Source organism: Zosterops lateralis (assembly GCF_965231275.1).
Source record: "Zosterops lateralis genome assembly, chromosome: 25".
In the NCBI taxonomy this organism is placed as follows: Eukaryota; Metazoa; Chordata; class Aves; order Passeriformes; family Zosteropidae; genus Zosterops; species Zosterops lateralis.
Window position 1 is genome coordinate 93821 of NC_139785.1, and position 456713 is coordinate 550533.

At 49.8% G+C, this 456713-nt stretch overlaps 29 protein-coding genes across 72 annotated transcripts; 11 read left to right on the plus strand and 18 right to left on the minus strand.

The window, feature by feature from the left end:
* Positions 1 to 1969: 1969 nt before the first annotated feature.
* On the minus strand, positions 1970 to 21243 carry C2CD2L (C2CD2 like; the record flags this gene model as incomplete). Of its 6 annotated transcripts, none has more annotated exons than XM_083878209.1 (15): positions 1970 to 7657; positions 9066 to 9354; positions 9846 to 9979; positions 10616 to 10717; positions 12087 to 12258; positions 12557 to 12684; positions 13258 to 13322; positions 13855 to 13978; positions 14138 to 14255; positions 14876 to 14992; positions 15853 to 15963; positions 17825 to 17944; positions 18323 to 18418; positions 20297 to 20868; positions 21136 to 21243. In XM_083878209.1, the coding sequence occupies 13 exons, from the start codon at positions 18323 to 18325 to the stop codon at positions 7437 to 7439; spliced, it is 1704 nt and encodes a 567-aa protein (XP_083734335.1). In that variant the 3' UTR covers positions 1970 to 7436. The 6 variants fall into 6 exon arrangements, with proteins under 6 accessions (XP_083734335.1, XP_083734332.1, XP_083734333.1 ...); XM_083878206.1 differs by lacking the exons at positions 20297 to 20868; positions 21136 to 21243 and adding an exon at positions 19782 to 20027 and having other exon boundaries at positions 1970 to 6936; positions 7469 to 7657; positions 14876 to 14989; XM_083878207.1 differs by lacking the exon at positions 20297 to 20868 and having other exon boundaries at positions 21136 to 21237.
* Positions 21244 to 21687: 444 nt separating this feature from the next.
* Positions 21688 to 26638, plus strand: DPAGT1 (dolichyl-phosphate N-acetylglucosaminephosphotransferase 1). Its single transcript, XM_083878210.1, has 9 exons — positions 21688 to 21857; positions 21935 to 22055; positions 22141 to 22354; positions 22894 to 23040; positions 23173 to 23257; positions 23715 to 23903; positions 24520 to 24607; positions 24983 to 25138; positions 26065 to 26638. The coding sequence occupies exons 1-9, from the start codon at positions 21703 to 21705 to the stop codon at positions 26128 to 26130; spliced, it is 1221 nt and encodes a 406-aa protein (XP_083734336.1). The 5' UTR covers positions 21688 to 21702; the 3' UTR covers positions 26131 to 26638.
* Positions 26639 to 28349: 1711 nt separating this feature from the next.
* H2AX (H2A.X variant histone) lies at positions 28350 to 29638 on the plus strand. Its single transcript, XM_083877976.1, has one exon. The coding sequence runs from the start codon at positions 28602 to 28604 to the stop codon at positions 29001 to 29003; it is 402 nt and encodes a 133-aa protein (XP_083734102.1). The 5' UTR covers positions 28350 to 28601; the 3' UTR covers positions 29004 to 29638.
* A 120-nt stretch (positions 29639 to 29758) lies between these two features.
* Positions 29759 to 39378, minus strand: HMBS (hydroxymethylbilane synthase). 3 transcript variants are annotated; one of them, XM_083877975.1, is made up of 14 exons: positions 39360 to 39378; positions 39175 to 39228; positions 37550 to 37622; positions 36831 to 36883; positions 36677 to 36732; positions 35673 to 35750; positions 35275 to 35352; positions 33717 to 33792; positions 32911 to 33024; positions 32357 to 32395; positions 31388 to 31507; positions 31100 to 31153; positions 30450 to 30536; positions 29759 to 30230 (listed from the first exon to the last, which is right to left on the minus strand). In XM_083877975.1, the coding sequence occupies exons 3-14, from the start codon at positions 37590 to 37592 to the stop codon at positions 30057 to 30059; spliced, it is 972 nt and encodes a 323-aa protein (XP_083734101.1). In that variant the 5' UTR covers positions 37593 to 37622; positions 39175 to 39228; positions 39360 to 39378; the 3' UTR covers positions 29759 to 30056. The 3 variants fall into 3 exon arrangements, with proteins under 3 accessions (XP_083734101.1, XP_083734100.1, XP_083734099.1); XM_083877974.1 differs by lacking the exon at positions 39360 to 39378 and having other exon boundaries at positions 36831 to 36880; positions 39175 to 39353; XM_083877973.1 differs by lacking the exon at positions 39360 to 39378 and having other exon boundaries at positions 39175 to 39353.
* Positions 39379 to 39533: 155 nt separating this feature from the next.
* Positions 39534 to 50012, minus strand: VPS11 (VPS11 core subunit of CORVET and HOPS complexes). The gene is made up of 16 exons (XM_083878044.1): positions 49835 to 50012; positions 49354 to 49498; positions 49024 to 49159; positions 47827 to 47990; positions 47478 to 47725; positions 46893 to 47094; positions 46467 to 46618; positions 45249 to 45435; positions 44690 to 44833; positions 44023 to 44211; positions 42709 to 42870; positions 42095 to 42234; positions 41581 to 41783; positions 40843 to 41014; positions 40506 to 40728; positions 39534 to 39801 (listed from the first exon to the last, which is right to left on the minus strand). Exons 1-16 carry the CDS (start codon positions 49990 to 49992, stop codon positions 39637 to 39639), a joined length of 2790 nt encoding a protein of 929 aa, XP_083734170.1. The 5' UTR covers positions 49993 to 50012; the 3' UTR covers positions 39534 to 39636.
* Positions 50013 to 55532: 5520 nt separating this feature from the next.
* Positions 55533 to 69446, minus strand: DDX6 (DEAD-box helicase 6). Of its 2 annotated transcripts, none has more exons than XM_083877854.1 (14): positions 69311 to 69446; positions 66892 to 67357; positions 65396 to 65459; positions 64831 to 64935; positions 63481 to 63610; positions 62844 to 62990; positions 62487 to 62585; positions 61854 to 61972; positions 61232 to 61360; positions 60774 to 60890; positions 59235 to 59298; positions 58272 to 58373; positions 57344 to 57527; positions 55533 to 55780 (listed from the first exon to the last, which is right to left on the minus strand). In XM_083877854.1, the coding sequence occupies exons 2-13, from the start codon at positions 67089 to 67091 to the stop codon at positions 57352 to 57354; spliced, it is 1452 nt and encodes a 483-aa protein (XP_083733980.1). In that variant the 5' UTR covers positions 67092 to 67357; positions 69311 to 69446; the 3' UTR covers positions 55533 to 55780; positions 57344 to 57351. The 2 variants fall into 2 exon arrangements, with proteins under 2 accessions (XP_083733980.1, XP_083733979.1); XM_083877853.1 differs by having other exon boundaries at positions 69308 to 69446.
* Positions 69447 to 69859: 413 nt separating this feature from the next.
* BCL9L (BCL9 like) lies at positions 69860 to 146712 on the minus strand. Of its 6 annotated transcripts, XM_083877895.1 has the most exons (10): positions 146636 to 146712; positions 94116 to 94476; positions 92341 to 92463; positions 90921 to 91131; positions 90049 to 90133; positions 87244 to 89626; positions 86555 to 86815; positions 84551 to 85312; positions 70852 to 70955; positions 69860 to 70411 (listed from the first exon to the last, which is right to left on the minus strand). In XM_083877895.1, the coding sequence occupies exons 1-10, from the start codon at positions 146681 to 146683 to the stop codon at positions 70334 to 70336; spliced, it is 4416 nt and encodes a 1471-aa protein (XP_083734021.1). In that variant the 5' UTR covers positions 146684 to 146712; the 3' UTR covers positions 69860 to 70333. The 6 variants fall into 6 exon arrangements, with proteins under 6 accessions (XP_083734021.1, XP_083734022.1, XP_083734019.1 ...); XM_083877896.1 differs by lacking the exon at positions 70852 to 70955 and having other exon boundaries at positions 146636 to 146711; XM_083877897.1 differs by lacking the exons at positions 69860 to 70411; positions 70852 to 70955 and having other exon boundaries at positions 84677 to 84860; positions 85226 to 85312; positions 146636 to 146711.
* On the plus strand, positions 71196 to 79508 carry CXCR5 (C-X-C motif chemokine receptor 5). Its single transcript, XM_083877898.1, has 2 exons — positions 71196 to 71313; positions 76344 to 79508. Exons 1-2 carry the CDS (start codon positions 71275 to 71277, stop codon positions 77418 to 77420), a joined length of 1116 nt encoding a protein of 371 aa, XP_083734024.1. The 5' UTR covers positions 71196 to 71274; the 3' UTR covers positions 77421 to 79508.
* Positions 146713 to 151177: 4465 nt separating the features above from the next.
* Positions 151178 to 154333, plus strand: CENATAC (centrosomal AT-AC splicing factor; the record flags this gene model as incomplete). The annotated part of the gene is made up of 9 exons (XM_083878051.1): positions 151178 to 151473; positions 151576 to 151741; positions 151817 to 151879; positions 152047 to 152111; positions 152252 to 152357; positions 152750 to 152780; positions 153169 to 153252; positions 153469 to 153601; positions 154081 to 154333. The coding sequence occupies 9 exons, from the start codon at positions 151178 to 151180 to the stop codon at positions 154124 to 154126; spliced, it is 990 nt and encodes a 329-aa protein (XP_083734177.1). The 3' UTR covers positions 154127 to 154333.
* A 302-nt stretch (positions 154334 to 154635) lies between these two features.
* Positions 154636 to 156446, minus strand: RPS25 (ribosomal protein S25). 2 transcript variants are annotated; one of them, XM_083878054.1, is made up of 5 exons: positions 156364 to 156446; positions 156110 to 156205; positions 155538 to 155721; positions 155074 to 155172; positions 154636 to 154706 (listed from the first exon to the last, which is right to left on the minus strand). In XM_083878054.1, the coding sequence occupies exons 1-4, from the start codon at positions 156364 to 156366 to the stop codon at positions 155078 to 155080; spliced, it is 378 nt and encodes a 125-aa protein (XP_083734180.1). In that variant the 5' UTR covers positions 156367 to 156446; the 3' UTR covers positions 154636 to 154706; positions 155074 to 155077. The 2 variants fall into 2 exon arrangements, with proteins under 2 accessions (XP_083734180.1, XP_083734179.1); XM_083878053.1 differs by having other exon boundaries at positions 154636 to 155172.
* Positions 156447 to 156455: 9 nt separating this feature from the next.
* TRAPPC4 (trafficking protein particle complex subunit 4) lies at positions 156456 to 158074 on the plus strand. Its single transcript, XM_083878052.1, has 5 exons — positions 156456 to 156699; positions 156840 to 157014; positions 157095 to 157198; positions 157284 to 157410; positions 157834 to 158074. The coding sequence occupies exons 1-5, from the start codon at positions 156525 to 156527 to the stop codon at positions 157910 to 157912; spliced, it is 660 nt and encodes a 219-aa protein (XP_083734178.1). The 5' UTR covers positions 156456 to 156524; the 3' UTR covers positions 157913 to 158074.
* A 336-nt stretch (positions 158075 to 158410) lies between these two features.
* Positions 158411 to 166398, minus strand: SLC37A4 (solute carrier family 37 member 4). Of its 2 annotated transcripts, XM_083878050.1 has the most exons (9): positions 166214 to 166398; positions 165892 to 166124; positions 164334 to 164577; positions 162917 to 163075; positions 162453 to 162538; positions 161746 to 161859; positions 161396 to 161461; positions 160174 to 160312; positions 158411 to 159889 (listed from the first exon to the last, which is right to left on the minus strand). In XM_083878050.1, the coding sequence occupies exons 1-9, from the start codon at positions 166359 to 166361 to the stop codon at positions 159723 to 159725; spliced, it is 1356 nt and encodes a 451-aa protein (XP_083734176.1). In that variant the 5' UTR covers positions 166362 to 166398; the 3' UTR covers positions 158411 to 159722. The 2 variants fall into 2 exon arrangements, with proteins under 2 accessions (XP_083734176.1, XP_083734175.1); XM_083878049.1 differs by lacking the exon at positions 161396 to 161461.
* Positions 166399 to 166495: 97 nt separating this feature from the next.
* On the minus strand, positions 166496 to 179492 carry HYOU1 (hypoxia up-regulated 1). The gene is made up of 24 exons (XM_083877855.1): positions 179370 to 179492; positions 179087 to 179180; positions 178167 to 178245; positions 177774 to 177928; positions 177603 to 177679; positions 176842 to 177023; positions 176154 to 176269; positions 175205 to 175388; positions 174671 to 174805; positions 173685 to 173767; positions 173454 to 173586; positions 172955 to 173142; positions 172569 to 172707; positions 172406 to 172466; positions 172011 to 172093; positions 171674 to 171862; positions 171321 to 171517; positions 171062 to 171149; positions 170433 to 170555; positions 169970 to 170103; positions 169596 to 169680; positions 168897 to 169149; positions 168004 to 168087; positions 166496 to 167511 (listed from the first exon to the last, which is right to left on the minus strand). Exons 1-24 carry the CDS (start codon positions 179431 to 179433, stop codon positions 167453 to 167455), a joined length of 2985 nt encoding a protein of 994 aa, XP_083733981.1. The 5' UTR covers positions 179434 to 179492; the 3' UTR covers positions 166496 to 167452.
* A 473-nt stretch (positions 179493 to 179965) lies between these two features.
* On the minus strand, positions 179966 to 201335 carry PHLDB1 (pleckstrin homology like domain family B member 1). 11 transcript variants are annotated; one of them, XM_083878147.1, is made up of 24 exons: positions 201260 to 201311; positions 200161 to 200265; positions 196760 to 196858; positions 196201 to 196324; positions 195962 to 196132; positions 194054 to 194179; positions 191580 to 192664; positions 190619 to 190861; positions 190408 to 190545; positions 190156 to 190293; positions 188247 to 188375; positions 186869 to 187024; positions 186649 to 186759; positions 186410 to 186499; positions 185785 to 185907; positions 183289 to 183405; positions 183091 to 183184; positions 182828 to 182872; positions 182137 to 182428; positions 181941 to 182031; positions 181711 to 181857; positions 181348 to 181567; positions 181186 to 181271; positions 179966 to 180936 (listed from the first exon to the last, which is right to left on the minus strand). In XM_083878147.1, exons 1-24 carry the CDS (start codon positions 201263 to 201265, stop codon positions 180796 to 180798), a joined length of 4077 nt encoding a protein of 1358 aa, XP_083734273.1. In that variant the 5' UTR covers positions 201266 to 201311; the 3' UTR covers positions 179966 to 180795. The 11 variants fall into 11 exon arrangements, with proteins under 11 accessions (XP_083734273.1, XP_083734277.1, XP_083734269.1 ...); XM_083878151.1 differs by lacking the exon at positions 200161 to 200265 and having other exon boundaries at positions 201260 to 201335; XM_083878143.1 differs by lacking the exon at positions 201260 to 201311 and having other exon boundaries at positions 200161 to 200355.
* Positions 201336 to 201427: 92 nt separating this feature from the next.
* Positions 201428 to 209368, minus strand: ARCN1 (archain 1). Its single transcript, XM_083877977.1, has 10 exons — positions 209278 to 209368; positions 208030 to 208293; positions 207252 to 207431; positions 206804 to 207006; positions 206520 to 206681; positions 205734 to 205899; positions 204319 to 204466; positions 203899 to 204007; positions 203542 to 203746; positions 201428 to 202991 (listed from the first exon to the last, which is right to left on the minus strand). The coding sequence occupies exons 1-10, from the start codon at positions 209278 to 209280 to the stop codon at positions 202902 to 202904; spliced, it is 1530 nt and encodes a 509-aa protein (XP_083734103.1). The 5' UTR covers positions 209281 to 209368; the 3' UTR covers positions 201428 to 202901.
* A 19-nt stretch (positions 209369 to 209387) lies between these two features.
* IFT46 (intraflagellar transport 46) lies at positions 209388 to 213262 on the plus strand. Of its 2 annotated transcripts, none has more exons than XM_083877991.1 (11): positions 209388 to 209597; positions 209700 to 209873; positions 209945 to 210078; positions 210743 to 210817; positions 210916 to 211009; positions 211352 to 211480; positions 211866 to 211984; positions 212055 to 212121; positions 212369 to 212429; positions 212708 to 212793; positions 213151 to 213262. In XM_083877991.1, the coding sequence occupies exons 1-11, from the start codon at positions 209496 to 209498 to the stop codon at positions 213244 to 213246; spliced, it is 1137 nt and encodes a 378-aa protein (XP_083734117.1). In that variant the 5' UTR covers positions 209388 to 209495; the 3' UTR covers positions 213247 to 213262. The 2 variants fall into 2 exon arrangements, with proteins under 2 accessions (XP_083734117.1, XP_083734116.1); XM_083877990.1 differs by having other exon boundaries at positions 209464 to 209597; positions 211863 to 211984.
* On the minus strand, positions 211599 to 216056 carry TMEM25 (transmembrane protein 25). Of its 9 annotated transcripts, none has more exons than XM_083877980.1 (6): positions 215770 to 215996; positions 214874 to 215686; positions 214516 to 214800; positions 214331 to 214417; positions 214120 to 214235; positions 211599 to 211760 (listed from the first exon to the last, which is right to left on the minus strand). In XM_083877980.1, exons 1-5 carry the CDS (start codon positions 215852 to 215854, stop codon positions 214162 to 214164), a joined length of 1344 nt encoding a protein of 447 aa, XP_083734106.1. In that variant the 5' UTR covers positions 215855 to 215996; the 3' UTR covers positions 211599 to 211760; positions 214120 to 214161. The 9 variants fall into 9 exon arrangements, 7 of the variants coding, with proteins under 7 accessions (XP_083734106.1, XP_083734107.1, XP_083734109.1 ...); XM_083877981.1 differs by lacking the exon at positions 211599 to 211760 and adding an exon at positions 213461 to 213509; XM_083877983.1 differs by lacking the exon at positions 211599 to 211760 and having other exon boundaries at positions 214122 to 214235; positions 214874 to 215164; positions 215402 to 215686.
* A 305-nt stretch (positions 216057 to 216361) lies between these two features.
* On the minus strand, positions 216362 to 217531 carry TTC36 (tetratricopeptide repeat domain 36). The gene is made up of 3 exons (XM_083878009.1): positions 217347 to 217531; positions 216917 to 217105; positions 216362 to 216847 (listed from the first exon to the last, which is right to left on the minus strand). The coding sequence occupies exons 1-3, from the start codon at positions 217447 to 217449 to the stop codon at positions 216579 to 216581; spliced, it is 561 nt and encodes a 186-aa protein (XP_083734135.1). The 5' UTR covers positions 217450 to 217531; the 3' UTR covers positions 216362 to 216578.
* Positions 217532 to 221791: 4260 nt separating this feature from the next.
* Positions 221792 to 260087, minus strand: KMT2A (lysine methyltransferase 2A; the record flags this gene model as incomplete). Of its 4 annotated transcripts, none has more annotated exons than XM_083878005.1 (36): positions 221792 to 222070; positions 222433 to 222562; positions 222872 to 222955; positions 223389 to 223496; positions 223890 to 224064; positions 224333 to 224407; positions 224993 to 225163; positions 225547 to 225611; positions 226117 to 226197; positions 226511 to 230807; positions 231416 to 231601; positions 232233 to 232393; positions 232644 to 232722; positions 232802 to 232919; positions 233210 to 233368; positions 233882 to 234019; positions 234162 to 234268; positions 234580 to 234773; positions 235272 to 235345; positions 235593 to 235703; positions 236501 to 236674; positions 237260 to 237444; positions 237797 to 237910; positions 238670 to 238790; positions 239533 to 239628; positions 239883 to 240029; positions 241172 to 241285; positions 242128 to 242256; positions 242866 to 242939; positions 243555 to 243926; positions 244476 to 244540; positions 245547 to 245781; positions 246146 to 246323; positions 247590 to 250255; positions 251303 to 251372; positions 259363 to 260087. In XM_083878005.1, 36 exons carry the CDS (start codon positions 259969 to 259971, stop codon positions 221795 to 221797), a joined length of 12138 nt encoding a protein of 4045 aa, XP_083734131.1. In that variant the 3' UTR covers positions 221792 to 221794. The 4 variants fall into 4 exon arrangements, with proteins under 4 accessions (XP_083734131.1, XP_083734132.1, XP_083734133.1 ...); XM_083878006.1 differs by having other exon boundaries at positions 239533 to 239625; positions 259363 to 259701; XM_083878007.1 differs by having other exon boundaries at positions 234580 to 234770; positions 259363 to 259701.
* A 2372-nt stretch (positions 260088 to 262459) lies between these two features.
* Positions 262460 to 263718, minus strand: ATP5MG (ATP synthase membrane subunit g). Its single transcript, XM_083878057.1, has 3 exons — positions 263586 to 263718; positions 263211 to 263371; positions 262460 to 262638 (listed from the first exon to the last, which is right to left on the minus strand). Exons 1-3 carry the CDS (start codon positions 263647 to 263649, stop codon positions 262540 to 262542), a joined length of 324 nt encoding a protein of 107 aa, XP_083734183.1. The 5' UTR covers positions 263650 to 263718; the 3' UTR covers positions 262460 to 262539.
* Positions 263719 to 263789: 71 nt separating this feature from the next.
* UBE4A (ubiquitination factor E4A) lies at positions 263790 to 274360 on the minus strand. Of its 2 annotated transcripts, XM_083878056.1 has the most exons (20): positions 274309 to 274360; positions 274021 to 274185; positions 273733 to 273909; positions 273454 to 273566; positions 272741 to 272893; positions 272470 to 272629; positions 272102 to 272304; positions 271694 to 271885; positions 270523 to 270856; positions 270127 to 270253; positions 268862 to 269169; positions 268149 to 268281; positions 267004 to 267191; positions 266819 to 266919; positions 266594 to 266707; positions 265735 to 265909; positions 265414 to 265594; positions 265051 to 265198; positions 264688 to 264845; positions 263790 to 264539 (listed from the first exon to the last, which is right to left on the minus strand). In XM_083878056.1, the coding sequence occupies exons 2-20, from the start codon at positions 274142 to 274144 to the stop codon at positions 264398 to 264400; spliced, it is 3231 nt and encodes a 1076-aa protein (XP_083734182.1). In that variant the 5' UTR covers positions 274145 to 274185; positions 274309 to 274360; the 3' UTR covers positions 263790 to 264397. The 2 variants fall into 2 exon arrangements, with proteins under 2 accessions (XP_083734182.1, XP_083734181.1); XM_083878055.1 differs by having other exon boundaries at positions 274021 to 274329.
* Positions 274361 to 275409: 1049 nt separating this feature from the next.
* On the minus strand, positions 275410 to 277443 carry LOC310918912 (G protein-activated inward rectifier potassium channel 4-like; the record flags this gene model as incomplete). The annotated part of the gene is made up of 3 exons (XM_083877926.1): positions 275410 to 275753; positions 275974 to 277156; positions 277267 to 277443. 3 exons carry the CDS (start codon positions 277441 to 277443, stop codon positions 275410 to 275412), a joined length of 1704 nt encoding a protein of 567 aa, XP_083734052.1.
* Positions 277444 to 279630: 2187 nt separating this feature from the next.
* Positions 279631 to 280341, plus strand: LOC310918950 (putative claudin-24). Its single transcript, XM_083878000.1, has one exon. It carries the CDS (start codon positions 279637 to 279639, stop codon positions 280309 to 280311), a length of 675 nt encoding a protein of 224 aa, XP_083734126.1. The 5' UTR covers positions 279631 to 279636; the 3' UTR covers positions 280312 to 280341.
* A 1850-nt stretch (positions 280342 to 282191) lies between these two features.
* On the minus strand, positions 282192 to 304324 carry USP28 (ubiquitin specific peptidase 28). Of its 5 annotated transcripts, none has more exons than XM_083878155.1 (26): positions 304267 to 304324; positions 300886 to 300963; positions 300488 to 300620; positions 299875 to 299986; positions 299512 to 299674; positions 298472 to 298558; positions 297900 to 298037; positions 297393 to 297466; positions 296829 to 296905; positions 296563 to 296711; positions 294421 to 294548; positions 294153 to 294248; positions 293613 to 293792; positions 292713 to 292927; positions 292403 to 292473; positions 291878 to 292106; positions 290265 to 290468; positions 289613 to 289752; positions 289237 to 289422; positions 288233 to 288328; positions 287207 to 287385; positions 287035 to 287104; positions 286623 to 286702; positions 285522 to 285645; positions 284816 to 285014; positions 282192 to 283493 (listed from the first exon to the last, which is right to left on the minus strand). In XM_083878155.1, exons 1-26 carry the CDS (start codon positions 304303 to 304305, stop codon positions 283318 to 283320), a joined length of 3423 nt encoding a protein of 1140 aa, XP_083734281.1. In that variant the 5' UTR covers positions 304306 to 304324; the 3' UTR covers positions 282192 to 283317. The 5 variants fall into 5 exon arrangements, with proteins under 5 accessions (XP_083734281.1, XP_083734280.1, XP_083734282.1 ...); XM_083878154.1 differs by having other exon boundaries at positions 287035 to 287113; XM_083878156.1 differs by lacking the exon at positions 304267 to 304324 and adding an exon at positions 303640 to 303742 and having other exon boundaries at positions 287035 to 287113.
* A 4828-nt stretch (positions 304325 to 309152) lies between these two features.
* LOC310919019 (5-hydroxytryptamine receptor 3A-like) lies at positions 309153 to 314559 on the plus strand (the record flags this gene model as incomplete). Its single annotated transcript, XM_083878125.1, is given in 10 exon segments — positions 309153 to 309220; positions 309222 to 309361; positions 311329 to 311492; positions 311631 to 311675; positions 311999 to 312108; positions 312689 to 312858; positions 313107 to 313267; positions 313505 to 313715; positions 313863 to 314096; positions 314261 to 314559. Coding segments are annotated over 10 exon segments (1602 nt in total).
* Positions 314560 to 317729: 3170 nt separating this feature from the next.
* ZBTB16 (zinc finger and BTB domain containing 16) lies at positions 317730 to 372385 on the minus strand. 2 transcript variants are annotated; one of them, XM_083877971.1, is made up of 7 exons: positions 372330 to 372385; positions 370526 to 371867; positions 345385 to 345482; positions 337089 to 337175; positions 323082 to 323252; positions 320783 to 320950; positions 317730 to 320507 (listed from the first exon to the last, which is right to left on the minus strand). In XM_083877971.1, exons 2-7 carry the CDS (start codon positions 371791 to 371793, stop codon positions 320278 to 320280), a joined length of 2022 nt encoding a protein of 673 aa, XP_083734097.1. In that variant the 5' UTR covers positions 371794 to 371867; positions 372330 to 372385; the 3' UTR covers positions 317730 to 320277. The 2 variants fall into 2 exon arrangements, with proteins under 2 accessions (XP_083734097.1, XP_083734098.1); XM_083877972.1 differs by having other exon boundaries at positions 370526 to 371863; positions 372330 to 372380.
* A 15937-nt stretch (positions 372386 to 388322) lies between these two features.
* Positions 388323 to 389721, plus strand: NNMT (nicotinamide N-methyltransferase; the record flags this gene model as incomplete). The annotated part of the gene is given in 6 exon segments (XM_083877927.1): positions 388323 to 388506; positions 388945 to 388989; positions 388992 to 389018; positions 389021 to 389043; positions 389047 to 389150; positions 389289 to 389721. Coding segments are annotated over 6 exon segments (816 nt in total).
* Positions 389722 to 391544: 1823 nt separating this feature from the next.
* Positions 391545 to 394140, plus strand: RBM7 (RNA binding motif protein 7). Its single transcript, XM_083877858.1, has 5 exons — positions 391545 to 391681; positions 391859 to 392021; positions 392541 to 392643; positions 392831 to 392897; positions 393165 to 394140. Exons 1-5 carry the CDS (start codon positions 391586 to 391588, stop codon positions 393555 to 393557), a joined length of 822 nt encoding a protein of 273 aa, XP_083733984.1. The 5' UTR covers positions 391545 to 391585; the 3' UTR covers positions 393558 to 394140.
* A 242-nt stretch (positions 394141 to 394382) lies between these two features.
* Positions 394383 to 399312, plus strand: REXO2 (RNA exonuclease 2; the record flags this gene model as incomplete). Its single annotated transcript, XM_083877888.1, has 7 exons — positions 394383 to 394514; positions 394619 to 394702; positions 395018 to 395095; positions 396976 to 397087; positions 397626 to 397734; positions 397958 to 398011; positions 398895 to 399312. 7 exons carry the CDS (start codon positions 394383 to 394385, stop codon positions 399022 to 399024), a joined length of 699 nt encoding a protein of 232 aa, XP_083734014.1. The 3' UTR covers positions 399025 to 399312.
* Between the last annotated feature and the right edge of the window lie 57401 nt (positions 399313 to 456713).

Here is a 456713-nt window from a genome sequence, read left to right on the forward strand (position 1 = left end):
TATTTCAATATTTTATTTATTTTTAATAATTATCATTATATTTTCTTTTATATTCAGAGCTATGTATATTATTGATGATACATTATATTATTTATTTATATTATTGATATCGTTTCATATTTTATATATTTTTAATATTTTTGCATTTATTTTTAAATGTGTTTGTTTATATTTAAACAATATTTTTTACTATATGAATTAATTAACCTAACACATCAGAACCACAATTAATTAGATTTAAATTAGCCTGGTTTTCTAAGGATTTCCAATTTAATATTTATTAAAATAATATTAGTATTTTTTCTCTTTGTGCGTGTTGTGGGGTTTCTTTTTGTTGTTGTTGTTTGGGGTTGTTTATGGTTTTTTTTCAGGGTTTGTTTGTTTGTTTGCTCATTTTAGATTTTGTTTTATAAACAAAGAGTTTCAGAGTTACAAAATAAAAAGTCTACTTTGTTTTATTGCTACCTCTGAAATGTACCTCCAAGTTACTGCTGGGAATATTTTAAATGGGTAGAAAGAGAACCGTTAGGAGGTTAAAAGGAAAATAATGGCACCATGGTGTTCACAGCTTTCTAAGTTCAGGTTTTTTAATTTAGCAGAAAATACAGAGGTTTCACTAACTGCACTCTCAGTTACAACCAGACATTCAGTTATATCCAGACACTCAATTATATTCAGACATTTTTCAACTTTTTTGCCAACAGCCGAACTTCCACATAGTCAGAGTAAGAAAGAGTAAGGGGAAAAAAAAAAAAAACCAACAAAGAAATGGAACATGGAAAGGAAAAGGAACATGAAAAAATAAAAATAATTTTTTAAAGTAATAAAAATAAGGTTAAAAAAAGATAAAAATAAAATAAATTAAAAATATATAGTTAAAATTAAAATTTAAAAAATTAAAAAATAAAAAATAAAAATAAAACATGAAAATGAAAAATAATAATGTAAAAATAGAAAAATAAACAAAAAAAGTATTAAAATAAAAAGTAAAAAATAATAAAAAAGAAAAAATAATTATTTTAAAATAAAAATATAAAAAGAAAAAGAAAAAATAAAAACCATTTTAAAAATAGAAAACAAAAAATAAAACATAAAACAAAATATAAAATAAAATAGCATAAAATTACAAAAACAAAAAGTAAAAAATAATAAAATAACCAATAAGTAAAATAAAATATGAAATTAAATAAATGCAGCTCTCCTGTCATGCCATTGCCTAACACAGCTCCGGGAATATACTCGTGCAGCAATTGGGAAAACAAACCCAGTGCCTCCCAGAAAATAAAGTTTTCTAGACAATTCCCAGTCTTGCTTGGAAACAAATTCTATTTTACCGGGAAACTCATTTCAGATGAACATCCAAATGTGCCAAGGCAGGAAGAATCACCCAAATGTGTCCAAGGAACAGCAATTAGGCCAGGATTTAGGTTTTAATAAGATTCATGTAATTAAAAATGCACTAAATTTGATTTTACAAAGAGATTAATTATGGCAATTAAACACTTAGCAAGTTTTCCTGGGAATTTACAGAATTTTGTGGATATGGTGCTGAACAATGCCCAATTTACGAACATTAATTTGGCAAATTTCCTTGGAAATTTTACCCTAAGATGAACAAAAATTCCAATTAGGACGGAACATTGGCATTTGCCATAAACATTCCCTTACTAAAAATCAGAGAGAGGAAAATCCTTAAATAAAAGAAAGGAATAACATCTAAATCCCAGCTTGCCTCCCTTCTTTGGGAGGACCCCACCTAACCCCTCTCATAATACCCTATTTACCTTCTCCTCCACTGCAGGTATTTCTCCTATGTGCCAACCCAGAGTAAAGGAACCTCGGTTTACCCTCTTACATTTAAACGTTTTGGGGTGTTACAGACCCTTGCATGGGTATACACCGTTTGCCATCATTTGAGAGGGAGAATTTAGGGGAGACAGGTTGGAGAGAAACAGCACTACACCAGGTATGAAGTTAGACTCAGGTTTTAATTTTCATGTGGTTTAATAAATTAACAGATTCAGCCATTATATAGCAATAGAATTCTTCTCTGAGATTTACAAAGGTGCAAGAACTTAATTTAGTCATAGTTTTATTTTCATTATTACTAGCTACACAGTTCCAATTCTTTCCCACCTGAACAATGTGAGGTCAAAATAATCCACCCAGACCGGAAGCATCAAAGTACAAAAGAGCACACACAAGGAGGGCGCTAATTCAAATTCCGTGTGGGTATTTAGTCCAGTACCTTACAAAGCAAGGAAAGGTGATGTGGAGCGGTCATGCCTGTAGAACGAGCTGCGATATCACAAGCAACCTTTGCCAGAAGTTTGACCACCACTGGGACTGTTACTCTACCCTGAGACTCACCGTGAGCTTGCAGTAGGGGAGGTGGGATGGAGAGAACAATGCAAAAAGACTACAAACAACAACCCTCCAAACACTCAAGCATCTCCACATCCACCCAGAAATTACTTCTCTGTGGATTTAGCAAACACTGACCCAAGAGAAGCTATTGCAGCACTAATGCCAAAAAATTTAACAAAACCATTTGCCATACACCCAGTTCTAGTCTAGAAATAGCATGTGCCTGTGGTTGGAAGTTTTCATTACATTCCCCTGCAGTGAACTTGCTCTCCCACCCAAGCAGTCTCCCCTCGCTCTTCCCCCCATTTCAGTCAAGCTGCCTGAAACCCCACCCTCAATTGCATAAGCAGCATGAGGGTGCTTACAGAAGCAGGAATTGGACCTGCTTGCTCACATCTGCCCCTGCAGAAGTCTGTGCAAGAAATGGATATGAATGCCAAAGCAGCTGGTATGGCCACTCTCCTGTCCCATTTATCAGCACTGTTGTCCTCAGTCACATTGCACCGTTACCAATATAGGCATTTGCAGAGTATGCTCTAATTATAAGCATGTGCAAATACACATCCATGCACCCTATTCCTCTGGCCTCAGACATCCATTGTGCTAAATTCTATGGCGCCCTCAGAACACTGAGGTTTTGAGGTTCTCTTCATTTTTTCCTGTGCCTGTTTTCCACTTACTCAAAAGGATGTCTCTCATGGGCCAACACCGAGGGCTTTGTGGATGATGAGACTCCTAAACAGCCTTGCCTAAGCGTAAGGAGAAGATGCACCCAGACAGAAATATACTTACAAGCACACTTACAGCTAATCTAAATCTATTTTCTTCAGAGAAGTAAAAATACACAGCATAGGTAAATTCTAGTAAATCTCTTCAGCCAAAATAGGAAACATACAAAACCCACAAACAAGAAACCCCTAATAAACAAAAAACCCTCCAAGCAAACACAAACAAACAAAAATCTAAAACAATCCCAAAACAATGCCTACTTTGGCTTCATTTACAAGTCACTGTTCTGCTCCTGCAGCCAGTAGCAAAACATATTATCTGGAATGCAGGCCCTCATATGCAGGTTGAAGCCTCCATGCATTCAAGCCCACCGCTCTGCTGCTCCTCTTCCACCCTATATTTGGTCAAGGTGCAAATAAGTGAGCCTACCCTGAGACAACAATCTGCCAACTGCAGATCATTCGAGCTTAAAAAGTTTGATGGTGGCCTGTGCCACTCATGGACTTACTCTGTGGTCCCAGGCATTATGAAATGCCACAGAGCCCACAGCGGCACCAAGGCAAGGGCACAGGTATGTAGAAGAAGTTAAACAGGGAAAGCAGATTTCAAATAGCATTTCTTCTGTCCTAAAGCCAGAAACACAAGTGGGGATTAAATAGAAAAGAGGTTTCTTAAAGCAGCCATTCCATGCAGGAAAATTCCTGGGGACTTTTTCTTTGCAGCTTCTGGATAACAAAACTGTATGCGACCTTTTCTTTCCACCTGAGAAGATTAGGATAGGCAAATTGTTTCTCACACTAATAATCACACCTCCACCACGAGGCAGATTCATTACCATTCAAGCTCTGAGAAACCAGAAGAGCCACCTGTGGTCTCATAGTCAGGACTAACAAAACCAGCACCTACTGCCTGGGGGATGGAAACATCTCTGCAGGCCAGAAAGAAAGCTTTGTTCAGGTAAGAAGAGGAAAGTTCAACATGATTAATAAGGAGCGTATTAGAACCAAGAAATTTCCAATGCACTCAACAAACCAATGCCCTGCTATCCCTCTGTTCCTCAAACAGCACTTTTGCCAAACACCCTGAAAAATAGTCTGCACTTACAGAGAACATTTAAAAGAAGGTAAAAAGTTACAATACCACTCCTATGCTGTATGACTTTGAGAAGCAACAAAGTATCAGAAAATACATCTCCTCTAGGAAACACAAGCAGACAGGACCTAATGTTTGGAGATGTGCTCTGTCAGCACTTGACAACACCCCTTTCCTTTGCAAGCTGTTTAACCAGAAACAGATTTGAGGCACAATTTATTGCCTGTGGTAAAAAACACTGCTAAAAATTCAAGGGAAGATATGCCCCTACTGGCATGCTTCTCATGTGCCATCCATTTTGCCAAATAGAATGCAGGTGTCTCCCACTACATCAAGTTCAAAATCAAAAACCCTACCTCCACTGCAAGTCACAGCCTGGAGCCAACAGACCAGGAACAAAACAGGAAAGCCACAGACATATGACAGGAACTGCCCATTTAACATGGCTAGAAAGGGTCCCCAATGCTGGTGAGTAACTCAAGCTTCTGTTTTACTCTTTTTCCTATCACCTCCTCCCCCAAGCCAGACTAAAATATGCTGGTCAAGAATCTAGGTATGTGTTTGTCAGACAGAAACCTTGCCTTTCCTGCCTCCAGTCTACACTGACAACAACAATACTGGCTAGCCCTCACAGTCCTCCTCATGTACATGAGCCTCAGATCCCAGGCTTCAAAGAACATTGGTGACCCTCAGTGTTCACCTCCAGCCACTCCACAACCAAGACAGCCCAAGCTGTTCTTACAGTTTGAAGAAAACACGGGACCATCAAAGGAGACTCACAGCAGGTCCTCGATTAACCCACAACTGAAGAGCCACAGGGTCTTCCACTCACACCAGCTAGTGCAAGGCTTCACAGCCTCCCACCAGAGAAATTGTGCTGTCTGGGTTCAAATCTTCAAGTTTCAGTATCTTGAAATGGTGTTAAAATGAATAAATAAAATCCAAAAATGGAACACAAACTACTGTCATAGCTACAAGTCGTAGAGGGGACGGTGCAAGAGAGAATACCAAATAGAAACCAAACTTTGGGAGAGACTTTGGGAACAAGGGTGTGCCTCAGAAGGACAGCACTGCATGTGACAGCACTGCACCAACCTTGCAAAAGAAGGCTATGTGAAACCAGCAGCTGGATTGCTACATGCAAGCTAGAGACGGCCAAGTTCCAAATGGCACTGTAGTGCAAATCAATCACTTGCATCAAGGAAAATGATCCTCAGCGAGAAACAGTGAGTTCTCTGACATCTGAAGAGCAAACACAGCCACAGTGCCATGTGGACAAGTAAAGAAACAAAGGATACAAGACATGACAGAGCTTGGGGACAAGCAAGACTCCCAGAAAAAAAAACAGATGTAGAGGTTCCTGGTCCATCTGCTGAACCAATACGATTTTTCAGATTCATACATGCCCAATCATGTGAGGAATCAGCAGGAAAAACAGCCAAGAGTCCCTCCTGCTAGCACACACTGGCACTTTCAATTACAGCCGTTGTTAATGCTGGCCTTCCCCATCTGTTCAAATATGCAAGAAACAGCCACCTGTAAATCCTTTTGCTGCAGCACACCGAACACATTTCCAGTCCTTGGAAATGGCACATGCCAGCAGTATCAGCAGGTCGGGGTTTGTCCTTCCAAGAAACAGTTTACCTGCACCATCAAGAGAACTGCTTTTTCAGTTGGCAGCATCCTGCGTAAGGGAGGGCAACAGACACCATCACAGGAGATACTCTAAAGGAAGAGCAGAGCTCAAGAATCCAGTCAGGCCTGGAAAATAGCTCTTCTGTGAGGTTTTTCCTCCCATCTGCCCCATCTCCTTAACTCAACAACCCACAGGAGTGCAGGAGGTTTCTCTCAAACCAGGCATGTTGACAAAGTAGGCGCGTCTCTCCAAAGAGCATTGTTATGTACTATCTGAAGGGAACTCCTGGGGATATTATAGATAGAATGTGTACAGGTCATGAGACCAGACAGATGTTTCTCTAGAAGGACAGTCTCCTCCTGCACAGGGATTCTATTTTCCCCTGCACACCTCTCCCTCTCTGCAACTACCTCTCTGCTGTAGAAATGTCCTCTGTTCCAACGGGGTGGATTGTGTTTGCAAGAAGAAAGGAAATACCAAAAGCAATCCAGATTCCCTCTACTAAAGGAAACCCAACAGTGACAACATGCAAACTTTTGCCTCTTTCTGCCATGTGCCTTCAGGCTCCCCATTAGACTGCCTTTCACTATATTCTTTGCCTTATTCCTTGCCATACATCTCCTGCATGGTGCCAGTCCTTGGCGCAAGAACTGTGACAGCACGAGACTGGATGCTTGGCAGGTCCAGAAGACAGCCTGGCAGCCCTTTGGAAACATCCCCAACCACCCCCAAGAGTACGGGATCTGCTCATGAAACAGCTGGTGTGTGCATTCAGTACAGGCCCTTCCCTGTTCAAGAACACAGATGTGGAAGGAGTGTTGTGTCACGGGGTGGCTGCACAGGGTGGCAGAACTGACAGCACTGACCAGGCATTCTTGCGAGGGCACAGGCTTCTACGAAAACTTGTGCAGTGGATAAAACTTCCTTCTTCTTAGAGACTTCTTCCTTCAACACAGCACAGAAAACAGGGGTTCCTCAGTGCTCTCCAAACCAGAGACTGTTCCAATGGCAGAGCCAGATGGAGGACCACAACTCTGACAGCTGACAGCTGTTTTCTGACAGCTCACAGCCTAGGAATGCATCACCCTGCAGCGCACCTCAGATTACGGACTCTGCACCAAGCACAAGCAATAACAGTGTTTCAATCAACAGTGACTGCATCATTCTCTGTCACAAGAAGAGCTGAGTGAGGTTACATCCCACACTTCTCGGCACTGTAACTAACCCAATAGTCTCTTGATTTTAACTCTGAAAGTTGCCACTTGAGAGACCTGCCCCCCGTTTCCGTAAGGCACCTGATGATGCCAGACGGCTACATGCATGGAGTCACTTCTGCAGTTCCTGGGACACCCGGGAGGATTAGCACACCACCTGCATTTTCTCGGAGAGCACAGTGGAGTGCAACAAGCAGAGAAGGCTAAGCCAAGGCAGACAAACAGCCTTAGTCTCAGGTTTGCCACCTCCACTCCCCAAATGGTGTAAAGCACTGGGGCGTCTTCCCTCAGCCAAAGTTGGAAAGAACTGGACAGCAAGTCACAGATACCATGGAGTGGGAAGACAAGAGACTAGAAAACAATCTCTGAGAAATCTTTCCAATGGGCTTCTCCCTCCCTCAGTTCTCACTAGCTGATGTGTGGTCACTACCTTTGGGTTTGGATTTAGACTTGAAGGAGAAGCGTTTGATGAGGCGGTGAGAGAAGCTACCAGTTTTCTTTCTAGTGGTGGAGTTGGCAGTGACATTGGACAAGTCATCATGTGACTGGCTCAGGCCCACTTCCTTCTGCTTGCTCCTCCTCCGGAAAATGAGCTTGGTACCGCTCCGAAGAAAGCTAACTGTGGAGACAGGAAGGAGACAGAAACCATGATAGTGTCCCGCAGTGGCAAGTTTCAGGGACAGTAACACACCCAGCCATTCTCAGATACGCAGCAGCCCTCTTCCGCACTGAGACACAGAAGTACACAGCTGGTCAGCTAATCCCAGCTTCCAAACACAAGGAAAGTCTCACAGTTCATGACATACTGCAACACCAACAAGCTGCCTCACTAAACATTTCATCCCACATCCCCTCTGCATAAGCTTCCTTTTACACAACGTCCTCCCCTCAGTGGAAGCATCCAGCATTTTAAATGAAAGACAACACTTATATGGATGGAAAACAAGTGAGATCACCTGAACCTTGAAGACCCTGAGAGGAATATACAAGAGGGAAAAGGCCTCTCAGATTGGCCTGTCTCAAGGGCACAGGGATTAACTTTGTCATCTACTGGCTGGAACAACTCCTGTGCTTTCGTGATGTGCCCAGTCTGGAAGTAAATAATGCCAATAGCTCCTTATGACTCCCACAAGCAGGAGAAGATGGAGACGCCGATTGCTTTCAACCTCAAATGGATCAGAAAGACATCCAAAACCTGCACACCATACAACACTACAACGGTATTTCCTACAGAGGGGGCTTGCTTTCCATTTTTCCTCTCTTCCCCCAGCTCTCTCAAGAGTCTGGGTTGCACATCCTTCTACCCACTGACTTGCAAAAAAGGGGCCTCCACAGCTCAAACCATTCCTGGTTGTAACATCGTTCAACTCCCCAAAACTGTCCCACTCTAATACTCTGAGTAATCAAGATTTCGATTTGCATTTCCTTACATAAGTTGGTAGCAGAAAAATCCAAGGCGCACCATCCACCTAACTGACAAATGTGTGGAAGGGCCAGGACAGCAGCTAGGTTGGAACAGCACACTCCATCATTTAAAAGACATGAGTTTGTGTGGACATCTTACTGCATGACAGATCAGAGGCACTAGTTGCTTCGATCCTAACAGAGAAAGAAGGAGGGCAATCAAGGCCCATACAATCCACATTGCTGAGCAGCCTCCACGCCCACACCAAAGGTGGCCAAATTCAGAGCATGAATCATTTTTTACGGAGACGCACCTGATCTGTGGACCTGGAGACCAGGGAGAGAAAAGGGGTTCTCTGTAACACACAGGCTCCACAGAGAGCATAGAAATTTAAAAAGCTATAGGAATCAGACACCTATAAATGAAAGCATTTCAAATCGCTCCAGTGGTAAAACCACAAGAGAAAGGCAGGCTCTTCCAGGCTCCATCAGAAGCTGCTCTTAGCTATGCTGAAAGGTGGCTGCAGACCCCATGCTTGGGGAAGCTGAATGTCACTTTGTCCTCATGCAGCGCTAACGTTACAGGCTCATGTTAGCTACCCTACCTAACAGTTCATCCTTACCTTTGTGATCTTTCAAGCTCCTTGTCTCAAGGGCTCCCGTGGAGCCAGTTTCAGACTCAACATCTTCCACAGATGGTCTTTCAGAGATGTCTGATCGTGTTGTCTCATCCAGGTCCTGACTGTCCCTTTGTCCCAATGGCAACACTTCCAGTTGCTGTGACAATTCAGTAGAATCACGTATCCCTCTGCCCTCTGCTGTGCCCTCTGCCTCAGAGTCCCCATACGCTGTGGCCTCCAGGGATGCAGTATAACCCAGAGAAAGTGCCATTTCGTCTTGAGCAATAGGTACCTGAAGGGTGGTTAGAGGGGCAGATAGATACAAAGAGAGGATCAAAAGAATTGCATTTATCCCCCTACTTCCATCTACACCTATGTACAGGTGGCCCAGTCCAGATCATCAGTGCTAGATGACACCGATGGACAATTGTCACTCTTTGGCTGAAATATACTGGAATGTGGCTGATTACAAAGCATTCTGCTGCACATCCCTCACAGCCAAGTTCAGGGAGAATTCCTTATATTCTCCACAAGGTCCAAAACCAGTTCTGGCAGCCACATCCCTTTCTGCAGCTGCCCGTTGTGAACTCCCACTGGTAGCCACCCTGCAAACTGGCAAGGTATCTTTTAATGCTCACTGGGAAGCAGCAAAAGGCTTCCAATGAGCCAGTCATCTCTGCTGGAACCTTCCCACACTGGTCCCTACAGGACAGGTTAGTTTCACGCACACATCCCTAAAAAAAAACTCCCAGACTGGAAATGCAGCTCCTAACTATCAGAGACCTTGGACACTCCTGAGATGATCAGCGTACTACGTTTTGTTGGTGTCTTCTTGGTGGTCTTGTTATTCGTCTCAGTTAGCTGCCTGATTGCCGTCTCAGCCACCGGATCCAAGTCATTGGGCATATGGCTATCCCCTGAGCACAAGAAAAATACCAATGCTTGGAGAAGCAACTTTCAGCAGAGGCAAAAGGTCATTTGCTGACCGCAATGCTTGCAATAGGCAACTTACATCCACACAAATATAGTTTCCCCCCCAGAGTTTATGACAGACTCGTCCAAATAAACAAAATGACGGAAGCTCTGTATAGTTAGCTCTTGGCTTTTTCAGGTACCTGGAAAGTTTCATTTCCCACCAGGCATACCATTAAAATACACTCCTCCCCCCCCAAAAAAAAAAAAAGACTTCCAAAGACTCCCAATAGTTTGCTTTGGCAGCAAATTGTCAAAATGACTGCAGTGCTCTGTTCCATACACCATCAGAGCCCCAGGTGCAGGCTGAGCAAAGCACTTCGGGTCCAGATAGCCTGGAAAGTTCTTGTCAAGCAAGGAAACACTCATAGTCACTGACTGAACAGTCGAAGGGGAATGTCTTTTACCTGCCCACACCACCACCACCAGCCTTCTTCCTCCACCTTCACTCAGGCACTCTAACATTCTCTGAAGCAGAAAATGCAAGCGAGTTCAGGGAACTAAACTCAGACTGCCACTTCTAAAACAGGCTAAGGAAGACAAGTTACTTCAGTAAAAGCTTCAAATTTCCAAGCACTTACAGCTACTGCTGGGCAAGTGGCCGTGAGGACAGCTGGTCTCCAAGAGCACTGTTGTCTTCTTTTCAGTCACTTCCACTTTGGAAGGCGACCTTGATGGTGACTCTTCGCAGGAAAAGAGACACCGAGATACCAGTAAGTGGAAACGAAGCTTACACAACTGTGCTATCAATATTGCACCTCCTACACACAAACCCAAAATGTCTTAAGTGAGCATTCGGAGAGTCCGCACAGCAGCTCTGTAAGGCTTTGTGGCAACAAAGCAGTAAGAAGCCTACTGGGAAAAAATCAGAGTGGCAGAATGGTTTGGGTCGGAAGGGACCTTAAAGACCACTTAGTTCCGGACTGCCATTAGACCAGGTTGCTCCAAGCCCTCTTCAGCCTGGTCTTGAACACTTCCAGGAATGGGGGAGCTACAGCTTTCCCTGGGCAACCCATGCCAGTGTCTCAGCACCCTCAAAGGAAAAATTTCTTCCTAATGGCTAATATAAATCTACCCTCCTTCAGCTTAAAGCCATTCCCCCTTGCCTTTATCATTGCATGCCTTTGTAAAAAAAATCCCTCTTCAGCCTTCATGTAAGCCCTGTTTTAGGTACTGGAAGGCTGCTTGCTGTAATGTCTCCCCAGAGCCTTCTCTTCTCTAGCCTAAACAGCTCCAACTCTCTCAGCCTTTTTTCACAGGGAGTGTTCCAGGTATGTGACTAGCTTAGTGGTCCTCCTCTGGACTCACTCCAACAGGTCCATTCTTTAATGTGTTGGGGGGCCATAAGGCTGGCTGGACACAGTACTCAAGATGGAGTCTCACAAGAGCAGAGCAGAGGGAGAGAATCACCTCTCTTGACCTGCTGGCCACACTTCTTTTGATGCAGCCCAGGATATGGTTGCCTTTCTGGGCTGCAGTCCTGTGAAGCAGACGCACAGCAACATCTCATTTGTAGCACTTCCCAGCCCCAACTCTTGGAATATCCAGCACCACATTCACCAGGATGCCAGATCACAAGCAGCAACAACCCCTAGTAAGCCAGGTCAATGTGCTCCTGGCTCCACATTCAGTATGTTCAGCATAACTTCTTTAGCAGTGGAGAAACTAGAGAAAGCATGGCTAAACACTTAGCCTGACATCACGCAAAGGTTACGTGGCAACATATCCATTAGACCTCCCACCACCAAAAGGGTATGCGAGAGGCTCATCCCTCCCTCACCTCCTCCCAGACACAGAGCTGCACCAATTCTCTCCCCTAGCGCTACACAAGAGTTTCCAGCCTGCCACGAAGACACTAGGGGAACAGCAAGGATGCCCGTGTTCTGACCCACACACCAAAAGCAATATGTAAAGCGTGAGTCTGCAATAACCAGATGTGATGGCTAAACGGTTTCGCTACTGTCTTTATGAGCAGCCATAGGAATATTGCAGCTAAGTCTGTGCTGTCATAGGAGCCACCTGTACAATACACTTACTGCTGCACAGCCTCACCCAGTTTGCAGTCTGCCTTGGGCCGGGACTGAATTGTGGTGACAGTAGTCACAATCGTGCCATCAGGCATGATGGTCCGGTCCATCTCCACCTTCTTAGTGGGGGTGATGCTGGTTCGCAGAGACGTGGCTTGCGGAGCATTCAAAGATGCAGGACACTCTTGGAACAGCAGCTATAAAGAATAAGGTGCTGCTCAGAGAGGCGCTCTTCTTCCCAGATGGAAAGGCAGGCATGTTTGGGCAACAAAAGCTAGGGCTCTGGGCACCAAGGAGCCATCCTCAGCACAGTATCAGTTCAACAGCGGGAGGCTTCAGGGACCGAGGGTCAGGTGACATCCACCCCTCCACGGCATAAGAGTCTGCTAGTCCTCTGTGCCAAACTCAGGCCCAAACATGCGTCTCTAGCTAGAGGCTCACGTGAATGCTTCCGAAGCACACATGCATGCACAGCTTGTGGGGTCATAAGCTCACCTCCAATGTAATGGTAGCTTTAGCTGTCAGTGACTGTCCAGCTCCTGGGGCCAGTGAGCAGACCTGTCTCCCAGATGGTTGCTTGCCCAAAGAATCTATCGAAAGTGTGGCATATGCCAGCAGCACGTCTGCAAGAAGAAAGAGTGAAAAATTAAACACTTCACATGACCTTAGCACCTCAGACATCTCCAAGGTAATCTATGCCTTTGGGAAGCAGTCTGTGGGCCAACACAACAGATACCCACAACTCCACTAACTTCCTAAGTTCAAAAGGGAGAAGGTGCAGGCAGCGCTCCTCTTCAACAATTCAGGAAACTCCCTTAAAAAGGTGACTACTGTGCAGCCTCCATCAAAAATAGATGCTGCAGTTAGTCCCTGAGTGAGTACAAAAGAACAGTTAAGAGCCTTATGCAAAACTCTCCTAACACAGGAAGGAAAATCCCACATGCCTCTCCCTACTTCAGAATGCAGACGGGCAGGCCACAGGAACCTCCTGATTCAAGGTCAGATCCAGACCGTTTCGGTGAGAAGAACAGAGCCCAGAGTTACTTCACACAGTCGCAGAAGCTCACATAAAGCTAAATATGAAAAATCCTTTGCAGAAGTCATCACATGTACTGACAGAGCTTAAAGCAGAGTGAGTCTCTTAGGCATTTTTGCCTCCCCATCTTACAACCCATCTTCTAGCTGTTCATACTCACTTGCTCCTCCGGCGCTGTTCCCCAGGACCTGTAGTTTCAGTTCTTTGCTTTTAGGTCCCAACTCCCTGTTGAAACCAAAGACGAGCTGGTGTTAGGCACTCTTTTTTTCAGTGACCGTGGAGCAAACAACCTCATTCAGTATCTTCCCTCCCTAAATCTCACACACCTCATCATCCTCTCCAAAGTTTCAGCAGCATGCACTACTGTGGAGGACACAACTAGAGCACCAAACTACACAAATGAGAACTCTGGTTTGTGTACCCTGCAGAGCTGTGAAAACAGCCAGTGGAAGTTGAGAGGGCAATACCTCTGGAAGGCTGTTTATGCTACAGCTCTATTGTACCTGCTGCACCTACAATCAGCATTTCTGCCCACTCAGTTAAAACACAGACTATCCAGAGATGCAAGAAATATGTATGCAAGCTGGGGCCAAATGCCAGAATAAGAAGTCCAGCACGGGGCAGCACAAACAGACACTGCCCCATGGTGCAGACTTCACCTCTATACCATGCACATCAGTTACATCATGGTAACGATACCCGGAGACTGTGCCAGTCCACCTACACTGTGCCAGCCAGAAGGAGAGCAGACACTTACAGAAAGAACTCATCATTCCACTCCATCTCTCCTGCAGCACTGCCACTGCCACCTGTGATTGGCCTGGTCCACTTCTGCTGTGGGGGGCTGTCTAGCTCTGCCACACAGCGTATCTCCCCAACTCCTGCAACAGAGAGACAGAGGGCATATGTGCATTTATCAACCAGAGGTTCGGCAGGCACATGCTCCTTTTTTCCATTCAAACCCACTCAAAACATCCACTCGCTCCAATCTCGCCACCTGCATGCTTGCCCCTGTGGATCGACAATGTTTTCACACTTACCTGCATTCCCCTGGCAGCCCAAGTTCAGCACTCGAAGATTTCGGAGCAACAGCTTAGAACCCAGAGGGGCTGCTGCTACTCCAGATGGGGACTCTCGAGTCAACTTATTGCTGGGTACCTGAGGAATGATGAGAGTGAGACCAGTACCTTTATCCTTCACTCGCCAGCAGACAGCAGCAAGACGCATTGTCCTTGTATCTGTTAAGTAGCTCCTCATACCAACACAGGGGAATATCAGTAAAAGCCATCAAGAGATGCTGCAGGTTTCCAAAGCTACTGACCTCCAGCGGGCCCTTGTTATTTCAGATGGGAAGTTTAAGGCAGACAGAAAAGGAGAGAGGGAAGCACAAGCACAAGCTGGCTACCAGATGGTCAACTGAAGACGACAAACCATGGCCCATTCCCTGCCTGCAAAGGCTGTCCTGGATAGAACCTTGGTGTTCAGAGCAAGGGTGACTGCCGAAAGAGAGATGTACCTCAGGCAGTCTAGCTTCACAAGTACATGACCAACAATCAGCATTCAAGAAAAAAGGTGGAAGGAGTTGCCCTTGGGAGCAATTTCTATTTATCCCTACGCACCATGTTGCAGTACCCAAACTCCGATGACAGTGCAGGCCAGGATTCACAGTTGCTCAGAAGTGAAACTCAACCCTCGGATTCCCACCTGAGCCTCAGCCCTCAAAAGCATCTTGGGGCCTGTGTTTGAGGCACAAGAACGACACGAGAAGAGTGACTTACTGCACTGGCTCCAGTGATGTAGGCCATCAAATTCACCATCATAGCTGGCTTCGTGCTGACAATGGTATCCTCGATCAGATCCTTTATAGTGGACAGATCCACTCTCCCTTCATCCTTCTCTCCGTAGATCAAGAGGAAATGCAGGAAAGTCATAAAAGAAAGTACACACAGCTCCAGCTGTGTCTCAAGCCTCTAATATGCTACACAGTCATTCTCCCAGTAATAACCTCCCAGATACTCTTCCCATATTCCATGCTCACTGTCCTCAGTGCTTAAAGCTTCTGTGTAGCAGCTGCAAGCAAACACAAGCTTTCTAAATGAGACAAACTAAGCCTCTACTTCTGTAGTTTATCTGGTGTAAATTTTTACAATATAGCTTTTAGAGTTTGTCACATGCTCACCACCTCAGGAGATGGTGCCATCACACTTTTGAGAAAACAACCAAATTCCTATGTCTACTCAGGATAAAGTAACAAAGGTCTCAATAAAACAACAAATCAACCAAGCTATTTGGATCATCGAAATGCAAGCACATCCACATTCTGTTCGTTAAACCTCTAACCTAGGGATTCTCTACATTAATCTCTTAAATCGTAATTAATCCCTTCAAAAAAACCCAACCAAACTTAACCCAAAAAACCGAGCCAACACAATAACAACAAACATACGCCACCTCACACAAAGAAAGAGCGGCAACCCAGCTTGTTTTGCAGCTCTACATTGGACAACAGCAGGAGGAACCAACATAGATAGAAAGCCTTCAATAGATACTGGTACCACTTAAGCCCTCCTGAGGATACTGTTGACACATCTGAGCTAGTATTGATTCCAGGATGAAAGAATCCTTTCCACTGCCCTAAAAGGCCATGGCAGTGAGTTGCCAACCCTCCTCCACAGCAGCCTGCCTTCTAGCTGTTTCTGCCCCTTCCTCCCTTCCTCTACTCACGGTCAGCCTCCTACTGTTAGCCTCCACTTACCTCAGAAAGCTCAAGTCGTGGAAGAACCAAAAGGTCCAAGTCTGGTCTGCCTTTGAATGTCCATGACACCAGGAGACCCTCATTCTGTATCTCCTCCAAGTGGATCTCCACCTGGCCCAGAACAAATATTCAAAGTCGGAAACAGTTTCTGTTTACATTAGGTAATTTTTGCCCCATTCCAAATTTAGCAATTGAAAGGCCCACACACCAGTGTGACAGTAAAAAACAGAACATAAGAACACAAGTGCTCCCAGGCCTACAGGATGAGGCAGCTGCAGAAGCCTCAATGTTCTATAGCGAGATCTGGCTTCCTCACTGCTCTTGGATGCCCAGGCATCATCAGTGGGAAAAATGATCCATTATTTATTTTTCTAAAGAAAAAGCCTACAGTACAATCCAAAAGTGCCCAACTGGGCACCAACACATAGGATATTTACTGTGCTACATCAATTAGCCATTGCCAAATGTAAGCACAACCATTTATAAGTTACCAATGTATCTCTAGGAGATGATCCTAAGGTTGAAACAACATCTGGGTTTGCAACAACAAACCAGACTGTACACCATCCCATATTATAGCTGAAGTTAGTTAAAAAGTTGCACACCCATGTACCCATAAAAGCATCATTAATGTGACAGACAAAGGCAAAACCACAAAGGAACTAAACTGACCTGAGAGCTCTGATAAAAACTGGATAATGAAATTTGTCATAGTTCTTAATTGCCAGGTTGACATTTACCAACAACACAGAAGGACAAAAGCAACAGATATGAGACTCAGTGGCCATGAAAGTAACCAACAAGAGGCGTACAGAATAGACAAGGCACAATTGGGAACACAATACTTCAAGTATTCCAAAACACAGGCTGGCATGTGGTAATCTAACCAGCACTTCATAAAGCAGCAGCAGCAAGACTTCGATTAGAATACCACATGCAACTCATTACACTAACAACGAACCCAAAACTTCACCAAGTGCAGACAAGGAGACCTAGAAAACGCCAGTGAGTAGGGGAGCAATTGGATGAAAGGTGAAAAAGGGAACTTTTCAGAAATCAAAAGCAACTGCAGTTGATGCCCGTAACTAGATTGGCAGCAGGCACACTACATGCTAAAGAGAGAGCTCGCTGGAGGAGATAACCACAGAACAGAGGTCCAAAATTGAACTGAAATGGCCTGATAAAAGTAGGCTGAAAACTGTAATAAAGCTTCTGAGAGCAAAAGGGTTCCAGAAAAAGCTTTAAACTGCCTGCAACAGCATGGGATTGGCTTCTGCTACCACTGAGTTACTTCTAGTTTTGACATTATCTCTATTTTTTTTTTTTTCGGTGCACATATGAGCACACTGCCTCTAAGCAAGATACCATCTCCAGCGTCATGTCCTTCATCATGATGGAAACAAAAGCACATTCCAGAGAATCGAATCCAGACAGAAAGTAACTATGGAGTTGCCACCCATTGTGATTTCAGAGCTTCTTTGCTAGAACAAGCATCTCTGATATTCAACACACAGAAAAAGCTGTATCGTGCTCTTGTGAATGTAATGAGAGGAGCTGACGCACAAATTACTCCTCACCATAGATTTCTTTTTCACATCCACCACCAGGACACCATACTTTTACATATCCACAGGACATACCTTTCCCCTTCCATTATGCCACAAGGGGAATTGAATTCTCGCTTCTTAAATATCCACTTAAAAGCACAGTATAGAATGCTGCCATATCCCAAAATGCTCTGGAATTTCTTACAGCTACATTTCATAGCCAAAATCTGCAGACGAAGACCCAGAAAAAAAATTTGGCATGCAGATGGGAAGTATTTGCCACTTCACCAAATGTTAAGTGACTGCACACTGCTTCTTCCAGCCTGACGAGGCCTTTATTTGCACTGAAACAGGTCCTCCTTCCTCGATCAGCCTGGGACTAGATAGAGGAGTAAAGTCAACATCTAACTTCTCATAACCCTTACCTGAGCCTGCAGCACAGCCAAAGTGACATGGTAGGTGTCCACAGAAACAGCAACTGGGGACTGCTGAGTAACAGAGACAGGGAATTTCACAGCTTCAGCTGACAGATGGCAGCACAGCACCTAAAAAGAAAAGGAAAAGAGGAGTTTATATCCTGGCAAGAGGCAAGCATGTTATTCTCACCAAGTTCCAAGTTCGCTGCAAACCCACCACTTCAGACCCTGTGCTGTGAACGAGAACTCTCTTCTGCTCTCCACAGTAGGACCCTGATGTTTGGGTTCAGTATTCATACACCCTGGCTCCACCAACACATGTTCTCTCACAGAGCTCACCGATGCGCAGCTCCAGAGCCTCCAAACAGGAGACAGGACTCCAAACAGACCTCACCCAAAACCTCCCTGGTTCCACCATCTTCATCACAAAGGCCTCAGCAGTCCCTGTAGAACACACCATCAATGGAGTAACACCACAGTGTACAATTCAGAACAGCAAAGCCTTACCATGCTGTGGTCTGACTGTCCCTTGCATGTCACGCAACTTATATTTGCAGCTTGTGGTAACTGAGGACCCTCTTCAAATGTGATCTGTACCGAACTCTGCAAAGAGAGAACTCTATTAGTTCCCAGTAGTCAGAGGCATGAAGATAGTTTCAAAGAGGATGAATTATGTGGGGACCCAGAGACACTCCAGTCTGTTTTCACAAACCTGGTCAGGACCCAGAACTATCGCACACTGTAATTCTACCCACCTCAGCTTGTCCATACAGAGAGAGGAAGCAAGGTGTTCAGTTAAAGCTTGAATTCACAAACAGATACAAGCACCTCCAGAAAAGTAAAATCTCATCTAGAATCTCACATAAAACAAAGTCCTCCAGGATAACTGCCAGATCCCACTTACAGAGAACAGCTTTTAGGGTTTAGAAAGTATGTCTGCTTTCTGAGTGGACATGCTCCAGACAAGAAGCAGCCGGAGGAGAAAATGAAGTGTGGCCCTCCAGAGGCCTCCATGTCAATTCAGCCACTGGCTAATCTTCCCTTTACAAGAGTCCTAAATTCTGGAACTTAATACATTCAAGTAATTTTTTGAGAATCTCAGTAATCCCACATGTGAGAAAAGAACAGCGTATCGGATACGAGAAACTGATGAAACTTTGACACGATTTCTATTGTATTGTGATAAAGAGGGGCACGGAAGCAGAGGGTGAGTTTCTACAGAAGTGGGGAAGCACTAAGCCCAGTGAGGGAAGGCACTTCACACTGAATTCAGCCTAGAATTTATCGCTTTGTCAAAAAGGGAGATACTTTTCCTATCTTGCTGGAAAACCCAAACACAAGTCAAGACTTTAACTGCTTTTTCTTCAAATAGCATTAGCTTTGTGCTTACCTTTTTTAGCCCTTGATTTTCCTATACAACTTAACAAAACAGCAACTCCTTCCCACTCACACGACAGAAAAAAAAAAAAAAAAAAAAAAAAAAAAAAAAAAAAAAAAAAAAAGAGATTGCAATAAACTTTGGACTGCTTTGGACCACAATTTCTGTGGGCATTAAGTCCTTGCCTTGCAGGCTACACAAGCTATAATACAATTATTTTCATATGGGATCACCAAGGCAAACTCTCCTTCGTGAACTTCAAAACCACAGATAATACAATGGCAATACTAGGAGATTAAAAATACAAGAAAATTTCATAGAGATTGCTGTGGAAACATCAGAATGACTACACTATTGCCCGAACCCGCATTAAACGACGCGCGGTAACCCACTCCGCCCTTTTCGCTCTCGCACACCGCAGCAGGCCGAACTGAGCCGTCCGCCTGGCTCCCGATGCCTAACGGCTCCTCCGGCCGGAGCGCCCTGCGAGGAAGCGCTGTCCCGGCACCCGCGAACGAAGAGCAGGCGGGTGGGCCCGCCTCACCTCGCTGCCGCTCCCCGCGCTCCCCCGCTCGTGCCCGACCGTACCCCGTGCCGGCGCGCCTGGCTGTTGAGAGCTCGCACCCAAGCTCGCTGCCACTGCTCCCGTAGGGACCTGAGGGCGAGAAGCGCCGCAAACAGCGCCCGGGCCCCGGCCTCCTCCGCCGCCGCTCCGCGACGCCGTAGCGCTCGCAAGGCCGTGGACCGCCAGTACTGCAGCAGCCAGGCCGCCACGGTGAGCAGCGAGGCGGCGAAGAGCAGCACCAGCGCGGCCCAGCCCAGGTCCGGCCCCATGGCACGGTGAGCGGGAATCACGGCGGCGCGTCGGGCATGGCGGGTGAGCTGCGGCTCTGCCCGGCTCGCGGTACCGGGTGCACGTGGCCCCGCCGCAGCCCCGCGGCACCGCACGCGCACCCGCCGCCGCCTCTTTCCTTCCGGCGCGGCGAAACGCGCGCGCCCCCCGCGGCCCGGCGGAGCCGCCCGCTGCTCCGCCCCGTGCCTGCGGGCAGGCTTGTGGCACCCGGTCGGAACGGCCGGGAAATCTCACGGCTACTGCTGCGAACCTTCTCTTCTGTGGGACTGAAATAGGAGCACAACCGCGATCTGAAAGCCCAGCTCTCCACCGGCTTTGCGAGCTCCGATTAACGACGCTTTTCTCCTCACACGTTTTTCTGCTGGGAGTCACTACCCCGTTCCCACTAGACGCGTAGGACACACCAGGCAAGGCGGAACCTTTCCGTTCGTCTGCTCCCGATTGTGCCACTCTCGCCGTGGAGGGCAAGTAACACGAGTTTTGGTCACCTCCCGACAGTCACAACCCAAAGTAGCAGCGGCCTCTGGCTAGACGTGCGACCCTGCACCACTGTGCTATGCTTTCCTCCCCGGCACTACCATGTGCCTGCCTCAAAGTTAATTTAAAGTCTACAAAATCAGTTTTGCATATGTTCAACAGACAGCAGAGCAGAGGTGGCCTCTCAACACAGCAGCAGCTCCCTAGGCGGCCATAAAGCCATCAAAAAAATCAGATAAAGCCATCAGAAACCATTTCAGGTTGCCACACCAGGTGCAGGGCATGTAAATGTTCTTCTGCTACCGGACTTTCTGCTGCGTCTCCTCTCTGCACATCGGCTCACACCTGAATGAACAGAACAGTGAATGGACACTGAGTCTATCCTGCCTTCCCCTCCCCACCCCCTAAAAATGCCCCAAGGGCCCAACAGCAGTTACGGATTCCCTGACAACCCAAAATCTCCATTAAGGTATTTTACTGAATCTTCCCGACATCTGAGGAAACACGTGGGGAAACGAACCCGACGGCCTATCACTTCTCCTCTCTCGTGCATTCTTGCACCCCGGTAGCATGACTCGCTGGCCGGCAGTGACTGCGCTGACAGGGGCTCACCCGCAGCCGCTCGCAAGCGCCACTCGCCAGACCCGGGCAAAAGGCGGTTCCAGCTGGGAGGCGGGCGGAGCTGTCGGTCATTCAGCACTGCCGCGGTCCCGGCCGCCCGCCCTCCACTGAGACTCACCGGCTCCCCGCATGGGAGGAAGTGACGTACCTGGAAAAGGGGGGGGGGAAGAAGAGCCAAAGTGGCCATGGCGGTTGCGGGCATTGCGGGGCGGAGTCCGTGGCGTGGCCGTCCCCGGGTGAGTGCTGCTCCCGGCGCAGAGTTTCGGAGGAACCCCGCGGAAGAGGAGGAGCACCGCAGACCTTAGCACCGGGGACAGGCGCCTCCACACGCCCTCAGCGCGGCTGAAACCGCTACCGATCCCGGCCATCGTGCGAGTAGAGCTCCGTGCCCACAGGAAGCTCATGCCAGGGCCAAAGATGGCGCCCCCGCCCCCGATAGGCCGCGAGGGCCCCGCGCATCCGGCGCCGCTCGCGTAGCACCCGGCCGGGAAGGCGGTGGGCAGCGCCCCCCGCCGGCCTCGCTCCGCGCCCTTGGCAGGGGCAGCGCCCGCCGTGGCCATGGCGGCCTGGCCCGCCGTGCCGCTTCTCATCAACCTGGGCGGGTCGCTGCTGGGCTTCGCGGCCACGCTGACGCTGATCCCGGCCTTCACGACCCACTTCCTCGCCGCGCGGCTCTTCGGGGAAGACCTCAACAAGACCTCAAGGCGGCCCGTGTGAGTAGCGCTGCCCGCCGGAGCTGCCCCGCGGGGCCGGCCCGGGCACGGCTGACTCCCCCCGCTCTACCTTCCAGCCCCGAAGCACAGGGCGTGATCAGCGGTGCTGTGTTCCTGATCATCCTCTTCTGCTTCATCCCTGTGCCCTTCTTGAGATGTTTTGTGGAGGAGCAGTGCACGGCCTTTCCTCACGACGAGGTGAGGCTCGTCTAGTGCTGCAAACGTGGCAGGCAGGGGCAGGGAGTGGCCACCGGTGACTGGGGTCCTGTTCTCTCCCCTGCAGTTCGTGGAGCTCATCGGTTCGCTCCTTGCCATCTGCTGCATGATTTTCCTGGGCTTTGCAGATGATGTTCTGAACCTGCGCTGGCGCCACAAGTTGCTTCTTCCTACCATGGCTTCCCTCCCACTGCTTATGGTTTACTTCACCAACTTTGGGAACACGACCATTGTGGTGCCTAAGCCCTTTCGGGTGCTGCTGGGCATGCACTTGGACCTGGGTAAGTTATGAATCACCAGAAGCTGTCATCCACGTGGCAAGCAGTCAGTGGAAGGGATCACATGAAGCACTTCGTGCTGCAGAGAGCAGACTAAGGATTTATTTAAGTAACCAGTAAGAGAGTGGCACTCCACCCACTAAACATTAGACTGGAAAGAACATTGAGAAACCCAGCACACATTCAGCTGTGCATAGACAGGCACCAATCATTTTCCCACGATCCTGGCAATACGGGTGAGTACTGGGGCACACAGCACATGGCTGGTAACACCAGGATGTTAGAAAGACAGAAACAGCACTACAGCTGGTCGTCATGTCGCAGCAGTGTGCCGCAGTCACAGTGCTGTACATACGTGTATGTGTGACGGCCAACTCCTAAGAAAGGAAGCAGTCTTATCTGTAAACTACCACTATCAAAACTCACAGAGATTGTTAGGTAATAGGTTGTTGTATGAAGCAGGAAGTGAGAGCATCAGTGAATTGGTCTAAGGCTTGCTTTGCCTCCAAATACTAAAGCAGTGGGCTTGCTCTGGTCTGCAGGTGTCCTCTACTACGTGTACATGGGTATGCTAGCAGTGTTCTGCACTAATGCCATCAACATTCTCGCCGGAATTAATGGAATTGAAGCAGGACAGTCGCTGGTGATAGCTGCTTCCATTATCATATTCAATCTTGTAGAGTTAAATGGTAAGGAAAATAACAAACATTTGTGGGCACAAAAAGCAAAGGGGGATTGAATTCTAGATTTCAATAGCTGGTATTACTAAAAATGAACCAGTCTTGTCTTATCACAAACACGTGTTTTTCTCTTTTCTATAGGAGATTATCGAGATGATCACATTTTTTCTCTCTACTTTATGATTCCCTTTTTTTTTACCACGCTGGGTCTATTTTACCATAACTGGTAAGAGGATTGACATTCATAATTTGTTTGGAAGCATCCTTTCCCTCTAGTTTCTCCCTTTTTGAACAAACAAAACCACTTAACAATGTGCAGGTGGAATGCTGTAATGTAGAGAGGCTTCTTGCCAGAACCAAGAGCACAAAGCATCGATGGAGCAGTAGCTTTCCTTTGTGTTATAACAACTGCAGTCACACCAACTCACTCAAACACACAAAATACACTCTCTCTTGTGCCTCACTGGCTGTGTTTTCATACCATAGTCTCTGCAAGTCAGGTACTGGGTCCCAGTCCAGTCTTAGAATAAATACCTACAATTGTTTTTACTGTGTAGATCTGCTGCAGATCTCCACTGGCCCCTAACCTGCGATGTGGGCCTACATTCAGTGGTTATAAATAGTTGTTTCCGTGGCAATAGCAGTCACATCAGACCTTTGCTTTTCTGCTCCATGGATTGCAGGTACCCATCTCGAGTGTTTGTTGGGGACACCTTCTGCTACTTCGCTGGCATGACCTTTGCTGTGGTGGGGATCTTGGGACACTTCAGCAAAACAATGCTGCTTTTTTTCATCCCACAAGTACTTAACTTCCTCTATTCATTGCCTCAGCTCTTCCACATCATTCCTTGTCCCCGTCACCGGCTACCAAGGTAATGTACCAAGTGACTTATAGTGATACTACAGGTTGTGTCTTTTACCTCTAACACCAGCTGAGAGAGGTGGTGGAAGGTGCTCTTTTTAAAAGCCATCAAAGTATGTTTTCTCTTCAAAAGACAGCAGCTCACTCTGCCAGCTATAGTCAGAGCATACAGTAAAAGTTTCTCAAAGAAGTGAACTTTTCTGACTAGCTCACCTCTCAGATACAGAATGATTTTTTACAAGGTTAGAACTTGACGATTCTCACCTACAAGTTCAAGAGAAATTGACACAGGCTGCTTTTAATGCTGTGGCAGTGGAATCTGCTAAGATTTCATAGTAGCAAGCATTCTGTAGTGCTATGCCACATCAGCAATTCTCTCTGCAGATATTAGATTCTTCTATTTTATTTTTTAAATTACACAGCATATATTGGGGGTGCAATGGGAAGGAGTCTTCTTTGCCCTGCTTGAGGGGCTAGATGCCAGCAGCTGTTGTTAAGTGCATCAGGTTATTCTTGTTTCTTCCACCACTGGATTTCTTTCTCAGCTATGGATCTAAGTCTGCTTACAAAGTGATCTCTCTGTCTTCCTTGTTGTATCTGGACTAAATTTTAAATGTTTCTTTTAGGCTTAATCCTAGTACAGGGAAGTTGGAGATGAGCTACTCCAAATTCAAAACTAAGAGCCTCTCTGCCCTGGGAACAAACATTCTGAAGGTAATATGTGGAAACCATTCAAAATGCAGATGCGTTTTGAGGTAGTCATCAAGTACAAGAGAAACAGGATGGGAGAAAATGCAGAACTTCTGGGTTACTGCCTGGCTCAAATCTGGAAGAAAGTCTGTTACCATCCACCACAGTCACTCGATTGTGTTAATAATCAGTCTTTCAGAATAACCACACACAGAAGTGCCCCAGGACCATCACACAGGTTCTTTTAGGTTTACGAAATCACAAAAGTCTGTCCCGTCTTTTCAGTAAGAGGACAAGCAGGATTTCAGGGATGGTACAGCAAAAGGGCTCTTAAGCAAGATTAGCCAGGGAACACCAAACATAACCTGGTGAAATAGCGTGCAATATTTCTTTCCTCAGGTAGTCAAGATCTTGCACATAGTAGATGTGAGGAGTGGAACAGATGAAGATGGCGAATACACTGAATGCAATAATATGACACTTATTAATTTTGTCATAAAGATGATCGGACCCACCCACGAGCGAAACCTCACTCTCCTGTTGCTACTCATTCAGGTCAGATGAAGGGTTCCACCAGGAGAAAGATATACTCTGCAACAGAAACAAATCCAAGTCAGTCTTAAGAGTTTTAAGGGGAAAGGAAAATATCATGCTCTTCACACAAGGTGCAGTTGAGCTGTGGAGCTTGGGGAGAATAAGAGGCTTACACACCTCAAGGAGGAAAGAAATTCACACCTCTCTGTTTATTGAGAGCTTATTAAAAAAAGTCAGAAGGTTAGCTTAAGAAGATTTCCAAGGCACAAGTCATTGGTTGCAAGAAAAACATGAGGACAGCAGAGTGCCTTGTCACTCTGACTCAGAACAGCCTTTTGGTACGTTCCTGTTTTTCAGTAGTACCAAATAACAGTTTCAGAGGTATCGCTGCCAGCAAGTGGACTTGTGTAAGCATGGCACATGGCTCAGTGGTCCCTCAGTCTGAGGGGCACGCAGGAGCATTTTGAAGCCACTTGGAGCACAAGAATATGCTCCACAAATACTGCCACTACCTCTATTCAGCATGTGAATTCTCAAGCATAGTGTAGTAAAAACACCACTTTTGGAAAGGCCTGCATTGGCTAACTGCCCACAATATTTAAGATGAGGGATCCTTTATAGGAAGGAGACACTTAGACAAATTCCAGTTTGGGAGGAAGGACTTTCTATGAAAGCCTGTTGAACAGGGTTCAGGCAGATAACATCGGGGATGGGAGAAGACAGGAAGTACATAGCACTTACCTTGATCCCAGTCACAGCAGAGAAGTCCTGACAGCAATTTATTGTAAAGATGCTGAATTTCAGCTTTGACATAAGCCTTTTTGTTGCTGTTTTATGAAACAAGGCATGCTGGAAAGCTTAGCAAATCCATTTGGAAAGGAGAATCTGATAGCCTGTAAACCATTCGACGGTATAATGTTTCTGTTATGTGTCTGATTTTTACCTAGGTTCTTGGCAGCACGATTGCATTTTCGATCCGGTACCAACTAGTGCGCTTGTTTTATGATGTCTGACTGGACTGTCAGGAGCAAGGGAGAGAGTTCTACCTGCAAGTCCATTTTCTCCAGCTGCTTGACCAAATGATTCAACTGATCTTACTCCTGCCCTCTGAGAACCTCAGAATACCTATCAAAACGCAAGCAAACTGCTTTGCGTGGGCTAGTTTTGAACTGGGATGTTTGTTGTGCACCAAAGGCTTTTGTCCAATTCTGTGATAGAAAAGATTCACTGCTACTTGGACATCATTGTTACTAGGAATACCTTTTAGAGGGGAAGCAAATGATAGCACTTAGGGAAAGTGGGAAAGATGGAATCTCTACACATCTAACTAAGACATTACCGTTCACCAAGAGAGAAAACAGTAACTTTCATTTCTGTGAGCAGAGTAAGTAAACTGGACTCTGTTCCTGGCTTCTCCAATTCCGTTTTTGGTCTGTGGACATAGAATGACAGGTTATAACCCATACTCAAAACTCAGAGTGCTCCAAGAATAAAATAATTCATGGTACCCTTTCCCCTGCAGTGCTTTTCCTCGACAATATTGACATGCAGTGAAACTAGGCTATATGATCCATCTCTAGCCTTCTACCCTGTTAGGCAGCTGATCATTTCTCAGTAGACTCCCTCCTTTTTTATGGCTACTGAGAATGTTCGTGCTGATGAGCTTTTAATTCTGAATACCTTTATCCTCTGCCTTCCTCCCTGGAAGAGGACATGTCTGGAACAGGCTAGCAGAATAAGGATCACCATGTCCTTTTCTCAACAGGATATCAATAAGACCCTTAGGTTAATGTGGAACTAAGACCTCGCTGACCACCAATCCCTTCTTTCTCAAATACAAATAATTATTTGTATAGCAGTATTTAGCACCCTAATTCAGCACAGAATTGCTACCTACCTGACAGAAAAAACAGAACAGCCTAGAGTACCAGGTTATAGTATTAGCAAGGGTAATGATGAAAGTGAAATAATGCAACAGCAGAAACAGGGATGCTGAGGTGGATGAGAAGAAATTACCAGGTCCAGTACCCTAGTAGATGCAAGGGCACCGCACCTCCACACACCCAAGTCCAGCTAGTAACAAAGCTTGGAAGGTATTACCAGAAGGCAAAAATGTGTCCAGCAGCACCAATCAACACAGAAAACACACAGCACTCAAGTATGAATAGTACAAGTGGCAGAATCCTCTTCCTCTTCTCCAGCTGAGCAGTTTCTAAGTCTACTAGTACAGTATATCCATTAACACATACACACAAACATTATGAAACCATTCAGTACCTTAAACACTCAGTCTGTCCAGTTGCTGGATTTCCTGGCATCAGGGCATATGAACAGAGAAATCAATCTCTGCTATCTGATCTAGGAATGTGGCCTTCCAATAGGTACCTCTCAGGCATCCACCCCATTTTCTCCATGTAGCTGGCTTAGGCCTACCTCCAGTAAGCATCCTGCTGACTTCAATCTCTCCCATATCTGGTCCTGGGCTCCAAAGTCCATTATCCTACTTGCTCTCTAATCTGGCTCGTTGGCTAGGGATCGATCACACATACTTGAATTCCACCTCCCCCCTCCACCTCCTGTATGTGCTGAGGTCTTTCCATTTGCTAGAACCACTGGCTGTTCTGATCTGTGTCCTAATGCCAGTTGCTGGCACTTAGACCTCCACATGTACAGAGGGTAGAGTCTGCTCACTCTGGGAAAAAAAAATACTAGTAAGACAGCATAGACCGCAGAGGTAATTCTTACTGATCAGCAACATTTTGTAACATCACCACTTTCTTAGCTTTTTTTTCCCCTCAGTGTTCCCATGTTTTTTTTCCTCCTAGTCTACTTTGACTCCTTCCTTTCCTTTAGTGCTTCTCTTCATATACCCATATTATAAATCCATAATATATCTCACACGTTCCCACAATTCACTAGAAAGGATCTCATGGTAGGTTTTCCCACATCCCTAAATACTCTTCTCCCCTATGTGCCACCCTAAGGCAAATACCCCTACAGATAAGGATACCTCTCAGTCTGTAGGCACCCCGGGAGACTCTCTACTTCACTCTGGATGGAAGCCTCACCCAGGGACCGACTAGGCCCAGGGACTGACTCCACCCCTCAAAAAGCTCCGTGCGCCTGCACGGGCGGTACGAAGGCGCACTGCGGGAACGGCATCTCCCTCCGAGTGGGCGGGCCGGCATCGCGCATGCTCGCTGAGGGCCGGCAACGGCGCGACAGCACCCTACCAACAGCCTCGGCGTGGTTTAAATCTGGCGCCTCGCTTGCTGATTAGCCAGACCCCGTCGCCAACACCCTCAGAGCAAGCGCGTCGCTATCACAGAAGCGACCAGTCAGCAAAAAGCTTCTTCCGGCAGACGCACCAATAGCTAGAGGCGGTGGCGCTGTCCAATGAGCAGGACCCTACTTGGCGGGAGGTTATAAAAATCCCGGGCGCGGCATCTCCAGTCGCAGCGGCTCAGCAGCAGAGCGAGACGCCATGTCCGGCCGTGGCAAGAGCGGCGGTAAGGTCCGTGCTAAGGCCAAGTCTCGCTCGTCCCGGGCTGGGCTGCAGTTCCCGGTGGGGCGCGTTCACCGACTGCTGCGGCGCGGGCACTACGCGGAGCGGGTGGGGGCTGGTGCGCCCGTGTATCTGGCGGCCGTGCTCGAGTACCTGACCGCGGAGATCCTGGAGCTCGCGGGCAACGCAGCACGCGACAACAAGAAGACGCGCATCATCCCCCGTCACCTGCAACTAGCGGTGCGCAACGACGAGGAGCTCAACAAGCTGTTGGGCGGCGTTACCATCGCGCAGGGCGGCGTCCTGCCCAACATCCAGGCCGTGCTGCTGCCCAAGAAGGCCAGCAAGCGGGGCAGCGGGCAGCAGTCGCAGGAGTACTAGGCCCGCCGGCCCTCCAGGCACCACTCAAAGGCCCTTTTCAGGGCCGCCCCATTGCTCACCGGGAGAGCTGGGATTGCGGAGGAGACAGGAGGAGGGAAGGGCAAGAGAGGTGTGGCCGGCCATGGCTGCTGGGGGGCGGGCAGAAACCGGCTCGGGGCCAGTCAAAGACTGAGTGCAAGAGCTGCTCCCTAAGGACTTGCTAATTTAACTCTTACCGCTGGTACGTTCAGTGGATGCAGCCTAGAAAATAAAACTGCTTTATTTAAAAAACAGGACCCCAGTATGGTGCCGTTTCAGTGTTTCTGCAAGGCACTGTAACAATCAAACCCTGCTGAGAGTATGCTGACCTAGTAGCAAGTGCAGGAAGCTACAGTAACCAAAATTTGGGCTTCTGCTTCAGCTCCCCCTTCACTGGCTGTTCTAGCTAACTGGTTCTCATGACCTTTATGGACAAACATACAAGGGAAACCAAAATGGCTGTCTGCTCCTTCATTTAATACTAGCCAATCGACAAACTGGCATCTCCCTGATAACGGTGAACTTTATTTACCTTCACTAAGACCAAAGGTGAATGTAGCATCTCTGCTACTTTAGTATAAGGAACAGACTGTCAGGAACCTAATGGGAGCCTTCAGTGATCCAGTGAGTGAAAAGGCCTAAATAATAATTCCTGAAAGCACTCAGCACAGTACAGCATTTTAGTGCCAGCACAGCTGAGTCTCCAGTTATAACCTAATGAGCACTTTGCTCCTGAATGGAATTGAACACTTAAAGGCTTTAATTTTATTTTTAATTTTTTCTTTTAGCTTCCTAGCTACAAAAATTGTTGACAATACTTCAAAGAGACATTTAACAATTTAGAGAAATTGTGGAGAGGGATGAAAACTGAGGAGCAGAAACTATTAGAGTTAATTTCATATTTTAGGTTTTTTGCAGCCAAACGCCAGGTAAGACTGTTGTGAATGTTGAAATAAATCCCTCCAGAGGATCGTGATGTAGCTTGCAAAGACTTGTAGCTAGAGTTGTAGCACTGCTGCTGACCTCACCTCAGGTTCAGCGGGCATCATTGAGCTGCCTTGCCACACTTAGGATATGCTTTGCTCCCTTGCTCAGAAGTAAACTAGCTAGTTCAACACCCAGGTTCTCTGCAGCTTCCTGGGCCTGACCAGGAACATTCTTGGCCGTGATGCCAACGTGCTGCACGTCATCATTTGGTCCATCTTCATTCTGCAAATATAAACATCTCAAAGTAAGGGAGCAGGAAAACAGTGTGCAAGGGATTAAGACACCCATGAAACAGGGTAAAATCTAGTCTGAGGAGCCTCAAGAACAGTGCTATTACATCTTACAAAAAAAAAAACCGACCAAATATAATCTATTTCTAAAGACCTGGTTTTTGTCATTTAGCTTCAGGTCTGAATTTTGAAGCCACCATGGTTCACGTACCTCATGGGGATAACTAACACCAGTCTGCATCGTCTCCTTCAGGCTATCAGATCCATCCAAGCTGTAGACTGCTCCTGTCAAATACAACTTGGAAAAATATACAGAATGGATTGATACCATATTAACAAACAAACAAGCAGCCAAGTAAAAAAAAACCTTTTTAAAAAAATCCACCCAAATATACAAAGCTAAGTCTGGAGGGAAAGGCTTTTGTCATGCAGTGGGATCAGCATGAATAGGTGGTACAATGCAAGTACCACTAAGAAAAGTAATCCCTGTTAGGGAAGATGTGACTTCTCAAGGAAAAGGCTGAAGTTTTTTCTAGTTTCCCACCTTAATCATACTCCACTATCTAAAATCAGGTTTGGTATGGTTGGAAGCAATATTTGCAGATCTCAGAACATGAAATAAGCAGCAGGGGTGGAGGGGGGAATCTGGTATAATGGAATTTTCTGAAAGACAGCTTCAGTAGCCAGACCCATTCTTGTACTTCTGCTTTGGACACAGAAGGGTCAAGTCGGGAGACTATCTGCCCTAACTGGCTATAAAGATACCTGCTGAAATTAGCTTCAGGAAAAGATATGGAAACATGCACACACTTGCAACATGTTTTCAGAAATAATCCATGAAAAACACCAAGGACTCCTCACCTGATCATCCTTCAGAAGGGTGTTGACAGCAACAGGGACGCTACATCCACCCTCCTAAAACACAAAGCATCTGACACTGAGGCTCTTGCCCAACACATTCAAAGCAGAGGCCTCTGAAAAGTTTAAGCTGCACATAAACCTGCCCATCACTCTTCTGGCCCTTTTCAATTCAGAAGTACTCCCACTTGCAGTTTTAGAGAAGTGTAACAGATTTCCCATACTATAGCATCAAATTAACTAGCAGACCAGTATTTACTGCTGCAGGCAGAGCAAGGGTGCCAGACCTACCAAACGCTTCATAAAGGCTCTCTCAGCAATGCAGCACAACACAGTGTCTGCATCATGCAGGGCAGATACCATATTCAGTATCTCTTGGTCTTTGGCACGAACTTCCACTGCTAAGGCACCCTAGAAGAAGAAACACAACAAAATATAGTAATTCTTCAACTTCATTCATCTGCATGTGTACTCAGCATTGATTGTGAAACAGAACTCAGAGGCTCAGACCCTTTTCACTAAGGGAGCAATGTTCACTGATATTAATTACGATCCACTGGCTGCAAGGGCATCCTACAGTAGCCACTATCAACAGAAGATCTGGACTTATTCAGCCAAGTGTTAAAGATCATGCTTCCACCTCAAACCATTCTAGAACTCTGCACAGTACTCGACAAATGCATTATCAAAATCACTTTTTCAGACTGAATGTGCGGATTCGTCACTTGCCATCTCTAATGGATCACCAGCTCTGGTTTAGCAACATTCCTCTCCTGCATAAGCTCAGCCACACAGCCAGCATGGACTGGAACAGTCTGCCCACCTAAAAACAGGAGCGCTAAGAATGCCCAAGACAGGTGTTTCAGCTCCACCCTGCAGGAGTCAGGACACCATGCACAAAGGAGGGAGCATCACAGTGCAAAGACACTGCAGTGGCTGCAGGTGCAGCATAATACCGAACCTGCCCCATATCTGGTGCGTTGCCCCACTGTAGCTGTGCATGGATTACCTTTCCCATTTACTGTTTTTCTGTTACTGATAGGAATCAGCCCCTAACACACTGGGTAGGAGAGCAGACCCCCATTCTTCTAACAAGCTGTGCCTAAAACAGTGTAACAGGCAACAAAAGAGATCAAAGTACTTTTCTGGTAACCAAGACAAGGGAAGTCTTCAGCACAGCTAACTACTCAGATATATCATATTTCTGCTGGCTTTCAGTGCCCTTTAAGCATGGCTTAAAGAAAAAAAGTTGTAAAGTACCTGTCCGACAGCATACAGACAATCTTCAGGGCCTAGGAGCTGGAAGAAAGTAAAATCAAGAGTTAACTCAAGTTGCACTGTTAACAATATAGGAAACAAGAGCCAGATTCCTGTCTCTACTACCAGTTGATTTCATGTCAGCCCAAAGAAATGTCACTTCTCCCCTCCCATGCCTCAGTGTTTCCACCACAAAAGTGAGATAATGGACTTTCCATCAACTGTAGGGTAATACTTTGTGAATTAGCTAATCACTAAAATCTCAGCCTTGCACACTGCTGCGTTGCTAGACACAAGGGCTGTGAAGTGCTAGGAGACAGATTACAAACTGTTACTGAACCATGGAAAGCTGAACATGAAAAATTTCTGTATGAAGAAAAAAAGCAACCAACCAAAAACCCCAACCACTCTTTTCTGAAGTGCCTCAAATCAAAGCTAACATGGCAATGGAGTCAGGAGATTGCATGCTTATCTTGGACAGGACAACCACAAGGTCTGAAAGGCAGACAGCTGATAGTTCAGGAGAGAATGGTATTTTCTGCTTTGCTGTGCCTCACCTGGCCAATGCGATTTTCCCAGCCCATTCTCTTCAGCCCAGCAGCAGCCAGGATGATGGCACTGAAGTCTTCGTTCTCATCTAGCTTCTTTAAACGGGTATTTAAGTTTCCTCTCTGTAGAAGTGATTAAGCGAGCATAGAAACAGCAGGCAAACAGTCCTACAACCACTTGAGTGTTTACAGACTGTACAGAATCCAACAGTCTCCAAATGAGAATGTCATCCTGGAAGAAGTGTTAAATATGGACAATTGTTTCTTAAAATAGAATTTTGCCAAGTTATTATGAAATATTAATTCAAGCACTGCGTCTACAAAGATATGCACACCACTAAAGTACACTATTAGCACCCGATGCCTTTCGCACTGCAAAGAACTCTGCTCCTAGGACTGAAGTAACGATGCCTTTTCTCAGTAGGTTAGCCATCCACATTGGAACTAGTGGACCAAACCGCATCCAGGGTTACTGGAGAATCAGCAACATTTAGTCACACGCCCATGACAAACACATGGGAGGCACCATCATGCAGTTTTTCAAATACTGCAAAACATATAATTCATCTGTACACTGAATCCTCAGCAAGATCAAGGCTGGCTGCTGCTTCACAGCCTCATGAGAAAGCAGAGGACAGGATGGCTACAGTGCTACCTTCCCCTCAGAACAGGGTAGCAGAGAACAGCTTTTGAGGAAACAGTTTGCTCTTGTACGTCAGGTGGCACAAATCAGCCTCAAATCTAGAATTTACACGAAGTTGTACTTTCCTGTTTGCAGCTTTACCCAGCTCCCATGGCTTGCCAGGAAAGGATACAATATCCCTGAATTCTAAATGAGGGAACTTCTTCTTGAGCTGAGCTGCTCTCCGAAGTGAGCTGGTTCCAATTACACTGCAGGGAAAAATATAATCACTGAAATTGAGAACACTCCTAACAATTACCTCCAGCCAGATATATGACAGAAGTTTCAAGGAAACAAATGATAACATTTTTTTTTTTCTTTTTAAAGTTGAAATGAAGATCAAAAAATAGGTCAATGATTTGTATCTTCTTAAAAGAAAGAAAACCAGTCTCTGAAGTTTAGCATAAAGCGTGTCTGAAGCAACTCCCAAGGAGTCAATTTACAGGATATGCTTATGACGAGCAGTCCCTAGCCACTGTCAAGGACTGATGAAACCTCATTGAAAGACAACATTTTTCACAGAAAAAAGACCCTGCTGCCCTGAAATGAAAAGCCAAAGCCAGACAACTACGTGATGAAGTGGAAGAGAGGAACTTCATCAAAGACAGAAATGCAGTAAGCAGACGACCTTTAAGTATGTAACTAGAAATCACAAAAAACTGCAAGCCTAGGCATTTCCTTTCTCAAGATACATGCTGTTCACTTCTTTTCATAGAATCATATTATATGCTGATTTGGAAGGGACCTATCAGGATCGCTGAGTTCTGACTCCTACCCTGTGTAGTACACCCCAAGAATCCCACCATGTGCCTGAGAGCATTGTCCAAATACTCCTTGAGCTCTGTCAGGCTTGGTGCTGTGACCACTTCCCTCAGGAGCCCATTCCAGTGCTGAACCACCCTCTGGGTGATGAACCTTTCCCCAGTACCAAACCTAAACAGCCTCTGATTCAGCTTTATACAGTTTCCTTGAGTCCTATCACTGGTCATGAGACTGAAGAAATGAGAATGTGTCCATCTGCTTCCTCCTTTTGATAACCTGAAACCTAAACCAGATGTGATTTTCTTGTTATCCAAATGCACAGAATCACAAGTCTTAGTATCACAGCTAGTTTATTTCTTTCACTTTAACATATATAAAAAAATAAATCTTTCTAATAGCTACCTTAATCTGAGTAATTTCACTCATCTGTCTCAGACAAAAGGTTCCAACAGCCTCTATAGAAAGACAGGTCATTAAAAATAGAGAAACCACAGGAAAGTGATGCCAAAAACCCAAGAAAGGAATCAGAACTGGCTGAGTGAGAACAGAAGCATAGTTCAGGTCCATGAAAGCCAAAATCCTGCACCAGACACCCTATCTGCATTGTATGCATTCCCCAGCAGTAGGCAGAATACCAAGGAGCAGAAATTCACTTGAGAGATCATGGCAAGAAAGGTTCTAACTTGAGAAAGCATTGCCACTCAAGGGTGGCTTGAGAGATGAACCTCATTCATTATGCAGCATTCCCGTGAGACGGCGTTACTCTTTCCAGCAAGTGGGTTGAAGTTAATGTCTGTGGAATGCTCACAAGAGGCAGTGTAAAACCACTACAAGACAATGCAATGAGCTGACTGACTTGCCAATGGAAAATATCAACCAACTGACCCCTTCTCTTTTTACAACTGTCTTCCCCTTCTTCTCCCACTCACCTCTTTTCAGGAAGGAGGCTCAGCGTTTTTCCACAGTTTTTGGGATGAAAGACAACAGCATCAAGTGGGTTCTCCCTTCTGCAAAATAATGCAAGTGCAAAATGCCTGACAGGTCATTTAAGGCAAGGCAGCTAAGCTCAACAGTTCTGCTATGATTTCCTGGAAGAAGTGCCTCTGGGTCCAAAATACTCCATCACTCTATGAGCAAGAACTTTCAACACATATGCTATCTATGTAACACTAGGGCAGCCCGAGTGTTCTACTAGAGCTTCCACTGTTTTGGAGACTAATCGCAGGCAACTTTGAACACCTAAAAGGACCCACACTGCCTTAGCTCTCCTTTACCAACACTGTAAAATGCAAGACCTCAGAGAATCAAGCCTCGCATCCACACTTACTTGCAGATGGCACCAATTGTAAAGCCAGGAGGAAGAGAAGTTGGCAGGTCCTTCAGGGAGTGAACCACAAGGTCAACTCTAAAAATTAGAGGGCAATAATCAGAAAACAGATGGTAGAGCTCATATGGCAATCAACCAGAGGCCTGCAGATCACCTACACAAAAGTTTGAACCCACTCCAGTGTACCAAAACACATCACTATGTGGCTTGGTATTACATGCTTCAGACTTCAAAACAGCGGGCCGAACTACAGGGTACCTGCTTTGTCACATGGGAACCAAGCATAATTGTAAACACTTAAGTCTCCAATATTTTTTCACCAACTTCACTGAAAATGCAGTATGATGTAACTATGTGGCAGAGATGCAGAAGAATACCTTTGTTTTTAAACATACTTTAACTAAGGCACTACTGAAACTTTCCTCAGAACATTGAAAAGAGAGATTAAATAACAACAAAAATCCCCTAACACCTCAAACCCACTAAAACAGCACTAATCTCTCTCCGCTAAGGCACCTGAAGCAAGAGTTTTTGTAGAGAGAAGTTGTACAGAACACAGCACAATTTGCCCATGCCAAATTCTCCTGCACATTTAGCTTGCATAAGTTAATAAATGTTAACAGGATAACAATAAATCTGTTTTGCAATACAGTATCATCAACAAGAAAAGTATTTTTTAAAAAATACATTCATAAGCAGAAATCATGTGAAATCACATCCTCCCTGTGTATTACAGCATGTAATACACAAATAACAGAAGAAAACCTAATTGGGGCAGAACAAGTGACACAACAACTCCACTTCAAAATACATGGCCTAAACCCAGGGTTTAGGAGAGAAAAAAAGGAGGAGGGGGCGGGAAATAGAGTGAGTTATCAAAGGACTACTTTTTTTTAGCCCAAGAGGTACCAGGACTGAAGGAAAGTAGATCACCTATGCAGCAAGCTAAATATGTCCAAAGAGCACCAAATGCCAAGGAGAAAGACAAAACTATATGCTCTTACTCATTTCTTTCAAGTGCACTTTCCAACTCTTTGGTGAAGAGGCTCTTCTCTCCAATCTACACATAAATGGAAGAACATGTATCACAAAAGAAGCAACAGTCAATATAACATAAATAGAATTAGTTCTTGAATAAGGAAAGAACATTTCCTTTACCTTGGAAAGCGCTGTATCCAAGATCTTGTCCCCGGTTGTTGACATGGCCACTGCTCAGAAACAGTACAGGTAAAACGTGAGGCTTGATAAAAGCACTGGACTTAGGCTGAAAATATCTATGCAAAATGCCATAAGCAGTCACACACTACTGTGTGAACACAGACTCAAGCTCAATACAAAAGCAGTTCACTTCTAGAAATACACTGCACTCAAGACAAGTGAAACAGACTTCTTTCACTGTCCTCAAAAACAAAAGCATGGGGAAACAGGGCAGGTTTGGGGAAGAGCTGACCCAGTGGAAACTGCCACAGTGTGTCTCTGGAGTGCCAGTGAACATGTATAAAGCAATTCTCTTCAGTGCAAGGCTGAGCTCCCATTATTCCTGTTGAAAGCCTTGAGCCCCAGACCAGAAAATGCCCCTAGTGCTCACATGGACGTAGCCAGAACAATACTAGATTTGCAAATGAAGCAGCACCATATCCATCGCATACTCAGCACTTAAATCAAGAGCTTATGAAATCCATCTATCTCCCCTAGAAGAAACCAGCAGTAGCAGTTGCTCAGCCACACAACTGAACTGAATTCAGACAGCACTCTCAGATAAACTTAGACAGACCTCCTCCTCCTCCTTCTGACTCTACACACACCTCTTGCGCACAAAGATAACCCACTGGCTCCTGCTGCCATCTACTCCAGGACAACATCCAAAAAAAACTTACCAATCTCAAAGCAGAGGTCAGGGTATAGCTCACGGAGCATCATAACTACACTATCGGTCTGAATCCGGGCCAGCTACAAGGAAGCAGAAAACAAAGTCCTAAAGAAAGAGCACATTGTCCATACAGTAGCTAAGGAGGCTTTGCCATTCTTCCACAGCCAGGCACACATGACCGGTATTCTCTCTAAATGAAAAGCATTAGAAATAGGTTGCTTCAAGTAAAATCACTCATTAGCACAAACTCTTTGAACTGTGTGAACTCCTATCATGACCAAAGCACTTCACTGAAGAATTTCTTTTATTGATTAAAGTACCACATCTCCCCATGTCCAGCATTGCTGTGATGCAACCACTGATGAAACACTGCAATAAATTTATTTTAGGGAGCCAGGAAGAGTGACTACAACAGAAGCCTGCAGATCATGATTCTCACGCTTTCACTTCTTGATTTTGCATACGTGGAACACAACTGCTGAATGATGATCAGCAAGTGGACAGAAAAGTAAGCAAAACCACTATTCTGTTGCTCAGTGATGAAAGAACAAGTCATATTGCACACTAGGCTAGAGTTAAGGTTAGGGCTAAAGCCTCCCACTTTTTCTAGGAGTATGAATTTTACTAATACTGCAAGCTTTGGGAGAAGCCAGTAGGATTTCACTGAGCTGGTGGAAAAATCCTGAGTTAGTGTCAAATACAAGTTACTTATCCACTGTAAGAACAAAGACGTAGTTAGAAGTTCTACAAACACACACAAACACACAAAAGTAACAGCTTACATCATTGCGTGCAGCAAGAAACAAATCCCAAAGAAGAAAATTGCCAGAACATTTTATTGTATAAGAAAATCAGAAGCAAGTAAAATACAATCACTTAGCGTAACATCTTTCTGCACATGGAAGCGGCAGCAGACTCAGGCAACTACAGATGAGTTTCAGCTATTTTCCCACCGAAAGGCTCAGGACCCTTCGGTAATTAACGTAGTTCTCAGGACTGCAGCTCCCTACAAATACAATTAATGTATGCAGCTGCCGCCCTTTGCAAAGTGCCCCCAAAGCCTCAGGTTATTACATGAAGGTAACATTTATGCACGGCTATCTCCCTTGTTCTGATGTCTACATAAAACGCCTTTGTGCCAGCACGAAATTCTTCCTAGAACGTGCTACCAAAAGGAACGAAATTATCTCAGCGCAAAGGCCCGACGGTCGCTTATCTTCCTTTGCGAGGCTGCTCCTCCCTACTGTACCCCGCTGGCAAGAGATACCTCCTCTATCTCTGGATATGTCCCTTCCCTGGCCTTTGAGCGGGTTGCGACTTTCAGCCATTGAGGGGTTTTCCCTACAAAGAGCTGCACAGACTTTGCAAGTTGCACAGTCCCAACCAGACCCGTGCCGTCGCCCCCAGCCCCTGCACCGCTCCACCGCTAACAGAGCTGACCGTCCCCTGGGTTCCGAAGGAAGGGCTTTCCAAACTTCTTCCCGGAGTTCCATGGCAGGAGTCGAAACGCACAAACTCAGGAAGCTCAAGCCGTTCCTCAGTCCTGAGAAGCAGGCAGACCCTGCGCTGCCCGGGACGAACCGGGGGCCCGGGCGGGAGCACACCCCGCACCCCAGCCTTGCCGCTGCCTACCTGGCTCCGGCGGGTGCCCACGCGGATCGTTCTACTATCCGTGCCGTTCTCTCCCTGCGACAGCAACGGGTCAGCGTCCGCCCCGTCGGCACCCCCGCCAGACTCCGCTCGCCCCAGGCCCACGGCGGCCGCCCCCGGCTCCGCCATGACCACCGGCCCTCAGCGCCGCACAACCCCGTACCCACCACGTGACCAGCGGCCTCGCCCCCGCCACCCTGACCACGTGACCAGCGCCCTCGGCGCGCCCGCAGCAGCCGCAGCGCCGGAAAAGCTCCGCCCCCGCCCGCCCCAGAGGCCCCGCCCCCCGGAGCACCGCCCAGCCGCGCCAGTGAATGAGGGCCGGGGCGACACTACCCGGCCAGTCTGGTTTATTGGAGGCCATGGGATGAAACCAGATACAGGTAGCCAAACACGGCAAAAACCCCGTACAACACGAGAGGGCGTGTGGACAGGGCCTCCGGGTCAGGTACTGCGCTTGGTGTGGATGAGCAGCTCCCGCTGCAGGCCAGCCTCGATCGTCGTAGCTGACTTTCCCGAGGGCAAGTCCGTGATCAAGGTGAGCTTATTGAAGACGCCGCGACCAAAGTAGTCAGCAACGACTGAGAAGCCATCGTTTGAACACTTGAGCTGCCAGACACATAAAGAGGAAGCATCAGCAGAAGTCTCCACAGCCTCTTGCCTCTAGCCTCTTTCTTTTCTCCCCCTGCACTTACAAGCCTCTGGCTTAGGCGACAGGGCAGCCCCATGTCAATCCCTGGCTCTTTGCTCATTCCATGCAACAGTTAGGAGAAGAACCTGCTATATTGTGTGACACTGGCCATTCCAGCTCCTATTTCAACCCCACTTCTGAGCCATGCACCGAGGAGGTAATGAAAAACTGAATTAAACAGGAAGGTGGGGGCCTCAGCTGCTCTATTTCCACATGTGTTAACATTTTCCAGCTAACGTTCCATTTTTCACACTCACCATTTATTTCATCCTTGGGGAAACACAAGGTGCTGTCCCCATTCCGATTCACACTATTCTCGTCCCTTTCTCCCTAATTAGTTCTATACAACCTGTTGACCAGCTGTCATACTGACCAATAGGTCTCGAGATCCATCTGAGGGTCAGGTGAGAACAGGTTCTCTCACCTTCTCAGAGTCAACAATGACTATTCATGCCCTTTACACAATGCAGTCACCCTGGGGGGGTCTCTCATTATCCAGTTAACATAGCCTTGTTTACAAAATACTTTCAAACCTTGCCTGTCTCTACCTCCATTTACAAGTCTGTAAAGGAATCTAAACTCTATTTATTTCGACTTGGTAAGACAGGCAACATTACCCTACCTGATGCTGAAACTGGTCATGCAGATCTCTCTTCTGCTCCTGGGCTCGGATCATGTCCATCACTTTGCGATTTTCTGGCATGCAAGTAGGACATTCCGAATCACTCTCAGAGTAGCTTTCAAAGCAGTGCTGGTGAAAGGAATGACCGCACAGGAAGTGGACTGAAGGGAGCTCCAATGCACTGGTGCAAATGCTGCACTTGGTCTTCTGAAAAATCTTGGGACTGAGTGACAAGATGGAGAAGCATGAGAAAGACAAAATACACTTCACCTTACTAGAAGAAAACAGCAGTTCTGTCCTTGTATAGGACTAGACAAGACAGCACACAGTCCTGCACCTTGCTTTTAGCTCTTCAATTTCCAGGCGGATCCTTGTAGTTTCTTCTCGGTATTTCTGAATTCTCTGCTCATCCTGCTCTATCTGGCGGCTTTGCTTCTGCAGCTTGTTGACAAGATAATCCTTAATCACAGACAGGGTGGCTGTGGAGTTATGAGCCAGCGTCTGCACAACTGAGAGCAACTGAGATGTTAGTTTAAACACAAGCACAAAAACTGCAGCTATGCTTGTACTCCCAGACTGCTTTGCTGGGACAGGCCACTTACAGGCAAAGACAACTGGCATTCTCATGGAATTGGAAGAGCTCACTTAAAGATTCTCTTTCAGTTTGACCTCTTCCAGAAAGGGGCAACTGGGAGCATGTCTGGATAACTCAGACCAGAAGGGACAAAGGAAGGATCTAGTAGTGGATTGGATTCTAGTTCTCCATCAAGGCACAACAGGAGTTGCAGCACACCCTGCTCGGCCCCACACTGACAGAACAGAAATCATGTACAAGACATCTCACTGATACTGCAGATTTTTTTCCCTAACTAGGGAGCTGTGACTGGCATAATTTTTCCCTATAGGGCAGGTTATTACTCAAATGGTAGGCTCCAATTTCACCGATTCTTCTAATGTCAGAAAGCACTACAAACTAGTCTGGGTTGGAATCTTTTGTGGTTCATTTTCCTGGCTTCTGCTTGGGTTGGGGTTTTATTGCAGGAGAGGCTGAGGGCTGGGTGTCACATGTCATTACCAAGCAGCGGAGGCATAAGATTCTTGTTCTCAATGTGTTTCAGCACTGCAGCAATATACTCTTTGCAGTTCTCCTCCTTCCGTGCAAAGTAGCCAAGAGCCTGTTCCCAGAGACAAGCCTCTTGGTCGCCATACAACTCGCACACCTCAATCACTTTCTTGTACTGCTCATTCTGCATGTGGTAGTGCATGATCTGTTGGAAACTATGGGAGAAAGACTCATCAGTTGCAACAATCCATCTTGCCCTTTGAGTTGTTACAGGGACCTCAGGTTTTCACCCAGCCATGCAATTCCCAGACTCACACAGAAGTCAAAGACAAGTCTTTTTTTTCACTCTATACAACTGCCTTGCTTCAACAGTGAGGTATTTCTGCAGAGCAATCATCTACCATTCCCATCTTGAGTTACTGAAGAGGTCACTACCATTAATTGTACAGACATTCATGGCTCAAAAATTGCTGCAGTGGGGGCAAGAGGGGAAGGACAGGACTCTAAAGACCAGAGTAACACTCACAGTTTGCCTTGCTCATAGAGGTAGAGAACACCATCCTTGAAATTGTGCATCTGACATAAGACCAAGGCCTTATCAAAGACTGTTTTGAACCTTCCACTCTTCAGGAGGGTGAGAGCTTCATTGTGCAACTTCTCCTTGATCTACAAAGATGGGGGAGAGGTCAAGAAGAGGAACAGGCACACCCACGTACACAGTATTTTGCACTAAGAGCTGACAATTCAGAGCTGTTTCACAGAGGTCAGTTTTGGTACTTGTTCTTTAACCCTTTTAAGCAAACATGACATGATTCTCTTTGCCTGAACAGCCAACATCCTCACAGATCTCGGCAAGCAAGTAAAGATACTTTTGTGGGCAAGGCACATGCTCACAGAAGGCATATTGTCTGGAATCTGTCCTTAAATGAGATACAAACAAACCAAGCTCAGCTATCCTGAAGGTAATATTCTCCCAGGTAATAGGCTGCTTTCCCATTTCTGTGCTGTTTGTGCAGCACAGCATATGTACTGCCTCATGTTGTCAATGCCCAGCTGGAAAGGCCATTGCAGGAATGCAAATATGACTCACAGACACCAAATCTCTCCCTCAACACAACACAATTCTGGAGGAGCTCAAACCTGTTCATCTTGTTCATGTGCCCAGTTCTGTAATCGAAGTTCCAGTAAAGTGTCATAGACACCCTGTGGAGAGTCAGCCTGCACCTCTGTCATGTGCTCCAGAAAAGCTTTCAGTTCTCGGGAGTTGTTTGCAAAGACTGGGATGAACTCCTCTGAATTAGCCTGTAAAACAGTCAGAAAAATACAAGCACCCACATCAGTCTAAGCCATACTAGTGATTCCTTCCTGCCATGAGGAATGTTCATTTTCAGAGCCTCAGACAGGACAGATATAGCACAATACAGGATGCCAATGACATCAAGGATCAATCCTGAGCAATAGCTTTAAAGGTCTCCTGCCTCTAGGACTACCAGTATACCAGAATGGGGCTTCTCATAGAATCCTTGAATAGCTTGGGTGGGAAGGGAACTTCAAAGGTCATCTAGTCCAACACATCTGCAAAGAGCTGGGACATCTTTCCTTCGATCAGGTTGCTCAGGTCCTCACCCAACCTGACTTGAGTATTTCCAGGGATGAGGCCATCTACCACTTCTCTGGGCAACTTGGTTCAGTGTTTCATCACCGTCATAATAAAAAGTTCCTTCCTTCTATCTAGTCTAAATCTGTCCTCTTTCACTTTAAAACTATTACCCTTTGTAGCATCACAACAGGCCCTGTAAAAAAATTCGTCCTCATCTGACGCTGTTTTACACTACAACGACACAGACTCCGAACTTCAGAAGGTAGAAAATGACTCCTTTATTTCTGGGATGTGTTTCTCCTTTACACTATTTTACACAGACCAATTCGATTGGTGAAACAAAGATAAACCACTTCAATCACATTGATCAGACCAGATGGACATCAAGAAGTCCCTCCTACGAAAAGGAATGAAAACATAGGTACAGTTTACAAAAACACGTCTCTTGTTTACAGAAAATTCCCTGGGAAAAGAATTTCAGAAAACCAAAACATCTCAGGCACAAAACCAGGGCTACACTCATCTTTCCTATAAAGCTTTTTTGAGTACTGAAAGGCTGCAATGAGGTCTCCCTGAAGCCTTCCCTTATCCAAACTGGGCAACCCCTGCTCACTCAGCCTTTCTTCAGAGCAGGTGTGCCTTCCTCTGGATTCACTCCAAAAGGTCCATGTCTTTTCTGTGCTAAGGCTTCCAGAGCTAGACACAGTATTCCAGGGGGAGTCTCACCTGAGCAGAGTTTATTTAGGTATAATTCTCATTATACCTAAAACATCAGGCTGGCAACAGAAGGCATGCAAAATCACTTGCTGTAAAGTTACTATTGGAGAGCAACTCTCAGTCAACACAAACCATACCTTTTTTCCTTCCAGCATCCCAGGGCCTTCATTACCTCCCGAGGGACGGTAATCAGTGCAAAGGATCTTCAGCAATTCAGTGGTCTCATTAGGGACATGGTGCATCAGAATTTTACCGTATCGCTTCATGTTACTCTCTGCCTGTTCAAAGGGCAGTTTTCCAATGTAGTGCAAAGCCTCTTGGTAGTTCTGTTAAGACAGACAACAAAACAATCACAGGATGTTAGCCTTTGCTCTCCACTTTGAGGTTACGAAAGCATTGAAGACATGCCGTGAGTATGGCACAAATACCATTTGCTCTGAATCATCACCTAGTTCACTATTCCTGCTCATTTTCCTCCTCAGGGAGAAAGACTGGATATAGCCTGGGAAATATCCCTGCATATAGGGAAACATTTAGATAAATCCCCAACTAACTACCATCCCTCTTCTTAAAGGGCACTGTAAAAAGCCACATCAGAAAGAAAAAAAGACCATCTGATTTCCGCACCCAGTCTAACACACAAGCCAAAAGCTGAAAGGCAATACGTCAACCGGTACGAAAATTGTTGCTGCTGCTCTCATCAGCACGCTATCCTCAGCAAAGAGGTCAGTGAAATCGTATTGTTACTAAATTCCTCATAGTATTCTCCCCAATAAGAACACACGTGCAGTTATGTCTCCTCACCTTGATGTCCTCCAACTGGATTTTGAGGTACCATTCATGATGTTCATGCTTCTCTGCAAGGTACACTGCGTGGGAGTAGTAACCAGCTTGGCGAAGCACCTTGATAGCTGTTTCTACATCAAAGTGGACCTCACTCTCACTTGTCTCCGAGAATGAAAGCAGAGAGATGGTCTCTCAGAAAAATTCTAACAGTCCAGAAGCAGTAATCATTTATGTAAGAGGAGGAAAACATGAGCAGGGACAATTTAGAACCTCTCATGCAATGGAAAAATCACCCATGCAGAAAGGAAGGAGTCTGAACATTTCTCAGTTGCTTGCCAGTTGCATTGGCAGAAGCAAGCACACTCCAGACCCAGATGGCAAACCAATCAAACTGAGAATGTAAGCAAGAGCTCAGAAATAAAGCAGCAAAGACCAGGGTACTGAGCAGTAAACTCCTTATTCTCTCCCTTAATAGGAGAGAATAATAATACAGGAGGTAATTTACAATGTCACCACTATGCCTTTTTAATTATTATGATGATGTTAAAATGTAGCATGATTCCATGTCCCCCAATACCTTAATGAACTCTTCCAGTTTGGAGCTGTCTTTGAGTTTGGTATAGCAATTCAGCAGAAGTGTAGTGTGATCGGCATTGGCCAGTGACTGCAGATGGAGCATCTGCAGATAAGCAGTGAGGTTGTGGATACGCTGAGCATCCAGGAATTTCCGAATAACATAAGATGGTTCTAGCTTCCCTATAGTTCTGTGAGGAGAAGAGTCACATTACAAGATACTGTGTAGTTGTGAAGTTAAAATAAATGGAGAAATTAACAACAGAACACAGAGAAGCCTTAACTTCAGCAGGCACTAATCCTCTTGGGACTGCTCAGCTATGCATCAAAAGCAACAACTAGTTACAGTGTAAGACCACCCATCTGCACACACACTGATACAAAGGCCTTGATCAGGACAACCATGACAGCATAGAAGGAGTTAATCTTCCTTTAAAGGTGGCAGTGAGAAGACAGACTAGAGTCTGAGCACAACAAACTGGGAAACCAAAATAAGAGAGGAATAAAAGCTACATTTTCCTTCATTTTAATCACATAACTCAAAGTCAGTTTTAAATGCTTACGCTCCAAACATTGAGCAGTTTAGCCACAGTTACTGTGACAGTTAAAGCAAGTCAAGGTAAAAAGACATGCTCACTCTCACTAGATGCCAGGGACTCTGGAGCACCAGCTCCACAACAAAGTAACACTTTGTGACATTTAAAAAATTGAACATGAAGTTTTCAGTAAACCCCAAAATAAAGCTGCCCTGAGTTCTAGTTTTAAAAAAAAACAAGATGTTTTAAAACTGACATTGAACTGTGTGAATACTTTCCAAGAAGACTGCCATACATGGTCAAATTCCATCATCTAGCTTGCAGAGAGTGAGCCCTTCTTCATAATGATGTCACCAGGCCCCACTTCATCCCAATGGGCCTAATAATACATTATAATGTAATAATAATACATAATAACGTGAATAATACATTATTCACATTAAAATACAATCAAAAAGAACTTTATCCTAAGGTGTACAGAGCGATTTTTGCAACTTGTTCAAAGACTTTTACTCTCACTGATATCTTTCTCTATATAGGTAGAATTTTCTCCTCAAGTTGTACTTTTTTTTTTTTTTTTTTTTTTTTTTTTTTTTTTTTGTCTGGACTGTTTTTATTCCTGGACCGAAACAAGCCTCTGTTGGAGCTATCTGTGCTACATCACAGCTCCATAGGACCCCACTTACCGGATATACTGCTGGATGGCTCCATCATGGTTTCCCTTGTTATAGAGATGATCACCGTACTGCCGGAAAATCTCTGACAAACCATCGCTGTCCAAGTGGTGGCTCTTGGCCAGGTTAATGGCCATTTCAAATAAATTCTTTCTGAACAGCATCTGTTAAACACATGGTAAGAGCAGTATGAGAAAAATACCATCCCACAAAGCAAGTTCAAACACACCGGGAAAACAAGTTGTTTCTTCTTCGCAGTACATACATGCACATGGGCCTTTACAAATCAATTGTCTTACAACACCGGTTATACTGAAAAGCTATTTGGTCACTTGTTATGTAATTTGCTTACCTGAATGGTTCAATTTTTCAGTCTGCAGAGCCAGTAAAATCTTACAGACATAAGGCAAAGACTAATAGGAAGACAAGTTTACATGCCTCGAGTTTGGTTTGTGTATCCTTCTCCTGCAGTACATGGATTTTCCCATCTCTGGTCAGTACATAGAGAGACCCCCACTCTGCCAAGACATCCACTATATCATCAAAGATTGAGCTGTATGCAATGAATTTGTTGCACAAGTCATAGATATTCAGGACTTGTTTGTCTGAATTCTGTGCCTCGTTCCCAGCAAATTCTGACCTGGAGAGAAGGAGAAAGTTTTAGAGAAAACAAGAGGAACATAACTTGAAATCTTGATACCCATTAAAAATAGGGATGTCTAGAAAGCAAGACAGAGTTCATTTAGGCAATTAAACTAAGTGGATTCAAAGGGAAACCACCATGTATTTATGCACAAATTCCATCATCCTGTTACACTGAGAAATTCATAGGATTGCAAAAAAATCCCACTCACTCAGCACACTTAACTGTGCTAACTTTTGCAATGAAAGTTAATCAATACATGGGTCTGGATCAACCTCAACAATGTCTGACAGACGCAATCCACTCCAAAGAGCAAAGCTTCACAGCAAAGCATGAAGATGAATGAGGAAAAAGAACTCATCTATTTCAAAGAGCCCTACTTTGGGGAAGTCTTTCGGTCCTTGGAGACAATGATGAGGTACCCCCGATACCAGTGGACAATCAGCTTTTGTCCCTCGAAGGCAAAGCATGGGCCACGTTCGTCTGGTTGATAAAGGTACACACATTCATTTCCTGCCACAATGAACTGGAGATCCTGGGAGGGGTCACTGAGAGATGAACAGCGCAATCCACAACCATGAGTGTCCAGTTCCAGGTGAGGATAGTCTTTCACTGAAAGCATATAAGACTACAGAGGAAACTCGAGGGTTTGGGGATTGCTCTGAACTAGACTCTGAAGCCAACTGAATTTGCAAGTCAGAGTCACATTTTTTTCAATTAGCTTCTCACCTGGATGTTCTCTGTGGTCACCACAAATAGATGTGTTGTTTTGCCAGACTGTCGAAAAGCAAGGCCAGTAACTGGATAACTGCCCTCATGCAGGATCTGGGTCTTACTATGCCGATCTCGAGTGATGTCTCCTTTAGTAAGTACAACGCTCCCATCTGCAAAACCTGGTGAAGCGGACAGTCTAAACTATTACTCATATAACACACCTGAAATTTTATCCAGCATAAGTTAAGGAAGTTCCAATCAGTGACACCACCATGCTCACCAGCATGGTATAAAGCAATGGGATTGCCACAGGTTCTCACATCAAGTCAATCTTCACCAAATCCCCCCCCACTGCTCCTGTTACAGTTCAGAGCTGTGACACAACTGCACACAGGATAGCACTGTTCAGCAAGGGTTAACTTGCTTTCCACAAACAAACTTCACATGCAGATTAATTTTGTTTGACTCTGTCTGTATTTTGTTTCACAAACGGCCTTCCCATAGTGCAATTGTAACTATAATTCCAAATCCTTTGCTTATTCAAAACACATAACACACTGTAAAGGAGATCAGAGGGAGATTTTTTAAGAGAGTAAAACATACAGTTTTCATAGCTTGCCAACAGCCCCAGCCTTGTAAGTTGTTCTGGGCTTGGAGGCCACCATACACACAGGGAAAGCTTTTTGATTTCAGTGTAGGGACCAAGTCAGCTGAGAGCACTTGTAATCTCACAACTCTACTCCTCTTATTCTGTCAGAAGAGTTAAGCAAGAAACATTACCAAGGAACAGTTAAATCTAAAAAAAACCAAAATCTACTTTTTCTTTGAAAAAAGGTATGTATAACATGGTTGAAAAAATATCTCCGTAACATTAGGTATCACAAAACTCACAATTTTTTCCTGTACCAACAGAAGCTAAATTTAGTACTAAGTTCAATAAATACATAGCCTTACCAACTGGCAGGGAAAAGAGGACATCAACTAAAAATATGTGCTTCCAAGTATCAAAGTTATTAGCGTAAAATATATAGTTAGGCTAAATTAAAGCATTTATCTCTTGAGCTCTGGGATAGCACGATATACAGAATATGAGTGAGAATAAAGATCATCAGGATGTTCTATGCTCATTTTTGTGTTATCTATTCACGTTCCTTACCTCTCGGTAAGGACTGTAATATTTTTCTTAAGCTATTACAGTTCAGCTTTACTTACCGATAGCCATGAAATTAAGATTCTCGTGGACAGTTAGGCAGGATACAACCGTGGGCTTGTTACCTGGTATTGCTGGAAAAATTCGTGTGCAAAGAGGATTACCACCATCTCGTTTCTCCAGGTTCCAGACTTTCACCTGCAAACAACAATCTGGCATAAGCAAAACCAAAACATGGCGTATTAGAAGGCCATGACGTAGCATTGAAATGTCATAGTACTCAGAATGAACAAGCTACTTAAGGTAAGAAAGGACAACTGAGATCATCACGACAATCTTTAGGAAAGACCCATATTACAAATGCACTTTCCTCTCTTTGTCATTTAACTTACCAAAGGATTAATACCCTCTTCATCCTCACCAATAGAAACCAGGATACTGTGCTGCTTCAGCTGGTACAGATGGGTCACCCTTAGCTTGTAAGCTTGGAAATTGCTGAGTTGAAGGGAGCGAGGCAAAAACCAAATCTGACCTTCCATATTTAGATCACAGTTAAGGCACATAAGGGGAAAAAAACCCAAACAACAAACAAAAAAGCCCCACACCTCCAATCATACAAGAATCTGCATGCCTTTTGCTGACTCCTGGTAGAGCTACACCAAATACTTCCGCAGAGCAACCCCGGAGAACCAACACATCCAGCGGCGGCTTGGGTTTCTTTTTAAACAAAGTACAGTCAAGAGCGAAAAGCTGCCGCATTCCCAAGGCAGGAGTATCCTCCGGCCCGCGCTAGACAGCGCCCAGGACTCGCCTACCAGGGAGCCTCGGCTCGGTGGAGCCCCGCGCAGGCCACAGCGCCCAGCCCCGCACAGGATATCTCCGAACACGAGGCTTCCTCGGCCCGAGTCGCAGACTGCGATGCCCGGGGGCAACGCGAAGGGCTTCGCACCGGCCCCATCCGGTGCCGACGGCTCCCTCACCGTCTCTCTGTCAAAGAAGACGAACCGCCGCCACTGCAGGTAGGCAGCCATGTTGGGGGCGGCCTCGCACGCCCGCCCCTCTAAGTGTGACCTGAGTCTCCGCCCCTCGGGTCACGCAGCGGAGCGCGCGGGGGCGGAGCAGCTGCAATGCCAACAAATTTGACTTTAAAGATTGAATTCTGAACATACATATTGAAAAAATATTCCAGAGCCTGCTAGGAATGTAAAACTCAGAACGGTGTCAACAACCTTAAATGAGTCATTTTACAGTAACATTCTTACATTACAGTAACGAATATATAATCTTAATTTGCCTCTCTCCAACAAGGCCTTAAGAGTATATACGAAAAGTCTTGGCATTTAAATGTAGATAAGAACTAATGAAATCTGGATATTTGCTGTGAGCTCAGCAGGATGTGACTAATTATTTATGTGTTGTGACAGATTGAGCTTCTTGGCTTAACAAAAGCAATATAGTAAATATATTAAAAATCAAGCTATACCTTTGGATACGTGTGTAATTTAGTTTCAGTGTAATCCCAGCAAACCAGAATGCATTCAGCATATATTTACTTATGCAGTACTCCATTTCATCGCAACTGAATACTTTCACTCCTCCAGTGCCCCAGGCACTGCCCAGTAGGACCTTGTTGTTTACAATCTAAGGTACATAGTTACCACTACAGTAAATTCTGTACGAATCTTTTGTTAAGTCATTTAACTTAAGATATCAATTAAGTGCTGTTAGGTTTGCTGTTAAACTTTTATGCATAAACCACTGGTTTATGACCACCAGGGCTCAGGTGATCAAGGGGGTCTACTCTGAACCTTGTGAGTCAACTTACCCATTTCTAGCCTTACTTTTTTTCCCCTTCTCCCCAAGCCTCCATGTAGATAATTTTGGGTTGATTTTGGGTTTGGACTGAGTGCAGTCTCCTTTTCCTCTGTATGCTTTAACCATCTAGGCCCCAGCAGAGTGAACCCTGCCACTGAACTTCACCTGGCCTTCACTTTTACATTAAACCTGCTTTTGCCAACTCCTTTGCTGATAATTTTTAAAGCATCTTTAAATTATTCATTTCAACCACCGGAACTCCAGCACACACAAAGTCTTCTGCAGCACAAGCAACAACCAAGGCAGAGCTCAGGATGACTCTTCATGAAAGACAGGAGGTCACAACTGAAGCAGGAGCTGCAGTTCTCCACTGGCCCCTTGCAGCAAGTCTCATTTGTCAAGCTGAGGCTAACTTGGCACTACAACCAGATGCCACACAGAGCCTTCTAGTCTACTGGAGTCAAGACTGTGGAGCATTTGACCCTGGGAATGGGTTTGTGAAAAAAAAGGAAGTCTCTCATGGACATAGGAGAGCACTTTTCCATTTATCATATGCCTCCTTATCTTGAGGCTTCTCTCCAAAGGTTGTTGCATCCAATGCAGACTGTGAGTCTCTACAAGGACACCAGCATGCTTTTCACTCAGTGCAGTTAAAATAAAATAAAATTAAAAAACACCACAAACACCACAACCCAGAACAAATGGGAGTTTCCAGGGAGCTTTTATTGAGTTTAATTAACAAAATCAGGATTTTTCCATTCATCTTTTTTGCACTTGCAACTCATGAAGCTCTTCACAAGTCAGTGCTGCAACACATACAAAGCCAGAGGAAACATATTCTCAACAAAATCTGAGCTCCACTGGAGTTTGCCAATTGCCAATTTAACAGAAAGCCAATTCTCCCCTCCCCCCCTCCCCCCCCCCTCCCCCCCCCCGTTTTGAAAGACTAGACCATATTGTTTGCTGGTTAACAGTTAGAATATCAACCCCTTTTCTTGGGTCTACTGGATTATGACACTCCACTTGAATTGCAAATAATTTCTTTTCTTGAAATAAAAGTTCCAGTTTCTTTCAATAAGGGGAACAGTGGCTATTTTCTTCTCCTGACACCCCTTCCCCAAAATTACTGGTTAAAATACAGCAAGGCTGTATCTTAATAAACACATCCCTGCCCCCCTCCCCCCCTCTTACTCCTCCCTAACTTGTCTACAGCAGAATTTAACAATGCTTCCACGCAGAGGCATTTTAGCAATGCAACGATGAACTGAGCAAAGCCTACAGGATAATCTGCCAATGTCTTCTTGTGAAGTTCAGATGCATGCTCTTTGGTCCAGAGACCTGGTTGATTACAAAGATAAACTATGATTCAAAAAAGGTGGACCAGAAATCCATAGCAAGCAGAAAACTCCCTGCAGAGACTACAGTTGCCCAACCTCTACCATGGCAGCTGTACTGCTGGAGTCTCTGGGAACAAAATTCACTTTGTTCTCAGGAAGTAATGACCAGCAGCCCCAGTAAACTACGAAGTTCAGCATGAGGGCAAGAGTCATCACAACAGCAGCTCAAGAGATGTGGCATGATAGCTCTGTAATCTCTCTTACAGAAACTGAGGCAAGATAGCTATCTGCTCAGCTTTGTGTCCTATCAGTCATTTGTAAAGAAAAAGTGTTTGAAGCATTTTTAAATCCTTGGTGCAGACACCCTCCCCCCCACCCCAAATAAAAAAATCAAAATATCAGAATGAGATGATTTGATACCACCATATACACAACATGAATTCATGTTGAGCTCCCCTGTTCTTACCCACAAAAACAGTCAGAGGGCAAGGAAAGATGCTCCCATCTCATTCTGGAAATTGAAACATGTATTTGAGACCAACCCATCCCCCCCTCCCTTTGGGCCTCCAGCCACTGCAGTGCCTGCCTGAGAGTGGACACCCAGAGAACCTCGCCTATAGGCTCAAGTGGCTGAAGATTCCATGACCTTCGTCACAGTGACCTCACCCAGCTGTGAAGCTCCGTTTCAGAGACTCATAGAGTGACACTTTCAGACTTCCAACAAAAAAGAAACGCAGAACACATCAGGTTCTCATTCTCATCAACTTTGTCAGAGGAAGCATTTGATCTAGGGCTCACCAGCGAAGGCTCTGACTAATCCATCTGTAAAGGCTGGTGACCAGCAAAAACTGGAACTCATGAAAAATCTCAGGAAGCCAAGATTTATACACACTCCTTACTCTTGGGTAGGCAACAAAAAAAACAAGAAAACCCCAAACCAAAATAATAAAAATAAACAAAAGCCACAAACAAACAAACAAAAAACCCCGCACACACACACACACAAAAGAAAACAAAACACAAAACTAGGAATTATCCTAGTCTTCTGGAGCATCTTTCCATTTGCAAGATCGCATCTGTTTGAGACAGCCTACTAGCACCAAAAATAGGCTGCTTCTTTCTTGACAAGAAGCCACCTAAAAACGGTGCCCCCGATAGTTTAGGTAAGTGCCAATCCTCAATGAGAGGCCAATTTTAAAGTAATACTTTCAAAAGTTCTGTGCTTCAAGAGGGACCATCAATGCATGGCACCAGGCTAATCTACCACAAATCCAAGCAGAGCACACACACCTGACTTGACATTGCTATCCTGTTCTTGTTACATGTGCATGCCCTGGTGAGATACAAAATTTATTTACATTTTCATGTCTTTGTTGCATTAAAATGATCCCTCTTCTGTCTGGAAAATCATAAGCTGGCTGCAGTACAGGAGCAAGATTTTACTTTTGGTCGAAGTTACCACCCATAAGCTCCCACCCCCACCCCCAAAAAGCACCCCAAAATTGTTTACATTTAGTACCTGCCAGTCAGATGTAAGCTATGTGGCTCACAGAGACCAAGCTCTTGAGTTTGTACTCTAGTGCAGCATTTGCTACAATTATGGAGTCACTGCTGACAAAAAGAAGAAAAACATCCTGAACACAAAAACTTTTCAATCTTGTAAAGTTGTTGTCAGGAGGCACCTGGCTTCTATTTATGATCATCAAGGAAAGGGATGGCTAGTCCACCTTGTGATTCCAAACTATTTTACTCCAATTAAAAAAAAAAGGGGTCAAAATGGGGAGAAATTAAGACAATTAAATCCCGCCTCAAAGGTAAGCAAGCATGGTGTGAGTGCAGCATCTGTATATGCAATAAATGACAGAGCAAAAGGGATTGCATTCACCCAGGTGCCTCCTGACAGTGGTGGTTAACAGGCTAAAAGGGATTTTAAAGAGTAATATTTTGGTTTGTCTCACTCCTTTTGCCTGTAGATCAGGCCAAACATCAAGCATGTTGGGAGGGGCACAATTTAAAGCAACACTATTTGACCAGAAAGCACTTTTCAGCAATATACAATGCAAAATGACAGACAGCAACTCATGGCAAACCAGAGTAGATGGCAAGCAGCTTCCTGCAGCTTCTGACGTTAACAGGGATTTGCCCTTACCTGCTCAGTTCCGCACAGAGGCCACTCTGGGCAGAATATGCAGTGCTGCAGGAAGTGAATCAATTCTACAAAGCTCCAGAACTGTCAGTTTATGCATGTAAATTGTTTTTTTATAGTCTCTCAAACCCAAATCCATGCCTTACACGTACTGCTCAGCAACACCCACTGGATTTCCCTCACACCATGGTGGAAACACAGGTCATGGACTCCTTCAGAGCTTGTTGAGTTCCTGAAGTTTCTAAGCGGAAAACTGAAGAGCATCTCCCAAAAGGCTGAGCTATGGATTTGGAGGCCTCGGAGCCCCACAAGTGATCTTTTCCATACGAGCAGTATAGGACTGTTGCTAGCACCAGAGCAAATCCACCCTGACAAGGGACACTTGTGGTGGCCTGCAGTTCATAGAGGTCAGAGGACTTCTCACTGTTTAGTGTTGCAGAAAACTGAGCCCCTCTCATCTTTAGCTGCTCCCATAATCAGTCTAATCCCTTTAACCTCAGCAACCTTCATCATAAAAGAAAAAGTTATATATGAACCCAAACAGAAAAAAAAAGTCATATTTACAAAGTTTGTACAATATACACATCTGATTTTCTATGGGACACACTGCACCAGAAGAAAGAGGGCCATGGCTCTGAAACAAGTCTACTTATCAAGTGCTGTAACTACTAATGAAGACTCATGGAAACCAGTCTTTAGTGTTCTGCTAGAGCACAGGGCTTTTCTTATGGCTCCTGCAAAGGATCACAGGCTACTCTTTCCTTCTGGAGCTATGATGCTGCACCTAATCAGCCCAGATTTTACGTTGGTTTCATTTTAAATACAGATATTTACAGTGAACTGCAGATGCATATCAACTCCTCCAATTAAAAAAAAAAAATTAGAAGAAAAAAGTAGTATTACCAATAACCAAATAACCAATACATTTCACCTCCTAGCCCTGGGCTTGAGTACATGGGAAGGAGGAGAAGGGGAAGAGAGGGTAACTTTGACCTGAAACCAAAACCAGATGTCAATTCCTTGGGCTGCGTGAGAAAGGTGATATTCTGAATGGTCTCATAGCATAAGGCACTTTGCACGAATAAGTAACAAGCTTTTTAGCTTAAGAAACAGATGAGAAACCAGGGAGAAGTTGAAATGCACTCAGTCAATGGTTAAAGAATTTGAAATAGCAGACAAGCTTGTGTTCATCAAGATTCTTCTCTTTTCAGGGTTTCTCTTCTTCCCTTGCTGTCCCCTCCCACCCAAAGAAAACAAAATTTAAAACCAGCAGTTAGTGCAACTAATGTTCAATCAGCACACAGTGCAAACAAGTGGAAAAACAAAAAGACATTCCTCCTTTTATCTTCTTTCTTCCTTGTTGCCAAATTTAAAGAGAAAAAAAGGCTGAGCTCTTTAGTCTTCATAGTTCCGAAATGAAAAGATGAAGAAAAACCCACAAAGAGAAGGGTATCCCCAAAGAAACGATGTGTCACAGATCTGGATCATAGGGCTTCACCTTCTGGCATGTGTGATCATAACCTAAAAAAAAAAAAAAAAAAAAAAGTAATAAAACAAAACAACAAAAACACTAAAAACAAAACTCACCAAAAACAAGACCAACCAACCCATTCCCTCCCAAAACAAATATATAAACAAACGAAAACCCCAAACCAAATCAAAACAAACAAAAAAATCCAAACCAAACAAGCAAACCCTCCCCAGCCAGAAAAAGAGGGAAAAAAAGGCAGGAAAAAAACCAGTAAAACAAACAACCACAACACCCACAGTTAAATCGATTCTATACAAAACCAGAACACAAAGTGATGAATCACATACACTAACTATGCAACAGCTCTCAAAAGGCAAATGCCATACTGAACAACTCAATCCCAATATCGGCTTTGTAGAAAGACATGTTGCCGATGCCCTTCTGTACCTATGGAACGTGACTACCTCCTGGTTTCTTGTACTTCAGGAAGCAGCAAACTGCGCTCTGGCAAGGTCCCAGCATTCCCCTTAAGAAGCCACCCAAGAGCCTATTCAACATTCATTACCTGTTTTGTATTCTATTTATTTATAAACACGGAGAAGGTTCAACCATCAAAGCAGAAGCTTTCAAGCCAGTTTGGTATGACTCTCTAGGGCTACTCTTGGATGATTTCAAAGAAAGAACCATAAGTTCATTTTAATGCTATTGAGCAGTTTGCTTCTATAGCCACTTCTTTATTTTTGGTCATCTGAAAAGAATTTCAGCAGCTTCACTAGTATTGTCTTTCTAACTCATGACCTCTGAGAACAGCAGACATAAGAAAGTTTTTCAGCCCACACTGTATGTTGATGGGTCTTGCATGACAACATTTTAACTAAGGTCAGATCATCATCCTGCAGCCATTAGATTGACTGCAGTCCAGGACAAATCACTGTCCTATAAAAGGACTTAACTCAGCAGCTTTTCCTGGGACAACGATCAGAACGGGATCACTTAGATGAGTCTCCAACAGTGAAACCTCATTTTCTTTTGAAACTACGAAGACGACCTCAGCTGGCAGCAAAGAGGAATTACAGCTTGACTCCCTACTTTCTCCACTTCCAAGAATTCTATGAACCAAAGGATACAAAAGAGGCAGCACATTTTGCTTGAACCTGGTCCTCCTGGCTGGTGAGGTGCTTACTCTTCTATTGATGCTGTTCTCCCAGCTATCCATTTTATCTCCTCAACTTTTTGAGGACTCCTTTGCTCTCTGCCCCTCACCAATTTCATATTTCAGCTTAGCAATACAGAAAGAATTTATCAGGCTACTAGTACTAGTACAGTACCATCCTGGCCTCTCCCAACACCATTCTCCACTCCCCCTTTTCCTCATTTTTTGTCTCCTTAGCATATGGTCAGCATAGCAATTAAATCAACTAAAAAATACTCATCCCTTCCCTCCCACCTTCAGCACATCCATGGAATTCCTTGCACTGACATTCTATTTCACGCTCTTGTTTTCACATTCAGAGCTTTTTCATGACATTTCCCTCTTCCCATGAGGTAACACTGACACATCAACAGCATTCCTGTGATTGAACACATCACTATTCAGTAAGGCACTTACATACCTATATGTTTACTGTTTCTCATCTTCTACAGGTTCACTGTGGTATTCTGCCACATACAAGCTCTTGTCGATGTTGCTTGGTATGGGTTTAATTTCAGTTCCCAACTGCTCCTCAATACTTTTCAGGTTGAATCGATCGTCATAGGTGATCAAATTGATGGCCAGGCCAAGATGACCAAAGCGACCTTGACAAAAAAACAAAAACATCACCCGAACTGAACTAAGACAGGGGCTGACAGAAAAAAAATCTGCAGATTGCAAAATTAATATAATTCTGTGATGTTAAAAACAAAACCAGCCAGAGGTCTCTACACCATTCCCATCAGTTTTTGGTAAGGAGTTCTGGAGTGCTGTAGGAGTAGAGAAAACTCAGGAGGTTCAAAATGCTCTGATCAAAGCACCAGGATAATTATCAGCAAAAAATCTTCAAGAGTTCTCGAACAAGCCTGAGCTACAAAGTTCAACTACACTGAGTTCCTTTGCTTACTGCCTTTCTTCAGGGCATATTTGCTGATTCCCAGACAGTAGAAACATATCTCAAAACACATGCAGAAGGAAGCATAAACCTCTAGGCTTGAGACACTCTGAAGCTGAGATTTAAGTATAGAATTTTCCCAAACTGCAAACAGGGGCAATAGTAAATCTCCAAGAGATAAAAGCAATATATGCCTTTCCCCCCACCCCCCCCCTTTTTTTTTTTTTTCATTAGATTGTTCAGGCCAGTTTCAAGGGAATAGCCCTTTATTCAGATAATATCCTCAGTGAGGATAGCCATCTGTAATGATACCCAAAAATAAATTTGTCAGAAAAATAAAAGCTACCTAAGGAAATTCTCAAATATAGTAACGAAAAAAGCAAAAGCCAATTCAAGGCTAAAAAGCACCACAGTCATCAGCAAGGCTGCACCTAGAACAGGTCTTTCCTCTCACCTGATCTGCCAATGCGATGGAGATAAGTTTCTGCCAGCTTTGGGAAATCAAAGTTTATCACCACATTCACAGCCTGGATATCAATACCTCGGGTAAACAGATCTGAAAGACAATCCAGATCACAGAGTTAATTTCAATGAGCTCAAATGCTGACAGTGTTTAGGGTGTAAAGATTAACAGTGATTAACATTGCTTTGCCCTAGTTTCCAGATACAAGCTTTCCTTGTATCAAAGACAGTTTACATACAATCCTGTTGCAGATTCCTCTTGCTCTGTATACATTATAAACACAAATTCAATATAAGAACAACAACCAAAACCACCAGATCTGCACATCTACGCAGAAAAAATAACCACAAAGCTAGTTTTTTCCACGTTACATTATTTTGGAGCAATTCTTCTTAACCATGTCTTCACAGAGAATTGTGCATTGCCAGTGTCACAACAGACTTGAGACCTGAACTACATTCCACCACCTCAACTACTTCTATTCTGCTCCTAGCGATTTTTTGTTAATATGGCCCAGACATATGTGGTGATAGCAGACACCACCAGGTACTGCCTAAGCAGGCCATACAACAAACAACTCAGATCATACACAAGCCAGTCAAAACTACAGAAGTATTTAGAAAAAGTGAGCTATACACACTTAAAAGAATCAGCAAAACTACACATGATCATAGTCACAGCTTGACTGAAATATAAAGTTTACGACCCAACAATTCAGTGAATCCTGACATGTGAAAATAAACAGAAAACATTATTGTAGCAAAATCATTTGCTGGCAAGTTGCACCTTCACAAAAGACAAAATTCCACGTGCCTAAAGGAGTGCTGCACCCTGCTATATGCAGGCTTAACAAAGACATCTTACCAAAACATCTTGTAACAGATCTACAATACCTGGGCTAATGCACTTTCTATCACAAACTTTAGAAACAAGAAAATGTTTAGGAACTCTTACCAGTGCAAACAAGATTGCGGCACAAGCCATTTCGGAAATCGTGGAATACACGATTGCGGTGCTCCTGGAAATACATACATATAAACAAGGAGAAACAAAAAACCAAAACCCACAAACCAACCAGCTGTTACTTTCAGGAACACTCAAGTTCAATCGTGTAAATTTCTCCTCCTTATGAGAGAACAACTGAGTTGAAACAAGATGCCAGTACATATTTTTTAGCACTCCTTACCATATATTCTTATGAATTAACTCCAGAGGGTCCAGATTCTACTTCTCAACAAAGACAATTAATTGACTGTGTTTTAAAACCTCCTATGGTGGCATCAAAACCATCTCAGAAAAGGACTATCTAAAGTTGCAATTACATGAAATCATATCAAGGAAGTTAAACTGCTATTTTGACTGTTGTCTTTCTCCAGCTCCCCCTTGCCAAATTTCACATCTTATTCGTTCCTTTAAAAACTGAAGCTGATGGTAATTTCCTTTTCATATGAAGCATTTTTCACTACCTAATGAGAATCAGGGTTGGGATAAGTCAATTGTCTGCGAAGACTCTCTTTTCACAAACACCTTTAGGCCACATGAAAATTAATATCACTGTTAGGTGAAACTTAGAGGGAATGAACAAGCTAAATCGTTCTGCAAAAAAACAGCTGCACTTTGCCAAAAGATCATCTAGTGACTGACCAAAAGCATACAAAAATCAGACATCGAGGAATACACTTCCATATCTCTCTGTTCTCAATAACACCACCACTTCTGTTTCTGCTCAATTAATTACTGCTCTGCATCTGGCCCAGCAAACATTGGCATTACCTATCAGCTGCATGAGCAGTAAGCTAGACTAGCCTACATATAAAATGAAAAAAAAAATGTTCCAAAGTACTCCTGCTCTACACCCATCACTTCAGCCTCCTGAGACCTTTTAATAGTGTGAAGCTAGAGGAAATATGAGCTACTGCACAATTAACAGAAACCTCCAAACCAGTAGTCGCAATGGCATTTTTCACTGTCTACACCGCGGCCACAAGTGTCTGGTCACCATACACCAGCCACAGCTTTCACCAAGAGGTTTGATCCAACCCACCTCCTCAACTTCTCAGATTCCCCTGCAGTCACAGTGCAAGACTGCTGTTTCAAAGCCACACAGGGCACTCAGTGGACTATGGTATTGGGGTTTTTGTGATTTAATTCAGGCCCATTTTCGTCTGAGTTAGTTACACTGTGTGTTCTACCCTGGCTCCCCATGCTGCCAAAGCAAGGCAGCAGCACTAACAGTGCCTTCTGGTTGCAGTTTGTGCTTACACTGGGCATAATTAACCTGACCTGAAGTAGTCAAATACCAAATGGCCACACACACTGAACAGTCTGGAAAGAGGGCTGGGATGGGGGAAGTTTGGCAGTGGGTATCAAAAACCAAACCTACAGCAAAGTAATACATGTTTCAGTTTATGAAGAACTTGCAAACTTAAAGCAAGCATGAGACTTTATTCAGCTATTCAGTAAAGCCTGGGGTGGAATAGACTTCATACTCACCTGCCTCATTTTAGCATGGATATAGAAGCAGGAATAGCCCAGCTGGGAGATCTTTTTGGCCAGCAATTCAACCCGTTGAGAGGAGTTGCAGAAAATGATCGACTGGTTAATCTGGAGCTGAATGTATAAACAGTGTTCTCAATAAATGCAGCACTTTACTAACAGAGGATCCCAGACATGTCTAAATCCCTTCCAGAAAGAAAGCACAGCAGGTATGCTGCTGGTAATTTACATCAGATATATTTTTGTATAGAAAAGGAAACAATTAAGAAAGTTCTGTAACAGAGAGATGCTGGCCAAGAAGCATGCCTTTATATATGCCATTTTTAGCCTTAGATACATAGCACATTTTGACAAAGAAAAATCTTCATTAGGCTGTCTTTGAAACATTCAGTCTTATTCTTGGTTCCAAGAGGGAAAAGCTTCTGGTATGTTCCTGACACAGCCCTACTCCTTACCCTGGAAAAGAGCGTATTGAGGCAGTGCACTTTCTGACGCTCAGTGACATACGCATAGTACTGAGTAACTCCCTTCAAGGTCAGTTCTTCCATCAGATTAATCTCGTAGGGTTTTTGCAAATGGGAATTCTGAAAAATAAAGATATTGTTAAAGCAGGCAGACCTACATGCAAAACAAAGAAAGTAGTTCCTACTCTACACCACACTTAACTTCCTTCAAGGGCGAGGATGCACTACTTAGCCACTCACTCTTCATGCTATGCTGAAAACAGACAGGGCGGGTAAATTTTCACAAGTTTACTTTTAAATCCAAGGCGACTGAGCAGGTCAAACAGGAGCACCCTCCAGAAGGAAATCCACACAGATGATGTAACTAATGCACAAAGCGGAGAACGGCACCTTATAGGCAAAAACTGCACACACCTAGCTTCCCATTAATTCAACTCCGGGTCAAATACTGCTTTCAAACTTCTGTCCTAGACTTAGGCAGATTTAGATTAAATCTGTGAGGTTTAGAGATATTTAAAAAACCAAGCACTAACAGCTATGCACCACTCATTCACACCCTTCCTGGGCAATGTCGCCACCATCACCATACCTACATAGACACATCTCCACTCACCATGAACTTCTGCACACTCAAAGGAAAAGTGGCTGAGTAGAGCAAAATCTGTCTGTTTTTAGGTAGCGTGAGAATAATGTCTTCCATTATTTGAACAAAATCTTGAGATAGCAACTTATCTGCCTGTAACAACAAAAGTAATAAACAACAAGTTGAAATAATGGCGTAAGATTTCAGTCTTTTGGTAGCTACGCATTTGTGGGAAGGAAAAAAAAAGGGGCTCGTACCAGTCATCAAAGAGCTTTCACACAACTATATTCTCTCACTTAGAAGTCTGTACAAGATTGGATGTTCACAGATCAATTTTATATACAATTATGTGATAAGCACAGTTGACTCATTATAAACAGAAACCAAATGAAATGCATTCCTTTCTTGCAGAATAGATTGTTACTCTACTCTTCAGCATCAGCAAAGACAGGAAAGACAAAATTTCCTAGGCTGTTTTCTTAAAATATTTACATGCAAAAAATTCCTACTGTCAAAACACTTTCTCAAAAATACTCAGAAACAGGGGAGACCTTACAATGTCTCTGAGCAAGTTCGAATCACTGCTGTACACTAGAAGGACCACTGAGACACATCATTCCTTTTACTTGGTGTTAAAATCTCAGAACATTTAACATAAGCAACTTGCCTCATCCAATACTATCATCTGGACATGCTCAACTTTTGCTACTCCTTTCTTGATGAGATCGAGAATTCTCCCAGGGGTAGCTATCACCACATGCACTGTAAAGTTAAGAGAGACAAACAAACAAACAAACAAACAAACAAAAAAAAGTTAAGGTGATTAAAACTGTGTTTCCTTTCAGCATTCATGGCCATGTTTTGTACGAACACTTTGGAAGAATGACAACAGTATACAACAGGAAACACAACAGTGTAGTCTGTTCTGTAACAGGCAAACAATAACACGCAGAAATTCCATGACCACATTGTAAAAACCACAAAGAAACAGCAACCTTAGCATAGCTGAAGTGTTCTGACCTGTATCATCAAGTCTCATTATGTCATCTCGCAAATTGGTTCCTCCCGTTGTTGCCATCACTTTGGCACCTCCCATGTGTTTGCTGACTTGGATACAGATTTGACTGACCTGCAGGGCTAGTTCACGGGTGGGAACAATCACCATTGCTAGAAGTTAAAAATATCACTGTGAGTTACTAGTAACACTCTGTATCTTAAATACTCATCCTCAGAGGAGACAGAGACTTTATGAAGTAAAATAATGAAAGGCACTGTTTAGGAATTCCACTCTGGGTATCCTGAACAAGACTCAGGAACTGCTTTTGACAGGGCAAATTCCATGCAAGAGTTATCCAGCCCTTGATGCTCCTATTGCACAAGTATCCCAGCCAGCATGCTTGTTTATTACTCCACATCCACTTTCCAGGGCAAGACAGAAAAGTCTGTAAGTCTTCTTCTATTTAAACCTTTTGAAAGCAACTGTGGACTTTGCAAATTACACCTCCCCTCCATCACTCCCCATTAGCATTCTCTGGAAGTACAAGCAGATAACTTACGCTGCTCAATCTCATTAACCAGTTTTAGATTCAAGTCTCTTATGTAGTGACTGACACCGCTGTTACCTGGCTGCAGCTAAGTGAGATCCACCTCAACTGACCTTGTATATTGTCCTTCTTTAAGTCTAGCCGTTCAAGTAAAGGAATGAGGTAGGCTCCACTCTTGCCTGTTCCATTTTTTGCTCTAGCCAAGATATCCCTACCAGATAAAGCAATGGGGATGCTCTCCTCCTGAAATGCAAGGACAGAAAGTACATGAGCAATTAAACATAATCACGCTTCACGGAAGAGGCTGCCCAAATTTAACTCCCCTCACTAACAGTATTGCATGAAATCTGACTGTTTCATGACCATTATTATTATCACTAACCTGCAACTACAAGCATGACAGACTCACAACAGGAAGATGCTAAACCCATCAGTAAAGAGCTCCCCAACACATCCCACTTAGCAGTCCTTATCTTGCCTGATCATAAGAAAGGGATCAGGTATTACAGGTAAACCCATACTAACACATAGGAAAAAAGTGAAAAATTGGGGGGAAAAAAGTGAAGAGACAATGATAGTCACTAGCAAACTCCTATGGAAGAAGATTTCCTCCTACATCTGAACATAAGAACCACCTCAGCTCATGTAATTCCAACCTCTATATTCCTGTGATATACTTTTCATAAAATCTTCAGCCATCCAAACACAGGCCCAAGGTATTTTTAATTTTACTACCTTTTTCAGCAACATCTAAAGAAATCTCAGCCATGTGGAAAAGTAGCATCATGAGAATCTGTTTATAAACAAAGCAAGCTATAGTATTCTCATGCCTTAAAGAGACAAGGTGGCAGAGCTGTGTCAGTAATAAACCTTAAAAGACCAATTAAAAAGAGAGTTCAACCTTCCACCCCCCCCCCCAAAGTTCACACATGAACAGTTCTTAACAGAACAAGCCTTAGAAGTAAAAGAAAGACAGAGATACAGAAAAGTAAACTTTCTAAGATATTAATCTCTCTCTCTCCCACAATGTCCATAACTCTTCTTCCACAAGATTACAATAAAAAGAACCAACACTGTGATAAAGCTGTAGTTATATTTTTAACAACTAAAAGTACATAGCCAATGGTAACCCAGTTTTGGAAAATTTATAGAACAGACACCCGGGACTACTTATGTGAAAGACGTTACTGAACATAGATTTAACAAATTAACACCTCCAGCATGAAAAGCAAAATCCAAGTCAACTTCTTCAAAAGTGTAAGGCAGTTCCATCACTAAGTCACTCAATGAATGACCTAGTGATTTAGTTGGGGGTTAGAAATTCTTGCTTTTCCCAAGTGACAAAAAGTTCTTTCATTCACAGCTTCAGTTTTCCCCAATGATGGCACAAGTACTGGACATAAGAATGTCAATACATTTATAGAAGTTAAAAGCAGCATCTAAGTAGTCTGTTTGCAAACAACCTGAATAGGAGATGGTTTTTCCCAGCCCATTTCAAAAATTCCCATCAGCAACTCCCGTTTCAAACAGTAATCTTCAAACTCATTTCCTTTTGTGGAGGTCACGTCCTGAATAATCAAAAAAATAAGCACATCCATAAGATCAGGTCATACAACCTGCAGCTGTAGATTGATCTGAAATTGCCTGTACAGGAAGACCACAAACTACTAAACAAGACTCCCATTAACCCATGCAACACCCTACAGCAGCAAAGGAAACATTTGCTCTCTCAGAGCCAAACACAGCTCCCGAGCGTATACAGTGATACCTTCCCATCTGCCTTGCACGAGGCAGATGCTGCCTGTGTCATGCTATACTAAAAAAATATGAAATCCACAGTGAGCCCCATTTTTGAGCTTTCCAAAAGAAGCATCACTCACAAGAAGTTGAGAGAGTAAATTAATTCTTCATTTAAAACAGCAGGAGCTGTACTACTTTTTAGCCTTCGCTCAGGACAAGTATTTTACCACTGCAAGCGCTCCCACAAGTTTAATTTAATATTTAGTCCTACAATTCAATCATCCTTACCGAAGTTTTGATTCTCAAATCCTTTGGAGGGAGTTTTAAAGTCTTCTTCCAGTCATCACCAGGTCTATAGCAAAATTAAATGAAAACAGACTTTTATATAATTAATATTTTGATTTTACATTTTCTTAGATATAGTGATGAACATGTAATACTTTCACTTCCTCAAAGCTAGAAGCACCTACACATATGAGCTCAAGTCTTCTGAGCTAAGCAGGATGTAACAGGCAGAAAATTCTAACAGACAAGATCAGCCGTCTGCCAAACAAATCTGTGAAATCTTTATCCAGTCATGATTCAAGTCCTGTTTTTAGGGCACTGAATCAAGCAGTAGAACAGATTTAAAACGGAGCACTGACTTAGTCACATAACAGAAACTGGCTATAATAAATCCACACAGTAATATTTCATGACTTAAAAGAAAAATTCTCTTGCCCAGGGAACATTCATTCTTAATCCCCAAGTAATATGAAAAGGTAAAAAACACTTCTGGTGAAAACAACTAGGTAAGCAACCACTCCACTCGTCGATCGAACATGGTTTGCTCTCTGTGAGATTTTAGATACCCATCCTCTCTTGAAAGCCATCGTAGAGTGGAGAGCAACTCCTTCTCGACACCAGCCCCAGGAAGTCATGCATGAATTTAGATCAGTTTAATTCACAACATTCATTAGAGTAACCATGTAATACATTAAAAAAAAGGGGGGTGGAGGCGGCAAGTTAGGCAGATATCAAGAACCTGAGTGTTCCATCACACTTTCTCTGAGGAAAGCTGGCACTTCCTTCACAAATAATTAACAAAATAAAAAATAAAAACAAAAATAAAAGCCAATGCTGATCAGGGGAAGGAGGATCCATGGAAGGAAAAAGAAAAGTAACACATTACCATACCATCCAAGTATTTTACACTTTTCAGAAATTCCAACCAGCACACTTCCAAAACTAGCTGGATGGGAGCAGTATATTGCAGTGGGACTGTATTCTCTCAGCTCACACTTTGATGAATTAAAGCGAGAGCAGTACAATGAGATCAGGTGCTACTATTTCAGATCAATGAAAAAAGATAACTAACTTTAAAGCATCTCTCACCATGAGAAAAAATTGCAACAAACTGAAAGGCATACCCAACTAGACTGAGACCAGGTGGCATTTCCTCCTTGGTCTTAAATGTCAGTTCAGTTCCTTCCCACTCCTATACTTTCCTCTTGCACCACTTCCAACAAGCAAAAAACACAGGATTTTAAAGCTGGGCTACCTCGGACAATGGCTCACACTCAGAAAAGCACACCATCAAATTGGATTTTTACAACAATCACTGTTGGAGAGAATCTCACACATGGAAATACAGCTTTTTTTCGTAACGTACATCACAGGATACTTCTAACCTGCCATGTTACAAAACAACAGAAGACAACATTTTCCAAGCGGGAATCCAAGAATGGCTTTCCCATACATGACTTTCAAACATTCCTTTCGTGGCAGCCGATACAAACACTTACTTAATAGCGGTGGTCATACTCTGTGCTTGCTGTTGAGTGCCATTATTGATTGTGTTGGCATTTTTCAGCTGGTTCATCTGTTGCTGAGTTTGTGTGCCTCCACCTCCTGGGCCCCCGCTGGGTTTTACAGGGCCTCTCAACTGCCCATTCTGACTGGATAGACCCATTATAACAGGGTTCTCTGTTCTGGCCGTGCTCATGCTTTTATCTTTAAAGATGTCTTTTTAGACTTCAAAACTTTGAAAGTCAGTACAGAAACTGTAATAACAGTTTATTAGACTCTCCAAAATGAAGAGATAAATAAGTCTTGCTCAATATATGAGTCCTTTATTGCAATGCAGGCAAGCACCTGTAAGTCACTCAAAAGTAAAGTAGTAACTTGCTCTGATGCACTGTGGAACAACTTTTTTTTTTTAAAAAAGCCCTCTATTGAAGTTGAGTTAAATCAGAATTCACTTGCTTCAATCTGAAAGAGAAGCAGACAATAACAATTAGCACGTGGATTTTTGTCTACGTAAATCACATCAATTTACTTTTGTATTTTAAGAAAAATTCTTCCCAGGCAGTGTGCAACAATGGTACTTGCTTTTTTGTTTCCTCGGTGATAAAGACATACATCAAACGTTTTTTGCGTTTCTATAAAGTGTTGCCTAACATCTCTAGCCACCAAAGAAAACCTCCCAAACAGTTGTACTTTCAGCGACCTTCCACTACCTGTCCCCTCTCATAAAGTAACCATTTAGTGTATCAGTTGCTTTGATAGCTCTTCAATTCCCTCACCTCCAGGATGCAGCCAACCAGCCCTAAAATGTGAACAATAATGTCATGCATAACTCTGTGACAGGAAGCAAGAGTACAATATCAAGTGGACATTCCAGTTAAAGTTGACAAAACCCTTACATTACCTCTGATTGCCTTGTTTGGTTTGAATGGAAAACATAAATCATGTAAACCCAAACCAATAGCTTTCGCTCCTCCAACCCAAAATGCTAGTTCAACCAGCTTACCCCCAGTTTTCAACCGGGTATTGATTTAAGGCTATTCAGAACAGTGACAAAACAACACCATTACACTGAACTGAGAGTAGCTGCCTCTTTGAGTTGAAGTGACTGAACCTGAACTGAGGCAGTAACACTGCTGGTTATCCAGCTTGTGACCTTACCTTCCTGCTGTCAGCAACAACTTATGTGGTGCTCAGAAGATAACATTTCATATACACGACTTAATATTGACTCTGTATGTAACAGAAAGGTTGCAAAACTGTGGAAAGGCAATACAAAGTCTGGCCCTTACATAAAGCAAGCATGGACTAGAGCTAGAGACTCCTTATGATTGTACCACGGAGACAAAACGCTCCTAGTCCAAAATCTTTTGGAACAAAAAGTAGGCCTGCCTGTGCTTTCTCGCCGCAAAGCATCTGCATCTTGGAAAAATACAAAGGAAAAACCAGCAGACTACCGTTTCCTAACCTCGGCATTCACAACAAAATGAATGTTTTCCCGGTGAATAAAAAGGCACACTGAAGACCATTTCAAAAGAGTGGAAAAAGAATTCAAACTTCCCAGCCGTTTTCAAGTCTGTCAGTTCTAGCTTCCAGCAAAATTTTTAAGTTTGCGATACTAGGATTTTCTGCTAGTTAACTTTCAAGGCATCTTCGAAGAGCTATTTCTCTTGGCCATTAACTACGTAAACACCAGACGAGTTATGAAGGAAGCTATAGACGCCAATGAGACCCGAGTACCAACGCCGAGTTCTCCAACAGTGTAGGAAATGAAACCTCCCAGACCCTTATTGCCCTCGCGCTCGTAACTATCCTTTAGAAGACCAGAGACTCGTTTGTGTGTTAAAAAAAAACCGCACAGCCTCGCGAAAATCAACAAATCCCCCCGTTTCGACAAAAGAGACGCCACCATTTCGCAAACCAACGGACTGGAAAAAAAGGGCCTCCGTCGCGTATCTCTGCTCTCCGGGCGCGGGCGGACGGCCGGGACAGCAGCTCCGGACCTTTCCCTTCCCGTCGGCCCGGCACAAAGAAAGCCTTTGAGGTGCTCAATGTGCCCAGTAAGCCCGGGCCGCACTGCGGAGCCCCGGGGCCGAGCGGTGGGCCCGGCGCCGCCCGCCGATCGCAGCTGCGCCACACCAACACCTCCCGCTCGCGAACAATAGAGCGACCACCGCTTGCCTCCCGGGCCGGCGGGGAGCGAGCACCGCCCGGCCCCGCCCCCCGCGGTCCCCCGATGCCGCCGCTCCCGGTGCGCCCAGGCCCGGTCTGGCCCGGCCGTCCCCGCCCCGCCCGCGGCGCCAGCAGGCCCCGCTCAGGCCCGCGCTCCAGCCGCAGGCCGCGAGGCGCGGCCCGCCGGCAGCGGCCGTCTCGCCCTGCTCCCAGGGAGCCGTGCCCGCCCTGGCCCGTCCTCACCGCCACCAGCCGCGCTCTCCCTCGCCCAGGTACAAAATCCTCTCGCTCCCCCGGTGCCTTGTTATGGCGACTCGACGCTCCAAGATGGCGGCTTCCTCCTTCCTCCCGTGCGCCCTCCCCCTCCCGGCGGGCGGCACCGCCCCGGTCTACACGCAACACGTACGTACGTACGGTCGGCGTGCGCCACGCGTCGCATCACGTCCCACCCGTCGTGTGGTGCCCACGTGACGGCCCTCGTAGGGCTGGCCACTCGTCCCGCTCCCTCAGACCTGGCCCTTGCCTTTAAACCCCGTTTCTCAAGTAAACGCCTAGAAAGGTGACGGGAGTTTCGCTATGTAGCCATTAAAACAGAGCCAACACAAACGTAACAATAAGGGACTGAGCCGCAACCTGTAGGAGTCGTAACCACCGATCGTGACAGGCTGGGAATTGGCATTTCTTTTTAGACAGCTGTTACTTAGACATGGATTTCGACAAACCGAGACACAATGGGAATGTAATCTTAGTAGTTATTGCCATGCAGACACATTTTTCTTCAAATGTTTTCCCAAAATATATACAGAAGTACAAGGACATTGCTGGTTTTATCTCACATCTACACATCTAGTTCCTCACATCTACGGCTGTCTCTAGGTGGTGGATTTTCCGCCGTCAACAGCAAAAGGCACAGGCTCCACCCTCTAGTTCTAGCTGATTGAGAACATCCTTCCTGACCTCTCAGTCTCCCGCGCCCAGGCTTACCCCACTCCTCGCCTTACCCCTCAGCCCTTTCAGCACAGGGCTTGCTTAGTCTGTGTTCTCCCCGTGAGTGAGGCACAGTGCCAGCTCCCTACGGCCTCCCTCCGGTGTTGCTGCTCTCCATCCTCTCACTTTCAGGAGAAAGAGTGCCCAGAGGCTGCTGAGCACGTGCAGGGGCACACAAAGGTCCTCACATAATAAGGAGAGGACAGCGACAACCTGGGGGCAGCAGGTGCCCAACAAGTCGGGATCCAAGAAGCAGGAGTAGTGGTAGTAATCCAGCAGTGCTTATGAGAATAAAATCACCTCCTTCTTCACCAGTTCAAATCCCACCTTGCTGGTAGAGAGGCCTTGGTGCAGCTGTACCTACACAAGAGAAGGAAAAGAACTGTGCTTGTCAAACCACCTCAGCTCCTCGAACAGGAAAAGCTTTCTGCCAGATGCCAGCTGTAATGCCATCCTACTCTGCTGACCTAGACTGAGGCATTCTCACTGTGAATCTGCTGCTGTGACATCACTGAACAAAATGCCCATTTTCCCGAGCAGAGAAAATCTTGATTTCCCATCTTGATTCTCCACTGTTACCCTTGTAAAGTCAAGCTGCCCAGCCCCTGCTAGCCCTGCTCTAGACTTGCAGAGCAGCTGCCAAGGCTTTGCTTTCCTGTGCAAGCCACCTCACACTCCCCCTAGCCCAGACGAGGGGTGAAGCAGCAGCAGCAGCAGCAGGAGAAGGAGAAGAAGACAACCACAAGTCACTGGGGTTAAAGCAGGCAGGAGGACCCCAAGGCAGAGGGCGATGATCATACCCATGCTTCAAAGTCCTGCACAGCTCCAGAGAAGTGCATGGATCCAGGAGGTTTCTGGTGTGGGTGGTCCTTGGCACGGGACTTTTCAAAGCCTTTCAGACCACCTGGAACAAGGACAGCTGTGGGCAAAAGCCCTGAAGGTTTCCAGGGAAGACCTAAAGATCTTCTGTGGTATAGACCAAAGGAATATGGACTCTTCAAACTGTACTTTAAAAATCAACTTACAGCACTAGTAAATAGATGATAAAGCTAGATGCTAATCTTTACATCAATCAGGACTCTCTATGCCTGGAGCTCATTTGCCTTGCAAATACTCTTGTTATATTCTGTGTCCCTCCCTACTCACTTAAATTATTAACTCCGCCCCAGAGAAGAACTTTTGTAGAAATTTCTGGAGGAGAGACAGATCCTGCCTCTCAAACCATGGGGCCTGTCAGCTACTCATCAGAGACCTATGACTTGGTGAGTTGGGCCTGGCTTTGCTTGATAACAGGAATGGCAGGTAGAGCTGGGGTGGGCTGAAAGGCCAGATTTCTGGCCATCCATCTTCAAACCCTCTTGTTGGCAGAGGCAGAGCTTAAGCCATTTCTTATGCCAACATAATCAGTCCTTGCCTCCCTTAAGTCCAGTCTTGACCACAAGTGCAAGGCTGTTGTGTGCAGAGAGCCAGTGTAGTGTGGCTACAGCCACTGTGATCCAGGGATGCTGGATAGTCCGTTGGGGAAAGCTGCCTAGCTATCGGGACCTGTACTGGCAAGCACTAAGCCTGAGTGCTCTCCTTGCATGAGGACACAGACCAGAGTCTCTGCAAAGGATGAGGTGACTCACTGGGAAAGCAGGGCTCCAGCAGTCCCACCCTGTTCTGCTGGCCTCTTCCAGGCTCTGCTCCCTGCTGCCCTGCTGTCTGCCCAGCCATTAGCAGAATGTGGGCATAAAACACTTATTCTGAGCCAGGCACCTTATGCACCAGCCTTCAGTGGTATAGATGACTGTGTACACAGTGTGCAAAGCCCTGTACACCTTATCCGGTCTCCTTAACACAACCTTAATACCCAAGCAAACCCAGTCTTCTCTCTCTCTGTGTGAAAACCCTTGGTATGACAACCCTGCTTGCTTGCTCCACATACAGGCTTCCATATGTACAGGCTCCACATACACTCTGCTGAAAGGGAACTATGCAGTATATTTAAAAGAGGGGAATTTTAAGAGTGGAAGATAAATTGCAAATAATACTTCTAACAGCGAGTGAGGACTCTAGGTATTCTACCTCATAGTTCTCTTCCCAGCCTTTACAATTGAAAAAGAGCAACTGCACCTTTTAGAGTATGTTGTGCTGTCCAACAGGAAGGACACAGCAGCATTATGATTACCTTGGTTTTCAAATATTGCATCTCAGAATTTATTTTTTTTTACTACAGTGGCTCCCTGCAGCAGACCTCAGGATTAGTTATTCCAAAAAGAGAAATGTTGGATTCAAATCTTACCAAATTTTCTGTTCCTCCTTTTTTCCTACACATCAAGGAAGAGCAAGGAGATGGGAGAGCAAGCCCTACCCTCCTTATTTCTTTTCTGATTCATCCAGTTTAAAAATCATTTGCAAATGGTGGTCATTCCTTTAAAGCTTTTTTTTGGAGAAGACACTTTTTTCCCTGACCTCAGTTGAAGTTCAGTGGCAGTGCTAAAATTTGCTGAGAGGTTAAAACCAAACTCAAACCTTTTTCACCTCCTTTTCTTTGCATACAAAACTTTCCATAATCCTTAGCTTAGTAATTTTATCTCTGCCGTGAATTCTCTTACATCATAAAGGAGACCCCATGTGACTGGGAAGAGGAGCGGGGAGGGGGGGGGTAGGGGGAAGAACCCAGCTAATTTTAGGACTAAATGCCCACAGTCAGGAGCCACAGCAAGAAGTTATAGACCTTTACTCAGACTTCTGCAGTTGGGAGTTTGACATATGTTGTTTCCCACTTCTGTCTCCTGGCAGCTCCCCAGATCTGGCTCCCTCCCTGGAACAGGGAGGCTGCAGATATCACATGAGCATCACTGTGTTTGCTTTGGTGGTGCCATATGTTGCTTTACGTATATTCAGTGCTTGTAGCAGCAACCTAGCCACAGAGATTTGAAAAAAAAAGGCCTCCAAACCCTGCCTTGTACAGAGAGTATTGTTTGATCAATTGAGCAATTATGGAAGGAAAAATGTTGAAAATGTTTGCACCAAAAGGGCATTTATCTCAGTATCACACAGTGAATACAGTGATGGCCTCAGCCTAAATTTTGATACGAGACCATTTCACTCTGTCAGCTTGCAGAAGAGTACCATGCCCAAAATGATAACCCCGTTTCTCGACAGCAAAATGCTTTGCCTGCTAACCTTCCTCAGCTGCAGACTAGATAACCACAAACACAGTTGCAGAAGAACCACTGAGATCTTCACCAGGTTCCCTGACGTTCCCCAGGCCAGTTTTCATCGCCATGGGACCAACATGACTCAAGAGCATAAAGGCACCTACACTGCAGTAACATGGTATTTCCACAGGCCTTGGTCTTATTCCTGGATTTCCCTGGTTCAGCCCTGGGAGAAGTCATGAGCAGAAGCTCCATCAGTATATTGTAGTGATGTGGGCAATTACAGTTCTAAGGTTTTGGTAATGAAATGTGCTGCTCCCAGCCCTGGCATTTACTAGAAGGGAATGATTCACGTGGAAAATCCGTAACAGTGCACAAGCTACTTTGCTTCTGCAGCCAAATATTTTGATCGCTGACAGTTGTGGGGAACTGAGAAAAACAGCTGACACACAGAGACCAGAATAACTCTGTGAGGCAGGTTATAGGGGTAAAGGGATTCGTGAACAAAAAGCACACAGGAACGGCTTTCCCAGGCATGCACTTTTCTGCTGTATTACAGAGACACCACTTCTTCTCCCACCCCCAAATCTGCTGCAATCATCATGCAGGACACCTGTACAAAGGTCCCTCCGCATGCATGCTGTTGACTTATCCTGTTCCAGATCAGGGAGCTACCCACTTCCAGTCCTAGAATTGCAGCAGAGTCGCCAGAAGCCTCAGCTTGTCATATTCAGTACATCTTCTGCAGCTCTGGTCCTTGCCCTTCCTGTCTCAGCCCAGATTTTTCATCCTCTTCTATTTGTCTCCAACTCATCTTTGTCCGCTCCTACCCACATGTGCTGCTCTGCTCAGAGATGCAGGTGAGGACGACTCAAACACAGCTCCACACACGCTTCCCCTACCCACAGCATGTAAGAGCCCTCCCTACCTCCCTCCCCATCAGCAATCAGATGGTGTCTGATAGTGGCACTCAGCCTCTGCAATTCCGGCTCCAAATACAAAGCGATGCTGGAAACTAGTCAGCAGCCAAAGCCACTGAACATTGCCCAAGCTGCCTGTCCACTGCCATCTGTGGTGCTGGCATGGCTCCAAGGGAGGACTGACACTCCAGCCAGCAAACCCAGTCATTTTCCATAATTTCATTTTTCCCTTCAAAGCTGGAATTGTCCAACCTCTTCCCAGTGAAATTTCCCATTCCAACATATATTCTGTGTGAGGTTTTCAGCACAGTCATGTGCACAGCCCAATCAGCCTGGTTTGGTCACTACACCAAGTTGCAAAGATTTTCAGGTTGTTTTGGTTTTTTCTCAGAGAAGTTCAAGGATCTTGTCTTGGCCAACACATCACAGTGTGTGTTGGTAACCCCTCATGAAAGGTCCGGGAACAGAGTAGGCAGGAAATACTTTTAAGCTGGGGAGGAAGAAAACTGGGAGGGATTTCTTAAGGCTTTTGTCTTTATCAGCAAGCTCTGATCTCCAAAATCATACCCTAAACCAGAAAAAAAAAAAGTTCTTTGATAAAAAAATGCTTCTCACCAAAGGCTTGCAGCCCCACAGTTACATCAGCAAGAGCTGGGCAGGGTTATTCCACACTTTTCCCAAGGACTCATTCATCCTCCTACCATCCGCTGCTTGGGGTCTGCCTGTGCCAGCTGTCTGCTCTACAAGTTTGGTAATGTTCCATAGTCTTATGCCCCATCAGCATTCCCAGGTTCCTCTTGGAACCATGCAGATGGTTTCAGCAGCAGAGGAGTTTAGATAAACCCTGCTGCTGTCAAGTGACCTCTTTAACCCCCACAGTCATGTGCAGAGGCACCCAGTGCATTACCCAGGGAAAGCTGCCTGAGAGAGAAGAAACATAAATCACCCTTCCCTAGCTAGGCACAACACAAGACTCCAGGCTGGTCACAGTAATTTTGCTTAGTATCCCATTGGGTGAGCAAAACCCCCCCAAATCAGGTCTAAAACTGTGTAAAGCAGGGCTGGTATTTTTAGATGCGAACTTTGGCTGATGAAGGAAGGCGCAGCAGGTGCAAATGACTGCAGCTGGCAGTGAAAGGTATGAAAGCATTAGTAGCGACTTCCGCTGTGGTCAACACTGAAGTCTCAGCACAGGTCTCCAGAGAGGGTGTGGGTGGGGCACCTCAGGATGACTGCTGCTGAGCTCTTCCCAGTTGTCACTAACATTCAGTTTGCCACAAGCCTCCTCCACTGCTCTCTTTTTGTGCAAGGCCAGCCAAAGTATGACCACCATCCAGGGAGCTCATCCTGATCAGAATTCCAGCTTCCCAGCACACCACAGCTTTAGCCCAAACACAGGCTGGTCAAGAAGATACAGCAAGCCAAGGGTGAATCACATCTGCAGCAGCTCTATTGCACTTCCTCTACTGCGTATAAGCTTGAGGTCTGAGTGCTGTTTTCCCTTTCCTGCTCTGACTGCAATTAATTCAGAACTGAAAGGCTTATCAACAGAACAGATCTCTCTCTCTACCATCTATTCCTGTAGCTATGGCACCATAGCACCTCAGAGGCTTTCCTCCCGTTGTGATCCTCTGAGTGTATAGGTGATCTCAAAGGACAGCTGCTGCTGACCCCACCTCACCTTGCTCTGTCATAGGCAGCTCTCAGGCCTCTGAGGAGGAGAAGGGGACAGGTTCACTTCACAGAATTTGAGGTACAGATGTGCTGTGTGGTGAATCCTACCACCTTTAATCAGGCAGCAGGCAGGACAGAAGTGGGTGGGAAAAATATCAGAAATGGGTGGGAAAAATTGGGGAAGCTGGTAGAGGAGTCTCTCCATTCTATGTGAGAAAGCAAAATGCAACAGCAGGTAACTTGGCAAGAACCAGAAGATGAAACTGATCATCTGACTGGACACCAAAACATCTCCAAATACTCCAGTTAAAGATTACAGATGGAGCAGCCCTCGCTGTCACAGGTAGAGACAACCCTCTCCACCTGCTGCTGCACCTCCTGGCAGTGGAGGTGCCTCCAATGTCATCACACTGCAGACAGCATCTCCTCCCGATGCAGGTGGGCTGCAGGACATGGGGGTGCTCTGCTCTAGATCTGCCAGGTGTAGCTGAAGGACTGGGTTCTTGTGTTCAGAAACTCTCCTCCATTAACAAGACTCTATCTGTTCCTCAGAGCCAGGTGGAGCTGAGTGGTTACTATGAAGCTGAGAATACCACCCCTTCTTTGGAGGGCTACTTCTGCTTCAACCCAGCCTCATCTGTGGTTGGCAACCAGGGAGACCCCTTCAGGAAAGTCTTCATGCCCCTCATCTATCTGCTAATGTTTGTGCTGGGGACTCTGGGCAATGCCCTGGTCCTGGTCATCTTAGAGAGGTTCAAGCGGTCTCGCACCACCACAGAAAACTTCCTTTTCCACCTCACCCTGGCTAACCTGGCACTGTTGCTCACCTTCCCATTCAGTGTGGTGGAGAGCTTGGCTGGGTGGGTATTTGGGAAGTTCCTCTGCAAAATACTCAGTGCTGTCCACAAAATCAATTTCTACTGCAGTAGTATGCTGCTGGGGTGCATTGCGGTGGACCGTTACCTGGCCATTGTCTATGCAATCCACACCTACCGCAAACGCAGAGCTCGCTCCATCCACCTCACCTGCACGGCTGTCTGGCTCTGCTCATTGCTTCTGACTTTACCCGATCTCATCTTCATGGAAGTCTGGACAGACGACAGCAACCGCAGCATTTGCTATTTTCCAGAGGTTGGGATTGATGGAAACAACGCATGGCTGGCAACCCGTTTCCTCTACCACACCGTGGGCTTCTTTGTGCCTCTGCTGGTCATGTGTTACTGCTACATGGCCATCATCCGGGCACTGTGTCAGTCCCAGCGCCTGCAGAGGCAAAAAGCTGTCCGTGTGGCCATCCTAGTCACAGGCATCTTCCTCCTCTGCTGGAGCCCATACCACATTGTCATCTTCCTGAACACACTTACCAAGTTAGAAACCTTCACCAAGAACTGCCTCCTGGAAGACCAGCTGGATACAGCCATCATGGTGACAGAGGCCATCGGCTTCACACACTGCTGCCTCAACCCCATCCTCTATGCCTTTATCGGGGTCAAGTTCCGTAACGACTTCTTCCGGATTCTGCAGGAGCTTGGCTGCATAAGCCAGGAGACCCTGCAGGAGATCCTGGAGGTGACAAGGAAGGGTAGTGGGATAGAGTCTGACAACACCACCTCCATCTCCACTTTCTAGCTGGGAAAGGCTGCCTGCAGGGCAGAACTGACCTGGGATTTCCTTCCCAGTAGCATGCTTGCTGTGGTCTCAGTTACAAGTTTCACAAGCATTCCCACAACTTTCTTCACTCCTCAGGAAACAGGTCCAATAGCCACCAAACACCCAAATAGCATCAGACACCTTGCTTGGCTCTTCCTAGTTTTCATACTTGTAGAGATCCACCTGGCAGCTGTCGGTGAATGCTGGATGTCTGATGGTCACACTTGCGGGGCTGGATGAACTCAAGTGGGTTGAACCTGACATTCCCACCTCTCCCTCAAAAAACTGACTATGGGCATCTTGTGCACAAAGCCAGGCACAGGACTGGGGTGCCAGGGTTAAGGAAAAAAGTGCAGCCAAGTAAATGAGTCATGTTAGTAAGCAGGTCTCCATTTCACTAGCTCAGGTTGGTACAGACATGCTCAAAGGAAGCCGTGGGACTCAGTGGCCATAGCAAGTGGAGAGATGCAGGTAGGACTGATGAGGGCTGCAAAGCTCAATCCAATAGCACAGGCATACGGTGCTGGACACTCTTTGCAACATTGTCCTCCTCCTCCTGCTGTGTGACATTCCCCCAGCCAGCCACAACACATTCATCTTCCCAACATGGTTCATGCCAGGAGGTCCTCCCACAGACTGAAAGATTTGACTGTCACAGGCTCCTTTCCTGACACCAGTTGCATCCTTCCCCACTAATTTGATCTGTTTTACTGCTGTTATGATCTCCTGTGAGTGGCTGCTGAACTGAATGCCTGACTATGCAAAAGTTTTCCTTTAAGGAAGAACACCATCTGATAAGATTACTTCTGTCTTGTGACTGCACACAGGGGAGAGAAACCACACAGCTTTGCAAGGCTGATGGTATTAACTTTTTTTTTTTTTTTTTTGGGCAGCTAGTTGTGTGGCTATTTATGGATTCTGAGAGCAAGGAGACTCACTGCCCCAGAGTAAGGGAAAGAGCTCGTTTGCATAATTTCTCTTTGTTTTTAGCAAGGCTAGAGGAAATGTGGCATTTTGCTTTGCACTGTGCTTTCTGATAGTTTTCTTCCACCTGCAGGGCTTTCAGAAATTAAGTGCATCCAGGTGTACAGAGGATAAATCTGAGTGGTGATCTTGCCCTGAACAGCAAGTATGCAGAAACTGTTCAGATCAGGGCAGCTTGATGATAATTTGGTTCAAAATAAGAGCAGCAGCTTTCCCCATCATTAATTCTTACACCGCAAACTGGTGTGTGGGGAAATCCCAGCAGACTAGGAGGTCTTGTCACAGTTTAACATGGCAGTGGGCCCACAACACCACTCCATGACAGTTCTGTTCCTAAGGAGTGCTGTAGCCTGAACTGTAGGAGAGCCATACATACTAATGCCACATGAGCACAACCCTCCTCACAAGCACACTTTAATATCTGCTCTATCCTTCACCTAACATTTTAAGCAATGTCGAAACAATGTTGGTTCTCCTGTGGCAGCAGGAATTTTGTGCTAACCTCACTTCTGAAGTTCATCCCGGTAGCAGAGAGCTTGGTCCCAGGTGAACTTCATGGTACTCAAGAGCCTTGCTAAAAAGACCAGCCATTATGTAAGGGGCCACATTACCTCAGCCTGACTCAGGCAGAGATCTCAATAGCTTGATCGCACATTGTGACTTGAGGAGAAAATTCACCTAGTATAAGGCAGTCCACCATTTCCTGCAGCACCACATCTTCAAAGATGAAACTTTCAAGTAATGGCAACTGTGGTTGTTCAGGCACAGACATGCAGCAGAGAAGGGCAAGTCTCTTAAGCCTGTACTTGTGCTCTTCATGGTTGTTGCAGTGAGAAAACCCATTGCAGATGCATTGTAAACACCTCCCCACCGGGTTATAGTGACAACAGCGTTTCTACATGAAAATGTTATTGAAAAAAAATAAGTCAAAGTGTAAAATTCTTACAGTGGTCACAAAGTAAAAAGAAAATCTGCACTCAAATGAGAATGAACAGACTACACATCTATTGTTACTATAGCTTTTAGCACTGGTATGTACAAACCTTTAGGAAGTTTTGAGATAAGCTGTAATAAGCAGGTGAATAAAACACCATCTTCTCATGTATAGTGCTTGTAAGCAGTTGTCTGTAACTATGTCACTTCATTCAAGGAAGATGCATCAGAGAGCAAGCACTAAGTGGGCAGATGGCACCTTTCTGACGAGCTCTGCTTAAAGGGCTCAGTGGAGGAGCACCTTGCTCAGATTCCCCTTCACCAGTGCTGCAGAAGGCTCTGCTGTGTTCAGCGTCAATCCAGACCTACATGACCTCTCTGCTTTACAGAGCCTCTTCCACTACCTGCAGCACCTCCTGCCCTAGTTTTACAGCAGCTGCTAATCTGACTGGAAAGCTGCCCTTACACCTAGATTTGGCTCAAACAGCCTGGGAAGGACTTGGCTCAGAGCTGGCCGACCTTCCCCAAAGTTGCTGTTGTTCCTCCTGCAGCTGCCTGCAGCCAGGCTGCTGAATGGCAACAAGAAGAAAGCAAGAGGAACTTTCCTTCACTGCAGAGGAAGCTCAGCTTTCCACTCAGCAAACCCCTTGCTATCTCCTCAAGGTTTGCATGGCTGTCACCCTGCCCCAGAGTGGGCTTGCCTGCTAAGTACTCACCCTGCCAAAGCCACCCCTGCAGCCCTCGGGCAGACCTTCAGCCTCCCCTGTGGAGCTCTGCTCAGCCCCTATCCCACAGCTACTAAGTGAGGCAGATGCACTCTGCCCACTCAGCCACTGGGAAAGGAGACTGAGCCAAGGCAAGCTCTAAGGTGGCTCCTGCAGAAAGCAGGGAGATGGTGTATGGGAAAGCAATGTCACCACTATCCACAGCACACCCTCTGCACCCCCAGTCCTGGACTGTGCTCTGCAAACAAGGCTCCAGCAGACAAACCAGAGGAAGCCCTGGTCTCTGATGAAAGCAATCCCAAAGATGGGAACACAAAGACCCTCACAATAGCACACTGCTCTGCATTTCCTGCAGAGCAACCAAGTCTCCCATGAGACAGAGTTGGGGTTCCAGCAGAGCATCCTGCTACACACACACAGTGATTACAGGGCCGTGGCAGGCAGTGGAGCCTGCACGGGTGAGTGCAAGTAAGGGAACGCATGAATGAACATGTGCCTGGGAGTGCTGCAGAGAAGGGGCTTCCTCCAATGCCCACACAATTCTTCTAGCACCTTTCACACTCTCTGTCTCTGCTGCATTCCTGTGGAAATCACGTGGAAAAAGACAGGCACAGGGTCAGGTCTTGAAATTTGTCTTTTTAATAAAAAGGCACCTATAAAACAGGTCAATACATTACAGGCAGCACAGATACCCAAAAACAAGCCTAAAAATTGTTTCAAATAAAAACCAATAAGATGTCTTCACATATTGTATTTATATATTTATATTTATATATATATTTATATAATGGTACAAAATGACTGGGGAAGTTTCTTCATGGGATGACAGAGAATAGGTCAGTCAACTTTACCTCAATGTGAAAGCTGATTCCAGGTGTGTGATTATCCGACATACTGAAAGATGCAGATTTCCAGCATTCGCATTTTGGAACTGGAAAAACATGGCAAAGTCATGGCTAAAAGATGGACAAACCTTTTACTGTGATTGTGTGGAGTCAGTACACAGAACTCAAGGTGAGGAGCCAAGCAATAAACTACAAGACACAAGACTAGACACGGGTCACGGCAGCAGGCAACCAGCTGATGGCAAACCTTGCCCGGGTCTAACAAGAACTGGCTGTCATTGAGCCTCCGAAGGAACTCCTGCCACATTGCTGTTCACAGATATAGTTGGGAGCAGCGCCTAGGGCACAGGGGTGTTAGGCAGCATTTCTTCTCCCCATTGTTCAGCCATCACAGTAGTAGTGGTAGGGCTTACTCCAGGGCAGTGGGATTTTGCAGAAGAGCGCTAACTGCTGCTCCAGAGTCCTCAGCTCTGACCTAGCATCAGGATTTCCGTTTTGTATCCAGGGCTGCTGAGTCAAAAGGCTTAGCTTCTTATTTGTCACTGAAAGACAGGTCTTCCTCCTGTTGCCAGGCAGAAATAGCTTTGCACTGCCATGCCCCTGCGAGCACTCAGCACCAGTCTCCTGAGCACTGCACAGCATATGCCACAAGCCTGCAGGCTCCTGCTGATACAGGGACAATGTGCTGCTGACAGAGTGAGGACTGCAAGCCCCAGGCAACTTTTGTGTAGGGCTGGGCAAAAGGAACAACAGGGGAAGTACAAACACATGGAGATCTCAACCAGGCTAAAACAATAGCTATCTACAGGCAAACAAAACTTTCATATTGAAAATGTTATGGCTTTAAATTAGCCAAGACTTGCTGGTGGGTGATGAGCAAAGTTTGGGACTATAATTGGTATTTGGATGTTTATGAGAAGCTACCAAACAGCTTGAAGTGCAGCCAAGAGAAGCTACAGCCTTTCAGGCAAGTCAGACTTAGAAATGGCTACGTCTGTTTGAGCCACATCGTCCTCCTTGAAACACACATTGAAAGGATCAAGAATCCAACCAGCTAACATGTCAGGTCCAAAGTCTGGGCTGAAGATTATTCTTCTGATCCAACTGCCATGGCAGGAAGGAGAACTTCTTGTGATTGTTCCTGTTTTACCTCTTTAAAAAATGTTACTTGCTCACATTGTATACAACAAACCCAAATCAGGAGGCTACAGCAAGATCCTTCCTTAGATCCAAACCCATGCTTCTCACCCAGCACTGTTCACTACAAAACGCTCCAAAGCTTCAATGTATTCCTAATGGGACTTTATGATTCCATCTTCTCACAGATTGGATCAAGACAGCTGCTAGGCTGACATTTCAGCACCCACTAGCCTCTCCAAACAGCTTGCAACCTGATAAAAAGCGTTGCTGCTCACTCACTACTTGGCAATCTCCCTTTCCAAAGCCCTCTCCTCCCTGCAACAGCAAGCTGGGGAAGGTGAGGTCTGTTATAAGAGAGGTAGTGTGTTAAGCCTGGCTCTGTGGAAATAATCCTCTAAGCAGTGTTCCTTCAGAAATTGTGTGCCCCAGGTTCACCACTGGATGCTGAAATTGCAAGTCCCCAGAGAGGTCCAGAGATACTGTGATGTATGCAGAAACGTACGTGCATCACATCACATTCCCCTCTGTGAAAACACATGGGAAAGACCATCAGGGCTGCATGCAGGATGACTTTATGGAGTACAGAACGGAGAGGGTGGAGTGCATCCAGAAAAGCCAGAGTTGTCCAAGTGGCATGCTTCTGCCAACCTAGGAATGAGAGATTTTTGCAACTCAACTTTGGCCTCTTCTGTCTGAAGCACAGGATGGCCACGCTACCAACACTGAATGCTGAGGTAGAGTATTGCACTCAGGGACAGGTCCTCTTCAAGAGCTGGACCTCTGCTGTGCCACAGAGCAAGGCTGATGCCAGTAGCTCAGGTTATGATGGAGTGAAGACTGCCTGCAAAACTCTACAGATGAAGGACTGACAAGCACAAGGAAAACCTGGGAAAGCATTCAGTGGCAGGGGAGCATGACAGTGGTGAAGGTTAATGGATGGGTAATAGACTGGTGTAGGAAGGCTGCAGAAGATCAGGGTTCCCAGCTAGCATTGGAATGCATGACTTCACTCACCTCAAAGCCCATCTGTCCCTGCACACCACAACACCTTGCCTACAGAGGACACAGCATGAAGGGAAGAGAAGGGAGTAGAGGTGACAGAGCTGGTGAGCATGTTACCATATGCGAAGCCCAGATTCTTGATGCTTCTCCAGCTGAATGGCCAGCATCCTTCCCATCCCAGACACAGCAGCTTCTCCAGAGAGCAGCAACAGCTGCATCCTGTAAAGCTGTGACCTCTGTCCTACTAGATGAGCACTGCTCCAGCAGCTTTTCACTGGGGCTACAGCTCGCCCCCACCACCCCCTCTAATGGCCCTTGGTCAGTGGTAATGTTTGTGTAGGCACAGTTTCCATGTATCCACGGGACTGAGATTTGCATGACACTGCATCACCTCCTCTCCCACACGTGCAAAACCATTCAGATACATGAACACAGGTCTGACGGAGTCATTCTACAATGGGATCTCTCAACATCCTGTGCACTCTGGGGATCCTCCTGCCTCCCCCAAGGAGAGATTTCAATCCCTGTACACTGTTTGACATGTTTTTTTTCTTTCTTTTTTAAAACATGTTTTGAGGCTTCTATTAAAACACAGAAATACAGAACAATTAAAAACCAGCACAATTTTTGCCTTTCCCAGCGACCTATTTACAGCTAGTTCCAAAAACCCTCTTGCACATTTTGGTTGCTTAAAAAGGAAGGACAATTTGAAAAAAAAAAAAAAAAAAAGAGGAAAACAGGGCAAGAAAAACATTTGACGGAGGAAAACCATAAGTGAAAATTTTACAAACTGCCACAGGGTCTGGATGTCCCTGGTCACCACGCAGGGTTCAAAGTAACAGCCCCACTCCCAGCCTCTGCACCACCCCCTCTTCCCCAAAAAAGAAAGGAAAAAGAAACCCAATTCACATCAAGTTTACTGCACATCTGGTTGGCTGTGTAGAGGCGAATCCAATATGAAAAGCACCCCACGTGGTGTCCTCCACCAGCACTGGCCCTCAACCCACCCCCACACAAAGGTTTAAAAATGTTAGTAGGGGCAGCCCCATTCCCTCCCCAGCCCTGAGCACCAGTCAGGGTTAAAAAGGCAAGTTCGCCATGTTCCCAGGCCCAGGGATGTAACTCATCTGGCTGTCCAGGGAGACACTCCTCTGCCTCATCTGGTGTGTGACCATGAGGTTCTGCTGAGGCGGGGGCCCCATCAGAGAGCCCTGAGGTGACATCATATGCCCTGTCTGGGCATACATCTCCCCCGACACAGACATGCTTCTCTGCTTGGCCTGCATCAGCATGAAATTCTGCTGGGCCATCAGGCTCTGCTGTGGAGACATCATGCCCTGGTGCATGCTGTTGCCCATCATGCCTTGCTGGGGCGGTATGCCTGTCCTGCCCAGCATGGGCACTTGTCCAGGATGGCACATGGGCATGCTGAGTCCCCTCTGCACACCCTGCTGCCCGGGGAGGCTGGGAGCATTCATACCTGGACGCACGGGGGGCTGCTCAGCCATCATGTTCTGCAGGTTCATGAGGTGGAGGTTGGAAGGCTGAGATTTGGGTGCCTGGCTGTCACTCTTGGGGAAATACTGCAAGGTGCTGCTTGGCTTCTCTGATGGGATGATCCTGGACAGGTCAAACTCCGGGATCCCCGTGGGCGTGGGGCGGATGACCTCGCTGAGCTCGGGGTCGTTCAGCACCGACGCCACCCCAGGAAGCACGGGCGGGTAGGGGTCACCAATCCGAGGAGGGATGTTCTTTCCCATCATGTGCTGCTGAGGGGGCATCTGGCCAGGCTGCTGGGAGGGAAGGTCCTCAGGTGGCAAAGGCATCCCTGGTGGGTAATGCTGCTGCATCCCAGGGCCACCTCCTGCAGTGGGGGCCATGGGTATGCCTCCAGCAGGAGATGGCATGGCATTGTGGGGCTGCTGCATGCGGGGGAACACGAGCTGGTTAGAAGGAATCATCTGTGAACTGTTGGGCACAGGGCCACACTGCTGGCTCAACGAGTCCTGGGGACCTGGGGGCAGCATCATGGGGTTCTGGGGGGGCACGCCCACCCCTGGCCCACTCGGATGCATAGGAATGTTGGAGCCCAGAGGGTTTGGGGAGGATATCATGGAGGTGGGGGGTGGTGGTTCATGGGAAAGGGGCTGCTGACCAGGCAGGTTCATTCCCATGGGGCTCTGAGAGGATCCAGGCCCAACAGAGTTCAAGTGCAGTTGATTTGGCTGATTCCCCGTCACGCCTAAGGACAGGAAAAAGAGAGAAGAGTTAACCCTTCCCACAGACCTTTCAGGGTTGCAAAATCCAGATCCTGAAAGCCTGCCAAGCAATCCTGCTCAGAATGCCCTGAGCATGGAGCATGATGCTTAGTAAGCAGCTCCAAAATGCACTTACAAAGCACCAATATCAGGAAAAAGTGTCTCCAGCACCCCAAGCCCACAAGCACCAGAGGGCTCTTCCAGCTTCATCCAGTCCCATGCTAGATTTGTAATTTCTTACATTCCCCTGATTTTAGAGTCCTGGCTGGCTCCTACATCATGGTCTCGTCATTTGGGCTCTCAGCTGCCTGAAAGGCAACAAGGAGTGACCCTTCACCACTGCCTGCCAAAGGGTTTGCCACCCAGCAAGCTCCAGTGACCAAACAACCTCGGGTGCTGAGGAGGAAAAAAGCAGAAGAGTCAGCAGCCTGGCACAGGTGCTGTCTGGGCAGGAAGGCCTGTGCCCATCAGAAAAGCAGAGCAGCCATCAGTGCCTGCAGAGGCAGCCAAAGCATTTGCATGCCTGTGGTCAACCAAAGTGACTGCTCAGTGGTGAAAGAGTCAAAAAGTTGATTTTTAGTTTTCAAAACTGCCAAAAATATTTATCAGACAGCTTTAGACCCCTAAATCAAATGGTAGAATCTGTTGGAATTCCCCTTTGGGCTGGTCACTATGTGACAAAAAATACTCATTTGCCTATGTGTCCTCACCAATGCCACTTGTTAGTAGAGCATATCTGGCCTACTGAAATCACAACTGTGCTGCAACACAGCCTTGTCTGTGCAGGCACTTGGGCTCCCCTCAAAACTCCAGACTCCCAAGCCCCATTCAGAGCATCCCTGTCCCACTGCACAGGAACACAAGGGTTCTAAGCAGCAGACCTCTGCCTGCACGTCCTGGATCTGAGAAAACTCCATGGGCCATGAAAACTTGGGCCCAATATATCTACATTGGTAAAGGTAAAAAATTTCCAGGTCTTGTGAAAGAAGGATTCTTCAAGCCAGAGCAGCTCATGTTCTTCCACCCAAGCCAAAAGCTGATGGACATCCTGGGCAGAGGGCAGGGAAGTGCACAGACTGTTACAAACAAGGGTAAATTTAAGCTATGTGACGTGGCAGTCATGGGGAGATCGGAGTTTCTACTACCTCCTCCATCTGCTGCCTCAGGTCCACTGGCAGCCACAAGACAGTCTGACCCCTCGTAAGCCCACCTCCTGACGTAGATACCTGACATACTTCCAGGTGGGAGCATAGGCCGGTCTGGCAGAAGCTCATCATCAGAGGTGGCGATGGTTTTGATGGCATTGTGGTAAAGTGGTGTGGAGCTGGGCATGGCATACTTGGACATCTGGGACATCATCAGTGACAGGGGGTTCTGGGAAGGGGATGGATCTGGAGAGGAAGTAAAAGGCATGTTTGGATTCATGGTGCTAGAGGTGTTGCTGGCTGGTGCAGAAGAGCTGCTCCGAGGCCCAGAAGGGAGAGAACCTGCAAGCAAGAGAGATTAACTTAGTATTGTTCACACACTGTGGCTTCCTCCCACCAGAGAGCAACACTGTTATCTCCTGACAGCAGTGACCAGGGGAGGCTGCAAAGCACAGAGCTGGCACAGTCCAGCACTCTCTGGATTCTGAGAAGGCTCATGCAGAGACTTGCTCCAGAGCAGTGACAAACTTCCACTTAAACCTGTCCCTGACTGCCCAGCACAGACACAGCATTTGCCGCCTGTCCCACAGATCTACCTGAAAAGACCCTGTTCGGACTCTGGGGAAAAAATACTTGCTCTTGCGGGGCCAGACACAGGAACACATGTTCTCCTGCTCCAGAGAGAGCTTGTGGGCTGGAGAGAAACCCTGTCCACACACTTGCCAAAACTAAGCACAGACATGCACTTCCATACAAAACACCCAGCATACCCTGATCCAGTCCTCCGATGGAAGCAGATGAGTTCATATTGAGAGTCTGCTTGCTCTGGTTGACTCCTGGGCTGGGCATGGTGGCTTTGGGAGACGGCACCCAACCAGGGGAAGAAACAGCCATAGAAGGGGACTTCAGGCGGCTTGGTGAGCCAGTTGGAGACCGGACATTGAGAGAGGAACTCATCACTTGGGGGGACTTGAGGGGTCCAGACTGGTTTGAAGGTGGCATGCTGACCATCTGTGAGGGTGTCTGTGGGGACTTGAGATTGGCAGATGGGGAGGTGACCAGTGGAGAATGCACCTGGCTAAGGGTAGGAGATTTGAGGTGACTCACGCTAGGGGAATTCATCTGGTTGATGTTGATGGTGAGGTCAGAGGGCCGGCGGCCCAGCCCCCGGGAAGGTGCTGGGTGCATGTTGGCCAGGTTTCCCCCTGGTGTGGGAGTGGGATTGGAGGCCGGAGGAAGAGGAATGTGGCTGAGTCTGGTGGTGCCACTGACGGGCATGGTGCCCTGCTCAGGGCTGAACATGTCTGAGCCACTGCCCATCTCCTGGGGCAGGCTGGGGTAAGACCCTTGCCCCGTCGAGAAGCCTTGCTGTCCTTGGTTGGGGAACTGTGAGGGAATCATCATTTTCTGGGGTCCCGTTAGTATTGCACTGCCATTGCCATTCTGAGCCCTAACCCTGGCCAGCTCCTCAGGGTTCATGCCCTGGTGGGTCATCATTTCGGGGCCCCTCATCTTCTGCGACATCATCATCTGCTGCTGTGGGGTCATCTGGACATTGAGGTTCATGTTCATGTTCATATTGACATTCATGTTCATGTTGAGGTTGCCAGGGCCCATGGGTGTGTCCATGTCCCGAAGGCCTGACTGACTCATAGGGGGGCTCAGCATTCCCCGAGTGCCTGCAAAATCCATTCCCATTGGGGCACTGCTCAGGCTCTCACCCGTCATTTGCCCAGCAAAGATGGATGGATCCATCTGCCTGTGAGCCTGCATCATCCTTTCCATTTCCATGCCCTGGCTCATGGAGTTGCTGGATATCCCCATGGGCCTCTGCATTGCCACTGGGCGTTTCTCCATGAGCTGATGCCGCAGGATCTCCTCTCTGGCACGGGGATTCATAAACCTTTCTGGGTCCCCTTGCCCTGGTGGGTAGGACAAGGTGCCTTGTGGAAAGTTCCCAGGGCCTCCCATAGTAGACATATCATCGCTCCATCCCATGCCAGGCCTGACTGGCCTCTGCATGGCATTCATGGGCCCAAGAGGATCCAAGGGCATGTTCTGCATCCCTCCAAAGCCAGAGACTCTCTGCATTTGATTCCCAGGGAACCGTGGCCCAGGGAAGGGTGGCCCTCCCCGGAGCTGCAGAGGGTCCTGCACATCCATGGGTCCTCGCAGCTGGCTGCCCATCCCTGATGGCCACTGCTCTCCAGGCTTGCTGTGGTAGGGTGGTGGAGGCCCACGCATCATCATGCTCCCTATTGACTGTGGGATCATGATCTCCTGCATGGGCCGGCCATGGATGCTGATCTGCTCCTCTTTCCGTCGCTTTTCCTCGTAGTACTCTTCCTGCAACTTCCTCCAGGCCACTTGCTCTGGTGTCAGGCTGTCCTGGTTCAGCCGCTGCATCATCATGTTCATCTGCTGTCCCATGTCAGCACCAGGGTGGTGGGGCACCTCGTGCTCCAGGCCAGGCCCACCAAGGCTCTGGGTCTGGGAGATCATGGACTGCAGAGGTTCTTCATACTTCTTCATACTGGCAGGAGGCACAGGGGGCTGGGCAGGGGCAGCCTGTGGCTGAGGGGCAGTGCTCCCCTCACCTGCATTTTGGCTGGACTTCAGGAAGGGCTCGGCCTCCCCACTGCGCAGCAACAGACGCTCAATATCTCTCAAGGTCTGCAGAGAACGCTCTCGGTGCTCCAGCTGCTCCTTTGAGAGCCCTTCTGAGTTCATGGTGTTCCTGGGGCCCAGGCCTGCCTGCCCATTCCCTGGCAACCCTGGGCCTGGGCCCTCTCCAAGGAGGCTGGAGCTGGGTGTGGCAGAGGAGTCCACTTGCCCAGGCTGCATGGTGGTGGCAGATGCAGTAGGCGTATTTGGATGGTTACTTCCAGGCTGGTTGTTGCTGCTATTGTTCCCCAAAGAGTTGGGAGTCAGATCTCTCCGGCCATCTTCACTTGTCCCTTCCTGGGGCAGGTTGCTGGGCGCTGGCAAAGGTGTTTGACTGATGGCCTGAGGTGGTGGGGCTGGAGGCTGTGGCGGGGGAGGTTGTGGCTGACTTGCTTGAGGGGCCAGTGGCTGGGACTGTGGAGTGTTGGCAGTAGGAGGGTTAATTGGAAGTGGCTCAGCAACGCCCAGCACTTTAGGAGCAGGTGGTGCCTAGCAGAGAAAAGGGGAAGAAACTTGAGCAAGGAAAGATCCTAGGAAGGTACTCTTCCCTGCACCCTGCAGGAGACCCCTCTGTCCCAAAATGAAACTTCATGGCAGTTCACCTTCAATCTTTGCAGGAAAAAAATGTAGGTACTACTACATGATATAGGAACGCACAAGGAGGTACTCTGCACACATGGCAGCAGGGGAACATGCCATGCCCCATCCCAAACTTTTCACAGCTGACAACAGCAAGGACTTGTGCCAGAGATTTTGCAGCAAAGCAGCTTCCCACTCGACTGAAAGGGCATTCTGGCAACCCCTTCTTTCACAGCTGAGCCAGAGGATGGGGGAGAATGGCCACATCAGACAGGAAGGGTAATAGCTGGCACCATGTGCCAACAGGAGCAGTTGGTTCACAGGTAGTATACCTGGTCTAGCTTTGCCCGCGGGACATTCTGTTGATGGTAGGCCAGAATGGAGTCAGCTCGGCCCTGCAGGACAGCTTCTGCAGCTCTAGGGAGAGAGCATAAATCACTTGAGAACAGGCACTGTGCCCCATCCGACCCATCCAAGGCCCCAGTTGCCACCTCCATTCTTCAGTTCTGCAGGAAGAAGGAAATCTCTGGAGGTAACCAAGAAGGGGGAATATTCTCAGAGTCCTCCCATCTGTCCTGCACAGACCCCAATGCATGATCACTTGCTGTTCAGCTTTCCTCTTCCCATGTCCTGCGGCAGGCTTTGCTTTGTGCCTGCTGTCCTAAGGTGGTTGTCACCAAGATGCTCTGGGATCTCCCACACTGAACCTGTGGTACAGCAGAGCTCTAAAGCTAAACAGACTAGGCTAAACAGACTAAACTAACTGCAACTGCTAAGACTCTACGGCTGAGACAATGCAGGACAGAAGAGTGAAACTGTGTGGACCATGCCATGTGTTACATTACACTCCCTGTGACACCCACTCCTTAGATACTTTCAAATCAGACCACCAGCCCCCACTGCTTTGGGTGAATCATTTTGTTGGATGACGACTAGGTGGGCTCTATAGTGGGTGAAACAGAGTGCAGAGCCAAGCCTCACTGGGAGGAAGTGGGCATTTAAGTCTAAGTTTGTCCACCTGCAGAGGCTGCCAGCATACCTCATTAACCCCAGGGCTTTCCCACTCTGTGCAACCAGAGAGACACAGGTTTTTCCAGCTCTCTTGTGCTCAATTGCTGCATGCAGCAGGCAGGTGTGACAAAGCCGGCCAGGTGTGACAAGGCCAGCCAATACTAGTGGGGGAGGTACGGGGTTTACTGCTTACGTGTTAGCAAGGTGCGTTGTAAAGACGTAAACAAACTGTGAAGGCTGCTTCCCTGTTCCACCGCCTCCGCCTCCTGCAGCCTCTGACCGCAAGCCAGGGGCAGCACCATGGGGCACGCCGGAACCACTGCTCTCGCTCAGGTTAGGCAGCGGGTTGGACCCTGGGCCAAGCTGTGGGGCCGTGGACATCGCAGGATCTGCTACATGACAGCCTGCGGAAGCAGAGGAGACGAGCTGCCGGGCAGGCGCTGCTGCCGGGTCGGAGCCCGTGGGCGGCACGGACGAGCCACCAGCGGGTGGCAGCACTGGCCCGCCCGGCCCGGGGCCGCTGCGCACGGCAGAGGTAAGTGACTGTGAATCGTCAGCCGTTATGAAGTAAGATCCACAATTAATATTACTAAGCACTGCAATTGCCAGAGGCATGCCTTGCCTTCCTCTATCCTCGCCCCTTAACTCAGCTGGCTCCCTGCTCCCCTCCAGCTGCCTCTCCCCATTGCAGCAGCTCCTGCAGCCCGACCTTGCTACCACACCATTTGCACAGGAGACATCGCTGGGAACCCGGTGTGGGAACTCAGGCGCTGCCTCGTTGCCAGCCCCTGCCCCTGAGCAGCCCCACCGTGACCCATTCCCGCCAGGCAGATCTGGGAGCAGGCTGTGACAAGAGAAGCAGCACTATCCCTTCCCGCACAGGCTGCACAGGCTATGGACTGTGCTGAGAAGTGCAAGTGGATGTTCTGGAGACGATGGCAACAATGCGCTGGCAGGCACAGAGGCCACCCTCTCCTTGCTTTTCTACATGTTCTCCGGCAGACAACATGGGCCCCTCCGTGGTCCCACAGGACCTTGCCCCATCTCTGATTTTCTCCCTGTTACAGTTTGAAAGGAAAGTGAACTGTAGATATAAATGTCAAAGAATACTGATGCTTTTGGAAAACAGAGGAGACCTACACTTCATTGTCCCAAAAACTGCACATCTCAGGCCAGCTCAGCTCTGCCTGAACCACTGCCAAGACCCCAAGAGCCTCTTTAGACTGAGCTGTCTTTACAACACACATGCAGAGAGAAAGGTGAGCGGCCTGGCACAGACTCAGCTGCTCACAAGGGCAATGCACATCGCACTCTAGCTGCCATTATGACCAGGGCAGTGTGGCCAGAGCAACGTACAGCAGAGACATTCAACCTCAACACCTTTCCCTCCAGCATCTCAGTAGCATCTCCACAAAACAGGTCCCAGACTTCACTGCATGGCAAACCTTCACACAGCACAATGATCACCAACTGCAATGGGCCCCCACACACTCAGCTAAGTGAGCACACACAGGCAAAGCTAAAGGTGCCACTGTCATCATCAGCCCTCCTGAGTGGTAGGAAGGACCTGGCTTTATTCAAGCTTCAGAGCTGGTAAGGAGGCAGTCACTCACTGTGTGCACTGCTGAGGGGTTTGTCGTCTTCCTCGCTGTCCGGCCCAGAGCACCATTCATCACCACTGTATGGCTGCTTCCTTTCCAGCACACACCGGCGCTTACTACGGGGAGCCACCTCACCTGCAAAGGGACAGGGCCATCAGAGGTGCCTAAGGCACTGAAAGGCTGGAGTCCTGTCCAGCTGGGTGCTGCATGCTGGCAGTGCCAACTCAACCAGGATGCGCTGAGCAATAAGCCTTATTCTGACATCTGCCCAGCACTGGTTATGAACCTGAAGCATCTGCTCAGTCTGAGCTCCTTGTCTTAGCAGCCAGATCTAGTGAGACTTCCCTGTGAGAGCCAAAGTTTCAAAATGAGATGTATTTCTTGCTGCCTGCACACAGGATGTGTCTACCTGCAGTTCCAAACTAGAGAACTTTGGGCATTAATTGTAAACCTAAAGGGTCTGTGATTCAGCAATTAAAATCTGACTATAGAATGGGAGGGCGCATTCACATCCTTTGTAGGAACAAGAGACAGATTCTGCCTTTTATTGACATCAATCAGGCAGGGGCTTTCCTGCTCTCTATAAACTCGTATGCTCCCCCCACTGCCTCCATCTCAGATGGGACTGATGCAGCTCAGAGAGGAAGTGGCTTGCGTAAAGGCACTTAGGGACTCAGGGAGAGCAATCAGACACAGGATGAGTAACTTCCAGTTGTGTGCTTTAACTAATGAAACATTGTGTGACTTTACTTTTTTACATTGTCTTTTTTACATCATGACCATATTCACATGATCTGTCAGTGTATTAGGAAAACAGGAGATTCGGGCATTTCTGATCAAGCCATTTTAATAATTTTCCTGTGGAAGTGTGGTTACAAGACAGTTCTGGGACAAAACTGCAAATGCCTATGATCAGTGGTGTATGGTTACCCCTGTAACACTGGGGGCAGGAAGTCCATCCAAGTGCATTCTACCTGTTCTTCCATGGCACAGCTCTGGCCTAAGCCAGTCAGTCGACATGGCTTTGACTGTGGTAACAAATCCTTAGGGGCACAAGCCAGAACAGAAGCTCTCCGTCTGCGAACTGGGTGTGAGTCTTCATTGGAACCAAGGGCACCACTGGAATTTCTCCTCTTACAGCTGTCTGGGAGATGCTCAAGTATCCTACACAGCCACTGAGCACAGAGCTTGATGGAATGCAAGAGGTTACAGGGAAGGCTGCTGAGGACAGGGAAGGCAAAGCATTTAAAAGCACTGACTCAGCCCTTTTCCAGAAGCCACATGCTGTAACACAAGAGTTATCCATTGCTGATGAAACCACAGAACTGTTCAGACAGTGACCCTTGTAGCACCTTCTTGCTAACCGTGACTGAGTTGTTGGGCAGCTGTAACACCACAAAGCAGCTCTCTACCAACACCAAGGAGCTAGAAAACAACTCAGTCTCAAGTTAGAAGTTTGCACATTGCACATGCAGGGGCATTTGGTGTAATTTCAGCAAACTATGCTGTTGCTTAGATGGCCTCAGTAGCCTGTGAAAACCAGTGCCAGATTATGGGTATAAAAAATGGTTTAGGGAATGAAATGCAAAGCAAATGAGAATTCAGCCACTCTGGTCGAAAAACTGCAGATGTGACAAGAAGTGATGCAAAGTCACACAGGCAGCCAGGACAAGCCTGAACAGAACACAGAGCACAGAAACCAAAAATGCTCCCATCCCAAGTCCTGCCAGGATGTTTGTAGCAACTGAGAGGAGGACATGCTGAGGCAAGGTCTAGGAGAGCATTACCTTTTGATTCTGTGTCCTGTGATGGGGTGCTGGCTTCTCGCTGTTCTCCAGAGTCCACCGAGATGCTTCGTTCCCGCTTCACCTTGCCCTTCAAGGAGCTGAAGTTTGGAACAGTGTTCTGGCTATTTTTCAGTCCAGAGTTGCCAGGGGAAATCTGAGTGGCCTTGCTGCCATGGCTGCCTGCCCCCACACCCTTTGAGCCCAAGTTACAGGTGGGTGCTTGGCTCACGTGGTGCTGGGCCAGGGCACTGCTGCTGCCTGCCTTGCCATGGCTGGGCAGTTTGTTGTCAGGGTGCATTGGCTTGGCTAAAGATTCCCACAGTGCCAGTGGAGGGAGCTCCCAGCCCCTTAGATCAGAAACCTGCAAGAGAAAAGAGCAGTAAGTCAACACAGTGTCCCTCACATGGGTGCAGCTGCTGGAGGCACAGGCCAGGACCAGTGCACTGGGGCTGTTACTTGGTCACAGGGCCAGACAAAGTCCATGGCAAGGCAAAACCCAGAGCTGCTCATGCTGGGAATTAGCCTTGGCCCCTTTAAGCAAAAAATCCTGCTCTGCAGTTTCTCACTCACATGCTGACAAGCTGAAAACTCTCACCCAGGCATGGCAGACTTGCCAGTACTTCAAGGAAGAGCCACAGACAATGAGCGCCCTCATTTCCAAGGCCAAGACGAGAAATGGGTGCTCCATGCCAGCCTGGCCCTTTGGTGAGCAGAAGGATGCTCAGAGCTATTTTGCAAGTGTTCCCAGAGCTTAGATGACTTTGTGACCCTAGAGAGAAATCTGGTGCCCTACTGTTTTCAGGGACTCCTTTTGCTGCTAAACAAGTTTCCTCTGCCCTGCAAAATACACAAAAGACAACTGAGCAGACAGTCTTGACACAAGCCTATAAAGAGAAAACTGAGACAGAGCAGGGAACAAAGGTTGGGGCAACTGAGAAGGAGGCAGTGGGTTGCAAGGCAAGGGCAGAGCCAGGAAGTGCAGGCATTCATCAAACAAGCTCTGCCTCTCCCAGGACCCTGAGGGACAGTCCCAGCTCCAGCTTTAAGGCTCAGGGTGAGGGGGTGTGCACCATTAGTGGAAGCTTCCAGCCCAGCAGGATGATGCAATATGCCACAGGCCTGCTGGGATAGCAGGATGATGCTCTCCTGCTCAAAACCCAGCTCAGCTTTCTGAATAGCCCTGCAGGCTAAGGCAGATTCTGGCAGAGAAGAGGAGGTTAGGGCAGAACACAGAGGTTTCTCGGCTGAGGGACACGCATGCAGGTAACCAATGGTGCAGCAGCCTTCCCTTCAGGATCTACTTGCCTTGGCAGAGTCTCATGCTCACCCTGGGAATATTCCCCTTGAAACTCTGCACAGGCATTAGAGATGACTGGGACGCAGCTCCGTATCACATTGTGTATTCTAGAAGGCCACCAAAAACCCTTGGTCCAACACATAACTCTGGTAACTACACCCTAACCCTGTCACGGTCATTTTTACTTCTTGGGGAAGCAAGAGGCAAGGAGAGTAAACCACATGTTCATGGAAGCTGAGGTATTACTCTGCTTCCTCACATCCGCTATATGCTTTGCGTGACACCACCACGATGCACCTGAGAAGCTTCCCTGTGCACAGGCTGAGGAATTTCCCAGCACGCAAGGAGGGCGTTGCTGTGGTCTGCTCCTCCCATTTGGACCACGCAGGCCAGATGCTGCACACAGATTTATTCTGCCACCCAGGGACAGGAAGCACCAGCACCAGACCAAACTCCATGTGTCTAAATAGTACCACAAGAGCTCAGCAGCAATACACATGCTGCTCCTGGCTTGCTGAAGGTGAGACTGGAGACACCACTAGCAAAAGCCAAGTGCTTGCTCTGCCAGGGCAAATCAGTGCACCCTTGCGAAGAAAGCAGAGTGAAGCACATTTGGCAGACCCATAATCGCCAAAAGACCATGATCACCAAAAGGTGCAGGCTACAGCTTGTCATGCACTGTGAGCGAGCTCTGTGCCTGCAGAAAGGGTCTTCTCTGCAAAGGGGTCTTCTCAGCACCTGCCTCTCTGCAAGCTGAGCTGAGGGCTGCTGGCATGCTATGCAAACACTGCTGTGGCACTGCCCGCCCAAGCATTCTTCCTTAGTTACTGGGATCCTTCACGCGCAGCTTGGCCTATCATTGCTTCCTAGCTAGGAGTTGTTAGTTGCTCCCTCCTCCTCCACCTCCACCCCACACACCTCGGTGAGGGCTCTACTCTAGCCTGGAGGAAGATGGTGAGCTACAGTGCTGATTAATTTTCACAGCACATAAGGGAGTTGCTAGCCCTTTAAGTGTCAGCCAGTCTCGCTTGCTTGCTCTTGTTCTCCAGAGACCTATTAATAGCAGCTGGAAAGATCACATCACTCTCTGGATATTTATACCCCTCATTCCACACCAGGAGAGATTTATGTCAGAGCTGCTGTCCCAATGCCTGCCCAATTGCTCTGTCAAACCACTTGCAGGGGGAGGAGAGCTGAGGGGGGAAGGAGACACAGAGAGGGCAAGCAGGGAGGAGGAGAAGGTCCATATGGCACAAGCCTCAGCATTAAGCACACATGCTGTCTGCAGCCACTGGCTGGCCAGCCAAAGGGAGTCTTCAGCCCCACTGGAAGAGGTTGCTGCCAGACAGCATTCCAGAAAGCAAGCCCTGCAGCAGCTCCTTCTGCTGGTGGCCCAGAGGCCCTCCCCCACCTCCGTTTTGCCGCACTCACAATCCCTGCAATACTCTGCACCACAGTCCTGGGGGTCACAAACCCACTGACACCATTGTGCAGCTACACCCGCACCAAGGAGGTGCTTCCATTTCAACAGCAGGTTGGGAGATCCAGCTCTGCCTGTGGCACATCTGCACGGGCATGATACTGTGTTTGTAACAGATTCCAAAATGCTTCACTGAAAACGTGAATGCTCAGCAGCACCATAGCACAAGCCTAGTACAGACCAGCACGGTGAATACTTCAGGGAGGGAGGAAGAAGCCCAGGGCCCTGAAAAACCCATGCCTGCACAGTCCACAGATTCACCTCCTGTCCCTCTGGTTCTCAGAGGTGACTGCATGGAATGCACACCTCCATCCCAAAGGACAGGCAGTTGCCACGACAAAACCTTCAGGCACTGCCTGCAGCATGGATGAGCATCATCAGCTGTGAGGTTCCTCCAGAATGTAACATCTGGGGGGCACTTACCCTCTTTCTTTATTTTGGACTAGGCTGGTGCTCCAGGGAGGTCATTCAAAACCTTGCCTGAGGCAGGATGGAAAGCTACCCTGAGCTGATAGGGGGACCTGGCTAAACCTGGAAAGCCCTCCCTTCGAGTGTCCTCTCAGAGGGATAACACTTGCCTCAGAATTCCTAATGAACAAATGCCAGAAGCAGCTGACCGAAGATTCTGTTCTGCTTTCAGAAGTAGCAACAGCTGGATTATGTTGCACATGGATAGCAGGGACCCGCCTCAGCCTCTCGTGTCTGGCCGCAGCATGACAATAGGCATCTCGGCTGCTGTAAGCTCCCTCCACATACCCTGAGATTCTAACTAGATTTCAGCAGGCATGCCATACATCTGGGCCATAGAAGATAATTAACTAGAAAGTAATATGCTGACACCAGGAGAAAAACAATTCAAAACATCTTAAAAAGAACATGACAAATAGAAGACTGCACAGAAATCTGTCTTCCTCTGCAATTTAGCAACACACCCACTCCAGCCTGGTAGTTTTAAAGACAATAGAAAACTTAATTCCTAGTGGTTCAAGCAAACAGATGAGATTCCTGGCAGGCTCCTGCTTTTGGGTGCCCTGATTCCACCATCATTACACAGGGGGACAACCCAGCCAACCTCATGATAGGAGGGAGGCTTTCAAGGCACAGTATCTGTTGAACAAAGGGCTACATCCAAATGCAGAGAGTGTTTGCACCTGATACATCTGAAAAGCCACAGCTTCAAATCTAAGGCTGGGACCATAGCAGACAAGAAATCTTGAAACAAAATAACAAAAACTGTGTTTAGTAAGCCTCCTCCAGTAAAGTCTGAACAGCAGCAGAGGGAGAGAAGGAGTAACGTCTGGGCAGGAGAGACTGGGCTGACATTTGCAATCTGGGAATTGCTAGCTGATAGTTAAGAAACCTGAAACCTCGCTGCATTCCCGGAAGACTTTCTGGTGAATCATGCTCCCGGGCTCTCTCCAAAGGACGACAACATGGATTCCCAACACTGCCGTAAAGAATCAGGGGCCCATGCCTGCCAGCAGCCTCGCAGCTTCCACGTCTGAGAGCTGGCTGGCATTGCTGCTGTGCTGTCCTTCTTGGAAGAAGGCACAAGAGAGGAAGCCAGGACAACAGAGCCATAATGATGCAAAAAGGAAGACGCTTTGTCACACCTCCCTCCCACAACTACCAAGTTGTGCATACACAGTGGACATCAGAACCCAGGCCTCCTGAGCTGTGCTGTGTGTTCCACAGCTCACTAAAACCCAACGTACAAGACACCCAACATACAAAATGGGTTGTGACACGGTGATACAAACACACAGAAAGTCATTGAACCCTTCTCTGCCAGCCTGTCCAGGAAGTAACAAGACCATGTTACCATTGCAAACACCCTCTAAGCACACAACCTATGCTGATAACCACCCAATCACTCACTACAAGATGCAACCCAATCCAAATCCCATGGACACTACCACAAACTCATGCTGAACACCTTGGCTTTGGAAATAAGAGGTCCTAAGCAAGCTGAAGGGCTTCTTGAAGAAAGACATTAGGCAAAGAACAGCAAGAGAGTCTCCACAAACCCACTGCTCCCTCCTGAGATACCATGCACTCCAAATCTGGATGAGATCCCTAGCACATGACCCAACACGAGTCCTAGATTACCAGTCCTCCCAGGGTTAACAGCAGAAGGGGTTGAACACCTCCAAAAAAATACCATAATATGTCAATAAAGTCAGTGTATTACATGGAGGGAGAGACTAGGACAAACTTTCCAGAAGTGAGATTTCTGAGGTGTGAGACCCTTGGATCATTTCTGATTTAGAAAAGGCCAGAATCAGAAACTTGACCTTTCCCATGCAAAAATAGTTCTTTCAAAACAGTCCTTCTCACAAGACGGTTCAACAGGTTTTGAATCTGTTCCAGTAAGAAACAAACCCCTCAAAACCAGTAGCAAAATAGCATTGCTATCAGCCAGCCAGCTCCAGCCAAGACTCAGGGATGGGTTCCAACGCCAGATGAGCCTGAAACCTACCTGAACCCAACAAGCACAGCTGCAAGGCAATCCGCTATATAGCAACCAATGACTACAGGATCATCTCCCTGACCCCAGTAAGGGAATGCTTGCCTGAGTGTTCATCACCAGTGACAACAGCTTTAACCCAGGCTGCTGCTGCTAAAGGCATTCTCATTTAAGCTTCGCTTTGGCCAGACAGACTCAGAGACATTGGAAGACTGGGAGTTCCACTGGGCAACTCTGCTGACAAGTCATCTGTTTTGAATGTGCCATGGAATTATCTTGCCTTTTATCATCAGACTGATAAACTGGAGAAGCCCCTTTTCACTTCTATTTGTCTCTTGAATCCTTCTTGTGTTCTTTTAAATGGCAGAGAAGGTGGTGCCCTCGACAGTTTTATGGGAGGGTTCTAAAAGACGTGCAGAGAGAAGCTAGTGCTCTTTTGAATCCTAGGAGTTCTCTGAGTCATTTTAGCAGGCCCTGCTGATCTCCTGCCACTTGGAGCTGTCTTGAGAATCATGCGTTTCTGTGGGGCTACTTGGCCACAAGTTGCAAAGGTCTTCAGGAGGACAAAACCTCAGATTCATGTTCCCTACCACCTAGGGACATGCATCCCATGTAAGGTGGGTGGAAACTGAGGGTCAGAGACACCAAGGTGAATCAGGAATGCCATTTGATTTGTGCCTAGCACCCTACAACCTCTCTTCTGTCACAGCTTCAGCCTAATCAGGGTTAGAAAACCTCTTCTAGCCCTTACTTGTCTCCCTAGTTCAACAGTTTCTCCCACTCCTCCTTACTGCAGCACCAGTGAGAGCTTGGTTTCCTGTCCTGTGCTGAGGGAGTTTCCAGGTCTAATACCAAATATGCAGATTCTTCTAGCTTCCCAGTCCAACTGGTGTGTTCCCTACAGAAACCCTGCAAGCACCAGACATTACTCGATAATCACATGTGGCTCCTTTGGGATGATAACACGGAACTGCTTCCTACAATGCCTAGTGTGACTTGCAGGGGATGGGTCAGTGAGAGAGAGCCGCAGGAAGCTGCGGGTGCCCCACATGAAGGGTAGTACAGCCACCTGTATGCTGCAGCTTGGCAGTCTGCAGTCGAGTAACAGCATGTCAGGAAGCAAAGCCAGAAATCTCTTCCAAAGGTATTGCTGCTGCTCAGGGAGCTTCAATTTCCTCTGAGGCAGGATCTCATCCTGCAGTATATGAAATCTGGCCAGGAACATGGGCTGCTGTGACAACTGGACACCCCTACACCGTTTTTGGCTGTGCTGGGATGCACTAAGACAAGTTCACCTGTACATGAATGGGGCAGTTTCCCTGAGAAAACCTTTCTGGAAGATAGCACCACAGACTCCAATGCAAAACCAGAGCACAGACCTCCCTGGACAGTTGCTACACAGGATGAAGAGATCTCCTCAGGCCATTTCCACTGTATTTGTGCACTGGGCTTACTGGGACTGGGCAAGTAATGCTAAAAAGCCTAGCTAGTGAGCTATGCCTCACACTGCCTCTGCTATACCCGGCTGTCTTGAACAGCAGGGCTCACAGCTGAGACCTTAAACCCTCACCTTTTCCACAAGAATTGCAAGGGAGACAAGCCTTGCCTAGGGTCACGCAGGTCAGGTAAACAGCTGATGTAGTTGACCCTATGAGGACAGTCTTTCACCTGCATCTAAGATTCAGTAACTGCTTTGAGATCCTTTGGAAATAACAAAAGAAGTCTGCAACGCCAGCAGTGTTCAGGATTGGAACCCAGCAATGCCAGAACTTCATGAGGAGCTTCCAAGCTTTAACGTAACAGTTTCTGCTCTTCTTTTTATACAAAAGTCTGTTTATAGGGCTCTGTGACAGACTAGCCATCATCAGCAGGGCCATCACACTGCCTGCCTTCCCTGCCCCCTGTCTCGGAGACACAAGGGTTCCTGAGCACTGCAGGGTCTGCTGCCTATGGCTGGTCCAGCTTCATGCTGGCTGTCCAGAAGCATCAGATTTTCCGGGTGCCCCACCTCTGGGCCCGAGGGGGAGCCTATGGTACAAAGCCACTAGGTGTCACCGTCACCCAGGGCATCCACAGCCTGGCCAGGGCTGAGCACAGGCCAACTCGCTGCACCTCCTGCCAGCGCAGCGGTGCCTGGGCTGGGGCACAGTGTGTGCACCCGGACCCCAGGCTTCCTTGGCACCTCAGCCCTCACCCCAGGGCCTCTGCAGCATGCCGAGGGTTGTGCTGGGGAGCAGAGCCATGCACCACATCCCTGCAGCAGATGCTTACTATGTTCATTTAGATTAAAGCAGCATGGAGATGCCTGTTGCACACTGCAAGAGAGGGCTTGACATCCCATACCACCTTGCAGAAAATCTCCCTGAAACGCTAGCTCTCCCTTTGAGCAAGTCCAACCTGAAGAACAGCACAGTCTTTGCAGCCAGGGTCTCAGTAGGAAACTCTTGTGGCAGGGACTCCCCTACCACCTCTCTCAGGGACGTGTACCCCAGTTGCACCCTGCTGTATGACCAGCAGTGCAACAAATTTGTTTGCCTTTGAGGAGGCTCGAGGCAGAGAGCTGGGAAAGAATTGGACTCTTCCTATGCCCAGTCCTGGCACTAAATGTAATATAAAAAGGACACACCTGCAAAAAAGGAAGAGGTTGGAATATCTGCAGGCCTGCAAATTGCTTGGATTGCAGCACCACGTCTGTGCAACTGGGAACACACATATATGGACCTCAGCACTACTGGGGAGAGGGAGCTGACAAGAGAAATACGGGGAAGAGGAGGAAGCAGGGTGGCTGCCTGAACACCTTGCCTCCACACTGCTCTCTGCCAGCCCTGTCTGTAGAAGAGATGCAGTGAGCTGCTGAGCACTCCTCCAAGATTATAAATACCAGGCCCAGGAGCAGCAAACGCTGGGCCCTATATTTAAACCATGGCTGAGGTCACTTCCTTTTCTCAGCAGCTCCCTCCAGCCCCCACCCCGTTGCCTTCTATTTGCATGCCATCATGACTAAGGCACATCGGGGTGTAAGGTCATAGGGGAAACAGCTATGTAACTACCTCGCAGGAAATTCCACCCTGGGAAACCTTTCACCTTCCCCAGTGCAGAGAGGATCAGCACAGGCAGCTGATCTTGCAGCTGAGTGGTGGCAGCTGCCTGCAAGCAGTACTGGGACTACAGTGTTGGGCTGGAAAGGGAAAAAGAGACCTCAAGGAGAGGGGAGCCACTGCTCCCCATCTGGCTTTACTATCACAGTTTGGGCTAGCACCAGTCTGGAGAGAGATTTCCCCATTGTGCACCCCAAGACAGCAGTTGCTCTACCTCCTCACCATGCTTCACCTTTACCCCCAGAAGCCTTCTCTCCATAGGTAAAGCTGAAACTACCCAGCTTCTGCCACTTGACAGGTGCAACAAGCGGCATGGCCTTCCCCACAGACCCGTCCCGAGTCCCAGAGGCTACTCTGCCGTTATGCAAACACTCAAGCAACTCACAGAGCTCCTCCAGAGACAGTGATCTAACCCTGGCCAGACCTCCAACCACCCAAGAGGAAACAGGCAAAAAGAGCTAGGAATTGCCTCATCTTACTAACTACAGTCCTCTGGGGAGGCAATAAGCCCTCTGTAGCAGCAAATGTACAGCCACAGATTAAGAGAAAGGCCCAGAGGCAGCCTGCCCTGGGGGTCCCTCCACAGAGCCCCTCTTCCCCACCAGGAGAGAGAGATCTTAGCTTATGACTAGCCAAGTGGGCAAGGGCTTCTGACATTCCTCCAGCTCTGAGGTTTGCAGGAGGCTTTAGGGTTTGCAGTAGTCCTTGTGGCCAGAGGCCAAGTGCCCAGACTCTGCCAGATAAAGCTCTGAAGCAGCACTGTTTGCACTAGGTACAGTAGCTGGGGTCATCAAGTGCTCCCAACTCGGCCTTTGGTCCTCCACAGTTAATTCTACTTCTCCCCTTATTTAAGAAACAGAACATACTAAGAAAAGTTATTGCAACAACAAAGACCAGGGTACAAAGGAGGGAGAAGAGTGCAAAGACTACCTAGTGGGAGGAAATAAGAGATCTTCTGGAAGCAAGATGGGCGTTTAGGTAATGATAGAAGCAAGTCAGCATTGGGGTTTGCAGAAGAATTAGTTGGCAACTTTCACAAGGTATTTATTAGATTTCAAAGTCCTCAGCTGTTTGGATTACTGAGCCAATTCTCCAGTCTCTGAGCTAGCATGAGATACATCGGGGTGGACATCTCTGAAGACCGACATCCAGAAAGTTTCCTGTACAGAGTCTTAGCATGCTAGTCAAAAGCCTCTTCCTCTCCCTTATCCCATGGATTCTGGAGAGGAAGTTTGTGACATAGCAGCGGTGTTGAGGCAGCCCGATAACCCCTGGAATCAGCTGATCAGAAAACACACAGAGCAGAAAGCTTCGAGGAAGCACAACTGCTATTGAAAGGCGGACAGTACAGAGCTAGTGCGCAGAGAGGGACACGATCGTCCAGCTCCCTTGGCCAGCGACAGGGTACTTGTTGTCCTCTTCAGCACACGGATATTGTGCTTTGGCTCCGAGCCTGCACCCGCAGTGAGGCACGCCTGTGCCCTCCAAGGCTCTGTCTCCACAACAACAGGAACCAGAAGCCACAGCAGACCCTGAGCAGCTCATTGGCCCAAGATCACGTTACAGGACAGGAAGGAAGAAGGCACTTTGATCAGGCTGGAATTGCTTTAAACCGGTCCCACATCAGTATCTCAGCCACTGGAATTAAGCCCCCAACACCCTAAATGTCCCATTCCTAAAGACATGTCCTGCTCTGGCATGCACATCGGGGCCTAAGCAACCCAGCCACTGGCAGCTGCTCCCAAGGAAAGGTCATGGCAGAAAGCAGCCTAGAAGGCGGCAGAGAGCCTCCCTACGCCTTGTCAGAGGAAATCAAGGCTCAACAGGGCCCTACCTTTCTGGTGTATGTCTTTAGCACAGGCACGTGCTAGCTGTCCTCAAAACAGCAGCAAGAGGCGATTATAGAGGCAGCTGGCAGAGACAGGCTGGTGCTCCCGTGCAGCTCCCCTCCTTGCACTCAAGGGCAGTGGGAGTTCCTCCACCTGCCTATGGGACCTCCTGCTCCATGTATGCTCATCCTGCAGCTTGCTCCTGGAAGGCAGAGGGTTAATGATGCCCAGGAAGCTGCAGGAAGCCTCTTCCTTGCCCTCTCAGGAACAATGGGGCCATTGTGGGAGACTGGGCAAGTGTGGGCAGATCCCAGGACTGGCAGTTACTCAACTGGGTGCCCTATGCTCCTGCCAGGTTCTCTCTCTGCCTCCTCAGGTAGGAGGAGAGCGGGTGGCTGACAGCCCTTCTCTGCACCCTGGAAGAACACTGGCCAGCCCAGCCATAGGAACACCACGTCAGCATGCCCAGCAGCCCTGCCAAGCAACCTCACTCCTACCGATATGTCTGGGTACAAAATGCAGTCAGACAGCCACAGACACAAAGCTGTCAGATGACACCACCAGGCAGCAGACCAGACTGTGAGCTGGCTGAGTGCTGCCAGCACTGCCAGCTTCACACCTGGATCAGCTTTTGAGATATATGGGGGAATGCTGCAGGAGCTGAAATCAGTTTTTCTCACCATAAAGTCACATTTCAATTGTGGGTGTAAGTGCTGACCTGGGACTAAGAGCTTCTGGGAAAACTGGGAACTCCTCCATGTGACACACAGGCGAGCAGTGAGAACACAACTGTGTGTGGGGGGACTGCTTTCCAGGCCTCCACAGTCTGAAAGCAGAATAAATAAGCAAGGAAGCAAGCAGCTCCAACATACTCCCACTCTCCACAGATTTTCATCTCCCATGCCCAGCACATCAGTGTACAGAAAACTCAGGGATGCTCTGAATTTGCACCCTCAAAGCACAGAGCTGATCCCCAAGGCAAGACCAGCAGCACTCTATGTCACACTCCCAAACTTTCCAGCAGAGCTTCATGCCCCCTTGAGCATGGCATCAGGGTATAAAATAACAAACACAGCTCATTGAGGCATACCCTGAGCATCTGCATGAAACTTTTGGCCAAGCACCTGACTCTGGACAAACAGCCTGACTTAAGGCTGCTGCAAGCCACCTCTAACATCAGAAATGCCTCTGGCTGGTTCACAGGAGATGCAGTGCAAAGACAAGTGGAAAACAGCCCTACAAGACTCAGCACTGCCTCCCTGGGATCTCCACACTAGGTACAAGCTGGCAGGCAGAGAGTAGCTCCAAGTATCTGGATTTGCTGAAGTCTCAACAGAGGAAAGGTGCAGCCCAGGTGCATGCTGTGTGTGCCACTGTGCACAAACCATTGCAGCTCAAACCCTATGGGATCAAATGCCTATATCAATTGTGAGGGAGGAATATCCTTTTCCACTTGATGCTGCAGCTGCTTCCCCATCTCACAACTAGACTCAATCTTCCAATTTTTAGGAGCACGAATACAGGCCATCATTCTCTCACCTGGCACCACCAACTCTGCCAGTAGCACCCACCTCTGTTTCTTTTTTATCCAGTCTCAGCGTCCTGCACTAGCTTCAGGAATGCCACTGCTCCCTAATTGTGCCAGAGGAGAACTGAAAATCAGCCTGAGCAGACTCACACAGTTCCCCAGGTCTGCACCCCAGTTCATGCTTTCAGAACCAGTGTCTTCTTCCCTGCAACTCTAAGATAACTACTCTGCCAGTCCTTTACATATCCCACCTGAGGGCGTGGCTTTTTTCCTTCCCCCCAGATCACTTTCTCCCATGTCTGATACTCAGCTCTGTGAAGGCCACTTCCAAGACATGCCCGACAAGTTTAATAAAGCACTGCCTCAGACTCCAAAAGGGAGGCTAGATGCTCTCTAAGAAAGGACTGCAAATAGAGCTGTCACTGCAAACCTGCCATGTGCCTCACTTTGCAGCCAACTCTGTTCAACAAAGCAGCACAACCCCCAGATGGGTTTTGCTCTTCCCTAAATGCTCAAGCACAAGAGTCCAAGATGAGGGCAGGTAAAAACATCTGATGGATTTGACAGGGCAGGGTTTAATCTGTATCTCTTTAGAAGATGGCACTCCTGAAAGAAAACACAGTATCTGCTTCCAACAAGGAAAAGGAAGAATCTGGGTAACCTTTTGCTAAGAGAGAAAAAAAAAAAAAAAAAAAAAAAAAAAAAAAAAGGAAAAAAAAATCAGGGCAAGAGGGACAAAACAATCTTTGTCCTCATTTTCCTGGTCACGCAAGCACAGGGCAGCCGCAGTACTCGCTGCCCCAGCTTGGTCAGCAAATAATAACCACAACCAGCCCATTTTCACTGAAGCTTACAGAAACTAGGCTCTATGGTCTAGGGAAAGCTGCGTCCCCTGAGAAAGAGGTAGAGCATAGATGGGATTTCCAGACTACACTGATAATCGCTTACAGAAACCAGATAGGACAGCACACCCTCAGAGGTCATCGCTCGGCTTTACCATGTTTGCTCCAGATGCTGTCCCTTTAAACACGGCTCCAGAGACCACACAAGGGTTAAATCTGCCTATAAATATCTGTTCTCAGCAGGACTGCTGCTCTGAACCCTCCAGCCATCTGTTCTAGCTTCCCCCCATCTAAGACTCTAACATCTGAAACATGCTCACAATTCTTAAGAGTGCTCCCAAAAATAGACCAGTGCCATGGCTTAGCTCCGTTGTCAGTGTCTGTGAGCACAGGAGCATGTATACCAGTGCCTGTGCCAGCACAAGCCTGGAGTCATGCAAATATGAACACGTCTGCCTCTACGACAGCGAAGAGGCCTGCACCAGCATGGGTCTGTTTGCATCTGTGCCAGCATGGGTGTGCCGGCTTAACTGCAAATTCATGTGAGTCCACACAAGCATGTTTATGCTGGTGTGAACCTGTATCTGTACACATGTGCATGTCTGTACCAGCACACAGGTATGAGAGAAGGCAGAAGCCTCTCTGCTGGTGATTGTGATGGAAGTCCTGCTGTGCCTTCTTCCTCAGTGGGACAGCAGTGCTGCAGGACACAGCCAGGCACCTCTCCTCCTGCAGCCCAGCCCTCCTTGGCCATAGCACAGGAAGTATCCAGGCCATGGGCACTCCAATCTAGACAGGGAGCTTACCCTGCAGCACAGCAGGGAACAGAGGACACCAGTTCTCTTGTTCAATGCTTGGCTCAGCAAATTCAGCAGTCCCACCTCTGGTCACCAGAACCTCACTGCGAAAGCAAGTAAAGCCTGATACATGTGAGGCCCAGGACACACCACCCTACTCGCATCCAGCTGCAGCTTGCAGGATTTTCTAACATTCCACAGAGAGAGCCTGGGCAAGGTTGCAGATATAACAGCTTTGGAGCAGAGTGGGCTCCAAGTCTTTCATAGCTCTTTCCAAACATCACAGACATGAGTGGGTTCACTCTTCTGACTGCCAAGCCCATTAGCCTCACTCCACATGGGCAAATCCAGGAGACAACAATCATCTTCATGGCCAAATGCAAAACAGGAAATGAGCTGTCAGCTCCCAAATCTGGACATACCGTTCAGGAGCAGACAGACCATTCTCCTAAGCATCCTCAGGACGCAGTGCTGCCCACCTGCTCTGTGCCAAACAAAGCTTATACTCAAACGCCCATTATTCACTGGAAACCATCACAAAGAAGCTCAGCCCTGGTTGCTGGCCCTGCTGACACCATAGGATGATGTGCATGCATGACCCCAGGGAGGGGACATGCAGTGTCCATCCTCCACATAGTGACAACAGCCCAAGGATGAGATAGCAGCTACATTTTCATCTCTAACTACTTCCACAAGAGTGATTTTCCCTTCCAGACAAGTAAAACAACAGACAAAGCTCCAAACACATAGTTCCTGGCTGTGCAGGATGAGGCTTTTTTGGAGTGCTCCATTTCTACCAGTCTCTAACCGCCATGGTGATGGTGAACATCTGTCACAACACAGCACACGTGCTGCTAAGCCTCCTTGTCCAGCACACACATGCACACACACACACACACACACACACGGCACCCTGGTGGCTAACACTGCGGGGGGGGGGGGGGCGGGGGGGCTCCCTAAAAGCTGTCCCTATAGATGTGGGCCAGTGGGAAAGACCAAGTCCACAGAAGTGCCATTTGCCTTTTTCTGGAGTGCATTGAAAAGGGCACCTGACAAGTAGGAAGGTCAGAAGGCAGAAACTACAAACCTCCACAGTTTTGCTCAGGGTTTGCCAAGCTGCCCATTGCCTTTTGCTCCTCTGATGTACTGGAGATAGCAAGCTAACTCTAAGAACTATAAGCAGGACTTTCAGTGAGGCCTAAAATGCAGGCACTCCTTCAACTCAGGTGACAACATAAATGGAAAAGAGCTTGAAATTCCAGCTCTTCATTTCAGGCTTTGGCAAGGAGATGATCTAGGAAACAGCCTCAGTAGACTGAGCTGAGTCAACACAGCTGTATTCTGAGAGAGGAAAAAAACCCCATTGATCCAGGTATTGATTTGCTGCAGGAGTTTGTGTTTGTTTAGAAGTTGCCCATGGGTCAGACCTTGTTACAAGCATCTTTCCTGGTGATCAGGTTAGAAACAGACTACGCCAAACTCCAGTCACCTACCTGGGGAGAAGAATGCAAGCTAGTCTGGAAGTTAAGTAGGTCCTCAGGGATGCCTTCCTCCTCCACTCCCTCAACTTTAAAAACCATGTTGTTGGGCGGAGGAACGCCACAAACAGCTGTAAGGCAGCACCAGCATTTTGAGGAGTCCCACTAGGGTTTAAACAGAGGGGTTGAAGGCCAGGAAATTCTGAAGTTTCAGATCATGGGATGGAAAGGATTTAAACAGCAGATCCATTTCAGGATTATATTCCCTGCCCCTGTCTGTCAGAAAGAGCAGTGGGATTTCAAGATCCTCACAGGTTTGCAATCCAACCAGGCAAAGGCTGAAAAATTACACCAACTAGGACAAAACTGAACAGACAAGTCTTGTTTCCTTTTCTCCAGCAAAATCAAAAGCACACAGGTTAAGTACCAGGATCAAGCAGACATCCACTAACAGAGGCAATTACCAAAAGCACTGCACACAAAAAGTTCCTGTACTGGGTTAGGTCCCCAGTGTGCTCTATGTTTGGTGGAAAACAATGGTATCCACTTCAGCACTCGGCCACAAGTGCCAGCAAACTGCAGGCCACTAGATTCCTTTCCAAAACTCTTCTTCTATCTTGGATGGCTGCTGAGTGAATGACCACAAATAAGTTACAGGAAAAACGGTGGCTCTGTCAGGCACAGTGATTTCCATCAGAAAGACACTCAGGTATTGCTACAGAGCTCTCCTCTTCCCACATATCAGCAAGCCTATGGGCATAAGCTCTTAAGAGATGGGAAAGAGAAGTGATGACAGGCTGAGGACTAGGCACTAGGCAGGAGATACATTCCCAGCATCCTCCTGACCTCAAGGCTCCCCTTACTGGTCAGCAGGTGTGCAGCATCCATTACCCTCTACTAATTTCCAGTCCCAGAAATTTCTGCCAACATGAGATCCCAGCATAGCTTCTCGCTTTTCCTCACCTCTTCTGAGTTGCTACTATAATTCCTGTATGAATCGCAGATGTCTGCAGACTGCATCACTTTCACAGCCATCTCCAGCTTTACTGTATAGCAGACCATCAGAGATGGCCACCAGCCATCAAAGAGGTGGGGACACAACTACATATGCAGAGACATAAGTCTTGGGGAATAACAGAGCTATCATTCCCCTCATGTCTGCATTCCCCATGTGACATGTGGCAAAGAGGCTCAGCCTTACCAGCAACTTGTGGGTACCTTTCCCCACTGTGTTCTTGAGTCTCTTTGTCCATCTTTCAGTTCCCTTCAAATCAACACAGCAAAATATTGTGAAGGATTTATTTTGCCTTTTAACATTTCTTAGGCCATCACTCCCTTGCTAAAATAAAAACCAGTAAATTAGTTTCTCCCCTTCCCCACCTTTGCTGCCTTGCAAGTATGTCCTGTGATTAAGTTATGATATTCAACAGAGGAAGAAGCAAACTAGCTCAAACCAATGTGGGTATCCTCAGCTAGTGCGTGGCTCACTGCAGGCAGCCAGTTGCTCACTCTCATGCAGCTCCCTTGCTGAAGTACACAGAAGCCAGTCAGACTGGAGAATTTGCTGCATTGTATGCATTTGAAATAGCAACGATCAACACAGAAATTAAGAAAATCTGTCTCTGAAGCCAACTGGACAATTTGCATCTGAAAACTTAAAGGAGTAGTCTCCTTTATTTACAGCTGAGTTTTACCTCTGTGAGGTGCCACATGCTCCAGCACCCAGTGACCTGCTGCGAGCTGGGACACACACTGAGATCCCATGACTTGTTACGATCTGTCACACAGTTCAGGCAGGAACTAAAGATTGCCACAAGGAAGGAGGGAGGGAGCAGAGTGAGTACTTAGATCACACCTGCTCCACCCCCTGCGCCATCTCCTGTCCGCCCTGAGAATGGGTCACAAGCTGCCCACAGATGAGGGACTACAGAATTGGGATGCCTAGGAATTAAAGATGTTGATGGCCAAACCACAGGCCACAGCAAGAAAACACCCTTATATACTCCCGTTCTCAGGACACAGGATATGTCATAACGCAACAGCAGGAGGTGCTTCAAACCTGGCCAGCTGCCCATGCCACCAAACTCACACAGAGGTCATATACCCCTGGTTCCCCCTTGACAAAAGAGCGTCTTGCTCCTCTACAAGATGTTGGCTATTCACACAGGAGTGTTGTTGGCTCCCATCTTCCCAGTGGAAGAGACAACTTCAGGGCACATTTCAACCAGACCATCCTTACACCACAGTAAAACATGCAGGAACCTCACACAGCTTCCTGCCCCCTGAAAGCCAGCTCATGGCCAGCATGGCTTCTGGGTGTCAGTGTCCAAAGGAGACTTGACTCTCAGTTCCCATCTTCCCAGGCCTGGCCTGCATGGCCTTGGGCAAGACACTTCACTTCTCCATCTAATTGCCTGTATGACAGCAGATGCTGCCATCAGCTTGCAAAGGCCTGAACACAACGGGAAGCTCCCTCTCCTCCCAAGCAGCATCACTGTGAGCAGAAGCAAGAAGGCAAAGCCAGGCTGCCCTCCCGCACCTTCTCTCCCTAGGCTGATTCTGAAAATAAAAAACAGCTTCCATTCGTCCCAGCCCCAAGAGAGAAGGAGGCAGAAAGAGGTTTGTTGTAAATACATGAAACTGTCGCTAAGTGAAGGAGAAAAAAAATCCAGGGGGAAGCGGACTGGAACAAGGGAGGGGACAAAACCACATTTTTACTTCTGGTGGCCAGCCAGCTGACTGACTCAGCCAGTTTGGTCGCTTGCCATATAGATTCAAAAACAAAACCAAGCCTCGGAGAGAGAAGGGAGTTCGGATAAATGTGCTTTTTTCTTGTGTGTTGAGTAAATTCCAGACTGGCCCAAGACACGTTTAGGAAAATGGCTTCCCTGCCTCATTGTGCCCAGGGGTGCAGCACAGAGCAAGGCACAGCACAGGTCTGCCAGTTCCAGTACAATTTGAGACTCCTGCTAAGGCACTTTGCTCCTGGCAAACCGCTGGTCTGAAAAAGAAGGGCAGTGAAAGCCTAAGGCTCCAGGGCTACTACCCTCAGAGTTGGTGTCCTCCAGCCACCTCAAGGGCTAGGGAGCGTGGTCTAGGCCCCCAGGCAGGTGTCACCCGCCTGACAGATGGCATGGCCAAGGCTAAGGTGACCTGTTCCATTCAATGTGTCCTAAATCTGCTGGGAAGAGGGCTGTGGAGACTAGGCTGCCTGCTGCTGCAGCTGCTCTCTGGCTATGGGCTACGGCTGCATTCTGTGGGCACCTCCTCACCTTTGCCTACTCCTTGCCAGAGGAATGTGCATAGGAGGTGGGAGGAGCAGGGAAGAGGTTGTTTTGAAATACTAGCTCCCATTTCATTTATCTGGATCCCACAGTGCCCATAGTATGGTAGCCACTTGTAAGAGTGTTCTGTTCCCAAAGTACTGTACAAACAAAAACACGTGCTCCCCACACCCTTTGCAGCAACTCAACATGCTGGCATGTTCAGCAGAGCACCAGACAGGCAGTGCTCACTGGTCCACGCCAACTCGGCACTTCCATACAACTGGATGGTCACGAAATCCTATGTGAATAAGCAGTTCTTGGCACTTTCCAGCTGCAGCAGTCATTACAAACACTAGCTGGTGAAGGAAGCCTCATGAGCCTCCCACGCAGTGATCTCCCACAGAAACCGGCCAGCCTCCCTGGCAATTAATCCGTCGCTCACTGCAGGGAGTGCAGACAGAATAAGTTACCTAAGGAGCTGACAACAGGTAAGTGCAAACCCTGCTCCTATTCCCATTTTAAGATAGTAGAACTGCAGCAAAGAAAAACCAAGGCTCTGTCCACAGCTGCCCCAGCTATCACAGCAAGGCCAAGAAGAAAACCTTTGCTCTTTGGTTCCCAGTCTCCAGCATGGACAATAAGACAATACTGAATTATGGTCCATCAGCAGAGGTCCAGTGGCCCCATGGGGGCTCGGAAGAGGGGTGCAGATGTGCACCCTGCAAGTGGGGAAGCAGGTGCAGGATTCCTCCAGGGACTGCTGTAGCAAGGCACGTGGGGAGGCTGCTGCTGCCTGCAATGGCTCATGCAGGAAGCAGGCAGACAGACGCAAGTACAGCAGCCAAGCTGGATGGGACCTGCCACTGCAGGGTGAGGGGCACTGTTCATGATCCAGTGGCTGGAGCTCTCCCCAGCCTTCAGCCTTCCCCAAAAAGGCCTGCCTCACCTTATGGAGGTGTTTTGGGCTTGAGCAGGAGAAGCAAAATTGGGGGCTAGGGACAGGGTAGGGGAACGACAGGCAGAGGTTTGCAGTGAGCTAAAAGGGGAGATTTAATAACTGTTGGAAAAAAATGGCTGCTTTATTGCAGGCAGCTTGTAAACCCTGGAGCCTGAAGGTCTGGGAGTAATTTCTCCCTCCCACGTGCTGGGCTCAGTTTGTACTGGGGGTCAGAGGCCAGTGCTTTTCCAAAGCATTCTGGGACAGATGCCAACTGGAGCAGGCTGCTCAACACCACTCCTGCAGCAGGGCCTGGGCTTTGAGCAGCAGGCTGAAGCTACTATTAACCCTTTGAGGGGTGATTTCTCCCTTTCCTGGCTGCATCCCTCTAGTGCAGAGAAGACAGCTCCTGCAGGTCCACTGAGGCCACCCCACACGAGTCTGGGCTAGGGAGGCCACTGGCCCTCCAAAAGGGTCAGCTGGTGCTTCAGTGTTGCCCAGGGCCTGTGCTTAGCTCTATTCAGTAAATGCTGGCTCAGCGTGCTCCTGACCCATTAGTGACAGAGTCCTGCTTGCGGGTCCAATCCAGGAGTTGGACTTCTTGCAAAGAAGAGTGACAGCCAAGCACTTGGGCTAAAGTCTTGCATCAGCCTTGACATGGAGGGAATGGTAACTCATAGGAATGCACCCAGCACCACCAGAGAAGGGAGAAGAACCAGGCACTGCTCTCCTTGAGCCCAGCACAAGTCCCTGCAGTCCATACACTTACACCTGCCACGCCACTTCCCTCTGGGAAGCTTTTGGGCATAAAGTCACAACCAGAGGCATTAATCGAGGGACTCACAAGATGGAGTGCTCCCATGGCCAGGATCCTGCTGGTCTCTTGGCACACCTTCCCTGCTCAAAAGGAGCAGAAATCTCCTGAGCCCTGGTGTTCCCTCTGCCTACAATTATCAGTGCTTTATTCTCAGGATAACCTTGTGCCGAGCTGCCTTTCCCTGCACTCCCTCACTGATCTCCTGGGGGAGGCATCAATTTGCCTCCACATGGCACCTTCTGCTTCTCCTCAGCACTGGATAAACACCAGAACCTACCAGTCCTTGCCTCCAGCTGCTCCTGACACCCCTGTTCCCCAGCAGGGGCTTTAAAGGCTGCCTGCCAGAGCCCTCTAACCTCCTTAGCCATCTTGTTCTAGGCTCTGAGACAGGGTCTAGATGGCTGGGGGAAGCATAACTTTGCTGTCACCCCTGAGTTGCAGCAGCTCTGGATCACCTGTGCAGCCAAGAGCATGGCTTCCAGCAGCATTTCAGCTTCCCCTCTCAGGGTTGTTTGTGAGTGTTTCTCACCTGCAACCCAGCCCCTCTGCCCCCACCCCACTGAGTATTTGCCAGCAGAAAAAGAAGAGAGCTCAGTTCTGTTTCTTAGTGGCATCTCTCCTCTCCCTCTCAAACACATGCCTTATCCTTCCTTTGCTTCCTCTCCTTTGTGCTCAGCGCCACACCAATGAGGAGAAGGGGCCTGTGACTACTGCCCGGACAAACAGCACACTCAAACACTCAACTTGGGTCCGGCTACGGGATCTGCTCCAGGCTCTCTTCGTTTGTGCAGCAGCACTGGGCCCAGCTGCCAGAGACTGGCACCCAGAAGTGTGCCAACAGGTGCACCTTGGCCCTGCTCACCATGCAGCCCCTGGCCTCATTCCTCGCTGTCAGTCAGACACTGTCCCACAGCTTCCATCTCTATGCCACATCCATCACAGGCATTCAGATGATTTTGCAGGCTCCTCCAGCAGCATTTACATGGCATCCACACAGCTCTCCCACCACCACTTCTTCTGACACCAGGCGTAGTTGTGGTCCACAATCTTACTAAGCAAACAGGGGAGCCAGAAAGTACTGGCTGTGTGCCAGTCAGTCAACTGTGTGCCAAGCAATACTTCTCCACATAACACCAAGCTTCCTCCAAGCTGCCAGGGGGGGATCTGGCTGTCCCTCTGCACTCCTCCACCACAAAGACAGCTATATGAAGATGATGATCCCTTCTCCTTCCAAACACAGAGTTGTGCCTTCTTGTCTAAATCAGTTCAAATTGTGCTCACATCTTCCTGACCTGGGTACAAAATGGCAAATTTCCCTACTGGCTTTGTTTATCCCATCTTTCCAAGCTCCTATTTTCATGTCCCACCTGCAATCCCTCCAGCTCCTTCTTCCAAAACTGCCTTTACAGTAAGAGCTGCAGAATCCTCTTTCATCCTCTACCATCCCTTCTGACTAATCCACATACCTCAGCCCTCCTTCTGGGCATGCCCTGAGATCACAGACAGGCATTGCCTTCATGCTCCCAGCTACTGCTTCACTGGTTTCAGGAGAAAGGAGTTTGCTACGCTTCTCATGCCCACTTCATTAAATCCTTCTGCTCTATCTCTCCCAGCTCCTCTGCTCTCCAGAAAAGTCCCCAGGCTAGAAGCATACAAGATGCATCCAGAGCATCATGGCAACTGTGGCTTAGGGGACTGCCTGGGCTTGGGGTAAAGATCTCGTAAGTTACTGCCACACCTTCTGGTAACCAAATGCTAATACCCGCAGATGGGAACCTGGTGCAGCATTACTGAGAGACTGAACCCACAAAAATACCACTTTGCCAGGTGCCTCCTACTGCCAAGATGGCAGGACTATCAAGCCAGGAGGTTACTCTCAGGATACAGAAACCCACAGCCCTGTGGCCATCTACATCCAAGGATCACATCATCCCATTCCTTGGCCAGAGCAGAAAGAAACAAAGGCTCCTGTCTCCTGGAAGGGGCTGCATGAATACCTGCAATAGTGAACTTTGCCTCCCTTTGCTGCATGTGACATACTCAAGTCATAACTGGCCCAAAGCATCCAGCTCTGGCACCAGGGCTGCAGTTCACAGTTGACCTAACCACATCTGCTCTAGTCAAATGGCTCCAAGCTTTTTGCTTCAGACTCCATGCCTGCCTCAGGCCCCAGCTGGAGTCCTGCCAGAGAACTGCCCGTTTGAATCTTAAGCAAGAACCCAGTAAGCATCACCTTTAATAAGTCTTTCTCCTCCATCAGGCACCCTGAATTTTTTCAGCTATGGTCTTGTGAAGCAGAAGGCTGCTTGGAGCCAAGCCAGCACCAGGGAAACCACCATTTCAAGGTCCTGTGAAGGTGCCTGTAAGAGCAGAAGGGAGCTTTGGTCGGGTGTGCGGGGGTGATGCAAAGAGCAGGCTGTTTGCTGGGAAGCTGCTGCTGCTTGCCAGGAGGCAGTGGGGGAGGAGGCAGCAGATGTCTGCAGACAGCATTTGCCGAGAGCCTGCAGCACTCCAGCCCAGTGAGGGGAGGAAGGCAGCGGCTGGTGCCACTGCTGCTGCACTGTAATGGAACAGGATAAACATGACAGGGTCCACTGAGAAAGCTTATGTTGCTTTTCCCTCCAATAACCACTACTTCAGCGATGGGAAGTGGGAGTCCTGGTACCTCAGCTGGGGTTAGAGAAAGACTTCAGGGTGACTGCTGAGAGACCTCAAATGCAGGAGGAAAATCCCTGTCATGAAAATGGCAAGATCCTTCTTGTCCTGGAAGCAGTGGCAGCTGCAAACCTCAGCACAGCTGTTGTGCTGGGGCCAAGTCTGTCTACAGGGCCCTGGGTAAAGGCAGTGTGCCACAGCCCATGAGCTGCCTTTACTTGTGGCATACGTAGCAGCTAGACACAGTGAGAGCCCAGACAAGTGCCTAAGGGTAGATGCACAGCAGAAAGAGGAATAGAGACCAGTTCTGGCCGCAACCTCCCTCTTTGAGCACTGGAGCCAAAAGGGTACACCCTTTTTGCCCCCCCCTCTCTTTGCAAATGGAGGACACTGAACAAGTCCACCAGCGCCGTGGCAGTCAGCCAGTAAACCCAATCCCAGCCACGCTGCTTTTGTTGCAAGCATGAGTTGCCTGTGAGGCTCCAAGTCAGCCCACGTGATTCTAATTTCCTGCCTCTGGGCAGGGGAGGTTGGCTTTCTCCTCATCCCCCAGCAGTGAGGCTGACCAGAGGAGCTCTACAACCAGAAGCTGTCTTGCGACTACCCCTCTCCCATGGGTTCTGTCTTGAACCTGAGAGGTGGTGAGCCAAGCAGCATTGGGTCTGACAAGTCATATGATGATGGGAAGCAGCACCTTAAAAAATTGATCCCTTGGCCCTGGGATCCCCAACAGCACTGGTAGGTCCCAGACAAACCATCCTACCATCAGAGAGGATCCTCACCATCACCAGTGACCACAAGATGCTCACTCAATTGCTGCCCAGACTGTTCAATGGCATCTGAAGACCCCCAGAAAATTTTGACATTTGCCCATTTCAGACTGAGAGGAACTGACTTTACCCAAAGGAGTATCTTTGGCTCATTAAAGTGGTACCATCTACAGGTTTGTTCAGATCAAATCAAGCAGATCCTGGGTTCTTCCTACAGCATACTGAGATGCAGTCTGGTACTTGGGTCCACTTGAGTCCCCTTAGAATAAAAATTAACTGACATGCAAATCAGACAAGGCATTAGACTAGTCTACTGGCTAAGGGTGATGCAAAGATTCCTCACTGTTTCAGTGCTACAATCCCAACTTCCCCACACTCCTTCTTTCCAAGCCCAGGGTCAGCTATCAGCTATGGCTCACCAGAGCAAGGGAGGATCTCATAGACACATACCTTGTATGCAAAAGAGAGCCTGGATAGCACATGATCTTGAGCCAGGTCCCAGCTTTGCCTCATCCCCTCCTTCATCATCAGCATGTCATGTCTGGAAGATACACTGCTGGGCTTTCACCTCAAGCTGAACCACTTGCACACAATCCAAGTCAAAGTACAGGCAATATCTGTGCCCAGGGAGGCAAGGAGGTAGCAAGAGAAGTAGGAGCCTGACTTCCTGGAGTGTTTGCTACTGAGATTCTCCTATTGGTTTCCAAGGAAGATCAATTCTTTGCTTACCCTGGTAGCTTTTCCAAAAACACTGCAAACAGCCACCACAGACCCAGACACTGGACCACCCACAGACAGAAACGGTCACAGATCCAACTGTGAAAGAGCAGCCACCCAATGGGCTCAGGACCAGGTCCTGGAGGAAGGACAATGCCAAAACACGGCATTACTCTTGGATATGCTCACCTCTTCTTTCTCCCCTTCCAACTAACTAACCACCAGCCACAGTTACCCTCTTTTGCAGTCTTGCTTCAACTAGAAGCTGGGCAAAGCAATTAACTTCCCCATCTGGTTGCAGTGAGATGAACGCAAACATCATCACCCAGACAAGGAGTCAGCAGCCCTGAGCAATGTCAACATCGTCCCTCTCCAGCGAAAGAGCTCAGAAAATGGCACTGCCAGCATCAGCCTCAGAAACTGAAATCCGAGGGTGGCTAGTTTGCTTCACTGGTGTTAAATCCACTGTAGACCTTCATGGACTCCTCCAAGGGCCTATAGGCTGCTGCTGGGAATTCTGGGGAAAGGAGTTATCAATAGAAGCCTATTATTGCAACAGCATCAGCAAAATGCCTGGGGCCCTTAAAAATATGGTGGAAAAAAAAAAAAGAAAAAAAAAAAAAAAGAAGACTAAACCCTATGAATATGAGGAATAAATTTTAATCAGACTAGGACTCTGTGAAATTACTTTTGATTAAAAAGCATAATAAACAAAATGATAAACATTTTCCACCAGTAGCTGAGTCTCCAAACATCCTTGAAATCACAAGGTGGGGTGAAAAGCAATTGCTTACAGATAAGGTCCTGACCACACAAGCAAGTGGAAGAATCACTCTTCTAATTAAAATAACACATCAGGGTTAAAATTGTATCAAAATATTTGGAAATGGCAGGACACTTCTTTGCTGAAGCTCTGCTTTAGACAAACTAACTCCTCTTTTATCAACAAGATGCGTACAACTTCAACCCATGACTTCTAAAGAGCAAAAACAGGTTTGGGTTTTGGAAAGGTTCTTGTTTGCTTTGATTTATTTTTTCTTTATTTTCTTTTTCCTTTTAAGACAATGAGACACAAAACTCACACTGAATTATCCAATGGAGGTGGGCAGTCTAGGCAGGTTGTTACTGAACCTCTGACCTGTGGAAGTGTTTTGGAAGGAGGGGTGCCACAGACTGAAGCATAGCCACGCCCCTGCACTTATCTGTGCTTCCTTTGGGTTTGTACTGTTCTAACGGCAAAGAGGACAAGCAGGGCTTGGTCTTTTCTTTCCTAGTGTCAAGTTTACATGAAACAGGATTCCCCACTGAAAGTTAGGAAACTAATAAAAGAGTACAAAACCCATCCACTTCAGCCATTCTAAACCATATATATGCAGATGGCATCACAGAAATAAATAACAATAAAGTATTTAACTATTTTTTCAAAAGTCTCCACACATTATGAGCTCTGAGAACAAGCTGGGATAGAGAAGCTCACCACTGTGAGAAGCTAACAGGAGGGCCACTCTCATAATTCCCAGTAGCAGAGTGAAGGTACTTGACCTCTCCTGTCAAATGTAATCTCAGCTTCTGCACGAGCCCCATATACCATATCACTCATTTATCAGGTGGAGGAGGGGACGCAGCCATGAGGAGGTGCTTTTTCTCCTGCCCAAAACAGCAGAAAGCAGGGGATGGGTAGCACAATGAAAAAAGGGAAAGTAGGGCACAATTCTGATGCCCACATCCTACTCTTAGGGCTACCAGGCCTGCACAGGCTGCCAAATCAAATAGCTATCCAGAGCCATGCTCCTGACAAGTGTAACAGGCAATGCCCTCAAAGCAGGACCAGTGTGAGGCTCCTTCCACCCAGACTCATCACTACCCATGTCTGATGCTCATCCACAATGACTGGCAGCAGCTGACGCCTATGGATCGCACAGAAACCTTGATCCCTCCCACTGGAGAAATTCCACAACTTCCTAGGCTGCTGCGTTTTTACAGGCTCCAACCAAAACCCCCATCCCAGCCTCCATAGATGCATTTTCACCATTGGAAAGGGATCTGGGACACTGGGAGGACATGCAAGGAGGATGGCAAGGACCAGCCTGTACCCTTAGTGCCTCTCCAGACAGAAGTACTTGTTGGGAGACCCGTGACATCACCGGTGGGCTCTCCTGAAGGAAATCAGACAAATGCAAGGATTTTCAGATTTCAGCACTCCACCAAGATGGAGTTTATCCAAAAAGGCTCCTTGGTCCCTTCTCAGCACCATCTTACAAAGGGAAGGCAGGTAAGTCACCATTTATTTTGGGTCCCAGTTTCTCTTTCTGTAACATGGTTTCTCATCCAAAGGGGGAAATTACACAGGACTATCCCTCTTGGATCAAACACTGTGCTGGCAGCACCTGCATTCTTTGTCCTATGCCCCCAATACCCTGCCTGGGCACCGTGCTATCCCCTGATAAGGAACCACCAGCACAACTCCTGGTGGCAATCCTTTCCCCTGAGCCTTTGGTACTGACACACAGCATGTGCACTTGGCCTGTGACCACAGCAGAAATAAAACCACTGCCATTCTGAAAAAGCATAATTAGCAAAGATTAAACAGCCAGTGGGTATGCTGTCAGCTGGAGGGAAGACACAGACCACCACCTCCTTGCAGCAAAGGAGTCATTGCTTCCTGTGTCCATGGTGCATCCACCAAGCACCCTACAGGTCTCAGCCCCACTGTGCCCACTACAGGAAAATGCACCAAGTCCGCTCACCCTGATCACTAGGAAGTGTATATATACCATATACAAAATCCTTCCTGTCTTCTTTTCCAAACTCATCACATCCTCTCTCAACTGGGACCCCCTCATAAAAGTAAAAAGAGACAGGCCTTTCCTGGCATTTCCTTTTTCTGAAAAGGCCGTAAAATTTTCCAAGCATAGCTAAAGTCAGAGAAAAGTTTGTCAGGAGCTCAGCTCGTTAGGCGGCTGCGCAAGGAGCCCCACGGGAGGCACAGGCTATGTAATTCAAAACATCTTGGACCCTGGAAAAGAAAATAAAAACCAGGCTGTGAGAATGAGGGGGGCAGCTCCAGTGTAACTCCTGCTCTGGGAGCGCCCCAACTGCAGAGCTCAAGCAGAGCTACAGCCCCAGCAGAGGTACTGCGGCCAGCCCAAGTGGAGCTGGCACCAGGCAGAGGAAATTCCAAGCCTGTTGCTTCTGGCAGCCACACCGGGCCCTGGCTAGATCCTCGGCAACCTGGAAACCAGCTACTCAGCAATTTTCCTGCCATCCAGAGGACTCGGTCTGAACCACAGTTTCACTTCCCCCTCCCTGCCCAAGAGGCAGGGAACACCAGAGGGAAAGAAACATTTGCTTAAAAGCTGTCCTGACCAAAGTCCCCCCAAACTTCTCTGCTCTGGGAGGACAGTCTGGAGCTGCTGCTATCACCCCTAACCCCACCCCCGTTGCATCTGAGGGCGGACAAAGCAGAGGAAACTTGCTTGGACTAGCCCTAGGTCTCCTCGGTTCCTTTTGCTCCTTGCCAGAGGAAAGTTCAAACAAGGCTGCACAGAGGCAGGACACAGGCAGCTTTCAGCCCAGCCTAACTGCCATGCTTAAGGTTTGCCTGTGGCTGGACCTGCTCTGTTCAGGCCCTGTCTGGCCTGATCCTCTGCTACAGATCAGTGCTGGAATAAATCCTGCCAAGTAAGTGGTGAAAGTTCCAGTGCTGCAGGGGTTTCCATAGCCTTCGCCAGCCTAGTGTTGAGAAGAGTTGACCAGAGATGCAGCCCTTCTGCTCAGCTACTACTTCAGAGCTCCCCATCCACTTCCTCCCCACCTTGAGCAGGGAGACTTACAGTGTGGGTTGTTGGGATCCTTGCCTTTCATAAGCCACCTTTTTATAAGCCAGCATCCTTTCCCAGCTGCAGCCTTTCCAGAGGCCTGAAGCCCAGCATGGCAACAGAACAAAGCAACAGTATTGTACCCACTGCTGGAGCCCCTACCCATGTGAAGGAGTACAGCTATTCATTGATACACAGCCATTTAACAGGATCCTTCTTCCAAAGAGTATATTAAGATTTTACTTTCTAACAGGAAGACTGCAATGCTTCAGAGACTCTGCCTGCAGAACCAGGTAATGATGTAGACATGATCAGACAGGTACCATGCTTTGGGTGGCAAGTCAAAGAAGACAGTTCATGAAGCAAACTTTAGCAGGGGATATACTGCAAGCAGAGAGAAACAGGACTCCTAACACAAACCCTTAAGAGAAACTTCGGTATGGCCCTCCAAACAAAGGCACAGCATTCTTGGAGAGTAGCATTCTTTGCAGGGTGAACACTGGACAAGGACCACAGTGCTCCTTGGAGTACCAGAAGCTCCACTCGGTAGCCAAGGACACAGTTTGCAACTCTGCTGTAATCACACAAGTCATAGCTTTCTAACTTCAGCTGGGCAAATCTTGCTGGAAAACTCAAAGATGCACAGGGCATTGAAGATACTTCAAGAGAGGAGCTCCTGACCTCCAGCTTCTCACAGGAATAGAAAACCCTGCTTACGCCTTGAATAGGAGGCTGAGACCCAGAGAGGCAACAGAGTAGGAGTGATGAGTAGGAACTGGTAGTCCTGGCTTCTGTCCCTAGTTCTGCCACATATTCTCTTCCTGCCTTGGTTAAGTCCCTTCCTTTCACTTTTCCTGCCAGCCTGTATTTTGGAGGTAAAAAAAAGCAAGCCCTTGCTTCTGCAGAGTGCTTAAAACCTATTCTGTTCTGTGACAGGGCTGAAGATTGCTGTGGCCAGAGGCTGCAAGACACCCAGCAGGCAAGAGCCATGCTGCTCAAACAAACCCCAGCAGAGCCTGGCGTTTTCCATGCTTACATTTTGAGAAGCACAGAATCTGTCAACAGCCAGTGCCACAGAGCATCTTCTACACAAACCATATCCTGGCCCATTCCTCTTCTTGGCCACAGAAGTAGGAGCTAAATAAGGAAAATGAAAGCTGATTAGCTGACCTGCGACAGAAAGAGCAGTGCAACTGAACACAGCATTGCCCTGGACAGCACATCTTGCAAGGAGGTGGCTGTTACATCAGTAGCAGCAAGGATGGGGAAGATCCAGCAATACCAGGAGCAGGGTTAAAAGGGAAAAAAAAAAAAACCCACAACAAAACAAAACTGAAAAAAAAACCAACCCACCAGCACCCTGAAGAGGTGCAATGGTGCAGATGTGCCTGAGGAGCACTGCCCTCCTGTTCCCTAGCAGATCCATCCTGTGGCCTCCCATATACTTTGGGAAGAAAGAAGACAAGTAAGGCACAGGCAGAAACAAGGAGCACTCTGTGGTTTTGCTCAGTATTTCAGTCCATCTCTCACTCAGGAGGAGCTCTGCTTTGCTTTCCAAGTCTCGCCCTTTCTGGCATGGATCACAAACCTGGCTTCTGGCCCAGGACTTGGCTCCAGCAGCGCTCATCACCAAGCAGGGTGACGCCCCACCTCTGGGCACAGTGCATAGCACAGTCCTAAAGCCATCTTGAGATATTACCCCAGCATCAGAAGAGGCTCCCCCCATTATCCCCCAGCTGGGATCCCAGGCATCCTGAGTCACAGCTGAAAAATCCAAACATAGCTCCAGCTTTTTGCGGGAAGAAAAACCCAGGATCAAAGTGCTGTTTTCTCTAGTGGCTCCAGCTGAAACTGCCAGACAAGCTGCCCGCATTGGGGAAGTCCTGTCTCCCAAAGATACCCGGGCACAGCTTGCATGCTCCTCTGCCTGGAGCGGCCCAGAAAGATGCAGCAGGATGATGCCAGGTGAAGGCATTGCCCTCCCATCACAGGCAGTGGGAAAGGGGCTGAAAACCACAGCCCAATGCACCCATCTGACAATTCAGCAAAGATACCAGGACACAGGGAATCAGACACCAGTAACTGTCAAAGAACCAGACCACCTCTTCATAAAGAGCTGAGCAAGTGGGAAGCAGGCTCCATTGCACTGACTGTGCCCAGCAGAGACACACATTCAGCAAGAGCAGAACAGGTTCCCATTTCTCTCTTCAGGGCACTGCAGCCCATTATCCTCACACTGGTTTCTCCAGTGCAGGGTTGTAGCTGGCATCAAGGCAACCCTGTTTATTTTGGAGTCATATTGTCTTAGATGGCCCATCATTGGAGTCATATTGTCTTAGATGGCCCATCCCATGCCCTGGAAGGGGGGCAGCAGCAGCATCAGGTCCAGGCCCAAGCAACTAGGACTTGGAGCCAGTCAGGATGCCCAACAGCAGCACACCCATTTCCAAGGCTTGGTACAGGCTTCAGATAGCCGTGACAAGACAGCCCATGATCCGTCTTCCTGCCACACCATGGCTCAGGCTGCGCTGGGGATCAACAAGCGCTAATCTGCTGGCCAAGCATGCAGGGAGTGAGCAGGACTCCTGACAAGCTGCCTTGCCAAAGCGCAGCTTTCGCTTAAATCAGAAGCAAGTGCCAGTGACACTAACAGCTTCTCCTACACTATCTCCTGCTGAGTATAACCCTGTAGCAATGCAAATACCATTGCGAACTGGTTCCAATTAGAACAAAATCTGTCACCCCCTCCACCTTTGAGTTTCATAGAAGATCAGGTAGGAAGAAAACAAAACCAGCTCCCTGTTCCCAGGAAAGGTCCGATGCTAAGCAGACGACCTGCAACAGGCACCACAGAAGAAGGAAGGGTGCCTTTCATCCATGCCACGTGGCTTGTATGGTGCTGTCTCCTCAGGAGAGGCTGATGAAGTGCAAAATACAGCAACAAAAACCATGCCCACCAATCTCCAGCAACAGTTCCTGGGTACCTTCCACTCTGGCAGGACTGCCAGAGGTGGTGAAGAAAAGAAGCCAAACCAAATCAGCGAAGACCGGCCCATTGGAAATCAGCACACAACTTCAAAACAGAAGTCGATAAGAACTGGAGAATATCACTCTGGCCATCCTCACAATCTGCACCACACAGAACTGCTGAAGATGCATAACTGAGAAGCAAAGCAGCCACAACACTTTCCAGGTGTATTTTTCCACAGCTTCAGGTCTATGAGGAACCTTATAAGGTAACCAGATCTCATGGAGATTAACTACATAAAGTCAGAATTCACAGCTCCCACCACCCTCTGGAAACACGGGACCACACATGAGATCACGAGAAAATGCATTTGCCAGTCAACATCTTCCTGGGAGGAAAGGAGAGCTGACTGACACCAAGTCCTGACCTGCATTAGATTCAGATTTTCTAGAAGAGTCATGCTGGCAATCCTCCTTGCAATTCACTGATACAGCTTAAATAACACTGACAAAATATTACTGCATCTGTACATCATATTGCTATGATATCTCTACCCTGCATTGTTATTATATATCCATGCATCTACATACCACATTTCCTGTTAAAAATGTTAAAAGTAGTCAAACACAGCACAAAGCTCCTATGCGCCCTCTCTCCCACCCTCATGACCCTCACCCCCCATCCAGGGCACTGGCATGATGCTGGATCCCAGCCAAAAGAGCAACAGCATGAGAAGAATTACATTTTCAGAGCAAGTTCTGGGCTTCTGCCCCGCTAAGGCTGTTGAGGGACAGTTGACATCCCTGGGAGGAGGCAGTGACAGAAGCTCAGGAGCATGCTCACAGGTGGAACAGACTGCTGATGCATTCTCAGACAGGAAGAGCAAACTTGTGCTTTTCCACACAGGACTCATTCTCCCATAAGAGACCAACTTGAGAGATCTGTTGGGCAGGGTATTTAAAACTGGATGCAGCCCTAAGGAATTAAGTGCTGGAAGCCGGCCTGTGCCATCTCCAGGAAATTACTAGACCTGAGCAGATTAAAACCCATTAGAGCAGCACATCTGGACATCTGAAGAACACAGACACATCCTCGAGTGCTTTGACCGCTAAGAACTCCACCCCCTAGCAGCTGCAAAGCCTGATGCAATCACCTGAGACAGGGCAAAGAAGCAAGGGCTGTTCCAATACTAATCCTGAACTGGACACTGTACTGACAAGAAATGGGCCTGAAAGAGACAGAAAGAGTGGGAAGAGTGACAGAAAGATGGGGCTGAAATAGACAGCTGGTTTCAGGGTCCCAGGATGGGACCCTGAAACCAGCTGAAGAGTAACAAAGAGCAACACCTCTACAGCAGTAAGAAACAGCCACTGGTTGGGACACAGCTGATGTTCCCCACAGAAGGACCCAAGAGCCTCCTCTTCAGCTACCCCTCCTTTCCACATCCCTCCACACAGCAAGCGCTGACAGAAGGGAAAGCACTCAGTGTTCAGCAGGAGCAAACAGCAGGGGAGAGGAAAAGAAGCAAAGTTTTCTTCTCCCCTAAACAGCAAGTATGGAGGACACGATGCCATCTGGGTTGACAGCTTGATAGACAAGTCAAAGGCTGGGTTGAGCTTGGACCTCAGAAACTCCAGGCCAGTGTGAGCAAAGTCCACAGCTCATGGGCTGGAGGTAGCCTGGGACTAAAGTGCAACTCCAGCACATCCTTGGGAGCTGTCCTGGAGCAGCATAGCTGAGTGAGCTTGCTATGTCCAGCTTTCTGATGGCCCAGTTGCTTCACACACCTCTCTGTCCCCTCTGTCACACAGTGGCCAGAAACCCACCTTACAGAAACCAACACAAGAGATGCAAAAGGGCTTCAAAGTACAAAACACAATTATCTGAGATGTAAAAGGGCTTAAAGGTAAAAAATACAACTACTTTACTTTCATGAACTGAACAACAACTGTGGTTTCTAGTTTCTGAGTAGGCGTTCCTTTAGCTGCTGCCTGTTTATTTCTTTCCGGTGGCAGGGATCTGGAAATAGGAAATGGACCTTCAAGGGGAGGGAGACACAGTAATACCTACAAAACTGCACCACAGAAAACACTATAAAATGGACTTTCTACGTAATGAAGATGCAGGTCAGGGTGGCGGTGGCAAGGAGCATTCAATCCCACCACCTGCTCAGCTAAAATGGCAGCACACATGTTAAAAAACAAACAAAAAGGTTCTTCAGCACTTAGGTTATGAATGCTCTGGAAAAAGTCCCAATGGAGCAGACAGCTGCTGTAGAGACAGCACACTGATACTCTAATCTTTCCACCAAGGAGAACCAGGCAGCAACATCAACTTGGACATTTCTGCACTTGTACCAGCCTCAGGTGTATTACATACCCATGTGTGGTGGCAGCCAGCATTATCACAGGCATCAGAGTCAAAGGAGGTCTCGATTCAGCACCAACACAGCCTTGCCAAGTGACCTTGGGCAAATCACTTCCTCGGTGATTCACTGTTCCTATCCCTCCTGCCACCAAAGTAGCAAAGCAAGGCACACACACAACCCATGTATGTGACTGATGGATGGAAGGAGCTACATGTCATTACTGCATGCCTGGCATGAAACTGCATTTTGGCAGGGTAACAAGTGTTAGCCGCATTCGCAGAACAGATCCTGTGGTCAAGAGTGCACAGCTAAGCCTCCTGTAGCATTACTCTGCAGCCAAAGGTGCATGGTTGTCCTCTGTGCCACGCAATTGGCAGCCCTTTGCCTCCCTGTGCCTGGCAGAGCCAGGACACAACCGTATGCTGCTGCAGCCTGACGCCCTGTCAAACGGAGCTGCCCCCAAGGCGTGCAGACGCTGCCGCACAAAACAACACAACAGCCTGCCCTGTCATGTAGCATTACTTATGTGTTCAGATATGCATCCTTCTCGCATTTCTATTCCAGCAAGTGGTTGCTAGCAGAGCGGGGCTGGAACAAGTTCACCACCTGCTAAAGACACGTCCCTAATACAATGCAGGGGATGTTTCGTTACATCAGTTCCTTTCTGTGTGCAGGGAAAATACGTATGTAGATGTGGTGTTTCTCTCATTTTTCTTCCAAGCTGACCACATGCCTGATTTATCTCAACAGAGAACTGAAACCTATAGAGTAGAACACTGCAAATAGAGGGGAGAAGTCTCCCTTGACAGTTAGGATGGGCCCTGACAGGAGTGTTTGTTTAAACCTCACGTGAAACGTGGCTTGTTCCCATCCTCCTTGGGGCTTTAACAGCACCGATAACGTCCTGCAAAATCCAGACCAGCTCCGATAAAACCATACGCAACCCAAATAAGTTCTTTGAACCTAGAGAAAAGCCCCAGCCGAGGCACTTTTGTCCTCGAGGTATCGCCTGCGGCCGCAGCAGCAATGGGTGACAAGGACCTGGGAAACGCGGTCCCCGAGACGTGAGAGCGAATCGGGAAGGGTCCCGCGGACCAGGGGCAATGTCAAGGCAAGCAGGGGCACTGACAGTTCATCCCCAGCCGGCTGGACTCGGCGGGTAGGCCGAGCCGAGGCCGGCGCCGTCCCCTCGTCAAGTTATCGCCGCCCCCGGGAGCGGTGGTACAGCAACTAGCCCGGAGTCTCCGGCACGGACGGCGGATCCTGGCCGCCCCTCCAGCCAGATGACAGCCCCGAGGCGGGCCTGGCTGCGCGGGGCAAGGGGTCGGTGCGGGGGCGGCGCGGAGCCCCGGCTCCCTCCCGGGGTGGAACAATGGGACGGTGGCTGCCCGGGCCTGGCGGGGCACTCACCTCGGCGGCGGCGAAGCGGCTCAGGGTAGGCCGGGAGAGCCCGCCGGGGCGGCGCGGCGTGGCTCCGCGGGCTGCTGGGGGCCGGCCAGCGGCGCGGGGCCGGCGGCGCGGGCCGCGCTCATGGCTCGGCCGCCCGCCGCAGGGCGCGGGGTCGGAGCCGCTGCCGGCGGCACCCCCCGCCCCGCCGCGCCGCTCTTTCCGCCGACCGAGCCGGCGGCTCCAGCCCGCGCCCGCCGGCGGGGGTGGGCGTCCGGCCGCGGCGAGCCCCGGCTGCCCGCCCGGCCCCGAGCCGCGGACGGCTTCCCCGCGCTGCGGCGGGCGGCCGGGCGCGGGCGGCGGGGAGCGGAGCCGGCGGGCGCGGCGGCCCGGGCGCGGGCGGGGGCGCCGTGGCGAGGGCGAGGCGCTGCGGGCCGAGTGCTCCTTTCTCCGCCGGAGCCTGAATAATCATTTGGAGAAACAGGATCATTCACTTTCCTCCGAGCCGGAGCCAGGCGCTGCCCTGTCAAAATAAAAGCCCCGCGCGCCGATTAACCGCTTCCTGGTCGCGGGCGCCCCGCCGGCCGCCCAGCGGCACCGCTCGCGACCGGCACCGCCGCCGGGGACCGGGATCGGCACCGCCGCCCATTCCGGACCTCCCGCGGCGAGCGGCCGGCGCCCCGTGAGTGGCCATCCAGGTGTCGCACACCCACGCGTCTCACAGACATATACAGGATGGCACACGGGTCTCAGCACCGCCGCGACCTGCAGAATTGCATCCCACTCGTCCGCGCGACAGCACGGGGGCTGCTCCTGCTGGACATCCTTCTGCTCTTTATCACCTGAAACACCGGCCTGCAAGCCACCCGTTCTGCTCAGGCCGAAACCCCGCGTGTCCTGCTCTCGGGCCTCACTGTGCCGGGGAGGTCTCACACCCGATCCCCTCTTTACCCCATCTCCCAGAGCCTAAGGCAGAGTTGGACTTCAGTGATCCTTGTGGGTCACTTCCAACTCGGGATATTTTGTAATTCTACGCACAAGGCACAAGGACTTGCTTCAGCCCTTCAGAGGAGCAGCATCTTATTATATCTTTACCAAAAAGTTTCCCAGGCATTAACCCCCCTCCTGCCCTGAACAACAAACTCCACGAAGGGGAGCCCGCACAGTGCACACGCATACCGGGCTGTGGAGGCAGCCTCCCCGCTCCTGGGCGATGCCACCAGCATCCTAACCAGGACGTGTCACCTTCCTGCCTGAAGCGCACCAACCGCCCAGGAGTGGGGCTGCGAGGAGAGGGCTGGAAGCTGGGGCCACTTGACAGCAATTCCCAGAGTTGCAGAGCTCAAGGTGATGTGGGGACAAGCAATCCAGCTCCACTGACGGGAGGCAGCGGCCTCGGTTGAAAATTAACACAAGACTCGTCCCTCTGTTCACACCCGCAGCGCCCGAACCGGGGCGAAGGAAGGAATGGCGGCGGGGGACAGGGATGGGGGACAAGGGTGGGGTGTCAGCCCCCAAAACCGGGGGCGGCGCGCGGCAGCGCCCCCTGCCGGGGCGTGGGGAGATCTCCCGGTGGGGCGGGGCAGCGAGCGCCCCGCTCCGACCCGCCCGAGCGAGCCCCGTCAGCGGCGGGGCTCTGTTCCCTATGGGCGGGCGGGGCTGGCGGTGGCGCAGCGAGGCCCAGCGAAGAGCGACGGCCGCCGAGGGAGGGAGGCAGGAAGGCAGGAAGGAAGGCAGGAAGGAAGGCAGGAAGGCAGGAAGGCAGGAAGGCAGGAAGGCAGGAAGGCAGGAAGGCAGGAAGGAAGGAAGGAAGGAAGGAAGGAAGGAAGGAAGGAAGGAAGGAAGGAAGGAGCGCCGGCTGCTTCCAACCCCAACTCTAAGGACGCGACATCAGTCTTTGCAGGCGCCTGTTTGGCAGCTGGCACAGGGTGGCTTCGCCCGTTTGCAGAAATGCCTATATAAAGCACCCGAGGCCGAACAGACGGAAAGGGCGGGCTGCGGATGTTCTGGGTTTTACCTCGGAGGGCGGCAGTCTGCACGAGTGGGTAGGCACTGGGAACCCCTTTGCATCGAACATCGTTTGCTTACACTAGCCACTCAAGGGAGATATACGCCTCCAGGGGAGTGCTGAGGCCATACATTTCCCTGCCTCTCTGGTGAGCTCCCAAGTGTCTCATCAGCAAACAGTGACATATTTTCACACTTTCATCCTTCCCAGTAGCAGCACTGGGCTCATGTCCCTGCAGACAACATGCACAGGCGCAGTGGGTTAAAAACGTTGCTCAGCCACCACTATTTGGCATGACAGCTCAGTGCCAGAGGCAGACAGACAGCTCCTTCCCTCCAACCAGGTGTGGTGCATAGGGGACACATAACCATCTGTCCTCTGGGTCCTCTGGCAGCCTCTCTCTTCCCACTCATTCCCTGCAACCTTCTAGGCTTTCTACATTACAGCCCTTCATATCTCTCCCAGCCTGCATAGGCTTTCTACATTACAGCCCTTCATATCTCTCCCAGCCTGCACACATGAAAGTGGCAAAGCAAGACTGGGAAAGGTTAGCAAGAGGATCAGCTGCTGCTTGTTCAGCAGAGCCTGCTGGTTTCAGAGCCTCTACCTTTAATTAACATCTGACAGGCTAGCTACCCTCCCTGTAGTTGATGATGACTCCCAGTCTCCCCTCCCCTCCTCTATAATTATGCCCATGCAAGGAGAGACAAGATAGGGGAGGAGATGGTGAGGCAGATTCCTTGGAGCTCCTCAAAGCCTCTCTCTGCCGAAGTCACCACCACCACAGCAGCAGCTCATCCCAGGAGCTGCCTGGTACAGCAGCACCTTAGCAAGCCTCAGTCACAACATGCCCAGAATTGGCTGATACCTGTTCCTCCCTTGCATGGGGTTTTCCTGCCTTTTGACCACAAAACTTACATACAACGTACAAAACAGAAGAATCTCCCAAACTAGTTAAGGACCAAGAGAGAGCCATCTGTGACAGTGACTCCAGCCTTCCCTGGGAAAAAGCTCCTGATACATCCTACCTCTGTGGGATGCAGAGAATACAGGGCTACAGGGTTAGAAGGACCGGTCTTATCCTGTCATGTTTTGCCAACAAAGATGTGTGGGGTAGATGGAAGCTGGTCCTAAGGTATGTCCAGTGTTCTGGGACTTGTTCATTCCTACTGACTCTCCAAAGCACCAGTCCTAAGCTCAGACCTTCACAAGACCCCTGTGGGCAAGGCCCTCAATATACTTATGAATATGATTAATGAGGTTCAATTACCTGTACTGGAATTAACTATGTGACTCACATTTAGCTGGGGCAGCCTCTTTGTGAAGCATTTTCCTAGTGGATCACTCCAGCAGATCCCCAGCAGAGGCCCCAGAGATAGAAGAGTCCAGACAAATTGTGCAGAAGGAAACAAGTCTGGGGCTGTGAAATGCCTGTTTTGGGAGTAGTTATCTGTTTTGCTCATCCACATAGCTACAGAGCAGGGGGCTGGTGGCAGTTTAGCATTAAATCCACAGACCTGGCACACAGATTCATCCTGTATCCTCCCACTGGAAGACAATGGTCCAGCAAGAAGATGGAAGAGGCTATGTTGCTACTGCTGAGATAGACTAAGGCCTAAAAACATATATTCATCTCTTCTCATGGTGCTCTCAGTCCTGCCCATCCCTATGCAGACTCCTGGCCAAAGTGTCTTTTTCTTCTGCTCAGACACTAGCACAGATTCTATCCTATAGTCTCACAAGTCCATGACGTGCCTCATCTTCCTTGGACTGCATTGCAATGTCTCAATCCCACTTCTGTTTTGGTGATACTACAAAGCCATTGCTCAGGGAAAAGGGAAAAGGGGAAAAAAGCCAGCCTAGGAGAGGCCCTAGGTTTGCACCCAACCCTGCAGTCAGCTGGAGAAGAATGGGTTCCCACATTTCATGCTCAGTGGAGTTTGAGCAGGGCAGCCATCAGCAGCAGGACACTGTTAGGAGTCTGCACTACCCTTGCCACCTCTGCAGCTGCCTAGGCAGCCTGTGCCATTGTCTAGATGGACCTGGACAGAATCAGAAGTGTCCAGTTTGGTTTCTCCTTTCAGACAGGATCACCTTTCCTTATTAACTATCACATTTCCAACAGACCAAGACTATTCGCCCACTGCAGTCAAAAGAACCTTAGAAGCTCAAAGACAGCTCATGAAGCAGTGGAACCAGCCAGCCAGCCAGAGTCTCCTGCTTAACATCCTCACACTGGAGTTGGGCAGTGGCCCCTTCCATATGCTGGGATTTTCCTTTGCTGCAGTCCTAAAGGCAAAACACAGCCTGCACTGAGGTACTAAGTGAGAATTTAATCAAACTGAGACATCATCTTTCCAAAAGAAAATAAGCTGCTGCAGCTATAGGATGGCTGACAGACCATCATCTAGCAAAGACAAACTCCTGACATGGTTCCAGGATCACAATGACACCAAGACTCAGTGTCCTGGATGCCTTGCTATTGCTGTGATGCCTGATGCATTCCTGATGCCTGTATGGGTGCAGGCAGTGTGCAGCTCTTCAAGTCTTATTCCCTTCTTGTTACACCCATACATCCTGAATCCCAGCCTTATCCTCCCAATACCTCAGATGTTCACTGCAGCCCTAGGAAAATCATCTCAGGTCCACATAGTCCTGATGGTGCTGGAATCCTGGCATGGGGTATGAGCTTCACTCCTACCACAACTGCCTAGTCTCAGATGGCCTTTGCTACCTGCTCTAGATGTATTTGGACTGCTCTGCGTGGGGCCTTGCTTGGCTGTTCCTGATCTTGGGGCACTGCTGCCGTCCAGGGCAGGCCCCGCCAAGCAACAAACCGAGAAAAGGCTGAGGTTTATTGGCGCCGGAGCTGCGAGGGAACTTCTGCCCCTGCCAACCCGTAGGGTCAGGAGAGCCGGAGCCCACCAAACAGCCTGTGGGGCCGGGCACCGCACCCGCTGCCGGCGCCTGCAGAGGCGGGGCAAAGGGTTAAATCGTTTGGAGAGGCCACCAGCGCGATAAATGCAGCCATCGGCGGAGCCAGCGCCTCCCACCGCCCCCGGGGTCGGACTGGCGGGAGCGGGCGGGTGGCGGCGGCGGGGACTCTTATCCTGATACGGCGCTTTCCGCCGAGTGCGGCTCTGGAAATACCGAGCGGCAGGACTGGCTCCGCGGGCGCGGCGACACAAAGCACGCAAAGCCCTCGCCCGAAAACCAGGCGGGAGGGAGCGGGGGCAGCCAGGACGTTGGGTTTCTCGGCAGGGATGCGGGGCTTTCCGTCGCCGGCGGGATCTGCCATCCGGGGGCATCCCAGCCGGCCACGAGGGCAGAAGCAGCCTCAACACGGGCAGCGCGGGATCCCGCGCCTGCTGGAACAGGCCGGCGGCTCCCGGAGCTCTGTGTCCGCTCTGCCAGCCCGCCCGCCGCCGCTGCCCGGGGCTCTCTGCCGCCCCGGTCCCTGCCTGGCACGGCGGAAGCCCTGGGCAGCCTCGGCGTGCACAGCACACACCGCGCTCATGTGCGTTGGCAAACGCACATCGCAGACGGGCAAATCATCACGCAGATGTGCCCAGGATGGATGTTGGCAACTGTGCCGGGGCAGACCCACGTTCTGCAGGCACGCACGAGCATGTGCAACCACAAACAGCAGGGACAGAGCACCGCACGTGGGCGCCAGCCCTAGAGCTACGGTGTAGAGCAAGCAATCCGTGGTGCGTTCCTACCAGGGAATAAGGAGATAGTCAAGGAAGGTGCCAGAACAGCTTTTGCTGTCTCTGCTACTACAGTCTTACAATAAGGCTGAACTAGAAACAGAGTAATCTCTCCCTTTAATTTATTTACTCAGTGCTTTTATCTCCAGAGGACGCCTGGAAGCCTGGACACGGCAAATGTGCAAGCCTGTACCAACGAGTTGCAGAGCAGAGATCAGGAGAGTTTTCAGAAAGGTCACAGGCCTGACACAAATCCGATTTTATACAATATATCTATTAGTATTTGGGGTCACTTGAAATCACCACTCTGTGAACTGGGTCATAACAGGAAAAGTTAGCAAGCTGCTGCCTTATGCCATCTGCCAGCATGACAAGAATTTGTTTTGGTGGTAGCTTGAACTACCACTTGAGAGCCCTATTATTCCCACATACAGTCTCTGTTCCTAAGACAGTCATGTGCATCTTGTTGTGTGCAGTGCCTCAACCACACAAATCTCTAGCTTGGGGAAGAACCTCTCCCACAGCATCTCAGGGGAAGACCTGTTTTTCAGAGAAGCACAGCCCTATTCACCTGCATCAACACTCAGCTGCCTGGTTAGGCCCATGAGCCCTGCATGTTCCGGCAAGGGTGATCATCTGAATGAAGCCACAGGCTCTACCTATGTGTTCAGGCTCTGTTTCCTAGGTTTTCACCCAGCCCTGTTTCAACTATACCTCTCTCTACCAAAACATGTGTGCATTTACACAGGTGTGATGGTACTCCCAGGCTAAAAGTGCTGAGCACCTTGTCCAAATGCTGCAGGGACTCTACAGAATTTGGGACAAGAAAAGGTCCTTCTTGTCAAGACCACCTCACCCCTGAGCAGCTACTTATTACTTGCACTTCTGGTCAGTGTCCTCTCATACTCCAGATATCTCCGTCTTCTCTGACAATCTGCTGCATGCATGCAGTCCTGTAGACTCTCAAACCCGTTTGCCCTTGCCACAGTGCCCAGCACGGTGAGCTCGGTCCTGAAGATTGGGTGCCTCTCCCTCAGCTCCTCCTGTACATTGTCAGGGTTATTGAACATTCGTGCTAGTACTTGCCGCCCTTACATGGAGGGGCGGCTGCTCCAGCCCTGCGAGCATTCGTGAATCCCTCGCTGCGTGTGCACAGGGATGGAGAGGGCACAGGGAGGAGACAAGAAGGCCTCCCCGCCAGTGAAGGAGGCTGCTTTGCGCGCACAGCATGTCTCCCGCCACCACCGATGCGGGGGACGCAAGGGCGTAGCGAGGGGCGGCGGGACCCTCCCCGGGCACACGGCGAGCGGCGCGGAGTCGGCGCCGGGGCACGGTGGCGCCATCTGGCGGGCAGCACGCCGTGGGCTCCCCCGGCGGGCGGAGCAGGGCGGGCGCGTCCCGGCCCTTTCGCGGGCCTGTGCGGGGACGGCGGGGCGGCTCTCAACGCAGCCAGATTGTCCCTCTATACCCCTGATGCCGGGGGGCATCACTACAGCTGGGACAAGAAACACCAGGAAACACGTTGCCTTATTGTATTTCCCCCACTTCTCCCTCTGAAGATAGAAAGGAGATGCAGCCATCTCCGAGGCTGTGCATGACAGAAGAGCAGTGTGTGCACAGCAGAAGAGAATGTTTTAATTAACAGGAAAAAGAGAAACCATGGCTCTGGTGTCAAATGCCAAGTGGGGGCTTTAACACCTAGGTGTAGAAGCAAGGAAATGGATTTCCACAGCATACAATATTATCTTGGTCTCTGCGCTAGAATATGAGGAGCTAAACAAACCCTCCATCCCCACTAGCAGCAGCAGCAGCGCACAGCTGGCACTTCAATCACAGAATCAACTGGGTTGGAAAAGACTTCTGAGATCACTGAGTCCAACCTAGGACCGAACACCATCATGTCAACTTGACCATGGCACTAAGTGCCATGTCCAGTCTTTTCTTAAACACCTTCAGGGATGATTTAAGACACCACCCCCCTGGGCAGTCCATTCACCCTTTGAAGTCTAATCACCCTTTCTCTGCAGAAATTCTTTCTATTGTGAAACCTAAACCTCCCCTCATGCAGCTTAAGACTACATGCTTTAGATGTAGATCATTTTTTCCTGCATGGATGACCCTTTTTGAACACCTGTGTAACAGGTACCTTAACACACTTTACAGCTGCCCTCTCTGAGTCATGGACACTGAGAACCAAGTCATGTCCCTGGTAGGAAGCAATGCCAGAGCTGCAGGAGGGCCACAGGTAGCAAGATCAGCATCCACCTGTTCACATCACTGCTGCCTGGTTGGGTTTTGGGGGATTTGAACCAGGATACCTGATTGTTCCTTCCACATGAGACCACAGATAATAATACACTTCAGTAGTAGACCCTTGATCATACTGCTGCTAAATCATGCTCAAGAAATTGAGACAAGCTGAGCCCTTCTGTAGGCAGTCCTGTGTTGTGCTGTTCAGTCCATTTTCTTTCTGCTTTTGGCATGTACTGCAGATTTTCAGAGACTCTCAGACAGGACCCACTCTACACATTGTGTGATCCAAAGAGAATCTCAAACCTCACTCGCCTTTTGAATGGAGAAAGTTGTATTGAGTGCCTACAGATCATCTATTACACAGTTTGTACCAAATGCAGTCCAGTTCCCCAAGAGATGTCTTTTCTGGTTCCAGTTGGATATTTTGCCTCTTTAGAAACCTGGGCTCCAGTTAAGAATGACCATTTGGTTCCTTCTAGAATTTTGGAGCTGGTGGAGCATTCTGACAGGGTCTTAGGTACTGGGGATGTCCTGAGGACCGATAGGGCTGCCCTGCTATCCTGCACCAGGTCAAGGCAACCTGCAGTTTTCCCTGCTGGGATATTGCATCCAGGTAAAGAATGGCAGGTGTGTGCAGGAGCTGCTGGCACTACCTGTGGCTCATTGTACCATTGGCCTTGCAGAAAAAAAGGTGACTGGGTCCAGAAGGGCCCTTTACCCTTGGGAGCCTTCTCTTCTTAGGGGACCTCTAGGGTCTGTTCTCCTTTGTCCCTTTACAGCACAATGCAAATCCACATTTGCATCATGCTGCTGAAGCATCCTCTCCCTGTCATGAAATATTCATGCCCACCTCCAAAAGGGATCCAGCACAACAAATCTGTGTGTCCCTCTGTAGATGGGCAATCTGTGCTGCAGAGTGTGGCCATGGGCTTTGCTGGGAGGTCGAGCCAGATCCAGACAGCCGATCTCTGTCTCTGAGGAAATAAAAAAGAGATGAAAAGAAGTAGCAAAACCCCAGGAGGTGCTTTTGATATTTAACCCTTTCCAGGCTGAAAAGCACTGGCAGATAGTCTGCAGCAAGCAGCCTAAGCAATGCAGGAGAGACAGGTCTAAAGAGCACCCCAAATGCTGAAGTCCTTTCTCAGGTTGGAAAGTCTGTTCCCAAGCCATCAGAGACTGGGTCTGTCGGACACAGTGGAAGCATATAGCAGCTTCTCACAGTAGCCATGTCTGTGGTTTCCCCCCAAAAAATCAGGCTGTGTTAAACCAACACACAGAGAGATTTTCTGCCTGTTTCTGTGGGAAAGCTGGTGTGGTCACTGCTGTGTGGCTGAGAGGCAGGCAGGAAATGATGCTCCAGGCTCTTGACTGTCACTTTCTTGCAGTCTTTTGTTTTGTTCTGAAAATTTGTGCTTTGGCCTCCCAGATTAAGAGCACAAACAGAATGTTGCAAAAAATTATAATGACATATTTTAATGAATTGTCATTTGTTCACTTATTTGCTCCTCAAGTAATTGTGCCCTGGTGTTTTCCAGTACAGCACATTTACTTAAATTGAGCAAGAGGCTGCATTTGAAGGAGGAAAGGACAGTGGCAGAGGGGAGGAGCAAGATTTCAGCAAGGGAACCTGTGGAGGACAACTGCTCTAGAATATAATCAAGTCAAAATCGCTACCCTTTTCTTGGACATGAATTGGAGTAGGAGGTGTTTGTTACTGCCAGTGCAGTTTTCTTCAAACCCAGTTCTTCCACACAAGGTTGAATTGTTAAGCCTTGACAGTGCATCTGTTGAGATTGGTTCTAGAAACCAAATGTTCTTGAAAATAAAAGAAGCATGTGCTTGCCTTTCATCTTCCATTCAGCCATTCAGCTCCCAGTATGATGGAGAAAAGCCACACGGAGCAGCCCACATGCACACAAATGGCCTAAGATTGGCCGCATAAAGGGCTTCTCTGTGTGAAAGGTGCAGCAGGCTGAGGAACAAGTTCCCTGAGGATGACATCAGTCTTTCTTCTACTGACAATAAAAGGCTTCAAGCAAAAGTCCCAGAAAAGATCTCCAAGAAGAGCTCTTCCCAATATTTAACTTTCCTCTCACGGTTTGTGTTTTCTTTTTACAACTGCATTTCTGTCCTACCATCCATGGCAGCTACCTTGCACTTTGAGCACACAGTCAGCCTGCTTCCTCAGAAAGATCCTGCACCCAGCAGATAATCACTGGGATCTCTGCAGATTACAAGCACTAGGAGAGGAATTCCCAGGAAGGACATGAATACGATCTTCCTCCAAGGTCACACACTCTGTTAATCAAAGGAAAGAAAAAGAAATAGAAATAGAAAGGCCAAGGCAGCCTTCCCACTTGACTCCCTTTAATTAGTAACCATCTGGTTTTGAGAAGAACTGTCAGCCAATGTAGAACATTTGGCAAGCTTCCTCAGCGGCTGCTCTCCTAATGTCAATTCTTCTTGGAAAGGCTTTAAGCCCAAGATGCCAAAAGGAAATGAAAAACAAAAGAGAGGGCACAAGAGTGAAAAGGAAGAACAAGGATGCAGTATAGCCCAGCAGACAGAGCGAGACATTCCCCAGTTTCACTTCTAGATCAGGAAGCAAACTACAAACACTGCTGGCCATCTGATAGCCAGGAAACATTCCACCCAGCCAGCCAGCCACCTGGAAGGAGCTGCAATACTTCAAGCACCGTTCTCTAACAAGCAATTACAAATCCCTCAACTCAGCGTTCTCTCCAAACTACAACTTTAGCAGTGACTTTCTATCTTCCAAATTTCCTTGCCTCACTTTAATTTCTTTGTCCCAGCACCTGTGCTATGGCACTGTGTATTTACATGTGCTGCTCCAGCAAGGCCTTCATCTACCAGGAGAGGCAAAGAAAATTTTAAAAATCAAATTCATCATACTTGGCACCTTCTCAAATTTTGCCCGGATTCTGCCTGATGCCATGCTCTGCTCAAATAGAGGGATGCTGCTGCTCTCTACCAAGAAACCCATGGGTACAAAGGGAGTGCTCCACCTAGCTTTGGATGGTATCAGGAGGCACACTAACTATTCTGCACAAGTCCTCAGGAACAATCTGACAGCACAAGACCTTTTGGTCGTTGCAGGGAAACAGCCACACTGGTAGCACAGCTAGGCAGCAGGAGCTGGGCTGCAGCATTTTTGTGAGCGCTGCCTCCCTCATTAAGATGCAGCACATGGCTCAAACAGCTTTTAGATGACTCCTTCCTAACTCTAGGACATCATGTATGAGGCAGAGGCTTGCATACTTGCTTCTCCTGATCCCTGTGAGTCCCAGCACATGGCAAACTACATTTTGAACAGTTCCCTTAAGTTCTGTGTGCAGACAACCTTCTTCTCACTTTTGCAAAGAAGCAGAATTATCCTCTTCTCTCTTAAACAGCATCATACACACACTACCTTCTTTCCTCACAGATGCATTCAAATTCTGCAGGACCCTCTTGTAAGCAGGTGCATCACACTCCCAGCCCCTCTACTCACTCCCACCCCACTTCCCATACAGTGCTTGGGCTTCCCACAAGGCATGCGTAGTAGTCAGCCCCTTTTCACAGACTGTAGTATATTCTGGCACAGCTGAAGGAGCAGAGGATCCCCCTGTTAAACACATTAATGCCAAGCTACAAAGAGGGAAGATATTTCCAAATGCATTTCTGCAGATCTCTCCCATGTGGCAAAAGAGTCAAAGACCCAAACCTGTGAGGTCCTCCCACTGTACCTCCCCAGTCAGAGAAGCAGAGCTGTAGTTTCATAGGTTTCTGACCAGTAAGAGAAAAGCAAGCATAAAATTCCATATTAAAGTATCTGAAATCACCAGGGATCTGCACCTGATTAGCCACCTCACATGTTTCCAGAGAGGCAGATGAGTAGGTTTCAGCTGCCCTGACCTGTACAGAGCTGTGGGATAGCCTCACTTGCTGTCCTAGAAGCTGCACTAGATTTGTGCTTGGCTAGAATGCCCACTGCTGATGGGGCAGCAGGAGCTCAGGAATGCTCTCATATCCACTTCTTGTCTGAGAGAGGTGCCTAGGCAGGCCAGAGAGAAACACACATAGGTGATCAGACCTGGACCACCTCTTCTTGGCACTGCCAATTTACACCAAAGAACCAAGTGCAAAAGGTTGTGGATACTGTTTCTCTTTTTCCCAGTCTTGGCTGGGGAAAACAAAGCTTTTTTTGACACTATGTGCTCCATTCAAAGCCATGGGAGCCTCTGTGCAAAACCTCTCTCATGCCTCTCCCTCCAAAGCCTTACTTCCTTGTTGATTAGCATTATGCAGAGTGCCCAACTGCCAATGCAACTTGAGGAAGAAATCCATCTATTTCTTCCCTTCAGCTCTTAATTAACATGTGGATTTTAATTACATTTTCCATTTTCATGACAAAATATGTCTCTCCCCTCCACCTGCCCCTTCCTGAGATCATTACAAGAGCTCTTAATAATAATCACCATCATCTGGCTACTCTGAGAGCAAGGTAGGGGGGCACCTGCTCCATCTTCCCAAGTTACCCTATCCCACCTAGCCCCGGGTCACTCAGTCCTTGGAGAGCCACATGCTCTGGTCCTGTGTCAATGGGAAGGGCTGGAAGCAGTGCTAACATGTTGGCATGACATATTGCCAGGGCTGGATAGTGCCTGAAGGCTTTGGCTGCAGTGAAATACGTTACAATTCAAAGGTAGACACAGAAACATGACAGTTTTAAGAAGTATTAGGGATTCTCTTGTTTTCAGAAGAATGGGCCACCCTCCTGCTGAAGCTCTATACAAAGCACAGCAAACTCTGCTAGGGAGCTTTGCAGTAGCTCTCAGCTGGCTTACAGATCTAGGCAGTAAAAAAACCAGGAAAACTTTCTAATAGACCTCCCAACTCTCATTGATTCAGCCAGTAGAGGAGCAATACTTCAGTAAATCACAAAGCATCCATTTTCTGGCAGAAAGTGAAAATTGAGGGGGAATCAGTCCCTATCCGTCTTGATGGGAGCAGGCAAGAAGCAGATACAATGCACCCAAGCATGGACCTGGTGCAGTCAGGTTTTCACTAAACTCAGGCATTTGTCTGAAGGTAACTCAAACCACTACAACTCTCCTCACAAATCTGGGAACCTCATTCAGATGCAATCTGTCACAGTGGGGAGACTGAGTCCTACACTACATCAACCTTGTGTTTGCAAACTCAAAATCAGAATCAACTCTCAGACTGACTATTTTATCCGAATGTGCAAAATTCACCAGGCTGCTGGTGGCTTTGTCCATTTATAGAGATCTGGAAAATGAGATTTTCTGTAGTTGTTACTTCACCCCTGAGGCTTTCAGTGCTCCCTGATGACAATCTCTATCCCTCCCAGAAGCAAACAGTAAAGTAATATGGAAGTGAATAACAAGCTATGCAATGTTTGCAGACAGAAGACAGAGACCTGGCCACCTCTTCATTTGCTGAGTTCTGAAGAATTAGGAATACCTCACAAAGCAGACATGACATCAGGCTCTGGGGACAGAGACAGTAAGAGCAGCATTGAGGTGACTACAAGACAAAGAAATACACAAAGTATGGCCCAGATACAGTCCACAAGGCAAAGACTGCATGATCCAAACGTACAACTAAGTGCATCATGAATAACTTGAACAGAAGGAAGAGCTCCCTGCAAGTGCATGGAAGCTCCAAGCATGCCACGAGCACAGACAGTCTATCTGCTGCTTGCAGAAAACCTTATTCCTCCTCATAAGTGTGGCAGAAGGGAGACAATGTCCCTTTAAATGTGACTAAAGTGTTGTCAATGGATCTGCCATGGTAGAGGAGTTAATTCCCCCCCAGCCCCTTTCAGCCACTGTGATGGGATAATTAGATGCGAGGGCTCACCACAGATGATGCTCCAGTTGCTTAGCAACTAATGGTTTCCATAGAAACAGCAAAGCACAGCCTTCGGAGCAGCAAGTGAGCAGTGCAGTAGGGCAGGCAAAGATGTCTTAAACTCCTGCACTGATCCTCTCCTCTAGAATTATTCAGAGGCCTAGAGGTATTAGGGGAATGAGAAGGGGGTGCCTTAAAGACACAATATCCCTGTTTCAAGCAGCAGTTTTAAGAGAATGGTTTTTATCAGACTAAACCTTCACTGATATGGTCCTCCTAATCTCAGTGAATCTCAGCTAGCAGGATGAGCAGGTTTGAATCACAGAGTGATCTTACACAGAGGTTTAAGCCACAACATGTGGGTCATCCTATTGTAAGCAGCTGAGTATGATTCCAGCATCAATTCTTGCACCTGGGGTCTGAGGGGGAAACACACAAAACCACACACAAATATATTTGCATTTTCAACACTGTCACAAAAGCAGCCTTGTAACAGGCATTCAGCCTGGCCCTGCACCAGCAGGCAAAAGAGGTTTCCTCTTGATTTTGCTGCTTCACAATACATACAAAAGTGACTATAAAGCATGGAGAACTCCACCAGAATAACAAAAGTCAGATTAATTAACCTTTACTCAAGGCTGTCATCTGGCTCTTCCTTCAACATGACCAATTCCTACTGCTTCATTATCCTACTGCTTCCTGCACTAAGTCAGCATACCACTGTTTCTGAGGATCACAGCCACCACCTGCAGCACCTGCACTAAATACCATGCATGTCCTGTGTAGCTGCACTGCTGCAAGGCATGATCCTGTCATTTTGTTAGCTGAGCAGAGACAATCTCTGTTTGTATTTTGCTAAAAGAGCTCTGGGACACTGAGATGAGGCTGTAGATTTCATATTACGTAGTCTGCTCCAGGCCAGGGACAGGCTGCATCACTGCCTGCTTGACTGCCAATGACAGCCCTGTGTGTTAAAGCTTTGCAAACCTTCCAGTCCTGATGGCACAGAAGGAAGTAAAGAAACTCACATCACAAAACCAAGACCTGCTTCTCCATCCAGCCTCACACATGTGACATAATCTCTTTCAGAAAGGGCAAGCAGCCCGTGCCTTGGGTACTGGCTGAGGCACCCAAACTCGAACTGCTTTTCTCCCCCTTGCCTGGCAGGAGACTAGAAGTATGCACTCCACTCTGCCATGTGCCATCTCCTCTTGGCAAAAAAATGGAGAACAGGGCAGACCCCTCCATCCCTGGGGCAGTAGCTGTGCCAGAAGGTGGCATGTACTGGTGGTGATGGGCAGCCAGGCTGGACTCTGGAACCCCTGCATGCGTTAGTCAAAACCACCAAATCCCAGACACTGTGGCTACTTCCCCGTGTTGCTGCAGTGTTACCTCATCCTACCCACAAACCTGGGGATGACGGCTGCAACACCCAAGAGGGTGGAGCATCCTATTGGCTAATTTAGCCACAAGCCAGGTCTCCTTCCTGGAGTCTTGTCCTGGTCCACTCAGCGCTTCAGGAAGGTACCAGAGAAGAGACATTAAAAAACCTGTGGGCCATTTCAGACTCTGTCCCCTATGGCTTTCAAAGTGGGAAATCAAAGGGAAATGATGTGCTTTGTTCCACGGGGGAGCAGCAGGAAAGGTGAGCAGAAACGAGCCTGGCAGAACCAGTCACTTCAGTCATCTGCTAGCTCACCTTTGAAGTGGTTTTAAAAATCACAGAGGAGGGGCAGATATGAGTTCAGCTCTTTTATTGCAACTTCACAGAATTTGAAAACGTGGAGGGTAAGAGGCCACCTTTCCCCCACCAGAAAAATAGTGTAGCCATTCAGAGAGAAGAGAATACAGCTAATAAAACAGGCTGTGATGCTCATCAAGTACATCTGTGATGTTCTCATATCCTGAGGAGGCTATGAACAGCTACAACGACAGCAGCATCTACCTATGGTACCATCAAAGACACACTAGTCATTTGCAGGAATAACTGGGCACCCTGACACAGCCCTGGATCCTGTGCCAATGGAACAAGCATCTCTCACTAGTCACAGCCTTCTCTCTGTCTCGCATTCCATATCATTGAGCCTGCCCATACTTTCCCTGCTGCTGCTCTTTAACAGAAAGGATTGTTTCTAACCCCAGCCCTCACAAATCCTGGGAGCTCTATCTGTATTACACAGCATCAGCTATTTACTGCAGCACAAGGAACTGAAGCAATGCCAGCAGAGCAGGAGTGGCTGGTGCGATGATAAGCCAGGCATCTATTGTACACCCTGTAGTAGGAAGAAGGGAAAAAAGACCATGCACTTAATTGGAAATTAATCTCTGTTGTCCTGGGTTGCAGTGTAGGATGTACACAAAGTATTTATTCTATCATCATCTTCATGAACTGTTGAAACCAGGTGGGCTAGTGTTTTCCCAAGCCCCTGCCTTTGGAGTGTCTTCTGTTAATGGCCCATTAACGCCTGGCCCATGACTCACAGGTAACTCCCTCCAGGAGTTCTCTCTGTTTAATGGGCCATCAAGGACCCACTTCACAACTCCTCATCCCATCGTGAGATGCTCTGCCCAGGGGGAGGAGCCAAGCGTTCTCACGTGGATATAAGCTGGTATGTGGGCCAGTGCAAGCAACACTAACCTACTGGATTCCCAGAGGACCAGAGCTACCAGACCTTTTGTTGTGGTTTGAAAGCAAAACGAATGAGAGGCTCCAAGTCAGAGATATAATTTAATAAGAAGAAAGGTAAAAGTAAAATAAATGCTATAACACAAAGGATCACTGACAGAGTCAGAATACAACCTGAGCAGGATGGTGGAAGCAGTCCAGGTGAGGTGCTCTTCCTGAAGCAGTGATCCTGTAGAAAGGTCTGGCAGCCCTGCTCCTCTGGGAATCCAGTGGATAAGTGCCCTTGCGCTGTCCCACATACCAGCTTATATCCAGGTGAGAATGCTTGGCTCCTCCCCCTGGGCAGAGCATCTCACAATAGCATGAGAAGTGTGAAATGGGTCCTTGATGGCCCATTAACAGAGATAACCCCTGGAGGGAGTTACCTGTGACTCATGGCCCATTAGCAGAAGACACCCCAAAAGTCATTAGCAGAAGACACCCCAAAGGCGTTAATGGGCCATTAGCAGAAGACACTCCAAAGGCCATTAGCAGAAGAGGCAGGGGGCTTGGGAAAACACTAGCCCACCTGGTTTCAACAGTTCATGAAGATGGTGATAGAATAAATACTTTGTGTACATCCTACACTGCAACCCAGGACACCTTTCTACAGGAACACTGCTTCAGGAAGAGCACCTCACCTGGACTGCTTCCACCATCCTGCTCAAGTTGTATTCTGACTCTGTCAGTGATCCTTTGTGTTATTGCATTTATTTTATTTCATTTTACCTTTTTACCTTTCTTCTTATTAAATTATATCTCTGACTTGGAGCCTCTCATTCGTTTTGCTTTCAAACCACAACACTGTTCTACTACAAGGGGAAAAAATTATGTAAACCCTACAGTTGCTTGGCACGACCTCAAGGGTCCCCACCAAATCCACTGAGCTTGCTTCCAAAAAAATACCATTGGCTGGGCAAAGCCCAAACAAGAGATGATACCCTTCATACTCTTGTGTTGCTGTAGACAACCAGATGTCACTCTGTGCAAATTTAAAGCTTTCAGGGGCTGAGGAATGCCACAGCCATCAAGCCAGACTCCTGTAACAACTCTGAATTGGAAGCCAAGTTATAGAGCTACCCTATCTTCAGGGGAGCTTGCACCTAACATTTTTCAAAAACAGGAGCAAATACAGTGTCTCTGGCTTCCTGACAAGACCCCAAAGAGCACATTCACATGAAGCCATGGCTGAAGGCATACACCTACACCTACATGCACACACAAAAGTCAGACAACCTGAGAAGCAATTGAGCACATTCACAGTTAAGACTCCCATCTGAAATGTTCTTTTCCTCATGATTTTCAGAGAGGTCTTAATCTGAAGTTCCAGGAGACAGGAATCAGCAAAGAACAAGAACGGCCCTTAATCCCAACCTTCAGCCTTACAAAGCTTCCCTGTAGTAACTGTGTTACAAGTGTGCAGGAGTAGGCAAGACCTGTTTTCAGTTAAACTATCCTATCAATTGGCTTTTGTGAAAGTAACACTCACCTGAAAAGAGCAAGCTTTGAAGAATCCAGATGTCCTAAGCCAAGGCATCTCCAATTTGTCAGCTCTCCATGTTTTCATCTTCCTTCGTTATTATGCAGACAACAATGCTGGGTATATTGGCCTTCTGCATGTGACAGCAAGTTCTCTTCTATCTTCTGTTCCACCTTCTGAAGCTAGAAGGGGGCCAAAAAATGATGTTACAAGCATGAGCTCCTGGATAAACCATAAGGAATTAGCAGATTTACATTCAATTTCCCCAAATCGGCTCTATCAGTCTGATCAAAATCTCTCTCCCTGGGAATGCAGGAGTAGCAAGGCAGCACTCAGAGGTTACTTGCTTTCATGCAGAATACGCAGCAAACAAACATACAAACCATTGAGACTAGGATTCAGTAACTGAATAGCCAAAGGGAAAATTAAGGCCTTTTAGCCTTTTCTTGTACTTCAGGGAAAGGTTTGTGGTTACAAACATATATATTTAAAACATATTTAGGCTTTAAGCTGGAAACGAACATTTATGTTTCCAATCTTGCTAGCTTGGCTGAACAGACAAGGCAGAGACCACAGGATTCATTTCCTTCTTTACCTGTGTGTGTTATGCCAGCATCTCCAACCTCTACTAGTAGGAAATAAACATTACCAAATGAGGGAATGCTTTCTGTCTCTGCAGCAGAGGCAGGAACAATTAGCAAAGTCTTTTCACACCTTTTTTGTTTGTTTTGAGAATGGTCTAGGTACAACTGTTCAGGACTTCTCTTGGTGGAACGTTGTATCATAATACGTTATATGTGATCCTTCCCCAGTAATACTTACCACTTCTAAACACCAGTACAGCCTCCTCTGAGAACACAGAGAGCCAGGGAAACGTGACAGAAAGAAAGCCAGTTATCTGCAGCCTGTTTCTGCTACCAGCCCTAAAAGTTCTGCAGCTGCTTCTCACCTCCTTTATTGCTCTGTAATTAGCTTTTGCTGGAGAACCTCCACCAAACTCTAAGGGTACTGATTCCAAACAAAGCTACAGGTGAATTCAGTCACTCTCTGCAAAATGCCAGCTCACACGGCCTCTGGTGGCCAAGCCACAGGTTCTGGTTATCCTCCTCCAGCACTGCCAGGCTGCCCTTCTCAGGGCAGCTCCTGGGAAACAGCGCAGAGAACTGTGTCTTCCCATGGACAAGTTGTCCTGGGGTGACTTTATGATGCTTGTATACCTATTTGTCTGTTCTATTTATGCTGGATATTAAGTTCCACACTCTTAAGTCTGGTTCTGAGAGCAAAGTGGTGGAAAGAAGTGTGGGGTTTGTTTTCAAACACTCCTCCATGTTCTGCTCCTGGACTGTGTTGTCTACAGACAGACAGTGAGAGAGAGATCTCCTTTGCTTTTAGATAGTTTTTAGTTAGCTGAGGCAGAGAATTTCCCTGGACCACTGTGGGGTTTTTTTTAGGTTTGTTTGTTTGTTTTTGGTGGTGGTGGTTGTTGTTGGTTGTTTGTTTGTTTGTTGTGGTTTTTTTGGAACTGTTTAAAACTATTTGAGACTGAAGACCCAGAGAGACATCAGGAGCTCACACCTACGGCCCACTGGGGCCCAGGACGGAATTTTCCAGCACTGGAGGACTGATAAGAGAATGGGTGACCTGAGCTACAACCCATAGCAAGGACTTTCTCAATTTTGCCATCTCTCTTCAGAACAGTTAGAGGTTTTGTTGTTAATTTTTTTTTTTTTTTATGCTTGTGAACACTTTGCTTGTTGAATAAACAGTTTTTCCCACTTTTCTCTAAGGAATTTTTTTCCTTAACTAGTTGGTGGAGGGGCCACTTGAATTTGCATTCTAGAGGGACCTCATTCAGAGGTTTCCTTCCAAAATTTGCCCTAAACCAGTACGCAAGTCCATCATCCAAATATTCTTCTCTTTTACTCACACTGGTGCCTCACACATTGCCCCACATGTCTTTCAAAAGCCATGCCTGGCTGAAAAACAAGCAAGTCAAGAGACTTCATCCACAAGCAAGGTCTACCTATTGCAGGACTTCTTCTACCCATCCCCAAAATACTCACATTGTTCTGAGATTATTAACATGACTGCATTCAGTCTAGCACTCTTGAGTGAGTTTATTTTTGAAGTACCAAAATTAAGGGGGTAGGTGAAGTGTCTATGCAAAAGTGCACATAATTATAGGCTTAGTGGGTTACCATTCCTCAGCTGATGCATACAGCACTGGGTGAGGGTTTGACTCCAGGAAGGAAGGGAAAAGCAACTTTGTGGTGCAACAGGTCAACTGATATGTGGTCCATTATTAAACTATAATAGCCAGCTTTTTTTGCAACACATCCCAAGTTAAATACCAAACTCCAATCTCAGGAAGAGAAAAGGGCTTTGATTGGGACATGCACAGAGTTTTTGGGGAAAGCAGCCAACTGAGTGAGTCCTGCTTATGACCTGAGAATCATAACAGGGACACTGTCGTTTCTGCTAATGACTGAAGTTTGTCACACAAGGTGGAAAAGCCATGTGACTGTAGCCTTTTGCATCTAGCAAAAGCAAAATCTGCCTGATTGATACTTGTGGATTGCCTAAAAAAACTAAGCAAACCTTGATACAGTACAAACTACCACTATTGTGGAGGCAAAACTGAGCATCCTAGATCGTCTGAGAAGAAAGTTTTCTTTTCAAGAAAAGCTTAGTTTGGTGTTTGACTTATTTTTCAACATCTCCTCTCAAAAGATGCAAAGGCTGAGAATAGTGACAGCAAAAAGTGCAAGAACATTTGGCCCCAAGCCTTGCAGAGCAAACCTGCTGTGGGAAAAAGAAGCTTTACCTTTTCTTTCATTATTCAGAAAAAAACCCAAATAACTAGAAGCCAAACCTTTAATGCAATGGTCACAGAATTCACCCTTATGCTGAGATTCTCCCAACAGCACAGCACTAACATTATGGCACAATCTTTTCCAGCAATTGCCAAAAGCAGCCTCTTTCTGTTTGTCTCTGTGTTCAGAAGAGCAACAACTCCCTGATGCACTCCTCCACTATGAGTGTAACCTCCATTCTCCTACAAAATACTCAACATATGTGGGAACTGACAGTGTTCAGAAAATGGATTCTTAGGCTCCAGGCAGAATCTTGAAGCCTGTGGGAAAAACCAAGGTCAGAACTCTCTCAGTCTGGCCTGAGAAATCATAAGGAGGAACCCAAAACAACCTTGTAGATATCCTTCTCCTGACACCTCGTGTTTTTCCAACTTGTTTACTGGTAGAGATGTTTACAAAAAGGCAGTGCCCTAAAGGATCAATCCTATTCATTGTACCAAAACACTGTATAAAAAGAATCTGTCTTTCAATAAACTTTGCTGTAAGCCCTCTGAAGAAACCGGAGTTCTACCTGTTGTTACATGAGCTGCCCTGAATCATAACGATAAACATATGCAGAGTCTGAAATCTGATTCCTGCTGGTACTAAGCCAGGGACTGGATTTTGGTTTGTAGCTACTCTGTTTCCATCCCTATTGCCTATCTCCCCTCTGCACGAGCAGAAATGATGGCGAGTAGGGGAATGGGATGAGTATGTATTGCAAACATCTATTCATAACACAAACCAAGCCAGTACACAGTCACCAGGACACCAGCTCTAGGAAATGACACCATGCCATGTAGATACCCCCAACTAGCAGCAATAGGTCACCAGACCAGCCAAGAAACCGTTCTAATGAAATCAACCTAGTGAGGCAAACAAGAAAGGCTACACTAACCACAGAGCCCTCATCACACTGTCTCATTGCTCATCAATACAATACCTGCAGCTTAACTTGGATAAAAGACTGAGGCAGCAGCACCAGTGCCCAAGCAGTTGTTACTACCCAAGTAACAGTTGCAACTTTCTTTCTCTCTCCCTGTTTTGTACCACGCAGAGCAGGTCCGTGTAGTTAATAGGATCTGAGTCACTGTAGCAGTCACATAATCAATTAGGTGGAAAAGACTTCTGAGATCATTGACTCCAAAGACTATCAGGTCAACTAGAGCATGGCACTAAGTGCTATGTCCAGTTTTTCCTTAAACACTTCCAGGGATGGACTCCACCACCTCCCTCGACAGCCCATTCCAGTATATAATCACCCTTTTTCTGCAGAAATTCTTCCTAATGTCCAACCTAAACCTCTCCTGGTGCACCTTAAGACTATGACTTCTTGTCTTATCCCTGATTGTCTGGGAGAAGAGACCAACCCCCCAGCCTCCTTTCGGGCACTTGTAGAGAGTGATAAGATAAGCCTCCTCTTCCCTAGGCTAAACAATCCCAGTTCCCTCGGCCGCTCCTCGCAGGACACACGCTCCAGACCCTGCACCAGCCTCGTTGCCTTTCTCTAGCTATGAGCCACAGGTCAGGGGCGGTGACGGCTATCAGGGCCACGCCTGACGGCTCAGGGAACGGCTCGGCCCGAGCGCGACAGTTCGCGGGCCGTGCCTACACAGGTAGGCCGCGCTGAGGCGCGCAGGGCGCTCCGCTCGGAGGGCTGAGTCTCGCCGCCGCGCATGCGCTCTGTGGTGCCGCCGCCATGGCCGTGCACTACTGCGGGCTATGCCGCCGCAGCGCCTTCTCGGGCCGCCGGCACCTGTACAGCGTGGGGCATCGCCGGCGGCTCAAGGAGGCGCTGGCCAAGCTACAGGAGGCGGCGGCGGCGGCGCGGGCAGCGGCGGCCGTGGCCGATGGGGCCGCGGCCGTGCGGCGCTACGACCCAGCGGAACACGATGGGCGCGTGTGGTGCCCGTGCTGCGGGCGCGGCGTGCTGCGGGACGGGCGGCGCGGCGGGCTGGCGCTGCTGCAAGCCGGGCTGATGCGGCACTTGGCCGGGTGCGTGGGCAGGAATGTGGCGGGCTGATGCTGCCGTAGGCCGGGCTCTTGTGGCACTTGGCCGGGTGCGGGCGGTGCTGACGGTGTCACGGTGTCCCGCAGGCCCGAGCATCGCCGGGAGACGGCGCGGTTCTGGCGGGAGAACCGGGCGGAGGCAGCGCTGCGGGAGCAGTGCCTGGTGCCGGTCGAAGAGTACGAGCGCTTCGCGCAGGCTCTAGAGCGGGCGCTGGCCGAGCACCAGCAGCGGGAGGAGGAGCGCATCCTCCAGGTAACTTCGGGCACCTCCCCGCCTCGGCGTCGGCCCGGCCTCCACTGGCCCCGCCTCACTGCTCTCTCCCCGCAGATGGCGGCTGACATCCGGGAGGCCGAGCGCCGGCAGCGACAGACTGTGCAAGCCGCGCTCCAGGTCGGTGAGCTGTATCCTGCCCTGGCTGCGCCCTGGCGGGGAGCGGGCACTGCACTCCGCACCCCCACCACCAGCACCCGGGTGCGCTCGGGAGGGGCTGGGGGTGGCAGGGTGGGGGCTGTGCTCAGTACCAGAAATATTGTTCCTTTTTCCTGAATCACACTCAGCTTCAACCAGAGCCAGAACTTTGTGCAGGACATTCTGTTTGCAGGCCCTCTGCAGGACCTGAACGGTGAGCACCACTTTCCTTAGCAGTGGCTGATGCACCCCGGTCAAAGCACATGGGGCGTTTGACACTGTCATTACCAGGATCTTACAAATCTTTCGGAAACTTTTGTATGCAGTACAGTAAGCGCTGGCTTCTAATTTCAGGGACAGCCCTTGTGCTGCACAACAGCCTGGCCCAAGCGGAATGCAGATGGAACCTGATTTAGCCTGGATGGAATCAGGCAAGGTTCTGACCTTCATTGGCCACCAGGTACGACTGGCTAGCAAATGTGACTTAAATTTAACTGCAAGTCACCTACAACATGTCATAAAGCAGAACAAGCAGTGGTCTCCATCACAAAAAGAGACAGCTTTGTGGATTTGGGTGAGCAGCTATCCCAGTTTCAGTTATCCAGGTTTAACTTTCATTAAGAAAACATTCTTTAATATGCCATGGGGAAAAAAAAAAAAAAAACCCACCCCAAAAAAACAAACAAAAAAAACCCCAAAAAAACAACCACCACCAAACTCTCTTTTAAAGAGCTTTCCTCTGGCTTTTTCTAATAGAACTTGATTCTGGAAGGGAATGAAGACAATGCTCTTCTGTTCAGAGATACTCTTACACCTATGTTTCTCATAAGCATCTTGTTTTCCTGTTAACAGGAAACAGAAGGGAAAGGAAATGTCCACACAGGTAAGTGAATCTGCATCATGACTCACTGGCTTGCTACCTCATGGCTTGAAAATGTCACAGGGATAACTCAAAGCAGTTTTGAAGCTGTTCCGGCATAACCAGGAAGCGATCACTCTTTTGGCAATATCTGACATACTAGAGGGAGAAAAAAACATATCAGCATAGTAAAAACTGTTGCTGCTGCTGCTGTGGGGAGTGTATGGTTCAGGGTGTGATCTGCCATGGCCTTAGCTGAGAAAGCCAGCTCCTTTTCCTCAGAATACCCAGAGTTCACTTTGTCACTTGGTTGGTAACACAAGCAGCAGACAGGGGGAAGAGGGGACACTTTACTCCTGTCACAGTTTAGGATAACTTCAGTGGCTAAGTAAGTATTCCCTGTGATTTCTAGGAGCAAAACCTCCATGGCTAACAGAGGAAGAAGATGGAAGTAAACAACAAATTGGACCTTCCTATGAGGAATTTCTCAAACACAGTAAGCAGCTTGCACACTTTTAGTTAACCTTACAGTCACTTTACCAAGCTAGAGAACCAAAAGCAATTTTAAAAACTTGCTGAACAAAGTATTTGGGCTGTTGAGCAACCTAGTCTAGGGGAAAGTGTCCCTGTCCATGGTGCAGGGATTGCAGTGTGATTATTAAGTTCCCTTCCAACCCAAACCACTGTACAATTTTTTTTTTTTTTTTTTCAGAGGAGAAACAGAAGCTGAAAAAGCTCCCAGTGGAACGTGTTGGTGCCAACTTTGACCATACCTCTCAGACAAGTGACAGCTGGCTCCCTTCCTTTGGGCGTGTATGGAATCATGGCAGGAGGTGGCACTCCCGGTGAGCTTCAGGGCAGCACAGATGGATGCCAGGGGGGAGAGTCTGTGGCTTCTGTCCATGTAAGCTATTCATGGAGCAGGCTCTGAGGTAGCAGCAAGCATAACAAGCATAACACTATCCTGTTGTATGAGTTATGCTAAACAGTGTTTAATCAAAGCAGAGTACTGTTCTTGTTCTGGAGCAGCACATACATAGCTTGCGAGGACACATGCTTATGGCTGTAGAGGCTGCACACATGAAGGCATCTGCCTTATTTTGCTTGGGTCACCTTTCAGACCCACATACTGTCCCACTGGTGCCTTTTAATGTCCAGAACTCTCTGTCAGCTACCTGGAGCTACCACTCACTGAGGTATCAAAAATGTTAAGGGAGCTTCCATGCTAGAATACTATGCACAGCACATTCTTATTTTTGCAAGGAGAGTGCTCATTAGCTGTGTCTAAAGGCTAGTGCAGTCTGACTTCTATGCTCTCTTTCAGGCATCAGTTTAGAACTGAATCAGGGGAAAAGAAGAAAAAAAGGTGATGAGGAACACCAGACATCTCCTCTGCTGACTGAAAAGGCTGACTGTCGGTAGCTGCAGTTTTGTTGCTGACTGCCCTGTAAAGACACACTTTGTCCATATCTTCCCTATCAGAAAGCCTACTCTGTACAGCACGTGATGCCAGTGGCCTATGCTGACATGGAAAGAAAGAATTTTTGGACAAATAAACTTTTTTTCTTTTTTTTAAATGCATGTTTGTAGACCAACTGAAACTCAATTCAAATGCAGGGCCCACCCTGCAGGCACTAATGGCAGGTGTTTGATCTTTTCACTCAAATTTATATTGCTTTCCTTCATTCTAAGATTCATCCTTTAAATAGTCTAACATCACTGGCTTCTGTAGCTGATGCAGAAGTTTCTTCCCTTTCAGCAACACATTTGTAACACTAAAGACAAAAACTGGCCTGGCACAGGACAACAGCCATGACCTCTACCAGAATCCACTATAAATACACCAGTAATAAAACATACACATTCTTGAAAAAGCAAGAAAAATTATAATCAGTAATTTTATTATGTGCATCTACATATGATGCATTGTTGATGAAGTCACTGGAGAACCTGCAAAGCAAGAAGTCCCCAATCAGAAAACCAGATCAAAGCAGGCTAGCACAAAGGAAACAGTTTGACAGTTTTATTCCAGCAGAAACACTTGGCCATGGTGTCCTGTGAGAGCAGGGAGGACAAATGCCCATTTGCCCTGCAGCCCACAGAGAGGGGATCAAATGTTTCATCCAATGAGCACAGGGACAAAATCTAAAATTGCTCTTTAATTCTGGAGAATCAATGTTTCCAGTAATGTTTCCCCGTGAAGTTGCTTAGGATATGAGCAAAATACTCTCGAACATCTGGAAGAACAGCCCACCATGTGGAAGTTGCCCATTACACATTGCATAGCACAACTCAGCTCTTCAGCACCCAGCCTCACCTCCCTATGCATCCTCTCCTGCAGGAGGCGCATCTCCACCTTTCGTGTTTCGGGTATAGATCACTTGGGCTCGGTGCTTGGACACCAGTTTGATCAACCCTATGAAAAAGCAAAATTATGTCATGTCAGCATGTACTGACAGATGCCAGGGATGTTGAGGTCCATCCTAGAGATGCAGGGCAATGTACAAGAGGAAGTAATAGGGGGTAGCAGCTTATGCAAGTCTTTTGTTGCCATCTTGTTGCAATTATATCACAGCCCATCCTTCTGGCAACATTCTTCTTAATACAGCAATGCCTCTATGCTGCTCCATATTTCAGAACACTTCTGAAATGCAAGCTAAGGCAGTGGCTCTCCAAAATCAATTCATGCATGGAGCACTTCAGACGCTGCAGGGAAACTACTGGACAAGCAAGTAAAATCAAACAGCCAATTCAAGAAGCTGGTTTTTTTTGAGTGCTCACCTTTGCTGAGCAGCTCCTGGAGGGCAGCCCGAGCCAGGGAGCCTCGAATCTTCAGCCTTTCTGAGACAACTGCAGGTGTGATGAGCTTGTAGTTGGGCACTTCTTTGCACAGTTTGTCATAAGTGGCCTTGTCAAACAGGACAAGGTTGTTCAGCTTGTCTCTCACTTTCCCCTTGGACCACTTCTACTTGAAAAGAGAGAAAAAACAACACCCCCATAAGCCATCTTGTAAGCAAGAACAAAAGATGGAACTAAACGATGCCCCAAGAACTGCACTATCAAATGTCTCCGTATCACATCCCAAACTAAAGGACTAGTGAGATGCACAAAAATGCCTCTGTAAGTTAACGTGTTGCGGATAAAACACCTGCAGTATCTAAAAATAAAAGGACTAAAGCCTTCTGATACTGGGATTTAACACTATTATGTACAATTTCCTGGCAAATGAAGAGCTGGCTCCTTTAACAACAAGATGCCCGCCCCCGCCCTCACGCCGCTCTCGGGGCCCAGCCACGCTGCACACGCGCCAGGCCCGGGGATCTCTCCGAGCCCTTTGTCCCGCTGGCTCTCACCTTCTTCTTGGCTTTGCCGCCGGACTTGTTGACCGGGTCCTTGTCCTTTTTGGCGGACTTGCCTGCGTCTTTCTTCTTCTTATCGTCTTTGGGCGGCTGCGAGAGGGTGAAAAAGATGGAGGGGTGAGCGGCGAGGCGCAGGGCCGCTCCCCCGGGCACCTCGCAGGGGTTCCCGCCCCGCTCAGGGAGCCGCCGGCGTCTCTCGGGGGTCCCGGCCCGTCTCACCGCCCGCCCCCCGGCCCAGCCCTGCTCACCATGATGCGGCCACAGCTGCTCCGCAAGATGTCGGCGAGAAAGGAAAAACCCGGCGTGGGGCGGGGGCGGGCCCTGCGGGGGCGTGACGTCACTACCGGGGCGGAGGCGGCGGCGCTGCGGGGGCGGCTGGGGGGAGTGCCTCTGTCGGCGAGGCTGCGTTATGGCCATCTTCAGCGTCTACGTGGTCAACAAGGCTGGCGGCCTCATCTATCAGCTGGACCACTACGCGCCCCGCGCCGACACCGAGAAGACGTTCAGCTTTCCGCTCGATCTCGTCCTGCGCCCGCACGACGAGCGCGTCGTCGTCGCCTTCGGCCAGCGGGACGGCATCCGCGGTGCGGCGGGTGGGAAGGGCCGGGCCGGGCCGGGTGAAACCAGGATTACTGACTGACTGACTGACTGACTGACTGCCGGGTGAAACCAGGATTGCTGACTGACTGACAGACAGACTGATGCCGCCGCGCTGTCTCCGCAGTGGGTCACGCTGTGCTCGCGATCAACGGCGCCGAGGTCAACGGTCGCTTCACGGCGGACGGGAAGGACGTGCTGGAGTTCCTGGGTAACCCCGCTAACTACCCGGTATCCATCCGCTTTGGCCGACACCGGCTCTCCTCCAATGAGAAGCTTATGCTGGCCTCCATGTTCCACTCGTGAGTGAGGGTGGGCCGTGACGGGACGGGGGTGGCATGGGCAGGGGTGGTGAGGGGCGCTGAGGGGCTTGTCCACACAGGCTGTTCGCCATCGGGTCACAACTGTCACCTGAAGTTGGGAGCTCCGGGATAGAGATGCTGGAGACCGACACCTTCAAGTTGCACTGCTTCCAGACACTGACAGGTACTTAGGCACCTAGCACTGCTCTGCTTTGTCAGGGCTGTCTCTGTGCTTGGCCTTCCTTATGCTCCTGGCATTATGGCTCCAGGGATCAAATTCATGGTTCTTGCTGACCCAAGACAGACAGGGATAGACGCTCTTCTCCGCAAAATCTATGAGATTTACTCAGACTTCGCTCTGAAGAATCCTTTCTACTCCCTGGAGATGCCAATAAGGTAAGGAAAAGCCCACTTTTAGTAATCTGGCTGCAACCTGTCATAGCTTTCTGTGTATACAGTAGCAAATGCAAACAGTCCTTAAGTGGCAGAACTGGCTGAGGGAAGGGGAGGGAAGCCACAGCACACTGCTGCAGAGACAGGACACAGACCTAAGTTCTTTCCAGTGCTGGGTGTGCTGGGGAAGTGGGAGGTGCACTTCCTTCACACAAACCCTACTGTCCTGCTGTATATCCAGGCCTATACAAAAAGCTTTAATCTTAACTAAGGACCAAGGCAGACTTCGACAGCAATCACGTTGCTGTGTCATAACTGCCTGAATATCTCCTTGAAGGATGCAGAACCAAAGGATGTGGAGATCCTTTGCTGGCTTTGTTAACTCACTTCTGTAGGTAAGTCATCCCTTTTGCTTTTCTGTTTCAGGTGCGAGTTATTTGATCAGAACTTGAAACTTGCTCTGGAGGTGGCAGAGAAAGCCGGACCCTTCGGACCTGGATCATAGAGAAAGCCTTGCCTGTTGCAGATTCATTCGGCTGAAGACTGGGGCCTGTCTCTTCCCTGGCTGGCCTTTCACAAAGCTCCCCTCTCCACAGCAGAGACTGCACATCCCCAAAACACACTTCAGTGTCTCCCAAAATACTGGTTTATCCCCTTTGTTGTGAAATTTACCTTAAACAGATTCCTTAGCACTGTTTGCATTGGGCCACAGGGCCTTATTTTGCTGTTGCAGCTCTGCTGAACTTGGGTGAAGGAGAAGGTGCAGGTCTGTGGCCTCAGTGCTTTTTTTTCCTGTCATAAATGTACATACCTATTTTCCCTGTATAGCTCTAACTTATGGTTTTGCAGAGGGTTTCTGTATAGAAGTAATAAGTGTTTATTAATGAGGCAAATGGCTGTTTGCTTTCTGTTGATGGGTACATTTGTGCCAGTGGCACCTCAAGAAGGTACGTCAGTTTGGGTGGTTTTGCTTGCACCACTCTCCAGAAGACAACCAGGGCCCTTATGACACTGCTCCATTTTTATTTCACATACAGAAGAAGATCATGTAATTAAGTACAAAATGTAATTCATTTCCATTTTTAAAATTAAGGCTAGCTAACTACTCTTGCAACCAAAGTACTTAGCAAAGTACCTGCATGCAGGTTCTTTACAAGTTGAACTTGCCCTTTCAGGACCCTAAAACAGTAAATCCTTTTGGGGAAAAACAAGAATATTCAACAAATTCCTGGTAAAATACCTGACTGTACTTATTGCAGAGTGCTGGGCCTGACTGCTAAGGCTGTCAGTGATGGCTCCACTAAGGCTAACTCAGAGGCAGCCTGAGCCCCCACCTGCAGCCATGAGAGACGCAACTCTTGACCAAAACCATCCCAGTATTCACACCTTGTGCTGAAAAAATACAAGCCATTGCTAGAAATATGGGTTATCACGAAACCCAGCTGCAGAAATTGTGGGTTGGTGGTGGCTGCTGTTGCAATTCCTGCTGCTGGGTTAGTTTTCCTGGCTGATTTGCAGAGTACTGGCTACAATCTGCCTTGGTAGCAGCTGCCTCCCTTGCAAATCATTAACACTGCACACAGACATCGCACCAGGCAGGATCAGTTCACTTAGCAGGAGCTTCTCTAAACGCCATGAATTCCCTGGAAACATGCCTATTTCTAAATGCTGTGGAGAGCCCTGCCACAGCACATCCTGCTGTGCTGCCTGTCCACAGCAACACGCTCCCTCCCCACCCCTAGCAACAAAACCCATGTACAGCTAAGGCTTTGCTGCTGTCAAAGCAGGCTGGACTGCAGTCATCACCACTCCCTGGTCTGCTGCTGTTGTGTGGCTGGGCACACATAGCTTATGCTGAAGTGACCTGGGACAGCTGTGCTTATGGCAGACAGATGGGACGGATGCAGGCAGCAAAAGCTTGGTTCAGGGCCCCTGAGCAGCGAAGCTGAACTGATTAATGTCGCAGCTAATGGCTGAGACAAACAATAATGACAAAACTAGAGGTAAGTGCACCTGAAGCTAGTAATTTCAGACCACTTGTAGTGAGGAAGCTCGGGCTACAGAGCCTGCTTGCTTCACTAACAGTGCTGTGAGGAAGAGATACAGTAAAATCATTGCAAATGTAAACTAGGTGAATTATCACATCTTGAGGGAAAAAGTGATCAGTAGCAGGAACCTTGTGCCCTCTGGCACCTGACACTGGATGTTTTTATCTAGGTTGCAGCAATAGGTAAACTCACTCCTAGGCCAGTCAAACAAAAACGAGCATCATTCACGTCAATGTGGGAACATCCTTTCCACCAAGCAGCTTATCCTCAGTCAGCCTTCCTGGAAATCCGGCCCATCTTGGTGCGGATGTTTCGTAGGAAGAAGAAAGCCACTGTGCTAGTGATACAGACGACTTCAGCTACCCAAAAGGCTGTGGCCCAGCTGTAGTGCTTGGCAATTGTACTGAAAGGCAGTCCAGCCAGGAAACCCCCAACTGTAACAAAAAAGAAACAGAAAGCTAACAACACTTTTGTACTCCCGTATTATCTATCAATACCTGCTTTTGCATATATAACAATTCCTCAGGCCTGGTTTGAACTTAAAGCACAATGCAAAACCTGTTGGGCACAGCAGGAAAGCATCCCTGAGGCTTCCAGCTCCATTATCTCTCTCCTTAGGTGACTTCCCACAATCAGTAGCTTGGCACCCAGGGGCTAGACCATGGTTTATCAAGAACGTGTATGGGTTTTGTTTTTTGGGGAAATGGGTATTACTTACCATTTGCCATGAGGGCCACTATGGCATGGGAGGTGCCGCACAGGTTGGCAGGGGCACTTTCGTTGGCTATGACCCCAAACAGGGCAATTGGCCCATACGAGGAGAACCCAAACACAGCTCCCAGAGTCAGAATCCACAGCTGTCAAAGTAAGTTAAAATCAGAAACAGGATCTGTGAATCTCACCACTGTCAGTTAGCAACTGTTGACAATTCTCAGACTGTATACACAGTTCCAAGGAGTTTTGACATTTTCAGGCTGACACCAGCTTCCCGGCCTGCAGCCAGAAGAGCTTAAGCCTGTAGAGACCCCATATCCATAAAGGCCAGCTGCATCTCCACCTCTCCATCTTGCTAGCCAGTGCAAGCTCTCCTCTGTCCCACAATTCTGCTCCCCACACCCATGTAACACATCCTGTGCTTATTTGCAAGAAACAGAACATTGAAGAGAAGACGGCAATGAGCCTGTGAAATCACACAAAAGATCTGTGAATCAGGTTGCTTTCATAAAACAATCCTGGAGCTACCAACTGAAAGCTTTTCGCAGTTTAGATGCATGGAACTGATCAGAGCATGTTTATTTGTGAGACACCTCTTTCTGATAACCTCTATGTTACTAAACTGAGAAAAAAAAAGAAAAAAAAAAACAAAAAAAAAACCAAAAAAAACACCCAAACAAACAAACAAACAAAACCCAACGGTCTCAACTTCAGTGTTAGCTTATGCTCTAAGAAACCTATCTGGCCCAAAATTATCAGTCTCTTGTTTGCATAACAAAGGATAAGTAACGCCCCCACAATTCAGCATGCTTTTAGAATGCAAACAGCATTTCAAAAAGCCCAGGAGGAAGTATTTTCCAGATGTGAAGCAGAAAGAAGTTAGGAAAACACTTGCCAGAAACTAAATAAGAATGCATCTGCCAGAGCAGAATCATTCTTTTTGATCTCACCCACAAGATCCCTTAGCTGGCTATATATTACCTGATGAACAGAGGTCCTCAGAATCTTCTGTATAAAACTTAAAAGTTACATAGTTAGACTTTTTAAAGTCAGTTAGGGTACTCAAATTATTATAAGAGAATGTTTCTTTGACTACAAACTTACAGTAATCTTTTCTCAGTGCCCTGGTTCTAAGTTCTGAGGTGCTAACCAACCTCTTAGGATAGGAGTAAGGCAGACCAAGGAAAGAAGAAACAGGCAGAGAGAGAAAAAATGCAAGCAGAAACCTCATGTTCTTTTAGGCCTGTAAGATCAGCTAGAGGTTGCAAGGCTACAGTCCAGAAGTGGTTTTCCTGAAGAAGAAGAAAAAAAAATGAAAGGAGAAAAGAAATTTTATTTATTTAGCAATCATAAGGGCAGATGCAAGTCACATCTCATGCAAAGCCTGGAAGGCAGGCTGCACGCAACAATAGGACAGCAGGAGCACCCCAAGCCAGGCTAAGCCAGCCCTTCTCCATAGTACAAAGAAAGAAATCCTTGGGAATGGTGAAGAAAACAATCATGTTCCCTTGTCATCAAACCTCCCCATTCCAGGGCTATCCCTATAACTGATGGCCAGCTGCTGCATGTGAATTACCTTGGGAGAGTCACCTGTGACTGTGATCCGAAACAGAAACATGGACACACACATCCCAGCCATCATGGAAAGCAGCAGCGTGTGCCGAGGATTCCCATAGCTTGACAGGCCCACCTGTGACACAAGGAAGGAAGGCTGAGAATCAGAAAATGGAGGGACTTCCTTTTATACTTGTAGTGACTAACACCATCCACAGCCCAGTCAGAAACATGGACGGCACATCAACAGCACATCTGTTGGCACGCCTTATTAGTGTGGTTTAAGGCCTGCACACAGTCAAATTCTGCTAAACAAAAGCTCTTAGTGATGAATGACACTTCGGGTATCAACCACTTCTACCCTGAATCTGGCTCCAAATCCCACCACTGGATTTAAATGTGGGGTTTTTTTTTTTCCAGCCAGAAGACAACTATCAGCAAACAGTTCTTCAACATGCAAATCTGGAGACCACAGTAAAGCAAAGAAATTGAACAGATTAAACACCTCAAATCTGAGAGGCATATTGCAGCCCCTAAAATCAGCACATCTATTCCCCAGTGCCTTCTGGAGTGTTTGGCAGTTGTGCCCATGCACATGGCAGAACTGAGTATGGGCTGGTTTCTCTGCTGTGCTCACAGGCACAGCACCCTGCCTGATCACCTTAGTAAAGCAGCTCAGATTGCTGCTGTGTTCCCTGTCCAGCATGCTCGAGGGTGCACATGACTTACTTTTGCTACTGCTCTATCAGAAAGGTATCCAGCAGCAATGCTTCCCACCAGACCCCCAATCTCCAAGGCACTCATGTAGGAACTGCCTAGAATACAGATGAAGCAAAGAATGGCCCATCAGATTTGGTCAAAACAGAAAGGCTGCTGTGGGCTCCAGACCAGTCCCACTGCTGTAAGCTCACAGAGCACTTGAGCAGCTCTCCTTGACACAACCATCAAACCACAAAGCACAACAGGTTCAGGAATGCTTGTCTGCCAGTCCCAGGAAGGTCCTGGCACTGGAGTGTTTGGTGCATGCAGTAACTTCATCACTGACTTATTTCAAAACCTATGTATATCTAAGCAGACAACTAGGAGGTGGGCAAACAAGTCCCTCAGGTGGAAGGGCCTCTACCCAGGTGATCTCTGGGCAACACCTCCCAGACTGCAGCTCCAGATCTTACTAATGAAGTTTTGCATCTTACCCACAAGTATGGACTGCCCCCTCTCCTGGATCAGGAAGAGCTGCCCCCAATCAGTACAGCATGTTTTCACTCCAAAAACGACCAGGTAGCCTGTTGAGAGCACCCACAGGTATGGGGAGAGCAGCAGCTCTGTCAAGGTGCTGTTGTCACTGGAGGAACCTGTAGGAAGGTCGGGAGGAGTGTTACCACAGCTCAAACCACATCAAACAGCAGCCCAGCAGACAGTTCTGCAGGCAGGACCCAAGCATGAGAACATCCCTTCACACAGAGATATTCACAGCTGCTGAAGAGTAGTGAATGGCTCTACCTTCCCTTGTTCTGGTGATTTCAGAATCTCTTCTGTCATTTCATCCCACATTCATTAAAGATTTGAAAAGAATAATCAAAACACTACTCTCAGTAACTTTCTGTACTGCAGTTTCCAGTAAACCCTTCACAAAGGTTGTTCGAAAAATTACCTTCAGATTCTTTGGGAGCGTTTTTAAGCTGTGCCTGTGAAAGCCACTGCACAGACTCAAACAAAGATGCTTTCAGATGCTACCTTGATTTTTGCATCAGTGTTCCAGGAACACCAACAAACTTGCTCTCCCCAGAGAATGCTCTAGGGAAACAATATTCTTTTCTTATGCAAAGAGGTTAAGTTTGGCAGCACAAGCAGTATGGGACAGCATGGAACATAAGTTGAGTTTCTACTGGATTTTAAAATCCTACTGAAAACCTGTGTTGCAATGCTCATCTACATGTTCTGCTTTCAGAGACGCGCCACACTCAGTGGTCTGAATAAACATTTATTAACTAGATGTCCTAGGTTAGGACAGAAACACTGAGCAGAGTCCATCGTGAGCCAGGGGTCAAGAGAGCCTAAGGTGGGGTGAGGGGAGAACTGCCTGTCCGCTGCCAAAGCGGAGGAGCAGAAGGTCGGGCTTAAGGAAGCACTCCCTGCTGTTGTACTTTTTCTCTCTCCACCATCCCACCAAAACTGCATTCAAAATCCGAGCACACAAGGCTCCAAGAAAACAGTGATGCTGGTAACAGGAAAACATTACATATATGGGGAGAGGCCACCCTGAGCATCTCAGCAACACACAGGTGTCTGCTGGCAGGCTAAGGAGCAAGGCTAAGAGAGGGCTAGCAGCAGGCTTTCCCCCTGTTCTGTCACAGTCTCAGGAATCCCTACACCAGCCCCTTCCCACAAGGTCACAATGGGCCTTGATTTATACCATTTCTAACTTCAATTACCAAAATAAAGTTGCCAAAATCAACCCATTACCATACGCCTGGCAAACTGTGACTTCAAAAGTTGGAGAGGACGGGGGGTGTCAGTATGCTGAGAGCGACACATCTGTACCAGAATACAGACAGAAGGTACTGCATCTTCTCCTGTAGCTGCCTGCTTGCATCGAAGTCACATGCTCACCTTTCTTCCCTTTCTTGGCTCCTTGTTCGATGTTGGGCAGCCCAACATCCGATGGCTCATTTTTAATCAGGACAAGGCAAACAAAAGAGACAACCATGCAGGTGAAGCCAGAGAAGGACAAAGTCTTGCGCCAATCGTAGTTCATAGACACAAGAGCAGCGACAATGGGGCCTAAGCCTCCAGCCAAGTTCATGCTTGTAGACAGGACTGCCCACCAAGTCCCAAACTGGGAAGGCTCAAACCACTGTGCAACAAGAAAAACAGCATGAGGTGTAAGAGAATGACAGTACACCTGAAAACCCTCCCATGAAGCCCATGATGTGGAGTTGGGGTAATTCAGACAGAGCTTCAAAAGCAGGTAGAGGAAACACTCACACCTCCCTACTTCAGTCATGCAGGGAACTCCAAATGTTACTCAAGTGTCAGCCATAAGAGCTTGACAGGTGCTCACACTGTGAGCCAGCTTAAAGTTATTTCCATTTACAGACCATGAAACTGAGACGTGGGGCAGGGGAGGCAAGTTTAAGAGCACATGGGTTTGCGTACTTACTTGCTAGGAACAGCGTCCTCCTGGAGAGCTCTGCTGGCTCGGGAACTTGGATGGATACACAGAGAGTCACAGGGTAACTTTAGGACTCGCTGTTGCATTAAGTATCAGACATGATGGGCTCCTTATTGCAATGAGCACTCGGAGCCAGAATTACTTGGGTGGTTCTTGTCAGCAGGAAAATGTCTGAGATCTACATTCATGAATATCTTCAGAAAACACCGTGGCTGATATTTCTGTTTTTTGGGCCCTTCTTTTGTGTGCATTCAACTGTCCTGGACAGCCCTCTCCTCGTCAGTTAGGAGAGGCTAGGTGCCTCACAGAAGGGCAATAAAGTTGTTTATCTCCTCCCTGCCCCACAAGTACATGCAGTAGATTGATTCCTGGATTTTACATCTTCCATGTGGGATCAGCATAAAGGCAAGCAACCTCCTTTCCGTCTGTCTGAGGGAGAAATCAGTCTGGTCCTTTTAGAGCGTTACAAACCCCAAGTATATACAGCTTAGAAACTCATCTCATGCTGTTCCTCCATCTTAGCCAGTTTTCTACCTGAGCCACTTGTTTATTGGAATTCCTAAGTTGCCCAAGCATGCAGACAGAACTGTGCTCACTGCCCCCTAACCCACAGAAAACCTTGACTTGCAGCAGCAGAGACAAGACGTCCTGTGTGCCTACATCTAAAATACTCCAACAAAGTGTGTCTCTACGGGGCAGAACTCTGCTACTGGGAGATGTTACTCACCAAACTGAGGTACACTCAAGGCACATAGGGGCAAGGGCTACAGACTTAATCGTTGCTAAAATAAGCAGATCCCTGTACACTGAAACTTGTTCCACAGACAGCAGAATGTAGATAGTGCTCTAGACCTCCTTGGCTGGGAGAGAGCAAGAAAAGCTGCAAAGTCCCTCTGGATTCTGAGCCAGCACAGCCTGATGTGGGTCTGCACAGCCCTGATGCCAGGACAGGTCAAAAGAGTAGTGGCAAGTTCCCCCACCTTTCTCAGCACCCACCTTCCGCAGGATCTTCCCGCAGGGCGGCCAGCCCAGCCCCTGGGCCAGGCCATTGAGGAACCAGAGCCCGGCGAAGGCCATGACGGTGGAGCTCCAGGAGAAGACCACGTTGACCAAGCCCACCATGAGGAGGCCGGAGGAGAAGAGCCAGCGGGCGCTCATCTGGTCCGAAAGGACGCCGCTGATGAACTTGCTGATGGCGTAGGCTGCAGACTGGCTGCTGGTGATAAGACCTGCGGCGGGCAGAGCCGGGGGGTGTCTCAGCCCGCGGAACGGCCACCTCCGGGCCGGCGGGGCGCAGGGGACCGCGACCGACACTCACCCAGGTCGTCCTTCCCCAGCGGCACCTCGGCCATGACGGCGGGCATGACGAACGAGAAGGTTTTGCGGTTGAAGTAATACAGCGTATAGCCCACGAACATGGCCGCGAAGATGACAGCCCGGTACCGCCTGTAGCCGCCGGCCGCCATCGCGCCGCGCTGCCCGCGGGGCCGCAGCGGTCCGGGGCGCACGGCACGGGCGGACACGGCCCCACCGCCCCGCCCCGCGGAAGTCCCGCCCCGGCCCCAGCCCCGGCACACACGGCACCGCTTCGCACAGCCTGTCAGGAAGTGTAATTTTATTTTTGGTTGAAGAGGCCAGAATGGAGAACAATGTCAGATGCACATTCGCAGCCGTCGGACCCCACTCGTGTGTGTGGCAGCAGCAGGGACGGTCCGAGGAGGCAGGAGGTCATAGCCAGGGACAGGGAAGGTCACACGATTGAGTCGTTCCAAGTGCACAAAATACCGAAGAAGGAAGGCTGTTGCCATTAGACTTTCCAGGTTTGGTTGATCCGTATCACTGTCCTTGTGACTGACTACAGGATGTGTCAACACGGCCCATCTTTCCCTCTCCTCTGCATTCAGTGTTCAGAAAAGGCATTTTCTGAACATTTAAAAATATAAACAGAATCTTTTTGTCAAGTCTCACTTCATGGTTTTTGGACTCTGCTACAGAGCAGACAGTTTTAACAAGCAGTCTATGGAAAACAGACACAGCCATATCTCAAACCACCTTCCCAATTTTGTTCCACCTTCCCAAGTATACTGCAACGTATTAATACACCTCCCACCAGCTGAAATCACACATTTGCTCTAAGTCAGGGCCTCAAATGCAAAGACAACTGCACTTCAGGTCTGTATCCTTCTGCAATCATCTTCACAAGAGGTGGGGCAGAGTTTATGTTCCAAGTTACTTCCTACATCTTAAGATGTTTCTTTACTGCTTTCTCCCCACCAAAAGAAAAGTCACTTTTGGTGACTTCTGTACTGAAACAGAGACAATTCTCGGTGGGCGGTCTGCCACACATAATAGAAGAAAAACAAAAACCAATTCGCTAAGTTAGTAGAGGCCAAATCCGCAGAAAGAACAAAACAAAAAAAAAAATTACATCTCTATCCCATTGTGTTGTCAGACTCTTGTTGTGTTCCATTTACATCATGACGAACCAGGTCCATAAGAAAAACAAGAAAGTAACTATGAAATAAATAGATGCTGACACTTGTGGGATTTCAAGGTGTTACAATTCATCGTTTTTCCTGCTTTCTCCTCCAGCTTCTGCCTTCTCTTTTTTGGACCCTGTGTAATGAAGCAAACTCAGTTTCATACCGCAATAGTTTTTCACAGCATGCAAAGCAGCACTGAGAGTCTCTGACATTTGCAAAATTTGCCACAAAACTTGCAGTCCATGGTGCAGAGGTTTTGGGGGTTGACACTCAGCTCCATGGAGCTCAAGACATGAATTCTGCCCCTGTTAACAGCGCTGCCCTGGCAGCAGGAACAGCACAGCAGCTTTTAAACATAGCCCATCTCACAGCCATGGGGCTGGCTGCAACCTGCAGGGACAGGGGCACAAAGCAGCAGTGGTGCATTAGAATTCCACTCTGAACAACAAAAACATAAGAACAGCAAGGAACCAAAATTTGTCTTCCTGTTTGCAGAATTAAAAATGGATCAGTGGTCAGGGTTCTACCATCACACTACTTCTTACATCTAAGAATCTGCAAACGACCCCCCACACCTTGCACTTGCAGCTCCACGTTCCAGATCGTTAGCAAAACATTTACCTACCAGAGTCCGATCCAGGCTTATCATCTATTGCTGCTTTTTCAGCTGTAGGAGGTTCCTTGGCTGGATCAATATCCTTCAGTTTGTCTATGTTTAAAGCAGAAAAAACAGAAGTCAAGGGAGAACACACAGGAGACAAGGTGCAAAGAGATTAGGTGAGTAAAGGTGAGGTTAAACCAGCCTGTAATACCAGGACTGTAATAGTTCACTCTCACAGTGGAGCACTACAACACCCAAATAGAAGCACTACAAAACTGCTCTGAGTGCCAAGCTTTATGTCCTCAGAAGCTCTGGAGATTGACTGGTTACACAGGCAGATGACCTTTGGAGCTGTGACTATGAGCAGAATCCCTTACTCAGACCAAAGGAACCAGCAGGAATGCAGACAAACAGCGATCCAGATTTTAAAGGAACCAGGGGACTTGGGACCTGAGGATCTTAGAAAGTTCAAAAAACTGTAAGTCCTAGTGGCCCAAGAGTTTGTTTTTTTTTTTTTTCCCTGGGGTCAATCTAGATGACAAACGTTTCTCATCAACAATTCATTCTACTAATTTATGTAGGACGGGACCTTGAATATTTGGCTCAGTACATCAAAGTGCAGTCAATGGCTTACCTTTCCTAGAAGTCAACAAGCCAGCAAGACAGGTACTGACTATCCTGGGAAAATTTTAAATTATTTCTGCTTCTTCACAAAAAACCAAAACAAATAGTGGGGAGGGAAAGGACACTGCAATATATAGATTTTCCCAGCTGTCTTTGAAAATAAAGAGCAAACTCAATCTCACAGTTAACTACTGTCCTCCCTTCTTTAGCTCCCGTTCAATCAAGAGAAACATCATGTGTTATATGTGGTAATTATATAATAGGAAGTTACATGCTCCAAGCCTGCTACTTACCTTCTTGTTTCCCCTCCGTGGGAGGGATAGTATTCTCAGTCTCAGGGGCTGCTGTAGTATTCTTGCCTGAATCAGTTTTTGTGGCATTCTTCTCCCTTTTGGGTTTGGGTTTTGCAAACTTGGCTTTATTCAGGAGATACTGCACTTCCCTGTCCAGGGCTGCTATCTTGAGCTCTATATCTTTAGAGAGCAGCACAGGTTTCTCAGTAGGAGTAAGCTTGCTCTGTTCAGCCAGCGTCTCATTTTTCCAAATCTGTGGGACGCGAGGGAAGAGGTGCTTTTGGAATGCTTCTGGGTTCCAGGAAGTGCTGTATATCACAGTATCTCAAAGTCACTGCCCCTGGCTATTGTGCTTTACTGAGGACAGCTCTCCTCTATGCTACATTTCCACCAACCTCTCAGTTACCCAGACATAATACAAACAAAACCCAGCGCCTGCCTTTAAAAACCAAGTGCAGTCACATCACTGGGCTCCACCCCCACCCTGGAGACAATTCCACATGCAATACAGGAATCACGATTTCCCACAGGCACAATGGGGTCAGGGTGGGCATTAGGAAATACTGAAACACACAAAAGGTTTGCTGGTGGCACGAAAACAAAACATGCACTTTCACTCAAGGTCATGGAGTAGAACGTGCAGGTCATAACCCAAACTGCCAACCCACCCTCCCCAAGCATCACTCCATCCTTCAGTACCGTTGTTTCATTGATGGCTTTTTCCAGTGTACTCAGTTCCACTTCTGTGAATATCTGGTCAGACTCTGGAATCATTCGGGCTCCCCTTGTAGATAAGAAATCTTATTTGTGTTAAGCCAAGTAGACTGCACTTTGGCAACAAGCTCCAGTAACACAAAAACATCACAACAACCATGCTGAACCCTTCCTGCCCCCCGTTCTGGACAGAGGCCACATACACCTGTTCACAGGTCCTGCAGGACACCAGGGAGGAGGGTTCTGCTTGCCTTTTCTCAGGAAGTGCCACTGACTTTCACATCCACCCTGGTCTCCTTCTGCTGGTAGCTCATACATGACCAGTTGCATGATATTCCTTCCCAAAAGCCTGTCCTTACCTGAGAAAGATGGTGGAGTGATTAAGCAGACTTTCCAGAGCAGCCAGGCGTTCTGGCCACTTTCTCCTCTCCTCAACACGGAAGAAAAGGTTCCTACAAAGCCTTTTCAGCTCTGAAAGCTTGTCTTTCAGCTCCTGAAAATGGGGGAGAGGAGAAAGCAGTTAGTTTGACCACTGTCTAACATTGGCAACTTCAGAAGTTATAACTGCATTTGTTTTTCACTCTATCAAATACACCATTTCAGTGTGGTAAAAAGAGCCCCATAACTAAGCTTTCAGTCAACAGGTTCCTGCTGAAGCTATTGTAGAAACATCAGTGGCTGGGACAACTTATCTTGTTCTGTGCATAATACAATAATGAAGCAGAAACTCTCAAGAACCATGTTACAAATGCTCTGTCAGCCTCTGTGGTCACTTCCATGTCAGCGACAGCTGACTGGTATCCTGACTGCACACAGCAATACCTTTGTTGCAGCTGCATAGCCCTCCTCCTCCATCCAACTGGAAGCCTCACTAAGCTTTTTGGAAATTTCTTCTCTCTGTTCCTCTGTTGAGACAAACTGATACTCCTCTTGGTAAAGCTTGTCCTGAAAAAACAGAGCAAGCACTCTGGTCAAACACCACTGAGCCTGCAAGCATAAAAAGACCAGAGCACTCACTTGCAACTGGGCTGCAGTCTCCCAAATCTGAGCTTTGCTCCTAGCATTGCCAGGTGCGCAACAGTTATACCAGGTACAGATACACCCACATCCCACAATGGTAACACTGCAACAAGTCACTATTTCACACTCACTTAACACTAGTTTCTTCTTCTGCACAACAGTTCCTGTGAAGCTGTAGCTTCTTTACAGTCTGGGGGCAATTGTTCACAGTGTTAGACATGCAGAAAGGAAGTTTCATTTTGAATTGAGGAAACACGGGCTTGGAAAGTCTAACAGCATTAGAAAAGGTGACTGAAAGACAAAATCTAGGCTCTTCAAATCAGCTTTTCCCCCAGCTCAAACAACTCCCCTGCACTCATATCAGCCAAAAGCTGTGCAAAACACTTCTACTGCTCTCCTGGAATTCTCATTTCTTTATATCCCTCTCTTACCTGGGTCTCAAAGATGAATGACTCCAAGCTGTTGGCTGATTTTTCTCTTTCCTGTTTCTCTAGATCTCTGATGGTCAAGTCTTGCAGTCTAACATGTAAAGAGACCAGAAATCAAAGGTAGCAAGTGCCTTTGGTTGAGCAGCATATCCCACACACCAGCTTCTGAGGTCAGCAGCATTCTATGTGAGCCATCACCATTCCAAAGCAATTTACTTCCTTTATTTGGAGTTCTAACTCAGCAGAGCCATATCAAACCTACTTTTTCATCGAGCTCTTCAGTTCATCCTCCTCCAGGTCAGGCACATCATTTACATCCAGCTCCATGGTGATCTCATGGACAAGCTTCTGTTTCTTTGGTGCTTTGATCTTCTCTTCCTCTGTTTTGCTAGCTGTGCTGTCACTGGAACTTTTGGATAGTTCTTCCTCTTTTGCAGTTTCTCTGTTTTCTTTGGGACCCTATAACACAAAGTAGGTTCTCAAGCAAGGGAACAGATTTTCAGGTTCTGCAACTCTTTTGAAAGGCAGGGCACTTCAGAGAAGGGAGAATTCCACTAAGGGAATGCCATTTCTTAGGTACTAAAACCAGTCCCATTCCTTCAATATGATGCTCACCTGAGGCTCTAATTTCTCGCCTTCTTCCTTTCTCTGTGACTCTACTTTTGGAGAGGCAGTTTCTGCTTGACCCGAAGAGTGCTGTTTCTCTCGTCCCTGCTCTCCACCAGCATCTACAGTACGGCTTTTCTGGTCTTCTTTCTCCCCCTGCTCCTCTTTACCTGTTTCTGCTAGGCTCTCTTCCTCTTCCTGGTCATCACAAGCAAGTAAAGGGGAAAGCAAAACAACATTTTACAGGAAATTCTCTGCAATGTTTCACCTGTAGAACAGGTAATTCTACATAATTGCCACAAAGACAAAAGGGCTTCCTTCCAGTAGCAGTCACCCTGGGGCTCACCTGAACTGAGTCTGTCAGGTTCTCTCCAGTTTCCGGTGTAGGGCCACCACCCCCAAACAAGCTTGAGATAGTGTTTCCAAGTTCTGTTGATGGGAGACAAAAAGTTCAGAATGGTATGTATCCAGAAGAAGAAAGTCATCTTCAGCTCTTAGTCCTTCCCCTCACAACTGCGATGATCACCAAGTGGCTCTCTTGGTCATGTAGGTGAGCTTCACACACTCCAGACTCATACTTCTCCAACCTCCCTGTGTGTCCTTGTGTGCACAGACAGCCACACATACAGTCAGAATGTGTAACTTCCACACCCCAAACCCAAAGAAACACAACACTTGTAGTGATTTCAGCCACTACAGGTAACAAAACTGCCAGTACAACTATCAAAGCTCCGCATTTACTTGTCAGTGTTGACTCCTCCTCCAGCTTGTCTTCCACCAAGGTCTCAAATACCGATTCCACCTTGGAAATAGAAGCTCAGGATTAGTTTTAAGCAGGGACCAGAGAGAGGGACAGAACTGAAAAACACATCAGCTGACAACCATCCCAATGGGTGGTGCTTACCCGGTCAAGACTCAGTACACCACTCTCATCCATGTTAAAATGTGCTTTGATGCCTTTGGATTCATAGTCCGAGTGCTTCTTGAAACTGTCTCCAACTCCCTTTAGCCTCACAGTGGTGAGATTGAGAGAACCAAAAACTCTGATGACACAGAGACAAAAGCAGAGAGTGAACTCAGGATAACAGTGCTGCAGAACAGCCAATCCCTGCTCTTGCTCATGCTGGTGGTGATGGGCAACTGCAAAAACTGGCAGGGCTCGGTTCCCTAAAGCACATGCAGCTCAGAGAACAGATGTGCAGTGGCAGTCAGACACACCAGTAATACATTTCCGGCCAGGGAAGTTGCACTGCCACCAAGCTGCTGGCTCGGGTGCTGGGCTTAACTCACCGCAGGTCATCCTGGTTCAGGAATGTCAGATCTCCATAGTTGACATAGAACTCAAAGTCATCTGTGTAGCGGTTGAAAGTGATTACTTTGCGCTGGGGATAGGGTGCCATGCGCTGGAACAAAATCCTCTTGTTATGCTTTAAACTCCTGGATTTATCATCCTCCTCAACTTCACGAGTGAACTCCACCTGCATCACAAATAGAAAACAAGACTCAGCAACTGCAAACTGTGGCATCTTACATCAGTAGTGTTCAACTGCTCTGCCTCATGCAAAAGCTGGAGGGCAGACAAATATTCCTCAACTGATGTTTGCATATGCCTGACTCATTGGATACTGCACTTCTATTACAAAGAAGACTTTCTTCTGCCTTCTTTGTTAGATTGGCAGAAAGATCTCCAGAGCTTCCATACTCAAAGGAAGCCAAGAGGTTCCAACCTGGATCACTTCTCCCAGCACAGCCCCATACCTTGCACAAGAGAAGGAAAACCAAAGGTTACCTGGATAGGAAACACAGCAGCATCCCGAACAATGAAGGGCTTCACCTTAAAGGCTTTGCTCAGAGCAGCTGCCTGGTAGACTGCACCCATAGCAGCAGCCTCGTCAGCATTGATATTCTTGCCCAGCTCTTCTCTAGAAAGCAAAAAGCAACAGACATGAAGTTTGCAGCCTCTACATAAACAGCAGCTTGTCAATGGGAGACAGACTAGAAGGGGGCCTCACATACTCACTTGCCCACAGCTTTCAGCAAAACTTCCTGCACTTTGGGGACCCGTGTAGCACCGCCAACTAGAATCACCTGGTCAATTCCATCCTAGGGATTGGAAACAGTCACCTTGTCTTAAGAAAGCAATTTTGGAAGGCTAAGTCCAGGGCTTCCTTATGGTCCTTCCCCAGTCACCATGTGCTGACATGGTGCTCTAAGAACAAATACACTACACCCTACTGTCCCTGTGCAGGCCAGCACCTAACAGATCTCAGATGGACATCAGCCATGCCAATAATGAGGAACCTGGGGTCAGGTCTGTCAGACAGTGACAATATGACTGTGGCTTCAAGCCACCAGAAACATGGGGCTTGATTCAAAATTAGACAAACTATACCCCAATGCCAGAGGAGCCAGTGACTCAAAGATCCAGTTGGATCTGAACAGATAGAAATCCAGACTCTAAGAAGTAACTCAGTGTCTTGCATTGAATATCAGAGGCCAAAGCAGCTCTAAAGTTGTGGTACTCTAGAAAGTGAGCATTTAACCCACAATGACTCCATCCAAAGTACTGCCTCAGGTTTGGTACAGCTGCAGCCCACAGCACGGCTCCCCTTAGGGAGTCTGCAAAGGAGAAGCCCGAACACACATAACTCTGTTTCCAGACTCATTCAGTTAAAACTTCAGAAGTGAGACCAGAACCAGTATCCAAAACAAAAAGAGGAAACATCGTTATTTCAAACCTACAGCACAAGGGTGAAGAGTTTTAAGACAAAGAAGCCCCTGTCCCAAGTCTTTAATTTCTGGTGGATAGTACAGGGGAAGTGTGACACACTCCTGCCTGAAACCGCAGCAGGCAAACTCTTTGTAGCACCAACATCACTGTCACAATAGCAGGCATCTACCTCCTAACAGTTCTGATAACACAACCACTGATGCCTTAATCATGCTGTGGCAGCAGCTCCACCCACAGAAGCTTCAGGCTTGGTAATGCATTTTCTTAAAACACACCATGTTCATCTCTGCGCTACTCAGAGCCTGCTGCACGGGTCCTGGGACGCGCTTGAACAAGTCATGGCACAAATCTTCAAATTCTTGTCTTGAGACCTTGGCTTTGAAGTCTATGTCATCCAGTAGTCCCTCAATCTATTCAGGAAAAAAACACAGGCAACATGAAATTAATTGTGAAGCATTTTCAAAGCAAAATCTTTGTCCAATGTGCAAAAAGTTCTAGCTTTTGTAACACAAAACAGACCTGACCACACTCATTTGAACCCTACCATTGCTAAGGTGATGAGAGGATGGAACATGGGTGTAACGGACAGCTTCTCTCAGTGAAAGTTAATTTAACATACTTGACACGAATAACTCTTCTTCAATCCACTCAATCACCGGTGCTACCAAGCAGGCACAAGCTGAGAGGGACCACCGGGAGCGATGCTCCTCAGCAGACCTGCACTGCAGAGGGACAGCGTTCCCTTACACCAGTCCTCAACCCACCCCACACTTAGCCCCAAAAGAGCAGGAACCCCCAGCAGGTCAGACCTGCGCCATGTGGTCGGCATTTGCACTCAGCACAGTTTTCAGGCGGTTGGCCTCCTTCAGCAGTTTGGCCATGGCCCGAGGATTCTTCCGGACATCTTTTGAAGGGTGCTGCTCATTAAAGAGTTTTGCCAAGTAGTCCCGGAGACGAAGCTCCATCTCTAAACCTCCAAGAGTACGGTCAAACCTGAGCAAAAGAGTGAACAGAAGTGTAATAACTGAAACAAAATTGAAAAGCAAACAAATTTCATGTATTATTTCACAAATATGCAGAGCAGCAAGTGGTCAAAAGTAGCTGCAGTATTATCAGCTGTGATGACTGTGAAAGAATAAAGGTTGTCCTCACATTATAGTGAAAGACAGAAATAAGAAATAAGAGATTCAGCATGACAACAGCCTTTCAACAGGAAATTTCATTATATTTTAGGTAAATGCCTTTTTGCCAACCATGTCAAACACCTGAGAAGCCAAAGGACAACTGTATCAGGTCCCAGGTATTTGCTTAAAAACAACAATCTAAATGCTTTGGAGTTAAAAATACTGGGCTGGGTATGCACAGCACCCCCCTCTTTATTTGGCAATGCATTAAGGACACTGCATTTTCATTCCTCTCTAAAAGTATATTCCTCTTCTTCCAACTGATACACTCAATATTATATGAAATGGAATAGGCTTACATGGCTTGAGGTTATCAAATGCAAGCCTAAAGCAAACTAAGTACACTGGTTCTCTCCGAGGCTGCTGGGAGTTCTGCTACCTTCTGCAAAAGACAGGAACACCAAAATTATTCCCAACCGGAGCTTTCTTGCTCCAAATGTTTCCCCCTCAGCCATCCAAATTACTGTACTGAAGCCTCACTGCAAAATTCTACATGATGAAGATACTGTGAAAGAAATGGGTTTTTTTCTGAGACCTGTGGGTGGGATTTGTGCAACTCATGTGGAATTCTTACCCAATGCCTTGGATCTGCAATTGAGGTTGGGTTCCCAAGTCCTTAGTTTTCACTGTCTGATACGTAACAATAGTACAAACAGTGCTTCCTGCTCCCATGTCGTAAAACATGATATTCTGAAAAGAAAAGCTGGGACAGTGAAGCAGTAACACCTGGATATACCCCACAAATAAGGAAAGAACCCTTTCAGTGTGATATAGGCCACAACTATCCACTCCCTGGACTGACTTTATACCCTAAGGGCAGGACTCATATTTTGACCAAACACGGGCGATGTTCACGGTCATGTCTGACAGAAGGAGACCAGAAAACTTCTAATCTATTTCATAATTCAAAATCTTTAGTTTTGCTCTTTCTCCAGCCTCAAGAAAATCAAATACTTCTGAGTCAGTGTTCCAATACTTAAAGTAATCGCTGCTGTTATTTCCCCCAACTGATGGGCAAGGAACAAATACAGGTTTACAAAATGGGAACTCCCAGGACCTGCCCTCACTCCAGCAGCTTTCAGGCTTTACCATACACGCACACAGGGTTTAACCTCTTTGTCTTGTTGGTGAACACACGAAAACAGAGGAGGTTGCTTAATCAGCAGAGCCCACTTAAAGTTCTCTGGATTTTTTCTGCAGCACTTTTCCCCCTGCATGCAGGAAACTTGGCAGGACTCTCTGCATCTCCCAAATGCACCTACCTGTGCCGTGGCATTGATGTCTTTCCTCCTAAAAACCCCATAGTTCAATGCTACAGCCGTGTTGTCATTGATCAGCTGCAGCACCTTGAGGTCAGCCATGCGGGCAGCATGCAGCACTGCTCTCCTCTCTGCTTGGTTGAAGTAAGCAGGAACGGTGATCACTGCATCTTTGATGGGCTGCTCTGAAACAGTTGCAGGGAACTCTGCATCAGTGTAGCCACATGCAAAGACTTGTTGAGATGGAGTGACAGCAGCAAACCTAGAGCACCCAAGGTGAAGACTCGCACAGAATGCAACCCTGCAGCAGCAGCCAGGATCCCTAGGGGCGAATCTCTGTATCCTGCTGAAACCAAGCAGACCTCGCATATTCACACAAAGCCACAAGTCTACTGACCTCTCTTTCGCGTGTCAGGATACTCTCAAATGCTCTGAGTAGCCTTCCACTTCGACAAATACTATATTCATGGAGCCCTACATGACCACTGGATGATATTCACTCTCCAGTAAAAAGTCTTTGGACTGGCTGTAGTGTCACTAACCACATGACAAAGTCTCCTTGTAATTTATCCAAGATCCCAAACTTGCATTGTATTAGAAACAAACGATAACTGGATACCTACAAAGTCTTGCTTACAGCCAACAGCTGGAGAGAACCAACATCCTGTTTCTAAAACCCCTGAGTTTCTAAACACTTTCCATCTCTACTCAAATTCTACAGCGTATGAACACATACAAACAAGAAAAAGCTAAATTCTTCCAACCTGCAAATTCCTCAGCCAGACCACGTGAATAGTTCAGTACCATCCCCAGCATCTCCTCGGGAGAATACTGTATCGTTCTACAATGGGAAAGAAAATGTGGCATCAACCGTGAGACGCAGAAGCCTGGCAGCTGAAGTCCAACCCACAATGAACCTAAAAGCAGCCACTTACGGGGACAACTTGAAGATAACAGTCTGTCTTATCTCATCCTTCACCAACTCATGCTCCGGGAATCGGAACTGGTACAGTGCCACGTGGGGATTATCGATCCGCTTACCTAGCAGATCCTGGAAGTATCGGAATGCCAGCTTGGGTGTCCTTATGGACTGCAAAAAAACCCAAAACCACATCACCCACTTGCACTCTCTCAGTTACACTGTTCTCAAACCAACCTCTCCCAGACTATGTGGGGAACAACTCTTGCTATGGGAGCAGGAGCACACAGTCACTACACAGAGCCATTAACACTTCAAGGAGATGAGAAGCACAGGACAACAATAAAACACTGGCTCAGACATATATCCCAACGTGCAATACGTGCGTTCTGCAAACAGTAACTCTTACCATCCCCAGTGCACCATCACCAAAGAGACGCTCATTCTCCTTCAAGGAAATGGCCACAGGCGTTTTCCTTCTTGACTCCCTGAGGAGAGAGAAGGAGGAATAAACCAGTTGAGACAGGTGAACATTCCAGTCTCCAGTGAAGAAAGATGCTGTTTCCATTCCAGGACTAAGGGAAGGCACTTAGATACCTGCTGCGGAGAGGGGAGGTCAGCCTCTGCTCAGCTGAGGGGCTACCAGAGAAGCCCCTCCTGCACACCCTTCACCGCTTTGATGAAACTACTTTTTGCTATCCTCCATCCATAAGGAAGGCAAAACAGTTCCCTCATTCTATCTACAACTGCCGATTTCAGGGAGGTGGGTGAGAAATCTCCTTGTTATCTCCAGATTCCCAGAAACCAAGGACATTCCTGATCACATGTCCTCTTTTACCTGCACATTCTTCACTCAGTGACTTGAGGATGGGCTGCAGCAGCAGCTGAACGCAAGAGATTCACCTGCTTTACAAGTACAGGCTTCGAAGAGCTGCAGCAAAACGAACCTGGCTGTGGGCTCCCTTGTGGAGAACTAAGAATGAGGGGACAGGTGGGAACTGGCTTTGCATCACAACGTGTCCTTAACCACGGGGGCTTTTGGCACCTGTTCAAAAGGTACCCAAAGCGCATCCAAACAACCTTAAAGGTGAGTTAACAGACTGCCCTGACGACGCCCCACAGCCACCCACCTGGGGCGCGACTGAGTCACAAGCCTGCGTGGGAGGATGGAAGCCTTACTTTGGCAACAGAGGGCCGGCCGAGTCCCAGCCACCCTCCTTTTCTGCCCGCTCCCGGCTCTGATGGCGGGCTACAGCCGCGGCAGGACAGACCGGATCCCATCCGGTACCGCTCCCACGGCAGCACTTGGCGCGCTGAATAGCCACTCACTTGTTCAGGACGATCTCCATGGGCACCCCAGGCTTCACGATGGCGATCTTCATCGACTCGCTGCCTACGTCCACCGACATCACTGCCACCGGCTCTGAAAACAAACCTTGGTGATAAACTGCTCCCGTTGCGGGCGGCCAAGACAAAGACGTGCCCGGACAGCGCGCTACAGTGACATTTAACCACCAGCCGCTTCTCCCCGACGGCCCCGCACCGCCGGCGTCGTGGCCCAGGCTGGGAGAGGCCGGAGAGCCGTCGAGTCCCCGCATAGTCCCGCACGTACCTGTGGTGGGCAGGAAGCAGAAGACAAGCAGCCAGGGCAGCGCCCAGCCAGGCAACTGCGCCATGCCCGGCACCGCTCGCCTGGACTCGGCTGGGTTCGGCTGAGCTCGGCACTGGCCGGCTCGGCTCGGCTGCACTCGGCTCGGCTCGGCCCGGTCCGGCGCGCGGAGCAGCCCCGCCGCGGCGCCTCCGCCGTCTGGCCCCACCCCCACCCTCACGCGGCATGCGCCCATTGGCGCGGCTGCCAAGGCTAGCCCCGCGCGCCAATCCCGCAGCACGCGCGCGGCGATTGGGCCACGTCGGGGGAAACCGGAAGTAGTCATAAACGGGAACCGCAGCCCCATTGGCCGAGAGCACCGGCGGCGGGGCCGCGAGGGCCGGCCTCAGCTGCGCGCCTGCTGGCATCACGCGTGCGCTTGCGCGTCCGCCTCACGGCAGCCGGGCCACGTGCGAGCCGACTGGACCCTGTGCGCCCCCTAACGGCCGAGAGGCGCCTAGGGGCCAGGCCGCCACCAAAACACGCCCCCTTGCAAACCACACCCCTAGACCCCGCCCTGGTCCCGCTCCCCCTCGGCTTGGTCCCGCTTTTGGGTCGACTCAGATTCGGCACGGCTCGGGTTCGGTTCGGGCTTGGGACGGCTCGCGTGGGCCCGGCGCATCCCCAGACCCCTCCTTCTTTTGGGCTCCACCCTTTCCCTTGGTCTCTCCCCGTCCCGATGTTACGATCGCTTCCAGCTGGTGCCTCCTGCACCTTACTGCGGTCCCCACAATCTCTTACGCACGATGGCGTGCCCTTCAGCTCACTCCCAGTGAGCTCCGAGGGGCCCCAGCTCCTGCCCAGGGGCAGACTCTGGTCTGTCTGTAACGTTCAGAGGCCACTCACTGAACAAGTGAGTGGCTATTCAGCCTGGTTCACGAAATGCTTTATGATTGGGCAGTCCGCACCGCAATCCCCATCTGGCCCCGGCACAGGAGGGACAACGATCCGAAATTACAAAAGGTTTACAAAGAGGGATCTGAGTCTACCACAGTGGGACATCCTGACCACACAAGGTAGGTGGTGGCACAGCATGGCCTCACTCTCTCCTTCTCTGGGACACTATGGCAGCAACTACCAGCATCAGCCTCAAAACTAGCACCTCCCCAAGGCAGAGAGCTCAGGCCTCAGCAGGTCTTTGGCAGCTTTTTACATTTCAGCACTTTGATATTGTTCCAGTAAGGTTTGTTTTTAAAAAGTCAACATAAAAAAAACCTATTCCCTTGCCTGAACAGGCAACGCTCAGTACCGCCCAGCTGGGCTCAATGCAGGTCCACGACCTTGGTGTGCACAGCCCTTGGCATCAGGCATAGCAGGGACCTCGGGAGCTCCTTGCTGCTTGGGATACTCAGAAGTCCAGGTGGTGGATCTGGGGTACACAGCATCCCCCTCAGTTCATGAACTGGGTATAGCCCTCTGCCCCAGTGACAATGACATCCATCCAGATGCGCATGGCCTCGGCTGATGGTGCCACCATGTAGTAGAGTCGGTCATGGGTCTTGACACAGAAAGTGAGCGCAGGGTTGGGGCTCTAGAGGGAAGGATGAAATCAACACTCTGCTCCTCTCTGAGCAGCAGTAATCCCCTCCTTGTCCTCCCACAAAGCGCAGCACTGGGGTCCTGTTCTTGGTGCCCTGGAACTGGGACCACTGGGGCCCATGGACTATGTCAGGAGCATCTTTGGCACACACTGCCCTACTACCTCCTACCAGCAGGAGAATGGGGATACCCACAGGGGCTCCCAGCACACACCAGAGCAGTGGCAGTGCCCAGCTCTCACCTTTGCAGCACTGCGGAGGTGGTCATAGTAAACCTCTTCAATGGCTTGGAAGTAGATAACGCCCTTCAGCTTTGTCTCATGTTTATCTGCCCAAGAGAAGGAACTGTTGGTGACCGTTGGTGATGGCATTGGGAGTGGAAGCGAGGCAGTATAGGGACTCACCCACGTAGTATGAGAGGGTGCGCTTCATGCGGTCAAAGACAAACCAGCGCTTCTTCCAAGATTTGATCTTCCCGCCCATCTTGACCAGGTAGCCCTTGCACATCTTCTCTGTCAGGATGATGTGGTAGCAGGTGTCAACATTGTGGCCTGACGACTCAATGTGCAGCCGCAGGTTGAAATCCTCCTTGCGGATGGGGAGGTACCGTGTCAGCGGACGAGCCTGGAAAAGCAACATAGCCCTGCAAAGCTCACCAATGGTGACAAGAGCCAGGTCCCCCTGCTGCGAGCTGGGACATCAATAGCATCAATTGGGCATGCCTCACTGTCCAGGCTGGGAGAGAGGGATGGCAGCCCGCCTCACACCTGTGAGAAATGCTTCTCCCTCAATTTGACTTCCTTCTCCACCAGCTTCTGCCGCCGCACAGTCTCATCCTGCAGTCGGCGTTCCAGCTGCTCCCGGCGCAAGCGCTCATCCTCCAGTGCCTGTTGACGCAGCTCCATTTCCCGCTCCTGCCAGCATGCACAGGCACTCAGCCCCAAGGACTGGAGACCTGCTTACCATCTAGCCCTGGAGCTGGTGCCCCCCCTTATACCCGGGACTCCATCAACCGTGACTTCTCCTCATGTGCCTTCTTCAGCATCTTCTCCATTTCCTCAATCTTCCCTGTCTCCATCCCGCTGGCACTGCAAAACAGCCACAGCTGCTGCCCCAGCAGGAAGGACCTTGAGCCAGCAGCATACCAGCAGAGCAGGCTGTCTCCTGGCCATATGAGCTGGGCCCAGAGTTACCTGGAGATGTTGTCAGGTGAACATGCAGAGTTGTTGCCTATGGAGATGCTGGTCTCCATGCTGTCTGAGCTCTCCAGGCTGAGTGTGTCATATGCATGGTCCAGCTCCTCAGCCCGGGGCCCGGCACCATGGGGACGGTGGTGGTGGAGGATGGAGTGGTGCACAAGCCGGGGGAAAGCAGTGGGGAAAGGGGGCTGCCCATGCAGGGCTTCCCACTGGGACTGCGCCTCAGCAGCTGCTTTCTGCTTAAGCTCTGCGAGCCGCCGTTTCTGCTCCTCAATTACCTGCCGACCTGTGCCACGGGAAGATGACAATGTCAAGTTAAATGTGCCACGTTCAGAGCTGCATCATGGTGGGTGAGGGGGTGGCACAGGCAGAAGACACTAGAGGCATTGCTGGAGCCATGAAGGCATGGCAGGGGCAAAGGTGGGAGCTGCTGTCACAACTCTCTGGCAAGCACTGCAATCTCTCTGGGCAGGAGCAGGGGGGCACACGCACCAGGCCGGTAGGAACAAGCTGGGCAAAGCATTAGTGGGTTAGGGATGCACAGGGCTGTCTCTAAGCAGATGTTGAGATGCGCCTGGGGTCCTGGACTGGTCATGCCCCTTATGTATGGCAGAAAGTGCCAGCAAACAGCCATGCCACTGCCTCTGGGCTGCTCTAGGCAGTCTAAGTCACCCCATGTCTCTACCTGGTAGATTGCCCGGCTGCAAGGGGTCTGCTGGGAGCAGCTTGGCTGGAGATGGGCCATCAGGTGGAGGGGTCAGGAGGAAAGAGAGGGGGGAAAAAGCAAGAGACCATGAGAGAGGCACCGCATCCTGCCGGAGCACTTCTGCTGTTGCCACCCTTGGCCAGGCTCCCTTCTCCATTGCCCAAGGGGCAGCAGAGATAGCATCTCCCAAAGTCCCAAAGTCCCACCACCCCAGAGAGCCAGGACGCAGAGCCAGAGCTCACCCTTCTGCTGCAGGGCCAGCTGACGCTTGGTCTCGATGTCCTGCAGCGTGGCCACCAGGCTGCGGGAAAAGCTGCCCGCTGGGCTTGGGGGGCCCTGGGCAGGACAGCAGGTGGTCAGTGGCAAGGATGGGGATGGGGCCTGGCACCAGGCATGTGTGAGCTGTGGTCAGGGTGCCTGGGTCCCCCTGGCAACCATACCTTGGGTGAAGGGCTGCGCTCCAGCATGGAGAGGTTGAGCTGCGAGGACGAAGGGGTCCCACTCTTCATCCGAGGGGTGAGGACACCAGCACCACCCTCTGTTTTTGCACGATAGACCTGAGCACAGAGACACATAGATGTGAGAGAGACACGGGGGAACTGCAAAAGTTCCCCAGGACAGATGGTTCCCCAGATCCTCCTCTGTGTTGGTACCATCCTGGCACAGATGCAGGCCAAGAGGAGGCAGAGATTGTCTACCCTAGGCCACGGATCTGCTCTCTCTTTGCTCACTGTGGCAGCCAGGCCCTCAGCAGCACCAGTACCTCAGGGTACAGGGTCCACAGGAACATCCCCACATTACCCCACTTTTGCCACAACCAGCAGCCCCGAAGCCTGAGCCTCGGCAGCAGGGAGCCAAGATTACCTGGAGAGCCTTGTGAGAAGAGTGAGCTTTAGCTGGAAGTGGAGGAGGGGAAGAAGAAGGAGAAACAGAGGAAGAGGAGGTCTCAAAGCCAGCCATAACCTCCTGGTACCACTTCTCTAAATCAAGAGCCGGGAGACACACAGGGCCTCCCAACAGCTGCTGCTCCATCTGGAGAGAGAGGCTGTGTGAGAGGGGATGAACTACAAATGCAGCAAGAGGGACAGATGCACAGAGGAGAAATTGAAGCATTCCTGCCTATGCCTGCACCATTCCTCTAGAACTTAACGTGCAGACCCCTGGGGATCTTGTGCACTCCCTGGCTAAGTCCCAGCAGCTGTAGGAGCCATTTGCTGTTCAAGAGAATGTGAGAACTGATCAAGCACAAAGACCAAGACCCCCTGCCCTGGGGGCAGTAGAGCAGCAGACAGGACAGCCAAGGGTGTGTGGACTGTAAAGAGCCTGAGCTGCTGCTCAGCTCCATCTGCAGCTCACCCCTTCCCATGCATCTCCATCACCTCCCAGGGAGAGTGCAAGGGGCCAAAGGGAGGAAAACAGGGCACCAACCTCTGCAGAGACGAAGGGAGAAGGGAGAGATGGAAGAGGAGCAGCACAGCCCGAGGATGAAAGAGCCGGAGGGGTACAGCCCAGCAGGGAAGCAGCAGGGGTGTGGAGGCTGCCCAGGATACCCGAGAGCTGCTCAACAGTCACATACTGGGCAGAGAGAAGCAGATTAAACCAGGATAAGAGCTAGGGCAAGCAGGCAGGGAGGAACCAGCAAGCAGCTCCACCCCCCATAGGAAGGTTTATTATCCTGGGAGGAAAAGCAGTTGGTGCTGCAGCCACCCTGGTGCTGGGCACTGGGTCAGGCCTGCTCTGCATCCTCCTCGCTTGAGACAAGTGGTCAGGACTTCATTCAACAGACAAAGAGACACCCTCCCACTGCTGGGCACCCACTCTGATCCCGAACCCTGCCACTACATCCAGAGCACCCCAGCAAGGAGACTGGGCAGCTTGAGCCTCTGCTCCCCACTCAGCTGCAACCAGACAAGTGTCCTGACCCCAGAGAGATGTGGGCTCCAAGCACCAGGGCACAAAGGGAGCTGCATATCTGCAGCTTCCTCACTGTCTGGGATGCAGCAGGGAACCCGAGGGAGCAAACCCGAGCATGCTCTGGGGCAGGTACCTCGTCGGCTGTGGGAGCTACAGCAAGCAAGAAAGAGTGCTGAGCGGCAGCAGGGGCAGCAGCAGAAGCTTTAGTATCCAGGCTGGGGCCATGTGCATTACTGCAGAACCTGAAAACGTCAGACAGCCTCATGTACTCCTAGAAATCCATGGCAAGGGAGAAGGAGAAGAGTTAGACCCATGTGCTGGCATCATGGCACTGACTGCATAGTGGGAGCAAACCTCCCTGTGCATTCATGCCCCAACACTACCTTCCCAGCCCTGCCCTGCTGCCCATGGTGTCCCTGGTGTGCAGCACCATGCACCTTGGGATGCTCAAGCTGGGCAGGGTGTGCTTACACCCATCTTGCTCCAGCCTTCAGCACAGCTTTGCTGAGTGCCTTCAAGGGGCAGGGATGCCTCAGGGTCTTCCATGGTCAGGTCACTGGGCACAAGTCTTCCCTAGTGCAGCAGGAGTGGATGAGGCACCTCAAGCTGTGCTGAGTCAGCTTAAAATCCAGTTCCTTATCCTTTCTGAACCAAACATCCTAAAACTGGGGACTTGCTCTTATTTTGGGAAAGCCAGGCTAGCAGGACCCTACAGGATGCTGTCAGGAGGTGCCCAGCCAGATGGCAAGCAGTGAGCAAGGGGGAAGTCTGTGCCCCACACCACTGCACCAGTATTAAAACAGAGGACAACAGCAGGAATTGGGATGCCTGGTGGGTTCAGGAGAGCACCTGGAATCAGGGACTGAGTGTTAATGAGCACAGCTCTCAGAGAGCTATATGATAAATGCTCCAGCCATGCATGTGGGGCTGCCCTGCTGCCTGGGAGTGGCATCAGTCCACAAAAAGGGTCTCAGCCAAGGAGGGGTAAGTGAGCAAGCACATGCAGCCCTCTAGTTAGTTACCTCTTGTGCCTTGGGGTAGGAGTAGGTGGCAGGAGAAGCTAAGGAGGCAGCTGTTGCTGGCAGGGGGCTCAGGGGCTTAGTTCCCTCCAACAGCTCATAAGGTTCTGACATGTGGAGGGTCTCCTGTTGAAGGGTAAAGATCACATAGGCAAGGTGGGCACAGATAGCAAGGTGGCAGCAGCAGGAGTCCCACTGCAGGCAGGCACGAGGGGATTCTGCCATCTTGTGCCTCTTACCAGCAGCACCTCAGGCAGCACCACAGCCCCTGAGGGCATAATGGTTTTGGCTCCCTATTCAGAACCACTAGCAGGATAATGGGACAACTAACTTCCACCTAAAAGTCCCCTGGACCAACACCAAGACATCCCCACACTTGCTCTCCAGCAAGGATGGGACCCTAGGCAGTCCTGTCCCATGTGCTGCTCTGTTGTATTTTTTTCCTCCCTGCCAATCTCTGCAGCCCATGACTCTGAGTAGCTGGAAGCACTTGGCTCTGGTCAAAAAGGTATTTTGCAACACAGGAAATGCTGCAGAGCAAAGCTGGTGGTACACAAGGCTCATCCTCACTGATGACAGCAGCTTAAGAGAGCAGCTCTAAGCACCACAGCCTCCTCTACCCACTTACCTCTCGGAGAGCTGACGACATTTTTGGGAAGCTCCTGCCACCTGTGATGAGCTGATATCTCCTCTCCAGAGACACAAGCTTCTCCTTCTCCTGCACAGGGGATGACAGGTCAGAGGCAGCTGATGGTTACTGGCTGGTCACCCTCCAAGCTCACTCTGCCTGCCAGCAACCTGTCAGGAGCTGGCATGATCTTGTCCCCTACCTCAAGTACCCTCAGGAGCACACAATCATGGCATTACCTTCTGCAAGAGCTGCAGGATGCTGCTCCGCTCCCTGGCCAGGCGCTCGGTCTCCTGGGCACTCTGAAGCTGAATCTGGGCAGCCTGGGCATCCAGGGCAGCCACCCGCTCCTGGGGAGCAGGCAGCAGAGATGAGCTGGCTGCTGGTGAGCCATGGGATGCAACCTGTGCAGTGGGGCACAACTCAGCCACACTGGACCTACTGCTCCTCCATCCCTACCTTCCTGCGGGCAATGCTACGATGGCACTCAGCCCGGCTCTGCAGGAGCTGCTGGCCTCGTGCCTCACGCTCCTCTTCAAGGTGGCTCTCTTGCTCCAGCTGCTGGAACTCCAGGTCCTCAAACAGCTTGGCCTCCGTCTCCAGTGCCTCTGCCTCCTTTGAACACACAAGAGAACTGTGAGTGGATCAGTCCCACTGGATGGGCACCTCCGCATCCTGCAGGCAGGTCTGCCACAGCAAACCTCCTGCCATGCCTCCACATCCTGGTGCTGGCCAGGAACAAGAGCTAGTGGCCAAAGCTTGTCCTCTGTGCCTGGTGTGGGCAGGCAGGCATTTTTGCCTTCTGCTGGGCACCAGAAACATGAGAGATACTGACAGGAGTGTCTGCCATCAGAAGAAGGCAATGGAGGCACCCAGAACTGGTCAGGGCAGAGCAGTCACCCCCATGAGATGAACTTGCCACAGCCAGGGGCTTTGCCAGCCCTTGGAGACCAGCTGCCCCTGCTGAACCACATATGGGATACGGCCATGCCCTGCCAGGTACCAAAACACCATGTGCCGGAGTAACCACCAACACGCAACACTGTGTCAACCAAGCCTACGGGTGGGGAAGCCCCGACAGACAAGCACCATGCTGGACAAAGTCCTGTGTGTCCTTCTAGCCTTCATGCACCAACAGCACGTGGCAGCACTCAACTACGGGCCTGCCAGTGCCACCCTGGCAGCCATTGTGCCATGCACCCCACAGGGATGTGTTTCACCCTGCTCCATGAGACAAGCAGCCAGTGACACAGCACTGATGTGGTGGCTCCTGAGGGCTTCCACACACTGAGACTGCTCCATCACCCCCCCTGCCTACTGTACAGCAGACCCTCATCCAGAATGTGTGTTCCTGGCCAGAGTAGGCTGTGACAATGTGGGTTTATCTGGGCAGGCACTAGCCATGGGCTGGGGAAAGTCAACCACTTCCAGAAAATACCAGATAAGAGGAAGAAATGCTGAGGACTAGCAGTAACATAGATCAACATCACTATGTAAAGAACCATTCTCAGGAAATACGTGGAGACAGCCAGATGAGGATGCAGCAGCCCCCAAGACTCCCCAGCCTGCTCTCCTTTGCAGGGCAGGGTCCATGCTTGTGCCCTGCCCAGTCCCAAGGAGCTCTGCCAAGCCGGTCCCAAGGAGCTCTGCCGAGCCGGTCCCATGCCCCGGGCCCGGGCGAGCGGCAAGCTTACCAGGACGATGGTGCCCGATGCCAGCTGCCTCCAGCCCGGGTGCGACGCTCCCAGTGCAGCCCCGGCTGGCAGGGAAGAGCTGGCCTAAGCTGGAGTGGAGGGAGGTAGGCCATGGTCCAGGAGGGGTGGGGGGAGACACTGACCCTTCGCATCTGCTCCTGCAATTGCTCCCGCATTGACTCAGGGCACTTAGCAAGGTGGCTCTTCGACTCATGGTAAAGCACCCGGAGTTGCTCTAGCTCCTTCCTTTCAGCATCAAGCTTTGCCCTTTCCTGAATCAGGGGAGAACAAGACAAAACCAAAAAAAAAAAAAAAAGGAAAAGAAAAAGGAAAAAAAAAGAAAGAATAGAGAAAACACTTCTCAAATGGGTGCCATGCAGAAGCTGTAAGTTAGAGAGGGGCTCAGGAGAAAAAGCATCATAGCAGCTACAGGGGGATTGAGAGATCAAGAGACACAGGAGCCAGCAATGTTAGAGGGGTTACAGCCTACCCTTGACCTCAGCTTTGCGTTTCCAAAAACGCAGGCAGCATGGTTCAAGTCATCCCAATCCTGAACACAGCTGCATCACAAGAACCACTAACTTGCTTTGTTAACTGCTGCCAGTTAGGAACTGCAGGTCCTGAATGCAGCCTGAGGGCATGGACCCCCTCTTCCATTAGAAGGAGAGGGTTGCAGACAGGGCAGCAGTGAAAACAGAAGGCTGTGGTCCAGCAAGAGATGCTCAGGCTATGATGAGTCAGCAGCAGAGCAGACATTTACTGCTGGGCCTGGGATGAGGGGCAGTAAAATGGGGCCAGCAATATGGGACTGGCACAGGGGAACCACCTCCCACAGGTCTGACACTACCATATGGGAGCTTGGCAATGAGAAATGCTAGCTGCAAGAAACCCTGTGCTCCATACAGAGATGGGACATCATGAAAAGGGCTATGAGGGGACATGCTGGAAGGGAGGCAAGGCTGGTACAGGCAGGTGGATTGCCTGGGGGCTCCTGGACATACAGAGATGTCAGAGATGATGGCAGAGTTCAGAGCAAGCACTGTTATTGTGAGTAGTGCATATGTGTTAGGAAAGTGGGTGGTTAGGTCAGCAGAGAAGCTGGGAGAGGGCTTTCCCTGCACTCCTTTCCTGGCTCTGCATGAGGCTGTCCCTGGCTACAGAAGATGCCTACAAAGGGCTGGAAGACCAAAACCAGAACAAAATCCCCAAATGCTGTAGGAGCACCACTGGCAGGTACAAATGGCCACTCTGCCAGGCCACAGGCACCCCAAGAGCCCTGGCACCCACAGCTATGGGGCTGGGCAAACCCTGAGGGATGCTGATGCCACATCACGGTGGCATAGAGCTGCTGGTGGGACCTTGGCATAGGCTGCATAGGAACGATGGCCTCAGGCAGCAGGAAACTCTCCAAGGCCATCCCACACTGCCTGCAAGGCTGTGGAATAGCCAGCAACCACCAGCTGGGACAAATGTGCCACACACACAGCATCATGGGTGCCTTCAGGCAATAACCGCATCACAGGCAACATCAGGGGCAAGGGGGCTGGGACCCTCTTCTAAAGCCACCAAGTTAAACACCTGCAGTAGTTTCCCAGCCATCTCCAGCAAACTGAACAATACAGCAACAGCTGCCATCACACATGAAGGTGCAGCAGAGTGAGGTGACTTGCTGCAAGATGCAGTTCCCCAGCAAGGGCAGGTAATGGGGAGTGCCAAGGCCTCTTCTTTGGCACTGCCCACTACCGGCAGCAGCCATTCAGAAAGCCTCACATCACAGTCTCCCTGCCAGAGCAACAGGCAGCAGCCAAAATGCTTCCTGCATGTTGGCCGTGCTCTCCTCCAGCAGGGCTGTTTGACCAACCCCAGGCAGACAGACAGATCCCCCCACAATGCAAACCACAGGGGCTGTTCCCCAAAGCCTCTGTGTAGCCCAGGGTCTGGAGAACATGTCCACAGGGGAATGCTGCAGCAAGAGGCATTGCAGTACTGTGTGTGAGTGCCAGGGAGAGTGTGGCACAGCTGGTGACAATGGGAGCCTGTGACTGGGCTCACCTTGTCCTGCTCCTTGCGGATGCTGGCGTCCAGGCTGGAGAGCTTCTCCTGCAGCTGCTGCACTGCTTCCTGCTCCTGCCGCAGCCTCACCACCTCTGATTCCCGCTCACCCTGCAGCAGCGCCTGCTCCATCTCTGCCTGGACAAGCAAAGCAATGTCAGGATTGCTGCTCCAGCTGGATCTAGCTTATACCCTTAGGATTCAGTGGTGACTGGTGAGGGCAGCAAGCAGCAGTGTCCCCTGACCCCTCACCTCTCGTGATGTCTCCTGCAGCTGCTGCTCCAGCTCCTTGACACGGCCCTTCAGCTGGTCCAGGCGTCCAAGGACACTGGCACGTTCCTCCTCCAGCTGCTGTGCCTCCTTGGCTCGGGGTCCTGTCAGCTTCTCGTGCTGTGGAGATGGCTGATTGGCACGGCACAGTGCAGCATGGCATGGTAACAGAACAGCACAACTGTCCCCTTACCTCGTGGTGGGTACTCTCAGTGCTGCTGCACTCCTCCTTCAGGTTTTCCTCATCTGACCTCTCCAGGCTCTCCCCCTTCTGCAGCTCTTCAACACCATGGCCCAGAGCCATGGCATCCCTGGGCACCCACTGGCCAGCATCTGTGTCACCAGCCAGGAGCCTGTGCATGTCACCTGGCTCAGTGCCATCTGTCTTGGTGTACTCAGCACAGAGGTTCAGGATGGTCTCCAGGCGCTGCCGCTCCTGTGAGGAAGAACAGTTCCCATCCAGCATGTGCTGTGGCAGCAGACAGAACCCTGTGCCAATGGTGGCCATCAGAATACGGGCCCACACACTGGGATGCAACATTACAAAGTGCAATGCAGCCAGCTTGACCCCACACCAGAGCCAGGCACACGATGTGCTGGGAGCTTGAGACAGACTAATTACAGGCAGCAGTGGTGGCTGCAGAGCGCCTCCGCTATTTCCAGGCAGTGACTCAGCCTGCCTGAGCCAGGCGTGAGTCAGGGCTGAGCAAACACGGCCCTGGCGGCTCGGCCTGCAGGACTGGCAAACCTCGTCCAGGCAGATACCAATTCCATAAGAACTCCATCAGCCCTAAATATAGATGCAATGTCCACAAAACCATGGCACCACCACCAGCAGATGCGCTCTGGCAAGGATGGGCAACATGTGGGGAAGGCAGGGGCACCACTATTTGGCCAGTAGCCCTGGGGCCATGCCAGCTCCAACCAGGCCAGCTTCCACAGGCTGCTGTAACTTGGGGGCTTTGTATTCCTGGAGAGCTGCTGAGCATCAGTGGCTTCCTCCTGGCCACAATCCCCCTGGATAAGCTGGCAGCCTGGCAGCTGTGGCAGATCTCCAAGAAGCAAAGGCCAGGTTTCAAAGCAGCAAACGACAACAGGTATTTGCAAAGAGGATCCCACACTCAAATGTGTCCCTTCCAAACCCCAAGGCTCACCAGGCGCTCCATCTCCTGCTCTCGAACCCGCTCCTGCCGCTGCCGCCGATGGTACTCCAGCAATTCGTCCTCATTGTCACTGATCTCAGTGATGCTGTTCTTGCGCTCCCGTGACCCCACTGGCAGCCGTGGGTCCCCCAGAGGCTTCCTGGGGGTGTGGGGACTCTGCCGGGGCGAGGGCACAGCTGGGGAGCCCAACCCGTATGTTGGGCTCAGGCAAGTACTGAAACTGGGACGGCGTGTGGGGTTCTCTGCCAGCAGTGGGGGTGAGGGACCTCCAGCACCTTTCGACTCCTCTGGGCCCTTACGCCTGACACGGGGACTGCCAGGCACTTCTCTGCCCAGCCGGGGCTGTGGGGAGGGGATGTCAGGGGTCACCCGGGGGCTGGCAGCCCGGCGTGACAAAGAGGGACTCAGGGGAGGCAGCTCCCTCATGCTCTCAATGTTCCTCCGGGCCACCCGTGGGCTCTCAGGGGGCTGTAACCGGGCCTCTGGGACTGCCCTGCTTGTGGGCTGCCGGCTGGGGACCAGAGAGTCCCGTGGCTCCCGGAAGGGACTGGGGGGTCGCTCCTGCAGGGCCACCCGTGGCCGCGGTGCCACCCTGGGCATCAGCCGGGGGCTGCCCACCTGGTGGTCCCCGAGCCTCTCAGCTGGCCAAGGCTCACTAGAACCCCCACCAGGCAGAGTGGGTGGCTGGACAGTGTGGTTGTAGCTGGAGGAGCGAAGTGGGAGGGGGGGTGGCACAGCTGGGCCCTGCTCTTGGCTGCTGAGTGAGGGGCTGGTGTAGCTACTGCTGCTGGCTGGTGAGGAGAGGGGAGAGAAGTTCTCATAGCTGGAGCCCCCTGAGGCAGCCCCAGGGCTGGGTAGAGGGGACAGGAGGCAGCGCCCACCCCCATTCGCCACAGGGGAGAGGGGGGATCGGCTGTAGGCAGGTGGCTTCTGGATGCTTGGGGATGCCGACTCCTCCAGCACCAGTGAGTCCATGATGTCCTGCAGGTCCTTCTCGATGGAGCTGACAAGAGAGCTGTGGCTGTGACACCCACGCTCTGACAGCTGGTGGCCACCATTCACCAGGGCCTCAGATTCTGCAGGGAAACAAAGGAGCAGGCATCAGTGTGGTGAGACTCTGTTTGCAGCCCCTGCCTGGGCTGGGTCCTACAGAGCAGCCTAGCATCATTCTTCCATGCAGCCTTGCAGAGTCAGAGCTGGGTTACAGCCCCTCTTTGCTGCACCCTGAGCTGCCTGCACCCTGCTGCCACCCTTTCCCACTCCACTGGGGAGCCGGGACAGGGAGGAGGCTGGAATCCCGCTAGCCCCATCACCCAGGAGACAGAAACCTGAGAGGACAGCCCAGCTGCCCTCTCTGCGTTGCAGCTCTCTGCTCCACTCCCTGGAGAGTAGCTACCCACACCACCCACTGGCACCCACCACTTGCCCCCTGCACATTCTGGCTTCCCAGCTAGGGGTCAGAAATACAATAGCTAAAAGCTGCTGACCTGCAGCACCTCCAGACCCACCACCACGTTGCCCACAGCCTCCCTACACTCCAGCCAGTGTGCCCCTGCCTGGGTTGCCCTGTCCTCTCTGCGCAGCACCGATGTGCCTGTCACTCAGGGGACTAGCAAATCACAGCAGGCACGGAGCCCAGCCAAGACAGCGTGCCACCCAGGCTGCGTCACCCCCTAGCACCCAGCAGCTCCCTCACAGCAGCTGGCACTGCCTTCATGCCTGGAAAGATGCGCTGCAGCCCTATCAGTGTGATCCCACCCAGTCCTGTGTGGTGGAGAGTCAGTATGCAGGGCCTACACGGGATGCTGCACGGTTGCATGATGCTCCTTGGCCACAGCACCTCCCCATGTCCCTCCTTCTGTCCCGCAGTTGCAGGCTTGCTGCCTTCTCAACACACACGTGGCATGGGAAGGCAGCCAAGCCCCTCTCCCCGTGCCAGGATGTGCTGGTTGGGACAGGGATAAGGGCTACCAGCCCAGGGATCAGTGCTGGAGATTTGGACATCCCCAGGAACTGGGCATGGTGCTGGCACCTGGCCCACTGCCCCACATACAGGCAGACACAGCAAGATAAGCTCATGAAACGAAGGACAGCAGCCAGAAGAATGGCCTTCACAGTCCCAGCACAGCTACCCCAGCACATAAACACTCACTTTCAGGCAGCTGGGGGGGCTCCGACGGGCGATGGCTCTGCTATGGCTAGGCTGGGCAGAAGTGAAAGCCATGCCTCAGTGCCCCCGCAGTCAACCTCTTTGAGGTGATATTAATCATTAACAAATACCAGTGCAGCTGCCATACCAAGCTGAGCTGATGGATGGCATACCGCAGCCGGATGTGAGCCCCACTCCTGAGTGCAACAGGACAGGGCTGGGAGAGCACTGGGCACTGGTAAGGCTGATGGCATGGGTCAGAGAGCACCTCAGCATCTGCCCTGCCCCACATATGACAAGGCGGGGGGCCACCTACTTGCTGGTAGCCCATAGAGAGCCGATGGGCTTCTGCCCCCCGCTGGGATCATGCTCTTAATCCACTTGGCCTCAGCAGGGTGGTTGAAGCGGAGGAAGGTGGCCTGGCCCAGGCAGATGGTGCACCCTTGGGAGAGAGCAGAGAGGGTTCAGTTGCTAGCCGGCAGTATCAGAGTGGTGCCAGAGCATGCAAGGAGGCAGTCGAGCATTGCCGGCCCTAAGATACGCCCTCAGGAAGGGAGCAGGCTCCTGCTGTCAGCAGAGGCTTAGGGGGAAGCTGAAATCCAGGTCACTCTCTGGCAGCTGCCGGCAGCGCATCTCAGGCGCAGGCACAGCTGGGGTCCCCACCGGGGGCCGTGGGGGAGTTGGCAGCACTCCAAGGGCTTGCGTGGCTGCCAGCTGCAGACAAGACAGCTCCTGTCCCTGCTTGCAAAGCGTCTCCTCTTGGCCCAAAGCAGCAGCCCTCTTGGGGCAAGGAAAGCACCTCAGGAAGAGGAGCGGAACTATGGGCACTCGCTGTCCGTTCACTTGCTGCCTGTGGTGTTGGGGAGGCATGTGCTGGCAGCAGGGAGCATCAGGCAGCTAGAAGGCGGTTGCTGCCGACACACCCCACTTTGAAGCGCCTGCCAGGGCTCTGGGGAAAGGCTCACTCTGTACCAACAGCCGCTGCTGAAAATCCCTCGCCGGAGGGGACGTGTTTTTTGGAGAAGCCGTCAGCCCAGTTCGCAGCAAAGTGAGTGAGAGGCAGTACAGACTAACTGCCATTGCCGTCGCGGGGGCCTGGTTCCCCTGTCTGAATACCAGGGCGGGACGGTGTCCTGTTCACCCCGGCTCAACGAGGGTATCCTGCCTACCTGGTGGCAGCGCCGACGCTGCCACGGCTGACCCGGAGAGATGCTTCACTGCCCTGTACCTTCCCCACGGCAAAGCGAGTTATCACCAAACTGCACCACGAGCGTCGGCCTGACAGCCACGCAGTTCATCCCGCTGTGGCCTTGCACAGATGCTGTCCTTGCTCTGGCGTGTCCCTGTCTGCCCCCGGGAACAGGATTCGCGGCTCGGCTGACCCCTGCCCTCACCCCACAGCCTACCATGGCCCTCGTTGCCTACTGTGGGACCTGCGGGACCTGGCAGGACTCCGCGGGCCGTCGCACCTGAGCCTTCTCCCGCGGCCACGTGGCTCCCATTGTCTCCCGCGGGGACGCCCGCGGAAGCGCCCACGCGGGTGAGTCCCTCCTTCCCGGGAGGGACGGGGGCAGGCGCGGTGGGCCACAGCGCCACCGCCTGCGGGGGGCATCAGGGCTCTGTGAGAGGCGGGAGCGAGCCCCCCGAACCGCGCGGACACGCGTGATCCACACCACCGGACTCACCTCACCACCGCCGCCACTGCCACCGCCGCCGCCGCCCGGGCAGCGCCGCACCGCCCCCGGGGAGTGTCGGGGGGCCGGGCCTCACCCGCCCCGCCCGAGGGTCCTCCCCGGCAAGCCAGACACGGGCTCTGGCGGGGCGGGGATGGCGTAGGAAGGGCCTGAGGCTTTGTCCACGCTCCCTGGGAGCGGTCATGAGGGGCCGGGCGGGTCCGAGCCCCGTAGCCACGCAGGCAGACCAGCAATGTCCCGGCACCCATCCGTCGGGAGGACACCCAGGTGTTTTCCTCTGTCATCTCCCTTCCCAAAGTCGGCTCAGCATCTCCACTATTCTTCAAAGCCTGCCCGGGTCTCTCCCTTCCCACCTCACTTGATACATGCAGCAAAGCCAGCTCTCAAACTGTGCCAGGACCTGGCAGGTTCCCACCGCAGAGCACAGAGGCCAGGAGTATGCCAGATGGGATATGCAGTTACAAACACCCCAATACTCAACGGCACAACTCCACGGGCAAAGGCTCCGGTGAACCACAGCCTGTTCCTACCTTGGGTGAGGTGCGTGGGCCGCTGGAGTGGCACACCATCGATGGTGCAGGCATTGCCACAGGGGTGCAGGGTCAGTGTCCCTTGCACATTCTCGATGTAGCAGTGCTGGGACACCAGCCCAGGGCCCTGCAGGATGATGTCTGTCGCAGCCGTGCCAATGGTGGTCCTCCCTGCCAGCAGAGAGGGCATCTCAGTGTCTCTGTCACCAGGATGCTCGTGGAGACCCCCTGGCACTCACCTTCCTCCAGGGGTAGAAGAGTGATGGCAGTGCTGAGCCGACCGCTGCCCAGGCTCACCAAATGTGGTTTCTCCGTCTGCACTTTAAGCCCCTTGCCTGTGTCAATCAGGTCCAGGGGGCTGTTCTGTAGGAGGAGAGGGAGGGATACTCACAGCTCCTGCACCTGCAGCCCACTCCCCTGCACTGCCCACATGGCTGAGGTGCTCCAAAATGGCCACATAGCTAGGGTCAATGCCCAGGCACAGCCACATGGCAGTAGGACTGTCCAGCAGCAAGATGCAGGAGAGGAGGGTTCTCCTGCCTGTGCTACCTATCCCAGGAAGCAGAGGCGAGCTGCTGCGGGAGCTGGAGATCTGTGGGGCTTGGGCTGCATCTAAGAGGATCCGAGCTGCTAGCCTCTTAGCTCAATGGGCTTTGCTGAGGATGCCGTAATAGATTGGCTGAGACTGAGGAGAGGCTGGAGAGTAGTGTCAGTGCTGGTGGTAGGGCTGGCTGCAGAGGAGCCAGCCAGATTCCTCTGTTCCCACAGAGCAGAGGTCCTGTGATCCTGTGTGCTCACCTGGATGACAGTCTGGATTCTATGGGTTGGGCTGTGGGGGGTCCTCCCAGATGCCTCCATGGTACCTTCTTGGAGATGTTGGATGGTATTGAACATGGGCTACCAGAAGAAACAGAACAGCAGTATGAGTGACCACACTAGGCATTGGCCTTTATGTATTTTTCCTGGATATCCCAGACAGCAGGCTGAGAATAAACCCTACCCATTCCAGACTAGCATTTGCCACCAAGAGGACTGGTGTCCTGAGCTCCTGTCTTCATCATGTCAGCAGCTGCCTGAAGCCAGTGAGCATCCCTGCCTGCCAAGGCATGCATCCTAGCTAGGCACACATCCCCATCCACCCGGAGAGACCCATACATGTGCCAGCCATCAGGACAAGACACAGTCTTGGAAGGAAAACTACACATTGGCTCCGTTTTGGGGGCATGGTGTTGGAAATGCATGCTTTACATGCCAAGAGCTTGAGGGCAGCCAGACCCCAATGGCTGTCAGTGGAAAAGCACATACAAGCACAGGTTCTGGCTGTCCCCAGCAACACCTGCCTGCTATGCATGGGACACCCGGGCACCCCTGTGCATGCCACCAGTGTCCAGCCCTGGCACCCAGTCACATGCCTCTGCTCCCACACAGTCCAGCAGCAGCTCATAGTGCACAAGCCCAGCTGAATGTTTCATACCCCTGCCCATGTGGCCCACAGGCCTGCAGCTGGCAGGCAGGACCACCACGTATGGAGCAGCCATGCTGCCACATTCTCTGTGTGAGTGGGAGGCAACTCGAGGAGGAACAATTTCCGTCACCCAGCACTTACGCCATGTCGGGATGCTCCGGGAATCTAAATTTACCGTCTGCTGCTCCCCACGTCCCTCCCTTCCGCCCTGGACTAGCTGACTGGGGCTTAACTCTTCCCGGGCAGAGTAAATAGGAAGCGTTCCATCCCCGTTACGGGACGCCGGTCCCGGGGCCGCCAGGAGGAGCCCCGGCCTCGGCTCTCGCCAGCATCGCCCACTGTCCGGCCAGCCCCCGGAGGAACGCCCCCCCCCCCCCGCTCGGCTAGCACTGGGCTCAGCTGCGGGGGCGAGTGAACGGCTGTTACACACTGTGGAAAAAATGAAACGCTGGAAAACACCAGGCGTGGGATCCAGCCGTGGGATGAAGCCCGGGCGTCTCCTGCAACACCAGGACTGGCCACCCCACAGCAAGGGCTCCATGGGGACCACAGTCACACCACGTGAAATGGGGGAATGGGGACACCTCATCTGAAGGAAGGGAGGCCGTAGAGATAAGGTACCCCAAGCGCAGTTCACGAATGCTCACCGGCTGCCGAGGCAAGATCCCTGCTCTCCCTTACCTGCCACCTGGTCCTGGTGCCGAGCGGGACCCTCCGCGGCTGGGTGCCCATGTTCCCCAGGTACTGGGGTGCTGCAGTTCCCAGCATCTGGAGACCCCGCAGCCCAGCTGAGACCCTGTCCCCCACTCACACCTACGTCCCAGTCACAATGTTCAGGAAGGAGGAAAAGCCAGGAGGGGCCAGGCTGCTGCATAGGAAGGGAGCGGGGCCAGAGTGGGATATTGTGCCGGAGTTAACTCCTTCCCAGCACGGCTGTGCTGGTGAGACCTGGTGAGAACCATGGAGGACCCCCATCCCGGCCACTTGGGGGATTGTCTCCAATTCTGCCCACCTCCTGCTGCCCAAACTCTCCACTCAACACCCCCCACTCCACAAGTAGCCCTGACTGCCCATGAGATGGAGGGTGACCCTGGCATCCCACCACTTCCCAATGCCCCCAGTCCCACAACATTGCCCTCCAGCAGAGCCCCTCACCTGTCTTGTCAACACACAGGGAACGCCTGCCGTCACCGCAGCCCGTCCTGCCGGGGATGCAGCCCCTCTCCAGCCGGCTCTGCTGTAGGAATGCGGGGCGGGAGCGCGGCGGCCCCAGCCGGCGCCCCACTGCTAGGACGGACAAGGCGGCCTTTCTTCTCCCGCCGCCGCCTGCAGAACGCGCCGCTTGTTCCCGCCGTGGGAAGTGGTGAAGGCAGCAAATGCCAAGGGGTCGGGCCCGATTACCACCAAACAGCCCACAGTCCTCGTGCACCCCGCGCAGGGCTGCCTGCTCAGCCCCGGCCTCTTGGAAGACAAAAGTCCCTTTCTTCACCTGTCACAGCCAAAAGCTTCACCTGGGAGGATGCCCAGCCCCACCGATGCAGGGGCCCTACTAATGCAGTGTAGGCTGCATGCAGACATGCTGCCCCACTGTGCTCCCAGGGAGCCTCTGCATCCCACTGCCCACAGGCTGCAATCTGCCTGCCAGCCCCAAGCCCACGTGGGCAGGGGTGCTCTGGGGGTTCACTCCTGCCTGCCCTGCTGTTGCCCACCCAGACCCAAGCTGGGCACAGCACATCCTGACTCACACCACATCAGGTACTAGCAGACCCCAGAACTGCACTGTGCACCATTGGCCAGGCCATGGCCAGGGCATGGGCATTCAGCCTGTGCTCATGAAGGAGTACAGCCTGGCAGGCCATGCCATGCAGTATCAGTCATGCTGGGATGAAGCAACAGCATGGCAGAGGCAGGCACATGGCACCCCCTTGTATGGCCTCATCCCCACTTGTGGCTGGCTGGATGAGTCATGGAAGGAAGCCTGAGTGGCCGAGCTAACGGGTGCATACGGCGAAGCACTGCAGCCTCCAGCCAACTTGGCTGCCTGTTTGCTCCCCATCTGCTAATGCACTTAGGGTGTGCTCACCCCTTCCCACACCCTCTGCCCTGGTAAACAATCGGCTCTTCCGCCGAGCCGCTGGGAAGGGGGAGCCTTTCTCCTGCACAAAGCCAGAGGGAATTGAGGAGCCTGCTCCTCACCGCTGCCTCCCAGCCTAGGGCTGATAACTGAATGGGGGAGACCCAGCCAGCCCCATCCCACCCAGGCGAGGGATGGTGGGGGCTGCATTGTGGTTGCTGGGACAACGCCATGATCCTGGCAATAACACCACCATAAATCAGCCACCAGACAGCTCCGGCGGGAGCTGAGGAATCCTGGCCACACCCGCTGATTTCATCGCTCAGGCGAAGTGCTCCTGCACCACTGCAGCACAGCTGTGCTCTGGCCGAGGCCCTGCCAGCATCACCCTTCAGAGTCTCCACAGACTGGTGGATGCTCACCATGTGCTCAGGTAGGGGAGGGCGTGCAGCCCCACCTACTACACCCAGCACTCCCCGAGGTGAGCCACTTCCAAGGACCGGTGAGCCAACCACTGCTGCAGCTCAAACGCTGACCCAACAGCATCAGCACATGCCTCTGGACACCACAGACCAGACACAGGCTCCAGACCCTTCACAAGACTACACAATGGAGAGCTGCTCCTCAAAATGCTCTCATATCAAAACGACAATTTCTCACCTGCAGGCCAGAGGTTTGGCTCAGCAAGGAGCATCTGCAACTCCCTCTGATGACATCTTGAGGACCATGACACAGGATGGGTTTGGTGGGTCTTGAATCCAATTCCTGGCATGAATCTATCACTTTGTTTGCTGGGAAAAGGGTGGATGCACTAGGCATTGATCACTCTCTCCTCTTTCTTGTCAGCCAGCAAGGATCCCTCTGCACAGCACCCTGCCCCTGCTGCCCCACACGTACCAACACGTGACATCACACAGCAAACCCTAATGTACAAGGGGCTACCAAAAAGTACTCAGCTGTTCTGTCTTGCTACTGCTTGTGGTGCTCAGCCAGGGGACCTGCCCCCTGCAGCCTCTGCCTAGTGCTCAGAGAGGGCTGGGGGCTTGCACAGCAGCTAGAGGAGCAGGAGAGACAGTGGCCCTTCAGCACAGCAGCTGGACCTTCTGAGACTGCCAGATTCCTCTGGCTTTCTGACAGCAGCTGAAGGGGCTGTGGCAGGAGTGTGGCAGGAAGCTGGAGTAAACAAGGTCCAGCCATGGAGCAGGATCCAGCCAGGCCAGTACGGTTCCCAGGCTCCCCAAGAGGTGTCAGAGATAGCAGTGGTGGCCATGGGCCAAGCACCATCTCCTCCTGTGACTGCCCATGAACTGCAGCAGGATTTGGGGATGGGAGAACCTTGTCTGGCTGCCTTCCAACACTGAGCTGCTCTCAGGGCTCCCACACCAGCAAACCCACCAGTGACCTGGACCACTGGATCCAGAGCCAGCTCCCAGCACACCCACACACCACCAAAACATGGTGCAATGATTGGTTTTATGGCCGACTGTCTTTTTCCTACTTCCTGGTCTGCAGCTCCTTCCTTGCACCCCTCCTAGGACACCCCAGGGAGCCCAAATATGTCCCATACCTGGCCCCAGCAGGGGCCAAGGCAGCTAAGCCCCTTTCTACTGCCCCCAGCACATCCCAAAAATGCCCCTGAAGCACTAGGGAGTCTTAGCGTTACAGGACACACTGACCTCAGCCCCACAGGCTCCTCAATGGCAGTGGTCGCCTAGGGCACAAAGCGGGGAGGTCCCACTCCATGCCAGCGGCTGCTCACCTTCATTCCCCTGGTCCGACAGCCCTTACCGGGGTCCGCTGCCGCTCCACTGTCCACCACTACCCGCCCCAGCGCGTCCCCGCCCAACCGGTATCAGCACGTCCCGCCCCCGCGCAGCTTGGGCTGACTGGTCCCGGCTCCGGAAGGACCTCACGACCCCCAGCCAGCTCCTTTAACAGTACTTTATTTGATTAAAGACTCAGAATTCTCTGTGTACACTGGAATGTGCTCTATTCCCTAGGCCAGGATCATACAGGGTTACAAAAAATAAGAGACCTCGGCTCGGTTTAAATATCACCCTCCAATGAATGTAAGAAAAAACAAACAAACAAAACTCAGATGCTTGAACTGACTCCATTTTAAAAATCATACAGACAAGCAGCTCTGGAACAGGACTGGGTTAATGGGATTCATTGCCTACTTTGCTAGGGGAGAGGGCTTGCCCTCTCAGGACAGGACCAGGGTTGATTCCTCAGATGCTGCCAGCAGAGGAGAGACCACGAACTTCTTTGGCAGAGGACCCTAGGGGCCCATGACAGGCTGGCTATCTCTCACAGAGCACAGTACACGCACTTTTAGGGCCGTTGTCTTCCACCTGCACTCGGGCCCTCTGGCTGCAGAGGTGAGGTGTGCCCAGGGACAGGGGACACTCATGACAGGCCCCAGCCAAGCAGGTGAGACGAGTTGTGAGGGGAGCACAGGTCTCCGAGATGAGGCAAATAACACTAGTGAGGCCACAGAAGGAGAAATGACTAGGATCAGGCCCCACATTACCTGGAAACCAATATTTCCTTCTCCCACACCTGCCAGTGCTGAACCAATACTGGTTTGAGACAGTCCTGACAGGCAGGGGCCAAGTAAGTCAACCAGGCTTCATAGCTCCTTTCACCCAAGCAGACAAAGCCCTCAGCCTCCTCAGACACCAAAACAGCCTTGCAAAGGATATACAGCTGGTTTTAACCTAAGCTTCCTCCAAAACCTGACCTGAGAACAGCTGTGGAAGACAGCGAGGACACAGTCCCCTTTGGATGCTCTCCCCGCTGCAGCAGGAACCAGACAACCTGGAGCTGGGCTATTGCCACACAGCAGAGCTGGAGGAAAAGCAGTAACTGTGTGCGGTAAAAGGACTTAACCCCTGGGTCTCTCTTCCCCACCCTGTGCCATGACCCACCCCACCTGTGAGGCCAAGGTCAACTTGCTCAGCTTCCTCCAGATGGAAGGGTCAGGACCAGAAGGTGGCCCCACACAGGAGAACCAGAGGCCAAGGAGAAATTAAAATGGCAGCACCAACAATGGAACAGCACGTGATGCTTCAGGAGAGAAGAGAATGATGTCTGGTTGGCTCTGGGCTGAGCTCTGAGCATCTTGGGGGTGCGGGGGCAGCATGTCAAAGTCTGGCTCTTTGTGGAGATCTTGCTTTTTTGCCAGTCGGAAAAAATCTGCCAAAGAAATTTGTGGCCTTTCTCCCCATGAGCACGTCACTTCTCTGCAAAAAATGTCTGTGACCCAGGAACACTGTAGATGGCAGACAGAGCCACACATCTTAGCAGAGGGGGCTGTGGCGTTCCCAACATTCAGAATAAACGTCGGCCTCATTTTTTTAATTTAAAAATTTCTTCCATTGTGCATCACAAGTCTGGCATTACAGGATTTCATACTTGTCCACCAGGAAAGTGGTTTCAGTGGAAAACCTTACAGGGCTGTTCCCATCTACCTGGGTCACTTTGGTAACCTGTGGAGACAACAGGCAACATTAGCTCAGCACTGAACATCACTCCCTTACTGCAGTGATGCCATGCTTCCCAACTCCATGATGGCCATGACAGCACAACTGACCTGCCGCCCTTAAACCACAATTCAGCCCTGAAACAAAGACCTTTGTTCCCACCAAACCTGAAAGAGGGGAGTGATTTTCTGTGGTAACACTGCCTCCGCTGAGGAGTGAAGTGGCAACCACTGGCTATACTTCAGTGGAGACAGATAGTTGTATGCCAAGCAGTGTTTTGCCTGCACGGCCAATGGATTTTCCAACAAAGTCTGAGGGGAATTAATGATTACTCAGAGACTTGAAGACACAACTGAAACTTCAGGAAAACTCCGTGAAGTGTCAGCTGCCAGTGCTGTCTGCTGGTACTCTCAAATCCAGCTGTCTCAGAGGCAGGTTAATGTCAATCCTTTAGCCATAGCCAGTGGGACAGCTGCTACAGCATGGCCAAGGTCAGCCAGCCAAGAACTGAGGGAAGGGTGACATCCTACCTGTGGAGCATCAGAAGTGACCATACCTGTATGTTGCAATAGTTCTTTTTGGAGATGAAGGAGACCTGCACTGGGAAGAAGTCATTTGGCTGCCCTGCTATGCTGAACTCCAAGCTACCAGTCTTGTTTTTGGCATCTATCACCGGCAGGCACCACTCAAGGAGGTTTCTCCGGCTGTCGTGGCGATACTCACCATCAATCTCTCCAATCACTGGGGCGCCAACACCAGACCTAGAGCAGGCAATGAGAAGTGACAATAACTTCCTGGCACAGAACTAAGGAAATGCCCCTAATACCTGTTGGCTTGGCCAAATCCACAAAACTTGGAGGGGAAGGAGGTGATGGGACTCACTAGTGCTGTGTGGGTAAGGAGCATTACTTACGGCAAGGGGATGGTGATGATCACATCATTCAGCTCTAAGCTCTCCTCTTGTAACTCATATTCAATGTTAACATCACAACTGTTCCCACTCTCTGATGGCCAGCAGTTAACTGGGGAAACAGAGACAGTACATGAACCATGCAGGCCTTTCATGTGGAATAGGCTTTCAGAAGATGATGCACTTTGTAACACCCAGCGAAGTGACCCTCAAGATGACTTTAAGAAAAGTTCTCTATTTTCCTTGAGATGTTATAGAAAACACACATTGCCAAGGACAGGCACTATCCAATGGATGCACATAGTATCTCCAAAGTCTCACAACATGCCAGGCTCCAGGCAGCCCAGCTGCTACAAGGTGGCTACCAGCAGCTCATGGACAATCACCATCTTCTTCTGCCCAAGCCCCCGGATTTGCACTCACTTGTCAGTGGAATGAAGGATTCTTCTGTGGTCTGCAACCTCCACTTCAGCACGCCCACGTCGCTGTTAATAGGGAATGACTTCTCTGGGTTCTTCAAACCGATCTGTGACTCTGTAGTGAAGAGTTTCTTGTCCACGTTTGGGTGAGTCTGAAAGAGGAACACGTGCCCAGACTGTAGGTCTAAGCCCAAGGACAGAACCGTAGGTAATGGAGGTTCTACCAGGACAGATCTACACATTCCAGTGTTTGCTTTGAGAAAATACATGTCAGGTTTCCTCCTGGCTCAGAAGCCCATCTGGAGCACAACTGCTTGTCAATCTGGGATTCCTTCCAGGAAATGTTAATTGGACAAGAAGAATCCCCACCACTGTCTTTCTTATGTGCACCTGCACCAGAGACTCATGCAATGCAGGCTGGTATCTACAGAACAACTATAAGTCAAAAGACCATCCTGAATGTTTACATTACATTACAGCAGACGTTACAAGAAAAATCAATCTAATGCTGTTGGGAAAAATAGCCTGACACCATAACACTACTGTCTCTCCTCAGCAACCTTAATGCACATATGTGTCAGTGGCTAAACTCCATTTAAACACTCTCTTCACAACCTCAAGTGTGAGCAGCTTTTTAGAAGCAGAGGATTTTTGCAAATCACTGTTCAAGTTACATTAGAAAGACAGGAGTCAGCAAGCAGTTTGGTCTCATCTTCCACCTGATGCACTGCCTGTGGGAGTGCTGTTAGCAACTCACTCATGGGGTGCACTGGAAGAAAGTGGACTTGCAGACAGCAATGATGTACAGACGAGTCCCTAGTGAGGAGTGAGCCAGTGTGTCAAAGCAGTATCCCCTCCAGGGATCAGTAAGGTCCCATGAAGAGAGAGAAAGGGAAGGAAGAATCTTCCAAGAACCTTCTCATCTGCAATTGCTGACTGCTATCAAAGTGCTCCAGCAATCATCCCAAGTACAGCAGTGACAGGACACGCAACCTCAGAAAGAAATAGCTTCCAAGAGAATAAATTATTTCTCCATTGGCACAGGAAGTTTGTTATCCCATTTCCACTCCACAGCTGCAGCTGACATCACACGACAGGCTCTGAGCAACACACCAGGCTGCTGGAAAGTCCAAGTGAGGTCACCTGGCATGCCAAAGTGCACTGCTGGGCAGATAAGGCTCCGAGGGCAGGACGGCAACAGAGACTGCATTTCTCCAGTGAACTTCAATCCCTTGAGCATGACTGGCCCTGCACTTCTGCTAATAATACCTGTACTTGACTACTCCTATCTCCAATGCATTTGCTGAGAAGGCTTGGATGAGAACACAGGACAGCACCATACTCAAGTATTTCCACTATTTTTCCCCTGCAAAGCAGCAAAAATATTTTCAACAGCATGAGTCTCCAAACAGGCTTTACCTGTAGCTGCACTCCCCTCTTGTCTTCATTTTCTACATGCAGGCGAATACGTGCAAACTTTTCATCCGAGATGTGCAGCATGATCATGCCATGAAGCTCCATGTTCTGCAACCCTCCATCACGGCCACAAGTCAAGGAGATTTTCTCCTCTATTTTCATGTGCACACTAGACAGACAGAGGAAAAAGCTCAAGTCCTACAGTTGGTATCTCCCAGACAGCAAAGACATCACTGCTCAGTAAGATCTCTCAGATCGCTGCCCTGTGTGTAACTGAGCAGGGGCTCCCAAACAACAGCATGGCTAGTACAATGGTGGCTAATACTGCTTTGACAGTGAACTCAGGGGCAGGAGGATGCATGCATATGGGTCTGCAAGGGATGGGATCTCAGTTAAATGGCAATGATGCAGCATCTTGACACACTCAAATCTCTGACAGGCTACAGCGCAGCTCAGGGCACAAAAAGGTTCTGAATTGCTGTGTGTAAAATGAACTGTGTGAATGCCTCCATCCTGAGCAGCAACAAAGCTGGGAAACAGGGAAAACGGCACAGGGAAATTCCCAACCTGAGCTCAACAACGAAAGGACAGCCCACTTTAATTAAGAGGATACCTAACCAAACTAGCTATCTGCTTTGCTACTGACATACTTTCCCAGATCATGTCCAACTTTTTTAATTACAAGGTAAGAAAACACAGGAAAAAGCCAAAGAGCAGAGACACTCTCCCCAACGTCACATGCAGGGAGAGCCATGAGGAGACTGCTTCCAAAGCTAGGGCAGCACTCACCTCTCCATGTTAATGGGAGGAGTGAGAACTTTGGCTGCTTCTGCAGAGCGCTTGCCTACAGAAGTCATTATATTTTCTCCTTCCGATTTCAGCTTGTCCACGAAGTTATCCACCTCCTTCCCTTTAGCACCAAGTTTCAAGGCTTTACTGGGACCCGAAGGCCTAAATAAAAAGTGTAATAATCTCCAAGTCAGCTGATAGCAATGGAACTCACGTTAGATCCTCTGGTCACGTGACATGAGCCAACACTGACTCCAACATCTGCCACCTGATGTCCTCCCTACCTGGCTGGAGCTGGTGCCACTTTGGGCTTCTCAGTCTCAATGATGGTCTCTGAGATCATTGCCGTCACGCCCCCAGACACGGCTGAGCTGCCAAAGCCCCCGAACCCTGGTGCCTTCTTGCCATGTCTCTCTGCATCCCTCCTGGCCTGCTGCAACTCCTTCGCTTTACGGCGCATCTCAGCTTTTGCTTCACGTTCCTGTGTCTGAAGGAAAAGATAAGAGGTTGATGGAGCTTTGCAACCTCAGCCCTACTCTGCACAGGAACTAAGTGCAGTTGCCTGAAAACACCTGGCCAAGAAAAAAAACACAAAATGTGGGCATTTAGCCCTCAGAAAAGATAAATAATTGCATGCTCCCCACCAAAGTGGAGGAATACCTCTTGTATAGCAAAAGTGGTGTTTCCCAGACAGGGCACCTTGTGTCAAGATTGCCAAGTGTTCCTGCTCACCTCTCTGACTGCCCGAAACACCTTTTCCTCATGTGAGTCCATCTCGGTGAAGGTCCGAATTTGTGCCAGATTTACATTCTCACGGTAGCCCAGGGCGACAATTTCATCAAAGGCAAAGATTAGGTCGAAGCAGTGTTCTGAGATCTCATTCTCTTCCAGAGCTCGACAGTATTCAGGGATCTAGAAAGAGAGAACATTTTAAAGAAGTACCCACAAACAGTACTGTGTAATCACTTTCTACCATCTCAGAGGTCACAACTATGCCAGACCCTTCCAAGCCCAGCAAACCTTTACACTGCCCTTTGTACCATCACACTGTCAATAAACAAGATGAAGTTTTGCCATTGTTAGCTTTTCTAGATTAAAATCCTTACAGAACCTCTCAGCTTCCTCATAACACTAACTCAAAGGAACTCAACTGCATGCTGGGACCAGTGAATTTCCTGAAAATCCTTTGGTTGTGTGAAGACTCAAACTTGCTGCTTCAGGACCCCTGCATAGCAGCACTGCACTTGTTACAACCACACACTGTACAAAGAATACTTAATACTAAATTACAGTCAACTTCACCAAGTGAAGTACAATTGGTGATTTTTTAATGTGGAGTTCAAAACTACCACCAAAAGTTCAGAGCTTTCTGTCCAGTCAGGAAAGGAAGCTGTGGAACACAGACCTACCAAGTGGAGGCATGCAGTGCTCCTGCGCCAGTTCAGAAACAGACCCCTCACAACAGCACCGTTCCAGGCTATAGGCACATCATTGAGTGACGAGTCCTTACCACTCTAGAGAAGAGTCGGAGTGTTTCCAGGTCTTCCAGGATATTGCTGTTTTTGGTGGTAATCAGCACCATGTAGAGCTTCTCCATGGGCTGGTAGACGTACCGCACGCTCTCTGTCTCCACAAACGTGTGCTGCTTCCCTGTGTTCATCAGCTTTGGGAATGCTGCCAGCAGCCCCTCGATGCGGGTGCGAGTCATCTCCACGAACTGCCGGGACACGATGGCCTTCCCTGCCTTTGTGCACACGGCGGCTGCCAACAGCACCTGGAGGAGAGCAGCACATGAGCAGGGCCTCCCAGTCCATGCTCATGGAAAGCATCCCTTCCCACCACATTTCACCTGAACACCCTTCCTTAAACAAGGTCCTAAATCTCCCTCTGTGACGAGGCAATGAACAACGTCAAGAGCAGAAACATTTCTGCTTTTGCTCTCTCTCTCCGTTTCACATTCTGTCCCAACACAATCCTGAGAGCTCTCCCTCCTTCTGTCAGGCAAATGATCATTCCCGATTTCACATAGACAGAGGTACAACAACCCCTGGGAGCATTAGGGGAGGCTCCAGGTTATCAATTTTTCCATCAAGCTGTTCCAGCTTACAGCCACATCCAGGAATGCTGTGAAATGTAACATCTCTCCAGTGCTTATATGCACAGCACAGCCAGGTTAACGAAGCCCTGGTTATCACTCACAGCCCTTGGATGACTTTCGGGCAACTCGCAGGCGTTATCACACCAACAGGGCAGCAAGGCACTCACCAGCTGCACTTTCTCCATCTCCCAGTCTGCCCAGACTTCCTCGCTATATTTCTCTCCCACAGATGTTAATTACCTTTGTCAAAATAATTCTGTTTTGGGCTTCAAATCTTTTAAATTCTCAACTGCTGTTATTGACAGAAAGTATCCGAAACCCTCAAACGCGGCAGCGCTGATCCCTGCCGCACCTCGGGCACAGTTTAGCTCTGACAGAGCGGTGTGCTGCTCTGTGCTGACCCTAATACGGCCGCGACGTGAGGCCGTGCTGAGGAGGCACCGTGGCTCCGAGTCACCAGAGAAAAAGTGCCGCGTCCCCGCCGCCCTCAAGAGCCCGGGTCCGACCCGGGCCGGTAGCGCCGCGCTCCGTCCCACCAGGCCGCAGGATCCAGCGCCGGCCTGTGCACAGGCCGGGCGCGGGGGGGGGGCGAGCCCCTGAACCGCCCCGGGGGCTGCCCCGAGCCCCGTGCTGCCCGCGGCGAACAGGTCCTTCCCTTACCATAGCAGCGGCGGCAACGGCGGGATCCGCGCTCGGGCCCTCCGCTCTCTCCGGTTCCCGAGGGGCCCCAGAAGATGGCGGCGTCGCGCCACGTCCGCACCCGGAAGTACCGTCACGGAGGGGCGGGGCGGGGCAGGGGGCACCTCCCAGCCGACAGGGGGCGTGCGCGGATAGGCCACTCTGGCCTGCCGAGCCGAGAGCGGCGGGGAGGAGTCGCCATGGCGACGGCGACGGCGACGGCGCGGCGGGACGCGAGGCGGGCGGAGGAGGGACACAGGGGATACGGCGGGACAGAACGGAGCATGGGGACGCGGGCGGAGGTAGGGCACGGGACACAGCGTGGCAGGACACGGCGGGCCGTGTGAATGTGGATTGCGGGCCGCCCCGGGCAGCGTCGTCCCTGACTTTGCCTCTCGGCGCAGCCCCGCCCGGTGGAGAACCAGCCGTACGACGAGAGCCTGGAGCTGCCTGAGGCTGAACTGGGAGCCCGCCCCCCGCGGGCGGGCGGTGCGAGCCGCCTGCGGGACTCCCGTCGGCCCGCGGTGTCTGTCGGAGCGGCTGAGCGCGGGAGCGGCGATCGCGGTAGCGGAGGGAAGGTACGAGCGCGGCGGGAAGGCCCGGTGAGACTCGGTGATATGCCGTGAGACCCGGTTCTTTCGTCCAGTAGGAGGCAGCGGCACACCTTTCCGGCACAGCTACCTCCAGCGAGGATGACGACGAGGACGATGAGGACTCGGAGGATGATTCCTCGGAAAGCGACTCGGAGGAGGACTCGGAGGAGCGCGAGGCCGCGTTGGAGGGGTGAGCGGTGTTCCTGGCCCAAGGGGCAGGGGCGGAGGCTGGTGGGTGCTTTTCGGGACATGTCGGCTCCACTGGTTTCCCTTGATCTCGCGACGGTGAGCAGAGTCGTGGGCATCGGGACATCGGGGGCATCGGCTTCTGCCTCCTCGTCCTCGATGCTCCAGGGTGAGGTGGTGAACCAGTCCCAAGCTTGTTTGCTGTGCCCAGGAGAGGCACAGCTGGAATGATCCAAGGTCTAAGCCAGGCCGGGCTGGCAGGAGAAGTCCAGAAAAGGGTAGAACCTTCTCATTATGAGTGATCTGAGTCACTCAGATCCTCATAATTCTTCTCCTTTTCTGTCCTTTATAGCTTCAAAGCTATTGCTGACCCCTAATTGCTGTCCTCTTGCTGCCTTTGTGCAGAGCACTTAGCCCCATTTTGACAGCCCTGTGTGGGACTGATTGATCTCAGATATCCATCACTCAGGTGCTTTTTTTGGCCAGTAGGTCCAAAGCAAAACAGGGCCCAATAATGCTTTCCCTGTGCAAGAAGTTTTTTCCAGAGAAGACTTAATGCGCAATAGTTCAGCTTCCCACATTCGTCTGCCCCAACTGGGGCCTGGTTTCTATTGTACAGAACTTGCCACGTGTTAAATCTTTTCCCTCTACTCTCTTCCTTTTTTTAGTGATTTCAATCCAGCAGATTTTGACTACCTGCAGGTGTCTTCTGAAATCAAAGATCTCTTTGAATACATTAAGAGGTGAGTGGAAAGGTTTTAGCCTGCTCTTGGCTCTCCTTTGTTTCAATTACTGCAGCACAGTTCCTAATCACCCATGCTGTGGGGGTGGTTTTTTCCAGGTACACTCCCAAAACAATAGAGATTGAGCACAAGCTGCAGCCTTTTATTCCAGACTTTATTCCTGCTGTTGGAGACATTGATGCATTCCTAAAGGTACAGTTTCCTTCAGGTTCCTCTCTCTGTCCTGCCCCGCAAACCGAAACAGAACGCAGGGTCAGAGCACGTAGGCAACCAGGTCATGCAGCCTGGAGTCTGGTCAATCCCTGCTCTGTCAGACGTGATGGGTGGAGACCTGGAAAACTATTCTGGTGGTTTGGTCACTTCTCAAACAGCACTTGGGTAACATGAGGCAAAGCCTGGGTTTTTCCTTCTCCAACACTCTGTGCTTTTTCAGGCAGCACCGTACTTAGAATGCACATCTGAGAGAGCCCACAGGAAGGTCCTGTACAAATCTGCCCTGTACTCCACAAAGAACAGGGCTCTGTTTTCCTGCAGGTTCCTCGTCCCGATGGCAAGCCTGACAACCTTGGCCTGCTGGTCCTGGATGAGCCCTCAACCAAGCAGTCAGATCCCACCGTGCTCTCCCTTTGGCTGACAGAGAACTCCAAGCAGCACAACATCACAGTGAGTCAGAGAGAGGGAGGTCACACTTGCTGCACACTTCCTGGAGTAAAACCATGGCATTTTACTCTTACAACTGAAAACTTGACTTCAAAAGCAGCAAAACCAGACCTTTTGCTTTGATCCATAATTTTAAACTGCAGCGGATCTGAGCCTTCCTTCAGTCAAGTCTTGATACAAACTCTGTGTCTGTTCACTTCAGGTGATGCTTTATTTCCTTTCGGTTGTTCATACCCAGTTTTTGTTGGCATTTTGCATGCAGAAATCTGTTGGTAAAGTGCAGCTGGGAAAGAGAGAAGGCCTGGTTCACCAGGAGTGAATGCAGCTTTCCCAAAAAGCCCCAAAACACCATTAAACATTTCCAGGTTTATATTTGTGTTTTTAGCAGCAGATAAAAGTGAAGAGTTTGGAGAATGCAGAAAAGAACCCCAAAGCCATTGAGAGATGGATTGAAAGTATTAGTGAACTGCATCGCTGCAAACCTCCTGCCACAGTCCATTACTCCAGGTGAGCCCTGATGTTGGCAGTGGAAGGTTGTGTGTGATCCTGAAGTTGATGTTCTTCTCTTCCCTGGCAGACCAATGCCTGACATCGAGACCCTGATGCAGGAATGGTCACCAGAATTTGAGGAGCTCCTGGGAAAGGTATATTTTCTGGGTGACCAGTAGTTGGCTCAGCACATGGTCTTAAAAACCATCTGCCATGAAAGCTGGGTGCCTGCTCCATCCCACAGCCCAGTCCTCTTGGGCTTGTTCCTCCTCACAACTCTGCCCTTGGCAGAAGTTGGGGAGCAGCCCAACACTGGAATTCCCAGCTGCTGTCCCAGTGGCCTTTGTATGCTCCCAGGCTCCTATGGTCTGGGAGCAGATCTGACAGCCCCATCTGTTACAGGTGGGTCTTCCAACTGCAGAGATGAGCTGTGACCTTGCCGAATACATCGACATGATCTGCGGTGAGCTGGGGAGGTTGTGCTGCTGACTCAATGGGATGCTGGCCTGCCATTCTCTCTGACAGCGGGAGAGCTTTAGCTGCAGGCTCAGCCCTGAACAGTCGGGATCATTCCCTGCTGCTTCAGTGGGAGACGGGCTCTTGTACTACAGGGGTCTGCAGTCTTTGGTGTGTGGAGCCCCAGGTGATGGTGGGCAGTGGGGAGCTCAGCCCTTTCTGACAATGCTCCGTGTGGGGCAGTGCAGACCAGATGTCCTCACATGCTTCTGATCTCACCCACAGCCATTTTGGACATCCCTGTGTACAAGAGCCGGATCCACCCTCTGCATGTCCTCTTCTCCCTCTTCTTAGAGTTCAAGAACTCACAGGTATGCAGCTCCACCCACATGCTGCTCGCCCAGCTAGCAGCACTGCACAGCTGGTCCCTTCACATTTGGCTTTGTGGTGGCAATGGGAGTGTGCAAAGGGCTGGCGGGCCCCACAGAATGTGTTCTCAGCTGATCTTCTCCCTGGTGCCTCTGCCTGACACAGGGAGCTAGGCTGCACTCTGGGCTGAGGTGCCATATTGTTCAGCAGGGCAACACAATCCAGAATGCATCTCCTTGGGCTGACTGCTGAACACACAACTCACACAGAGCCGATGTGGCTGGTGCGGTTCAGATGCATGTGTGTGCTCTGAGCAGTAGGAGTCAGATCTTTGCATGAACATGTTCTTTTCCCTGCAGCACTTCAAGCCCCTGGCTGATGGGCAGAAGGGCAGGAGTCCACCATCCAACCTACCCTCACAAGCAGCGGAGGCAGAGGTGTTGAGCTTTAATTGATGCTTCACATTAAAGCCTCATCTGGATCACCGTCTGCTACTGGACACTGAAGTGTACCCAGAGCAGGTTGGGAGATATCACACAGCAGATTGGAAACCTCTCTGGTCCTAGAGACATTGCTGGGCTGTTCTGTGTTAGGGAGTAAGGCTTGACTCAGCATATTTGTTGCAGAACTTGCCTAATGGTTCCATTTTTGACTTGTTCCCAAGGAGTTCAGCATTAAACCAGCCTTTCCCAGTGTCAGGCTCTCTGTGCCACAGATGCTGCAAAGCAGAGGCTCCTTGAGCACACACCACAAAGGCTGGAGCAAACAGGAATAAATTCCACACTCAGACACAACACTCAGATCTGCTCAGGGTGTTGCAAGCTCTGACCTGGAGATTTTGAATCTCCTCTGCTTCTTATTATTGAACCCCCTTTCCTAAGGGACTGAGAACAGTCCCTTAGCTCCTGTCAAGCAGAAATAACCTGTGCAGTACCACAGAGATGCTTGAATTCAGTTTATTGCTGTTGAGACAGCTCTCCCCAGCCCCTGCTCCGCTGACCTCCCACCCATCTGCCACAGCAGCAGGTAAAGGGGCAAAGAGGATCCTGCAGCAAGTCACAAACATGCTAAAGCAAAGCTGGTGCTTGGCTTTACCCCAGGAGGAATTGCAGTGCTAGAGCCTGGCTATCAACAGCTTTGATGCATTTTGATTATAACAGAATATTGGTAAAGTTCATGGACTACATAAAACCATGTCCTGGCTTACAGCGCAGATCCCAAGCCCTGCATTGCATAGCACAGCACAGAGCTGGGGCTGGTTAGCTCTCACTTCCCATCACGGCTTTCCTGGTACCCTCAGCTGCTCAACTCCGGGGGCTGGTACATACCTGGTGCCGGGCAGCTCTGGCTCACTGGCACCACACTGCAGCTCACAGCCAGATCTCATCACTGCTCATGCTGGGCACTTTGTAGATATGCCCGGACTTTGGGAGCTGGACAAAACCTGCAGGACAAGGAACCCATTGCCTGTTGGGGCAGCCATGGAACTCCATGTCCCACAACAAATTTTGGGGCTGCTTGCCCACCTGCTCTCCTTACCAAGTTTGCTGAAGACCAGGGAGTTTTCCAGTCCCAGCAGGGCACTTTCTTCTCCCCTAGCACTGGCTCCTGCATCCTTGGGGGAAGCTGCAGAGCAGCAAAAGGATGAGAGCCAGCACATCTATCGCTCATCCAGGTGGATGTGGGGCCCCACATCTTGCTCCACTGGCACATCAGGGTTTTACCTCCATCTTCCTGTGCAAGGTCACTGAAGCGCAGGTTGGGTGGCAGGGACCAGGTCTGGCGGGGCAGATGTGTGCCCTGGGTCTGTAGGGGCTGAGAGCTGCTGCAGTGGGAGCACTGGCTGGGTGGGCTGTTCCCTTCTTCTTGCCCTGGACCTCGCACAAGCTTGGGCAAGTGGCATGCCAGGCAAGCAGCACAGAAGCCCAGGCTGAGCATGGCAGCTAGGGCCAGGGCTGCTCCAATGGCAACACCCAGGACAGGCAGCTCCACCCGGGCATCCAGCAGACCTGCACAGGCAGTGCAGACCCCTCAGCACCCTTCCACAGGGCCATTGCACCATGCCCACTCCTCAGCAGTTACCTGTGGGCAGGAGGGAAGCAGTGGTGATGCCCACACTGTTGGCTGCACTCACGGAGAGGTTTCCAGCTGTGCAGCTGAGATGGACGTGGAGTGAGTGGTTGGCCAGCCCTGGGTAGCTCGTGGTACTCAGCAGGAGAAACTTGGAGGTGTTGGCCATCACATGCCCATCCTGGTCCACCCAGGTGATGCTGGCAGGTGGGTTGGCTTGCACCAGCACAAAGAGCACTAGGAGGAGGCCAGCATCCTCAACCTGCTGGTAGTGAGTGTCTTTCCGCAGGATCTCTGGCTTATCTGGGTAAAAAACAGGCAGTGAGATGGGCAGGAGGGAAAGGGGCAACAAAGCCAGGAGCAGGATTTGTCTTGCCTGGGTGCAGGAGCGCTTGTCTACCTTGTTTGCACAGGACTGACAAAATGCTGCCCTGCTATGGCTGTGATGGATGTGGGTTATGGTCCTGCCTGAGCTGGATATGAGCCCCACAAGCCCTCCCCACATCCCGGTCTGGAGCAGGCCAGCACCGCAGATCTTACACTGCACATTGAGAAGGATGGAGGTGTTGTAAGTCTCACTGGAGGTCGGGTTGGTCAGGGAGCAGTTGAGCTGGTGGTCAGAGTGCTGGCCGGTGAAGGTGAGGATGCTGGCAGTGTCTGCAGTTGAGAGGTTGACTTCCTTTTTCTGACCGTTGAGGTACCAGGCCAGTGTGGCACCGGGGACTGGCAGGGGAACCCAGCAGGTGAAGATGCGACCCTCCCCCTCCTGCAGGGTGCACACTGCTCGCGGCTTCTCGTTAGTGGTGGGGTCCAGTTTCTCTAGCGCTGCCAGAGAGCCCATGGCACATCAGAGCTGCGGCAGGGGTCTTGCTCCCAGAATCATGCACCAGACCCCACCACAGCCTCACCTGCCAAGGAGAGCGCCAGGAGGTTGAACACCAGTAGCAGCAGGAGGGCAAGAGCAGCCCCCGGCCAGCGCCTGGGACATCCCATGTATCAGCCGTGCTCAGCGCTAGGAGAGAGGCAGCTAGAGCAGGGACATGGCGGCGTCCACCACGCTGGGCCCCTGTGCTCCAGTACACAGCAGAATCGGAGGATGTGGCCCAGCTGCACCTTACCTGCAGCATTGCTGCTACTGGGTCCAGCCCAGTCTGCAGTGCGGCTGTGCGCCTGGCCCCCGGCGCGCAGGGCAGTGCATGCGACGCAGGGGCGGGCCCCAGCACGGCTGCGAGCATTCATCGCTCTGGCCGGGCCCCCGTCACCGCCTTCCCCGACCGGGATTGCTGCGCGCAGCCGCGGGGTCAGTCCTGCCGCTCCCGAGAGCGCCGAGAGACTGCCTAGCCAGGACAGGGTGTGCGCGGCCCCGTGCCTGCCATCTCCGTCCCCTCTTCCAGGAAGAGGGCCCTGATTTGCAGCCACCGGGCCACCCATCTCACCGGGGCTGTGCACGCTTGGGAATCCCACCACAATGCCTGCAATGTCACAAGCAGAGCCCAGGTGCTGAGTACAGAGGGAGGTTTATTCGAGGTGCAGCAGAGCGAGACAAACACGGCAAGGTGCTTTGGTACTTTCCAGCTGGCTGTTAGCCAGGAGGAGGAACAAAAGCTCTGGCACCTGAGGTGGACCTTTTCTGGCCGCCAGGACATGTCTGCCTGGACCAGATCAAGAGCACGGCTCTACCCAGCCCACTCGCTGCCTGGCCCGTCTCCTGCCCGTCTCAGTCGCTTCCAGTGCCAGCCGGGTTGCGCAGCCGACCAAGCATCTCACAGAGCATCTGGTTGCAGAGTGCAGAGTAGGGGTTGAGAAGCACGAGCTGCTGTCGGGCGAAGGCGCTGCCCAAGCGCGCTGCGCGCTCGAAGTCCTGCCGGGCATCCTCGTCCCGCGCCTGCAGCCGGTGGATGAGGCCGCGCTGCACGAAGCTCTGGCAGGCGGCACGCCCGCAGCCGCGGCTGAGGCGTATGGCAGCGTCCAGGTCCTGCAGAGCACCTGGCAACAAGGGGAGGCATTGGTGGGGGCTGAGGGTACCAGGAGACCACCCGCACCTGCGCCGCTCACCTGCCACGTCTCCGCGCAGGCGTAGGGCTTGGGCCCGGTTATTGTAGCCAGAGGCGCGCTCAGGCAGCAGGTGAATGGCCTCACTGAACCGCTCCAGGGCCGTGCTTAGATCTCCTGACTCAGCCGCAGAAACACCTTGCAGCTCCAGCTCCCGGACTTGATCCAGCAGCTCCAACGGAAAAGCTTCCACTATTGCAGGGTAAATGGGAGACCTTGACTGGGAAGTGGAGGCACCAGGACGACCCACGGGGCCCAGTTGCATTGCCACCCTACATTCCGTGTCCCGGAACAGACACAGGGCAGAGTGCTGATGCCCAGCCTCAGGTAGGCAACTGCTCCCAGCCTGCAGAACCCCCTTCCCTGCCCACCTGCTAGCCCCATGGGGACCCTCCTGGCAATTACAGCAAGAACCTGGCGCAGCATCACTCACCTTCTTCCTGGACTTCCTCTTCATCTAACCCTGGGATATCCCCAAAAGGGGTGCTGGGGTTAAAGATGGTCTGCAGGACGGCCCTGTCGTTTGCTGTGGCCATGCTGTGTCACTGAGGCCTGTGATAAGGCTGTGTGGGCACAAGAAGGCTGCCACAGCCCAGTTAATGTTTACACTGCCGGCCCCACTTCACCCTGCCTCATCCTATTGCAGCCTGGGTGTGAGGCCCCACCGCCTGGCCAGTGCCCCTAACAGCGACCCAAGGTGACCCGCACACGCGGGAGCCGAGGGCTCTGCACTAAACATCCTGTGCAGTCGTTGTTGCTGGCCAGGGGCTCCTATGCTTTGTGAGTGTCCTGGAGAACTAGCAGCTCCTCAGTTCTCAAGAAGAAATGGAGAGAGCCCTCTGCAGCAATAAACTTGACATGTTTATTAATTAAACTATCACTTAAATAAAAAAAAGTGCATAGAAAATAAACATGTTTAAAAACTCCTTTTTTTTTTTTTTTTTACAACTATATACACTTTTTATTTTTACATTCAGTCTTTTGCAGAGCTTTCAGCATTTTTTTAAACTAATAAAGTATTTCCTTCTTCCCTGTGGCAGGGAGTTAACACTGATGTACTTTAGACATGTTTCCTCTTTAAAAAAAAAACCCAAAAAACAACAAAAAACCAGAACCAAAAAAACCAAACAACCAGTAGATTGGAAGAATACAAGAAAAAAAAAAGTTTTGTTATACATGATAAGTTGTCAAGAAATGTATTTCTAGAACATAACCTTTTGCATTTGCAGTTGTTTTTTTTTTTTTTTTTTTTCAGTTTTTTTTTTTTTTTTTTTTTTAAACAATTATTCATCTACCTGTAGTTACTAAAGAGACTGTAAGTTCAATAAAAGAAACACCACAAGTATAGTTCTCGGCTGATAGACGAAGCTACTGTACCTTGTTAAAAAGATACCAGGAAAGCACAGAGCACATTTTTCCCTATATGTAGGTGGTACCCCAACATTCATAACCAAAACAAGAGGAAGGAAAGGAAGAAACCAAGTTGTACGAGTACTGACTGTAACAAGAAAGGCCAGGAAAGGCAGAGCCACCCGCTCCCAGCTTCCAGCCCTGGCTGCCAGTGGGGGAATGAGCAGCAAAGCTTTCCCGGAGCCATGAGCAACTGTAACACAATCCTTATCTATAGTGTTAAAGAGAATTGAAAGCCATGAACCGATACTGAACTAGGCTTCATTACACGGTGCATTACTATATTAGTTCCTATATATATTGTATTTATAGTTATAAAAAAATTTGCAAGTGTTGAGAGTGGACCAGTGTATGGGTGAATGGCATGATTCTGCACAGACCATCCTGCTGAAGAACGTGATATTGCTTTGAAATGAAAGAAAACCAGAAAGAAAAGATACGCAGCCCTTTGCAATGACCCGCTTCTCCTTTAAAAAAAAACATGTCGGTTTGTACAAAAAAACCCCAAAAACGCCCTAAGGTTCCTTTTTTAGTATTTTCAGATACCATGATCTGTGTCAGTCCTTATAAAATATACATTCATACACAGGGAGCTGGGTGCTCCTGGCCAGCCCGGGCTGAGGGCAGGTGGGCTCAGCTGCCCTGGTTGCCCCAGCCCTGCTGCCACTTGCCCCACGGACCCGGGCTGGCCACGGCCGATGCAGCTCCCTGGGGGTACAGACAGTTTCACTGGCCACAGCGGCTCCTGCCCCGAGGCAGCCGCAACGGGAATAGCAGCAAAGCAGGCAGCCCACTGGCTCAGCTGGTCCCGGTGGGAGGAGGTTGCCTGGCACTTGGATCTTGAGGGACTCCTGAGGCACAGCGTTCCCCTCAACCCTCCTTCCCACTTCTCCCCAAGTGGGGTGGCTCTGGGCAGCGCTTCCCAGTGGAACCTCCTCCTGCAGCCAGAAAATTGGGAGGCGGCAGCAGCGCAGGGCCGAGAAAGCGCAGCTGAGCTCTGGGATAAATTCAGGGGCTTTGCCATGGTGAGGGCTATGCCCCCGCCCCATGTCAGAAAGAGAAGGAAAAGGGCGAAGAGCAGCTGTGCCCAGGGCCGCAGGGCCTAGATCCCCTGGGTGGGCACTCTCTGGGCTCCTCAAAGTATGTGCGTTCCCAAAAACTGTCAGTGCATCGAATCATCTCAGTAACAAATGCAGCGTCAATGTGACCTTGCTTTCAACAGTTACCAACAAATTATCCTCACACAGTGCAATAACAAAAGGAAATCGGCAGGTTCCAAACCTCTGAGCGCTGCTTTTTCTTCTCAGGGCAGAAGAAGTAGTCTCAAGACCAGAGAGGTGTAGATGGGGGATGTCCCTCTGAGAGACTTGGGGAGTCAACAGGCACTCCTGGTCCCTTCCCCACCAACTGCCAGTGCCAGTTCAGAGCAGCCCTCGGATACATCAGCTCCGGGAAGAGTGGCTCCTGTAATGACTCCAAGCTAACCACTAGGAAAGCTTAGAAACGCGAGGGCACTTTCTGCTTTCCCTTCTGTGCAGAAAAACCCATCTGCCTTTGAAGGACAGACTGTGGCAGGAGGTGTGTCTCAGACTGGCCTCCCAGCAAAGAGGTACTGAGCGTGAGGCCTCATCCTATCTTGCTTTTCCATTTTAAGCCCTTGCAGGATACCAGCACAGGCAAGGCAGAATCAAACTTTCTGCCTGAGTCACACACTGTCCTCCCACAGAGCCAAACTTATACCATGCTGGGCAGCTCTCTCTCCTGCCCCATCCTTATGGGCAAATAGAGTTTAAGGTCCAGTCAACCCTCCCGGAGACAGTTACTGAAGTCAAAAAGGCAGAACGAGAGTAGAAATCAAATCTAAAGCAACCCCCCCACTCGAGAAAGGCTCAGACTGTGTCCAGCCAGGTATTTCCTAGAACCGTCCTATGAAAATAAAAAAATCATTAAAAAGAGATTCTCTTAAATTAGGATAATACCACTGTAAAAAGCCTCGTCGTAAGTGCTTTCCCCTATGAAGTGCTTCTCGTAGAAAAATATACAAAATATATTTACATTTATAAAACCTTAAATACTAAACTGTAAACAGAACAGAGCAGAATCCAATGTTGTCACTGTCAGGCTTGGGTCTCTCATTTGTCTCTCTCTGGTTTTGCTCTGAGGCACAGGGCAGACCCAATGGGGAGGAGGACTCACACTGCTCCAACCAGGACACCAAGTTGGTGTCCCTCAACTTGCTCAGACCTGGCCTGGTTCCTCATCCACTGCCAATGCCACACGTGTTTCCTATGCATTTTGGGACGCTGCCTGGACGAGGCCAGCTGGCACTTGGCCTTGCCTTTGCAGAGAACTTTGGCTCCATTTTGGTGCCCTTGCTGTGTCTTCTGGGGAACACAACATGACTACACCCAGACAACTGACCATGACAGGCACCTGGCTGCAGGATCACTCTGCTGCCTGCCTCCCCCAGGCCTGGGACACTGTGGCATAGCAAAGCAGAGTGGGTGCCCCCATACCAGTCCTTCCTAGTTCCTGCTCTGCAACCGTGTGGCCAAGGCCAGGGCTGGCTTGCACTCCCCTTTTCTCTCTAGAGAGCTCTGTCTGCTTCCTTGAGACACTGCTGGCTGGCTGCACCAGGAGCTTGCTGGACACGGGAGGAAACCAACTGCTGGAGACAGGACTCAGAGGACCACTTCCCTCCCACATGGCTGCAGAGCAGGAGTGTTGGTAAACCGGAGCCTTTGCTGGCAAAGATTTACAGTGCCCCAACTGTTGGCACAAGCCTGTTTTACCAAAGAATGCCAGGAGTTCCCCAGCTGTCAGGCAGGGATTTCAGAGCAAGATGCCAGCTAAACTCTGCTTGTGTCTAGTTGTGGGCTGCTCTGTTCTGCTCTCCTCATGAGCAGTGAAGCCAGCCCGTCTGCGCCACACAGCCCTGCACAGGCAGCGCACCTATTCCCACTCACACATAGTGTTTTGCAGACATGCAGTCCCAGGGGGCTGCTGGGGAGGCACAGCCCTTCTCCCCAGGAGGCAAGCTCAAATATTGCGCTACCCAACCACTGACTCAGCCCTAGGAAGGAGAGCTCTGGCCAGGAGACAGAGGGGGACACGACCCATGACTGCTGCCCTGTGCCTGAGCTTGGGGTGACCTCCCCTCTCCTCTCCCACTCATTAGCCCCACGCTGAGAAACAAATATGGAGGCGGGGGGAAATGAGAATAGCAAAAACATAACCATGCTGACAATCTTCTCCAGCTGCCCATGTCTGTCACAAGGGTGAGTGTGCACATGTGAGACATGAAGATGTGGACTTGGACAAACACAGCCGCCAGTCTCAGGTCCCTGAGCCTAGTCCATCTTCACTCCTGCTTCTGGCCTCTCTCTCCCATCTGAGTGGCTGGGGAGGGGCTCACTCGATGCTTTGGTTCACCCCAGGCTCTGCAGGGCTCACCTGCAGCTGCTGGAAGTTCTAGTTTAAAAACTTCCTGCACTTCTTGGCGCCGCAGTTACAGGGCAGTTTGTTGCTGGCGTCTTCAATGGGGAACTTATAGTCATAGGTGAGCTCTTCCCCTCGGTAGATTTTGCGCATGGCAAAGATGACAATGTGTTTTTGGCCATCAATGTTGATGACGCGAGAGTAGCAGTTGGGCTCACAGGAGTGGTTGATGAAGCGGGCCGCGTTCCCATGCATGGTGGCATCCACCACCTCGGAGTCGTCAATGCGGAACATGTAGCACCCAATGCCCTACACAGGGAGGACACAGGAGGGTTAGTGCAGGCAGGGCAGCACAGCCATCCCAGCAGACAGCCCAGCTCTGAGGCTGCTCTGAGAGAGTGTCTGCAGCCTCTCTCCACTGGGCCTCACACACTCCCGCCTGAGTGAGTGAGTCCCACATTGACTGAGATTAATCTGAAACCCTGCCCAGACTATAGAAGGAATGAGAAGTGCCTCTAGAGCTCCAACAAGAATGAAAATAACCCAAGAAGTCAGTAAACACAATTTGAGATGTTCCAAACAGAATTTTCATATAGGCCTGTCTTACCTTCACAGCCACTTTCTACCTCTCCCAAACTCTTTAAGAACATCTACAAAAGCCCAAAACTCACCTTACTGTCGTAGTACTTCTCTCGTTTGTCAGTGAGGATGGAGCGAATGACATTGCCTGAATATTCGATCACCATCTCACCTGCATCGATGTTCCTTTTGCAGAACAGACCCCGGCCATGGATAGGAGACCTAAAATGCAACAAGAAAAGCAAATTCTTTCAAACAAGACAAGCGAAGCTCAAGAACACCAGATTGCACAGGCTGCAGAAAACGGGCTGTTTGTGACAAGGACCACTATTGCCAAGGTAAAGCCAGAAAGGAGCAAGTGGTCTGTCCTGAAGATTACCTTTCAAATACATGACTTGGACAGGGAGAAGGAAGAGGGGAAAAAGCCCCAAGCCTGCTTCTCCCCTCAATTTTGCAGTCCAGCTTCATAGAAGGTTTCCAGTTTCCACCTTCCCCTATCCTATGGGCAATGGTACCAGAGCAAAATCATACCTGTAGACACCAACTGCCTCCTTGGAGGTCTTCTTCAAGTGCCGGAAGCGCATGGGCATTGGCAGATCCATACTGGTCGCCCTCCTAGAACAAAGAGGCACTGCTAAGTGACGACCTGTATTTGAGACTCTGTGCCATGTACTATCTGGGGCACTTTCCAAGATCGAGTAATTTATACACTGTGACGCTGCAGCCTACAGAGAGCACAATCAAAATTAATGCAGTGTTTTCATATATATATGTAAAAGATCATTTCCTACCTTTCCTCCTCAAATTCTCATCAGATTGTTACAGATTAGTAAAGAAAAGAAGCATTTGAAAGCAGACTGGTCTGGTGGTCACCTTCAGCTGTCACTTCTCTTGTTTTTGCAGAAGTCACCTCTATGTCTGGCAGTGCTTGACAGCTTTCAATGTTTAAATACCTCTCAAAGCACACAACCCTTAACTAAGCCCAAACTGCTCATTTTAACACCCCAACACCATTTTGCCCTTTGAATCTTTAAGCCCTGCTGCATACCGGGCTGATTTCAGCTGCACTTCTTCCTCTTCCTCGTCATTCGGGTTGTATTCTGGTGGCTGTCGGTGTTTAGACGCCAAGAAATTAAACATATCAAATGCAGATTTCCTGCAATTTAAAGAGACCAAAGGGAGTTTGTTTTACTGACTGAAAATAAATGTGGTTGCCACAACAGTCTGACATGTTTACTGCCTCACATCTTCCCAACTCTGCCTTCTCTAAAAGTCCTGTGTAAAAGTCAGGGTAGACACAGCAGGTTCTTAGAACCTCCAGTTACAGCCCCAGCCAGGAAAGCTTTGTTAAACCAAGCAAAGGGCCACAAAGTGGCACAGGAAAACGTGCAGAATCTGAAGATGCTGAATGGTTGATTTTCATGTGCCAGTTGTTAACATTTAACTGAGAGCTTTAGTGCTGCAGAGATTTGTTGCTGCTGCCCTGCCACAGCATTAGTTACGGAGCCAAAGGGCTGTTAACCCCAATACTGACAAGGCTCACACTTGCCTCAGGTGGACTTCGGCCCGAGCAGAGCCATGTGGGTTCAAAGGAGGTTCATTGGCCTCCTCTGGCTTGTGAAATCTGAACTTGTAATTGTGGCAGTGCTTCGCTCCATACAGTTGCTCTATCAGGAACACAACAGTATCATGGATAATCCCCAACATCCTCAAACCGTTCACACCTAGAAGAGAAATAGAGCACAATAAACACTAAGTATCAGTGCAGACTTAGAGCAGGAAGATACAACAGCTTGTCACAAAGAGCTGGGACAACACACAGCTGTCACAGCAGCACTGTATTAACTATTGCATCCTATGTGACAGCTTCTAATCCTTCCATTTGGGAAGAAATTATCCTCCATAAAGCCCGCAGCAGGTTAACTGCTTACTACCCTTAAGACCCTCACAGAAAGATCTGTTTGCTCTCCCATGTTCTGTGCAGGCTGTTACCTGCAAAGGACAGCTGCTTCAAGCGCGCGTTCGAACGGGCCTCTTGCACCTTGTCAGTCAGTGACTTCCAGGCATCTGCAGCACACACACAGATGACATGGTGACAGGGTATCCAAGCGCTGGGATACTCATATTTAAATAAACTAATTGGAGAATATTAAGTTTCCAACTTTCCACAGGCCATAAATTAAGATCCTTGGATCCAACTGCTTTCATCCTCTTGAAAATTCACATTGGCATAAGGCAGGATGTTCAGCAATAGGTCTGGAGGAAAAGTCTGGACACCCAATACTCCACTGTGTGATCCACAGTGCCTGTTTCTTGACAAACTATGGTTTAACATCATTGGTCAACTGATAAAACAAAATGGGTCAGTGACACATACCACTATATATATATATATAAAATGAGTCACTGAATATATTATGTTGCAAAATAAGAAGAAAAAGAATAGAATCCAGACATCATTATATAACTAGGATTGTTCTAGAGCTGCAAACCAGGAGATTTCTCTTTCTCTTTTTCTTTTTTTTTTTCAATCTATAAATAAAGCAAATAAGAAGTCCTCAGAAGTATTCATTTTACTTCTATTAAGGACAACTAAAATCAGTACAACCAACCAGTACAACCAGTAGAACCAGAACACTGCGCAGTTCTCACCTTCAATGCTTTCTGCGCAGATCTGAAAACCATCATCACTTGAGATCTCAAAAACCAAACCTTTTTTTGGTTTCCTCTCACCAAGACACTCTTTCCTCTTTTGTTCTTGCTGAAGCCAAAACATGAGAGGGGAGCTGAAGGTGCTCTCTTCTTCCTCGAGAACTTTTGAGCCTAGAAAAGACAGAAGGCAGCATGAAGATGGGAATTGGAAAAAATGGTGATTTTTACAGCTGGTGTTCCACGATTTGAAACAACTTACTGACTTCCCTTTTCACCAGCAAAGCCAGCCAAGAAAAAAATTCTAGAGAGTGTTGCAGTAAGAGTGTGAAATCTCAAGTGCTGAAATTCTCACAAACTAAAAACAGAGACAAAACTATTGGTCCAAGATCTAAAAATAGTGAACAAATCTTTCCTCCCCTTATAGCAAGGATGACACAAGGATAACTCTGACTCTTTTCCTGACAGAATGACAAACACAAAAATCCAATCTTCAAACATCACTTTCCCAGCCCTGGAGAACTCCAAGACTAGGTGTTTTTTAAGAAGTGACATACCTGCATTTTCTTGTTCATTTATTGAGTTCTGTGTTGATTGAGGTTCTGGGACCACAGCCAGTTGCCTTGGGAGGGAAGAAGGAGAACATGGAGAAAAAACAGCTAACAACCTGCCTCATTTCCTCACCAACCCTGAGCAGCAGTCTTAGCCAGATACAAGAACCTTTTTCCAGATCAAATGTTCTGACATCAATTCAGTTGGAAATGAACAAACAAAAGGATTCTACTCAGTAGCATTTCTGTTTGCAGCCTCTATCACTCTGTGGGCAGCAGGCTTATTTCACAGTCCGTGACCCACTTTCTACGTCAGCCCCACTCAGGAATAAGGTGTACGCCAACACACAGTCCGACTGCTGAATGAGCATCTCCTCAGGAGGCACTGAGGTTCCCACAACTACATGCAGCTTAAGGCAAAATGGTTCCATATTGCATCTAAATGTGACTGTACATTCCCCACTGAAAGCTCCACAGGCATTTTAACTAGGAATGCCAGACTTCCTGCCTTGTCCATACAAATGGCCTTCAGCTCAAGCAAGCAGAATCACACATCAACTTCTGTTCATCCCTTACCCTGCAGACAGCCCACGTGGATTCTGCAAAGGCTGATCTACACTGGCTGCATCTTGCGCATCTGCCTTCACAGCAGGAGTCCTGGAAGAAAAAGATTTGGGAACATTCAAAATATCTGCCAACCCACGTGTGCCATAAATGAGACTGAAAAGAAGGAATGGATCCACTGGGAGTTGCCACAATGGATTCAGAAGTTCTGCAGAATTACACAAGTAGAAACAACAGCTCCTAACATACAGAGTACCAGATCACACTCCCAGCACCAGATCAGAAGTTGCACTTTGCAATTTGCCTTGACTTGCACAATTTGCTGGAGAAACCAATGCAAGATTTTCTCATACTGTTACAAAACCTCAGGGATAAGCAAAACCAAACTCTCAAACTCTCCTCTTACCCTGTAGCCGAGACCTGGGGTACAGCAACAGCCCCTTTTTCAGGAACGTGAGCCTCAGAAGAACCAGCCCATGAGTGAGAAGTTTTGTGCTTCTTTCCATTCCCTTTGTCTAACAATGGCTGGATGCGTTTGACTTTTGGCTTCATTTTTGTGGCACCCAGCACAGAGCTACTTGCAGACTGCTGACCAGGTGATGGGGAGCCCCCTGGGGATGCTGAATTGGCATGCATCACTGACGAGGAAGCCTTGCTTTGTTCGAGTCCGGTATTTTTTGGAACATCGACCAGTGGCGGAAAGCTTGACAACTGCGTCGTTGGCGAAACTGTGCTAAGGTCCAGCTGGGAGGAGGCAACCCCAGTTTTGTTGGCTAAAAGTTGTGGCATGTGCTGAAGCTGGTATGAGCCTTCTGGGTCAGCAGACGATGGAGCGACTGTCATGCCCATTGTCTGTGCAGAGGGTAGAACACATATGCTTGATGCAGCTGTCATGGCTGCCGTAGATGGAGTTTGAGATCCTCCTAGCTGAGAAAACATCCCAGAACTTGGTGGTAAAGTCATGTGCTGCTCCTGAAGACCAAGGCTTTGCTGACTAGCTTTGATCAGGAGGTTGCTTATCGAACCAAGGTCCCCCAATAATCCAGGGCTTGTTAATGTTACTGAACTTTGTCCCAAAACGTGACCAGGAACTGACCCACCAGTACTAGGGGCTGCCGTGGCCTGCATGGATACGACATTCAGCACTGAGGAACTCGATGTTAGGCCTGATACAGGCCCTGCTGGGAGGTGACTGGCATCTGCACCAATAACGCTGGGAGATGTGCTGACTGCAGTAGTGGTCCCACCTTGCGGAAGTAAAGATGTTTGCTCAAAATACATGACCCCAGACTTTGACCTTTTGATAATATTGGGAACGGTCCTATGGGACGTTGAATTTGCAATGGTTCCCAAATCCAACGGGTGGTTAGAAATGTGGGAAGGAGCAAAATTAATTAAGGTCATGTTGGAGACCATATCAGAAGGAGCTATAGCAGAAGGGGTTCCAGAAGGAGCCAGCTTCTTATTCTTCCGCGACTGCAGACGAGATATGGGCCGTTTTTTGCCCAGGGCAGCAGCTGGTGTAGAAGTGGCAGTACCAAGGTCTGTCCTCTGATTAGCTTCAGACACCAAGAGCTGAGGATCAGGGGGTGGCTGCACCCCAATTAGAAGACCTGGTGAAGGACTGCTGATGTTTGGTGGGAAGCCTGTCTGAGCAGGTGTAGAGAAGGGATGTATATGCTGGTGATGGGACATGGGCAGTAGACCCTTGCTCGTGGGAGGGAATAATGACTGAGATGGAGGCAAGCTCGGATTCAATCCTGTGGTCAATGTAAGCCCACTCCCCATGGGCCCCAGCACTGAAGTGTTGGTTTCCATCACACTCTGTCCAGAACTAACAGAAGGGGTTAACTGTATCTTTTGGGTGACGCCATTGGGAAGAGTTTGGAGGACGTACAGGGGCTGCATGTTTTGATTAACTACCAGAAGTTTTTCTGCGGCTGGCTTGAGGTGGGGTGGTGTTGTCTGCACCGCAGCGTTGGAGATTTGAGAGGGACCAGGACTGTCAGTGGAGTTTGGCACGTACTTCTGGCTCTGGAGGGGAACTGTGGGTGATACCGGCACCTGGATACCCGGAGTCGCGCTGTTTCTTGTTAAATCTTGGTTGCTGGCATGCCCTTGCTCGACAGGGCCACAGGCTGGGCTGGCTATATGCTCTGCATCTATGTGACCCTGGATGAAGTGATCGGGAGTCATGTGTCCCTCGGGGCTTGGGTCTACCCCTGGACTCAGGAGAGCTGCATCGCCTTCCCCTGAGGCAGTTTTTTCTGTGACTGTCACTCTCTTCTCCCCAGACTCTGTGGAAGGCAAGGCAAGCATTGACCTCTCTCCCGAGGAGGAAAGTGAAGACTCCGAAATGACGGCAAGCCTGTTGTGATTTTGGCTGGGCACCGTAGGGCTGCGAGTGGTCAGAACAGAGAGATCAGAAGGAAGCTCCAGTGGCAATTCAAATTGCTCCTCTGCCGAAATGGAGGAAGAAACACTGCTGTCCACTGGTTCGGTGGTGGGCAGCTGCTGGGAGAACACCTCAAACAAACCCATATCCTTGCCACGGTTGCTATCAAGACCTAAACCTTCTCCAAGTGTCAGGAGTTCAGATGATGAGGACTCTGGACTTTCTCCCAAGGCCTGCATAGATGGTGTATTCTTCAGCACAAAGTCCATGATGTCGGAAGGGAGTATGTTCCCACAGTCATCACTGTTGTTATTGTCAGAGTCAGATTTCAGAAGTTCTGTGTTGAAAGTGTCCAGTAAGTTCTTGTCAGCAGGTGTGCTTGCATGAGCCCTGCGGCCCGTTTCCAATGAGCTCAGCTGCGCTTCCAGAGAGTCCTGACCCTGAGCTTTAACCCTGCTCACAGGGTGGCAGTTATCAATCTTCGGGTCAGTTTTGTGGACAGTGGAGCTCTTGGTGACTTGCACTTTCTCACCAGCTTCTTCAGTTCTATCCAGCTTTAAGTTCTCTGTCCCATTCTCTTTGCCACTCCTTTTAGTTACCTGGCTGACTTTTCGGGTTGCTGCCGTGACACTTGTATCACTTTCAGTTCCATCATCCACACCGTCTAGCTGTGAGATTTTTGGAAGATCACACTGCTCCTCCTCCCTGAATAAGCTATGGGATGCGAGCCTCTCCTCTGTGTTTGAGGAAACCACCGTCCTTGTGAAATTGTAGTAGTATAAGTCGTCTTCATCTGATGTGCTTAAGTCATCCGCTCCATCCACTTGTCCTTCTGCAGATCGCTTCCCTCGCTTCTTGCCAGCTGAGTTACTGTAGAAGGGAATGTCTTCCTCTCCATAGGACCTCACACCATACAGAGGAGTTAGTCCAAAGAACATATTGGATCTGGCCCGAGCACTTCTCCTTGGATACCTCCGCTTGTATGAGCCTTCTTCTTGAGCTTTAGCACCATCCTGGAGCATCAAGCTGTTATCTTGAATGGCCAAATTTTCATATGTGTTATTCTGAGATTCCTGTGCTGGTGCTTCATTTGAAATTCCCTGAATTCCAGGGTTCTCTTCCAGGCTTTCTGAAGCTGAGGAGGGCTCTGCCAAAGCAGCCAAGTCTGCCCCTGCAGAATGAGTTTCAGCATCACTTTCCTGCTGTGCATTTTTAGACTGGTTTTCACTTTCCATCTTGAGAGGAGTCAGAGTGACTTTAACAGTGCGTTTCCTGGGTGCCTGTGATTCCTTAGGGGCTGCTTCAGCCTGCACTGCAGACCCTTTAGATGGCCCTTGTGAAGATGGAGACTTCTCACCAGTTTTTTCAGCAGGAATATTATTACATAACCTCTGGCTAATTTGTTCGGTTGCCAAACCCTGATGGCCAAAGTCTGGTTTCAGTTCATCACTGCCTACTGCTTGACTTGTCTCTGTAAGAGATTTCAGGGAATGCTTCTCTTTAAAACTCTCTTTCATTAACTTTTTGCCTTTCTGACGTTTATCTCTGGGGGCAGTAACTACCTGCTCACTTGCTGCAGGAGATCTGTTGTTTACTCCAGCAGCCTTCAAGGTTTTTGCATCCATCTCATCAACCACAGTTGCTTTCTCTGGCTGTAAAGGTTCTATGTTCTGATCTCTGTCTTTCCTTGGGCCTCTCTGATGCAAAGGTGGAAAGGGTATTGCTTCTTTGGAAGAAAATGATCCTGAACACTCTTGAAAGGTTCCTATTTTATTAATTTCTGTGCCTGATGAACTCGTTGGCTGAGTGGACACTTTGGAGCTTCCTCCAGAAACAAAAGTACGAGACGAATAATCTGGGTCCTTTGAGGTTTTAATTTTCTCTCCCTTAGAAAGTGCACCTTTGGGTACTAAATCTGAACTGCTGGAATGTTTCCCTTCTGTAGATTGCAATGCATCCAGCTGGTAAGTTTTATTTCCAGTTGTAGCCACTGTTTTCTGGGAGCCTGAACTGGTAGAGCAACTTTGAACTGGAGCACTTGGAGGACCTGTGCTCACTGACCCCACAAAGCGATCAGTACTTTTGACAGTTGGTTCGTATTCTGAAGAGGCCCCCACGCTGGAAATTGAAAACACACTGTGCCTGGAGTAAGTGCTCCCAGCTCTTGTAGGGGAAATCATCCGGAGTTTTGACTGTTGCTGTGACAAAGAAGAGGTGCTGTGTCTCCGAGAACCAATGCTCTTAAGTCCTGAGGATAGCAAAGGATCTCCTACTGTCACTATTTCATGGGTCACTGGGGTAGGACTTCCTAAGAAACAAAGGCCAGAAAGACTGTCAGGTGATCTTAAACCTTCAAAATGAATGCACATCCAATTCCTTCATACAAAACACAAGAAATCAGAACCCAGCAAAACTTTTCAGCTGAACAATATCAACACATGGTAGTGATACTTTAAACAGGTGTTAAAAACCTGACACTGTCAACCAGGATTCAGAAAGTTTGTATCTCAGGGTTTGGTATCTCAACTTTAGATGTGAATTTTCAACATCAGTTTGAAAGAAAGTATTAGTCAGAAATAACTGCTGAATTACAATACCAGATTTCTGATTCTCTCTGGAAAAATATTGACTGAGATATTAAGTCCCTAACTGATAACACAGTGCTTTTGGCTCACTACTACTATATGGCACAAATCCTGCCTCTTTTCATCCCCAGGGAATGTTTGTTTTAGTTGTACATTTCTCTGCAGGCCATCTCTTCTGTGTAATGTTAGAACTTTCCTCTCCTCAGCCTTTTGCCATTCCACTGCTTTCTCTAGAAACAGTAAACTAAAAACCTCATTCTGAAAGAAGCCAAGAAATATACTAACTAAACCAAAAATATTTCCAGATCAAAATCAACAGCACTAGAAATACCTGCAGAGGGTAATGGCCTCGAGCCAGGAGACCTCTGTGCAGATGGGTAACTTGGTGCCCTGATCCTGGGACCCTTTGAGACCACTGGATAGTAACAGGAACTAGAGGTCTGATGATGCAAGGGACGATCTGGTGATGATGTGTTTACAACTTCAGGTGTATTTCGGGTGTCTTTTGGTAGAATTTCTGTTGTTGTATAAAAGAGAAACAACAGTATAAGCCATCGCTGAGCCCTAAAAGCTACAATCTGATAAAACATATACTATCATGTTCCACTTGGAGAATCAGGGTACTTGTTAAATAAACACAAAGTCAAAGATCTGACATCAGATAATGTCTGGTTTCTTCTTGCAAGAACATTTTCAAATACTTGTAGCAACTGCTCATCTTACACATGAAATTCCACTATATATAGAGAGAGATTAAGATCCTATGTTAACAATGACAATGACTATAAACATTTTAAAAATCTTTCACAGCTTTACCCTTGGATATGAGGAAGCAATTTGGAAATACTGAAGTGCAATATGTATTGAACAACTCCCATATTACACACCAACACCAAAACTCCAAACTCAGTTTGAAGTTTTAGATCACTAGAAAATTGTCTGAGTTGTAGACTAGGAACCATCCTTGCAACAGTGTTTGGCTCAAGTTTTCAAAGTTAGCAGTACATCCAGGAGCTTAAAGTCTTAAGATGCTGTAACAGAGAAGCCTGAATTGGATTCTAGTACAAATTTAAGAGATTTGGTTCAAGATATGCACTATGGCAAAACCATACAGAGAATATATTTCTATAAAGTCCTTAGAAGATTACCTGTAAGGGGAACTGGGCTATGGGCAATTGTTCTATTATCATCATGCTCTACAGTGCTGTTGATGTCAGGTTCTATGACTGGAGGTCGGCACTCCATGATCTTGCAGGTATACACACAGCGCTTCCTGGCATCTGTTGTGCTCCAGTACACCCTGGAGCACCTGGAAAATAATTCAAAAAACCCAATTTACTCAACAGTTGAGTAAACATCATTTCTGTTCTAAATTTTCCATTTCTCAAAACTACGTTGGCCAAAGCCCTTCTGCCAGAAAACACTGCACACCTGGCTTAATCAGAGATTTCTCAATAGTACAGGAAAAACTACAGTCAATTTTCCCATACGTTACCTCAGTGCTTGTTTGACATGGAATATACTGAAAGACATCCAAACTTGAAACAGCTTATACTCACTGATAGCCGATGGGAAACAACTTATCTTCACAGTCTGAGAGGTCATTCAGAATTCCTAAGCAGTCTATCGTCATTGAACCTGAGCAGAGAGAGGAACAGTTCTGTGAAGCAGATTCCAGCATCAAAGGTGGATCAAGTATCCAGAGACTAGATCATACCAATCATCATGTGGATGTTCTCTGGTTCCAAGCCACTAAGAAATTTTCTTCTCAAACTGATCCCTTCAAAGTCCACAAAAACTCTCCTAAGAACTTCAAACCCATTCTCAGGAACCACCTGGAACAAGAACCAACAAAACTATTTGTTAATTAAAGGAACCACCACATGTATGCTATGCAGTTTGTCCTACCTGATCCTCAGTTTGCTCTTCTGGTTTTTAAACTACCACAGAACACACCTGCCAAATTTCCCCACGCCAGTTGCATTACTGACTTCTTATTAAGAGCAATGTGGTCCAGCCCTTGTCAGCAAGAAACATATTCAACACAAACTTCTAAAAAGTGCTCATAGTTACAGGCTAACCCCACCTTCAGAGAGGGAGACAGAGAGTGAAAGAAGAATCTTACCTCTCCTTTGATCAAGTCACGATGCCTCTGGCAATAAACCTTCTTATCGTCCAGAAAGACACAGTTCTTGACTCGTGAACACATGAAATGATAGTTACTGGTACAGGAAGTGAGGCAGCAGCCTACTGTGGCGCCCGACTTCTGGCAGAACTCACATCTCTGCAAAAGCAAAAAGAAAAAACCAAAAATTTAATCTCTTCTAAAACCAGACCACCATGGCTGTTGTCAGTTGGGTTTTTTTGGCACAGGCAGAAGTTTAGAGTAATGCTTGATCTCCTGCTTCATTGCTGCTCCATTTCACTACAGTGACTCACACACACAAGCAAGAGACATGGAGGAGGAGGTGAGAGGAAGAAGAATCCCTCACATGGAACAACTTTTTCATTTGTGGACTGGTTCTTTCAGGCCTTTCCCAGACTTTGCTGCTTGTGCTTCATATCCAATCCTCACATTTGCAAGTTTCACTTGGTGTCCACAATATTTCTGAACTGAGCAAGGATAAAATAACTTTCCAAATACCTTCAGTTAGTTCTACTATATTTAGTGTTAAAAAATACTGCAAGGAAAGGACAGAAAAGAACAAATGCACACAAGGCCTCTTTTAGCTGGGCTCCCATCTTATGATTCTAAATCAGCATTAAGTTTAACAAAGTGTTCTTTGTATGTACCCACCAGCTGCTTTCCCCGGATCACAGCCATGTGCACGTTTTTCAGAGAACCATCATCATCTTCAAACACTTCTGCTGACCACAAAGCACAGTTCACATGTGTCCATTCGTTTTGGCCAATATAGAGAAGACGTCCAGCATCCTAAAGAACAGAAGGATATGTTCTTTTCAGATGTTCTAGAGGCCACAACAATGCACAAAATCCATCCAGCCTATCCACAGTACCGAATCTACACACTGCTTAAATGGGCTCCTACAGAAAGGGAAATGGGGCAGATACTCACGTTAGCACTGTCATCACCATATTTCAGGCACAATGCACACTGCCTGTTGTCTTCCACATCTGGAGGTGGGTTCAGTTCAGGACTATCCTCTCTGCTTCTGTCACAGCCTTAGAGTTAAAAGAGAGAACAATATTTATTCTTGAAATTCAGGGCAGCAAAAATTCATCTGGAGAGATTGTCAGTAACTGAATACAGTAGAAGAGTTTTCAACAGCCAGCTTGGAAAGCAAAGCACGTGTCAGCCTCTGTACAACCTTCATTCTGGGGGAAAAGAAATGAGTGCAAAAGCATTCTTGGGTCCAATCTCGGCTCAGAAACATCTCATGTTACTTCCTCCGAATGATTTCAGGTCACAGAGGTCTCCAAGACAGCTGCATTTCTGGGTTTGGGATTGGCAACTCTGATATCGGTTTGCTTACCAGAAATGGGAGGTGTAGGAGGCTGTAGAGGAGTTGGTGAATCCGGCTCTCCAGGCCCTTTGAGTTTTGGAGCTGGAATGATTTTCTTCATCAGAGGAGGCTGTTCAGTGCGGTTGTTCTCTTCACGCTCCTGCCACTGAGCATAATTATGGTCGAGCGATGGGGGCAGCACCGCATTCGGCAACATACCACTGCTGAGATGCAGCAAGGAGTCAGTGTCACACCTGGCTGCACCAGAGGTCCTTATGCTCTGCCTATCAGGGCCTGCCTAACTGACATCTGCCCACCAGCAACAACTCCATTAATTACATAAAGCCCAAACATGCTCCCCACCAGTCACTTTTTAAGGTTTGTGATGTGGCTGTCTGCTTCTTTGAAGGGTAACAGATGCAGGAGGGCTAGCCCAAATAGGGGCGTGAGAAGAAGGAGAGGGAAGGAAGGTCAGGACTGACAAGCCAACACACAGTACACATAGTTCTAATTAAGAATTTTGGTTACTCAGCTTAAAACAAGGAAGTGTGTAGAAAACATGGGAATTGGATTACTGTGTAACTTCTAAAGCAAAACAAAAAAGGAAAAGAAAAAAGGAAAAAACAGAAATTCCAACCCTGCAAACAGGCTCTTTCAATACATTTTGCTTGGCCAGCTGGCAAACGGCAGGGTGTTGCAGTTGGTACAGAACAATTACTTACTTGCTTGTTACTTTATTTGGCTCCCAAAATCTGGACTTTCTTACACTGAACCATGGAAAAACACGCTCCATTTGCTAAAGGAAAACAACATCCCATTAGAAAAGTTAGACAACATACCAAAATCTTCAAAGACGTTCAGGTAAGATGTACTGTAAATGCACAACTAGTAACATTTCATTAACATTAACAACTCTGACAATGTATTATTTTATTCTTGGAAAGACCCAAACAAGGCTAAATGTGGTGGCCCTTCGGACTCCAACATCAAGAAGCAGTTGTAGGATATCAAGCAGATTTCAAAGTAACTGTAGGCTAGCTCACCCGAATAAAGAAGGACTTGACCATGCTGTTGGCTTTCTTAATCTCTGGCTGCCCACCATCGGCATTAATGGCTGCTTGAATTATCTTCACAATGTCATCACTAAAATCCAACTATAAGAAATCCACAAAACTTCACATCAACAAGATTGTCTTTTGCATAGCTATACCACCCACTAATTTTTTAAAGCATCAAGTGAGCATTCAGATGACTCTATGATTGAATCAGAGCATCAACTTAAAAGCAGAAAGGGAGTTTGGCCGTGAAGAAGCAAGCAGCCCTCTACATTTGTAAACTGGCTCGTAGAGCAGCTACATCCACAACTGTTCACTTCAGCTGATTGCTGATTTGTTTTAAATCTGCTAAACCAGCTGTCTCATAAGCTCATTTTTGGTCAAAATCTGACACCAAAACATTTGCCAAGAACTTTGCAATACACTGTGTTCCTCAAGATTACAAATTCTCTAGGAAAAAAAGAGGAAAAGGCTGCCCTATGCAAAGAGAACTGATTTGGTCAGCATCAGCATTTTCTGTAAATGACCCTTGAAGAGATCACCCCTCCACCCATGAATCCTTAGCTTCCAGCTAACCAACTGCAGCAGGGCTATTTGGCCAGACCTTCAGTCAGAATTTGCATGTTCAGGATGACCTGAACATTTATCTACATAAATGTCTGACTAAGAGCAAATGCAGTCTACCACTGCTGGCTACAGAGAGCCCCACAAAAGTGTCAATTACTTGTGTCTGGACCAATACTAGCCAGCATCAGCCAGAACTATTTTTAGCAGCATGATAACCTGCTTCCTAATTTCTAAAGAAAAGGCTTAAGCTCCTCAGTTATGAAGACCATATGTGATAAAGCAATTCACAGTGTCTAATAATACAGCGGAACATGACAACTTTCACATACCACAGAGGTGTAACTTCCTTGATCCATTTTTCTTTTCACTCCTTCCAGATCCAGAGGCTGGTGCTCCTCCTGTTTACTGACTTCTGTTAGGACAGGAGGATCAGGACCCTCAGGAGAGCTTCTGGATGGGATACTCTCTTCCGTCTCTGGATTTAAATCAGGCGGTTTTGCTGCCTGCGAACACCAGCAACAAGACAGAGGGATGTTAACTATTGAAATGCAGCTGCTCCTGATGATACGCTCCCAAGCCCATTTATTGGTCCAATGATTCTCACTAATGTGAAGGAAAAGGAGACCCAAGTTCTGAATTTCTGTCCAAAGCACAGGGGCAGCAAAGAAAAGCTCTTAACCAGCTTTCTGCTGAGGTCTGTAAGGTGCACAGCAGGACAGAGCCATTAGGCATATGCATCAAACTCCTTGCTCAGAAGTCTTATTTCTGGGTGCATATTTCAAGACAAAGATCCTGTTCTTCCGTCAGAAAAGCATCTTCATCATCACAGAGCTAAATCTTCACATTACTTGAAGAACTTTATCCTATTTTTCTTTCAGCTTCACAAGTTATATCACAGATACTCACTGCTCTGCTTCCAAAGGAATCAACAAAAGAAAGAAAAAATACAAATAAATCACAGCACATGTTCCAAGTATGATGCAGACACTTCTGCAGTATGAGGCACAGCAACACCTCAACAGTTGAACTGAAAGCCACGCACACTTCAACCAGAGTAACCCCAACACAAGGCACAGATGGCAGCTTACCTGTCGATACCGCATTAAGTGGCTGGTAGTTCTGGAATTCAACAGGGCTGTTAAAACCTGCTTCAAGGAAATCTGCAGCTCCTTTTCCAGTGCCAAACGCCATTCTGCAGGATGCTGCTCTGTACAGTTAATGCAGGTGTATGCAACACTCTCAGGCAAGTTGGAGAGTATCTCATACATCTCATCTGGAGACAAAAGAAGACAAGATAACCATCTGAACTTGCTTTACTGAAGGATACAGAGAAAAATCACTGCCCTGCACTTTCTGCCTAACTGGTACTTTTCATGTAACAAAAGCCCGTTATACCTTGTATAGCTAACTGAGGGACACTGCCTTTGAGGAAAGTCCTGTGCTTTCAGGATGTCATTCGTATTAGCATTGGTTTACCTGTTGTCACTCTACAGGCATTTTTCAGGTAGGTCACAACAGGTGAACGTGTTAAAGCAACACTCTAGTAGAAAGTTTCAAGACTTGATTGCTTTGGTCTAATCACCACCCCATGTTCTTCAGTACTGAGGGGATGAGGATTTCCTTACCAGAAAGGTTTTCACATTTGGAGTGGACCCAGCGGTCGCATTTCCCACACTGCATCATTTTGCTCTCGTAGTCATCATCATCATAGCATTTGTCACAGAGAGGACAAAAATTTCCTGCAAACAAAATGGGATCTTATCAGAAGTTTGGATGCCAAATACACCTTAAAGGCTGTGTGGTTACTTATTGGTGTACTAAGAAAGCAACTCCAAACACCCCTCCCAGTAAACTGCTAGCACAGTTGCCTCTACTGTTACAAGGCTAGAAAAAATAACTTTAGAAGACCACCAACTACTTTAGAATTCCATGGCTGGACAGCCATTTTTTGGGCATGGTGAGACTAATAAAATGCTATATGTAAGAGCAAAATGAAAGGACAAAGACAACATATAGCCAAGAAATTAGGTGGAATATTCAAGACTTTTTATCCTAAGATTCCTCCTCAAAATGCCCTCCGAGGTTCAAAGGCATCATGTAAAGCAAATAACACAAGGAACAGCCATTTTAAAATAGAAATTTTGCTTTTAAATTGCTTTTAAGTCAGAAGTATTTTAAAATGTCTTATCCTCAACTGCTATTTGAAACCCTGGGCCAACAGGTATGCAATAATTCCTTTATATGGCAGAGTATTTACATGCTGAAAGCCCAAACTCTGACAATAAAGCAGTGGTGACTTTGGTAAGCCACTGCACAACGTAAGATCCTGGCTTTGAACTGTTATGTGCACTTTCAGGCTTGATCATAACCAGCCTGCACTGCTGCCTGGACTGTGCCAAGCTCAGGTGCCATGCTAGCCCTCTGCCCACTCGCACTGGCTGACTCAAACTCAAGCAGCTGAGGAAGCTCCTCCTGTAAAGAATCACAACTTTATGTACCTTTAGCAAAGAGTTTGGCACAATCATGACACAGGGAGAAGTCATGAGACCACTGTGCATCCCACCCTTTGCCTGGTGTTGTTGATCCACAGCTCTTGCAGCGAACACATTTAGTACAGATCTGGGAAAAGAATTCATTTGGCAAGAATTACTTGCTTTTATCCAGCAGTTTCTGTGCTTTCAACGCATTTCATAATTTTTATGATTTCACGAGTACAGAGGTGTTACCCAACAGAACAAGGAGTTTTAAATGCTGAAACTGTCACTGAAAAGAGCTGAGCTCACTTCCTTCGTGGTAAGATGGTGATAACATAACAAGAAAAAACACTAAAGCAAAATCACAGTATAGTTTTTTTGTCCTTCATATTTGCACTGAAGAAAATACCACCTTTCCCTCACATAAAACTCGTGGAATTTCTTCTGCTCTAAAATATAGAGTTCTATTTTAATAATTTTTAAACTCTGTACATTGTAGAAGGAAATATGTACACAAAATCTTAGCAGCAAATACACTACAGGCAGTTGTTTAGAACAAAAGCCCGAAAGACACAAATTAGCAAACTAATCCAAATTGTCTCTCAATGCCGGTATCAACAGGTTTGTTAACAAAGTGAACACTTCCATTTTAAAGACCTTCTTCCATGTTATGGGTCTATGATCTTATGACTTACTACAACTGAAAAAAGAGGTAATCTCTTTAAAAATTCTGCTTTCTCAGAACATCTTATTAACCAGCCACCTCACTATCTATTTCCAAATGAAGAGATGAGGAACTGCATCAGAACAAATCACCAGCAAAGCTCTGCTCCGTAGCATTATCATCAACAAATGAATTACTCAAAAAAGAAATCAAAATCCCTCACCCAAACTTTCTTTTTCTTGGTGGGTTTTGTTGGGTAGTTTGGGCCCAGGCACTCAGGGTGATAGCTGTTTCGGCACTTGTTACACTCCAGCAACTGCTACAGGAATAAGGGAAAAAAGCATTGGTACAGACACCCTGCAAAGGGATGCAAAATTCTGGACTTTTTCATTTTTTACTGGATCTCCCATTCAGGTCATGAGAAAGAAGCTGCAATGGAGCAACTCAAGAGGCCTCCTTCCCCAGCGCACAGAGACTCTGCTCCTGGCACATGCTTGCTGCCTGACCTCTGGAGCCAGAGGAGCCCTGGGAGCAGTGGGGGTGTTGCTGGGTCTCCCAATGGTTTTGAGGTACCTTGGTGGCCTGGTGCTGTCTCCCACAGACGTGGCAGAACTTGCAGCGACGGCAGCACCAGTTCTCCAGCTGGTCTTCCTGGGGCCGCTCGCTCTCCTCAAGGCAGAACTTGTGGAAGGGCTCACAGCAGACCTGGCAATATACAAACTGCAAGGGGGAAGAGGCAGGTTTTAGCAAAGCAAAAACTGCTCCAAGTTCCCAAACCAGCCCCCTTGCGCTCTGAACTATTTTGAATTCTGCTTTACTACTGAAAGAACAAGATTTTAGGAGGGAAAGTCTACATTTCAGGAAACCTAGACACTGACTGGACACCTCACAGCCACCAGGAGTCTGGTACCTGTTACTAAGTGCTTTGAGCATTGGTAAAAACCTATAGGGCTCCTCAGGATCTCCCTCCCTCACTTCCTCCCTGTATAACAAACCAACTGCACCAGAAGACACACTTGTTGCACGAAGTAGGGACATGCGGAGCAAGTAAGAGTCTCTCCCCCTCTGTTCAGCTCACTTCCCCATTGCAAAGCCCTCCTAAGTTTCTCTGTATCCCATACAAGGGTGGTCATATCAGAAAAACAATCATCCTCAGAACACAGACACTGCAGGCTCACAGAGGACATGGGATTTGTTTGTCCCCTGGGGACCCCTGGCTAAGGAGATGGCTCCATGCCCCACAGGGCCTTTGTGGACCCCAAGTGCACTGATGTCCACATCCAGAACTTAACCCTCTCTTCCCTTGTCCACTCATCAGAACCCAGGCTCTCCTAGAGCAATAGCAACCAGGTCAGCTGGTCTGAAGATGTTGAGAAGGCACCTATCTAAACCTGGAAATGCATTTAACACATCTCAATCCAGCTCTTTAGGCAGCGCCAGAACCTTTCCAGTCACGTTTCTGTAATAATTTGCAGCTCTTGGCAGGTACGGACACACCTGGAAAAGTCAAGGCTGCCTAAAGCCCTTTAGCACCATTGCGCAGTCTTTCTTATTTCAGGTTAAAAGAGAGCAAAGCTCCTGCTTTATATCAGATGTGAGTTTCCAAATTTAGCGACATGGGGCACTTTCAAAATATGCTGTTCTTCACAACTCATACACCTCCAAAAAAGCACCGTTAAAGTTTCCAAACTGATTTTAAATACCTTTCACTTTAGTATCTTGGGACAAATTCTAGCAAGGACAGATTTACAGGTATTATTTTAATTTCTTCTGGATTAAGGTAATTATAATTTTTATTTATTTATTTTTGTAACAGTACAGTGCTGTAATTAAGTCGTCAACAGCAGAACACAATGCTTTACCTCCACATGTCCACTGCTGGCACAGAGAAAACACACCACCCTGGGAGTAATAGGTACCGAGGTGACGATGCCTAACCCACCCATCTCCCAAACATTCTCCACTTCACAGTCCTCCTGAAAGTACAAAAGGACACATCACCATGCAGAACAAGGCAATACAACATCAGTACAAAATGCTTATGCCACTGCTCAGTTCTGGGCCTGTGATTAAGACACCTCAAACTAATATAATTTCACCGTCTACTTTACAGTGTATTCTGGGAGAATCACACCTCGGCACTGTTCCTGCCGAGAGCACTCAGTGGCATGCTAGAGCCTTCCGTCTAGGGAAAGCAAACCTAAGGAACAGGACAAGGCTTTTTACAATTGCACAAGTATTACTAGAAGTGAAATTTCAGAAGAATTATACTTTATTAAAGGTCCAAATTTGTATAAAACACTTATGAGATCTCACTATGATCTCCAGTATCAACACTTATAGATGGACTGAAAAATTATTAGGAAAATATTTTATTATTATTTCAACACTGTTGTTCAAAAATGTACATGATTTATCATTTTAAAACCCCAGATATACCCCAAATGTTGTGAATTACAAGTTACTAACATTTTCCCCAAATCTTGTTGGCTCAAGTTGTAGTAAGGTTTTAAAGTTCCATCTTAATGGAATAATTCTTCATAAACCTCAAATTCTTGCTCATCCTCACACATTGACAGTTAAGGTTTTAAAGCTTTAAGTGTCTCTTCATCCAGTACTCTAATTATAAGAAAAAAAAGGCATAACAAGCTTTTAAAAATCAACCAAGTGACTTGTCATGAGGCTCCTATTTTGCAGTACCCTCTGAAAAGTACCAGACACACAAACTCAGCAGTTACTGCCAGCACTTTCAGAGGACTCTAGTTCCAGTGGCTAAAGCCAGGGGACATTCAAACACTTAAAACATTTTGTCCTCTACCTTGAAATCCACTCGGATTCTGTGGACTCCATCTGTAGGTGGCTTTTGCTTGGAACTGCTGCCGTTTGTCAGAGTGCTGAGCAAGTTCAGTGTGCTGCTTTCTGGCTTGCTTAGAGGAGGGGGCTTTTCCTGGTCAAGCAAAGGAGCCTGCATTAATCCCAACTCTGGATGTTAGAACTTAACGAACGGTTACATCCAATACCATAAATAATTCACAGACAAACCCCCAAACCAGCACAAAATTAACAAGTATTACAAAGCTGCAGAGAAGTGATCATTCTACAAATCATTCCCTAAGAGCATTCCATATGCAATTACAGTCCTAATTCCATGTGCTCTACTACCACATTGTTCTTTCATCAGAGCATGGGTTGGTGTGTGGACACAGTGGGGCAACACTAGCTATAAGCAGGCTCTACTCTCTTCTCCCTCAGGTTTACATAAGACAACTCTTTTTTTCCATGATCAAGCTCTTTCTGAGACAAAGGTAGCATTTTTTATGAAAAAGCTAGCTTTCACCCTCCAACACACAAATCTTAGATACCAAAGTAACATCTGAACTGAATCTTAGACTTAGGCCATGGTTTTTGCTATCCACATACTGCCACAAGGGAAAACCTAACATCTTTAAGAACCAAATAAAAAAATCTGCAAAGGCTTAAGCAATATGGTGATACTTTCTAGACAGAATTTCCAGGTGCTTGAAATTTTACTGACTATACAAAAAACAGTATTCACCTTTTCTTTTGGTTTCTGTTTCACAGGGAAAGTTGGACGGGGAGCAATTTTTTTCTGTTTGCTCTGTTCTGTGCCTAGGAAGGGGGGGAAAAATTATGAGTATTTCAAGAAACTAACAGCCACCTGTAGAGAAGAAAAGGGAAAAAAATCAGCTGGGTAATATGCGATGAGTTTTAGACTAGAACTTTTCCACCCTCTTCTGTGGCTGTGTCTCCCCAGCTATGAGCAGTTTCTTTGAGGCAAGACTAGAAGAAGAGTTTGCTCTGCTCACAATCTGGAGCATTGTGGGTGCAAAGCCACAGAAATCCCAGAGCTGCTTGGCTGGTGACTGTTCACACTGCTCTGCACTACATACAATAGTGGACTATACTTCTGTAGTAAAAGATTACATCTTCCTGGTTTCACATTCAGAATGGGAAGCTGACAGACTTAACAATACTGAAAATGAACTTCAAGACTCCCACAACTATACGACTCAAGAGTCGCAACCAGGATAGCCATCTTTTTCCCTGCTCTAACATACACGGTGGCTAATAAAAAGGAAGCCAGTTCTAACCAAAATTTCTAAAATAATCTGGTGAGATTTCAACACACCATAAAGCATTAATCAGATTTAAAATGCACCAGCTTTTAGCAGTATTATTACTTAACATGACTCAAACATATTGAGGATAAATGGTCCCATTTACCTATTTCTGGCTGGGAAGTCTGCTTTTTCTTGGGCTCAGAAGTGCTAAGTTTAGGTACTTCTTTTTTCAAAGGTCCTGAGCTTGGTGGCTGAGAAGGAGGGAGCTGGACTGGCTGGGACATCTGCTTGCCAGTCTTTCTGGTACCCAATGCAGGGACCTGTTTGGGCTCTGACAGAGGAACGCAGGAATTCCCATCCTCGTGCTTTTCCTCAACAGGCTTACGGGCAGGCTCACTGCTCTTCTTCCCAGAATTGTCTTCTCTTGGTACAACAGCCTGAGGAGTTTGTTTCTGTCCAGAGTCCAACTGGTTTTTTCCAGAATGGCTTTCTTTTTTCTCATTTGTCTTGGATTTCTTCTCTTTCTTTTTTGCAGCTAAGAAAAAGAAGCACAGATAAAGCAACACAAACAAAATAGTGTGATTTCAAATGATTTGCTGCTCTTTTAAAACAAGGATACAGACAGTTTGATTCAGAACTTTGTCATTCTGTCATACAAAAGGAAAGACTGTACTCAAAAAATAAACTTGGCTTAGGCTTCAATCCATGTTCTCTCACACCTTGGGCCCTTATTTTGCAACAGCAATAAGCAACACCCTCCTGCAGTAACATAGATTTACAGCTGAGAGCCAACTTTGTGAGGAAGGAAAAAGAAGCAAAAGGAAGGAAAAAGAAGCAAAAGGAAGGAAACAAACCAGTCCGGTCAGGACCAGTGCAGTGCTGAGAGACATTGGTCTGTAGAATGTCTGCCAGTACTCACATCTCTCCTGCCCCTTGCATCTGCCACCAACAGTGCAGACAGGCTGGCTCCCAGCAGAATAACCTTCATAAGCTCAGTGTAGCTAAAACAACACCACAGAGAGCAAAACCTATGAAAAGAAAACTTCTCTCTTGTCCTACACTCAAGGCGAGTTGTTTAGCCTACCTTTAGCTTGCTTCTGGAGATAAGCTTTTGAAGGCATCCACTGTAGATTCTGACATTTCCTCATTCTAAAAAGAGACAACATGTCATGAAATCAGAACAAAGGTGCAGACATTAAGAGGACAGACTGTAAACACTCAGTATAAAAAACTGAAAAGAAAATTATCAATACACATACTATTTTTGTTCAGACAAAACCAAGCACTCTTGGAGTGGGACTAGATGAGGGGACCAAGCCTTTTGCTAACTTTATGCAACTTTATTCCCTATTTGTCTTATGCTTGTCATATAATGTCTTTTGTAGACTGGGCCAGGTTTTGTTTCTGCCTCCATTTCTGTAACAGGGCTCATGGCTCTGGTTCATGCTCATGGCCCAAAGACTGGGCAAAGCTGCTGAGAGCAAGACTCCTTCCAGTCTGCAGAGTGTTGTCACACAGCAATTCTCACAGCAAGGCTTTATAAATAGCTCTTATACCACAACAATCTAATGGTGCCACTTTAGCTGCTGGCTTTTCAGACAGTTTATCTAGTCTGGTCAAATCCTTTTTATCCAGGAATTTATAAAAGAAAAAGGTTCCATCTAAGTGACATGTAAAAAATATGACAGAAGAAATTATGAAGAGTGGTATTTCTTAATGATATCCAGAGAAACTTTTGATATACAAAGTGTATATAAGCTTAATAAATGCCAGCTTGAAAACACAAGGTCTTCATGAATGCAGTTTGGGAGAATAAGAGATAAATGTTTATGTGCATACTGCCATCCTTGCAAAATCCTGTACTGCCTAACAAAAGCCACATCAAAGAATCCTCAATACTCTGTCACTTCCATCAAACTGAGGAGAATAAACTAGAAAAGAACTCCAGAGAAAGAGCTCATAACTACTGCACCTTGAAATGTGGTCTTGACTCTCAAACTGTTAATAGTCCCTTGCTTTGATTAAGCACCAGCCCAGGTCAAGCTCAGTCCAAGCCCATGACACAGGGCAAATCTGCTGTTCCTGGCCCAGAGTGTGGGTACACTTATTCCACTCAGAGCAGGGATTAGCTCAACAGCTTCTCAGACACACTTACTTGCAGCACTGCTTCTTTATATTGCGCCCACCAAACTTGGGTTTGTCTAGACAGTTAGTGCAGACACCACAGTCCTCTGGAACCTGACAACCCGAACACTGCCCGCAGCGCCTGGAGCGCCGGCCCTTCTTCACTGGAGGTTCTTGCTGTGCCTTGTTTCTGGTGACTGGCTTAACGGGCTTGATAGGTGGAGCAAGAGGTTCAGCCTCTTCTGAGCCAGCTATCGATGACTTATCTACCAAAAGAACATTTCTAATGTGAATTTTCTGATGTCAAAGAATATTTCAGGAGTGTCTAATTTAGTCCATAAAGCCTATAAGTTCATCTGCAGAACCACACAGATGCACGTGATTGTGTGTACACATGTGCATATACATGCACACATGCCCCTGGGCAAAACACAGGTTTGGTGCAGAACACATGTATTTAACACAATTCATAATAGCTTAAAGGATTAACCCTGTTAAGAGTGGCACTGTAACAGAGAGCCCAGAGCTCTTTAACATACTTTCCCTTGTTAATCACTTGAAGTCCTGACTTTAAGCACTCAAGAGAAGCTAACTTTGTATAGATCCACAGATGAAAACTAGAAAACTCACCATCATTCCCCATGGAAGACAGTATCTTCTCCCGCTCTTCCCATGGTAAGGCACTCAGAGTGGGCATGTCATCAGGAAACACTGCTCGCTTGCGTCCCAGTGCAACAGCTGCTCTCCTGCAAACGTGTTTTATTCGTGGTCCTCGGACTGATGTTTCTGATGAATCACTCTCTTGCCCCTAGATTTCAGAATATGACAGCAGACAGTATTCCTAAGAAAGTTGCCAAAATGAGACTGAGAAACATGTAATAGAGACTTCTAAGCAAGTTATATCTTAGCTTGCAGTTTGTATAAATCAGGATAAAAACAGACACGGCCTTCTAACCCTGAGTTATCCAAGTAAAGATAAATGCAAGAGAACAAGAATTTTGACTCAACTGGAATTACAAGGTAAGTCTCCATCCACTACTTGAAAGCCAACTTGCTCATGAAGCCATATTATCAAGGCACTGACATTAAAAAAATCAGAGTCCACCGGAACTGGAGTGGCACTTGGTGCTGACTGATCCAGCAGAAGCCAGTAGTAGATAAGGCTGTTTGAGAGCTTTGCAGCTGCTGATGTTTCAGATAAAGGGTTTGGATTTACTGGCGCTAAACAAATGGAGCATTGTAGTGCAATTTTCCATGTTTTGGTAAGAGTCTGGAATACCTCCCACTGAAAGAATTATCTCAAATAAGCAACTGTGAGAATCTGGGCTTCAGCTACACCTGGGCAGTCATACATATGCATGGGCATCTCAATTTCAGAGACTAACAGCTGAAGGCTTCTCTCTTTGAAGTATGTAGTAGTGATTTTCAATACTAGCGCTGTTACAGAAAATAAAAGTTTAAATGAAAAGTATTCCCTGAAAACATATCTCACCTCCCTTTCTGCCAAGTAAAGAGGACTGCAGAAAAGGGTGGTTTTAGGGTGGGGAAGAAGGAAGAGAGGAAATTGCTAGGAAGCAGTTCCCCAAATCAGATGCAAAATTCCAATGGATCTTCCTCCCTCCTATAAGTGAGAGATCACTGCATAATGTTAAAAAACAGAAAGATCAACTTTCCTTCAGAAGCAAATTTTACACTCGAGGAGGGTCCCCAAGAAACCTCCAGGACAAGAAAGACACTGCATTTTGCTGAACCTGCACTTTTCAGAGCAAGTACTACTCTAGATAATCGCTCTGCTTAAATTTATTTAGAGAAACCAAATAAGCAGCTACGCTGTACTGGTCTCCAAAATGTATGCAGCGCCCCTCTGAACTGACTACACAGCAGCTCCCTCTTCCCCTCAGCTTCTGCCCAGGACTCCTTGTTTACAGGCCGTTTGCCATCTGTTGTGCTAACAGCTGCTTAGCTTGGCACATTAATTCTTTACGCTCAGTATACAAAACCTACTTGTAACTTTCAGGACAAGTTCAAAGTAAGATGCACTCTAGCAAAAAACCCAACTTGGAAAAAGGAATACCTGTGCTTTTGGCTGATCTGCTTGTTTGAGGGACTTGCTCTTCTCAATCTTGTACAGCTGAGCTTTTGCCTTTTTCAGAAGACTGGCTACCCTCTTGTCAGCCATTGGCAGTTTGTCTGCTTGAGCCAACATAGAACTGATGGAGGAAGCAGAATGTTTAACAGTGCTTGATGAAGAAGTAGAAAGACGTAGAGCTTTTTCCTTCTCCAAAGATGGCACAGTGGGGCTGAGGTCAAGGTCTGATTTGTCCAGCCCTCCTCTACCTTTCTTGGATGTTTTGGTTTTGACAGCTGCTGTATCTACCAGAGTAGCAGTGGAAACTTCTGTCGTGGGATCTACTGATGTAGACTTCTTCCGCCCGACAGTTTTTTTGGCAGATGATGATGCTGCAGCGTCTTCGCTGACTTTTTCTTTGGGCATTTTACCTACAGGAAACAAAGCAGTGCTACTCTGTATTTCTGACCCTTTTCTCCTTTTCTCTTTCCTTGACTCCCGTTTGTTCTCCTTTTCTCTCTCTCTGTCTTTCTCTCTGCTCTTGTCCTTCTCCAGGCCTTTGTCAGCATCTTTATCTTTGGAGAGCTCTTCTGCTGCCCTGTCCTTGTTTTTGCCTCTCTCTGTCTGGGGACTTGATGTGAACCAGGGAAAGAGAGGAGTAGGGCTACCAGATGAGAAAGGCTCTGCTGGTGCACTCGTCTGCTTCCTTGGTTTCTGGCTTCTTTCTGCTGATTCCCCAGACTGTGACAAGGAATGGGAGGGAAAAGTAAAAGCTGAATTTAAGGCACTAGTGGCAAGAGAACTAACTGAAATACTAGTTAATGAGGAGGAGACAGAAGACTGTGGGGTGAGAGTTGTCAGGTCAGAGGTACTAAGCCTTCCGCTCCTCGTCCTCATGGAGTGTGAAGGAGATCTGGGTTCTGATCGGATGGGGCTGAATGCTTTCCTCTTCCGTCTCCGAGAGGATGTGCCCGTGGCAGAGGTCCCTGTAGTGGTGCGACCAACTGATGAGGGCAAAGTTACAGATTCAAAGATCCGGGAGTGGGCCTCACTTGGTGTGAATCGTGGTGCTCGTAGCAGAGGACTTCTCTTGTGCATATCAAACCTGGCTCCAGAGTGAAGTGAAAAGAGACGTGTGGGAGCTGTTGCACCTGGTGTTGAGAAGCCAGATGCAAAGCCGACGTCCTCTGGTGTCAGCGGCGGGGGTCTGAAGTTATCAAATATCGGTTTGCGAATAAGACCCTCTTTGGCATACTTTGCTGATGAGAAGTACTGTGGCTCTGACCTGGAATGTTTCAGGGAGGTCCACCTAAATGTTGGCTCTCGCAGAATTGACTTTCGTTTCTCTTGCATCGGCGCAGCAGAAGCAGGAAGAAAGGGTGAGGCTAATGGTATGGTTGGAGGCATAAGCCAAGGGGTATGGTCTGAGATGCTCGAAGCAGGCTGCAGCGGTGGGGGGGGAGTGAGCAAAGGGGGAGGAGGAGAGGAGGAGGACTGCTGCTGTGGAACACTTGGTAAGGCTGACAGCTTTTTTGCAGCCCTCTGGCCAAAACTTCTTTCTGTTATTGAAAACCTTCTATTTCTCCTATCACCATTATCGTTTTCAGGGGACTGAGAAACAGGCAGGGGAGTGTGAACTTCTGGAGTATTGCTACGCTCCTCAGAAAGCATCTGCATCTCCTCAGAAGCCTGGGAGTCTGTAGATGTATCCACGCTGGGGCTGCTGGACCGTGAGGAATCTGAAGACATCTGAGACGAATGCTGAGAAGCGGCGCTGGACTTTTCACTGGAGCCACAAGATGTAGTGCTGAACCTGCTGTTTGGTGTGGATTCTAGTCTGGATATTTTAATAGGAGGATCATAGTCTTCATCCTCAATAAACCGTTTGGGTGTTTTGATAATCCGTGAAGAGATTGCACTCACAACAGGCATGATGAACTGTCGAATATTTTTGAGCTGGGTTCTCCCCTTCCTGCCCTGCAGTTTGGCTGCTTCTTTCTCAATCTTTTTTTGTGCTCCCTTTTTAGCTCTCTGCAAGAGTTGCTTAGCAATTGTGGCATCTGTCCGTTTGGTGGAAGGTATAATCCTAACAGGTTTAATCCTGCGTGGACTCTGTCTGACGGCAGCCTTATCTTCTTTTGTGAGAGGCGGTGTGCCATCCTTTTCTTTACGAATCCTCTGCGGCTTCTCCAGCTGTGAGTTTATGACTAAAGTTGAGGAAGTCTTTAAACGTTCAGAGGACGGTGGCCTGCCTCTCCTGCGCACAATCTGAACGCTCTTTCTCCCAATCTGAAGTTTTGCTCCAGGCTTAAATTTAGATTTCAATGGGGAAAGCTTGCTAGTTCTTAATTTCTTGATTTTAGTTGCTTGTTGAAAGGTAGTGGATGGTGATCTTTTGATTTTTTTCAGACTCTCTTTTTCTTCTTTGCTGCCCTTCTGAATGTCCGATGTGTCCTTCTCCTGTGACAATTTGAACTTCACACTTGTAAGTGTTGGAGGTCTTCCCCGTCTTTTTTCCCCACTCTTTGACTCCTTCTTCTTTACTTTCTCCATGGATGTGGTTTCAGACTTGCTTGAAGGGGAACACACTGATGAGGAGTCTGACAGTACAGCTGAACTTCGGTCAGAACTGCTCCGAGGCCTCCCACGAGGTTTCCGTGGACTAGATTTAACTGAGAGGGAAGTAGAGAATGCAGGGAACATATTAAATTTCTCTAAGTATGGGATAAGCATTACCCAGGTCACACAAGTATTTACTCAGTATCAGTCATGCTGCCCATACGGTACCAAAACGTTTCAGATAATCAACATATAAAAATAGTTTTATCACTACATGTAGAGAGTACCTTCCCAACCTCTTTTACCACATAAAATACAATGTAGATAACCTGTTTAAAAATTCAAGCTAGTCTTTACCCAACAATTGCATATGCAATTGCACAAGTCCAGTACCAACCTCATGCTGGGAGGGATCACTAATTCTCTAGGGCACGTGCCACCTTTAAACACATGAATTTTTTTGTCTTTTAAGCAGATCACAGCCAGTTGAAAGAAAAAAAAAAATCCTTCTTTTCAAGTGCCATCCATCTGCACTGCTAAGGGAGAGGTCAAGAGAACAAGAACAATCTACATGAGGCTGATACAAGACAATCTACTAAAAACTGGTTCTAGCTTTGAAGCACAGTAAATACTCAGGACTGACTTGGAGCCATCAAGCATAACACTTGATTACCCACCTTGACCAATATATTTCACGGCACCCTCACCAAGCCCAGCTATTTCAGTTCTGTATCTTCCCTTGCACTAGCCAGGTGCACCACTACAGTTTGCTGTTGAAGCCAAGCTGAGCAGATGATTATGGTGGAAATGCAGAGTGCTCTGGTGAGAACATTTATTGACAACACAGGCAGTAAGGAGTCTACTGAAAGAATCTGAAATAGTCAAATCAGTTTCAGACCCTTATTCTTTAAATAGCTGCCTCTCCAAAACACTGACATGAGGTTTCAAATACTGGTTTCATCAGTATAACTCTTTTACTCAAAGTTTCTCTGTTCATTTATGGATCAGACATAGAGAATCCAAAACTACCTGCATTGAATCTAAAGACTGGTGTGGCTTTCATGATGGATGAGATTTGGTGGAACAAACAGGAGAGGCACAGCAAAACCATCACAAAATAAAGCAGAAAGTCAACACCAAATCCTGCAACTTGAACTTACCTGTGGGGGACCTGGTGGGACTTTGTACTTTGACTTCTTCATCTGAACCAAAACCTAAAAACTGTTCATCCTGCAATGAGAAAGCGGATGGAAGATTGAGGATATGGATATTAATGTTGAAAATAACTCCACTGTAATCAAAGCACAAAAAGATTCTAGAGGATCTTCCTTTGCAAAAACAGATACTGGCATTTGTTCTTCTAAAAAAGAATTGCTATAAAGGAAAAACAACTTTTACACACACATACACAACAACTACAGTTTACAGCTATGGAACAATCAAAAAGAGTTACAGGAAAACAAAGGACAAATATATACAGAAACAAGCCCTTAATGCATAAAATCTGCTGCTCATATCAAACAACAAAGCTTTTCTCCAGTAAGCTATTATTCAAACCACCCTAAAGACACACTCCAGCAAAAGAAGTGTTTCTGTGCGTATTATTCTAGTACAAAGGTAGCCCAACTTCCTGCAAACTTATGTAAATCCTTTCTTTTTAATTCTCTTCATACTTGGTCTCCAGGAGAGATGAAAACCTGACTTCTGTTGTGAAGCTCTTCCCCCTGAAAGAGGCATGGGGTTAAAGGCTTGCTGTCCTCATTGAGACAGGTGTATTAGGAGTCCATAGGTGTCACTCCAGTTCATCTGCCACCCAAATGTGTGGTGACATCTTTTTATTTATATGTCATTCCATCTTTCCTAATCCATTTTCACCTTAAGTATTTAGCTGGCCAGTCTTAACTTTCCTGGGAACTTTGGAAAAAGAGATGCCGCTTGTTTTTCCTTTCAAAGCACTGTGCAATGTGGCTGCTAAGCTTTAAGAAGGGCAGGCACTGCAAGAACAGCATCCTGCAAGTGAAAAGGGACAAGACTGACGAAGAAAAGAGAAGGTGAGCAGCACAAACAAGTAACACCATTTCTTTGTGTTCTGCCTCATCCTTTTTACATGGAATTTCTACTTCATCTACTTACAAGAGAAAATCAGGAAGAGCATCTTGGCTAGTGACCCCACAGTCTGATTAGACCAAAAGGAGCAAGGCTGTAGACCAAAATATTTCTCAAAATTTTCTGCCTGGTTTGTATCTGACAAGCCCCAGCGTAAACTACTCAAACACAGTATGCTCTGACCAGGTGGACTTCCAGGTTCTCAATGCAGGTAATGCTCTGGCCAATTAAATACAACATATATCCCCTTGAGCTGCAGTTAATTGCTGTAAGCCATCACCAGCACATACACCTGCTGGAGCAGGAGGTGGCCCTGCTCCATCTCACATCCCTGCTGCCTATCTGCACTTTGCACTTGCAGCAGAGATGACAGGAAAACCAGAAAAAGCAATGATAAAGCAATATAAAAGAAATAAAATTATGCCAGATGACATTGCTTCTACCTGAGACACCTTGCATCACAAGAACCCCTGAAGGCCATTCCCAAAGAGGGAGAAGCTACTGCTTCCAAATTTCAGTCCTGCAGCACTGCAACTAGAGCAAGAGCAGCTGTGGAAGTGCCCAGCTGCCCATTCCCAGCACCGCGGATCCAGGACCCATACGCCTGCCTGCCGCTCCAGAGCACGTGGGATACAGCAGGATGTAAACATGGCTGTGTGGTGCAGCGCTGCCTTCGTGGGCGTGCACAGGGAAGGGGACCCCAGCCCTGACAGAGGGAGAAGCTGTCAGTGCAGATAGATGTGGGCTGAAACCCAGAGAAGCACAGAGAAGTAACAAGTACCTAAGAACAGTCAGGTTTAGAAATGCTAGGGGATCAGCTGCTCACTCTGTGTGATTTCCTGACTTGCACTGGCCTCCAAGTTCCTGTGGCTGCTACAGATCTTTTCATTTTGTTATTCTTTGTTATTCTGGGTCTGAAAGTCATTATTATTTTATCTCTGGCTACTAAATCAGTACTTGCCATATTTTTGACAATCACCTGTCAATCCATGATTAGAACTTGCATTATTTTTAAATTGAGCTCTGTTACCTTACTTTTCCAATGGGATACATTAATACTGGCTTTGGCCCAATAGCCTGGGAATGATGATTTTTTTCCATTTCTTACCAAGCAGTCACCAGGAGCATCTACAGAGGAAGAGGCTCCTTCCACAAAATGATCGCTTAATTTCATGTACAACCACAAGTAGTATGATCAATATGTCACTTGTGTTTGTGTGTTTGGTGACATTCCTAAGTGTATTGGTGACCTCAGAAAGGCTGCTATCACTACCTGAGAAGGCACCCCTGTGACCTGTCAGAAAAGACCAAGAAAGCCACTCAGTATCACTCAGCATTTGCCAGGCTAATCCATTCAGCTGGCCATCACATGACAAAATGCAGCTTTGAAGCAAACTAGGCAGGAACAGCCTCCCTCCAGTTTTTCAGAAATGTCATGACAGATGGAGAGTGATTAAAAACCATAAAGATTTTGAACATGGCCTCATTTACCTGAAAAAGAATATACAATATAAAAAGGCCACTCAGGATAATAAATTAAAGGATGAGGGAAGGCTAGCTGAGTGCCAGACATGAAGACTAACCAGTTAGGCATGGGATGATCTCTCTGTGGGCAGCAGAGCTTCCACGTACATTTCCTATTCAAACATTACACTATCCCAATTCGGTTCAACCTCAGAGTTGTGTGCAGATGAAGAATAGCTTTTCCTGAAGTTACTAAAGAACAGAGAAGTTGCAAGCAAATGTCTATCACAACCGTCTTGAGCAGTATTATTTTTCAAAGAACTTCTAGTTAAAGAACTCAGAGGAAAATCCACCTTCAAAGGAGAAATTATCCTGCAGGCCCTGATGTTCTGATCTCTGTCTGAGGAATAACAGTATAAACCATACCACTATGGATCTGTGAAGCTGCATGGGGCTCTCACCAGCAATAAAGGAGCAATGCAGCTCCTCCAATCAGCATCTGAAAAAGTTTATTTTACTATAGAGTCACCTGACCAATACTGTACTTCCCATTCCCCATCTTGGGTCTGGCCCCAGTTAGACAGCACCTCACTTTCTTGGAAAGGGATAAGCTATTTTTAGAAGCTCATTCAGATGCCTGTTTAGTGACTGCAGCACAACATCTACCAGACTCCTCTGCTTTCAGCGGAGTAAACATCCTTGGAGGTTGGCAGGTAGTAAACCCGAGACAAATACCGGGTGTTGGGAGCAGAGCAGAGTCCACTGGGAGTTCAGGGACATGCTTCCCAAGCCATTACTTGTGATGCAACTTCAATAATGAACAGCTGAGCACTTGGAGTGACCGTTATGCACCAACTCAGATGAGGGGACATTTGTTCTTCCATTGTTTAATTCAACAAAAACTTTTACCAGGAGCGATGCACAGACTTTGCTGGAGCTTCACCTCGGAGCAGCACTGACCTACAGAGTACGTCTTGGGATCACAGAACAGCTCCTGGCGTGGTCACCTCCACATGACAACTCCCAAACTACACTGCTGCAGCTGTACCCTCAGGCATCACCCATGGCAATACAACGGTGATTAGGGCTGCAGCTTCCAGAGTCCACTTTTTTTAGTATTAGAAAGAATATATTGCTCTTTATGGGGCTGAGGGTCAGGGTGAGTGTGTTACAACTGTGTTACTGAGCATACAGATCTGCTTTGCCAGAGTCCTGGTTCCAACCCAGATGAGAAATTCTGCTTTTTGCTTTCCAATCTGAATACAGAGGAATGCTTATTAGAAGACCTGAAACACTCTCTGGTCATAACAAACTTTCAATAATACCACTTCCAAGGAAGAGGGTCAGTGAAACCACTACCTAGAAAGATCCAGCTTGCAGATGGTGAGAGAAAAGCTTTAGAGCTGCTGTATGGATGCATAAAAAAAATCTTCTGTGGTGGTAAACCTATTTTACACTCCTAAATGTATATTCCTAAAGAAACAGTACTAAAGTCAAACGATGCTCTGTAGCTCAGCTTGGGGGGAACAGCTAACCCCATTCTGGGAATTTCGTGTATCCCTAGGAAGTGATGAACCACTGACTTGAGAAGTTACTCATTTCCTCTAACACAGTGCTGTGAAACCTGCAGTTCAGCATTAGGGTGCCAATAAGAAGTGCATGGTCAAGTACTATCCGAAGTCTGTCCCAGGAGCTTTCCAGCTGATGAAAGTGCAATGTCCAAAAGCCCCTGGAACAAACTCATCAATGCACTGCTGCTGTTGTGAAATTGCCTTACCTGTCCATTGCCAGTGGGACGAACCACATCACCTTTCACTTGAAAATTTTCCCAAATTCCTAACAAAATTCCCCAACTGCTCCTGGTTTGGAGCACTACACAAAGCCAACCAAACCACAGAAACAGAAGCATCACCAAGATGGTTAAAACATACTTTATTTTCACACATCTGACAAAGCAGTACCTGAATGTTCAGGAAAGGAAAGTGCACGAAGGAGGCTCCATCTCTTGGGCCATGATCTGCATCATCCTCACCATGTGCCTCTTGTTAGACATCAATACCTACAGCAGTTCCCTCCCCGTGCACACGCAGTGACCACTTTACCCATGACAGGAAAGGCTCTACACCTCCAACTCACACATTACATACTCAAGCAATATGACAGCAACCATTCAACCTAACACTATAAGAGGAAATTTTGAGGCAAACAGAAGAAATTATCTGTACTTCCAGCTCAGGTATGACCCTGGTGGCAATATGGAAGCTAATCCTTACACCCAGGACATGGACCTAGTACCATTTCCAAATATACCAGGCATCAGTGAATATCCACATAAAACATTACACCCCAGGTATAATCACAGAAGTGCTACCACCATCACCACCACATCCAACTGGCCAAACGCAAGCTTCTGCAACTTTCAGTCAATACAGATTTATGGAGATAACCGTCAGCATGCATCCAGCACATTCTCAACTTTTATGTCCCAAAGCTTCAATCTCCCTTCAGGGACAGGCAGGAAACTCTAAACTGACAGGCAGAGCAGATATTTAACTATGTTTATGCTTCTTTTATAGCAAATGTTGACATAATGAACCAAGAAAACACAACCAAATTTTTCTTGTTCCTACTGTGCCACACACACCAAGCTGGAAGGTCAGTACACAGTAAAACACTACTGTTCAACCAGTTACAGCCTCACTGTGCAAGAAGTTCCCCCAGCAATTCTTGTGATGTTAAAATCGGAACGTGGCTCCTTTAACATGAGCTGGTTTCGAGATAACTCACTGCAACTCTGAGCTGCAGCAGAAGACAAGGATTTGTACCTGAATCTGAGGAGAGTGCCCTGACACCCCAGAATTCAGATACCTTTTAAATGAGAAATGCAGTCTGCTATGTACTACGAAACTGCCAATGAGACAAGGGAAAGACTGAGTCTAATACTTGTTCTGGACAACATTTCTCCTGCATCTAACTTGGTGGTAATACCTAATTTCAACAGGTACCTACACAAGGGCACACAAGAATGAGGTAGAAAAAAAAATAAGCATATGGAGCAGAACTTGTACATAAAAAGGTAATACAGCTTCTTCCTCTGTTTGCCACTGGCTCCTGACCTCAAAGCAACTGCTCAGAGTTTATTCCTGATGAGGAATACCAACTCGGTTGAAGACTGTAACCGGCTCGGCTCAGGAAGGACCCTCAACCTTGCGGAAAAGAACAGCATGAGCGCCAAGTAGTTACTGAGAAGACACAGTGAGCCCTAATATATGGAAGCCCCCTCTAGAAGAACACCTCCCCCAGAGCGGCAATCACATCAATACCAGAAACCCCACTGTTCCTGCACTGCACACAGCTGCCCTCTCCTCTGGAGAGACCACAGGCAGCACCCGTGTGCTGACTTCCTACACGTGCCAGAGCTCTTTTCACACCCTCATCCCCACCTCACAGAGAACTTGTACTGCAGGACAGAAAAGCAGCCTCTGGTGACTGAAATCTTCATTAGGACTCTGACAAGTGCACAAGTCACCAGCCAGGAGAACTACGTCCTTTGATGCAAAAATGTTTTGTTTCTTGAGCATCATCAAAGGAAAGGAACCAACTGAGTGAATTAACTCAATCTGAATGTTTGTGAGGTTCCTCTCTGAGTATGCCCCAGAGTACCAGCATGCTGCAAATGCAGAGTGAGGGAAAACACCCGGGCTTTGCCCCTGTCTGGCTCATGAGGGGTCAGGTAAAACTGAACCTACTAACATCAAGCCATAAATCAATGTTTACCATTACTTTCTACTGTATGTAATGTCATTAGAGAAAAGCTTTTAGCAGCCAAACAGAAAAGTGATGTAATAAGTAGAATTTTAAAAATCCAGGAGACCTTGTGTTAATCAGCTGCTACACCTACAATGTATTCAGTCTATTTTATTTTAAAGCAACAATACCCTAAAACCCAAACTCAAAAAGATATCTCAAAGATATTTTATGGCTTTTTTGAGATGGAAAAATATACTTGAAGACAACTGGAATTAAACAAACTACAGCCCAATGTCATCTTAGGAAAAAAAAAAAAAAAAAAAAAAAAAAAAAAAAAAAAAAGGAAAGAAACAAAGCAACTTGCCTCCCCCCACATGAAAAACCTCCTGGGTTATTAACTCTGTGGTCAGCTTGGTTAGCCAGACCTCAGTCATTTCTATCCCTGAACTAGCATTGGTGAGATATTAACTGCTTCCCAGAGGACTCCATGAATTCCATCAAACCATATCTACTGCAAACAACAAAAAAGAGAAGTACCCCAAAGTGCAGCTCCTGAGGTGATGGTGTTGATGAGAGCAGTGCGACTCACACCCCAAAGTCTGCATAGGTGAGGGTAGGAGTGTCCCCCCCAGCTCTGTACATGCAAACACAACTCTGTTCCTCCAGCACTGCAGCTCACGGGAGCTGCCACTCTACAGGCAAAGAATTCCTCCAGCTCAGTCATGAGCGAAGAACTCCACTTCATGGCACCCAATAGAAAACACCAAAACCATGCCAGAAAGACACAAGAAAACTGTATTTTCATGTGTGTTTTAATGAACTCTGCTACATCTAGTGATGGGAAAGGAAAACAACTGTTCTTTATACAGAAAAAATACAAAGATACATTCACCTACCCTACAGCTGACAACCTGCCTGGAGAAGAGGAGACAGAACTGGCCCTTCAAAAATCAATAAAGCCCTCCTGGTACAAAAAACCCGGGGAATTCTCTTGCCGGCGCAAGGATGCCACTAAAGAGCGATGCAAAACAACTGGGAAAAAGGAACGCTGCAGCTCGTAGTAACACACCCCCATCATGTCTTCCCTGTTCTGTCAATAGGTGGGTTGTTGTCGCACTCCCACACCGGCTGCCTTAGAAAGGCTTAAAAACAAAACAAAACAAAACAAAAACAAAAAAAAGGGAGGAAGAAGAGCAACTCAAAAAAAAAAAAAAAAAAAAAAAAAAAAAAAAAAAAAAAAAGGGGCGCCAGCGCGCTCCGAATACCGGCGAACGGCCTCTCGCAACGGGGCCCGCCGCCCCAAGCTCCGCCTGGGGCATCCACAGCGGCGACAGGGAGGAAGAGGAGGAGGATGAGGAGGAGAAGGGGGAGGGCCCGTGCGCGACACCCACCGCCGGGCCCGCAGGAGGGGCCGGCAGCCCAGCCCCCTCGCGCCCCCGCGCCCGGGGGAGAACGTGTCACCCCGCCGAGCATCCTCGGCACCGGGGCGCACCGGGAGGCCCCCGGCTCCATATCCTACCTCGCTCCCGGCGGAGGGGTGTGCGCACCGCATCCCGCCCCGCCGCGGGCGCGGCGGGAGGCGGATAATGGAGGCGGCGGCAGGGAGGACGCACCGGCGGCAAGTCGCGTGCGCGGAGAAGGACTGCGAGGGCGGCCGGACCGGGACCGGCACCGGGTCCCGCCCGCCGTCTCCCGCCACCATCCCCCCCGCCAGCCCCCCCCGCCGGGCGCGCCCTTTGTGCGGGGCGCGGGAGGTGTGTCCGGCGACGGGCGGGCAATTCGGCCAGGGGTGGGTAGGTGCGCCCGGGTGTGTTCGGGCCGCCGCCGCCGCCGGGGCGTCGGGGATGCTGGGTCCGGAACCCCCCCGCCCGCCGCGCCCCCCCGCCCCCGCCCCTCTCACCTCTCCGCTGCCCGCCTCGGTGCCGCAGGCCGCGCGGAATCGCCGCAGGTTGATGCCAATGGTGGCCGAGACCTGGAGCGCCGCGTCGAAGCCGGGACCAGCCGCGGCCGCGGGGCCGCCGGGGCCCGATGCTGCCCCGCCTCCGCCGCTTCCCGCCGCCCCGCCGGAGCACGGGCCGCCGCGCTCGCCGTCGCCCGCTGTCGCCGGCGCCGCCGCAGGTTCGGCGGGCCGCAGGCTGTGCACGGCTGGCACCCGTAGGCGGGACCCCCCCGGGCCCCGGCGGCCCCAGCCGCCGCTGCCGGGCCGGGCGGGGAAGCGCCACCGACCGCTGTGCGCCATCTTTACTGAGAGGCGACGAGCCAGAGAGCGGGGCCGGGCCGCACCCCGCGCCCTGCATAGAGCTTCGCCGGCCCGCGGAGGCGCTGCATAACAACGGGTGCCATGCAGGTTTTGGGGTTCCACCATCCCGCCGCCCCTGCACATGAATAAACCATGCTCGATCAGTGCTAGCCCCGCATAACGCTGGGTGATATGCAGGGCCCCAGGCCGGAGCCCCAATGCAGCCCCCCGTCCTGGATAGCGCAGCCTGTGGCCACCGCAGCCCCTCATAGCTCGCAGTGCTATGCAGGCGCGGGGCTCCTCGCGAGCCAGCCCCGGAACCTGCCTGGCGTATAATCGGGCTGCAAGCAACCCGCATAACCCCGACGGCGATGCCGAGCAGGAGCACGAGCCGCCTCCGCCCAGGATCGCGCATACGGCATAGGCGGGGCTGCCGACCCCCTGCATAGCACCGGGCCGTGTGCGGGGCGCGGGGAGCAGCGCTGGGCCCGGTACGGCAGAGGCCGCAGTCCCCGCGAGGACCTCGCGCCGCCGAGACCCTCCAGTGCCCGGCCCAGGACAAGCCGCTCTCTGCGGGGGGACTGCCGCCCCGAGCTGTGCTACCGACGGCGGGTGGCTTCACCCTACCCTCCCGACTCCGTCCCGCCGGTGTCCTGCCTGCGGCCTCGCGCCCCGCCAGTGCCCCGTCCCGCCGGCTGCCACTCCCGGGAGGGAGGTGACGGCGATAGCACCGAGCTGGCAACCTCATCGTGCACAACACTGCGAGAACAGGGTTAACATCCTACGAGTGCCCACCGTATTCTCTGAGAACAGCACTGCAAACATACGGATAAGATATAAATCCCTCTGCTTTCGGACATAAAATACCCTTTTTCCTCCGAAGTTCATCAGCTGAGGGCAGGGAAGGAGGGAGGGGCGAGGGGGAGGCTGTTTGTCCCCAAGAGAGGCAGCCGGACACTGCTGTGGATTTAGAGAGGATGAACAAGCTCCTGGAGCCCTCTGAGGTCGTAGATGCTGCTTCTGCATGGGGCTGGGAGGGGGACTTCTCCTGAGGACTTCCAGGGAGGATAACTAAAATTAGATGGTTTCTTTCTCTCTAGGGACAGGAGCACTTTTGAGTTCTCCCATGCTTTACTAGTGAAGCTTAATCCCATCCTCCCACCTCACCTTTTGCCAGGCCAGTGCTGGTGCAAGCTGCAGACCAAATACCCACCAGAACCTGCTTTGAGAGGAGCACGTGCAGACAAGAACAAGTGAGAACAGAGACAGAGTTTGGAGCCAGATCAACAGCCTTGGTCTCAGTGAGGTTCTCTTGGGTTCAGAATCCTCCTTCCAGTCAAGCTCACACATTCGTGTGATCTCCCCCTCCTTGAGGAACATAGGCTGCAGAATCTCACAACAGGGCCTGGGCCCATTCCCCTCACTGGTTTCTCTGCCTGCTGGGTGAAGAGTTTGTGATGACAGGAGCAAAAAGCTCATGGGGAGGGGAAGTTTTGGGGGCCATCATTCACCCCTGCTCAGCCAGACCATTTGGCTGCAGCCCTGGTCAGGTTTGCTGGGGCTGAGCAATCACAAACCCCTCCCCAACAACAGGAGGAAGGCCATGTGAGGCAGTCATATTGTCCTGGCCAGGCTGGTGGGAAAAGCAAGCACAGGACACAGGCTGGGCAGAGGGCTGGAAGCACAGGTCCAGTCGCTGCTCCTGTTGCAGACTCCCCTACAGAAGCTGGGGAATTCATTGAGCCTCAATTTTCCAACCTCTGTCATGGAAATTACCTGTGACCAGTTGTAACCCAGAGCTGCTGGGCAACAGAAGCTTTTTAACAAGAAGAAAGAAAAGGTTTCCATCCATGCTACAAACAACCTACTGGTTACCACATCTGGAGTGTGTGAGCTCACCTGCACTCCCTGTCAGAAGCACACAAGGCCTCCTGCTGGGATGACAGTGCTAACAAGGTCAGTTCTGCTGCAGGGAGAGGGGCAAGCAATGTGCTACTGGCCCAGTCACCCGAGACATCAGGGTCACTGAGGGCTGGGTGCCTGTAGGGTGACTGGTGTGCACAACACAACGCCCAGATGGGGCATAGGAGCAGCCAAGACAACAACAGTATCAACAAGGAGCAATACTGACTAAAACCATCTTCTAAGACAGTAAAAACAGGCTGCTAGCTTCAGAGAACTCCTACAAATTATTTTCTGAACATGTCAGAGCACAGGTTACTCACCAGGTTTTGTAGAAAATCCTGCCAGAACTGGCTGACAATGAGCAAGGTGGTAGAACCCTGGACAGCTCAACCTTTGCCCAGTAGGAGCTGAAGTGACACATGCAGCAAAGCTCTGCTTACTTACACAAGCTTCAACTGTACCAGTCAGACACAAAACCAAAGGCTGGCTGTAACCATGCTACATTTTCTATGGAATAAGCCATGGAAATTGCTTTTGATAATATAAAAAGTACTGGAATTTGGTTTGGTTCCCACTAGCTGATGGGAAGTGCATTCAGAAACAAATGGAATGTTTCCCCTTTGCAACCTGTTTGATTTTGGGGCTCTCAGACCACCCCTGGGGCTGAAATTGGGGCACAGTGAGTGTCCCAGAGTGAACAGAGCTCTGGTGACCAAAAGTGGTGTCACCATAGCAGCTCTGGCACCCTTGGGACTGGCCCTCAGAGCCCTCTTGAGGAGCCATCCCTGCCAACATTGCACCCAGGACAGGCTGGCACCTGTCAGAGTACCCGACAAGGATGACAACAGCTCAGTATGGGTTCCTAGTTTTATTGTCACAGACGCCATTACAGACCCAGCACCATGGCACTGCTGCCATTGCTAAGGTCAGTGTTCACACGTTGTACCCGATGATGCCACCCTTGCCGATGATCTCCCCGATGTAAAACCACATTAGCACCTCTGTGGCCACGAGCCCATTCCTCAGTGCATCCTGAAAGGAAAAAGCCACTGGTTAGATCCCACACTCTCACAACAGCTCCTCCCTCGCTCCCACTGCCACATCCACGCCCTCCAGCAGTTCTCAAGGCAAAAACCCAGAAGTGGAGTAGAGTGTTTGCTGTGTTCGGCCACCTCTCAATATGTCCCATCACAGAGATGTTCTACGACATTAAGTACACTGACATCTGTTGTTCGTGGCTTTTTACAGCCCTTTCAAGGATCACTTTTTAGCCCACAGACAGGAACACACAGTAATTTTAAGGCCAACCGATGACACAGCTGGTTCAGAGGGCTGGGCTCATTCAGCCACCTATGGAGACTCCCTTTCCTGATACAGAAAACGATGGGACCAGAGAGGACCAATCACTGCCTGGTCCAGGCAGGGAAGAATTAGAGCAAAGCCGATAAAACAAAACACTTTAAACTCTGGGCCCCTGAATTCCACGAGCTTCGTATGTCGTTGACAACAGTTCCCACTGCTTCCTAAGGCAAGAGCATAACATTTCCTGGGTGGCTAGGAGCTGTCCCTCGCCGCTGTCCCTCCCATCCCGCCCCGGCCGGTACCTTGACAGTGAGCTGCGTCAGGCGGCCGCTCTGGAAGGCCCTGACCAGGCCCTTCATGCTGTCGATGGCCCGGGGAATCTCGGCGGGGGTCGGCGGGGCCAGCTCCACCTTGGCATAGTACCAGAACGTGGCCAAGCGCGGCTTCGAGTACGTCACGGCGGCTGCGGGGAGGGGGACCGAAGCGGACGGTGTTTTCCCAACGGCGGGAGCCCGCGAGGCCTCCCCGGGCCCAGCCCCGCTGCCCTTAGCCCTGTTCCCCAACCCCTCCCCTCCGCGCGGCCCGTTCTCACTCCCCTCAGCTCAGTCCATTCCATTCCAACGCCATTCCCTCCCACTCTCGTTCCCCGCTCCCCCGTCCCCCTTCCCGTCCCTCACCCCCGATCAACTCCGGCCCACGCTGCACGAGCCGCTGCACGAGCCCCTGTGCGGCCTTGGCCATCGCTGCGCGCGCTCAATGTCACCGCCAGTCGCCGCACCCGGCGTTCACCACGGGCAGCCCGCAACGAGGACCCCGGGCTACGTACGCGGGGCGGAGCAAGGCGGGGCGGGGTCGGGCCGGATCCCCGGGTTCGAGACCCGCGCAGTGCCGAGACCACGCCTGTCCCCGCATCGAGCCCAAAGAGGCTTTTCTACAACTCCCGGCACTGCCACACCTCCACCACCAGCTCTAAGATTATCTCTATGTTTAATTTCCAATGCCCGCCATTCCCAACGCTCATTGGGGAAGTAAACTCTGCTACACCCCTGACACATAAAAGTTGGCAAAACGTCCCCCTCCTGTTGATCTCCCCATGCCACTCTGGGAACGGCTGGCAGCATTACTTTCACCAAGTGAAACATGGTTACAGTTTAAACACAGAACAGAGGGAGACTTTTGGTGTTGCTGGAAAAGAAAGTGGCCAACACAAAGAGCAGGTAATAGAGGGCCAGGGCACCACATCATGAGGAGGCTGTGTTCTTCTCCCGAGGCTGAGGCTCAAAGCTGTAGTGCAGTGGAAAGTCTTAGTATTAAAAAGAGAGTCTTGAAAGGAAAAGGGAGAACAAGGGCTGGCAGGGAAGGTCTTAAGAGAGACTCCAAAGGTGGTGGCAATGCACTAAATGTGGTTGTCATTAGGGTGGCAGCTCCAGCCACCTTAATGGCTGTGATCTCGCCCATCACTAGAGGTTTTGAGATGAGATCCTGTTTTTTAGTTCAATGTATCCTCCAGCTGCTCCTCCTTCTGCTTTTTCCTCTCTGCAAGCCATCGCTGGATCTTCTCTTTTAGCTCTGTGTTTGGTCTGATCTGGTCCATAGTGAGGGGACTCCGGTTGAAAGGATCTGTCTGATCGCTGAAAGATAAAACATCAAGGAGATTATTTGGACACTCCTGGTGCTAGAGATTAAAAAAAAAAAAAAAAAAAAAAAGGCCAGGAAGAGTCATTGGATATGTGAAATAGATCCCCAAAAATATCTAGGTATAAGGGCTGTGCTGCACACCTGAGGAGGTGTCGGGCTATAGTTGATCGGTCCACGGTGACACGGGAGGAGGGCAGGATCACAGGGTCTGACATCAGAGTGCTCATAATTGGATCTAGGAATTCATCACAGGCATCTGCGTATGTCTCCTCTTCCTGCTGCTGCCGGTCTGCAAGAGACTAGGGAGCACACATGGCTTTGAGGGATTTGGCCTCCCTGTTCTTTAAAAACCAGAATCTTCCCAGCTGCCCCACCTGGACCTCGGACAAAGCTCCACTCCCAGAAATCCAACTCCACAGCAGAGATGAAGCAATAGACAGAAGGAAAGGGACACAGGGAACCAGCTCTATCTTTTTTGTATGTTAAATTCTCTCCAGTGCTCACCTTGATCCTCTCAGCCAGGTTACTAAAAGACACTATCATGTTGCCAGGCTTGTTAATCTTCTTCAGAACCCGCACAGTCTGGGCAAAGAGCATTGGTGAGTAGGAGCGGCCATCCTTGGGGACTGTGGCACAGAAGTTTTCTTCATCCCTGCACCACACATTACATGAGAGAAAGGTTTAAGAATCCCCATTTATCAGGGCTGCAAAACAGTCCTCATGTCCCCATGGCAGCCACATTCTCATAGCAAAGAACTCAAAGCTAAAGAAAAGCTCGAGTGTAACTAAGGATTTTTCCCCCAGTATCACCAAGATGCCTCCTGCATGGCTTCTGCCACCGACAGACTCATTCCCCTCGTCACCTACCCAAGGTTTAGGTAGATGGTGCAGATGTCAGACACGAGCTGCTGTGGCTTGAAGTCAAACTCACTGAAATCCTTCACCTTCAAAGCTCCCATTTTAGGCCCAACCAGGTGTTGCAGGAAGTAGTTGAGCATGGAGATGATGCGCTCGGCAAGGAAAGGATGCACAAACAGAGACTTGATTTCTGGAAAGGAAAACAACAGTTTGCAGATTCACAGCAATTCCATCCTGATCTGACCACACTGAAACCAAGTTCCTGCCTGCTCACTCCCTGGCAGGGCTCTTCTGTAGGTCTTGGCAGGCAAGAGGGGCCACTTTGCCTACCTGAAGTCAGAAAAGCCAGCGTGCCAATGGTTTCATTGGACATGATGTTGTGGAAACGTGCCAGCTGACCAAACATCTGCAGGCTGGACTCCTTCTCGCGGCGAGCCTCTGGGGACAGGCTGTCCCACTCACCTCGGTCCTTCTCAATCTGCTGAACTTTGATCTTGCTGAGGTACTGCAAGACAGAACACATGGAGTATTTGGGTGGGTGATGATGCCAAGGAGGTCCAGAAACGCTCAAAACCAGTTGGGCAACATCCATATCACCCATTTTATCTGCTGGCCTTCCAGCAATCACTTCTCTGGCAGGCAATAGCTCCCCAAAAATGTCCTTTCTAGCAGCAACAGAAGCTCTGAAAGGAGTGGAGAGACATTCAACACACACCAGGGACATGAGGGCACCTGGAATTCTCTTGTAATCCCAAAGGAGAACTGCCTGGAGACGAAAGGCCTTTATTAGGACAAAACACTTGCAGAAAGGCCAAAGGGATTTGAGAATGAAAACCCATAGTGATTGTTTAAAGCCTGAGTGTATCCAGATTAGCAACGGTAAGATTTCCCAGTGTCCTTCCTTTTGGATCTGAAAAAGCCCTTTTGCCCCTCTTGGTTCTGAGCTGCCTCCTGAACCCAAAGGAAGGAAGGGTAACCCACAGACAGGGCCCCAGACCCTTCCTCCTGCCTTCATCCCTCCTCCCAGGGCATTGGCCACACCATCTTGGGATTGTTTCCTGCATAGTACCTACTGCAGAGACTTACCAGGCAGGGCCAGGCAAACTGGCCCTGTTCTGGAGGTCTGTATTGTACCAAGGAAGTGAGAACTTGTTTATGTGATGCTGATGGAACGCGAGCTCAGCCCTACCTGTATGGCTTCATCCAACAGGAAAATGGCATCGTTCATGAGCAGGTTAAGGAAGCGCAAGAAGAGAGGGGGATTCATTGCTTCCAAGTTCTCTGAGGCATAATCAGCCAGAGCCTGCAAGGAAAGGGACAGAAGCGAATTCAGCAGCAGAGCCCCAATGGCAAGACATGGACCCATGTGACCCTCATGTGAGCTGTCCACTCACACATGCACCTCTTGCCTCACCTTTATGCTGTCCCGGTAGGAATCAGTGTCCCACATGTACCTCAGGATGGGATACATGGGACGGCGGTAGTTGAACTTCTGTTCAAACTGGTGTGGGTCACCTGGGCACAAGTCAAAGAACCTTTCAAGTGGACAGTCCCTCCAGGTGCTACACAGGGAACACAACTCTTCCATTCTGTGCTTACCCGTAAACTCGATATCCACAAAGACTTTGATGAGTGCCTCAGCCAAGTGGGCAGCATGCTGGTAAGAGCAGAACACTCGCTTGCGATGAAACACACTCGAGACGAGTGGGTTCTGAGCTTGATCCAAGTGAGGCATCACAGCCTCCAACACTTCAGCCAGCTTGGCTCGCAGGTGAGGATTTTTCATCCTGCAAGAGAAAGCAAAGCAAATCCAGGATGGGATGGGCATGGTGCAGAATGGAACTGTTCAGCAATCACTCCATGAGCTGTGCTTATTCATGCTTACGTGCCTGATTGCTGCAGACCATCTGGAAAGCCAGGCCTGGGTGAGCACTCACTTGCATGGACTCGATGCCACAGTGGAATCTCAGGCAGAAGCCAGAGAGTGTGGAAACAGTCAAGATGCTGCTCTCACCCCTCCCACAGCAGCTCTCTCACTTAAAGCCCAATGCCTGCTTGTCAGCTGGAGCTCCTGAGGAAACCCCACCAGTTATCCCAGCTGTTTGCCTACTGCCCATGGACCTGCTTTCTTTTTACCCTGCAAATCCAAGTGCTTCACCTGCTGCATCTCCTGTCCAGCACCAAGCACTGAGGTCAGAGTATACCTCTTCACCTGCAGAAGCCAAACCACCTGCCCCAGGTGACGCTGTAGGGGACTGCCAGAAGCAGGAAAAATGAGAGCGGCCTACCGCAGGAAATCTCCATCTGCTGCTGTCAGGAGCTCACTGCTTTTACACAAGTGTAAATGAATGAACAGCCGAAATACAGAAATCAGGGTGATGTCTTATCAGGAAGACCAATAGGACTACTCAGTTCTGTTCACTGGACATCACAGAGACACCTCCAACAGATCAATCCCAAGAGCTTCCTCTAACAAGTACAAAATGGCTGTAGCTGATGAGGTTTCTGCATCATACAATCAAACACACATATTTAAGTACCAAATCCCATTTGAATCTTGCATGAAGCCTGTGGCCTCCAGGTAGGCCTTTGTTGCCTTTGTGCCTCCTGCAGGCAGATTTCAGCTGTTCCAAAAAGATCAAACTGCTCGCAGCTGCACAAACCAAGCCTCAAGACAGCTCTGCAATTTCTACTTGCTTGATCACCCTGGGCTTTTTGCAACAAGCACCCAGGGCTGCACCTACCTCTCCACATCACCCATGAAAACAGTAACAAAGTGAAGGATGTGCTCCAGGGAATCAGCAGAAGTTTCCAAGATGTCATCAGCAAAACGCCGCAGGAAAATGAAGAAGTCACCCAAATTATCAGCAAAGAACTCTGCAAACAGAGATGGTAGCTGAGCTCCTCCCGAGGTAGCTCACCTTGCCCTCTTCCAGCCTCCCATCCACTCTCCCCTCATCACCCTGATGCTGATTAAGTACTGGTAATTAACAAGCTGCATTAGAACCTGCCATGGAGAAGGATGCCCAGCCTGATGGCATGAGTAACACCTGGGATTCACTTCCCCTCTTCCCTCCCAGAGGTCAGGTCATTTGTGGGGTGAATCCAGCATTTGTCTGCTGATGACACACTCTTACACAACCCCAAGGGAAGAATCCTGAAGCAGGCCCCAGAAGAAAGAGTTTACACATAGAGAAAACACTGAATCAATGTGGAACTTGCCACTTGCCAATGAGTAGGACTTTTAAAAGGTCAGTAGCTTCACTACCCTAAGTATAGCCCCTCAAAGAGCCCCAAATTTTCTAAGAGTCATCCTCTTCAGAAAGAACATTCTGCACAATGTCAGTGGTGGCACCATGTCCTGCCCTGGACAGGGAAGCACTTGCTCAGGCAGCTCTTCCAGTGCTCATGTATGGCAGGTGTTGGCACAGACCCCCAGCAGGACCCGTGGCTTCACCTGGCACGTAGGCCAGTGCACTGTGCTCCACCTCCGGCAACGGGAAGGTCAGCTCCAGTGGCTCCGTCCCATGGTTCCCCACAGCCAGCTGCACCAGCAGCACTGCCATGGACACCTGCAGGTTCAGGCAGTTCTGCAGCATCTGCGGTTCTGTCATCGCCGTCTTGGTGGAGAGATAGATGGTCATCAGGCGCTCAAACTGCTCCCTGAGGCTGTCAGCAGCGGGGCTGGAGCTCTGCTGAGCTTCTCGCCATGCCACTTGCAGGCGGTGAAGGCTTTGGTTTATCTTTACCATCTGGTCGTGCAACCTGCCCAGGAAAGGAGGCAAGGAGGGGCTAAGGAGACAGACAGACAGACATCCTGCTTCACCAATGCAGAAGCTGGTGGGAGACTTTCTGTGCTAGTGGATTCAGATAATTTCCTATGGGTACTCTGGTGCTCTGGCAATGGGAAGCCTTGGGGAAAGGCCTGGCAGGACCTGGGAGGGCACAAGACCCTGTGTGGGACCATGGCACCCACAGAGTGGCCTGGGGACATGGCAGAGCCCTCTGCAGCACTGAGCTCCCTTGGGTCACTGACGTCAGGGATCCAACATGGCCCAGAGACAACTGTGAGGTGACACTTCTGTTTCCCAGCAACGAGCCACTCGCATAATAACTTTTTTGTCAATGTCTATATTTAGAGAATAAACCAGAAGGGGACTCTGCTTGGATCGGCCATGACCTCACAGTATCTAAGCAACGATTTGCAGAGGGAAGCCACACAAAACAGTGTTTTGGTGTCCAGAAAATCCTGTCCTAGAAGCTGACAGCTACCTCACATTTGATGCTTCAAATACAGCCCAGCTTTCAGAGTGTTTAGGTCACTCCCAGTGGGCAGGCGCTCTGCTACCTGGATGCTCTCTTGTAGTGAAGGGAGGTGACAGCAGCTCCTGCCCCAAGGGGAGAGGGGAATGGAGCGACCTACAAATACCCAGCACTTGGCTGTTGGTGTCTATAAGTAACATGGAACCTGTTAGACTCCTTTATTAGAATAAAACACTTGCAGAAAGGCCAAGCGGATTTGAGAACCAAAATCCACAATGATTGTTTAAAGCCTGAGTGTGTCCTGATTAGCAAAAATGTGAGCAAAATTTCTTCCTGCAGTCAGTCAGGCTGAAGTTCAAGCAGCACCTTAGCTGGCCACCCTGTGTTCAGAGTACTTACTGAAATGTCCATAGCTGCACACGGGTAGAAAACAGTCCCAGGGGAACTGAAAGCAAGTACCTGTGAAACCCCAAGTGCAGGGTATACTGCGTGAGCACCAGGTTTTCTGTCACCAGGTTGTAGCTGTTTGCAAACTGTGGCTCTTGCTCACTCGGAGCAGGGATTAAACATGTTTCTTTTTCCAAACCTGTAAGGAAAAGCATCTCTGCATCAGGTCCTACCCAGCAGTGCTGGTGAGGAGAGGGCTTGAGAGGATCCCTCCTGAGGACACAAAAGGGCTCCTGGTGATGCTGACAGTGTTTTATTTGTGTTCGGCTCTCTTCTTGCTCCTCTCTAGTCACACTTTTAATTCTACCCTAACCCTAATGGCACCCACTGAGAGGTCACTACTGGGTAAAGTGGGGACCTGAGGAGATCCCCTTTCCCATTCCCTTAGCCCCCAAAGTTTAGGTGTACCTTTCATGTGTACGTTCTTGCTCTTTCTCTCCTCTTCGTTCAGCTCCTTCAGAGCACAGTAGGTAGGGTTGAAGGTTAGCAGCTTTGGAGATCTGGGTTTGCAGAAGGGCTGGCACAGCTTCAGAAGGGCAGCCCCCAAGTTGAGGAAGAAGGCATCTGAGGCGTACATCTGGAAGAAAATCTCCGGCATCTGGTTAGCCCAAATTTTGGTGCGACCCGCATTCGCATGGAGGCAGTTTCCCAGCCAGGAGAGAATCCTGTGCTTTGTCTCTGGTGACAACTGCAACAGATTCTTCAGCATCTGGTAGATCTTCTCATGGAACTGGGCCATGAACTGTTACAGGAAACAAAACACAGTTGAATGAGTCCTTGGGGGTTGTTCTTTTGCCTCTCTGATGTTACTGCTATCAGACCCTTTCTGACTCCAGACCATGTCCTGCTCCTCAGGACACTCCATGAATCACCCATCGCACACAGGTGTTATGAGTAGATCAGATCCTCAGGCTCGCAGCAAACAATTAGGGATGTCCTCAAAAGCACAGCTAGCAAAATTTGTTCTCATATGGAATAAATCCAAAATTCTTTGCCTGTTTTTGACACCCTGAAAGAACTCTTGAGTGGGAAAACCCCTCTCAGGGATGACTTCTACACCCCAGTTCACTCCTGTATTTATATCCGGCATCCTCATGTTTCACTCCTGACTTACTGACTTACTGGAACATTCCTAATGGTATTCCTCTGAGGAAGAAGTTTACTTGTACAATGAGAGAAAATGTTGCCTGTTACTTTCTCAACTGGGGAATCAAACTGTGTTTTAATTACAGGACAGGCACTGAAAACTACTCCCTGGTGATTCCAACACCTGAAGTAGATAATCTCTGGGTAGCACATCAAGTTACTGATGTCTGTTCCACTAGTACCACCCATCCTTTTTCCAAAAGCTCAAGCAACTTTGATAAGACACAAAGACTTAGGTTACAACCATCCAAGGCAGCTAGCAAAACTGTTTCCATGCTCCCACGGGAGAATTCAAAACACTTTTGGGACGTGCCTAGTTGCAAGCCAGGCTATTCCTGAACCAGTAGTGGAACTCAAGGCCCCATACCATGCCTTGAACCCTCAGGCAATGAAAGGCCACTAACAGGCCTCAGAGCTGCCCCACTTCTCCCACCTGATGGATATTGGATTCCTGCACTTTAATCTCTTGTGGGCTGGATCGAGATGGATTTAGAAAGTAGCCATGGTTCTCCACCACTCCAGGGGTCTTCAACAAGCAGGAGATATTTAAAATGGCACCAAGCAAAGTCTTCTGGTACATCTGTCCATTGCTAGGATCCTTGGGCTGGATGTAGCCTGCAAAAACCTGGGGAACACATCAGGACATGCTGACTGTATTCCAAAATCCCAGTAAAAAAAACCCAACAAACTGATGGGTTTGTGGCAGGCTATGAGAAGGGAGAGGAGGGGTATGACTACACACATTGGGTGTTGTTACACCACACTGCTGGTTTGGCCTCTGCAGATGAGGTCTTGTAAATGTATCTCTGCAAAAAGCTCCTGCCTAAGCCAAGGCACCCACCTTTGCTATATCCTTCTGCTTTGTGAAGTAGAGGAGCACATCGAGGTATGTGTACAGCAGGATCTGGCAGAGGTCCAGGTCCTTCATTCTCCCCAACAGAATGTCAAACACAGGAACCATGACCTCTCCAAATGTCCGCACCTCCTCATCCATCGTTAAGGCTTCTATTACCTCCTCAAGGAACTCGGTCACGTCTTCGAACTCTGGCAGGAGATACAAGGCCGTCACTTACAGTGCTCCAACAGCCAAACTGACCCAAATACGACCCCCTCTTTCAGCAGCAAGGGGAGCCAATGCTTCACCCAGCTCAATGATGCTCCAGGGCAGCCTCGAAGCACTGAGGCAGTGGCACACCTGGCCACACTTACGTGCCCCTCGCAGTGTCTCCAGCATCAGGTCCACCAGCTGCTCATACACGTTCTGGTTGACGTAAATCTCCGGGGTGAGAAGGACAGTACGAGTGTTTGACACTGTCAAGTTGCGGCAGCGCACTGCGAAGGGCAGAAGATTTTCTGGGACCTTGGTTATCTGAGGAAGGAGAAGAAGGCAGTGTTGCGGCCCTGGTCATTACAACTTTAGCTCAGTCACTCCACAGCTGGAGTGACTGAGCTGCTTTCCTCCTCAGCAGCCTGTGCCCACCTCTTCCCGTGCTCTGCGGAAGCAGGCATAGAGGTAGCGCAGGATCTGCCTCTCCCCAGCATCACGGTCAGCCGAGAGGTTCTGGGTGCTGGCAGAGGTCATGTGGATCAAGTGGCTCCCGGGCTCCGGCAGCAGCAGACGGGTGAACAGGGCCTGGGCACCAGCAGAGATGGGGTACAGTGACACAGCCCCAGCACAGAGCTGATCCCTTCAGAAGAGGAAGCTCCACACCATACAGAGGCTAATTGATTCCTGCTGGGAAGAGCTCTCTCTATCCTTCATTAAGTAACAGAGTGCTGGAGTGAGAACCCTCAGCTGCTTCTGGCCTAAGCAAATCCTCTAGTTCTTCATGCAATAATAGTACCCCCAAAAGAAACCATTTCCACTGAAATCCTCAGCAGGAATGACCGATACAGCTGCAAATGAAGATGAGTGTGTGCATGGACATTGTTGACTGAGTTCTCTGGTTTTTGTTCCCTTTCCCACCCACACAGACCTGCAGAGCAGCAAACTGCTGCAGCGTCCAGGAGGAAGGGCTGGATTCCCCAAATTCTACACTTTTCTCAGTATCGTATCCCAAAAATCTTGCGGACGTTTCCAGCAAAACATCGAGTGGCAGCTTCGCGCCAGGTTTTGGAAAAGGACTTGTGATACATTGTATCTACATTCTGAGAAAACAGAGCCTGCAGATGGCCCCAAGCAGGTGTTCCTACCTGCTCCACATTGTCCATGTCCAGCCAGTCCTGGTCATCCAGGTCAGTGGCCATTTCCTCCAGGTAGACACAGCGTGCCGGGATCCCATTCCCACTCTTCATGCTGGGGTCACCTGGAAAGGGCAAAGGGACCTGTTCCACCCACGTGGATGGGGAACCTGGAGGCAGGACCTGCCCCTAGCACAGCCCCAGCTGCTGCACGAGGCACTGGCCCCTCTCAGCAGTGCTGCCCCAGCCTGTACCGCACCCCCTGCCAGACCGGGGGATTCCCGAGCTCACTGTTGTCCAAGGTGATGAGGAAGATCCTCTGGATCATGTGGTTGATGTTGAGCTGCTCGCAGAGCTCTCTCTGAGAGCGGAATGAGCGGCTGATCTCAGCCACCGAATAGTCGCAGTCGTCCAGGCTCTCGGAAACACTGTTGTCGGAGTCATCCTGGCTGATGGACGTCTCCTCGCCTGCATGACAGAGCCTTCAGCATCTCGGGGGACAGCCCCTGCCCAAGCGGACCGCCTCACCCCCTCCCCAAGGGCCAGCCCCTGCCCCAGGGTCAGCCTCGACCTCCCCACCTGTCAGCTGCCGTAGCTGCTGCTGCTTCTGGACTGTGGCGAAGTGCTTGGCGGCAGCGACGGAACCGAAGAGGGCGGCAAAGGGGTTGCTGGAGATGCTATTGTTGTTCTCCTGGTCGGTCATCTCCCTTCAGGGCCACGCCATACGGGTGAGCCGGGACAAGGCTGCGGGGAGGTTCGCCGTCAGGCCCGCTCCCTTGGACGCGGCGGGCTCGTCTCGCTCGGTGCGGAGGATCCAGTCCCAACCCGCTCCCACTCCGACTCCCGCTCCGGCCCCTCCGCTCCCACCTCGGCCGCCGCCGGAGAGCTCAGCGCGTCACAGCGTCGCACAGAACTTGAAGTCACCGCGACGCGCCGGAAGTGAAGCACTGGAAGGTGGAACTTAGGAAGCGCGGGGGGAGCGGCGGCAGCGACTCCTGGCAACCGGGAGGGAGAACGACACCTGCGGCCTGCTGGGACGGGGACGGGGACCGAGACAGGGACAGTGAATGGGACAGGGACAGGGACCGGGAGAGGGAAAGGGACATGAATCCGTCCCGGCTCAGTGGGACCCGAGCGTGTCCCGTGCTGTGAAACGCAACCACCTGTGCGATAAGCGAGCTTGTGTTTGTTATTCGCCCAGTGGCCTGTATTTTAATATTTAACATTAAAAATATGTAAATCAACTGCTTAATAGGCAAATCACGATTTTATATCGAATCATTGTGCATATTGACCCTTATTAACTTTGCACCTTCAAACATTTGTTTGCAGGTGGTTTTTTTTTTTTTTTTTTTTTTTTTTTTTTTTTTTTTTTTTTTTTTTAAACTTGTGCAAGGAGTTTTATTTTTGTAGGGGATTTGGGCTAGGGCTACAGGGGAGTGTGATGAAGGAACACTGATGTACATGTTTATATTACACCCCCCCATCCATCCCTTCTGTGCTGGGCTGACCTCATTTCCATGCTGGGGGAGTCCTGAGGCACCAAGTCAGGCGGGGGTGGGGGTGGGGGGTGGTGCAGTTTGGGGTGTTGGGGGGCATGGGGCTATGTCAGAGTCTGTGGGGTGGTGCAGGACTGAGCCCATGGCACTGGGGGGCTCTGGCCTCTTCCTCTTCTTTGTCCAGCCTCCCAAGGGTTCCTCCAGAAAAAACGTGGCTGAAAGTTGAGTGTCTTTGTCATGAACAGCTTTTACTTGCCCAACTAGTTATGCCTTGTATTCCTTCTTACAAAAGAACAACTTAACAAAAATAATGCCCTGTGGCTGCAGCTGAGGGAACACGGGGGGTGAGGGCACAAGGGCTCAGCCCCCAGAGGAGGGTGGGCTATGGCACTGTTGGTGTGGGGCATGCACGGGCACCAACTGGGCTGGGGCACAGCTGGGTGGCCCGTCTCATGGTCCCTGGAGCAGCTCAGGCAGGGAATTCCCGCTCTGGTGGCTCATGCCGGATGCCCTCAGCCACGCTGCCAGGGACACTCATCCCCACAAACGTGTCCTCGCTGGGTCCTGGCAGCACGCAGGGCTGCAGGAGGTGGTCCCAGTAGAGGCTGAGTGTGGAGTGTTCCTGCTGCTCCAGCTCCTTCAGCTCGTGCAGCTCCTTGGCGCTGGCCGCTGGCGTCTGCACCTCAAAGGTCATCTCAAAGCGGCTGTAGTCCACCTGGAACGCGCCTTTCTCCAGGGACATGCAGGGCTCAAAGCGGTATCCCCAGAGGATCTCGTCCTCCGTGTAGGAGGTGCGGGCTTGGCACGTCATTCCTGCGGCAAGACAATGGCTGAGCTGTGCCAGGGCGCCACAATGAGCCCCCTGCTGCCTAACGAGGAGCTTCCAGCTCTGCATCACCCATGGCCCACTGGAGACAGTTTTGACCCTGAGCATCTTTTGCCCAGATGTCACTCCTGGGCCCAGGTTTGCCCAGCATCTCCAAGACCCCAGGGGAGCCACCCCTCTCTACCCTGACCCTCCCAGACCACTTGCCTGTGGCTTCCACGATGCCCTCGAGGATGATGATGATTTCAAACTGGTCCCGACGCAGTGACTCAGCTGACATGTCCCAGAAAGGGCTGTGACGGTTGATGACGTGGCAGATGATCTGGGGCTCCACCAGGAATAGACGGTCCTCCCCTGTGTCATAGCCCAGGTTCAGTTCTGACTGCTCCAGGGGGATGAACTCCCCCTCGGCTGTCTGACGGGACTTGATCAGCTTTGCCCGGATCTTGGCATCCACCATGTGGCTTTCCCGCAGGTCCCCAACACGAAACATCAGGCAGAGCTTCTCATCTCGGCAGGAGATGACGCAGTTCTTGCTGAAGATGAGGGTCTGGGCACGCTTCTTGGGCCGGGAGATCTTAACAAACATGCAGCCAACCATCATGGCATCAATCATGGAACCCACGATGGACTGTGCTATCAAAAGAATGACGCCCTCCGCACAATTGGCTGTTACCATCCGAGTGCCATAGCCAATGGTCCGCTGGCTTTCCACGGAGAGGAGTAAGGCAGAGACAAAGCCATCCACATTCTCTATGCATGCCTGCCACTCCGGATCACCCTGGTGCCCAATGTCACCCCGCACCCAAGCGTCCAAGAAGTAGATGAAGCCAAAGACCACCCAGGTGATGATGTAGCACATCATGAAGACAAAGAGGAACCAGCGGTACTTGAGGTCTACAATGGTGGTGAAGATGTCTGAGAGGAACCTCTTCTTGTCCTGGATGTTGCCCAGATTCACCTGGCACTTGCCCACTTTTGTCACATAGCGCTGGCGCTGCCGCTTGCCGGCCTGGACCATGGGGCTGTCCTCCTCCAGCAGCTTGCAGCGCCGGCCTTGCAGCCCCTCTGGAGTGGGAACGGTGGAGCTGCGGGCAGAGGTCCTGCCGCGTGAGTTGGGGATGTTTGCCACGCTCAGTGCGTGCAGTGGGTACAAGCGGGCACCCGGCTCTTGTGAGGCAGGTGGTGGGCACCAGGACGGCCGGCCACGGTGGTGCTGGGTGGTCAGGCTCCCACGGCTCGGCGGCAGGGGCAGCTCACCAGGGACAAAGCTGCTGTGACGGGGTGCAGATGGGTAGTTTGGCATCCCGGTGCCTCTCTTGGCAGTCGTGGCGGCGGCTTGCTGCCCGCTGTCCTCCACCAGAGCCCCGGGGACGGCCGGGAGATCGGGCTGCGGGGGGGAAAGGAGTCCGTCGGTGAGAAATCGCCTCTGACAACAACCGCGAGCACCAGGCGGCATCATGTGCAGAGGATGCCCCAGAGCCTCGGCGCGAGCCATACCTTCTGGGGGAAGGTGCCGTACCGGCTGGTGTCGGTGGGTGGCCGGGGCAGGTAGGCCAGCATGTGCTTGGCAGTGGGGGTCTGCGCCGGGGGGATGGAGTTGCTGCGGCCGCGGGGCTCCTCGGGGGCCAACCAGCCGCCGGCGCCGCCGCTGTTGCGGGCGTAGGGGAGCACCATGGCGGCGCCGGGGCGAGGGCTCAGCCCCGGGCTGGGCGCGAGGTCCTGCCAAGGGGGAGACAAAGCGGGGAGTTATTTGGGACACGGAAAGCAGTTTAGGGCTCCGGCCCCTCTCCGCATCCCCAGGGACCACGGTCTGGGGGGACTCCGGAGCTGTGCCGGGGTGCCTGCGGGCTGGCTCCAGATGGCTAAGCCCATTAGGGGCCATAATTGCATTGCAAGGCCGGGGAAGGAGGCATTCGTCTCCGGCGGGAGGCAGCCCCTGCAGCCGGCAAGATCCGGGTGAGCGCCTTAAGGCACTATTCCACAGTTGTCCCAGGCCGTGGCGGTAGCTGCCGCTTCTCTGAGAAGCTCCAAGCAGAAATTGATGGCCCCTAGGTGCGGAGGAAGGACAGCCAGTGAGAGAGATGCAAACCCCATAGCTGGGCTCCTCGGCACAGGCTGAGTCCAGCCGGTGTCCATGGGGAGACGTGATGGGAGGTCATGGTCCTGGAAACGCAACCCGGAGCGCAGCGACCTGCGGGGATAGGGGTGGGGATGGAGTGGGAGTGTTTGCTCTCTGGCTCTGCCGAGCATCCCCTGCCACTGCGGAGCAGCGGGACCAGTGGTACTCAGTGCGACGATGGAGGATGTCACTCTCCGGGCCAACCTCCCGGCCCCCCAGACCCCTGGGTGCGGGAGACACTCACCTCATGTCCAGGCAGAGCGGCTGCCAGCCCGGCAGGCGTCGTTCTCGGCTTGTGGCTCCCGCTGCGCCCCGGCCACTGCCGGGCATCTTCCCACTGGTTGTGGATGGGAATCCTCTGCCGGGCTGTGCCACCGTGGCTGGTGGGAGGGAAAGAAGGACTGGGAGCACGGTGGCAGCCGCCAATCCTGCTCCAGCGGCAGAAGGTCACCCGTTAATCTGTCTCAATGACAGGCACAATTACCTTGAGACGATTTAATCGGAAGGAGCAGGTGCCCCAGTGCCTGGGGGAAGGAGCAGGAGGGGTTTCCCAGCGGATTTCCCTGCTCTTGCCCTTGGGATGATGCTCCCTGTCTGCTCTTAGGAATGGGATGGTCAGCAAGGGCTGGAAAACATCCCCTTTCTTCTGCCTGGTCTGTGCTTCCACGTTGAACTCGGTCTGTGCTCCCTCGCCCCCTCCTTGTGGGAGCTCCCTGCAAAGATCCTCCTGACAGTCACCAGGGCTGGACCCTGGGACCAGCAGGACTTAGTAATTTCCAGTCTGGCTCCCAATACAGATAAAAAAGACAGCGGATGAAGGAGAGATTAGTCGCTAATCTCCCAGGGAAGATGAATCTGCAAGCTGGACTCTGAGGAGGGAATGCACGTGGGGGAGGATGGGAGCCGAGTGCCAGCACAAACTTAGGATTTTCCTGATGCTTCTTATCATAATTTTAATAGAATCCCAGAACAGTTTAGGTTGGAAAGGGCCTTGAAGATCAGTCCAGCTCCAACCCCCTGCCGCTGGAACACCTTCCGCTAGACCAAGCTGATGTAACATGGGTTTTCCCCAGCTTTGTGTTTGCATCAGGGTGTCTCCTATCAGACACAAGCACCACGAATCTCGTCTGCTGGTGAAGTGCTGGGTGATCCATGCTCACCTGCGAGAAGCAGGGCCCATCTGCAACCTGCTTCCTCCCTCAGACATCCCCATTCTCAACGCAGTTCTCAAAGGCTCCTTTGCATATTTAATTAATGACCGAATTAGGGTCAAGGCCTCCAACCGAGGCGCTGACTCCTGAGAAAAGCCTGATGCCGGCTCTCTGCTGCCTGCATCTTGTGCTGGGGTACCAGCCGTGTCCCATGGAGGCTGGAGCTGCTGCTGCCAAGAGTCGCTTTCCCTGCCAAGGCTCTCGCTCCGCGGTGACCAAGGCTCGGAAGATTTGCATGCTTTGGCTTAACCCTCCCGGGCACGGCGAGGCACCGGCGGGACCCAGCCCGGAGTTACCGTGGGGATGCACCCGGCTTTTCCTGCTAAGCCGGGCTCTCCTTTTAGCGTGGAAAAACCAACAACAGCTGAAAAACGACCGTGGCCACACCCCGGCGTTGGAGGAACAGGCTTGAATTCGCCCCCCCGGGCGGCAGACGCTGTCGGCGGCCGGGCGGACGCTGCTTCACAAGCGTTAATGCCCGCGGCCGCCGCTTAGGGCGGCTAATCTGGGCCCAGAGGTTAGCGGGGTGGCGACAGCATGGCCGGGGGCTGGTGGGCAAAGGCGCAGGGTGGGGGGATGCTGCTGGCTCTCCTCGGATGGATCAGCTCCTGCGTCACCACCTTCGTGCCACTCTGGAAGAACCTCAATCTGGACCTGAACGAGCTGGAGGTCTGGAATATGGGTCTCTGGCAGGTCTGCATCACCCAGGAGGAGGGGGTGGTTGAATGCCAAGCTCACGGATCCTTCCTGGCGCTGCCTCCCGAGCTGCGCATCTCTCGCCTCCTGATGTGCCTCTCCAACGGGCTGGGGCTGCTGGGCTGTCTCCTTGCTGCCCTGGGGCTGGAGGGCTGGAGAGTCTGCGAGGACGAACCTGGGCGAAAGCGGCAGTTCCTGCTTGGTGGGGGCGTGATGCTTGGCATGGCAGGGATCACCACCCTGGTGCCAGTCTCCTGGGTTGCCTACAACACCGTCCTCGACTTCTGGGACGAGACTGTCCCCGACATCGTCCCCAGGTGGGAGTTTGGGGAGGCCACCTTCCTGGGGTGGTTTGCTGGAGCCTTCCTTGCCGCTGGTGGGCTGCTCCTTGCCTGCAGCGCACGCTCCACGACGACCGCAACGCCGCTGCCCCCTGCCTGCCGCCGGGCCCCTGCTGCACAAGGTCTGGCTGGGGGCCAGCACCTGCACCCCAAAAATGCAGACTTGGTCATCTAGGGCCTCAGGGTGCTGTGCCCTGTGCACCTCGTGGCTCTTCCCCTGGCAGGGAGGGCTCCTGCTTGTTTCACAGGATGATTTGTTAATTGCTACGGCAGCTCTGCAGGTTTCTCTCCTTCCTCTGCATGTCTGCTTCACTTTTTCTCTGTTAAGGAGCAACAGATTTCCCCACAGCACACACCAAGCAAGTGCGGGAAGGCAGCAAGCAGCAGGCAACACTTCATACTGCTGATGACACCGTGGTACCATCACTGATGGGTGACACTGTGTTGGCATCCATGGCGAGTCCCCCATAGCCAAGTCTGTCATGGCTAATGCTGAGTGCCGGTGCAGCAGCTTTTTCCTTGCATGTCTGTGTCGCTCTGATGTACTTGCAATAAATTATCATGTCCATTGACAGTGTGTCTGTGCTCTGAACATACAGCTGTGTCTTGCAGAAGCGGGATTCAGAGTGGAAGTTGCAAGGGGCAGCACTGCTGCTGCATCTATGGTTTGGTTTGTCCAGAAAAGACTGGAGGAAAAGAGAGAAAAATGGAAAACAAGGGGGAAGGAGAAAAATGAGAGACAAAGCAGCACCAAGTTCTACTTCTGCTGCAAAGGTGGGATGGCAGTGACTGCGTGCCCTGCAGGAGCCTCATCTTCTCATGGCTAAGATGATAAAGCTGATAAGTGCCACGGAACTTTGTGTCAAAATTTCCTTGACTGCATCATTTACCTGTGCACAAGAGGCAAGAAAGGGTTTTTGCTGGTCTCAACTGTTCTTTCCACATTTTCCTGATTCAGCTGTAAAAATAAAGGCTGATTACACACCTCTGTGAGCAAGTGCATGGACCGTCAGGCTGGATTAGCACCCGGAGTCCTGACAGGGGCCTGCCTGCTGCTACGGCACTGGTTGAAAACTGAGTTCACCGCTGGTTTAATCCTTGCAGGCTCAAAGCTGTGGGCGCGTGACCATCTCAAGGAAGGCCCAGCCATCAGTGGCATTCCTGGGGGAAGCAAAGTCCACTCCCTCTAAGTCCCATTTTGAAACCTGCACTTTGCTCAGTTGGAGGAGAGAAAGGAGCGGGTGGGCAAGGAAAGGGAACAGTGATGATCCCTGGGAATTCTGATGCTGCAGGACTGGAGACAGAGTTGGTGGTGCTGAGTGAAGTAGGAGAGGCAGGTGCTCAGTTCTTCTGAAAAACAATCAAACAGGTAGAACAGAGGGGGCAGTGTTCCTGATCATTACCATCCAAAGAACTGCACCCCCTGCCAGCTGCCCTTGGAGGGCTGACCCAACTTAGGAGCACAGAGAGGCTGTTTTGGCTGTAACTCCCTTGGGAAATGGGAGGACGAGACAGTGAGAAAAGGCTTCCAGCCTGGGAACACTCCTACTGTCCAGCCCAGTCCAAATACCATGACGTCCCTGGCACCACTGTACTCCTGACACTCTTCGTTGGTTCCTTAAAGCAGGCTTTGGGCATGGGCTGGGCATTTCAGCTTCTGGCAGCAACACAAATAACAGGGCAAAGCCACTGTTGCACAAGTCAGAACAAATGGGCTCTCGTCTTCCCAAACCACATCCTACCGCTTGTAAGTGCACAAAAGCTGCCTGGCAATGCCAGGTGTTGGCTGGGATGAGGAAGTGTGCCACAGGGTGGGTGATGGCCTGGGGGCTCTATTCAAGAGCTCCATGTTTCCATTCATTGAAGGTCAAGCATCCCAAGCAGTGAGTTGAAGGCCTCATCCCACATAAAACAAGGGGGGAAACAAGCTGAAAAAGCAGCACTCTGGTCCCTGAGGTTGCTGCTAGGACATTGGCATTGTGCCTGTGGATAATGGCAGTTCTACCTCCTCATAAAGTCACCAGGAGACTGCAAGATCCTCCCACAGGAGCACTTTATTCTTAAGTACTGGGGAAACACTGCCTGGCATGATAGTGGAACCATCCTAAAGCAGCTCTGCTAATGACAACACATTTTGTACAGGAGAAACCTTCAGGCAAAACCCCTAGAGTGACATAAAGACATGGAAGGAGCTTTTTCATTCTAACATAGAACAAATGCTTTTATTGCACTGTTAGAAAACTCTGCATAGTTCCAAAAAACAGGATCCCCCTCCACTGACTCAGAACTTTTGGCTTACAACTGCTGCAGCTCAAATGCAAGCACAGGGCAACTGCAAAAGGAAATGCCAACAGGGCACTTCATTAACTAAGTCAACACAAACACTCACCACCAACACAATGGGCCGATCTGAGCCCTCACAGTTGTCATTGACACTAATCCAGCCCTGACCAACCACCCCAGGGGAGAAGTAAGTTTGCCTTCTGGCCATGAGGGGGAATATCCTTTGGGGTGATGTGATTGCCGTGAGCCAGTTAGCTCCTGCCAGGCACAAACTCACAGCCCCATCCTGGCTCCTCACTGCCAGGATTTGCCTGTGCCTCTTCAAGGAAGGCTCCTGTGTGGTTTCTGGTGCCAGCTGGAATATGAAAGGCAAAAGCCTGCTTGACTTGACCAGAATATGCAGCTGTGTGCATGACTGCCCACGCGACAGTGTGTGAGCCACTGCTCCTTGCTGCCTCCTCCTCACTCAGCTCAAGCTCCTCTGAGCAGGAGTCTGGCTAGATTGGAGCATGCAACCCCTGGCAGTGACCATTCAGGGAGCTGTGAAAGTGCCCGACAGCCCAGCCACAGTGTGCAGTGCTGAGCAGAGTTGGGACTCCTGTGCCATCAGGGGCCCAGGGGCTGCATCTAGAAGGTTGCCAGGACAGAAGAACTTCTGGAGCCTGGTTGGGCCCCATGGTGCTGCTGGGGCCTTGCGCCTTGCACTGTAACAGTAGTCCAGGTCCTTTGTTACTGCCTTACGTTCTGCCTCAGAAGTGCAATACTGCTTTTTATCTGCTCATATTTACAAAGAACACAGCTTGGAATCCAAACCACCCCCTGTCCTCCCCCACTCCAGTACTACCCGATGGAGGCCCCAGGCAGGCTGGCAGTGTGGCACTGTGGCATGGCCAGCGGACTACTTCACGGTCACAGTTGAGGCCCCATGAATGGACTCCATCACAGCTGCAAAGCGGCTGCACAGGTCATAAGGGGAGTTGGGTCGGATCTTCGGGGGCTCTTTCAGCACAATGACCTCAGTGGAGCCGTCGAGGAGCCGGGGCAGCAGCTCACTCAGCTTCATCTGCAGCTTTGCTGTCAGGGGAAAAGGAGGAAACAGTCAGTGGCAGCAAATGGCAGAGGGCTCCAGGCCCTGAGTTAAGGAGCTGTGATGCGTTTTGCAGACTCCTCTCCCTGTGCTGAGAGCTGCCCAGCCCATCACCAGCAATAAGCAGTGGCTGCTGGCGCAGCGGAGGCCTTGCACCAGCTGCCACCAGCTCAAGTCCTGCCTGCCTACCCAGGGCTCTGTGAGGGAAGCTCCACTGCCACCTGGCTACCTGAGGACAGGGCCAGGTCCACTGAGACATGGTGCTGCTGAACTAGCTGTCAGGTGAAGAATAACTTGCATGCTTCAGGGTGACACTCAAATATTGACTGTGCAATTGAGGGAAACGGAACCTTCACATCCTGTACCCCCTCAGACAAGCCAGTTCAGCCCATGCTGAGCTGGTACTGTCCCCTCCTGGTGCAGGTCCGTGCCCAGATGCCACTGGAGTGCACGATACAGCACAGCCATGGATGAAGAGCAGGCAACATCTGAGCCAGCTCATGCAACCCGGGAGGGGTGAGCACTCAGCTTCTGGTTCTTTACAACCTTCTGTTGTAAGCAAAGGCTGTCACATCCAGCCCAGGAACTGGGATAAATTTATCCAGTATTAATTTTTACAACTGTATTTTGAGAATAAACCTCTGTGTTTTTGCATAATTTTCTTTCATCAAGTTTACCCTCTGTTAGTGATAAAAACTCTGCAGGGACTCTCCAGATCTTCATGCACAGGTCAAGTGAAGACCGATTTGTCTGAAGAGAAATTACTTGAGAGGAGTCACTGAGGCTGATTCCAGAAGAAAATACAGAACAAGAACAGCTGCCCAGAACCATCATTCAGCTCTACAATGACAAACTCCTCTTCAGAAGGAAAAGATGCCCCAAATCTGCTCCCCCATTCCATCTTGCATAACCTTGGCCTCTGATAACACCTGCTCCTCCCTCCTGAAGAGGAGCATGCCATGCCACCAAGTATGTCTCCATTCACCTGCCATTCCTGGGTACCTTCAGTCAGGAAGAAACCCTAAGAGAAGACCCAAGCCCCTCAAGGGAACTCTAAGCCCTTCTTGGGTCATTAACTGTCTCATTTTAGAGATGAGGGACTCTTCTGCAGCTTGTTTTAGTGCAGAAGATTAATTTCTTCTCTAACAGGATTTAATGGGTGATTCAAATGCATTTCTCCTCCCACAATTAGAAGGGCATTGATGGGCTGTAGTGCAGACACCAGGAATTTAATTTTAGATGGTCCTTTAATTCTTTCTCAGTTCAGATCCAGATACTACCCTGCCCATGAACAGCAGCCATTTCCTACCATCCATGTCTTCTCGTCCCAAATAGGAGCACCAGCGGTTTCTCATGACCTCGATGGCATCCAGGTCCTCTTTGGAGATCTCAAAGTTGTTCATGAGATGCATGCAGGGGATGATCAGCTCATTCAGGAGGCTCACACCCTCTGACACATGAGCTTCTTCACAGCTGACAAAAAGAGAAGCTGCCACCTCGTTCAGTTTCTGGGGGTGGAAGGAGAATTGGGGACAGACTTGTAAAGAACAAGCATGGAGCATGGATATAACCATCCAGGAAAGGCCCAGCTTGGGCCCCACACTGGCAGCCACGCAGAGAATAAGGACTAACAGCATCAGGTTCTGGTGGAAAAGTCACTTTCAGTTATGGGAAACACACCATAGAAAACAAACTTGAAAATTTATATATTCATACACACACATGCAATTTACTGTATCTGTATACAGAGAGCATACAGCTTATTTACATTTCTGCTTTGAGGATGGCAAGATCCAGATCTGCCTAGATTCCCTGAAACCTATGTGGCATGTTCTTTAATAATCATAATAATATGATTATTAGTAGCTTTCCATATTGCTGCTGGTACTTGGCCAGGGGCAGAATCATGTCAATAGACATAACAGAAACAGTTATACTGGTCTTGGCTACCATGGTGCCCCAGCTGCTCCCTCCCCTCCTCTCCAAAAGTGAGTGCTGAGCTGCTCAATACAAACCAGGAGACACTTCCTTCTGTACAGGGCGATCAGTGACTCACTCACGCCTCGGTTGGTTCCCTTCAGCAGCAGTTTGGTGTTGCTTTGGTAGGCGTAGACCAGGTAGGTGAGTGACTCTTGGTACCTGGAAGAAGAGGGTCATCTCTGCAGCCCTCGGGCTCTGCCAGGGCCATGACTACAGCCATTCCCTTGGCTCAGCTCAGGAAACCTTTCCTGCTGGGCCTGGCTGGAACAGCATCAGGCCCAATGGGAAAAGCTGTATTTCTTTGCCAAAGCACAAATGAACAGATGGCCCACGCCAAGCCTTCCTGCTCCTTTTTGCCCAGAGTGCCAAACAAGTGTCTGGGCAGAGCCCCTTAAAACCAAGTTCATGTGCAATGTGTTTGTTCCATGTTCATTTTCTGTACTGCTCCAGGAACTGCACTATGAGAGGACACCCCAAGAAGGGCAGAAGGTTGTGAGTCTCTCACACATTTCAAGCTTCAGGTGAGAAAACAGAGCAGCTGACAAGGATTAGGGCAATTAGGGGGAATTCTAAGCTGCCTCATGTCCATTTGCCCACCTGAATTTGGTGGCTCATCACTGTGAACCACCTTGGAATTCAGTTCTGTTTACATCCAGGAATAATTTCTGAAAGCCTGCACCATTTATGGAAAATACAGGTTCTAGAATGGTAAGGAGGAAACCAAGGCCCTTTGAGTCTAGAGGACTCCCAAGTGTGTGTTTACACAAAGGATAACATCCATTTTGAGGCAGTTTCATTTTAACACAGGAGTTCAAGGTGAAAAATCACAAAGTGATGGCAATCATTCCTGCAAACCCATCTCTGGAAAACAGAATATAAAGCTCTTCTTCTCAAAGGGAAATCTTAGGGGAAAACTCACAGAAACTGTCAGGTAGGCAGCCAGCAGCTCAGCCTCGTATTTTTTTAACTGTTAACTAAGCTCAACTGTGGATTCAAGAAGAGCTATTAGCAGGTCAAAAAAGTGCTCACTGGCCTCAAACACAGGCCATTGTGGTTCAGAAAGAAAAATTTTTGTCAAAGTGGCCTTTACTTTTAGCTACAGCTTATCTTCTCCAAACACAACTAGAGGAACTTACTTCCTATTCTGGTAGAGTTCCAACCCTGTCAGCAGGTAAATGGACACTTTGCGAAAAAGGCTGTAGTCTTCGTGCCATCTCTGTGAGGAGGAGGAGGGAAGCAGAGCATCAGCCTCACCTGAAACACTTACATGCATATTTTGGGGTGTCTGATTCTACCCTTTGAAGTGTTTAAATGTCTCTCACAAGTGACACACAAATGAATTTAAGTCAACTGCAAACACTCCCCAAGCTCAGATTTCCATTGTATTCCTTCTCCCTCAGCACCCTCCTGCAGACACCTGCTGCCAACCAGCATCCAGGGACCACTGTGTTGGCCACACAGCTCCATGCTGTGCTCCCTTTTACCCAATTTGGACAGAGCCAGCCGGGACAGTAAGAAGAATCACAAGCAGCTCTCTGTGTCCCTTACTTTGTATTCCTCCATGTCAACATCGTCAGGACCGATTTCACTCAGCTTTGCCCGTGCCACCTTCATGATGCTGATGGACCTGCTCCATGTGAGCAGAAAGGAGAAAAATCACAACAGTGGCTGTGGCCACATCCAGGTGGGAAAAGCCTACCTTGGAATTCCAGGCACTCACCTTTCATCATAGCTGAGGTTTTTGTCTGCAAACTGCTCAAGAAGGGTCCGTTCCACCACCTGCTGTGGAGCGTTGTTCTGCAGGAAGTAGATGAGCACGTGCTGCAACCGGGCATCATTCTGGGGGGTTGGGGTCTCTTTGGAGAGCAGGTACAGCCGGGAGTACTCCTCATGGAATGCCTGCCAATGGAAAACATGTACTCACAGATCCACCTGTCTGCCTGTGGGAATGCCACAGCAGCCAACAAGAGCTCAAACCTGTCCTGTTTGAAGAGACTCCTATGGTGACACCGAGCTTCCTCTGCTGGTGATATTCTAGTGGTGAATGGAAGCCCACCAACACCTCTACTCTAAACCAATGGCCTCCACAGCCAGGCAAACCCCACATGTGAAGTGTGAGCTTCCAAAACTGCCAGGGTGTGTAAATGCCTTTGAGAGAGGGGGTACAGCTGCTTTAGACAGATTTGGCAACCCTCTGACAAGTGCTTAGGCTGCCAAAATCAACTGGGACACACTTGTACCTGCAGGAGGTGCAAGAGTATCTTGTGATTTATATTTCCATAGATTAACCAGCACAGATGATACTTTCCATGTGGTATTTTTAGTTAAATCTACCTGCCTGTAAAATTTAACACCAGCTTCAGCATTCAGCAGTGGTTATGCTTTCAAACTCCTGTTCACACAGACACTTCTTGAGGACATCTTTGACAACAGAGGTCACAGTAAGCAAGTATGTTCAGGACCAAAAAAACAAATTTTAAAGTAGTAAAAGAATAAGCAGAAAAAAGAAAAGTTGCTGTTTGTATTGTGAGGAGGGTGTTCTCTTACAAGCTCTATAAATTGTTTTGAACCCACAGATATCACTGTAAGAGAGCAGGAAAACTCAAATGCAGGTTAAAGGCCATTAACTAGAACAAAAACTGCACAAATCATTCTCTTTACATTCCTAATCCGTCAATATGGCATATACTCTCTATTCTGGGAAAACAGATATACATACTATTTGATTTAGCAAACAAATCAATACCTTAACAAGCCCTGCTTCAGACCCATCACGATCAAAGGTCTGGCGGGCTTTTGCAATAGCCAGGATGACACCTTGCATGGCTGGACTCAGCATCACCTACCACAAAAGCAGGAGAACAGACACAAACACGAACAACGAAAACAGTAACAGACAGGGAAAGAAGAGACGGCATAGTGAAGAATGGAAGAAACTTTCAAAAGTTAAGGGTTAAAGGAAATTGTATGAGTACAGGTGTGATAACTGGGGCTGTGAGTTATTTGCATGCTACTGACTCTACCCATCACATGCACTTTACATGCAGGGCTTTTTTTTAGGCATTTAAAGATCTCAAGGCTGATCACTCCAAACCCTTGAATTTTTAAATTCAACAAGTGAGAAAGTAAAGCACACTGGCCATGTCCCTACCATGTCCCACTCAATCTTCCTAAGACATGTAAAACAAATGCAGAACCTGTGATGCAGCAGTTCCTCGAGCCAACATCACACAAGAACATCTCAAACCTACTCAAGGAGTGACAGCTCCAGTGTTTGTGTCCAATCCAAATTGTGAAAGTGAGAGAACTTCCAAAATACTGCTTGAACTTGTACGAGAGTGGTTAAAGTCCGAAAAATCAGTGGGCAGGGTACGCAAATTATGCCGTTGGGATTAAGGTCTTTGACTGGGGACGAAACAGTAACTGAAGCCAGCAAAGAGACTTGTAACTACATTAACACAGGTAGGATCAATTTTGATACAGTTGTGCCAGAAAGAGGACTTATGACCAACATGCATATTGACAAATTTAATGCTCTTACAGAGCTCCTTTTCTGATGACACTTATAAATGGAATGATGGAACGATGTGGTCCCCCTTCCATTCCACAGTGGGAAAACTAACTTTGTACAGGGCGTTGTTCCTACGACAGACACAATCACACCCACCCTTAGGGCAGCTCAAAGCCAGCTAACTACAAAGCTACAGTTTAATGAGCAGCAGTAATTAACCCCTGCACTGGGATCTGTACCTCCTCATTATATCCATCTGCATCGGATCTAACAGGAATCTTCCCCACACTGGGGATTTCCACTTCAGAGACCTGTGAGCTAGTTTGGGCAGCAGCCTCTGCTTCCTGAGTGTCCTGGGGCTGCTCTGCCTGAACTGTGGGGGATGTTTCTCCTGGATGGGCCTTCAGTGGCTCTACCTCCTTGTGCTGTGGCCAAGAAGAGAAAGAAGAAAGAGAGTAAGAAAATCCAAAGCAAAATACAGGAAAGCCAAAGGGGACTGAGCTAAATGTGATACAGCTACAGAACTTCACAGAAATGGGAAAAGCAAAGGTCTATCAAGAAGAGTAATATGGAGACAAGAAGGGGTAGGTTCTTGGGCCAAGGCTCAGCTCCTACCTCGCACAGAGCTGCCTCGACACCATTCTTCTCGTAGGCATCGGCGGTGTTGGCAATGGCCTTGGCAGTCTGCTCCTTGGCAATGCGGGCATGCTCCGAGGACAGGGAGCGCACACTCTGCTCACAGACTGATGATTGTTCTGTCAGGACAGACAGGTGGTACTAGTGAGCAAGAGCTGCAAGATGTTTTGTCTCTTGTTCTAAAATGTTTTGCAGCTTGTCCATGCAGTTATACACAGCTGCCGCCTTCATCCCAGGGGTGAAGGCACTTCACGCGAGCGTGCGCGTACCCCTTTCCATAGGGAATGGCACATGCCATCAGGGATTGCCAAGTAACGTTTCCCACTCCAGAGAACAGCACTTGTCCACTCGATATTTATGGAAAAAAGAAAAAGCTGGAAATGAACTGATATTAGCCCATGATGTTTAAGTGAATGGGAAACAGCATTTCTGGGGACAGACTTGGAGGGATGTGCATGCAAAACAAGCAGAACAGCCTTTTGTACTGTCACGGCACAGCCTCCAGCAGCTGCCTCATTCACACCTGCTCCTGCATTCTGAAACATTTGTGCAAGGCTTCAACACAGTGGTACTGGTGACCAGCTGGCTGTACCTGGCTCCAACACGGTTTGCAAATTCAGAGTGGGATTACCTGGTCCTGACTCAGAGGAGAGGTCCTGCAATTCAGAAGTAGGCGAAGGCTCCATCTGAGGAATCTTGCAAGATTGCTCCTCGTCCCACTCCTCTGCCTCCTGCTCCAGGCGCCAGTTGTCCTCTTGGATGTAGTGTTTCAGTTCTGGGGACAAAGCTTCCACTTCTTTCTGGAACTGTCTAGCCTCTGGGCCCTCATCCTCATCTGGAGGCAATACAAGACTGGCATAAGGAGACACACTGTGGCAGGGCACCACCTTTAGAGACTAAGCACACATACAGTATAATGAGCAGCCACAAATTGACTGAGGGATAAAAGGGGAATGAAGACCAGTTTTCCACTGGCTCTGTAATTTAAGGTGACCCAGAAGGAAAGGTGCAAAAATAAAGACAAATCTACAGAATTATCTAAAACACACCCCTGTTTCATTCTATTACTGGACAGCATTTACACAGAGCAATTCCAGAACCAGTGCCTGCTGATGCAGGTCAGACACATCTTGATCCAAGGGCTCCAGTTGTACAGAGAACAGCACTGAACTGCCAATGAATAGCTGGAAAGTTCACAGCTCAGCCAGAGATGACACACCTTCATCACTGTACAGGTGGTAAAGGTAAGGGCTGCATGGGTTCTATAGTGCGAGTGTCATGCTGATATTTCTTAGTGCTTTTTAGATCTACTTCCAGTACTCTACTAGTATTCATTTTTAAAACAGCAGAAAACCCAAGCAGCATCAGCTTCAGACAAGTCCTAAAATTTATCAAAAGCAAATGGCAACTTTCTACAGCAGATATTGTTATACACTCTTTGCAAAACACTTTAAAAAACAACAAAAAAATTGCATTAAATAGGAAAAAAAACCACCCCATGGGTTCATTTCAGAACTGTCATAAGAAAACAAAGAACAGCCTCCAGATTCTCATCAGCCACATTTAGCAGTGAACAGAATGTCAGCTCTCCATTGTTTCTTTCCATTTATTACATCAAAATGAGCCACGCATGAAATTATTGGGTCCTTGTACAGCTGTTTGCCATGTCTAGAGCCACGTGCACAGCAATTTCTCCACAAAACTATTCATACACTGGCACTGCAAATACACCAAATCTGAGCCACTCAGATACCAATACCTCTCAGGAAAAAGCTGCACAAAAAGCTGCACATTTAAATTCAGTGTAACAGAATCATCAAAGACCAAGCAAACAACTCAGGAAGTGTGATAAAAATGGGAGAGATAAAGTAGGAGGCATTTCACATGCCCTGAGGAAACAAATGGTGCCATATAAACACTACAAAAAGTCAAAATGAAGAACACTATCACTAGATGCATGTTAAATGTGGCAAAAGGGCAGTGTGAGTCTTGTACACACATAATTCATGCCTGAGGTGCTTTTTCCAGTCTCACCTGGGTGCTTCTCCTGAGAGTTTTCAGCCCTATCAGGGATTTAGAAATGAATTGAGCACAAAGTGGATTATTTCAGTCCTATCTGGGGTGAAGTTTTGTGCTTTGTCAAAAGACAACTGCTGGGGAAGCCGAGGAACATAATGATGATGCAGGCCAGAGAGGCACACCAGCACACAAACGTCTCATTAACCAGCAGTTGTGGCTCTGTACCTGCACCAGCATGGGACAGATGGTCACTGATGTACATCAGGCAGTAGGCACTGGCATTCCTCAAGCCTCCAAATGACTCTCGCTCTAGCTCTTCCCACGATGACTCTGTCACCAAGATGTCATTGTATTTGAGCCATCTTTTCCGAGGCTGGTCATATATGAAGGCCCAGTAGTGCCCAGCATTTGCTTGTCCCTCATGGACCAGGACTGCATGCAAACGATAGGGAACCTGCAAAGTGACATGGACATCATTCAGATGTGCAGTTAGGGACTGATTCTGCCTGACCTCTACACAAACAGTGAGATTGTTTGTAGATGTAGCATGGCACCAGAGTCAAGCAATCTGATACATTTCTTACTATGTGAAAATTGAGATACAAGATTTTCATAAGTAAATCTTTCTCTGCTTCATCACTGGAAATTTAAAAATAAAGTGAAGAGGGCAATTTAAACCAACATCTACTAACAAAAATGAGGGTCAGCAATACGAGTTTAATATTTATGTACTGGAGCTGCATTTCCTACCTGTTGAAGGAGAGGGTCACAGTACATTTGTTTGATGGACAGGTTGATTCTGGCAATAGACTCCTTCAGATCTGCCAAGAACATCAAAAATGAGAGAAATGCATAAAAAATAATGACTACTCATCAGGCTATGCTGGTTCCTTTCACTTCAAAGGGTTTGAAGCCATGCAGAGACTATCAGATAGACTCAACACCAGAGCTCATGCAAGGACAAAATTATTTGTAGTTCAGGCTGTATCCAGCAAAGCTACAGAGAAGAAGCCAGGTGGGCATTCAGGAGGAAAATCACTATAAATGCATTAGGGCTAACCTTGCACATCTTGCTCGATCTCACTTCTCCATCGCTGCAGACACGTCTGCACCAGGTTCAGCTCATCCTCAGAGACCACATGAGGAGCTGGACGTTCAGACAGCTCTGCTGGTGGAACAGCAGGCTGGAGCTCCATACTGGAGTTTTGCTTCAGTGAAGGATTTGCCACAAAGAAAGCTTCATCTTCAGTCCTAGTATTGGTCCTTTCTTGTATGCTGTGGAGAAAATCCAAGCGTAGTGGGCAGGTTTTTTAATCTTCCTCTAGTTTTTCTTTTTTTGTAAAAGAATATGAAATAAGCCAAACAAAAATTAATCCAGAGCTGGAGCAGGATTTCCTTTCCAGAGAGGTATAAAACGTAGAGACAACAAGTACACTGAAATGTGCTTCTTCCTTCAAAGACCAAACTAAAATACAGGAAAAATACTAAGGAAAGTTCTTAAGAACTCTCTAAGCACAGATCTGCAAATGAGCAATGTTAAAAATTTCTTCCATTACTACTAAGAAAGTTTACTCAGCTTAATTTAGAGTGTTAAACCAACCATGCTGGTCAGGGTTATTATAATCCAATATTGCTGTAATTTAATGGTCAATGAAGCAAAAAAATGAGTAGCCTAACCAAAAAGGGCACGTAATTTCATTCTTAACTGCTGCTTAGGCAAGGAATATAGGGATGCTTTTGGACAAGGAGAAAGAACAGACCAAGATGCAGTGTTCTATTTACATGAACAGAACCAAACAAGCAGCAAAGCAGTGACTCACTACTGGCACGAACATTTGCACATTATGGCATCATGTTCACCAGTGCCCAGATAAATAACCCACTTTTGGAATGCCCAGGACCATTTAGTTGGGAGGTGAAGTGCTCTCCTGTGCATCCTTTTTTGTTTCTGTTTACTGACCCGTTTGGCTGTGAGAGCATGTCCAAAACATGAGGCTTGGCTTGGGAGTGCAGCAGTGTTGTTTGAGAGCTCTGAGCAGAGGAAACAGCCACAACTGGCTTTGTGGCAATGAACTCAAGCACATACTGCAGCATGTCAGGCAGTGGAAAACGGGCTGGGCCAGAGCCATATTCCATGTACCTATGGAAAAAAGCAAGGTGTTGTATGAATGAAGGAATGAGATGGGTTTAAACCTCATGGGACAAGAGAAGAACAACCTTTTCTGTAATGTGTTACTGGGCTTCCTCACCTCCATTGCCCATGAAGCTGACAGTGTCAACTCTGCTCTTTAAATAATTTATTTCTGTAACAGTATCAATAAAATTTAGAAACCACTGAAGAGACAGGCTTTTGAAAACACACTTCTTTCTTCCACATGTTTCAGAATAAACATATTGTTGTTTCTCCTTCCCTACAAGTTTCTTTGCTATTGGAAAGCTCATTTAAAAGGAAATGCTTGCCTCTTCCAGAGGGCATAAAAATAAACAGCTGACTACTCACTTTTCCAGTTTCTGCTGCAGAGTCACCATTTTCTCCTTCAATCTTTTCATCTCCTCTCTTTTCATCTGAATAAGATCTTTATTGCAATAGAGGTACCTAAACAGAAATACAGAGCCCCATTTTCCAGGTGAGATTTGTTTACATCTAACATCCACAATGTTTTGTAAATATTTTAGAATCTTTCCTTGCTCACCCAAACAACCTTTTAAAATTCTTTATTTATAACAAAGCAATAGCTGTAAACATACCGAACAACAGGACAACTCACCTGTCCATATACATAGTCTGGGGAAACTCTAGCTTGGTGTGAATTTTCTCTGGCTGTCCTAGTGACTGATTGAACTCAAATCGGGAGAGTTCAAAGGTCAGAACTGGTGGGAGTTTTGTAAACCAGCGCTGTAACAAAAGCAGAAATGCCCCCAAAGGGACTTGTTTTAAGATGACTCCTAATGGCACATTTTAGACTGATCCTATATGATTTCAGACTGATTTAAAAGTCTCTTTGTCTTTAAACACTGAATTAGGTTTTGTTTGCAGAGTGACTAGTCAGAAGGTCAAACTTTACAAGTTAGAAATTTATGCTTCCATTTTACATTTTTACTGTGAAAAAGCCTCATAATTGCTCTCAATGTAACTTGTCATTGCCTGATGCATCCAGCTTGATGGATTATTAACAAGTCCAGCACTGAATTTCACAAATTAGCAGAGGCTACACACAATCTGCACATCATCTAAGAGCCCCCCAAGAGACTTCTTTGCTGAGGCAGATCACATGCAGTGATGAACAAACCTGGAGTCCTCCTGCAGCACCAGAATCCTTGTTCTTACTCAGTCTACTTGCAATCTACTTGATTAAGGGGATTCAGAGAAGATCCCCAACTACTTTCTGTAGCTTCATACACTATTTCAAAGAGTTATGCTGAAAGAAAAATTCTCAGTTGAATTAACACTTCCTCTCGCTCTTCCTGGATTCACAATGACTTCAGCATCCATTGCCAGAAGCTTCCTTTGCCCACCTTAGCTTGGCACCACCGACTTCATGCTCCCCTCTGGACTCAGGATGAACACATCAAGCCCATTTTCCTTTGTGGGATTCATGTCAGATGTGCTGCGACAAGACTCCCCCACACCAGAGCTTTCTAAGAAGCAGCCCCTAACCACAAAGAAGGAATGATTATGCTTCCATAGACTGGAAGAAGTTTCTGTTAACTCCACTGCTGCTTTGACTTTCAGCACACTTGCCTAGGTGCTCAAAAGACAAAATCACCTTATTCTCTATGTCCCCTATCATGCCACCCTTTACCCATCACATCCTAGGAAGTGAAACTAAGATGCACAATTTTCCCAGTAAGGCTTCTCAGAAATTAAGGAGAGCCTTTTCCTCCTATCTGTGCAGACAAAAGAATTAAAAAAACTCCATGATTGGTCAAATTTCCCTTAATTTTGTGAAAGAATTTTGAGGAAGTAAAAAGCTTGGATTGAAACAGACCTGCCTGATGAGCTCCAACATGCCTTTGTCTCCAGTGCCAGCCAACACCAGCTTCACCCACATCCCCTGTAAATGCACCTGAACTGCTTCAGGCAGAAACCAGGAAAACCCAGAACAAACATTTGAGTCCAGAGTCAGAACAGAGCTCCCCTACTCAATACTTTGTTTCTCCTCTGCTTGTTTAAACCACAGCAACACAATTTTCAGACATTCTTATAGAACTGAAATACTCTTCTCTGCCCTGCCTACACTAGATACCTTTGCCAATGTTGTTTCCCAGCCTTTCTCCAAGCTAACTTTTGCTGCACTTACACACAGAGGATGCTGAATGCAATGGTGCTTCTTCATCTTGCTGCAACTAAGTTTTTTATGATCGGTTTGCAATTAGTGAGATTGAAAAAAAATATAAAATCATCACAATCAGAAAATAAGAGTGAAAGCAAGAAGAAAAACCCCAAACCATACACAACAGGGAGAAAGAGTCAAATTCCAAATGGCATACCATGGAGTTAAGCACTGTACTTTTACCCTCTGAAAATATGGAGGCAGTAGGTCTCCCCCTACTCAGGTACAGGTAGGCTTCAACAGAAGCTTCAACAGAAAGAGAGAGACTTGATCACACTTGATTCAGAGGCAGACATTGACCTTTGCAATATAAAATGAAGTCCTTGAACTGGTTACATAGGACAACGCATCTTTATAAATCAGCAAAAACTTAAGTGTCTAACCACACGTAGTGTCAGTCACCTAACACTAACAGACATTTACACAAGATTCCAGGTATCCAGAAAATGTTTTGTACTCAATTCTTAGAGAACACTCACAGTTGCCATTTAAAGTTATCAGAGTACACCTGCACTGTGTGTGCTGCACTTTTCTGCAGCAGGCAACCGCAGGCTTGACAAAAAAGGTCAAACTAACCTCCTGTCCATACTTCACTGACTGAGATGCTGTTGCCTCATCCATCTCTCCCTCCACCATGGCTCCTTCCAAGCACTCATTCAAGTTCCGGTAACCATTTACCTGAAGGGGATACTGACCAAAGGTCTCAATCTTGGAAAAAGTGTTGCCTGGATGATGGAAACCATACAGAAAGCATGAGCTAACTCAAGAGAACAAAAAATTCTGGTTAACTCCAAAACACTCAAAGGAGTTAAGAAGTTAAATCTACTACAGCCTTAACTCACCCTCATGGACACCCTCAGTCAGGAAAGTCCCATAGAAGAGCCGCACCATTGGGTTTTCAGATTTGTCCCCAGGGCTCCTGTTTCAGAGAGCAAAAGCACACTTTCATTTACAGCTGGTGGCTGCAAAAAACCCCCGAGTCAGAATCTAAGCCTCTGCTTGGGGGCCTACAGGCAAAAGTACATTTTTCTATCCAAGCACTAAAAAAAGAGGAAGCTTCTCATTAATTTTCATGTTCCAAAGCACATTGTAACACTTCAACTGGCAAGAGTGGGAAAAAAAAAGTTAAGGTGCCAGCTTCTGAAAAGAAGTTTCAAACTACCAGAGCTGTTCTGTTCACCAGGGCTGCTGAGCTCCCTCAAAAGCTCATTTACTCTGCAGGCCATATCAGTACTGAGTTAAGTCCCACACTCACCAACAGGAGATGCAAACACAACATTTCAAGTTTAATAAGCCTCATCCACAGGAAACAAAAGAACACTCATTTGCTCAAAGTTTTCACCTAAAGTCCTCTCATTTATTAAAACTCTCCTTAAGCCAAACTCCCGAGACCACAGAGAACTCACGTGACATTCACAGTGAGCTGGAACGCGTCCTCCAGCCAGTCCAGTAGTTTGTGTGTAAATTCACTCACATCTTGCTAGAAGAGAGACCAAAGTGGAAAGTAAATCATGACACCCACCAGAAAGTGTTTCCCCAGGCTGCTGGTGTCACAGACCCACTGAACACAACCTGACTGGTACTGCTGTGCCCACTCAGCTGAGCTATCTGAGACTGAAGTACTGTGCTGATTTAGACTGGTAATGAACACCCCTCATCTGAACATTAGATCAGAGGAAATTACCGTGATCGCTACTTGACTATGCAGATGGCACTGGGTAGTGCCATGCTACACTGGCTGGTTAATTAGCACACATGTACATTCTGCTCTAATGGCACAGGGACAGCTGCTTATTGGCTGACAAACTTGGGAAAAGGCCTCTGAAAGCACCAGCACGATGAGGCAAAATGGGGTTGCCATGGCTGTGACTGCTAGTTTGAAGAGAGCAAAAGAATTTTCAATGTGGTTTTACCTGTGGTTGTTCAGCTGATCTAAACACGTCCCTCAAGAGTTCCAGTGCTGCAGAAGGGTCTACGAACTTACGCCATGTCCCCAGCATTAATGCAAACAGACACTGAAGTTCTTGCATGAATGCAATATTTCTTTTTCCCTGCATTGCGAAAAGAAGAAAAGTTAAAGCCTTCCTGCAGCTCTAAAAAGCATCATCTTAAAACTTAGTGCTACTGAACACCACATGCACATCATGTAAAATGTACCCAACCAGCTGTATACTGGCTCAAATACCCGTTCTTCTACCATTCATGCAAACCAACGAGTAATCTGGAGCTGCCAAAGAAGTTTTATGAGAAAAACATCTCCCCACACAGCAGTTAAAGGCTCTAGAGGACAGGGGTACAAGAAGCAGCTTTTTTTTTCCTATTCTGATTCTGTCTTTGAGAATTCCCTAAATTTATCTTAAACATAGCCAGATGATTATAAAGCCACAGGTCTTAGATGGCCCCAAATTAAATCTGGTTAGAGAAAGAGCAGAATGCTACACCACAAAAGAGGGAAACTTGACAGTGTTACTGAATCAAAACTTACAGCGTGACTATGACAACTTTCAAGCACGTTCTGTGGGAGAGAGTACCCAAGGACTAGCCTCCGGAATGCTGGCAACTGAAACAGAGACTGAAAGGAGAAGAGAGGTAAAGCTTGGTCAGCACCTGCAAGGATTGGACTCACTGCAACCTGATGCCCTGTTTTCACTCTGACTTGACAGGTTTCTTTTGCAAACTTCACATTCCCAATGGTCCCGTGTTACTGAATGCACGTTTACAATGTGAGCAGCCCCTGTGCTGGACCAGCACAGAATCAGAATCATAGAATTAACTAGGCTGGAACAGACCTTTGAGATCATCAGCATGTTTGTACCCACCCAAGGATGAAATATCATCCTGCCATTTTTAGGATAAATATGAACCCTTTAGGAAAATCACTCTATTCTGCACAGGCAGGCTCAGAAAAGCACCCAAGAACAAGTCACGGTGAGAAGAACCCATTTGCAGCTTTCTTACTTCCTCTTAGAGCTGAAGACAAATGATTAACATCTCTCTGCTGATGTAAAATGGTTAGGAGAGACAAATCTGTTCAGTTCCACTTACTATTGTCTCTTCTTCAGGTCATTACTAATAATATATGCTGCCTACTTATTTATTTGTCCAAGCATCTATGCCAGTGTATTCCATTAACTGAAATATGATACACCATGTGTTATCAAGCCAACAATAACTGCAGTAAAATTAAATTATCTGTTCACTTTGCCTGGCAAGCTTTTATCATTTCAGTAGGCACTTGGCCATCACTGCATAACTTCCTGCATAGAGACACACAGATTCTCTGTATCTGTAGCTATTTTTAAGCAAAGTCTATTTAACTGCTCCTTGGCTCTTTCTCTACAGACCCAAAACACGTCACAGTCATAAACCCAGAAGTTTCTGTGTTTGAGCAGGGTCACATTTACTCATCTGCATATGATGATTCCCTCACAGAACTGCTGCATGGTTACTTCTAACTGAAACATTCTGACTCCAAGAACACAGCAGGCTTGATATTAGAAAAAGAGAACTTTTTTGCTGATTTACCTGTATAACAGCACTAAACCAACACGTATTTCCGATATTTTTCATTCCAACAGGCCAGTCACCTGCTCTTCTCCAGTCATTCTGCTTCGGGTTCTCTCCCCAGACTTCACAGCGCTTCCTTTTGGAGCGGTTTTTGTTTTCAGCAGAATGGGTGTCCTGTGGTCTGTCACAAGAGATAAGCACTGTGCTGTAAAAAACCTCCCAAAGATTCACGAGAGCTACAGGAATCAAACTCCTCTCCAGCCAGCTGGTCCACCTAGCAGGTAATCCATGTTTGTTCTACAGTTACCAGCTTCGGAACCCACTTATGATACCTGTGAAAACCAAAAGGGGGGGGGGGGGGGCATTTACAGCTCCACTGACCTTTCAGCTGCATCCCTTTCTGCAGCCGGAGCTTTTGGTGATTCCAGTGGTCTGACAGTACTGGCTGGGCAGAGGTTGTCTTGGTTGTGAGGGGCAGGTGCAGCACTAACATCTAGAAGTGGAGGCAGCATTCTGATCAGTTTTCCACCAGCAGCAGCAAACATCCTCTTTAAGAGGAAATTCTAGAAAACATCACACTTCACAAATATGGCTCTTCAATTGATTCAAGCAAAATTTTCTAGCTCAGGTTTTAAACAGAAATCCCTATTCAAACCATGCCAGGCAACCTAAAAGTCACTGAGTGAGCTGAATGAGGAGAACAGGGCAGAGCATGCAGCTTTGTACTACCCAGATTTCCTTACAGCCAAATTCAGAGCTTAAGGAAACAGTTTAGAGCTCTTGAAATAATGAGACAGGAACATCAGCTTTTTAACTGTGATGTGTCACCTCCGAACATTATTAAAAAACTACTAAGTGATCAGTACTGGCAAAATATGCACCAGAACAGAAGCTGGAGAGATGTATGGCTGGCAGAAGCAGGGAGGATGGATACTTCCCCTTTGAGCTCACACAAACACATGAAGCTGTAGGGGTGAGCAGAGGTGGAGCTCACCCTGTGTGAGCTGCTTGCCCACCGCACTCCCTTCCCAGGTAGATGGCTCTGCAGCAGCTGGGTTCTGCACTGGCTCTGGAGCAGGGTCCTCTGTCAGGAAGGTGACTGCTTCCATGAGATCTCCATCAGCAGCCTGGTGGAATGGTAGGGGAAAGCGAAGCACCAATGAGGAGCAGAACAGCAAACGATTTACCCTTTGCCTCTCATGCATCCAGGGTGATCCTGGATCACTCTCACAGGCCATACATGGATCATTCTAACAAGGACCAGCTCATCACCAGCTGACAAACACATCAGCAAACACCTGTGCACTATGTTGGGCAGGAGCCTGAATTTGCCTGATTTTTTGGACAAAATCAGAACTCTCTTTCCCCAAAACGATGGCAATATACACAAACCTTCAGAGCAGCAAGCAGGAATGCTGAATCCTGAATTCCTGTGATCTCTTTCATCTGGTTTAAGAGCACCTGGCAATCCTATGTGCAAGAAATAAAGAAAGCTCATATAAAAAGGTGACCAGGATGAACATCAAGCTGTTTCTGCAAGGCTTGCTGAGGGCTCAGTGGAGTACTGTTTCTTTCCTTCCTTTCTGCTGACAGACTGACACACAAGCTTACACTTACTTAATGCAAATACCAACATCAGCTTGAACATTGCACTCAGGTTTTTTCCCTGCTAAATTCACAGACTAACATTCAACCCCTTGTATCTTCAGGAGAATGCAGGCAGGTCTGGGAGGACAGGCTATCCTTGCTGTCAGCTGTGGGATGTGCAGCACCTGTGGTGGGAAGGGGCTTTCCCACCCCCTGAGGCAGTGGCATGTGCAGCAGGACATATAAGGCAGCTGCCTGCTCCCAGGGCACTGTCAGGAGCTATTTTCAGTATGGTGGAACATGCCATTTGTGCATGTCACTTCTTACTGACAATAAGGTGTCAGAGCAAGGGCCCAGGAGCCTATTATTGCTCCTCCTTCCCACTCCACAAAGACCATGAGGTCTGGCAAGACACTTGCTGCTCAAGGCCCCTTGTTATGGTTCACAACTGGTTCAGCCACTTAAAACAAATGATTACAGAAATTCTCTTTACCAGACTTATAAAATCTTTGCTACCTAAGCTTACCACAGGGTGGCCATTGCACATGGCAAACACAAATAACCTCAGTCAATGACTGCTAGGAGAGGCAGCTCTCCACAAGGAGCCTCGCAGTGCTGGGGGTCCCACCACCCCTGTTCATGGCTGCAGGGCAGCTGATGCTTCTGCCAGCAGCTTAGTCTGGGTGACAACTGAGATGCAGCTCCATAATACTGGCATTGCATGTGGTATGGGAAGGACATTACAGCAGGAACAACTGCTGGGTCTGTGTCGTGTATCCTTATTTAGAGAGGCTTTAGAGGATCCTGCAGTCAGCACAGCCCGATCAATCCCAGTTCCTTAAGATCACACTTTTTAATTAATCTTAACCAGTAAAGCTGCAGGCAAAAATAATTCAAGTTTCTCCTTGCTCTTACCACTGAGAAAACACCCCAGATGCTTCCAGGGCACTGGAGCACAAGTTTCACCCAGTGAGTAATGAGTCAACTACTTTTGAGCCCTCCACCCATACTGGTGATGGGTGCTACTCCACACCCAAAGACAGCATGTACCTGTGCCAGCTGTTAAAACAAAAAACTCCTAGATTATTTTTGGTGTCAATTCTCTTGTCAAGTTATTCATGGTAGTGCCATTTAAGATAATACTTTTGCTCAGCTTTTACGAGAAACAGCACATATGTGTGGTCAATCCCCCTCAATTCGTTCCACACACTCTTTTTATCCTCAGGAAAGCCAAGATGCACTGGGAACACCTCAGCAGCCTCAGGAGAAGCTGCCCATTGAGGAGCCAAGGCCGAGAGGCTCGGGGCAGGCATACTCTCACAAATGCAAACCACTTAAATCATGTTGCTAATTTTGCTGCCTTAGCGTGTGCCGTGCATGTCGGCTGACCTCACCTTATGCCGCAGGGTGGATTTTTCCAGTGGAGAAAGAAACCTCAAAAACACCCTTGCTAATACACTACATTAGAATAATGAAACCCGAGGCAGGACAGGGCATGATTTTCTGGGGTTTTTCTGTTCCACAAAACAGAGAACTCACAAAGGCTGCTGTTAGCATAAAAGCCAATTACTGATCCTCTGCTCTAAGTTACCATTCAATATTTCAACTATTTCTATGTGCTTTTATTCAGCCTTTGAGAAAAAGTTTGTGCTAACAGCAGAGAGCTTATCCCATACCACTTTCAAGAGGGTTATGGCTGCCTGGCAGCCCACAAAAGCCACCAGGAACCACTCTCTGTACAACCAATTTGTTAAGATTTTGGGGAGTGCGTGTGGTTTTGTTGCCATAACTAGTCTGGTTATTTCTTTCTGAGGTTATGCGCCACGGGGCTATAAAACAAGCTCTGTAGCTGGTAATTAACACCAGCATGCTGCTGCTGCTGCTAACACACCCTGCACTTGCAAACCCAAACCGAACCAAAGCCCTACCTGCTAGAAAAATAACAAACTAAACTCAAATCCTATTAGTATTAAATTACAGCAACAAGAGATGAGTACAAAACCAGGAGGCTGAGAGGAAGGAGGGTCTAGAGATAAAATTATAAGGTCAGCCAGGAGTGATGGAACAGAAAAGTTTTGCTGTTTTCCCTGCTCCGAGGTGACTCACTACCCTCAGAAGTTTGTTTCAATGAGAAACTGTGAACAGGGAAAGGAAAAAATGCAGTGCAGGAGTTCAAGGGGGTTCCAGAAACAACTGCACGCAAGGAGGAAGATGGTTGCGGCACAGAAGAGGCACACAGAGCCTTGGCCTTCAGCCTCTGCACCTCAGCCATGCTTTTTATCGTGGGGGAAAATGGATATGGAGAGGGCTGGAAACCCACAGGTGGCAGCAGGAACAAAGCCCACGTTCCTGGCCAAGGCTGTCACAAAACAATATCCATCACAAGAAGAAGTAGCAGGCAGCAACCTCATTCCGAATCAATGTGTGCAAGATGCACACAGTGGGCACTGTCTGGTCACCGTCCCCACCAGACCGGGGCATGGTTGCTGCACTAATGCCACTTCAAACACACAACCAAAGGGCTGATCCCCTCATCCCATCCCACCCTGTAACTCTGACCTCTCTGAAACGCATCTCTTGGGTCCTAAGAGCACAGAGATACTATAGCACAGTGCAGTCCCCTGTGTCAATTCGGGATGGTCTGGGCTTCAGTCCCCTGAGCACTGACACAGCCTCTCGTCCGGGTCCGGGTCCGGGTCTGGGTCCCTTCAGAGACAATTTACGCAGGGCCCTGAAGTTTGGGAGCAACGGTTTTCGTTAACTTGCCCCAGGAGATGCTGCTCAGCGGCGGGGACGGAACGCGCGTTTCTGCTCCCAGGAAAGCAGGAGGGTGTCTGAGCGTCCGCCCGAGCCCTTTCCCGTGGTACCGGCGCATCGCGCGCGTTAACACGCGGAGCCCGTTATTCCCAACGAAACACGCGCGGACGGCACCGCTGCCCGACGGGACGGGGCACCGAGAGCGCGCAGAGCGGGGAAGCGCTGCGGACCGGCCCCGAGCGGCCGCGGGCCGCAGGCTCGGGGCACAGCGGGGCCACCGCGCTGGGAGGGTCGGTCCGGCGGCAGCCCCAGCCCCGCGCGGGGGTCGCCGCCCGCCACCGTCCTCGCGGCCCCGCGCTGTCTTCGCCCTGCCGCTCCCCCGCCCCAACATCCCCCGCCGCTCCTGTGGTCTCGCCCCGCCGATCTCACCTCTCCGCTGCCGCCCCGGGCCCGCAGCTCGGCCGTCATGGGGCCGCCGGCAGCGGCGCCGTCCCCACTCAGCGCGCACGCGCGCCCGCTCCGGTTCCGGCCGCGCCGCCCGCCGGGGCCGTGTCCCCGGTGCCCATCCGTGTGTCCGCCCGTGCCCACCCGCGTGTCCGTGTGTCCGGCCATGTGTCTGGCAGTGTTCCCCCCTCGAGAAGCCCCCGATCATCGCCCCAGCCGCCGAGTCCTTTCTTCCCCGTCCCCACGCCAGCGCCCGGGAACACCGCTGCCGGGGCGGGAAGCTGCGAGGAGGGCGGCTGATGGAGGATGCGCGAGGAGACTGGGATGCTCCAGGGCTGTATGCGCCCCAGGTGAAAACCGCGAGAAAACGTTCAAAACAACGAGGGGCCAGCACCTGCTTTCTGCTCCCATCCAAACCCATGCTTTGTTGGGCCTGGGTAAATCATCGGGAAATAGGCATTTCTCAGATTTGCTGAGCCAAACGGCTCTATGTTCTCTGCGCAGCTCGGATTCTACCTTTTTCTTAATAAAACAATACTGAAATGGAAACGTCCCAGCAAGGGGCCCCGGGGGCTCTGCAGGACCCGTGGATGAGATGTGACTCAGGCACCTGAGCAACTTGGCTCCACCTGAGGAGCCAGCAGGGCTCAACTTTCTTGGGAGAAACTGGCAAAAAACTGTCCTGCATTATCAGGAATGTGTCAGTTAAGATCGTCAGCCTGGGTTTGTCCTCACCGGGCACTGAAGTTCCTATGACACTAGTGGCATTGGCATTTCCAGCAGAGCTGTGGCACTACAGGAGGAAGGGGAGAGTAGGGTCACACGGTGCCACTGCCATAACCTGGTTGCCAATTCTCCCACGAAAATGCCCTTTCCCAACTGGGTGGGCATCTCCCACACTTGGATTTCTCCTGGGTAGTCGCAGACTGTCCCTTGCCTTTTGTTTTGGAAGAGGTGTTGGGACCTCGGTGATGGCTGTTTCGAGATTGTCTAGGTTCCCTGGTTCTTACAGGTACTCCAGATGAGGAATTTGGGAGGCAAGAGGGAGGAAGTAGCAGTGTAGATAAGGTAAAACTGGGGAAGCTGGTGTTAACCAATTTCCCCTATGTACAAAGGAAAAACGACAACCAGTGAAGCTTAAATGCAACAAAGTAAGAAATTTCACTCATTTTGGGAGCCTGCCAGGCTATTAATAGTGAGAGATAGGGAGGTAGTGTGGGGCACTGTGATTTTCACTCTGGAACCCCCATGAACTGCGGAGGGAATGGTGCTCTACCCAAACTTTGTTGCTCAGGTAACGGTCCCCAGGATTTTCCTACCTTAAAAAACTATTAACCATAAAATTTCTGAATGTACCTGTCATAAAGATAAACCCAGACCCGTATTTTTAGCTCCAGGCTTGTCCAGGCCGTGTTGAATGTTTAGCAGCCTGATTAATGCTGTGATAATTAACTAGGGTGTAGAACAATTTGTTTGCAGCACTAAGTGCAGTCACAGCACTGTTACATCCAAGATAATTTAGTATGGAAAAGACTGTAGACTGTCAGACAGAGCAAGCTGCAGACATGCCCTCTCCTTCCATGTCCTGAGAGGTTTCCATACAGCTTTGGCTCAGCAAAACGAAGCAATAAGTGCTTTAAAAACATAAAAAAAACCCCAAATCTGAGTAAACTGTCTCTTAACACTGTCTCCTCCAGGGCTGTTCCCACACACTGCAGCATGTCTGACCTCTCCAGCACTGCCACAGTCCTCCATGGATAGAATTTCAACAGAAACAAGAAGCAGAAGAATTTCTGAAAGACTTTTTCAGACATGAGGGTTTTACATCAAGGCAGTCATCATGTGCACAATCCCTACTGCAAACCTGCATTGGGGATCGGAGCTCCTCCAAGGTGGCAGCACATGGCCACAACAGCACTGTAGCCCACTGTCCTTCTCCTGCCCAGTGAGCCTCTGGCACAGGTGTCCTTCAAAAATAGACGGAAAAAGGAAAAGACAGTCACACAAGACAAAACAGCCCGGTCTGCTCTCAGCAAGGCAATTCTTGCCTGACCTTGGATGGTGCTCAGCCTGTGACGCAGAGTTACCATCCCACTCAGTATCAGCCAGATTTCCTTCATTAACACCAATGGGCTCCAAATACCTTAATGTAATTATTACCTGGCTTTAGTGGTAATGAAACAGTGGCAGAATATTGCAAACACCTGAAGGGTGTCTAATGAAAGAGAGGACTTGAAAGGAAAGCATTCCCAGCCCTTCTCTGGGGTATTTAAAAGCATTAGTCACCTTCACCTTGGGGTGATGATGGGCTTGGTACCTGGTATGAGCAATTTTTGGCTTCTCCAAGGGCCATGCAGTTTGCACCCATGGGACCCAGCATCCCTAAATTATATTAGCCCAGGGTACCACACTGAGCAGCTGTTCACAGCATTTAGTCTGTGCTTTAGTCTTGGAGCTGCACAAGGTGAGTGCCAGAGGAAAGATCCTGTGTGTCCCCCATGCCCTTTGCAGACTCAGGGATGCAAGCCAGCCCAAGCATCCCAGAGGACCCCTGTCCCTGGGTGCAGGGTGCCACGGGAGCTGGTGCTGCTGTGAGCCTGGTTGTGCCCATGCCGGCAGCCCTGCCTGCCTGTAGTGTTTATTTTGTGTCTCGCAGTGTTAAATCATAGCAGACATGCAATTTGGGGAGTGTGAGGCTCTGTAATGGGCGGCCTCGGGCGTGTGATGGGGCCGGGGCCATCAGGCAGCTGTGCTGCCAGGGCTGCTTGCTGATGCTTTATTTTTTTTTACGCTCCAAATGCCCTCTGAAAGGCGAGCACTGGCAGCCTGAAGGAGAGCTGCTTCCCTCTCCTGCCCTCTCTGCACCGGCAAGCACCACAATTGAGGCCTCCCTCCCTGTTCCCAATGTGGTCCCCAGCCTGGCTACAACACCCCATCCTATGCAGAGCCCAGCCGTGCTCCCGCCATCGCTCAACAGCCCTCAGCACATTCCATGGCATTGAGTGGGAGCTGCCGAAGGAATATAGTACATAATGCTGTGCACCCAGGACTAGGGATGAGGGCAGATTGGAGTGAGGAGGGAATGCAGAGCATCACATGTTGGGGGATCTTGTGCCTGTGCCTTTGTGCTCTCGTCAGCCTCTGGGATTGCTGCACCTCTGGGCTAAATACTTTTTTGCTCAGCTAGGGAACCTGCTCGCAGCATGGCTGCCCTAGGAGAGAGGCCTGAGTGCCCATCCATCCCGGTGAAGAGATGCTGCCATGCCTGGCTGCAACAGAGGCTGGACAGGATGCAGGGCTGAGCTGCAGGATGTGGGAAGCCCCAGGCGCTGAGCACTTTGATTCCCAGAAAAGCAATTATCGTGCAGCAGATTACAGGGCTAATAAAATCCCATTATGCTATTTCGGAAAGTAAATCTGATCTGGGCGCTGCCGATTGATATCAGCCGTCCCACAAAATGTCCCGCAAGAGCCCCCTGCATGCGCGCGTAACACGAGGCTACAGTAGATCACGCTAATTAGATATCCAATAACAGGAGGGCTGATAGGAACTACATTAAAATCTCTTTAAGATGAAGATGTAAAACCCAAGGGAGAAAATTCAGAGTTAATGATGCTGCAGCAGAGGCTCCACTGGAGCAGTCCACGCCCCTTTGGCCTCATCCTGCCGGCTGCAGACGCGGGAGGCCGGAGGAGAGGGGGCAGAGCAGGCCACAGTCCCCAGCACCATGGTGGCGCTGCCCGTGATTTTCATTACCCAGATTCAATAAGGGGAGAGCGCTATGAGCTGCTGGCGCTCCCTGGGAGGTGACTTGCCAGCCACTAACGGAGCCGAGAAATCAAATTAGCCCCAGCTCTGCTCTCACTCTCTCCCTGACACCGCTGTTGGCAGCCAAGGGGGAGTTCATCAGGGCCCCGCACTAATTCTTACCTCGTTTAAGTGACTCCATGCCGGCATCTGATGCAATTTACTCTGCGCCGCTGCCGCAGGCTTTGGTCCCTGCCCGCCACTTCCCCAGGATTTCCAGCAGCTGGCAGCTTTGTGGGGGCACAGGCACCTGCAACACACACAAGCACAGTGTAGACATACAGGAATACAGAAGTTTACAGAGGCTTAGGGTCGAGGGGATGCTCTCCTGCCAGGCAGAGAGACACTGCCCAGCCCAAGGCTATAATGCTGTGACATGGAGGGATGAATATGCAGCCTGAGCAGGGCACCCACGCAGGGGTGGACACGGAGGGCCTTTTGACTCTCCATAATACTTGACCAGGGTTCGCTTCTGGTCTTGTTTGCCCCAAGGCGTTAAATATTTTGGGAAACTGAAACCGGTAGGAAGCCCTTTGTTTGCTGAAATTTACAGCAAATGCAAATTCTGCGCTGGAAACGGACCCAGGTGTAAGTGCAGGTCGGAGGGGTTGAGAGAAAGCTGCTGCCCCAGGCAGAGGTGTCAAGGGCTGGCTGCACATGCTGCCCCCAACTGCGACTGTCAGAACCACTGTCAGTGGGACAGACCCACCTGCTGCAGGGTGTGGAGGGGAGCCCGGTACATCCAGAGCTCCCCTCTCCCCTGCTGAATGGAAACCCGCCCTATGTCAGTTGCACATCCCTGGACAGGCTCCCCTCCCTGCCTGTCAGAGGGTTTTCCCTGTCTTTTTAACTGCTGAGGATCTTCTGGTGCAGCCCTGGCACCCGTAGCACCCTCTCCCGCCTTCCTGCTCCCCACTGCCCATGGGCATGATGCTCGGACCCCAAAACCTGCTTCGCCACGAGCAGGCACCTGTGCAGAGGACGGGGAAGCTCTTTTGAGGCTGGGCGGGGGTGGGGAGATAGCTGGGTGGGCCCCACTCGCATCCTCCCAGCCTGAAACTTGATGCAGCAGGAGAGGCTGATCGCGAGATTAATTGGGCGTTCTCAAAAACCCGACGGCGAGGGAAAAGCCATACGAGTGCCGCCTGCCTCCCTGCTCTGCTCAGTCCTCCGCCGAGCCGGCGGCGGCTGGAGCCAGCGGATCCATGGTGCCCACGGCTCTCGGGGCGCTCCTGGCCCTGCTGCCGCTGGCCTCGACGCTACAGAGCCCAGGTAAGGTGAGGGACCTGTGGGCAGGGCTGGGGAGCTGAGGCAGAGCGGGGTGCTCCTGGCACGGAGCAGCACCTTCCCAGAACCTGAGCTTTGCTGAGAGGCAGGCAAAGGCTGCTCTTGAGAGAAACCTTCATGCTATTGGGAAGTGACATACCTGGGAGAAGCTGGGGCTTGGGAGAGCTCCAGTGCAGAGCCTGAAGGTGCATCCTGCCTGGGTAACACTGGCAGTAAGGCAACGTAGCCTTAAAACCACCTCTACTCTGTGGGTTCATCGCTGTGGGGTCTTGAGGTACTCTGGGGCTGTGCCAAGAGCCAGTCCTGAGGACAGAGAGACGTGGGAGTCTCATGCCTGCACTCCACTGCCTGAGAGATGCTGCCTGAGCCCTCTGCCTGATGAAGAGCTTTCTCCAATGTAATGTTTAGTCCCTCATAACCTAGAGCTGGGTTTTGGGCATAATGCTGTGCCTATAGTTTGTAATTGCAGCTCTGCACAGTGCAAAATTGATGGCCAACATATTTCCTTATTATTCCATTATTATTTTCTCATCTACCATTACTGGGAAATAGCACAAAAATCCTTGAGCTGTTTTGCACCATCCCAGCTGAAAGTGTTCAGCAGGCTGACTGAGACTCAGATCTCTGGATAGGTCATGGAGCTTCTGTCACCCAGCTCCCAAACTTTTTCCCACCCTTAGCACATCAAAGGTGGTAAAAAAGGAGCTGGCAGAGTGGTACTCTCACCCTCAGCAATGCTGACCAGGAGGCAGGAAGGGCTGTGCAGACAGATCCCCAGGTGTTAGGGCTGTGCCAAGTTGCACCAGGTGAGTTGCTGGCACAACCCTGGCACAGATTTGGGCTGGGCAGACCAACATGGTGCCTGGAGCAGAGGCAAAGAGCATCTGAGGTGAACCCAGCCCAGTCCTCCCTCTGCAAAACCATTTCCCTGCTGCCAGAGCATCCTGATGCAGATATGGGTGGCACAGATGTGAGGAAAAGAAGGTGCAAGGAAGAATGCAAGCATGAGCCAGCTGCCACCAGCTGCAGTAGGAAAGGCCACTTGGCCCAAGCTGTGGTGATGGCAGTGCCTGTATTTCCTTCCCTTACCCTAAGTGCTGCCTCTCCCCCCATCTCACTGCCTCTGTTGGTTCATGCCTGCCTGGGTGAGCATCATGCACCTGGCTGGCTCCCCAGTATTACCACTTGTGAGCAATGTCAGATGGGCTGAGGCTGCTGCTTTTTCTTTTTTTTTTTAGCTTAAAATACAGATTAAAATTCTCTTCCAGCAGCTTTTCCCCAAGTTCCCATAGATCTATTCCAATTAGTCTCTTCCATCATGCTGGAATTGGACTCTGAGGCTGGGTGTGCTGCAGAGCACAGCCACAAGTGTAGCACTGCTGCCCTGGCCCAGCCATGGTGTTCCAGCTGCCTGGTAGTGAGGACATGGTGCTGAAAGCAGTTTGCCCTTGGTTGATGCTGCTGGCACCAGTGAAGAGACTGTTGTCACTGGAAGCAAACACCAGGATACCTAATAAATGAATTTAGCATCCTGCTTCATCTCTAACCTTCACCACTTCCACCTGCTGAGTAAAGAAATGCCCCTGGAGGGAGCAAATGGTATGAAACTTACCCAGGGGCCGTCTGCGGTTCCCTGCTGCCACTATGCTGGCACTTTTCCAGAGAGATGAAGGCTGGCAGCTGTGCCCTCTGAGGCTGGGGAAGGTCACAGTGCTGACGACCTGCACAGCACAGGGTATCAGTAACATATTAGATGATGGTTTTGGTGTCCAGGCTTGTTTCCTCTCCGGATGTTCCAATTTAAGTTGGATGGGAAACCCCAAATGGTAAGTGAGGGCAGGCAGCCAGCAGCATCCCGCAGTGTATGGCACACCCCAGGGTGATGGCAGTTGCTGCCACAGTGCGAGCAGCCTCCCTCACTCCCTCCCTCCCTTTCTCCCTCTGTTTAGCAGATGCCCAACACGGGGGCTGGATGCCGGAGCCCCCTGAACCTGCCCTGCGCCGCCTGTCCCACTCCCTCCTGGCACATTACCAGAAGGGCACCCGGCCTGTGCGGGACTGGCGAACAACCACTAACGTGGCCATCGACCTGATGGTCTATGCCATCCTCAGTGTTGTGAGTCCTCTACTCCCATTCCACATGTGTCCGCAGGGAGGGGAATGGGACCTGGCATGCAACATTCCCCCAGCATGCTCTGCCCATGTTCTGGAGTGTCTGTGCCCCTGTTCTGACACTGTTCTCATCTTCCCACAGGATGAGAAGAACCAGGTGCTGACCACTTACATCTGGTACAGGCAGGTGAGTAGCCATGAAACCTTGCCCGTTCCTTGCTGCCCCCCTCAAGATCAAGCACTCCCAAACCCCTATGTCTTCTTGTGAGAGAAGTGTGCAATCCTCCAGGAGAGTGAGGGGAGCTCCCCCCATCCTGGGGGCTGGCAAGACTTCTGTAGCACATGAACCTCAAGGCTCAGCTTTCATGCTTCCTGTTTTGTTCTGTTGGGTGTTGTGCAAGCTGAAGGATATTCCCATGGGTGGGAATCTTGCTTGGTGCTAGCCTGGGATCTGTGTGCTGGCAGAGTGGAAGGACCTCACCCACCAAGTCCCCTCTCCATTGTCTCCAGCACTGGACAGATGAATTTCTCAAGTGGGACCCAACTCACTTTGACAACCTGACGCAGATCTCCCTCCCTGTAGAGAGCATCTGGGTACCTGACATCCTCATCAATGAGTTGTGAGTGCAGCCAAAGTCTCAAGGGAGATACACCGGGACTGGAACTCCCTCACTCTCCATGGGCGTGTACCCATCCCATGCTTTGTATTCCTGGCACAGAGCTGGCAGCCTCCCCACATTGGGGAGCTGCAGATGGGGATTGGCTCGGCAGTTGGGCCATTTCCAATGCTGGCTAACCACAACCATCAATAATTACCCTCACTGTGCTGGGGGTGAGATCCAGATATCAGGAGAAAGGCTTTGTGAAGACAGTAGAATGCAAGGGCAGCTGCGGAGCTGCTGGCCCTTCCCATGAAGCTATCTGGTGTCATTCCCACTCTGTGGGGATTTAAGGTGTTCCCAGTGCCCCCTGAGAGCTCTGAGACAATGTCACAGACACTTCTTGGGCTGGGAGAAGGCAGCAGTCTGGGTAGTGCAGAGGTGATGGTAGGCAGAAATGCCTGCAAGGGTATTATCAAAAAAGCAGAACAGGGGGCAAATCCCTGGCTCTTGGGCAGCTCCCCCCTGAAATGCCACTTGGCAGAAGGAACCTCTGCCCAGAGGGCTCTCCAGCCCACATATCTGTCCCTCATGCCCTCAGTGTGGATGTTGGAAAGTCCCCACACGTCCCCTACGTTTACGTCAGCCATCATGGGGAGGTGCAGAACCTCAAACCCATCCAGGTGATGACCGCCTGCAGCCTGGACATCTACAACTTCCCCTTCGACGTCCAGAACTGCTCTCTCACCTTCACCAGCTGGCTGCACCACAGTGAGTGCCGGGACGCCCACGACTAGGGGACTCGGGGGAGCGGGCAGGACCTCTGCTGGACTGAAGGTCCGTGCAGAAAGCAATTCGTCCCTCTAGATGGCCCCAGCGGATCGGGGAAGCGTGCAGGGAGGGCAGGCACGCAGCCCGGTGCGGAGGTGCCGGCAGTTGCCGGCGCTTTGCGGGGTGGGGGGGGGGGGGGGGCGGGGCAGGGGGGTATCCCTAATTGTCACCTTTCTTCCTCCCCCCAGTTCGTGATATCAACCTCTCGCTGTGGCGTCAGCCGGAGCTCGTCAAGTTCGACCGAAGCGTCTTCATGAACCAGGGCGAGTGGGAGCTGCTCTACGTCCTCAGCCACTTCCAGGAGTTCAGTGTCAAGAGCAGTGACAGCTACGCTGAGATGAAGTTCTATGTAAGAGCCTTTGGCCACTGTATTTCTCGGGGATGCGGCACGAGGGAAGGACTTGCCCCATCCCTGTTGCTGCTCTGTGCTGCAGCTCCTGCCTGCAGGTGGGAGGTTCCTGCCAGTGAGCCCTTCCTCTGGCTCATCTTAGTGCCTCCCCCTGCCCCTACCTGTCTTGGCAAAAAGCCACACCAGCTGAAGGCCTTGTTTCAACCCTTCACAGCCTTTTCTGCCCTTGTCCTGCAGGTGGTCATCCGGAGACGCCCCCTCTTCTACACCGTCAGCCTGCTGCTCCCCAGCATCTTCCTGATGGTTATGGACATTGTGGGCTTCTACTTACCTCCCCACAGTGGTGAGAGGGTCTCTTTCAAGATCACTCTCCTGCTGGGCTACTCGGTTTTCCTCATTATTGTATCCGACACATTGCCAGCTACTGCCGTCGGCACCCCGTTGATAGGTACGGTGGTTCTACCCACCTATCCAGCTGCCGTGGCAGTCATGGGCATACCACAGGACCCTGAAAGTTGAGAAGGGAGGATTTGCTTGGGTCTGTGCTCTGTGCACGAGCCTTTGCAAGTCACTCACCTCACTGATGCCTCTGCAGGCATCTACTTTGTGGTGTGCATGGCACTGCTTGTCATCAGCCTGACAGAGACCATCCTGATTGTGCGCCTGGTGCACAAGCAAGACCTGCAACCCCACGTCCCTGAGTGGATGAAACATCTGCTGCTCGAAAGAGCCACCATCCTGCTCTGTATCCGGGACAGGAAGAAATTGAGCCAAAGCAGGATGCAAAGTTTGGACACCTCTGGGCAGGTGGAGAACAATGACAGCACAGGTAAGGGGTGCACAGAGAGGACCTACGGGAACTGAAGGAGTCTAGGTGCTCTGCAGCCATCTACACCATTCTCTGTATGGTGAATTAGGTGCCTAGTTCACCCTCACAAATCTCAGTTCCCCTTTTAAATAGGTTTTTCACATTTGCTTCTCTTCATCCCTCAGCCAAGCTGACCTCCTATGTCTGTAAGGACCCTCAGGAGTGCGGGGCAGTGGGGGGCACAAGGTCTGCATTGGCCTTTGCTGGCCGGACGGAGGGCTCAGCAGCACTGCAGGAGGTCCTGCGCGAGATCATGGCTATTCGCCAGCTCCTGGAAAAACGGGAGGAATTCCGCGACGTCGCCCGTGAATGGCTGCAAGTGGGCTACGTGTTGGATGTCCTGTTGTTCCGGGTGTACTTGGCAGCCGTCCTGGCTTACAGCATCACACTGGGCACTCTCTGGTCGGTGTGGAGGGATGCCTGAGCAGGTCTCATTGTTCAGGGCGGGAGACGGGGTAACCCACTCTGGCGGTTTCTCCCTGGCTCTGGGATTTGCCAGTGTCCGTCGACCGAGGCGGGCGCATCCCCCACGTCCCTCAGCTCCGCAGCGGGAAGGCGGAGCTGAGCAGGAGCCCCCCAGGACCCCATGACCTTGCCCAAACCTCTCTCCATGCTTCCCCTGCCAACCCTCGGAGCGCCCCCGGCCCGCCCCGGCCACGGACGCAGCTTCAGCACCGCGGACAGCGGCCCCGGCGCCCGGCCCAGCCGCCTCCCGACCAGGGGTCCCCCTGCATCGGGTGGGGTCCCCCCAGCACAGGGGGATCCCCACCGCTCCAGGGGTCCCGCTGTCCTCGGCTCCCCTACCCCACACCCCGGCTGCTGCCTTTATTCCCTACTCCGGGCCCCCGGGCACGCTTGCCCAGCAGATCCCCACCATGCTTGTGCTCAGCAGTTTTAGCAAAGCAGGAGAGACCCAGTTGTTGCCATTTGATTCAATAAACTGTATTTAGATAGTAGTAAACTGTAATAGTTGACATTTAATTGACATTAGTAGTAGTCATGCTAAGGCTTGGTAGGCCGCATATAACCTGTAGATGAACTGTTCTAGCAGATTTTGTAATGTAAGCAGTGTAGCTAAGAGATAATCACTTATCTAAGGAGTGTATCCATTTATCTAAGGAATGTACCTTTTGGCAGATACTTAAATGTCAGAGAGATTATTGTACCAGGTAATGAAAATGAAGTAAGAATTTGTGATGATAAAGAAATCATGTAAAGAAACATATAAAAAGCCTGTGATTTTTCTGTGAAATGGGGCTCTGTCTTTGGACGCTAGTCCACAGGCTCCCGGGCCCTCAATAAAGCACCGCATAAGCGACTTCGGTTGTTTGTGTCTTCTTCGGATCGGGCAACACAGTGTCCGACCGCAGCCAAACCGGGATGACAACGGGACTGACTCCGTGAGCACACGGTACTGGGAGAGATGAGCAGGGCAGGACTGCCATCACAGCTGGAGTAGGTTGCCAGCTCCTGCTGTCCATCTGCCCCTACCAGGACAGAGGCACAAGGTGAAGAGGAGAGGAAAGTGCTGCAGATGCTGTAAGGGCCCATCTCATGCTTCAGGAGCATCTCTGCATATGGGCCTGCAGGTGATGGGAGACAGGTGGGTCAACATCACCCGGCTCTCATACACCTGCTCTCAAACCCACCAGTCCCAGAGCAAGACTCCCACTCACCATCCCAGAGCCATCACCTGCAGGAAAACTTACCTCTGAGTGATGGGGCTGAGGACGGGTGGAGTGGGCTCCTGCCAGCGCCAGCCCGCACTAATGCGCTGATGGTCTGTAAGTGGCTGCCTATTGATGAGGTGTCCAGTTAAAGAGTTCGTGAGACACTAAATCAGCCCATTGATCCTGCTGAGATCAATGGTGCTACAGACCTGATCAGTGCAGCGGGCAATTAACACCCTCTGGAATGAGCTGCCTTCGTGTAACATCAAACGCTCCAACAGACAAATCCAATGGGGCCATTGACCCGAGTGTGCGATGCCACCCAGCCCACATGTTTGACGAGGGAATTGGGCAGCAAGACTCCTTAGCCAGCTTTGCCATTTCTCTCCTGCTCACCATGACCCCGATGTCCCCCAGGGCTGCACTGCAAGGTGTTCACTTGTGCTGCCATATCTCATGGAATATTTCGGTCCTTGTCCTCCCTGTGCTAGGAAGCCATCATGCACCCAACCTAAGCCCCTCAAGCAGCTCAGCAGTCCTTTTCCCTGGAAGGACAGGCTGCCCATGCTGGAGGAAAGATAGATTCTCTCTTTGCCCTTTTGCTGCTTTGGGAAGTGCTGCATGTGGGAAAAAGTTCCAGGCATCTCTCTGAAAGAAGCCTGCATTTTCCTCTTTAAAAAAAAAATAAATAAAAAAAAATCAATAAATCTGAATCTAATCTCCTAATAAAGGTTTAATGAGGACATAATGTTGATGGAACAGAACATTGTTGCAGCATAATCGCTCCCAGCTGCTGTGCGAGGATGCACACAAAGGCCCAGTCCTACCGTGATTTCCCCGTTATTATAACAACGCCTTTGTGCCAGGCTGAATGCTGGCGAGGGGCTTTGCCCCCCTTCTCCTGGGGCACTGCAGCCCACAGGTTGCCCACAGCAGGACCACCCCTGCTTGCCTGAACCTGGACCAAAGTTCCCCACCACTTGGCCAAAGCCTTCCTGGGAGGCTGTGCCGGGAGGACTGGGGGAGACAGGACCACCATCAGGACCTTTCAGTGGACACACAGCCCCTGAAATCTGCTGGGAAGTGCTGGGGCAGGGGATGTGCCTGGCCTTGACACTGGCACATGCCACCCATCCCTGGGAAAAACTAAACGATGCTCTGCAGTTGGTGACTCCAGCTGTGCTGTAACAAATGTCTAACAGCATCATGAGGCCAAGGCTGGTGGTGGCAGCATGCACCGGGCACAGCATGGCTGGGGTTGCTGGCAGCACCCACTTGGCCCAGCTGCAGCGTGCGGTGTTGTGTGGTTTGCCACAGCACAAAAGGAGAGCAGGCGCTGCCGTTAATGTAGTCAGTAAATAAATACAGGAGGGCTTAAGCTTAGTGTACAGCAATCAGTCGGGAACTACAGGATAATTAACGCAGTGGGGGGCCGGACGGCTCTGCAGGCAGGTTTAAATGAACGAGTTCACTTTCATTGAGGCATTGAGGCAAACTTGCTCTGCTCCCTGGTGAGCCACATGGGCAGGCAGCAGCACAGGCACGATGCTGTGGATGCTCCCTGCCCATGGGGACACTGACATTCCAGGGAGACCCCCCACCCACTGAGGAAGGACCTCCCCAGTTTCCCCCTCAGAGCAGCCACCCCCAAACTCAGCACTGTGGGTACCCCCATGGCTCACCCCAAGCTGGTGGAAGGCATCCTTCCTCCACCGCCTCCTCCTCCTCTTGCTCCTTCTCCTCTTGACAGGCACAGGAATGGGAGACAGCAGGCTGAGACAACGGAATTAACTTTATTGGTTGTTTTTTGTTTTCTAACTGCAGATTCAAGGTATACAACTGAACATTGCTATTTTCCTTATGAGACTTATAAATAAAAATACAAAAAATGTTCACTACAAAAAAATCTACTGTTAGTAGGATGTAAAAAATATTCTCTTTGCTATAGAAGGCACAAACTTCACTTAGTGACACATGGAGAGAAAAAAACCTGCAGCAGTATATTTTTTTTTTTTTTTTTTTTTTTTTTTTTTTTTTTTTTTTTGTCTTTTTTTCCTCTGTCAGAAACACTGAAGTCTTACAAAGAAATGCATCTGAATCTACACAGGACGAAGGCAGATGCGGAGAGCTGCAACTAGAAGACACCACAACTGGTTTTTTTTTTTTTTTTTTTTTTTTTTCTTTATTTTTCAGGAAACTTTTAGCTATCGGCAGCTGTGGCTAGAGGACAGAAAGAGGACTTGCAAGCAGAACCGCAGGGGAGCAAATGATGAGACAGGAAAAGTTGTACAAAAAATAGGGGCCAATAGATACTCTGAGAAAACCAAAGGGGAACTTGGGCACCTTCTGCGCCCGGGCTCAGAGAGGTGCTGAGGTAGACGGAACGAGGACAGCGACGGACCCGAACCACGAGCGGCAACACAGAGCAACGGGACGGGCAGGCGGGCGCTCACGACACTGACAACAAGCCAGGGGAGAGGGAGCCCGGGACCACGAGGCCCCGTGCGGCGCTTGGTCCTCACTGCTATGATACACATATATATACTTATATATATATATATATATGGAGGGGTGGCAGGGGCTGCGCCACAGCCAACAGTGCGGGGAGGTGCGCCCAGGATACAGCAGCATCACTCCAACGCTGACCCCAACACCGTTGCAGTGGGGGCTGTGTCTCTGAGGGAGAGGGATGGTGGGATGGAAGGGGAGGTTAAAGCAAAAAAAAAAAAAAGCCACATGAGCTCGGCCATGTGCTCCATGGCACCTGTGTCTGGCAGTGCCAGGATACCACAGGGACCTGCCGTGCACATGCCAGAAATTGCAGCAACTTTCTGTGTGAAAGAACTGTTTTCTTTTTTTAATAACTTCTTCTGTTTTTTTCTTAGGCACAACAATTAAACGAGCCGTTCTCCACAGTCACATCCCGGATTGTACAGCAGCGGTGTCCACCCTGCACAGAGCAGCAACGCTCCCATGTGCAGGGGCCACGCATGTGCAAAGCCGGACTAGGGCACAAGGGAGGATGCTGCTCCCACAGCCGTATCCCTGCTTGGCACCAGGAGAGGTGGGAAGGGCACCCCAAACCCAGAGGGGCCCTCAGTGTCCCCCCAAATACTGTCCCACCCCTCTAGCTCCTTTCCCCCGCTTTTCACCCAAACGCAGCAAAACGACAAAAAAAGAGCTGCGGGATGGAATCACCAAGCCCGCAGCTGCGCAGGAGAAACACAACAAAAACGAACACAAGAGGTAGCTTCAGAACCAACATCCCCAGCCCCACAGGGCCAGGCAAAAAATACCAGTTTTGGTAAGGATAATGCACAACAGGAGGTTGGCAGGGACACCACTGCCCCACCACCTCTCCATGACCAATGCTGGGCATGTGGCTGGTGGACCCCAGCCATGCCACCCCCTGTTCCTCCCAAATCAATAAAAGCTCATGAGGTCACAAAAAAACGAGGTAATTTCAAGTAAAATGTGCTAAACACGGAAATATTCCAAACGAAAGTTCAAAAAACCCAAAGAAAAAGCAAAAAAGTGGCGAGCAAAGTCGCCTGCCACTGGGCACCCCTTACATGTGGGCTCTTGCAGCTGAGGGCTGGGCAAAAAACCCCCCACTTGGCACCTTCCAGGTGCCCCAAATCATCAGAAGAAAAGAGGATCCCTGCGTTCAGAGTGATGCCACACCCTAACAGCTCCAACACTGGTACTGACTGCACATCACCAAACCAACTGCATCTCCCCATGGGGGGCTTCACCCTTGCCCCAGGAAGGCAGGGAAGGAGGGAGAAATGCATAGAGAGATCTTTGGTCATGGGGAGAGCAGCAGCTTCCTGTGCCCCCTGAGCCCACCTGGACACCAGGCAACACCTCAAGGCAGTCTGGCTCACAGTCAGCTCCCTGCCCCCAACACCCTCCTCTGGCCAGGATTCCCCCAGGACACTCTTGCCAAAGCACTTGTGGCTCACAGGGCACTGTGCTCTCCTGCCTGTGACGCTGCAGCCTGGGAGCATGAGAACCTGCCAGAATGCCCCACACGGGAGCTCAGGTCCTCTGCAGGGCATCCATAGCAGGGTCTATGCAATGACAGAGGACACCAGGAATTAAAGCCTTCCCTGAGCACTAGCTGTACACACACTTTCAGGGAAGCACCTCTTTCCTACATGGTCTTCCCAGCAGCACCAGTGGCCAATGCCAAGGGTGATGGAGGGCCTGGCTGGGGGTTGCAAAGGGTGAAATCTGCCCTGCAGCAAGGGTGAAAGGGCAGCAGGCGCATGAGCAGCTGGGACAGCAGTGTGGATGGGGCTGGGGAAGGGGCCGGTATGTCCCTTGCTCCGGCATGAGCTGCAAGATCCTTCTGGCAAGAAGAAACGAATGAGAACTGAAAACAGACAAGGCCATGGATGCTGCAGGTTCAGTAGGATTTTTTGCCCAGGCATCTGCCACTTGGCCCTGCTGCCCCTCTGCCTCCTCCCTTAGACGTAGCAGAGGTAGAGATAGGTCTTCTCTATCCGCCAGTCAGTGGGGATCTCCTCTGGTTTGTGGCCCTTCATGTGCTTCTGCATGGCGGAGAGGCTGGGGCAGTACTCCAGGCAGATGGTGCACTGGTAGGGGGAAGCGCCATTGTGGGTCCGAAGATGTTTGATCATGGCCGAGTAGTCCCGGGAGCGCTGGTGGCACAGCTTGCACTCAAAGGGCTTCTCGCCTGTGGGATGTGGGATACAGGGGAGTCAGTGGAGGCTCAGGGCCTCAGGTGCCAATCAACTGCCCAGCATCAACACTGCAGCAGCGGGCACAGCTGATAACCAAGTAATGCACAGCAGAACCGATGTGACTATCGATCCCCTATTTACAATAGTTACGTACTGGCACACCTGGGGGTTCACTATCCCTGGCTGCCGCCCTGGTCCACATGCCAGCCTTTCTGCTGAGGGACTGGTCTTTCATTGCCAGCCTCACCACAGACACCCCAGCATGTACCTGTGTGGACTCGGTAGTGGGTCTCCAGCTGGTGCTTGAGGCTGAACTTCTTGCCACAGCCATTGCACTCATAGGGCTTCTCACCGGTGTGGATGCGCTTGTGGCCCTTCAGCGTGCTCTCGTCCCGGAAGCAGCTGCCGCAGAACTCACACTCATAGGGATGGTCTCCTGCAAGCACATGTGGGGGTCAGTGCTGCTGTCTCACACCAAAACCAGCTCCCCAGCCTTTTTACCCCAGGCAGCCATTGTGAGGATAGAGCATCCCCAGTATTTCCTGTGCAGTGCACTGGTCCCTTCATGCCTGTACAGAGGGGATGCTCAGGTCCGTGGCATGGTAGAGACTGGAGTGTGCTGCAACCCTCCCACCACCAATTTCCAGGTTTTTCACCCAGCAGCACCAGCACAGACCCAGCCCTGGGCATCTCCCACACTCCAGACCAGGCGGCTGATAAATGAACTCTGGTTTGGCATCAAAGGCAGAATGATTTGAAGGAAAGGTGAGGGCTCCAGCTACTTATTTATTACAGCCACGAAGGCAAAGACAATAAAGATAGATTGATCGTCCGAGACTTTGTTCATGAATATTTAAATATTACTGATTTGTCTTGTCACTGTAATTACAATTTCTCTGTGCTGCATATCCTACAAGCACAGTTTATGGTAAAGAATGGCGAACTGTATTTCACTTGTCCTGATGCAGATGTGCGGAGCTGCCAAGCGTGTAATGTTCCCCGCATTTCATACATTTTCTTCAGCTGTGAAGGCTTAAGTCATCCACAATGACCTACGTTTTTTCATTATCCCCGTGTCAAACTGCACTCGTGCCTGGGCATAAATTGTCCTTCTCGTTATATACTCACATGCCTGTGCTTTCGCTTCCTCTTCAAAATGATATTTTACTCTCTCCCCATTTGCCGCAGCCCAGTACTGCGGCCCCTCGCTCCCTCCCGCAGCTGCTGCCTGGGCACTTGGGGGCAGGAGGATGCTCGGGATGCAGTTCGGAGCCCCACTCCAAAGGCAATGCAGGCGATGCCTGGGAGCTGTTGTGGACGGTCCTCTCCCCGTGCCCAGTTCCAAATTCCCACTTTGGCTTTTGATCCTACAGTCAAAGACTGCAATTTTTCAGCCAGAGGCAGCCAGCATTTCCATCTGCCCACTTTTCAGGGAGCCTGAGCCCACGGAGCACCCTGGCCCTGGGACAAGAGGGAGCATCCTGCAGCTGTGCAGGATGGCACCACATGGCATGATTAAATGCTCCTAAAGCACCGATGATCCTAGTGGTTTTTCACAGCCGGGAGCTACTAAAGCGGCAGAGGTTGGGGTGGGACACGCGCAGCCCGACCCGCAGCCCAGGTCACCGGATTACTGGCTATAAATAGCTCCAGTGCTCAGCATTAACATGCTTATCATCGACACAGGATTCCTGTTTCCCACACTGGAACCCCTAGCCCATGTGTGGGTCTGGCAGCTGCCAGCCACAGGCTGGACAGAGCAACACTCTATGACACCACCTGCACAACCCCCAGCAGCCACCTTTACATCCTTTTTGGATATTGTGTGCATGCTCCCTTCCTGGCAAGAAAAAGAAAGGGCAACCCTGCTCAGCATACATTTTGTTCCCTGTCAGCAACAGCAGTGGTGTCAAGGAGGGTGCATGAGCCTCCCACCTGTGTGAGCAAAGGATAGGTGAAGAATGCTTCACCCAGGCAGCTGTGAAGATCTGTGGCACTGGCTGTGATCCTGCACGCTCCTGCTCATCCCTCAAGAATCAGCTCTTTCAGAGTGTTTTGTGACTGGCTCCAAATGACGGTGCTGATGGTGTGGCCAGGACCACGGAGCTGCCCAGGGATGATGTCGGAGGAGCTGAGGACACGGTGCAGGCTCTTTGAGGACACGGCGTAAGGCAGCCAAGCCGTGCTCCACGGCTCAGCAATCCTGCAGCCAAGCCCTGCCCCAGTGGGGCCACGGCAGCACCAGCTACACGTAGCGCAGGTCGCCCTAATCCCATTAGGGCCGAGCACCAGCTGATTATGTGCATCTACTGCCGTAAGCTGATGAGGCGGATATGATGGCACACCCCCTAAGAAGGTCACGTGCCACCTCAGACCAGATCAACCTACTACACACAGCTTTTTTTTTTTTTTTTTCTGTTTTGTTTTTCAAATCCAAGCCACTTCAGTCACCACCTCACTTTGAATACAAACCATACAAACCACCTTTCTTCCTCCTATTTCTTTTTCACGCATGGGGAAGGAACATGTCCTGGCTTTCCCGAGTCCCCATGGTGGAGCCGCCGTACCTGTGTGGGAGCGCAGGTGCCTCTTGAGTGCGGTGTGGCTGGGGAAAGTGCGGTTGCACTCGCTGCAGATGTAGCTGCGCACCCCGGCGTGCACCTCCATGTGCTGCTGCAGGGCGCTCTGCGTCTGAAACCGCTTGCCGCACAGCAGGCAGAAAACGGCCATGTCTGTACCTGTGGGAGAGGGAGAGACCCTGCTTAGGCACTGACTGGCATCTCAGCCTGCTGCCCCATCACCCCACTGTGTGCACATGGCAGCAGGGATGCTCTGGCAGCAGAAGGGACCCCAAGAGCTGCAGGGCTCTGGGTGTCATTGGGAGTCCCAGAGCAGCACCCTGGCCACCCTTACCCTGCTGACACTGGCCCTCTGAGGGGAACAGCTGAAGAGGAGAAGTTGCTCTTATTGCACTGGAGGCAGCTGGGAGCCATGGCGATGCTGAGGGATGCCCAAACGCAAGGCAGCTGTTAGGTGATCACTGCACCCCCACACACCTGTGAGAGCTGCTGAGCTCAGACCTGTTGGTGCCCAGGGGAAAGGGGACCCCAAGAGGCATCCCATGAAGCTGCCCTGGGGAGCAGCAGGCAGGATGCAAGAGGGCAACATGCCCACCCCTTGTTCTGTGTGCAACCCCAAGCTCCAAGGCAGATCCAAGCTCCATACCATCACTCTTGGGTACAAACCTGGCTGCAGCAACACAACAGGAAAAAACCCCAACTCAGGTGCTCATACCCTATGCAAAAACATCTCAGACCTCTATGCCGTTAAACAATTTATTTTCGCTTATGCATAGCTGATGGTTCAGAACTGTGAGTCACTGCAAATTGTATTACACAGGGAGATTAAGCAAATAAATGCTCGCTTTTTGGAGACATTAAAATGTGAGGACTATGGAAATAAAATTAGCTAGAAAATTGTATTAGCAATTCATTAGCAGCACAAGATGTTCAAGGTAACCAACAAATCCATGCAGCCTTCAGGAACAGTAGGGGCAGAGGGCTGCTTGACACACTGCCAAAACCAACCCGAGGGAGACTGCCAGGACCACAGCACCATGAGGCAGGGACATGATGGGCAGCAGCATTGTCAGAGTCATGGTTGTGCCTGGCATGCAGGCAGGTGACAGGGAAGGATGCTCCTGGGCAGACTCATACTTCCAGCTTGGGAACCATGGGCAACAGGCATCCCAGAGAGCACCTCGGTTCACACCCTCACCTGCTCCGGCATTGTGCCATCACCCACCCAGGTGTGGTGAGACGCCACTGTCAGCTCTGTCCTGCTGGGGATGCAGGAGCTGCCTGGGGGGATGCTCAATCTCAGCCTTGCACTGGGCTACCCAAAAATGCTCTGAAATCTGAAAAAAACCCCAGTGAAATGGGAATAAAGGCAGCAAGAGAGGTGGCCCTGCACGGAGCTGCCTTTCTCCCTCTGCAGGGATTTATCCCAGGGGGTTGCAGGCCCATGTGCCCCCCATGCAGCTGCGAACAAAATGCTTCCGAGACAAAACAAAACAAAACAAAACAAACAAACAAACAAAAAAACCCCAAACAAACAACAACAACAACAACAACAAAAAACCAAACCAAAAAAAAAAAAAAAAAAAAAAAAGCAAGCAGGCAGCCCCAAGCGGGCAGTGCGAAGCAAATCCCAAGAGGTATGTGGCCCCGCGGCCCTTGGCGGCCCCGGCGGTGACAGCAGGACGGGTCAAAGGTCCCCGGGGCTGAGCCCCCAGCGCCGCGGCCAGCTGCGGAGCGGAGGCCCTGGCCGGCGGGACGCCGGCCCCGATAAATCTGCCGCCAGCAGCCCCCGCTGGGGCCGGGGACAATGGGCTCCCGTGGGGGCGGAGGGCAGGACAATGCCGCTGGGCCGGCGCGCGGGGCCGTAACAAATCCTCCCTGGCACCGTAGGGCCTTCATTTGTGAAACTAATTGGCCCCCGCTTGAAAAAAAAAAAAACAAAAAAAAAAAACAAACCCTGGGCTGACTCCTGCAGCCACAGTGATGGGGACGAGTTGCCTCGTGCACACATGGGGGGACGAGGCTGTTTGCTGGAGCTGGGCATCCCCCAGATGATACTTCCTGAGACCTGAAAAACGCCGTTCTTAATTCCTCCTTTCCTCACCCCGCCCCCCCGCCCCCGCCGCCCCCCCGCCCCTTTTCTTTTCCCCCTTTTCTTCTTCAAGTAATGTATCAGTAAATAAACACCCCAGACTGGTCGGTGAGTGTGTACCAGCATGGCATGTGAAGGCACATGGTTCCAGTTGTGCTCTGAGAGCAGAGCATCTGCGTGACACGAAGGCTGACACCAGCCGGGCGCAGAGGTGGAGGATGCGGGAGACGGCCCTGAATCCCAGCATTGAGCCCAGCAGCGGGACATGCAGCCCCGAGCTCAGGCAGTGCTTGTTCCCAGCCCTGAAGCTCCGCAGATGACATTCTCCAGCAGCCAAGGGGTACGGCAGGCAGCACGCCAGGGTCTGCTGGTAACATCCCACTGCCGGCCTTCAAGTTGCCTGATGTTTTTTCAGGGTACATGTCAACTATGTCACGCCTTTGGAGAAAGGATGGGAAGTGGGGAAAAATGTCAAAACTCTTGAGAGGGTGCCACACTGGGTGACACAGGACTCAGCCCTCTTCCTGTTATGAGTGCATCCCTGGGCTCCAGCCACAGAAGCCCCGAGCCAGCCCTCAGCCTTTGGAAGAAAAATCACCCCGATAAAGAAATGCTGCCGCCCCAAATCAGTGAGAGACGGATTTATTCATTTCCCTGACATTTTAATGGTTTCTCCCCTTTTTGCGGGAAGATGATTACAAATTAAGCAGCATTTAAATGCTTTTTACTGTCAACAATTAAAAGGGGTGAAGGCGGGCGAGCAATTCATTCCCCGGGAAACGCACTGGCTCTCGGCGGGCGCCGACGGCCCTTTCCTCTACTGTACACCGCACAATGGCCCCAAGCATGCCATTAATTTTGCAGGACGTTCAAAAGCAAATTAAAATATAAAAAGCCCCCGGGCACAAAGATAGATACCAAGGGAGGGGGCAGCGTAGGTCAAGCTCGCAGAATTAAGTCTTAGCAACTGGGGAGGTTTAAGCACAGCCCTGCACGCTGCATTCAGCTGCCACCTTTGCCCACCATCCTCGGTTTCTGCGTCCCTGCCAGACCCAGTGCCGTGCCAGCAGCTGAAAACCACTAGTGGGGCAGCTGTTAGCACTGCCACAGGGTTGGAGGTGAAAGTTGGAGTGATTTGCGTGTTAGATGCTCTTTTGGTAAGCCTGTTGGCCAAATCTTGCACGGTCTTTTTAAAAATGAGGTGGTCCCAAAACCGATTTTTAGGGGAGGGATGCTCGATGAAGGGAGGGAAAACCCTGTGGCTGCAAGCCCGGAGATGCATATTCCTGTTCTCCAGCAGCTTGATCCCAAAGCAGCGCAATCGCCAGAGACGTGATGACGAGGGAGATGCGATGTGCGGCAGTGCGCCCCGTCCGAGTCACGGCGAGGGATGGATGCAGCAGCACCGCGGCGTCGAGCGCGGCACCGCCCCCCACCCGTTGCCTCTGCCAGAGCAGGAATTAAACTAAAAACCGGCGTGGCGACGGGTGAGGGAGGCAGGGTGGGGTGGGTCTCCCTCGGCACTGGGCTCTGGTGGAGTTTATGGATGCGGGAGGTGCACCACAGGAGAAAGGCGACACGTCCCCTTTAAAAGGAAATATAATTTACAGTGTGCAGCCAGGCGGGCCATAGTTTCAATCTCGTTTACTATAGAGAAAACTCTGCTAGCTGTTCTCTATCCCACAAATCCGATTTAATCAGACAAGCCAGCCAGCGTGGCTTGAAGTAAAAACGGATAATTAGTAAACAGAGAGCTACTTCAGTGCTTCATTGGCATTCGAGCCGGGCTAGTGTGTCGCATTTAAAATGCAGTCTGATGAAGTTTACAAAATCAAACCATTTGTTACTCCTATTGAAGAGGCTTCAGGCCACTTGCAATTAAATTGGAATTAGTGCTTAGAATGAGATACAGCAAATTCATACTAAGAAGGGATCTGACTTTCAGACATTTGACTTCAAGTTTTTCCCCCATGCTAGAGCACGTGTGCGTGTGCTGGCCTGCTGGCCTCCAGAACCCCCGGTAGCACCACCAAGCCTAGACCTGCTGTGTGGCTGGGGAATGGGGTGACTCGGGGATGCTGTGGCAGCAGAGGAAGAGGGGACAAAGGGAGTGATGCCACTATGCTGGTGAAGCAATCCCCGCTGAGCCCCAGCGTGGTGGCAGCATGGGGCTGGCAGTCCCCAGGCACGTGGCACCAACATCGGGATGTGCAAACCAAACTGCCCCTCCCTGAGTCCTCTTCATAACACTGCCATCTTTCCCTGCCTGTCCTCAGACCCATGTTTATCAGACTTGAACAATGAGCAGATCCATCCACTGTTCAGATAATCAAGAAGGGCTGCGGAGAGGCACACTGGGAAGGCTCCAGCATTATCATGGGCATGAGTGTGCTCATGTCAAAGGATGCTGACAGAGCCTGTTGCTGCCTCATGCACACACTCTAAAACTCCCAAATCCTCGGCTCAAGTCCTGATAATTCAGGGTCTTCCACAAGGCTCCCTCCTTCACTCTTCATGTTTAACATCATCTCTTACGTGGTGCCTGTGCCAGAGGTGCCCTGGACACTGCTGCTGTCCTTGGAACAAAGGTGAATGGCTCCAAAACATCCTGTCCATGCAAAACAGGAGCCCAAAGGCTGTTGGCACTCCTGAGATGAGATTTCAGGAACATTTGATGGTTTTTGTCAGCATGTCAAAGGCTCTCTACCAGCCTCTACCTCCCAGCCAACACTGCTGGCTGCTGCTGCAGGGGAAGCTGCGGGCCCTAGTGAGCAGGAACAGCAGCACTGAGGAGGAAGGTGCCATTGGCAATGGTGGCCAGAGAGTGGCAGAGAATCTTCCCTTTCAGCCCTGCCTACAGGAAGGTTGGGAGAGGCAACAGTTGGCAAGGGGCACATTGCCTGGAGCATCCCTGTCACAGCCCCAGCACCCAAGCTCAGGCACAGCTGGCCTGAAGGACAGCCTGAAGGTGCCCAGCTCAGCTTGACACAAGGGACCCTGGGAACACTGTGCACATCCTGCTGTCATCGAGTTGAAAAGCAGGCAGTGCAGAACAGTGAGCACCAGCACAGGCCTGGGGGCACTGGTGGTAGCACCAGCGCCAAGGCTACATTTTGCCCCAGGATGATGGTGGATGCATGTACAAAGTAAGGAAATCAACCCAGTCTCGGCGTCTGTTTTCAGGATTATTATGAAACCTAAAGTGGTGTTTTTGGTGGCAGCACCGAAATGTACCCACAGGTAAGCGCAAAGGAGCCCTCCCTGAACGCTGCTGTTGAGACACGACACCTGCAGATGCCTGTCTGGATGTAGGGGTGTTCTGCAGAGCCATGTCATGTGGTGCCACTTGCTCCAGTGTTACTGAGAGGTGATGGCATTCATTACTGTGCTGAGTCAAAAAGCTCCTACAACCTTCATAGTTCAGTGAAGAAAGTGAAGAAAACCCTGGTAAGATAAACACAGGAAATGCATGCATTTTGTGCCAGAGTCACCAAATCATCCCAGTTTCAAAGGCTGCCTCTGGACTCCAAAGCTTGGCTTCTGTGCTAATTAACATCTTTATGGAAGACAACTTCTCTCAAGGGGGCATTTGTTTGATTATTATTATTTACTTAGAGATAGCACAGCTTTCTTACCAACTTTAACCGACTATGGAAAATTAATTCTTAAAAAGCAGCTGACACTGCCTGCTCTCCTGCCCCTGCTAGTCTTCCTCCTGGGCTGGATGTGGACACTCTGGCTGCAACAGGAGGGCAGGGCAAGCTTCTGGCACTGCCTACTGCCCCCATGCCAGCTCACCCTTTTACAAATGCCAAGGAAAACTCTGGCGTTTCAGAGCAGTTGTACAACATTGACCTTGCAAGCACAGGGGATTGACAACCCCTCCCCAACATAAATGCCTCATTTTTTGCTCCTGCAGTGATGCACAGGGCTGCCTCCCACCCAGCCACACTCCTGCTCTCCCCATTGCCCAGGGCAGGATGCACATGGAGGATGTATGGGATGCTGGTGCCTGCAGCAGCCTGGGCAATGGGCATCACGGCCTGAGCTGCAGCTCTGCCATGGGCAGCTCATGCCTGCTGGGGATGATTTATTCCAGGGGCCATCTCGACCTGGGGGACAATGTGGTCCCAATATCCACATGAACAGGCTCATTAGTCACACCCTTGTTGCTTGACCTCTCTGTCTTCCCTTGAGTAGGGTGGGACAAGAGTATCCCCTTCTCACCTCCCTTTTGGCAGCCCGTTGCTCTCCCATGCCCAATCGGTGGCACCTTGTGCCTTCCCCACCACCCTCCATCTCCATCACTGTCACCATCACCATCATCATCACGTTCCCTCACTGTCTTTCCTGTGATTGCTCAGGCAAAGTGATTACGAGGGCACGTGCAGGGAGGGAAGGAGCCAGGCAATGATTAGTGGCGGTGGCTTTATGGCAACAGGCACACAACTCATTCGTTTCATGTTTTGCAGAATATAAAAGTGCTGAAACATTTTAATTTTAAATTCTTATCATTGAATTTACTGCTTTTCTCTCGCAATGATTTGTGTTGCTTTTTAATTTTTACAGTCTCTACAGAAGCCAGATGCTACCGCCTAGGGCCAAAATAATAAAAACCCGCTGCAGTTGCGAGTTACAGAACAAAAAGGAAACGCGTGGCTGACAGAAGTTAATATCTCAATTTAACAGTGCTGCTCCGCTAATGATCCTTTGATATGTGTTTATTTAGAAAGGTCTGATCTTGACCTTGAAAGCAAACTAAACCGCAAAGTCTTTATGAGAAGAGAGAAAGACTTTATTTATAGACTGGCTTTGCGTCAATCACGGCGGCAGCTGGACCCGTGCTGGGTGAAGCTCTGCGGCTGCCTGTGGGCCTGAACGAGGCCTTCAACGGGAAATGCTTTTTTGGGAGGGTATGTGATCAGCTACCATGGGGGATTGCAACATGACCCCCATTTCCAGGGCAGGATGCTGAGTGCACCATGGAGATGCAATCCAAGGGATATGGGCAGCTCCGGGCCTGTGAGGGATGCTCTTGGGGGACAGCACTGGTCCAGACACACCCTTGTCCCCAGAACAAGCCACACTGGAGGGTTGCATGCCTAACCCCTTCTTCCAGCACTGGAAAGTGCTGTCTCTGCTCCCTGGTCTACTCCCTGAATGTGGTTTCCAGATTTTGAAAGAAAGGGATGTGTTCAGCATCACCCCAGACCATATGGATGGAGCCTGAGCAGCCTTTCTTCCTCTTTCTGAAGAAACTGAGTGCTAGGCAAATCTGGCAGAGGGAGTTTTTAAGGGCCAATTCTTTTTATTGCATTTCCAGGTCCTGGCTGGGGGAGGTGGGAGGTTCCTGAGCTTTTAATGCTTCTATCTTGAGATTGCACTGTGGACACTTCACACCTATGGTGCACTGTGCTCTACAGCCCAATTTCCATTTTTTCAGGCTGAACAACTGTTTGAAGCTGTCTGCAGTCCCTAAAGCCTTCTGGCTGAAGCTGGAGGCACATCCTCCCTGCAAACTGGTAACCCCAAAGCCTTTTTATTGTAGTGAATATCTATCAAAATATAGCAATACACATTGCACCCATTCAGGCAGACTCACTCAAGATCATCCTTGGCAAAAACCATCACTAAACTGTTTCAGCCCTAAAAGTACAGATGGAACACTCCCCCCTTTCCTGGTAAAACACATCACCTGGCCAAAATTCAGTAATCTGGTATCTGAATACCTATGTGCAACACCTCTCTTTTGTGCTGCTTTCCCCTAAGCTCACACCATTCTGGAGAATGCCAGACTCTCCCCTGCCATTCCCAAGGAAGCTGTGCACTGGGACACCTCTGCTCTTCCTGAGAACCAGTTTCTCTGGGGCAAACCATGGTGGCATTTTTGGCCACTGCATCAGATGGGGAAGCTGTCACACTTAATCATCATCACTGCACCAGCTTCCCAGATTTCCTCTTCCCTGTTGGAATTTGGACTGAAATCAGCTGAAACAAAAATTCTGACTTTCTGCTGAAAAGCCAGAGTATTTCCCCCACTGCTTCTGAAATGCTGTTTAATTGATGTGCTAGAAACTGCTCCATCTCCCAAAAAAGAGATTTGGTGAGGAGACCGAGGGGTCTTCCCATGGGAGACCACTATCACCATCACCACTGCCATCATTACACCCAGCAGAGAGCCCCACCTGCCCCCTGCAAATCTGTTCTACTTGTCCATCTCTCCTGTCCAGGGTGGCACCATTCTGGCATCCTCCAGTCCCATGGAGCTGTCACGAAGCCTCGCTTCACACCCCAACCAACAAAATGACCCTTTTGACACTGAGGCGGCTGCCTGGCAGAGCCTGGTCAGTAGAGCAACTGGCTGCCGTGAGGCACAAAGCCGGGACTCGCAGCATCTGCTTATTATTCCTGCACCCCCATCATTAAAAAAAGAGAAAGGATGAAAAGGCCCCCTCAGCAAAGCCGGGGAGACGTGGAGTGGCACCAAGCACAGCCTGGCCCCCAGTTGTTGGGGGTTTTTGTACAGCGGGGAGACGTGAATCCTGGGGGACAAAAGTAACTGCTAAGGTAAGTTAAACCTTGTCAAGATGAACTTTCCTGCTACTTTTAATTAAAAGTTCTTTGGAATTAAAAAGGACACTATTCAGGAAAGGCTGAAAAAAAAATTTCATTGACATCAGCCCGCCCCCCTCCCCTTTTTCCCAAGGAAAAGAAAAAGCTGTTTTTGTGTGTCTGCTCACCCAGCCCGCACTGTACAAAAGGAAGCGGATTTGCAGCAAGACACATGAGATGACCCCCTGACCCTGAGCCGCTGAAAAGTCCTCAATGGCATAAATACCAGATAATCAATCACATACCAGGAGGGCTGGTCCCCCTGCCCTCGCCCCCGCCACTGGGTTTATGAGAGATGCACTGTAAACGGACACCGGCTCCTGACGGGAGGCCCCTCTCGGCATTCCTCTGCTGGACCAGGAGACCTCGACCGCCTCTGAGACCGTGTTTCATCCCTCTTTTATAAAGCCCAGCATGGAAATGCCGAGCATCCTCAAGCTTGCCATAGCTGATCCCTTGTGCTCCAGAGCAAAGGGAGACACAGACATCTCTCTGTGCTCTGGAGAGATGGTCAAGCACCCTCCATGCCACCACAAGCTAGCATGTGGCCAGTGCTGAATCGGGCATGCAGAAACCAGGAAGAAACCAGCCTCATTTACAGAAGGCTTTGCTTTTTGAGGGGCTGGCTTTGTTAAGCCTTCATGGGTTCTAGCAGTGACTACCATGTAATGCTGTGTTCCATTCTGGGGCTCTGACCAGCATCCTGAATGCCAGCAGAGGAAGACTACCGAGTCCCTCTGGTGCTCCAGGGCAACAAGAGATGTTAAAGCTTTCAAGGGAGGGAAGCAAAAAACCTTGCAGTGATACTGCACTGGTTTGGTTAAATGGGGAGCCACTTGGCAACTAAATTTGATAATGCTTTTGTCTGTGGGTCAGAGGTTAAATATGTTCACACTAATCCCCTTCATCTAGAATTAAAGGACAAGAAAGTTTTCTCCATAGCTTAGTGAGAGGGCCTTTCTCATCATGCTTTAAATAGTATTTGCACAGGAAAATTAAAGGTGGACCATTGGCCCCAGTGCCATCATGGCTGCACGGCTCTGCCACGCTCCCATCTCTTTGCTTGTTTTGGTGAATCCACCAGCTTACATGATGTCTGGTCTCATCACATTTCCCCATGTGTGCACCAAGGGGCACAGGGAATTCTTGCTGCCATTTGCTGTCAAGGTGGCAGAAGCAGCCGTGGGTTTGGGAGGCAGGGAGATTCCTGGCTGCAGGAATGCGCACCAGGACTCAGATTTCAAGTGCTGTCACAGGACATTACTGTCAGACAAAGGGGCTCTGTGCTGCGCCCCTAGGACCCACTGCCTCCAGACCCTCTGTGGGCTGGGGCCGGCACCTGAACATCCAGAATCCACTCAGGCAGCCAACAGAAAATCTGACTGTCCATCACAGCACAGCATCGGCAGCACTCCCTCCCCCCACCGGGACTGTGAAGCCGAGGCGAGCACAGGAGAGATAATTACCTCTAAGCATACTTAATACTGCAGTGCATTATCTCTAGCTATGGAGAAAAGCACGATCCAGAGGTATTTCCCTCTGAAGCCTCATTGGGCTGCTCTCGGAAAACCCTCCTGAGTCCTGTGAAATGGTAACAGAAAGTCACAGGCAGCGCAGGAAGACGTCAGGTTGGTTTTGGTAAGGAAGTATGCCAGCTGCTCATGCTGGCTGCTTGTGCCAGGCATTGCTCTGATCAAACTGTAGAAGGGGATGCAGCAGGACAAGCGAGAAACAGCATCTCCCAAATCTGCTGCTGAAGCAGGGACATTGCAGATGGCTGCTGGTGGCCAGTGGCACCACTGAGACAAGCCCCAGCCACCAGCAGAGTCATGCCAGCATCCCAGCAGAGCGCTGGCCTGACCATTAATTGTGGTGCCACACTGAGTGTGAGGCAAACAGAATTTGTGTTTCAGTGTGGTTTATAGCTCACAACACCAAACTCATGTATTTTGTTCCACTTGCTCAAAATCTGTCATTTCCACAGTGGAAGAAACAGTGTGCCATACTGCAGCATCACTGCAAGGTTTTGGGCTGGAACCATTTTGAGGCAGAGAAAGCATAGCAAATGTGAGGAGATAAGACAAATACGTAATAAATTGGACTCAATGCACATTTGCCAAGAACAGGGGTGGCGTGTGCCCGTGTGACAGTGCAGCTCCGGCGCAATGCCCCTTCTGCCTCCTCCAGGCTCCCACGCATTCCTCGGCAAACCCAAGCCAGTAATGGGGTTGTTGGGATGGTTTTCTATGGAAAAACACCAAGAGCTCTGGCATATAACACAAAAATAATTTTAAAAATTTTAAAAATCCCCGTGTGGTCATTGAGCAACACTTGCCATGGGACCCAGCACGAGGGCATCCTGCCACCCCTACTCCTGGGTTCCTGCTCTCATGCACCAGATCTTTCTCCCTTTGTACCTCCGCTTATACTGCACAACTGTTTTGAATCTCTAAAATAATGTGACAAGTTAATGATGGCACAATTATCTAAATGTTTAACAGACATGTTATCTAAGTGAATCGGATTGAGATTCCATCCCGCTGACAATAAACATCAATGGGAGAGCAGAAAGTGATAGGCAAATTATCGCCAACCCTGCAATTTCAATGCTATTAAATTTGGAGGAATAACAGCCCTGAGGCCTGTAAACTCTGAATAAAATAGACCCTTGTGTTTGGCCAACTATTAAATCAAAACGCTACCAACATCCCAGCAAAAGAAAAAACGGGGTGGGGGGGGAAGAAAAGGGGGGAAGATATGGAGCTTTTCAATTTTCAGTTACATGTTGGTTTTATTAATTCTTTTCTGCTACTGGTGTCTCGGGACAGAGGATACGAGGGATTATGAGGGATGTGAGTATGGGATGTAGGAAGGGAACGCTCCCAGGGGATGTGGGCAGGGGAGAGTGAAGGGTCCTGTGCCATCCTTGGCAGCATGGCCAGGGGCGTGCCAACCCCACAAATCAAAAATCCAACTACTTGCCAAAGCAAACGTGCTGTATAGTAGGTGTCGCTCATGCTCATGTGAAATTGGGTCAGGAGTAAATCTGTGCTGTCCCGCTGACTGACACCAGCTGCCGTGTGCTAACTGCCTTGGCACATAGGAGGAAACTCGAGACGAGTCACCTCTGATATTTATAAACGTCAGCACGAGCCCAAAACCCGTTAGCACGAACACCGCTCGTGTGCACATCCTGGCTCCCAGTGGTGCTACCCAGGGGTACTCAGGCTGCCACCTCAATGCATTCTGTTTTTTCCTCTACTTTTGAGGAGAAGGGTAAGGAATTTTCCATGCTCTCCTCCCCAGCACCAAGCTTCTGCTGCTGGAAGATGAGCCAAAACAGTTGCTGCCTTTCCTATTGCAGCAGGACAGGGGACAAGGACAGTGCACACCCGGAGAGGGCGTCTCAGCCCTGTGTCGATGGGGCTGCACACAGCACTGCCAGCACCATGCTTACAAGCAGGAACTATTTTTTTGTATTTATTCTTGTTTTTTGCCTTGCCTCAGGAAGTGGAGTGTTAGTTTTCTGGTGTAGAGACGAGCAGTGCTTGATGCAGCACATGCACAACACGCTGGCTCTGTGTTACTATCATTCAAAACAGCAGGGAGGGCAGTGGGGAAAAGAAATAACATGAAGGGGGTCCTGGGTGCTGAGAGTCCACCTGAGAAATAGCTCCATATGCTGAAAGAAAACCCCAAGAATCCTTCACCTCCTGCACAAAGCTCCACAGCTGTAGGTCATGTGGGGAAGCAGTGACTCGTGTGGAGAGGTCCCACATCTCCCCTGAACACTGTTTTTGAGTAATGTGGGTGGATTTGGTCAGCCTGTACCAGACACCCTGCTCTGCTTTTCATGCCATCCCTGAAGGTCTCTACCTGCCTCTCTGCCAAAAAGGGTTATGCATTTCTTTTACCTGGGAAGTTGGAAGGTCTTTTGCCAGCCAACCTGCAGCTAAGGGCAAAGGGAGGATGCCCAAAACAAACCCATTCTGGAAGATGCTATTATTTGGGAAGGGAGTTAATTATAGCAAGATAGGGGAGGGATGCTTTCCATGCCAGCAGAGGAGAGGAAACAATTCGTTTTTGGCTGCCTTGGCCACTCAGGCCTTCTCTGCCATGTTTACAGCTGGAGGCAGCGATGACAAGCTACCTTGGGTCACCCTGCACTCCTGCTCTGGTTGCCCATTGCCCTTTGAGCTTTGGCACAGTCCAGCCCTAAGAGTTCACCAGCCAAAGGGGGTTTAATCCCTACAGGAGTGTCAGGGTTGTTAGCCAAACAGCTCTGCATCTGCAGGATGATTTTGGGTGCAGGCACCATTGATCTCCATGGCTGGGCTCCCACTTGTCACTCCAGGATGCTCGACAGGTCCAGGAAATAGAAGGAAAGGGGGAACTAGCTGCAATTGGCTTGGTCACTTTGAACCCCCTGCCTGGGCTTGGGTTGTTCAGCCCTGTGCAGCCAGTACCTCACTGTGCTGGCTGTCCCTTCTCCTCAGCCTACAGCATAGAGGGCTTCCAAACAGACCTGGAATGGCAAAACCCAGCCTCCAGCTGTGTGGGTATGGACAGGGCGGGCAAGTACTTTAGGATTTATGGACTGGTGCTTGGCCGGCAGAGCTCCATGACCGGGTGACAGTCGGAGCCATTCCCGCCCAGTGACACAGCACTTTGCATCGATCCTCACACCCCCAGCGTGAAGTTGGCTGGGTTCTCTGTGCCAGCCCTGAGCACAAACTCACTGCCAGTGGTATTTATCAGGGCTTTCAGCACTGAAAGATGAGCCTGTACTCAGTGAAACTGCTCCCGATATAGCAAAGGAGGAGCAGGCACTCTGTCCTGCTCCAGCCTAGATTTGGAGGGTGAAGGGCTCCACCTGAGACTGTCTGGCTGTGAATTTCCCCAAGCAAACCTTTCTCAGGCACGGCAGTTTTGCAAGAGGCTTAAAGAGATCCTTGTGCTCCTGATGGTGCCATCACTGAAGGGCTGAGAAGTGTCAGAGCAGAAACCAACTTCTGGGAGGTGTTTGGACAGGGACAAGCTTTGCTTGCAAAGGGGACAAACGGCCTCATGTTTGCTCTGCCATTGTTTCCCATGTTAATGCTGAGCAGTGGTGTAACAGCACTTCACCAACTGGTGCCTAAATCTGTGCTTCAGTGTAAGAAGAACTGGGCCTGCCTGGGCAGCAAGAGGCAGGAACTGCAGAGGGTGCAGCTCTCTTTTGGGCAGAGGGTCACAAAGGCAGCCCAAATGTTCAAACCTGTGCCTAAGTAAAGGGTGGAAGGGCCACGTACCGGTGTGCGCCTGCCGGTGCGTCTCCAGGGCATCTTCCTTTGAGAACTGGGCGCCACACTGATCGCAGACCAGGGCTTTGGCACCCGCTGCGGAGAGAAAGGGGAGAGGATGGTTATTCCACAGATAGAAGGACTCACACCTGATTGTGCACCTGGACACTGCTGCTGCCATTCACACTCCAGGACCAGAGCCATGAAGGGGTGTCATGTTTAATGTCCCCTGTGCAGCCAGCAAAAGCAGTGCTTCAGTCAGCCCTGTGCTCTTGTTCCTTGCACATCACAGCAAAATACAGAGCTGCTTGCATGGAAAAGAGTACTATTATTGTTAAAAATCATTAAATATCAATGCAGATCATTAGCACTGCAACTTATCCAATTGCAATTGGTTTCCTGTCCCTTCCCATTGTGCCTGGTGCTGCTGGTACCCAAAAATGCACCTGATCAGGGATATGGCTGGAATAGGACAACTGAGCAAGAAGCTCAGAGGCATCTCTGACTACTGGAAAGAGATGTGGGATTGGGGACAATTCCTAGAAAACTACTATCAACATATGTTGCTAGTTTGGGTGAGGAAAAACCCAGAATACCCAGCACCAGATAAGTAACTTCCAGATGAAACCAGATTAATGACACACTATATCTAACAGCATTGCGGGACAAAGCCACAGCCCCATTTCAAGGTTTGATTCATATGTTGTGAGGAGCTGAATGTTACAGAGCAGCATTCAAGGTGGGGGCACTGCCTTGCAGAATGCTGTGCTGCCCATTTTCAGGGGCCCACACTGCCTCTCCCCTCTCCTTCTGACCTCACTAAGCCCTTTGTCCCAGAGTCAGAATGGGATTTGGGGAAAAGTAGGTAGAGAAGGTGATAGGGAGAGAGGTATCACAAGACGCATTGAAAAGAGAATTCCTTTGCCTTTAAATTGTCTCAGTAACGGCTGGCTCGCAGGCAGAAATATTTGGCAGTGGTGAAATTAAAAGTGATAAATTTTCTCGCCAAGAGCTGATCGATAATAGAGGTCTCATCTGTTAATCAATATGACAGTCTGCCTGTTTACTGTGCATATGTTGTTCCCCGCCGCCCTCGCTGCGACGTCAAGTTTGCATTCAAAACAACCCGAGTGCACCTGGGCCATTGGCTGCTCCAAAGAGGCAAACACCCAAACTTGGGGGTGCTCTAGGGTGGCTGCCTCACACCTGCCACCGGCCAGGGGACCACGCACCATCGGGGGTGTGGGGCACTGGGATGTGGGTACTGCCGGAGGAACCCTCTCCAGGCACAGCAGGGAGAGAAAGAGCGTGTGCATGGACGTGGCAGGATGGGGAGAAGCCGCTGGGGCGGCGAGGGGCCGGATCGATAGAGCAGCAGCGCGGGCTGCCCTCAGCTCGGCACACGGTGCGGGCAATGCGTAGCCGGCAGTTGCCAAGGCAATGGCTCTCCATCGCCATTCAAAGCTTCAAAGCTTCGCCGGCCCCACCGCAGCAAAGTGTGATCCACGAGGATATGGCAGCCCATATCCGCGAGGATGCAACAACTGCGGCAGCAACAGGTTCTCCCCGGGCAGGGCAGCTGCTGGCCTGTGCCCCTTCCCAGTGGCTGTGCCCCGGCACTACTGGGCATTCTGTGTTTGGATGGGCTTGGTGCACCCGCAGGCTGAGACCGAGCACGGTCCTGCTAAACATGGACTTTGCTTTTACTTCCCCCATTTCCACACGGGATTAGTGGGTAGGAGAGACGTGCCAGTGCCCTCCGCAAGCTGTGGCCAGAGGGGCCGCAGAGACGCAGAGAGACACAGCCAGGAGAGGCAAAGGCAGCCAGCATCTGGCTGGGGGGCGGGCGGAGCGGGGGGGGGAGGAAAAATTCCTGGCGAGGCGAAAATAAACAGGGCGAACGCAGGGAGGAGCCGAGCGCACTGGCTTACATAAGGAAGCACAGTGTGTACCAAAACAGCGGACCCAAAAAAAGCCGGAGCTGTCAGAACAATGAGTACAGACGCGGGGCATTTACAGCAGGCGCTGCCGTACAGTTTTATTTACAGTACCTCTTATCAGCGCGGGAACAGCACGCCGCCTGCCAATTTCTAAAGGCCAGGACTGCGTGTTCTTTCCCTCAAGTAGATGTGTACTCCAGGCGGGGGGAATTTTTTTTTTTCTCATCAGCAAAACAAAAACTGATACGGAGCCAGAATTCCTGTAATGTACACACGCCGGCGGGGAGGGGGAGGAGGAGGAGGAGGAGGAGGGCAGCGATTGAATATGTAAATAGTTCAAGGTTAATTTTACTATGTGAGTCACCGGGAAAATGTCATCCAACATCTGAGCTTATTATAACAGGGCTCAGAAAAAAAACACCACGGCTTGCTGTTTGTTATGAAAGGGAGCAGGACACGTTGGAAAGCAGAGCTCATGGCGGGGCTCTCTTCTCCCCCCCTTGTCTTTCTCCCTGCTTTAAACAGAAACCATCAGCCTCCCTGAACGCACGCGCAGGTTTGGGCAGGGTATATTTAGCCAGCGCCTCGTATCGCCTACAATATATAGATATGTCCAGATGATCTTATCGATGGGACAGGACGGGACTCCGCGTGCTGCCAAGTATCGGCCGTGTTTTGGCGCGAGCCTTGCTGTTGGCACCAGCCCCCCTGCCATACATTTATATCCGCACGAGCAAATTTATAGCCTCTGCCTAATAAAGGTCCCTGGTGCAAACGGGTGAGGAGCTGCTGCTTGTTCCATCCTGAGCGATTTGTGCAGTCACTGCTGCCCCATTTGCTCCCCAAGCAAGGCTGGAGCTGCCCGGGTCTGCAGTGCCCCCAGCAAAGCCACAAAGAGGGGCAGAATTCAGGTTAGACTCCGTGATCTTGGAGTCCTTTTTGAACCTTAGTGATTCTATGAGTCTATTATTTAAATTCCACTCCAAGAAATGTGAGGGAACAGGCTGCTGGGATGTACACTGGCTCTCGGGAGCAGGATGCCCCATGGATCATGGCAGAGGCAGGGGCTGCAGCTCCCTCCCAACCAGCCAGGCTTGGCTCAATGGGTTGGATGACAGAGCTCATCTTGTTTCAGCCACCATCATCCCAACAGTCCCTCCCAATGCCCATCGTTTAATTACTTTATTGGGGAGGAGAAACTTCCGTGGGGCTATGGAAAAGGCACTCTGAACTCTAGCTCAGAAAAAGAGAAGGAATAAAGGAAAAAGAGGGACTTCCAGCATGTTCTGGAGGAGGAGGAAGATGGCTAAGGGAGGAGGAAGATGGGAAATTGGTGAGGAGAGTGGTGGGGGGAGGATCTAGCCTTCCCTGTTGCTGTTTCGGCACATTCAATAGAATGTGACATCCCCTCCCTCATCAGAAAGGATTAATAAAAATTTGGGATTATATATTATTAACAGGCTGTAATTGGTAAGAAGATGGAGATGTGGTAAGGGGGGAGGGGGGGAATATGGATTAAAAAAAATTGGCAAGAAAATTTATGCACTGCCGTTGCTTTACTACCTAATTAATTCAGTAATTTCAAAAACAATTTTATTTATGTTCTGTTTACCACATCAGAAGTGCAAGGAAAAAAAGCACCAAACCACAGTGATGCTAAAATAATACCTCAAGGCATCTATTTTTAATCAGTGAAAAAAAAAAGAGAAAAAAAAGAGAAGAGCCAGCCCGCCTCCTATACAATCTCTGCCGGGCAGACCACCAACTCGGGGAGCGCAGTAGCCGAGCCCTCTGTGAGTGCCTTCCTGGCTGCCGAAAACAGAGCTTGTCAAAAAAAAAAAAAAAAAAAAAAAAAAAAAAAAAAAAAAAAAAAAAAAAAAAAAAAAAAAAAAAAAAAAAAAAATCTATAATGGCCTGAGGCTCCTCTCCAATCTATTTTCTGCTCAGCTGGTTTTAAATGAAGTTATTATGAGTCATTAAAACACCCGCAAGCCTGTGGAAGTCAGCCAATTACAATTTTAAATTTAGCCTGTTCTCTATCCCATTCTCTTGTTTTCTTCTTTTGCCCACATCAAGCCACTTTTGGACTTGTATTATTGCCATTATTATTATTATTATTATTATTATTATTATTATTATTTCCATTGTCCCCTGTTTCACCCAAGTGGAAGAGACAAGTCATGAAAATCTCTGTGCTAAAAAAATACAGTGGAGAAACCCAACAAGGGCTGAAAAAAGACAGAGCTGCAGAGCAGGCCTGGAGAATCAGCTTCAGCTCCTGCTTCCCAAAGAGCCAAGGAAATGTAATAATTAGTATCAGAAAAAGTGAGGTGTGGGCATTACAGAGTGAGGAGGGACCTTGATTTGGAGTGCTGGAAACTCATCTGAGAAGGATGCTGTGGCAGCATCTCACAGGCTGCCCTGAAGAGCCTTGGGAAAGCATCCAGAGTGATGGAGCAGGGGCTTGGAGGAGGGTGAAGTGGTGGTCAGCAGCAACACCACCACCCAACCTTGGCCAGACAGCACCACCAACTCCTGCACCATACAGGGACTGGTGGAGCAGGGAGTATTTTCATTTAAAAAATAATAATAATTAAAATTATGAATTAATATATATTATATTTGGGGTCCCAAACTGGCAGGTTTTTGCACAATCCCCTTTCCTGCTGCCCCTGCCAGTGCCACTCTTTCCAGCAGCATCCTCTCCACAGGGAAAAAATGACAGACCCCATCCCTGGCAGCCCCGCACAGCGAGCAAGCACGGCGCGTACTGCACAGCCCATAAAACTCCAAACAGCCTCCAGACACTCCTGCAATCGTCCTCCATCAAAACACTTTGTCTTGCATACAGAAATGCGGCGGGGCGCCGCGTGGAATACCAAATCAGCCCGTGACGGTGTGGGGAGGCGGCTCCTTGGCAACCGGGGGGGCTTCGCCACCGCCGCCGCTCGACAGGAAACAAAATCTGTCAAGCCTGTTGGGCAAATGATAAACATTAGCGGTATTAAAAACAACACAAAAGCTGCGTAAATGGCTGGTGAGCGTGTGGGGAGGGGTGGGCAGGAATGGGGGGCTCCTGCCCCATTTGCCCCCCAGCCCAAGTGAGGGGGGTCTCCAGCACCACAACCCTGGGGGAAAGTTTGGGAAGTTTCCCCCCTCCAGGAGAAAGCGGGAGGGCAGTGATGGCCACGGACATTGTGAGGGAACAAGACGGATGGATGGACATCGGATGTGTTGGGCATGTGTGAGGGGTCCTGGCACCCCGCTCTGCACCCCGCCTTCAATAACATCAATAACATTGATACTGTCAATACTGTCAATAATGTCAATAACAAGGGGCGGCCAAACCAAGGGAGTGATGAGAGTTGGTGCGTGCAAAATAAATGTATTTCATCAGGTGAGGGTGGAGAGAAGCAAGAATCTGGCTTCAACCCAGCGGCCAGGTCCAGGAACCCTGCCAAAACAGGAGCTAAAAAGCAAACCATAATTTTCTGGTCTCAGTTCAGACTCTTGAAGCAGAGAGGATGGGAGGGGAGGGGTGGGGGCTAAGAGAAATGTATTTTTAATCAGCCAGTGTATAATTTATAAACAGCATTAAACAGTTTTTGTTTTCTTTCTTCCTCTCCCCCGTGTGCGCGGCTTGGCCAGCAGTCAAGCCTGCATTAATTTCTGCTGTGGGTACAGTGTGTTCTTGGATGCACATCTGCGGATGATCATAAACGCGGGAACGCTGGCAGAACATCCAGACCTGCCGGCAGGCCGCTGACATCACCCGGGACCGAGCGCGGGACGCCGGCCAGCCGGGGCGGGGGGGGGCGGGGGGCGCGAGGCGTCCCCAGGGAGCCGCCGCGGGTACCGGCCGGGGCAAGGGGGCCAGAGCCGCGGTCAGCCCGGCCCCGCCCCGCACATCCCACCCGCCGGGGGAGAGCGGGCAATGCTCGGTGGAGGTGGATGGCCCGGGATGAGCCCCCTCTTCTTCCACTGGGCAGATAGAGGCGAGGGTGGAATGTGCCGTCCCCTTTCGTCTGAGGTGCCATCCTTACCAGCACGTTAGACCCCACTCCCCCAGTAACCCCTCCCCTGCTCCCTGGACAGCTTGTCCATCACCCAACAGGACCTTGGGGCTTTCTTCTGCCTTTCCTGATGATGAAGGAGCATATTTGGGTGGGGAGGGAGAGTGTGAAGCAACAGGGTAGGGGTCTGCAGGGCTGCTGCCTGTATGTTGCCCATGAGCATCCCTGCACCCTATCAGCTATTCCCACCGTTTCCAGCCCAGAGTTGAAAAAGGCAGCACAGTCATCTCCACAGCAGCCATTTCTGCTGGGGGAGAGGCAAAGCAAGCAGAGACAGGCAGAAACTCCCTTTCCTCCCTGTCCTGGGGAACAAACCCAGCTCACAGCAGGTGCTGAGTAACCAGCATCCCAGGCTGAGAATGAGCACCCACTGAGCACCAGCTCTGGTGAGGATGCAACTGAGGGAGCGGCAGTGATGGGATCAGCCTCCCTGCTCAAATCAGTGGTGCTCTGAACCACAGAACCAACAAGATGAGTTTCCCACCTTGCCTTCCCTGACAATTTGCTTTTCTGGGAGAAGGGCAACTCTCCATGTCAGCCTTAGAGGTCTCTGACAGCTTGTCTGCCAGCAGTGCGGGCAGCAGGTAGGGAAAGACTTCACATGGCATTAAAGGCTTTACATTTACACTTTATACTGAGACTCAACATGGGGGCTAGTATTTACCCTGCACCTGCAAGGTTGTGGCACAACAAGTGTGCCCAGCCCATCCTGCCACAGAGCACCACAGCCGCCCAGGGCTGGTCCCCAACCAGGTTTTCCATAGAAACCTTTACCAAAATCCATCAACACTTGGATGGGAAGCTGCAGATGTTAACCCTCTTAGACCTTTTGGTACTGGGGTAGGATAAGGGTGCCCAGGGGCACAAGCCATCCCACTGCAAACTGCCAGTTAAACACACGGTCCATTGGTGTGGAGGCAAAGCTGCCTTTCAGAGCTGAAAACAAGCCCTGCACCACTGCTCCAGCACAACCTCACTGCGTCCAGTGGCGGGGGGGAGGTGAGGGAAGAGGTGCAAAGGTCTCCTGTTTTAATAAATAACAGCGCTGGAATTCACAGCGGCTGTTTGCAAGCTCAAGGCAGAGCTCTCCCCACCCCCCGGCCCCGTCGTCGCTGGATTTACAAAAAAAAAAAACAAAAAAAAAAAAAAAAAAAAAAAAAAAATCCTGTGAGATGACAAGCTTGGCTCAGTGTTCACTGTACATACTGTACCCACAAAGCTGGCTGCTTGCCAGGGACAGGCTGTGAGCCAGCACGACCATAACAAACACAAGCCGTAAGTGCCAGTGCTGGGGGAAGCAGCATCCTTAACCCCAGTCCTGGAGGGGTACCAGCATCCTGAACTCCAGCACTCAGGGGGATCAGCATCCCAGGGACCTCCCCCAGCAACCTGCTGCTGTCTGTAGGCACCCTGAGGAGCTGGTGCCTGCCCCCAAAAATGGTGGGATGGGGATGGGTCAGGGCTGGGTATATTGACCCAAAAATCAGAAAGTAGCAACTGGCCAGATGAAGCACCCTCCTACCCCAGGAAAAAGAGGCAGTGGGGGGAAAAAATGAAAACAGCTAAAAATAGATAAAACTGTATAAAAGCATTTAAAATATAATACAGCTTCCATGCCAAGCTACGTGCAAGCAGATCTGTGGCTACAGTATCTGCCACCACCCAGAGATCTGTCCTTGGAGCAGGAGGACAAGGACTCCCCATTGTATCTGGGTCTGGGGGGTCCCCTGGCTGTCTCCACTTCCCCACATCAGAACCGCAGCTGTGCCAGGACTGCGCCTCCAAGGGGAACATCAGCTGACATGGACTTGCAGAGCACAAGTCTTCCTTCCAGTGCAGCGCTCCAGCCCTCTCCTATCTATTTAATTAAAGGCCTTGCAGCCTGTGAACCTGCTACTTGGATTCATTAGTCAGAGAACGCCTAATTCTGCAGTTTCGCTAACGAACCTGTGGCGGGGGCCCGAGGTGGAAACAATGCTCACGCTACAAGTAGGGCTGACCATGAGCAGCTGCATGGCACGTAGAGTTTGTTATTCTGAGCTGCTTAGTCTGGAAAATATTTCCACAATTAAGGAACTGAAAACAAACTCCAAAAAAGAAAATTTAAATAAATCAAATTACTGGGCACCGGAGAACAAGTTTGCAACGTGCTGCCTAGGGAAGGGTGCAGCCGGCTCTGCACGTGTCTGCTGTAGAGGAGACAGGAGACATGTGAGCTGGGCAGCCACACATCCCTGGGTGGACAGACAGAACAAACACCCATCCCCAGCCCAGCACCCCCTCCCAACCCACCTGAGTGAGCCAGTAAGTGCATTCGCAGCCGCAAGCTGTCCAGGAACCGCTTCCCGCACAGCTCACATCCGTATGTCTTCATCCCACTGTGCAGCTTCCTGGGGGAGAACAAAGAAGGGTGAATCCTGAGATGGGGGAAGTGACCCAAAACAACATTGAGAAGCCGCCTGGTGCTTCCTGCAACCCACACTTTGCCCAAAGTCAGTGCTGGCTTGAGAAGCACTGCTGGGAGGGCACGGATTGGGGAGAGGGTCCCATGTGACTCCCCAGGGCTGAGGAGACAACCCTCTCCCCGTCAGTGTTTGTCATTGTTGCTGTTGTTGGAGTCTTTTAATAAACCTGATAAATATGAAACCTGGAGTTAAGGCAAAATCTGTGTTGGCAAACTCCTTCTCCATGTTCTGAGTGCTTTTGAAAAAGGCACTGTACTCCAAAAAAACCCTCAACCACTTTAAGAGGTTGTTTGTGTGCATTTCTAACCAAATCTGAATTTCCATCCAAATTCAGCATGACACAAATCACAAGCAACAAACACAATCACCAGCTCGCAAACAGGAAACATGCCACTCACCGTTTCCTGGCAGCACCAGGTACACACCGAGCTACGCCCAAGGCAGCATTGCACAACCTCCGACTCTACTTCCCACCCCACAGCATCTCGGGGGGCTGAGCATCCCCCACATCCTGGTGACCAGGAGGGGCCTTTCTGCCCAGGGCACTGCCTAAAGGCATTGATCACAATGAGTGCCAGGCTTGGCCACAGTGGCCAAACTCTGCATTATTGTCCATTCTTTGCTGTGAAGATATTGATGCTCCATCTTTGGGTAACCAAGCCCTGGACAGAGTGGAATGACCTTTAACAGGAAGCTTTAAAGGAGTACTGTTCAAGTCTAAAACTACCAACGAACCCAATCCCATCTCTTTTCCCAGACATCACTGCTGTCCCTGGCAGCCCTCCCAGACCCATTTCCCGTCCCCTTTGGGATCAGCCATTGCTCAGCCCCCACCACCCCACAGGGGAGCACTCTGAGGGACACAATGCCTGTCACATGTGGAATGGCGGCTTGGTGCTTTATTTTGCCACCTCCACTGGTGACAAACAGACTCTTTGCAAAGCCACCTGGCTCTGTGCTGGACAGCCACACTGATCAGTGTCCCTGAGCCCCAAATGCACGGGCTGCTGCCTGCCAGTTCTTGGTCACCATGAGCTACTCAGACCTGTGGCTGGGGAGGACTCAGGACAGCAGCACGTGCAAAGTTTCAACATCGGATGCTGTAAACAGAGAAGCATTTGTGTGTGTTGAGGAGTAACACAGCCCATAGCTGTGTGCTGACCTCTGATCGCAGCCACTATTTATCATCACGCCACAGCAGGACGAGAGTATTTCTATTGCCCTGTTGCCAAAGACAAAACAGGAATGGCCCTGTCCAGGGCTGGATGTGGACCTTCTCGTGGGAGGGCTCAGCCCCAGCATTACAGGCTTGCGAGGACCATGGCCTGTGAGCTCCTGCTGTACTTTCCCCAGTGTAAGTTTTATTGGTGCAAAGCAGCTGCTGCTCTGACTCTAAGCAGGATACCCCTCACTGCTGCAAGAGAGCCCAGAACCCCAAAACACCTCTGCCCCATGGGGGTCAGGGGCTTGTTCCCTGGCTGCCAGCCCTGCACCCCACCTTGCGGGATGCTGAATAGCAGGGAAGAGTTGGAGCAGAAGACCCCTGATGTTCAGCAGTGAGTGAATGCTGCAGAGCAGAAAGGAGAGGGAAAGAGCAGGAGTCGGTTTTAACTCTCAACTTTGCTGTATAATGTAATTATTAATCAGGCTTGTCCTGAATTCACTGTGTCATAGCAGAGGATTAGGAGTCATGCACGAATTCAGGCCAAGAAGGTTTACAATCCAAAGGATTTATCCGTCTTGCAAAAATAAATAAAACACCAGCCTCCTGACAGGGCTCTGCTGCCAACGAGCAGCTCAATAAATGACAACCTTCTCATTTTGCATTTTTAATTTGGGACAAGCCTGTCACACTTCCTGGCTTGGGCTGTGCTCACTCCTGCACTTTAAACACTGGTTTAAAACCACTTCGTTAGGAAGACCCATGTCATGCTCTGGGTCTGCACTGCCCCTTCTGAGACCAGAATGCCTTTTCCTTGAATTACAGTCTAACTGGTTAATTAGTTCAAGTGAAACCTGGAGATTTGGGGTTTTTTTAAGTAAGTCTCAAGAAACAGAGAAACAGAAGGACAAGTTTCCTTCCTCTGCATCTCCCAAACCTATGCTAGCACAACCTCTTCTCCCACCTTCCCAGTGCAGAGTGGGGAAACAAGGAAATGAAGAGACCCCAAATCCCACTGGTGTCAGGGTGCCCTGGAAATCCACCTGCCACTGCCCAGGGTGCTACAATGTCCCCAAGTCACATCCTCTCTGAACTGTTTCAATGGGGGGCACAGGGGTGCTCAAAGAGTAATTTAGTTGCAATATCTCTCTCAACAAATTTCAGTGGCAACAAAAGTTTTCCGCTCAGCGCCTGCTTCTCCTACGCTCTTATCACTCGCCATCTTGCACGGTCCCTTTCAACAAGGTCTTAAAGCGCTTTATCTGCTCCATTTCCCGGTAGCGAAATATGATTGAAACATTCTATTTCTGCTTGCCGGATTAAGAAGATGTTGCAAAACTGCACAAAAACCTGGCAGATGTAAGCAAGGTATTATGGCTGCTCAGGCTGTTAAGATCTGAGGGGAAAGATCAATATGTGCTTCTGAAGTTGTGCCTCCAGAAAGAGGGGGTGGGGGAGTGAAGGGCGTTAAAATACATCCCAGTGCTGCCCAAACTCTGTGCCAAAAGATAAACCATGCTTTATTATTCTGATATGAGACTGAAACTGTGCTCCTTTCTCCTACAAGCACATCAGACAAAAAGGTGCCCATGGGATGGAGACAGAGGCAAACGGGAAAAGTGCCTTTTTTGTAAAAAGAAGGTTTTCCTCTATTTTCCACTCAATGTCCCACTTGAAGTACATGGAAACAAAGTCAGCCAAAGCCTCCAAGGTCATGAGATATCACTAGAGGATGCTCCTGCACAGAGGGTGACCCAGGGTGATGAAGATGCCAAGAGCAACAAAGATGCCCGTGGCACAGACTCCCAGACCTGGATCCACCTTCCCAAGTGAGCTCCAGCACAGGGCTTTGACAGGGGCTCTCCAGGCGGAATGCAAACCGAGCAGTGCCCCCTCCCCGCCCAGCACCGGCAAACAAAAGCCGGGCGAGAGGCTGGCCCCTTGCAAGCTGCCGGTAATTAAAAAGGCCTGTAAATGCCCCACAAAAAGCACTTCAAAGGGACGGCGACTCCAGCGAGACTGCGTGGTGTAAAAATTATGAGTTTTCCCCACAGGGTGCTTTGTGTGAAAAGGCTGGGCTCGGTCGCAAACGCTGATGACCACTGCTTGGGGATCCAGGGGCTTGGCAGAGCATCTCAGGGTGCAGGCGTTTGAGAGAGCATTTGGGGTGTGGGTACGGGTGCAGCCCTGGTACCTAAAGACCACTGCAAGTGTCCCAATGCCACCACAAGCAAATCTCTGCTCTGCCTGCTCAAAACCCTGCCTAAAACGGCCTTCTGCTGTCTTTACTTGAGGAACTCTTGTATCCCAGCCCCTCTCTGCCATTCCTTTTGGGAAGCAAGAGGAGACCCCCTTCCCCCCGCCCCTCCCTCCACACTGAACAAGACACATGGCTCTTGGCCATTTGATTACTTTTAAGTGTGTATTTTTCCCCTCAAACAGAGTGAATACAATGGTTAGGAAATTTGACAGAAAACTATTCCAAGCCATTTATTGCCTTAATGCGCACCTTTGTCCAACAGGCAGTTTTGACAGGAGCGATAAATTCCAAATTTATGTCAACAGAGCATATGTTGAACACCTCATTTCTGAGCTAAAGCGGCATGCTGCCCCATAAATCACCCTTCTGTTTGAAATGAAAGTAGATTACGGGCCCATGTTATTGAGCAGTTAGAGCCATAGTCATATAAATCAGAACTTTTAACTCCAGGCGATCCGTTCTGCAATTAACTAAAGGGCACTTTGTCATCTCCGGGCCAGGGCACAGCTTGGCAGGGTGGCCAGCTACCGAGGGAAGGCAAGAACCCCTCGCTGCTGAGGAAAGGCACCAGTGCAGTGCAGAGGTTCACCCGGTACCTTTGGGGCAGCGAGCCCCAAGACAAAGCCTGAAGCAGTGTGTGGCTGGAACATAGCCTGTCATGGGAGATCCACAGCTGCAGGGGCTTGCACATCCCTGCCCACATCCTGCCTGATCCATGTTTTGGACACAAAACAGTGGGGGAATCGGGAGGCTGCATGATACAAGCAAAACAAGCCAGGCAAAAACATGCATGAATGCAGTCCTCAGAGTCCTGCACTGACAGAAATCTGTACTTGGGACTTCCTCAGCGGTTTTGCTGCAACTCCCAGTGCCTATGCATAAAGTTGAGATCCTCAACCCACTGATTTCCCTCATTCTTCCTTCTGCATTTCCTTGATTTGCTCTCCTGCATCTTCCAGGAATGCCATGCCATGGGCAGGGGGTCCTGTGGTGATGGGGGACTGGAAGATGCTGTGGGGCTGGGGGATGCTATGAGGGCTCAGCCCCATGAGTGCTAGCAAAGGGTGCACGTGTGAGGGGCAACTCACACCCATGGGAGCATCAGAGCTATAAAAAGATTCAGACACTAAGTATTTCCTTTCCTATAAAATATTCATTGCTGCACACGAGTGCCAGGGAGCACAAACCTCCAGTGGTTCTAACTTTGTGCCGCAGCAATAACAGTTTTATGAGAGCCTTCTGATTTTATTTACACTGGGCCATCATGGTGGTGCCCTGCCAGAGAGGCAGCTGCCAGCCAGCACAGCCGCACCACGACACACATGATGCACTGAACATCGGGCAGGCAAAATGGGACCAGCACCACTTTGCATTCCCCAGAAATCCTCCCCACCACCCCATTTCCATGAGTGTCTCCCTAGCCCAGGTAAATCGACACGAAATTGATTCATCTCCAATCTATTTTATCAAGATCAAGGCAGTGGTGCCACATCTCATTTCCAGTGGGGACAGAGCAGGAAGCCAACCAAGGCCAGCAGACACCAAGCAGCTGCAAACCCCACGTTCTCCATCCTCCGACACCAGCATCACACCTGAGCTGCCAAGAGGGTGATTTTTCCCTTGACATGGCTATTTACAACACTTGGTGACTGATACCAGAGTGTGTGGGCCATGGTCCCGGTGGCTCGGATCCTGCAGTCACTGCTCTGCCCTCAGCTCCCAGCCCAGTGGATTAAAATAGCAGGGAGAGCTATGAAGGGCACAGGGAAGGGAGCTGAGACCTTCCTTTCGCTTTAATAAATTAACAAGAAGAGAAAAAAATCCCAACCAAAACCTGCCCTCAAACCACCACTGCAGCTAAAAACAAACAAACAAACAAACAACCAAACAAATAAACAAACAAATCTTACAGAAGCTGGAAATAAAGATTTTATTATTTCTGAATGGTTTAATATAAAAAAACCCAAACAACAACCAGGGGGAGGGGACAGCTATCAATAGACAGCACTGAAATTCCCTGCCTGTACAATATTTATACTTATCATGAGCTAATTTATGAGTTCAAACCAGATGCTGTGGAGTGACATCATTCCACATGATGCCAACACTTCCCCTTTGGAAAAAGCCATGGAAAGGATCCTACTGTCCTGCCTTACCTGACAAGAACCAGGCCACAAACACCAAACACACAATTCCAATCTTTTTTTAGAGCCTGCCCACAAGATATGTGAACAAATGCTGCCAAAGGGCAGCGACTCTCAAAATTCACTGCTGGCCTGGGCGAAGCATGTGAGGCAGCATCTCCCATTTGCTGCTCTCAGCATCCCACCGGGATGATGCTTCTAGCTCCACAAGTTGGGAAAAGACAAACTGCCCACAGCAAAAAGGACAGCATACAGATCTTTTTTAAAAAATATATTCCAAGGCCCTAGTTTCAGATCTATGTACATTATTTGTTATTGAATTTCCCAGGAGAGAGCTTTATCCATGTGAACATTCCCTTTGTGTGTCCCAGACCCCCAAGCGAGAGGGTCCATGGGTTTGCACGAGGTGGGACAAGCAAGGATGGGAAACCATCAGCTGCGTCTAAGGAGTGCAGCTGGCAATGGGAAGTTTCCCCTGTCCATTGCAGCAGGACCATGGGGGCACAGATGCTGCCCCAAGTCGAGCTGGTTGGATCTGTGGCTTTCAAAAGGGGATTCAGAATGCAGCTACTGCACAACTTACTGAAAGTCCACTGAGTGATGGTACCGGGTGTCAGCAGCTTCTGCCAGCCCAGGGGTGGGCCCCACATCTCTGCCGCACCACCTGGACATTGGAGACTGATGCAGAGAGTTCTATGATTCCACACTGTCACAGTGGGGCTGGAGCACTGAGCACCGAGGGGTTAACGTGTGACGATGCATGCAGCCTGCTCGGAATAACTGGGGCTAATGCGCTGTCCAAAATCATCATCCCCATTCTTTGGGCATCTGGTGACAGTGACGAGCTGAGCACTGTGAGAGGAGCTGGCTGCTGTGCTGGGCAGCCTCGATCCTGGGCTGTGCTGGGCATTGCGCTGAGCCAATGTGACACGGGTGTCAGAGGCGTCAGGACAGCACGGGGGAGCTGCTGCTTTTAAATCGTATGAGATCTCGACAAAACAGCAAAGTGACCTTCGCGCTGACTACATCTGCCGCAGCAGCAGCAGCGTAATTATGCAGATGTTTTGATTCCTAATTCAGAAATAATAAGTGGTTCACAGATTCCAAGTTTAAAAATATATTCGTCATCCGGTTTCCGTAGCAGCACATAGGCCATTGGAGCACCAGCATAGTGCTGGCCTCGGCCACTCCTTCCTGCTGACCTTCAGGATGGTTGGGACACCTGGCTCTGAGCAGCCTGGGCTAGTGGAAGATGTCCCTGTCCATGGCAGGGGCTTGGAGCTGGATGAGCTTTAAGGGCCCTGCCAACCCAAACCATTCTGGGATTCTGTGACATGGGGAAAGCACTCAGCATGATGCATCAGATGCTTTCCAGAGACAACAGCCCTGGGATGGTCCGGGCAGCATCATCCTGCTGCTCCTCAGGGAAGGGGGAGCCTGTAGTTCCTGAAGCCCCAAGGAAATGGCAAAAGTCCCCAGGGAGCCAAAAGCAGGGAGACAGGGGAAAGTGGATAAGCTATTGGGGTGCTGGAACATAGAGAAACTTAATTGAGGGGGAAAATTTTAGGGTAGGGGAATTTTGTTTTAATTTCCACTTTCTTTGATGACCCAACCACAGGCCTAAGGCTGGACATGCATCAGGAACAGTGTGGTACCCCAGAGCTGCCTCAGGGATAAGCTGGGATGGGCCCAGGAGCTGCTTCCCTGCACTGAGCTCATCTTCAGGGAGTAGGAACAGCCCCCAGGTGCCAGATGGAATCAATCCACAGCTTGGCTGCTCTGTTCCATGAGGGAGACATGCTTCCCACTCCTCATCTTCCTATGGAGATGCTGACGATGCTGATGCCCCCTCCCTGGTGCCTCCCTGGTTTCTGGCCCGGCTCACTCACCTGGGAACTGCAGCCAGGAATGGGCACAAACCACAGAGAAACGCTGCTGCTCCCATGAGCGGCCTAGATCCTGAGGAGTTTTATAAGGTAATCAAATATGCAAGAGATTCAGCAAACTAATTTCAAGCACACACCTGGGGTCCTCTGATAATGTCGGTTGTGCCTATACAGCGCAAGGATTAAAATTTCATAGAGTCATGATTTCATCAGTCGCTAAACTACAAAGGATTAATTAACAGCCAGGAAAGAGCTCATGGCTTGGAAATACAGTCTTAAGGAAAATATCTATCTTGGCTCTCCAGATGTCAGCATACAGAGGAATAAAGCTTTGATGAAAACACTTTCTCATTATTAGCAACTCCAAAACATTTTGGGTTTTGTAGCTAGAATTAAGGATGCCCAATTCCAACCTGCCACTGCCTGGATCTGTGCATTGTCACGTGCCTTTCTGGAGGGCCAGTTCAGGCTCCTGGGATGTGACTGTCTGGCACACACTGGAGTTTTATGCTCATATTTTGGGGACTGACATGCAGGAGTCTAGCCATGAGTCTTGCCTTTGCTCTATGCATACTGCCTGCCCTGTGCTCACTGGCTTCCAGAGAGTCTCCGAAAGTATTCCTCATGCTGGCTGGGCTTCAGAAGTTTGGGAAGGAGAACAGGCAATGGCCTCGGCACTGGCAGTGTGAGTGGGGAGCAGCAGCACATCCCCCCTTTCCTGAGAAGATGAATTAGGGAGCTGTCAGCGAGGGACAGGCGCAGCAGCCGTGCTGCTGTACAGGGGCAGTGGAAGTGTCTTTGATTAATGAAACTGTAACGCTGGACTGTTACACAGTCCTTCTCCGCCAGGAGAGATGCCCTCAGACAGGCTGGAAATGCCCTGCTCCACATGGACTCCCCAGACACTTCTCCCAGCCCCAGACTGGTCTCCTCCCGTCCCTCTGCCAGTGCTGCTACCCTTACCTCGTCTGCACCGCCTCCTCAGGAGTTCCCAGGGAGGACAAAGAACTAATTATTTCCAATTACAAGTTGGGAAGTGAACATTATGCACCTTGTCAAGGCAGCAAATTAATCTATCCGCACTGCACTGGACTTTGGGGGAGCCCCAAGTGCCCAGGGAGAGGAGGTGGCAGCAAGGGAAGCACCTCGGGAGTTCAGGGACTGGGGCTGCTGCTGCCCATCCAACTGCAAAATCCCCCTCTGAAAACGCGTATTTTCGGGAGAGACTGGACATGGGAAGTGCCAAAGGAGCTCGCACAGCCTGAGCGGAGCCGTCGGTACTGCACGGCGGAGCATGCGGAACTGCTCTGCATCCACCGTGCCCGAGCTGGCTTTGCTCCCAAAACCACACAAACATCTGCGCGGAGGCAGCGAGCGGCCGCTGGCTGGAATCACGCTGGAAGCTGTCACCTCACGGCAGAGCTGCGCAGGCAGATGCCGCTCGCTGCTGCAGGGCCCCACACCGGGGGACAGCGGCAGGGGCAGGCACTGGCAACTTTCCCCCGCAGTTTTGTCCTCCTGCATCGCTTCCAGTGCCAGTGTACCAACAGGACAACGCTGCCTCAGCTCTCCATAATTAGTTTTGCTCAGTGTACAACATGTTTTGCTGAAAAATAAATAAATACCTTCCCGGCGAGCCAAGCTCTGAGCGGGATGCCAGCACTGACAACACGCTCCACTCCCGCTGGCCCCCGCCAAAAGTACGCGGCGTCCCGAACCTGGGCGTTGCTGAGCCATCCTGGCACCGTGGGACCTCCCCAAGGAGGTTTGCTCACGATTAATTCATTTATGAGCAGCCTCACCCCCCTTCCCAACATGCACAACAGGTTCCATGCAAATTCGGAAGCTTTTAAATTATACCGTTAATGAAAGCAAATAAAGGCAGTTAAAAGGCAATTTGCTCAATTGGTGTTAATATTTAAGCACAGCATGTGCAAAAACGAAATCGCAGAATTTGGTTTTTCCATGAGAAAACTTTTGGTCCTGACTTTCCCGAAGAAAGGATGGATCACGCCGGTGAATGCTGTGCCCAGGATCAGGTCTGAGTCCCCTTGGCAGCAGCCAGCCAGTCTGTCTGTTAAGGAAACGTCCCCTGTGTGCCCCAGCAGCTCCACAATCTCCATGACATTGGCAATTCCTCCTCTGGCAAGAAGTGCAACTGCCACCCCCTTGCATCCCCACAGCCTTAGTGCCTCCTTGCAAACCTTTTCTGAGGGCAAAACCACAGGGACAGTGGGAGCCCTGAACACCTCCTGTGCCTGTGGGACTTGAAACACATGGGCCAACTGAAGCATGGGCAGGCAGAGGTGTCACGGGTGTCACCCCCAGTACTGCAGCCCCAGTGCATCCCCAGCTCAGCATATCATTGTCACCACATGAAAAACCTCAACATGCTGGAATGTGGTGGCTTTTGTGCCAGCAAACAGCAAGGACAAACCACCATGCAGCACGAGCTGCTCTGGGATACCTGAGGCAGAGCATCCCTGCCAGGCACACTTTGGTCATTGCTTCCCACACCCAGAGTGTGATGTTGGTGTTGTAACGGTAATAAATTCTTAAATGAAACTGGAAACAGTGAACTGGAACCAAATTATCACAGGCAAAAGCAGCTGATGATGTCTCTCAGTGCAGCCCCACTCCTGGCCATGCTCTGGCTTAGGGGTTACGATACTCTCGCATAAATTCGCTTTCAAAACAGGAGCTGCCAGTGAATGAGACCTTGATTTCTAATGGTTGGAAATATTTTGTACACTCTGCTGCTCCCTCTGTACCCCTTTGTTGGGGCTGAGGGCTGACGGCTAAAGCGGGTACCAAAAGACCATCTGTAGCTCCTGTCTTTACAGAGAAGTTTAAATAGGGGGATGAATGAGCACAGGAATTAATGAATGATAAAGCCGTATGGTCCCAGTCAGCCTCCTACGCCGGGATGTGGCATTCAAACCCTCCCAGCCTTCTGCCACAAAGAGAGGTTTCTAAGCTACAGAAAAAAAAAAAAAAAGGGGGGGGGCGGGGGGGCGTGTGCATGCAAGTTTTTAACAACAAATGCAGTGACTTGCCTCCAGGTTCCCACCCGATTTCCTTGCACCAGGCTGGAGGAAACGCACGTGGGAGGGAAAATAAGGCTTTTCCCCAGAGCCACCTGCAATTCCCCTTGACAGTGAGGGAAGTGAGAGGAGTCGGGTCTGGGGCTCATCCCTGCACTGGGTGGGGATTGCACAGAGGGCACCCTGGGGGCTCACACCAGCAAGGGTGGGCAGATTTTGGATAAGCTACCTGGATTTACCGTGCTGCATCCACTTGGCCAGCCTTTGCAGCATCCCCCTCTCATCCATTCCAGACAACTTAAAGATGCCTGGTAAAAACTAAGGAATCTGGAAAGGTTGAAGGGTGTTTCAGGTGACGAGTCAAAGTGAGGGTGTGCACAGAAGCACATCCATTAGAAACCAGCTCTACCAAAAAAAGGTAAAAAAGATAAACCCAAGACTTAAGGAACAGAAATGAAGGCTGCTCACCAGCGCCAGAGAAAAGATACTCCAGCTCATGGTTCAGTTGGCTGGAGATTAAGTGAGACCCAGGGAAAGACAAGGACATGGAGGGAATCACTGTCGTTGCTAACGGAGGGCTCCTGACAGCCCAGGCACACCAACAAGGCAAACTCAGGATCGAACACCCCAAATCAGTTCAATTCCTGTTCAAGAGTTGAGGTTGCTGAGAGGGAATGTCCGTCTCCAAAACAACCCAGAAGAGGCAGAGGGAGTGTGGCACAGTACTGGAACACTACTTGTGTTTTAAAAGCTGTCATGTGTAAAGCATTAGTGGTTTTGAAATTGCATTCTCAAGTTAATTAAATGGACAATCTTTTGTACATAAAAACTGAAAGCACACAATCAAAAGCTACGGGAGAAGACGTGTCTCTTTGGAGCAGAGTGCTGCCTCTCCTTGTCTACTCTCCTGATCCAAGTATCCCCAGGGAGCCACTGTCCTGGTGTGCCAGCACAGTGCCAGGGAGGCTGTTTGCTCTGTACTGAAGCATCCTCAGACTCCACACTTGGGCACTGCACTGAGCCATCCCATGAGTCTGTTTTCCTCCAGGAACCACACATGCTTCATTCAGGGATTTCCTCTGTACAGGGACGTTTTACTGGCTGATGGCAGGGCGAACACCCATGGCAGTTATCTCTGCTGCAGTAAAACACCGACCTTCAGTTTTAGGCAGGAGATAATGTTCACCATAGATTGGATCCACCATAAGCTGTTGATAATTGCTATTATCTGTGAGTTAATCTTGTGAGAAGTCAACAGTTTTATAAAAAACTTGCAAGCTGTATCTTTTACCTTCCAACTTCATATCTGGGTCAAAAGGTCAATTACTGCAGCTTGCTGAGTTAGGATTTCAGAAAAAAAAACCTGCTCCCACCTCAAAGCCCCACCGGAGCATGGGGAACGTGAGCAGGCACCCTCCCTTGCACAGACAAAGCATCCAAACTCTTGGGCTGAGAAGTGCGGGGGAAGAGTTTTCTCAAGTCAGGGCTATCCCCATTCATGAGCTGAGCTGGGGTTGGCTGCTCACGGACTGAGGAGTTGGGGCACAGCCTGACCACTGAGATGCAGCCAGTGGGTCCTCTGTGTCACTCTGGCAAATGCACAGTCCCTGCCTTGTGGCTCGTGGCACAGGGCTCTGAAGATGCCAAACCCCACCCGCAAAGCACCATGTGTGGGCAGCTGCCTCCCTGCCCTGGGTGCACAAAATGAATGTTTAAACTCCTGGGCTCCACTCCCACACCTACCCGCGGAGGTGACAAATGGAAGCAGAGCAGAAACCTTTGGAGGGGCTGGGAGAAGCCCCCAGAATGGATGAACCTGTGAGCCACACTCTGATTCTACTTGCCTCCCTGTGCTCTGCATCACCAAAGATCATTGCTGCTGTTATTTTACCCCCCTGACAGGATGCTTCCAGGCAGCTCTGGGCAATATTTTGCTTGAGGAGCAAAAAAAATCCTTCGGTGCTGCTGCAGCTCCTCCCGTGAGTGCAGCCTGGGCCCGTGGAGCATTGCTCAACTGCTCGGCAGGCAGGTGTCATAAACAAGCAGGCACATGGCAAACATATTGATTTCCCGGAGCTTATCGCGCAGCAACCAGTGCTCAGTTACCAGGCTACTTTAATATGTAATTTACTGCGAGAAGGGAGAGTGGGGCTGAGGGTGGCTGGAATATTTACTGTGGGATGGACAGGGAGGTGGAAGGTGTGAGCAGGAGGAAAGTGTGGTGTCTGCTGCCTCCAGCTATCCTTAGTATTTTCTAACTATTAAAAAACCCCCAACCTCTCACTGCTGCAATGGAGTGTTTACACAGGTGCCATTAATCTTCTTCTGCAACTGTTTACATTATGAAAATATAGTCTTAGCTGCCCAGGCTCTCCATCTCCTTCATTTAAATTCAGATGCTTAATTTCTGTCAAAACAGAGCCCACCAAAATTACTTCCATCCACTTCTGGTGCTCAACTTGCCTTACCATCTGAGAACCGCCTGTCAGAGTGGGGAGGGACCCCAGGTGGGAGACTGGAAGAGCGGGAGAGAGGTGGCATTTCAAAGGCTCCTCCTCCCAGCCTAGATGGGACCAGGTGTGAAAGCCAAGACCAAAGCCCAGCCTGAGATAATGCTCCCACCCCTGCATCCAGTCACCTGGTGGGAGAGGGGGGATGCTTGCCCTGACTCAGCACCTTCACCTACCTGGGGAGGTGTTTTGCCAGCAAGCCGTCTCCTCAGCCCACCAGCAGGGTTTTGGTGGGGAAGGAACCATCCTGTCTCCTTCGTGGCCCTGTCCTGCATCCCAAGGTATTTTGCAGATGTGACCCTCAGGGGAACCCTGGGATCCACAGGAGGTTGGTGTTTTCACAATATTTTAAAAATCCTTCTTGTACCATGCCTCTCAGTAGAACTTTTGGAATTTACAAGATAAATACTGGTAATTTGATTCTTATCTTCTTCAAATCCAATTCTAAGGCAATTCTGTGTAAAGGACACTAATTATAGCCCAAGGGGAAACAAAAGGTAACCCATCAGCGAGAACACACTGGAAACATTTAAAGAGGTAACATTTAAAGGGGTACAGGGCACTGAAAAGTTAAATAGACTTCAAATCCTGCTCTTGCAAGAACAATAATATGTTGGGTGAAAATGATGCTCAGCACCATTCCTGCTCTCCAGCTGGTCCTTCCCGTGGGCAGCTCAGTGCTGCTCTGGAAGTGGCGGCAGCTGGAGGCTGCATCCAGGTTGCTCTGCACATCCTTTTGAGACTGGCCACTCCAGAGCTGGGCTGGGACAGGCAGCAATGCAGGGACAGCCCCACCTCTGTGCCAGACAGCCATGATGCTTTTCACCCTCATTTCCCTGGCATTATTTACTAAGGAAAAGGCAAAGTTTATACACACAGGGGAATGTGACCAGCAACAGACACTGAAAATGACAAAATCATCACTCGTTAGTGCAAATATTATGAATTTTCCAAGAAACACCCCTAAACATGGGATATTCTGGCTGCAAAACTGTCACTGTAGGACATGAAAGACTCCAAATAATTCAGAAGGCAAAAGGTATAGAAAAAGAAGGCTCTGTTTTGTTTAATTCTTACTACCTTTTATAAGGCGTGCCGATACAGACTTAACGTGGTTGATGAATAAGAACAACACCTCTCTAATACTATTGGTTAAACTAGAGGAACAGAAAACACCAGCTGGCCAAGATTGTTTTGGGAAAGGATAGTTGTTTACCAAGATTGTTTTGAGAAAAATCTTTCTTGAGAAACTTTTCCTTGGGAAAAGGTAGCAGGTGCTAAGCAGGCAAAAATCTCTCAGGCCCACACAAAACATGTCTGGAGGCCAGGAGCCCCAACATGCTCCATCCACCAAATGGTTCCTGGTACACTGCTGAAGAGCACCCTGAAGAGGAGGAGGAGGAGGAGGAGGATGGTGGAGAGAGTGCATCGACCACTGCCACATGGCACAGCCCAAATGTTACAGCTCCTATAAAATAATAAAACCCCAGTGCTGGGATGCAGAGTCAGGATGAGGCAGAAGATAATGCAGGAAGAATCAAAGGGATTTGGCAATCCAAATGGAGTCCTGTTTAATGAGCACTGCTACAAGGCTGCCATTCCACAGGCATTAACATCCATCGTTACCATCCCTTCGAAGACGACACGGTTATTCCCTTTAACATGGTGACACTTGCACCTAACTCACGTCTGACCCAGACAGCCAGGGCAGATGCCATGTGAGAGGTGACCAGAGGTAATTGAAAATACACTTGCTGCAGACCGGAGCAGAAGGGCTGCCTCAGCAGCAACCCTTGGCGCAACAAGTGACAGTGGTGGCACCTGGAGGATGACCGTCACAGGCACACAGTAAATCAGCTCTTTGCTGAGGCAGTGTTGGGCTTCCCGGGGCATGAGGAGCAGCATAGCTACAGTCCCTGGAGCAGGAGGGCTGTGAGCAGCCCAGCTCTGGCACCTTGGTCTCTGTGGCTGCACACTGCATGCCACTTCCATGTGGTGACAATGGAAGGGCCCTTCCTTGACACATGGATCGCCTGTGGGAAGTTCACCATGCATGGCCACTTTGTTCACTTAGCAACAAAGGTGCTAATTAGGGAGAACAGGAGAGAGCTGCTCTCCATCTCCAGCCAGAGGAGGATGCAGCACAGCTGCCAGCAGTGGCCCAGCCTTTGGTACCTCACCATGCGGACACGGCACTACGGGATATGGCAAAAAGCATCCAAGTGTCATCCTCATGAGATGCCATCTCTGTGACCCCTCACTCAGCCCCACAGCAACATGTTCCCCTCTTCTGCCACCCTCTTCCCATCTTCTGGCCAGGCAGAGCTGGATAGTCTCTCTCCCAGTGCAAGGTCCAATGTAAGCTCTCCTCCCAGTGATGTCTGCGTCCTTAGCACACAACCCACTAGAGGCCCCTGCTCCCACGAACCACGTGCTGGCTGGTCATGGCCCATGCTCCAGGGCAGCCTGCCACACATCCCACCCTGCTAAATAATGCATTGGGCAGTGCTCACTACAGGAAGAGAAGGATGAGAAACATTTCTGCACTGTTTAAGTTACATTTGGTTCAACGCTGAGGGAAGAGCCACCTCCAGCTAAAGGGTCAGAGAAGCCAGAAATCAATACAAGCACTTGCCTCTGCGTCTCAAGATCCCAGTATCCCTCCCCAGATCCATGGGCAGAACTGGGCTGGGGGAATCCCACAGGCAGGTCTGGGGCATCCCCTGGCAGCCCCGGTGCTGTCCCATTCTCGGGTACTGCTGACTCAGCACCCTGCAGGCTAGGAGCTGCCAGTGGCCCAGTTCCCACCACAACACTCACTTCCTACAGCCCTGCCCTACATGCAATCTTCCCCACAGCCCCATAAATGCAAATCCCAAATTCCCCCCAAAAAAACCCAACCAAATGCTGCTCTTCACCTAGGGTGATGATGAACTGAAAGGCCGAGGTAGGCATAGCAAAGTCAGGATAGCATTTCCCCATCCCTCACCCACAGAGAAGACAGGAACTCAGGAAGCAAAAGTAATTGCTTTTCACTTTTCTTCCACTGGGAAGGTTTTCATCCAAGTTAAAATGTTTCTAAGATGATTCCTGCTACAGGGAAGCAAGTTTTCTGCCAGTTTCATTGCACATGCTTGGTTCCCGCCAAGGCAATATGTGCAAGAGAAGCCAAGGGCAGTGTGGGCAGCAGAGCCTGTGACAAGCGCCTCTGGTCGCTGCTCTTATTTGCAGGAGTGCCCTGTGCTTGGCACTTGGGATCTTTTCTACAAACAGGGGGAAGGAAGAAAGAGAAGACGAAATCACCTCATTCCTGGTAAAAATAGCAGAACGCCCTGGAGGGGGGGTGGGCAGACAGGACATACAGAGGGTTCCGGTTCTGAGCACTGTGCCATTTCGCAGAAAGGGGCCCCGTGTGTGGGCTGGTGGCGCTCTGCTGTGCCCTGTCCACCCCATGGCAGAGGACCCAACCCGGTGCTGTGGCACATGTGGCACCGTGGCCCAGCCACCCAGCACACGGTGCGTCGGTGCCATGCAGTGCTAGGGGGCCAGTGAAGTGTGGGTGCTGCACCACACTGCTGCCTTCTCTCTCCCACGCAAAGGCCGTTTGCGTGTGCTGAGCAGCCAGCTGTGACTGCAGCCTGTGCCCAGCTGAGATAAGATCCGTCACCAGTGCTGCCTGTGGCAGCCCAGACTCACGCAGTCTGAGAGCTGTTGGCAGGATCTCTCTGCACCAAGCGTCCCCTCTGTATGTCCTCTCTGTGTATCTCTTCATGAGTGAGCCCTTTTCCGCTACAGTTTGCACATCCTATTCCAGACCTGTGACAACAGAATGGCTTCTAATGGCTTGGGCTGGGAGAGACCTTAAAGCTCATCTCATTTCAACTGTTTGCCATGGGCAGGGACACCTTCCACTACCCCAGGTTGCTCCAAGCCCTGCCCAGCCTGGCCTTGGACACTGCCAGGGATAGGGCAGCCACATATTCTCTGGGAACCTGTGCCAGGGTCTTACCTCTCTCACAGGTAAAGGTGATGCCTGAGATCACACCATCTTCTGCTCCTGCACGACAGTAAAGCCCTGAGAAACCAATGGAACAGCCAAAGACATGCAGTGAAATGTGGAAGGCAACGAGCTGTCCCAAAAGCCTTGCACTGCCATGCACACACACTTTCAAGGCTGGCTGGGTTTTGGTTCAGTTTTTTAAAAACACAGCCTGTGCTGTGGTGAAACTGGATTTCTTGGAGTCAAAGCCTTCCTAGGTTTACTCTGTGCATGCCAAAACTAGTACAACCTGTCCCTAAATACCATAATAAAAAACACATAGTAAGCTCTTTGCCTTTATTTATGTCAGTGGTGGTTTCAAGCCGGATGAATCATGCTTCCTCCTTAGCACTCCTTTCTAATATGATTTACTATAAATACTGCATGGAGACGAGAATGAGGGAAGGTGACCAAGGGCAAAGCATATGGAGTCCAGCACAATCCCTAGATTCAGTGGCAAAAGCATAAAAGCACATTCAGTAGTTATGATGGAGTGGCAAACCACATGTGGGTTGTAAGTAGTGCAGTACCTGGTGTAGAAATCATAAAACCACAGAATATCGTGAACCCAAAGGGATCATCATCCAAGTACTGGCACTGCACAGGACAGCCCCAAAAATCCCACTATGTGCCTGAGAGCATTGTCCAAACGCTCCTTGAACTCTCGCAGGGTTTGAGAATCACAAAAGTTGGGAAAGATGCCTGAGAGCATTGAGACCAACCATTTGCCCGGCACTGCCAAACCCACCACTAAACCACGTCCCCAACTACCCCTACTACACATCTTTTGAAGCCCAGTGGTGGTGATGGAAATGGCCTGGTGCTTGGGGCTGTGGGGTTTTTGAGTTTCTCTTTGTTTTTATGCTCAGTTGACGTTTCCCTTCTTTATAGGTCACCAAGGCAAGAGAGCAAGCACCTTCCTCCCCGCCACAAGCTGCGGATGCATGAAGGTGTATTTTTTCAAGCAGGGGTGCACAGGTCCCCTTGGTGGTGCGTATGGCAAACGCCACAGCACGGCCCCTGCCGGCACCCGGAGCGCTCCCCCGCTGCCGCGAGGCAGCCGCTCCCCGCACAGCACTAAACAGAGCCCGGGGTTATCAGCCCGCGTGATACACGCCGATAACAGCCCATCTCTCGCGCTGACACCGGTAACAAAGCAGGGTGTTTAACGCTGATTTATGGCGGGCGGGCGGGCGGCTCTAGCTAGGCTTTGCGCGCCTTGCAGCCCTCGTGCCTACGTGGAGAAGCTTTTCCTCAATCGCACATTGCCGGCTTGTTTGCTAAACAACGTGCCAATAAAACAGCAATGAGACAACGAAGGCCGATGGAAACCTGAATCAGCACAGCAGGGCGCGTATCCAACCATAATCTACTTAAAATCAGTTAAGAACACTACAGCGAAAATGATCCGGGCGGCCCTGGCCCCCGGCCAGCGCGTGAGCCTGGGCCACAAAAGCTCGATCCCACAACCCCGATTGTAGGGCAATGCTCCCTCCTTCAGATGCAGTGACCTCTTGCCAAAAAGAGGAATCAACCTCTTTTGTGAATGATGCGGTTCAACAGCACTTGTGCTCTTCCAGAGGTGCCTGCTGCTCTGCTGTCAGCACAGAAGTTACCCAGAGCACTGCCAACTCAAACCAGCGTGCTCCAAACTGAAACCAAGTGGTTCAGGCATGCCTCAGCCCGGATAAAGATTATCCAGGATGGACACACAGATGATGCTCCTGAAAACCCCACAGCAGGGCTGAGCAACTGGGGTTGAGCCTGGGAACAAAAGTAGATGTCAGGACTGCACTGGAAACTCATCAGCCAATGTTAAAAGGTGTCTGGCCACACACAGACTTCCCTGCCATGTCTGCATTTATTCCAAACAATGCAAGAACCCTTCCCTGTTGCTCCTATGATATCCTGCTGAAATTTCCTTTGTGCCACCCTCCCTGTTTCAGCTGGTACCTGTCACACCACCAAACTCTATCAGGGCCATGGTGCATGCCAAACTCTGTCCAGGTCTGGCTGCAGAGCAGGATGCAGGTCCCTTCCAGCAAAGGAGGGGTGATGCCCTGCAAAGGACTGATCCCACCATAAAGTGCTGAGCCAGGCCGGGGAGAACCCCTCACCGGCAGAGTGACAGAAGCCAGGACTGCCGAGTGAGGAGGAATGAATGGAATAGGCTAATTTACACAGGAAGTGAGCACTTACCAGACCCTTCATCCCAACACACAAAACCCTCTGCCATATCTGGAAGCAATTACACCCAGTTAACATGATCTGCCTGCCACTAAAATTAACTGCAAACAGAAATATTTTTCACTTTTGCAACAGGAGATGCCATGGCCCCGTGTTTGGCTGCCGGGAAATATTTAGTAATTACTCATTTAAAGCCTCTCTTGAAGCTGTCAAGGGGGGTAGGGGGGGAATAAAAGAAAAATCTTGCTAATTGCAGGCAAAAAGGAAAACACAGATCATTTTACTCTATCCAACGAAAACAGATTTACAGACTGGTGTAACTAAAGAACCAGCATCCCGCAGAAGCAGGGAAGGCTGCAGAAATGCTCTGTCACCAACAGCCCAGGCTGCTCTGCACACTCCCATGCTCCACAAGGAAAGGAAGAAAGGGTGGACAGTGTCACCCGTGAACCAGCACAGGCTCTCTGATGGGCCCTCTGTATGGCTATAAAGGCATTTTAACCAACACCACTGTGCGAGGTGTAACGAGGACGGAGGATGCTCTGCAAATCTCATTGAGCTGCTGCAGCAGCAGCACTGGGGGAAAGCCACCCAAGTGTCCTCAGTGCAGCAGGTTTCATGCACTGGGGTCCCAGCCCTGCAGCCAATAGGGTCCTGGTCCCTGGGAACTGAGTGGTGCTGGGGAAGGGGCTGCATGCCAGGCAGAGAGCAGGCAATGATCCCATCACACCCCTGGATGTCCTTCTGCAAGGTGTCAGAAGCACCAGGCATCACTGCCAGGAGAAACCAGAGTTTCACTGGGCAGGGGGAAACAAACAAACCAACAAACAAAAAAAAAATACATCGAAATAGCTGTTTTCTGATGAGAATCTCAGAGCTTTGCTTTCAAATGCAGTGCATGCGTAACTAAACTGATGCAGAATAATGAATGGAATAATGTGGAAGCCAAAGGGGGCTTTTCTCCCTCCACACTTGGAGCTGAGTATGGAAATGGTTAAGTCACCCACTGAATAAATCAAAAGTTCAAGGCTGCAACATACCACGTTGTATTCCCCCTCTGCCCATGACAAGAACCAGAGAGCCCCCGAAATCCCAAGCATCTTGCGCGGGGTCTCGGCCAGTGCTCACAGGTTACACGCTCGGGGTCAGCGCTGTGGACCTTAGCCGCAACATTCATTTCCTGAGCGGGGCACGTCCCCCTGCCCATAAAGCTAATAAGAGCTTCCTTGCCCAGCTGCCCTGCACCGTGGCCCGGCAGCCGGGAACGCTGGTTTCCATTAGCCCCTTATGATGCCAGGTGCCGCTAATAAGGCCCATCAGCAAGAAACAAGAGCTGCCAGGTCATCCTCCAACTCTGGAAGTAATCATGGGCAGAGTTTGGGGGGCTGCTGCCCCAAGTTTTCCTTCCCTCCCCGTCTTGCTTTCCATTTTTTAAAGTTTAAATTGCAGTGGAACATAAATTGACGAATGCTTAAAATAAAATAAAAAACAACTACTGTATTCAGCTACTGAAATTAACACTAATAACATCTCACAAAGCACTTGGGATCCGATTTATCACGTTTATTGCTTTAATGGTACACTGCATCTGTTTCTCACTGTGACATGCCGAGCAGTGCCAATGTGCCTAATGGCATTAGCAGTACAACGCTCAGCTAATCCAAGTGGAGAGAGGGGAGGTGAGGCTGCCAGAGGAAAAGCCAAAGGCTGGATCTAGATGAGAAGCTGAAGTTTTCCCAAGCAGGAGGATTTCAGACTGCCGGGAGCATTGATGCCCAGCCCTGGACACTGGACACTGGTGCTGGTGGTAGCAATCACTGCTTTTCTGCCCTTCAATGGGAAAAGGGCACAAATCTGGAGTTTGGGGTGCAGTGGATGGCCAGCAGCCACTGGGGCAGAGCAAGCCTCCTTACCCCATCCTTAAATCCTCCACTGGCACACACACATCTTGAGCTGACAGCTCAGCCATGGAACCTCAAAATGCAGAACAGACCCAAGGGTTGGCATGGAAGCTTTCCCCAAGGTACGTCCCCCCATATGACAGTGAGGACAAACACCTTCCACCCAAAATCACCCCATGAGGAGCATTCACCCACCACTGGCCTCCACTGGCCCCATGACACCATCACCACGAAAGCCCTTTTGCTTTCCAGACCAGCATCTCCATCTCTCACTGACACACATGCTGCCGGCAGCTGCATCACCGTGGTGGGTGAATTCCTGAGCAGTGTTGGGTTGGGATCTTCGACTGTGCCATAAATGAAGCGTATGGGATCACATCCCCACTAGCAGCCTTCCCACTCTCTATCACTTCATAAAAGACATGGTTTAATATTTTTTAAAGTTTTAAGGTATTTAACTTCCTGATGACAAATTATGCCAGGCTCAGTTGGCAGCTCAGCACAGCTCTCGCCTTGCAGCTTGGAGGTTTTCCTTCACAAAACAGCCCCAAAAGGGCCAGTGAACTATGGCTTTTTTGTCTGCAATTAGAAGTGATGATCAATACTAACATTAGATTAAGTCTGAACTTTGCTGAACCCAAAAGGAAATCTTTTATAAAAAAAATTAAAGACTCGACGACTCAATCTACACTCAATTAGTCAAAATCATAAGCTTGGTAAGGGAGAAAAAAATGGATCACGCAGCAGCCGGCAGGTTCAGGGACCTGAAAACCCCAAGCAGAGGCAGCACCAAGGCTTTTGGCCACTTGGCCCCCCAAAGGTCACAGTTCAGCGCTTCTGGGTATGACATGGCACAGACAATGCTGCCACAAGGCCAAGGAGCCATGTCACCTCACTGGGCCAGGGCAGATGACTGTCCCTCGGGGACTGTCTGTCACCCAGGGCCAGTGGCCCCCCCTGTGCTTGCTGAGGCCAGGCCAACCCTCTGCTCTCCTTCTTCCTGCATGTGCATCCCATACCAATGAAGACAGGAACAACACTCAGAAGGCTCCAAGACTATAAACATGTATGTTTACACTTCTATAGGCATGTGTGTGGGTAAACAAACAGCCCCACCATATGCATGGGCTGCCTGTGCTCTGCAAACAGGCTCAGCACACACTGGCTCACCGAGGAACAAGCAGCATTGGTGCTAGGTGGCTTCAGGGTCTGTCACCTGCTAGGGCTTAGCACGTGGAAGCTGTCACACGGGCAGCCAAACACCCCATGGAACAGTGAAGTACCCCTGCCCCTGGCCCCAGCTCACCACAGCTGGGAACGGCTCTGATTGGGCATCTCCGCCTCGCATCAGGGTTGGAAAGCAAAACCACAGCAGTGAGCGCACAGCAGAAAGAGGTCAGCGAAAGTCAACGAGTGACACCGTGGTGCCCCGGCACATCCTGCCCCTCTCCAGCTGGTTGGGGAGGGGGTGCCCAGACCCCAGTGCAGGGTGCAGGTCTCCAGCCCCTCTCACCAGCAGGCAGTGGAGCAAAGAAGAGCCCACAGCCAGCACGGTGCAGCTGCTACCAGAGCTGCTCCGGCAGCGAGCTGCCGATTCCAACCCAGTGCAGATGCTGTTTAACAGCTCCATGAATACAATAGGATCCCACAAATCCTCCCCAAATGGTAATTCTCACAACATATTAGAAAGTAAACACTATTAAAAAGCCACATGAGACTCTGTTTACACACAAATCGCCTGGGATTTAGACTTTGGGGGCCAGGGAGTGAGTTCATTGGACTGTTACCCAATGCCTTTCAACATGGACGGTCTTACATATCAGTTTAAACATGGCTCAAAGGATTTGGCTAGCCCTGCAAAGTTTGCCAGCACCAGGTAATCAGTCTGAAAGCAAGAACAGGCAAACAGTTTGGTGCTGGCTTCAGCAACTGCCTTTAAGGTTCCACTGGCAGGGGCTAGTACTGAGCTCCGTGCTCCAGGCAGACTCCGAGCCCCGCGGAGCAAGGCGTGTGCCCAGCCTCATGATAAGGATCATGAATAAGTGAGAAATAAGCCACGGCTGCGGCCACGGCTGTCAAAACAATCGTAGCCCGGGAAGGCGCTGTGAAAGAGGGGCTGCTGTGCTGGACAGCTGGGCCATGCTCCCTCATCTCTCCACCACGCGGGGAAGGATCTGACCGCGCAGCTCTCCCTCCCTCTGGACAGATTCACGGTTGGCGACAGGAGCCTCCGGACAGCCCCAACATCGCCTTCCGCTGCGGCCACAGCAATTGCTGCTCTGGGCTTGGAGGGGGAAAGGGAGAGCCTTGAGACTGTGTCAGAAAGGCATGTTAAAATTCTCACTGAGCCCTCACTGCAGCTCTCCAGGTGACGTTCGGTCTACATCATTGCACGGCCGAAGCGGCTTCGGGGACGTAACAAACGCCAGCCCCAGCTCTCCCACTTGCGAGAGGGGGAAACAAAGCCGAAAGCGGCTGTGCCCCTACACGGAGCCGGGGATCCTCAAGGGGTGAAGGCTGCTCCCCATAGGGTCCATGCGGCAGAGCGAGGAGTGACGCTGCCAGCACTCGCAGACCCGCAGGGCTGAGGATCCCGGCTCGGCAGCTGCCGCCCTGCACCCGGAGCGCTCACGGGCTGAGTGCGTGCGGGGAGCCACTGCTTCGGCAGCCGACAGCAGCCATCCCGCCCCGCTGGCGGGCGGCGATCCTGCCGGCAGCACCAACTGCCCCGCCAGAGGCGCGCGCCGGCACGGACACCGGCCCCGGAGCGCCTTATGTGCATCAGGACTAATTAACCTGTTGATTCATTAAAAATATGACAATTTGCGCAGCCAGGGGAGGCAGGGAGAAGCTACGGCACCATGCCGGTGGTCTCTTCCCTAGGCAGGACGCTGCCGTCCTGTCGCGGGGCTGCAGCCACACCGAGGGCCAGAGCAGCGCTCAACGAAGCACGTTCAGAGCCATGGGATTTGACTGGGGACGCCGATTTTGGTGTGGTAATTAACATGGCTCCCTTCCCCAGCCAAATCAGGGAACAAACCGTCGTCCCTGAAGCACGACCAAGAGGCAATAAACAGCGGAGCACTAAGCTCCGTGTCAGTAACCACCACCTCATTCCCACCCCGCAGCAAGCACCCAAGGCTTCGGGGCTGGGAGCGGGCACACAGATCCCCCCACCCTGAGCAGGGGACTCCCGAAGCCGCATCTGCGGCCACTGGAGGTTCAGCCCTCTTCTTCCCCGCAGGGACAGACCCACGGCTCTGCGGCAGCCCGAGCCCTCTGCGGTCGCCCCGCCGTTACCCAGCCTGACTCCCGCGCTGCTTTTTGCAAAGTGTAACTGTTTCATAAACCGGGAAGCTGGGCAGCACAAAACCCCCCAGGCTGGCAAGTCACCACAACGTTGCCACCACTACCCGTGCTGGCATGCCCCGGCACTGGCACAGGAGGGACCAGCTCTCAGCAGAGAGTGGACGAGTGCTGTCTGTCCCCACTGCATCTCTCCACACAAAGATTCCCTAAACTCAAAGGATAGCAACTGTGAGCTGCTTGGTTGAGTCAGGGAAACTGGTAGGGTTTACGCTTGCAGGAAACACCAACGGCCCAAGCTCATCCGGGCTGTCCCCAGCCAGCACTGGCTGGAAAGAACCTTCTGGCACGGTCACCACACCTGGGGGAGCTGCAACAGCCATCCCTCTGAGAACACTACTCCACAAGCTGGTTTTGGGGTACGTGATGGAAACTTTGCACCAGCGCGCACGACAGTCAGAAACCGAAACCTTGTGGTGAGATCCCGGCTACCCAGTACAGCACGCCACAGCACAGCCTTGGCACTCACCTGTGCTGCTCGAGGGTCTCATTGTCCGGCAGCTCTGCCCCACACACGCTGCACTGCTCACCCAGGGCTCTGCTCTCTGTCTTCATGCCAGCTGCCAGTTCCCCCAGCTTGCTGAACAGCTCCCGCTGGATGAAGCCCTGGGGCAGCAGCCCGCCATAGGCGCTGAAGTCCATGGAGACAGCCAGGGCCGGCTGCACGTGCAGGGCGGACGCCACAGTGGGCGGCACACCGAGCACTGGCTCAGTCTTGTGGTTCGGCAGCAGCGAGTAGATGCCCAAGGGCTTCTCTCCCGGGGCAGCACTGGATGGCTCCGGCCCCAGTGGCAGCCCCTGGCCAGGCTCAGGGGGTAGCTCGGCCCCCTCCTCACGGATGTAGTGCAGTTCACGGGCACTAGTGATGACACTGCTGCGGGTCGGGGTGCCAGGTCCTTCCTTGCCCTTCTCATCAGGCTTCTCCCCGCTGGAGGCACCGAGCTCGGCTGTCTGGGGGCTGTCATGGCTGGAGGCCTCATCCACTTGCATTGCTTCAGTTTTGACTTCAGCAAGGCCAGAAGGGCGGTGGGTGGTGGCAGAGCATGAGTCCTCGGGGGCACTGGGTGGCAGGGCACCCTGCAGAAGGGACTGCCCGATGGTCATCAGGCTGTCCACTGCTGCCTTGGTGGGGCTCATGGAAGAGAGAGAGCAGTAGGATGCGGAGGCAGAGGGGCTCTGCTCCACTGTGACTGCTGGCAGACTCTGGTTGGCCATGCCAGCATAGCCACCTTCCTCACCAGTGGGCTTGGAGATGAAGAGGCCCTTGATGTACCTCGACTTCCTCTCCTCCTCCTCCTCAGTGGTGGTAGTGGCACCTCCATCAGCCATGGCGACCTCAGTGTCATTGTCCTCAGAAGCCTGTATAGTCTCCAGGATCTTCAGGCACTGCTCCTCCAGGTACTCTATTTCCAGGATCTCAGCAGCATAGAGCAGGTCATCCAGGTCCTCAACCTTGGCTTGTAGGGTGGCAGTGTACGCGTACTCCAGGATCTGCTGGAAGGTCTTTGGCGAGAGGAAGTCCAGGGTGTAGTGCTGGCTGTTGCGGTGGAAGAGGATCTCGAACATCTTGCTGGTGCAGGCCAGCACGGTCCGGTGCGCGTGGAACTCCTGGCTGTCCACCATGATGACCACGTCGCACAGCGTCCCCGCCAGGCGCATCTGGTTGGCTTTGTGCAGCAGCCCAGTGGGGTGGCAGGGGTTCTGCAGCTGGATCAGCCCCATCTTAGTCAGATCCATGGCACGTCCCAGGCTCACACATCAGGGTGTCTCGCCGTCGCTCAAATCTGGGACCAGCTTTGTGTGCCGACTATCTGCGAAAACAAAAGGCGGAGGGGGAGAGTAGCAGAGTGGAGCGGGAAAGGGGGAGCAGGAATGGAAGCGACGAAAGAGAAAAAAAGGGGGAAAAAAAAAGAAAAAAAGGAGGAGGGAGAGAGAAAAGCCGGAGGAAGAAAGGAGAGAAGGGAGCAAGGAGTAGAAGGGAGTGAGGAGAGGAGAGTGAAGTTAGCCCGCAGCCCAGCAGCGACTCGCCCAAAACTTTCCGCGCTTCCCGGCGGAGCCGCGTCCCCGCTACCGCCGGCCGGGAAAGGCAAGGGAGGGAAGGAAGCTGCGCATCCCCCGCCGCCGCTCGGCTCCAGCTCCGGCCGCCCCGTCCCGCCGGCAGCGCGGCCCCATCAGGTGCGCGGCGAAGCGGCGGAGCCCCATCCCCACCCCGGTCCCGGGGCGGGGGACGCGGGGGGTCCCGGTGCCGCCCCCCCCCCCCCGCCCGCACTCACGGCGGCCGGCGGCTGCTCCGGCAGTTCGCACTGCCCGCTCTCATCGCCGCCGCCGCCGCTCGCCCCGCCGCGCAGCAAATCACGGCGGCGCCGGCCCCCGGGCCGCCCCGCGCCCGCGTCAGGCCGCCCCCACCCACCCACCCCGCCCGCGCCCCCGCCCGCGCCCCCGCCGGGCTGAGTGCGGGCGCCCCCGCCCGGCCCCGCCCCGCGCAGCCCCGCACCTTGCGGGGAGCAGAGCGGCAGCGGCTGGACAGCGCTGCCGACAACAAACATGGAGGAGCCGGAGGCGGCGGCGGGGAGCTCGGCACCCGGAAGCCCGGCCGTACCGGGGAGCGGCACCGGGCAGCGGCACGGCTGCCCCCGGCCCCGCTGCGAGCGGGGCTGCGCGCCCCGACGGGCTGCGCCCACCGCCGCGCCCGCGCCAGACAAAGCCGCCCCCCACGCTGCGCCTGGGCGGACCCCCGGCCCCGGGGGTGGAGACGGTAAAAAAACCAACCCCAGAGCCCAGTTTGGGGTCCGGTGGCGGATTCTGACCGGGAGCCGCGGCGTTTGTGATATGAGGTGACACCGAGCACGTTGTCGCCCCGACGAAGCTGGTTTTTCTTCCCCTCGCGCGATAAAATACTGACGCCGTGACGGCACCACTTGTATGTAGGGATGTGGCAGGCGTCCGCACCCCAGGACGGGCCATGGGGCTTTGCCACAAGGGTCGGCTTCGGGAAGGGAGCGAAACACACGCGGAGAAGCCAGCCTCACCGTGACATCGACAACAGCACTAGGCAGCGGCACGAGCAGCGGGCCACACTCCGAGGCAGCACTGTGTGCCCTGAACATCCTCGGGTGAGGGCGTGCATGTGCCTCAGCTCCTTGGCGGTGCCCATGCGGAGCGCATCAAGAGACCTGTGCAATCCTCGGGGAGGGGCAGGGTGGCAGCCACACAGGTCTCCCTTCTTCCCTCCCTCCCTGTTTCACCCGTGGCACAACACAGCCAGCGCAGGGCCCGGTATCGTCAGCTAAAACAACAAACACGGACGGCATTAGTACAAAGATACCCTTGGGGTAAAGCAGCGCAAATGTAATCTAAGGAGAACGTTATGGGGAAGTGTGTTTATAATTATAATGGGATTTAATGTACTTTGGGACCAGATGATAGCAGTCATTTAACGAGAACAGCCTAATAACAGAGGCCTCACGATGCACGGTGGCGCTGTGCAGGTTATTAGATGCGTGTAATAACGCCGTGCTCGCCCTACTATAGTTAAGGGTAAGGCATCAGCTTACTCCTATTTTTTCGGGGGTTATAACTCCTCTGCTGTAATTGGCAGAGAGCAGGGATGCACCGCACAGGCAGCCAGCGTGCCTGCAGGATGGGGTTTTTAATTGTCTCAAACTGCTTGAGTTCTTCCCTCTTCCAGACTTTAAAATCCAAACAGCTGAGAGGAGGAAATAGTCAGGCACTGTGGTTTCAGGTGTTTGTTTACCCTTCTCTAACTTGTAAAAGGCTTGATTTCAGGACTGAAATTTTGCAGGCAGTTAAAGGTATGTTTTTAGTGTAACTCACATGAAATTAAGCTGTGTGAGTCCCATTAGCAATAATGGAAATCCCACGGCTAAATTCCCAGGCAGCATCCTGAAAATTAACCCCCCCAGTCCTTTCTGTCAACTGGTGCGTTGCACTTTTTGTTGCTCCTCTAATACATATAGTAAAAGCTACTGAATTGTTTAAGACACCAACTTCCCATAGCTGCTGTTTGCCAAAGGCAGTGACCAGCTTGGTGACCCTGACCAGGGACACCCCACATATCTTGGCAGTGGGGCTGCCCAGCACCTGCAGCCCACAGGTGAGACCCGCAAAGATGCTTGGAAAGCTACAGCCACAGCCTTCAGGGTCATTTCCCCATGTCCTGGCATGGGAGTCAATCCCTTGTCACTCCTCCCTGGTACCTTCCATCTCCTTCCCATGTCTCCCCATCAGTTTCCAATTTATTTACTTTTCTGATCTTAATACCCACCTTGTAGTGTAATGTGTTTATTAGAAAGGCACCAGCAGCTAAATGAAGCCAAGCTGGGCTCTGTGTTAAGTAGCAGTCACGCCCAAGTGCCTCTCCATGTGCCATTACTCCAAGTGATTGAGACAATTTCTTCCTCCGCCACGAGTTTCACTTGTAAATCTCTCAACCAGATACGGTGCAATGATGTGCTGCCTGGTGCAATTATTATTAACCTCCAGCATTAAACCCCTGAGTCGATGGTTCCTCAGGAAGGGCTTTCTGTGTGAGGACCAGGTAAAGCATGGACATCCTTCCCAGGAAAATGAGGGATCCATTCAGATCCACTTCTAGCCCTCAGCCTGATCAGTTACTTGGACAGGGAGATATGAACATTTACTTCCCCAGCGGAAATATCCTGGTCAGCAGCACCAGGTCTGTAAGAAAGACCTGGCCAGCAGCACCAGCACAGTAAGAAAGTAAATTCCTTGTTCAAGAGGCTTAGTCCAGAAAAAACAGCCTGGAAGACAACTTCAGCGAGAAAGTGCCTCAGCATCACTCACCCTGTATGAATTGAAAGGGGAGTGGCTCCTCTCCATCATGCCCAAAACATTAGAGCTTCTTCCACTCTCTGCAGACAAATACCCTTTTCCATCATGCACACTCCTCCAGTGCTGTTAGACACAATCTCCCCATTCCACTCCAGAGAGGCATGCAAGGACACAGCTCTGACTTCTCTGGCTTGCTAGGCCCTGACTTCAGCCCACCCCAGCTCTGCCTCCTGGATCTGTTCTCCCTGCTCCTGCAGACAGCCAGTTCCCTACAGGGTGGGAGACAGGCACATTCCCATGTTTTCCTAGGACTAGTTGAATTTTGCTTTTGATGTGTTTGGAGTTTTCCAGTATACTGAGTTTTCCAGCACTGCTGAAATTGAATTATGAAACACTGGAGCAAAGATGCTGTGCAAAATAAGATCTGTTTCAAATTCAGTGAAAGGTCAGTGACTTTTAAAAACTGATTTTTGATCTCAGCCCAGACCCTGAGGAAAGTTCACAGCTCCTGATCCCCTGTCTGTACGCTACCAGGAGCAGGATTTCTCCAGGCACATTTGCTTTGCTGGGAGCCAGGGCAGAGTGCGCTGCTTTGGTGCGCAGCAAGCTGACAGCTTATGAAAAGATGATTAAATGTGTTAGACTTTATTTAAAAAAAAAGCCTAAATGCACAAAGCTGTTTGCAAGGGGGAGGGCGGAAGCCCTGGGAAAGCTGCTCAGTGTGCAGCCACGGTGCATTAAGCTTCCTCTGAACCCCACTGATTAGCACCAGGCTCCATGCGAGTGCGCGGACACCGGACCCCCGTATGTTGTGGCAGCCTGGGGGAGTGGAGGGGCCAGGAACAGGCCCCTCATTGTGCCCCTGATGCACAAGGGGAACCTAAGAGTCACGCTGAGGAAGCAACTGGATGGGGGCTGTGGCATGGGGTGGTGGGATACAGGCTATCCATATTGCAGTTGATCTCAAAGTAAGTTATTGCTGGAGCTTGGCTGTAGCCAGCCCAGAAGAGCTGCACAGAGGCTGCCCACTGTGGTGGGAAAGGAGAACACACACAGCCTGGGAGTTCAGATGGAGCTGGCTGGACACGTGTGGACCGTCACACTGCAGAAACCCTTGTCTGCCCTTCCCTACCTGCCCACCTGTCAACTTCCCAGCCCTGCTGGATGTGGGGTGCCACGCAGCCATGCTGGAACACGCAACAGAGGCACGGCAGCAGTGACAAGGATCATCGTGTCACTGCCACGTGAGCGGCAAGCGTGCCACTGCACGTATCCGCACAGCCCCAAATGAGGCTGCTGCACACAGGGGTCTGTGCACAAAAATCCTTCCTGCTTATAAGCACTGCTTCAAGTTACAACTTTGCTTGCATATAGGCATGATGGAATGAATGCCATCCCACGGAAGGAGTGGATCAGTATCCCTCTGGGACTGTTGAGAGGTGAGTTGTGACGCATAGAACACAAGTGCTAGGAGATACGTGCAGCTCATGGGTTTCCAGGAGCTTTGTCCCTCCATCCTCCCCCCTCCCCATGCCAGGTTATGGATGCTGGAGCCCTAAGACAATGAGGCTAATTAGCGGCTTAGGGCCCTGAGCCTGCCAGGGCTGGAGGATGAGCTGAGCCGTGACTCAGGAGGGCGGCAGCCCGGGCCAGCCTTCCCGCATTCCTCCCCTAAATCCCCCACACAAAGAGGAATTTAGCCACAGTGACTCAGCGAAGGAGCACAAACTTTACAGCCGGGCTTCAAGTGCCATGTTTATGTATTCCCCCCCCAGCAACACACTGCTGGGCTTGTAATTAAATAAAAATGTCTCCCTCTAGCAGGCTGTGACCCAACCATCAGTACAGGACCTATTTTTAGTGTTACCCTTGGTATATATTCGAGAGAGCTCGAGCCAGAGGTAGCAACTTCTGAAGCTCTAATAAGTGGGAGGGGGTTGGCCTTGTTTAATTTACTGTGTAATTATTTTTCCTCGTTTTCTCTTCTCTTAACCTGACATACTTGACGTCTTGCATGGGACAAGGAAAGAGATGTGCTGAGGCATTAAATGTCAGCCCCGACTTTATGGTGCTTTGGAGGCTGCATGTGTGTTTGGTAAAGTTCATCCCAGAAAAAGGCCCTTTAAATAGAGCAGAATCTACACTAGGACCTCAGCGAAGCGCTTCTGGGGGCTTGTTCTGCCTCCCAAAACAGGGGATACTCTAGTGAGGGACTGTGTTCCAGTTTCATCCTGCTTTTCCTGCCTCCCTTTGGTTTTGACTCTCCTCAGGATGGATACAGCACTGGGGAAGGAGATGTTCTTACTCAGTCCAGACACCATTTATGCTGGTTGGCCCCCTCAGGAATGGGGCACAGGGCTGCACCTCTACCCAGGGCTGTTCCTTTTCCAGGAGGATCATGCCCAAGGTCTGACACTAATAAGAATTCCAGGTAAGTTAAATACTCATTGCATGCTTTTCTGAGCGCAAGATCAACAATTAAAACTCATTTTCTTTAACAGGATGGTTTCTAAGACCCTCTGAATGGCTTTAGAGTTCAAAACCAAAAAGTCGTCCAGGACCACAAGCAGCATCCTCAGTCTCACTGGAAGCAGCCAGTTGTGCCCTAATGATGCTCAAGTTCATTTGCTGGAGGGAGCAAGCCACATCCTGAATCCCAGTCACTCCCTCATTCCATCTTTCCTCTCTAGCAGTACTCCATGTCCCATTTCCAGCTGCACAGTTCTCTGCTCTCCCTTTCCAGGGGAGAGGATATTTACATGTATTTATGCACTCTGTGTGTGCACAGAGAACATGTTACTGCATCTGACAGGGCAAACAAAACCCCACACTCATGGAAGATTTCTCCCCCCTCCTTTCCCTGCTCTTAACATATCTCTGCATTAAATATTCACACAAAATGCCTTCACAGCTGGGGAAACTTCTGCCAAAGGGGCTCCTCCTCCTCCTCCCCTTTCTTGCACCAGGACAAAAAGATCAAGTGGCTGCATCACACATGGCACAGACCTCATGTCTAAGATGCTCGAGCTGCATAATGATGGTATTTTAGGCTCAGATTAAATTCCTGTTCATCTCTTCCATCATTCCCAACAGCCCTCTAAACTGTACAACTCCTGAATGTACAAGAGAGGCAGAACGAAGTCTAAGGCTAAATGTTTTGGTCTAGGTTCAAGGTTAGATATTAACTGATTTTATTTTCTTAATAATTGCCAGAAGATACAATAAAGCCTTGGTATCTTATCTGGTCACAGATTCCTCAGTGACCAAATCAGATAACATTGGTGCAGCAAGGCAGCTCACAATCTTCCCTTTCAGGGTGGATATTGATGAATCTTTCCCAAAGGTCATGAAGAATTGGTATATTCCAGCCTGGTCACAGCACACGGATCCATTCCCACAAGTCCCACAGACACAGACTTCACATTTGTGTGGTGGGGTTGGCCTCGGGAGTGGGAGGTGAGTGTGGCCAGGGCTCCAGTGCCCTTGGACTGTGCAATGTTCATGCTGGAGGGAATTGGCAGGGTCCCCCTTCAGCCAGGGCACATTCCTAGCTGGAACAGCTCGATCAGCCTCCCAGGAATGAAAGTAAACACTCCTGCAAAGTCATTCCTGGATAAGACCTATCTGCCCAGGGCCAGAGGCTCCACGTGTCCCTGCCAGTGGCCAGGGATGCAAACAGGAGGAGGCAGCAGAGTGCGTGACATGGCTGTCACCAGGGGTGCAGCTGCTTCCAGCACCCCCCAGCTCCTCTCCAGGTATTAATTCCCTTTGGAGCCCAGTCCATTTTTCTTACTTGCGTGTCTCTCCCTCCACTGCTTCTGCTGCCGCAGGTGCTACACACTTTGGTTGGGAAATGCCAATTGCACCATAAATGGACCAGAATTCCATTTCTCTCTGCCGTTTGGAAAACAGTTCTCCATTCACAAAGAATTACCCATGAGAGGTTCAGTGTTGGAGCACTGGCATCACCGTGCTACCTACAAAACTGGCTACAGCATCAGCAGATGCCCAAGGGTCCGTGCAGAGAGACTGACAGGGCAGGCAGGGAGCAAACTGCTTGTGGAGGTGGGGTGAGATATTCCAGCCTCCTTTTCAGGGGGCACATTTTGGAATGTCTCTTCAAGAGACCCAAAGAGGGAAAAAACCAAATCACGACTCTCATGAAAAAGGTAATTAGCTGAAAGGAGGACGTGAAATAGTGCAAACTCAAAGGTACGGGTGGTAGAGGAGCTGGCAGACTCTGGAGAGAGGCACTGAGGGCAGCAGAAAGGGGAGTTACAGTGACTGGGGGGGACACAGTATCATCTTTGGCCACACCCGTCCTCCCATGGAGCGCTGCTGTTCTCAGGACCAGGTCTGACTATGTTACAGTACTGTGTGCCATCCACTGTGATAGAATACAAAACAGAGGGGCTCCCGAAGAAATGGCTGTAATCCCAGTGGGAAGCAATGCTGTGTGAACTGGCAGGTAGAATACTTCATCCACATTGCTTGAGAGTTCAGCTGAGGTGATGAGAAATAATCCTAGCTGGCATTAAAGCCTGTGAGTTTTGCAGCAATACAGCTCTTTGTCACATCCCTCCCTGCTCTTCCCTGGGAAGAGCAGTTCCTGCAGGACACAGGCAGCTCTGGAGTGGGCACTGACAGACCAGGGCACAGTGAAGTTTCTGCACACAGCCTGAGCCTAGTGCCAGCCAAACACCTAACTGCCACCACTGCCCAAAGAAAGAGCAGTTGTTCTGTACACCAAAGCATTTTGAAGTGATCATCACCATGGCAGTTATCCAGGAGCTGCTACAGCCTCACCACTGGCTATTCTGGGCAGGAGGGCACCGAGCCCTGGGGGTGCTTTGACCCACCCAATTGCTGGCAGCAAACCAGGGAGCTGGCACTCTGCAACTGCAGCTACCTGGGCTACCTGTGCATTGACCACCAGACCCCACGTGCAAGAGCCCAGAGCCATTCCTCAGCTCACATGCTGGAAGAATTGTCTTTCTGCAAATCAGAAAGCTCACCCAGGAATCAATGAAGAGCAGGATCCAGGAAACAACCTCACCTAGGCACCAAGTGAGCATTGCCTAGGAAATTTGGCAGCAGTGCTACTTGTGCCTCAAACTCATCCTTCTGACCCATTTCTGGAAATTCAGAGCTTGTCAAGGGATACTGTAAGAGGATCACAAAGTCTGGTTTAATCTGTGTTTTCAGTACTACTCTGATTTAAGTTGCGCTTTGCCAAAATCACCCTTTGGAACATTTATTCTAGGAGAACCCACTCACAGAACAGGAATGGAGAAGTACCTTTTCCTTGCTGGCCACACAGTACCCAAGAGGAGACAGTCCAAGTCCCTGTGACCTGAAATGCTGTCCCTGGCTCTCATAACCCTAATCCTGCTGAAAATAGGAACTCAGTGTGGCATACCCAGGGTAACATTCACAGCACGGGCTGTAACAGGTCCTGATCTCCTCCCAAGAGCACTAAACTAACTACAGCTAGGATTTTCCCCTTTCAGGGTCAGAACACCTGACTTCATGTTCTGTCATTGGGGTCCCAATGAACTGTTTCTACTGGCAAAGCTTCGCCCCCTACAAACACAGATATACACACTGTCTTTTCTGCAGAGTAGCAATCGATGCTGTTCACTTGCTGGCATGCCAGGTGCCCCGGTGCAGTGCCCAGTGCTGAAGTCTGGACAGTAGTAAAGGATGGTGCTGGATAATTAATCCTGCCCCCAGGAGCTGCATGCACCAAAGAGCTGGTGCCATCAGAAGAAATAAAAGTCAAGAGGTGTAAAAGCAGCACTGTTAGATGGAGGTGGGTCTTTCCTGTCCGTGCTCCAAGTCCATGCTGAGAGGGAGTGAGGGGAAGGAAAGGAGATGAGTGAGTACGCTGCCTGCTGCAAATATTGACAGAACCATTATGGGCACCTATAAAACTCCCATTTGCGTGATGCAAGCGGGATAGTCTTTGAATACTTCTGTCTTCAGGAATTCTTTATTTTGCTATAGAAGAAAAATGTTTTCATATTCTCTCCTGCCGTGCAGACCTGCAGCCTGGCAAGCCCTTTTGCCCTTGAGAGCCATAACATTATTTGTTAACATCTTTATGATGCCAAATGGTCTGTGCTAGAATGGGTGCCATTCTTTAGCTGGGAAACCATATGGCATGCCGAGTAATAAATAAGGTATTGTGATAGTTAATGAACCTAATTGCCAGCAAAGGCTTTAATACAGGGAATGTGCTGCTGAGAATTTAGCACCACATTAGAGATGCAGCAGAGCTCCTCTGACTTCTGAGGCTTAATTTAAGTTCTATATTGCAAACTCCAGAAAATAATTCCAAACCCTCCTGCTGGAAAAGCAACCTGCTGGTAGACTGTGATTATACTGAATTACTAAAATCGCAATCAATTTTATACACTCTGTTAACCCTTGCTGGGGAACTTGGCTCTCCATGAGTGTAGGGGGTATTACTCTGAAGAGGTACCAGAGCCAAGTGAGTTTGGACCATTATGGCCATCATTCTCACCATGACTGGTCCTCTCCCCTGGTATCTCCCTCTTCTGGGAAACACCCCTTTCCCTGGCCCATCTGCCTACCAGCTAATCTGAATGTAGGCAAAGCTGGGAAGAAAAGCCACAATTGTGAATGGTCACCACTACTTCTCTGTGTACCAACCAAGTAACTGCTCTTCCCACATCATGGTGACACAGCATGGCAGAAAGTGCTGGTGCTGCCACTGCCTCATGGCTCCCAGGAAATGCTCCTATGGGCAGAGCAGCATATGCAAACCTAAAACCACAGTTAAACTCACTTTTACTCCCTCAGCCCTCAGAATGGGGAGAGATCTTCTGGCCTAACAGAATCCCTGGTACGGCTACAGACTGTGAATGTGACCACAAGACCCCCTTCAGTCCAGAACATCCTGAAATGACCCACACCTGCAGAGATGTCAAAATGCCTCCCTTGCATCCTGGGGTGCAGAGACCACTGGTCCTTCATGGGGTCTTTTAAAGCAGCAAGAGGGATGTACAGCACCAAGTGTTCCCTGTTGGGCTGCTGTGCAGCACACAGAGATCCATAGAAAGACAAGGAGGATATACTGGCATTGGAAAAACTATTTTCAAAACCTGCAGCTACCCTAGTTGCAAACATGGACCTGCTATCCCATGGAGAAAGGATGTCCCTTGCCACAGGCCAGAGCTGTGCTGCAGCATGCCTGCACCAAGTACCCCAAGTGCTCACCAGCATTGGAAACCTCTGCTCAGACTCTGCACATCATCCCCTGAAGTAGGGTCTTTCTGGAGGAAAAAGTGCCTCTAGCTAGGAGCCATTTTTAGGGGTTCATCCTTCCCCAGAGGCCACTGGCTCCACAGGGAGATGCACGGAGTGCTTGGAGAAGAGCAGCGCTGCTCCTCCAGCACCTCTGGAGGGGGCAAAGGAGGTTATTGGTTTCTTCCCCGCTCTGATTGCGTTCGCTGCCCTGCAGTCACGTCCTCCCGTTGCCGGCGGGCAGCCCGGCTCTGCCAGACAGTGACATGCCGGCTGGAAGCACCGGCGAGGGAGGACAGGAAGGTTCCCTGGTGGGGCTGCCCCTCTCCATCCCTTAGTACTAGCTGCAGCTGGGTCCTTGGCCGCCTGTGGACCTCTCCTGCCCTGGGCTTTGGGCAGGTGGCACAGGCTCTGTGCGTGCCACGGGGACACAAGGAGGCAGGGCAAGGGGTGGCCGGGCCAGCACACAACAGCAGCATCGAACGGGCAGAGCAGCGAGATAAAGAGCAGCGCAGGGTGGATTTAATACTGTACATAAATACACTTTACAATCTGGAGAAGGCTCAGTGCTAAGAGGAAGCCATTGGAATATTTTATCGTGATGCAGATCGAGTGAAAAGACTGTGAATAAATAAAAGGGAAGATAATTATTTGATGGAGTTCTCTTAGGATATGCCACAGCGGGGAATACTTACAGAGAATACATATTACTAGAGAGACTCAGCTATTCAAGCATCAAACCAACCTATAAATTGTCAGAGGAGAAAATTGGAGGAGAAGAATGGATGGGGGTTTGGGCACCGGTCTCATCAGTAACGCCGGGTTGCTCTTTCCACCTTCCCCATCGCAATTCCCCCTGCCCGAGGAGTCGCAGCCCTGAAAAAGGGAGGCAGCCTCCAATAAATGTCTTTCAGAAATTACGGCCGAGCCACTACAGTACGGAGATGGTGTCGTTTATCTCCCCGCCATCTGCACGGGCTTGTCGGGCCGGGGCGCAGCCGCCTGCTCCCGGGAAGCCTCGTCTCTTCCTCACTTCTGCAGGGCGAGGAGTCTCGTCAGCAAAGCCCAGAGCGGCTCCTGAACAATCCAGCCTCTCCAGGCACCACTCTCCTATATCTAACCACATCCTCTAAGGCTGGCATTCACCTTGCCCCCATTTTGGGGAGAACCCCTGCACGAGAAGGAGCCCCCGGCTCCAGGAGCATTCCCACGGGACATTTCCCAGTACCTTCTCCCTTGAGCTGACAGACAACTGCCAAGTTGTCCCAAGCTCTTGACCTCGCTTGAGCCCCTTGAGCTCCCCGATCCCACGCTGGGATCCTTCGACCCCACTTCTCGCCCATTCCCAAGCCAAGGCTCTCCAAAAAAAGCACTTTGCCAAGCCTAACTACGCTGCGCACTCTCGCAGCTCTGTTCGGAGCGATACTCCCCGTTTCGGGGAGCGAAGCAGGAGTTCCCTGAGGTCAGAGTGCTTCCTAGAGGCGAGAGAGAGTCCGGCGCTCCCGCCGGCACAGCTCGCACCAGCCCTGCGGCCCTTCCACCCGGTGCTGGATTCCGGCTCCCAGGTCATAATCCCTCGAGAATTCTGTAAAGATGGCACAAACAAAACTGAAACCGTGCTAACAACAGTGTCTGTGGACGACAGGTTGCTGTGCAGCTTGTTTAATATGGTACCACTCCTGTATTTTTCTTTTCCCCCCCACTATTTTTGGCCCTGTTCCCTACGAAAGCATCCCCACACCCATACTTCCCCTCCTGCACAGCGCCACCTCTTTCCTGGAAGCAAATGGGACAGAAGTGAATACCGGGAGGGAGCCAAGGAACGCCTCACTTCCCACCAGCATCTCCTCCTGCCCCACGCCTGGCTCCAGGACCAGGGCTGTGTGGGTGCAAACTGTTTACACCCTTTCCTGATGGGACTGATGTCATTAGCTCTGAACATCTCCCGTCTCTCTGAGACTGAAGGAAGCCTTCGGTTCCTTTATGGAGATGATGTAAGCAACAGCCTGCAGTTCAAAGAGGCAGCCTCAGGTGATTACCAGAGGCGCTCATTATTTTAAGCGAGATTTGCCACTGCTTCCAGAGCCCTGAAGAGGAGCAAAGCTGGTCTCCAGCGTGGGCTACCTTTAAGACTGGCTCAGACGACTCAATCAAAGACAGCCTGACAGTGGCAGGTCTCCCTCCCTCTGCCTGCCAGAACGGAATTGCTCAGTTACCTGTACCCAGAACAGGACTTTGTCCCCGTTCCTGTCATTAATGTATTGCCTGTGAATTAGTGGGGCCCCAGAGACGCACAGAGCCCACCTGTTCCCTCGCCTGGCTCTGACATTTGGAGCCTTGTCGGCAGGTACCGGGGCTGGCAAATGGTCCCATAAACCATCCGCTAACGCGGCGCTGCCAGCGAGTCCCCGCCCTGCTCAGCTCCCTCCTGCAGCCGGGGGCTGAGGGGACCACCCGGCCTGCCTGTGGGGATGGACACAGGCAAGCTAAGGCTTTTTAAAATAGATCTTATTTTCCCCTGGAAAAGCAGCTTTAATGCAGTGGTGGGATGCTCAAAGGGATGAGACAAAGCACCCCGCTTTTGGTAACGAGGCAGGGCATGCGCAGGGCAGGATAAACACCAGCCCCCACCCTGTGTCACCCTTTCAACAGAGGTCATTCTTACACCAGTATCACTCCATTTACCCCAAACGTGCTGTGCTGACATAATCGCTGCCATTCTGGACTCCAAACAAATCGGCCCTAAATGCTTTTCTGTTTTGTTAAAAGGGGACAGGAGGAGGGCCGTTTTAAAGCTGCCATCACTGTAATGCAAGAAAATTACCATGTAGGACGCTTTGGTCTGAAAGCTGCACTTAATATCCCACACCTTTCCAAATCCTTTGTGTCATGACAGTCCCAGAATAACGGCGGCTGGCTGGGGTCTGCAGCAGGAGCCCCTACTCCTCCCCATAGGCCCACCACCAGTGCAGTGGTGCCAAGTGCTCTGTCCCCTTCCCAGAGCCCCGGCAGGACCAGAGGCACACAGAGCCCTGCTCTGCTGAAGAACAAAGGTGCTGGCACTTGGTGCCCACAAACCTGGCCGTCTCCATTCATGGACACCTGAGCCTGTGTCAAGCACAGCACATCTCCAAAGTGTTCCAAAAAATGGGCAGTAGGATAAAAGAGCTCCTGAATGTTCCCATGGAAATAAAAACTACATGGTGGTCAGAAACAACACACCCATGTCAGACCTAAACTCACAGGAACCTCAACACTCAAACCTCTTTATTTGTCCCTCTTAGTACAGGAAGAGCAGAGAGACTCCATGCTAATCATAGGAAAATAAAGTTTTTTTACAAACAACCTGTAAACAATCCATAGGAGAGAAAACTCTCCACCTAAGACAGCCTTTGCTCCAAGGCTCCATAAAGGCAGTGCCCGAAGCCACCCCAGCACAGAGCCCCAGCTCACACTGAGCCCTCCACAGCCACCTCCCAGAGCCACAGGGATGTGCAGCTGTGCTGGAATGCCTTGGCTGAGTGACTTGCTGCTGCCAGAGCTCTTCTACAGAGCTCTGCGCCTTCAGGCAGAGGAGAAACAGAAGTTTGGGATGAATCACACCAGGAAATGTAGGCAAAGTCCCATTAATGGCACCACTCTGAGGCACTGCAGCTCCTAGTCAAGTACAGGGAGCTGGAAGCCATATTTATGAGTGAGATATATCCACAGAGGGAGCAATAAACTGCAAAGCAAAGTATGAAGGTTTGCAGCAAACGCTGTAAAGTTTTACACTCCTGAAAACTGGGAATAAAAGATGTACCCATTTAAAGCAGAGTGGATGGAAAGGGTTTGCACAGGACTATAAAACAGCCTTATAACAATTAATTGCTACTTTCTTGCTGCAGCCTAGAGAAAAGAACGGCTTAAATCCCTATTGAAGAGTGGGAGTACAGAAAGGAGAGTGAGAAGCAGGGAGAGGGGTGCAGGGAAGCACAGAAACCTTTTGTTTGGGATCCTGCACACCACGCGGAGAAGAGATGCCTTTTGTTTCTGGCACTGGGCTGCTCCTGCTCCCCTCTGTGGGCAGAACCTCTGGGAAGTGAGACCTGGGGCAGCAGCCCAGCAGCATGGCCAGTTGTTAATTACATATCATTTAACTAAAATCCTATTGGTGCCCATGCAACAAAGACTCAGCCAAACATCTGTCCCTGGGAGGGCAGAAGCAGAGGTAAGGGCATGGGTGGATTCCTCTGATTCTGTCAGGAACCACGAAGCACAATATTCCTGACCACAAAAATACAGGGGAAAATTCAACATGCTTTCTGCAACAACCAAAACAACAAGCTACCTTCAACTAACCACTGCAAAAGCATCAGCACTCAGTGGTGCCCTCAAAGGATTCAGTGGTGCCCTCAAAGGATGTCCATCCTTACCACAGCATCTCCCCAGGCCAGTGTTCCACCGCATGTGCTGGCTGCTTCCAAACCTCCTCTGGGACACCAACAGGAGCTGGGCTCATGCAGAAACCATGCAGTCTAATCCAGCAGCACCTTGAGGTGCTGCAAATACCCCCTGGCTAGCTCCCTTTGTCCTTTATAATCTCCCATCTGCTGCACAGGTGAAGGGATGAGGCCAAGGTGCTCCTACATAGGATGGGAGAACTCACCCTCTCCTTCCTCAGCCTTCTGCAGGTGCTGCTTGTTTTTTGTGTGATTTTCCCTCCCTGCAGTGGCACATTTTGTGCAATATCCAGGAAAGCAGAGCCATGCATTCTTCACTGTAAATACTGAGATGCTGTTTCCACCCATCAGAGCAGTACTTAGGTGGAGATGACAATGGAGCTCGCACAGCTTTAATCACACACTTTGATTGAAATAAGAGTACGAGGGGAAATGGAAATCAGATGCCTGGAGCCAAGCTCTCATGGAGCTGGGAAGCTGCAGCATCAGAACCATTCTGAGGGCTGCCACGAGCTTGAGGGCTGGCTCTTTGAGCTGACCTAATCGTGGCCTTCTAGTGCCTGAAGGGAGCCTCTTTAGAGTTTTTACTGTTTACAGCCTGGAGTGACAGGACAAGGGAGAAAGGCTTCACACTGACAGAGCAGGTTTAGAGCAGATATTAGGAAGAAATCTTTCCCTGTGAGGGTACTGAGGTGCTGGCACGGGTTGCCCAGGGAGGCTGTGGCTGCCCCATCCCTAGAAGTGTCCAAGGCTGGGCTGGATGGGGCTCGGAACAACCTGGTCTGGTGGAAGGTGTCCCTGTCCATGGCAGGCCAATCCCAGGACATTCTATGATTCTGTGATTCCCAGGACCAGGCAGTGCCAGGCTTGCAGTGAGGGCAATAATCTTGCCAGCTCTGAGATGGTTTGCCACTCCTGCTCAGAGGCCTCTGCCTATGTTTGTGCACAGTTTGTGCTTTTATCCCCAGATCATGTAATTCAGTGAACACAATCAGGCTCTAAAGATGGAAAGCGACGCACTGCACTGGCAAATGCCCCTGGGTCAGCCTGCCTGTCCAGCAGGGCTCTTGCAGGGCCCCATGTCCCAGCACTGCAGTAGCAGATAGCACCGATTGTTTGCTTTGCTGTCAGAAGAAAACCTCTTTATCATGTTCATCTTTCTAGCTGACGTCCTTTTCACGCCTCACAAGCTCAGCAGAGGGTCTGGCAGTGGCAGGTCTGGCTCAGTGAGGGGGTTTGTAAAGCAAATGCACCTTGGATCTACACTCGCACTTATTAGTGTGACGATGATGCGGCAGCTCCTCTGCTCTCTCTTCTAACGATGGATCCTTAAAAAGCAAAGGCCAATTATATAGATTTGGAGTCGGTAATGAGCCTAAAACTGTTTGATCATTTCGGCTCCAGCTGGGCGAGTGGGAGGAGGACGAGGTGCTGCGGGGACCTGCCAGCGCGAGAAGCGCGGGGCTCTGCTGCCTCTGTGTGGCGGCGACGGCGAAGGAGCTGTCACCGCCGTGTCCCCTCCATGCGGCTCGGGACGGCGGGCGAGGGGCTGCCGGGGGCTGCAGGAGTGAGTTATTATCGAAAAATCAAGGCTTGGCAGAAAATTGGAGGGCACGCCTAAATCGTGCTGCCGAAGGTGTCCAGCTAGAGCGTGGGGCGAACACAGAGGGGAGGTAAGAGCAGAAGGTGTCACAGGGCTGCGTGCCACGGAAGGAGCGAGGGGCGGAGCTGGCTCCCGGCAGGATGGAAGTGCCAGCGATCTTCACGGAGGCAGAGTTTTACCAGCAGAATTTTGACCCTCAGGAGTATTTGAAAGAATTTTACAGCATGAGCAGCAGCCGGGAAGGGGCAAGGGCGTTTATGATGCAGAACTTGAGGATCCTGCATAAAATGTTCTCCTCAGTGAGCAGTTCCGAGGCGCCCAGAGGTGTGGGATGGCACCGTTTCCAGGCTGCCCAGCACGGAGCGAGCTGTGGGAGACACACACACGCACCTGCATTGCTAAGGACACCCCTCTGCCTGCATGTGTCTCCGTGTGCACTGGGAATTGCAGCTGGAGCCGTGCCGCAGTTTCTGGGAACACCACCAAGCCCAGCTGGGGCTGGGGAATATGGGGACAGTGCCTCTGCCCCAGGAGCCGGCACTGTCCCTGCCACGGGCTCTGGACCCTCTGCAGGAGTTGTCCCGGCACAGGGGTATGGCCAGAGAGCCCTGGCACTGTGGTATGGGGCTGTGCCACGAGTCTGTGGCACTTGGGGTCACATCTCTGGATTAGGGGGAACTCAGCCTCAGGGGCACTGGGATGTTTCTGCCCTGGAGCAGTTTCCATCCTCACCGGAACAGTTTTCGCCCCACTCTGCACCAGACGGGCTGAGAGGTGACACCTTGATAGAAGTCAGCTGTGGCCCCACCACTACCAGCTCCTGTCTGCTTGTAGCACTCCCAGGAGATCATCACCTTGGACTAGACTGACTGGAACTGCTGGGAGCTGGAGAAGTGGCTGAAGAACAAAGCAGGAGCCTTCAACTGGGAACCAGTGGTGAAATACTTCTATGAGCTGGAAGGTTACAGGTGACGCTGGTGTCCTACTGCCTGTCACTGACCATGGTGGTGGGACAGGCCATGTGTCATGCCAGGAGGCCACAGGCACAGACACGAAATATGCACAGAATGAGCCTTCATCTACTTATTTTTGCATTTTCTTGCCAGGGAGAAGTGGGCTAAGAAGCAGGAGAAACTGAGGAAGAAGGTGAAGCAGGTTCTGAAGTGTGATGTGACCAAAGCCAAGCCCATGGGCCCCATGTCCCCACCACCAGCTGACTGCATCATCTCCATGCTGTGCTTGGAGGGTGCCTGCAAGGAACTGGCCACCTTCTGCAGTGCCCTGAGGAACATCAGCACCCTCCTGAAGCCTGGGGGGCACCTGGTCACGGTGACTGCCCTTGAGGACACCTACTACACTTCCAACAAGCAGGCTTTCTCATGCCTCTGTCTGCAGAAACAGGAGGTGGAGGAGGCCATGGTGGCTGCTGGATTTGAAGTGAAATTCAGTGAAGTGCAGCCATACATGGTGGATGATGACCACGTGGACGTCAGGGGTGTCCCTTTGCCAATGTGGACAATGTGGAGTGTGGGGCTCTGAGGGGGACAACAGCACTGAGTCTGGGTTCAAAAAGCCACCTTGGTGTAGCCCGAGGGCTCCCAAGCCTTTATCTGGCACTAAATAAACTCCTGAGTGCCCCAGCCATGTCTGTGAGCTGGGACTTGTGCAGCACACACAACACCCAGGCTTGAGGTAACCTCACCAGCTCCCTCCAAGCCAGGGACAGGGAAAGCACCTGGAAGGACGAAGGGTATAATTATAAAAATACATTAAAAAGCAAACAAAACACTCCAAACAAACTCCCCAAGTAAATAAATCACCAAGCCTCTTCTATAGTTGAAACTAGAGAGTGGAATTGGTTGAAATCTCAGCAATACTTCCAAGTGCCTGTGCATGAAGAGTGAAAACAGGCAGTCAAAGAATGGGTTTTTCCTTCCACAGCAAGTTTCTGGTTTTCCACTTTGCTCCTTTGAAGAGCAAAAAAGGCACAAAATAGTGACACAAACAAGCACAACAGAAGTCCAAGAGCACCTCTGAAGCACCTGAAGTAGCTCCTGTTCTCTCACTGTGTATTTTTCAAGCCTGGGCTGGGTAAGGCTGTACCAGGCAATGCCTGAGCCCACCAGCTCCTACCGTGGCTTCTGGCCAGGGCTGTGGCACTCGCACGTGGAACAGGCCACGATGGCACGGGCACCATATGCTCTCAGCCAGCCCCGAGGGGACCCAGGGAGGGAAAACAGGCAGAGCAAAGTAAATGAGGCTCCAGGGAAATTAAGGCAAAGTGGAAGTCCTGGCAAAGCGAGGTAATAATTCCCTTTCTGAACGAGTGACTGTTTGGAATTTAACCAGGCGAACACGATTAAACCAAATGGATATAAATTCTAGGTGCGGCAGCAAGTAATGAAGTGGAGAAAATGAACAGCAACCAATTAAACAAGGAAATCGGATCTGCTGCAACGTGTGGGGATCTAATGAAAAATGAAGGCACAACTGCCCCTTTCGATTTTTTTCCAGATGGAGAACACCCGTTTTACATCCAGCATCTTCTGGGATACCCAGGGGATTGCAGCGGCTGGGGAGAGCCAAGGATGCTTTCCAAAGTCCTTGGAGAAGTGAAATCCCTGGGAAGGCTGGTGCGGGCACAGCCCACCCACTCCAACGGGATCCAGCCGCAGGAGCAGCCGGGCTTGGAACCCCCGGAGAGGGGAAGAGGGAGAGAGAGAGAGAGGAACACTCCCAGTGTTCCACCACAGCCCTACGGGATGCAGAGCCCTCGCGGCTTCCCTGCTCCCAAATAACCCGTCTGGGGGTTTTTGAGCCTGCATGCCGATTTTTAATCGGCTGCCTCAGACACCCTGAGTTTCCCATCAGTTTCACAGCAGCGTGGGAATAACGGGAAACGGGGAAACCCTGGCGCTAGCGGCCAAGCGGCAGGACCTGGGCGCAGGCTCGTGACAGGGATACGCTGTCGCGACAGTGGGACGGCTGCACGTGATGCATCAACTACTCCCTTATGGTAAACGCGGTTTATTGCCAGTTATTGGTTAATTACAGGTCATAAGTGAATTGCTGGGACCTGCGAGGCCGCAGGCGCGGGCTCCGCACGTCCCGTGTGGCCCGGGAGACGTGGCCCCATCCTGCCCGGACTCTGCGCCCGCAGCTGCCGCCGAGCCGGTGCTGACGAGGCCCCGGTCCAGCCCCATGTTCCCTTTCCCATGCCCAGCTCCATTCCTGTTCCCGTTCCCGTTCCCATTTTCCCGTTCCTGTTCCCGGCCCCACGGCCCCGTCCCCGCCGGAAGGGGCGGGCCCGGCAGCACGCATCGCCCCCGGTGACGTCACGCCAAGCGCCGCGCGCGGGGCGGAGGGCGCAGCCGCTGAGAGGGCGCGCGCTCAGATCTCGGTCATGGGGGCAGCGGCTGCCGAGGCGAACCGGACGCTGTTCGTGGGGAACCTGGACCCCAAAGTCACCGAGGAGCTCATCTTCGAGCTCTTCCACCAGGTACCGCCCGGCGCCCGCGCTGAGTGTACCGGGGGAGGGCGCGGCGGGGGGTTGCGCGGCCGCCATGGCCGGCGGGGCTAAGGCGGCTGTCGCGGGACAGGGTTCGGCGGGGTGCACGTGCTCGGCGGCGGCCGCTGTCTCCCGATGTTTGCTTAACGCCTTCGCCCCCGATGCCAGGCGGGCCCCGTGATCACCGTGAAGATCCCGAAGGACCGGGATGGACGGCCCAAGCAATTCGCCTTCGTGAATTTCAAGCACGAGGAGTCGGTGCCGTACGGGCTGCGGCTGCTCAACGGGATCAAGCTGTACGGGCGGCCCATGCGCATCCAGTTCCGATCAGGTACCGGAGGGACCTTAACCAGTTTTCTGGAGGGAAAGTGAACTACTGTCAAGTGCCCTAGCCTGTCACAGAGTCATAGTTAATCGGGTGAATTGCAGGAGCCTCTCACCAAGGGGTCTCTCTTGTGCTAGCTCTGCTCCACTCGCACCCTTCTGTTCCGGTGCTTCCACCAGGGACCTTCTGCCCCTCATGGCCAGTGTAACCCCTTGGCTGAGTGTTCTCTTTGGGTTTCTACAGGTTATTCCTGCAGCACCTCTAAAACCTGTTCTAAATTATCACACGAACATTAAAAATCACATCTAGTAAATTAGGCGCATTGGCCACAATATCTCTGCCCTTTCTGGTGGGAGTTGAGACAGTTGCAGTGCCTTATTTTGGTAACTGAACCATGTGCTTTTGGAGATCACTGACAAAACTTGAGAGCCAATTCAAAATGTGCTGATTTTCTCCAAGTTCACTTCACACCCAAGTTGCTTAACTGGTATTTGTGGGTCTCCTGAAATATTTGTCTCTCCCCAGGGAGCAGTCATGCAGCCCAGGATACAAATCCATCCTGTTCCCAGCTTGGAGCTGCTGGCACCAACCCTCCTGGGATGCCTCATCCAGCATCCAGCTGCAGCAGGTAGGACTCTCACCAGCACAGGAGTGCAGAATGGAGATAGACATTGCATAGTTCACCGTGTTCCGGGCTACTTCCAAGTGCAGTTTGGTGTTTCTTTCCTGGAGGGAAACACCAGTGGGATGCAGATGCCCCTCAGACTGCAACAGTTGTGTGTTTAAGGCTGAAACTCCTCATCTCTTCTCTGCAGGTATGAGAGGGTTCCAGATGGCATGGCCTCACTGGGGTTCCCGTCAAGCCTGCAGAGACAAGCAGTGGTACGTGCACACACTCACAGGCAGAGGTTGTGGAAATATACTTTTGGAGTGCTGAAATGACAATTCCTGAAGATTTGAAGTTCCTGGTACAGAGAAGGGCAGCTGGGAGGGAGCTGGGCTGTGGGAGTCCAGCTGTGGGTGAAGTAATGGTTCTGTTCCGTTCTGGTATTTGCAGTGTGAGTTAGAGGCCAGCTCAGGGTTTGGTCAAACACTCCACTGGGCAGCAGATGTACCAACTGAGCATCCCTTTTCCTCTTTCCCTTCCAGATGAACAGTGTGGCTCGGCAGCAGCCCAACTTCGGGGGGAAATATGAGCAGCCTGGCTTTTCCCCTCCTGGCTACCCCCACTCCTTCCACACCCTGCCGGGCTCCCCGGGGCCACGGCGCCCCGAGGGGCCGGCACCACGCAAGGGCCGGCTGGGCGCCCACCCCTACTCCCCGGACAGCCGCCACTTTGGCCGGGATCGCTTCGGGGAGCCTGGCCTCGACTACGGCCGGGGCAAGCGGGACGACTACGGCTTTGATGAGAGGGGCCACGAGGCTGAGCACCACTACCGGGGTGGCCGCGAGGAGCACTACGACAGGCACCGGGACAGCTGGAGCTACGAGTACCGCAGGGAGAGCTACAGAGAGGCCAAGTGGCACTCTGCACGGCATTGATGGACTCGAGGGCCAAGCGAATGTGACCTGTTTCTCACAGAGTACATGTAAAAACCCCCACCCCCCAAAAACCCCCATTGAAGTCACCTTTTAGTGTTTGTAAAAATATCAGCAGTGAAGTCCTGCCAGTATCTGGTCTCAGTATTAAACGTGTTTACTCACACTTCAGGGGTTTTCATGGGGTTAAAAAGCCACAGTGAAAGTTTTGGAGAAACCCCCACTGTCCTTGTATCACAGAGAAGTGCTGTTAGTAGAAAGGAACATCTGCGTCAGATGGAAGGGTCTAGCGTTTTAAGCACAGTTGAGGTGGGACAGATGGTGCCTGGGATCTGCAACATTCTTCATGTTTTTTATACAGTCATAGAATCACACAATGGTCTCAACCCCTTGCCAGAGGCAGAGACACCTTCCACTAGACCAGGCTGCTCAGAGCCCCATCCAACCTGGTCTTGAATGCTTCCAGTGATGGAGCATCCACGGTTTCCACGGGTAACCTGTTACAGTGCCTAAGCACCCTCACAGTAAAGAATGTTTTCCTAATATGTAATCCAAACCTACTCTTCTTTAAATTTGAACCCATTCCCCGTTGTCCATTTAAAATATTACAATATTGTCTTGGAGAATATTAAAAGTCTCCTGGGGAAAGCCCCTGGGTGAACCTCCGTATCTGAAGCGGGGGCAGCGGAGCTGCTCCGTGTGACCGCTGACAGGAGGAGCACTCCGGGTCACCGTGGACCACATCTCCCAGCAGCCCTTGCGGCGCGTCCACACATATGGAGCCCGAGCGGGGGCGCGGGGGCTGCCGGGAGTCGTAGTGCGGCGGCGATGCTGGGCGGCGGCCGCGCCGGCCTGGGCCGCCTGCGGATCTGCGCCGGGCGGTTGTGGCTGGGCCAGCGGAGGGCGGCGGCCATGGCCGGCGGCGATATGGGGCAGCGCATGGTCTGGGTGGACCTGGAGGTGCGGGGCGGCGGCGCGGGGCGGCGGGGGGCGCGGGGAAGGAGCGGACGGGACGGGGAGCGCGGACTCCCGGGCGCGCTGACGCTGCCGCTCGCCCCTGGCAGATGACGGGCCTGGACGTGGAGAAGGACCAGATCCTGGAGATGGCGTGTCTGATCACCGACTGCGACCTCAACGTGCTGGCTGAGGTGAGCGGGACCCCGCGGGCGGCCCCGCGCCGCTTCCAGGGGATGCCGGAACAAAGTAACGCCGGGCGATCCCCGGCTCCGGCCGCGTCGAGATCCGCTGTTCCACACCGGGAGCGTGAGAGTGGCACCGGAGCGCGGGGACCTGCGTCACACTGCACTTTGTGTCTCCGGGCTGAAACTGCTCCGTGCTCTGCTTGTGCTTGGGACTAAACTTCTAAATGCTTCTAAACTTTTTTTTTTTTTTTTTTTTTTTTTTTTTTTTTTTTTTTTTTTTTTTTTTTTTCCATTACCTTTATGTTTTTCTCTCCCCGACAGGGCCCGAACCTGATTATCAACCAGCCCGACGAGCTGCTGGAGAGCATGTCCGAGTGGTGCAAGGAGCATCACGGGAAGGTAAAACCCTCCTGGGCCTTGGCCGCGATGAGAATGACGTGTAATTCCGAGTGATTAGCTGCAGTGCAGCCGCCTGAGCAGGGACAGCTCCTGTGCTGAGCAGTCTGCACTCACACAGAGGGGCTGAAAGACAGGAGACAGTATCTGTCTTATTTTGTATTGAGGAGCCTATGTGGAATGTTTTTCTCAAGGTCTCACAAGTCATCTGTGCACAGTTCAGATTGCACTCGGGGATCTTCAGCTTCCAGCTTGCCTGAAGCAGCCTGTGGTTTGCAGCCTGGTTTCTGATAAGTTGGAATAGTGCTGGAAGCTGCTTCCTGGTTTGGGAGTGGGAAGCATCAGCCTAGTGCAGCAGCAGTGAGGCTTCCTGGGAGGGCTGGAGCAGGCAGGGGGCCAGAACAGCATCTGTTATTCAGAGATGTGCCACTGACTCACATCTCCCAGGGCAGGGGCTCAGCCTCCTTTCTCCCAGTGTGAAGCTGGGAATTGGGGTTTGGTTCCTTGGTCCTCTCAACAGAGCTGCTGGCCACCTTCTGCTTCTGTGGGAGCCCTGGTGTAGGCTGGGTTGGGTGGGCTCCTCTGACAGCTCCTCCTGCTGAAGTCTTGCATTAAATAATTCAAGATAATTCCAGTGGGGAAGGGGAAGGTGAGAATGCCTAAGTAAGAACAGGTGCAGGATTGGTGCAGAACAGTTGAGAGCCAGTCAAATGCAGATTTCTTCCTGTGGACTCTGGTGCATGTGGGATTAAACAGGCCTGTAAACACTGGGGTTTTGCCTGTCCCCTCAGTTCTCTGAGTCTTGTGGATTTTTTTCACTTAAAGCTTCACTTTTGCAGCAAGAGATTACTTTTTGTTCTTTGGGCCACTAAAGAAAGGTTCCTCCTTGCCAGAAGCAAGAGAGCAAATGGATTTTCCAGTCCCTGATGATGAATTGAAATTCTAGTTAGTTTTCAATTAAGGGCTGAAGTTTTAAGACATCCATAACCCCCTCTCCCCTCCTCCCCCTTCAGCATCTTACTCTCCCTGGGAAGAATTAGCAAGAGTTTGGGAAATGAATATTAATTTACTGTGATGGGTGTTTTTCCCTGCTCCAGTCAAGGATTCCAGCTCAGCTGCAGCTCGGGAGCGAATTGGAGATGGTAGCATGCGTCCGTGCTGCTCCTGAGGAGCTACTTACTTTAATTGACTAAGAGAAGAGAAGCAATTAGAATATAGATGAAAATGCTGCCACATAATGAATTTTTTAACCACCACTTGGATCTGTCAAGTAGATTTTTGCTGCACAGTCGTGGAAATATATAGTGTAGCCAGATGGAAATAAATCACTGAGAACACTTGGAGGGGATTTGACATTTAGCTATTGAAAAAAAAAAGAAGGGAGGAACTTTCCTGATTTATAGGAATCCTGATAAACCCTGAAGGCAGGATCCTGTTTATTTGTGTTCACTGGTACCTGCTGCTCCCTGCTGGGGAGGTGAGTGCCTCTCCTGAAATAGGGATATAAAAGGGATATAGTGCTCTCCTGGCTTAAGGATGTGCAGGTGGATAAACAACACCTCACATCTTGGTAACTGAAAAGAACTCTGAGCGAAGAAATCAAAAAAAGGGAAAGAAAAAGCCCCAAACCCCACAGGAAGATCAGTGCTGCCAGGACTATTTACCTTGGCTTTCCTTCCCAAACAGGAGATCTCTGGGGAGAATAAAGGCTGGGAGTGTCCCACAGAACTGAGATACTGAGTTCAGGAGGTGGCTGGGGAATAAACAGCACTCAAAGGGTTGACCTTTCACTGCAGAGTTAAACATTTACTTGAGAACTGGAGCATTCCTGGCAGTGTCTGTGACAGGATGTTTCTGATTTATGACTTGACTCTTTTTTGCAGTCTGGCCTTACTAAGGCCGTGAAGGAGAGTAAAATCTCGCTGCAGCAGGCAGAGTACGAGTTCCTGTCCTTCGTGCGGCAGCAGACACCCCCGGGGCTCTGTCCTCTCGCAGGTAAAGCATCTTCTTCCTTAACTACAACACATCATCTGTCTTCACTCTTAGTGGGATGTGAGCACCCCCTGGCACATCTGGCCAGGGATGTGTTCCTGTTCTATGCTGTGTCTTTTCCTCCCTGAGTATCCAACCAAAGGCCAGATGAGGATCTTCCAGGTGTTCTCTTACCCAGAACTGCTTGCAGAATTTAATTTATGATCTTGGGACAGGTGCTGAGTGAAATCAATACCAATGGCCACTTTTACTTGGCAAAAAACCTGATGTTGGCATAATTCTTTGATATTTATCTGGGTGACACAAATTGTGGGAGTAGTAATTGAGGAATTACTAGAGGTATTAGTATTAAACCCTGTGTGATCCTGCAATGAAAATCTGACAAACCTTTACAATCATATTTGCTAGGAAAAGGGATAAATGAGCTGCTTGTGAGTGGCTTTTCTTCCCCTGTGATCTCTCCCAGCTCACTCCACCTGCTGCTCGTTTCCATGTTGCTCTGTAGCATCTTTGAAGAAACATCTTGTTTGTGTCTTTGTAGGTAACTCTGTTCATGCAGATAAGAAATTCCTTGACAAATACATGCCGCAGTTCATGAGGCACCTTCATTACAGGATCATTGACGTGAGCACTGTCAAGGAACTTTGCAGGTAAATGTTCCCCCAATTAAGTGGTTTGAAAGATACTCCCGGGACACCCATTTGTGGTGCTGGGTCTCTGCAGATCACAGCAGGGGGACTCTGTAGGGCTGTGGTTTCTCCGGGTGTCTGTGACACCTTCACCAAATGTAACAAACTTGCAGCAGCCACCAGACATGGTTTTGAATCCCAGTTGTTTTGGTTTTTTTTTAAAGTGGCAATTTTCTGCTCACAGGCGCTGGTATCCAGAGGAATATGAGTTTGCACCAAAGAAGGCAGCTTCTCACAGGTGAGCTTTGTGCCTCTGTCCCTGCAGAGCAGAGCTTGTCTTGCAGAGAACTCTGCTCTTCCTGAGCAGGATATGGAGCTCGCTGTGAATTCCAGCATCTGATGGTGGTGTCTGATGCAGGTGTGTTTCTGCACCCTGTCAGATGTTTGTATTCTTCTGTCCAAAGTCAAGACAGTGTAGGGTAAGGGATTATTAAAATCCAGAGAACCAGAAGTTTCCTCAGCCCTTCTGATTCACTCTGCTCTTCAAAGCGCATGTTTGTTGACCATGCAGACAGTCACCTAATGGGGGTTATCTGCCCCTTTTTTGGGCAGAGGTGGTCACAGAAACACAAAAACTGGAGAACTGTGAAGGGGGGGTGAGAGTCCTGCTCCTATTTCCTGAGCTTGGAGTGTGCCAGAGAGGTAGTGGGAAGGAGCCAGGGAACTTCTGTGGCTCTACTCTGATGTGTCTGTGCTGGGTGGGAGGGAGGCTCTGGTACACACAGAGGAGGAGGAGGGCTGGCTGTCGCAGACGTCCAGGCCGAAGTTGTGGTTGATCTGCTGCTGCATGGAGCTGAGCCCTGAGCATGTCCTGGATGGAGCTGGGCAGCTCTCTGGAGCCCTCGTCTCTTCTCTTGGGACTGAATTGTTTCTAACAGCCGATGCTGTAGACCCTGTTGGTTTCCAACAGCTCTGTGTCCCAGGGTGACATAAACTAATAGGCTGTGTGTTACTCTCTGGCACGTTGGCACCACTGGACTTTTATTGCTTCCCTGAGACAGATGCACCTTCCATGTGCATCAGTTTGGTTTCTGGCAGCCTGGAAGTTTTCAGCAGCATTAGGACCTGGGCATAGCTGGAGATGTACCCAGGCACTTTGAAATTCCTTAATTCTCTTTCAGAGCACTTGATGACATCAGGGAAAGCATCAAAGAACTCCAGTTCTACAGAGACCACATCTTCAAGAGGAAAACGGATGAGAAGAAAAGGAAACTGATTGAGAACGGGGAAAGTGATAAAGCTGCCAGCTGATTTCCCTTCCCGCCACATCAGCCTGTAGCACACACTAGATGCGTCTCCTGGTTCTTTTTTGTTTGCCAGTCTCTTGGGAAGCTGCACCCTGGGTTACCTTGTTTCTTACCAGCTGTTCAATGCAGACAGAAGCCTGAGTTGCTGCTGCTTTTCAGTTTGAGAGGGGAATCGGCACGCTGGGCCTCAGCAGCGCCCCGGTTTGGATGTTCTAAAACATGCTGTTTGATACTCCTTGCACCTGGTTTTAGGTGCAGTCTTTCAAGACACAATAAAACAGGTCAGTTGAAAGATGGTGGTTTTGGACAGCCTTTCTTTGGTGCTCGCCACACTGCCGGGTGAACTGCTGTTCCTGGGCTCCCCTGGGCTGTCCTGGCGCGGGAGCTGCCAGCCCATAAAGCAGAGGGTGTAATGGAGCGCGGGGTGTGCCGCTCCCAGGCATGTTTTTATTATGGGCATTAATAATAATGGCCATCCAGGGCTTCTCAATCCCGCTGATTGTTGGAACACCTGCTCTGCCAACCCTGGGAATGATTGTTATTGCAGAGAGGCGATTAAAATGGTTAATGGGGCAAATAAATGAGTCTGTGAAATGTCTCTCTCCTCTGTCACCAACTCCCAGGTAAGCTGGCAATTCCAGCGAGGTTTGTTTTCTCTGTGGGCAGGCTTGAAGCAAGGCAGAGCTGAGGCACATCCCTGCACAGGGTTATCCACCACAGCCAGCACCTGCAGAAATGCCTGGATGGATCCCTGTAGAGCTGCTGGCCCCCACCCACTGGGGCCTTGGGACAGCGCCGTGTTGGAGCTGAGGACACGCGGTTCACCCTTGTCCCAGCAGCTCCCCAGACCCTCATCACAGCCACGTGCCACCAGAATCTGCTTTGTCTTTCATTTCCATGTTGTTAGTTTCTCCCCTTTCCTCTGTCTCCTTTCTGACCTACTTCTGCTTTTCATATTTCATTCCTTGTTAAGATGCTTTTGTTTTTCTTGAAGTGTTTTTTAAGGAAAATATGCCACCTGTGTTTATACATTTTTAAATATTGTTTATTCTTACTTCTGAAGTAACGGTGCCGTATGGGGGATTTTTATCTCGTTTCCCTGTGTTATGCAATTGCAGTCCTGGTTTTCTGTGCTGGCATCTTTCAATGTTCCAATTTAGTACAAATTTGTCACGCACTTGGCAGAGCACAGATAAACCCCACCAAAGCGGGTGTTATTTTGGGCTGGAAACAAAGCTCCCTCCTGCAGCAGGGGCTGGGGAAAGGGAATGGGCAAGGACCCCCTGGCTTTGCACCATTCCCTTCTGTAGGAGCACTTACACCAGTGGTTTCCATGCTCTGAAAGCTCCATCAGCATCACACAGTCATGGAGGATCCAGATATAGCAATGCAAATAACTCTTTTTGGATGTGGTAACTAAAACAATTCCTCACAGGCAAATCCAGAGCATGCCTGGGAGCCCTTGGCTCCACCCCTAAGCGCTTGTGGATGTCTCCCGGATCGAGGTTAACAGCACATTAAACCTGTAACTGCACAAGGAGTTTGTGCTCCCGTTCTCACTCTTCTGAACAGGAGTTCCCACAGCTCCAGTCACTGCCAGGATGGAGAGTTTCCTGTGTGGAAACTCCTTCCAGACCTGCCCCATTTGAGCCTCCCACGATGGCAAAAAGAGCAACCAGTCATCCCTCCCTCCCTCCCTCCCTCCCTCCCTCATCTTTTCTCTGCCCTTCTCTGCACCTCTCATTCTCTCCATCCATCCACACTGCACTATGTCTGCAAACCACAGAAATCGGGAAAAATATCAGCTCATGCTACCCTTTTGCCCAGCTTCAGTGCAGTCTGCTCTCATTCTCTATTTTCAGAGAAATCCTCCTGCTCGCAGGCACAGCTGCTGGCTCCACCACAATGGGCCAGAAGAATTTCTGCCCTCTGGCAGCTGCAGCACTGACACCAACCTTATGAAGGCAGGAGATGAAACAGTGACCCTCAAGCAACACTCCCCCTCAGTTTGTTTGGGCTGAGCTAGGTGCTCGAGGTGGCAGGGATGTGTTGGGACACTGCAGAGCCCACCCTGGCACCACTGCCAGGTGCTGCCCACTGGCCCTGGGAGCCACTGGGTGCAGCTGCCTCAGCTCAAGGTCGGCTGCAGAGAGCCTGGAATAGAAAACCTTCAGACATGATTTTTGTCTCTCTCTTTTTTTTTTTTTTTTTTTTTTTTTTTTTTTTTTTTTTTTTTTTCCTCCCACTGCCACTGATGATACCCTTTTACTGGAATAACTCTCTCCTGCTGACAAATAAGCTTTTAGGGTAGTGAAATCTCTGTGACACTTTAAGTGCCCTAAATGACAAAACAAGGACGTGCAAGATTACCCTGCGACTACTCCATAAAGCACAACTTGTCAGGAAGTTGCCACGGCTGCCCAGGCCCCACGAGGACGGGGCACTCCCATCCCTCCCAGGACTGTCCTTCCAGCAGGAGAGTGAGCAGAAAAGCATGAGCAGAGGAAAGAGAGAGAAAGGGGCAAAATAAAAAGTGGTTAGTGTGAGGAAAAGCCTACTAGGCCATGGGGACAGAGGGTTCCTCTGGAATCAGGGACTTGTCTCTCTACCGCCTCCCCAGTGATGGATGGGATCCAAATGGCCATAAATTGTTGGGTGCTGCAGTGATGTTTTCTCCCCGTGCTGGAGCAGCCACCGGCAGTGGTGCGGTGCCGCATGCAGGGGACGGGCTGCCAGTCAGATGCCAAACGGTGTGGGGAGGGAGAGGTGACAGCCAGTGAGATCCATTCCCCAGCATTAACAGCAGCAGGGAGAGGAGGAGAAATGGGTGTGATAATGGTGTGACAGGGCCTAGCAGACACCATATTTTGGAAAAGAAAACAACGATCTGGTGAGTCAAGTGGCACCTACTGACCCCTCAGGTCTGGGCACTGAGGGCAGGCTATGGAGTGCAACTCCTTCTGCTTTCCTAAGACCAGGCTTTGCTGTTTACCCTCAAAATCCCCTTTCCTGGGAAGTCTGGGGGGAACTCTGTTCTGAAAAACCATGCAGCCTGTGTGAGGGCACAGCTGGGGAAACTGCCCTGCACCCTCTCCAGACAGAGTGCTCTCCTGCACTGCAGTTGCAGGGGAATAAAATCAATGTCTGCTCTCTTTACCCAACAGACAAGACTGGAGGGAGGATCATAGTCTCCAAACTTTGCAGAAGGGAAATGAAGCACAGAGAGATGAAGTGACCTCCTTTGGGTCACATGGGGAATTTGTAGCAGAGCCAAGAATTGAGCTGAGATCTCCACGGTCCTCATCTACTTCTTCCACTGTAAGATATTCCTTCCACTTTCCCTCCAGCCAAGTTAAAAATAAAACTGAGTTTCGTGTCCCTTTGGCAGCAACGTGACTCCAGTGCAGCAGTCTGCTCCATGAGCTGCCAGGGCCACAGCACCAAAGGATCTGCCTGGCTCTCTGCAGTGCCCAGTCTTTTGGGGGATGGCCACATGTGCGGTTATATATTTGTGTGCATATATTAGTTATGTGGCACTTTCTGCCTCGTAATTAAGTGGAACCTCTTCACAGGCCCCTTTGAAGCAAATCTCTGTTGGTTGAGAGAAACTTTCATCGCCAGCCAGCACTCTGCAGTGTTTGTTCTCATTGTTCTTGTCGGTCAGAATAAAACTCCTCCTAACGACAGAGAAGGTGGCTCTGGACTCCCAGTGCCATCACACAGGAAAAGCCCAGCCCTTTCTTGGAGGGGAAATGCCTGTAGTGGTATCTACAATAGCCCTCAGCCATCCCCTTAGGGCTGGGAAGCATCGTGAAAGGCTCCTCTGCTGTCCTCACTCTTGACTCTGGATGGTTGTATCCCCCCAATGTCCTCACAAGTCCTCCAACCTGTTGCATGCTTCCATTTCTGCTCTGCTCACCAACACTGCTGACAGGAGCTGCCTTTTGCAGCAGAGAGGGCCAGGGGTAGTGGGATGTTCCCTGCCAGGTGTATCTGCAATGCCTTTGCCTTTCCCTGAGCAAGTTCTGACACTCAAACCGCTGCTCGTTAACCGCCTGAAAAACAGCACCCAGCCCGTTCTTCCGAGCTGCCATTCCCTGGTGGCATCCCTGCTGTTGCTGCAGTTGGTCTTGTGGTGTCTCCCAAACACAGGGAGCTGCGGAGCTGCGAGCAGAGGTAGCGGGAGGAGAAGCGGCTCCAGGAGGGTGCGTGGCGATGGAGCCAGGGCCAGGGTGGGAATGCTGCACGGAGCCCACGGGTTTCCCTTGGGGGGCTGTTTTTTGACCGCTCGTGCAGTCAGAGAGACGTCTGAAGGGTACACGACACCCTTCTAGACATAACCCCTTGTTTCCACAGGGAAGAAGAGTTTCCTGCAGGAATTAGATTGTTTTGTTCTTTGTTTCCGGGGGGACAAGGAGGGAGGAGCCCTGGTTGAACCTCCTGGTAGGTATTTGCGTAAGCCCAGGACTGGTGGCATGTGTCAGCACAGATGGAAAGAGTCCCACCTCTTTGATTCCGCTGTGATTGGTGCCACATATTTGGTGTTGTCACTCCTGCCTTCTCCCTGCCTCGGGTCCGTGTCCAGGGCAGCAGTGCAGTTTGGGGTGATGTTTTTGGTCTGTGAGCCCCTGTAGAGAACAGGCTGACGGGGTCCAGGCAGAAAGTACAACTGAGGAGCAAGCCTACAGCTCTGCAGCCCTTGGAGAAACGTGTGCCACAGATAATCTTCTTCCCACCTCAGGCTCACAAGCACTCACCCAGTCAAGTGCCATAGGCAGCTCGTACTGCCTATGAGATCCGAGTCAGCCCCTGATCATCAGACTAGATAAACAGGGGCTAATCAAATCCCCCCCACCCAGAACAAAATGTGATAAAGAAAGGAAAGGAGGGGAATGCATTCCTGGCATGAACGGCTGCATGGCTCTGACCAGGAGTGCTGCATGCACTGGATGCACTGAGGCACGGTCAGCACCGTGGAGAGAGGATCCTGCTCTGCCTGCTTCTGACCACACCATGTCCTGGCTCACTGCAATGGATCCGCTCTCATGTCAGGCAGCAAAAACGTCAACAATATGTTCTGGGACAATTATTTCCCTTTCCAGAGGGACAAAGTGACTTGTCTTGGGGTCTTTTCTGTGTCCTCTGCTCTGTGCTCTAATTACCCCAAGATGCTCTACCTGTAGAGAGCCTTAATACATAATTACATACCATTAGCAAGGAGAATAACATGACAACTGCTTTGGATAATCACGGAGAGCACTGCTCCTGCCAGTCTCCTAGCTACCACAGCACACGCGTATTGGGCTCAATTTGTACAAGAGGGCATTTTGGAAGAATTATCTGAAGCTGGAAATAAGAACAGCAGACACATAGTCGTGGTTTCATGGGACTCAGATGGAAATCAATGGGGAAATTCAACGCAAAGGCAAAACAACCAATAGGAGTTTTAATTTTTTAAACCCACCCTAATTAAGAGCAGAGGTAGTGTAGCCCAAAGGAAGCCTTCAGAAGATTGCAGATGCTCTCTGCCTGGAGGTCTGTGATATCTGATGTTGATTTAAAGACTCAGGGAAGCTGCACTGCCATCCCTAGGTAAACTGTTCCCATGTTTTATGACCATGCTGCTAAGAATTTGTCCCATATTTCTTGCCTGAATTTGTCTTGCTTTCATTCCTAACCACTAAGGATAATTTTGCCTTTCCCTATCTGTCTGTCCAGCCACACGCCATCAGGATTTCCCTCTTCCTGAGCAGGTATGGCACTGTCAGCACTCCCTCTCAGGAAATCCTGTCAGCACACTTCATCCCTTTGCTTCTCTTTTTCTTGATTTCCAGAGCTGTGTCTCCTCATTTTCTAGAAATCATCCTTACTACTCCAGTGTGTAAACCTCCACTTAATTGCTGTGGGGACATGCCCAAGTCTTTCTTCTAAAGCTGAAATTGCCTTTCTTGCCTGAATCACCACACCAGCTCCTGGCTCCTGTCTCATCCTCCCCAGGACTCTCTGCTTTGTCCTCCCCACAGCAGGACCAGGTTTTAATCCACCATGACAGCAGAATCATGCCATCACACTGCCCTGGGACATTTGGAGGCTGCTGGAAGGTGCTGTTCACCACAGTGCTGCTGTGTGCTGCAGCACTGGGTGCTCCTTGCTGGGGGATGTGCCTCAGTGCTGCAGCATCCCTCCAAGGACACAGAGTCCATGGCAGTGACCTGCCCCCATCTCGTCCCTGCCCAGTGCATGGTCCAGCTCAGCCCTCATGCACTGCAGGATGTCACTCACTCCCTCATGCTCCCCTAGCTTTTTCCCTTTGACGTGTATTTCAGCCTGAAGGACAGCACTGTCAACCTGTCCCTGGAGAATGAAGAAAAGCAAACAGGAACCTTCAGAGGTGCTCTGAGTGCCAAGGACAAGACTGGCTGCTGCCAAGGTCACAGGCATGAGGATATTCATCCTCATTCCTCACCATCACCATACAGCCTTAGCTGGAGAGAACTGAGCTGCTTCCGGCTGCACGTGTTTAAAGGATGAGGGAGCACAGGATGGTTCAAGAGGAGATTGCTTCATAAGACAATGGCTGAGCTGATAATGCCAGCTAAAGTCGGGCCACTGGGGACCTCTTACAATTTTAAGATCCAATCAACTTTAAAATATTACTGTCTCAGGCAGGCGACAAGTCTTGGAGCAGAAAACAAGTGATCCTGTTTTATTTACGGAGGAAAGGATGTTCTCCCTGTCCTCACCCACGTATTGAAATATTAATGGTGTTTGTCTGTGGAGCTGTGTTAACATTACATTTCCAGAGCTCAGTCTATAAAAGCTCTAGTTAAAATACTTAATGCCATGATGCTGGCTGCCCGGGAGAAGTGGACAGCAGGGATGCAGAGGGCAGGGGCAGCAAGGACATGAAGAAATGCCTCAGGGAGAGGCTGCAGTCAAAAGGGTCTGTATCTTAATACCCCTCTCTTCCCAGTGAAACCTCTCACTCCATCACCTTCCTGCTGGCCACATGTCACTGTTCTGAAGCAGCTCATCCAGCACTGGCAGATGCCCAGCCTTTTGAGGTGACCTTGGGTTAGAAACTCCAAAATTTTCAGGTGCCTCTGACCTCCTTCACCCCTTGTAACTGCCATCCGGCAATTACACAAATTCCTTGCTTGCAGGAATTGATCTTGCAAACAGCCCACCAGCAGCAGCCCTGCTCTGGTGTCTGAGCTGGCCATGCTGCAACCCTGCACATGCTCCCTACCTGTTCGGATGCTGACAGAGAGCCTGGGAGCTCTTTGCAGCCAGGCCGTGCGCTGGGTATGGCTGCTGCTGTCTGGGAAGCGCTGGCATGACACATCATCACTCTGCCTTAGCCTGTGGCCACAGCGGGACGGCAGCAGTGAGGACTGCATTATATATTTTATCATAAACACAAAAGCAGCAACCACCACAGATTCTTAATAAAAATGTGTCTCTGGCGCCCGTGCAGAGTGCGAGTTAAACACTATGCCATCAAGCAATTTGCAGTGCCTGCACATGCGATCGTGCAAACATCCCCAAAGTGCCCCATGGAAAAGTCAATAACATCAATAAAATCAACAACAAATAAAAGCAGCCTGGCTCAGCAGCAAGCTGTATTCACAGGGAACATCTCAGAGACCTTTTGAACAGGCTTAGTGTGAGAAGCATCCCCACGTGCAGAGAGGATGGGCGCTCTCCTCCCCGAGAGCAGCTGCTGTGACAAGCACTGTCAAAGGACAGGAGCCACAGCATCGCCCTGTGCCTGCTCTCTGGAACACACCAACCTTCACATGGCAGGCAGTGCACTGCCTCCTGCATGACACTGAGCATCCCCTGGCACCTCTAACAGCACCTAGTCATCCCAAGTGTCTCCAGGAACTCTCATGATAGAGGCAATAAGTAAGAGCCATTTTCCAAACTACTGCCCTTTGTTGGGATATAAAAGACCTCTCCCAAAACTCTTATTCTCTCCTGTGTTGCCTGACACTGCCCTCCTCTTTCCACCTACCAGGTGCTCTAAGTCATGCACCTTCTTTTATTATGTGCCTATTCATCCATCCCTGAGATTCACATTCCTCTTCGTTTATGAAGAATTAACTTGTTGGAGCTGATTTATGAAGACTGGCAGGCACCTGTGCTGGAGCAGGGCTCTGATATGTTCATCATGAAGTCCTGTAGTTATTCCTAAAAGAGCTCATGTTAATGCCTCATATTAAAATTAATTTTTTATTTTTACATAACTAGATGACTCTCTGCAATCTTTTAAAATATGTCCTTCAGAACCTGGATTTTTTAAATTTTTTTTTAATATTTTTTTTTTTTTTTTTTTTTTTTTGTGTGTGTGTGTGAGGGATTGAAGTGGTATGGTGACAGCTTCTCATAAACACAGGGTGGCCTTGATGTGGGGTGGCCTTGGTGCAGGGTGGCACGTCATGTTCTCGCTGCGTGTTGTGTGCCTCGGGTCTGACTGACAGTGAGGACTTGCCAAGGTACATCCTCCGTCAAACCTAACTCACTTTTGTTAGCGCAGCAACAGAACCATTTGCCTTAAGAACATAACCTTTCCCAAATCTCCTTTTGCTAACAGGAGCGCTTGCACTGGGAAAGCAGTGGGTTGAGCTCTGCACTCCTCTGGAAGAGCCTTCAGTACGCGAGGGGCAAGTGGAGCTGAAGCGGGGGCGCGTGGGGGAGCAGCTCGCAGGGAGCCTTTGGTGTGAACCGGCTTGGGGAGGAAGTGATGGGCATGAAAGAGGAGCTGCAGGGGGCAAAAGCCTGAATTGTTTGCTGGGAACATTTTTTCCCCTTTCAATCCAGTGTATTTCATTCCCTGGTAGGAACAAATCTACTGCAACCCACTGAATTTGGCACAAGTTCAGCTCAAAATATAATTGCTCTCAAAACTTAGGCTGGCCAAACTCAAGCCCAGTCTCACATCCCCTGTTTTCCTGACACATTTCTCTTTGGATGTCAAACACATCTGAGGGATGAGCAGGGACCCTCAGCCCTGTGGGGACAGGGGCTGCTGGCAGCTCCACAGGGCTCTCTGCTTGCCCACACAGTTCAGAGCCAGCCCTGCGCGAAGAGTTGACAGGAACAAAGCACCACAAGTGAACAACTGGCTCCAGCATTCCGCTGCGGATCATAATTGACCACTGAAAGCCTGAACTACAGTATTAATTTGATAGGACTGTAATCAATTGTGTTTCTTGCCCTCAGATGCAGAGAGAGAAAGAAAAGGAGTGGGAAAGTTAATCTGGATTTTTTTTTTCACACCACTGCAGCAGAAAAGCCTTGTCCCTTGTTATTGTTTATGGTCAGAGCAGGCTGCTGTGTTGGAAACACACACATGGATGACCCCTGCCCCAAAGAACGCCTGTCCCCAGCCAGGCAGACCCCGAGGCCGTCTGTGGCATAGCTGTGGCACAACTTTTGGCTTTCTCTGAGGGATGTGGGGCTTGGAGGAGCCAAAAAGCCAGGATGGCTCTGAGCAGGAGTGGCCACGCTAAGTGTGCCACTGGCATTGGCCATCATCCAGGCCATCAGGGAGAGAGTGGATATCTTAATCCTGCTCCCACCCTGGACCTGATCCAAGACAGACTGAAGTCAGTGGAAATCTTCCCATTGCTGCCCTGGGCTTTCAGCCAGACAGGCAGTGGTGTATGGAGTTCCTGGGACACAAGACAGAAAGACAGACGGAAAGCCCGAGCAGAGCTGCTGTGTGACTCCTGTGTGAATGCACAAGTAGGTTTTGCTCCAAAGAGGACATGAAGCACTTAATAGGACTGCCACTGCCCAGTGGGGAGCGCTGGAAAACTTTCTCTTGGGATTCTGGCATTGCTCAGCACAGCAAGTTCCTCTGAGCGTCCTTGGCAGTGTGCTCCTGCCCCTGCTCCTGCTCACATCCCACCTGCCCAGAGGTGTCACCCAGTTCAGCACCACGGGACAGGACAAGCCCCAGTCCCACAGTGCCTGCAGGCAGCAGCACTGCGAGGACAGATCTGCTCTCAGTTATTTATTTGTTTCTGCAGGGCGGCACAGGAGATGACAGCTCATAAACTGCCTGCCAGCGCCCTCCCTTTCCCGTGTCCTTTGAAGCGCTGCTAACCGCTGGCTTTGAACCCCCTCTGTTGATTGTGTGCCGCAGCTCCCGCCTTTGCGACTGACAGAAATTATAGAGCAGGAGTGGAGAGAAAAGCAGGAAGATAATGCAAAATGCCCTCCCAACTAACTTTGCTAATTAAACCAGCTCTGAAGCCTTCCCAAACACCCCCAATGTTATGACAACACAAACAGCACATTCCAGTGGAACTATTAAATTTATATTATGTAGCTAAAAGTTCAAATGAGACCATTGTTGGTTGATATCTGAAAATGAGCCAGCATGTGCCCAGGGGGGCAAGAAGCCCATTGGCATCTTGGCTGGTACCAGCAAAATTGTGGCCATCAGGTCCAGGACAGTGACTGTAACCATGTGCTCAGCCCTGGTGAGGCCATGCCGCGAAAGCTGGGGTCAGTTTTGGATCTCTCATGACAAGAAAGATACCGTGGTGCTGCAGTGTGCCCAGAGAAGGGCAACGGAGCTGGGAACAGGGTTAGTGGGGACATGGCAGTGCCAGGTTAATGGTTAGACTTAAAGGTCATTTACAACCCAAAGGATTCTCTGAGTCTATGATTTCCTTCCCATTACCCTTATGCCAAAAGGAGCAATCCTTTGGGACATGCTCAAGTAAGAGAGAACCCTCTGAGCCCGGGTTGTGCCTCCTCCTGCCATGCTGTCTCCAAGACACCCACAGCACAGAGCAAGCACATCTTTGCTGGGTTCCTTCCTGGGTTACAGCAACCAATACCAAGGCTGTGCCAGCACAACACATGAAATAGGAACTCACTATCCTAACAAGAATAATATTCCTTGCAGAGGTTCATGCGCTGCTGCAGTTGAGTTATGAAACGCCACGAGGCTCAGGTGGACTTTGCAGGAGCTGTTCTTTTCCTGGAGCATTTTTTCATTGTCTTTAGCTAAAATAACCTTTCAGAAAGCAGCATCCTCCTCCTCCCCCTCAGCCCTCCAGTCACTGTCCTCTGCTGAACATTGATTTTTGCAGTGCTCCTCATTTTTCCTGCTCTGGAATTGAGTATGACTGTGTATTTCTGCAGAGATGGTAGGAAAGAGACAGCAAAGGCAGAGATGTCTGCATGACCACGAGGTCAAACCGGTTCAGCTTTGGGAATCCTTAGAAGAGGCTTCAAGCTGCCCTATCTCGGGCATTTAAATTCAAGACATTGATAACTGAAAAAACCAGGCTTCTCAATGCTGAAGGAGAATGAGTCTGACCCTGTGCCAAGGAGCACTGTCTTAGGAGCCCCACAGTAACTGGGGCGACTTGCCCCAGTTAACTCATCATTTGTGGGTGATTATGTTGCATTGATGGGTGACCATCATTTGCCATTTTACGACTAGTTAGCCACCAGGCCTCTGGAGCTTTCTGGCTGCTATTTTAAATCACGAGTCCCTCTAAGCAAACAGCAGATAGAAGCATCTTCCACTCCCTAAATAAGGCACGGCAAGAGCTTTCACATAAAGGCAGAATCAAAGTTAGAGCTGGGGCCGCTGTTGGACGAGGCTCAGAGATGTTTGGACACGGGTGTGGCATGGGAGCGCTTCTGCCTGACACGGCGCGGCCTGAGGAGCAACGCTGGAAAGAAGAGACTCCAAAGGATAAAAGGCAATTTTTGCCTCCAGGTCTGCGTCTTGCAGTCCCTGAGCACACACTAAATTCTGCTGGGGGAAGCATTTCCCTCCAGCTGCTGCACTGACATGCACAGGAGGGCTGGAAAGGCGTTGTGTGGAGCTCTGCATGTTTACCACTATTTATCCTTTGTATTTTCCTGGTGTCGAAAGGCTCTGGGTACTGAAGCCCTTGTGCAAGGGGGAGTGGACACATGAGAAAGCAGATTTCTCCCAAAGACATACAAGTGAAAAAAAATGGATTATAGATACATTATTGCTGGACGAGGGCTCACCCTAAACAGTTATCTGTAACTATACAGTGATTTAATTCCAGACCCGAATGATGAACTGACAAATTTCACAGTCCAGTTTCTATTCTGGAGCCACCTCCCTGCTCACTGAAGCCCATTTTTGGGGGGAGGTTTTGAAGGAAAACGAGCTCTTCCCCCTCAGATCTCTCTGGGGAGTGCTCACACGATGCAATCGCTCGCTCGCAGCGTCCCCGACACAGAAGTACAAACAGCGACATTTCCCAATATCAAACAGGGAGCGGAGGGGAGTTGCTAAGATCAAGCTCTGCTCTGATCTAACTTGCATCTTGCCAGTTTAAAATCTTAATTGAAATGCTACTTGAAAGCCTCCTGAGCGCAGGGAGGGAAGATAAACCCAGGCAGTCGGCCCGAATGCCAAAGCACGGGGATGGAAAGCCAAAGTGCTGGTTTTTTTCTGAAAATGTCATTTTGAGCTGCCTGTCACTGGCAGAGGTATGACATGTTCCTTCTCCAGAGAGGGACAGGAGGGAGAGAAAAATCATCTTCCAATCTCAGTGTGTAAGTAGCAAGTATCAGCCGGGCAGCAGTGCCTCGTTTTCCTGCCTCCCTCGGAAGTCTAGGAAGAGGGAGGGGAAGAAGAGGAGGCAGCAGACCACCACGTTCAGGCAAAGCTGGGCCTGAAGGTCTCTCTCTGCCCACACCAGCCCCCTGGAAGCCCTGCTGCTCAGCCAGGCAGCTCTTCCACTCGGGAGAGAGGACGGGGGAAACCCTCGAAACTGGCCAGAAACCGACTAGCTGTTAATTACACTTTGCAACATCTGCTACTTGTGCCAGTTTGTTATAGTATTTCTATTTTATACACTGGAACACTCTGATTTCTTGTTGTCTGGAGCTACAGAGCCGCCTTGAAAAACAGCTATTGCTCAACAGCAGTAGTGAAGCAAGTGTGACCGGAGCACTGCAGCGTGCTGACACCAGGGCGAGGACCACTCCAAGGCTACGACAGCCTGGCTGCTGCTTTTTTAGTGATTTGGTTATTTTGGGCACCGCAGACAAACCGTTTGTTCATTTGGGAACAACAGAGCTTATAAACAAACGAGGTGTTAAAAGCAAGGAGCTGAAAGCTGGGCTTTCATCTGCAGGCTGCGGTGGGGCTTTGATGGGGCTAGGAGAACGGCTCTGTTCTCAGGGGGATAATAATTATGGTTTTGGCTTTGAGAAGTCCGGTGGGTTGGATCTTCACATGCTCTCATTGCTCCCCTCCCCGCCTCCTCGCCTTTCGACTTCAAAGCAGGAGGGAAGAAGCCCCGAATAGCATCATTTTGTTGATCAAAACCTGGCACTAAACACCAGCCCCGATAAAGAAACCAGAGAGGAGCTTTTCATTAGCGGCAGATGAAAACGACACCTCTCCTGGGCTCGGCCGCAGCCGCTCCATCCCGGACAGGATATTTCAGCGATATTTCAGGGATATTTCAGCGGCTGAGGAGCCGCGCCCTTCTCCGGCCCCGTGCGCGGGCAGAGCGCCTTGCTCACGGCACCGGCATTTAGAAGAAAATGGTTTTCTTTCATCTGTCCAAGTAAATCTCTTTCGAACACTTGTGAGCCTGATTGCTGCCAATTTCCACTGCTGAATGCAGCCATTCGGAGAGAAGGCATTAGGACTAAGAGATACTCATAACATTTCAAATGAAGCAGTTTTTTCCTTATTTTTTTTTCCCCCATCCCACCTCGGGCTGTGTCTCTTCTCCGTTTGCGTATTCATTCTTTGAGAACAAGAGATATTTCTCCGCTTGAGCTCTCTCCTATGCAGTCCCTGCCTAGACAGGAAGGTATTTCTGCTTGGAGGGATGGGTCCCCTTTGCAGCTGGGCGCCATATAAATATAAATTTTAAAACATATTTATATATTATATATTTATATAAAATATATTTATATATAAATATATAAATATATAGAATCATAGGGTGGTTTGTGTGAGAGGGACCTTAAAGCTCATCTCGTTCCACCCGCTGCCATAGGCAGGGACACCTTCCACTATCCCAGGCTGCTCCAAGCCCTATCCAACCTGGTCTTGAACACTTCCAGGGATGGGGCAGCCACAGCTTCTCTGGGCAGTCACCTGGTGCCCACACCGTGGGATGAACTCAGGACATGGGGGTTTCTGGGCTGTGCACACATCCAGCTCCTCTCTAGCCTCTCATCCAGGAGCTCACCCAAGTTTTTCTTGGCAGGACTGCTCTCCATCCCTTCATCCCTAGGCTGTGTTCACACCAGGGGCTTGCCCTGGCCCTGGTTCAGCATCTGCCTTGTTAAACCTCATGAGATTCTCACGGGCTACTGCTCAACTGTACACTGTACTCCATATAGTGTAATATATACATTGAGAGAGACAGAGAGAGTAGAGGACTTGGAGCATCTCCCAGTGGTGCTGTGCAGAGCCGCAGCCACTCAGGGTGTGTACCAGCACCAGGCTACAACCATTTCCCACTCATCATTCTGTGCCTGAATATTGCCACACATATGTTATGAAAAATTACCCGCTGCTCAGAGAGCTCCGAGATACAATAAGATTCACATCAACATTAATGAACCCCTGTCTCTCTTGCGAGAGAAAGCTAATGTAATAACAGCGTTATATTCAGCAAACAAATGCTTGAGACAATTTTTTTTTAACCACCAGACGGTAAACAGGACTGAAAATATCCTCATGAATTACAAGAGTCTAAAATCCTCTACTGAGAAATTAATTTAATAGCAGTAAATACTAGAACAATTTCCCCCATGTGAAAAGCCACCGCCACATTCAGTTAAAAAGCTTCATTTAAGCAGCACGTGGGCACCCATGAGGGCAGGGAAACGTATTTCATCACCTAATGATCCTTTGGAAAAGGCTTTGTCCCTCCTGCACTGGCACTTGGTGATGGATGTGCCTTCCCCCGTGAAAAGATCAGGGAAAGGAAGAGGGAGAACAAACTGGAAAGACTCAGAAGGAGAAAAACACCCAAACAGCCTAACAATTCAGGAACAAACTCAGGTCCAGGGAAATTCTTAAAGTTTAGCCTCCCTGACCAAAACCCAGACATTTCCAGGCAGCCCCCACGTTCATCTGCTGCAGAAGAAAGGGAATGTGGCAGCAGGCTCGGTAATTCCCACTGATTTCTGGATGAGGTTTCATACCCTGGAGGGGCCTCGTCTCTGAGAAGCAGCATCTGCCCAGATCGCCGATCAGCGCTGGCCTCCTCCGGCCGTAATGAGACCCGGGAGCGGCGGGAGGAGCCGGCGCGTCGGCCTTCGGGGAGCGCACGGGCTTTGAAAAGAATTATGTTAATCAGAGTAGCCTTCTCCCCGCATCTGTTCAGCTGTTATTCCGGGCAAAATTAATAGGTCCAAGGATAGATCCGATCATAATGACAATCTGGTCTGCGCAGCAGGAGATTTTATAAAGGAGCCGAACTGCGGCTCATTGAAAACACTTAAAGTAATTAGTTACAGGGCTACTCGCTTTCTTTACTTTTAATAGTAATAATGGTTATTAATGTTTACAAATTACAGCGCCTTGCTGCTAAAGAAAGAATGGCTGGAATGGTTGCCCAGGGAAAACAGGCGCTCTGAAATTCTGCCCGTGAGCTCCCTTGGAGACGGATTCTCTCTCCCTCAGCCCCTGGTGCCACTGGAGACAGGCTCCCTCTGCCAGGCTGTGGGCATGCCATGACCAAGCTCTCCCAAATACCAGTTGGTTCCAAGCCCAAACAGGGGTTTGGGTGGCCACCCCTTGCCAGCAGGCACCGTGCTCTCACGTGCCAAGCACCAGAAAAGACACAGAGAGAATTGCTCTGATAATAAATACGTAAGAGAAGCTCAAATCAACCTGAACTTTAGGAAAGAAGAAAGATAATTAAAATATAAATAGACATGTTTGTTTCAAAGATTGATGGCAAGCACTCGATTCAGCCTGAAGATTAATCAGGGAAGTATAATTATGCCTTTGCACAAAAAACCCTGTTAAGCCCCCTCCCTGCCCCAAACAGCAGAGGAAGGAGGTGGGCGATGCTGCCAAGCTACATCATGAGGCTGAAGCTTGAAGGACAGTCCCATAGCACGGGAACACTGACATGCAGGGGCTGGAACCTTTGCTCCACTCCACGGGTTTGACACCAGCTTCCCTCATTTCCCTAGAAATGCTTCATTTTCACACCATGAAACTCGAATGTGGGATTTCCTTCTATCCCTGTACCCCCCTCACACCACCACAGCCATTTGTGGGGATGCAAGGTGTTATCCCAGCAAGAAGACATTTTCTTCTCCTTTCCTTGTAGCCCCTGCAGATTATCCAAGGACATTGTAATTATGATGCTAAATGTGATTGCCCAAGCTTGTATGACTGGCTCATCATGCAGGGGGTGCTGCTCAGTGAAGCTTCTCTATAACCCCATTACACTCCAGGGCTCTGGGGACAGAGGGGGAGGTGGATGTAGCACCTCACACTCCTCCCCAGCAAGGGATCACATGGGCAGGCCAAGGCAGGAGATTGATTTGTGGGGAGCTGTGCTCGTATGTCTGAAGCCATGTGTGACGAACACAAAGATTTGTTTGACATATTTTCCACGCAAGGTCAAGTTGTACTCTGTTGCTGCTGCTGCTGACTCAGGCAGAGGGGATGCTGCCGAGCTCCTGCGAGGGTGGGATGCTGTCTCAGCATGCCCAGCCACCAAAGCCATGATATTTCCCTCAATGCCACTTCCAGCTGTGCAACATCAGCCCAGCTGATTTCACCAAGTGGGCAGCAATGCATGGAGTGTACCTGCTGCCACCAGCACCCTCTCCTCCAGACCATTCAGTGCTTCCTCCTGGTATTTAGTCACCCAGCTGCATTTGCTCAGAACTGGGACAGCTTTCCATCCAGAGTCCTTTGGAAAAAGCCATCAGAGAACTGTGTTCCAAATGAAAACACAAGAAGAGGAAATTCTATGCAAGAGGCAAATGTCTTAACAGCCTTCAACTCTCTCTCTGTCAGTGGTTCTTGCTCTGAGGCTGTTTTTCTGCCCCAGGCTGTGCATCAGACACTTGCCCCACGGGTCTCTCATTTACTGGTAAGTCCAAGGTCCCAAGGGAGCTCCCCATCACAAGGCAAAGCACGTTCTCAGCTCCTTGCATGTGCCAGCTGGGAGATGGGTCTCTGCTCTTCACATTATTTACTTTTTATAGACAAAGCTGTGACCCTGGACTCCTTTTAAAAGCTTATCTATCATGTACTTCTCTCCTCTCTCTCTCAGAATCATGCTGAGAGGAGGATGGTGTGTGTGGAGGGATGCAGGATTTATCCTGCAGCATCAGCACAGAGGATGGAGCTGGCACCCAGCAATCCCTCCTGCCCTTCCCCGTGCAGGCAGCAGTGGGACCAAGGTCCCCACAACCCTCTCTACAGAATGCAGGAGATGAACAAACAAAAAGCAAGGGATAGTGGGAATTTTTGCATGGGAATCAAAAAGAACAAGCTGTCATTGTCTACTGAGCAAAGTCAGGGCGCCTTGAGTGCAGCACGAGTGCTTTATTTAGAGTATCTGGAGAGAGAACAGGTAAAATAACTGAGTTCAGGGATGAGGCCATGATTCCCCTGGCTTCGGAGAGCTGAGACTCTCCATATGAGAGGTCAGAGTGATTTTCATGAATCAGAGTAGTGGTGACAGAAGCTCTCCTCTCAGCTGGAAAAAAAGGACTGAAAAAGTTCTATTCCCCCTTTTTAAATGGCTCTCCATCTCCAGGAGAGCCCACGTCATTCCTGGGCCTTCAGCACTCACCCCACACCCTGATGGGACCTCGTGGTCCTCGAAGAGTGGCTGCTGGAAAGAGGGGGCTGCAGTGCACCCCTCCTCTCCTGCTGCCTCTGTGGTGCCAGGGTCTGGATGTGATGGGGCATCATTATTCTTATACACACATATATAATATATAAATATATAATATATAAATATACACACACAGAGGCAACATGATGGGCAGCTCCTGCACCAAACAGAGAGGAGGCAGTTCCTCCTCCACCCACACTGAGACACCAGCTCACAGACTGATCTGTCACTGTCTTCTCTTCTTTCATCTCTGACCAAACCTCGGAGCCACCCTATCTCTGCAAAGAACAGGACAGAAATGCTGCAGAGTCCTCAGATGCTTTGTTTGGTTTCTTCTCCACACACAAAGATGTTGGAAAACAAAGTTAGACATAAAACCCCCTAAATTATTTGATGAAGAAAAAGGCCTGGGTGTGCTAGGCAGCTTTTAGGGGAGAGGGGAGAGAGGCAGCCCAAAAGCTACTGCTGAGCATATTAAAGAATGGCATTATCAAGTGGAACAGACAAGACATGTATATAATGCATAAGTAGTGTTTGCTGCTTCTCCAAACAACTCATAGATCACCAGGACACCAGCTCCTAGGAAGAGCAGAAAGGAAAAGAGAGAGGAATGCACGATAGCATCAGAAGAGACATGTCTGCTGCTGAGGAATGGAAAAAGCCCCAACCAAAGCTGGGGATCTGAACGGGAATAGCAGCGTCTGCAGGTCTGGGGAAACCTGGAAGGAACTGGCACTCAGAAACCCACGAGCCCCATGCCCAACTGAGATGTCCCCTGCCTGCCAGCATGGGTGTCCCCAGTGCCACCTCCAGTGCCAATCCTGCGTGATGAATGGGGCCTGACAGGGCGGCATCAATCTGCCAATGGAGTGACCTTCAGTCGTACAGGGATGTTTGCAACAACTCATAAGCCTAAGGAAGGTTCATTTGTGTTCTCATTTAGCATATTAAAAGGGCATTATTGCTACAAACCAGAAACCTAAATGAGCCCCTGGTTGCAGCTTTGGATGAGGCTTTAGACTAAAGGTGCAGGGCAGCGATTAACAGTGGCACAAAACATTTATGCTTCACAAACAAGGCCAGACATGCTGTCCCTCATGATAAGCGATGGAAGGGCTGCAATGAAGCTGCATAAAGCAGAGGCAGAAGGCATTTGGGAATGCACATGGTTGTGGTGGCTCTGGACTGGGTCCCCCCATTTCCATGATCCAGCTGTTTGGACCAGCTGCTGATTACAAATGCAATGGCTCAGTGCATGCCCCAGATCCTGAAGGGCCATCCTGCTCCTTCTGCTTTCACCAGGGCCTTCTTACTCCTGCGAGATTCAGAAGATCCCTTTGTCAATAAAAGACCTGTGCAATTTCATCTCTCCCCTCCTGCCCTGAGCTGTGAGCCCTTCCCTCGTGCTACTTGCATGACAGAGAAGGGGAGAAAGGAGACGGGGAAGGTCCTGCTGGTGCAACCTAGCAGGGAAATTAGATCATTATTATCTGTGGGCTGAGATGCTGCTTGCAGACCTCCGGGCTGTCTGAGTGCCTTTGACGGGAGGTGACTGGAGGTGACTGTCCCCAGCTCGTGCCACTTCAAAGCATGCTGGCACCTCTGGCTCGTCTCCCTGCTCAAACATAAGGGCACCACAGCAGTGAAGCCTTGCGAAGCTCCTGTCATGGATAAATCAGTCACTTTAATTACCCCTTGCACTGCATTTATCTCCATGAAAGGTCCCTGGCTCCTTCAGTGCTGACTGGCAGGGGGAGCAGAAAGGAGCAGCAATGATCTATATGTTTGTTTATTTATTTCAGTGGCACCAGCACAGAACAGCCTGCACCCCAGGCTTTTCCTACAGCTCACAAGCTTCCAAACCCAACAGACAGAGGGGAGGACTGGTGCAGAAGCCCAGTCAGAAGGTGGGGTGGGATAAGCAGATCTGGCAACCAGCACCAGGGCAAGCACTCACCTGCTCTGAGGGGAGAGAGAGCAAAGAGGAGCTACGTGCCAAGAAAGCAGGTGAGGAGAGGCAGGGAGAGGGCAGGGAGGGCAGTGTGACTGTGTCCCTGTCCCCAGAGCACCGCTGTCTGTGTCAGCCCCAGCAGCTGAGAAGCACTTTCTGCTGTGACAGGGTTTTTTCTGCTATTGACCCCAATTACAGGAGTCAGCCCACGTGGACCGAGAGTGTCACCAGTATCAGCCCAGCAGCTGCTCGGGCTGCAAATACGGTTGCCCAAATCCATACAAAATGAAGGGCAGGAGCTGGGATTAAGGGCAGCTGGCATAGTGGTGGATGCTGACAGTGGAGCAGCATCCCTGAGACAGCCTGGCTCATACAGAGACCTGTGTGCACCCCATGTCACCTCCCAGGGACCTCCCCAGTACTGCTCTGTCCACTCACACTTGCCAGGAGCTGCCCACAGTTTGTTTACAGCCTTTCCATCCTTTCCATGCATTTTAATTACTTGCCCAGTAACAGCACAAAAGCAGAAAACCAGCGCATGAGTCTCCAGGAACACTGCAGGCCCCACACCCAGCAGCATGGCCAGGTTCAGCTCCAGTGCCCACCTCTGTACATGGTGAGGGGTGCTGGGGACAGCCACAGCACAGGGGGAAGCCTGGCCTTGCTTCCCACAGTCTGACCACTGCCAGCAGCCCCGAGGCCAGACCAGGCTGGGGCAGGAGGTTGCCCAGGGCACAGCCACCTGCTCCTCACCTGCTGTAAGGAACAGGAGAAGGAAGTGCTTTTTTATTAATTTCAATTTTTCTCCAGAGCATTTAGGAGTACAGGTTGCAGGAGATCAGCAAGCTGATCCCCAGACAATGGCTCACACACAGGTGTTTGTGATTTCTCTCGCTGTTTACGTGCAAGAAGTTTCAAGACCCCCAAACCACCATCTCCAGTAGGCTCTGCCTGGGCAGGGATTATGAGTAATGGGAACCAGCTGTGCTGACTCAAAACATTCATTGTGGAGCCCCAAACCCAGCACCTTTGTCTGTTTTCCCCAACAGCAAAGGACAATAACAAAAGGGTTTATAAATGTTTGAGTGTAAATACAATTCCCCAGCTTGTGTTTCATGTCAATGACCTTGCAGAGAGGCAAAGAAATTGTTATAGAGCACACAGACACAAAACCTGGAATAACACCCATGCAACCAACTTTCACACACCAAAGGACTTATCCACATGCCTGGCTGGAGCAAGAGCTCCTTGACATGGGCAAAACCATCTCACTCTGCAGCTGACACATTCCCTGCCTTGTTTTTACTACAGTCACTCCTTGAGCTTCCAAGCAGTTCAAGGGCACATGATGTGTGCTCATGGACTAAAGTTCTGTATCAGATAACTAGACCACTGGCCAAAGAACCAAACCAATGACATTCCCACTGCATTAACAGAGAAATAAACACCCAGAGACTCACCCAAGGTCCCAGCTGAAAGCTTTGGAGGAGCATCATATTGCATTCAGCTCTGGAGACTCTCCTGGACATAACTAATTTCAGCTTCCCCAGGAAGGCAGCCTCGCCACTCACCTCGTTAACCACCTGCCCACACCCTCCTGCAGCATGCTAGGGGCTCACACAACTTCTGCTTCCCCCTCACCCTTGTCCTGCTGTGCCTCCTGGTTGGGAATGCCCACATGGCTCCACCTGTGTTCAGTGGAACACAGGAGTTGTTCTCTGCTCAAAGACCCATTTCTGTTATTATTTCATTCCACTATTATTAATACCTGATTTGATTCCATTTGTTCCATTTTACAGCTTGTCTCCTGCAATTGCCTGCCTTTAGAAACAGTTTTATCTGAGCAGGTGAGGCAGATTATAAATAAATGTTGTACCACACTTTGTATTTTAAGCAAATTTGAGACTTTCTGATTAGGTGCTTTCACTGGAGAACCTTGTTCTGTTGGATAATTGCAACCTCAGTTCTTTATCCTCCCCCTTTGTTCTCTTCCCCCCTTGGCAAAGCTGCAATCTTGCACGAGAACATCAGCAGACAAAACCCTTGAAAATAACTCTCCAGAAGAAATCTCATTTACTTTCTAATCTGGTTCGGAAATTTGCCAGCAGAATTTCCCCCGACAAGCAGAGCTGTTTATTCCTGGTTATCATACTGGCCAGATCCTCACTGCCTGCCCAGGTAAAGCAGTGGGGACAGCAGAGTGTACGGAGAGATGGAAACAGAAATCTTTGATGTATTATTTATTTGATATAATAATCTTCCTCCCAATAAGATCAGTGAGCAGAGGACACAGTGACAACTTTATCCATTCCAGCTGCCAGTGCTGAAAGGCCACATGGATACAGAGCCTCATTCCACTCACTTTGGTGGATTCTCCTTTATTTATTTATCTATAGGCACACATGTCCATACATTTGTATTTAACATTCCTGGAGGGAAAGAGCTGATTCCTCCCGTTTCCTCCTGAAAGGAGGAGTTTCGCTGCATGAGTGATTTGAGAGTCCTTTTGCCACGGACAGCCATGGGACAATGCTGTGCCATGATGGTTTTGTTTAATGATGTGGCTAATGAGGGTCTACCAGAAGGGCCATGAGTTTGTTCTGAGTGGCATCTTCAGGGGCAAAGCAGGGGGAAGGCCCATGTGTTCCAGCACACGGAATGCGCTGGTAAAAATTCCAGTGAAATCATTAGACTGAAGCTGGTGAAGTCTGGAGTGATATGGGCTCTGCTGTTACTCTGTATCCCAAAATAATCCTTGTTCCTCTCTTCTTCCTTACAGCCTGGTGTAATCTAACTGCAGGGGTCAGGGGGCTCCTGCTTGGTGTTGGGCTCCTGCTTGGTGTCTGTCCCCTCCTGGCCACCCCTCTATGCACTGCCAGCCACTGCCTGCACAACCTGGGCATCTCCCAGCCCACAGCTCCTCTCAGTCAGGCAGGTTCTCCGGAGCAGGCGCTGAAGTTTCTGCATAAAAGTTTCCGTCTCTCACTTTTCCTTCTTGGAACGATGCCTCCTGTGGGAAGTGTAAATACAGAAAGATGACAACGTGTGCATTAGCACTCGTTAGAATGTCATCATTATATCCTGCAAAGTGTCTGCTGAAGGGATCCCTGAAGGACACTTAGAGATGGAGCAGCTGCTCCGGATTTGTTCCAGCTCACATCTCAAAGAAAATGACATTGAGATGAATTCGGCACCACGAGTGGCTTCGGAGCAGAGCAGGGGAGGAGAGGGGAGATGGTCAGCAGGGCCAGGATGCAGCTCAACAGGCTCCCCACTGCCTGCCCTCTGCCTTTTTAACAACAGTGCTGTGCTGAGGGACCCCACAGGTGAGGGTGAGGATGGAGGGATGTGTGCCCCATCCGCCTCTCACCTCTAGTGCAGGCATTGGATTCACTGCAGCACGGGAAATTTGGATTCTTTGGGGGGAAAACCCAAAACACCATCCAGATGTCTAGAAGAGATAACATACACCTGACCAAACTCTCAAGTGTATTTTAAGTGAGATTGTCATCTGCTGGAATCAAAACAACCTCACTTATTCATTCAGTGGAGTGGGGAGGTTTGTACAACAAAAGCTTCACTGGCACCAGACCCAGGATGGCACCAGGCTCCAGCCTGCCTTTGATGGCCTGATGCCAGGGGAGAGGGGGACACAGAGCTGCCGTATCTATGTGACAGCCTCCCCCCTCCTGGTTGCCTGCAGGGAGGCAGTCTTGAAGTCGAAACGCAAACAATCCCAAGGGGACTCGCTGCAGGAATGAGAAAGGTTAAGAACTGTGATTGACCACAAGAATATCCAGAGTCTTACACTGCTGGGGGCCCTCACACACTTTTCCTGTATCTCTGCCCAGCAAATAAAGAAAAAAAGCATTATCTTCCATTCCCCTGTCTCCCGGGAGCTCCAGTCATGTCAAGTAACAAAGCCACAAACAGAGTTTCTTCACTTGACAGCAGCAAACAGCTCATTCCCCGGGAGCAGGTTAGGGCTGGGGGGACCCCTCCTGTGCAGGGGGCACAGAGGCCTCTCCATGCCAGACAACACTTGGGGAGCTGGCAGAGAGCAGGTCACACTCCCTGGTTGCATTTGAGGGTGTAGGTCCCGGCCCAATTAATACGTTTTTAATCTCATCTCCCAAAAAATCTGCCTGCCTTGAACATGTCCTTCCACTTCCTCAGGTCATCAGCTGTCCAACTGCTCAGGAACTGCACATCAGCAGGCTGGGTGTGCTTTGAGACAGAGGCACATTTCCTGAAGGCATCTTTCTGTGGCCTGGCTGGGCTGAGGTGGGGTCCTCTGTGCCCACAGCCCTGATAGCCTTGCCTGGCTGGAATGGGCTGAGAGTGGAGTACCAGTGCCACAGGTGGCATTTGAGGAGGCAGAGGGAGGGACAAAAAGGGCTGGCAGGAGCTGGAACAGAGATGGTGCCAAGCAGCTGCTGCAGTGATGAATTTACTGTGAAATTGTGTTACTCTGGGAGGAGGAAATTAGCCAGAGACAGCTGAAAATTTTTTGGAAAAGCAGAAAATATCTATTTTCTCAGTTCAGAACCTCTGGAGAAGTGAAGGAGTGTGGAATGACTCATGTGAGTGCTGGCACAGGTGCTCCAGGGTTGTGTACTTGGGCCAGGACCCACAGGTGCCATCGTGATGCAGATACCTGTGACAGCTGCAGGTGACCTGCTCTGCACGTGGCACACCAGAGTATTGTTGGCTCTCTGGGAAGGAGGGCTCAACATGTCACCCTCCCTGAGACCTGCTGGAAGCTCCACAGAGCTCCATTTCTCTGTGTGACAGACTGCTCCCTTCAGACCTGGGCTGTGGGTAACCCTTTTCATTGCTAAATCAGCCATATCCATGGGGCAAATATTTCACATATATAGAAGCAGATGTACTGTATATTACATATGGTATTATATATCATAGAATGTATATTTGTGTGCTCTGAGCTGGGAGTCAGGTGCTTTACAATCACTGTGAAAGAAGTTCCCCTTCCAACAGGCACTTCCAGCCATCAAAACATTGAGTTTCCCAGCTGACATCCACCATTTAACAAATTTCAAGTGAAAAATCTATTTCAGAGTGAAATATTGTCGTGCCACAGCCCAGCAGGGCTGAAACATTTCAATCCTGCTGCTGCATTTCTTCCTCCTCTCCCATTTTCTGCCCGAGGGTGAGATGACCAAGGCAATGGAGGGATGCAGGTGGTGCCAGCCTGGCTCTAACCTGAGGCCTGCTGAAGCCACCAAGCTGTCCACAAGGGTGGGATGTCCCCACTGCTGCAGAGGGATGGGGAGAGTGCAAGAGGAATGCCTGGGGCATGGGCGAGGGCCAGGGTAATCCAAATCCCAGTACAACTCAGTAAAGATGCAAGAAAACTGCCCAGATGGCTGTTTTGTTGGAAAAAAACCTCGTTTGGGGTTTTTGTGATGATTAGGAACTAGTTTAAGCTAAAAGAACTGGAATAAGAACAGATGAAAGGCACAATCTGCCGAGGTTTAAGGCATCCCCAAGCTGGGTACCGAGCACGCCCACGGTGACTTACAGCATAGCTGACAAACAGCAACTTGTTAAGCTGTGGTGGCTGGATGATACATCTGAGACTTAAAAGCACAAACAGAGATTCATACCAGCCCGCCTGAACCCAACACAATTCCCCATATAGGCAAGGCCTCCTTTTCCATCCTCCCTGCCTGTATGTCATGCTGATAGAGCAGCTCCCTCTCCACCAAAATCTCTCCAGCATCAAACCCAGTGATTTTTATCCTGATTTTTTTAAAGCATATGCCTGACTCAGCAACTGCAGATTCCTCTCTATGCAGCAGAGTTGTCACCTCCCCAAATAGCTGTAAGTTCTTTTTGGTTCATTTATTTCCGCCCCATATTGTTTGCAACAGCTGAAGCCAAAGGTGCTGTTCACACACTCTGTCTTTGCTCCATGAAATACTAACACTTCAATGGTCTGAAGTGACAAAATCATAACCCATTAATAACTTGCTTCGTTTTGGCTGTGGAGGATGGTAAAATAATTATTTTTTTTAAAATGTGTGGATTCCAATGAAACTGGCAGATTTTGCATTAAATCTGCATTTACCTGTGCCAATACACTTGGCTTTATTGCTTTGTTTCTGGTATATTTGAAGAAAAATATTTTCGTCTGCATTTTCCCAAAGCACTGCAATGGCCAGGTTGAGGACTAAGAACAATGAGACAGATCTCTAACTCCAGGTCTAACTTCCCATTCCCAAAGTGTTTGAGAGGAGTGAAAATGTGGTAGTTACTGGGGGAGTCCTGCTCCCCACATCCCCCTTACACTATTTTTTGGGACATCTATTCTGAGGCTCAGTAGATTCACACTTGTGCCTTCTTTTCTTAGTAAAGAGGAGACTTTTTAAAATGTTTTCTGGCAAATTTGCATATTCCTCCTCCTCTCCTTCCATGCTTAAGCTCCTGAAATACAATAAATATTTCACTTTCAAATCTAGATTCATTAAAGGATGCCCAGGAGGGAGAAATAATAAGATATCACTTTGCAGCCCAAATAAAGCACAGAAAGACACAGCCTATAATGTATATTTCAGACTTTAGATTGAGACAACTCAGACATTGCTCCTGGTTAAGAAACACGGATTGTGCTGTGTCAGCACCTTGGCTGAAAAGGCATCTTCTTGTAATATTTTATGCCTCTTGGGAACGTCTCCCATGATCCTCTGCTGCTGCAGGTGGGAAACGAGGCAACCCAGAGCAGCAGCCCCTCTGCTGGGGGAGAGCTGGGATGTTCCCAGCCTCATCTCTCCATCCTGCACCATGCCAAGGAAACCAGACCTTCCAATCAGACCCTTTGGATCTTCTTGGGCGCAAGCAGCAGAGACCCCGCCTGCCCCAATACTTACTATGAGCACCGTCGTGCCTCAGCTTCAGTCACCAAGGAGCAGGACATGCTGCAGGTCCCCGCGGTGCCCCCAGCCAGCTTCCTGTCCTGGCACAGGTGCAGGACTCAGCACCTCCGTCCTCCCTCCTCACATCAGCCCCGCAGCTTGGCAAGACAGCGAAAAACCAGCGTGGGGTGGGAAGGGGCAGGGGAAATCCACAGGGACGTGCTGCAAGGGAAACACGGGTAGTGGGGTTTTCTTGCTGTGATTGTTACTCTCCCACGTATACTCCTCGCTAATCCAGTAATCTCTTATTTATGTGAAGCCTAATTAAGGCTGTGAGTAGCTTGATCTTTGTTTACTTAAGTGCATAGCAGAAGATTGCCGAGACGAAATGAAATCAGCTCCAGGCAGGCAGGGCTGTGCGCGCTCGGGATGGCCCGGAACGGCACCGCCTCTCCGGATGGGATCACTGAGGCTCACGCATCACACGTTCTGTTGCTAATTGAAACTTATCTAATAAAGATTCAGATAAACCAGACCACACCAAACCCAGGGAAGGCTGAAAGCAGCTAATGGGATGTGATTAGTGCTTCTCAGCCTCTGCTGCTGCTGCTACGGGCAGGACCTGACATCCGCAGCCTTTGGGAGTGGGAATGTGCAGGGAACACCCTGCGCAGGGGGCGGGCAGAGACTAAATCTCATCCCTATAAAATAAGCCCATAACTGGGCCGATTTCCTGCTGGAATCACGGCACAGACACCCACGATCTGCTCTTGGAGATCAGGCTCTGCCCTCCCTCCCACCACTCCCCGGCCCTGCTGGCCCCTCAGGGGCTGCTCTGGGCGCGCACAGGGTTCCAGCAGGGCAGGGTGCGGCTCTCCCCGCTCACCCCACCGGGCTGATCCAGCACGTGAAACCCGAAATCCATTAATTGCTGCAGGGGGCTCGATGGGACGATCCACGTGGGTAGCTGTGCACGGACAGGAACGAGGGGGTTGCAAGTTGCCTCTCCTGATTTACACCGACACCAGGGAAATAGACAAAGTATCCACTCATGTCGGTTCCCATTTACTCAGCTACTCTGTCTTAAAGGGAACATGCATAATGTCGCCTCTTCGGAGCGTCTCAGATGAAATATGCTCGCAGCATTGCATACATTATGATTTTTACACTTACCACAGTGGGAGCTTCTTCTCCCATCAGCTCACAGAGCAGATCCCACAAGCTGAGCCAGCTAACGAGACTATTACATTCGCAATGTGCACTGCCACCCTACATCTTCCGAGCGCTCTCCAAATGGATCTGTTTGGACCCATTTTAAATATAAATATTGCTGGCTTCTGTGCTAAATGTGTACGCAATGCATTTTATGAAACCTTTAACAAATTCTGTGCAGAAGAATATGTTTTCCCATATGGGCTGCTTAAAGAAAGGCAGATGTGAGGCAATCCAAATCCCTCATATGCTTCTCCTCCTTCTCCCTTTCCTTTTGGCAAACTAAGTCAGGCAAAGACAAATATTGTATCAAAGAGTTATGGAAATAAACATGAATGTAGCTCAAGGGCACAAGTAAGTTTCTGGAATATTTTCTCTCTGCAATTAATAGGTAACATTGCGGGGGGAGCACGAGAACCCAAAATATGCCCGAGGAAGTTAATTTTATTGTGCAGACAGTACTCTGGGATCCACAGAGTGAGCTGCATTAAGCAACATTAGTCAGGATACTCGTAATAGGCTGCAGATAAAGATGAGGAAACATGTCATGAGTTGAGGGAGAGCAGGTAACACCGAGCTGCGGGGAGGTGGCTGAGATGGGACAAGGGGACAGGGCCTGCTGCAAACCAGAAGGCAAGAGGTGGGAGCCATATCAGGGACTCAGGTGTGAGGAGTTGCTCAGCCCTCTGGAGCAGGCTTCAGAAGCCTCTGGAGGTGGCACTGCCTGTCCTGGAGCCCTCTCCAGCAGAGGATGATCTGGGTCCACTGCCAGCCTTGCCATGAATTCCGCAGATGCGGTAACTCTGTGGCCGGTGAAGCGTGTACTCTGTTGGAACTGCTCATCCAGGGCCATATAAAAACAGATGGCAGGGAATGCACCCCCAGATAAATCAGTGGTGTTCTGCACTCTGTCTGTGGTCATGCCCTGGCACCCTGTTCCCACGGGATGGGCACAATGGGATCCTGCAGCTGAACCTGCTGCTGAAAAAACAGGAGGCCAAACACCAGAATCAAGCTGTATCACTACAAACCCCATTTCTTACAAGAAGAAAAGGAAATAAATACCTAGCTCTTCTGCCAGGTTCCTCAGTTCATTAAATAACCTGCAAACATTAAACCAGATGTTGTGTTTTATCGCTTGACTCAGATCATTATGACTTTATTTCTGATGGGCCTGGAATAAATGAAATGCAGTTATAAAGGTTATTTAACTATTAAAACAACTATTAATTAAAGTTTGCCAAGTCCTGGGGGCCCTGAGGACAAGAGGTAGCTAGGTAAATGTCAGTTATTATTTAATAAGTCCTTGTTGTTGAAATATGTGGCACGTGAGCTGCATCCCCAGCAGGAGCTATAAATATTTTGCCCAGTGTTTGCAAGGCAGAGGAAAGGTGGGAGGGGATTTAGTGCCAGGGTCGATACTGCCAGGGACTGAGGGCTCAGTGAGCAGAGGAAAAGGAGCTGCAGGGTGGGCACCCAGCAGAACTCAGCTCCCCGAGGGGCTCAGGGGCGTGGGAGACACAGAGAAGCCACAGGGGCCTTGCTCCCTGTCCTGGGATGACCAGTGACACAGGTGGCACAGAGGATTTGCACCAGTGGTGACACAGGTGGCACAGACGACATGCACATTGGTGACACAGGTGGCACAGACGATGTGCACATTGGTGCTTTGGGCTACCCTCCCCTCACCGCTCACCCCTGCCCTCTCCAGGCTGGGAACGCTGTGGGTTGGGGCTCTCTTGTGTTTTCTGCCTACAGAGCAATGGCCCTGGGCTGGAGCCCTGGGAAGAAGAAAGATGGCAATAAAGTGTACAACAGCAACAGCTCTGAGCTCATCCAGGATTTCCTGAAACTGCTCTAATGCCACTAATTAACAGAAATAATGCTGAATAAGCTTCCAACGCATCAGAGCTCGAGTAGTAAAGGACTCCACTGAGCTGGAACCTAGGGGAAAGAAATATGGAGCTGCTTTTGCACATTATCCTGTAATTGGGGCTTGCTGCAGCTTTGTCCCTGTTCCCTCCGTGACGAAGCATACCCGGTGTCCCATGGGTGACATGTACCGAGAGGAACAGCCACCTCACAAGTCCCTGCTTTGTACACAAGAACAAAAATAAAACAATAATTTGATTCTTTTAAGCATGAGGGAGGGGAAGAAGGGAGAGAGAAATGAATATGGAACAGAGAGCTTAAGCATTAAATCAGGATGAAATGCTGCCAATGTTCTTTTAAAGACAAACCAAGAAAATGAAGGGGCTACACTCAGCTGCCACTGCAACAACGATTGCTCATCAAGTCAAAGTTTCACTCTAATCACTTCAGTTGTTAAAGGGAAAAAAGTAGAGCAGTGCTGGGCTTGGAGAATTACCATTCCTTGCCATCCTCTGCCACCAGCATGGCTGAGCCTTTGGTTTGTGAGGAGACTGCTTGGGGGCCAGACCACCCCAGATTTTTCGTGTGATCTCCACTAAATGCTTTGGAATTCCCAATAACTTACTGCAAGGAGTTTCATCTTATTCAGAAAAAACATTGCTATAATTTTTATTTCTCCTATATCTTCTCTGAGGTGTCTCAGAACAAAACACTAATGCTCAGGTGAGCATTGAAACCTTCTATTTCCAGGGCTGGGTTTTCCCTGCTGTATACTTTGGAGGGAACTGTATTTCTTGCCTTTCAGGTTGTGGGTGCAGGGTTTCCTCTGTATATCAGCTTTCTGAGCTGACAGGGCTAATCAGGGCACAGACATTCTTGCCAACAGCTCAAGTAATTGCAGTGTCAGTTCACCATTTTGTGCTGGGCAAAGCAAACACCATCTCCATGCCAGGCACTCGCCCACCAGCCACTGGTACGTGTCCTTAAAAATTCTCCAGCTTCTTTAAACTTGCCTACTTGACACAGCTGTGTGTCATCGCAAATTCCCCTCCTTCACAGCTTATTGCCTCTCTAGATCATTAATGACTGCATGGCACAGTCCTGGAGCAGAGCAAATCCCAGAGGCTCACTCTCCTTCATCATCTCCAGCCACAATTTATCTGCTATTCTCTTTGATGCCACGGCCAGCAAAGCAGTGATGAGAGCTGTGTCTCCACAGAGCCCTTCCTCTAGAAACAATGTGAAGAGCCATGGTCCCACACAGCCCTGCAGAGAGGCAGATGAGCAGCAGCTCTCAGAGAGCTTGGCAGAGAGGTAGGGTTTGGAACACAAGAAATGACCTAAGCTGGAGCCCTGCTTGCCAGGGCAGCAGGAGCAGGACTCCCTGGGAAGCCACAGGCTGGAATCTGGTGGGGAAGGAGCCCTCTTGTCCCTTCAGCAAAGGGATTTTCAAGGTTTTCCTCATAAGTACTTTCTTAGAAATTCCTATGAATGCAACTTTGCCAATTTAGTCTTTGGCCCATGGGAGAATCTTTTGGTGAAAACAGAATTGGCAGGTGGGGAGGAGAAGGAAATAAAAGTCCTTTCACACTTCTGTTTTTATCCTTGGCCAAAACAGCAGCCAGCAACATGGCACAGTGACTTATTTTATTTAAACCTTATTTTCTGTCAGGGGTAACCTCCTGATTCTCTTGCCGTAGTTCAGGCAAGACCTGCTGTGAGTGTGGTAATGTGACAGCACTGGAAGATTTGCTGCCTTGGTCTGAAACACTGGATGTCCCCTGTCCCAGCATGCTGCCCCTCTGTTGGTGTGACAGGAGACACGAGGTCAGTGTCAGGACTGTGTGTGCTGCAGATGCCTTCTCCACAGACTCAATACAGAGCTGAAAGTCAGGAAAAAGTAATTAATGCAAATCCTTAGGGCTGGATCAATGCAGATATGGAGGCTTTATACTCTCCCTGGAAGGTAAAAGCTCTTACTGGTTGCTTATTTCAAGAGTTAATGCCACACAAAAGATGTGGAAATGCTATAAATACTTCCAGAAGTGCTGCAGGGATGTGTTTTGCTGTCAGTGCCACATGGAACTGTCCCCAACAGGAGTTAGGACCCACGTGGCCTCTGCACAGGGACTGGAATGGGGTTCACTGTGTTCCTTTTGGTCTAAACTATGTTTGTTCAGGGCCTCCTGCTCTGTCACTGTCTTTTGGAGCCTGGCTATAGGTGCTGGGCAACCAGGACCACTGAGATGGTTGGGATAAAGGAAAGCTTTCAAGTACAAGATGGTTTTTGTTCCCCAAGAGGTCTGTATGCTTTTCCCATAATTTCATCCAGTGGACAATTTTAGCTTTTCCTATATGTTCCTAAATTTGCTCATAATGCCTTTCTAAGTCCATAACAGTTACAGCAACACAGCTGCTACTGCCTCAGAGGAATGCGGACAGTTTGGACTCAGCCATCCTGTGGGTCAGGGTCCCTCCTTGCACTCCAGCCTTCTTTCTGCAGTGATCAAGAGGAGATGAAGCCAGGAGCCGGGATGTGCATGGCAGCTGCTGGGCAATGGGGCTGCCGGAAGAAGCAGCTCTCCATGGCTCACCTCAAGGATCCCTTGTGGGATGAGGTGGAAGGTTGTGGTGCTCTCTGTGGGATCAGCGCTTCACCACCTGCTCCAGAGCAGGCTGTGCACCCTGAAACCCTGCCAGGTGCCCCCTCTGTCAGAGTCAAGTGCAGTTAATGAAGGCAATCCAATCCAGCTGGGGCTGGTCAAGTTCTCCCCAGAGGTGCACAATGGCGTTACCAATGTTTTCACAGGATTTAAACTTCCAGTACAGTAGCCAGAAACAAAGCCAGCTTTGTACGTGTGTGACTGCTACCTTTTTTGCATACAATTGAATAAATTACCCTTTGTTATGAAACATTAATCCTCTTTGCTAAATGGAATAATTCCCACCTCGGATGCAGCGGAAGGTTGGAGTGCCCTCAGAGCAGACCTGAGGGCATCCTCTCAAGCAGCATAATGACAGATGGGGCAGGGGAGCTCCTATGCCCCGTGGGGAGGGCCAGGACCTCACTGGAGGGTGAGAAGTTCCCTGGGGCATCCTCAGCTAGGGCAACTTATATATATATTATTTTTATATATGTATGTATTTTGTATATATTTATATATTTATATAAATAATATATCTATCTCTCTCTATATAGTGTATATATATATCTAGTCTAGAGAGAAAGTTGCCCATGTCTCCCTTTCTAGGCGTTGGCAGGTTTCCTCTGCCCTCACACACACAAACACCAGGGTCTGATGCTGGCACTGGGAGGGATCCATTACGGAGGAAACTCCACAAATCTCAGTGTGATGCTACAGCTCCTGACAAAATGAAGGCAAGTATCTGGTTCAGATCTGCACTTAAAACAATCCAGAGGGCCATTAGTATTCATCCAGCGTGATCCAGATGGAGTAATAGCAGCTGTATGAATAAAATTAAAATTGGAAATCTGAGGCTGCCTCACGCTTAGGAAGAGGCTGAAGATTAGAGCTGACAGTGGCAATGCTTTAGCGAGAGTTGGGCCCTGTGTCCAGTCTGTGTGAGCAGCCCTTCCCTGCAGGAATGTCCCTCTGCTCACCTTGCAGGGCTCTGAGCCTGCAGTTCCAGGCGGTCAGAGGGGCTCCAGCACATGGGGGCGAGGAGCATGTTCGGAGGAAGACACTTTCCTTGGTCTGCACCTCTTGGCAAAGCTGGGGAACACTACTGAGCCTCCCCTCAGATCAGCAGCCTGCAGGGAGCCTGGCCCTGCCAGGCAGAGGGAGGGATGCAGAGGGGGGCAGGGCTGCACGGAGCTTGAGGAGAGCACACGGGGCACAACAATCCTCTTCGAGCAGCAAGTGGGTGAAATCCATACTGCTTTTAACCAGGCTGCAAGTTTCAGACTGTAGTTCATTAATTCAAAGAGATAGAATTGACGTCCCTCCCCTTCCCATCGATGCAGTCAAAGAGTCTCCACGTCTCCTACCGCTGCCATCGTATTCCGATAGCCCCGACTGCCCCTGCAGAACTGGATCGTTGTTTCCTCCAGGGACCCCTTGGAGATGCTCGTAACAAACCCACCCAAACCCCACCGGCCCCAGGGCGCCACTCCCTCTGCCCGCCTGTCTGCCAGGAGCGGATCGGGGAGGAAACTGCTCTGCGAGGAGCCTCCGCTTGGATTGCAGAGAGACGGTGGCTGGCTGAGTCAAAACACCGATTTTTTTGCCAGGAGTCCCTAAGCACTATTATTCATGGTTGTTTATGAAACCCCTCATTAGCTGAAGAAGCTAATTGTTGTTGTTGAAAAAACGAGCAGCGAATCTCCAGGTCTGGCGTTCTGCCACCCCAGGAACCTGGGTTTGTTTACTGGGAAGATCAGTGCCCTTTGCTGTTGCAGTCAGGAAAATATTCCCCAACAAACCCCACCTTTCCCCTCCATTCCACCGACTGTCTTTCCTTTTTCCTTGCCTAAATTCTGTACACAGAAACATTCGGGGGTAATTAGGGACTGCCAACCAGTACTTTGTGACTGATTTCAGATAAATTCTGGACAGCAGCAAAGTGACCTCTAAAGTGTCCATAGTGGGGAAAGCATCCTGCATGAGAGCATCTCTGCAAGGACTCGGGATGGAGCTCCTCCACCTGCCCCTGCCCACCTGCAGGAAGAGGCACTATTCTGGGGTTAAGAGTGGCACCGGTGTGACAAATCACAGTTCACAAATCACCCCTCCCATCCAGCTGCCAGGAGCAACAAGGCTTCAGTTGGAAGGAAATTGTTTTGCAGGTATTGTTTTGCTAACAATAGGGGTTTCTGCTTCTGAGAATGCTGTTTTGCTTAATACCTGCTTTCTGCAGAGTGGCAACGTGATGGAGTAATAGCCCTGGCACAGCTATGAGGGGTCTGGCTGGTGACAAGAGAACAGACAGCTGTATCCATCAGGAAAGAAAGAAAACAAGTATAAAGGAAATAAGTGCTCCACGTAGGAATCTCCCAACAACATAAGGTTTTAATCTTCAGGATTAAATGGTGTTTTGATCCGTTACTGCATAATAAATGTATTTGCAGGGGGAAATGTGCCAATTTTCTCCTCTGCAAAGAGAAAAGAGAGCTGGACCTGAGCAGTGCTCTGCTTACAGGAAATAAAATGCAGGTTTGTTTTGAAAAGTTATCTGATAGAGGTGAACTGAGACCCAAGTCCCTTGGTGTGGCACAGAGCACAATTGGCTGGAGCACCTGTCCCAGCTACCTGTCCTGCACCTGCTTTTTGGGGACACTGGAGATCACTCAGTGGCTGCACAAACACCAAAAAATTAACTGCTGATAAGAAAGTAGGAAACCAAGTCCTAAATGATAAGGGGCAGATCCTGCCCATGGGACAGAGGGGCAGAACCAGCACTGCAGCCCCAGTCACTGCTGCCAACCCTGTCACATCAACAGCTCTCAGCCCTCTGAACTCAACCCTAAAACCACCCAGTGACCCAAGATAAGTAATTATTCCTTAATATTTTCCTGAGATTGTTTCCATTGCACAGAGAAGGCCATTGCACACTGGGCACCAAGTGTTTATGCCAATGAATTATTCAAGTTGTGTGGAGCCAGGCATCATTATCCCCCTGTGAGATAAAGGAGCGGGTGCACATCTACATGGATGCAGATATAACACCGGCTTTAAAAAGAATTACAATTCTTCGTATTGTCCTCCCAAACAAAACCCCCAAGATGCAATGCTCTGTTTTTTCTTCCTTTGAAAGAAAAGCAATGAACACCAACTCCTGCCAAGCTCCTAATGGGAGGCTGCTCTGCCCCACATCCCTGCCCAACAGCCGCTAACCCCTGCTCCACCCTGGCTGCAACCCTAAATGTCCCTACTGTGACCCACTGCACAGAAGTGCAGGCCTGCAGAAGTTGTGGAGGAGCTGCTGAGGCTTCCCAGCTGCGTCTGGCTCTTTCTCTAAGCTCTACATTGATGTGTCACCTCTGTCCACATCCAGGAGAAGCCCATGAGCAGCAGCTCCTGTGTGGGGGTGCAGCAGCCCCCACAACCCAACCATGAGCTGGGGGCATCTGTGGCCCCACGAGCAACCCCAGGGCTGACTGAGCTCTGAGCATCCCTGCAGCCCTCTGCAAGCCTGTAGAAACCAGCCCAAACACCCTGATGTGGTGCCACTGGCAGTGTGGGTCCAGCATAGTGACAGCCCAGCTGCCCAGAGCCCCTCAAAGCAGAGCTGCCTGCCAGGGGGACCACAGCACCAGTGTCACCCCCGCTATAGTGAGCCAGGCTGCCTGGCAGGGGAGTAAAGCTTCTCTGCAAAAAGAGAAAAAAACATAAACTCCTCTGAAGTGTGTGATAAACATGAGTGTAAAAGAAAGCACTTGTTTTAAAAACTGGTAAGAAATCCTTCAGTGCTGTCCTTCTCTGCTCTCTGCAGGGGTGATGGAGGGGGCCAGTGCTCCTATTGATCTGACCCACAACACCCCGAGCGCAGCTCGTTACCGAAACAGAAAAACAATGTTCAGCAACACAACATCTTGTTAACTCGGGAAGTCGGGGGAGCCCTCCCGCTTCCCAGTAATCATTCCAGCATCGCCTGCCTAAACAGAGCCGAGTGGCACCGCTCTTAATGGGGTTATTAATAACTGTCACGTTCCACAAAGGTGAAATAATGTGCTCGCTTTCTTCCACATCAGATCAAACCTGTGGGGAATTGTCCGAGTCCCCCTGCCCTGCTTTCTGCCCGATGCTGTGCAGAGGAGCAGCGCTGCTGACACTGTGGTCACTGGGATGACCGAGGGCAGCTCCCCAGCACCAAACCCTTGGCAAAAATCTCCATTTTGCTCTACAACAAATGCACTCAGGGTTTTCTTGTAGTTACACTTTTAGACCTAAACATAACTAAAAGCCAGAGAGAGGAGAGTGTGTTAAGAGACTGTTCAACTGCAGGCAAGAAAAATCCCAGTCGCCACGTATTAATTTAAAGTTTGAGGTTTTTATGGGGATGCTGCTGAGACAGACAAAGCTATGAGTAAATATGTCAAAATAATCTATCAAGTAGAAATCTGGTCCCTGAGCTGTTCAATGCAAGAGGTAAATTACACAAAGATTATCATTAGATTTCCAAAATGCCTTCCAAAAAAAAAAAAAAAAAAAAAAAAAAAAAGAGAGAGAGACAAAGAAAGGGAAAGGACAAGATTTGGGTATCTTTCTTAAGGCTTAGACTGTGCCCAGCCCTTTCTTCCTTTCAGAGACAGTAATTTCATTTTGAGGTTCCCAAGCACATGGGAGCCTTGCTGTGCTCCTGACCAGACCAGGGGCTGCTCCCATTCCCCTTCCTGAATACCCCCAAGCATCTCAGCTGGGCCAGCCCTGGCTCTTGTGGGAAGGATGCTTCCAGGCCCCAGTGTCACACAGAGCTGGAAAGACTGAACAAAATCTGCCCACCCTGCCAGAGGGCTCTGAGTCTCTTGCTGGTAGAAGGGCTAAATTAATCCATTTAATAAAGAAAAACCCTGCCTTCAGAATAAAACAAGATCCAAGATCTCTCTGAGCAGTGTTTCCCTTGAGGCTTACCAGCTCTACGTTTTCCATCACAAAAATAATGTCCTGTAAAAGACTGATTAGTCAGCTGATAATTGAGTTCTTAAATGTCAAAAACAATATGGTATGAATATTCAGCAGATCATGCCATGAAACTTACCTGTTCCATCAACAATGACTAACAGTTTCTATCCCCATTGTTCTTTTCCAGATATTATGTTAATTTGACTTTTCTGAGGTGATGAACAAGGCTCCCTTAAAACACAGTCTTGCAGGTTAATGTGTAATGGGCTGCTTAAAAGAAAACAGTTTGGAAGTCGTGCCTGACTTCCATCCCTGTGCATTAGCTCCAGCTCTCAATTCAGGGAGAGGACCAACTGAATCAAAACTGCTCAAAGCAGACGGAGTTAATATTTTGTCTTCTGAGAAGAAGAAAGCCTGGTATATAGATTGAAAAAAAAGTCATATTTTTGTGCTGCTTGAGGTTAAATGCAGCCCAAGGGCCAAGGTCACAACACATTTCAGACATCACTTAATTTAACAGGGGAAAACACAGGCTGTGCTTCATTCAGGGCTATATCTCTGCTTTTAAAGGGAAGCAGGGTGATATTGGATATAACTCCATTCCCCACCACCCTTGAGGCCCAGCCAGGTTTTTACTCAGACAACAGTACACCCATCCAAGCCATGAGCAGCCCATTTCTCCAAGAGGATCTTGTTGGAAACGGTATCACAGGCTTTGGGTGGTCACCAAAGGAACCTGGCACCCAGAACAGCAACGGCAGCACGTTTAAGGGCTGAAGGATTGCATCTCTGCCTCTTCCTAAGCGTGTGTTTAATTAACACCTCATCCTAACTGGGAGCTCGGGAGCCTGGCTTTCAGTTACCCAAACCCAGATTTATGGCTCCATGTGGAGTGGTTAGCAAAGACATTTAAAACCAATCACCACCTTGGAGATCCAAGCAGCCCAGGCTGTGCTTATTATGCTGGAGAATACAAAAATAAAACCATCAGGCTCACCAGACGAGTGGGTTATTTGTACTAATTTTTTTAGTGATTAGTTTCTTTAATAATGCCTTCTGCCTGCAGTGGGAGAAACTCTCCATCGTGCTCTCACACACCGTGCTGCTGATGGATGTTGCTCCCATGTGACCAATCAAACTCAATTTTAATGTTTCCTGATGCCACTGAGAAGGATGAAAAGGCAATTATCATTTTCCTCCAGCCTCAGATGTTGGCAAGCACAAAGGGGTGTGGGCTCCTTGGTTGCGGAACTTTACACTTAACTTCACTGAAGATTTTCAAACATGTGAGCCAGCTTCAGAATTGTCAACCTTTTAGGGGAAAAAGCAAAATGAACTTTTGTGTTTATTCCCCTAAGTCTCGCTATCTCTTATATAAGTCACTGACTGAACCTCCCATGCATGATGCACTTCTGAGTGCACCTTTAGCAGAGAAGAATGTCCTACAGCTGAGGCACCTGGTTTGGGTGCTCTCCATCCCTCTCAGAACCCAGGTGGACCTTGGCCTTGGTCTGCAAGGCATCTGCCAGAGTTTGAGAGGACAGATCCACTGACTTCTCCATGGTACAGACTGACTGCAGGAGTCATTAGTGCAAATAATATATCAAGGACCTTTTTAACTAAGCTGGCTCTGGTGGGACCCAGAAGCAGGGAGGGCACAAGGGAGGAATCTGCCTTTTAAATACCACTATTTTGTAAAAAATCCATCTGTAGAAATGGCATAAAAAGAACCCCGTTAAAACAGCATCAATATTCCACCTGATAGAAGCCAGAGATTTGGAAGAATTTCTTTCAGTCTTTGAAGGTTTCCATCTCATACAAAACTCTGAGTATTGTTATGGACAATACCCTGTCACTTACATAGTTACAGCATGTCTGGTGGGGGGGCTAGGAAAAGAGGGATTTTTTCCTTCCCTGGCAGGGTGAGAGAAGGTGACCTCTCCTGCATGCACCGAGTTAATCACCATCATGCCTCTACTTTGCTGCCGAGGCCGGTATCCCTAATTACACTAACCAATTTTTCATGAGTACAATGGGAGAGAGTTCCGAAGGATCAGAGCTCCTATGGGGAGAAATTAACCTCCTTCCCTGCGCCGGGATATAATGGTTGTTTATTCCTCCCGGCGGCACCATTATTCTCGGCAGAACAGCCGATGGAACAAGAGAAATACACGGGGCAGGCACAGGGCAGGGATCCAGCCCGCACACAACAGGTGCCCGGCCAATCCCTCAGCAGCCAGGCAGCGGCACCTGCTTGGGAGAAGTTCCAACCCTCCTCCCTGAAACATATTGCAATTACCAAAGCAATTGGAATTTTAATCAGCAATGCCACGGAAGTGTTTCCGACTCAGTCACTCGTGAAAAACCAGTGCAAATAACCCCAAAATCAACCCCTTGGGAGGATCGCGAATGCTCATCCCCATTTAGAAGGGAGACGAGACGGATTTCTGGGCGGCATCACCACTCCCGTGGCGTGGGGTCGCCCCGGGACTCGCAGAGCCATCGGCACTGCCAGACAGGGCAGATGGGTGCAGGGGGAGCTGGGGGACCCCAGCCCCGCATGGAGTGAGTTGAGAGGGAGCCCGGGGCGCCGCGACTCCTTGGCTGCATCCCGCGTCAGCCCTGGCACCTCTCGGCAGGGCAGCATCCCGGCTCGGCGATGCTCCTGCCTGCATTTCACCTGATCCATTCCTCTGTCTGGGCGTGCCCGTAGCTGCCCCTGCCCCGATCCCATTCCGCGCTCCCCAGTGACCAGAGGGGGTCGGGTGCTTGTTTTTGCCTTCCCCGGGTCTGCGAGCCGCCCTGCTCCTACCGCAGGAAGCAGAAAACTAGTTTAACATCTCATTTATTTCATAGAGGAGAAAGTAATTCCCTGCTGAATGATTGTCCTGAACCAACAATTCAGAAAGCAGGAATTTACAGTGCCTGCCGGAGCCGGGAGTGCATTACTGTAGTGCTGCTCCATCATGGAGCTGAAATATGTTTTTTTTCCCTCCTGTTAGCCTGAAGAGAAAAGCCATTAAATATGATTAAGGTTAAGAGATTGCTAAAATTACAAACAGCCGCCATTCAATTATTTTGGTCTATAAAATGCAACACAGATTGGAGTTATTTCTCCGAAATGTGTTTTTAGAAAATAACATAACACAACTAATGTGGTTTGATGTAGCAAATCAGGTTTCAGATACTCCTAGTAATGCAAAACTAAAAGGTTCATAATTTAGCTCAAAGTTTCATAACTTGAAGTCGTCAGGTGGCTGCTCTGTTAAAAAACTGGGGGGACCAAAAAAAAAAAAAAAAAAAAAAAAAAAAAAAAATACATCTTGTCCCAATGAATACAATGTGGAGTTGTCTAAAGCCAGAGAGTCAATCAGTTTTAGCACCCATTAAAGCAAAGACAGAAAAATGCAACAACTTGGCATAACAGTCACACATTTTTTATGGAGAATAAATCTCCCCAACAGTTTCTGCAATTTCTACACGGCCTGAGGTGGGTGTGAGGGACTGGGAGACTCTGCTGGACTGTGAGAGGACCTTGGGGAGGGCTGCTGGGGTATTACAGAGGTTGTGGGCAAGGGAGAGCACCTGTTCCCCTCCACGCCTCTGGTTCATGCAGTGCCAGTCTCATTGTACCCTAAAGAAACTGCACTACAATGTGTTTTCTGTCAGCAAGGTGCAAGGAGCTAAAATAATTGGAAAGTTGGAAAAAAACGTGGATGGGGATATAGCAACGGCTAGAGACTGGTGTTATTATGGTTAATAAAATATGAGGAATTGCATTATTCTGCTGAAAGCAACATAAACCTCACGGGGTCCCTGGAGGCTGGCTCCAGAGTTGTTTCCATCAGTAAACTCGGAGTGAGCTCAGCATGGAGCCACTGAGTGTGTGGCTGGGCAGGGTAGGAGGAGTTTCATGTGCTGCCCCATCCCGCAGCTAAAGGAACCATCCAGCTGACCCAGCAGCATTCAGGCGTAGCAAATTTCTGTCTTTTGAGGGTTTCTCACCCCTAGATGCTGATTACCTCAACTACCAGCACCTGCATGCCTGCAGGAGTCACCTGTTCCCACTGTGGTTATCCCAATGGCCCAAAGCAACGCCCAGGAAAAACATCTGCTTCCACTTGTCAGAGTTTATACACAAGATCCTTTTGTAGTGGGTTGAAAAGGGTTAATGTGTGAGAAATAGACCATTTGATGAGTAACTGCATGATTAGTACCCAACAGATCGATAATTTCTTATAAATGTATAAATAATTCATTCTGCTAATGTGCTTACAATAACCTCTCACATTCCCATTTGTGTCTCACAACAGCAACTCACTCCTTTGTCAGCCCCACATAAAGCAACACAGGACAGAGAAAACACAGCAGAGACTCCTGGTTTAGCCAGGATTCAGTTGAGCAGGTGGGTTTTCCAGCAGAAAGCTTGTTAAAAATTCTGGACCTCAACAGCTTGGCCTTATGGAAGATGTTGGCAAAGAGCAGCTGATGGATTCCTCAGGTGGTCAGCAGCTTCTTGCCACAATTCCAAACCTTCTCCACCTTCCTGGCAAGCACTGGAGTGGTGAGGACACTCTTTCTTCATCTTTTCCACCTCTAGTCCCTCAAAAGAAGCCTTGTGGACACACAGATGTGGGATTTCTTGTATTCCAGCCCAAGCATTCCCCTTTCTGCCCACATCACCTGAGTGCCCTTAGAGCAGCCTGGGGACAGCCTGCACTTTCCCTCCCTGTGGCTCACTCACCAAACAGCGACTCGGCACATGGACCAGCAGAGAACTCTCCCTGACAGGTAATTAGCTGCAGAAAAAAAGCAAATGAAAAACAGAGCCTGAATTAATAACAAGGCACACACACATATTTGTCTGGAGATGCACGATGAATTACTTTAATTTACCAAAAGTGCCTGGTTTATCTGCAGATGGGAACAGATATATCTCCATTTCTGCTCCTCTTTGGGAATTGCAGCAGCAGCTGGGGAGCAAGGCAAGGCTCCAGCCATTCCCATTCCCTTGTTGTGCCAGGAAACGCTGACCCTGACACTCTCTGGCTGTACCCACAGTGACACTGAAGGTGACAGTCAGAAAGGACAGGGGCAGATGGATCCTGATAATTATTGCTATTTTGAGGAGAAAAGGGAAAATACAGTGCCACTACTTCAAACTAACCCTATGAACTTCCAGGGGAACACAGTGTGGTGGAAAAAGGCAAAACCAGATTCAAATAAAAGCACCAGGCAGCCCTGGCACAGGAGAACTGGAGGCAAAGCCATGGGCTGGGCTTTTCCTGGGGCACATGGCTGGTCCTCACTTGAGGAGGCAGGAATGAGCTGGGAGCGGAGGTGAGCTTTGCATTTTCCTTCATGGCTCATTGCTTTGGAGTTTCAACCTTAAAGCCGAATTTCAATTACATGACCAGTAATATCCACTTAATGAAAAGTGCCATCCTCACCTGGTGAGCTGCAGTGGGAAAAGAAGGAGAGGAAAAAGAAAGATCAAGCATCACTCCTGTGAGACAGGCACCTCACCTGCCTGTGTCCCAGTGCCTCCCTCACTCCCAGGATGATGACAGGGGACACTTGTGCCAGGCAGAGCTTCTTGAATTTCAGTGGGGTGATATAATTTGAGGGCATTCAGGGTGTTGGCAAAATCCATGAGCAGCAGTGCTCTGCTTGTGGGAGGCATGATGTACCCATCCCTGTCTGGGTACTCCTCCAGTGGCAGGAGGGATGGAAATGGAGCAGCACGTGGCCCATCAGGGATTGCAGAGGGCTGCCTGACGCCCATCCCGAGCAGGGCAGGCAGCAGCACAGCTCTGTTCCCAGCTTCCCTCCTTCCTCACACTCTGGGCCTCCCTGGCTTACAGGGAAAAACATTACTTTAGGATTAGGTTTCCATCTAATTGCCACCAAAGGCTCTGGTCACCGCCTATTTGCTTAACACCAGACCTTTCAGGCACCATCAAATTTAACAGGGCTTGACAGATTTGGGATTAAACACAAAAGCCAGACAAATCCATACTTTCACAGGAGGCCCCAGTGGATGCACCAGGACAGGCAGGATTAGGGGAAGAAAAGAGGGACAAGGAAAGAGGAGAAAGATACTTACACAGTCTGGCTGGTGCTGCTCATGCCAGGAGCACTGCCCCTGTGCCAGCAGCTCTCTGCCCACCCTCCTCCCAGCCAGGATGCTGTTAGCCTGTTTTGTCCATTTCCCCCAGCTTATTCCCCCTCTGGCTGGTGCCACAAACACCTGGAAGCCAAAGCCATGAGCAGGGCTCAAGAGCTGATGAGCCTTGCAGCAGAGCTCAGGCACTCCAGGGTACAAGGTCTCGTTTATAAACCACTCTTCTCCCTTAGCCAGAACAGAAGCTCAAAAGCAGCAGGTCTGATTGAATTAGGTGTTTAATATTTAACAAGGGGTCAGGTTAGATAATCAAATAGTCTTTTTTGTCTGAAAATTAGTCCTGAGGTCAGTAGAGAACATGCATAGATTCCTCCTCTGCAGCAAGGGAGGCTGTTTCTCCCCTTTGCAGTAATGAAAATTACAGAGGGCTTGGGCAGGGGGCTCAGGAGAATCACAGGAAACTCCAAGATGTTTTAAAAATACCATTACAAAAGAAAGATAAAATACACTTTAGCACCAAATGAAACTTTCCTGGTGTCATGGAAACAAAATTTTGGAATTAACAGGTTTGCTTCTGCAATGGCTTGTTTTCTCACCCTGCTCATGGGAGAGAGAAAATGAAGGATGGAGTTTGGTTTGGAAAGTGCTGGAAATGGTCACCCAGGCCTGAACCTCTTTTAAATTTTAAATTAAGAGACGTAAAGGAACAGCTGACTTATTCTGACAGGATGAAAGGAACTCCCCCTGGGTGCTTTGGCAGTGTGTGGTACCTTCAGCCTATGACTGCCCCAGCTGCCCACCCTGAACCCGAGGCTTGCAGATGAGCAGCCACCACTGTTGTTTCTGGGAACAGGAGTCCTCCTGACACTCCCATTCCAGCAGGGACAGCTCTGCAGAGGTGCAGCCCTGGCCTGGCCAGACCACAGCCCTCCCTGACATCATTTATCTGCAGCTGTAGACAGGCACGTCCATTCTGTGAGCAAACTGGAGCAATGGCCAGTCACTGGCAGCAATTCCCAGTAATTAAATGAGAATTAATTGATTAACCAAGCAATGCACTTGCTTTATATATGGTGTTTTTTTAAGCAAACCCTAGTTACTTAAGTAATTTCCAAGGCATATTTATTAGCACTGCATAAATCTGAGTAAAGAAGTAATTTTTAATTGCGGGAATAATTAAAAATGGCCACATGTGTCTTTGAAGAGCACACCTTGCCAGAGCTGTGTTTGAGGAGGCTTTGTCCCTCCAGCCTGCCACCCTGGGCTGTGCCACCTCCTGGTGTAGCCATCCCAGGCACAAGTAGCCCCCTGCCCTGGGAAATCATCCCCTTCTCCGTAACAAAATATCCCTTGTCAGATTTATTTCCCACCAGGACATGCCCCAGTTGGTGCAGGAACTACTCCCCTGGTGTATCCTGCCCTGGCAGCAGCAGAGGAACATTCTCCTCCACCCCCTCAGTGTCCCCCACACTCCTCCTCACCTCCCACCTTGCACAGAAAGACTCCAAAGGTGGGGTTTTTTTGGTTTTCTTTCTTTTTTTTTTTTTTTTTTTTTGGGGGGGGGGGGGTCTCATGATTAAAAAATTGGCTCCGCAATGCTTTCTGCATGCATCTGTTATGCTAAAATAACCCTCCTTCCTAACCATGCCCACCTGCTGTCTTTTTCAATTTTAAGTATTTCTAAGTAGCAATCAAATCAGTATAATTTGTTCTTTATCTCAGAAAAACCATTGTGAAAGAAAAATGTGACCATTATGTTACATCAGGGAAAAATACCAGCCCTTTCTTTCCAGCCTTCTCTCTGTTCTATCAGATCTCAGTCGTCATTATGCCCGTCAGATTTAATATTGCTCGAATGCTCCGAGCTTTCTTTAATCACTGCAACCTTTCTGCCATCCCCGAGCTCCCCCCTCCCCAAGGTTAGGGCTTTTTTTTTTTTTTTTTTTCCTTTCTTTTTTAATTCAGATACATAAATACTCGTATTATGAATGCGTTAAGGGTTTCCAGGAGACGGCTTGCGGGGTTGTTTCGGGAGCTGCCTGCTCGTACGGCGCTGCCATCAGCTGCTATTGTGCAGGACCGAGGGGCCGGGTCTGGGAGAGGCGGGATGCGCCAGGCAGGGCTGCCACCCCACTGCCTGCTCCAGGGGGAGCAGAACAACAACCCCAGCAAATATTGATGCTATAATCAATGCCGAGATTAGAACTGACTGTCAGAACACGCCCAGGTCGCTGTAAAAACATTCAATGCTGCAGATTTCAATAAAGTCTCCGGATCAGAGGGCAATGGTAAATGATTATTTATAGACTCGCTTCAGAGGCAGGGCAGGGAGGGAGCCCATTACAGTTTGGATCAATCCCTTCACGTGCCAAGGGCTGGCTGCGATGCACGGAGGCAGGCTTTGGGAAGATCTCTTTTTGATTTAAAGGATGGGGCAACAGAACCTTTCATCCATTTTCAATCACCTGATTCCTTGCTGGCTTAGTCCCCTTTCAGTTCACAGATTATTCAAACATTTTCTCAAATCCTCTGCATGGTCTCTGGCCACTCTGACCCCCTAAAACTCCTCTCTTGAGCCCCAGACTGGCAATGCTGTGAGGGAACTGAGCCCTGACCATCCTTTTTGTCCTTTTGATGAAACTTTAGAGGAGCCTCTGCATGCACTGCAGCAGCTGGGGAGCCTACAAACACATCAGTGGCCTCTGGAGCCTGCAAACACAACACCTCCACCTGTGTCATCTCCAAAGACTCTTCCTGAGACATGGCCACAGGAACACAGCACTGATGTGATGCTCACTGCATCCTGCCACAGGAGGACACTGAGCAATTGGACCTTGGAGAAACTCGTCCTTCAGCCTGCAGACCTCAGATCAGCTTTGGCAAGAATAGATGCTAAAAATAAATCCTGTCCTTTCCTTCCCTTTTGACTTCCCAAAAGCCAGGCTAAAAATAAGAGCTATTTGCAGGAAAATCCCCCACCACTGAGTCTCCTTTTCCCCGCCCCTCCCCAGGACACACCACTATTGCTGTTAAGTGACCTGTGAGCACATCTTCAAGAGATGAGAAAAATGGCACACAAGGTTCAGAGCATTAAACAAGCACCCAGGGCTGGGGTCAAGCATTTCTAGTGATGAGTGAGCTCCCCCTGACAGCTCTCCAGTCCACTGAGACACCAGCACTGACCTGCTGACCATGTGCTCCGGACAGAGGGGCTGCAGGACCGACCCTCCTGACCAGCACCCCCCAGTCTCCCCCTCCTTGCTGCTTTCCCACGCCAGCACACCCTGCACACGTGCTCTCCAGCCAGCTCAGCTACACTTCACAGAGTCTAGTTTCCATAAATAAAAATTAAGCAAACACTTAACAAGCGTCATGCATATTAATGCCCTCCAGGTGAAGGTTAGCGTGAGCTGTGATTGTGGCAAATCCGCATTTGATTAGATTGACTTGAAAACAGGGGAGATAAACAAGCCACAAAAACCTAAAAATTACTATAATTTATTCTTTTGACCTCTACGAGTTTCTCAGTTTTATACAGCTTCAGCATCCCTCCCTGCTCAGGGCACTTCAAAGGAGCAGGTGATGGCACATGAAAAGCGACTCCACTCCCCATGCCTCTTGAATGGCTCCCCACATGTACGCACAGCCTCTGTACAGTGACTCAGGGTGCTTGACTCAGCCAGCTTGTAAAAATCTCCTTGTGGAAATGTTACAGGTCCCTCTGATGAGCCTGGAGTGGGGCATTGTGGCTGCTGGATAAGCAGGAGGTGTTAGGGATGGCAGACCTGACCTGGGGATGGCTTGAGTTGCCTTCTCCCATGTTCCACCAGCCCTTTTGTTAGAGGGTAGAAATGAGCCCAGACACAGACTTCTTATTTATCGCAGCATGAAAAGGGTCCTGGGTTGTTCTTCTTTACAGCTCAGCCATCCTGACTCCAACCATTCCCTGACTGGCTGCAGCAGCTCCTGCTGGAGGTTTCCATTGTAGCCTCTGACTGCTGGTTATTTCCTGCTGAACTCTGACTGCAGGGATTAGCTTGCAGGCTCTGAATGCAGGCTTTTACCCAGTTAGACTGTGGCTGCAGGTTCCAACAACAGGCTCTAACTGCAGACCCAGACTGACCTCATAGCAGGGATCCTTCCCCTTCATGATCCTTTCATTCCCTCTTCCTCAAGGCTCCTCCTCCTTCATAATCCTGTCCTCAGCAGCTAACCCACTCCCTTTTATCACACTTTTTGGATATAGTTGTGACTCATCAGGGGCTAGGCTGAATTGGGTAGTTAACACAGCTCTTACTTATCAGGTCCCCTGTATTCCCTTCTCCTACACTCTCACAAACTGCCATGGGTTAGTTCTGAGCTGTGGTGCTGCTGGGAAACCGGGGGGATGAGGCTGGCTTGGGAAGCAGCAGTTCCCCCCAGCCAGCCCTCAAATACAAACCCTCTAACACATCTATACCTTTGCAATAACCTTCCCACAGCCCAGGCAGCTCCTCCTGGGCCCAGGCACATATCTGGGGGAGTGCAGATGTTTTACGAGCCCCTTTACCAGATGGACAAAGAAGCTCCCAGTTCCTGAGTTTTTCCCAGCACAGCAGCCACTGCTTTCCCCACTGTCTCACCCAAGCCATAAAGGACATTCCAGCTGCAGACAGAGCAACAACAGCTGCTTAACAAACCCCAGTAAAGACAATGTGGCAGGATCCAAACGGCGGCTGGAAGTTCTCCATGGGGTCCCTGCTCCATTGCTGAGCAAAAGGCGCAGTTGCTGTGGAAGATGGGCCGTTATTATTCATTCCTGTCCTGTCTGTGGTGACAGTGTTAATCACAGCAGACTCTGGGAGAAGGATGCTAATGAAGATGTGATGCGGGCAGTGCTGTCCGCAGCCATTTCTCAATTCATTAGCATCCTGTCACTCCGAGGGGTGACCCTGTGTTCCCACCTTTCACCAAAACATGACAGGATAATAAAGCAACACTATTTTTACTGGGGAAGAGCCAAGAATATTCCTTAAGCTCAGTGTTTGTTGTGGTGAGTCCCTAAAACTGGGAACAGAAATGAAGGAACAAAACCCCAGCACCCAACTGAGCAACAAAAAACTGCCTTGTGCCTCTGGCAGGGCACCCACAGACAGGTGCAGCAGCCCCATTCCTCGGGTCAAGGTGCTGCTATACCCACAGCAAGGAGCAGGGAATTGCATGGAGTGAGACTGAAAATCTGTGTGGGTGTCCCAAGGCAGGAGAGACCCAGGCAGCTCCCACAGTGCCGATGCTCTCACGCCTGCACAAACTCTTTATTGGGTGGCAAGGAGGTGGAGAAGGGAACAGACAGCAATGTACAACAGGAAAAACTCAAATCTCTGGATCTGAGGTCCAGACTGTGCTCCACCAACCAGACAATTGCCAATGTTCCCTAATATTTGTGTGAGGTGAACAGTACCTCTTTGGTAGGGTTGATTTATTCCAGCAGCTCCACACAGTGAACAAACCCATTTCTCTACTGAAATAAGAGTGTGGAATCACACTGCATCCTCAGGAAAGATGCAGTGTGCCATAACCAGCTTTAGGTTAGAAAATACAGCCCTTTGAGCTGTCTGATGTGTACCTGTGGTAACGTGATAATAGATAAGGCAGGTTTCCATTGTAGCTGTGAGCATCCTGCTCTGCTCTGGGCAGGCTTCCATGCTGTTCCCATCACCGTGACATCCAAACGCAATGTCTCTGCTCTGCCCGTGTGTCATATGTTACCAGCAAACATTCAGATGAGCTGTGAAGCTCATGCAAATACTCACTAAATCTGAGGAGACAGTTTCTGCTGATATCTGTTCTCTTGACAGTGTCTTCATCATCCTATTGGGAATGAGAGCAGTACAGTGCTTACACTGCTACCCTAAGGATAGCAAACAGCTGGCACAAAGCCTTGGAAAATATACCTTGTGCCTACCCCCAAAACCACCTGCCTGGCTGAATTTGGGATACAGCCATAAACCAAGTGAGAGAGTGCATTTGCAGACACTAGGAAGAAGTCAGCTAGTTTCCTATCTGGGGCTTGTTTCCACCCTTGGCAGACAGGAAAGGGAATGAGCCACATCTCCCTCACTGCAGCACAGACAAGGCACTCACCCTCCTCTGACAGGGGCTCTGGAGACACCGAGGGACTGCTGCAGCTGGGGCATAACCCAGTCCCTCTTGGTGTGATGAGTCCTGTGCAGGGCAGACCAAGCCTGCTGGAGTGGTAACATGGGCGGGTGGGGACCTGTATGTCTGCAAGCTGCAGCACTCCAGCTAGGAAAATTAAACTACACTTTGGAAGGTGGAACAATGTGCCTGTATTTGAATGGCAGCATCTGCTTTTAGTGAGATGCTCATGAGCAGCAAGTTTGGCAGATACTGGTGCCACAAAGCAGCCAGGACATCCCTGGCTGTGTCAGCTTCCTGAATCCAAGAGAAATCCCATTGCCTCCCTTCCTACAACAGCTGAGCAGCAGTCAATGCTCTGAGGCAGAGAGGCAAACACGTGTTGGCAGTGCCTGGACAGCACCAGAGACCTCGCACTTCTCTGATTAATTTCACTCCTCTCCCCTGGATCCCTCCTGGCTTTCCTGCCAGCCTCAGCTGCAGCACAGCATAGTCTGAGCTGTTAACACACAGCCAGCATGTCCAGCCACTGCTGCCTGAGCCCTCCCCAGGGCTACCAGCTCTCCACAGCTGTCACTGCTTTTTGAAAGGTTTTGTGGATGAATGGGGGCAAGTGACCAGGGTGGGGGATCACCACGGGGAGAGGAGACAGACTGAGATGCAGAGGAGGCGAGCAGGGAACAGGGGCACACCCAGAGCCAGCCCATTTGGGGACATGAATGTGCCCACATGGGGATCCCATCCCTGTATGGAGCTACCCAGCAAGGACAAGTCTGCAGGAAACAACCTTCTGAGGCAGCTGACAGAAAAATGCATTTGCCGCCCTCCCAAAGATGAAAGAAAATGTTCAGTGCACACTCTGACAATACAGACCTCTCCTGATCTGATGCTCACTCCTCTTGAAAACACTCAAAAAAAGAATAATCTTGCTCCCCATCCTCCTCACACAAGCTCACACAAAGCCACCAGCTCTTTTTTTTTTTTTTTAAATAAAGACCACGCACTTCCATTTAATTAAAAGTATCTACGTACGAATGAGATTAATTAATTCTCCTTCTACCCAAGAGCCCTCTCATTGTGTTCACTTAAATGAGGCTTTAAATGTTGTCTCTGTGCCGTATCTGGGCTCAGTTGTCTCCAGACAACTCTCAGAATGTTCTTCCAGCTCGTGCTATGCCACCCTGCATCTCTTACAAGGAAATGAAGAGCACAGGGCCAGCCACTCCCTGTTTTGGAGGATATTCAGAGTGGAGCTCAGCACGCAGGTGGTCATCTCCAAGGATCTACTCATCCTCCCAGAAGGCTGTATAGTCCTGGACGCTGGCAGCCTCCACACAACACTCAAAATGCCAGGACAGAGCTGCCAAAGCTGCACAGCGCAGCTGAGCCCAGTGGAGGGAAGCAGCAGCTGGGACAGGACCTTGTGCCCCACACCACCGAGGCTAATGATGAGTGAGAAGCACCAAGGAAGCCCCTCCAGCCCCTCCCAGCACCACCAGCCCCGGCTCCACCTCCCTTGATGCAAATCAGTAAATCAGCAGTCTGGGAGATGCTGCTTCCCAACCTGACACTTTCTGTAGCCACCCACCCATTTCTCTGCACGAGTCAAACACAAAGACACTGAAGGATGACAGCTGACAGGAGATTTCAGCTTTAACCATCCCAAATGAAAGGAAAGGGAACAACAACAAAAAAGAGCAAGCTCCTCAGGTTTGGAGAGGTGACCTCAAGCAATGCTGCAAGAATGGCCTTGTCTGTTCTGCCTGAGGAGTAGCACACATATTCTTGCACCCAAATTCCACCTGTTGCAGGGGACACATCTTTCTGCTTCTTGGAGCTGCCTGTGATCATGGCAGGGAGTCCTGCTCTCCCCTTCCCAATTGGCTCCTCCAGGTAAAACCCCTGTTTGTATCCCACTTCCCAGAGGCAATTCACGTTTCACCCAAATTCCCTATGAGAAATCCTTATCTGAGTGCCGATGGCAAGCCTGTGGTGACTTTGTTCACTCAGATTAGGTCCACACAGATTAGCTCCTTGTGGCACTCAGCCAGTTCATATGGATTTCTGATAAATGCTTTGACAGATTTTTCCGACTTTGAGGGAAGAATCCCAAAAACCCAAGAGGAATGGAGAGGAAGAAAAAGAGAATCTTTGCTTGCCCACTCTGCAGATAGCACTGGAGATGTGAAATATTCTTTGCCTTTCAACCAAGCAGGGTCAACAAGCTGGCAAACACTTCTGTACCCCAGGAAACAAATAATTTCTTTTTCCCTGGTCCCACCCCAGCAGCAGCTCCTGGGTCTTGCTTCTTTCCTGCACCATCCCACGCTGCCTACCCTGGAGAAGCCAGGACTACATGGAAGGATGCTGCTCTGCCTGCTCCTTCCTCTGCACCCCGAGGAGGAGTAGAGGCTGCAGGTGGATCTTTAAAGCCAATTTGGGATGCCCAGGCAGCACTTACCTCCTCCCAATTTATGCCTCTGCAGCAAATACCGTAAATTCAGTGGATCGCCTTCACCTTTGGTGTTGTCTCTCCCTTATAACTCTAATCTTTTATTCATCTCAAATATGAGCAAAGATTTTCTAGATAGTAAAGTGACAATGAGACTGGCAGGTGTGACACCTTTTGGTCACACGTGGGGACTGTGGATGCTCTTGGTGCCACCTGCAGCCCCCACCTGTGCAGGACCCACACTTGGACTGGTCTCAGTGAGGATTCAGGAGTTCCAGCTCCTGTGATATCCAAGTCTCCCCCCAGGAGAGCCAGGGCTTGCAGAGAGGAGCCCACGGCCTGCTTGAGACAGGACTGCAGTCTGCCTGGGGATGGAAATTTCCACCATCCCTTTCATGTACCCTTTTACTCTCTGCCGGGTTTCTCTGCCTGCCATTAGCCTTCAGAGCTCTGATTTGTTGGCCTGTCATTTGGACAAATGTTGACAGGCAGAAACAAGCAGGGCTTTCTTTTCCCCTCCTCCCCTTTTCTCTCTTTCTCCACCTTCTACACTCTCCACTGCCAGTGAGAACATCAAGGGAAAAGGATGAACAACTGACCCATAAAATAAATACAGGGCTTACAGTTTCTGATAGAGATTAAATATTGTAGGAGTCATGACTAGATAAAAGCCAGTGGAAGGAAAAGCCTCAGACCTCAACAGAGCATTAAATAAAAAGAAAGCAGCACATATACACACACCCAGACACAAGAAGATGTGCTGCAAGATTTATGAGGAGTTTGATAATCTGAACTGGTTTTGCTCCAAGCGAACTCACCTCAGGAGTGCAGCTCAAACACAGCCCTGAGGAGCCTGAGGAGATGGGTAGAGGCAGAACGTGGCTCTGCCTCACCCTGTCCATGGGCTGGCAGCCGCTGTCCCCAGTCCCAGAGAGGTCCCCAGCAGCACTCCCAGTGCTGGACACGATGACCAGTCCATATGGACCAAATGGGCAGGGACAGACTGTGGGAGCACATCAGTGGTGGTGGTGATGGCAGCTCCTCCAGAGCTCCAGGGCTTTGATGGGCACATTTGGCATGATCTGCTTGTGACCCTGCCAGTCTCAACAGGAGAAGCTCCAAGGATTTCCACTGAACACACAAAAGGTCCAAAACCCTCAGCAAACCCTGCTCCCTGTTCCTCATTTCCCTTTGCCTCACTGCAAACTGTCTGCTAAGCTCTCTTGTGACCCAGCTCCCAAATCTGGAGCTTGCCAGGCCACTGCAGTTTTAATTTCCCCTCCCTCCACTTGCAAAACCTGTGAAGTTTTGGGTTTGCTCTGCAGCAGTCTGTTAACCATGGCATGAGCACTGTTGGCCAGGGCACAGCTCAAGGCAGGGCTGCTGGCCCTGTGCCCTGCTGTGGGTACCCTCCCCAGGACCAGGAGCACCCTGATGCTCCAGCTGAGCAACCAGGCAATCAGGCAAACCAGGCAGTTAAAGCAGCAGCACAGTGAGAATTGGAGCTGCTCTTGGCAGCAAATTAGACATTTAAAAACTGAGGAGAGTGAGTGGCGGAGATTAAATGCGTTATAGATTTGCTGGAGAAGAGGCGAGTGAAGCAAAGGTGGATCATTGACACCCCTCAGGCAACTTGGTGAAGATTTGTTTATGTACTGGTCTGTAATCAAGTAGGAATGAATGTGAGACACAGGGCTTTAATTTTTCATTTGCAATCAAGGCCATGTACACACCTTTTCTTAGTCACAGAAAAACACTGCCACGCTCCCTGTCCCTGCTCAGCAGCATTACCTGGAGAAGGGACAATTACCAGGGATAATCGGGCTGATTGCGGACAGGAGCAGTGGGGGAAGGAATGCTTGGGGCTGCAGGGAAGGGCTGCCAGGCTGGTGGATGTGGGAAGAAGCCCACCAGGTCCCTGTCATCACAGGAGGATGCTCTGGGCACCGTGTTCCCCTGGCTTGGAGCAGGTTATGTGGAAGAAACATGAGTACCCAGAGCAGAGCATGGGCATGTCTGAAGAAGGACAATGTCTGAGCAAGCTGTGCCCCAGTGTGGGGCATGGGAAGCACCTCCTGTCCTGGGAAGACACAGGGACCAGGTACAGAGAAGGGAAAGCTGACTATGGGCATGGAAAACCGTGGAGAGGAGCTGGAACAGAGAAGGGAACAAAGATGCAGGTTGCAGAAAAGAACATGGAGAGTCATAGACTTAAGATTACCTTCTCTATCTCATTGAGATTCCCATGCAGGTGCCATTTTGAGGAGCTGCTGCCAACCTGTCACAGCTGTGGTGCTTGGAGGCAGCGAGGTGTCGTCCCCGAGAGAGGCTGAGTACCGAGAACAGAGGAGAGAGGAGGGCGTCTGATCAAATATTCCCTTTAGTCCTGGCAGCCTTCACATCTCCTGCTTGCTTGTTCCCTGTGTGCCCGCCCCAAGGGCTCTCCGGCAGGTGAGGTGATGCCAGCGCCGCTCACCCTGCTTGTTACAGCCAGGAGGAATCCCGGGAGGAATGCTGCTGCTGTGGCAGATGGCTCAACAGCCATCAACTGAGGCTGAGGGCTCAACAGCCCAGGTATGACCTGGCACCAAGCACCCCTCACTGCACAGGTACCACTGCAGTGAGGGATTCCCACTTTTAGGCAGTTTGTTGAGGAAGAGGAGGGCATCCCTCTCACCCCAAAGGATGCTGAGAGCCAGAATCTGTGGACTCGGGTCGGCACTGGTACTGTTGGGACACAAAGCAGGAAAATAGGATTTCCAGGATTTCACTGGGGACAGGGCATAGAACAGCTTAGAGCAACTCTGCCAGCCACCACAGAGAGTGAAGTCAGGAGGCAGACGTGGGTGTGGCTCACTGCAGTGTCCTAAGACAGAAACCGAACATCCCAGGGCTGCTGAATCCCTTCAATCTTCCAAAGGGGCTCAGTTTCCCTACCTTCTGGGGTGCAGGTGTCTCCCAAACCACACTCAGGCTGCCCAGTGCCCGAACCCTGCTCACCTTGGATTGCAGAGCTGAGGGACTGTTGAATGGCATCTCTCCCTGTCCTTTCCTATCTACATTCTACATCCCTGTTCCATCTGTAGGCATTATTCCTATGCTGCCCACATCACTCCCGGTGTGTGACTTACAGGGCTGCTGCCATCCTGCAGAACAGGATAAGGAGCTGGAGCGGGAGAACATGGCTGTAGGCAGATAGGCAGAGGCACATGGGTTAGAGCTGATATTAATGTAGCTCGGCCCGGGCTGACAAGGCAAACAGATGGAGAGCTCTGCAGCCAGCGCCAGCACCGAGGTGTGAGGCACTGCCAAGTCCTGAGCAGAGAGGGGCCATCAGTCCATTGCCCCCGGGGGACTGGGATGGGGACAGGATGAGCCTGGAGGGGTGAGCGAGGAACTTACCTGACACAGGACAGGGAGACATCTGTGAGGCGCCACTGAAGCTGATGATGTCCCCAGTCACAGCAGCTCTCAGGAGTCTCTCTCCAGGAGAGCCTGTGCTGGGCAGGATTGCTGAGTTCTCATCCTTCTCCTCGCTGGCACAGCTGGCCCTGAGCAGAGTTTGCTTATTTAACTCAAGCTCTTTATTGCATTAAAGTTTGCTTATTCAACTGAAGTTTATTTTCTCACAGTGTTTATTAGTTCATCTAAAGTTTATTTTTCCTCCTAAAACCTGCTTGTTTACGCAAAGTCTGTTTGTTTAACTGAAACTGACTTAGGAGCTCCTCAGTTTGTAGGGCTGCAGAGCTCTGCAGAATTCCCTTTCCTGCACAGGACCCTGCTAAGCCCCTGCCCTGCACACCGTGTACAAAGGTGTCCTGGAGAGACATTGAAGTGCTGCAGGGATTACCTCCATGGCTGTCTCTGGAAACAAGACCAGCCCAGTTTAAACCCTTAGTGGTCAGTAGACTGAAATTCTTTTCCTGGTTACACTAATTCAGATGTGAATTTTTAAGCCAGGTATTTGGGCTTAGATGGAATTCAGGCTTTCCTTTCACTGAAATGACACAGCCAGATAAAGCTGCTGGGACACAGCACTGGGGTGTCACACATGCCCCTGCCCGATCAATGCCACCTGGAGCAGGTGTTATCCCAGGCGGCACAACACCAGCTGCTGCCTAGAAAATGGGATTGGATCTTCAGAAAAAGCTATTAGCCCCTTGTCAGGACCCTCTGATGAGAACTGACTGGCCAGCACAGATCGATGCTGCCAGCTCACGTCTCGTACCTGCTCCCATGTATTTCAATCACTCAGCCCAGGATCCAGTTACATGTTACCTCATGTGAGTTTAAGTGTCATTTATTGCTAATTACTTTACGTGGTATAAGGTTTTTGGCAACTTCAGCCTGACAGAACAGGCTGTAATTACACAAGTCAGACTCGGATACCCAGTTAAAATAATTCCTCACTGTATTTGCTTAAAAAGGGAAGAAAATGAAGAACTCTATTACTGACCTAATAAAATAATTTTGCAATTAGGACCAAATGACTTCTGCAACTTGTGAAAATGTGAAATTCAGGGCAAAGACTACATTCTGATTTGAAGTAATGATGATTTTCTTCATTTTCATAAAGTTCTGGCAGTGTCCCCAGCTCTGCGTAATGGACTAGGCTCAGCAGCTGTGGGGTCATGTCTGGGGAGACTGTTTCTGCAGTTGGACACAGGATACAGGAGTCACTAAGTCTTGTTGCTCAACTGTTATTCTTTCCAGCTTTCTCCATCCAAGTTCTTTGTATCTCAGTATCTGAGAAGTTAATGCAAAGGGTTTCATCAGGTACCTGGTCCTGCATGCTACACGTACAGTTTCCTGCCACCTACTTGTAATGCCTGTGTATGGCCAGAAAAGCAAAGGACCAGCCTGTTTAGATTCAATGGGAAGAAAAGCACCACTAAACAACCTTAAAACCCTGAGATGTGGACCCCTGAGAGGAAAAATTACAGACACCACAAGCGTGAGACACAATTGGTGCTGGCTTGAGGAGAAAAACCATCGTGAGCTGGCATTGGGGGCCTGTGAGCCGCAAACCTCTTCTGTACTGAAATAATTGCAATAGCCATGGAAACCATCAAAGCTGCTCTGCTCATTTCAGGTAAGAAAAGAACAAGCTACTTTTTTGGCTCTGCCCTACGTTTTTTTCCCTCAGTGTCATGATTTCTCTCAGAAAAATGTTGTGACATAACCATGAGATGCACCAAGTGCTCAAGAGCTGGGCAGTGGCCTTGGTCTGGCACACACACCCTGGTCCACACAGCCCCTCTGCTGCCATGCATGCTGCTTTTGCATGGTTGTTCTCAGTGTGATCTCCTCAAAAAGCAATTGTCTTTCTCCTCATCCTTTGTGCAAAACATAAAAGATTAATGATTCTAATTTCAGTGCTGCAGCTGCCTCGCAGCCTGATTTGGGGGGCTGTGGTGGAGGGAAAGGTGGGAGGAGGAGCGTGCTGCCGCCATCCACAGCTGCCCGGGGCTGAGCGAAGCCAAACAGGTCCTTCCTAGCCGCACTGACTCTTGGAGCTGGGTGTCCTGAGGTAAATGGATATCGTGTGTCACAACCTGGAAATGCCAAGTGTTTTAAGGACAGATGCCGAGAAATCTGCCAGCCCCAGGACTGAATGGGAGACAAGAACGG

Coding starts and splice junctions, on each gene's coding strand:
- RPS25 (XM_083878054.1), bottom strand. Junction 155,722..156,109: donor GCGGCAAAGCCAAGAAGAAG/GTGAGAGCCAGC, acceptor CTTTTCAAGTAG/AAGTGGTCCAAGGGGAAAGT. Junction 155,173..155,537: donor CCAGGAGCTGCTCAGCAAAG/GTGAGCACTCAA, acceptor GCTTTTTCATAG/GGTTGATCAAACTGGTGTCC.
- HYOU1 (XM_083877855.1), bottom strand. CDS start 179,433: ATGGCGCAGTTGCCTGGCTGGGCGCTGCCCTGGCTGCTTGTCTTCTGC. Junction 173,768..174,670: donor GTAGCGCAGAGATGAACATG/GTGTGTTTTAAG, acceptor TCCAATCCCTAG/GATGGAATTGACCAGGTGAT. Junction 171,518..171,673: donor GCGAGAAATTAGAGCCTCAG/GTGAGCATCATA, acceptor TTTGTGTTATAG/GGTCCCAAAGAAAACAGAGA.
- ZBTB16 (XM_083877971.1), bottom strand. CDS start 371,793: ATGGATCTGACTAAGATGGGGCTGATCCAGCTGCAGAACCCCTGCCAC. Junction 320,951..323,081: donor GCACCTGCGCTCCCACACAG/GTACGGCGGCTC, acceptor ATGTGCTTGCAG/GAGACCATCCCTATGAGTGT. Junction 320,508..320,782: donor CCACTACCGAGTCCACACAG/GTACATGCTGGG, acceptor CACATCCCACAG/GCGAGAAGCCCTTTGAGTGC.
- ARCN1 (XM_083877977.1), bottom strand. Junction 204,008..204,318: donor ATCCTTCATTCCACTGACAA/GTGAGTGCAAAT, acceptor CTGTTTCCCCAG/TTAACTGCTGGCCATCAGAG. Junction 203,747..203,898: donor ATCATCACCATCCCCTTGCC/GTAAGTAATGCT, acceptor TGCCTGCTCTAG/GTCTGGTGTTGGCGCCCCAG.
- LOC310918950 (XM_083878000.1), top strand. CDS start 279,637: ATGGCCGGGGGCTGGTGGGCAAAGGCGCAGGGTGGGGGGATGCTGCTG.
- USP28 (XM_083878154.1), bottom strand. CDS start 304,305: ATGACGGCCGAGCTGCGGGCCCGGGGCGGCAGCGGAGAG. Junction 300,964..304,266: donor CCCGGGGCGGCAGCGGAGAG/GTGAGATCGGCG, acceptor TCTTGCACATAG/GATTGCCAGGTGCTCTTAAA. Junction 288,329..289,236: donor CAGATGGATATAATGAGGAG/GTACAGATCCCA, acceptor CTTTTGTGGTAG/GTGATGCTGAGTCCAGCCAT.
- BCL9L (XM_083877892.1), bottom strand. CDS start 146,683: ATGCCTTGGCTTAGGACATCTGGATTCTTCAAAGCTTGCTCTTTTCAG. Junction 91,132..92,340: donor ACCCCTCAGCAGTGCACACA/GTGAGTGACTGC, acceptor CTGCTTCCGCAG/GCTGTCATGTAGCAGATCCT. Junction 89,627..90,048: donor CGCGGGCAAAGCTAGACCAG/GTATACTACCTG, acceptor TTTCTCTGCTAG/GCACCACCTGCTCCTAAAGT.
- SLC37A4 (XM_083878050.1), bottom strand. CDS start 166,361: ATGGCGGCCGGCGGCTACAGGCGGTACCGGGCTGTCATCTTCGCGGCC. Junction 161,860..162,452: donor CTGATAGAGCAGTAGCAAAA/GTAAGTCATGTG, acceptor CTTGTGTCACAG/GTGGGCCTGTCAAGCTATGG. Junction 159,890..160,173: donor AGTGGCCCTCATGGCAAATG/GTAAGTAATACC, acceptor TTTTTGTTACAG/TTGGGGGTTTCCTGGCTGGA.
- VPS11 (XM_083878044.1), bottom strand. CDS start 49,992: ATGGCTGCCTACCTGCAGTGGCGGCGGTTCGTCTTCTTTGACAGAGAG. Junction 47,095..47,477: donor GACCGAAAGACTTCCCCAAA/GTAGGGCTCTTT, acceptor CCTTCTCTCCAG/GTCAGAATTTGCTGGGAACG. Junction 39,802..40,505: donor ATGACCAGTTTCAGCATCAG/GTAGGGTAATGT, acceptor TGTGTCTGGCAG/CTCAAGTGTTCAAACGATGG.
- ATP5MG (XM_083878057.1), bottom strand. CDS start 263,649: ATGGCCAAGGCCGCACAGGGGCTCGTGCAGCGGCTCGTGCAGCGTGGG. Junction 263,372..263,585: donor TGGGCCGGAGTTGATCGGGG/GTGAGGGACGGG, acceptor CCCTCCCCGCAG/CCGCCGTGACGTACTCGAAG. Junction 262,639..263,210: donor TGACGCAGCTCACTGTCAAG/GTACCGGCCGGG, acceptor TTTTCCTTTCAG/GATGCACTGAGGAATGGGCT.
- H2AX (XM_083877976.1), top strand. CDS start 28,602: ATGTCCGGCCGTGGCAAGAGCGGCGGTAAGGTCCGTGCTAAGGCCAAG.
- TRAPPC4 (XM_083878052.1), top strand. CDS start 156,525: ATGGCCATCTTCAGCGTCTACGTGGTCAACAAGGCTGGCGGCCTCATC. Junction 156,700..156,839: donor CCAGCGGGACGGCATCCGCG/GTGCGGCGGGTG, acceptor CTGTCTCCGCAG/TGGGTCACGCTGTGCTCGCG. Junction 157,015..157,094: donor CTGGCCTCCATGTTCCACTC/GTGAGTGAGGGT, acceptor TTGTCCACACAG/GCTGTTCGCCATCGGGTCAC.
- PHLDB1 (XM_083878143.1), bottom strand. CDS start 200,319: ATGCCTAGTGCATCCACCCTTTTCCCAGCAAACAAAGTGATAGATTCA. Junction 196,325..196,759: donor GAATCCAGACTGTCATCCAG/GTGAGCACACAG, acceptor CTCCTCCTACAG/AACAGCCCCCTGGACCTGAT. Junction 182,873..183,090: donor GCTGGCCCTGCAGCAGAAGG/GTGAGCTCTGGC, acceptor GCCCATCTCCAG/CCAAGCTGCTCCCAGCAGAC.
- RBM7 (XM_083877858.1), top strand. CDS start 391,586: ATGGGGGCAGCGGCTGCCGAGGCGAACCGGACGCTGTTCGTGGGGAAC. Junction 391,682..391,858: donor TCTTCGAGCTCTTCCACCAG/GTACCGCCCGGC, acceptor CCCCGATGCCAG/GCGGGCCCCGTGATCACCGT. Junction 392,644..392,830: donor CCAGCATCCAGCTGCAGCAG/GTAGGACTCTCA, acceptor TCTTCTCTGCAG/GTATGAGAGGGTTCCAGATG.
- TTC36 (XM_083878009.1), bottom strand. CDS start 217,449: ATGGCCACAGCAAACGACAGGGCCGTCCTGCAGACCATCTTTAACCCC. Junction 217,106..217,346: donor AGAGGAAGTCCAGGAAGAAG/GTGAGTGATGCT, acceptor ACCCTGCAATAG/TGGAAGCTTTTCCGTTGGAG. Junction 216,848..216,916: donor CCTGCGCGGAGACGTGGCAG/GTGAGCGGCGCA, acceptor CCTTGTTGCCAG/GTGCTCTGCAGGACCTGGAC.
- HMBS (XM_083877973.1), bottom strand. CDS start 39,321: ATGGCGGAGCCGGGGGCGGCCGCCGTGGGCCTGGGGCGAGCGGAGTCT. Junction 33,793..35,274: donor AGCCTCCTTCCTGAAAAGAG/GTGAGTGGGAGA, acceptor TTTTCCCTGCAG/TGTAATTGGAACCAGCTCAC. Junction 31,508..32,356: donor GTCTGTATGCTGTCGGACAG/GTACTTTACAAC, acceptor TTCTTCTTCTAG/GGTGCCTTAGCAGTGGAAGT.
- DPAGT1 (XM_083878210.1), top strand. CDS start 21,703: ATGGCGGCCTGGCCCGCCGTGCCGCTTCTCATCAACCTGGGCGGGTCG. Junction 21,858..21,934: donor AAGACCTCAAGGCGGCCCGT/GTGAGTAGCGCT, acceptor TCTACCTTCCAG/CCCCGAAGCACAGGGCGTGA. Junction 25,139..26,064: donor TCCTGTTGCTACTCATTCAG/GTCAGATGAAGG, acceptor ATTTTTACCTAG/GTTCTTGGCAGCACGATTGC.
- DDX6 (XM_083877854.1), bottom strand. CDS start 67,091: ATGAGCACGGCCAGAACAGAGAACCCTGTTATAATGGGTCTATCCAGT. Junction 61,361..61,853: donor TGAGTGTGCAGAAGTTCATG/GTGAGTGGAGAT, acceptor TTTATTTTTCAG/AATTCCCATTTGCAAAAACC. Junction 59,299..60,773: donor TCCATGCTAAAATGAGGCAG/GTGAGTATGAAG, acceptor ATGTATTTCCAG/GAGCACCGCAATCGTGTATT.
- CXCR5 (XM_083877898.1), top strand. CDS start 71,275: ATGGGGCCTGTCAGCTACTCATCAGAGACCTATGACTTG. Junction 71,314..76,343: donor CATCAGAGACCTATGACTTG/GTGAGTTGGGCC, acceptor TCTGTTCCTCAG/AGCCAGGTGGAGCTGAGTGG.
- UBE4A (XM_083878056.1), bottom strand. CDS start 274,144: ATGACCGACCAGGAGAACAACAATAGCATCTCCAGCAACCCCTTTGCC. Junction 266,708..266,818: donor CCTACCGGGACAGCATAAAG/GTGAGGCAAGAG, acceptor CTTTCCTTGCAG/GCTCTGGCTGATTATGCCTC. Junction 264,846..265,050: donor ACCTGGCTGAGAGGATCAAG/GTGAGCACTGGA, acceptor TGTGCTCCCTAG/TCTCTTGCAGACCGGCAGCA.
- TMEM25 (XM_083877978.1), bottom strand. CDS start 215,854: ATGGGATGTCCCAGGCGCTGGCCGGGGGCTGCTCTTGCCCTCCTGCTG. Junction 215,687..215,769: donor CCTGGCGCTCTCCTTGGCAG/GTGAGGCTGTGG, acceptor GCTCTCTGGCAG/CGCTAGAGAAACTGGACCCC. Junction 214,418..214,515: donor CCTTGCACAGGAAGATGGAG/GTAAAACCCTGA, acceptor GCTGCTCTGCAG/CTTCCCCCAAGGATGCAGGA.
- IFT46 (XM_083877990.1), top strand. CDS start 209,496: ATGGCGACGGCGACGGCGACGGCGCGGCGGGACGCGAGGCGGGCGGAG. Junction 211,481..211,862: donor CCAAGCAGCACAACATCACA/GTGAGTCAGAGA, acceptor TTGTGTTTTTAG/CAGCAGATAAAAGTGAAGAG. Junction 212,122..212,368: donor TTGAGGAGCTCCTGGGAAAG/GTATATTTTCTG, acceptor CATCTGTTACAG/GTGGGTCTTCCAACTGCAGA.